General features: G+C 46.4%; 15 protein-coding genes and 2 long non-coding RNA genes across 42 annotated transcripts; 7 read left to right on the top strand and 10 right to left on the bottom strand.

Moving 5' to 3' along the window:
* The first annotated feature begins 3,467 nt into the window (after window positions 1-3,467).
* TOMM5 (translocase of outer mitochondrial membrane 5) lies at window positions 3,468-4,321 on the top strand. Its single transcript, XM_085213583.1, has 2 exons — window positions 3,468-3,650; window positions 3,833-4,321. The coding sequence occupies exons 1-2, from the start codon at window positions 3,530-3,532 to the stop codon at window positions 3,865-3,867; spliced, it is 156 nt and encodes a 51-aa protein (XP_085069709.1). The 5' UTR covers window positions 3,468-3,529; the 3' UTR covers window positions 3,868-4,321.
* A 13,399-nt stretch (window positions 4,322-17,720) lies between these two features.
* On the top strand, window positions 17,721-51,395 carry FRMPD1 (FERM and PDZ domain containing 1). Of its 5 annotated transcripts, XM_085212529.1 has the most exons (18): window positions 20,798-23,943; window positions 24,961-25,073; window positions 28,533-28,637; window positions 28,917-29,074; window positions 30,558-30,660; window positions 30,794-30,839; window positions 32,151-32,258; window positions 35,996-36,091; window positions 38,746-38,871; window positions 39,925-40,044; window positions 40,310-40,446; window positions 42,150-42,276; window positions 42,657-42,752; window positions 43,187-43,369; window positions 43,770-43,917; window positions 44,575-45,384; window positions 46,630-47,624; window positions 47,712-51,395. In XM_085212529.1, the coding sequence occupies exons 3-18, from the start codon at window positions 28,537-28,539 to the stop codon at window positions 48,915-48,917; spliced, it is 4,560 nt and encodes a 1,519-aa protein (XP_085068655.1). In that variant the 5' UTR covers window positions 20,798-23,943; window positions 24,961-25,073; window positions 28,533-28,536; the 3' UTR covers window positions 48,918-51,395. The 5 variants fall into 5 exon arrangements, with proteins under 5 accessions (XP_085068652.1, XP_085068653.1, XP_085068654.1 ...); XM_085212526.1 differs by lacking the exon at window positions 20,798-23,943 and adding an exon at window positions 17,721-17,796 and having other exon boundaries at window positions 46,630-51,395; XM_085212528.1 differs by having other exon boundaries at window positions 20,797-23,943; window positions 46,633-51,395.
* On the bottom strand, window positions 51,356-56,229 carry TRMT10B (tRNA methyltransferase 10B). Its single transcript, XM_010726256.4, has 4 exons — window positions 56,151-56,229; window positions 55,304-55,371; window positions 52,114-52,237; window positions 51,356-51,519 (listed from the first exon to the last, which is right to left on the bottom strand). Exons 1-4 carry the CDS (start codon window positions 56,227-56,229, stop codon window positions 51,356-51,358), a joined length of 435 nt encoding a protein of 144 aa, XP_010724558.1.
* A 306-nt stretch (window positions 56,230-56,535) lies between these two features.
* LOC104915377 (uncharacterized) lies at window positions 56,536-63,308 on the top strand. The gene is made up of 5 exons (XM_085212530.1): window positions 56,536-57,521; window positions 58,496-58,675; window positions 59,705-59,804; window positions 62,217-62,347; window positions 62,969-63,308. Exons 1-5 carry the CDS (start codon window positions 56,631-56,633, stop codon window positions 63,242-63,244), a joined length of 1,578 nt encoding a protein of 525 aa, XP_085068656.1. The 5' UTR covers window positions 56,536-56,630; the 3' UTR covers window positions 63,245-63,308.
* A 16-nt stretch (window positions 63,309-63,324) lies between these two features.
* DCAF10 (DDB1 and CUL4 associated factor 10) lies at window positions 63,325-81,006 on the top strand. The gene is made up of 4 exons (XM_085214116.1): window positions 63,325-63,747; window positions 66,367-66,556; window positions 74,259-74,414; window positions 76,988-81,006. The coding sequence occupies exons 1-4, from the start codon at window positions 63,458-63,460 to the stop codon at window positions 77,354-77,356; spliced, it is 1,005 nt and encodes a 334-aa protein (XP_085070242.1). The 5' UTR covers window positions 63,325-63,457; the 3' UTR covers window positions 77,357-81,006.
* A 1,005-nt stretch (window positions 81,007-82,011) lies between these two features.
* On the bottom strand, window positions 82,012-88,289 carry SLC25A51 (solute carrier family 25 member 51). 4 transcript variants are annotated; one of them, XR_014880276.1, is made up of 3 exons: window positions 88,168-88,279; window positions 83,082-84,607; window positions 82,012-82,733 (listed from the first exon to the last, which is right to left on the bottom strand). XR_014880276.1 is itself a non-coding variant. In XM_085212531.1 (3 exons), exon 3 carries the CDS (start codon window positions 84,566-84,568, stop codon window positions 83,693-83,695), a length of 876 nt encoding a protein of 291 aa, XP_085068657.1. In that variant the 5' UTR covers window positions 84,569-84,607; window positions 85,918-86,009; window positions 88,168-88,289; the 3' UTR covers window positions 82,012-83,692. The 4 variants fall into 4 exon arrangements, 3 of the variants coding, with proteins under 3 accessions (XP_085068657.1, XP_085068660.1, XP_085068658.1); XM_085212531.1 differs by adding an exon at window positions 85,918-86,009 and having other exon boundaries at window positions 82,012-84,607; window positions 88,168-88,289; XM_085212534.1 differs by having other exon boundaries at window positions 82,012-84,607; window positions 88,168-88,285.
* Window positions 88,290-93,275: 4,986 nt separating this feature from the next.
* On the bottom strand, window positions 93,276-106,602 carry POLR1E (RNA polymerase I subunit E). Its single transcript, XM_010726260.4, has 12 exons — window positions 106,422-106,602; window positions 106,235-106,338; window positions 105,539-105,615; window positions 103,345-103,430; window positions 102,525-102,580; window positions 101,986-102,130; window positions 100,184-100,291; window positions 99,607-99,703; window positions 98,737-98,870; window positions 97,202-97,283; window positions 96,203-96,334; window positions 93,276-93,894 (listed from the first exon to the last, which is right to left on the bottom strand). Exons 1-12 carry the CDS (start codon window positions 106,480-106,482, stop codon window positions 93,735-93,737), a joined length of 1,242 nt encoding a protein of 413 aa, XP_010724562.1. The 5' UTR covers window positions 106,483-106,602; the 3' UTR covers window positions 93,276-93,734.
* A 36-nt stretch (window positions 106,603-106,638) lies between these two features.
* Window positions 106,639-120,511, top strand: ZBTB5 (zinc finger and BTB domain containing 5). Of its 13 annotated transcripts, none has more exons than XM_085213620.1 (4): window positions 106,695-106,833; window positions 111,583-111,749; window positions 113,107-113,204; window positions 113,699-120,511. In XM_085213620.1, exon 4 carries the CDS (start codon window positions 113,703-113,705, stop codon window positions 115,719-115,721), a length of 2,019 nt encoding a protein of 672 aa, XP_085069746.1. In that variant the 5' UTR covers window positions 106,695-106,833; window positions 111,583-111,749; window positions 113,107-113,204; window positions 113,699-113,702; the 3' UTR covers window positions 115,722-120,511. The 13 variants fall into 13 exon arrangements, 11 of the variants coding, with proteins under 11 accessions (XP_085069740.1, XP_085069745.1, XP_085069746.1 ...); XM_085213616.1 differs by lacking the exon at window positions 106,695-106,833 and adding an exon at window positions 106,844-107,149; XM_085213615.1 differs by lacking the exon at window positions 106,695-106,833 and adding an exon at window positions 106,844-107,165.
* Window positions 120,512-125,845: 5,334 nt separating this feature from the next.
* Window positions 125,846-131,852, bottom strand: GRHPR (glyoxylate and hydroxypyruvate reductase). 2 transcript variants are annotated; one of them, XM_085213629.1, is made up of 9 exons: window positions 131,682-131,841; window positions 131,454-131,584; window positions 131,304-131,376; window positions 130,885-131,001; window positions 130,267-130,355; window positions 129,574-129,678; window positions 128,547-128,682; window positions 128,103-128,233; window positions 125,846-126,131 (listed from the first exon to the last, which is right to left on the bottom strand). In XM_085213629.1, the coding sequence occupies exons 1-9, from the start codon at window positions 131,756-131,758 to the stop codon at window positions 126,010-126,012; spliced, it is 981 nt and encodes a 326-aa protein (XP_085069755.1). In that variant the 5' UTR covers window positions 131,759-131,841; the 3' UTR covers window positions 125,846-126,009. The 2 variants fall into 2 exon arrangements, with proteins under 2 accessions (XP_085069755.1, XP_085069756.1); XM_085213630.1 differs by lacking the exon at window positions 131,454-131,584 and having other exon boundaries at window positions 131,275-131,376; window positions 131,682-131,852.
* A 15,608-nt stretch (window positions 131,853-147,460) lies between these two features.
* Window positions 147,461-262,456, bottom strand: ZCCHC7 (zinc finger CCHC-type containing 7). 4 transcript variants are annotated; one of them, XM_085213627.1, is made up of 11 exons: window positions 262,386-262,456; window positions 259,397-259,519; window positions 256,438-256,827; window positions 256,126-256,362; window positions 193,445-193,488; window positions 192,199-192,324; window positions 190,379-190,549; window positions 179,543-179,578; window positions 154,081-154,176; window positions 149,296-149,413; window positions 147,461-148,867 (listed from the first exon to the last, which is right to left on the bottom strand). In XM_085213627.1, the coding sequence occupies exons 3-11, from the start codon at window positions 256,808-256,810 to the stop codon at window positions 148,371-148,373; spliced, it is 1,698 nt and encodes a 565-aa protein (XP_085069753.1). In that variant the 5' UTR covers window positions 256,811-256,827; window positions 259,397-259,519; window positions 262,386-262,456; the 3' UTR covers window positions 147,461-148,370. The 4 variants fall into 4 exon arrangements, with proteins under 4 accessions (XP_085069753.1, XP_085069751.1, XP_085069749.1 ...); XM_085213625.1 differs by having other exon boundaries at window positions 256,126-256,827; window positions 259,342-259,519; XM_085213623.1 differs by having other exon boundaries at window positions 256,126-256,827.
* A 164-nt stretch (window positions 262,457-262,620) lies between these two features.
* LOC146542403 (uncharacterized) lies at window positions 262,621-281,260 on the top strand. Its single transcript, XR_014880515.1, has 2 exons — window positions 262,621-263,138; window positions 264,354-281,260. It is a non-coding gene; the product is annotated as an uncharacterized LOC146542403 (long non-coding RNA).
* A 1,273-nt stretch (window positions 281,261-282,533) lies between these two features.
* PAX5 (paired box 5) lies at window positions 282,534-396,507 on the top strand. The gene is made up of 10 exons (XM_085213628.1): window positions 282,534-282,841; window positions 287,760-287,925; window positions 291,860-292,057; window positions 296,488-296,552; window positions 297,658-297,786; window positions 323,749-323,924; window positions 344,707-344,836; window positions 369,409-369,510; window positions 386,666-386,752; window positions 391,636-396,507. The coding sequence occupies exons 1-10, from the start codon at window positions 282,796-282,798 to the stop codon at window positions 391,710-391,712; spliced, it is 1,176 nt and encodes a 391-aa protein (XP_085069754.1). The 5' UTR covers window positions 282,534-282,795; the 3' UTR covers window positions 391,713-396,507.
* Window positions 396,508-465,319: 68,812 nt separating this feature from the next.
* LOC146542402 (uncharacterized) lies at window positions 465,320-472,400 on the bottom strand. Its single transcript, XR_014880422.1, has 2 exons — window positions 468,835-472,400; window positions 465,320-468,745 (listed from the first exon to the last, which is right to left on the bottom strand). It is a non-coding gene; the product is annotated as an uncharacterized LOC146542402 (long non-coding RNA).
* A 12,379-nt stretch (window positions 472,401-484,779) lies between these two features.
* MELK (maternal embryonic leucine zipper kinase) lies at window positions 484,780-502,229 on the bottom strand. Its single transcript, XM_085212681.1, has 13 exons — window positions 501,982-502,229; window positions 500,648-500,747; window positions 497,240-497,317; window positions 496,681-496,773; window positions 496,388-496,427; window positions 495,901-496,010; window positions 495,456-495,554; window positions 492,792-492,878; window positions 491,383-491,464; window positions 488,278-488,371; window positions 487,663-487,831; window positions 485,323-485,405; window positions 484,780-485,204 (listed from the first exon to the last, which is right to left on the bottom strand). The coding sequence occupies exons 1-13, from the start codon at window positions 502,212-502,214 to the stop codon at window positions 485,144-485,146; spliced, it is 1,329 nt and encodes a 442-aa protein (XP_085068807.1). The 5' UTR covers window positions 502,215-502,229; the 3' UTR covers window positions 484,780-485,143.
* Window positions 502,230-502,231: 2 nt separating this feature from the next.
* LOC146542401 (uncharacterized) lies at window positions 502,232-509,386 on the bottom strand. 3 transcript variants are annotated; one of them, XM_085212683.1, is made up of 7 exons: window positions 507,695-509,386; window positions 506,970-507,132; window positions 505,670-505,732; window positions 505,464-505,536; window positions 505,141-505,244; window positions 504,644-504,719; window positions 502,232-503,210 (listed from the first exon to the last, which is right to left on the bottom strand). In XM_085212683.1, the coding sequence occupies exons 3-7, from the start codon at window positions 505,706-505,708 to the stop codon at window positions 503,119-503,121; spliced, it is 384 nt and encodes a 127-aa protein (XP_085068809.1). In that variant the 5' UTR covers window positions 505,709-505,732; window positions 506,970-507,132; window positions 507,695-509,386; the 3' UTR covers window positions 502,232-503,118. The 3 variants fall into 3 exon arrangements, 1 of the variants encoding a protein (XP_085068809.1); XR_014880290.1 differs by lacking the exon at window positions 502,232-503,210 and having other exon boundaries at window positions 504,547-504,719; window positions 504,986-505,244; XR_014880291.1 differs by lacking the exons at window positions 502,232-503,210; window positions 505,141-505,244 and having other exon boundaries at window positions 504,547-504,719.
* A 688-nt stretch (window positions 509,387-510,074) lies between these two features.
* On the bottom strand, window positions 510,075-512,268 carry LOC109364748 (rho GTPase-activating protein 32-like). Its single transcript, XM_085212682.1, has 6 exons — window positions 512,129-512,268; window positions 511,904-512,036; window positions 511,304-511,386; window positions 510,836-510,943; window positions 510,586-510,731; window positions 510,075-510,280 (listed from the first exon to the last, which is right to left on the bottom strand). The coding sequence occupies exons 2-6, from the start codon at window positions 511,961-511,963 to the stop codon at window positions 510,075-510,077; spliced, it is 603 nt and encodes a 200-aa protein (XP_085068808.1). The 5' UTR covers window positions 511,964-512,036; window positions 512,129-512,268.
* LOC109363820 (rho GTPase-activating protein 32-like) lies at window positions 512,125-515,154 on the bottom strand. The gene is made up of 7 exons (XM_085214114.1): window positions 515,069-515,154; window positions 514,513-514,590; window positions 513,901-514,023; window positions 513,660-513,737; window positions 513,265-513,346; window positions 512,425-512,568; window positions 512,125-512,231 (listed from the first exon to the last, which is right to left on the bottom strand). Exons 2-7 carry the CDS (start codon window positions 514,564-514,566, stop codon window positions 512,125-512,127), a joined length of 588 nt encoding a protein of 195 aa, XP_085070240.1. The 5' UTR covers window positions 514,567-514,590; window positions 515,069-515,154.
* Window positions 515,155-553,907: the final 38,753 nt, after the last annotated feature.

The raw sequence follows: 553,907 nt of genomic DNA, 5'->3' as shown, positions 1-553,907 counted from the left end.
ACACGTGGATGCACCCCATCGGGTCCCATGGACTTGTGGACCTTAGTACTGCCTAGGCGCTCACGCACGTCCTCTTTCCTGAATAAAGGGAAGTCTCCCATTCCCCAGACCCTCTCACTAACCTCCAGGGTGTGGGAAACCTGAAGGAGAGCCTTTTCACTGAAGACGGAAGTAAAGAAGGCATTCAGTATCTCTGCCTTCTCAGCACTGATTACACAGGAATCATAGAAGTGGCTTGAAGGCAAAAAGTTTGGACCATCACCAACAGAATAGGTACCATGTGCTAAAGAGGCCCTACCATAGAACGAATTACCAGAAAATGAGAAGAAATTTGCCCTGTTCACTGATGGATTGCGTCATATTGTAGGGAAACATCGCAGCTGGACAGCCCCACATGATAAGCTGCAGAGGCCACTAAAGGAAAAGGAAAATCAAGCCAATTTGGAGGGGTAAAGGCTGTCCAGCTGGCCTCAGATGCTGCTGAACGGGAGAGGTGGGCAATGCTTTATCTTTACACTGGCTCATGGATGGTGGCAAATGCCTTAAGGGGGTGACTACAGCAGTGGGAGCAAAATAACTGGCAATGACGGAGTAGATCTATTTGGGCTACTGAACTGTGGAAAAACATTGCTGCCCGAATAAAGGAGATGGTTGTAAAGATGTGCCATGTAGATGCTCATGTGCCCAAGAGTCGGGCTACTGAAGAACAGCAAAATAACCATCAGGTAGACTGAGCTGCCAGAATTGAGGTGGCTCAAATAGACCTGGACTGGCAGAACAAGAGTGAATTATTTCTAGCTCGCTGGGCCCATGAGACCTCGGGCCATCAAGGAAGAGATGCAACACATACATGGGCTAGAGACCGAGGGGTGGACTTAACTGTGGATGCTATTGCAGGTTATTCATGACTGTGACACGTGTGCCACATTTAAACAAGCCAAGAGGATGAAAGCTCTCTGAGGGGAAGGGCAATGGCAGAAGTACAAACATGAGGAGGTGTGTTAGATTGATTAGATCACCTTGCCATGATCTCGTGATGGATCTCCACCGTGGTGGAGGCAACCACTAGGTGGCTTGAAACACACGCAGCACCCCATGCTACTGCCTGAAACACCATGTTACGTCTTGAGAAGCAAGTCCTGTGGTGACATGGCACTCCAGAAGGAATTGAGTCAGATAATGGGACTCATTTCAAAACCTCTCTTGTGGATATTTGGGCCAAAGATCAGGGCACTGAATGAATTTATCACACCCCCAGTTATGCACTGGCTTTTGGTAAAATTAAACGATACAATGGGTTGTTAAAAACCATGTTGAAAGTGGTGGAACATTTAAGCACTGGGAGAAGCATTTGGCAGAAGCCACCTGGTTGGTCAATACCAGAGGATCGGTCAGTCAAGATGGTCTACCCAATCCAGCTCCCTACACACTGTAAAGGTAGATAAGGTCCCTATAGAACATATAAAGAACATGTTGGGAAAAGCAGTTTGGGTCCTTCCAGCTTCTGGAAAGGACAAAGCTCTTCATGGAACTATTTTAGCTCAGGGATCTGGGTCCACTTGGTGGATGATGGAGAAAAATGGGGATGTTCAATGTGTACCCCAAGGGAATTTAATGCGGGGGGAGTGCAGTAATTCCATTCCATGTATGCATATGCATACAGATATGTGTAGTGTGTAATATCTGTTAATTTCTGCTTGCTTGTGTATAAATATATGCTAAGCATGATGTAGTGATGTGGAATAAGAAGTGGGATGTCGCAGTTTTGTGATTTTTGTCGTTGTTATTCCACATCATAACATCATGTAAAGCAGTAGGAGTTAATGTTCTGGTTCTGTGGACTGTTTTTTATGGGTATTTTGGTTCTCGGAGGGGAGAGGAGGAGAGGAGCAGCATTTTCCAGAGGACTTCGGCCAAAGGGAAGAAAGGTGGAGCTTCTGCAAGGACAGCAGGCTTTTTCGGTGTCTGTTTGCAGCAGTGAAGCACGTGGCCCCCTGCAGTCTGTGGAGACTGCTCGCAGTTTTGGACACTCTCTCTGTCTCTCTCACTTTGTTTGATTTGTTGGCCTCAGTTCCACTTGTAACGTGCGGTATTGCGTTACCTTAACGTTCCTCGTCAGATCCTTGCTGCTGCTCTTAGAGCCATCTATGATCTCCCTATCCTTTCCCCTTTCTTTTCCCCAGCTCCCCCAGTTCCCCCCAGCTTCCCCACCTTCCCTAGGCTCGGGCCCTGCCTCGTTACCAGCTACTAAACAATTAACACCTTTTCTTTCTCGCTGTTTCTCTCTCAGCTAACCACAGAGAAAGTATGTGAATCCCCTGTGGTCTATATAGCACACTCTATTGACAACGCCCACATCCTTGACCCTGAGTCCTAGTCATGTGGCCCCTGCTCCAAAGTGTCATGGTCCTTCTGGTTATGAGTCAGCAGCACCAGGAGGTGCCATCCTGAAGAAAGGAGGCCTGTACGTTGGCCACAATAACCCCATGCAGCGCTACAGGCTTGGGGCTGAGTGGCTGGATGACTGTGAAGAGGAAAGGGAGCTGGGGGTGCTGGTTGATGCTCGGCTGAACATGAGCCAGCAGTGTGCCCAGGTGGCCAAGAGGGCCAACGGCATCCTGGCCTGCATGAGAAATAGTGCGGCCAGCAGGATCAGGGAGGTCCTCATCCCCTCTACTCAGCTCTGGTGAGGTCGCACCTCGAGTATTGTGCTCAGTTTTGGGCCCTGGAGCCCAAAGAAAGACATTGAGGCCCTGGAGCGTGTCCAGACAAGGGCAACAAAGGTGGTGAGGGGTCTGGAGCACAAGTCTTATGAGGAGCGGCTGAGGGAGCTGGCATTGTTCAGTGTGGAGAAGAGGAGGCTCAGGGGAGACCTCACTGCACTCTGCAACTGTCTGAAGGGAGATTGGGGTGAAGAGGGGTTTGGCCCCTTCTCCCAGGCAACAAACAGGGCCCGAGGAAATGGCCGCAAGTTGTACCAGAGGAGGTTTAGGTTAGACACGAGGAAGAACTTTTTCTCTCAGATGGTGGTCAGCACTGCAATGGCTGCCCAGGGAGGTGGTGGAGTCGCCGTCCCTGGCAGTGCTCAAGAGGAGTCTGGGTGAGGAGCTGCGAGATCTGCTTTAGTGCTTGTGGTAGCAGTGGTGATGGGAGGACGGTTGGACTGGATGATCTTGCAGGCTCTTTCCAACCATACAATTCTATGATTCTATGATTCTAAGAATACTGATGGGCTCTGGGAACAGCTTGCATTTGGTGGTGGCACGGCAGCAGAGGCTACACCTTCCCAGCGACACGCCGTCCCGCCCAGCTGCCCCGCCACAGAAGACAGCAGGTCCCTCAGAGAGAACGACGCATGCGCAAAGACAACGCGTCTTCTGGTGCTGCGCCCGCCTGGTTGTCGGCCGTAGCTGCGCCGCTCCTCGTGCGCATGCGCTTGCCGCATCCCGGCGCCACACTGCGCCTTCACCTTCCTCTCGCGCGCATCGCCCCTCTTCCGGTTCCGGCCCCGCTCGGCAGCCGGAGCAGCATGTTCCGCATCGAGGGGCTGGGGCCCAAGATGGACCCAGAGGAGCTGAGGCGAAAGATGCGTCGCGACGTCCTTACGTCTGTCCGCAACTTCCTCATCTACGTGGCGCTACTGCGGATCAGTGAGTGCGCACGGCTGCCGGCGGGTGCCCAGTTGCGGGGAGAGGCGCCGCCCCCGGAGCCAGGCCCGGCCGGGCACCGCGCTGCACGACTGCCGTGCCCGAACCTTTCGGAGCGCCGCGCCGTTCGGAGACTCCCGGGCCGGCTGCCGGCTCGCTCATGCTGTGCTGCTTTCTCTTTTCAGCTCCCTTCGTCCTGAAGAAGCTGGACAGCGTGTGAGCTCTTTGCGAGCTGCACGGAAGACTCGGCTTCTGAAAAGGCGCGGCGAACTGCTTTCCTTTTCTTCTTAGTTAAACGTTGTTCTGGAGGCGGGCATCCGATCTTAAATATTCGTTACCATGGCCGTGCGGGCATATTCGAGCAGAGAGCGATAGCGCAGTGGGAGGTGTGGGGCAGATGTCTGTTCTGTGTGCAGGTACTCGCAGAGCACTGCGGAGCATCAGCAGTGTTACAATGGAACGATTCGGGTACCTTTTTAAAACACATTCGTCTTCCGGTATGAAGTCTGAAGCGCTAGCAGGTTGCTGTGTTGTGCACCTGCCTCTAAACTGCCGCGTGCTGTGGCTATCGATGTCCCCGAACCTGTCTGTAAAACTACTTTGCTACTGAATCCAGTGCAGAGGGAGTTTGATTTTGAATAAATGGGAGAGCAGTTCTGTCACGTAACAAACAATTCTGGTACTGACTTATTTCTGGTAATCACCAGGTAAAGTAGAGGTTCTTTGATAGTATTTCCCTGGCTTTCTAAGGCTTACACTCTCCACCCTCAGTATCAGTGTGTATTGAAGAAAAGCAAAGGAAAATGAGAAAGACGAGGAAGGCAATTATATATTTTTCTAGTTTCTAAATATGTGGTTACTCACATCTGAAACACAGATGTGTAGTCAAGACTCAGAAATAAAAGCAGAAGGGGTTGGCTCAGCATTGTCCAGCAGGCCTGTGCTAGTTTGCCATTCCAGTAGAGGCTCATGGACATTGCATTTAGGCAAGGTATAAAGCATAAGCAAGGCTGTACTACTGTAATCTGTGAACTATTAACAGGATTTTAGACACAGCAGATTTCCATAATGCCTGTTGTATGCGGAATCCAGCTCATCACAATTACAACTTGCCATGTATTAGTTGTTCAGGAGGAGTGTTACTTTGTGCAGGGGTTGCATGCAGTATTCTTACCTCTGTTGTTGCGCTGATGCAAAAAAATTGGCCAGCTTGCTTTGCAGTGAGGGTTGTAGTTTTCCTCTCTGAAAGAGTTTGTCAGCTCTAGGGCTGATGCTTACTGTTATGCACTGACCTTAGATGGACCTGACTTGCCACAGAAGGAGCTGGATTTTCATGCATTTTGAGTTACTTCCCTGTTTGTGTAAGTCTAAAGGGATTTTGTTTTCTTAATCAGACATGCAGAGAAATTTAGGTGTTTCTGAAACTCAGAATTAATTCTTTTAAGCCTTATTCTCCTAGTGTTAGTGGAGTGCCTGCATTTGCCTGTAGTGGAGGCACTGCTTTTTCTTCATGTATTGGGTGGTTGCTTGGGTGAAGTCTGTTACCTTCATGGTCCGGATTGGCAGGGTGCAGTGCTTGTAGGAAGCACAGTAGAAGTATTACAGTGCCAAAGCTTTCTAGCCGGACTCCCTGCTAAATCCTTAAAATCATGTATGTGGTATGCATTTTGTCCATTTGTAAACAGTTTTCAGGGCTAAACACCACTGACTTGTGAGCAATGCTGCATACCTCTTATCTCCCTGGAGAAACGTACTTGTTAAGAGTGGGCTTGAATTGGCTGTTAGGAGCTCTTTAAGACCATCCTAGGGAAGTTTCTTTCAGGAATACAAGAGATGAAGCCATCTGCTTATTAAAATTGGAGAAAATAAATAGGTATCTTCTGCAAATAAATAGGTGATCTTCTGCAATTTCTAATTTGCCAGGCAGTTGCTTTACTCGACTGCCTCCAAGGAGGACTGAGATGCAGTCCTGAGGCTGAACGGACGTCACTGCAACCTGACTGATGACTGCTGTCTGTTGCCTCTTCACTTCTGTGGCATTCCTACCAATTCCTACCGAAGATACACTACTGTGGTGGTGTGTCTCCAGCCTTGGAGAAACAGCTACTCATCTTCCAAGCAGAAGTGTGTGTCGAGCAGATGGTCTGAATGGCAAGACAGGTAGCAACAGTAGAGTGTAAGTCTTTGTGAAGCTCAGAGGCTGGGATATTCTGTAGATACAATTTCTCAGCTGATTTTATAGCTATTGACAGTAGGAAGAAAATTTTTTCCAGTAATTTTAAGTTGTCATTAGCAGAATTTTTCTTTGTATTCTGTCTCGGAGACTTCCATCATCCACCTGTGATGCAAGTCCTAGTGACAGGAAAGGCCCCTCTTAGGGGTCAGAACTTAAGGAGACCTCATCGTTTGATTTGTCTTGATGCAGACTGGTTGTAGGCTTGTCTTGTTAAAGGATTCAAGACCGAAAGCAAAGAAGGGCAAGAAGGCAACTCTTACTGCTGTTTGTGTGCAGTGTCCAGAGGAAGAGGTTTTGTAGAATCAGGCAACTTCCCAAGCAAGGGTTTGTTTAAATGGGCAAGCAGCATTACTGTGAGTTGCTCTTAAAGTTAGGGGCTGCTTTTATGCAAAGAAAAGTAATTCTTGCAGGTGACTCCCTTCTGAGGGGAACAAAGGGCCCAATGTGTGCACACCCTTCTAGTAGGGAAGTGTACTGCTGCTCTCGGGCTTTGGTCAGGGACATTACTGGAAAACTTCTTGGCCTGGTTCACTCCTCTGATCATTATCCCTCCCTGATAGCTCAGGCTGGCAGTGATGAGGTTGCTGAGGGAAGGCTGGGGACTATCAAAAGGGACTTCAGGAGACTGGGGCAGTTAGCTGATGGAGCGAGAGTACAAATGGGGTTTTCCTCTGTCGTTGCAGTGGTGTGGAGGGATTCCAAGAGGACCAGGAAAATGCATATGATAAATACATAGCTAAGAGGCTGGTTCATGTCCAGCTTACCACTCACACCTCCCAGGTCCTTTTCCACAGGGTTGTGCTCTGTCCTTACATTCCCCAGCTTTTACTAGTAGCAGGGTTTGCCATGTCCAAGATGCAGGACTTTGCACTTGGATTTGTTGAGGTTTTCCTGGGCCCACTGCTCAGCCTGTTCAGATCTCTCCGGCTGGCACCCTATCCTTCACGCATGTCATCCACACCACGTAGCTTGACATCTACAAGCTTGAGGGTGTACTCAATTTCACTGTTGATGCCACTGATGAAGATATTAAAGGCCCCAGCACTGACTCCCGGGGGACACTACTCATCACTGATTTCCATCCAGACATGGAGCCATTGACCACCACTCTCAGAGTCCTGTCCTGCAGCTGGCTTTTGTCCACTGAGCAGTCCACCCATTAAGTGCATATCTTTCCAATTTGGAGAGAAGGATGTTTTGGGGACCGCATAAAAGGCCCTACTGAAGTCCAGATAAATTATGTCAATGTCTTTTCCCTCATCTATTGATGCAGTCACACCATGCTAGAAGACAACTAGGTTGGTCAGGCAAGTCTTGCCCTTGGTGACACCATGCTGGTCCTCCCGTATCCCCTCTGCTCTCTTCCATGTGCCTTAGCATAGCTTCCAGGAGTATCTGTTCCATGATCTTTCCCAGCACAGAGATAAAGCTGACAGATCAGTAGTTCCCTGCATCATCCTTCCTACTTTTCTTAAAAAATGGACGTGACACTGCCTTTTTTCCAATCTTCAGGGTCTTCACCTGATCACCATGAATGTTCAAATGTCATCGAGAATAGCTTGGTAACTTGGTAACTACATCAGCCAATTCCTTCAGGACTCAGGGATGCATTTCATCAGGATGCTCAGATTCCCCAAGTGATCACAAACCTGATTTTCTGTGTGAGGAACATTATTCCCTCAGCCCCCACTTTCAAACCCATCCTCTCAAGGGATGTGTGAAAAACAGTTGCCAGTGAATTCAGGCAAAAAAGTTGTTGAGCACCTTTACCTTGTCAGCAGTTACTACTCTGTCTGTATTGCTTACAAAGAGGGGTGCACCTTCTTGGACTTTCCTTTTCCAGCTGATGTGCCTATAGAAGCCTTTCTTACTCTTCTTTACACCCCTTACCAAGTCCAATTCCAATTGGGCCTTGGCGTTCCTGACCCTGTCCTTACTCAGCCTAGCAGCATCCCTGTACTCCTCCCACATTACCTGTCCCTTCTTCCACTGCCTGTGCATTTTCCTCTTGCTCTCCAGCAGGTCCCAGCTCAGCCATGCTCTTTTCCTTTCCTTTCCTGATTTCCTGCACTTGAGGATGGTCCACACTTGCACCCTAAGAAAAGTTTTCTTGGAAGATCTGACAGTTCTGCTCCTCTCTGTTGTCCTCAAGGACAGTTTCCCAGGTGGTTTTGTTGTCTAACTCCCTGAAGAGCTGGAAGTTGGCTTCTCTAAAATTTAGCATCCTGATATCCTGATTTTACTCTTTGTCCTATATCCTTCAGGAATGTGAATTCCAGCATTGCATGGTCACTGCTGCCCAAGCAGTTTCCAGTCCTGATATCATCAACCATTTCACTTGCACTGCTGAGCAGCAGGTCCAGTATTCCATTCCTCCTGGTGGGACCGTCTATATTGACTCTAAAAGTTATCCTCAGTGCATTCCAGGAGTCTCCTGGATTGCATGCAGCCTGCCATGCTACTTTTCCAGCAGATGTCAGGGTAGTTGAAATCCCCCAGTGGTAAAAGAGCCTGTGATTGTGATGCCTCCTGTATCCAGAGGAAGAAGGCCTCATTAGCAGACTCTGCTTGATTGGGTGGCCCGTAGCAGGCACCAACCACAAGGCTTCCTTTGTTGCCTTGGTCTCTAACTCACCTTGTCTTGCTCATGGCCATTCTTAAGGGACATCTCTTCACATTCTATTCCTTCCTTGACCTCCTTCCCTCCTTCCTTGCCTGTGCCTTCTGAAGAGCTTGTAGTCATTGATAGCCATTGATAGCCATTCCAGTCTTGGGAATCATCCCACCAGGGTTCAGTGCTGGCAATTACATCATGCTTTTCTAACAGCATCGTGGCTTCCAGCTTCTCCTGCTTGTTTCCCATTCTCACTCTCTTTCTAATTGGTTAAGAGACGGACATGCAGCTAACCGATGTGACAACCAGTTAAAAACCTTGTGAAGGCATCAGGGCAAAAACTGTACTGTAACACTCTTAGGAAAGGTGCAGAACAAACACATGTTGTGCCCAAGTGCAATGGAGAAGTCAGGAGTTAGCCATCGTGCTTAAGGTGTTCTTGGGTGTCCCCCCCAGCCACGACCCTCCACAACCACCATGTGAAGGGAGAAGCACAGCTGATACAGCATGTGCACGGTGTGTGATACCTGGCACTGCACCTGGCCCAGTCGCAAGGGACCACCGTATGGCATAAAAGACATTGCCGACACCACAGCTAGTGATGCTCACCTCAACACATCCTTGACCACCCCAGAAGAAGGAGGAGGATGGAACGTGGGGACATCGTGGGATCTGCTGTGGTGACTTGCTATTCTTTCCTTTGTCCTCCATCTCCTTCTCTTTTTTTCCCCCTCCTTCTCGTCCATCTTTTAATAAATAAAGGTACGCTCTTGCTCAGTCAAGACCTTGACTCTGTTCCAAGTCTTAATTCAAAGGGATTGGGATCAATGTAATGAACCACAAGCCTCTTCGCCTTGTGACACATTCTGAGACGTTGCCTAAACACAGCACTGCGAGCTGCAAAAAATACAGAGCCGAGCTTTCCGTTTAGATGAAGGAACTTGAGAACTGGTTTCAAGATTGCCAAAAAAAGACCATCATCTGTTTTGATATATTAGCAATTCCATTTTCAGTCAACATAAATACATTACCTGCGCATTTTCAGATAGATTCTATAGAGCTGCCGTTGGATATTCAACTCAAAAAATGGATCACACATCTTTGCCAGACTTTTATGAGAGCTCTCTTACCACAGAGAAACGTCCCTCGCTTCGCAATCACACCTTATTCACATTGTAGCTTTTCAGCACTGTGTATGATGTTTGTGAACAACTAATTTGAAAGAACCAAGTGCAACAGGAGTAAAATTGCATCAAAAATCTCCAAAGGATATCTTGGGAACTCAGCCAGAATTGCAACCACTGCTATTGAACTAGACTGATGTCTTAGCTTCCTAAGAATGAGATCATGCATCCCACTAGTTTACTGTTTTGGTTGCACTCTTTTATTTGTGTTTTAATAAAAAATGTTTTTTTGTTTTTTTTTTAATAAATAAGCGTGTTTGTTTTTTTTTTTTTTTTTTACTTATATAAGTTAACTGTGTTATATATTTTATATGTGGTCCAAGACAATTCCTCTTCCCTCATTGTGACTCAGGTGAGCCAGAAGGTTGAATGCTCATGTCCTGTTACAGCTTGGAGGGGCATGCTTAATTTAGGCCTAGAAGATTAGGGAGAGGAAAGCTTTCTCCTTATCGCCCTGTTGCCTGGGACTTGAGGAAGCTTCTCAGAGGTGACATGTGCCTTAACCAAGGGGCAGGCAGGAAGAGCTGCTGCTATGTGGGTGCTGGGCTGCACTGAGAGCTTCTGTTGGGCTGTGTGTGGGTCTGGGGGCTGAGGACTGGGCATGCTTGATCATAGTTAAACCTACCCTCTTCCAGTTTAAAGCCCTTAACCTTTGTTCTATCATTACACTTCCTGATAAAATGTCTTTTCTCCACTTTCCTGTAGACCCTCTTTAACTAGTAGAAAGCCACAATGAGGTCTCTTCCATCTTGGGAGGTTCTGTGGCTCTAGGATTGTACACAGGTGCAAACAAGCTGCACAAGCCCTAGGACAGAGACATCAAGTGAAAATGGCAGGGCAGAGCTCTTGGTGGGAGAGCAGGGAAGAGGGATTGCCCCAGCAGTGCTGCCCAAGGATCTGATTTAGGATATGCTTGTGACAATCTGGATTTCTTACAGTTCAAGCACTGGTGCTGGGGTAAGACACAGCTAGTGAAGAAAGCAGGCAAGAAATAGTACTTGGAAATAAAGTCTGTTCCAACTACTCTTTCTAGGACCTCAATCACTTTTGTGGGGGAGAAGGAAGGAACTCACCAAGGCATGTTGCTCCTCCGTGACAAATATGTTTTGTGAAGGAGATCTTCTTACTTTATTCTGCAGTGTTTCTCCTGAGTCCCCATCCTGGAGAGGGATCATCAGCCACCTTAAAGTACAGCACTCCTTCCCCTTTGGGAATATCAATTTTCTCCAGTTGCTTGAACATATGCCAACAAAGTAGAGAAATACCAGAAATCTCCTCTGCTGGGATCAGATCAGGATATTTATCACTGGTGCGTACCAAAGGGATTTTTGAGGCCCAGGGGAAGTCTTACAGAAGCACAGGAGGGAGGTGAAGTAGATAATGCTGGAGCCTTGGTGCTACCTACCATGTTGACCCTTTCACCCCATCAGAAGAATCAATACTGATATGTACACTAATGGCTGTATTTGTCTTTGTACAAACAAAGAAAATTTCTCCATCTATCCAGTACACTTCCAGAATCTGTCTCTATGGGCTCCACACAGTCAGTGTAGATACATTTTCTGGCTTTCACCAAACCAGCCTGGAAAAAAAATAATGCACCTGCCAACTGAAACTGAAGGAACAGTTCTCCCTCACACGTGCATACTCCCCCCCGCTTCTCAGGTTTGGTGTATGGCCATGTCCTCTCTCCCACCATGCATATTGAGCCTGGGGTGGATGCGCTGCACTGGATTTACATGGCAAAGTTTTGGTTGGAGGGGTGGAATCTGTGAGGAGAGTCCAGAAGCTGACCCGTGTTAGGAAAGAACCATCTCCAGCTGGCTCCAAAAGGGACCTTGTGCTGGCAAAGCTGAGGCAGAGAGTGAACCTGGTGGTACTGCTGTGAGCTCGCTGTCCTACAAACAGCAAAAAAAAAAAAAAAATACACAGCTGTGTATTGCTTTCCATAGAGGATAAAGGACTGAGAATTGGTTTCAAGATTGCTGAAAACATCTTTTTTGGTTTTGTGTATTTACGTTTCTGTTTTCAGTCAACACAAATACAATACCTGGGAATTTTCAAATGGAGTCTGTAGAGTGGCAATCAGATATTCAACTAAAAAATCTGACTGTGTCTCTTTACTTTTACAAGCCCTATTTTACCAGAGAAAACCATTCCTCATTTCACAACTCACCTCACACGTCATCACTTTCGGCAGTATGTCCATTTGTGAACAGCTGCTTTCAAGGAGGAAGCACAGGAAGAGTGAGTAAAATTTCATCAAAAATCTCTTTGAGAGCTCTCTTAAGCTCACTAAGAATTGCAAACACTGACATCAAACGAGAAACTGATCTGCCAGTTTCACACAAACAAGATCACATATCCCAGCAGTTCCCTGTTTTTGTATCTCTTGTACTTTCCATGGAAACAAATAGGAGGCACTGCTTCCAGGGCAGCCTTTGTGTATGTGACCCAAGGCAGTTCCAGTTCACTCAGTGTGATCCAGACAAAACAAAAGGTTGGACATTCGTGCCTTGTAAGATTTACTGGTTACAAATATTGACTCTATGGTTACAGACTCATGTTGGAGCAGTGCTTGAAGAGCTGATCCACACAGGATCAATTCAGGAGGCATAGCATCCCATGGAGGTACCCCATGTGGAGCAGGGGCAGAGAGTGAGGAGGAAGGTGCACATGGCTGGCACCCTCTGCTCCTCAGCTGAGGAATATATAACAGCAATAAGGCAAACAGCCATAAGCAGGATGTATACACCCTCCCTTTCTTCCTCCACCTCTCTGATGTCAAAGTGTGGGGGCACCCATGGGCATGGTGACAAAAGTCATCAGTGTTATCAAGACCCAAGTGCTGGGACACCAGGAGGGCATGGGGAGAACCAGCTGGCCAGGTGGTTAAGCCCATCTGCATTATCAATCCGTGGAGGCTGGGTTGCCACAAGGAGGTGATACTCATGCTGCAGTAGGGAAGCATAACAGCACAGGGAGGTAGGCTGCAGCAAGTCCTAGGTGAGACTTTGACCAGTGCTGCTGCTGACAACAAAACTCACATTCTCCTAGGGATGCCAGGGATGCCTCTACTGCTATCTTCCTCTGGGGAGAGACTTGAGAGACCGGCGTACTTTAATGTAGACTTTATTGTGTGATGATTGACATGAACGTGGCCCAGTCTGCAGAGGGCTTGTCCAGCTGACTGAAATGCCAGCGTAACCAAAGCTAGGCAGGTCCATATGCTGCAGGCTGTGTCTCCTTTGCTTGAGTAGTCCTTCCCAGATAGGACAGCCCTGGCAGTGTGTCACCTTGGGAGCTTGGTCAGCCAATTCACTGCATAAGCTGTTTCTTTCTTTGTTTCTTAAGATAATCACTACTGAATAACTTCATTTTTTATTTGGTATGTTTTCCAGTCTGAATCTGTAGCCTTTGAAGGGAAGGCTATGGAACAGGACAAGGGCTTTTATGTAGGAATTCTGCAAGTTTCCAGTCAGTTTGTCTACTCAAATGGTACATGAGCAAATCCAGCCATTGTACACAGTGCCTGGGACAGCTGTGCAGCAACGCTGGTGTTCACAGAAGTCAGACCACCCCCAACTATAGTAGCAGATATCCAAAGGGGGCACAGCTTTCAATCCATTCAGTCTCTCACTTCAGTTCTGCAGCAGGTAAAATCATCCCCATCTCACTGACGAGACAAACTCTGGCAGATAGGCATCTGAGTACACATGGTTAGAGCTCTGCTTCTCACTGGACCAGACCTGAAGTCTGTTCCTTTCAACTAATTCCAGCCAGAAGGTCTGGTATGAATTGCAACTCCTCTTGGTTTTGTTGGTCCAGGAGAGTCAGCAGTGCCAAACACATCTGTCCAGCACGATTCTTTTGGTGCCTGTATAGGGTGGAAGATGTCTTAGCATGGATAGCTTAATTGAATGACAAAATCCAAAATGGAAACGGCGTGACTCCTTTTAACACTGCTGTAGCAGAGCTGTCAACTGAGCAGCTGATCTGAAGGGGAAGCAGAATGCTAAAGAGCTTAAATGGAGAAACAGAGACATTGGAAACCTTATGGTAGTGACCTCTGTTAAGGACAAGGGAGGAGACTGCGTACATTCTCGCGCAGGAGTGCCTTCAGCAGAGTGCTGTTGAGGAGAGCTGCATCCTTTGCTGACGTCAGAACTGTGGGAGAGGTATTATTTTTCTGCAGATCAAGTAACAATAAATAAAGCAATGTTCAAATCCACAGGATGCTCTGGGTATTACGTAAACTGAGTGCATGACATGGGACAAAAACACACCTGAACTGATTCTACAGCAACATAAATCTGAATAGTACTGTTAAGGAGAGCAGAACAGTGCCAGCATGGGAGGACTCGTGCCTTCACGTGAACAGTGCATCACTGTGGGCACAGTGAAAAGATACAGTGTGGTTCAGAGAGACATGCATTGTGAAGAGACAGTGGCAAACACTCTAATAGGGTACCTTGGGTTGGGAGTCTCTCACTTCACAGCTGTGTCACACTTTCACCCAGCTCCCTGGTCCCCTCCAGGATGTATCTCCCCTTATCTCTGTGTGCCTCTGCAAGACTGCTGCATGGGTTGTTAGCAAAAATATCCCTGGCTGTCCATGCAGGACACAGCGGATCAGGAAGGCGAGGCTGCTCCATCTTCAAGCAGCCAGGCCCAGGCAGGAGCAAAGCTCAGTTCATCACCAGAACCTGCCAGCCAGGCTCAAATCTGCCTCCAAGAAGACAGGCCAGGTCAGACAGTCTGACAGGCTCCAGTTCTGATGCTCTTAAGAATGCCAGAATATAATGCTATATATGATGCACTTTGGGTGAGTTTGAGCCCTTTGGAGAAATACTTCCTGCTCACGTGCATCATTAACAGAAACATCTCTCCTGTCACTTTCTCTCCTTTTGCAAGATATAAAATATATGGGTTCCCTACTGAGCTCTCTGTCTTTGAAATGTGTTGCTAAAGATGTAAGAAGAAAATGAGAAGCCTCATGGGTAGACTGTAGGCCATGCAATTTGGCTCTCAGGCACTTGAAACGTTCCTGCTTCAAGGGTCCACTTGCACATTCCTTGCTGAGTGATCTGAAATTGTTTCCTTAAAAAATATCTTGGTGAAGGCTGTCTGCACAGTGGGATTTGGAGCTCCTTCTCTGATGGACTGAGCATCATTACAGAAGGGGCTGGGCAGCAACGTGCCTGCTCACACTCAGAGGGCTGAAGGACAAAGCTGTGCTTTCTTTGCTGAGAACTCGAGGCATTTCTGCAGAGCTCATAGAGCCAAAAACTTGCAGCACGCAGGCATGACCCGATAGCCCAGCCATGGCACAGCAAGTAATTCTGAGAGATGGGCTGATGAGGCCACTGAAGTTCTCTTCTTCAGACATGCAAAATTTGAGGTCTTTTCTCCTCCTTGGTATCTGTCACTCTTCTTCACCAGGCTCAGCTCCATGAATTCTGAAGCCCAGCAATTCCAGAGCAATCTTCTGGGTCGCAGAACATGGAAGTGGGTTCACAGGCTCAGCTCATGGCAGAAATGGGCTCCCAGAGCTTTGGTATCTTTGCATTCCTTGGAACAGCTCCACAGGTGAGCAGCAATGGGTTGGAAGCTTCCAAATAGTGTTGAAATGTTTCTCCAGAAAGAAGGCCTTTGTAGGTCTGCTCTGAAACACAATAAAAATATGGGCAAGGGAGAGCACCATTTATAGGCAACGTTTCTCATAGCTTTCTGCATAAACGCTCCCCAGGCTTCTGAAACTGGGGATAACCAGAGAGAAGAGACGTCCGCAGCACGCAGATACAGATCTAATACATCTGGCAGTTTTGCGTGGAGTTCTTATTCCTCTAGTTAATGGATTCTGCTTTTCGTTCTCAAGACAGAAACTATGGCTTAATTTCTTTTTTAATTAAGATTCTGCTCCTTGCGTAGATAGCTCTGCAAACACTACCCAGCAGCATTGGTAAGAATAGGGGTGTGATGTGAACTGTCTAGGAAAGCTGCATGAATTAGCAGTTGATACAAAACTTGTTCTAGGGCACTGTTTAATGCTATTTTAGGTACAGATGGCAGGTCCAAATTTTGTTTTTGGTGAAGTTCAGTGTTTGGTGAAGTTCAGTAATCACGAAACAGTACTGATCATGAATGGTGCCCAAGTAAGCTTTTATATCAGCAGGAGTGAAAAATCATCATAGTTTCTGTGGGTGTTGATCTGGGAAAAGGGCAGTTCCTGGGCTAGGAGCATAGAGAGCATCAGAGGTAAAGGCAGAAGGAACTGCAGTGCAGAAATACTCCAGCTAATTAGGGAGTATGAAAAAGCAAAACCAGAAAGGCACAAAACAGAAAAAATCAATACCTTTCAGTAGGCAACTCTTCTTTTCCTGCCCAACCCAGTGCTAAATAAAGGGCTGCAGACAGAAGCAAAGGAGTTTAAACAGAGAACAGGACATTTTCTACGGCAAAGACTGGTGTCCGAGAAGGAGAGGAACTGCTGACACACTGGGTGCGTGTTCCTGTGTCCCCATTTGTGTAGTGCTGGGTAACCTCCAGGCAGACCTGTACCCACTTTCTCTGTCCACATCAGTGGAAAGAGCTCCGCACACTGTGCTGTGTAATAAAGGCTCCTTTGCATGCTCGCAGAAGAGCACAGAGAGAACCATGGCAGGAGCAGAACCCCAAGGATACCTTGCTCCATTGGCTCCCAGCAGCCACCAGCCCATCAGAGGTCCATCTCCACAAGCTCAGAGGAACACGGGGACACGAAGGCAGGCAAACTCAGATTAGGGACATGGCAGAGAGGCACGCTGTCCCAGCAGAGACATAAAACCTACGCTGAGGAGTCAAAGTCCAAGCATCCTCAGGACTCTGCCATAGACCTGAGACATGGAATGCAGGGGAAGAGCGTTGCAGAATTGTGCAGAGCTTATGGAGAGCTGCTCAGGGCAGGAACCATAAGTCACACACACTGAGGTGGCCTGAAGAGAACAAATGTGGGAAAATGAGAAAAGGGGATTAAACAGGCCAGCAGCACGTAATTAGTTGGCTGGTCAGGATGTTTGCCTGGCTGTGCCCTGTGGTCAGCACAGCTCGACCTGCCTTCCTTCTGAGCTCCACTTCTAGCTGTTTTCCTGGGTTCTCTGGTATGGGAGCGTGTGCATGGGTGTCACAGAGGCTCATGTGTCAGCAGTATGACACCTGCAGCAGCATAGGTGTGCCAGTGTGTATGCAGGCTCTTAGATCCAGCCGGGATCGGGTGGGTGAGGAGCTGGGAGGCAGTGGTCGCTGGAGGTGAGACCTTGCAGGCACCGGCAAATGGCTCAACAGGAGCCAGCGGTGCGCCTGGCAGCCGGGGGGGGGGAAACACTCCTTTACTGCGGGGACGTTTCCCAGTAATGAACTTTCATTTTAAGTGCTCCGGAGAGGAGAATAACGCGAGGCTGGTCGTGCTGTTTGCCCGGACACTCGGTGAGCTGGTTGGTGTCTGTGTGATGGCCACAGGTATGTGCTGCACACCTGTTCTGTGCCTGCCTTTGGGGAGTACGTTCTCAGCCTCACTCACAGTTTGACCTGCAGCCGAGAGAGACAGCAGCTTCATCCTCTCTCCCGGGATGTGCGGGCTGCTGGACTGGGCTTCTCAGTCAGCAGAGACTGAGCTCTGGGACTTGCCTGGAAGCGCCGTGCAGAGCCAGAAGGATTCCCCCCCAAAAAAGGCAACGGCAGCCGGCAGCGTGGGATCACCCGTGGGGGAGAGATTGGGCAGGATAGCCGCAGCCGAGGGGCGCAGCTTTCCGAGCAGGGGACCGTCCGAATTCTTTCAACGGGCGAAGCCGCTTTGGGTCCAAACGCACGGCTCCCTGCGGGGATGTGCCCCAAAGCAGACGGGGAAGGAGAGCGGGCAGCGGACGGAGCGAAGGGCCATCCTCCCCGCGCTCTCCCTCCGGAGCCGCGGCACTGCGGGATGAGCGGGATGTGCGGGATGAGCGGGATGTGCGGGATGTGCAGGCGCGGCCCCGGGAGGAGCTGCCCCTGCCCCGCCCCGGCTCCGCCCTCCCTGCCGGACAGCGGCTGCCCCTGGCCCGCCGCCGTCGCAGTTCCGTGCTCGGCTCTCTGCGGAAGGTAACGGGGCGGCCCCGGTCCGAGGGATGCCTGGGGAGCCGGCAGCCCCGCGGGAGCCGCGGCGGGAGGAGAGGGCAGCGCGGGGCCGATGCGGTGCGCGCGGGGGGTGCGGAGCAGCGCGGCCGTCGGGGCGCTCGGGAGCGATGGCTTCGGCCGGAGGAGGTGTTGCAGGACACATTGCGGCTGCCTTCGCTCTGCCTCGGCTGTTTCTTGAAAGCCGTGCCAGAATAAGCCTTTTCCAATATCCGTCTTTCAAGTTGGATATTGGGAAAAATTTCTTCTCCGAAGGAATGGTCAGGCACTGGAATGGGCTGACCAGGGAAGTAGCGGACCTCCGCCCCTGGAGGTCGTCGAGAGATGTGGCACTGAGGGACGTGGGTAGTGGGTGTTGTGGGGATGGGTTTGGGTCTGGCTGGGTGATCTTAGAAGCTTTTATCCAGTCATAATGATTCTGAGATATTACTGGAATTAATAACAGGCTTCAGCAGCTTCTCCTGTTATGTCTGACAGTGAAGCGCTGGCGACCTTGAATGCTGAGGTCCTTGAATGTACGTCTTCTCACTGCATGTAGCTTGTTTGGTGGTCTCTGACCCAGTCTCACACCACGCACTTTGAGCTAGTTTTTCTCTGCATTGGAGGAAGCTATAGATGCTTCCCCAAAAGAAAAGTCTCCGTTTTAGAACTGAGTTGATGATACCATCTTTTTAACCACAATGGGAAAATATTAGGAGGAAAATTTCACAGGAGGTTGATGGAGACAAATTCAGAGTGGTTTTAACACGCAGGTGTTCAGCAGAGGTCATCTCCATGAACAAGGCAATGGTGTTGCTTTGTGTCTTCACAAAACTCTGCCTAGGGTGGGAGGTGGGATCAAGGTGGCTGTGCATGTTCCTCTGCCTGGGCAACCTGTTCTGAATGAACCAGGTGATCTGTGCCTCGTGTTGTGCCATCTCCCTGCCGTGCTCCCTCTGCAGCTCCATTGTTGAATACTCAATTAAGTAAGGCAGTGAGGATGGTGAGGCACTGGAACAGGTTGCCTAAGGAGGCTGTGGATGCCCCATCCCTGCAGGCATTCAAGGCCAGGCTGGATGTGGCTCTGGGCAGCCCGGGCTGCTGGTTGGCGACCTGCACACAGCAGGGGGTTGGAACCAGATGAGCACTGTGGGCCTTTGCAACCCAGGCCGTTCTGTGATTCTGTGATTCTCCTTCCCATCAGATTTGTGTGTCAGATTTACCTGTTTGTGAGATGCTGATGAGGCTGAATGGGCTAAAGGGGATATATGACCAGAAATGTGAGGAAACCCATTAGGCACAGGAACCTCTTTCTGTAGGAGCACTCCTACTATCAGAATGATCTGCAAAACTGCAGATGGAGTGGCAGTCACTTTGGGAAGCCCTCAGTGAATCGCTTCTCGCATTTTTCCTTTGTTGCTTTGTTGCACCCGCTTTCATATGAGCACTCTCTGTAACACCACAGAGTGAAATGCTAGGAGAGCTGTTATACTACCTGATAAAATCAAAGCTGTAGCTTTGATCTGGAAACCTGTGAAGTGGAACTTCATTCTCCCTGCATCAATTCCACATCATGCTAGCTGGGGAGGCATCTTACCCTCGCTCCATCTCTGCTTTTCCGAATTGGCCAGTGCAGCTCTGGCAAGGCTAATGAATTAGCTCAGGCTTCAAACTGGGTTAGAAGATCAAAAGCAGAGGGGCACTGAAACAGTCTGAAGGAATGCAGCACTATAGAAAGGGAGGGGATGTCCTTGTTGTGCAGACAAGATGATAGAGCTGGCCATATGGAGACAGGTCTTTCCCGGATTGAGCAGGAGGCCAGGAATGTTCTGGAGAGGAAGAAAGCTTAAAGGAAGTTGGTGATCCCTTCTGGGAAATGGCAGGTGAAGTTCGTTTCCACCAAGGCCTTTCAGGCACAGCCTGTGCCAGCTACAACTGCTGTGGGAAAGGGTAGTTGAGCAGCAGAAATGCCAGCATATGAGTGCAGCTAGGCTTGCAGCCAAATGTGGAGCTTGCCATACAGACTCCTTTGCTTCCCCAGTTTGGCTGTGGGTAGCAGATTTACGGCACATGCTTCCAATTGTAATGACGCCTAATGTATCCTGGGTTTCACCTCTGTATTTTAGTAAATTACTCTCTGAGCAAGCTGCTAGCAAATAGAGCAGAGCCTTTCATGCTGGAATGGTTTTGAACTGAGGTTTAGTTTAGATATGAGGAGGAAGTTTTTCACCCAGAGGTGGTGATGCACTGGAACAGGCTGCCCAAGGAAGCTGTGCCCTGCAGGCATTCAAGGCCAGGCTGGATGTGGCTCTGGGCAGCCTGGGCTGCTGGTTGGCGACCTGCACACAGCAGGGTAGTTGAAACTCCATGATCATTATGGTGCTTTTCAACCCACGCCGTTCTAGGATTCTATGATTCTATGATTCTAATGTTTCCAAAGAGCCTGGCATTGTTAAAGCTGAAGGCAAGATCCTAGGCTTCCTGTGCAGTGGCTCCGTATGCAGCATGAAATTCATAACCCAGTATTTTTCAAGAGCACATGCTTTCCCCTTACTCCATTCATGGCACTTGCCAAAAGGCTGCGCAGAAGTTGTTTCCCCATATATATGTATAAGTCCTCAAGAGCAGTGACATCCTAAGTGCAAGATCACCTGCAGATGTGGGAGAACCTGTTGCATTGCCTGTCCTGAGCTTGTCCACGAGGTGAGTCGTCTTCAGAGCCATGTTTGCAGCTTCAAGGTCTGCACCACAACATGGAGACCAGTGCTGGTAGGTAGTGTTCTGCACTGAATTGTTGATTTTTTTCCCCCTCCTGTTGTGCAAATTGCAAGTGGAATAAAAGCACTGCTCGTGGTAGCTTCTTGATTGAGTGCTGTTGAGCATACAGGGGCTGGGGAAGGGGATCTGAGTGTGCTGCGCTGAAAAGAAAGTTACTCTTGGAAAGCTAAGTCAAGAAATTAGAGGGGAACATTCCTAATACACTGGTGGCTCTTGTCCAGAGAAATACAGCTGAAGGGATGAAAATCTTAATGCTTCCACACAAATCTAGTTTTAGAAGTGAAGGCTATTCAGAGGAGATGCACTGCTTTTTCTCCTTTTTCTCCTTGCACATTATCTTTATAATTTTCTTCCTTTCGTGTGTAATGGACCACGAAGCTTTTACCTCTCCCCTAGGGCACTTGCTGATACGATTATTATTCAGTGCCTGAAGTCTATGCATAAGTCCACAATCTCGTCTTCTAAAGCTAATTCAGATGTGAAGCCTGTTAGGTCTGCAGAAAGTTCTTAAACTGTTGCAAATGTCTTCAGAAAGAAAGCTGATACCAAGCAGTTTGGCGGGGATAGGCAGTAGCAAACAGCTTATGTTCAGCATAATAGCATCAAACCAGTGACAGGGACAGCCTCCACAAGTGTCTGGTAGCATCTGGTCAGCCTGCTTTCCTGATGTTTGTGCCTGTTCCTAGATATGCTCCTGCCTCCCTGCTTCTAGCCAAGCATTACTTGGATTATTCTTCAGGATTCCAAATGACAACGATTCTCCAGGCCTGTTAGGGAATGGGTACTCGAGATAACTGCTGTGGATGACATAGCTCACTGGGACCTGCAGCCGATCCTTCAGATGGTCAGCAGCTGCTCTGTCTATTCTTCTGTTGTTCTGCTGCAGCAGGGCCCTGCTAAGGGCCTGGGCTGGAAGGCACACTGTCTCAGCTCTGCTGGTCCTGAGTGGCACCAGCTCTGTGCCCCAGCAGCAAACAGGACGTCTGCAGGCTGAGTGGGTCACATGCATGTCATTTCTCTGCTCCGTGACTGCTGTGTCCCTAGGTCGTGCTGCTCCACAGGGCACGTCTATTGTAAACCAGGATCCCCAGTGAGCAGCACCTGGAGGGAGGTTCTGAGAAGCCCTCTGCCAAGTGGCACATCTTGTGTAACAGAGCCTCCATGGGTGCTGACTGGCACTGTGGGAAACAGGACGATCAGAGCGCTCAGGTATTTGGAATATGCAAGGAAAGGCAGCAGGAGAGCTGTGCCTTCAGTTACCCCTGATATTCCTGGAAGTCTGCACGCAGCGTTTGCACCAGGCTGCCTTCATCAGCAACAAGGCGTGCAGTACAATCTCTTGACTTCCTGTGCTGCCAAGCGTTCAGTTAAAGACTTTGCACTCAAAGCAGGTGGAGATGGTGTCATTTTTCCTTTGTTTGATTATCTTCCTGGCAGCAGCTGTTTTTAGGCTTTCATTAGGATTAAAAGGCAAGCAGGAGTGGTAATTTTTTCCATGATATTAAAAAAAAAAAAAGAAAAGGGCTAAACAGTGAAGATCTTTCCATTTTAGATGCAAAGTAAACCAGGAAATACTACAGCTTGGAAGTGCTCTATGGGGGCAGTAGCTGGGGCACATTGTGTTTCTGACACGGATTGCTGAGATGTTTCGTGGCTTTGTTTCCACATGGTGGCTCAGCTTTCCTCCTTTCAAACTGTACGTTCTGGGAGGAGGACTCTGTGTCAAGGAGTGTGGCTGCTGGCCCATCCTCAGAGCCAGGACATTACAACACAGGTTCTCTTTGTGGTTGCCCACGGCAGCAGATGAACCGTGTACAAGGCACGGTATAGGATGTGATGGTGTGCCTCACGTCTCAGTGCACACCCACACACCTCGAGCTTTTCATTTTCTGCGTCCTCACTGAGTTTCCCTGGCATGGAGGAGCTGAGTGAAAATGCTCAGAAGTGTCACACAGGGGACATCAGCTCAGCTGCAAAGTCCTTGCTGGAAGTCAGGCTGTTCTGCAGCACCAAACCGATTATAGCCAGGGGTGATGAGACAAGCAGCTGACATAAGGGTGCAGAGGATAATCTAAATCCTGTTAGTGACATCTGGCAAGGTCCGTATGATTGTGAAAGCTGTAACAGTGACACGAAGTGAGGATGGCAGCATGGTCCTGGAGCAGTCTCTGGTATCGTCTTCCTGGCAGAGGCTTTCTTAGGTTCTCGTGGGAAGCTTTGATCCTGGTCCTTTGGTCCTGCTTTCTGCCCTGATCACATCTCAGAGAACACCTTTAGAAACTAGTACATGGGAGACTGTAAAACGCTGTTTTGTCCCAGTGTCTCGTTGAGGGTGGCTGACCTTCCAAAGCTTTGCTGCAGAGACACCCAGTCCTGCCAAATGTGCCTTTGGGGGCAGCCCAGGCTCACAACGAACTATTTTTGTCAGGAATTAGCTGAGCTTGCTGCTGCCTACCTGGGAGGCAGAGTAGCCTTACCCTATAGTGGTACTTGTAGGAGAGCAAGAGTTTAAGGAGCAGAGATAGATATCACCGGTTCCACTGATGCCTCTGCCCTGTAGCTGATGCATTTCGTGAGCCAGATCCCCTATCTGGTGAACAGGAAGAGGAGTTTGGCTGTGTGGGTATTTGCCTGTTTTGAACCAGCATCCACCCGGTTCTGCACCTGGTCATGCTGTCCAGTTTGGAGAGTCCTTCCCTTGCTGAGGGGTCCCACAATGTCCTTCAAGGTCCTCCATCTCTCCCCAGAGTTAGGAGTGTTCATTAGCTGCTAACAACCTCAGTGAGTGCCTGAGCAGAATCCTCCTTTTGGCTTCTGAAAACCACTGGAAAAACTGGGACCTTCTGGCCGCTGAGTGTGAGCTAGAGGATTTCTCAGCACTGTTCTGCCAGCCAAGGAGATAGGACACGTTGCAAAAGAGAGCACTGCTGCTCCACTGTCTGCTTCTTAGATCAGCACGCAGCAGACAGCTGGGCACTGGGGAATAGCATGTCTGATGAGTCGGAGCCTCTGCAAGAACCAGCCCCACTTCATCCCAACTGCAGTTTGAGGATCGATCATTAGCTTTGCTGGTACTGAAATCTGCCTGCAAGAGCCTTTCCTATCACAGTAGCTGACGTTTGGACAGTAGCAGCATCACAGATTTGTTGACACCGCTGTCTGCCATCACACCAAAGATGTGATGAAGTGCACTGGCCTGTTGTGTTGGATTGTGTGTTGTTATTTGTTGTTGTTTTTTCACAGCTTGGTCTGTAATGTGTCTTTCAGAGCTGTAGAACACGATATCCTCATAGCGCTGCATGCGAAGCACAGACATCTCTTTCTCCAGGGGAACTGCTGAAGTTCAGCATCACTGGGGTTAGTTTGCAGCCCAGAAGATCTGATCCAGAGGTGCCACTCTGGATTGGGCACTCCAGGAGCATCCGTGTGGGGGTGATTGATCTGTAAATTAGAGTTGGTACTGCTGATGTCAAATTGAAGTGTTGCAGATGGGCCTTCTACGCACCACTGCACACTGGATGTTCTCTCCTGCCCCGCAGAGCCCTGGAAATCACTAGTGACCACAAGAGGTTTTGCAAGCTTTGTTGAGAGGTTCGTGTGCAAGGGAGCCCCTAAAAGCAGAAGAAAATGATTTTGCTCAGCTAGTGTGATCTGATGGTGCACATCTGATGATGCCTGGGGGAGCATGTGGAGGCAGGTTGTCCTTCCCACTGCGTCCCAGCTATTGGAGCTCAGTGCAGTTCCAGCATCCAGAGTCAGACCTGCCCACGATCTCCTGCCTGCCTCCCCACAGGCTGTCTGTTCTAGATGCTCTCTGGTGGCCTGTGCAACAGTGGGGCTACGTAAGGAAAGGCACTGTGCTAAGTATTATGAAGAGAAACAGAGGTTGTTTACCCTAGATAAGCCCTGTTCTGTCTGCTGGTTACTCTAATGGGTCTGGGTTTTGGCCTGGTACTGTCTTAGCAATGCATGCCACTGCAAGGTGCCAGCGTGGGAATAATGCAGTGGAAGAGCAAAGGCTGCCATCCCACACAGTTACACTTCATCAAACCTTGCAGAGCTGCTTACCAGCAGCACCATGGTGCGTCCTGAAGTTTGTTGCGCGGGCAGTGAGAACGTGAACTGCTGGGGCGAACAAAGTCCCAGTCCTGTGTGATCAGAGCAAGGCTGCTTTTTTTTTTGAAGCAGGGGGAGAGTGCATGGCCCTTCTTTGATGCTGAGGTAGCCAAAAGGGAGGCTGTGGGGAAGGAAGCCTATCCTCAGCTGGGTACGTGGTGTGGGAGGGACACTTCTGCTGCTGTGGCACAGATGCATAATTTATGATGCTGGTGAAAACTGGCTGTTCCTGCAACATCTGTTCTCTGTCATAAGTAGACCTGCTCCCTGCTGTGCTGCCCTGTGCCTACGCACTGAGATTAGCCTGGTCTCCAAGTCGGCGTTGTTCCCAAAGAGCCCAAATCGTCCAGGTTTCCTCTGAGACACCAAACGTGAGTTGTCTGCGTGAGCCGGTTACTTGAGCAAATGCACAGCAAGTCTGTTCTTCCTCTAGCAGAGCTTAAGGGTCTGAGGTGTGTAGATCCTAGTCTGCTCAAGCTGCTTAATCGTGTGCTCAGTGGTTTGGCCCCAAAATACTTCCAAAATAGCAGGTGCAACTGGGAGGAAGATGCGGATCAGAGTTGGCTTTTTTGTTGTTTTCTTTTGTTGGTGGTTGTATTTGTTTGTTTGTTTGTTTGTTTTTCATCTTTTAACATTCTTTTTAGGGGATTCAAGCATTTCTGTTTATTCCTGAAGGTTTTTGCCCTCATTGTGTAGGCTCAGAGGCTTTTTCCATAAATTCCATGTTCTGAAGCACAGCACAAGTATAGAGGGGGTAGCCTGTCTTTTCTGCAAAGAAGGAAAATGGGAGTCAGCAATAGAGGATGGACCTGCATGTAGAGGTAACAAAGCATCAGTGTGTAACTGGTCTTGGTGCCTCTGTAGATGAAGCTGCAGACATCTCAGCATTCAAACAGAAGGAGAGCTTCTTGGGGCAAAGGAGTGGCTGCGAGCAGGACTTTCTCCATAGCTCTAAGGGGAATTCTTAAGAACACAAAAGTACGTTGGGATGAAGTGCTCCTTCCAAGAAAGATTCACAGAGCGCGTCAGCCACACTATTAGGTGTGCGTCGTGGTGCCTAGGGAGCTGACAGGCAGAAGAGGTGAAATACTGAGGCTGAAAAAGGGGTGCAAAGCATAGGCGATGACTGCTCAAGCCTCGGTTTGACATGTCATGTATATGTCTATATGTCTTCCTGGCTGCAGAACTGTTATCTTACGATTATTTCCCAGTTATCCATCTGGAAAAGTACTTTTCCTTCTGAGAGCACTATTTGGTTGCAAAGATGCTGATTTTCAGCTCGGAGATGCTGCTCAGAGGCGGATGTAGGAGCAGTGTGAGGGGCGCAGGGTTTTTTATTCTGTTGCCTCACAAAAAGCAGCCAAGAGAAAACTCAAGAAGGAGTTGAGTGGTTGAATCTTATGACCCCTGTTTCTGTTCATTGTCGTGTGGGTGAGTCATGAAAGGGGCCAGAATGGCTTCCAGGAAGGAAAGGAGATGTTGATGAATTAAGAAGAGTGGAGAAAGGTGCTAAGGAGTAGGGGAAGTTCAGATTGTGTTCAGACAAAATGCATCATACTTCATCTGACAGCTTCCGACCATCTCGTTTATTGTTCTGGTATGAACTTAATGATATTTTTGCCGTAATGGATCATCAACCACTGTCCTCTGCGCTGTCCCAGCATAAAAGAAAATGTCCCTGATGTGCTGGGCTTGTTGTCTGAATAGAAGACATAAGAGAAGAAAAAGCTGGGGACACACAAATCTTGCAGTCTGAGCGGAAGACTGCGTAAAAGGTGGATATAATAAGTCTGACTTGGTCAATATTTGAAATACAAAGGGTTGACGATCTTCATGACTCTTTGTAGGTGCAAACACTTTCAGATCATTCTGTGTTTGGTTCTCCTGCAGCCCCCAGTATTCTCCAGAATTTAAACAAATTGAATTCAGAGTGGTGTGCGGCTGCAGGTTTTCTGTAACTTGAAAGGCACGATGTTGAAGTTACAAATGAGCTTTATTACCAGGGGAATGATACAGTGATTAGTTGAGTTTTCCCTCTTTTACTTTAAAGCTGCTCTCCCTCGTCCTGTTAGTACATCGGCTGAAGAAAGGTCCCTCCTTGTCTTTCTTGATGGCCCCCCACTTTATATACTGAGAGATTGCAGTGAGGTCTCTCCAGGATCTTCACTCTGCTAAACAACCCCAGCTCTCTCAGCCTGTCTTTGTAGGAGAGATGCTCCAGCCCTCTGTTCTTCCACTAGAAGTCTCTGAAGACTGGAGGAAAGCCAAGATCACTTTTATCTCCAGGAGAGGCAAGAAGGAATAGCTGGGAAACTACAGAGTGCTCAGCCCCACTTCCATCCCTGGGAAGGCGATGGTACGGCTAATCCTGGAAGCCACTTCCAGGCATCTGAAGGACGAGAGAATCATCAGGAGCCAGCATGATTCGTGCAGAGCATTTGACGGCTTGGAAAGCCGTCAGCTGTGAGATGAAATGGGCAGCCTGATGGGTGAGGGAAGAGCAGCGGGTGTAGTCTGCCCAGACTTGGTGGGCTGCTCCCATGAGATCCTCATAGAGAAGCTGCTGATGGGTGGATTGTAAGTGGCAGAATGGCTGTGCCCAGAGGGCACCAATCAGTTGTGCAAGTTTCAGCTGGAGTGATTTCCAGTAGTCAGTGGTGAACATCTGGTCAGTACTGAGTCCAGACCTGTTCAGTACCATCATTCATAATGCGGGTGATGGGGCAGTGTTCCCTCAGCAGCTTCGCAGATGGCACAAAACTGGGAGGAGTGGCTGGCACGCTGAAGGACTGTGCTGCCATTCAGCACTTTGGCAGGCTGGAGAAATGGGCTTTTGAGCCTTCTGAGGTTCCGCAAGGGGAGGGACAGCCCCAGGCACCAGGATGTGCTGAGACCACTCAACTGGAAAGCAGCTCAGCAGAAAAAGACCTGGGGTCCTGGCGCACACCGAGTTGAACGTGAGCCAGCAAGATGCCCTTGCCCTCAGGCTGGCTACTGGTTTTCTTGGCTATATTAGGCCAAGTATTGCCTGCAGATGGTGGAAAGTGATCTTTCCCCTGTACTCTGCGCCACTGAGGCCACACCTGGAGCACCATGTCTAATTCTGTGCTCCCCTGGGCAGGAGCTATTGGAGACACTCCTGCAAAGGAGCAGGACCATCTCTCCTACGAGGACAGGTTAGGGAGCTGTAGAACAGAAGGCTTGGAGGGGAACCTTATTAGCTTCTATATACACCTGATGGGAGGGTGCAGAGGATGGAGCCAGGCTCTTCTTGGTTGTACCCTATGGCAGCACAAGAGGGAGTGGGAACAGACTGCTCAGAAATTCCCTCTGTATGTCAGGAAACACTTCTGTGCTGTGCAGGTGACTGAGCAGTGCTCTTGTTTTCCAAAGAGGCTGTGGTGGCTTTCTCCTTGGAGATCTTCTAAAGCTAAATGATGTAGTTCTTGGCAGCCTTGCAATTTGGAGATCCCAGGTGTGGTCATAGCAAACCTCAGTTTTTCCTTCTTGAGAGAGCTGAACCACAGCATCCAGAAACAAGAGAATGGACTGCAGAGATTGATAGGTCGTTCTCTCCTGTGAGCAGTTAATGCAGTTTAACCACCACTGTGGACTAAACTAAAGCACCATGTAGGGAGGTTAGATGGGCAGGAAGAACCATTGTAAATGCTAAAGGTGTTAACGTCCTCTGTGAAAGCATGTGGTTTTCCCAAGGTTATGGTTGATCTCTTTGTTACACAGGAGCTGTGAGTTGGTAATTCCAAACGGTGTCTAGAAGACGTACTCAATCTTTTGTCATTCTGTTTTCCTGTGGTTTCTGTCACTTTCAGATAAATGGAAGATTTGGAGGCTAACTTAATGCAGACACGCAAAGCATGTAGGATAGAGCAGATGGTAGCAAAATGGCTTCATCGCTCTCGGGATGGTGCATCCAGGTAAGCATGTCTTTTGTGAGTGGGATATCTGTTGATTAGTTTTGATCAGAGACAGCACAGGCTTGTTTCCAGTGAACATGGAAAGCCACTGCTTGCAGATGTCTCTCATTTTTCCCTAGAAAAAAAGCAAAGTGTTCGCCCGTAGGTACTTGGACAAGTTCTGACCTCTCTGTGCATTTGTGCAGCCCATTGAAAACAAGGGGTCTGTGTGCTCTGAGCCCTTTTGATAGGGTGTTTTCTGATTATATCTTAATTAATCACCAGCTTCTTGTCTCACAGTGGCAGAGTGTCTGTGACAGATGTCACCAACGATGGTGGTGGCCAGACTGCCAGCCGTGTCAAACTCACTGTCACAGTGTACAAAGACTTGGTCCTCCATCACTACGGCTTTGAGATTTGTCCAGACCTTCCTCTTACAATCGCATCTGTCACTGCAGGTAAGCACCACTGTCCTCTCCTTACAGCCACGGGTGTGAGACCCGAGCTGTCCCAGGTGGCCCTTCTGACACCTTCCTACCAGGTACCTCTGGTTAGCATGTGAGCCTTGAGCACCGAGGGGAAAAGGCCTGCGTGCCTTCATCACGGAGCCCTCAGCTTCACCATTATCGTATTGGCTGCACTCAGACTCAGCTGACCTTGAAGGACATGAGATGCTTGAAAGCCAAGTTCTTTCTGCTGTTGAGTCTGAAATGCCAAGAAATAGTTCTATCTAATCTTACAGTGCTTAGAGTTCTTACAGATCTTACGCTGAGGTCACATTGCTGAAAACTCTGTCTGGACTTAAAAAGCTGTAACAAGGAGAAGATCACTGCTAGCTACAGACAGTCCTGTATCCCAAGTTCTGCCTAGGTCAAGCAGATAAACTCTTGCAGTTATAGAAGGCTGGGGCTTGACTCCGTTTTTAAACTGTTTTGGCAGTTTAGTATCAAAAACTGTGACTCTGTTTTTTATTGTTTTTTAAAATGGGTACACTCTGCTGGTGTCAGTGAGACAGACAGAGAAATCATGTATCCAAGCTGGGCAGAGTAGGTGGTGTGGAAAGGGTAGGCTGGGTTCAGCCTCCGGCAGGCTGTATCAATATTGTGACCTCCTTCCATCAGCATCCCATTGCTAAATTAGCTGGGAGTCTTCGGGGGTAAGAAGTGGAGAAGGAGAATTTCTGTTAGGCTTTTCTTTTCTCCCTCATCAGGAAGCACCAGTGTTTTGTTAGGGCTGAGGCACAAGGAAACGCATCCTTGTAAGCTCTATCTCTAAAAGCCCTGTGTATGATTCCAAACATTTGCCTTTGTGTGCCACATGTGCACCCTGATGCCAGAGTGCCTAAAGAGACAGGTGGTGGGTGCTAGTTTGCTATGTGTGCAAACCTGTCTCATAAAGAAATTAAGCACCGTGCCTTGACCCGCAGGCTGGTGTTGACAGGGGCTGCTGGCATACTCCTCTTCCTCAGACCAGAAGTCTACCTGCTGTGTAACCCTTTGGGTCAGGTGTCTGCTGCTCTTTGGGAGTCCTCTCAGCAACCAGTGTAGATGAGGAGGCCTTTGCTGTGCTCTCCTGGTGCAGAAGGGTGTCCCCACGCCAGTAGTGCAGCCCGTCTCAACCAGTGGTGCAGCAGGCAGTCTGGGAATCCCTTTCAGTCATTCTGCAGCATTCCAACATTTGTGAGCATTCCTACTGCTCCCAAGGCACACGCATGCACCACGAGAGCGCTGCTCGGTGGCTCAGTGGCAGCATCTGGGGCCAGAGACTGGGTGGCATGGACACGGGCTGCGTGCATCAGCTGGCAACAGAGCCCCAGACCCCTTCTCTTTTTATTTTACCACTCAGAAGGAGTTGCTGCAGCAATTGGGTGCTAGGTGGGAAGAGGAGAACTTGGTGGAAGGTCCACTGGTGTGTGATTGACAGCAGGCTGGTTGCCCACAGGGAGCACTGCAGATGGGAAGCTGCTGCCAGGCGACCAGCTGATCCGGATAAACTCTACCACGGTGGAGGACATGTCCATTGAACGGGTGTCTGACATCATCAGGTATGATCCTGCCTGTGTTGTGCAGACAAGGGGCGGAATGCGGGAGGGGAGGTGTAGGGATGCGCTTTTTCCAGGGGTTACAGAGGCACATGCAGGTGCTGACTCTGGCTGACTGCATCCCTGTGTGTTACAGGGATGCCGGTGATGAGCTCCTCCTCACTGTCCTGCGCTGCACATCGGTAAGTGCCTTCTCTTCAGCACTATCAGCAGCTCTGCCCCCTGGCCTGGGCAGCCGGGCTGGCACACGGGATGCTGCCCTCTTGCCAGGCTTATCCAGGGCATGGAGAGCCCAGGAAGCTACCTGCATCCCAGGATGCATTAAGGCCAATGCTGACAGTGTGGACCAGCCACCCCCACCCACCCATGTTGCTCCTTGAAACCTCTTGATGTTCTCTCAAACCTCAAATGCGTTCTGTGTGCAGAAAAATCAGCTATCTCTTTTTTTTATTCTCTGGGCTCTACCTGGCTACTCATTATAGCCTGAGGATTTCCCCTTGTTTAGTTCAGCGAGTCTGGGATCGTGGTGAGCAAGGCAATGGCCTGTAACTTCCTCCCCTCATTTTTACTCCTCCAGATCTCTGAGGAGTCTGCTCTGTCTGAGCAAACAATCCTGCCTGTGCAGGCTGGCTTGTCCTCCCCTGCTCTCTTAAGACCTGGGATTCTGGTGTTGGTCCTGCTTTGGGAAGAAAAGCCAAATTTCAGTACAAAGCTTTGGTGCTGGTTGCCTGTTCCTATTGTATAAGCATCATCAGCAGAGATCTACTGCTAATGCAGTGTGTATGCCAGCATACATTTCAGTGTGTGTAAAAGCTGAGCTGCAAAGCAAGGACAAGATGATCAGAGAGCTGAAGCACCTCTGATCCTATGAAGAGCTGGGCTTGTCTAGCTTGGAGAAGAGAAGAGAAGGCTGCAGGGAGACCTCATTGTGGCCTTCCAGTACTTGAAGGGAGCGTATGGACAGGAGGGGGAATTGCTGTGTGAGAGTGATAGGTCAAGGGGGAATGGGAAGGTTTAGGTTGGATATTAGGAGGAAGTTTTTCCCCCAGAGGTGGTGAGGCACTGGAACAGGTTGCTCAAGGACGCTGTGGATGCCCCATCCCTGCAGGCATTCAAGGCCAGGCTGGATGTGGCTCTGGGCAGCCTGGGCTGCTGGTTGGTGACCTGCACACAGAAGGGGCGTTGAAACTCCATGATCATTATGGTGCTTTTCAACCTACGCCATTCTAGGATTCTATGATTCTATGACTTGTTGGACGGCTGTGTCTAGGCTTTGAAGGCAGTCACCGCCCTGATAGCTGAGAGTCCTGCAGCGAGCCTGGAAGGCATGGGAAGATTAGAGACTCCTACCATCACCTGCTCCTGTAGGTGTGAAGTAATGTGATGTGAGCAGCACTGGCATCAGCCCTGGTCATCAGCCTCCTCCTTGAGCCACTGGCTCTTCACATAGCTGCAACAGGCTGAGCTGCCAACAGAGTGCTGTTGTTTTTCAGGGTGGACCTAAGTCATCGTTTCTCACGGAGGAGAAGAGGGCAAGGCTGAAAACAAACCCTGTGAAAGTGCGTTTTGCAGAGGAAGTCTTGGTGAACGGACACGCACAGGTGAGTGGGGCACAGGTGCATTGTGTACTGGGAAGAAACAGGCAGTGCTTGGCTGGGCCAGTGCAGCTGGGAGCCACAGAGTGGCTGCACCCTCATTGTGCAGGGTTAGTCTGCCCTGGTATGCATCCCATCGTCTGGTCACAGCTGGGTTCGTGGGTGATGGGGGGAGGTGCCGGCATCTCCGTAGGGGTTTGCTTACTTTGGCGGACGAAAAGCTGGTGCGAGTACTGCTTCTGCCTTTTTGGCACCATGTGAACTTTCTGCCCAACTTTCTGGCAAATCCTGACCCTACCGATACTTGGTGAATCCTACCATCGATACCTGTTATTTTTCTGCCAAAGAATCTGGATCGTCTCTCCTGGCCTTCAGTAGTTCTCTGATACCGTTCGCTTCAGAGCGTCTGGTGCAGGTGACTTCACTTTGCAGTTACATTTGGCATGATGTGTTCTCAAGCTGGAGTGACAGCTCACTGTTTCCTGGGCCGCTCGGAGAGCTTCTGCACAGCATTCATGGCTGCTTCTGTGATAGACCACCTGTAAGAGGCTGAGACAGTCTGTTCTGATGTGAAAGAAGACCGTGGCTCACTGAGAATATGCTGCAAATTTATCACTGGGTTTCTAGGGCTGGTAACAAACGAGCTGGGTAGCTGCGAGTCTACAAAAGGACGAGCAGTGAGAATACTTGTAGCTGATCCTGAAGTAGGAACAGCTCTTAAATTTGTGTCACTGAGTTCAGTGATGGAGATGAAATGTGCCTCATCCTTACCCCTACGGGTTGGTGCTGTTCAGATGATAAAATTGGATCAGATCTACTTATATATGCTTTTAACTTCGCAGTGGTGATGAACCAGTCACCAGCCCCTTTTCTTTCCTCTAGGCTCTCCCATCTCTGGTCGCAGAGAGCTAACCTGACCCAACTCAGGCAGAGCTGTCTCTGTGGCAAGCATTTCTTTGCTTTCCTCTTCTCCAGTTGCATCAGGGCTGAGGGATATTATGAGGCTATTGAACAAGCACAGTACAAATGTTCTGGTACTTGCATGTCCTGACTACAGGCATGTCAGGACCCTTTCTCCTTTGCTGGCCTGCTCTTGGGAGCAGGAGAAAATTTATTGCCTCTTTCTGGAAAAGCAATATTCACCATAGACAACAGCTGCTCTGTTTGTGTGACTCAGAACCACCCTCCTTTTGAACGAGAGCTGTATTAAGGCAAGCAAAAAAGACATTACAGTCCTGAAAAAAATCTGCAGAGACTCCTGTTTCATTAAGTGATCTTAATGGAGCATTGCTAAATGATCTCTGTGACAATTGGAAGGAGCCCAAGGCTGCCTTTTGCAGCTGAAACCTGAAACCCCGGTTTGGGAACATAAATTGTTGATGAGGCTCAGTGCTACTCAGCCTCTTCTTTCTGCTGTGAACTCAGTACATGTTTCCATATAGCTGAACGATACGTAAGAGCAGGGTCCCCTGGGATCATGAGGTCAGCATCGATGTATTACTAGAAGGGCCTGTTTGTAACCCGGAGTAAATCAACCACATACCAGACAAAACAGGACTGGGATGCAGGCTTAAGTGATAGCAGAAGCTTTCAGAATGAATTCAGAGGGGTCTATCAGAGCCTGCACAAAAGGAGAAAAACCTCACCTGGATATCCTGGCCACTTGGTTGGAAGTGACTGTAAGGTGTTGATACTTCATCTGAATATGAGACTTTCTGCCTAGATGTGAAGTTCTGCTGTATGCTGGCTGTGCGATGTTCATCAGACAACACGTGGAGCTACCAGCAAATGCGTGCGTTGGGTGCAAATGAGCATCACTTCTCTGAAAATGACAAAGAACCCAAAAGCTATCAAAGCCTTGGTGTCTTTGTGCTTTTTATCATGGAGTTAGAGCTTGTGCTCAGCAGCAGTGGCAGCCTTCACTCATTTGTCATGGTAGTACTGTCAGAAGCTTGAACCTCACAGGACGGAAAGGAAGAGCAAGGAACAAATCACAGAAGTGTCTTTATGTTCTTTCTTAAGTGCTTCCGGGGCACACGGACGGTATCAAGAGCAACCAAAGTTGTGAGATTTATAAGGTGTTGCAAAGCAAATGAAACACAGGAGAGATAATCCTAAAAATGCTGTTCTCAGCCTTGAGACTGTCGTGACAGGCAGATAAACTGTTCTAAGATTGGAGAAACGTACTGATTCAAGAAGATAAGAAAGATGTGCTGCTGATTGGCAAGTCCAAGGGTGAAGGAGTAAGCCTTTTCAGTGCCGTAGAATAACTAGGCCAAGGTTGAAAGCAAGAACAAAGGTGCAGATGACCTCTCCTAAGGGAAAAATGTGGAGGTCTGAAGGCTGCAGCTCCAGACAGCCCCAGAAAGATGGTGTCTTTCTCAAAGCACCCAAGGGAGATGCCTTTGCTGTGGGAGCCACTGTCTTGTCTAACACATTTAAGAGATATTTCCAGAATCTCTGGTGACACCTCCTCCTGTTTGGGAAGTCGCAGTGATGCATCTCAGGGGGATGCTCAGTACCGCTGTGTGTTAATTGAATCCTACAGCCTTCTCCTGCCACGGAAGTTGTATTTGTGGTAGGGTTTGAGTAGCTCTGGAGTTGGAGGCATGGCTGCTGCCAGTGGGGAGGGGTCACGTGGGGGCCTCAGCACGGCCTGCTGCTGGTAATGGGAAGATGTATTTTCTGCAAGCCACAGCGGATATATCTGAACCGTGTATAGCTGTTGAACTAGATGGAATTTTATCGTAAAGGTATTTGTTTTGCTCTTTTTCTCTTGCTCTATCCCAGGAGCATAATGAGGGAATAAAGCTTGGTGCTATAAAAGAAGGCTGCAAAAGCAGAGCAAGATTTATTTTAATTTGACAGGCTTGAGGAGTCGGCCCGTGCGAATCTCATCAAGTTCCAAACGGCCAAAGGCAAAGTGCAGCCCCCATGGTCTGGGGCATTCACCAGAACAGACTGGGTGATGAATGCAACTCTATGGAGAAGCGGGTGTGGATGTTGATAGGTGAAAAATTACATATGCAGTGGCAATGTTTGCTGCAGCCCAGAAGGACTGTAGTGTCCTGGACTATAGAAAGTGAAGCATGGTCAGCAAGTTGAGGAAGGTGATTCTCCTTTACGTGGCTCTCGTGAGACCCTGTCTGGAGAATTCAGTGAAGCTCTGAGGCTCCCGGGAAAAGAAGAATATAGACTTCCTAGTGCAGGTCCACAAGAGGGCCACAAAAGTGATCAGAGGGCTGGATCAGCCCTGCTATGAAGAAAGGTTTGAGAGAGTTATGGTTGTTCAGCATGGAGAAGAAAAGTTTCTGAGGAGACCTGATAGAACCCTTTCCCTACTTAGTGGGGTTCTAAAAGAAAGATGGAGAGAGACTTTTTACCAGAGCTCCAATGGTTTTTAACTAAAAGAAGGTGGATTTAGGTTAGCATAAAGAAGAAATTTTCTACTGTGAAGGTGGTGAGACACTGAACAGGTTGCCCAGAGAAGTTGTGGATCAGCATCCACAACTGGAAGCGTTCAAGGCCAGTTCGAAAGGAGCTCTGGGCAAGCAGATCTAGAGGAAGACATCACTGCTTACTGCAGGGAGGCTGGAGCTAGATGAACTTTAAACGTCTCTTTCAACTCCTACCATTCTGTGCTTATGTGATTTATATCAGGATGTGCTGCGTCAGGCAGAGCAGCCTGGTGCCAAGAGGCTGATGCCCATGGATTAATTAGTGCTGTTTCTTCTGTTCCACAGGGGAATTCTCTTCTTTGCATGCCAAATGTTCTCAAGGTATACTTGGAAAATGGGCAGACAAAAGCTTTCAGGTTTGAGACCAGCACTACTGTGAAGGTAATGATGCTTGATGTCTTTGTTCTCCCACCTCTATTCAATTCAGTTGCAACGATGCATGTAGTGTAACTTACAACCTCTTGGTTGCATTGGCCAGCTGGTGCCAATTGGATTCCTGGCTGCTGATGATCAAGGTGGATTTTCTTTGCCATTCCTAAAGCGGAAGCATTACTTTGATTCTCAGTTTTCTTCTTCGTAACTGATTTTCAAATAACTTGTAGGAGCTCGGCTGTGAGACCACTACAACTTTGTGAAGTGTGATTAAAGTTGGGTGTCTTAGCTTCAACTGGGACAGAATTGTTTTCTTCAGAGTATCTGGTACGATACTATGTTTTGGTTTTAGGAGAAAAGCTATGTTGATGACACAGCAGTATGTATAGTTGCTGCTAAGCCGTGTTGTACGGAATCAAGGCCGTTCTCAGCAAAGGGCTGGCGGAGGGTGGCCCAAGAGGCTGGGAGGGAAGAGAATCAAGACAGCTGACTTAAGCTGGCAAAAGGGTTGTTCTGTAACGTGATATAATGTGGAAGGAGTTTTGAAGGGGGTAGGAGTTTTCATCTTGTGCTCTTCCACTGCTCGGGGGGCTGGCTGGGCATTGGTTGGGGGTGGTGAGCAATTGCTTATGCATCACTTACTATATACATTCATATTCTACTTCTTTTTTTTTTCTTTTTTTTTAATTCTGTCCCCTATCCTGCTGGAAATGGGGGGAGTGAGTGAACAACTGTGTGGTGATTAGCAATCTAATCAGTTAAACCACAACACTGGGCAGGAGGACAGCTTGCTTGGAAGACTGACCAATCAGCATCTGTCCACGCAAACTTTGCTTTCCTAGGAAACGACTTGGCCAAATACATGGGAGAAGGTTGTTTAATATAGCACTGATGATGTGCATACCTGAAAGAGAGAGCAAGTCTCCTGACTTGCACATGGAGAGCTGAGACCAGGTTTAAGTATCGTGTGAACTCAGAAAAGTGCTATTGGGTGTTGTTATTTAAAGTTCCTGTCCATATTCCAGCCTCATTTCTGCACTGGTGGAAACATCTTCCCTGCACAAACATGAAAAGCGACGACTTCCTTCAGATTAAAAAGTAGTTGTGCTCGGAAGCCTCGCAGACAAGTTGATAATAATTCTCTTAAAAATACGAGATGCTGGTTGCTAGATCCATTAATACAACACTTTCCATAACTCCCATGCTTAGAGTAAGGCCTACAAACTATGTTTTTCTGGGCTGTTTTTACTGGGGTTCATGGGCTTTGCTTGTGCATGTTGATGGTAGCCCATAATTTGTTTAAATGGAACATAATGTTGTGCAGTCGTACAGCTGCTGAGGAAAAGATATTTAATAAACAGACATTCTGGAATCAGACTGAAAGAATACACAAGGGCAAAGGAAGGAATTTGTATTTGTAGTGCAATGAAGAGTTTATTGAAAAAGAGAAGGTTTCTTTTCTGCTTCATCCAGACGTCACAGAACTGTTGTGATTTCCCATGCAATAAAGCCCCAATTCTGAAATTCCTTTTATCAGCCCCCCCAAAAAGAAATAATAAAATAAAGCAAGCTAAGGAAGGTGCTAAGGAAGGAAGGATGAGTTGAGAGGAGGGATGTGAATTGCCCATCTCTGAGGAACTTTCTTGTAAAAGATAGATTAATTCCTCATGTTTGGCTTACCTCTAACCTGGAACAAACTTTTCTCTACAAGAACTGAGTGGAAAACCCTCATTGCCACCTTCTCAGAAACATTCAAATTTGTGAAATGCTTTCTGAGATAGACGCTTCCCAGAGTTCCAATGCTACTTGAGATAAGAGACGAGTTAGATGTTTATGCTTACCCCAAGAGGAGTGTGCAAGTTATGGGAGTTCTTTTCCAATCTGTGCACAGTAAAGCCATCTGTAATGTTTTCTATTTGCCAAAGATACACACAGTCATTTCCACAATGCTTGGTGTAGCAAAAGAATTCTCTGCCGAACCGAAACAACACATCAAATTTGCTATGAGTTTTACGAACGATGGTGGTCTCTGTTTCTTGGGCTGTGCTGGGGAAAATGTTTTTTCACCAAGTCTTTGCACTTTCTTTGAAAAGTGTTGGGGAGTTTTAGAAAGCTGGAATATCTCACAGCAGATACGTGGATTGAAGGTGACAAAGTGCTCCAGACTGTGGGGCAAAAGCTTTGGACATGAGGCAGCCTAGGCCATAGAACTCTAGGAAATGCATGTGATGCTTGTCGCACCTTGCAACTTTGCATCTTGCAGCACTTTTGTCACAGCAAGCTGCAGTTTCTCTCCCTTGTCCTTCTGCCCTACAAAAAAAAAGTCGATCATCCTCCGGTTCTCTGCACTTTTATGCTTCCCCTGCAGTTCCTTTGGCTCCCTTTGTTGCTCACTGGCTGGCAGCAGTGGATGTGGGTATCTCTGAATGCTGTCCTGCCTGGCTGACAGAATCCCTTATTACTTGGCTGCCCTGCTGGGATAACACGGCTGGTAACCACCCGGCTTGCAGAAAGGCTTGGCTTTGGCTGCTTCCCTTTCAGTGCTGTCCCACGCGGCTTCCCGAGGCTGGCCAGAACTGTCTGCACTCAGACAGCATTCATGCCATCTACAGCAACTGTGTTTAACTTCTGTTTGACCTTTGTTGTGTGCTTTCCCTCCCCAGGACATTGTTCTCACCTTGAAGGAGAAGCTCTCCATCCGGAGCATCGCGCACTTTGCCCTTACCCTGGAGGAGCAGTACAACGCAGCAAAGATCCATCTGCTGCATGAGGAGGAGCTCATTGAGCAGGTGTGGAGAGCCCTGCACGGCCCCGCAGCCGTGTGGGCAGCCAGCACCAGTGAGCTGTGGCTGGGGAGGTGCAGAGGGGCCGTGCTCTGCACGGGTCACGAGGAGTGGGCTTGGATATCGTCAGAGGTGCTTGCCTCCTCTGTCTGTGTGAATGCAAGCCCCCCGAGGAGCAGCACTTTCAGCAGCACCTCCGTCCCTGTAGAGAACCCTCAGGGCAGTACTTGTGGGCTGATACAGCTCAGAGCGTGTAGAGCAACTGTGAGACAAGTGTGGTTTTTACCACCTGTCAGAGGGGCCCACCGACACTCAGGACAGAGACTGTCTTAAAATAACTGCTAGTTGTAAGATTTAACTCAGCCGTACACCAGGTTTGATTAAATTCCTAATAAACATTCGTGTTCTACAAACAGAAGGGTAGCTCTGTTATTAGTTCTGGGCTAACCTAATTTAGGAGAACGTGGCTGCTTGGAAGCCAAGACCACAGCCGTGATGCTGTGCTGGCTGATGATCCGCTGTGATGCAGAGGCTAGAAAGCTAGCATCATCCCCTTGAGCATGTGTGTCAGACTGTGTAGGTTCTGTTGAGGAGCCTGTACTGGATTTGCTCAGAATAAAATACGGTAATGTACAGTCCAGGGGCCTTAACGCTCTATTAACATAATGATTAGGATCCAAGTGCCTGCTCTGTGCTGCTGTATCTTAAGACTGAACTTAGAAGCAGAGAAATTTGCCTCTTCCTTCGTGGTTACATGTCCTTGAAGCCTCTGTCATGGGTGTGCTACAAGCATATGAGATTAATAGATGCGAATTAAGTTGTGCTGTCAGATGACTTTGAGGCTACCACGAGGGGCAGAGAAAAACAGAAGAAGAATCAAAGATAGAAATACAGACACTATCAACATCTCCTGGTATTTGCTATGGACAGCAGCTAATCCGCAGCCTTCCATCTGCCAGTGGCTTTGAGTATTTCTTTGAGCTCATGCTGGATGCTGAGCGCTGTATTTATGGAAGGACTCCAGCAGTTCTTGTGGCTGACGATATTTGTCCATTGCAGGTTGTCCAGAAAAGAGAATCCCATGACTGCCGATGCCTCTTCAGAATTTGCTTTGTCCCAAAGGACCCCTTAGACCTGCTGCAGGAAGACCCGGTTGCCTTTGAATATCTCTACCTGCAGGTGAAATGGAGGCGTTCCATAACTCAGGAGTAATAATTATTTTTCTATCCGGTGTACTTCCAGCCTATTTAGTTACATGAGTACGAAACGTAGAGCATAAGCATTTGGGTTGAACTTGTATCAAATTCCTAAATCAACTTGGGTTTTTAACAGAATGAGATTGAAATGAGTTGGGTGATTCCCTCTGCTTGGCCCACTGCAGTCATACCAAAGGTCTTATTCTGGCTTCTTAATCTTTATGCTAACTCAGCTCTGTTTGTTTCAGAGCTGCAGTGATGTGCTGCAGGAGAGGTTTGCTGTGGAAATGAAATGCAGTATGGCATTACGTCTGGCTGCTCTGCAGATACAGGAACGGATCTATGCTTGTGCCCAGCCACAGAAAATCTCTCTGAAATACATTGAGTAAGTTCCAGATTTTCTCTGTTATTTTGTGACCAAGCCTGGCAGATGTAGGCAGTTAATAGCAGCCCTGTTTTTGCCCAGTGCTTGGTTCTGGGCAGGAGTCCATCTCTGACCCAAAGAGACCTTGGTCTGTTGGTTTTGCTAGTTGTTTTAAGGCAAGGTAACTGCATGAGCCTCCCTGTCTTTAACCTGCTGAGCTGCTTGGGTAATATGGACAGTGCGACATGTTAGGCATGGCCCTAACAGAGGAGGTTTCTAGTCTGCAGCTGCAACGGGGACAGAAAATTGCAAATCTCATGTATAGTTTTGCTTACCAAGGCTGCTTCTGCCAATACAAAGATCTGCATGCAGTCGTTTAGAGAGGGAATAATCACCGAGTTTGCACAGCTGTACCCTACATCCATTCACCTACCAGGAACTCGTCAGAAATGCCCAATTCCAGTCTTCATGCGAAGTAATGGGATCTGAAAAACAACACAGAGAAAATGTTTCACAAGCCTCAGGTGTGTTGAGCTGCCTTTTGGAGTTGTTAGGTTGCTATGAAAGCCCTACTTTAAGAATTTTCATGGCTTTTCATTCAGAAATGGGCATTTGTGCTGTAACTGCTCCACAGAGCCTCCACCAGCCGATGCAACACCACTAATTCCATGTGTACAGCCAGGGACACCCAGCCACATGTAGTCAGAGCAGTGCAGACAAGCAAGTCTGGATAAGTGCAGCATTCTTAGCTCCTAGTATTTAACACCTCAGCTGAATAAACTCTTCAGCAAAACGTATGTGCCATATTTTTGGGTCCAAGGGTCCAACCACAGATGTTGAAATGTAATAATCTTGTAACCAAAATGAAGTGAGTGCAAAACCAGAATTTTCATCCTCTCCATGTCAAAGACAGGCAGGACTTCTATGCAGACTGAGATTGTCTGTATAACAGTGGAAAACAGGGCATTCTACATGAGGGCATGCTCCTCCAGTCCCATCTCCTCATGTGCTCGCAGCTGCACAAAGGAGTGAATTCAAGTGAGGCAGTCATGTTGCGTGATCCTTTCTGACACATCTCAGCATCCTAATGCTGCAAGCACCCTGAGCCTTTGTCCTTCCTTGCTGCTGCCCTCCAGCATGCCCCTTGTAGCTGTGGGACAGCACAACTGGGTCTTCCTCAGCTCCCCTTCCCCGTGCCGGTGGGACCTCACCAAGAGTGCTGCATTCAGATGTGGAGTCCTCAGTACAGGAGAGATGTGGAGCTGTTGGAGCACGTCCAGAGGAGCGCCACAAAAATGTTCCCAGGGATGGAAAGCCTCTCCTACAAGGACAGGCTGAGAGCTGGGGCTGTGCAGCATGGAGAAGAGGAGGCTCTGGGAGACCTGAGAGCAGCCTGTCCGTATCTGAAGGGAAGCTGTAAGAAAGAAGGGGACAGACTTTTTACCAGGGCCAGCTGTGGTAGAAAAAAGGGGAATGGTTTCACACTAAAAGAGGGCAGATTTAGACTGGGTATAAGGATGATGAAGGTTTTTACGCTAAGGGTGGTGAGGCCGATGCACAGGCTGCCCAGGGAGGTGGTGGATGTCCCATCCCTGCAGACATTCAGGCTCTGGGCAACACGACCCAGCTGTAGGTGACGTTGCTCACTGCAGAGGAGTTTGACTAAATGACCTTTAAAGGTGCCTTCCTGCTCCAAGAGTTCTGTGATTCCATCTTTCTGGCAGGAGGGATTGGGGAATTGAAAACTTCATCTCACCGACTTTGCTTCGAAACATGAGAGGAAAGGATATAAAGAAAGCCATCAGCTACCACATGAAGCGGAACCAGGTCCTACTGGACCCTCGGCAGAAGGTAGTGTGCGTCGCCTGGTTCCAGGTGCCTCCTGGGATGACAACTGCGTTTCTCAGCACCAAAGAGGGCATGTCTTTCCTCTTTGGGTCTCCTAGTGTGTGACCACTGCTTTTTTTCTTTTTCTTCCGTAAGCTCCTTTGCAGCACACACACTCTGATTTCCCTGCGTCGTGTATTCTGATGTGGGTTGCTTGTACAGTTGCCAGGTGGTAATAGTGGTAATGTAGTATTGTCCTGTTCGGATCTGTAGCACACGCAAAGCAAGCTAGATGCATTGGTCAGATACTGAATCCTGTATGAAAAGAGCATTGTCTAGCTTACAGTCTACCTTTATTCTTCTGTCATGTTTCTAAATAATATTTCTTCTCTTGCAAAATGAAGCATATGCTTGCACCCGTCCAAGTGCGCCTGAACTACTTGCAAATACTGGGAGACCTGAAGATGTACAATGGGAAGATCTTCAATGCCACCCTGATGGTACGATGCTGTTAATCCTTGTGGCTGAGGTTTGACATACTGTCTGTGCATCACTCATGCAGTGTGCTTGGGCAGTAAATTGAAGGACAGGGCACCAGAAACAGTTTTAACCCTTTTCCTTCACATCTGAACTGTTACGAGGCTCTGTCTTAATCACAGCAAACCTTGTCCAAAGCAGAAAATCCCAACTATTTTTCTGAATTGATTGTTGATATAAGACTAGCACAGATGTTCTGGCTGGGGGGTTCTTGGTTTCTTGCCAGTCCCAGTACTGATCCATAACGAGTGGTGAACCACCAGCTGTTTGGGTGTGTAGCAAAAGATGGACCTTGCTGATCGATTGCGCTAATGCTATTTTTACACACCTTGCCCAGTGCAGGAAAATGGGTTCCTGCTTTGGTTCCATCTTAATGTTTGACCTTTCTCCCTTGCAGCTACAGGACAGGGAATCGTACGTTGCCTTGCTGGTGGGTGCCAACCACGGGGTGAGCCAGATAGTCAACAGTAAACTCAGCATCATAACCAGTCTGGCAGAGTTCACAAACATCAGCAGGCTGGAGCTTACAGAAGAGTCAGAGAAAGTGAGCACGGTGAAAATCTACCTGCAGGACCTGAAGGTGGGTGTTGCTTTCATATCAGCCAGCACATGGCAGAGGAAAAGGGCAGACTGTCTTTTTTCTTTTTTTTTTAATAATCTGACATTTAGCTGATGGTATCATTAGTACAAGAGGCTTAGAACAGACTCAGAAGAGAACGTTCTTAGGAAGAATACAAAATGACTGAAGAAAAGCAATTATTTTTGCTGTGCTTTATCAGTGACTTACCAAACAAACAAGATGCAACTAAAAACGATTTATTTCTGTGTTCTTCGTATGGAAACAGAGTGCTGTGCAGCTGTGGCAGTACGAGGGAGAAAAAGTGTCTTTTTAGTGTGTGGCAAATGGTGGTGAAAGCCACGTTTGTTCTAAGATTGTGTCTGCTTTCTGTCTCTCCCTCCCTTCCTTCCCCCCAAAAAAGCTGCTGACTCTGCTGCTGGAATCAAACAGTGCGAAAGATCTTGTCTGCCTCATCGTTGGCTATTACAGACTGCTTGTGGATGCCAATGTCTCCATATTTACCTGGGGAGAGAAAAGAGAGCAACTACACCGTGTCTCAGCCGAAGAAGGTTAATTTGCCAAAGAATGGGGAGCAAGTGGGTGGATCATCCAGTGGAAGCAGTGTCATTCCTTCCTGGGAACGGTGTCATGGTAGCCTGGGAATGCTCGGTGACATCTGCAGAGAGCTGAGTGTCAGCCTCTGTGCCAGCACTGCCAGCTCCCCATTAAACCCAGCTGTGTTAGGCTGCGGCAGAGCGGCAGTAACCGACAGCTCTTCCCCAGAAGGAGAGGCCAAGTGCCTGTCAGCGAAATGGCAGATGTGTTTCTGGGCACTTGTGCTCTTTCACCAAACTCCTGAGCAACCTCCACTGCGCTCTGGCCAGGAGATGGGCAATCTGTTCGCAGTGCTGTCCTGTCCCTTGTCAGGATAGCTCTGGTCCCGTAGGGGTTGCAGACAGTCATCAGACAGCAAGTTAGCTGGCTGCTTTTCTGCAGCTCCCTTGGTACTGCCCTGCAGTAAAACCAGACAGCGCAGGCGGGCAGGCAGAGCCAGGCCTCCGCTCACAGGTTATGGCCCTGCAGGTCAGATTGCATCTTTACGTGGTTTGGCTGATGAGCAAGCGTGGGCTCTGAATCACTGCTGTGTGGCCAAGTTTGTAACCCTTTTCTGACCGCTCCTCTGTGCCACCACACAGCACAGGCTGACAGATGTGTTTAAATCACAGGGTACGAATCTCGAACCTGCAGTGATTCTGAAGACTCCTGGGAGATGGATTCCTCCTCAGAGCGCTGCGTGGGCAAACCTGCAGCATGCAGCAGCACCCATCCTGCCAGCGAGGAGAAGCTTGGAGAGCCTCAGAGCCTGGAAAAGGGCAGCACAGAGCCCCAGGCTGGAGAGAATCACCAACGCAATGGGGGTGACAATGCCACAGACAGCATATCTGAGGCTTCTGATTCAGCCAACACTGAGAGCCGGGGCTTTAAGACGAGTGGCTCAAGTGACTCAATGGATGCACTGGAAGAAGATGAGTTGGAAACTTGCTCTTCCTCCAGGCCAGGGTTTCTCCACTTCTGCACACCCACCGTGCATGAGATGAACAGCTTGGACAAGAACCTCTTCCCCATTTGTGCTGCAGGAGGCTCTGGCAGAGCAGAAGCCAAAGACTTCTGTGTCTTGCAGGAACCAGAAGCAGAGAAGCAAGGGTGTAAGCGCAGCCCCTCTGAGCAGAAAGGAGTGGACACTGATGTGTCAGTGTTGGGGACCAAGCTGTCTGAGAGAAACTCCACGGACTATTACAGCCTGTGCTGCAGCATTTCCCCTGCAGGCAGCGTGGAGAGGAGCAGCATCAGTCACAGCCATGACAGAAGTCCTTCGAAAGACGAGTCTGCCCAGAAAGAGGTACCCTGTGGAGCAGAGCAGATGGCAGAAGCAAGTGATCTCATTCTGGAGCCACCCCTGGGCTTTGGTGACACCAGCTCTGAGGAGGAGTTCTATGATGCTGCCGACAAACTCAGCCCCCCCTACTCCTCGGCAGGTAAACTCTCACCCACCCGCTGTCCTCTCCCTCTGTCCTCCTGGGCTGGGGTGATGCCTGCCTGCCACGTCAGCCTGTTGGTAAAGATCGTCTTCCAGCTGTTCATCCTATTCGTGGGTTTTCCCAAGGTTTTTGCGGGACCTTTGAACATCTGTTCTCCAGAAGCTGCTCTTTCTCAAGTATACTTCGCAAAGCTGTCAGTGAGCGTGCATACAGGGGTCAGAGCAGCAGCACTGCAGGCAGATTTGTCATCACCTCCAAGCACTGGATCCAAGAAAAATGATTTTCAAATGAGTTTTGCGTCCTGGAAAGTCTCCAGGTTTCTGCAGGAGTTCCAGACTAGGAAGCTATGTCACTGCCTGATCTGGAAGCCGACATGCCGCATGACTAAGTTCTGTGCAGCCTTCTACATAGGCTGTCTTTGGTTTTGAAGAGGGTAATGCATCCCAGAGTCAGAGTGCAGGAGAGATATGTGCCCTTGAACAGGCAGGTGCCTTGATGACAGGTCCTTCTGCTGCCAGGCTCTGCCTTCACTCCCTCCTTCCAGCTGTGGGACATCTTATTGCTCCATGCACCCCAGAGATCAAAAATAATGTAGGGGTATAAGGCACGTAATATGGGTTGCTCCCTAATAGTTGTTTTTTCTCATAAAAGTTAGTAATCCCACTTCTGAATTAACCACCTCTATCAGTGTTAAATGAATTTCAGAATTTGTTTTGTGTAGTTGTAACCATGTTGGCCTTCGAATTCATGGATGGTGACAATATGGCGTTCAGGCACAAAACTGCATCCTCTGGATATTTTTATGATCTACATATCCAGGCTGGGAATTTCTGATAACATTTCTATTCAATCTGCCCCTGTACACAGTAGTTTTTCTACCGTGTTGCTTGTGTCACCAAACTTAACTAGAGAATTGCAGCTGTATCTGCAGTCAGATCAAGTCACTCCGGCAAAATCAAAGGGAAAGATTATCCAGCTCCCTTTGTAGCTAATCCTGGACTTCAGTATTTGCAGCCATGAGTCAAAACTCTGTGGTTTTTGGTTTTTTTTTGACACAACTCATTCCAAGTTGGTACATGACCATAAAAGACACTTTCCTTTGGCACTTGGGAGGCAGGCTCTGCTGCCAAATGCTCCTGTCTGCAACTGTAGGACTTAAGAGCTTTTTGGCGCCTGGGAGAGATGTACATGTACTCTGCTGCCTGGGGCCATTTCCTGACTTACATGTTCTTTCCTTGCCAGCAGGCTGCCAGACAGCATCCCAGGAGAGTACAGAAGATAACTGCATCCTAAAGAAACCAAGATGTTACAGCTTGGGAGAAAACTCGGTATCAAGGCAGGCATCAGGAGAGAAGTATGGAGAGGAGAATCAGCTGATATATTCCAAGAGCCTGAGGAAGAGGAGATCTTTTCTGAAAACCAATTACACCTCACAGGTCACTTTCCCATTGGCTGTTCCAGCCTCTCTGCAGAGCTGCTGCTCCTGGCCACCCACCCCACCGCTCCCTGCTCAGCCCTCAGATCCACCTTCTTTGGAGAAGGATGCAGAAGTGGGAACATCTGCCCCCCAGGCCCAGGGAGACACTGCTGGCAAAAACTCGTCCTCCAGTGTGATGGAAATGGAGCCTGACACCATGGAAACAAAGTCAGTGACTGATTTGGTGGTTTCTTCCATTTCAGCTGTTTGCTTGCAAGGTGACCAGAGGGAGGAGAGTGCAGATGTTGCTGCAGACGTGGATAAACTCTGTTCTGCACATGCTGCAAACCCCACTTCCTTGTTCCGAGAGGAAGCCGTGCACCTTCCCCAGGAACAAAGCAGTGCTATCCAGGAGAGCCCCACAGTGAAGTGGCCAAGTGACGAGAGCTGTGCGACCACCAAAGACCAGCTGGCTCAGGCAGCACTGGAAGGGGAGCGTGATGTGATGGAGCCCAAGCACGACGCTGGCAATGTCCCCCTGTTCCAGGGCCAAGAGATGGCCTGCCCTGCTGATGAATGCACTCTGCCACCTTCGTCTTGTAGTGCTTTTCCCCACGGGGTGGCCAAGGAGCAGGATCTGCTTCCCACAGCTTGGAGGCAAGTGGCATGTGAGGAGCCTGTCCTGGTTCCATGTGGTGAAGAAGGAAAAGCTAATCTCAATGGCTGTGCTGAGAGCAGGAGTGACAGTGCCTTGTCACAGGCAAAAAGCAGACAAGCAATAAGCAAGGAGGCCTTAGAGAAAGTGCACAATAAAAATCATGTGAGTTTTCCAGATGCAAGGCAGCTGTTAGCAAATGGCAGCAACAGTTCGGGGGTTATAGCTCACCTCTCCTGGCTCTCATTTCAGGTGAGGTCAGACGTAATATCGCCCAACCCATCTCAGAAGAGAGGGCACGACCCTCTAGAGGACTCTCAGAGGACCACTGTGTGCGTGGAGGATGACACTGTCAGAAAGGAGATGCAGACATCATCAGCTACATTACCTCTTGAGAAAGAATCGGAAAGCAAGCATGGGATGGTTGAAGGGGAGCCCAGAAAAGGCACAGAAGATGTGGCTCATGAGCATTCTTGGCCTGTTCAGGCTCCTTTTCTTAGAGAACAGTCTGCCACAGTGGGGAAAGACACTCTCCAAACCAGAGAGCTTTCCATCTCCTCAGACCCAATTCCCTTGGGCTCACTGGGGAAAACAGAAGGAGACTATGGGGATTCAAATCACTCCTTCCTCTGCTTTAATCACCAAAAAGATGAGCAGGCTGCTGCCAGGCCCATCCTGACCAGGTCTACGGGATTTTCTGTGATGAAGAAGACCTCGGCACAACTTGGGACGGACAAGTGCAGCTGTCAGCTGTCCTATGTCAGCTGTTTCCATAGGCCCAATGAAGACAGAAAGCAGGAAACCACCATTCCCATGTGCAGCATGTTTCTGCAGCCTGTTACTACTCCACCATCCACCAGCTCTGGTCTTCCTGGGACCCCTGTGGATACTTACCCCATTGCCATTGCTTGGGACAGAGCGCTGGGCCCTGAAGTCCAAGCCCTCAGCCAACTGAAGGACCAAGCATGGATGAGCCCTGCAGATTTCCCGGGCTTCCTAGCCTACACTACAGAGCTCCAGGAAGTTGTGGGGAACCTCTCTGGGAACAAAGCAACCCACCTGCAAGACCGATGTGCAGAGCAAGGTGCCGAGAGCAAAGATGCCCTTGGCTCGGCCTCTCAAGTCCTGCTGTCCAGCTGCAAGGAGCTTCTGAAAACAGAGCGTCCGCTCGAAGAGCTGCAGGAGGTGTTGAGGGTGACGTTTGACCACCTTGTTCAGCTGGCAGTGGCCTGCTTCCAGGTGACGCATTGCCAGCTATGCAGGCAGAGGCAGCAGGAGCTCAGGGCTGCGCTCGTGGATGTGGTGGGCAGCTACCACCAGCTAGTGCAGGCTGTTCACCAGCAGCTTTGCAGTCAAGGCTGCCCAGACCTGGGTGCTGCGCTCCTGACACGCCAGCACACAGCCCTTACTGCTGCCATGTTTTGCCTCCTGCAGCAGTTCAGGGTCCCCCCGTTGTGACGGGGCGGTTGGCGAGTGCGGAGGAGCCTCCCCACGCTTCATTCGTGTATCACTAGGCTCCCCCCACACGGGACGTTTAACCCCCACAGCCCAGCAAATGGTCATGAAAGGACACCTCCACCACCAACAGCTGCCTAGTTCAGGGGTGGCCGTGGGACAGAGCATGTGTCCCCCCAGCCTAGCTTCATCTAGTGATGTGTACACAAGCTCTGCATAATGTGCAAACTCACAGAGCGCTTCATAGCTTATCTATGTAGCCTGGGATTTGTCCTTCAGCTCCCCAGCACCTTGCAGATAGCCAGTCGGATAAGTGTTGTCCTAGCCTCCTCTGTCACCTGTGGAGCACACATCCCAGGCAGAGAGGTGACCAAGCGAGCTCTGAAGGAGAGTGAGATCAGAGTCCAGTCTGGCCCACCAAAGAGAGCTGTGCTATTCTGTCTATCCTCTGTGGTTGACCTGTGATGGAAACCACTTTGGGAAAAAGAATTAATCTGCTTCCCCTTGCAAATATAGAGAAGGTTGTCCCAGGCTGGGGATGCAGCACCATATCCTGTCCTCCTGCTGTAGTTTCTGTGTGTCAGCCTTATCTATTAACAGTTGCTAATGCTGAAGAAAGTCCCTAATCAGCACCCTCTCCCAGTGCTAGCCTTGCCACAAAATAGCTACCTAGCCATCCCTGTCTTCCAAAAAAGGGGATAAGTCTTGAAGACAGAAGTGCCAACTTTGCAGCTGTTGACATAACCCATTATGCCAGCCTCCCTTGAAGGAATGCCACTTTTCCTGACCTTCTCATCAGTAGCTGCACAAAGTGCTAGGTATCCCTAGCTAGATATGAGCTATTAGCCCTTAAAGCTATCCTAACTGAGCACCTCTAGTGAATGTGTGCTTCCCAGTGCTGGAGACACATCCTCAGTAATCTGGTGGTAAAGAGGGTTGCAGTAGGTCCCTGACTGCTGGTGTCTGACCCAGGGACTTGTTTGGGAAGGGTGATGCTTGCAGCAGGTCAGTCCCTGCAGCTGTGTGCTTGGGATGGAGGGATCTGCCCAAGCAGCAGGCAGCTTCCCAGCCTCCTTGTTCCAGGCTCTGGTAAAGAATGCTCCCCACATGCAGCAGTGAAAGATGGAGGCAGCTGAGGAGGGGTGGGGGGCTGTGGTGGTGTGCTGGATGGATGCTCCAGCAGCACTAAGGGACCCCAAACCAGGGAGATCGTAGAATCACGAACAGCTTGAGTTGGAGGGGATCTTAAAGCCACTCAGTTGTAATCCCCTGCTGTGGGCTGAGGCTGTGCAGCATCCTGTCCAGCCTGACCCCACCACCTGGGATGGGGCATCACAGCTGCTCTGCCTAACCATGGGCAGCCTGCTGTCCTGGCTGCAAAGGCCAAAGTGCTTTCAGCCACATGGCAAGGTAGGTGAGTAGTTCACCCAAGTAGGATTTCCTGACACTTCATCACTGGCTGGTGGTTTCAGCTAGTATATGGTGTTGCCCTGCAAATTCAGGGGCTGAATCAGGAAGTTACAATCTTACACTGAAGCAAAAATGCTGCCCTTGCTGTCTCGGCAGAGCTGCAGTGACATCTAACTACCTACTAATAGCTGAAGCAACAGGCACCTGCAAACACAACTGCAGCCTCTATGGGGATGAACCACCTTCTGAAAGTATGTCTCATGAATACCAAATTCCTCGTGGTGTCGAAGGCCCTTGGTGTGAAGGGGAGATGAAGATGGAAGCAAAAGTGACTGGAATTTACCTGCAAAGCCCTCTAAGTCCTTCTTGGACAGTCACTGATAGTGGGTTTGGCTTTTCTGTGTACTTGCAGAGTTTTTTAACTGACAGTGGCTGAAGTAACATTATCTTATATGCATCAGAAGTGTTCTCTGCTCAGGCCATAGTGTGTCAGTATGTGACAATGGACAAGACATTAGCTGCTGTAAGGAGGCAATAGAAATTTAAATACTTTATTTTAGATAGATTGTGACCAGCATGCACAGGATTCACTACAGGCTTCAGCAGCACAGCAAGACACCAAGTCTTCAATACAAGTAGGAAGAAAATATGATGTGGTGTACCTGGGCATTGTTTCTCTATTAATTTTGGATCGTTCCCATCCTATGCTCAGTTACAGTCAGTTAGAACAGTACTGCCCTTTTCCATGGGAAGGACTGTTATTAACTGCTGTGCTCTACAATTCTTCTTATTTAATCCTGTTTAAAAAAAAAAAAATCCTACCAACTCTGTTGATCTCAGGGCTCAGCTGGCTTCTGTTTTCTGTTCAGAGTGCAGAGTCATTTCCAGCGCTGTGCTGCTGAGGCAGAATCCGTCACTTTTGCCAAGGTCCATACGTAAGTAAATTTAGGCAGAGCTGTTTTCTCTGCACACATTCACACTGGTGCCTCTGCTTGAAATATGCAGTTTGCTACTCTTGCTTGCACAGCTCCTTAACTTTCAGGAAATAAAGAGTTTTCTTGCGTGTTGTCATGCTGAGGTATTTTCACTGATTTCTCTCCATCTGGAAGCACGTAGCCTTTTCCAGAAGAAACTCCAGCTTTCAAAGCATCTGGCCAACTTTGGGTTTTGTAGTAAGTCGATAAGACATCAAAGACTGTTGGGAACAAAAAGATGTACCGTGCTCTCATACTGTAACAAAGACAAGCTGTAATACATCCTCCCTGGCTGGGAAGCATCAGGCGCTGCCAGAGGAAGGTAGCGTGGAGCTTTTGCTACCTTTAATTTTAAATCTCATGAACAAATACGTGAAGTAGCTTATCTGAGAGAAGATAGTGTGTTTTAATGATGACTCTGGGAAGCTGACTAGGGAAAGCAGAGGCTTTATCAACCAAGCAAGCTGCCTTCAGTTGCCCTGCTGGGTGCTGTGCCTTGCTTTGATTCAGATTGACACAGGCCTGTCTTCCCTTGCCTGGAACCTTAAGCGACTTCTAGTAACAGACACTCCTTGCACTGTTAGTTATTCTGTGCAATGCTGGAGTGGTGTAGCCCTGCTCCTCTCAGAAAAGGCCAGTACAGAAAAACAAGACTTTTAACACGGCAGTAGCAGGCACAAGGCCTCATAAAACAAATGCCTGCTATCACAGTTTCCCCCACTACTCATTATCATGCTTCCATTACTGATGACTCTTCAGGATGTCATAGCCTCAGAGCCACCTGGGCAGCAGGCAGACACAGCTCAGCCCCTCACCTTGATTAATTGCCAGCGTCTCTGAGTAGTAGTTCTTGGTGTTCATGGATTTTACCATATACTCACGAATTGGGAGGCGGGCTGTTTGCAAGGACTGCTCTTGTGCCCTTTGCAGGGTCAGGTTCTGCAAAGGAAGCAAGAGCAAGTTACACAACATGCACATCACAGAATCATAGAATCACCAAGGCTGGAAAAGACCTCCAAAATCATCCAGTCCAACAGTCCACCTATCACCAGTATTTCCCACTAACCCATGTCCCTCACTCACTCTAAACACTTCTTGAATACTTCCAGGGACGGTGACTCCAGCACCATCCTGGGCAGCTCATTCCAGTGCCGAGTGCTCTCCTGGAGAATTATTTCCTAATGTCTAAACTGAACCTCCCCTGGTGCAACTTCAAGCCATCACCTCTCATCACTAGTTACACGGGAATAGAGGCCAACTGCCATCTCACCACAACCTCCCTCCAGGAAGCTGTAGAGTGTGAAAAGATCTCCCCTGAGCCTACTCTTCTCCTGACTGAACAATCCAGCCCCCTCAGCTGCTCCCTATAAGACCCCTACAGCTCCATTGCCATTCTCTGGACACGCTCCAGGGCCTCAATGTCTTTCCTGCAGTGAGGGGCCCAACACTGAGCACAGGGCTAAGTACAGGGCGATGATCACCTCCTGCTCCTGCTGGCTGCACTACTTCTAGTACAAGCCAGGATGCCATTGGCCTTCTTGACCACCTGGGCACGCTGCTGGGTCATGTTCAGCTGAATGCCATCTAAAGTTGCCAGATCATTCCCTTCCGTGCAGCTTGCCAGCCACTTTGCCCCAAGTCCATAGCACTGCCTGGGCTTGTTGTGGCCAAAGCACAGGTCCTGGGGTTTGGTCTTGTTAAACTTCATCCCACTGGCCTCAGCCCAGTGATCCATCCTGTCCAAATCCCTCTGGAGGGCCTTCCTACCCCCAGGCAGATCAACACTTCCTTGCTGCTGGGTGTTACCTGCAAACGTACCGAGGATGAACTCAATGCCCTCATCCTAGCCATCGCTAAAGGTACTGGACAGGCCCCAGTACCAACCCCCTGGGGAACACCACTGATGACAGGACACTGGATGGCACTCCATTCACCACCACTCTCTGGCCCAGCCCTACAGCCAGGTCCTTACCTAGCCAAGAGTGTACCTGTCCAAGCCACGGGCTGCCAGCTTCTGCAGGAGAATGCTCTGGGAGACAGTGACAAAGGCTTTGCTGTAGTCTATGCAGACCACGTCAACAACCTTCCCCGCACCCACCAGGCGGGCCACTTGATTGTAGAAGCACATCAGGTTGGTCAAGCAGGACCTGCCTTTCATGAGCCCATGCTGGCTGGGCCCGATCCCCCGGTTGTCCCTCACACTGTGTGATCTTCCTCAAGACAATCTGCTCCATAGCCTTCCCTGGCACCGAGGTCAGGCTAACAGGTCTGTAGTTCCCTGTATCCACCTTATGGCCCTTTCCATAGATGGGAGTCACATTGGCAAGCCTGCAATCCTCTGGGACCTCTCCAGCTGACCAGGAACACTGGCAGACGATGGAAAGTAGCTCAGCAATCACCTCCACCGGCTCCCTCAGCACCCCTGGGTGGATCCCATCTAGCCCCATGGCCTTGTGGCAGCCCAGGTGGAGCAGTAGGTCTCTCACTGTTTCCTCCTGGATTGTGGGGGTTTATTCTGCTCACCATCCAGGACTTCCAGGTCAGGGGGTAGAGTACCCCAAGGGCAATCGGCAGATGCAAAGGCACTGAGAACCTCAGCCTCTTCCTTATCCTCAGTGGTCACATTCCCCTCCGCATCCAGCAGAGGATGGAGATTCTCCTTAGTCCTCCTCTTACTGTTAACATACTTGCAAAGAAGATTTTCGTTCTCTTTTACCCCAATGGGCAAGTTGAGTTCAAACTGGGCTTCTGCCTTTCTGATTTTCTCCCTGCACATCCTAACAATTTCTCTGTACTCTCTCCAAGGTGCCCGTCCCTTCTTCCACAGAAGGAAGATTCTTTTTCTCCTGAAGCCTCAGGAAAAACTCCTTGTTCATCCACACTGGTCTTCCCTGCCAGCTCATCTCTCGGCACAGCATGACAGTGTGCTCCTTTAAAGACTTTGTCCTTGAGGAGCATTCAGCCTTCCTGGACCCCTCTATCCTCCAGGACTGAATCCAAGGAACTCTCCCTATAACACCCTGAACATTCAAAGTCTGCCCTCCAGAAGTCCAAGGTAGCAGTTCTGCTGTCCCCTCTCTTGGCTCCACCATCAATAACTCTACCATTTCATGGTCACCCTAACCTTAAACCTCCCTCTGTCCAAGACAGCTCCTGACCTCCACATCTCCCCACCAATCCTTCTCTGTTTCTGAATAGCAGGTCTAGTGGGGCACCTCCTCTGGTAGGCATTCTCACCAGCTGCAGAAGGAAGTTATCATCTCCCACACACTCTGGAAACTCCCAGACAGCTTCTTCCACGTTGTGTTGTATTCCTAGCATGTATCAGGGAAGGTGAAGTCCCCCACGAGAAAAAGGGCTCGCGACTGCGCAACTTCTGTCAGCTGTTTGCAGAACGCCTCAAGTGTCTTCATCCTGGTTAGGTGGTCTATAACAGACCCCCACCAGGATGTCTGCCTTGTTGGCCCTTCCCTTGATCCTTACCCACTGGGACTCAACCCTACCATCTCCAGCCCTGAGCTCAACAACATCAAAGAGCTCTGCAACATACAGAGCCACACCACTGCCCCCCATCCTTCCTTGCCTGTCCCTTCTGAAGAGCTTGCAGCCATTCACTGCAGCATTCCAGCTGTGGGAGTGATCTGACCCTGCTTCTGTAATGGCAACTAAGTCATAGTTTGCCTGCCACAGAATGGCCTCCAGCTCCTCCTGTCTGTTGCCCATGATGATGTGCTGGTGTAGATGCAAATCCATAGCATGCACATCACTTGTGGAACATGCAGCTGTGAGCCTGGAAACTGTACAAGGGTTGATTTCACCCAGACCTTTCTGGTCTCAGCCCGGTGCTGGAGCCAAGCAGAACCTTGGGGTTCTGTGGGAAAATGGATAGTGACACAACAGCAATGCTTCAAAGCAGCAACAGTGTGTGCTGCCACTGGGATGTCTCTGCTCTCAGTCAAGAGTGAAGCAGACCAGACCTCCAGGTTTCAACAGCTTCCAACCCACCTTATGTATACTTTCATCCACCAGGCCTCCGAGGACGTACACTTTTTTGGGATCAATATCTTCAAGGACTAGAAGAAGGTAAGCACATGCTCATCACTATGCAACAGTAAAATCATGCACTGCACCACTCTTCAGGAAAGGCCCATCTTACAGAAGGAAGCCCAAGCCACAGTCACCCTTCGCCCTGCCTGCAGGAAGCTGAGGCTTCTAACGCAGGAGCATCTGCCTGAATCTGCTGGCAGTGTGACAAGGGGAGAGCAGATATGGGCTAGAAGCAGAGTGCAGATGCAGCTCTAGAGGCAATGCACTGCTGCTTTCATCGTTGTTCTGGTGAGTGCAATCCTAACCTGCCCCACAGACACCTCTCCACTGCCAAGGTCACCTGTGGAAACCACCCCCCACCTCTGCCAGATCCTTATCAGAGCTTACCCTTAAACAGAGGATCTGGCCAGGTAAAAATGGAGAAAAAGGAGAAAGTCAATTACAGCAGCAAACAAACCGATAAAAGGAATGGCACAGACATCACATAATTCCAAAGAAAGATGCCCTTCGCACCACATACACAACTACCATCACATCTCCAATTCTCTGCCGGCAAGATAACAATCTGCAGGCATCTAAAGAGTTTTTGCATTGTGTTTGCTGCAGATGGATGCAGTCCTCACACAAAACCTCATTCCTTCCCAGAACAGACTGATGCAGGAGTACGCTGAGCACCAGGTCTAAGAGAAGCCTCCCAGGTATTGAGAGAAAGGGAATGATTGGAGCTGAACCATGTGATGCATGAGAAACTCTTAAAAATAAAGTCTAGAGGATCAATCTTTGTCTAGGCAAGTAAAACAATTACCGTTCTCAGAGTCAGGAGTGAGATAAACAATTGCATCCAAAGGGAACAGATCCAGGTAGCTTTCTTGAGTCGTATCCATCTGAAAAACACAACACAGTGAGAAAAGCCCGCGAGCCACAGTCCATCTGCCACCCTCCCCTGCCCAAACAGAAGCACTCCAGAACCAACAGCACTGCTTTGGGTGTTCAGTGCCTACAGATGAAGGCAGAATAGTGGAACTGCGATGCCTTTTTTTTTTTTTTTTTTTAATTGAGAATAAATAGCTTAAGAACCATTACATTCTCCCCTTGTGAAAATCTCTAGACGTGCTTTTAGGTAGTTACTGCTTATCTTTCTCCTTTTAAATGACACTGCAGTCAATACCCGAGGGACTCAGGAACCTCGCAGTCATTAAGGCTGGAGAAGAGCCGTCGCCGAGCCCCTCCTCAGCCTACCCGCCGTGCCAACGCCCTTACCAGGTATCCGGAGAAGCCGTCGTTCATGCGGAGGCACTCGCGGTGGATGGGCGATCCCGGCACCAACTCGGTCAGGCAGAGCCAGAAGGGCCGCTCGGCCCGCCGGTTAGCGCCGTACAGCCGGCGGATCTGCGCGGCCAGCCGGCTCGTCTCCTTCCGACAGAGCGGAGCGCCGCGTCACGGCGGCCCCGGAGCGCAGCGCCCGAGCGCAGCGCCGCGCCGCGGGGCTTCCGTGCGCAGGGAGCGGCGGGCCGGCACTTACCTTGGGCGTCATGCGGTCGGCCACGCCGAGATCCACGCACAGCCGCGGGCCCGCCGCGCGGGCATCCAGGAGCCGTTCCTCCTCCAGGGCCCTGCCGCGCTGCCGGGCGGCTCCTGCGGGGCACAGCGCGGAGGGCAACCCTGCCCTGCCCTGCCCTGCTCAGCCCTGCCCTGCCCGGCCCCGCACGCCGCGCCGCCCCACCTCGGCCCTCGGGTCGCCGCGCTCTGTTCCGCTCCCGCTCCCGCTCCTGCGGCCGCCGCCGCCGCCGCGCCGCCAACACGCGCTCCCAGCGCCTCCGCTTCCGCAGGACGTTCCTCTGCGGAGCGGCACGGTCAGGCTCGGGGACGTTGCCGGCACCGCGGCCGCTCCGGCCCGGCCCGGCCCGGCCCGCCCCGCACGCACCGAGCACGGCGCCTCGCCGGATCCCGTCGGCCCGAGCCGCAGCAGCGCGAGCGCCCCGCGCGCCGCCTCCATCTCCGCTCCCATCTCCGCCGGCGCGGGTCCGGCTGTCGCGCTACCGTCCTCCATCGCCGGCGCGGGGCGGGGCGGGGCGGGGCCGGCTCGGCTCGGCCCCCCGGCTCGGCCCCCAGCTGCGCTCCGCGGCGGCGACGGAGGACGGCCATGAGCGGCTCCCGCCTGCTGCGCGGCCTGCCCGTGAGTAGGGGAACCGACGGACCGGCCGACCGACAGACCGAAAGACCCCGCCGCGGGGCCGTTTCCTCCCTCTGTCCTGCGGCCGTGCCGTGTGTGTGTGTGTATGTGTGCAGCTCTGGGCCGCCTCCCGCGGGCTGTGCTGCAAAGCCCCGGCTCTGCTCGGTGCGCAGGACAAGCCCTCCGGCCCCGCGCCGTCGCCCCGCCGTGCTTTGGTTCGGCTGTGTTGCCTTCCTGCTTAGTGCTTTCACTCTGGGTCGGTTCTGCCCTGCTGCGGTCCCGTTGCGCGCACGGACGCTGACCTCGCTGCGCTCCTTGTTATCCCCGTTACTCATTGACGCTGTGGCAGGACACGGACGTTTCTGGAACGGCCCTGGGCTGGCACCCAACTGCACCCGCAGCTGCGCGGCCAGCAGGGCTCGTAGCCATCAACCACCGCCGCGTGTCTGCACGGACTGCAGGAGGCAGCTCGTGTGAGCACCGAGCCTTTCTTCCCAATGGCTTCGGTGTGACAGTGGTATTCGCTTTACTTCGGTGGCCCGAATCTGGAGCCGCTTCCTCTCCTGCAGGAGGACGACTAGCTTTCTTGGAGTGAGGTGGATCAGAAAAGAAAAAAAAAATAATCCTGAATCCTGTAGTGCTGTCGGCTACTGCAGAAGGACAATTTGTTAGGGTTCAGGTTCAGCGGTGGTGCAGAGTGAAGGCCCGCAATCAGCCAGGACTGCATGGCGCAGCACCCCAGCCCGCCCTCTGACATGGGCATGCAGGGGGCAGACCCAATGTCTGCCCCGTAGCGTAGTGCTAGGCCAGAAGCAAGGCTGGGTTTTCTTTCTCGTGTGGCAGCTGCCCTGCCAGCAGAGCACAGAGGGATGCAGGTGCCCGTAAGTCCTGCCACAGCAGCTGGGAAACGGTCCTCCCCGACCCCCAGGATGATAGATGTCCTTCCACATAACAGACTTTGCTCCCTCCTCTCCCAGCAGCGTCTGCCTCTCCTGGCCTCCGGGGGACTCCTGAGAAGGCCCCACGTGGCTGCCCAGCGCCATGCATACAGCACTACGGATGACAGCTCTGTCAGACCTATTGGGCGATACCCAGTGCCAAATAAGAAGGACATGCCGTATGATATCGTGGAGCTCATGGAGGAAGTGGAAGTGAAGGTAAAAAACTCTCATGCGAAACTTTGTCAGTGACAAACATCCACTGACATACTTTGTCGGAGACCAGTGCTGGGTCACTTAGATACTGTGTCTTAGCTTTGTTGCAGTTGCAGCAATCTCAGGGAAGTTTGCATGAGCAAAAGACAAATACAGTGTAGTGAGGAAGAGTCGGCACAGATTTCAGACGCAGTGAAGGTTCAGAACAGAGTTGTGGATAGGATCAAATCAGCACAGAAGATTTGTGATTCCAAACAGTGCTGCCAAGAGGTTCCTAGACAAACCATTCAGCCATGGATTAAAGGGAAGGAGCCTCCTCATAGTTAATGAGGAATGCATTGGCACTTGTCTGTGCGAGGAGATTGCTGGAGGAGTCTGTCGCACTTGAGCTAGGCTGTCTTTTCAGAACACCTTCCAAACGGCAGCCCATAGGCTGGCAGGGCCTGCGTACAAATGGAGTAATCACAACAAAAGTGGAATTTGCAGAACTGCAGTGGAATCTTGCAGTGCCTGACAATCAGGCACTGAGGGGTGACTGAAATCCTGTACTGGGTGCAACAGCACTGTGCCAGCACACACCTTCAGGGTGTGCTTGTACCTCAGACAGCCGTCTGGCTTGGGTTGACTGTCTCACGTCCCATAAACATGAAAGGAAGAGGAGAGCTCCAGGAACTCTCTGTTGGTCAAAGGGTCGTAGCAGCTGTTGCGCAGAGTTGGTGCAGCAACAGTCTTTCTGTTCAGAAGGGGTTTTGTCATGATGCCTGAGGGCAGTATGACTGGTCATTGCTGGCATGGCTGAAGTGATCGAGGCTGCAAGAAACAGCAGCAATACTTAAATTTAAGGACAATATCATCGCATGATTTTTAGTCATATGTACAAATAGGCTCAAAGCCCAAGGCGACTGGGTCTGTGGGGATTCTCTAGGACTGCTATGCAAACTACTTGTTCTCTAAGCCTAATGTGTGAACGTAGCCTGCTGTGCTCTGTGTTAAGTTGCAACTCTTGACTGGCTTCTCCTTTTCCTTGAACAGACTGGATTTCTGCCCAACGTGTTCAAAGCCATGTCTCACCGACCTGCTGAATTCAGAGCATTTTTTGCTTATTACAATGCCATCATGAACAAAGAGACAGGTAAACCATATACAATCACCCCACTTGCCCTTTCCTCTATGGATGTATAAAATGCTAGAACCAACTTCTCTGACATCCTCAGGTTTATTTCCTCACCATCCCTTATCCCAGCTCACAGCTCATGGTTAAGAAGCAGCCCATGAGAATAACTGAGCTACCTCATTACACTATGCCCTGTGTCACAACAAAGGAAGGACAGGCTGCTTCCTGAGGGAAAGTGGGTCAGGAGCTGAGGGCAGGCGTAGGTATCAGGAATAATGCTGCAGTTTCACACTGCTTGAGCAAAGTGAGTATGGTAGGTCTGCCAGTGGTGAGCATAGTCTGCCAACAGTCCAGCTTTCCTAAGCAAGACCATAGTGTCTAGTCCAAGTTCCACATCAGCATGGTTACACAGCCAGGCACTGCAGCCAGGTAGCTTGGGCTAAGGCTCTAACACTGAGACAGCTCCCTGGGGGAGGGAGGTGTTCCAAAGCTATTGCTCAGGCTTCCTCCAGCTCTTTCTTCATGATAAACCTTACCTGTGAGCTCGTCATGAGCCAGATGCAAAAATCATTAGAGGGTGTGCTTGCTAGGCCCTGACAGGCTCCGCTGTGGATATGATTCCAAATGCAGGTAGTTCTCTGTATCCTGCAGACACACAAAGAAGACTGTACTGCTTCCATATACATAGGCATCTGTACAGCAGGTCTTTAGCAACTGACGGAACTGGGGCTGTTCAGTCTGGGGAAAAGGAGGCTGAGGGGAGACCTTATTGCTCTCTTCCAGTATCTAAAAGGTGCTTACAGCAGAGCAGAGTTGGTCTCTTCTCACTGGTGACAGGACGAGGGGAAATGGCCTCAAGTTGCACCAGGGTAAGTTTAGGTTGGATATCAGGAAACATTTCTTTACCCTTTTAAGAAAGGGTTGTTAAGCACTGCAATGGGCTGCACAGGGAGGTGGTTGAGTCACCATCCCTGAGTGTGTTTAAAATCCGTTTGGATGTGGTGCTCAGGACATGATTTAGCAGAGGGTTGTTAGGGTAGGATGGTTGGGTTGTGGTTGGACATGATGATCTTGAAGGTCTTTTCCAACCTGAGCAATTCTGTGATTCAGGTGGCCTCCAGGCGTCCCTTGAATGTGGAAGTGAGGGAGGTTGCAGCAGTGCATCTGGGGAAGGCTTCATGCAGGGAATGTTGCACAGTGTTCAAGCCTTTGAGAAAACAGTTGAGGACTGCTTGTTCCTCCCTCCTGTGCTGTGGGCACTGAGCAGCTGGTTCTCATCGCTTTTGTTGTAAGGGTCTTACATCAGTACGATCTAGGTTTTGTAAAACAAGCTGCTGAGCAGACTGCTCCTTAACCTTAAGTAGATGAGAACTTGCAGGGAGAATCCTTGTGGACAGCAAAGTGCAACTTTATGTTTCTCTCACTGTGATATGCACAGTTTGTGCATGAAGGTTTCTGCTCTGCTTGCACTGCTGGAGTGAAGCCCAAGCTATACAAGGGTCTTTTTTCTGCTCTCATTCCTGTGCTGCTTTTTTGATTGACTCTGGAGAGTCACATGGAACTACCTGGCATCACACCCTTTTCAGCACTTATCCTGAAGTATCACGGAGTTGCCACTTTCTATAACTGAACTGCCTCGGAGCAGGAAGTTCTCTTTCCCTAAAAGGTTTTAGTAGTATTTTTCACTATCCTATAAGATACTTGTCCTGTGCAAATATTTGCCCTTCAGTGTGAACTGTGATTTCAAAAAATACTGTTTCTAATGATCTGATAAGAAGGCAGAGTATAAGAACTGACATCCAGGTAAGGTAAATTCCTCAGGTGTTGTGGACAGTCTTGTTGTGAAGCTATTTGTGAAAATAACAAAGTACAGCCAGCTTCTCCAGAGATTCTTTGGAGAATCACTGAAAAAGTTGTGATTCATCTGTGTGGTGGTCACTAGAAGTTCTCAGAGACACAGCCCTAGGATGCCTCATTGCTCCTGTATGCTTCCTTCTCTCTGCCTTCAAAAACTGCAATGTTTTCTTGCTTGAAGCGTGATTTTAGAACACTGCAGTCTTCTGTAAATGCAGGTAAACAGACTGCCTGCCACCAGCCACGTGTACACGAGGCATGTACAGAGAATTACGGAGCTTCAGCCTGACAAGCAAGTAATTTTGCTCCTCTGAGTTCTCATGTTGCGTAGAGTTACTATTATCCCAATGTGTCCCTTATCCTAACGAGGTGCCTCCCAAACAGTGATCCAAGTTAACTGATTGTCTAGATGGCCAGAGGATCTGTGGTTGCAGTCTCCTTGCATGCTTTAAGGAACTCTGGCCATAGTGCCTGCTGCCTGTCCCCAGAGACCTGTCTTCCGTGTTGCCCCAGCAGTACTTGCTGCCTGGATGTTTTTGCTAACAGAGCGTGCTAAATCCTTTTCTGTCCCTGTAGGGCGACTCAGCAAAGCGGACAAGGAGCTCATTATTGTGGCCACAAGTGCTGTGAACAGATGTCCCTACTGCGTGGTTGCACACGGGGCACTTCATCGGATATATTCCAAGCAGCCGACACTGGCTGACCAGGTCAGTGTAGCACGGTCCTTTTGGGGAGTAGGGATGATGTTCTCAAACGTATGTGTCTCCTCGCTTCAAGCTGTGACCATTAAGTCTGTGTGGCTCCCAGCGAGAGTAGAGAGAATCACAGCGTCACAGAATTATTAGGGTCGGAAATGGCCACTAAGATCATGGAGTCCAGCTGCCAGCCCATCCCCACCATCCCTCAGTGCCACAGTTCCTGAGCACCTCTGGGGATGATGCTTACTCCAGCACGTCCATGGGCTGCCCTTCTGACTGCTCCTTCGGAGAAGAAGGGCATGAGACTTTTAGACATGAGGAAGAACTTTTTCTCTCAGAGAGTGGTCAGGCACTGGAATGGCTGCCCGGGGAGGTGGTGGAATCGCCATCCCTGGCAGTGCTCAAGAGATGTCTGGAGCTCCTCAGAGCTGCGAGATCTGGTTTAGTAGCTTTTAGCAGTGGTAATGAGAAGACGGCTCGATCTTATAGGTTGTTTCCAACCTTGTGATTCTATGATTCTATAAGAAATTCTCCCTGATGCCCACAGAGGGACTGATGCTGGCATGCCAGGACACTGCCGCCATCCCAGCACGGCGCTCTCCCACTTCACTGTGCTCTGCCTCCTCTCAGGTCGTTGTCAACTGGAAGCTGGCGGACCTGAGCGGCCGGGACCTGGCGATGTTGGAGTTCGCTCTTGCAGTCTGTCGTGCAGATAACATCACGGAGGAGCACTTCCAGAAGCTGGAAGCGCACGGATTTGACCGTGAAGATGCATGGGACATCGCCACCATCGCCGCCTTTTTTGCCATGTCCAATCGCATCGCCCATTTTGTCGATTTGCGCCCCAACAAGGAGTTCTACAACATGGGCCGGACGCCCTACGAGGCGGGCAAGGACTGCGCCTGAGGTTGCATTGTGGCAGCAGTTCCCGCGCGTTGTTCTGAACGTGTATAAAACCGATGAATCCCGACGGCGGCCGCGAGCCTCGTTTCACTTCTCTCGGCCCACGTGCGGTGCGCGCTGCGGCCGGCAGGGGGCACAGCGGCCCGGAAGGGGGCGCGGCGCAGGCGCGGAGGGCGGAGGGAGGCGCGGCCCGGCGGTGCCCGGCCCGGGCGCGAGATGAGTGCGGAGGCCGCCCAAGCGGGGTCCCGCGCCGGCACGGCGGCCCCGGAGCCCGGCAACGGCATGCGGCCGCCCGCCGCCGCCCCCCCGCGGACGGCGCCGGATGGTGGCGGTCTGTTCGGCTGGCTGCGCGGGCGCTGCCTGGGCCGCAGCGCCGCCGTGGACCCGGCGCGGGACAGCTTCCGCGCCATGACCGGGCTGTACGGCTCCATCCAGCCCGCCGACTCCGTGTACCTCAGCACCCGCACGCACGGCGCCGTCTTCAACCTCGAGTACTCTCCGGACGGGTACGGGCCGCGCCCCACTCCCCGATCGCCGCCGGGCCCGGCGTTCCGCGTCTCGCCTTGCGGCGCGGCCTTTGGCTGGGGCAGCTCCTCTGCCGGCTTTCGGGGCGGCTCTGGAACGGAGCTGTCCTGGTCCAGGTTTCGGGGGGCTGCAGCTCCTCCCCTACAGAGACAGGCTGAGGGAGCTGGGCTTGTTCAGCCTGGGGGAAAGAAGCTGCGGGGTGACCTCAGTGCAGCCTGCAGGACCTAAAGGGAGCCTACAGACAGGAGGGGAGTCAGCTCTTGGAAAGGGGAGATAACAGCAGGACAAGGGGAATGGTTTGAAGTTGAGGGAGGGCAGATTTCAGTTGGCTGTCAGGGGGAAGTTGTTTGCTGTGAGAGTGGTGAGGTGCTGGAACAGCTGCCCAGAGAGGCTGTGGATGCCCCGTCCATCCTTGGAGGTGTTCAAGGCCGGGTTGGATGGGGCCCTGGGCAGCCTGGGCTGCTCTGAAATGTGGAGGTTGGTGGTCCTGCATGCGGCAAGGAGGTTGTAGTTTCATCATCCTTGAGGTCCCTTCCAACCCTGGCCGTTATGTGATTCTGTAAGGTTTCTCTGGCGCTGCGGGGGATGGGAGAGGCGCGGCAGCCCAAAAGCTCTGTTCAGGAAAGTCTGTGTAACTGCAGCCTGCCGTGCGGAGCGGTTTCACAGTGGTCTTCCTTGGCAGAAAGGCTTTCTGTCTCACATTGAGCTCAGTGGTGTCCTCGGTCGCACCTGAAATCTGTTACCTCTACTGTAGCTTAACGTCATTTTTCATGCAAGTTTCTGATGTGAGAAGTAGTTCTGCCTTCTTGCTATTCTCTGTGCGCCCGCTGTTTGTGAGGCTGCACTGTGGACTGAGCCACAGATCTTGTCTGAAAATAAGCCCAGCAGTGGCACGGGGATGTCTCCCTTGACTCGGCCTTTTGTTGGCTGGCTGGCACGTTCTCAGCAGGCCACAGGTGATGTTAGGCACAAGATAGCAGGCTGGTGTTGAACCTTGGTTACCTTAAGGTCAGGTGGAACAACTCAGACCTTGTATGGTTTTGTGGTGGTTCGATTTAACTCAGCAGTTGTAGAGCAGTTGCAGACCTTCTCTGACCTTTGGTCACTTGGGATTTCTTTGTAGCCTTCCTCAGCAGAGCTGACTGCAGTGAGCAGAGCTGCCTTCCTGTTCCCTGCTTGTGCTTTTACTGACACTACAAAGCAGTGCTCTGAGCTGAGGACCAGGATTGTACCTGTGAGCTGTTTGTGTGGCACCAGTGAGATCTGCCCCATGAGTCATAACAGTCTGAGTTGTTGCACTGTTGGGGGACCATCTTAGCTTTCCTGGAGGTTGCCTTCACTATTTTAGCAGGGCAGGCTTAACCATCACTGTAGTGATGGTGTATCAGACTTTTTCAGTGCATATAGAGCAAATAAATATTGGTGCTGTAGGACAGACTAGACAGCCTGCCCGAACTGTGAATGGCTGATGTTTTTGATAGCACCAATACAGGCTGGGGGATGAGCTGCTGGAGAGGAGCTCTGCAGAGAGGGACCTGGGCATCCTGGTGGACGACAGGTTGGCCATGAGCCAGCAGTGTGCCCTCGTGGCCAAAAAGGCCAATGGCATTCTGGGGTGCATTAAGAAGAGCGTGTCCAGCAGGTCGAGGGAGGTGATCCTCCCCCTCTACTCTGCCCTGGTAAGGCCTCATCTGGAGTACTGTGTCCAGTTCTGGGCTCCCCAGTACAAAAAAGACAGGGATCTCTTGGAAAGAGTCCAGCGGAGGGCCACAAAGATGGCGAAGGGCCTGGAGCATCTCCCCTATGAAGAAAGGCTGAGTGAACTGGGTCTGTTCAGCCTTGAGAAAAGACGACTGAGAGGGGACCTGATCCAGGTTTATAAATACCTGAGGTGTGGCGGCCATAGTGGTGAGGCCAGTCTCTTTTCAGTGGTACGTGGAGACAGGACGAGGGGAAACGGCCATCAGCTGCAGCACAGGAAGTTTCGCACGAATGTGCGTAAGAACTTCTTCACGGTGAGGTGACGGAGCACTGGAACAGGCTGCCCAGGGAGGTTGTGGAGTCTCCTTCTCTGGAGATATTCAAGTCTCGCCTGGACGCCTACCTGTGCGACCTGGTGTAGGGAACCTGCTTTGGCAGGGTTTGTTTTGATGCAGAATACTGAGAACCAAAACAAAAAAAAACCCATAAAACCATGACAGTTGGTCTCGATGATCTCTAGAGGTACCTTCCAACCCCTACAGTTCTGTGATTCTATGATGTTTCTGGTGCCTGTCTGGGACCTCGGAACTCACTATGAACTTCTTGATGATCTGATGCTACATCTAGACTGGTGCCAGTGCCTTCCTCTTGTTTTTGACCAGTAACAGCACTGCTGTATTTAGAAAACACTTTTTGTCAGAGAGCTCCCTTTTTTTTGTGCATTAGTATCGTGTCTGATTGTGATCCCTCACAATACTCCTGTGATGTGAAGAGAAGCCAAGCTGAGTAATGTTGAAGTTATGTTTCCATGAATCTGGAATCTGGAAGCTTGCTGAGCGTGTGCAGATGTTGTATTCATTCATCAGATGCAAATGTTAATGTTTTGTTCTCCCCTGCAGGTCTGTGCTTACTGTTGCTTGTGAACAGACTGAAGTGCTGCTTTTTGACCCAATATCTTCAAAGCACATCAAAACTCTCTCTGAAGCTCATGAAGATTGTGTAAATAATATCAGGTTGGTGAAAAGGTGGAAAAGATACCGTTTTTCTCTTACTGTAGATGCTTTTCTGGTAGAATCACAGAAGCTTCTGTAATTTACAGAATAAATAATAATAAATAATAATAAGAGCATAGTAAGTTTGCACTGCTTTGGGTAGAGTGGTTTTTTGTAGCTGTTAGGCTGCAGTTTTGTGTCGTTTTCCTTCTGCATTGGAGGCTGCATAAGGCTGGGAAGGGAAGGAGGAGAAATCTGAAAGCAGCGATGGCGGTATGTAATGCTGCCAGGTGTTATTGTTGGTGGAAAAGCTGCAGTTCGTGGTGGGAGAAGGGTGTTGCAGTACTGCTGTCTGACTTAATTGGCGTATGGAGAGCACTAAACACTGAAAACATAGCAAGTAGTGTATGACTTCTGTTTGGAGTGCAGATTCCAAACTGTAGCGAGAGAAGGTGCTTGTATGAAAAAATTGGTATTTTGAATTGTAAGAGTAATTGCCTTAGTTGTGTGGAAATTTCCAAAGTTTGGATGCTTTAAGTACAATTACAACATAGAAGAGCCAGAAAAGTGAAATGGCTTCTGCAGTCTGAGTGAATCTCAGCATTTACGTCATAAATCACATGGATGTTTCTCAGGATGAAGTAGGAAGCAGCAAACACAGGAGTCTGAATTATCTGTCCGTCTGTCATGTGATGTTTTTCCTTTTTAATTCTGTTATTTTTACTTCCTCTTTATCTGAGGATAGTCTTTCACACATGAATTTGTTCTCGAGACAGTTTTATAACCTCGTGAATGACATTGCTGCCTCATTCACTCTACTTCTCAAAGTGAACAAAAAACATTCTGAGCATTTCCCTCCTGCAAAGAGCCGAATGAAATGTGAGGAATTAATGCCTTCACATGTTGTTTAGGCACAGAGATGTTTTTCATAAAGCAGCCATCTTTTTTAATAGAGACTGAAATTTTGCATCAGTTGCATGTCTGTCAGAAAAGCTGAAGTTACCTGGCACAAACAGAAGAGATGGTGAGAACGCGCTTTTCTCTTACGAAAATGCAGCTTTTTTTTCTGTCTTTGTAGAATATTGGCATCCTGTGTTTTCCTGGATGTCTGCATTTGTTGTCATAAACTTAGCTACAAGGAAGCTCACTTTGTTCTGTAAAACTTGGTTAGTGCAGCACTACATATATTCATTTTAACTTTCCTTATAACTGTTGAATTGTCCAGGCTGGAAGAATCATCAAGTCCAGCTGTCAGCCTGACTGCTGAGCCCCTTCTCTAACCTGTCTCTTAGTGCCAGGTCCTCACATCTGAAACGTCGCCAGGGTTAGGGTCTCCACTACTTTCTGGACAGCCCTTTCCAACCCTATAAATGATATTAAGGGGCACCCTGTGCCAGATGCCTTCGTACACGTCAGAACAGGGAAGTATGTACTGATGCTCTTCCATCACCCTTTCCTGTGCTGAGGATGTGCATATAATCACATGAAGTAGATCTGTTTTGTACGTGGATTTGGTCAATTTTTGAGCTGATTTAAGTATAGTTGTTGCCCTTTTCATGTCAGAATTCCAGAAGTGTTCTTCTGGTTATATTTGAGAAGGTTTTGAAGACTTGGTAGACTGAGGCCCTCTGTTTTCTGCTTGTTTTTGTTTTTTAAACACCAGAGACAGTGTACCATTAATCTCCATATACTTTCTCTCTGGCAGTTGGTTTTGTATGCCTGAATCATATGCACCTTCTGTTAAGACTTCATCAATTGAAACGATTTGTATACTTTTTCATTCCAAACTATTTGTAACTCCCTATGTCTTTTCCATTTCTTCTGAAACCTATTTGTGGTGTATAAAACAAGGCTGCATGCAGCTTTCAAGACCAAAGGAAATGGTGGATTTGAACAGTGAAGAGACGTAGTTCATTTCACTCTTTTCTTAAAAGCTGCTGTTTTTTGTTTGTTTTTTTGCTTTTTCCTTGTTACTTGGCATTGAACAGGCATGCTGCTGTTGTGGTTTAACACTGGTAGTAGCCCCGCATCACACAGCTGCTCTCACTCCACCTCAACAGTAGAACAAGGGGAGAAATAAGATGAATAGTTTGTGGGCTGAGATAAGGGGGGGTGAGCTTGCTCACCAATTACTGTCATGGACAAAATAGGTTCAGCACAAGGAGGATATGTTTATTGGCAGTTAATAACAAACTAGAGCAATGAGAACTAAAGGCAAACTAAAACCACCTTCTCTCTGTATCCATTGTCTTCTGTCTACTCCTCAAGCAGGGCAAGGGAATGAGGAATGTGGCTGTGGTCAGCTTCGTCTGTGCTGCTTCTCTGTTGTCACTCTGCCCCTAATCCTTTGCTGTCCTTCCCAAACTGATCCTGCAGGGGCTTCCCAGGAGCTGCAGCCCTCCGAATGCTTCTCCAGTACAGACTGATTCCACAGCTCCATCTCTCAGAGGTGGACTGCTCTGGCACAGTTCTGCTGCAGGCAGCAGCTCCCCCAGATCTCTGCTGGACCACAGGCTCTGCTCTGTGAGCTGCAGCTCCAGCTCAGGATCTGTTCCTGTGCGATCCTCTGTGGGCTGCAGGGAACTTCTGGAACACTTTTGTGTGATAGTTTTTATGTCAGGTGTTAAGGCAGCCTTATATGCTATCTTGATTTGGGGTGATAGCATATGTTCAACTTTATCTGGAGTCAGGATGGTCAGGATAAAGAAATACCACCTGATTGTATTAAGACCTTAATCTGGTAAATGCATTAATCCTGCTAGTGTGACCCAAGTTCATTTCCACTTTCTCATCTTCTTATATGACATTGTGACGAGCCTGTTATCTGTTAGGTGAGCAAGATCTCCAGACCCACGAAATGCAGAATGTTTGGTGTGCTTGGAGCACTGTATGTGGGATACACATTCATTCCTGCATCAGAGTAGAGCAGAACTACTCTTTGATGCATCAGTACTTTGCAAATATCTTGTGTAATACTAAGCACTATGCTTCTGATTCCTGCAGCATCTTAGCAGAATGTTACATTTGTATTGCAATTCAGAATTTATTCTCTAATGCACATCTGCAGTGAAGGAGTCAGGAAATTTGGGTAGCTTGTGTCACGTCTGCAGTTATTTCCAAAGGTGATCTGAAGTTCTCATTCTAAACAGTATTTTTGACATATATACCTGCTTTTTTAATTTGAGAAACACAATTGCATATCTTTAGATTCAAATACACAATTGTATATTGTACTGTGGGTAAAGGAAAATAGGAGCAAAAGCCTCTTCTTTGTTTATCTACCACCTGCAGCAGTCTCCATAAAGTTATGGGATGCAGGAGGCTTACACGGCTCATTCCCCAGGCTCTGCAGTTGGCAGTGAGCAGTGTTCCAAGGCTTTGTGAAGCCAGATGAGCTCTAAAGCAACAGATGTACAAAGAAGGACTGAAATTGTGTTAAGATTCTTGGGAAATAAGCAAATAATGGCTGTGTTTAGGTTTTAATCTCGTAATATCCAACATAGCAGTACTGTATGTAGTGTAAACCACACGATAAGGAAAAGAAGAACGTAGGACAGTTAATCAAGTCAATTAGTTCTCTCAGAAAAGAACTGTTAAACACCCCATGTAAAACATTAGGACCAGTGTTCCAGCATATTCAGGGCAGGAGCGTGGTTTGTCTCAGCAGTCTGCACAAAGTTGTAGTCGTATCACAGATAAGTTGGAAAGGGTGTCTGGAGATCATCTGATCCAGACAAGAAATGAATTGAAAAACAGAGTATTAGGTTCATTTTTGATTCATTCACCAGCACACTGGGGTGATGACCCCGGCTCCCTGTGCAGCTCAGAGAGGCCACTTTTGAAAATGATAACCAGCTTCTGTCACAAGCCCTGTGGTGAGTGCTGTGCTCTGCCTGCTGTTGTGAAATCAGGATCTTACAAGAATTTCAGTCTGCGCTGGGACACCTAGCTGCAGGGAGAGTGATCGCCTGCGTAAGGGATAGTGCGATCCAGGGGTTGTAACGCTGCAGTGGCCGTGCAAATTGCGCGCCTGATGCGATGTGCGTACTTTCGTGCGACCCTGGCCGGACGTTCAACTCCTGGGTGTGTCTACACCTGAGACAGAGCGCTTCAGATAGTAGCACATGGTGTCGCCTTTGCGGCTGGGCTTTCGCTTGGGCTGGAGACGTCTTCCGGTTTGTTAGTTCCCCTCAGGTGAGTGCTCTGGGGCTGCGGTACTAGTCATGGGCATAGCAAGGATCAGTCTGTCGCATGGATTTTGAAGTGAGGCGATTATTAAATTTTAAGGAGGTTGCCAGTTGCGGCTTGTGCTATCTGTAACTTACAATGTGTTGAAGTAGGCTTTGAAAGGTTGTCATATCCTTAGTCAATGGCGTAATTGTTCGTAGTCTCTGGTGATGGAGGCCAACTGCAGGAAGCGTACTGCGCTGCGTGAGGTTACACAATGTCTGAAAAGGCTTTGTTAATGAGTATGTACCTAGTGCACTGATTGTACACTGAGTAGTTCTGATGCTTTCTGATGTAAATATCTGCCTGTATTCTGTCGCTCCGTTTAGCTGATGTGCTAGCAAACTTTGAAAATAAACAGTGACGATGTTCCTGACTGCCTGTTGTGGTGGACGTTTAGCACCAGGATGTTAGGCAAAGTGAGGTGGTGTTAACTGTTCTTAGGGGCTAGCTTGATGTCTTGGGGTCGTCTATAGACTCATTCCTGAGTGCAGATTTTTAGAAGAGGGAACTCTCCTGTTCCATGGCTTTCTGCATAACTGTCTAGTGGACATTGACTTGATTAGTTCACGTAATCTGCTGGTCTAACTTGGTTGATTGAGTTGGCAATCTAGTTTCTGGAGGCTAGTATTTTACAGGGCAGAGCTTAACCTTCAACTGTAGTGATGGGTATCAGCTTGTTGTGCTATGTAGCAAATTGTTAATGTGTTAACAGACTCCCATTTGTAGTGATGTTTTATAGCCAAAGTGGGATATGCTTAGAATGATGTCTCGATCTGGACTAGTCATTGATTAGACATTGCCAAGTGGCATTGCATAAAGCGACTTGTACATCTGGATGAAAGAAGGGTCCTAGGTGAGGAGGAACTCTTCCTAACTACTGGTAAGCAATGGAATCAAAAAAGTGTGTCCGATAAAAATCAGGAATGTTTTCCTCTGACAAGATTCCTAGTAATTGGCCAAAGTGGAGGCTGGAAATTTCCCTATTAAAGAAAGGGTGTGAACTGGTTTTCACCTTGGAAAGAGATCTAGCGTGATCTATCGAGTAATATCAAGGTGTGAGCCAAGTTAGCCAAGCACGTTAAGAGTACTGAGAGAAGGGATTATGATCCAACTACACATGGATACTTTTTTTCCATTACTGTAAGAACTAAGGTTGGTCCGGACATGAAAATTGCCAATGGAGGTTGATGATTTTCAAGAGAATTCAAAGTTTTGACCTACTTCAAATGTGATAACCACTTATGGTTTTTTTTTGTGCAGAAATTGGAATCAATCAAAAAAAACTGTAAACTACAGTTGGTCTGATGACTTTGGTAGTCTTCCTCAGTTTGTATCATGATGTTTTGACTGCAAGACCTGGAAACGGATAATATTTAATTGCTAATCTAAATGTCAGTGCTCCTTATTTTTGACTAGAACGCTGTATTTAGAAATTCACTTTTTGCAGAGAGTCTTTTTTTGTGCATGGAGCTGTCTGTTAGATTTAAAATCTTACTCGTGATGTGGAAGAATATGAATTGAGTTGTTATGATTGGATCTGGAACCCTGCTTAGGGTTCAGGTTGATTATTATCAGATAATTAATTTTTCAATAATTCGTGCTATGTGTTTGAAATGAAGGTGCTTTTGACTGAAATTTAAAAGCTATACTCTCTCTGAAGTTGAAAGTCTTTGAGTAAAGAGATAGTAACAGGTAAAAGTGAAAGATGACTTTTATATCACTTGAATGCTTTCTGAAACACAAAGTTGTTAATTCAAAAAAAAATAAATAAATAAAGCAAGTAAGTGAAACTGTTTTAGAGTAAGGTTTTTGTACTGTTAGCTCAGTTTTGTGTCATTTCGTTCTGCATTGGAGCTATAAGGGAAGAGTAGAGGAAATTGTAAAGGATGGCGGATGTAATGCTGCGAGTGTTTTGTTGGTAAAAGCTGAGTTGGTTGGGATGGTTTAGTGTTTCTGATTAATTGGGTATAGAGAGCACTAAATGGAAACATGAAGTTTTATGACTTTGTTTGTCGATTCACAAATGAGGGAAGGTGCATTTAATGAAAAATTGTTTGAATTTAAGTAAATGCTTAGTTCTGGGGAAATTTCCAAGTTTGGAATGATAGAATTAAACAGAAGGCAAAAAGGAAGCTTTACAGTCTATAATCTAGATTTGACGTCATAAATGCATGGAATTTAGGATGAAGTAGTGCAAAAAGAAACATTTGTCCGATAAAGGATGTTTTCGTTTTAAATTATTTAGAGTACTTTCTATCATAGGATAGTCTTTCAAAATATTTTCGAAAGTTTTTAACCGCTGAATGGTACTTAATTGTACTCATTCACTATTTCAAATGAACAAAAAATTGCATTTCCTCAAAAGACGAATGAAATGAGGATTAAGCCATTTGTTTAGGCAGAGATGTTTTCATAAAGCAACCTTTTTGTATGAGAGGAAATTTTGCATCAGTTGATGTCTTCAGAAACTGAAGTTACCTGTCAAACAGAAGAGATGGTGGACGCGCATTTCTTACGAAATCAGTGTTTTTTCTGTCTTTGTAGGATTTTCCGCTGATGGGACATCCTGAGTTTTTCCGGATTGATTTGTTGCATAAACTAGTACAAGGAAGCTACTTTGTTCTGTAAAATTGGTTAGTGCAGCACTTACATTTATTTTAAACTTTCTTATAACTTTAATTGTCCAGGCTGTGAAGAACATCAAGTCCAGCTGTCAGCCTGCTGCTGAGCCCTTTTCTAAACCTGTCCTTGTGCCAGTCTCAATCTGAACGTCCAGGGTTAGGTCTCCACTACTTTCTGGAACAGCCCTTTCCAACCCTAATAATGATTTAGGGGCACCCTTCAGATCGTTTACACGTAGAACATGGAAGTATGTAACTTCAGTTACTTATGGTTGTGAGTTGTTCGAACATGTATGAAAGAAGAGAGCTTATCTGGACCCCAAGGCAGGAGTTACCTGTGAAAATCTCTTTATGGCAGGCATGGGGAAGGAGGCAAGATATGCACAGCTGAGCAGGCTTAGCAGAATTTGAAGAGGCCATTTTACAAGTTTGAAAACTGGTAGCTCTTAGAAAAGAGGGCGTTCAGGATTTTCTTTAAATGATGTATTTGTGTGGAAGTTAGCCCTAACTTCACAGCATGGGATGATTTAACACAGATCCTGGAAGGTAAATTTCAAAAAGGGAGCTAGTAGGACTCAGAGCTGAGCACACTGGTATTAACTTCAGTTATGAGTATAATCTCTCCTTCATCTGCATTTCATAAAGCTGCAGTCTTTGCCAGCAGTCAGACAAGGCTGACGTGCCCTTCACCTCATTTCAACAATAGACTGAAGCAAGAGGTGAAACAATGTTTAGGCACTGGAATGGGCTGCCCAGGGAGGTGGTGGAGTCACAGACCCTGGAGGTGTTGAAGGAACGTTTGGATGTTGCGTTGAGGGACATGGATTAGTGGAAAATGTTTGTTGATGGGTGGATGGTTGGACTGGGTGATCTTGTGGGTCTTTTCCAACCTTGGTGATTCTATGATTCTATGAACGTACAGAGTTCCTTTAGACTCACAGTTGACTTCCCTTCCTAGGTGGATCACCTAGAAATAGTTTGGAGGTCTTAACACCAGAAGTTCCTGGTGAGAGAGACCGAGGCAACTGCATTACATCCCTACAGCTACATCCGAAAGGGTGGGCTACCCTTCTTCGGTGCTCAAGTAATACAGATGACCAGGAGGTAAAACAAAAGGTTTTGAGCAGATACTTGTGAGTAAGCTGTATCAGCTGTACAACTGTATGGAAAAACCTGACTTTGGCATAAACTTGCGTTTGAATAAAGAAGTTCAATTGTAGGCAGAGATTAATAGTTTTCAAACCAGGATTATGAAATATTTTTCTGCTTTGAAGAGTTCTTGTACAAGACTCTGTGTCCTTTATTCCTTTTGCCAAGCTTTAATGGAATACTTTTTATAGTGTACAGCTTGGTTAAATGCTTTCAAACAATTCATGGCCTCTCAAGTGTATGACTTAAAAATATGTACCTGCCAAAATGTAGGAGAAAAGAACTTGGAAAAAAACAGAAGATTACACAGTTGTACAGTGGTGGGCATAGTCTAAGTAGAGCAGAGAAGCTCCTTTGAATTATTTAAATGCATAACCATCAATGTCACCCGGTTAAAGATCTGCTGTGCTGACAAATGCTTTCTAGTGCCTATGAAAAACTTCTAGAGCATATTTTGCATTTGCTTAAAACTCCCACACTGTAGGTTTGAACCCTATTAACAACAGTGATATTTAATGTAATTTTTTAAGAAGTGATCTCAACTTTCCTCTTAAAAACTGTGGTGTGGGCATGTTGTGCAGCAGAGCAGGAGATCCACCAAAATTGTGCAGATGGTGTCAGTTACAGGTGACTGCATGCAGAGGGGCACTGAGGGACCCTTTGCCTCCTGGACAGTCCAAGAAGTTTTTTTTTTTTTTTTTCTACCAAGTGCCTGCATTCGAGATAAGAGGAGGCATGGATAAGCTGGAGGACTGCTACCTGTCCTTGCTTTTTTGGGTAGAGTCACATGAGGCTGCATCATGGAGACTGCAAAATGTTTTTAACATTTATCATAGACTTTATGTCCCTGGAGTAGCTGGCTGATGAGCTCTGGGTACCACAAAAGTAATGCCCCCTATTTACCTTCATGGGAACCACAGCAGCTACTCAAAGCACAATTTCATAGAGCAAATTTTCAGCTGCAAAACACTATTTTTCATCAGAGTCACCATGATTAGCTGTGTGTTTTTTGCCAGCAATGAGCAAGAGCCTGCATGCCTCCGTTGTACACATCTGCATGGGCAGAGGTGACCCACTGTTGCCTCTGCTGAAATGCACCACCCCGTGCCTCGCTGTGCTCACATCCACTTTCTGCTCTCCATAAACTTTCAGCAAGCATTGGCGAATGCCACTGGCTGCCATTTTTGTCTGCAAGGAGGAATTAAATTGCACACCTCATTGTGGTCTCCCAGTACTTGAGATTCCACTGGGCAGTCATCTCGTCATCATCTATTTCTCCGAAGTTTATTTCAGTATTATTATTCAATAGTTCTGCAGATCTCCTGTTTAGCCTGCCAAGATGCAGATTTTATATATGTACTTTTTCAAAATTACAAATAATTCTTTAAATACCTATTAAACACGTGCGTAAGAAGTTCAGTCAATCTGATAGATGACGTGAATTTTTTATTTATTTATCTTATTTTGGAAAGAAGCCTCACTTTGTACTAGCAGCCTACAGGGGTGTAGAGGACTGAGTTGGAAGCATAGGAGACTTGTTTGAAATTTCAGTACTGATTCAGTAAACTCACCATCAAACCACTGTGCGTTGTAGAATTTTCTGACAATGCAATTGATTGACCCAGTTAAAACATGCTGGAGTCCCAGAGTCTGCCTTACTCTTCTTTGTTAATATTAATTTGCATTGTTCCCTTTGTCTTTACTTCAAGAGAGGACAGTGAACAAAACAAAGAACAGATCTTCTGTCTTGCTGTGGAGAATTCAGATTCAGACGCGGTGTGAATTTAGTTGGTAAATGGAGTGGATTTTGCATTTGGTTTGAGATTAAATAATCAGATTAAGCATTAAAATCCCCGCTTGCCTCACAGGTAACAAGGATATAGGTCTGATAATAGCGTTTCTTATAAAGCTATTTCTGTCTTGTTTCAAGACTTTCCTCCTTTTGCAGTCAGGGGCATAACATGTCAAAAGGCCATTCTAAATTGCACAGGGCTGAATTCTGCTTTTTTATAGATTTCATTGGAATGTTCTACTACATTAGAGCAAACTCTTGTCAGGAGGAGCAGGCTTTGTTCTTTCCAGGTGAAAAAGATTGTATTTTGACACTAAAACAGAAGAAGTTTTGATGCTGAACATCTGCTTTACGTAAATTGTTCAAAGGGAAGAACTGGCACAGGTTGCCCAGTGATGCTGTGGATGCCCCATCCCTGGAGGCATTCAGAGCTGGGCTGGATGGGGCAGTGAACAACCTGGTTTAGAGGGAGGTGTCCCTGCCTGCAGCAGGGGGTTGGAACTGGGTGATCTTTAAGGTCCCTTCCAACCCAAACCACTCTATGACTCTGTGACAAGAAGATGCCAAACAGCCTGCCCGGTTCTCAGCGTCTCGTAGTAAGTGCTTGTGGAGGAGTAGATAAGCAGGAGTGTTGGTCACTGCTCTGTCAGGTGCTTAAATGCAGCTGAGGTGAACGTGCGTTTGCAGTGCTTTACTGTCTTTCCGTGTTCCTTTCTCTCTCTCTCTCTCCCTTCAGTGGACTTGTGTCTACGAGTTCCAGGAAGGTGCCCCCGTGCGCCCAGTCTCGCCTCGCTGCTCCCTGCGATTGACTCACTGCATTGAAGAAGCCAACGTTGGCCGGGGTTACATCAAAGAGCTTTGCTTCAGTCCTGACGGCCGGATGATTTCATCCCCACACGGCTTTGGGATCCGCTTGCTGGGGTTTGACGCACACTGCAGCGAACTCGTTGACTGCTTGCCCAAAGAAGCTGGTCCCTTGAAAGAAATCCGTTCCCTGTATTCTCACAATGATGTGGTACTGACAACAAAGTTCTCTCCAACCCACTGTCAGATTGCCTCGGGGTGCCTTAGCGGACGCGTTTCTTTGTATCAGCCAAAGTTCTAGGCGCATTGTACATCAGCAGGACCTTCAAATGTTTGTGTTCTAACTACTTCAGCTTAGTTGAAGTGTGTTCTTTTGGAAATCCCGTAAATCCAGATGAGATCATAGTTTATGTGGTCTCGGTTACGTAATAATGATGTGAGTTCCTGGTGCAGCACTGTATGTGTTCTCATACTGCATCTGCAAGTCAGGCTCCATGCGTTGTGTTTTCAGCCTTATAGGCAAACCTCAGCTGCTTCTGACCCTGTGCCATCAAGTCATCGTTCTGTTTGGTTTTGTACTGTAGTACTTGCTGGTAATTTTCTTCAGCATGACTTGAAGTGGGCTGTCTGCAAGAAACATAGATGGGATGCAGGTAGGAGCTCAGCCACAACTCACCCAGGCTTCCCTGGTGCAGCACCTCTCTGTTCCAGAGGACCTCTCCCTTGCTGAAGCTGCCATACAGTGATCGTTAAATATTGAGCAGGTTTTGTGTGTGCTAGATTAGTTGGCACAAAAACACAGAAATTGTTTTGCATTAATTTGTTGGGTTTTTTTTTTTTTTGTGTGGTTGGCTAGAAAGTCAGTCAGCTTTCTGTAATGTTTTGCTGTACTAAAAAAAATCTTTGTAGACTGCTTTTCCTTAATTACGTATCTGGAGTTATTGGTAGAAGGAAGAGGCTCCCAGGTAACAGCAATTAGGTGACAGCCCCAGGATGCACCAGGGGAGGTTCGAGTTGGGTGTAAGGAAAAACAACTTCTCCAGAAGAGTGGTTGAGTGTTGGAACAGGCAATGGCCCAGGGAGGTCACCTGGGGGATGGTTGGGGTCACCATCCCTGGGGGTGTGCAGGAGCTGTGGCACTAAGGAACACGGTCAGTGTGCATGGCAGGGGTGGGCTGGGCTTGGGATCTTAGTGGTCTTTTCCAAACATAAGGATTGTATGGTTGTATGGATTAAGACACGGCTGCATTTTTTCCTCAGAAGTGAATCAGAAATGCCTAGAGTAGGGCAACAGGAGCTGAATAGGTAAAACTCTTCTGTTGCATCCGCTGCACATGAACCTTAGGGAATGTTTCTTACAGTGTGTATGATTAACTGGCAACTTTTAGTCCTCAGCCAGTAGGATTTCTTTTGTGGGAAGCTTTCCACATCAGTTACATAAACCTTCATCCTGTGTTGGAGAATGAGCAGTGCAGAATTTTTGCTTAAGGCCATTAGGTCTTCTGACTGCTCTGCACCTCATGTTATAGCAGGAGTTCACCTTGGGAGTGTTTGTAGTACAACTAGATAAGTATTCACAAGTCTAGTCAGTTTGGATGTGGATTAGAACCATTCCTGTCTAAAGTAAGATCTGTGTGGATTTAACTGGGGTAATCATAAAATATGAAATGTGATTTAAGGGTGAACATTGGCACACTAAGTATGAATGCCAAGTTTTAACCCTTAGGTTCATCACAGGCAAAGGGTGGGGATGGGACGTCCCCATGGGCTGGCACGGGCTGCTCAAACACACTCCGGAGGCCCCATCTCTGGAGGTCCTCGGGGCAGCCTGCTCCTGTGGGAAGCGTCCCTGCCCACAGCGTGGTGCTGGGGCTGGGTGATCCTTAAGGCTGTGTGCTACAACTTTAAATTTTAGGTGAATTTTTGTTTAAAAAAAAAAAGAGCCAGAAAAAAACTCTTCAGTAATGGGTGTTTGATAATCTGAGGATGGTTAGTTACCTCCTGCATTGGGTTTTCAGTAGCTCTAAAGGCTGGGCTGCTGAAGGACTGCCTTCAAATAACTTAATGTACGCTACTGACAACTCCCATCAAATTCTCATCTCAGCTGGAGGAGGAGAGTACCCTTAACCTGATGTGCAGCAGCCCGTAGTCTTCTCAGACAGCAAAGCATTAGAACATTTTCAGACCTCCTGGGCTACTCCCTTGTTGCTGAGACTGCTGCCTTGAGCTCAGAAGAGCACGGATGAAGTGGCAGATGAGGACATGCCTTGTTTTCCAGAGCAGAGCATCAGCCTTGGTTTCAAACAGCTGTCACTTTAGAATGCTTTTGGAGCTGTGTGTGAGGAGCACAGTTCTCCAGAAGGATGCTGTTTGTGTGTGCAGCTGAACTCTGGCATAACTAACTTCCCATTTATTTGTGGTAAGTTTTAGCGAGAACTGGGAGATTGCAGTTATTTGACTATCTTTTTCAGTGGTACTTGGAAGTTTTCAGTCAAATCTAACATATTTCACCTGTGAGTTTCAGAAAGCACTTGTAGAAACACCATTAAATGATTTATGACTGGGATTCTTTGCTGTTTCATCTCGGTGGAAGGAATGGTATTCAGTCTGAATCATTACACTGTGAAGAAATCTGTTGCTGAGCTTTTCGATTCTCTCTAATTAGCCAAAAAAAGTTACCATGTTGAAAAAGACAAATCCCTAGCCTTGCACCCTTAAAATTCTGAGGGTCCCAGCTACATAAACCTGCCTGTCTCAAATATAGGAAATTGTTTTATTTGATGTATTAAAGTCTGCACTAAGAGCAAAGTACAGCAGTGGCTTCAAACGTGTTTACCTTTGACCTCCCAAGCGTTACAAGGCTTGATAGATTTTGCAGTTTTTCTGATCAGGATGGAGCTCCTTGATTGTAAAGCATGCAGATACGTCTTTTAAATGCATGGTTTCGTATTTATTGATTTCCACAGTGAAGTAATTCCCTCATTCACAGTACAGCTGCTCAGCAGAAGCAGATAGGCTGCGTCATCGAGGTCTCTGTGTGGCACTGTCAGCTCACAGCAGTGCGTATGGAACCAAACCAGTGTCTGAAGGTAGCTCTCCTTTTGTAATAGTCCAGTGACTGTCTGTTGTAGGAGTAAATGCATTTCCCACCTGTTCCATGGGAGGTTAGTCTTTGCATCGTTGTAGCTCTGTTACGCATTTGTAGGAAAGGAAAAAGAAACCTTTAACGGGACTACGAAACGACACCCATGTCTGTGTACTTTTCCTGTGTGTGTATTTCAGTATATCTGCATCCACTGGGCGTCGTCGGTCCAACAGGGGTAGTTCAGGGAAAAACATAACCTCCATCAGAATTACTGGGGATAAAGCACAGTGATACTGACACACATCTGTTTGCACTCTTTGAGACTTGGTAAGGACAATTTGCCTACCACCAGAATTGGAATGTAAACATCAAGTTTTTTGTGTTTTTTTTTTGTTGTTGTTGTTGTTGCTATTGTTGTTAATTTGGGCAACACTGATGTGCAGCAGGTCCCAACACCACGAAACATGGACCTACTGCTCCATAACTTGCCCTCTTGAAAGCTTTTAAGAATTCTAGTTTACAAGATTCTAAGAAGTAGGAGTAAAAGAAGGTTGAGAACCCTAATATTTTTGTTCTGCAAAAGAAAGAAACTTCTAATTTCCTGATCTTGGTCAATGGTGCATTTTCTTATGCACTAGGTATCTTCGTTTAAGCGTAAAGTTTTTAATACTAGAACAAATTGTGCATGTAAATATTTTGAAATACCTGAGATTTCATAGTATGAAGTGTAGCTTTTTCATACAATATAAAAGTATCAGAACTGCTCTGAATATATTGTACTTACAGCCGTACAGTAACTTACTATTTGTGGAACGTTTTCCCTGCTTGCATAATAAATTAAACATTTAATAACTCAGCAAATTAAACTCTAATGTATTTGTCTTACACTGACCTGTGTTCTGTAACACTCACTGCTTCTTGCCTATTCACTGGAACTGAGGGGGAAGGAGCCACACTTCTGCATCTGTGTGTTCCCTCTGGTGTTGGTTTAGCTTGAGCACAGGTGTAGGATGGAACGTCTCCTTCCAAGAGCCTAGAAAGCCATGCCTGGGTGCAGCTGCAACAATTATAGTTGGTAATTACACAGAATGGCTTGAGTTGGATGGGACCTCACAGCCCAAGCAGTTTCATAGATTCAGAGCAGTATGGGTTGGAAAGGACCTGAAGAGATCATCTAGTTCCAGCCGCCCTAATTAACTGCACGTGGAATCGCTGACAGCTGGTGATGGTTGGAGATGAGCTCTCCTGGCCTCCAGAAGCAGCCTTTAAGTCACATACCATTTCTATTCCTGAATCTCAGCGTGGCATAGTTAGTCCTGGTTGTAATCATTTAAGTAACAGTGGAAAACAGCCTTGAACCCAGCCTGAAGTAGCTGAAGCAACACAGCTGGCTCTGTGCTGTCTGCCAGGATGGCAACACAGCCTGCTCGGTGCACTATGTTTCCCACATCACCTTCAGTGTGTGTAGCCTGTGCTGTGACAAAGCTCTCCCTCTTTACTCCATACCAGTCTGTTCTTTAACAAGTAAAAGATCTGTAATTTGTTAAACAATTACTGTCACTGTGCTGTAAAACTAACTGTAGTTACAAAGGAAAACAATGGAAAGGAACAATGCTCTATCATGACATACATACACTCTTCTCCATCTAACTTCTGCACAAGCAGGCAGCAACAGATAAGGATTGCAACTGTTACTTTCCCAACTGTAATGAACACCATCCATTGGTGACAGCTTAGGTCCAACTGTAAACTCTTCCAATTATGTCTTCCACAGGAAAAAAAGAATCCACTTTTTTTACTCCATCAAGGAGTAAAAAATTAAGTAAAGTCACAACCATTACACCGGTAAAAATCAGATTCTGACAGTAACAAACATTCAATAAACATTTTATTTCAATGCAAATAACCACAACATTCAGATATAGCAATGCTCATTTGTGCTGGGCCCTTTTGGGCTGTGAAGCTAGGGACCTCATTAGGATCATAATCATGACACACTGATTAGAGCAAGTATTTTGTGACAGTTCAGCAAACAAAAGATAACCAGCACTACAAAGCTTACGAAAAGAGTAACTTGGTAAAAGTTTATCCCCATCTTTCAGAATAGGTGGTGAGGTTGTTTTGTTTTAATTTTTTTTTTTTTTCCGCCTGTTTTTAAATATAACATAATGACATAAAGTTCCCAGGACAGCCAAGTGTTTTTCATTAAGATCCTCTCCTGGTCTGGCTATGCCTATCCCCCTCCTGCTCCTTTCTCCAAGGCCTCCAGCCTCGCATCTCCCACCACCCACATCTGTAGGACACAGAACACCCATTTCTGTACATCTTTCTCTGCACTTGCCCACAGAAGTCCATCAGTGCTTCTCCAAGTGCTGCATCATTCCAAAGGTCATCTCTGTCTGCCTCCTGGTACTACAATCGCAGACTTCACCCCAGTGGGTATTACCCAGGAATTTAATCCTGGTAGTGCTACAGTACAATTCTGTCTCACAGAACTGTTAAACGTACACATCAAGGAGACAGAGCTCCAGCTTTCCTGTAAAAAGTCTTGTTGTGATCAGTTATGTCACAGCTCTGATGAAACACAAGCGATCTGCAAAAGACAAGATACCTCTGTAGAAAAGAGCTGCCTGAGAACTACTTTCACAACAGGAAAATACAGGAAAATGAACTATCTTATAATAAGCATTACAAAAAGAGACATCTTCTTTCTGGCCTCACGGCTGTAGAATAATAGAAAAAGAAGTAGTAAAAAAAAGAAAAAAAAGCAGAACAAGCTCCGCATTTACAAGTAGAAGGATTATAACACGGAAGGGCACTTTAAAGCTTTCTCATATTTGCTGCCTCTCTCCTTCCCCTTTTCCCTTTCCACATTAAACCGTGTGCGTACATACGTGCACAGAGATCTGAGTCAGGTGACACCGAAGGCAACATTCAGTACCTGCTTTTATGCTGCCGAATGAAACGTTCTGCCTGAAGCCGAGCATCCAAGAGGCCAGCAGGAGACTTGGCATAGGCTTTGTTTAAGCACAGAACTCAGGAACTCTGTCATCCTCCTCTGGAGTTGATGTCCATTTGGCCACGAGCAACGGTGAGCACTCAGGAGCCTACCTCTATCTGAGAACGTAACCTTACGTCAGCATTCTGAAGTTCATCAAACAAGGGAATGAATTTCCATCAGCCTCCCCCTGACTTTCATGTTCTACAAGGTACACAGTGGAGTGCACTCGGTCACGGAGTGTTAGGAACTTCTGGGAGTGATACTGAATTAGCCACTGGACTGACAGATGAGTCTGTGGTTTTTTGGTTTTGTTTTTATCTATTTGTCTAGTAGTTTCATTATGGGTAAGTCCACCTGCCAGCAAATAAATAATTTAAGAAGCTACTCGTAATTGCACCAAGGTTTGGATGTATCACCATTCACCCCATGTGCAGTGAAGGCCGAGACTAAATGCCCTTCACACCATGCAGGCACTGCTCCCAGGGATCAAGCATCATCAAATATGGCAAAAAAAACAAATGAATAGAAGGGACGAAGAAAATAAGAGTTTTTCATAACAGCTTTAGCAAGAACTCATAAGTTGCATTGATTATGCCCCAGGACAGGACTGAACGATGGTAATTCAGATGGGCTCCTCTGAAAAGATTGATCAATTTTCTGTCACGCTCCAGCCAGATCTTCACAAAAACTGTCGAGAAGGACTGAAATTCACCACCGATCTGAGCTTGCATGCGAGCTTTTACAACATTCATCGGGAAGAACAAGAATCCCAGCATGGCACCCAGCAGCCCTCCACAAATGAAGTCATTGACCAAATGAGTGCTGTAAGAAGTTGCTTCAGGCAGACATTGTTTGATAGGTCCTCTGAGGCCAAAGAAGAGTACGTTACTGGGCCCATTGCGGAGCAGAATAGGCACCAATCCCCGATAGTACTCTTTCATCCCGTAGACTTTCAGTACCTTGAAAGCCTGGTATGTGTTTGTGAACTTATCGTGGTGTTTGTAGTCCTGAAGCAAAGTCTGCACTCGCTCAAAAGGAGTAAGCACAGCTTCTGTGGTCCCTGCAAGCACTGCTGCCATGCTGCGTGTCAGGAGCTCAGGAGCAGTCGTGTGGCTGTGGAGCAAGGAGGAGAAATCCTCATACAAGCCGAACATGAGAGCCAGCGTGGTCGTCTTCTGCATTAAGGGTGGGAGGATGCCACGGTAGAGATTTCGAATTCCATCTTTCTGCAGCTGATGTATTGCATCCTTTGTTTTCAGACCATACAGCTGCTGTCGAAAGAGGACCTTCTGGATGGGAAAAGTAACTGCTATGTTTGTGAAGGCCGCACAGTAACCACACAGGTAATGTTTGCTAGAGGTAGCCGTAACGTCACTGCTTGGATCTTCCTCTGAACTTCCTGGGGAAAAGCCTTCTGAACCCATCATACTGTTTTTCTTACTGCTGTATACCTCAGTCCTCTTTTCCTACATCAAAAAACAGAGAAGAATGAACGTGAGCAGAGCTGCAGATGGCCCAGCTTCTTTCTCTCACACTGGCACCCAGCACTGCACATCTGAGAATAGCCCTTAAAATCCGAAGAACAGTCAGTGCCAGATCTTTCAGATGTTACACCCTTTTCTGCAGGGGTCTCATAAGCACAGGTTTTCCTCCTGGTGTTTTCTATTTGATACAGAAACAAAGAGGGAAACAAAATGACATATGAATCTCTTCTGTGCTACATTACAGCTGACAGTGGGAAGCTCACCCATTCGACTTCCCACACGGCACACCAAGGAATTCAGATAGCAAATGCTCTGCTTTCAGCCTGTTAACAGCAAAAACACAGCACTGAGCGTGGAGGCAGAAGAGAGTCAAAGGGAAAAACAAACAAACCCACCAACACACACAGTATTTCTATATAGTTTGATCCGCAATCATAGGATTAATTTAAGGGACAGGCAACTTCTAACACAGCTTGGAACATTTCTAGCAGGCCCAAGTAGTTAACCTGCAGGTTTATCTGCAGAGGAAGATGCACCTGTAACCCCTGCTTGATTTTCATCACCTGCAGAGAAGGCCTCAAGCTACGGCAGCTCTGAGGGACCCTAGAACAGCAAACGCCTCTCTACACTGAGCGGAGAAGCTTCAGAGTGACCCTTAGCAGGCAATATGTGAACATCATTTAAACGGGGATTGCTGATTCAGCAGTTACAAAGTGCTGGCAGCCCCTGGCAGCAAAGAGCATACAATTTCAGAGGCCTTAAAACCATACCAGGAGCCAGTCCTCCAACTAGGCAAGAGCTGCCACTTCTCTCACTACAGAAGCCTGTACAAACATGAAACTATTTATCTTCAGCACTGTGGAGGCAAACTGGACTGCTCAAAGTTGCATGATGCTTTACTTTGATCACGTGCATTTTCATCTGAAAGTGAGCTGCATACTTCTCTATGGATTTACTTTTCTCCTGCACACACTATGTAATGCTTTACAGTCTGACACGTGTCCTTTACAAAAATCCTAGAACGGCCTGAGTTACAAAGGATCTCAAAGATAATCTGGTTCCAACCCCCTGCTGCGTGCAGGGTCACCAACCAGCAGCCCAGGCTGCCCAGAGCCACATCCAGCCTGGCCTTGAATGCCTCCAGGGATGGGGCATCCACAGCGTCCTTGGGCAGCCTGTTCCAGTGCCTCACCACCCTCTGGATGAAAAATGCAGCGTCTGTGTTGATAAGAAAGCTCACGACAGAGAAAGAATTCAGTTTAGGTGGCTCATGCACCATGCCATATACACACCAGCTCAGAGCACCTTCTGGATGACAGCAGTTCTATCTGCACACACCGAAGCGGCCACACCTGCAGGTACTCTGGTCTCAGTCATTCCTCCACTGGAAGGGGAACAGTGGGACATGAGAGCTTAGCTCACAGTTTGGAAGGGTCACCAGAACACCACCGTTACACTGAGCATACAGAAGCCTGTGCCCAGGACATCAATTTTCCCCCACAAATAAGCTAGTAAGAGAGATGTTTGGTTGGCTTTTACGGCCCCTCTGGTGGAGCTGTTGGATGCAGAACAATGCACGGTGCAGTGACACCCCCAAAGATGAGCTGTATGGTTCAGAGCTGGGGAGCAGTAGGTGTCAGGCGCTGTGAGTCTGCCCAGCAGTGCTGGGGGCAGAACGCTGTCTGCAGACAGCCTGCAAGCACACACCACCTACTGATGATACAGCGCAGAACCCACTTTGTTACAAGCCAATATCAGAGTATCAGCTCTTAAAAAGAAAGCAAGAGGTTTGGGTCTATTGTACTGCCTCTACACAGACCCCCAGAGCTGCTGCACCATTCTGTTTCCATGCAGAATATTCCCTCCCCCGTCTGAGTGTGGCGACACATGCAGTCTTTTCTGACTGTGTGCCCCCACTCAACCCCCACACCGCTGACACGCACACGTGGCCCTTCTGCAGGACAGCAGCCCACCTACCCTGCAGCTCACTGGCTCAAAAAGGCACGGGGGAAAGAAAAGAAAGCAACAATTTTTTATCTGATACTGCCTTTTCACAGAATCACAGTCATTTATGTTGAAAAAGAACAGAAATAATATTTTAATTTTTAAATGGAGAAGACCTGTAAGATCACAGAGACTAGAAGAGGCCTCAGAATATCAAGTCCAGCTCCCCTGCTGAAGCAGGTTTCCTACAGCAGGCCACCCAGGAAAGCATCCAGGCAGGTTTGAATATCTCCAGAGAAGGAGACTTCACCACCTCTCTGAACAGCCTGCTCCACTGCTTCATCACTCTCACAGTAAAGAAGTTCCTCCTGCATTCCACTTTCTGCCCATTGCCCTTTGTTCTATCACACCACTGAAAAAAAAAAATAAATCTACATCTTAGGCCTTTTCTACTGCTATGCACCTCATCCATTTGTCTCCCACCTCCCTTCAGATATCTACAAATGTTTACCAGAACCCCTCAGGCTGAACAGCCCTGGGTTACTCAGCCTTTCCTCACACACGATATTCTCCAGGTCCTTTATCCTCTCTGTAGCACTGTCAGACCCTTCTAGGAGATCCCTGTCTTTTTTGAACTGGTGAACCCAGAACTGGACACACTATTTTAAATGTGGCCTCACCATTACAGACAAGAGAGTTAGGATCACCTACCTCGATCTGCTGGCCATGCTCTTTTAATGCACCCCAGACAGCCCGCAACCTGTCCTGGTGCACATGGTAATCCTCACCCAGGTGTAGGACCCCACACTTGTTCTTGTTGAAGAGTTGTTGAAAGTTCCTCTTTTCCACTCTCCAACCTGCCCAGATCTCACAGGAAGGCAGCACAGCATGTCCCCTTGGTGTGCCAGCCACTCCTCCCAGCTTCGTATTACAGGAAACTTGTTAGGGTGCACTCTATCCCTTCCTCCTGCTACCTGATCAAGACACTGAACGAGACCAGCCCACCCCTGCCGTGCCCACCAAGCTGTGCTCATCAGTGCTGCACCTCCACGGCTCTGGGACAGCTGCACAGACGCTGACCCCACCACTCCCTGCACATTCTGTCCCAGTGTCTGACCGTCTTTCGGAGAAGTTTTTCCCAATTCCCCACTTGAGCTTCCCCTGATGAAACTTGATGCCACAGAATCACAGAACGGTTGGGTTGGAAGGGACCCCAAGGACCATGAAGCTCCAACTCCCCATCAGCCTCCACATTTTATAGCAGCCCAGGCTGCCCAGGGCCCCATACAACCCGGCCTTGAACGCCTCCGGGACGTTCGGGACACCCACAGTCTCTCTGTGCAGCACCCCTCTCTCGTCCCGTCGCCGTTACCCGCAGCAGAGGCAGAGCCCCAGCTCACCACAGCCTCCTTTCGGAAAGCCGCGGAGAGCAGCGAGGTTCCCCCGATCCTCCCGTCGTCCCACGGCAGCCATCGCAGCTCCCCCTCCCGCCCCCTCGGAACTCCCGGCCGGCCTCCCGCCGTTCTCCGGTCTCGCTCCGCCGCCCCGTCCCGCCCGCAGCCGCAGCCCCGCGCCCAGCGGCTCCCCGCGCTCCTCACCGCATGTCCCGTCAGGCGGCGGCCGGTGCGGATTCCTCGCCCCGCGGGAAGGCCTCGGCGAAGGCGCGGCGGCGCAGCGGACGGCGGGCGGCTCCCGCGCTGCCGGACGGACGAGGACCTGCGGGCAGAGCGGACGCGGAGTTACGGGGAGCGGAAGCCGCGCGGCGCCTCCCGGGCCCGCCCTCAAGGTCAGGCGGCGGCGCGCCGAGCCCGGCCCCCGAACCGCGCCGCCCCGCCCCGGCGCCGCGCCGCGCCGCCCCCCGAGCCGTGCCGGGCCGAGCGGAGCCGGGCGCGGCACCCGCGGCCCCGGGACGCACCCGCAGCTCCGGCCATGGCGGGGCGGGACCGGCCCGAGCCGCGCGTCGCGGTGTGACGTCCGACGCTGCGTGATGACGTCACCGGCGGCGCCGGGGGAGGAGCCCCCGGGGAAGGCGGGGCGGCCCCGCCCCTCCCGCAGCCAATCGGGACGCTCGTGGGAGCTGAGCGCGTCTCGGCGCGCCGCGGGGCCGGCAGCTGCGGGACGATCGCGGGTCTCCTGGGCGGCGCTTGGTGGCATCCTGCTCCCAGACCCTCGGGTCCGTTCGTGATGCTAGCTTGCAAATACGCTCTCCTTAGGGAGAGGAAGGCTGCAAGCTCTTCCTGTCACAGAATCACAGAATCGCAGAATGGCCAGGGTTGGAAGAGACCTCAAGGATCACGGATCTCCAACCCCCTGCCGCGTGCAGGGCCGCCAACATCCACATTTCACAGAATCACAGAATTGTAGGGGTTGGAAGGGACCTCTAGAGATCATCGAGACCAACCCCCTGCCAAAGCAGGTTCCCTACACCAGGTCGCACAGGTAGGCGTCCAGGCGAGACTTGAATATCTCCAGAGAAGGAGACTCCACAACCTCCCTGGGCAGCCTGTTCCAGTGCTCCGTCACCTCACCGTGAAGAAGTTCTTACGCACATTCGTGCGAAACTTCCTGTGCTGCAGCTGATGGCCGTTTCCCCTCGTCCTGTCTCCACGTACCACTGAAAAGAGACTGGCCTCACCGCTATGGCCGCCACACCTCAGATATTTATAAACCTGGATCAGGTCCCCTCTCAGTCGTCTTTTCTCAAGGCTGAACAGACCCAGTTCACTCAGCCTTTCTCCATAGGGGAGATGCTCCAGGCCCTTCACCATCTGTGGCTGAGCTGCTGTGAACCTACCTGTCTGGCACTTCAGGTTGTGGGGGAGGCAGAGAGGTTTCAGAGATATGATGGTGGCAGCAAGGACAGCTGTGCTATCAGCTTCTCCTGATCCTTCCAGCTGTAACCTATCCTTCTACTGGTGTTTCTCCTCACCCTTGCTGGTGGTTATGCTGAGGAATGGCATCCATCATTGCAAAGCTTCAGGGACCTTTCTGTGCCTTTCAGCAGGGTGCCTGATAACAGACAACAGCACTCATTCAAACTGTGAGGAGGGAGTGTGCATTTGTAAGGGAGCCAATCCCTTGTTCTGGTGCCATGGTGGAACATGGGTTCTTTACATCGCAGGTTTCTTTACATTGCTCTGTAATGTGTGAACTTTTGCAAGCAAGGTAATAAATCAGCACCATGCTGTAAATTGTTTGCCCCGCACCAGGCATTGTGTTCTTTGCCCCAGTACTAGGGCAGGGTCTGGTCTCTTGTTCAGCAGGCTGCAGTTCCTGCTGGCTGCCACCCAGCTCCTTTGCAGGTGGTGACTATGAGGAGGAGCAGCCTTCAGCCCCACTGCAGGCTCGTGGTGCTCCCAGCACTGTCCCATCCAGAAAGGCTTTGGTCCAGGCGTTGTTTGGTCCATCGTTGTTTGGCCCAGGCAGCACTTTGAGCTACAGCAGGAGCTGTGGGAGGGAGAGGCTGCAGGCACGATAGGAAGGGAGAGTTAGCACTGTGTACCAGAAACCCACAGGAAGTAAAATTTCAGTGTGCCTCAGCCCTTTGAGAGTGATTTCTCGGCTGCTGGATTAATGACCAGCTTACCCTCTTCTCCAGCAGCTGGGAGCAGTTGTGTTTCTCTGTGGTCTCCTCTTTCTCGCTTGTTTGAGTGACCTTCCTTTGCTTTTATTCTCTCCACACGTGCACCGCAGTGCAGTAAGATACACAGTGGCCTTCGCTCATGCGTTGTGTTCCTTGGCAGAGGAAAAGGCGTCATCCGTAGCCATCAGATCTAAGGGAATAAAGAAGCTGGCATTAATATTCTGCATAATACAACACCTGCATCTTAGCTCGTACTGTCTTGCCTTCATCTGCTGGGAATGATTCCTCCCACTGTGTACATTTTTGTTTGGTGTCAGTTGTAGATGTTAAAAGCTTCTTGTCTGTTTTTTCTGCCCCTTCTGCTCTTGCCATTCTGTGGGTGGTAAGAAATAGGAATGGCACAACTCAGTGCTGTATCGTAGCAGCAGCCAAGAGGCTGCTTCTGCTGCTGTGGATGGAGCAGAGGGAAGGATGAGCAGCTCAGCGGCGTGAGACACCATCTGCCTGCCTGGCCTGATGAGATGGCAGCACCAGGGTGGCACTGCTCCTGCAAAGGTGGGATCTGTGTAGCAGAGATTCCTGTCTCACATTTCTAGGAGTCTGACTTGTCTTAGCCACCAGCTAGGGATCTGATGATGGGGTAAGGTCTCCTGGGCTTCATTCTTTCTTATCTATAGTGACTGGTGTCCTTTGCCCAGGTACCCTGGGGACAGCACATGGTGATTCTGCTGCAGCTTGGGGCCTGATGCATGCTCCCTGGCTGCCTTCCCCAGCGTGGCACTGCCCGTGCTCCTTCCACCTCGTTCAGCATTAGCACCATTGCTGCCTGCCTGATTGTTTTGCAGCTTCACTATCCAATGTGGAGCTGTGGCTGCTAATCCCTGCAGCTCCAGCGTGTTTCTGTGGGGGCACAGACCTCTGCCCCATGATGCTGCCCACTGAAGTACAGGCACCACAGGGTTGCTGCAGGTGATCCACCACCTGCTGAGTCTGCTCAGTACACAGCTTCTTGCTGCGGGACGCTGTGAAATCCTAGCATATAGGACAGCCTGAAGTAGGAGGTAATTTCATTCTAAGGAGATGCAGAGTCCATCAGGTGTAGCTGTAAGCAGGAGGCTGGCTAAGAGGCAGAGCAGTGAGGCCATGCTGCAGCAGGCAGCACCATGTACCCCATCTCCTTACATTGCCCTGTGTGTGCAGATGCAGCCGTTCACTGCAGTAGATAGGATCCTGTGTGGGCATACAGCTTGTCCAACCATGTGGCCACGTGTTCATGAGCCCATTCTGCTTTTCCAGTGGTTCTTATTACGTGTTTCTCCATGCCTCTTCCATGCTTTTACAAAAGTATTTCATTGCCATCATCAGGCTCACTTGCAAATGCTTCTTCCACGTCCACACAGAGATCAACAGGTTAAGCTCAAAGCCATTTGCAGTTCTGTGTAATCACTGCCTCCCTCTGTCGTGGGTATAAGGCAAAATGGAAAACCACTTTTAATAGTGGAAAAAAAAAAAAACTCTCAGTAACAGAATTATCTTGTTAACTAGACAGCATGGGATGGAGAAACTGCATTTCACGTGGCTGCAAGATCCCTTCCAACCCAACCTTGTGGTGATTCTATGATTCTATGAAATTTATGTTGCCTTCAGGAAAGGACAATTAGGAAATGCAAACTGGGAGACTGTTATACCTGGCATCACTCAAGAAACACAACAAAATAAATTCGGCAATCAAATAAACAGAATTTGGGAGAAATGAGCTGGCATAACAAAGCCATTTTCATTTCTTTATCTGTCATTTGCCCTCTTCCATTCTCATTCGCTGCAATTCCAGCAGCCAGTCCCTGGAAAACACGTAGGAAACAAAAAGAAAGTCGCCAGCAGAAATGATGCCTACCTGCGCACAGCTTGTACAGATGCCAGAGCAGAAACAGAGTTGTTTCACCATTCCTGCACATAATGCATATGTCAACTGAAAATGAAGTCCCAAATATACGAAAAAACCAATGATTTATTTGGAAATCTTGAAACCTGTTCTCAAACCTATCAAAACTGTTCACAAGGCTGTGGCTAGCCAACATATCAAAATGCATTAAATTATTTTACCATAACTGGAGCTTGCCATAATTTAAGTCCCATTTCAAATGCTGCTCTTGTCTGAAACACAGCACAGATGAAGTGATTTCACCTTGAGGATGCATGTTTAACTCACTTAAAAGAGCAGTCAAATCCACCAAAAATGCCAGATCTGTGAGCCATGTTTAACTTTCAAGTTCTGGCACAAGTTTTCCTTCTGATTCCCTAAAGGACTCGATTTCACTTGGCAAATCATAGACTTTTTAGTATTTAACCCTGACTTAGCCACCTTCCTTCAGAGAAGCTAACGATGACCATGCAGTCAGCATCCACACTTCTAAGGAGCTCCTAGAGCTGGCGATGATCAGACTTCAGTTTGTAGCTTTGATGATGATTTGCACAACATCAACCATTTTCTTGATGCCTGATGCAGTGATATTTTGTAAAACTTGAGTTACCACTGGTAGCTACATCATCTTCTGTGAATTTTGTACATCCCTTTTGTACCAACCACTGCTGGCTCACCATCTGTAGCTGTACCACATGTGCTGACAAGAGTTAAAGAAAATCACTCTCATGTATATATATTTTTTACTGCTTCTTACAAATCAAAGAGATATAGCTGTGCCTTTCAGTGGCACCAAAGAAGCCATTTCCTCGGTGACATTGTATTTGTTATCAACGTCTCTAATGAAAATGGCCAGTAGAACTATAAATGTAGCATCAGTACTTTCACCTACTGCCAAAGCTTAATATTTAAAATTAGCAGCTTTACTCTCCGATTTTTTTTTTGATAGATTTTTCTTGTTTCCTCAGTTCAACCAGCAACAGACTGGTGAGATCAAATTATTTTAGAAAAATCTTTTTCTGTTTTTCAATCAGGACACATATCTATCATGCTTTCCACACATTGCTTAACAAACTCAATGTTAGGAAATGGTTTTGATTTTTTTATGATCAGGCTTCCTGTCAGGTAACTAGCTTTTAAAGTTCATTTTAATTAAAAAATAAAAATTAAAAAAAAAAAAAAAAAAAAAAAAGTAGAGGTGATTTTTTTCAGTTCCACTATTTTATTTTTACAGAGCATCCCCTGATATGCATTTCCATGTGGCAGCGTGTTTCTGCATATAATGTCTTTTGAAGTCATAATCTCTGAAAACTGACACGATTCCTTTGCAAATTAAGCAGTGCCATATTATTTGTCTGTGCTGCACTGCACCCTCCCCGTGTCCCGTGGCCAGGCTGCTGGGAAGGTCAGATTTTGTGTGGAAGGACATGGTTTAGTGAATATTATTGGAGACAGGTGGATGGTTGGACTGGATGATCTTGAAGGTCTTTTCCAACCTTGGTGATTCTGTGATGCTGTGAACACCTGATCCCATCAACTGAGAGACTTCAACGAGGCTGTGCCATGATGCTGGAAAGCCAAATCCAAGACAAAAGCATTCCCATGATGCTGCGTGTGCAGAACAGCTGTTGAGAATGAAAGTGTTATTTCAACCCTGCTTTTTAGTTAATCTTTCTGCGTTTCCTCCGGCTTCCTGATGCTTTCTGCACAGGCAAGGGGAGAGAGAGGGTGCCAAGCTTGTGATTTTCATCATTCTCAAGTCCTGGCATCCCCTTCGCCTTGGAGACCTTCAACCGCATGGCCCTTGCAATGTCCATCATCCTGGAAAACAGCAGAAAAACACTGTTAGTGGGGCAGAGAGGTCCTCTGAGGAAGACACTGCAAAAAGAGCAGTAGCTTTTGCACCTCAAGAGAAAAGCTAAGAGGCAGAAGCAAGCAGGATGTCTGCTCTGCATCTCAACACAACCATGAGAACATAAGCTGGAAGTATTTGAAGACTACAAGGCAGAGCCTTGCTGGAGAGGCTAAAACACCACCAAACTGGACACAAGCACCTCAGAGAGGTATTATAAACTCACGGTGCCTTACTGCTGTCTTGGGGAAAAAAAAAAAGCAAAAAAAAAAAAGCAAGCAGCCTGTACTAGTTTCCCAATAGAATCTTATACTATGAGTGGCAGGATGGAGAGAACCTAGAACAAAGAAAGCATCTCCTCTTAAATGCTGAAATACAGCAGTCCTAGATGTGAACAGAAGTCTTGGTTGAGATCTACTAAGTAGGCTTGGTCAAGATGTCACAGGCCAGAACACACCTGGAGACTTGTCAAACACAGAACAAAGCACGTCTGAGCAAATGCAGCAAGGAAATGAAAGTCCTCCCTCATCTGGGGCCATGAGAACACGTCTCAGAATCCTCTCAGCTGACTTCACATCTTTGAAAGACAATCAGATTCAGATGGCAAGAGATATCTGGTAATATTCAAACAAACCTCCCACTCTAGGTTATGACCATTCCAAGGCTAAATCAAGTGGCTCGTGGCCAGATGCCTCATCTTCATTTTTCCAACAGGTTGCTGCTTCCCTCACTTTTTTCTTACTACCATGCTACAGTCTATGCTCCCAGCTCCAGTACAGCACTTAAAAGCAAAAACTTTGGTGTTAATTGCAGAAAAAGAGAATGTCTTTTATTGAAAAGCTTACTTCCAAAGCAAGAAAATTTAAAAAAGTATAGGAAACCAATATCAGATTATACTGTTAAAGCTGCTATTAGACAACAAAGAACAGAACTGGTAGCAAAACCCAGAAATCTTTGCAACAGGTTTGACTATATACCTTACAAACCCAAGAGGCAGCTAACAGCTCTGATAACTTCCAGTTATCCCAGAGTCTTGATATTAAATCCGTTTAGGAGAAGCCCCAGCTTCTAGAATGTTTTTCACAGTGGTACTGAAGGGGTTTTGTCCTTTCAGTTCCTTCCCAGCTGCACCACCTCTAAACAACCCCAATGGGAAAGATAAACACAGTGGAGCTAGGCAGCAAATGTCTTTAGAGTCACCACAACTTGCAGAACAGGAAAGGCTGGGACAGCTATCACACACAGCTGAGCAGCTACTAACAGGGCCATCTGACCCACTCCCAAACAATAACAACAAGCTGCCAGATGAGCTAATGATGTCGGTTGGGAGATTTCCCAACAAGCTCAGCAGACTGGCTGATTAGTTCTGATCAATTCCTGATTGATTCTGCAGGAGCCAGAGAGATATTACAGTGCAAACTGCAATGGAAGAGTTCTCAGTGCCAGAGAGCTGTCGGGCTCTGCCTGACACCTGCAGGTTGAAGCGTGTCTTGCAGCTAGCAGTACAGAAACATCACTTGGCAGGAGAACAGTTATTTCTCCACAGAAAATTTAAGCCTAGGGAGAAATTTCTCCAAAACTGAACATGACAAGCATTGATTGCCTGGATGCTTATACTGCATGTTGTTCTCTACCCATTCACCTTCACTAAGTTGGCACTGGGAGGAGCAGCCAGAGAGCTATGCTGACATCCAGACAGACTCTGACAAACTGAAGAGGTGAGCAGAATCTTATGAAATTAAATTGCAAAGTCCTGCACCAGGGGAGGAACAGCAACTACATGCTTGTGATCTGCCTGTGAGACAGAAAAATCTGTTCCTAGCTTTCCAGCTACAGTCGGATACAAATCTGCATCCAAACTGGTAACTAGCTGACAAGGTCTCTGCAGAAAGAAGGGATACGTTGTTCAGTGAGGAACAACGTGATTTGGCAGGCAAGAAAGAGCACTGGGTAGCACCTAGATAGGTTTTCTGCCATTTTGTGCTGCCTGCCTTAAGTTTTCCCACTTTCAAATAGATGAAAAGCCTTACAGTGCACCTGAGCAGCTTTGTGAAAAGCACCCTTTCAAAGCTTTGAGTTGTATAACCACCCCATTACATGTTGCAGGGCTTGAATTTAAAACTTCGAGACACTCAGAGTCCAAATGCAACTTAGAAATCTCACAGCAGGTGTCACTATACTATATGGGGACAGAAGAGGCTCCAGAGCTCCCTTCCCCATGGACTGCTTGCATGAGGACCATAGGCATCGTAATAGGCATGAGCAAATATGACTCACCTGCTTTCATGGAGCTTCAAGTCATTCTGCAGGACAGTGAGGTCTATTTGGAAGTTTTTAATGTGCAGAGCCAATGCAATGACATACGCTGCAATTTTAGTCTTCAGTGATGCAGAGATTAAATTCTGAACACTAAACAGCACGAGTGAGAACAGATGAAATGCAAAGAGTTAGCAAACCCAAAACACAACCATTTATGAGGAGCAGACAGAACTGGAGCCTCAGTTAGCTATGACAAGCATTTCTTAGACATGAAAAAAGAGCTTTAAGCAACACATCTCTGATCACAGGGGCCTTCAAGGTCTTCCTCACCAACTGCCTATGTTTCTGTTCAATAGTGCAGGCCTCTGGAAATGTTTACGGGTTTACAGACTTGATTAAATCAGTATCTACTGACACTTCTGCCTCTTTGGCACACTAGCAAGAGGACAGCAAGGTGAAGCTGATCTCAGGGTACTCACTGCAACCATTAATGGCACCTTGAATACAAAACACACAGAGCAGGTCTGAAAGCATTTATTTTGACTGCTCACCTCTGGCCTGAGTCTTTATTGACAGATGCTCCCTCTGGCCCATTTGGACTCAAACTTTCTTGTTAACCTCTGATTCACAGCAAATAGCAGCTGCATGATGGCTGACGCACGGCAGTTAGGCTTGTTTTGTGCCGAGGGTATTGGACTCTTGAGGAAATGCACTGTAGCAACAGTTACAATTCTTCTCACTCTTGCTGATAAAGTCAGCCTGGTGAGGCTGACTAAATTCACAGGCACAGGCTTGTTTATGCACACATGATTCTGCCTCTTACATTTTAGACTTGCATTATTCATAGATGAACATCAGTCAAACAGAATATTCTACCTGGCCTGGTCTGCTACTCAGGAGAACCTTCTGCTGTTTCCGTTTCGGTGCAGCGTTATTTGATAATGACTCTGTGGCCCTTCAAGCTGTATTCTACATCATCTGAACATCAATAACATCAAATCAATCGCAGTTCCTTACCTGCCATTGTTGTAGGTCAGTGAAGTGAAGTTCTTCATGAGTTTCCTGCTAATGATGTGAGGGCATTCAGGACCCATGGGATCTAAGATAGAAAGGGGTTTCGCAGTGAGCACCAAGACTAGTTATTTTCACATCCATTTCAAGCCTCCTAGACTAACTCCTGTTGGATGACTCCTGCATCTTCACCAGTGCAGAAAGATATTTACAGACAGGCTTACCTTCCTCACCCATCTTCCCTGTCACTGAAAATGATAACGTTGGAATTTTTATAAGAAACAGGAACACAAGGTCTGTGAAATGCAGCAAGTCCTGAAAATCTCAATCAAAACATTTGTGTGGTGCTTTTGAGAAAAGCAGATCCTGCCATTTTATAAGCAACATTTTGAAGACTGTCATCCACACACTGAGATATTAAGCAAAGTCTGACATGAACCCCCATTCTTGAGAGCACAAAAACACCTAAAGATTGCATTGTGTATGTAGGCCTCTTGCAGCTAAAAAATGGAGGCTAGATGAGGGAGAGCGCTGATAGTTTCCTGCCTCCTGGCTTAGGAATGAAGTTTGACAATATAAAACGTGTTTTTAGGTACAGAAACCATAAACTATCAATGAGCGAAAAAAATCTCAAATTCAGATCTAATATTTTATCTCCTACAAATAGGATCTCACAGCAGGACCCTGATGTATGACAGTTAGGAAGGGACTGAAAAGAACGGCACATGTTTCTCCCAGTAGATGCAGACCTAAAACTCCACAATGACATGGAAATAATGACCCTCATCACAGAATCATAGAAACCACAAGGTTGGAAAGGACCTGCAAGATCATCCAGTCCAACCATCCTCCCATCACCACTGCTACCACAAGCACTAAAGCAGATCTCGCAGCTCCTCATCCAGATGCCTCCTGAACACTGCCAGGGATGGTGACTCCACCACCTCCCTGGGCAGCCATTGCAGTGCCTGACCACTGAGAGAAAACGTTCTTCCTCATGTCTAACCTAAACCTCCTCTGGTACAACTTGCGGCCATTTCCTCGGGCCCTGTTTGTTGCCTGGGAGAAGGGGCCAAACCCCTCTTCACCCCAACCTCCCTTCAGGCAGTTGCAGAGTGCAGTGAGGTCTCCCCCGAGCCTCCTCTTCTCCACACTGAACAATGCCAGCTCCCTCAGCCGCTCCTCATAAGACTTGTGCTCCAGACCCCTCACCAGCTTTGTTGCCCTTCTCTGGACACGCTCCAGGGCCTCAATGTCTTTCTTTGGGCTCCAGGGCCCAAAACTGAGCACAGTACTCGAGGTGTGGCCTCACCGGTGCTGAGTACAAGGGGATGAGGACCTCCCTGCTCCTGCTGACCACACCATTTCTCATGCAGGCCAGGATGCCGTTGGCCCTCATGAAACAAGCTGAACTGCAATTGCTGCAAGTAGCCATTTATCAAACGGGTTACTCTGGGTAGCTTTAGTATTTGCTATGATAGTAACTACAAACCAAGTCCCAGCAGTTGGCTGAAAAGGGGAAGAGCCGAAAATTTTCTTACGCTTCTTCTTGATTATTTTCAGAAAGCTGAACTTAATAAGGATATCCAGAAACCACAGGCATCGAGCTTTGTGATCCCTGCTCTTCTCATCAGCAGGCAGGAACTTCAGCTCCTCTAAGACAAAGGAGCAATGGCTGAAGAGGAAAGAAAAGGAGCATGAGGCCCAAAGAATCAGGGACTGCTACTTATTAGAACTGTACACAACACACCCTTAAATTCAATGCACAGCTCCTTCAGGTTAGAATAGTTCCCTAGACACTAATACAGGAAAGCTCACAATGCTGCTGTGTGCACGTTTTCTTTGTCCATCAGTCAGCACATTTCTGCATGTGGCACCATGCAGGTCCCTGCACAGCAGAAACCACAAGTTTCTGCTTAGGCACAGATGGGAAGCAGTGGAAGTGAGCTGTGGCTTGTGCTTTACCTGCTTACTTCAGCACCAGAACTTAACACAAGCCAATGTCCATTTGAAAAGCCACACCAAATTCCAGTTACGACAGTATGTGGTGGGAACAGTGCTAACCACAGGCATGTCATTCTTAGCATAGATCTGTGGTCCCATATCTAGGCATCTGTCTTCATCCTGCACTTTGGATTTACTCCCTATCTTTCCCTAGAATCAGTTCCCAAAAGGACAACTGCACTGTTGTGCACAGCACCTTTTCTCCCATAACATTACACCTCCACACTTCCCAAAGGTAAGCACAGAGATGTGGCTGAACCTAATGTCTTCCCTTTAGACTGGAGACTGTAACTATCCATACTGTGGAGCTGGTAAAGCTGGTAACAGCTGCCATCCTGCCTGTAAAAAGAACCACATTTTCACAATGCCAGCCTTAGCTATTAAAAAGCTGCTTGCAGAATTATTACCTTTTCTCTTCTGTTTTCTTGGCGACTTCTTCTGGAGTGATGTTAATGAAGGCTGCTGCTGGACTCTGCAATGCTTCATATTCTGCTGGGGATAGAACTGGATGGACTTTAAGGAAAAGAACACAAGGACCTTCTCTCTTTACTGGTTCTGAATAGCTCATAGTGAGATACAGTCTGTCAGCTCTTGCTATAGGAGGTGTGGGGCAGGGAAGCGGGGAAGAAAATTATAAATTAGCAGGATGTAACAACAGAACTTGTAACCCAAATCAAATGTCTCTGAAGTATAGTGGCTCAAACACAAAGAATTTTCTCATACTTTTGGCCTCACTGCTTTTCTTAGCTGAATGGCTCCCAACAGGCAGGCACAGTATCCCCCTCTTTATAGGAAGAAGGAGAATACAGAACTGGCAACCCCAAAGCCTCAACATACTAAGTTCCTGCTCTCAGCTTTTGGCTTGTGAGGGAAAAAGGCTCAGCTCTGCTGTCACATGCCTAGCAGCACTTTCTCCCACATGCCAGACTACCAACAAGGAGGTTTACAGGAAACGGAAACCACACTGCCACTGAAAAAAGATACTGTCCTCAAACTTGTAAACATTTTCTGGTTTGTCAGCATCTTCATGACATGGTGGTAGGAAAATGGACATGTTTTGGTCATCATCTTGGGCCACATCCTGGATCAAAGCTTTGGAGTGAAGTAGAAAAGAAGACAGCATTTGGACCATGCAGACAAAGCCACAAAGAATACAATCGCAGTCCATGACTTCTTGTAAACACAAATAGGGACTTTGGGTCAATGCTAGTTTAGTTTAGGGAAGATCTTATTACTTTCTACAAATACCTAAGAGGAGGTTGCAGTGAAGTTGGACCCTTTTTGCACGTATCCAGCAATAAAATGAGAGGTAACGGCCTCAGGTTGCAGCAGGGAGGGTTAGGTTGGATATCAGGAAAAATTTCTTCTCCCAAAGTGGTCAAGCATTGGAACAGGCTGCCTGGAGAGGTGGTAGAGTCACCATCCCTGAGGGTTTTCAATAAAAGGGTAATTGTGGCACCAAGGGACGTGGTTTAGCAGGCATGGTGGTGATGGGTTGATGGTTGGGCCAGATGATCTTAAGAGATCTTTTCCAAAGTTAACTGATTTTGTGATTTTGAGTTGGAAGGGACCCACAAGGACCATTGACTCCAACTCTTGGCTCTGTACAGGACCACAGAAATCTCATACTGTATTTCTCAGAGAGTGTTCCAAATGCTTCTTGAATCACTTCTGTATGCTTTCTGCTACTTAAGACTCAGAAATGCCCTAGGCTAGAAAAAATTCAAGGCAAGAAGTGCTCCAATACGAACTGATTGGTACAACAGCACCTCTTGTTTCTACAGTGTGTAAAAGAACATTGTTTTGACACCGTGTCCCAATGGATATCCATTTGGCCCAGAGTAACTCATAGAGCACAGCAAACACGGAGTATGGAACACAAGGGATAAGAGTTCTAAAACTGATGAGAGATGATAGTCAGCAGATGTCTCTCTCATTCATAGCTAATGCAGGTTAGAATCCCACAAGCACTGAAAGAAGGGAGCTCTAGAGGTCTGAAGTCCAACTATCTGCTTGGACTTGGACTGCCTCCAGCTATGTCAGAGGAGCCCTGGCTTTGTACAGACTTTGGAGGTTACCTAAAGAACAGTGACCATACACCTCCCTGTAACCTGTCCCAGAGCTGCACTAGCCCTCCAGGCAAGAAGTCTCTCTCCCACAATCTGGAGATCATTGCAACTTCTGCTGCTAACACTTTCTGTAAAGCCTTACACTGCTGGGAAAGGTTAGGCTCTGACTGCCCTTTCAGGTAGCTGTGGACTGTTGCTAGCTTCCCTGTGGCCTCCTCTTTACTAGGCTAACCAAACTCAAAGAATTGTGATACTGCTTAAGTCATAAGATACTATTTAGGCTATTTTCCATACAATGTGAAGCCAGTGTACAGCTCACCTTTTAAACCTTTTATTAAAGAACAAACAGTTCATTAGTGACCCTTTTCAAGCCAGGTGAATTTACCACATTTATGTTGGTAGAGCAATGCCCATGAACCTCTAGAACAAAACAAAAATGGGCAGAGATGGACACTGATAACACAGGAGCTTTCCCTTACCCATGCAATGTCCGCACTAAGCCTAGCCAGATTAAAAAAAAAAAAAAACCAACAACAGCTCCTTTTCCAATAAAAATTGGCAAGTTCCTCAACACGTGCCCATCTCAGCAGTTAAACCAACCACCTACCTTCTTACTCAAGGAAAACACCTTTCTTCTTCCTGCCACATTTGGCAAGGAATGGACAGGACGGAGGTAATTTTGATTGCCTTTATCAACATCTTAGACAACATTCTTACCTGTTACCCCCTTTGCATCTATAACATCTGCTGCTGCTTTAGTCACAGCTGTATTGAGAATATCATTGCCCACTGCATTCATTCGCCGAGAGTTCAGAGCTCGCTTCTGCTTGCTGGTACCAAATGCTTCAATGCACAAATCCACCTGTGCATAACAGAGAAGCAAATGACAACACACTGCTGAATTCAGCACACTTTGCATGAAGGAAGAATACCCAGATAGCCACTGCTTGTCCTACATCTACATTTTTAAAGTAATCTCAAACACATCACTGGGTACAACCCAAGCATAGTACAAAAAACGCAAGAGGGCACATTTACCTGGGTCTGTAGACAAGCCTGAAGTAGAAAAATACCCCTAAGCTAGACACTAATAACATGCTGTCTCACAAACTTTCAACACACAGAAAGAGTGCTGACCCTGCAAATTTGTCCTGCACAAAATCAAACATCTCAGTCTCAGACAAGTGTCTACTGCTGTGCGCTGGATAACTGTACATATATATATAGCAGATTATGATATCGGGTTTCAACTTTACCTTTTCTCTGTAGGATTTATTCTGATAATCCCTTGTGTCATCAGGAATTACATTATCTACAAAAGAATAAAAATTAGTATGCTTGGCTTGCAGCAGGCAGGAAAATGCATGTATTTGGTACCCCTTTAGTTCTAAAACATTACAGAAGGTCTAGATACTTCAGGATCTTCTCTACCGGATTTTGTTAATAAAAGAATACGTTGAATATAAAAGATTATGTACCTGAAAAAAAGAGGGAAAAGCAGGACAATTTTTGCTACAAAATCTAAAAGCATAATGCAGATTGTAGCAAAACTAAACTTCTGTTGCCCACAAAAGAAAACAGTTTCTTAAAGATCATATTCTTAGGGTTATTTCAACTAGATTCAGTAATAAAAAGCAGTTCTGCTGTGGAAAAGCTGCTCTTTTTTTTTTATTTTTATTTTCATTGAATGATTCAGTCTGATGACTTCATTATTTCCAAGCTTCCCTCAGCAGGAGAAGGCTGCAATTATTCTAAGCAGTGATAACTTTATTTCTAAATCTGGTATTTCCACCCTCCCACCCTGAGCTCTCTGCTTAACCCCTTCCCTGAATTTCAGCTATGATCTTGCTTCCTGCTCCCTTCTCCCTTTCTTCATGCCATGCTGTTCCCCAGGTGCAGAGAGAGTGATGTACCTTCCTCCCCTCATTCTAAGACAGTACAGCAGAAATGAGGAAATAAGAGTAGGAGGAAACAGAGGGCAATGCTGTCAGTAGCCAAATAGTTAGTTGCTGAACGCATACATATTTCCAGGATGCTGTGACCTTGTCGCCAGGGTTAAATACAGAATTGTCCTACCTGACAGTAAGGGTTGCATGTTGAATATTTCAGCATTAAAGACTTGCATTTGCCCAGAATCCTTGTTTAAAACACCAAGAAAATACCTGGGGAGAACAGGTGCAAATGATTACCAGTGACAGACTCAGAGCTGAGAAAAATGAATTTGCCGTCTCCAAAACAGGTTAATTTCAATCAAGTCAAATATTTTTCATTTCACACTTCAGAGGAGCGAACCCAAATAGTTTGCACTGCTCCTCACCACAGAATCATAGAACAGATTCATAGAATCCCCAGAAAATGGAAGGGACCTTTAAAGGTCATTTAGTCCAACTCCCCTGCAGTGCACAGGGACACCACAGCTCCATCGTGCTGCCCAGGGCCTGATCCAGCTTCGTTCTGAAGGTCTCCAGGAACGGGGCATCAACCACATCACTGGGCAACCTCTTCCAGTGTCTCACCACCCTCACTGTAGAAGATTTTTTCTTTATATCCAAGCTAAATCTGCCCTCTTTAAGCTTGAAGCCATTTCCCCTGTCACCACAGACCCTGCTGAAGAGTCTGTCCCCTTCTTTCCTGTAGCTCTGCTTTAGATATTGAAAGGCTGCTATCAGGTCACATAAGAACTGTCTCTTCTCCAGGCTGTACAGACTCAGCTCTCAGCCTGTCCTCATAGGAGAGCTGTTCTATCCCTTGGATTATTTTTGTGTCCCTCTTCTGGATGTGTACCAACAGCTCCATGTCTCTCCTGCACTGAGGACTACACATTTGGACACAACGCTCCAGGTGAGCTCTCACCAGCACAGAATAGAGAGGCAGGATCACCTCCCTCACCCTGCTGGCCCCATTTCTTTTGATGCAGCTCAGGAAGCAGTTGGCTGAAAGGGCACACTGCTGGTTCATGTCCAGCTTCCCACCCACCAGTACTCCCAGCTCTTTTTCAAAAGGGCTGCATTCAATCCTTTCTTACCCCAGCTTGTATTGGTAGTGAGGGTTGCCTCAACCCAGGTGCTAAATTTTGCATTTCGATTTGCTGAACCTCACGAGGTTCACCTGGGTCCACTGCTCAAGCCTGTCTAGGTCCCTCTGAATGGCATCCCATCCCACTGGTGTGCTGACTGCAATCCACAGCTTGGTGCCATCAGCAAATTTGCTGAGAGTGCACAAAACTCCACTGTCAATGTCACTGATTAAGACATTACAGACTATTGGCCCCACCGCTGACTCCTGTGGGAGTCACTGATCTCCATTCAGACATGGAGCCATTTACCACCATTCTCTGGACTTGAATTCTGCAGCCTGTTCTTCGCCCATTGAACAGCTCACCATATATTTTCAATTTGGAGTGAAATAACTAATAATCCATACCATGACCCTTTCAAAAGAACAAACACAAGGACATTAAATGCCTGGAAGTATCTCCCCTTCAGAGTTTCTGCAATTGTTTACTCTTCATTGTGTCACCCCATTTTAAGAAGCCCCTGTAGTCAGAGTAGAGATATACCATGAGCAAACAGTGCAGGACAAATGGAGCACATTCACAAGGTATACCATTTGCTAACAGCAGCCTGACACATGTTACATGCATTTCACAGCTCTGCAGGTTAGATATAACAAAGTAAGATGATTTTATGTTGGTTTTCCACCTACTCAAGAGGTTCTTCTACCAGAAGATGAGGAAGATCACTCATACAAAATAATTCTTAGGAATTCATGGGATTTGCCTCAATGCCATAGAGATCACCTTCTTAAACCTGGACGTGTGAAAACTGATGATTTCACCAAGGCTTCCCATTACAGCATGAGGCACAGACAAATTATTAATTCATACAGCACCACTGTACTGTGGCCCGAAGTTAAATGGTGACTAATAACCCATCAGGTTCCTGAATAAAAGATGCTGATCTTGGCAACAAAGAAGGAATGAAGCTGTTGTCCCCAGGTTTCAGCTATGTGCAGACACCTTCTCACCTTTTCCTCCAGCAGAGCTATACTCCACTTATGTATAAGATCACAATTCCAAAGGAAGTAACAAACACAAATAGTGCAGCTGCCAGGAGCTTATGTCTACTGCCCAAATCCTCTGCATTCACACCATGGTCTCAACAAGAACTCATCAGCCAGCTTTACAGAAGGCTACAAAAAATATTCTACTTGTGCAGTTTCTCTGCCTTCACCTCCCTGTTTCTGCCACAGAGTTGCCAGCTACCCATACCTGCATAGGGAGTTACATTTCATAGCTCCACTGCTGAAGTTATTCCCCACATATGAAAGCCTTTCAGTTTCTGAAACCTGAAAAAACAAAGGAAAATTACTTGAATGCATTATTTGAAAGTGCATATTTCCCTGCACACACTTTATTCTCTCTGGTGATACAAAGCTTGACACTGCCACAATCACCATACCTTAAAGCAGCAGAAACAGTGTGTGAAAGAGTCAATAGAGAAGAACATTATCTACTGGTCAGCTTCACATACTACCTGCAGTGCTTTAGGTTGCTCAACATAGTTACATAAAGCTTCTCTAAGTCTACAAAACAAGCCTTATAGATGTCAAAATGAGCCAAAGGGCAAAGAACTGTGGAAAGCCATCATTACAAGGCAGGGGAACTCAGTTTACAGCACAGTTTTCCACGCTGCATTCAAAACTTTAGCATCATTTGGTGGCTATGATTAGCCAGCTGAAAACAAAGCTAGCACAAACGGCTCAGACATTTTTAAGTATTTGTGTCTCTACTTGGGCGTAGGATATTCCCTATCGTGAGGATTTTGGCTGAGAAATCATTTATTCATCCGCTGAACCACGCATGCGGACAGCCACAGGAATTAACAAGGCGCTGCCGTGTGCCGTGAGACCCCGTGAGAAGGCACGTGGTGCTGCCGGCGGGGCCGCCCAGACAGCCAGGCCTCACCAGGATCCTTCGCCTCTTCTTCCGGGGGTTGGCCACATCGCTGCTCCGATAGAGGGAGAAACGCACGGCGTCGGGCCGCTGCAGCTGCCCATTAGAGAACGTCACTGCGGGCAGAAAAACGGGCCGTGAGCCTTGCCCCGCCGCCTGTCCCGCCTCCCAGCCCGGCCCGGCCCCGCGTCTTCCTCACCCAGCAGCGCCGGCTGCTCCTCCTCGAGGTCCCCGCGGTAGCACCACGTGGCGGCGGCCATAGCACGGTGCTCACAGTAGCGCTCCCGGCTCGCTTACCGCACAGCTTGAGTGCCGGCGCTGCTCATTGGTTGCTGCCGCAGCGCGATAGCGTCACTTCCGGCCGACGCGGTGAGATGGCGTCACTTCCGGTCGAAGCGGCGCAAGAGCGCCACTTCCGGACGCCGAGGGGCGATGGCGCCATTTCCGGCCGACGCGGCGCAAGGGTGGGAGTGGGGGTGGAGTCACGGGAGCGGGCTACGGGCCGCAGGGCCGAGGAGCAGGGCCGCGCCCGGCCCTTCCCGCCGCCCGGCGCGCCGCTCTCCCCTTCCCTCAAGCCGTGCGGAGGCAGCGGCTGGGGGCGGGGATCGCGGGTGAGCGGGGTGCCGGCGGGAGGCGGGGTGGGGGGCAGCTGGCGGCGCGCGGGGCGGTGGCGCGGCGGGGCGGGGCGCGGCGGGGCCCACGCGCGTGCGCCGGGCGCGGCTCCGCCCCCGGACGGAGAGTCGGAGCGCGGCGGGTTTGGTGCGCGCAGGGCCCGCGCTGACGGTGAGCTGGAAGCAGGGCCGGGGCTGCCGTCCGCGGGAACTCCCGTCGCTGGGGCCTTCTGTGGGCTGCCGGTGTCCGGCCCGGCCCCGCCGCAAGCATCGCGTTACCGGCGCTGGAGGTGGAGCCTGGAGCTGGGCTGTTCGGGTCTGTAACGGCGGCGGTGAGCAGGAGCGGTCCTCTGGGGGAGGGACGCAGCGCCGGGATGTTTTAACATGTGGGGGGAACGTAAGAGTCTCCTGGCGTGCAGCCTCGGCGTGTACGTTCCCCGCCCGGAGTTCGTGTTATGGCCTGGACCGCGGGGAAACGTATCTTGAGGTGGCATGGGAGAGAGCAGGCCTTCCTGTCTCACGTTTGTGTAGTTACTGCGTTGTTTGTCGTAGCCGTGCTGTGGAGGACGGCACTTGGGTGGGAGGTGCTGACTGCACGGATAGCACACGGCTGCTCCCTCCCTCCCTACCTGGCGTTTCTGGCTGACGGCGTAGGGCGTCTGTTACAGCCACCTCACAGCTGGTGGGTTGTCTCATGCTGACAGACCCGTGCGGTGGATAAGCTGGGAGCCATTCTGCTGCTGCAGCACTGTGCTGTAAGCCTGTCTGTTACAGGAAAAAGATCAGTTGGCACTGATGTCTGTGTTAAGCACAGCACGCAGATCTGTCTTGGAGCTGACTGGATGTGCTTAATTTCTTCCTCTGCCCTTTCAGATTTGTTCAGAAGGAGTTTAATTCAGCATCCACACATGAAAATCATGGCGATTGTTATTTAATAAAATATTTCCATTTTACATTGTCACGTGTACTACGTAGGTTGCTCTGAAAGTAATGCCTCCTGTTTATTTCCGTGGAAGCTACAACAGATAGATCACTTTGGTTTGGTGGAGCAAATGCTCCGTTACCAAACACCATTTTTCAACGCGGTCATCACCATTAGCAAGTCATTCTCACCAGTGCTGAGCAGGGACCCACATGCCACCCTCATGTAAATCTGCACCAGTGGAGGTGACAGACGTCACTACTGCTGAAACGCACCGCCCATCACCTCACTGTGCTCACATCCACTTTTTGATCTCCATCAAAGTTAGCAAGTGTTGATGAATGTCATTGGGTGCTGTTTTTTGGGTGCTGTATGGAGGAATTCAGTGGTACATTTCTGCTTCATATGCGCTTCCATTTCACTGCCCCTCTGCTGCCATCTGTCACATGGCTGTAACAAAATGTTGATGTGAAGGTTCAATCTCTGCTGCCATCCCACCAACATCCACCTATGGCGTTCTGGGCCAACACAATAAAATAGAAGGCATTACTTTTGGAACAGTGGTCATACACGGAGCCTTGTAAGTCATTCGTGTAGACTGACTTCCTTCTGTAAGTGGAATGACATGGTTAGAGTTTTTTAAATGAGTTTTGGAAAACCATAAGCAGATAATTCAGCCTTCCTCACATAAAATCCAGCAGTCACGGGTTGAATCAGTTATGTGGATGTAGTTGCATAGTTACTTTTAAAACGATGAGAGAATATGGCATTATAAAGTAATTCCTTCTCTGGAAGGTGGGTGCAATCAGCAACAGCTTTTGCAGTGTAGTTTTCTGATTCTTAGGCAAGTGGTAATTCGTCCTCCCTGATTGTATGGAGACAAATGCTGTGAGATGAACGATGTATAACACCTGGCAAAACAAAAACTTCAAATGAGCTGCTCTGAGTTAAATTGTCAGTCATCAAGGTTTTTAATTGCTGATGTTTTTCTATGTCATTTTCACACACAAAGAATGCTTTTCACAGCAGGCATTTGGCATATTGGTGCTGATGTGAAGGCAGTGTAGCACTGATGTCTACTTTAGTTGTATGGAACAAGGCTGGAATTCATTTAAGCTACTGCTAACTAAAGATCCACTTTTTTCCACAGTTTGAAAATGCCATTAGGTCAGAGAGTGAGTCATGCTTCAAAGTGATCAAAATTGCTCAAAATGTTGAAGAAATTCAGGGTTTCCATTTCTTTCTGTCTCTAATTTACTACTATCTAGTCAGCCTGATTTTCTTATTTTTATTCAAAAAGCAAAACTGCCCGTGGAGGGCTAAGTGCTGTTACCAGTTATTCCTGTGTAGATTATGATTTGTGTTTCAGACTTCGCAAAAGAGATGCTTTAATTGTAACACAGTGGTTAAACACAGTACAATTCTACGGTAATGTTTTGTAAAATGTAATTTAAGCTAATTGGTCAACAGTTATTAAATACTGTCTTGGCACACTTTCAAGTATTGGCTTTCTTCTAGGAATTCCTGCAGGTTTGGCACTTTAGAATAGCAAAAGCTCCTAAATACATAATTTTTTGGTGAATGGGCTCAGAGATGCAAATATCCTTTGTTTATATGATGGAAAACAAACAATCAAACCAAAAAACCCCAGGCTCTTGCTCTAGTTTTTAGTTGTTTATTTCAAGTACATATATCAAAGCGGTGCCCCTGGATCACGGTAATCACAGATATGAATACAGTCTAGGCAATTAACTGATTGAGAGCAGCCTTGCAGATAAGTTGGGCGTTCTGGTGGGCGGAAAGTTGGGCATGAGCCAGCAGTGTGTGCTTGCAGCCCAGACAGCCAGCTGTATCCTGGGCTGTGGCAGCAGGGCAGGGAGGGCACTGTGCCCCTCTGCTCTGCCCTCCTGAGGCCCTATCTGGAGCGCTGTGTCCAAGCCTGAGGCCCCCAGCACGGCAAGGATGCGGAGCTGTTGGAGCAGGCCCAGAGGAGGGCCACGAAGATGATCAGAAGATTGAGCACTTCTCCTGCAGTGAAAGGCTGAGGGAGCTGGGCTTGTTCAGCCTGGAGAAGAGAAGGCTCAGGGGAGACTTTGCTGTTATCTTCCTGTACCTAGAAGGCCCTACAGGGAAGCTGACTTTGACTCTTCTGCAGAGAGTGTAATGCTAGGGCAAGGAGTAATGGCTTTAAGCTGAACGAGTGAAGACCTAAGTTATGTATTAGGAGAACTTTCTTTACTCATAGGGTGGTGAGGCCCTGGCTCAGGCTGCCCAGAGAAGCTGTGGGTGCCCTGTCACTGGAAGTGCCCAAAGCCAGGCTGGATGAGGCCCTGGACAGCCTTGTCTGGTGGGACACAAGCAGCCATGGCAGGGAGGTTGGAAACACCTCCACTACCTCGAGCACACTCTGCCAGGTGAGTCCTGGCTGCCTGAGCCAGGCAGGGCTGGTGAGACACAGGCGATGCTGTGGGGATGGGCACTGAGAATATCTGCTAGAGGCACACAGCACAACCCAAGAAAGTCTCACTAGGTCTGCATGCCTCACAGACACACTCAGCCAGAGGCCAAGTACAAGCTCAGTTGGGCCAGACTCTGCCACGACTCAGTGTATGCAGTGGAGGGCCGTCCGTTGCCTGGTGACATCACACACTGTTAAATCAAAAACTTGCTCGGTGCTGTCACCCAGGGGAGCTAGAGAGGGACACTGTCAGGAGGGAATTGGTAGGACAAGGAATACTGGTTTAAGGAGAGTAGATTTAGACTGGGTATCTGAAAGAAATTATTTCCTAAGAGGGTGATGGACCACTGACTGGTACAGGCTGCCCAAGGGAGTATTAGTGCCTATAGCAAAGGGTTTGAACTGGATGATCTCAAAGGTCCCTTCTAACCCAAACCATTCTTTGATTCTATGATATGATTCTAGAAGTGTGATTCAGCATTAACATTCATCCAACATTCCCTGGGTCCCTAGAAAGTGAACTGGAAGCTGTCTGTGAGCTTCATGAAGGCTGCAGAAACTGACTGCTGAATCCATTTCTCGTAGTTGGAAGCATCCATGTCCTAAATCTGAATAGACTTTGGTACATTGATGGGATACCTGACTCTGTCATAGAATCTTGGATTTGTAGAATCATGGAATGGCTTGAGTTGGTATCTGCACAGGGACGTGTAGGTGCTTGGCGTTGTTCTGGAGTGGAATGAATAGGATGTGCTGCCTGTGAGTGCTTCAGGGGAGTCTTTATGGCCAGGTTTTTCTGGAATTTGAGATCTTACTGAGACCTCAGGAGACTGTGTATGCCAGAAATAGACCAACCAGAAATATTTTGGTATTGACTTAGATACTTTGCATATATTTCCTAATCTGAAGTAGTCCACATCTCACACCGTACTATATACGTATTGTATTTAATATATATATGAGTCAAATTTAGCTTTCTGCTTTTCAAATGAATCTTGTGCAAGGCCTCAAATGCTCTGTGGGGTCTGTGTTTGTGGATTTTGGTTTGAGGACTTTAGCTCTTACGGTGTAATAAAAAAATATGAAGCCAGACTAGCACTAGTTGAAGCACAGCTGGTGGTTATCTTGTTCCAAGTATACAGAGGGCTCAGTCATTTCTTGGTGGCTTTACGCAGGAACATTTTCTGATTCTGATATGCCATCTTTTCCATCATCTGCGGCTCAAATGTGTTACTTTTCTTTTTCCAACCAGTCTGCACTGCACATCAGTTTGAGTGCATTATTGCACAATCTGGAGAAGGATGCTGTTTCCTCAGGCTGGTTTGTTACAGGCAACGCGTGAGCTCTCAGTGTTTCATATCTATTGCAGTGCCTGAAGCTCTGTAAGATGACCTGAAATAACGCAGACTGCGGAGTGCTTGGCTGCCTGTGCTGCTTTGCTCCTGATGACCCTGGAAAACGAAGCAGTTGTTGCTGGTTCCTGCACTTCTGTGTGTTTGCGGTGAAGATGCAACAAGAACAACGTCTTCTTCAGTTGTAGGTGCAGCACACTGTCCTGCCTTGGCTGCCTTTGCAGGAGGTGGTGGTTATGGTTCAGTGCTGACACATTTTGTAAGGCTGTTGTAGCTGAAAAGCAGTGTTGATTCCAGCCTTTAGGAGAAGGAGCTTCCATGTCTTGTCCTGGTAGGCTCCTGATGTTCTTTAGAGTCTCTTGTCTACAGACCACAGCACTGGACACTGTGCAGGTCGTCCTTGAATGTTAAATGCTTCCCTGAAGCTTGTGCTCCTGACGGGAGGGGAAGTGAGTTGAAAGGAAGTTGACCAAGATGCAGGTCCCTCAAGCATAAGCAGATACAGCAGTGATGGTAGTCTACAGGGAAAGGGAGAAATAATTTCTTTGGTGCTGGGGAATTGCAGGGCCTCCCTGCCTGCTTCTCCTCCTCTTCCTAAACTCTCCCTAATCTTGTTTTTAACTCCTGAAGCCATGGGCAGAGTGTTCTCTCTGGTGCAACACTTGGCCCATCTCAGAAGCAAGCAAAGAAGACAAATAAGGAGATGTTTGGTAGCCCGTTTTTTACTTTCCAGAGAAGCCAGCCTCCAGGCTACAGAGGAGGAATTCGTAGCATGGTGGTGGATGGAACAAAGCAGGCCATTACTTTATCCTGACATGCGAAGGCAGACAGCTGTTTAGCAGCATTGGTTGCTAGAGCAGCAGTGTCCTCTACAGAATTTGATATTCTGCCTACCGGGGCTTGTAGCTCTTTTTGCATTCCCTCTATGATCCTTTTGTCTTGTTGCCTGATGTTGCTGAGTTTCAGGGTCTGCTGCCTGGTTCCTCTGTCATTCAGAAAGAATGCAGAAAGGATTTTCTCACTTTCCCATGTGTTACACTTCTCTTCGAGAAAATGTGCAGAAATAAAAGCTGTGCAATTCTAAAATCTTTCTGTCCTGATACTGTTTGTGTTTGAAGATGCCTTGCTTTACTTCCAAACATATTTTTGTAGTGAGAGATAAATAAAATCCTTGTTAGCTGTATTATTGCATCTTAAAAAAAAAATAGTTTTGTTTCAAACTCTCCTATTTTATTACATATCTTAATCTACAGGGATAAGGGAGATTGACAGAGTACTTATTTAATCTCATTACACTGCTTACTTCAGGCATTCAGACGTCGTAGCCTTTGTGTTGCTGAATTAAGGGATTTTTGATGCCTCAGTAAGGCTGGAACCTCAGCATTGTTGGAAGGCATAAAATGCAATTTCCTACAGCTTTTAAAATACCGAGGAACCAATTAAGGTCTGAGGCAAATGCTTCTCAACCATCTCTGATTTCTGCTGGCAGGAGTTCCTGCTTTTCTGTCTTTACATAAAATTCCTTTTTTTTCTTTTGTCAGGGAGAAGGGTTCCTAATCTAGTGCAGTACATGGCGAAATCTTCCTCAGGCTCATTCCTGTGAAGTGTGTGTTGTGTGCCTTAGAGAAGAGGTAGGCAGGTGAGTACAGCTGCATCTTTGGCTTGGGAACATCAACTTGATGCTTTTCTCCAGCCTGACAGCTGGGAAGCGGGGGGTGCTTTGTCAGATTTTGCGTGACCTGATGATTGCGGGCTTTTTTTTTTTGTGTTGTTGTTTTGTTTTTTTTAATTGAACCAGGATTAAATATTTTCCTGAAGAATTTCTTACAGTTTGGACGAAAGTTAACAGGAGGATGAATGGCGTTGTGCAGTTTGCGGTGGAGCTGCCCACGACAAGTCTGGCACTGGGGTAGCTGTTGTGCTGTTAGCTCCATGACAGTCTGTTTTTCTCTCCCATGTGTTCCTTTGGGAGATTGCTAGTTCTGATACAGCAGCAGTGTGGCAGTTGATGAATTGTTTACTGTTCACCCTACTTTTAGCCATCATCTTTCATTTTTAAACCCAGTCCCACTGTGATTTAAATAGAACCTCAGCCATTTTTAATATTATACTCTCTTCTCTTCTGTTTTATAGGATCATGGATTTTCCGGGGCACTTTGAGCAAATCTTTCAGCAGCTCAACTACCAGAGACTTCATGGCCAACTTTGTGACTGCGTCATTGTGGTGGGAAACAGGCATTTCAAAGCCCATCGCTCTGTTTTAGCAGCATGTAGTACACATTTCCGAGCTCTCTTCACTGTAGCAGAAGGAGATCAAATCATGAATATGATTCAGCTGGATAGCGAAGTGGTGACAGCAGAAGCTTTTGCTGCCCTCATAGACATGATGTACACTTCCACACTTATGCTTGGAGAGAGCAACGTTATGGATATCTTGCTGGCTGCATCTCACTTGCATTTGAACTCTGTTGTTAAAGCATGCAAACACTACCTTACTACCAGGACGCTGCCGATGTCTCCACCCAACGACAGGGTTCAAGAGCAAAACGCACGCATTCAAAGGTCTTTCATGCTTCAGCAGCTTGGGCTGAGCATTGTGAGCTCCGCCTTGAGTTCCACTCAGAGCTCAGAGGAGCAACCAAGCGCTATGAGTTCCACGATGAGAAGCAACATAGAGCAGCGCTCTGCTTTTCCTATTCGCCGTCTCCACAAGCGTAAACAGTCTTCTGAAGATCGGGCCAGGCAGCGAATGAGGCCTGCCATAGATGAGGCTGTTTCTGACGTGACTGCAGAGAGTGGGCAGTCAGTTGTTCATTCACAGGAGGATTTCTTTTCATCAGATTCACTGAAGATGGAGGACAACTCTAAGGCTGATGCTGTCACTGATAACCAGGAGGATAATAATATTATGTTTGATCAGTCTTTCAGTGCTCAGGAAGATACTCAAGTGCCCAGCCAGTCTGACAACAGCGGAGGAAGTATTTCACAGATGTCATCACAGGCGACACAAGTGGAAACCAGCTTTGACCAGGAGGCCGCATCTGAGAAAAACAGCTTCCCGTGTGACAATCCAGAGGTCAGCATTGATGGAAAAGAGCACATGAGGGTGGTGGTTAAATCTGAGCCCTCGAGTTCCCCGGAGCCTCAGGATGAGGTGAGTGATGTCACTTCCCAAGCAGAAGGCAGCGAGTCTGTTGAAGTGGAAGGAGGAGTTGTGAGTGCAGAGAAGATAGAGCTGAGTCCTGAGAGCAGCGATCGTAGCTTTTCTGATCCGCAGTCTACTACAGATAGGGTAGGAGATATCCATATTATGGACGTGTCAAATAACCTGGAACACAAGTCTACTTTCAGTATCTCAAATTTTCTGAATAAAGGCAGAGGTGGCAGCTATGGTGCTGGTCAAACTACTGAGGACAACATTCCAAATACAACAAGTGACTGTAGAATGGACAGTGATGCTTCTTTCCTGATGAGTCCAGAGTCAGGGCCTGCTGGTGGTCATTCATCTGCCACAGTCTCTCATGTTGAGAATCCCTTCAGTGAGCCTGCGGAATCCCATTTTGTTAGACCAATGCAGGATGTGATGGGTCTTCCCTGTGTGCAGACTTCTGGGTACCGGGCTGCAGAACAGTTTGGTATGGACTTTCCAAGGTCAGGCTTGGGCTTGCATTCTCTGTCAAGGGCAATGATAGGCTCTATAAGAGGGGGAGCGAGTAGCTTTCCTGGCTACCGCCGCATAGCCCCCAAAATGCCTGTTGTAACCTCCGTCAGGAGCTCCCAGCTGCAGGATAACTCGCCTAGTTCCCAGCTGATCATCAATGGGACCACTTCTTTTGAAAATGGGCATCCTTCGCAACCTGGTCCTCCACAGCTAACACGGGCATCTGCAGATGTTCTTTCAAAATGCAAGAAAGCCTTATCTGAGCACAATGTCTTGGTTGTAGAAGGTGCACGCAAATATGCATGTAAGATCTGCTGCAAGACTTTTTTGACCTTAACGGACTGTAAGAAACACATCCGTGTGCACACAGGAGAAAAGCCTTATGCCTGTCTGAAGTGTGGCAAACGGTTCAGCCAGTCCAGCCACCTTTATAAACATTCCAAAACAACCTGCCTGAGGTGGCAGAGTAGCAACCTACCTAGCACTTTGCTTTAACTGCTTGCACCTCCCAGCCTGAATGAGAGTGCCAGTACAAACTCTTAACTCTCTGAAGCACTGCAGGAGCATTAACACTATTTTGCTCAAGCTAAGAAGCTGCTTTCGTAGGTCTGTGAACAGTTGTGTGTGGTTGTGCTGCACACTAAGGTCTTGATTCTATAAATTGGGGATAATACCATACCTACCTCACAGGGGTGTTGTGAGGATTAGACAACTGTTAGCAAATAACTTTGAGGTCCTCAGAAGTCTGTAGATATGTAAAACATTATTGTTATGTACATGCAGGCTTGGGGCTCAATGGGGATACGGTCCCTACATCAAATTTCCTTTGCAAAACAAAGGGGTGGAGGGAGTGAGAGTGTAATTGTCTCACAGAATCATAGAATGGCATGAGTTGGAAGGGACCTTAAAGATCATCGAGTTCCAACCTCCTTGCCATGGGCAGGGTTGCCACCCACTTGATCAGGTTGCCTAGAGCCCCATCCAACTTCCACAAACGGGGCATCCAGAACTTCTGCGGGCAGCCTGTTCCAGTGCCTCACTACCCTTGATAGTGAAAATTTTCTTCCTAATATTTAATCTAAACCTACTCTCTTTTAGTGTAAAGCCATTACTCCATGTCCTATCATTACACTCGCTGAAGAAAAGTCCCTCCCAAGGTTTCCTGCAGGGCTCTCTAGGTATTGGTAGGCTGCAGTGATATCTCTCTGGAGCCTTTTCTTCTCTAGGCTGAACAAGCCCAGCTCTCAGCCTGTCTTTGTCAGAGAGGTTCTCCAGCCCTCTGGTATCTTTGTGGCCTTCTCTGGTCCCACTTCACCTGCTCTTTGTCTTGTGCTGGGGGCCCCAGGCCTGAATACAGTACTCTGGCTGGGGCCTCACAAAGGCAGAGCAGAGGGGGACAGTCCCCTCCCTGCCCTGCTGCCACCCTCCTGTTGCTGCAGCCCAGGATACAGCTGTCCATCTGGGCTGCAAGCACACCCTGCTGGCTCATGCCCAGCTTTCTGCCCACCAGGAGCCCAAATCCTTCTCCACAGGGCTGCTCTCAAGGAGTTCTTCTCTCAGTCTGTATGCGTCCTTGAGATTGCCCCTATCATTGTGCAGCATCTTGCACTTGACCTTGTTGAACCTCATTAGGTTCACGTGGGCCCGTTCTCAAGCTTGTTCAGGTCCTTTTAGATGGCATCCCTTCTACTGTGCCAACTGCACTGCTCAGCTTGGTGTCATCAGCACATGTGCTGAGGGTGCCCTCAGTCCCAGTATCCAGGTCTTTGAAAAAGATGTTAAAGAGCACCGATCCAAAGACGGATCCCTGGGGAACGACACTCATGACCGGCCTCTAGCTGGACATAGAGCAATGGACTGCAACCATCTGGCTGTGACCATTCAGCCAATTCCTTATCTACTATGTAGTCCACCCTTCAGTATCTAATTTAGAGATAAGGATGTGGTTAAGGACCACGTCAAAGGCATTCCAGAAGTCCAGGCATTGATCTTTCTCTGTTCACTTATTCTGTCACTCCATCATCCAGATTGGTCAGGCACAGTCTGCCCTTGTTGAAGCCATGCTGGCTGTTTCAGATCACCTCCTTTTCTGGCCTGTGCCTTAACGTAGCTTTCAGGAGGATCTGTTGCGTGATCTTCCCAGGCACAGCTGTAAGGCTCACCAGCTTCTAATTCCCCCCAGTCTTCCTTTTGATCCTTAAAAAAATGGGTGACCGATCACCCGGGATTTCACCTGACAGCTTTGACTTTTCAAATATGATGGAGAGTGTCTCGGCAACCACATCATACAGCTCCTTCAAGACCCTGTCATCCATGTACTTGTCATCCAGCCACAAGGACATGTATGTGTTCAGTGTCATCACGTGGTCTTGAACTTGCCCTTCTCTTACAGCAGGACGAATTTTGTTCCCCCTCAGCTGCTGCCCAGCAGCTCAGGGATGTGAAGGTGCACAGATATGAGAGACACAGGAAGCCTGGCTGCCAGTGAACAGGCCAAGAACTCACTGATTACCTCAGCCTTTTCCATCTCAGTTGTAACCAGTTCCCTCTTCTCATTATTCAGAGGAGATACCCTCTCCTTGGCCTGTCTCTTCTGACCTGTGTACCCCTCTTGTTAATTTTCACATCCCTTGCCAAGTGCAGTTCCAGCACTGCTTTGGCTTTTCTGATCCTGTCTCTGCACATCCTGACAGCATCCCTGTATTCTTCCCAGGTGACACGTCCCTGCTTCCACTGCCTTTGCATTCCCTTCTTTTCCCTCAGTTTGACAGTGGATCCTTGCATAACCACGGCAGTTTCCTGCCTCCTCTGCTTGATTTCTTATACTTGGGGATGGAGAGATCTCGCGCTCTCAGAAACATATTCTTAGAGAGCTGACAGCTCTGTTTTGTTCCTTTTCCCTCCCCCCCAGGACAGCTTCCCAGAGGATCTAATCCCATAATTTCTTAATTAGCTGGAATTTTGCTCTCCTGAAGTTCAGAGACCTGCTCTTCTCCAGGTCCGTGTTCTCGAGACCATAAACTCAACCAGGGCATGGTCAGTACAGCGCAGGCTGCCTCCAGTCTGAACCTCTTGAAGGAGCTCCTCTGCATTAGGGAGCACAAGCTCCAATAATGCTTTACTTCTGCTTGGTTTGCCTAATGCCTGGGCTGGGAAGTTGTCCTCCACACGTTCATGAAGTAACATATTTCGAGAATGAGAAACTGAAGTGCAAATTTCCTATTATTTTTTTTTCCTAAAATGTTTTGTAAAAGTGAAAGCATTTAAATAAATAACCTGCAGAAATCAAGTTGCTGCATTAGGTGTGAACAATAATGCAGGGAGCTGTTTGCTCCAGCTAATGCAGACTGCGTGTCTTGAAAAGAAAACCAACTTTGGATGCATCTGTCTGACATAGAATGCTTTAAAGTATGCTAATTATGAAAATAGTTTAGGGTTCTGAATGTATGTTTGCTTGTTTTGTAGTAAAAAACACTGTGTAATGAAGGTGCTTAAATTAAATCCAAGAAAAAAGTAAATTTTGGGCTACCGGATATACATATACTTGGAATACTGCAAGATCTGGATGTTTCACCAATATTTTTTCTGTAGAAACTTGTATTAAGTGATAAGTGAAGTATGTTTCTTGTTTGTGCTATCCTTAGCAGTATTTTAACCAATTTGTATTTCCTATCTTAAAATTCCATATACACAAAAGTCTGAAAAGAGCTTGTCTTTGTCTGCTTTGTTGTTTTCAACGAGAGGGAGTTAGTGGTACTGGTTTTTTTAGTATGTAAAATAGTCTCTTGCTGCTTCCAGACATGCCCATAGTCAGTCCCATCCACGCTACTGCCCACGCACACTGTTCTTTTTTGGCACTCTTTAGCTTCGGGCTTTAATTCCCCCTCCTGTACACTCACTTCCCCTCTCAGCAGCAGATTGTCCCTCAGAGCAGAGCAGAGGGGACGGAGCCTCGTTTCCCGTGTTTACTTACATCTCTGTGTAAAGTGTAGCTATCAGATACGGTCTTTCCTTTAAAGTAGTGTCATAAATGTTCTTTTCAACAAAAATAAAAAAAAAAACGTAGCATACATTTAATTTAAAAAAAAATAGCACTGTACACTTTGTAAAGCAGAAATTCAGTGACCTTTATTCTTCAACAGAACTACGTAAGTCGTGATAAAACTTTCTCCCCTTTGATGCCATTGTAACTAATAGCGTTTGCAGCCTCTTTTCTTTGTTAAAGGTGCACATGAACTACCAGCTTTCACATCCTGGGTTTCTGCGAGACGTTTTGGAGCACTTCTGCTGATAAATGTTGTTCTATTATGAAGGAGCTGGATCAGGGCTTCAGCACATCATTCTCCTCAGGAGACACAGATGTTTAACATTTCCTGACATTGAAGTCACAGAGCAACTGATTCCTATTAATATAAATGTATTTGCAAGCTTTCTCTTTTTTTTTTCTTTTTAAATTCTGTGGGTAGTGAATGTATCCTCTGTTATGGTACTCAGCAGTTTTAAGGAGTTTGTGCTCCGTAGTGAATAATGTCAAACATTTTGGATTTCCATTAGAGTAAACAAAATAAAATCCTCATCCAGAGTCCCGACAGTCATTTAAGAGGATGACTTACAAACATCATCGAGGCTTCCAAACCAGACGTTGTCAGACCAAAGGAAACACAGGAAGCATTCTGTATTTGGTTTATAGGTGCAACAGCAGTAAGCGAAAGGGGGAAATGTGTGGGGACACCTCTCCATGTTGAGAAGATTGCCAAATGTCTGCCCATGTGCCATTGGCACCTTGAGCAGCCAAGGTAAGGAGGGGCGTGGAAACACCAGGAATGATTGGCTTAACTCCCTTACTTAGTGGCTGTATTCCTAGCTCGTGATTTCTAAGGATGTGCAGAAATGTGCCACGTTTTCAAAAAGCAGTAGGATGTGCCACGTGTAGTTTGATAATCATTTTGGTATAAAGGGACCGAAAGCACTGAGGTATGCTAAGCAATCTCACTGGAACATCAATAAAACGTAGAATTTTGTACCTTAATGTTTTCTTGTTGCGCCTTATCAGTAGCGTTCTGGCTGATTATTTATCCTCCTTGCATTTCTATCAGTTTGTTGGGGATTTTTCTATTATTTTTTTCACTGTTTCCTACAGTGCTTCTGAAATCCTACAGCAGGTAGGAGTAAAGAAGCTGTGTGAGTAAGGAGGTTAATTAGGAGCTAATGTTGAGCAGGTAAACATATTAAACTGTACATCTTGTCTATTTTTTAATAATAAACTTTCATGCTGTGAAGTATCAGACCTTGTGTTGGAGGACTCCTTTCTTAAACAAAAGATTATATTTGGAGCATCCTTGAAAGCAGCAACGTCAAATTTTGTTTCTTCATCCCCGCCCAGTGCTTCTGGAGGAGCACGCTGCAGGAGTGCAGCTGGCTTGCTGCTCTCCCTGCCTTCCAGTATGCAGCAGTATCTCAGAACAACAGCTCCACTTTGCTATCCCAAACTGCAAAATGAGGAGCTTCTCACCTCCCTGCCTGATAAAATGGCCAAATATGACCCTGACTTTTGTTCAAAGCTATCCAAACGCTGCAGTGAGGTTCTGCCTGAAGATGTCAGCATCTTAGCACTGTGAAACCTCCAAACATCATTTCTGTGCTGCTGTGCTCTGCTTGCTTTACTTGTTATCCTGTTGCATTTGCCAGTGGATTGACAAAACAACATTCGTGTGTTAGCAGATTGGGTTCTTACTGCAAAACGTAGCAGTGCAGAATCAGAATGCAGGCAGACAGGCATTCTTGTCAGATGGGGCACAGTGCATAGCTCTGCTCGCAGCGGGCCTGCATTTGCCGTTTGAGAGGACACGTATTTAACCAACGAGGAGTGGGGCAGTACTTGAGCCAGCAGGGGTCCTGCAGGATCGAGGTCTCCCGTCCGTTCGGTGTGAGCTGCTCCCCCTGGCTCACATGGCTGCACTGCTCAAAGCTGCTGCGTGCTGGGCTGTCTTCTGGCTACCTCTGTGCTCTGGAGGTGCTCTCTGCAACTTGTTTTAGATGCCCTACTACCAGCCAGTGGGCTTCCAGGGCTCCTTGCTCCTGTCACAGCATCTAGATGGGGGGATGTGTTGCCTGGATCTCCTTCCTCAAATGGAAAGTTGGCAAAGGGATCACTTGAAAGGTTTGGGATTCTGCAAGTATCCCCTCTTTTCCATTAAAAATGTTTCACATTATGTTCAGCTGGATCATATCCCTGACAGAGTCCCCTCTTGGCAAAGGACCAAGAATAAGTGGCTGGGTAACAGCGAGATTATTTTTGGTAGCAGCATTTGAATGCCCATCCATGACCTTCCCGACTTACAGCAGGAGGCAGCTGAGGTATTTGAGCCTGCAAGACTGAAGGCTGGCGTGGTAGCTTGCTTTACGAAATCTATCGATGCTGAGGAGGCTGAACTGTTGTGTGATACAGTAGCACAATTCACGTTTTGGGTAGGCGTCAGTGTAGTTAAACAGATCTAAATAAAACATAAAAGCAGTCTATTTTGAATTTTCTCATTTATTTCTTCATAATGCATCCAAAAGAAAAGAAAAAAAGAAAAAAAAAAAAAGTCCAGGCTCACCATGATAGCAGGCCTGTCTCTGCTGGCAGCCTCTGCAGTTCTGGCGTGAAGCTGAGTGCCTTACCTCCATCAGTTCCACAGGGTGCCTTGAGATCACTTCATCTGACCACCAGTCTGTTGCTTAGACTTCAGCCCATGGGCATGTTGAGATTGGATAGAATGCAGCTGAGGGGAAAGAGCGTTCTGGGCAGCAAGCTGTCCGGGCTGAGCTGTAGGTTTGATGGGCAAAGGGAATGTACTGCTGAGGAGGGCCAGAGAACACCATCACCTCATGAAGCATTGGTCCCAGAGGAAGTTGGGCGGGCTCTTCCAAGGTAGCACAGCAGAGCTGTAGGAGGATTTGCTGGAAGGTGCTGATACTTTCCAGTGAAATGCAGGCAAAACCTGACTTTCTTTTTTTTCAAGTTCAGCTCTGGCCAGTTGTGCTCATACTCATCCAAGGGATTCAGACAGGGGTGGAGGACAGGGCTAGCATTTTCTAACTGGCAGCTTGGAAGCGTTTTTTAGAAAGCAAAATACTTTTATTAAAAGGACAGAGTGACAATTTGCATGGCTGCCAGAGCAAAATGATCCACGGCTGCAGAAAGTGCTGCTCTTGAGGAGACACCTGAAAAGTGCTTCTCCTGCTCAGGCAGCCTCCTCTGCAGCTCTGTGATACTCCTTGGCACACGTGGGGAATTGGTGCTGGGGTTTGGATAGCAGCTCTCTTGCACTGAACTGTTCCTCATCTCCTGAGGGGTCATGCTAAGCTTTGGATAACTCTGTCAGCATCCTGAAGCATGGCAGTAACTGCACAGGTACCAGAAGCATTCATGCAGGCCAACAAACTCACAGACCCTTTTTCATCTGACACATCAAAGGTTTTCAGCATTCAAGCAAATCCTGATGATTTCTAGGAAGTTTCCACCCACCGAAGTGCCCAGAAATGTTTTCTTTCTGTTTTCCAATAGCTACAATCAATTCCCTGTCAGGCAGAGGTTTGGGCGAAGGCCTCCATACCTCTGGGGTTGACAATATATGCACTGTAACAAGGTCAACATGATAATTAGTCAAGCACTGATCTTTTGTACATAATTTCTTGATCAAATACGGGGCCTGACCCACTTAATGCACGACCTTTTGCACCTCCCAGTGGAACTCACAACCACCAAAGGCCCCTTGCAAGAGCACTATTTTAACACAGCACACAGAGTATTTAATCTGTACAGCAATTCTAGGAATTGGGGGACACTTGGTGGGAATTGTATGAAAATTCACACGTGCTGGATGTATATAATGTGTGCTTTAGCTCCTGGGCACGCTCATTAGGTGGAGCAATCACCCATGCACCTGGAGCTATAACAAGGAACGCCTGCATCTTCACGCTACATTGGTGTCTCATTCGCTTTGCTTGGTAATGTGACAAATGCATTGAATACTCCCTGGGCATGAAGCACGGGTCTTTCTGCAACTAGCCAGCATTGATAACTAATTAACAAACATCTTCCAGTAACTTCTATTACTATCAGAGTATGGCTCATTGAGCTTCAGGAGAAAATGAAGCACAGAATTCAGCATGGAGAACACCTTCCACTGGACAGAACGGCAGCGCAGTGCTTAGGAGAGCTCAGCAGAACTCCCAAGCACAGGCGTCTCAATTTGATTTTGGATTGCTTTGTTTTTAGCTCAGCACCCTGCAGCGTTCCCTCCCATCTCATTCTCCAGGGATTTGGGATTACTGTGCAGAGTGGGGGCTGTAGAAAACAGTTCCTGGTTGGCTTGGAGCTACAGACTCAAGCGCTTTCATCCACACTCACCAAAAACGTCCCAGTACTGAGCAGTAACAGAGAGTGAATTAAGCAATTGAGGCACAGTGCGGTTCATTCCCATCCCAGGCTGCCTCTGGGATGGCTGGGCAATGGGAGCAGGACAGTCTCTGGGCAATCTGTGGGTGCACGGTTGAGGCCCGGAGCTGGCTGGAGGGTGGCATGAGGACGGGGATCAGCTGCTGTGTTGGCAAGGGGTGAACACCCCGCTGTGCTGCTGCCTGCAGTGTAAGCTCTGAGCAGAGAGCCAAGAGCTGACAGCCATAGCTCGAGCTGCCCCATCTGCCTGGTGAGGCTGGTGGTGATAGACAGCACCTGGAGGCGGGCAATGGGCACTGAGATCCCGCTGTCATCATCGTCACTGTGCTGTGTGTGCACAGCAATTTCAGAGCATCAAAGTACTGTGTAACACCAAACACTCTCAGCAAAGTGTTAAACATCGAAACCTCCCTGTATGGGCTACCTAGAAGATCCTGGTCAGTGTACTGCTGGACTTTGATGGAAGGGAAGAAAGCAGATGAGTGGCACAGATGAATGGGTACAAGAAAAGCATTCAAGCAGAGCTGCTCTCATCCTCATACATGTGTCACAGATGGGGAAGATGAAGATGTGCTCACAGAGACGGCCAGCTGTGAGCACTCACTGGGGGCTGGGGCAGGACCAACCTCTGGTGGCCCCCAGCACTTTGCACTCAGTAACCAGGTGGCTGCGTGCAAGGAATGCACTTTTTGATCTTAGAGATCTACTCCTACAGCAACAATTCTGTGATGCTGTAATTCTGGCTGAGTATCCAGCTGCAGAACCCACAGTGTCTTCTGGGGCCCAGTCTCACGCTGTCTTGCTCTGCTTCCGCTCATGGCTTTTTCCCTTCCCAATGCTCTCCCCAGTCCTCCTGGGGCGGTAGGTGTGCAGCTGGGTGGCACTCAGCTGACCGCTGGGGTTAAACTGCAGCACTCTTCTCCTACTTGGCCACAAACTCAGTTTGTCATATGGGCATTTTAAGTGAGGTTTTGTCTAATCCCATTTCCCTGAAACCAGGGGATCCTTGAATGCTGAGTCTTGCATAGCTCAGCTCTATCAGCATCTGGCTGCCCTGAAGCCAAGCTGCAAGGCAAGCGCGCTCACTGACATACAGAGCTCATGGAAAGGATGCAGAACAACTCTGCCATCCTTTTTGGAGTGCCAGTAGCACCTGTGAGCCATTTATGCCCTTCCTTCAAGGTTCTCTAGAGCAGCTTAGCACCTGTTGGCCACACTGGCAAACATGCTGTGTGCCACGCAGCCCTGTGCACTGCAGCTGTGTGGCAGCTGGCAAAGGAGGAATGCCCCTGTGGACACCCACCACACAAACCTTCAGAGAAGGATTTCCAATGGACTATTTTTAAATGCATGTTGAAAGCCTCCTTCCAGGCATTCCACACAATGTCTCAGACACCATTTGTTCCTCTGAAGGAAACAGTGTCATTTTGGTACACTTCCCCAAGCATAAATTCACAGCTTGAGCAGGGTGCTGCTGAGAGCAGGAGAGCAGCACCCCAGTCCTCATGTATGGGTGAGATAGACTACAGCAGAGTGAAGCTCCAGATCCCTGAAATGTGCTCCTCAGTGCTCCTCCTGAGACTTGGCACCTGCCCACTTCTTCTTTTGCACTAACACATGCCATCACAGACGTGAGCAAAAACTGAGACAGGAATTACAGAGGGCAGGAGAACTTCCCGCTCCTGGAGGAGGCTCTGGAGAAACACTGCTCCCTACAACCACCTGCAAGGAGATTGTGGCAAGGTGGGGGTCGGCCTCTGCTCCCAGTAACAGTGATGGGATGAGGTGATGGCCTCAAGCTGTGCCAGGGAAGGATCAGGTGGGATGTTCTTAGGAAAAACTTCTCAGACAAAGTGATGGAGGACTGACAATGGCTGCCCAGGGAGCTGGTGGATGTGTTCAAGAAACACATGTAGATGTGCAGATGTGGCACTGAGGGATGTGGTCAGTGGCACAGTGAGAGTGGGCTGGGCTTGACTTGGGGATCTTAGGGTCTTTTCCAACATCAAGAATTCCACAGTGCTGTGATTCTGGATGAAAGCTGAGAGCTCCGGTACAGAGCTGAGGGGCCATCTCACGCTCACTAAAAGCACCAGCATTCACCTTCCCCACTTACAAGCACTCGTGACGCCAATGCCTGGAGGCCTGTCCTTCCCAAGTGAAAGGCACACACCACTGTCACTGCTTCTCTTTAATAGCTACCGTGCAGTTCTCTTGCTGTGGATGCTGTTGACTCTTCAGTTGCAGAGCAGGGGCACAGGACCCACCTGCCTGCTCCCCCAGGCTGGCACGTGACGCTGCATCCCTCATGGTGACTTGGTGGCGATGCAGGCCCAGCCCTCACAGCAGCAGCTCCTGGGGCATGGGCTCGCCTCGCAGGCCGGCCAGCAGGTTGTCAGCAGCCAGTACTGCCATGGTGCTCCGTGTAGCATAGGTGGCACTCCCGATGTGTGGCAGGATCACTGTGGGCAAAGGAAGGGTCACGGCGTGGCCCCACGCTCACTGCCCTCACGCTGCTTCCCACTGCCCCAGGGGTCTTCCCCAGGGGTGTGCAAGCAGAGGGCCCTCCATCAGCTGCCTTGACGGAGCTGGCAATGAGCACGCTGCTGCCACGTACATCTGACAAACAAAACTAACTCATCTATGGGTGAAGGCCAGCAGGCAGCAGCGCTCCTCCTTTCTGTATTCAGATGTGGTACCCAGCGTCCTGCACACAGTTTGTGGCAGATGACAGAGAAACATGCAGAAATTCTGACACTGCGGCCTCACTACTGCACACCTCCACCTTCCTACAGGTACAAACCAATGCATACTGGGGCAAAAGCCTGAGAACTGTTCAGAATATCGGGACCTGCAGGCTCCTGAGTGTGCAGGAAAGGTACGTGTGATGGCAAACAGCCCCTACAGACTGCAGAGCTATGGCACAGTCAGCGCAGAGATTTTTATCCACCTGTGTGACAAAGCTCAGAGACAGAAAAAAGCTGTGTGACAGAAACACAGGATGGGTGAGAGCAGCAGGGACCTCTGGGCATCTGTCCCAACCCCTGCTGCAGCACAGACTCCCAGGGCGGGCTGTCCAGGCCCACATCCAGGCAGCTTTTGGTGATCACTGAGGATGGAGATCTCCACAACCCCTCTGGGCAACCTCTGCCACTGCTCTGTCACCAGCAAAACACAACCCACTCCTTTTAGGTAATGGTAAGAAACATGCCAAAGCTGCTTTAATGGCGCAATTAGAACAGCAGCAATGACTGGGTTCTTGCCCAAGTTAGAGAAAAGCCTGCACTGCAGTCTCCGTCCATTTTATAACAGACAGCACCTTAGGGGAGTGTAGAAACACAAATATCTGACACACTGCTGAGTGTGGGAGCTAGGAATTGGCCTCAGCCCCCAGATAACAGAGACAAGATGAAGGGTGGTGGCTTCAAGTTGTGCCAAGGAAGGTTCAGGTTGGATATTAGGACAAACTTCTCAGAAATTAATAGAACATGTTGCTGAAGGAGGTGGTAGAGTCACCTTCCCTGCAAAGGTTCAAAATGGAGATGTGGGACTGAGTGATGTGGTTTGGTGGGGATGGGTTGATGGCTGGACACGGTAATCTTAGTGGTCTTTTCCAACCTTAATGATTGTGTGATTCTACTATTTCAGAAAGGGACATCCGGACATGGGCACGTCCACATTTTCATCCTGACCTCCCAATGATTTGTTTACTGAAGAGATCTTTTCTCATCCAAAAATGTCCTTCCTTGACAGAGGCACCTTGCTGCCTTCAGAACCCTCACATAGAATACTGGTCCTTCAGATGAAGGCACACACACAGGGTTTCAGGTTTAGGTTGCAGCATGACCAAACCAAGCATGTGGGTGAACAACAGGATGTTGTCCATTGGCTGAGAGCAGAGCAGGTTGCCTGGTTGAAGCATGGACAACTAGGTAGAAACAAGCACCCTACCATGCTAACAGCAACAAAGCAACAAACCAGAGTTACTCTGTGCATAGAAACCATTCTTTCCCCTCCATTCCATTTCTGCCTGTTTTCTGCCTCTAGGTCTGTGTTGCCTGTAACTGAGAGCAGCAGCTGCTCATATTAAATTCCTTTATGAATTTCAGCCCAGCCTATGGAATGCAGATCCATTTGAAAAAGGTTAAAAGACACGCCAATCTCAATTGCTTTCTGGACTACTGAAATATCTCCGTCGCATATTTTAGATTGCATTGATAAGGTCTTTAATAGCTCTCCACGCTGCACAACTGTTACCTAGAAGCTGCTTCAATACATGATTTTCCTTTTTGCCACAAACACTGAAGTTCTTGTTCACCATCTTCAAGCCTCCAAGGAAATCAGCCAGCAGATCCTCTGCCTTGACAGCAGAGGTGGCTCTCCAAGGAGGAGGAGGCAGGGCAGGGACTGGGGTGGCCAAACACATCACTTACCACAGTTCCTGAGTTTGAGCAGAGGGTGATCAGTGGGCAGTGGCTCCGGCGTTGTGACGTCCAGGCCTGCAGCTGCAATTTGCCCACTGACCAATGCATCGTACAAATCTTCCTGGTTCACCACAGCCCCTCTGGAAAAAAAGAGGGAGATGGGCTCGCACAGCTCCCACATGGTCAAGCAAGTCCCTGCGGCCATATGCACATCCATCCCACTGGGGCTGGACACAGGGCCCTGGGCAGGCACAATGCCTGTACCCCCCGGTCAACTCGTCCTGACTGTCTGGATCCCAGGAGCCCTCACAAAGGAGGGGGTGGGCTGCAGGCTGGGCAAATGGCCCTTCTGGCTGCAGGACACTGACTGCACAGGCTGCCTGGACTCACAAAGTGCACCTCACCAGCCACCGCAGCCACAAGCAGGCTGCCACAAGACGGGGCTGCTGTCACCTGCTGGTGTTGATGAACACAGAGCTCTTCTTCATCCTGCTGAAGAAATTCTTGTTGCACATTCCCTGGGTGTCGGGAGTCAAAGCACATGTCACGACGACGAAGTCCGACTCCTGGGCCAGCTTTGTGAGTGGGACTGGGAGGAGAAACACAGATCACAGCTCCGCTCACAGGCATCACCAGGATGCCTCTGCAGCCCTTCTAAATACATAAGGAACATCAGAGAGACTGCTGCCCTGCAAAGGCTGTGCCAACCTTTTTCTACAAATGAAGAGACACAAGGTCAGGCAGGCATGAAATGAACTGCACAGAGATGCTGCTACGGATACAATTAGAGTGCTTTGTTTTTACATCAAAATTTATCCAAAGTGAAATCTAACAACGCTTCAGATGTCTCTCCCAAAGGAGGGCTAAGACTGCTTTTCACGTTCACACAACAAAGTACTGCCATGACAGTTTATACCAACATTAAATCTCTTTCCACAGTACTGGCACTGACTCATGCAACTTCCACTCTTGGGCCAGAGGACAACACCTTCCTCTGAGCAGTGGAAAACACAAGGAGCAGAACGAGGTCTAGCAATGACCATGCAACAAGAGTACAAACTGGAAATGTGCAAGCTTTGGACTGAAAAATTAGCACTTGTTGCAGGATTTGGGACTCCAGCAGGCCTGCAGAGAGGTCCTGTGTGCCAGCTGAGATACTCTCAGGATCTGCTGGTCCATCACATCCACTTTATAGCAACAAGTTAAAGACTGCGTTTGTTTCCAGCAACCAATATCTGCCATCAGCAACCAACAACTGATCAGTCCCAGCCCACCCTCCCTGATGGGGCACACTGCACAGGGTCAACCATCAGACTCTTCTGGTACCTTCACAGTGGTTCAACCCAGATATACTGAACACTCTGCTGAGCACTGACACCCCTTGTGACTCATGTGCTCCAGGTGGCACCTCCAAGCTATATCAGACACACTGCTTCCTGCCCTGCGGTTGAGGACTGTTTGTTTCATTCATTTTTCTTACCAAACTCAGCTTGAAACTCTGCAGCATTCTCTGGTTTCGGCTGACTTCCAGTGTACAAAAAGTTCTTGACCCCAAATGGCTTCAGACGGCGGGCAACTGCCTGCCCTAGAAACGAGAAAGGAGATGCTGTGTGCACCTTTCAGCATGCAGACGGTTTAGCTGCAAGCCAAGCAGCTCGTGGAACACAAATCTTGCCCAAGGGCCTCTGCAGTGTGCCTAATCAGAACTGCTCCTGTGAGGCTGCTTTGTGTGGTATGTGTTGTGTGTGGGGGGATGCCTTCTGCAGCTCCTCAAGGGAGCGAATCTCGGCCTTGGGATATCAAACCCGAAGCCACTTTAGGCAGCAAGCCAAAACGTGAGGAAAGAAAGAGCAATCTGCTGACAAAGCCAACAGCTGAATGGGTGCCAAGCAGACGGTCCTGTACTTTGTCAAGCTTTCTGTTTGCTTAACTGAAAACCAAGAGGCCAATGTCCAGTTTGCTGTAGCATTTGGGTATGGTGGATGCATGTGAATGAGTAAAAAGTTTTAAGGGTCATGCCTGATGGATCAAGAGCTGCTCAGAGTGGCTCCACCAAGCCTTGCTGTTCTAATAGATTCCAAATAAGTAAGCAAAGGGGACAAACCTTGGCTGAAACTCTGAAAGCAGCCTGATATCAGCAGGGGCACACGCCTGGTGCAGGACACACACTTACCTATTCTTCCCAGACCTATGATGCCCACTGTACTTCCCGACAGTCCATAGCCACACATCCACAAGGGCTTCCAGGTTGTCCAGCCACCGCTAGTGGAGGGAGTGAGAAGGAAACTGACGTTAATAAAGCAGCAGGGGAAGATCTGCCTCAAAACCCAGGACTTGGGCAAGAAAATCACGAACCACAACAGTGTAGAAGGCGAACTCATCTGCCACTGGTGGGTGATGTGCACCCTGCTTCAAGCCTGTGGTCTGCAAGAGTCTGTTCTAACTGCATATATGCAGCAGCAGCCTCAGGGCTGACTGAACTGATGCTGCTGAACGCAGCCCTGGGACAGCTGCTGGGCAGTCAACTCTGGCCACGTCCCCAAGAGCCCAGAGAGGACCAAGTGGATCATCTGTGCATGCACAGAGGTGCTCAGAGGAGGCTTCTGCCTCTTTAGCAGCCCTTGAACACAGGACTGCTGTGGGCTCTGTTACCCTGCACGACTTTCAGTACCAGCATGGTGGAACTCCAGCTTCAGCCCCACGTCATTTGTTGGGCTTCAGGTGCATTCTCCCACAGCGCCCGACCCTCTGCAGCCCCAGAGGGTTCCAGCACACAGCCTCACATACTCACGTCTTCACCTCTGCGACAGCCTCGGGCAGCCGCCGGCACGTGGCGAGGAGCAGAGCCACGGAGAGCTCAGCGGTGGCATCGGTCAGGACGTCAGGGGTGTAACCCACGCGGATCCCCCTGCAAGGAAAGCACCGGGCTCAGTTCCCCGACGTCAACGCTGCCGACCCTAGCACGCAACCTCTGCGCTTCTGGGGAGACCCCCCCCCCACAGGAGCGTATGCAGCCACGGCGGGACATCCTTCCCGAGCCCTTCCAGCTGGGGCCTCGCTCCAGCACAAGGGCACAACCCCCTCTGGGCTCCAAGCTCTGGGCTGCAGGGGACCGACCGCAGCCCCCCGCCCTCCCTTCCCGGCCGGACAGGGAAGGGCGCAGTGACGAAGCCGCGCGCACCCGACGCGGCCGCACGGCACCGAGGTTACCGCTTCTTGATCTCGTCCAGGGCGAGGTGATCGAACCCCACGGACATGGTGCTGATGACTTTCAGGCTCGGCCCTGCAAAACACCGCCGCTGCAAAACAGCTCCGCACCGACTCCCGCCGCCCAGCCCCGGCCCGGGGCCGCGCACCCACCGGCGGCGTCCAGCACCTCGGCGTCGATGCGGTCGGACAGGAGGCACAGCAGCCCCTGCTTGCCCGCAACCCCCGCCAGCAGCTCGCGCCGCGGGACGGGCTCCTCCGAGTCCCACTGCTGCACGCGGCACCTGCGGGACGCGGCCGTCAGCGGGGCCGGACTCCGTCCAGCATCCAGCATCCGGCATCCGGCATTCCCCCCCCGGCCCGGCCCGGCCCGGCGCTCACCCCGCCGCCTCCGAGAGCACCCGCATTCCCTCGGCCGGGATCCGCCGCGTCACGAACACCGCCATGGCCCGGCGCATGGCCGCCCCGCAGCGCCACCGCACGGCCCGCGGGGAGCCCGGCAGCACGGGGCGGGCAGAGGGGCTCGACCAGCGGGCGGGTGGATGGGCTCCTCCCTTCGGCGATGCGGGACGTGGGAACCCTGGCTGTTTGGTTGAGAAGGCCGTGGCTGGAACTTCCCGTGGAAAACAAATCCCGGGGTGGCAGAAATATCAGAGGCTCTGTTTCTGTGGCGTGCTCGTTGTGCAAATGCATGTGAGATCTCTGCTCCCGATTGATTGCACGGCCCGCGGGGAGGAGCAGGGATAACTCTTAGGAGCCGCCCGACCCGCGGCAGAGCCATCACACCATCGCATCACAAAAGGTCGCTGCAAAGCCGGGCTGCCCGCGATGAGCACACGGAGAGGCTGTGCGGGGAGCTGCCCGGCTGCAGGAGTTGTGGCAGGTCTGTGGTGTGGATGGCTTGGTGAGCAGGGCAAGCAGATGGAAGAATAGAGTAGGCATGCAGGCACACACTCACACATGTCTATCTGTCCATGTCCTTGGGCTTCGTTAGGCTCTCCTCAAATCCCTTGCTGCCTCCACAAGCCCGAGTGTCCTCTCTGGAAGCTCTGGGGCTGCCACCAGCTGCTGCCCACTACAGCACTGAGCTCTGTCTTTGACCCTGCAGTGATGGTGACGATGTCCTTCATGCAGGAGGGACTCCTGGAACTGCTGTACGATGTGCAGTACCACCCAGCACCATCCCCGAACAGCACTGCCTGGTGCAGCGGGATGCTGTGTCACCAGCATTAGATGGTGACAACCCGTTCTGCCCGTGGTGGGCCCTGGGTGCATCCCTGTGCCACTTTGATTCTCTCATCCAGCCCTCCCCACACCCAGGCTGCCTGCTGGGCTGCATCTCCCTCACTCCCAGTTCCCGAGGCTGCATGCAAGCACAGTTCTGTGATACAGGAGGCACAGTGGGGCTGTGGGGTGCACCCAGCCAGTACCTGTGTCTCCTAGCAGAGCACACCCAGCTCGCAGCAGGACTGGAATTATTGGCTGAGCAGAACAGACGGCTCTACCTGCAGCTCCAGCGTTCATCTCCTACTCCTCCTGCCCAGATGCCTGAAGGACTCAGGACACATCAGTCTGACACATGGCCTGCACAGCAGGGCTGACTCGCTGCCTGCTGCCTGCATGGAGGAGGATTGCTGCCACTGGCAGGGCTCCTGCCCTCCATCACCACGTTGGAGATACGGGCTGTCACTGCCTGATGGAGGCTTAGCGAGAGAGCTGGAGAGAGCCGGAGTGTGCAGCTGTCTGATCTCAATGGCTGTTTTGTAGTAAGCCCAGAGAGCAGGGACTCGCAGTGCTTTTCTCTGGCACAAATCATCTGTGCTGTGTGAGCTATCAGCTTATCTAACAAGTCTGTATTCTGCCGGTGGGATTTTCCTTTATCGCGATGCACGCCTGCTCCTGCCGTCAGCATGCTGTCAGATTAGGCCAGCAGAGGCCATTGTACTTTTTCATAATTGCTTGAAATTTCATTGTGCCGTGTGGAGCTGAGTTATCATTAGCACTGACATCTCCCTCTCTTATCAGGTGAGAATTCATGTCAGCAGTGTGGGCTGTCCAGCATATCCCTGCACTGCTGCTGCAGCAGGGTGCCTGATCCTTTCCCTTTCCCCTCCGGCCACCCTGTCCTGCTGCTGGAAGTGGTGCACGGCTGCTTTGGGGTGCTGTGGGCAGCTACTGAAAATAACAAAATTTTGGCCAGGTCATTTTTAACAGAAAACCGCATTTATGTGAAAACACGTAGATTTTTAGATTAAAAAAATATTTATAAATATACAGAGAATGAAAAGTTGCACATATATACACAAAACTATAAAGGCAGTAAATGGAAGAATTCTGGAATTGGCTTTTTGCCTGTTTTAACTGCAAACACATACAGGTCCTGCTGAAATGCTGCTGGGTCTGTCTGTCCTGCCCGGGATGCGCAGTGCAGGATGCATAGGATGCAGTTCTGTGCACATCCCTCAGGAGAGCTCTGCAGGGTGCTGCAGCCCAGTGTTGCTCCCACTGCTGTGTCCCACCAGCACTGCCCACCAGGCCATCCTGCACAGCCCAGCACTTTGGCTCTCTGTGTGACCCACCTGCTGCCTGCTGGAGGATGCACCACGCGGCCATACGCAGTGCAGGAGCCCTTTCCTCTCCTTGGTTTTACCCAGATGCCATTCAGCCTAATGTGTCATTATTCCTGTCCCATGAGACAACCCGGACAGAGGTTCCCAGTCTCTTCTTCCTGTTTTTACAGCAGTATTGCACACAGATGTATGTGCATGTACACACCTGCTGGAGCCGGCGTCCTGCCTGCACCTGGGCACCTGATGGGTGCATTCCACTCTCGCTGCCCGTTCGGTGTCGGTCAGACCTGCTGACAGTTGCACCTCAGGAAGGCTCTGAAGCAAAACCTTTCTGAGAGGTAAAATGAGAGAGAGGGGTGGATGCCAGCTCCTTTCCTGAGCTGTGCTGGCGGACAGAGCAGTGAGGACTGTTCAGCACAGCCCACTGGTTGCAGGACACGTGGTCTTGCTCCATTCTGCCTCACTGTAGGGCCAGAGCTGTTGCTTACAGGGCTGCACCATCCACCTTCTCTGGTAGCAAAGGGGCATGAGCTCAGGATGCCAGCAGCTTGCTCTGTGAGCAGTAAGCAGGAGAAGGGTCACGAGAACCGCTCCGCTTGACATGGCGGCTGTGAGCACTAGGGCTGTGAGAAGAAAATCAAAGGCTGTGGGTTAATTTGCTATGCAGCTGCCTCTGGCACTGCTGGCCCTTTGTCCTTTGGTTGCCAGGTAGGTTGAGGGCTTTGCAGAGCTCCCCGGGGTGCTGCAGGCCTTGTAGGGACAGCGGGGTGAGGCACGGGGGGAGGGTCAGCAGAGGTGAGCTGGGAGAAAGAGCTCTTTGTGCTGTTGCTCCTTCCTGACCCCGTCATCATCTCTGGTGGTGGACCCTCGCTGGGTCACTCAACCAAACACCTCCTGGCTGCCCAGGACCAGGATGCCCTTATTGCAGCACAGGGGAGCAGGACCTGTGTGTGGGAGCACCCCACCTCCTCTCCAAGCCAAGGCTGGGCTACACCTGCCCTGCAACCCCATCCAGTCCCTGTCTGAGCATTCCCTGCTGCTGCCCTGATCCCTGGCACTCAGCAGAGGGAATCCTCTCCTCCATCAGTAAGAATCCATCCATGTGCCAGGGCCAGTTACCTGCGGCAGGGCTGGGGAGAGGGACACGATGCAGCGCAGGAAACAGTCTGCTGCTGACAATGGAGCAAAGAGAGAGCAGCAGGCAGATGGCACGAACATTAGTGCATGGAAATGACGAACACTCTGAGAATTTCCCAGCGCACTCCTGGCTGGCTTGGGCCCGCTTTTATAATTAATTTATGGAAAGCACCTAAGTTGGGAATAAACACCATCTCACAAATCCCTCCTAATCTCCGCCTGTATTTTGGAGCGATACCCTGAAGGTATAGTTTCTTACAATGATTAAACTGTTTTCCTTTTCAGAATTAAAAAGGGCTTTTTTTTCATGCAATTGAACAGAGCATTAGTTGTCAGGACCAAACGCAGACCTGTTTTAGATGCAATCCATTGTTGCGAATGCCCGGATGGGGCATTTATCCCCCAGGCTGCCTGATGCCAAATCTGTCACTGTTTCCATTTTGGATTCATGTATTTTAAAGCAAAATGTGATTTGATGCGTTGCCAGTCACCTGATGGCTCAGAAGCACTCGGGCATTAGCATAAATCTGGGAACTTCCTTTAGAAAAGAGATGTGATTTTCAATGAGCTGTTGCTTCTCATTGGTGATGGAAGCAAAACCCCCTCCCTGGGGCAGGATGTGCAGAACATGCCTGGGAAGGTGTCCGCGATGAGGATGTGGGATGCGCGCATGCTGCTGGGTCTCTGGGCTCCTGCAGGCACTGCAGCACGCTGCTCCGCGCAGCCCTGCGTGCCAGAGGAAGCCTGCAAAGACCCGGGCTCAGCTCTGCGTTTGGCTGCTGCCTGCATAGAGGCTCCCACCGCTCCTCAGGGGCTTTCTGATGGCTGCAGCCATGGGCAGACCAGGGCATCTGCACGGAGCTGGGAGCTGGGGCTGCACTGGTAGCGAGATCCAGGCGGCATCTGTGGACACGGGGTGGGCTCTGCAGGGAAGGAGAGGCCTTTTTGTTACGTACCTTATCGAGTCCTGACACGGAAATCAAGGTAGGAATTACCCAGGGCACAACCTGTCCCTCTGATTTGGCCTTTGTGGCTCAGTCATGCATAGGGGAAGCCTTTCCCTTGTTCCCTCCAGCAGCATCTCCTTGTAATGGCTAATGGAAAAACACTGCAGCGGCGAAAGATCCTCTTACTCTCATAAACACAATGACAAGGCTAATCTGCAGCAGGAGCGGGTGCCCAGCCACACGTCTCGGCTGAGTGCCTCCCTTGGATGTGCTTTGAGTCGGGCAGGTGTCAGAGCAGGAGGCTGCAAAGCCCAGCCCTGGGGTGCTCACTCTGTGCTGCTGCCTGTGTGCGCTTGGTTACAGCCTTGCAGGAGCCCAGTGGCTCTCTTCTATGCGTAGGAGTGCTGGGTTTTAAGGTGCCTTTTCTGTTGCTTTGGGAAAAAGAGAGCGCGAGGAAGATCAGGTGTGGCCTTTGCATCTGGAACACCACAGCCGTAATTAAAATGCTCTGGAAAGTGTTTCACTCCTACAAAGTAAGAAATCGTTTTGAATATTTTGCCCCATTAATTGCACCTTAGTTAAATGTGTGTTTCTATAGCATGGATTTTCGCTCACATGCAGTTCACTAACCTGCATATTTAAATATGCATTGTACCCTTTAATGCATAGTAATTATTCGGTAGAAAGAAAAGATGTTTTCTGGGCTCGAAAGGCAACAGGAGGAGGTGATGGCAGAGTGCTGCACCGGGACAAGTGTCGGGTGCCTTCCCATCAGGGTGACCGTGTTGTGTTCAGCAAAAGCTTAAATCTGATCAGGCATGGGAAGCAGTACCACCAGCATTTGGGATAGAGCAGGCCATTCCTGCCAAGGCTCCAATGCTCCAGCAGGCTTTGCCTTTCCCAGTCTCCAGCCACCAAAGGTAGCCACGAGCCTTCTTCTCCCACAGTGTGGAGGGGACAGCCAGCGTGTCTTGTCATTACAGATGCTGGTAAACAGGCATTCTTCAACCATCTTATAAACCTCCTTTCTGCACTGAAAGGCCACAGTGAGGTCTCCCCAGAGACTTCCCTCTTCCAGGCCAAACAAGTCCAGCTTCCTCAGCCTTTCTCTGCAGGACAAATATTGAATGGTACTGGTCCCAGCACAGACCCTCGAGTGACAGCATTTGTTACTGGTTTCCATTTGGACGCCGAACCTTGGATTTGTTGGATGCAGCCATCTAGTGAGTTCCTTATCCATCTTGTAGTCTATCAATTAAAATAATCTCTCTCCCACTTAAATACATGAATATTGTAGGAGACCACATAAAAAGTCTTGCAGAAGCAACCAGCTCTTTACTTTTCCATTGATGCAGTCAGTCCATTGTAGAAGGCCAGTAGATGAATCAGGCATGATTTGCCCTTTGTGAAGCCATGCTGGCCCTCTCTAACCATCTCTCTGTCTTCCGTATGCCTTAGCATGACTTCCAGAAGGATCTGTTGCGTGACCTTACCAGGCACTGGTTTAATCTGACTGGTCAGTAGTTGCCAGGACCGTCCCGAGGAGCCTTTTACAAATATCTGTGATATTCCCTTTTCTCCCTTCACTGGAGACTTCACCTGGCAGCTGTGAGTTCTCAGATACGATGGAGAGAGGTTCAGCAACTACATCTGCCAGTACTTGCAGGACCCTACGTTGTGAGTTCAGGTTCCTGAAGCACTTTTTGAATCTCATCTTCTCTTGCAATGCAATTCTTGTGTTGGTTCCCATCCCTCATAGGATGGGATGGGCACCCATCCCTGGTGCCTTTTGTTTTGAACGGCTTTGGGGCAGGAGGTCCTGCACCCTTTGCCTGCTGCGAGCTAGGGCACTTTCCTGGACCCAGAGGGAAAGGGGCATCAGCCCCACACGCGGGGATTCCTGCGGATGTCCCAGCAGCAGGGTCCAGAGGCGGGAGTGCAGCGGCTCCACTCAGATGTGGTGATGCTTTCAGCAGTTGGTCTGGCTGCGGGCTTGTCAGAAACAATGCACTTACTGTACTGTACCAGATTGTACATCTCTGGGTTAATTGTAAAACTATAATACAAAGGACGTTAGGGGTTTGCTGGAGTTAAATTTTAATAGCAAGCCAGCACCCCTTTAATGACATTTTATACATTTAAATTGGGCATGATCCCTTTGGGAACAGTAATTTTATTCATAGAGATTATGTCTAATTTGAATATAAAAACACCACTAAAAAGATATTGGATTTGCTATTTTTCACTTGCAGGAGCTTTGGATTCCAATCTTCCCAACTGACTGGAATGCAGTGGATTAAAAAAAAAAAAAAAGTTAAGGAGAAATAAAAGCCAACAACTCTCATCAAGCACCATCCGTTGCTCCTTGGCACTCTCTACACAGACAGAGGCGTTTGCCTGTTTCCTTCAGCAGCAGAGGAGGTGTATGACAGCAGGCCTTTCACCTACCCATCTTTTGGCTGAGCTGCTGCCTCCTGGCACCTGTGACATCCATCGGGCAGTGCCAACAAATGGCCATAGGCTCAACACTTTGAAGCAGATTCCTGACACTTCAGTCAAACTGTCAAGGTAGTTTGGGGAGGGTTAGGATTGGGTTGGTTCAGAGTTTTGGGTAAGGGTTAGGATTAGATTTGGAAGTGGGGTTGGGTTAGTATTGGGTTTGTGTAAGGGCTATTGTTAGAGTTAGGGCTCACCCCCCCTAGGAAAAGGCAGGGAGCCCTGCTGACCCTTGTTTTGTGAGAGCAGACTGTCTCACTTGTCTTTTCTTACTACTACAGACTGACAGATTTTAAATCCATTTATGCTGCGGTCGCTGCCCACCGTGAGTAAAGCAGACCTGCTCACAACCAGCCCCAAGGGGAGGGCACGCAGGTGCACCTGGGTGGCTTCTGCAGGCTGCTTCCATAGAGCTCTGTCATTCTTGCAGAGGGTGCTGCTCCTAGAGCGCTGTCTGTCTGGCATGCAGTCCTTGCCATCAGGCTGCTGCACGGGGATGCTGAGCCAGGTCTGTGCAGCCTCTGTTCTGGGTGACCCTTGCTGTGCAAAGCACATGCTTGCCCTGCTCAGTGCTGCAGGAGCCGCTGGAGGAGGAGGGCAGTGGGCTCGCCAGGGAGGAGTGCCAACGAAACACAGCCCCACTCCCACCAAGTGACAAGAATGGGCCAGCAGGGTTTCACACCCCTTGGGTCCCTGCAAAGGCCCCGAGCGCAGCGGGTTACTGGAGCACAGCACTGTGATGCTGCTCAGTTAGCACAGCGGGTTCTGTTCCACCCTCCCCGAGCAGGGGACGTTCCCTTCAGCACAGCGGAGGTGATAACAGTGCTGACACTGACGTGAGCCTCCGCAAGGCTGCAGCCTCATCTCCGAGACAGGATAAACTGTTTGGCCTTTGGACAAGATTATTTCTGTTCGGAACAGGATTGTTATCACTTAATTGAAAATAATTATCCAATGCAAATTGGCTTCAAGTTGGCAGGCTGAGTTGAAGAGATTGCACGCTTCCAAGCTGTCCTGAGCGGAGCCGTGCCAGGCTGCGTGGGGCAAGGTGAGAAATGGGACTGCCAATGGACCTCTGTCTGCACTGCACAGGGATTTGCCTGTCCGGCCTGCCCTGTGCACCCACCAGGGACATGTGCAGCCCTGTGGTGGGCTCCAGGCCCCCTCACTGCATGCTGCGAGTTCCATCTGCACGGCAGTGCCAGCACTGCACCAGCAGGGCTCCGGTGCAAGCAGCGTCCCTGGGAGACTGATCCCAAGGGTAATGGGGGGTGTTAATGAGCCAGCGTGCTGTCCTCGAGTCTGCACCTGAATTGCTGCATACAGAAGGCTGCTTGTGGGTGTCACAGCTGCACCCATGTCCTGAGAAGGGGACAGTTGGTGCCACAGGCAGCCTAGTCCTAAGTTAGGGATGCAGAAACCCTCATGGAACCAGACAGAAACAGAATCATAGAGCCTTTTCAGCTGGAAAGGACTTCTAAAGGTCATCTACTCCAGCTCCTCTGCAATCAACAGGGACATCCACAGCTCCATCAGGTGCTCGAAGCCCCGTCCAGCCTGATCTCCAGTGCCTCCAGGGATGGAGCTTCTACCACATCTCTGGGCTCTGAGGTTCCAGTGCCTCACCGTCCTTATTGTACAAAATCCTTCTTCCTTATAGCCAATCTAAATCTCCCCTCCTTAATTTAAAACCATGTCTCCTAGTTCTTTCATAGCAGACCCTGCTGAAGAGTCTGTCCCCTTCTTTCCTTAGTTCCCCTTTAGAAACTGACAGGCTGCACTCAGGTCTCCTGGAGTCTTTTCTCCATCTGTACAGCCCCAGCTCTCAGCCTGTCCTGTAGGAGAGGCGTTCCATCCCCTGGAATCATTTTGTCTCTCCTGTGCTGAGGACTCCACATGTGGGTGCAGTGCTGCTGGTGGCTTTGCACATCCTGCTCTTCCCTCCCGTGTGTAAGCAGTTGGCCATTCACAGTTCTGCAGGTCGGTGTGCTTACCTGGGAGTTTCCAGGTGCGAGCAGGGCACCCTGCACTGCTCTGCTCTGCACCCTGCATGCCAGGCATGGTGTGCCCACTCGGCATGTTGGGAGCCCTGTGTCCGCTCTGCCATCTTCGGCCTCTCCCTTTTCTTTTTTATTTCTGCCTGAATGGGTTCGGATGAGATGAAACCTCCCCGAATGTACACAGTGCCTCTGCAGAGGCACAGATCCACTGCAGAATGCTGAGCTTCTGCAGCACCCTTACGTGCTTTGACCTGACTGCTCGGTGCAAGATTAATTAAAAAAATATTTAAACGCAGTTTCATCAGGAGTGCAAAATACTTCTGTGGAAATCTCCGTCAGGAGCCAGCAGAAATGAGAGTGTGCTTTACCTGGCGAAGCACAATTAGACAATTAGACAGTCAAATATTGTCCCGGTTAAAGACTATTAATTTTCCTTACATTTGTCATGAATTAATTTTTTTTTTCTGGCTGTATAAACAGTGTTTCATTTATAAATACAACCGCTTCCTTTACACTGAAAAATTAAATTTGCTTTGATAATGAACTGAGGCGCTAATAATCATTTTGCAATGCAAAAAAGTGCAATTACTGCCCGCCGTGCCTCACATCAGCACCGACACAAAGCCAGCCTGTGCTCCGGGCAGCACCTGCTCCATGGGACCTCAGCAGTGCTGGGCCTCTTCTGACCCTCGCCAAACCCTGGGTAACACATCTGAACTGCAACGCCCGCACGGAGGGGCACAGGCTTTGCACAGCACGTGCAGGCAAAGCTGTGGGACAAAACGAAGCGGCACAGAGCACAGAAAACCCAGCAGTGTCCGCTGCAAAGCTCTGAGCTGGGAGGAGGAGGAGACAGAGCTGTTTTTGGTCATGGCCCAGGATGGAGTTATCTCCTATAAAGTGGGACCATTAGAGCTAAGCCCTTTGGAACAGAATAGCAACGAATTGTTACGGGACCTTGTGCTTGGGAAGTCTCAGTGCTGAAGGCCAGCTCTCATGAAGAAAGATGGAGAACAGCTGCAACGAGAGAAGAGCCGTCTGTCCGAGGCAGGGCCAGGAGGGCACAGCAACGCTGCCAGCACAGCCCCGCTCTGTCGTCAGCTCAGTGGCATCAGCAGTGAATTCTCAAACGTTGGATGCTGCTCCTGCCTGGTGCTTCCTCTGGATGCAGTGTGACATTGGAGCACGTCCCCTTCGTGCCTGTGGCTCGGAGCGCTGCTTTGGAGCAGGCATGGCGGCTCCAGGCAGGCATGCAGCACTCCGGCATTGGCAGCCACATTAGGGCAGCTTCCACCACCTGAAATACATCAGTGCTCCCACAGCTCCACGCAGTGCTGCTCAGGCATGCCTGATCAGATGAAATCCCGGGTGATTCTACCACACGTATGTATAAAAGCATGAGCTATTGTGTATGCATACGTGTCTAATACATATGCGTATGTGATAGGTGCAACCATATATTTTAGGCAGACGTTGGTGAAAGGAAGGATTCAAAGAGGAGCCCGCCTACCTGCTCCACTCTGTTTAAAAAAAAAAATAAAAAATCTTTAATTCTTTCCCAATGTACACAGGCATCCCACAAGAGACGTGCACCTCAAATTGAAGCACTCCTTCTTTCCTCAGCCTTGCTGCAACAGATCATAGTCCAAACACTCCCTTCTCCCCTCTTTCTCCAGGGACGCCTGCCCCCATTACCAAACAAGACTGCAACCTTTTGATCCATCCATCTTGTCTCTTCCACCCAGCCTGGGCTGAGCTACAGCCACTTATTTATTCACGAAATGTAGGTTTCCTCATGCTGCTTCACCAGTGCACATCAGCTGTGACCTCGAGTCTCTGCCCTCTCCAGGGATAAGCATGTTTTTTAGTCCCAGGCGTCTCTGGAGTAAAAAGTGACAGTTCTTTAAAGGAGGGAGTAAATAGCAGGTGGGAGGAATGACAGGCTGAAACACATTTTAGTTTAATAGGATAAAATGGAGCTTGATGAAAGTAGCCCAGTCTGCAAGTCATCAGGTCCAGAACAGAATTTTAATGCTGTGCTTTCCTTTAAACAGCTGCTAATGCAGCGATGTGTTTTGCTGGTAGAAAATGCATCAGTCCTTCTTGTTGCTTTCAGTATCCTGCCCTCTCAATCTAAAGCAAATTCAGCTTTACTATTGTTGCATTAACTTCTGTACAATTAATTAGTTGCTTGACAGAAAGTGTACTGATAGTTACAGGAGGCTACTGATAGGAGCCTGCCAGGATTAAATGTCACCAGTTTTGGTTCAAGTAGCACAAGGAAGAGATCCACGAGTGGAACCCAGCATTGTGGTCAGGGAGGGCTGAGCACCTGGACCAGACACTTGGCATGGTAAAGCAGAAACAACTTCCTTGTCCGTGCAGTTTACTGATAGGCAGGCCACAGATTTGCTCCTGGCTGGGTGTATGGAGTGTCCAACACTGTGGGATTCCATCTCCTGGGAAATATGGTTCCTGCTACAGCCCTGCTGGTTGACATTAGGGTATTAGGAAGATGAGATGGGTATTGGGAAGAATTTCTTCTCCAAAAGAGCGTTCAGGACTGGCAGAGCTGCCCAGGGAAGTGGTGAAGTCTCTGTCCCTGGAAATGTTCAAGAACCGTGGGGATGTGGCACTGAGAGACATGGGTAGTGGGCATGGTGGGATGGGTTGGGGTTTTCTTTGAAGTCTTTTCCAACCTGAGAGATTCCATGATTCCATGAGACAGGTCCTTTTTGTCTTGCTGCATGGTACTTCTCCCACATTTATGAAGGCTGCAGAACTCAGTCTGAGGTTTACAATGGTTATGTTAACCTAGGGCAACAAATTTGAGAGGAACAAATGCAAGCCTAGGTTGGAGAGCAGTTACTGCAGGTAGAACAGGACAGTCCAACGCACACAGTGGGGTGTAACTGTCTTGGTTCTTTACTCCTCTTAATTCCAGCAGTGCCTGGACCTGGTCACCTGGTTTGACACCGCTCCACCCAGCAGTGGAACAGGACAGTGATGCTTATATAGTAGAGAGGGCAGAACCAATCAACTCAGAGACACTACTGCAGAATGGGCCCTCAGCACCTACCCATCTGCTTCCTCTGCGACCTCTTTTCATCTGCAGCTCATGTTTGTTCAGCTCATCCTCAAACCCTGCCAGCAAGACTCCATCCCCGCTCAGACAATCCGCCGTGGTTCTCTGCTATCCTTACCATTTCAAGGTTTGTGTTCTTAGTGTCTTGTCTCCACCTGCTGTATGTTAACCCTGTGCTTTGTTGCCCTACTCACTCCATTAAAAAAAAAAAAAAAAGTCCTCCAATGAACGTTATTTTCACACATGCTTTCCGGTAGGAGGAAGAAAAATGAGTGTCTCACCCATTTCCATCTTTTCTTGCTGGCCGCATTAACTGGAACCTCTCTGATTCTGCACACTGCACAGCAGGTTTGCTCAATCTGGAAGTGCCTGACAAAAGTCAGACATGAGCTTGTATCTTACTGTGCCACAACTCAAAAGGACTTGCAGCTAACACCCTGCTTTGTATACACTGCTGCAGTGTCTTTTTCCATTTATCACAGCTTTGCTGCCTCTCGGTCAGCCTGGGAGGTTTGCTGCAGCTTTGCTTCCCAGCTGATCACTTCCTGGCCTTTATCTGCAGTGTTGTGCTCACTGGCACAGAGGCCACAATCCACAGTCAGGCTTCTGAGGATCTACCCAGCCACTTGCAGAAGTTACTGACTTTCCTTAAATTCTCCACCACTGGCTTCCCAAGACAATTCAAGCACGTACTCGAATCTGAAAAAAAAATCCATAGAAGAGTCCAATGTCAAATAGGACTGGTTAAGGCCAGTGAACTTCAGAGGAACTACTCAGTTTGGACTCCTGGCCGATTTAATTCCTGTCAGAGTAGCCAGGTACCTCAGATGGAAGACTTAGGAAAACTCACCTGTTCCACATCACGCTGGCATTGCACAAGGGCCACTTGAAGACATCAGTACCTCCGAAACAAAACGGCTACACTACTGCCCGTGACTTGTACATCAGTATCTGCAGTATTTATTTAAAATAATTATTTTGTATATTTATAATATGCGTGTATTATAAAGAACTGGTCTGACTACTAAAGACAGAAGAAAAGAAGGCACCGAGAACCTCAGGCTTTTCCTCATCCTCAGTGATAAAGTTCCCTACCATGTCCAATAGACATCATTTTTTATTATCGTTAACAATGTTGGCCAGATTAAACTTTCACTGGGCTTTTGCTTTTCTTATTTTCCCTCTGCATACTCCAGTGACATCTTTGTATTCTTCCTCAGCTGCCTGATCCTTCTTCCAAAGATCATAGATTCTCTTTCTCCTGGGATCTCAGCAAGAGCTGCCCGTTCAGCCAGGCTGCTCCTCTTCCCTGTTGGCTCATCTTACAGCACAGGAGGGCCTGCACCCTCAGGATTTTCTTCTTGAGCAACGTGCAGCCTTCCTGTACCCCTTTGCCTTTCAGGACTGACTCCCAAGGGATTTTCCAAATCAATGTTCAAAACAGTTCAAAGTCTGTCCCCCCTGGAAGTCCACGGTTTTGCTGACCTCCCTCCTGACTTCACCAAGAATAGAAAACCTAATTTCATGGTTGCTATGCCCAAGACAATTCTGACTACCTCATCTCCCACCATTCCTTCTCTTAGAGGTCTACAGGGCACATCACCTGGTAGGCTCTCTTACCAGCAGTGTCAGGGTTATCTCCAACACACTCCAGGAAGCTCTTTGGACTGCTGCTTCTGGGCTGTATTGCATTTCCAGCATGTATCAGGGAAGCTGAAGTCCTCCCATGAGAACAAGGACTAGTGATTTTGTGACTTCTGCCAGTTCCTTGTAGAATGCAACATCCATCTCTTCATCCTGGTTGTCTCTAACAGAGCCCCACCAGGATGTTGGCCCTGCCTCTGCCCTTTACCCACAGGGACTTGATCTTATCATTCCCAGCCCCAAGCTCAAAATACTGAAACACTCCCTTCCTTGCCTTGCCTTGTCTTCATTATCATGGAATCATAGAATCACAGCATGGTTGGGTTGGATTGGACCTCAGCCCCCCACCAGCTCGTGGTATCGTGGTCCAGCTGTGGCTTGGGGCACTTCAGGACACTTCTATATTTCCCTATGTTGGGCATTTTCAGCACATGTCATTTTTGCATTACTGCTGTTGCCTCTCACACTTGCTAGCCTGCTAAATAACCCATCATCACATTAAGACATTGCATAACACCTAGATAAGCAGCAAGTACATTGGCCTTTTTATCTCCTTGTGGGATGCTTTGCAAATGAGGAACAGAATATTTAAGTGAGGGTACTCAGGGGTAGAGACCCAGAGAAGATCTTCATGGGGAACCTCTCAAGAGCATCACCACCCAGGTGGCACCAGAAGAATGTTCCTCTGGTTTTCTTGTCTAGGAGTGACTGTGAAGTTTTCCTTTACAGCATACAACACAGCAGCTGTAAAATGCCTCCTGTACAGATCAAGGACTCCTCTCCCTCTCTCTCTGATGTTAACTTGCAGTTCTGTCCTTGGTCTCTTGGACACTGCAGAAAACACAGCAGTTTCAGTTTTGGAGGAGTGAAGCAGTGGTCGCCCGACTCGTGATGTTCTTTGGTAAAATGAGCATGGTGAATGTGAAAACTCTCCAGAGCAAAGACACACTATTGTGCAACGCAGACAATGACAAGGCCAAAATTCCACGAGTCACTTCTATCTTAAACGAGAACCAAATCAAACTACAACAAAAACATTACTGACCATTTGCCTCAAAAACAGCAAAGAAAAAAATTCTGGGAGACGCCATAAAATCTGCCTAACTACAGCTTAGGGGAATTCTCCCTTACCTGTTATTGTAGTTTTGTGCTTTCTAGTACTCTCTGTGGGCAGAACCACCAGCACGCAGTCTTCTGAGGTTCGTCGCCTGGTCACACTTTCTTAGTGCATATGGTTTGCAGCCCTACAGGCTGCTGATGTGCAGGAGGTACAGCGCACGCACACAGTGGCCTCTGCTGATTTCTGAGCTGCCCATCACCTGTAGATGGAGAATCTGGAACTGCAGGAACACCCTGAATCACAACACTTCTGTCCAAGGAAGTGCTACAGGACAGAAGCACTGAGGACACATTCTCTCAGCGAGCTCCAGGTGGCCACTGAGTGAATGGTGCAAGTGCTGGATGAGTTGGAGTTGACCTTAATACTGAATCCAAAACTCTCCTTCTGTATCTAGCAGTCTGCATGCTGTGCCAGCTGAAGGCTGCTGGAGACTTTTGTTCAAATAGGAAAATGTGTTGGTAAGTAAAAAGGGATGTAAGGCACAACAGATGGGAGAAGGTGAGTTCAGTGTTGGGGTCTTTTCAGGATATATCTATTTTTAATAAGGGGTGAAAGTGATTTATTTTTTTTCAGCCAAAAGGAAGTTTTTAATCAAGTAATTGATGACATTGAGAAGAAAGAAATTTCAGCCACCAGCACAAAGGCACTTACTCAAAACTGGGCACTGGGCTCTGAATAAGATGCCGTTGACAAGTCCTGACAGTTCTCAAGCATTTCATAGGTTTAGGTCTGCCGAAAACACCTCTGAACAGAGACAATATGGGCACTGAAATACCTGTGTCGTCATTTGGGTCCCTGAAAAAAACAAAAAGTGGGGAACTTACAGAGAGTGGAACAGTATTGGTAGAAAAACAGCCCCCATTTTTCTGTGCTGCAATACCTTTCTGATTTATCCTCCTTGTATACCCTGCATTTGCACAACTTACAGATTCTTTCAAATTTCTTTGTAAGCAGAAAGAGAGGACAGCTAACTTTATGAACACGTGCTGGTAGTTGCTTCCTCCTGCTTAGCAAAAGCAGTGGTATGCTGCAGTACAGGTTCTGAATCAATAAAAACAGGAAATCTCCTGACAGCGCTGTAGTTTCAGCTCAAAATAAGGGAAGCAAATAGTGTGTTCTTAAGTAGTTCTGCTTGCCAATGAAAGACAACGTAGAGCAAAGTAATGGTTCTGGATATCCCCCATGTAAATTTTTATTTGGATTATTCATTTGGTCAAGCATTTGTTTTTACAAAACTTTAAACAACATAGACGTCCAATTCTACAGTACAAAAATAACTGTCTTACAAATAAATTTAATTATTAAATTTTAGCACATCATGTCTGGAATCAAACACACTTTTCATGCTCTACCATTTCTGCAGACACAACTCCCACACCAAGGGGAACAGTGACATATCTAATATGAGATGTAAACTCTGCTATATTTTCTCAGCTGCTTTCTCCTGCTGTTCTAACCAGTCAGCAAAGAGGTGGAATGTGGTCAGTTAGAGCTTGCCCACGCTTGGCACCCAGAGCTGTGGCACTGATGGTGGTGGACCTACACTGCAGAGCGAGGCTGGAGACTGTCACTTCCCACAGCTTAAAGCAACACCCTCACAGCACCTTCTAGAAGGGACAGGACTGCACCCTGGAGAGTGGCTGATGGGAACATGCACATCTCCACACATGGACCCCAGCTCCTGCTAATGTAAAAGCTTCCCTTCCCTTCAGTGTCAGCATGAGCACCGTGCCAAGATCCTGCTATCAGAGTTACATCTCACAAGCAAAGAAACAAATCCTACCCAAAGCAGCATGGGCCTTCCCCAGCCCAGCCCCTCACATGACAAGCAAATACAGCAAACTTACACGAGGACTGCTGAAAAAGTACAGTTATTCCAGACTCAAATATTAAATGCTCCCTGCCAAGTGAACAGTGCAGAACAGACAAAGCATCTCTTTTGGAAACAGAGAAGGATGCTTCTCGTGTGACTGGGGCCTGAGTGTGTCCACCCACACTCAGGGACATACTCAAATTCAATGTGTAAGGAGTGACAAAAACAAAGAACAGGCAGAGTCAGGACCAGCAACTGTCAGTGCTTCCCATATACCTCCTCACCAGCAGGAGGATTTCTTCTTAGACTTTTTCCTCCTCTGAAGAATTTCTGCTTAGACCTTTTCCTCCTCTGTTTTATAAGGAATAAATTATCATTGATATCAGGACTAGCATCTCTCTGTTTTTTCCTTTTCTTCTTCCTTTTAGCAGCTTCCAGAAGTTGCTGGCCATACTCCTTGCTGCCATGCGCCTGGTGAACAGACTTGTGATGTTTTTTGCTGCCTCTGGATGTCTGCTTATGATACCCTCTAGGGAAGTCGTCCTCCATCTCGTGGCCCCTTTCAACATCACTTCTGTGTCTTTTTGCTCTCTGTTTGTCCGCCTGGGATGATGACTTCCTCTTCTTGCGATGCTCATCTTTGTTACGTTTACTGCGCTCCTCCCAAGGCTTTTTCTTGCAGCTGTGCCCTCCATGTTTTTCTTCCTGCCATGGTGTCTCTGGCTGCACTGGCAGAAGGCCAGCTTCTTGCAGTTCTGTAAAACAGACCAGCTCACTTCAGTACCTGCAATGAAAACCTGAAGCCCCATGCTGGAGCCACTGCAGTTTTCCCTCTACGTGGTGTCTGAGTTTGGTAGATTTTTTTGTGGTGTTTTTTTATTGCCCATAGACAAGAACCTTACTGACTTACAGTTTAAGCCTCCTCTTGCTAGTTTATTACCATTTCAGTGTCAGCAGAATTAAAACATCTGACAACACTCACCTAGGGCTTTGAAATGATATATTTCCGTGGTACACAGAAGATTAAGGTCACAAACCTCTTACTACTCCTGGAGTACCTTTTCAAATTCCTACAGCTTTTCCCAAGACATGGAAACAATTCAGCAGTATTTCAGAAAGCAGCAAGCCCGGGAGAAAACACTTCACAGAACTGAAAATAAAAAGGGATCTCCCAAAATGTCACCTGCAATCTTTCTTTTCAACCTGTTTGCTCTTCTCTTGAGGTCACGTTCGTTGTCGTAGTAGTGGATGAATGGAGAAGCAGGGAACACGCTTCCACGCATGCGCTTTTCTGCGCACTCCTGCAAAACACATTTCAAACCAGATGAGGCTGAGTTATGATTTCATGGGAAACAAAATGAGCTGGATTCTGCAGGTGCTGGTCTGTACCTACAGAGGATGCTGCAAGCAATTCTTTAAAAACGGATAATTTTACTGATAATTCTACTGATTTTCAACAGTTCTTTCAACACACAAAGAAAAACATGCATTCCACAAACCAACCTGCAGCTGTCTTCCAGCAAGTGGAAGGACTCACGTGCCTTTCCACACTTATTACCAATCTGCAGCAGTCGTCAAGGCATAGAACTAGAAGCAGGTAGATACCAGGGGAGTGCATGCCAACCATGCTGCTAGATCCAGGGCACAGGGCATCCTGCCTGAGCTGGGCCAGCTCCCACTGCAACTGGCTCTCCATCACAACCACAAGCCCCATCTCCTCAGGTCAACCCCTCCAGCTGTGGGAGGGCTTTTTAAACCTGGATCCCTTGGAGGGAAATGCATGTGCAGAAATGTGGCACATTCAAAAGGTGTGGTGGGGGTTAAAGGAAGGAGAAGGCAGCGATGGGGAGCCCAGGGCAGCCCCCTCTGCACACTGCCAGAGCTGTGTGTCACTTTCTTACAGATGCAGAACAAAAGCAGATCCCACAGAAGGTTCTGCCATGCAAAGACATTGGGTGTGCTGGGAAGAGAGCCCTGAACCATCCACTGCTCCCTGGGTCACGTACATGTGAGCCCACGTCACAAACACCTGATTGAGGAATGTGGCTTTTTTCCCTGCTGCACTCACAATGTTTTGGCAATGTCTGTGGGCCTGGCTATGCTTCCTATGGATTTGCTCTCCACTTCTTGGATGCTGCCCAGATTTAATAAGCTCTGGGCCTGCCATTCCCAATAAACTATGAGGAGCTTTTGCTCACTGTATCTCCACGCTATCTAAGCAGCTTTCCTTCCTGCTTTTGTGACTTCGGCCATACGAGGCCTCTAAGACTCCCCTTCCCTATGTGTCCTTCTGCACCCTCCTCTCTCCCTTTTAGAGGAGCAATACATTAAAAATGCATTTCATACGTATTTCATGTCCTCACCTCATCTTTAAATGGCCTTTGCTGGGCTGAAGTCGAAAGAAGGATTATTCTCTGTGGTGTCCTCCAAGGGAGCACTGCTGGGTCAGACCAGATTTCACTCTGCACACCTCAGCCACTCAGTGGCCACAGGCACCCAGCACACCCCACAGAGACACCTCCTCCCTCACCACTCCTAGATCCCCACTCACCTCCTCAGGTTTAAGGGAGAGGAAAGCACTGAAATGCACAGCTGAAATACTTCTGCTTCGTGTGAACGGCACCTAACTAAGAGCAGGCTTCGTGCTGGGCACAAAGCTGTCTGCCTACCTTGAACAGAAGAAAATGTAAGCATTGCCACGGAGGTTACTGAAAGCAACACGGTTTGGCTTTATGCAGAAGCACCTCAAAACACATTTCTCCTTCTGTGATAACTGTGAAATGCAGTGGCTGGGATGCTACACAACACCTTTGTCTTGCCCTGCAGAAATACAGCCCTTCATCACTTCTCCTTTTGCTCACTTGTTGACATTGAAGCATCAGTGAACTGAATAAATGTGCCACCAAAATTAGCACTCCTCTTTTCTGCTGAAACATAACTTCACTGAAAAATCAATTCCATGTCCAACAAGCACTGTGCTGTGCCCTTCCTCCCAGGTACGCTGCCACTGCTGCCACACACTTCGCACTGTTTGATGCTCTTGGGACAGTGTTTGCCATGGAGGGGACATACAGAGGATGGAAAGCAGAACCTGCTACCAGCCTGCAGGAGGAATTTTCTGTGTGAGTGGCATATTGTGATGTGAATGCAAAGCACATCTGCAGCTACTGGTCAGCTCCTTATCCCTGCTGCCTTAAAAACTTGCTGCAGCCTGAATAATGTAAGGGGCTGTGTGTCCCTGTGTTACTTCCTCCTTAACTGTCCTAGACAGATGTCCCACAGAAAGAGCACATCTTTGCCAGGGACCCTGAAACACAGTGGTTTGGAGGTGTGGATGGTTCAAAATAGACTGTGATGGGAAGTCTACTAAAGAAAATAAGATCTTTTCCCTTATTAGCACTGCAGCTCATCTATGTAGAGTTTAAAAATACAACTGCAATAATAAATAAGACAGCAAATATAGTAAACTGCCAGGTGTTAGAACCTTTGACAGCTAACGCCATAATTCCTTCAGTTTCTGCACACCCCCCACATGTGTTCCATAGTCACCTTCTCACACAAACTGGCACAGGATTTACTGACTTCTTTGCTCTTGCCTGAGTTGCTTCTAACGAAGAAATAGAACTTCAAATGTTCCTAAGCTAGATTAAATGGCAAGACGAAAAGAAGCAGACTGCTGTGGGAAGCACTGTGTTGTGTCCACACAAAACTAACAGCAGCCTTCTCTTCTCGGTAGTCTGCTATTCCTCTGCGTTAAATGCTCAAGAAAGGCAATGCAGGAGGGCTCCTGCAGTGCAGAAATGGGAAAAAATGTTAAGAGATGCTTATCATCACCAGTAATGTTTACTGATAACAAATTTCAAAAAAAACCCAACAAACTAACTAAAAAAAATATTAAAAAGCAAAAAAACAAAAACAAACAAACAAAAAAACCCTCCAAAAAACCCCAAACTTTTTCCCTTTAATTATAGCCAGGATTTTCAAGCTCTGACAGGGCTACTCACTGCATCAGTACAGACACTGATTTTGACCTCAGTTTTCTTAGTCAGTGAGAGCTACAAATCTCACACGTATTGCCTGTTTTCCAGCTGGATCTCCATAAATATGCATAGCAGACCACCAGCCCCATTTCTACAGCCATTTGCAAAGAGAAGGTTTAGTGATTTGAAGGCAGATACCCAGTGATCATGATATAATGCAGTGCACATCTGGGATGCTTTTCTGTGTGCATATTGAAAGATCTGGTGAGAGTTTCTGCCCTTCTGCATTATTACTGACTGCTCAATTTTCATTCAGTCACTGCTGAGGCTATTTCTGCTCCTTGCATGCTAGGGAAAATACTGACTTATCTTTAGCACTGATAACTGTAAAATGTTGCTCTTGTCTCACTTTATTCCCTTACTTGCGTTATACAATTTCTACCTATTCCATCCAAGTAACAACTATCATCTCCTCCCAGAAATGAACTAATTATTTTTAAAGCTCATTTATAACCATGTATTGCTGCTTTCCTTGAATGCCATTTTTGTGGCAGTTTTGTAAACTGTTCTTCGTCCACTGCCAACAATCACTGTCACTTTTTGTTCAAGCATGTCAATCCAGGTCTGACTGCATATCTTCATTTCAGTGTATACATTACTATCAGTGGCTTTATTCTGTTCTTGTTTGGTTTCAGAGCTGCCTTTATGGAAACTTTTATTTACTGAATATTTTACTGAAGTCTCATATACCAGACAGAACAAGATGGTCCTCATGACTAAATTGCCAAGGTCTTGCACTGTTATCACACGTGGAGCCATGTCTTGAGCAGACATTCTGCACGCAAGGTCAAGGATTGGACTCACATACCACAGCCAAGGTCATGCCTGCAGTGCTCGCATTTCCCACAGGTTACATCAGGCTGCTGCTGCCTCCTACCTAGCTTGGACTGGAAGAGCCACTTATTTCCTGGCTCTTCCAAGGCATCTGTGAAGGCAGCAGCGTGTCCATATTACACACAATGGCCTCAACATACTGCTCAAACAGAATGCCTTCATTTGTCTACAAAGACTGCTTGGCATTAAAATTTTTCTTTCCTCCTCTTTCAGATCAGCCAGGAGAACATGCTAGCAAACTTGCGCTACCTGTCCCACTCATTATCCACGGAGATTAAAAATTTAGATGAAAATAGTGGCACGCTTTTCAGGAGTGAACACACAGAACACGCAGGAAGGAATTTGCTGACAATTTACTCTCTCTAAGCAGTGGGAAACAATAAACTTAACCAACACACACGTAACACTCATTTCCTAGAATATTTGTGGCTACTGGACTTATAAAAATACCCCTCTACCTTTTGAGCTAGATATCTGCAAGGCCGGAGCTGCACTTGTCATGGTGGGAGGCTAGAAAAGGTGATAAACGTCTGGAACTAATACCAGAAGATGCAGCACAACTCCAATTTTTACTGCTCATGATCACCACCTCTGTACCTTACAGCATGCCAATAAGCTTAATTCAGCTGCTACAAACAGCCTCAGAAGAGGTAGAAATGGAGAATTCCTAAAACAGAAATTCCAGTTGCTGGGCTGACTGCTGTAAACAACTTTTTGTGATGCTGAATGTGGCAGCAAGGTACTACTGTTTCATTCCATAAACCATGTGAGGAAAAAAATATAGCTCTGCTTAGTATCCGTCCGTTACATATTCTTCCTCCCAGCAGACCCACTTAAAAACCAATCCAATAAACCTGACATAGTAACTCTTTTTTTTTTCCACATCTTTAAAATTAGATGGGCGCAATCACTGCACAATGGCCTACACTGATTTCAACAGTGCTGCAGACTCACAGACGCTTCATTAGAGCAACCCTGCGTGCAGCATTAGCTTGACTACTCCAGCTCTTTTCTCCAGCCATGATCTGTGGATAGGGATGAGCTTCTATTCCAGAGATACACCCAGCACTGAGGCAGAGGCTGCTGAGACTTACATATCCAAAATGTCCTTTCTGGGAGCAGTTGTAGCAGTACGCGGCAGCAGAGCGCTCAGAGTGGGATCTGGCTGCCTTGATTGGTCCAGGGTTTGTCTGAAAGAGAGAAGTTGGTGACAGTTGGGTCAGACAGTATTTTAATTTTAATTAAAAATAAATTAAGTGACTACATAATTTTATTATGCTTAAAGCAATCTATCCCTACTTGCCGTTGGAATATTGGGTTCAAAGAGAACCACGGTTCCTGACAGTACTGCAATTACGTAGAGCAATTTAACCCTAAGCATCACAAATGAGATGGGAAGAGACCGGAGACTGAATGCTCAGTATCCATTCCACCTGGCAATGTTGTTTTGGCCCTGAATACAAGCACATGGGCTGCTGATTTATCTGCCTCCCCTCTGCCTTCCTCCCAGCCTTCGCCGCCTGTCATGTCCTGCTGGGAGGGACAGGGCCACCAGTTATTACCCCCACCAGCTGCATGGCCACAGCGCTGCAGAGCGCATTCCTCCTAGCAGAGCTCAGAGTAACGTGGCAGAGATGTGACTGAGACACGGCGCTTTCACTGGCTGCGCTCCCAAACCTACACCTGCTCCAAAAACCGTACAAGAAGCACAGTCACTAAGGAAGAACCTGCCACACTTCTCAAGACAACCGAGAGCTTTTTGTCTTTAAACCCTTACGACTCCACTCATCCACTCTGAAAGCCGCTGCGTCCTCAGGCGCAGCCTCCAAGAGAGACAGCAGTGCTTCAAAAGCAGGCAGAAGCAACAGAAATCTTCTCATGCCAAGTTTTGGTGGGTAGGGTCACCTGATTGTGAGTCCCTTCAGCCTTGACTTTAAGGATGTGTTGCAGATTCACACTCCCCAGATCATAAAAAAAATTACCAGTGAAGTGATTTCTCATATATTTCTCATCCATGTCTTACAGTGAGAGGTCTCCAGCGAACAGTGGTACGTTAGTGAGTCACTAAGCTGGTTTGGTTTTTCAGGTTGCTCCTTTTAACATAGCAAAGAAAGAAGTCAAACCTCTGCATAATCCCTGAGGAAAGATCTATGGGTTCAGTGTTCTGGAAGAATCACCCATATTCTAAATAGTTTTCAATATGGACAGTCGTACCACAGACAATCTCCACTTTGGCCAGGGCTCCTAAAAAGCAGAGACAAATCTTGAAGTTGAGACCCTCCTCCGCCTTCCTACTGCATGGCATTTGACTTCTAGAAAATCTGTTTTCAAAGCTGCTGTCAGCTGATGCCCGCACAGGGAGGCTGCTAAAGCCCCCAAGCACTCCTTCGGCCAGTACCCATCTGCCAGAGATCTCCACAACCAGAATGCCAGCACCATACACACAGTGGTGAAAAATAAAGCCCAGACCACAGTGTCACTGTTCTGCCAGCTAGTCCATAGTATGTGTCACAACTCCACTTGAAAATGACTTGATTGTATTGCTTGGTCTTTGCAGAGTTACAAAAAACACGCATTATCCTAGAGAAGCAATTCTAAAATGCTGCCTGGTAAAATGCCTCCATCTGCTGAATAGGGCTCCTCCAACGTAGTTACCATTTTGGCTGCTCTTGGTGCTCTTGTACTGAAACTTCATTAATATTTCTTTTGGGTTCCAAACGCTATTACTTTCCAGGGAAAAAAAGAAGGAGGACGTCCCACTATTTTGGATTGCACTTTTGAAAATAAATTCCAGACCTGTGGATGCCAGCAGGCATGGAGCATGCTCCCGAGAGCACTGCAGTGATTTATATGGCCACGTTAGTAAGCAAACTGCGTGCACGCACTCCTCCAGCAGGTGCCTCATTCTAATCCAAAAGTTAAATACACAGCAGCAGATAAGAACTCACCTGACTCATAAATTACACTTGGCATTCGTACGCACTGGGGTACACTTCTATGCACTTGAAGCTCCCAGTCACCTACTGAGCCTCAAAAGGCACCAGCTGTACCAAATGCTGTCTGTGCTGTGAGCTGCCCCCATGTCACCAACAGGGTACACACAGAGCTGCTTTCCCCCATTTCAGAACAACCGCATGCAAGAAATGCCCCGATGTTTTCCTTTTCTGCTGTACAAGAGTGCTGAAGCCCCATTTATTAGGGACATACACTCCAGTGACCCAACCTCTCGCCTCTGGCCTAAGCCAGCCCCTTCCTCCTCCCCACTCCCTTTTGTTCAGCTAATGAGAAAGGTCACATTTAAGGAAAGAAATCAAAGCTGAATGCTCACTGCTCAGATTACAACTCTACATAACTTTACTTCCTTCCGTAGCCAAACAAAAAGGAAACCTGTGTTATAAACCCTCTGTTTTCTTACTACTTAAGGCTTAAAAAAGCATCTGAAGACTCCAGCCATATGGGCACAAAATAAACTATTCATGAACGTAGCTTCTCTATGTTATTTTTTTTTTTGTTACAAACATTTAAATAATCTATATTTGTAGGGTGATATCTTGGAGATTACTTCACTATCAATATATAGAAGTAATAACCTGGTAGATAGCATTACCTATGAAAGGTCCATCCCATCTGCTATTCTTGCTGAAAGCTTTTCATGCACCAGTAAACTCAGTAAATATCAGAAGATAAAGCATAAGCCTACCACGCCATGGATTTACTCCTAATGTCTCCTCAAAGTGCAGCCTGATGCAACGATTACAAATGATTTTTCTTCTAATGTCATTTTACATAACCCTTTTTTCTGCATGAGTAGTTAGTGTGGAATGAATGAATGAATGCCATTAAAACAGTTAATCATTATCTGGGACACTGGCCTTCCTCCCTTCTCAACTAGGAATCTCCATGACAAAGGCCAAGAGATCAAAATGCCAGGGCTGCCTCACTGGCCTATTTCTGACAGTAATTTTTTATGCAAATAGACCTGCTGGGCAGCTACCTCTGTGACCTTGAGCTCCCCTTATCTGCTGCGACTCAGATCCAACGAGGGCTCGCCGTTATGAAGCTCATTACTACTTATGATCTGCAATCTGGCTAGTTCGGGAAAACCTTCCCACCTCCGTGGTGTAAATTCCTCCCTGCTCCCCCGCTTTACGGAACGTGCGGGCCTCACTGGTGCCAAGGGGCAGGAGCAGCACTTCTGTGCAACTCCAAGAGCCCCTGCCTGACAAGCACACCTCGAAGCCACACACGAGAGTAGCTCTGGAAGTAAAGGATGATGCTTAACTGGCATCCTTCACAATTCAGGCTCATACAAGGACACACATCTGACCTCACGAATTCATCAGATGCAGCCACGGCCCGACCAGTGCACCAGGAACTGGTGAGGATGCACTTGACTCAGGCTGATCAGCCTCTGTGCCACACGTGGAGAAGCAACAAAGCCCCTGACATCCAGGCACATCTCAGAAGAGCTCCCAGTGCCACCCAGAGGTGACACCACCAGATGACACCAAGGCTGTGCCTTTCATCGCTTGGTCTGCTTCTATCAGCTGCTGTCCCGCCTCCGCGCAAGGCCCACCCTTGTTTTGTGGTTCCCATCACAGTCACTGGGGCAGCTCCACTGAGAGACAGCAATTCTGCAGGCTCCTCAGGACTTCTTGCTGCAGGGCTGCTTTGCAGCACCCCAAACCTCACAGTGCCTCTCACGCACACCGCTGGCTGTGCTCACACCTACTCTGTCTGTTTGCTTTTACTCCTCTTTCTTGCTGCGCTCCGAAGACAAATGACAGCCTGCAGAATGAAAGAGGCCTGGGGTGTGTGGGCAGTGTGCATCAAGCCCAGTGCCTCAGCCAGGAGCCTCAAGTGCTGAGAAGGTGCTCCACAAAACAAGCGTATGAGTGCAGTATTCCCACTCTGAGAGGTGAACAAGACGTAAGACTTGGACTAAAACTCACCAGCACTCAGACTTTACCAATGTCTTGAGCCACTGGAAGACAATTATCAACTGAATATCACACGCTGCAGCTTGCACGCTAGGTCTGGACAGGGAAATGATCCAAACAACTCCAACACCGAAAAACATACATTTATTTTCCCTTTACAAATTATCATAATCTATCTGTACACCGACTGAAACAGTGGCAGGTTGGGATCATCTCTGTATATTACAGACTGCCAATATAAGATACCGTATTATGTCGTAATTATACAAAAGGTTTTTGTTGTTGTTATTTTCTTTAACCATGTCATGCACCCAATAGACCCGCATTCCATTGGGTAATTCCTTAATTAGGCAGATTTTTAAAACAAGTATTATGTACACAACAGACTGGAACGTCTCCTTTGGAATCTTCCTAGTCTATCAGGTGATTGCATCATTAAGCCACATGCTCTACGTAGTAAAAATCCCTATGAAAATTCATGACAGAAACGTACTGGGCTCGATGCATACTAATACACCAGAAACATACACGTTTCGTGTTTTGACTTCTAAACCCCACAAGTCCAAACAATTATAAACACATCATTTCTTTACCAAATTTAATTTCCCCATCTTGTCAGCTACCTGAAAAAACTTGCTTTTCCAAGAGGAGTGGTGGAGCTTACCAAATGTATCCTAACACCCAACAACACAGCACAGTGAAATATCCAACCAAACAGCAGTATCACTAAACTTCTTTTTTTTTTTTTTAATTCCCTTACATTAAATAATCTATATCAAATGGGCAGGATTTTAGTTCTGGCTGCACAGTCAGAAAATCCAAAGCCCTTTCCAGAGGAAGGAAGGTAACACACTCAGTCCGCAGCGCAGGCACTGTAAAGTGGTCATTTCTTTCAGAAATACGATGTTTATTTAATGCATTTTAAATAGATGCAAATAGCATCTACTATCGACTGTGTCAGAACGTTACAGCGAAAGACAAAAAATGCATCACGCACTTGAAGGAAATTAATGTAATCTTTTGATGCTCTTACGAGCAGAGAAAAATACACTAAAATATTAATTCAAGAAGTCTTTTATGAAAAACGGATAAAGAAATCTCAAGTTTGTACAGAACATGAATATATGCAAGATAGGTCGGATAACAACAACACAATCCTCGAATGCCTCAGAATCTTGGTGGTTTAAAAGGCATCCCAATTTTCTCCAAAGGTGGTGGCATCTATCCATTCGTCCATGGCTAATTTTACACGGGATGCAAAACGTTATTTAAATGGGATGGCGCATTAAACTCCAACTATTTCTGACGTAGCTCTCAAACTACAGACCTCTCTTTCTTCCATTCTAATTCTAAACTAAGTTAGCAAACACTTCCTCCTCAATCCCCAGGGACGATCTCAGCAGCGACACAAACGTGCAAATTTATGACAGCCACACAAACGCTGCTCCGAAGCAACGTGCGACATTAAGTGAAACTGTTTCCTGGAAAGATATTATAGGTATCTATATTTTATTTGCCATCTTAAACATATCTCGGGTCTTTATGACCTTATTTTTAAAATGTATTTCCTTTCTACATTTCCTGGTGCAAATGGACTGCATAAATAAGCAATGTGCTATGAGGCTTCAGACTAGCCGATAAACCCTTTCAATTTTCATGCCAGCTTCTTCTTTTGTAATTCAAATCTGGCTGAAAACTGGCAGCTCTGAAAACTGAAACAAGCACTGCCACAAATACCTTGTAATGCTATCGACCTTGTCTGCCCATGCAGTGAGAAAGGGGGATGCATATGTGTCTGCAGTCATCCAGATAACACAACTCATTTTTTTGGGGGGATAACAGAAGCCAGCCCCGGACCGCGCACCAAAAGCAGTCATTACCAGGCAGGCAGAGAATAAGTCTCTTCAAAATACACGCCGCATTTAAAAAACATATACAGGGCTCAGCCACTGCTTTCATTACCAATTTTAATTTAGCTCCTTCAGTTTGCCAGCCAGATAAACTCTTTAGTGCTGTTTTTTAATCTATTTGCCGCATTTTTATGTTTAAGATTATAGTAATATGGGACGGGAGAAGGAATCACTTTTGGAGGAAATAAAGAAATAGATCCGCTTATCGGAGCCCATCAGAAAGTTCATTAATCAGCCGGGCTTTGTGCCCCCTAAATTGAAAGGTTAAATAATCCTCTCAGGAATATTTCTCGGCACCGCCGCCAATTGTCCGGAGAGAAGCTGCCATTCAGGGCGCCGGAGATCGGTGACAGGGTATTTTACCACCGCTTGGACCCCAGACAATGATGGACAAATGGCCTGGCATGCAAAGAAACCTTTTAGTACACAGCTGGAAGAAGGACCACAAGCTTTGAAGTGGGTGGGTAAGGCATGGAGAGCCCTGCGTCTGCAGCCAGATGTGGGCACAGCACAGCACGGCACAGGACTGCACTGCAATGGACTGCACTGCACGGCACAGCATGGCACTGCACTGCGCTAGACTGCACTGCACGGCACAGCACAGCACAGCAATGCACAGCACTGTACTGGACTGCACAGCACTGCACAGCGATGCACAGCACTGTACTGCATTGGAATTGCACAGCAATGCACAGCACTGCACGGCATGGCACAGCACAGCACTGCATTCGAATTGCTCAGCACTGCACAGCACAGCACTGCAATGGACTGCACTGCACAGCACTGCTCTGCACTGCACAGCACTGCACAGCACTGCATTGGAATTGCACAGCACTGCATGCGCCACATTGCACTGGAATTACACAGCACTGCACAGCACAGCACTGCACTCCACTGGAACTGCACAGCAACCGCACTGTACTGGACTGCACAGCACTGCAATGGACAGCAATGCACAGCACAGTACAGCACTGCACAAAACTGTACTGGACTGCACAGCACTGCACAGCACAGCACAGCACTGCAATGGACTACACTGCACAGCACAGCACTGCACTGCAATGCACAGCACTGGACTGGACTGCACAGCAGTGCACAGCACAGCACGGCACAGCAATGCACAGCCCTGCATGGCACAGCACTGCAATGGACTGCACAGCAAAGCACAGCACACCACAGCAATGCACAGCACTGAACTGGACTGCACAGCACTGCACAGCACAGCACTGCACTGCAATGGACTGTACTGCACAGCACGGCACAGCAACACACAGCACAGCATGGCACAGCACTGCAATGGACTGCACTGCACAGCAGGGCACGGCACAGCACAGCACAGCACAGCATGGCGCTGCACTGCAATGGACTGCACTACATGGCACTGCACTGCACTGGATTGCACTGCACGGTACAGCACAGTAGCACTGAACAGCAATGCACAGCACTACACTGGACTGCAATGCATAGCACAGCAGTGCACAGCATATCACAGCACTTAAGAGCACTGCACAGCACAGCACAGCACTGCACAGCACGGCACTGCACAGCACTGGACTACACTGCACTGCACAGCACAGCATTGCACTGCATTGGACTGCATGACACTGCACAGCACCGAAGAGCACAGCGCAGCAATGCACAGCACTACACGGCACTGAAGAGCACTGCACTGCATGGCACAGCACAGCACGGCACTGAAGAGCACTTCACTGCAAGGCACGGCACAGCATTGCACTGCACAACACTGCACAGCACTGCACAGCACAACACTGCACTACGTGGCACTGAAGAGCACTACACTGCATGGCACTGCACTGCATGGCACAGCAAAAAACAGCACTGCATGGCACTGCACAGCACAGCAGGGCACTGCATTGGAATTGCACAACAATGCACAGCACAGTACTGCGCGGCACGGCACTTCACAGCACTGCACAGCAGAGCATCGGAATTGCACAGCAATGGAAAGCACAGCACTGCACCGCACTGCACTGCATTGGAGTTGCACAGCACTGCACTACACAGCACTACACAGCACTGCACTACACGGCATTGCACAGCACTGCACAGCACTGCACAGCAGAGTACAGCAATGCACTGCACAGCACTGCATTGGAATTGCACAGCAGCGCACAGCAGAGCACAGCACTGCACAGCATTGGAATTGCACAGCAGTGCACAGGACTGCACTGCGTGGCACTGCACTGCACGGCATTCCAGATCACTGCATTGCACAGCAGAGCACTGCACGGCATTGGAATTGCTCAGCAATGCACTGCACTGCACTGCACAAGGATTGAACAGCAATGCACGGCATGACACGGCACAGCACAGCACTAGAATTGCACAGCACTGCACAGCACAGCACAGCACTGAACTGCACGGCATTGGAATTGCACAGCATTGCACAGCACTGCACTGCACTGCATTGGAACTGCACAGCACTCCACAGCACAGCACAGCACAGCACGGCACAGCACTGCACTGCACTCCATTGGAATTGCACAAAAATGCACTGCATTGGAATTGCACAGCAGTGCATAGCACAGCAACGCACTGGAATTGCACAACAATGCACAGCACAGCAGTGCACGGCACAGCAGTGCACAGCACTGCACAGCACAGAACAGCATAGCACAACAATGCATTGCAATTGCACAGCAGTGCACGGAATTACACTGCATTGGAATTGCACAGCAATGCACAGGACTGCACTGTACGGAACTACACTGCACGGCATTGCACATCAGTGCACAGCAATGCACAGCACAGCACAGCACTGCAATGCATTGGAATTGCACAGAAATGCATAGCACTGCACTTCACGGCACCGCACTGCATGCCCCTGCACAGCACTGTACTGCATGGCAGTGCACAGCACTGCACAGCAAGGCACTGCACAGCATGGCACAGCACTGCACTGCACCCAATTGGAATTGCACAGCAGTGCACAGCACAGCACGGCACTGAACTGCACAGCATTGCACAGCACAGCACTACACTGCATTGGAATTGCACAGTAGTGCACGGAATTACACTGCATTGGAATTGCACAGCAATGCACAGGACTGCACTGTACGGAACTACACTGCACGGCATTGCACAGCAGTGCACAGCAATGCACAGCACCGCACTGCAATGCAATGCATTGGAATTTCACAGAAATGCATAGCACTGCATTGGAATTGCACAGTAGTGCACAGGACTGCACTGCACGGCACTACCCTCCATTGGAATTGCACAGCAATGCACTGCATGGCACTGCACTGGAATTGAACAGCACTGCACTGCACAGCACAACACAGCACAGCATGGCAAAGCATGGCACAGCACAGCATAGCACTGCAATGGAATTGCACAGCAATGCACAGGACTGCACTGTACGGAACTACACCGCACGGCATTGCACAGCACTGCACTGCATAGCAATGCACAGCACAGCAACGCACTGCATTGCATTGGAATTGCACAGCAATGCACAGCACAGCACTGCACAGCAGTGCACCGCACGGCACTACCCTCCAATGGAATTGCACAGCAATGCACTGCATGGCACTGCACTGGAATTGCACAGCACTGTACTGCACTGCATTGCACAGCACTGCACAGCATAGCACAGCACAGCACTGCACTGCATTGGAATTGCACAGCAATGCACAGCACAGCACCACACGGCACTACACTGCATTGGAATTGCACAACAATGCACTGCATTGGAATTGCACAGCAGTGCACAGGACTGCACTGCACGGCACGACACTGCATTGGAATTGCACAACAATGCACTGCATTGGCATTGCACAGCAGTGCACAGTACAGCACAGCAATGCACTGCATGGCATTGCACAGTACTGCACTGCACTGCACAGCACAGCACTGCATTGGAATTCACAGCACTGCACCGCGCTGCATTGCACTGGAATTACACAGCAATGTTCAGCACAGCACTGCACTGCACAGCACTGCACTACATTGGAATTGCACAGCAATGCACAGCACTGCACTGCACCGCACCGCACCGCACTGCACTGCATTGAAATTGCATGGCACTGCACAGCACAGCACTACATTGGAATTGCACAGCAGTGCACAGGACTGCACTGCACGGGAATGCACTGCATTAGAATTGCACAGCACTGCATTGGAATTGCACAGAAGTGCACAGCAATGCACTGCATTGCATAGGAATTGCACAGCAATGCACAGCACTGCACAGCATTGGAATTGCACAGCACAGCACAGCACAGCACTGCATTGGAATTGCACAGCAGTGCACTGCACTGCACAGCACTATACTCCATTGAATTGCAAAGCAATGCACAGGACTGCACTGCGTGGCACTGCACTGCATGGCATTCCACAGCACTGCACAGCACTGCACTGCACTGCACTGCACGGCATTGGAATTGCTCAGCAATGCACAGGATTGCACTGCACAAGGATTGAACAGCAATGCACGGCACGGCACAGCACTAGAATTGCACAGCAATGCACCGCACAACACAGCACGGCACAGCACGGCACTGAACTGCACAGCATTGCACAGCACTGCACTGCACTGCACTGCATTGGAATGCACTACACTGCATTGGAATTACACAGCAATGCACAGCACTGCACTGCATGGCACTGAACTACACAGCATTGCACAGCACTGCACAGCACAGCAATGCACTGCTCTGCATTGGAATTGCACAGCAGTGCACAGGACTGCACTGTACGACACTGCACTGCATTAGAATTGCACAGCACTGCACAGGACTGCACTGCATGGCACTGCACTGCACAGCACTCCGCAGCACTGCACAGCATGGCATTGCATTGGAATTGCACAGCACTGCAGAGGACTGCACTGCACAAGGATTGAACAGCAATGCACTGCAAGGCAGGGCACGGCTCTGCACAGCACAGCACAGCATAGGAATTGCACAGCAATGCACAGCACTGCACTGCACGGCACTGCACTGGAATTGCACAGCAATGCACAGCACAGCACTGCATTGCATTGGAATTGCACAGCATTGAACAGGACTGCACTGCACAAGGATTGAACAGCAATGCACAGCACTGCACTGCACAAGGATTGAACAGCAATGCACTGCACGGCACGGCACTGCACGGCACTGAACTGCACAGCATTGCACAGCACTGCACTGCACTGCACAGCATAGAAATGCACTGCACTGCATTGGAATTACACAGCAATGCACAGCACTGCACTGCATGGCACTGAACTACACAGCATTGCACAGCACTGCACAGCACAGCAATGCACTGCTCTGCATTGGAATTGCACAGCAGTGCACAGGACTGCACTGTACGACACTGCATTGCATTAGAATTGCACAGCACTGCACAGGACTGCACTGCATGGCACTGCACTGCACAGCACTCCACAGCACAGCACAGCACGGCACTGCATTGGAATTGCACAGCACTGCAGAGGACTGCACTACATAGTAATTGAACAGCAGTGCACAGCATAGCAATGCACTGGAATTGCAGAGCAATGCACAGCACAGCAGTGCACAGCACAGCAGTGCACGGCACAGCACAGCACAGAACAACATAGCCCAGCAATGCATTGAAATTGCACAGCACTGCACGGAACTACACTGCATTGGAATTGCACAGCAATGCACAGGACTGCACTGCACGGAACTACACTGCATTGGAATTGCACAGCAATGCACAGGACTGCACTGTACGGAACTACACTGCAAGGCATTGCACAGCACAGCACAGCACTGCACTGCACTGCACAGCACAGCAAAGCAATGCACTGCACTGCACTGCACTGGAATTGCACAGCAATGCACAGCACAGCAACGCACTGCATTGCACAGAAATGCAAAGCACTGCACTTCATGGCACTGCACTGCATGGCACTGCACAGCACTGTACTGCACAGCAATGCACAGCACTACATTGGAATTGCACAGCAATGCACAGCACTGCACAGCACGGCAGTGCACAGCATGGCACTGTTACTGCACTGCATTGGAATTGCACAGCAATGCACAGCATTGCACAGCACAGCACTGCACAGCATGGCACTGTTACTGCACTGCATTGGAATTGCACAGCAATACACAGCATTGCACAGCATGGCACTGCACAGCATGGCACAGCACTGCACTGGAATTGCACTGCATTGGAATTGCACAGCAGAGCACAAGACTGCACTGCACGGCACTACACTCCATTGGAATTGCACAGCAGTGCACAGCACAGCACAGCACTGCACAACACAGCACAGTACTGCACTGGAATTGCACAGTACTGCACTGCACTGGAACTGCACAGCACTGCATTGCACAGCACTGCACTGCACAGCATAGCACTGCACTGGAATTGCACAGCAGTGCACAGGACTGCACTGCACGGCAATACACTCCATTGGAATTGCACAGCACGGTACAGCACTGCACAGCACTGCACTCCACAGCATGGCACAGCAAAGCACTGCACGGCACTACACTGCATTGGAATTGCACAACAATGCACTGCATTGGAATTGCACAGCAGTGCACAGGACTGCACTGCACGGCACAACACTGCATTGGAATTGCACAACAATGCACTGCATTGGTATTGCACAGCAGTGCACAGCACAGCACCGCATTGGAATTCCACAGCACTGTACCGCGCTGCATTGCACTGGAATTACATAGCAATGCACAGCACTGCACGGCAAAGCACTGCACAGCACAGCACAGCATTGGAATTGCACAGCATGGCACAGCACAGCACTGCACGACACTGCACAGCACTGCACGGAACTGAAAAGCACAGCACTGAACAGCACTGCACTGCAAGGCACATGGCACAACACAGCACTGCAATGCACCGCAGAGCACAGCACAGAACTGCATGGCACTGAACGGCACAGCACAGCATAGTACTGCAATACATGGCATTGCACAGCACACGGCACACGGCACACAGCACAGCACAGCACAACACACAGCACAGCACACAGCACACAGCGTGGTGCTCTCCTTGCACATTCACACGCTCATGTCTGCACTAAGCTGAGCGCTAGCATTTGCAAAGGCTGTGAAGTGGGCAGATTAGGAGAACTAAGGCACGGCCTCCGCTATTAGTCAGTGTGCGAAGGAGGAGCCTAACGACGCCCTCGGTTTTAACTTTTGTCATTCCCAATGATTTACAGCTTCCTGTTCACAACCTCTGTGCGTGCAGGTACCGCTTCTGGGTGCCTGCAGGAGGAGGAGGAGGAGGAGGAGGAGGCGGCGGAGGGAGCGCTGCGTTCTGAGTAACTTCAGAAGTGGCTGTCCTGAAACATTTACTTGGCAGGGCTTCCCAAGCACAGCTCTCTGGGAGCAGAAGGACGCAGCAGACGGTGCTGCTGGAGGGCGCGATGCTGCACAGCGCTGTTGGGTGGGTGGAGGTTCTGTTACCTAACAGTCATTTCAGCGTTTTTCCTTAAAATTCCTTAAAATTGCAGCTTCAACGTCCAGTGCCTTTTACCGACTGCATTTTAGAAGCATTTTCCTCATGCTACAATCCGCTAACTCTGCACCTTAATGTTCACCACTCTCCTTGCAGAGTTTTCATGTATTCCCTATCAACGCTGCATCTTTTCAGGCACATGGATTTTCTTCCCCAGCTTTCTAACAAGTGACATCAACCAGAACATGTCCTTGAAGAAATGTCTGATACCTTATACTGTAACTGCTGACAAACACTTTCCCACGTCCTTCTCACACCATTGATTTTTACAAACTATTCTGCCCCATAGGCTTCTCACTTTGGTATGACCGGGCACATTCTGAATAGTTGGCAGCTTCCAAAAACAGATCACAAAACTTCAGACCTCACCTCTCACACATCACCATCAACACTCATCACAGTAGGGTGATCAGTGCTCTTTACTCCACGCCAGCTTTGGAGTATCTCAGTGCTGTCACTTTCCCATTCTTTCCCTCCTCATCAAAAAAGCAGAATTATCTTAACCAGGTGCTCATCTGCCACCAAAAAAAATCAGACCAGATATCACGTGTAATTACTTTCAAAGCATAAAATATTTCAGGATTATCTAACAGTCCCAAGAAACCCTTCAGTGCATGTATATGTCCAAACACAGGCATCTAACACTCATTTTTTTAAATGCTGAATAAAGCAACAAATGCACCTTAGGAGCAGAATTAAGCCATGTGGCCAAGAAGCAAACTGAAACATCCGATGTGCAGGAGGTGTCCTCTGCAGAGCTGGATGATGAGGAGTCACTAACAGGCAAAGAAACACAAGTTCTGGGGGGAAAGAAAAAAAAAAAAAAAGACAAGCATTTTTTGGACTGGATGCTGTCTCACAGAACCCCCACTCTTTTTTTTTTTTAGGGGGACTGGAAGGGGAGCAAATATATTACACAATCTACTCTGTAAATACTACCTCTTCTTGTAAATCCTTCCTTTGTCATATCTATGGAGAATCAAAACTTGAGCCATGTGCCTGCACACAGCACTGCTGTGCCATACACGGTAGCACTGCTCTCCTACTGCATATATCACAGAATCACAGAACGGTAGGGGTTGGAAGGGACCTCTAGAGATCATCGAGACCAACCCCCCTGCCAAAGCAGGTTCCCTACACCAGGTCGCACAGGTAGGCGTCCAGGCGAGACTTGAATATCTCCAGAGAAGGAGACTCCACAACCTCCCTGGGCAGCCTGTTCCAGTGCTCCGTCACCTCACCGTGAAGAAGTTCTTATGCACATTCGGGTGTTGGTCTCGATGATCTCTAGAGGCCCCTTCCAACCCCTACAATTCTGTGATTCTGTGATTCTGTGCAAAACTTCCTATGCTGCAGCTGATGGCCGTTTCCCCTCGTCCTGTCTCCACGTACCACTGAAAAGAGACTGGCCTCACCGCTATGGCCGCCACACCTCAGGTATTTATAAACCTGGATCAGGTCCCCTCTCAGTCTTCTTTTCTCAAGGCTAAACAGACCCAGTTCACTCAGCCTTTCTCCATAGGGGAGATGCTCCAGGCCCTTCGCCATCTTTGTGGCCCTCCGCTGGACTCTTTCCAAGAGATCCCTGTCTTTTTTGTACTGGGGAGCCCAGAACTGGACACAGCACTCCAGATGAGGCCTTACCAGGGCAGAGTAGAGGGGGAGGATCACCTCCCTCGACCTGCTGGACACGTTCTTCTTATGCACCCCAGAATGCCATTGGCCTTTTTGGCCACGAGGGCACACTGCTGGCTCATGGCCAACCTGTCGTCCACCAGGACGCCCAGGTCCCTCTCTGCAGAGCTCCTCTCCAGCAGCTCATCCCCCAGCCTGTATTGGTGCATGCAATTATTCCTCCCTAGGTGTAAGACCCTACACTTGCTTTTGTTGAACCTCATCCGGCTTCTTACTGCCCAGCTCTCCAGCCTGTCCAGGTCTCGCTGAATGGCAGCACAGCCTTCAGGCATGTCAGCCAATCCTCCCAACTTCGTATCATCAGCAAACTTGCTGAGGGTGGCCACTGTCCCCTCATCAAGGTCATTGATGAAGATGTTGAACAAGACCGGACCCAGCACAGAGCCCTGGGGGACACCACTGGTTACAGGTCTCCAGCCAGACTCTGCACCACCAACGACGACCCTCTGCGCTCTGCCAGTCAGCCAGTTCTCAACCCACCTCACTGTCCACTCGTCTATCCCACACTTCCTCAGCTTTGTTATAAGGATGTCGTGGGAGACAGTATCAAATGCCTTTCTAAAATCAAGGTAGATTACATCTACTGCTCTTCCCCCATCCACCCAGCATGTGACAGCATCATAGAAGACCACCAAGTTGGTCGAGCACGACCTCCCCTTGGTGAACCCATGCTGACTACTCCTGATAACCTCCTTTTCTCCCAGTTGTCTGGAGATGGTATCCAGCACAAGCTGTTCCATCACCTTTCCAGGGACGGAGGTGAGGCTGACAGGCCTATAATTACCTGGGTCTTCCTTCTTGCCCTTTTTGAAGACCGGAGTGACACTGGCTATCCTCCAGTCTTCAGGGACCTCCCCTGTTATCCAAGACCTCTCAAAAATGATGGAGAGCAGTTCGGCAATGACCTCCGCCAGCTCCCTCAGCACACGTGGATGCACCCCATCAGGTCCCATGGACTTGTGGACCTTAGTACTGCCTAGGCGCTCACACACGTCCTCTTTCCTGACTAAAGGGAAGTCTCCCATTCCCCAGACCCTCTCACTAACCTCCAGGGTGTGGGATTCCTGCGGAAGAGCCTTTTCACTGAAGACGGAAGTAAAGAAGGCATTCAGTATCTCTGCCTTCTCAGCATCCCCCGTTACCAGAACCCCCCCCTCACTTAGTAAGGGGCCCACATTCTCTCTAGTTTTCCTTTTGCTGTTAACATACTTGAAGAAGCCTTTTTTATTATCCTTTATCACTTTAGCCAGATTCAATTCCAGATGGGCTTTAGCCTTCCTCGTTGCATCCCTGCAGGCCCTGACTACATTCCTATATTCTTCCCAAGTGGTCAGACCCTTTTTCCACATTTCATGGACCTTCTTCTTTCCTTTGAGCTTGCGCATGAGCTCCTTGCTCATCCACAAAGGTCTCCTGCCACCTTTTCCCGATTTCTTGCTCACAGGGACGCACCGATCCTGAGCTTGGAAGAAGAGCTGTTTAAATGCTGACCAGCTCTCAGAGGCCCCCTTACCTTCTAACACCCGAGCCCACGGGATAGCTCCAAGTAGGTCCCGGAAGAGATCGAAGTTGGCTCTCCTAAAGTCCAGGGTAGCAATCCTACTTATTGCTTTGCTTCTTCCACTCAGGCTCTTGAACTCCACCATCTCATGATCACTACAACCCAAGCTGCCCCCAACCTTTACTTCCTTAACAAGTCCATCCTTGTTGGTGAGAATAAGGTCCAGTAACACCCCCCCCCCGTGTCGGTTCCTCCACCACCTGCATCAGAAAGTTGTCTTCAACGCACTGCAAGAACCGTCTGGACCGTGCGTGCCTGGCTATGTTGGTCGTCCAGCAAATATCTGGATAATTGAAGTCCCCCATAAGCACCAGTGCCTGGGAACGTGACGCTACATCCAGTTGCTTATGGAAGGCCTCATCAGCCCCCTCATCCTGATCAGGGGGCCTGTATATGGCAGCCCTTCAGCAGACAGAGCAGCAAAGGTGCCTTGTTGAGCTGGAACTACATCAGACCGTAAGGCAAAATAAATCACGAATCTGCAAGTAACAGTTCATCCAAGTGCTGGAGCTAAAAAGAACAGCCAATGATGGCAGTGCAGTGGTTTGTTTCCACAGAGGGCTGAGACCAGCATACAGGTTACGAATGGTGCCCATTTGAGAGTTATGCTCATGGCCTTTGGATTCTGTTTGCTAAAGCTATGCATATCGTATTATCCAGGCAGACCACTGCTATGAGAATACATCAAGGAGTAAAACAGTACCCGGCTATGGTCACATCCATACCGGGCACATGGATTTACACAACACGTCATTTACACAGGCCTTTTGTTCTCCTGAATTCCTTCTATGACTGAGTTTCCAAAATACGAAAACAAAACCAGGGTAGTTCTGTCAGTAAGACAGTTTTTTTAATCATACAACAGGGCTTAACATGACGTTTTAATATTATTGATGTGATAGACTCTCTCAGAATTAAATTGCTTTTAGAGAATCCTAATCCGTAGATTATTAACATGATCAAGCATAACTTGAGAAAGTTACAGTCTGATGCGAGCTCTTAGCTGTCCCTAATATACAGATAATTGACAAGATGAGCTAGCAGTTCTGGCAGTGTACATGGGCAATTGCATACGCTTCTGCCACAGCAGAGCTAAACAGACAGTTGTTGCTAGACACCTGTGAGATCTTAAAACAGGAAGTGTTTGTATGGAACAGCTTCAGTGCTACTAACGCACGTAATTTACAAACAGCTACTGAGTGGAGATGTGTCAAGCAAAGTATTGGTCATCATTGTGATGTACGTGCAAACGCTGGGTATTTATGCTCCAGTGGGATGTTATTTTTCTTCTATTTTGCAATGCAAAAAGGTAGCAGAAATGCCTTTTATATTAACTACATAAAAGCATTGTTTCAATATATTTTAAAATATGTGACAGATCGCAGATAGTTGTTTGTTTCCTATGGAATTTTGAAGCGGACTGTGAGCTCTAACAAAACAGAAAAAACACCTTCACCCTTCGCAGGAATAAAGGGACTTTCATACAAATATTTACACACAAAATCCACTGCCAAAAAGGGGCATGGAAACATTGATTTATTTTTTTTTCCTCGAATAGAAGCGTATTTCTGAAACACACTGCAAATCTGATTCCATCATGAGAGCAGTTATTTTCATTATTCAGACAGCTGATCCTTCTAATACCTGAAATAACAGAAATTACTTAAAGGACTGCGTAAGTTCACCTTCTCAAACTGAAGAAAGTGAGATGAAAATGCTCACCAAATCCATTAGCTCTGAAGAAAAGATCAAGTCGATTCTTCCACTTAACAAAAGCGTGGTCTCGTATACGACAGGGAAGTATTTCAGCCGTGGTTCTTACCAAGTTTCCTGTTTAAGTAATTATGCAGGAATTCTGGTGTATCACATAAGTAACGCATGCTGGGCAAAGAAAGTGAGGGTGGTTTACAGATGAAGAATGGAGTAATTTCTGCCAACAAGTCAGCAGGGCTGGGCAGCGGCTCTCCCACCTCTACTCCAAACGTGGGCTCCTTTTACCACCAGAGCTGCTAGCACAGCGTTTGCAGAAGCTGTGTGCTGCATAAAGAACTTCCCAGGCAATCACAAATGTGTAAATGTATAGAGCTCTTAATTTAATTTTTTAATTTAATTCAAATTTTTCATTTCCAAACCTTCATCTTCTTTTCCTTTTCCCACTTAAAGGCAGGGTGAAGACAAACCAGTTTTGCTAAAAGCACAGTCCCTTATATTACTACAAAATGCATACCGAGATTAGGGACTCTCTGAAGGATGCCACTTACCAAACAGTTTGGCGAGGCTATTTGGAACCCCAAAATCAGAGAAATGGAAATGTCTGGGTTCAGTCAGGCAGGCTTTCCACTTCCCCAAATCCTAAACTGTTCCCGGGAATGCATTAAAATGCAGTTTCTGGTCAAGACGTAGTCAGCCCTTAACCCTCAATTTAGAAGCATCCTTTATTTTATTTCCTGGGGAGGCAGATGGGGAAGAGCACGAGAGAGATAAAACGTTAGAGAAAGCATGCCTGCTTAAATGATTAAGGTAAGTGACAGCTGATTACTGTGCTGCAGAGGATTATACAGCCCATCCAAAACAGCCTCTCAGGTCTGTGTAGGAGTATGGAATTCCTGAGAGTCATTTCAGCTTTCAGGACTGCTGTAGCAGAGCCAGATGCTGAGCTGGGTGACTCCCATGCCCCCTGTGGTATAAAAGCGATCAGATAAGGACCTGAACTCTGCAAAAGCAAAGTACTAAAACTCTTCACCTCTTGCCCATGAAAGAAAATGGAAGTGCAAAGGTGTGTTTGTGTTTTGCAGGTAACCAGTCTGAACTTCCTAATTCATGTGAACCAATACCCACATCTCCATTACTCAGCACTCCTGAGTAATCTCCGGAGTGCTGAGATGCCTAAGTTAAAAACCCAACATTATCCTGAAAAGAGAATTTCCAAGCAGTACTCTTTGTGGACACTGCAAGCACGTAGAAAGGTGATTTTCCTTTATTATTTCAAATACTGTTTTAAAATAAAAATGGGAGAGAACTCCGAGTAATGGATTTCCTGGCTGTAAGCTACTGAACAGCATTTGTGCTGGTTATTTCAGAATGTGAAATTCTTTTTTCATGTGTGCCATAAAAGCTGTCAGAAAGAATACTGGCTTTTGTAAAATTGGTTAGGGTTTTGTTTTGTTTTTGTTTTTTTTTTTCCAAATTAAAATAATTTTCCTGACAACCTCAAGAATACCTGAAACTTGAAGGAGAAACAACAATGTTGGACAAGGTGTAAGTAACAAGGGACAAACAAAAGCAATATAAACTGAAATCCAAGATACTTTTCAGACAGCATGTCCGCCCGTCCCCAGCACACTCAGTCAGCAGAAAACTGTGAAGCATCTTTATTACGGAATGCCACTTGCCAAAGCTACAGTGCTAAGCTTTGAACAAAGCACACCTATGACTTAAAAACAAAATAATGTGCCAGCTGCTGTGAATGATCTTCCCTACTTTTCTCCTGGCAAAAAAGGACACCACAAATTCTCTGAAAATACAAAACCTTTCAGCACCCAAAACACCACAAAGTCACCTCTCCCTGTTGTGCCAAGTGAGGAGACGCCTCTGCCTTCCAGGTATTCCTGTTCTCCTCCCAGCAATTTGGGGCTGACTGCACTGCACATTATCCCACCGAATGGCTACCGACTGTTGACACACAAGAACCTACACTGTGCTTCCAAAATTAAAAAAAAATGCCACCACAACAGTATCCACGGAGTAAACAAAGTTCTGTTTTTACAACAATCTGCAAGAATAACTTTTAAACGTCCCACACTAAGCTTGTCAAATTCTGAAATCCAGTGTATTTAACACAGACATGACAACCTAGCGGTCTGGCAGGCTCGTGTCATGCCAAGAGCAGAGCAGCTGGCACTGCAGCCATGCTCAGTGCCACACAGCAGCCTCATCCCTGTGCACGGCCCACTCAGGCTGAATCTCCTCCTGAAAATGCTCCTAAACCTGTTTTTCACCGGTGCAAAGCCCACAGAGCTCTCCTGCAAAGCAAATCTCTCAGGCTTAAATATCTCGGCCTGGAACGACATCTAAAATTTGCTGGAAGCCGCATGTAAAGGATACAGATTGACCGTGAGCAACACCGCTTACATTTTTATCTCAGAGGAAACGCAGCAGGCCACGGGGGGTTTTAATAATGGCACACAAAGAAACCCAAGCACAAAATTTAAACACAAAAGGTGCATTGTCCTTTCGTGACTTTTACACACAGAGGCCAAAACAGCCAATTCCAGCTTCACCTTCTTCAATTTAAGCGGATTAAACATAAGATTAACAAACTGTCAAAAAGGAAGTTAAATGATAGCTTCTGCGAGCCGAAAAATTCTGGTGTTTGTAAAACTCTGTTGGTGGCCATCTTGGTCTAGCAGCTTCCATCTGAGTGAGAGCAGCACAGGCAGGGGACAGGAAGGAGTCCTTCTGCTGAGTGGCACAGGGCAGAAAGGCGGGTGGAAATGGGCAGCCTTGTCAGGAAGAAAGCCCCATCCAAGCAAGGCATGTTTTTTAACATGGGTGTGTATACTGCGAAACACGTCGAAAACAAAGATCGGGCACTGCCCATTTCAGGCAGGAATTTCACTACTTCACATGCATTTGTTGAAAGCGATGCTAACACTTGCAGCATTACCTCCTGTTTGGTGATGGTGTCCCTGCTTTGCTCTGGAGCTGGCCTTGCTGTGCTCCCTCCTGCGTACCTTCAGCCCCTCTGAAGAAATGAAGCAGTGCAATGCGTGCAGCGGAGCCGTGCATTTCGCTTCATCTCCCCGGTGCTGCTATCAGCTGCCACCACACAGGAAGAGTTAGAGCTGCGCCTCAGCCAGGTGCACACCGTGCAGCCTCACACCCCCAGCAAAAGGCACTACAAACGTTCTCCCCTACATTTTCCAGCCACGTCAGCCATGAGGTGCCTGCCACGGATGCCAGCAGCCGGCCTGGCTGGTGCGAGCCCAAGGCCTCCGACGCCGGTGGACAGACACCGGGTGGAAACAAACTTCCCTTCGTGAAGTGAGACTCCAGCCGTGTTATCTCCAGATCCACTCCTTCCCACGCACCATCCGTGGTTAATACTTAATGTGGGACATGGCCGTCCCTCGACGGACGCGGCCTGCAGCAGGCCTGTCCATCCCGCATGCTCAGGGCTATGTAATGTAGAAGCTGTCATGAGAAACACACCTAGGCAAACAAATACCATCTTATATGCAGAGAGACACTTGTGTACCTTTTTTTCCTAAAGAACATGCTGCAAAATTGAACAGGGCAAATGATAATCGTAGGCACCTTGGCCTCAAGTATTTCCGCTACTTCTCTCCCTGAAAATACATGGTTACAAATTGGACTCCATTTGAGTACAGATCACTGAATGAATGCAACTGCCTTCACGGGTGAAACACAAAAGAGTGAGGGAATGAAAAAGAGCCAAACCTTCTGAGGGTGAAAAAGCACCCCAAAGCTCTGAGGATGTGGGAAAATGGGATGTGATGTGTGTTCTTGGAGCTAGGGCCATATTTCTCTGGGTTTGTGGAACAGTTACCATTTAGAAAGTCAAACCTAAGTTAAGTTTCGTAATAATCTACAACAGTTTGCTAAGAACTTCTAATGCCCTGCCTGTGAAAAAATTACACTTGCTATCATTTACCCTGCAGTAAGTCATGATCAAAACTGTTTCTTCTGGACCTGAAAATGAAGATCTTGCTGTTGTAATATGAATTGATAATAACCTCTTTGATAGACGTAGGCTGGTATCAAAACTGACCTATTTGATGAATAGAAATTTAAAATGTGTTTTGACAAATGCAATTTCCTTTTTCAGATGTAGGAGAAAGAGAGCAGACGTGGTGAGAGCGATTTGTAAAACTTCTCCGTCACCACCATAAGGAAGTTGTTAGATACTATTTTAAACTACAGCAGCAACTGGCTTGTTTTGCTGACTTTGTTTTTTACACAATAATTTCACTTCACAGAGCTGAAAGAAAAAGTTTAAAGAAAAGAACTTCATCCAGTCACAAAGTTTTGATTATCACAGAGCCTTTGGGTTTAAGCTTCAGTGAATGCAATATGATAATCTTTTCTTCTATCAGAAGGCAAATTAAAATATTCCACTTACGATCCTTTTTGCTATCTTAGCTGCTTGTAAGATTTCTTGCATTGCTAGTCTGCTTTGTTTAAAACAAGACATTTCTGCCCACATAACGTATTGTTTGTAATGTGCCAGAATTTGCCACGTGTAAACCAAAACCCACCACCATCCACACCAGCAGGATGGATTTACTGGATTTGCTATTTAGTCATTGTTCTAGTCAACCCACATTTGTGTGCAAGGGCTACAGTAAGTCAATAGATGGCAGTCCATCGCTTAGGAAAGAGCCAGATAATGAATAAAATCACCAAGAGCTCCACAAAAGAGAAAGGTGTAACACTGCGTGTTTTCAACAAGCATTCACAGTAATTAATTAAGAATACCTTACATAATGTAGAACATTTGGACAATTTTTGTAATGGCTCTTTTTTTAAGTAGCATTATGAAAGTAGTCTGTTATTGAAAACTGGAATACCTTGCTTTATTTGTGCATATATTTACCTGCACGTTTGACACCCCATTTACCAAAGTGTTACAATCTACCGGTTGTATCAATGACTGAAGCAAAGGAAAAGCTCGCTGTGACCTGTCTGCTTTTTAATAACCAGGCAGCCTACACAGCACAGTGGCAATGACAACACCACTTTTTAAAACTTGTGTTATTTCTCTTTTAACAGCTACCCTGTTTGCATCAAAGCATTTATTCTAAAGTAGGGAAATTAAAACAATGCCTACACTGAAATATTTATAAACTGATGAGAGTAAATATGAGAGTAGATATGAGAGTATCCACTTTTTAAAATTCTATTAAAATATACATTACATACATTATTATGTTACAGAAGTTTTAAGTCTTCCAAGAGCACTGTTTACATTTGTCCTGCTTTGGATGTAAAGAATATTTCAGTGCAAAAAAGCCGTGACTCATGCATTTAAACAATTCATGCAACGCCACTTCTTAAGGTACAACCTAATTTAAAAATATCATTCTGCTACACAGAGTTCAAAATTCCAGCCTTAATCTGACTGCCAATGCAACTTCAAGCGAGCGATAAAGAGTCTTTCCCATGCAAAAATTGTGAAGCGCACATTTTTTCCCAGATACCATAAATCTGGATTATATGCACATCATTAACAGTCCGCTGGAAAAGAAAAAAAATATTTATCAACAGCCATTGTCTGACTCCACTACTATTTATCTTTGTGTCTCCGTGTTTGACTGTATTTCAAAGCGTCTCTAAATAGTGCACAGACAGTGATAATAGTATTTAATAACACACTTGTATTCATAACTGCTCTGCCCTCCTACAAGAGCGTTTTGACAAATGTGGCTTTTACACAAGGTGAAGAACTCTGAACTCTTCCTACAAAATTCGCAGCTAAAATTTTCTACTTCAGCTGCTGCAAATGCGCCCACAGCAACAGCTTGGTCAGGTTTTAGTTGCTCCATGTCTTACAAAAATATTTTTGAGGTACTCAACGTCACTGGCTTTTTGAGGTACTGTCAATGTAGGAATAAAATAAAACTAAATCCTATACCTCACTAAAAAGAGAACTCACCACACCGCTGTACCTAACACACATATGTGATTTAAGACTTCAGGTACCTCACATGTTTCAGAAATCATTTTTACATGCATCCTTAGGAATAATTATGAAATAAAATGTTTACCTTCTGCCTTTAAACAATTTAAAAAATGCAAGCAGACTATTCAGCAAACGTTCCTTTTGCTCAACTCTTAACACACAGTATATCAGCTCCATCCACAATATGATTAAGTGCTCAGAGAGTGGAGAATTTCCAGTGTTTTAAAATCATTACATAGGAAAGACAAGCAAGAGGTTTTCAGCACAGCTCTTCTGTAATTGTTCAATTTACCAACTTTAGCAAAGCCAGAAAAAAATAGCATTTCGTTATTCTGAAGTGGTGGAGGCAGCAAATTATAAACCACATGCCCCATTTATTGCTCCTAAGAAAATATGCACATCAAATACCCCATAAGGAAAGGTGCAGGACAAACTTTTCTACTTGATCTTGAATGGGGAGTAGTGACTAATATGTATTACTGCTAAATAGATACGAGTTAGATCTGGATAGCAGTGGCAGCAAAGATTCAGATGAACAGGAGAAATTCTAATCTTTAAAGTCATTTTTTTTTTATATGACAATTTTGGAAATTAATGTATTAAAGATTTCTGATGCCAAACCATTAAATATTGTCTTAGCCAGATAATTTTTGTTCCCGGTTTAACTAACTAGCCAAATTAGTATGCATTTTGTTTTATTTTTATCTCTACTTTACATACAAGGAAAAACCTTAAGTAACGTATTGCTGTAGTTCAGAAAGTTTTATTTTCTTGCTTAAATTATTAAAGATCACCTAATGCATGCCAAAGAAGAAGCTACAGCTATATTCTTGGCAACAGCAAATGATTTACAAAAGTTCATAAAGTGTATGTCTCAAATACACTCTGGTTGAATTTTATTTAATTCCTTTAAGAAGAGATCTCTGTCATATTGTGAGTAATTGCTAGAAACTGGGATATCTGAGATGGGGGCATTGCTTTTGCTATGCACCTCAGCTTAGAATTCAACTCTCTTCAAATGTTTAAATGTAGTCATTGAGAGGACAGAATGCTGCAAGACACTCATTTAATGACTGCAGTACTAGAACAAAATCGTCAGCTCCAAAGATATTTAAAAAACACTGACAGTGTTTCATTGCATTTTTCAGTTCAAAAACTCTTCAGATGTTTATTATCTTCTTGCAGAAGATGCTTGTCTATATTTTCTGGTCAGCAGTTCACAGAAGAGTAAATAGGTTGGGTGTAGAAGAAAATAAAAAAGGTGTTTCTACTTACTGTTAGGTGATACTGCCTCCATATTTCTGGGCAAGCCTGGAAAATAAAAATATTGATCAGCTAGGAGCATGAAACAAGGTGCTTTACAGCCTGTTGGTTTTGGCATAACACAGTATCCACCGGTGTCGGTCACAGGAAAATAAGAAGCTTAACTGAAAGGGTCTGCATTTCAGCTTCAAAAACCTGGCTAGACAGTTTAATTGAATTTTACACTGGTTTAACACACTCCCTGCCATTGTCAGAAAGCCACTAACAGTTTTCGCTCTCCCGTTCTTCTCTGAAGGCTGGAAGTTTGGGAGAGCAGCACGCTTTTAACTATAAGAAGCATAAATATCGTAAAGCAAACAGAAATGAATTAAAATTCTAAATTTACTGCCCTATTAAATTTATAGAGTGCTGTGGAAATAAAATCACAAGCTACCTTCTTTTCATGGAGAAATGGAAATATTTTAGTATTTTCGTACAAATCCTTATTCTAATCAAAATATAATTGTTACACATAATAATCTTCAGCAGCCTAATGTCAGATGGGTTGTAAACAAGAAGCATGGCAGATTGCTTTCATGTTTCAATTTTTGCAATGGCTTGCTTGCTCCTTCTCCTCCTTTTTTCACAACTTGCCAGCCTTGCAAACAAACTTGTAGGGGCAGCCCATTGTAGAAATTTTTACAGAGCAGATTTGCAACCACAGCAATTACACAATAGACCTCAGGAATACGTGAAGGAAAGGAAAGAGGAAAACGTGCACCCAGCAAAACAAGGACGTGTTAACGATCAGCGAAGCTGGGGGGTAATTTCTGCAAGGCTCTGAACGCTGTTACAAAATTGTGCTTATTTCTGTCTTCCTATCCTCGCCACGAGCACATGCAGAACAGTGGCACTTTGTTCTGAAGCAGTTCAGTTCTTCAGGGGCGCGTACACAGCTACTTCAATGGAGGTCTTCTGCTTTTGTTTAAGACGCTCACGCTTCTATTAAAACAACTTCTTAATCACTTGAACAATTACCAATCTGGCTTGCCACTCTCAATTTTCAGAATTTTAAGGAGAAACCTCAGTTACTCCGTGGCTTCAACATAAATGCTGCAGCTCTGTTTTCAAACACTGAAGTCTCTCGGCTGCTTGCAAATCGGTACTAACAACATTTACTCAGATTCTGATTAATTTTTTCTCACGTCTCAACTCCTGCCTTCTTTTATTCTGATGGAGAATGCTAATAAAAAAAAAATAAAAATCCAACACACCACGATCAATATTAACCACCGAATCTCTCAAAAAATAACCCAAGTTTTTCGCAGTCACCCCATGGTACATTCAGTAAGTTTTTCCCACATGTGATGGAAATTATATTATTTATTATTCATTCTGTGAGTAACACAATTTTCTGGAGAAAAACCTACAATCTGTTCTTTGTAATGGTTCGATATTTCGCATCTTACTCGAACAGCGCGTGCAAATATTTGAGCCTCACGTTAATATTTCTACAAAGGAAATGTGTGAAGTACCTCACTTTTCTAAGAGAGGAAAGCAGTGCCACGAGTGACAGGTCGAACAAACTCGAGCTGCTTCCAAATGCAAACAAAAGGGCTTTCCTCCCTGCACGGGGCTTTGAGATGCAATATATAAACATTCCCTACTTCATAAAAAAAGGAACGTATCAAAGATATTGCCTTCCTCCTCAAAACTACCGAAGGCCCCAGCCAGGCACAAGGCTGCTACTCGATTTAGCACAGGGGTAGCAGGCAGTTATTTATACATTAGTTCTGGGTAGTTTTCGATTACCACAGTGTCCCCAGACTAATATGGTTGAAAAATCGCAATCAAGGAGGTGTCACACGCTGGCAAAATGCCACTCTGTGATATGACCTTTACTTATGCAGCAGCTATTTAATAATAGAAAATATTAGTTACTTTTTTGAATATATATATATATGTATGTGTTTGGTTTTTTTGTTTTTTCTCTTGGACACAAAGATGTGGTTTATACTGAAAATCTGAAACTCAGAGTGGGAAACAACAATTGGCACAGCTCTTAACAAATCCCAGCCATTGAGCCGTGATACCAAGAGGTGAGTTTTATTATTGCTGAGCATGTTGGGGGCTGCGGGAAAACTTAAGGAAGGTAAGGGGAAATTGGCCAGGCCTATTTCTTCATGCAGATGGTGATTCAGTATAATACTTTTCATCATCAGAACGATCACTTAGGAAACATAAGAAGCAGAATACAATAGACCAAACCAGATGCTAGACAACAGCCTCTTAAAAGCAATGCTTTTAACCGGGAGTCTTATTACCTCGAAGTTATTGTCTGCATCTTTCCTCACAGAATGACAAAAAATATGTCATTAGGAATTACTGCTGAATACTGAAATGGAACAACACGGTTTGCTATGGGAGAGATCACTAACACAACAGCCAAAGCTGTGATTTATTTAGAAGTACCTAACCACAAATGGCCCTCATATAATGAGGAGCCCTCTCAGTACACAAGTACGCTGGCAGCAAGATGTGCTACACCGAAATAAGATTGCATTTATTTCCTGCCCCAGCCATCTGAGCACGCCAGCGCTGCGATGCAGGAGCACAAGAGGTGACCACTGCTAAAAGCAGTGCAGCGCTTTGCGGCTGCAGAAAGCACTCCCAGCACAGGCTGCAGCACGTCCAGCTCCGTCCGGGCGCTTCGCCCGCGCAACTTCAGCACGACAGGTCCCTCAGAAATAACGCCGTTTCTGCCGCACGCACGCTCGGTTTGCTCGGAGCGGTTATTTTTCGTACCGAAGACGAAGCAGCCCGGCGTGCCACACCAGACGGATCAGGACGAGATACTCCGCGCGTTTTGACCCATATTGGATTTTATCAGGTGCTAATTATTGTTTTACCAGAACAACGGCTTAATGCATCTGTTGTTTAATTCCCACTTCCCTATTCTCAAATGTGAACATCAAAGAAAATAAAACACTCAATCTGAAACAGCCCCTGACAGCAGCCCAGGACTCGAGTGCTCAATAGACGAGGCCCTTGCCACCAGTTCTCATATTTCCACAACAGTGAGCAAACACAAAACCGGCGCTCAGCGGCCTTTCCTCCTTTCCGCTCCCTCGGCCCGCCGCCGGCCGGCCGCAGGACGCGGCTCTGCTGGGAGCGCCGCGCGGGAAGGATTAGCCTCACTAACACGGCGGCGTCTGCAAATGCTGAGAGAAACCCCAGCACTGTATTTGGCGTATGAATAACCAAAATGCACGCGCTGACAGGAGACCGGGACGGGCCTATGGCTCCCCGGGAGAAAATGTAGCTGTGATGAGTGACAGGGCTTTCAGGAAATATGTTCACAATCACAGACAGTGAAGGCCATGACCTAGATCGTTTAAGAGCTTGTCTTGTCAAATTATCAAAAGCTTCTTCCTCTCTGAATAAAGAGTGACATAAGTGAGTGTCAGAAAGCTGCAGGCTGACAAGCCAAGCATACAATAACAGCATGCACGTCACATACTTGCCGAACACCGCCACGGCTAGCGGCAAATCTTAATGAGAGCGCGCCTGGCCCAGGAGACTTGGGTCCCTGCTGGCACAGCTACTCATCTCACAAAAATCCTTCAGCTCCGAGTCAGTTATGGTCTGACACGACGACTACAATTACTAAACACAACTTTTTAACAGAATCCTCTGGTGCTTTGTCAAAGCGGCGGCTGCGAGGAGCTGCCCCGCTGCAAGCGACCACAATAAGACAAAAGATTTGCCAAAACACACACTTTTCATCGCCTCCGCATGGGAGACGCCGCGGAAAACACACAAAGCGTCGCTGCAGAAATGCTCCTGCGCAAACAGATGTCGGGGCCCCTTCCCCACGAGCTGCGCCGTGCCAACACCGCTCCCACCGCCGCCGGGATTGAGGTGTTTGACTGCGGGGATTACCGACTCACGGCACTGTTTGCTTACTCTTACAATTAGACTGAAATTGACTTGGGGCAGGCGTGGAAATAAGGGAGCGCTGCTGGCGGAGTGAGATCGCGAGGAAAAAAAAAGCCAGAAGAGCTGCTTTCTCCCAGGATGCCCCGTGGATGGGTGAAGGCGGAGGCTACGCAGCACCGGCAGCGCCAGCCACGCCAACACACAACCGCCCTGCCAGCACCCAACACCTCCAGCCTGCAGAGTCATGTCCAGCACTGCCAGAGATGGCACAGCTCTGCTGGCAAGCACCAGCGCGCTCTTCAGTAGCAACAAGGGCACAAGGGAAGCTGAGAGAAAGACTCTGACCATGTCTAAACAGCCAGAAAAGGCCATTTCAGGCAGGATAAATGGGTAGGCTGCCAGCAGCCTGGCTTTTGGGAAAGGTGCGTCTGTAGTGTGCATAAAGAAATGCAGCCAGATCATAGAATGGCTTGGGTGGAAGGGGCGTTAAAGCTTATCTGGTTCCAACCCTCTGTCATAGGCCTTCTGGCACCAGATCGGGCTGCCCAGGGCCCCATCCATCCTGGCCTTGAGTGCCTCAGTGATGGAGCACCGCAGTTTCTCTGGGCAGTGGTGCCAGGGCCTCACCACCCTCTGAGCAAAGAATTTCCCCCTAACATCTAACCTAAATTCCCCCTCCTTTACTTTAAAGCCATTCCTCCATGTCCTGAAGGTGTTATTAGACGGTGTAAAAAGCTGCTCCCCTTCCTGCTTATAAACTCACTTCAAGGACTGGAAGGCCACAATCAGGCCTCCCCAGATATAGCACAACTGAAGAAGGCAGGAGGTCTGGGCACTTCTGATGGCCAGTTCCAAGGGTGAGGAGTTCAGGCAGCTCATTGTTTATCTGCGCACTTGTTCTTCTTAAGAGTAAGTGGAAACACTGTTCTGCCTATGCTTTTTGCCTCCTTTCTGCTTTGTCATCCTCTTTAGGAAGTCCTTTTCTCACCCACAGAGCAGACGGATGAGCACAAGCCTCATGACATCCATCAGAAATACCACCAAAACTTGCAGAACAGACTGGATTTCCAGTATATGCGTGTACAAGCCTAACTACATAGAAACATGTATACACATACACAGCATATGAATATACACATGTGGCTGTACACAAAGCTATGCAAGACAGGTAGCAGTACTTAACAAGGGAGATATGCATCCTCCTAGGGGAGCAGCATAATGCCAAACAGAGCAGCACGTGGAACTTTTAAACTGCTCAGCTACACATTTTTCACGTAGCTACATGCCCTCCCTGATGAAAGCACATCAGGTTCAGCTGCTTCCAGTACAACTCTGCATCGGTGTCCATACAGTCTCAGAGTTGCTTCAGGGAAAGTAAGTGCCCTAGTGGCTAATAAATGTATTAGCCTGAAATTGTTCTAAATAACTTTGAACATTTTCAAGTCTGACTAAGTGGACTACCTTAAGTTGCCTCAAGTTCACTGCTTGAGAAAAGCACGATGGTGAAGAGTCACTCTGAAACAGTGTGCATGACAGCTTGTTCTGCATCCTTCGTGTCATAGTACAAGTGAGTGGCCTTTCTGGGAAAGACAAATTTTAACTTTTTTGGGTTGTCTGCAGGAATGATGAGCTCACTCAGCCACACGCATAGAGCAGAACTTGTGTTCTGACCTCTGCTTCTGTGGGCAGCAGAAACATCAAAACTGGAAGGCTGATACAAAACAGCTGCAGTAACTGGGCTTTGTAAAACACTTTCAGCTTTTTGATAAAGCTCCATGGAGAGTTCTCACAACTCCTTAAAGAATGTAATTAGCAGAGGCTGTATACATATACATCTCTTATCACGATCAGTTTGCAGCATGAAAAGAGCAGAGGCTACCAGCCCACGGTCTGAACTGTTAGCTGATGCCTCATGATGCTTGAAGTTGAGGCGAGCGTGCCTCCTTTCCCTTGTATCTACACCCAGATGTTTTCATCGCAGTGACTTTCCAAGCTAGATAAAGTTTCTGTGTGTTCAGTCAATAACCTTCCAAGGGTTTCTCTCTCACCAACTGGCTCAGCCTCCTGTCCTGCCTCAGCAGACTTTGTGCATCTATTGCATCTCTTGGTAAGGATCCTCACCTCAATGGTCTCGCACCTCATTCTGCCTCTTCTGCACCCAACTCCCCCTGCTTTCATTAGATGCTCTCTAATGACTCTTCTGAGATCAGCAATGAACAACTGATCCCTTATCACTGCCTCCAGTCACAGAGGCTTTCGTAGATCTTTACAGATCCTTCTCTCTGTTGTCTGTCTCTCAGGACGAAGAGGTAGCTGAGCTGAAGGATGCAGAAGAAAAGGGCCGTAACATCTACTTCTCCACTGCTTTCCAGATGATTCCTAATATTTCACCTGCTGTTTTCCACAGCTTCTGAGCAATGAAGTGATTTTTTTTTTTTTTTTAAATCATATCTTGTATCTCTAAAATTAAATCCTGAATGGTAATGGTAAGTTCAGAGCTCATTTCTTCCTATGTAAATCTGCAGTTACTTTTTTCCCAGGCATTTTACATTACGTTTAGTGCTACTAAAATTCATCCAACATTTTATTGTGCCCTCCCTGCTTTTACTACAGTTCTTGTGCAGCTCTTCACACTTAGCTCATATCATTGACACAATAAATTCAGTCGTCTTCGCAAATACTGTCACTCTTTTGTTGACGCTTTTTCCACATCACACTTGCATCTCCTACTTTTATCCTCTTGATCCATGCCTGTTTTGTTTCCTTAAAAGCTTTTGGTCAGAAACTTTGTCAAATGGATTCTTGAACTTGCAGACTACGTTAACTGAATCATGTTTACACAAACGCTTCTTGACTTTGTCCTGTGAAGAATCCAGAGATTTCTAAGAAGCAGGATTTTCTTTACAAAAGCCATCATGAATTGCACACATAAATCATATTTATATGCCCATCCCAACACTTGATTTGTCATTACAGCTTCTGTTAATTTGCCCGGTGCACACATTAGGCTTGTCCAACTCTTTCTGGGACCTGTTCTAAAAAACTGCCACTGTATTTCACTTCTTGACCATCTGTTGGTCATACAGGCTTCTTGTCTTGACTTAAAGAAACACCCATGGGGCTGAGCCCAGCGCTGACCTGAGGCATCCCGCGCTGAGGGCACAGGATTGGTGCTGGTGCCACTCAGTGCAGGGTAACAAGTCCCCAGGTGCCACATCTCCACAGACTCCTGCAGACCCATCTCCATTGAATAGCTTTATGTTTAAGCATAAACGTGTGTTTAATTTGCCTCAAGGGGGTCCAATAAAAATTCCCCAACGTTGCATTTCTAACTGCTTAGCAGAAAGTGCTTGTAGAAATATACCCTTTGTGTTCTTTAAAGGAATAGTACTGTAAACATTGGCTATAAGCAGAGGTACAGCTAGAAGAGCATGAGCAAACTTAAATTTATAACATCCAAATACAAAAAGAAATAGCACTGGGCATACGGTTTGGCATCTATCAAACACACTTAACATTGCCTGCATACCCCAAAAACTGCTGTATGTGGTAAGCCTGTGACAAACACTCCATTTTCTTTCTTTAGCTTCTTACATCTGCTGCATTAACAAGTGACCTTCAGGAGGAGGATGGATACACGAACAATGCAATTCACAGTCCATCTCATCTTTGTCTAGTAATGACACTCAGATAGCTCTTCACAGAAAGCTTCCATGTTTGACTGGCAAGCTAAAGGGTCAAACGTGGGTCCTTCTCGTATTTTTGTGTACAAATTGTACAAATTGCTTTTTCTTTTTTTTTTTTTTGTAGGAACAGTATAGAGCAGAAAAGGCCAATTAACATGTATCAGGACTGAATTTGTGGGACAACCAAAACCATAATACTGCATGAGGTAAAAAAGACAGAGACATGCTTAAATTTCATCTAAGTATTTTCATCTATGTTTTATTTCATAGTAGTTCATATCAGACAAAAAGGCCTTCAGACTACATCCGTCTTATCAGTCTGTGCAGCATAACCACCACTGCTACTGAGAACACACAGTCAAGTTAAAGAATAAACACCACGTTTTTTACCTGTATTTTTGAGCTTAGAGGAGAAATCTTCACATTACAGTCACAGCTAAAGCTCCTACTAAACTGAACTGTCACCTACTAAAAGTACCATAGAATCAGAATGATTTGGTGGAAGGGACCCTTAAGATCACCCAGTTCCAGCCCCCTGCTGTAGGCAGGGACACCTCCCTGCAGACCAGGTTGTTCACAGCCCCATCCAGCCAGGCCTTGAGTGCTTCCAGGGAGGGGGCATCCACAGCATCACTGGGCAACCTGTGCCAGTGCATTGCCACCCCCACAGTAAAGAGTTTTAAGAAACCTTCATGTGGTTTGTATTTTTTAAATATATTTCAGCACTATTTATGTACATATATGAGAAGTACACACATTTAAAAGCTGTGAAGAACTAGTATCACTTAATTTCATGAAGTGACGATATCACTGTAACACAATTCTGCCTTAATTCTCCACATCTTTCATGTTACACATGGAAGTGAGCCGTGAAAGCCTTCCTTGTTTTACCAGTCCCTTTTACTCTTTTACCAATCTTCCCATTGCTACAGGACCGAATGCTTTCTTGCCAGTATCACAGAATACTTTTCAGTAACAGTTTCTTTCACGTTTGGAACATTCTTGCCAAAACAGCTTACCCAGCACTGAAAATTCACATTGTTTATCCAGAAAGGAGAAATTTAAAACACTGTCATGCCCAGCTTTGAAATACTCCGTGCTTACTAAAAGAAAGGTTGCTGGTTTGTGAATACCCTATGTTGCTGTAAAAAATTCTGCTTTACATATATATGTTTAACATACATTTCTCTGTCTTTATGCACATGCAGAATCTGAAATATTGAGACAAGCTTTTACTTGGCTCCATGACAGCCAAACAGCAATGTTCAGTGATGACGTTCAAAATCTCTAGATTTCTTTCAGGACAAGCAGTAGTGAATGCATGATGTCATGTTTCTTACAACCAGGATTCCTGACTTCTGTAGAGCTGATCACCACTTACTGTATGGTACCAAACAACTTTCATGGGCAGTTAGCAGCAGCTTCGGGCAGACAGTCAATAATAAACGTTTCCTTCTTTCAAAATGTATTCAGAAGAATGTTTCTAAGAAAAGAGATTTCACACTGAAAAACGTTCTTCTGTAACCACAGATTAAAATAGTAAAAGCTTTGAGGAGAAGGTCTCTCCCAAATGAAAGCAGATGTCCATGACTTCACACCTCACATCTACTGCATAGAGAATACACTTTTTTTGAATGGCCTTTAATACACCTCAGTACACTTTGGATATTTCAACTTTTTTTAACACTTCCTGTTTTTGTGCTGAAGTTATTCATTTATCCAAGACAAGTCTGAGTGCTCAGTAAAAAATAACAATAGTAAAATGCATGTGTTTCATGGGCTTCCACCTCTTTACAAAATAAATGAGACCCTCTTTCTCCCCTTTTGCTGCTCAACTTGAAACAAACAGTCAGATACCTGGTGGGAAAGAAAGCTGAAGACTCAATCTTGTAATAAGCGTCTCACAGACACACGAAAGGAGCATTTCCATATTCCCAGTCAACAAAACCATTATCACTGTGAGTACAGATGCAAGCTTTTCTTTTTTTTTTTTTAATATAAAATATGAAGATTGTCATTTGGACTACGTACTTTTTTCCCTTATTTTGACATAGAAGTAGTGCAGTACAATGTGAACAAGGAAGTACCACAAGTGGTTACAGGACCAGGGTGTCCACTCAGTCTGCAGAAGCTTTCCTGGCCTAGAAGGAACTGCTGGGTTTTGAATGATAGTAGTGAAGCAGGAGAACATCAACGTGGTTCTTGTGGGCTTAAAACAAGTATGAGTAGATCCCAGACATCAGATGTTTCAGCTGCTCCACTACTTCATGAATTCTCATACTTCATGAACACATATGATGGGCCTGCTCACAGGGATATGGAATTGGAGAAATAATTGATTTCATCATTATCTTTCATCTTGCATGTTCAAAAATAAGGCAGAACTCGACCAACAAACAGGAACAAACTAAGCCGAGGCCCATAATTGTGGTTGCAGACATGCTTCTCTGCAAGCTACCGTCAGATGAAATTGTTAATCATCTCTACTTACCTAAGGGAAAAACATACCGCTTCCATTCCATTTGTAAAGCACATTTGCAATGTAAAATGCAACAATCACAATTGCCAAACCCACTTAGACACTACTTTCAGCTTCTAATATTTTTCTTTGGTGCATGCGTAATCACGGTAAGGAGTCATTTGAAACTCCTAGAGCAAAAGGGCCACTCTGTACCTCTTTCTAATGTGCTTACAGCACGCCACGTCTTCTGATTTCAACCTCCCTGCACTTTTTCTTCCACAAAAATGAGAAATATTCTATTCTTTACCATCTGCTGTTATTTGTAATTATGTTATTATAGTGGTTCTCCTTGCACACGCAAACACAGTAAAAGTTAATTTATCACATGTAATTTCCAGCATCTTTCTCCAGATTTTTTTAACCAGCACACTGAAACTGTTGCAACTGCATTTGCTAGGTTTTAAAGTCCTTTTTACTAAGAGCAATGAGTACTACAAAACTGTACCAATCGACATTTTTCATCACCCCAACTAAACTGGACAAAATCAAACTACATTAAACTAAATATCAAGTGCTTACAGCTCTCTGGTCTGTTTTCTTTGGACCACTTTTCATGTAAGTAACTACAACATTTCCACATGTTCATACAGATATGCACTCGATCAAACGAGAGCTAATCTGAAATGACAGTGGTTCTTGTAAACTTCAATTTTTGACAGATAAAAAAACAATTGTGAATGTTGTTTTTGTTTGTTTTGTTTTTCTGTCATGGACAGTACTCACATCAGCATAATGCCCCTTCATATCACAGCGGCCGCAGTGCTTATTCCAGTAGGATTTCTCAGGACATTCCCTGAAATAGTGGCCAGGCAAACAGCAGTTCAAACAAAACCGTGCTGGACAAGTGTTCTGTAGATGACCTCTTTCTGCACACAGGCAACAAGGGGGAGTCTTCTAAGGAGAAATACGAAAAGAAGTATGTTAAGAGAGTACATTTCAAAAGATTACAGAAAGCAAAACAAAACATCACAAGAGGAAATAAAGAAGAAAACATGCTAAATGAATGCCTGCCACCTACTAGGAACTGCAGACATCCTATGTTTCATTTAGAAACTGCAGTAAAGGTAGACTAGAAAGAGAGTAAAAGTTCAACTTCTGACTGCATAAATCCTCTGTATTCTCTTGATTTTGACTTTGCACCACAAGCACTTGTCAAATTCTCCTGTAAGTAGTGGTCAGTACTCTCTATGAGCACTTGTTTTTTAGGAAATCTCTCAAAAGCTGAAAAGCAGAAGTATATCATGGGAACATCACACCAACATACTGGCATAGTTTGTAAACGTGCTCTGTCATATCAACCCCTACACTGGGTATGGATGGAGATATTCTTCTTCATGTCTGCCCATATGGAGATGCCTTTTAGCCTGCTGAAAAACAGTGCAGATAGCACACCCATGTTCACCTACTGCTGAACAACACTTGCATGGCCTCACAGACCTCTCAGCTTCCACTCTGACCTGCAGCCAACAGACTGGGTGCACACGGGGAAGAGGTTGTCAGGAGACACAGCCAGGAAAGCTGGACCAAGGAGACACCCCATACCACAGGACATCATGCTCCACAATAAAATGGGGGTAAGGGAGGTTTTCCAAAGTGGAAGCTGCTTTTGTATCACTTGTTTTTGTTTTTTTACCTACCGCTATTGAACTGTCTTCATCTCAAGCCAACATCTTTTTGTGCTTTTGCCTTTTTAGTGCTCTCTACCAGTATGGTTGACTGAGTGGCTGGGTGGGACTGAGCTGCTGGCCAGCTTAGCCCCGTGCTTTGTAATTCAAGCAGAAACACGGATGCCCTCACAAACTGGCAAACATAAAAAAGGTACTTGGGACTAACGCTGTATCTGTTTAAAACCATTTTTCCCAGTGATTGAGTGCATCTTCACTCCACGAGCTTACATTTCAACTGCACGAGATGTAGGCACAGGACACACGCTTTAAAGCAATTTGCTTGATACTAACGTGCAAGGTTGCAGTGCAGGTAGTAGCCTCAAGGACTGAGGGGTGGATTTTTTCAGGCTTTGTTGCAGGGACTGATAAATCCAGGCCCTCATGCAGCTGCCACCATTTCTTCACAACACAGTGACCAATTTTTAAATCTCCATCTCCTCTAACTCATGGAGAATCGGAAATTTCCAAGTATTTGGCATCTATCCAAGCTTCTTAAAGCAACTTCATGTTCCTCATATCTCTATAAGGTTACCTGCATTGCGGTGCATCATACAGGAATCTGCTCTCATCCATTTACGACAGGTGATTTTTGGAGTCCATAATGCTATCCTTCTTGAACATAAATTTTAAAAATATTTGATATCTTAAAACTAGTCTTACACCACAAAAAAGATACACCTACACTGTTACTCTCTTTTTAACCTGCTTATACTTACAGATTTCTTTATAAAAGCAACGACCTCCTCAGAACAGACGGTTAATTTCATACAGTAAACCGATCTTGTGCAAGCTTCCTTTCAACCCCAAGCCCCCGAAACAAAATTCTTAACAGCAAGTAGGAAAATAAAACAGCTGAATCTGCAACATTGCGTTTACCTTTGGAACAGGACAGTTTTTGGACAAATGCCCTGGTCTACCACAGTTTCTGCAGGTAACGTTTTTGTCGGCTGTGTAGTACCGAACGTTTGTGCGCCTCACACTCGCGTAGTTACAGATCTGTGCCTGCAGAGAAAAAAAGAGAAAAGCACATTTATCATTTAAACTGCTCATGGTTTGCTAGAAATGCGTAAAAGTCATTGCTGGCAGCATTCAGCTAGCAATCTAACATAAGCAGAATTTACACATCTGGAGTTGAACTGGACAATTCTGTTCTAGACAGAGTGGCACTGTCTGGCTCAAAGTTTCAGTTCAGGACATGATTTTTTCACTGTTTAAAACTACAGTCATGAAATTTTGCTTTCTCTCGGTCAGCTGAAACACTTCTACTCACTGTGCAATTTCTTGTCGAACTGGAATTTTTATCAGAATGCAAATTTAATTAATAGTAATGGCAAATTCAAGTCACAAGTTCTCTGGAACACACTGAGGGAAACTTGGACAAAGTACAATACCATGCAAGTTTAGAAAACCTGCAATTGTAAAGGAATTTTTTTTTAAAGAAAAAGGTATTTAACAACCCTGAATTAGCACTGTGGACAAGCAAATCACAGAAGTACAAAAACATGAGTTCTCTTATGAGAAAAGCGTTGTTAATGTCACCTTCAGGCAACCTGCCTGGGTAGGAGTGTTGGTCAGGTGGCTTCCTGCGGTCTTTTCTGACCTCTATCGTTCTGTGCATGCATGACATAAACTGTAACAGAACTTGGAAAGAGAAATCAGAAGGAGGTGGACATCCTAGCTGAAGCTTACTCTCCCTTGGTGTCAGGGAACGCTCGACAAATGCTTCAAGTTACAGCCTAATAGCATTAATGGCTGAGCTGAGCCCTTCCTCAGGAACTGCAGGATGACCAACCACCCACAAGAGACTTTTGGTGCCACAGTGGGAATAAGGATTGAGCTGTCATAAAACAATTACTTCGAAGAGACTGGGAAGGAAGAACTGAGTTTCTCATTGCTGAGGAGCTCCTGTCCTTTCTTCTCTCCCACCACTAATTCTCTGCCTTCCCTAACAAGGGAACGTCCTCTGATGAACAACTGCTCGGGTTAACCTGCCAATGGAAGGACATTCTTAAGGCTTCCATGCAAAAATCACAGATGGATTTTCCAGTCCTGCTTATCTTGGTCAGCTTGTTAGTAAGATAACAAAGATACAAACATGGAACAATTTGGTTGTCTGTGTTACCTCTAGGTCTTTATTACTGATGGACCAGTCCACATCAGCGTCTCCTGGAAAACAGAAATACAGTGAATTATACTTAACTTACGGATATTTTTTTGCAGTATATTCAGATTATGATTACTGATGTTACTGAAATTGGAAATAGATTCTGAATGTACCAAACAGAGAAACTTCTATTTCCAGGAAAGGAATGCTATCAACCTGCTTGTCAGCAAATCTGATCCACCTTAAAATCAGGATATGCTCCACTACCAGTTGGACCGTATCTGATGCTACCCTCTTTCATCCTTTCATCTCCAGGGTATAGATTTAAGCAAGTTTCAATTTGTTCAGATGTAAGGAATCCAGAGCTGACTGCAGAGCTCTGGAGGGCAGCTGAAGTACTTGGGTTGCCCGAGCGGGAGCATACAGAACACCAAGTTAACACACAGCCCAGATCTACCTTTCTTCCTTGTGAATTCAAAAATCCTACGTCTTCAGCACGGCTTTTGAAGGCCACACGCCAAAATGACTTTATGCATAACCACGGCAACTAAGGCTAATCTAAGTAACTCTGTTTCAGAACAGGGTCTGGTAAGGTGCAATAAATAAGAACAGCGCACTGAACGAACAGCTATCACACCATGACCTTCTGACACACAGGTCTGGGACTGGAGGAAGGAAAAACGAAAAATCAAAAGGAAATAAAGGGCAAGGGAAAAAAAAACAACAAAACCCTGAAAGAACAGGGATGCAGTAAGAGCTGTTTCAAAATTCTGCACGTCAATGTGTTTACTTCTCTCTCTGTGCAAAGACGGCTGAACACCGCAGTATCTTTCTTAGCATCACAGAGGATTCATGTCAGCAGAATAGCCTGCTTTGCCTGTACTTTCACAGTAGGTGTTACAACCTGTGTGTGAGTAAATCCCACGTGCCTGCAGGCTTTCTAACGCCAAGTGTTCTGTCCTCTGCCGACAACTGAAATCTGAAACATCTGTACGTGTTATTAAAACATCAGGACTTACATCAAGAATTACAATTATTAGGAAAAAAAAAAAACACTACAGATTTATCTAATTCTGATTATATTCTTCATTTCCAGTAAAAGATGGGTGACTAGCAACTAAAGTCATACCATATGCAGTATCACCCGTAACTGTTTAACACAGTGGAAAGCGCAGCCACGACAGCAGAGCAGCAAGGTGGTCCCAGGCTGCAGCGAGCGAGGATTCACTCACACGCAACAGCTATGGGCACAGAAATTAAGAAAAGAAGCTGCTTGCCTTCAGAAGGCCTCAGAAGGTCCGCGGGGATCCCCAGTGAGGTTCCTCACCTCCACTGCCCGCCCTTCAGTGAGGGCTGGGAAGGGGTGGATCCTGGCTCCAGCCCTTCTGGCCACTCAGGTACAGTACATTGCACTGCATGCACCTGAGTCCCCTGGGCTGGCCCTGCCTTCCTACTAAGTGCTCCATCACTGCTTCAAGCTTTACTACACCTGCAAATTAAAAAAAGTCAATAAATTCAGCTGAAGCACAAAGCCCAGTACCCAGACACAAGGTATGTCCCTAGAACATGCTTTAGAATTACACCTGTTTGCTGCTCTGCTTCATCCAAAGTCAGGGCTAGCTGTATCTGACCTACTCTCAGCAATGCCCTAGAATATGTACTTTTTCCACCAATGCCAGCAATCCCAACAAGCATCACACAGACATTAACAGTGACTTCACTGGCCTATCTGCAAAGCAATTGGAGTGGTACATTATATTTAAGTACGTTTAAGTCATAGCATGGATAGCAACTGGCAAAGCAAAAACTGCAATGCAAGATCCAAACGATTCACTCAAGCATCATTCAGGATAGAAAAGATCAGCATAACAAAAGGTGGTATCACCCATCTAGGCCTGGAGACTGCTTCTTCCAGGCTGCCTGGGTTCCAGCAGGGGATGTGAGGGATAGAGCTGTGTAGGATCTCTCTAAAGGAAGCTGTTCATGGTATACCCAAAGGAAAATTTGGCCTTTTGGTGCCTAGTCATTAAAAGTAAAGAAGCACACTTACTGATATATTTCAGCGCGTTATTTATTACTTGGAAGCCTATTAAGAAAATTCATTCATAAAGAAAAAGATATTTGTAATTCAAATGAGTCCTGTGAATGCCACATTTCACAGAAAGGCATATGCAGGATGGTTGACAGGCTACAGATCAAAATTACCAGCAAATTAACTCCCGTTAATCATCAGACACGTCCTTTCTAAGAACAAACAACCAAGTTTCATTTCTGTGCTGTCAAAACCCCCATCTTCCCTGGGAAAACTGTGACAAAATGATTAAAGAACTGCTCGTGTTAGAAACTCAAATGGCTCAAATTAGAAAATGCTCAGAAAAGCATTAACGTGTAACGCAGCACCACAACTCCATGGGCTCCGCCTCCTGCCAGCCATCCTCCTGCCCTGCTCCTGCCTCCCAGGACGATGCCCACCAGCACACGCGGAGCGCTTTGCCCACGCTCTTCCCCCCACGCTGAACTCCTCCGTACTTGGATATAAGACCAAGGACACCGTCCAACCCACCACCCCTGGGCACTGCCAAGGGAAGATGCTCTGGGACCCCCACGACTCCAACCAGAAGCCTCAGATCCCCTCCCGGGACCGAGAATGTAATTTTGACCTGAGCTCAGACGTGGAACAAATATATACGGTGATTGCTGAGTTGTGCTCCTTGGTAAACATCAGCGCAACAAAACCTGCTACCTGGCAACGTCACTGTTCTCAGAGAGGAACACACACACGGGATGGCCGTCTGCCTCGGGAGCCGAGGGGAGAAGTGCTTTCCTCCTCTTTTGCAGCACCTCAGTGCAGCAGCAGTCTAAAAGCCATCCAGATAATCCCTGCCACGATCCCCACAGCTCTGCGAGGAGGCTGTGCTGTCATCCTGCAGAAACAAAGCTGACATGATGTAAAGGGTCCTGCGAGTGGATTAAGAGAACCCCTCCGGAACATCTTCAAAAATTTGTTATACTCTCCTTTCTCATCTTCATTTGTTAATAGCTATCTTTTAAAAAACAATTATATCTACATCTATGCCTCCTCTATGAAGTTATTTTCTTCACAGTTGGAAGAAATGGCCTTGTTAAGTTGCAGAACACAGAACAAATTGACAGAAAAAATGGCATGCAGGATGCATGCATGCAGTTTGGGTTAAAATGGAAGCCCTGAGCAAAGGTCTTCCTTTATGCAGCCCTATCTTTAGCTGTCCTGCAGTCCTCTGCAAGAGCACGCACAGTACGCGACGACTTCGTTCTTATTTACAAATACCACTCCACTGGAATGAAAATGTGAATCTCACAGTGGGGCTCAACAACAAGCCAGATTTACAATTACTGTTCAACGTGCTTTCAAGCTTTCTTTCATTTCCAAGAAGGGGACAGGCAGGGAGGAAGGACAGCGATGAGCAGTCAGAACCTGGAGTTGCCCAGAGGAACAATCCATTTCCGCAGAACAAAAAATGACCTGGAATAAACAGTAAACTGCTCAGAATGTACTCTTACATCCTGTACTGCTGCTGATCCTAGCAACCAAACACATAACCCCCAGTGTGCAAACAGGACGACCTTGTTAGATTTTTACCTCTTCCAAAGTTACACTTTTACTTAGTGGAGCCTGAAGATTGCCAGGCTCTCTTCTCCTGCAAAGGTTTGTTTGGTTCCTGCATATGAAACCACTGTGAAACCGTACAGCCTGGCTGCTCAGCTTTGCAATGAAACACTCCCATTTTGTGAAATGGAAAAACAGGCCCGGTCGACCCTTACAGCAGGAATATACATGCAGCCATTTTATTTACTGTATTTTATCAGCAGCCCACAGAAACGGGCGCTTCAAGTTGCGAGACTGAAGGGAAAATACACTTCAGAGCTCAGCAACAAAAATTGGTCCGTGACTGATAATTAACACAAGAACAGTACAGAACGCAGAGCCCTAATTAACAGCCCACTGTAAGACCTCTGAGTAAGGACTGCTCCGGCCCTCCCTGTGAGCAACGTTTACAATTTCACAGCTGCTGGCTGCCTCTGCGGTAACAAACAATGTTTCAGGACGAGCAAAAGGTGATTTACTTGACCATCAGACACCTGCTGTTGTAAGGGGCTGCGGGTCAGTACCTCCTGAACGCTGAGAACTTTAAGGGAGCCACGAACCCCCACCCCGACACCGGTCGGTACCGTCCACAGCAGTTCAGCTGGAGACATTTCCTCACCACCGAGAGAGAGACCGCTGCCTCTGCCTGCAATGCCTTCCTGCATGTGTGTGTCTCTGCAGACACACGAGCAGCAGCACACACTGTGTGTCGGTGAGAAAACACCTCCGGTGCTTTACTTTCAGCAGCCTTTCACTGACCCAGCATGGCGTTTCCGAAAAGCGTGAAACGATTAAAATGCAAACACACATTAAAACACAAACTTACAGTCTGCTTTTTCTAACATGTGCGTTCACACAACTGCCCCTCCTTTCTGTCTCATGCCATCAGTACTGCTTCTGTTAGACCTGACCACTGCTGGAAATGTTAATTCACAAAACTCTGTGATTTTCAAAGCTCAGTGCAACGTTTGCGGAACAAAGTAGGTTTTTCTCTCTTTTTGGTGGGTACAAGTATGGGGACCACAGGAACAGTTAAATTCATGGCATGGTTGGTCTACCACACAGTCGGGGGAATTCTTTAAATAGAGCCTGTCACTCTCTTTGCCCATCAATGGGATTTCCTTCTCAAACTGCTGATTCGTTCAGGTACACAACAGAGGAAATTTCAGTTAACCTTTGTTTCACCCCAGGGAGAAATCTGTCTGTAAAAGTATAAAATGAATAGATAAAAAAAAAAAAAAAAGAAAAGAAAAAGAAAAAGGAAAAAAAAAAAAAGAAGAAAAGCTGCAGGGTTATTCTTCCTAGTGTTCACAGCAGTCAACGCTAAACAGAGAAAAGGAGGCAAACATGAACATTTCATTCCCACCAGAGAACAAGGTATAATATACATCAGTTAGAAATTCCAATGTCTATACTGTGATTCCTAATTTAGAAGAGGAAAAACTGAACACAAATCAGTTGTTCCCACAGGACACATCAAGAATTCGTTTTCTGGCTATCTCCTATATGCTTGAAAAGGACTAGCAACTTACTTTGGAGACAAAGTCTTTTTAGTTGTTTGATTAAGCTGTCTTAAATACCTTTTACATTCCATCAATCCTTGGTCACGAGAAAAATAATGAATGCTAACTCAGGATTACATACGAAAAAAACGCAAGAACACTTAAAATTAGAAGTACAGCCAAAAAATAAAGGGAATTTTGGGCAAGATTACTGACAGAAATGGCGCTGTGCTGGATTTAACTATACATGAAAAGGCCCGTTTGAGATACAGCTGTAATTTCCAAGTTGGAACAATCACTTCCGTTCTCGGTGCCGTTCATCTGACAACAGCCCTGCAGTATCAAACTGAACGCCACTGTAAACCTCCTCCCAGTTACCCCTCATGCAACCATTTTCAGGCAGAACTTGGGCATTATGGCCAGGGGGCACAGCAGACTGGAAAGCTTTGCCTCCGTGGAGGCGACTCCTGATGTGATCAATAGGATGCCAGAACTGGTTCTACAGCACATCACTAGGACAGGTTTAGCTTCTGGATTGTTATCGTGCAGCCAGCTAAATGGCCATACAGACCTTTACCAGGGAAGCAGCTGCAAGCAAAGCTGGAGGCTGTATGAGCATGCTAAATCTTAATCATTTAATCAGCGCTTGAAGAGTGGTATTTATTGCAGCTATCTACATTAAGAGTCCCAAAGCCTAGCCAATGCCTACCCATTCTTTCGATGAATTTAGAGACCCCTCCATATAGGCAGCTAAGATGGTACTTAGTGTATAAGACGGTTTAGTTCACTTCTCCAGTACTGTTTTAATGGGAAATCTATGGCTGAGATTTGTCACTGTTTCGGCATCATATCACACCTTTATGCATCAATATAAAACAAAGGAGATGCAAATGCAAAAGGTGGAACAAATTCCATGAGGTGCTGTGGAATGAGGTCTCTGTTTTGGCAAAACCACTGTGCCTGAAACAAATACCATAAGAGATGTGGTCACAACATGATGCTCCTCGCCAAAATGGAGGGCATCCAGAATTAAAGCTCCCTGGAAATGACTCCTTCCTACTTCAGCTGAAGCACAAACCTAAGGAGAACTGTAAACACCAACTGCCTTCCAGCAACACAGCACAGCTCTTTTCATGCTGCTGCTCAGAAGAAACACGGAGCTAAACTCCCGAGTTTGAAGAATAATCATGTGGAGGATTATCTGGGATATGTATAGCTTAATCTGGGCTCTTGTCTCTATTTTTGCTCTGAAATCTAAAACATATTTAACAGAGTTTAAAAGACAAACATATTTCAGCACGGGGTCACTATTAGTCTTTCAGTATGGGCTAGAATTTAGGTTCGACTTTCATTACCATTAGTATTTAATTAATACTGTGCATTAGGTAAAGACAAGTGAAACCATTCTGGTTCTAACAGTTCCTGCCTGCACTGAAGGTCAGATGAGTCTCCCACATACAGAGATGGATGATGGAACACAAAAAAAAGACCAAAGTGTGTCCAGGATGACGTAGAGCTGGTGTGGCCAGGCTGGAATGGCTCCAAAGGGGACACTGCTTTCACATTCTTTTCTCAGGAACATTAAAATGAACTCTCCAGCCTTTGTGCTCTGATTCTGATTTGGCCCTTCTGCTGTTTGTAAGAGAAGCTGTTAACAAAACAGAACTTAGACCGTGCCCACAGTTTCTAGGGGTGTTTTCACAGATACAACGGAGGAAAAGCCTCAGCACTTCCTAAGATGCAAGTGGAGATGTGAACCCCTGGGTACTGAACTGTAACATCCCCAAAAAACATCCCAAAAAAAACTTGACGAGTCTTTAAAGGCATTTTAGATCTCAACAGTGATCATCAGCAGCCTCACAGTGGAAGCAGAACAGAACATGGAGATGTTTGGATGACCTTCGTTCCCAAGTGAAACAAATACTGAAGAATTCAATCAAAACCATGCTGAACACTATATTTATTCTGAGAGCTTAAGTGCAGTTCGAGCTAAAGCTAATATGGAGTCCTGGAACAGATGGCATCTACTCAGATTTATCCCTAGTCCTGTTTTGATCTTCTAAGGACTGTAACAAAGAAGGAATAAAAAACATGTGCAGAAGATCCTGAAGAACATTCACACTGAAACCAACACTTCTGCATTTCAGTAGAAGAAATTAATTTCAGTTAATCGACAAAATCGTTGGTAGGTGGATGGTTGGACTGGATGATCCTGGAAATCTTTTCCAACGTTGGTGATTTTGTGGTTCTGTGATTCTTCTGAGAGTCAGCATCACGGAGGTTTGTAGTTGGTTCTGGAGAAGATGTGCACCACTCTCAAACAGCTGGGAGGATCACTAAATGCTTCAGACTTACCAGTGCCAAACAGCATCAGCATGCTGAGGATGCAGAGTCGGCATTCATCTCCCTACGAATTATGTTATGCTTTGAAATGCAACGAAGAACCCGTTATTTCGGTATGCTTTGCTTTGTATGAAGTAAAAGTATCCTTCGCTTGGAACAGAAAATAACTGCGATCAACTTCATTCTTCTGCTTGCAATGGAAAGCGTGGAGCTCCCCAGAGGTCTTTCATACTGGAAATACAGTATACTAGGAAATACAACTATAGGGCAACGGAAAATGAGCTGACCTTGCTAAATAATTCTTACTGGCTAGTGGGATGGTTTTATCCTTGCTTGAGGACCAAAGCAGAAAACATGCCACTCTTTCCTTCTCTTCCCTTCCCCCCCGCAAAAAAAGGAGAGGGAAAGTGGGAAAAAGGAAATGTAACCTCTGCTCACAAATAGCAAACAGCAGTTCTCAACGAGATGATATCATTTCTGCTTACCTAAACATCTCCCACAAGAAATAAAACTGAGATAAGATTTCATCTCCTTTTCCCTTGAACACTGGAATGGTGGTCTCCAAAGTGGGGGGCACACACCCTGCCCAGGGGATGCACCAGGCACTGCATGCAGGAACAGGAACATACACAGAACCAATACATTTTATACCTCTAATAAATTAAAAGGAGATGCATCTTTTTCTCAACCCTCTCGCCCTTTCTTACCTCCTTTTTTGTTTATGATTTATAGTGTAAGTAATATATCCACACAGAAGTATATATATACATATTATACAAACAACAAACAAATATACATAAAGTGGGGCTGTGGGCTGGATTTTTACTGATAGAGGGTGCATGACCAAAACAGTCTGCACATCTCTCACTACAGCCCGGCTCTCCCTGCTAGGTCTTTGCCCAACAGTAAAACAGAATGAAGTCAATTTTCCCTCATGAAGCCTGCAATGGATCAAGAAAAGCAGCTCCTGACATAATATAATTTCCAGATCCTCCCACGCTATGTTTAAAAGGCCAGGTATATCTTCCCTTTGTTCCAAAAAAAAAAAAAGCTTATGTCCTTTGCCTGCAGAGGAGAACATGGAGTAACTGCAGCTGGCACTTACACAGTTGTGTCAAGTGTGCCTTGTGCAATATCTAAAAGGTACTTATTTATGCTTTCAGATTGCTTTTACGGTCTTGTTTTTTTTTTTTTTCCTTTCTTTCTTTTTTTCCCTCCTCGCAGATACCACAGCAACAGGAAAAACCTCCGCATTTCTACCAAACCCACTATGGACTTTAATTCCATTAGTGAGAAAAACAACTTTCTTCCAGATCTATGATACGCGAGGCCCTCTAACAAGGAGAGCCTTTCAAGCAATTAAGGTCCTTGATAACCTCTTCCCAAAGTTCCATCATGAAGAAGGCAAGGAAAGACAGCCCCAACACTCCCAAACACTGCTGCAGAACGGTTCCTTTCTGGCCATCTGTCCTTTTTGCACCCAATGTCACCAGGGCTTCAGGGCATTGCTGGAACTGACCAGTGTGGCTCCCAGTGCCAGGCGTTAATCCCTGCAATTCATTTTTTCCCCATGCACTCAGCTGTACAGGACAGTTGCCATGAATTTTCCAGTCATGAAAACTGGAACTGTTGTGCTATGCTAGCCTGGGATTATCAGAGTCTGAAAGGTGGAGGCAGATCTTATTTTTAATTATTTTTTTAATACCAAGGACTGGTTAAAGCATTTTCCTGAGAGCTACTCCAAAATGCTGACACCAAAAACGATATGACCTGATTCTGAACTCCTGCATCTCTGGTAACACTACAGACATGCAACAGAAGCCAGAGGAAAAGTAAGCCCTGTTTCTAACGAACTGCAGTTAGACAACAGCAATGCAGATGCTCCGAATGCACTGCTAACCAAGTTTCAATAGCCAACAGCCATTAAACTAGAACCACAGTGCTTGCTGTTGTACCATGTGCTCTGATTAATACTTAGAAAGAAGTGATATACAAACATGATCTGTGCTGGATGTATTTACTGCCCTTATCACTGTGCTGCAAACAATTGCCATTAAAATTTGAGAGTCCTGTTTTCTAAAAGAAAAAAAGAAAAAATTAATTTCTTCCAACTTTTGGATAAATAGTCAACGGTGAGTAAACATCAGATCAAGAAAGAAATGCCTGACTCACACCAGCCCTGGTGGATACTGCTCAAGGACTTCCATGACCCATGGCTGCGTCCAGGAGTTCACAGCTGCGCTGCAACGAACAGAACTCACAAATCTCTTTGGTTGTAACTTTATTTTTTTTGCATTTTAATTCTGAGAGTTCAGTAACCCTTTGATGAAAACGAATCGAACAACGTAACTACTGAACAGTTGAGTAAATTTATTTTTAGATTAGCTTTTTAGGAGACAGTAAATAGCAATTCTTCCTGACGTTGTTAGAGCTGGGAGGGCTGCACCAGGCTGCTCTCACCTGAGCTCAGAGTGCTTCCAACTCTCAACTTGCTGCAGCTCTGTTTGAAAAAATCTGTGCAGTTCATGCTTACAGACTCCTTAAAAAACTCTTTGTATCTTCTTTGATTAAAGCAAATTTCTTATGTTTCAATGTTCATTTTTTAAGAGTAACATTCTTTAAGATAAGCGTCTGTTTAAATCAGCTCGATTTAATTTCATGCCTGGGACTGAAATACCTGTATTAATCCCTGCATGCTGATTTTTTTTCTGATTTTTCTTTTAAGTTTGGATTTAAGTCAATCTTTTCTGATAAAGACTAATCAGTTTAGTCCACATACATCAAGTGAAAGTCCCTCACAGTGCTCACCACAGTAGAGTTACGATTCTACTGTGCAACATTACTGCATATGCTTTCCCTATTGCAAGTCAGGGCAATAATTTCTGAAATCTTTGATTCAAGTTTTCCCCTTTTCCCTGCATAAAAAAAAAAGGATATCCGAATCAACGACGAAAGGCTGGTTGTGAAACAGATCCTGCTTCAACCTAGCAACACACAAAAAACTAGCCCTATCACTGGAGAAAGTTATCAATGCCTCATTTAAAATGTGCAACCAACCAAATTTCCTGAGCAGCGTAGTAACTCGTTGCTCCTTTAAAAACAAATAATACAGACTCTCTCTCAAACTCCCACTGTCTTTCATTAGGTTCTAAGTGCAGAGGAAAGAGACAAGAAAAGCAACAAAACATCTGAGACCGAACCCCTCAGCAGTACAGACTTCAAACTGGGAAACGGAGCCACCACAGATCTCATGAAGATGAATTCAATTTCTAGTACGGTCTTGAAGAGCCAGAAACACAAGACAAAGCTTGCAAGAGATACTCATGATTGGAGATGGCAGCATTTAACAGGTAACTTCGAAACAGACCAGGTAGACGTCAGAAGGCAGAAGAGAAGGCAATTCATGTCTGCCCTCTTGTCTTCAACGAGTCATCAGGCGTGCTGAGCCGACAGTGCAGGCCAGCTCTGCATGAAGGCAGTACTAACGTTTGTAGATTTCCAAAGAGAAGAGCTGCAGTCCTGTCTTATTTGTCATGTCTTCATAATGAAATGATAGCCACATCTGAGAGGCTTTATTTGCTGTGGTTTTATGAGGCTGACAAATACTCGCAGTATAAAAGTGGTTTCTTTTTTTTTTTTTTTTTTAACAACACTGATGGTTTTGGTAGTGAATCAAGGTCAAGACATCTTCACCTGAACCTCAAAAGCTATAGGTGTAGAAGGGATCTGGGCTGGAGTAAAAGCCCGCCCCAGGGACTGTTGTCAGCAGAGTCAGTATTGGTCAGGAATAGCACTTCATTACATTAGTAGCAGAGCTGCACTGGCAAAAGTACATAACCAAGTCCAAATGGGCTGATCTACACAGCAACGTGTGACCTCGCACTGAAATGGTTTTACACACACGCCCAGTTCTGGTGGCCAGGAATTACCCGAAGGTTTGGCTCTGACGCTGAGTACACAATTTATAAAAATACACCAATTACAAACCAGGCTCGCAATACTCTCCCCACACACTCGTCTTCCAAAATGAAGGCTCGATTAAAGACAGCAAAATACTAACACGTATGGCAGTTAAGATGTGCTACGAATAACCCCAAGTCATTGCATATGAAATCCTTGACACATGAGCAATAAAGAAATTCCTGGGTGCTAGCAATCGTCCCCCCTTTCAGTGCACACTGGTGATTCAGAAGAATTGGTATGACTGAATTCAGAAATATGTTTTGCATAAAAAAATTCTACTGTGCGAGGTTGAAAATCATATACAAATTGCCAAGAAAATGTCAGGATAGTAAATATGAAATTCCTTGCTTGTGCATTTGCCTCAGTTTAGTCTGTGTTCATATTAGCTCAATAGCTCAGTGATGAAGGGGGTAAAAATGTAACTTTTAAAATGTTTTTTTTTTCAAAGAGAAGTGCAGAGGGAAGTACAAGGCAGTGACAAGCTGGAATTTGTGATCCACTAAAACTCCTGAAATGATTTTAGAAAATGAAAACACAGTACAAAACTAGAAATGCAGGCGCTGAAGAGAAATGCATGTAAGCAAACCGGTTATTTAAGCAAAACTTTATACCATTCACCAGCATTATTTTAATGAGTGAAATGAGGGGGGCCATCTACTTACTGTTAATCTCAGAAGGGAATGCACAACTCTCACTTGTGCATCATTTCCCTCTCTTGGAAATATAAAGAATGATAAATTAACTGCTTGCTTGAAAAGAACATATCTAAGGAGTTGTAGAAACACTCGTTTCCTTTTTTGCTATTGTGTCTGATGACATGCTCTCTGAATTACATACCTGCCTCCAGCCTTCATTATTTTTGTTTCATTATAATGAAGATTACACTTTGACTTCCAAGGTTTGTCACCGTTAAAAAATCCGACATAAGCCTTTCCTTTCATTGCAATCTGAGTACCGTAATAAAAATTCTCTCACATTCTTTCTTTTTACACATATTTCCTCCCCCTCCACCACTGCTTCGCAGTGGAGGAAAAAAACCAAACCAAAACAAAAAAAAAACCCAAACCCTCCCAGAAAAAAAATACACACGCACACAAAATAAAACAAGGTATTTTTCTATTGACATGGAATAGAACAACTGGAGGGCACTTAAAACCCAGAGGAGATTTCAGTGCTGTTAGGGATTTCAAGGGGAACACAGTTAGTTCGGGATGCGTTGGTGATCCGCAGCAGGAGAGGAGCAAAAGCAAGAACAAAAAGAGAATATGAACTGCTTGATCGTATACAGCATTTCCGCTGTTAAAAACCTACCAGGGTGCTACAACATCCATAATGGCCAATTTTTTAGTCGAGCCTCCATTTGCTTTATGAAGCACACATGGAATTCCACTGGCCGACTCGCTGTGCAAATACACCCAGTGTGACCGACGACGCGTAAGCGGAAGTCTTACGATCCTTCCACGGTAAATTGCAGAGGACTGCGTGATAATAATGGCTGTGAGAAAACATAAATAATAAAACAAAGGCAGGCTGTGGTCTCCCACTTCCGCCCCTTTCATTTCTCGGGCAGAACAAATAAGCTGCAGGGCCGGCTCAGCACCAGGCCGAAGATGCCCCGGATGGGAAGGCACCGGTGGGTGGCCCAGCTGGATCCCGACGGGCTCTGGATGACCAAGCGGAGACCGGGCTTGGGACGGCCTCCGCCCCTGCGGATACACCGAGCTGAGGACTGGGCCTGGAAGCTGGGATCCGGGCGTTCCAGGAGCCGACTTGTGCAGCCCGGGCGTTCCTCTGGCACGTGCGTCCAGACCCGTGCTCCTCACCTCGCCCGTGTGCCGGGCTCCTCGCGGGGCGCCGCGCTCTCGCTGAAGGTTTGCACGCATATTGACACTTTCAAATGGGGTTTCACCAAGACTTATGGTACAGTTATCATTTTGAACATCTACGGCTTCGACAAAAAAAAAAAAAAAACAAAAACAGCGGGGTTCCAGTTTGACAAAAAAAGCATTCAACTGTTTTGTCAGGAGCAGGTTTTACCTGCTGCAATGTACTATTTGTTTTGACAAAAGAAGGTACTAAAGTAATCCCCCGAGTTATTTTGGGCACAGTTTCCAAAGCTTTTGCAGATGACTGCAGGCTTTATCCGTGTCAAATAATAGAACCTCCCTTTCTCTTTTTTTTTTTTTTTCCTCTCGTCTTCTTGAATTCGGCTGTTCTTACAGTCCGACAAATTTTAAAAAATTAAGTTTCTGTAAACACAGTGTTATCTTAATAAGTTCAAATATTATTAGACTATTCCCCAGGGGAAGAAAAGCAATATGTTCTAAATCGAGTAGTTGTACGTTTTGCAGAAGGTGGCTATTTTGAAATTAAGAAATGCAAATGACTCTACAGTTTAGGCGCCCCAAAGTAAAAAATAATGATATTAATGTTTTAAATGGAAGCAGAAGATATTAGCGCTTACGCGCGAGTGTCGGGATGCTAAGGAACCCAAAGCAATCCTCAGTCTAAGGTTTTCAATGGCACAGACTAGTGATCACAGGATGCTGGTGATACTCTCCAGTTACCCTTGGCAACCCTTCTCAACTGTAACGATGCTGCCCTACAATAGCTTTCACTGGGCAGCTTTCTCTTCACTTAGCTGAATGCTTTGGGACCATCTGCGTCGGAAAGCATAAAAGGCCAGCCTGCCTGTGGGCCCGTCACTCTGAACACCACCTCTCTGACCCCGATTAAATACAACTTTCAATCCCTTTTGTCCTCCCTGTTGACTTCTCCTATTAAGGGAGCCCTTCGACAAAGAAAGCGGAAGAGTGGACTAAGTGCCCCCAAGAAAGGTGATGTCTGATACTGCTCAACACAAGGATTAGCAAGCCAATACATAACAAAAGCAAGTCTGGGGGAGGGGTAAAGTGGAAAAGAAAAAGTAGTTTTAGCCAGGTCTTTGACTAATTCAGTAGGTACACAGTTCAACAAATAGCTATACAACAGGCCTGCTCTGAAAGAAACAACCACTGAGGAACAATAATTCGAGGAGATACCTTTCGGCATCGTGACACAAGGCCGTGACATTGACAAGAATGGTAGATATATCATTTGCTCCTTAAGGTTTACTGAACTGAATTTTGTGGATGGGGAAGGGGGGTGGGGCAGGGGGCACAAGAATAACACTTAACACGTTTTTTAAAGAAAAACTGCTTTCTGCAGGAGGTTTTCCTAAGGTATCTTTACTTCAGTCACTGAAGCTAACTTTAAAGGCAACGGCACTGAACTACAAATGTCAAAAACGATGTTTGCTAGAGGAAACCTTCACTGCTTACCAGGAAGAGGTGACTGTTTCCACAGCTATAGTAAGAAGCTATCTGCCTTCCGAATGTATATCGCATCTTTGTGAAAAAGAATAAACAGTTGTAATCGGATACCTTGCTGTAGTTTTGGCTCCAGAAGACTTGCAGTAGCAAGAGGGTGTCCTAAAGAAACATGGACTGCAGGCACAGCTCCTGCTGTCAGCACCTGGGTGTCCCCCCAGCGACCGCCAAGAACATTCACCCAAGCTGCCTGGCAGTGATGACCACCTGATTCTCCAGAAAGAAAAGCCAGAGAACGCCACAGAGCTTAAGGCATCACCACTGAAGAGCCTGAAGCCAAATAGAAGGGACTTCTCCAGTGAAGCAGCATAAGGGATGATTGCAGATTTTATTTCCACGTAGACCAATACAGAGAAAGTAGCAGTGATTACAAGAGAGAAAAACGACAACTTCCTTCATAGCAGATTGGAGATGCATAACCTAGCTGTGTTTGTACGAAGCAGCACCGTGTAAGCCCTGCTCTTCTCAGATCCCTTGGTGGCACAAATCATTACAAAGAGAAAATCTTTGTAATGGGATTAAAAAAAAAAAAAAAAAGATTTGGACAGATCATCAAAGCTGCATTCACTTGCCAGCCATCGAGAAAGTCACATTTGCTATTTTCATCAACACAAACTACTGAGAAATTTAGTTTCCCCATATATAAGGTGCTTTAAATATTCTTATTGAAGTTTGCTCCACGCAGGCATCAGCACTGCTGGCTCTATCTGATCCTTCTCGCGTAATCTGCTTCTCCCAATTCCAGCACTGCTGTCATACCTTATTTAACAAGTGACTACTCTCCAGGTTGCACTATGCCCAAAACATTCTTGTGTCTTTAACACAGTCTACCCTTATCACATTTTGGTACACATGCTACCTTTAAAGCAAAAGACAGAATTACAAGGAGAGACTTGCAGGTTGAGCTGGTCCAGGCACACAACACAGTGTGGCTGCCACCAAAGGATGTTTCCTCCAGCTCTGGTAAAGATCAGCATTCAAGCTTACTGCAACTGAAATCGCACCGGGAAGAAGCTACGCAGCAAAGAATTTACATCAGCTCACTTCTCCTGGGGTGGCAACAGTAGAAGTGGTGTCACATCAGCCGTAACAGCTGCCGAAATCAACAGTCAAAAATGGTGCGTTTCCACCACAGTCACACATGGGTGGCAGGCAGAGCTGAGCTGAACGACAGTGTGGAGCTTTCCATGCAGTCCCTCCCAAAGCATTGCTACAGAAAGCTCTGCTGCAGCGTGGAGCTGGCCTGAGATGACAGAACAAAGCACACCCTAAGAGCTATAGGCAGAAAGCGAAAATGATTCACTCAGAATATGCTGAGTGTACGACTATAATATGGAATCTCCCTTGTAAATGAACCAGTTCATAACCCGCGCGGTGGGGCCAGGATTTTACCAACCATCACTGCACACCAGCAGGATCAGCACTGCACCATTCCCCAGTAAAGCTTCTTGACTCCAAAACAGGTACCCGGCCACACCAACCCTCCTAACTTAAGTTATGCTGTACCAAATTCTGGCCTCTGAGTATGCGGTGCAACGCGGAGCACAGCTGCCATGTCTTAAATCCTAACTAGGTGAGGCACAAAGGAACAAAAAACTGCTATTAGCCAGCAGGCAAAGTTACCACCCCAGGCACTGTTTCCTCACACCACTTTATCCAGTTTTTTTCTATGGGCTCTAGCAATAGCTCGGGCAGAGTTTTTGCAGAAATTGGGTTTTCACCGACAGCTTTATTAACATTAACCACATTCCTTTAAAATTTTCTTTTGAAATTTAATGCTTTATTTGGCGTAGTCAATTTAGACTACAGATATATTTCCTTCTTCCTCTTTTTGTCTTTTTTGAAAGGTTAAAAAAAAACATCAGTAAAGTCCCCAAATGGGCACCACTGAAAATCGGTATTTCTCTATGCACTCAAGAAAGTAATAGATGGGAAGCTGTTTCTAATAGTTTTACTTTCTGTGTTATCTGGAGAAAAACAGATTCATACATACAAAGTGGACTGTTTCAGAAGATAGTGCTGTAAAAAATGAAAGACTGTTCCAAAGTAAAAAGTGATTATTTCAGACGAAATGAGAAGCTCCAATGTCAACCCTACTTCCTGAGTCAGCAAAAAATCAAAGCCTTGCATAGAATAGGAAATTGGAGATTTTCCGTAAATTTACATTTCTTTTTGCTGAGCACATTTTTGCTCAGACGTGAAAGAACTTCTTAGAGACATTACTAGTTTCAGACATTGCTTTCTGCTACAGGGCTGTAAAATGTGGCTGGCTGGGGCTAGAATTCCATCAGTACAATTGGAAGAATTTATACATTAATGCCAGACATGAGCCACAACGGTCGTGGAAGTCAGCTATTTTTAAGACCTGTGCCTATGGATAACATCATGTAAATGGTCTTATTTATTCACTTATTTTTAAGATCTCCTTGGCTGCATTAGCAAGCGTCCGGCAAAACCTCAAAGCCACACAACTCGAAAATACAGATGGTAGCCTCTGGAGCTGCAGGCAGAATGCAGACGTACGCATCTGTCATCCTGTGCACTGCTGCAATAACATCGAGGAAAACTTTGTCAAAAAAACACTGCACTATTTATCAGAACGAGCAATATTTATCATTCACCTTTCATATAACGTCATAATTAGATAATTAAATACATATAGTTTTGATATTACTGTCTGTCTACAAGAAGTTCCTTCTCTAGACTACCCTCATTACTGTAAATCTCAGAAACCTTAAATTGAAGAAAGTGAGAACAGGTAAGTACAAGAGAGTAAAAGCAAATCCTGTGCAGGACCGGCCTGCTTTGCCTCGTCTGTTACGTGCAGAATCCTCCCCACAAATCTTACTGAAGAGACGAAGCGCATGCTCCCTCAGGCCAGCACAACATCACGGTCACCTCCCAAACACAAGCTTACAGAACATTTATTTCAGTGAAAATAGGAAACTGAGGGCAGCATAAGAAGCCACAATTCTCCACAAAGTGCGATGATAAAGCGACATGAACGTGGACAATTCCCCAAGACAAACCAGACTCCGTATGTAGGGTGTTTTCAAAATACTTGAGAAAAATGAGACATCTAAGCCCTCAGGCCCTAACAGTTTGAAAATCAAAACTTTTCCCACAGCGGCTGCTTTTCCTGGTGGCCACTCCTTATGTATCTCCTGAACTTCTGAAAGAAACACAGAAGCACACGTGAAGTCACCATCTGAAGCACACCTAAAAACTCTGAGTTGACGCAGAAAAATCTGTTTTTGTGAAAATGTCTGTATTTCAGAGAGAAACCACAACACTGCTCTCCAGCCTACGCCCGGTGCTGCGCACCGCTGCTACCTCCGGCAGTGCTTACGCCCCAACGACCGCCCCAGCACAGCTCACAGCTGGGAGCACGGCCTGCCCTCACACTGCTGCCTCCTCAGAAAGCCCTGCAGAAGAACCGGCGTGAGCTTTGCCATCAGATGGAACCACTGAGGCCTGGCTGACTTCCAGACACCCAAAGGCGGCTTGGCCACCGCGCCCCTGGTGTAAGTAAACGCCAAAAGGAATCCTGCAGGAAAGGAAATGTGCTCACTTTACACCTTCCGGAATAGATCCCTAATTTTCAGGAAATAACGTTATGCAACCTGCTGATTTATCCACGGTAACAAATATCCACAGTGGCATTCTAAACTAAAGGCACTGAACTTGGTTTAGTCAAGACACCTTTTAATAAACACCTTTTTAGAGACAGTTTGAGAAGAAAGCTCAGAAAAAGCTCAGTTCGGATAAGACCGGTTAGTGTTTGCTTCTTTGCTCCGGCACGACATATCACTTGTGTGTGATAATCTCTCCTCGTGGTTTGGCCTTTCTTGCTGATGATTTTGGCCAGTGACGAGAGTGCCCAGCACCTGCAATGCAGATAGACATCTCAAAAAAGGAAAGCTCCAGGCAGAGAGCGAAGTTGGGCAGAAACAGCCGGTCAGAACTATGGAAAATAGTGCCAAACACAGCGGTGCTAGAATTGCTTTCTCTTCCTGTCACCTTCTGTCCAAAAAATGGGTTTTATGAACAAGCGACCTAGCTGAGTCTTGAACTGCTAACGTTCTGTGCTTAAACCCAAATGCAAACCACTCTGTTCCATCATACCAAATGCCAGAACCATATTAAGCACCACAAACATACATCAGCTGCCACCAAGATAATTTTTTCTTAGTTTCACCAAGCAGTAACATGTATTACTGGGCCAAGAGAGAGGCAGCAGGCAGAACACATCTGTCAGTCCTAAGGGGACAGGTTTGGAAAGAGGAAGGAAGAAGGTGTTGAGGGCAGGGAGGAGGCGGGGAGCGCTGGGTGCCGGCGTTACAGCCCTGCTGGGTCTGCCTCTGCCAAGGGCATGAGCCCTGGGGACTGCAACGGCTGAGGCCAGCGGGCACTGCACCGACAGTGCAGAAATCAGCAGGGCTTTTGTCTGAACAGCTGACAGAGAGGTGAAGTGAAACTAACCTAAAAGATGCCAGACTCGAGGCCAGCAGAAAGGGCAGCCCAGCCACGGCTCACCCATAAAGGGCGAATGGAGGCCTGGGCTGTGCAGTGGAGCCCACCTCCGGGCACTGGCAGCGTGGATAGCAGGACTGAGGCAGTCGGTGTGCTGGGAGGGATGGGAGGCATCGGAGCTGCCGTGACCGACTCACTGAAATGCAAGATGTACTTAAAGCACACAGCTGTTCTGCCTGCCAAAGATGTACAAGGACGGGACACGAGGAAAGCACTACAGATTCAGGTGACTTTGGGCTGCAGCCAAGGAGGGCAAACATCAGAGGGACACATTCAGCCCCACTGCCTTCAGCATCCCATGGGGCAGTGTCAGCAGCACCCAGACTGCAGAGAGGTGCCAGCAAAAACTCACCGGCTCAGCAACAAACAACAACAAATCCTCCTGTGGGAATGGAAACAGTAGTTAGAAACAAAGTTCTGACAGCCCACAATATTTCAACACAGTGAACTGGGTCTCCCTTTCCCCCTGGGTTCCATACGCTGCAAAAAGCCTGAGGAACCTCTCATCTGAGCTGGGCTGGCTGAGGACACCCGCATCACCTTCCTACTCAGTGGAAACCCTGACAGTCAGCAGCAAAGCTCATCTGACAGAACAGCACAAAAACTGCGTAGGAGTGGTGTAAGAAGGAATGCTGCTCAGAACGCAGCACTTTTGTGGTGTACCAACGTGGTTATCAGTACATGAGCAAGAGCACAGATTCTCAGGATTAGGTGGCAACTTTACATGAAAGCTATTTTCATGGATTATTATTATTTTTTTAATTGCATTTTCACACCTCAAAAATTGAGTTATTTGCAGAAGAACAGTGCCTGACAGGAATCTGTCTTCACTGCACACTTATGTAACTTGAGTGCAAAAGAAGACATGCAACCAGTGCCCTAGCTATGAACAACAACAAACACAACAGAGCAACCCAAAGAGGGACGAGCACAAGGAGTACTCACAGCAGTACTCATCATGTTCTTCTACCTACACTTTCTGAACATAAGACAGTACTGCCAGAACTCTCTCTGCAAGCAGTAATAGAATATCAGCTAGAAGAGCCAATTCCAGGAAACAGTTGGTACTGTTTGCTGCCATGTCCCCAAGGCAAATTTACCTCCAAGTTGTTTATTCCTATTTACTCTTCTAACAGGGACATATGCTGCGAGGAAAAGACAGAAGCGTAAGATAATTCAGACATTTGAAACCTCTATCTCAACAATTTCTGAAACATATCTATTCCTTTCAGGTTTAAGAAATAAAAGGAGATACAGAATGAGGTTAAGTGCATCTTTTGTCAGTAACCTATCTTCTCCCCACGGTCTCGTAAACAAGCTGCTTTCTTTAGAAATACAGCAGACCTTCAATTTAAATTTATGGAAAGGCTGAACCAGAGGAGCCCGCACTCAAATAATTTTAATAACCTATTAAGTTGCGACTTCAGATTCATTTTATAACCGTGTACCTCAGGGAACAGCACTATCAGGATAAAGATAGATATTTTTTTCTTTTAAAGATAAATAGCATCATTAATCTGCAACATTTCTTTTCTATTATCTTTCAAAATGAGGAGTTATTTCGTTCTGATCTTGAGGTAATTAGCCTTCATTCACTAGCCAGAAAATGTCTGTGTTCTGAAAATTAAAAATGTGTCATTAAGTGGAATTTATCATAATGTCATTTATCTTTATATAGTTCATCAGTGACAGCAATGGGCCTGGGAATCCATCAGCTTTTACCAAGGAAGCATTAAAACAAATTGAAAAACAGAATAATCCCAGGCACTCTTTAACACAGTCAAAGCCATTTGGGTAATTAAATAGTGGTATTTAAAGTTTTAATTTAGATTTTCCCCTCTGTTCATCAGCAGTCAAATGAGATGTTCATATTCATAACTGTTTGTAATAAAGGGTTTCATAAAGCAAACGGAATATCAATGCTGTTAAAATTAAAGAGAACACAGAGAAATCTATCAAGTGTAAACAGGGAAGTTCATTCCTTCTGCAAACTATTTTCTAAGGTTACATCGGGAATAAACCCTTGCTATACCTGGCTCACTTTCCATAATAAAATCGCATAATTTCTTTCGTGTCTGCACTCCTAGTAGTTAAAACTAACTTCATTTGCCTCTCTCGGTTTTGAATGTCTTGTTACACAAAAATGCCACCTTCAGGACGCGTACAGCGTGCCTTCCAATTCCACTGCGTTTCGACCGTTTGCACATTCATCTCACACATCTTTTATCTCGTATGCTCACCTCCTGAGATGGCACCCTTCCGTTTTGCTCTTACTGCCATCACGGCGCAGCAGCGTGCGCCCAGGAAACCAGCAGGCGTTACAAACAATGCCAGCAGTCATTATTTATGAACTCGGATCACTGACAAACAAACTGTACGACTGAAGTCGACTTCAGGAGAATTTTCCAGCTGTACTGGAAAAATATTATGGCAAGTACTATGAAAGTCTGTCAGCATTCCTGCTCAACCTGGAGTGGCTCACACGAACATCCCATCTAGCACTACAAGGTCGAGTCAGCACATCTGGACACGCCAACTACAGCACTACATCACTCAGCAGGAAGGTGACAGCTCTGATAGAAAGGCCAGCAATACTGCTTGTAGGGAGTTAAAACACAGGTCAACATCAGCTTCAGGACAGTCCTTTAAATTTGTTAATCGTGGTTTAATCACTTAATTACAACTTACATGGCAGTAGAACCAATCTGTAAGACCTTACCAGTACGGCTGGGTAAGAGCAGTAACCGTGCTCTTCTGTAAGGCTCTGAAATGATGTACTGTCTTTTTTTGCCACAACTAAACCAGAGGGATAGAAAAAATAGCTCCTCGTTTAACAGTTTCAACTGAAGTAAGTTGGAGTAATGCAATTTTCAGCACACACACTTGCTCGCCATCGTCCTACTGTCTGTGACACAGCTGGTTAAAACAGAAAAAAACACGTCTGCTCTGTTCTGGGTGCAGCTGGACCTAAACTAGATCAAACCTGTCAACAGCAGTTTGGTTAACAATTTCTGTCCTCATTTCCAATGGTAAAGAGAGTTGAAATTTCAGCTTCTCTTGTGAATGAAGTCTAGCAATTTGTGCTTGCTTTTTTTTTAAAAAAAGCAGGCAACTTCAAACTTAGCATTTCATTTGCAATGTTATAGAGACTTAGCTGCATGTTTTGGCAGAACCACCTGAGATGTTCTACTTTTCACCTGAGTGAACATCTCAGATGTGCCTGGAGCACTGGACAGAAGTCATTATGTCAGGCAAGGAGGGACTCTCACTCAGCACCAGGAAGAAACATTAGAAACCTGTCCACCTCTGGAATTTTTCAAGACAAATTTATATTATATATATATATATATATGTGATATATTTCTACTAGGAAAACTGAAGAATTGGAACATTTTTACCATGACCTCCTGTGTATCAGCAAAGAAAGTGAAATGTTACAGCGATGTCCCGACTGTGACTAGCAGCGGATAGAAAACAGCTGCAAGCATGTTCTCCAGGCAGATCTATATACCAGAGTTGTGAGCAACACATTACAATCAGCATGGTGTTTGGAGAATGCACTGTGTCCCCCAAACTGCTGGCTACCCATTAGAGTAACATAAATAACAAGACTTTCGGTAATGTGAACTCTATTCTTGTAACATTTAGCTTAACTTCCTGTGTCTTTGTGTTATTCAAGGAAGTGAAACTCATGCATAGCATGTTTATATTATTCCCCGTTATAGTAGACTTGCAGACAATGTCAGGTCTGGAGAGATAAGAGCTGCCTCTAGGACATGAATTCTCATGAGGATTAGACAGCCACCATCTGGGGCCTTCCGTTTATCTGCTGCAGCTGCATTCTAAATATTGGTGTTGGGTAAAAACGGTGCCGGTCCTGAAGTGCTTAACAAGTCGCTGCAACTTGGTTTCAATTACAATTTGCTGCCTTCTGAAAAAAAAAAAATGGAAGAATAAATAACAGCATGACCTCCCTTCTCAAAAGCAAAGCGTCAATGAATGTTGATGGCAGCTTTCTGGCTAAGAGGAACCCCCCTAAGTCACACGGAGTTATGGTGAACGGCCTTGGTACAAAGGCTTAATAAAAAAACAGGACATGTAGAAAGGAATCAAAGTTTCTGACACGCTCTCCTACTGGCACTCATAAGAAGCAATACTTCCAAATTTCTAAAGCAAGTAAAACGACCTGTATGAGGAGCTATAGGGTTAGGTAGTCTGAACATCTACAGTTTTCTGTGCAGGTGAAGACTCTAAAGCATTTGTCAGAGGCATTAAACTTCAAACACATTAGAATCCCATCATGAATTTTTTTTCTAGGCATTATGAGGAAATGAGGGAATTGCTAAATCACTTGCACTTGTTCCAAATTGAAGCCTGCAGACAAATAAATGAAACAAACACAGAATGCCCTCTGCTGTGTTGGCCTAGCAGCAGAAACAATTCTTGCCCAGAGATTTTTGGCAGTTTCTTCTCTAGACACTTTTTTCCTCCTCGCTTTGCTTATTTCCTGCTGCAGCTGCATCTTTTTTTTTAGTGATTCTCAAACAACCAACAGGGAGCTACCTAAAAGCAATCAACAAAGGTTCTTAAAATTATTAAATTATTTTTATAAGGAAATATTAATGATGACAAAACAAATAGCAGGAAAAAGGGGAAAAAAATGGTGTGATTTCCTGGCGTGTCTTTCCAAACAGATGCCTCAAAATGAAGAAGTCTCAGTGATTTCTTACACTTTTAAAGCGGGGTTTTGCAAAATTACTCTTTGGTTTTGTGATAAGGTGCTCCTCACTGCACTGCAAATGTGATTGCTACAGAATTTATTACCTTATTTGGTGCTCCTCTCTCAAGTTCACTCCGCTTTTATGCAGAAGTCCCTATCTTGTTTTCCAGCACCACCTCTGAAAACAAGACGTAGGCCAAAGATGTTTGGGGGGCAGTCAGAGAACGCAAAGAACCTCCTCATATCTCTTTTTCACAGCAGGCGTACAGCGCTCAGCCTAGGTGTTACAATCATTGGAGCTCTGAGGCTAATCCAACCTATGAGTAAAGAGCAAGTACCAGCTGGAGAAAACCTCAAGCTTTTGTGATTCTGAGACAACTTCAGAAGTTCCTCTCTTTGAAGCTGAAGCCATCTTCCCGAAGCTCGCTAAAATGGTCTACAGGTTTTTGTACCGAGTACAAGGAAATTGAAAGGTGAAGTCACCAAAAGAAATCAGCCAAAGAACAGGACATGCCAAAACAGTGAAAAAGAATTAAATGCATGGCCCAGCATTTGCAATAAAGCCTACAAGCAGCCTATGTGTTTCCGAAGTAGATGGCAGGCATTTCCAAACGAGACGTTCTATGGGATGGCACTGAACAGTCAGCAGGCCTTCCCTGAAGCACAGGTGCTGCTTTAGTGCTGGATCTCAGCGCTACCCAGCCAGACCTGATGGTTAGGTATTAAAAAACACACACTGGAAACTAGATTTCTAAATGCATGCCAAACCTTTAAACCAACCCAAATAATAAGAAGCCTGATTTCAAGCATTTCTTTTTTAAAACAAGCTCCAAAATTTAGGCACTATAGATATACATCAGGAGTCCCATGCCTGCTCTTTTCTCACCCAAAGTGCAAGTTCCACTAGTTGTCCTGAAAGTACAGCTGGACTGACTGACAAGCTTGTATTTTCACCATGAGTCACCACAGCTGCTTTGTTACTGAGCCCAGGATTCATTAGATTGCTGAGACTAACTGGCAGGCCTTACAGTTACTGCTGTGCAAATCCCATTTAAATCAATTCATGGTGAAGCGTGCAAAAGAAACATTAACAAATTTCTTATGAAAGACAAACAGAAAAGATCTGATGTAGCCAGTAGGCAACAATGGTCTCAATAGGGCGACCAAACGCCACTCCTCAGTTCACAGCTTTTGCTTGAAAAAGTCTTTGCATTCACTGGGACATGGCTTCACGCAGCTCCAGAGCCAAGAACCACACTGGCACTTGCACAAACTCCTTTTACTCAACCTCCTCAGATGCAAGCTTCAAAAAAACTTCTGGACGTAACGTAAATTTCTTGTTCCCTGGATTTAGAAGCAGTGGGGTCTTGTAGAAAAACCTGCAAACATCAGACTTAAATACAGTCACTGGGAACAGAAAATATCCCAGTAGAGAGAAACAGATAAAATACAGTCATCGAGCTCATACGACAACCATTTTTGGAAGACTTCAACACAAATGATTTGGTACAGGAGAATCCAAGACCCATTAAAAGAAACACCACCTTCCGTTCAAGGCAAACCCCTGAAAACATGGGTCAGCCATAGCACAGGCCTTGGTCAGGAGGCAGTATGGGAACACAGGGCTGGAAGCACGCAGCTGTTAACTCAGCTGGCTTTGCTCCTGCCACCGAGCTGCCCCAGCACCGCGCCAGCTACCTCAGAGCAGACCATCTGGCTGGTGCCAGTGCCTCCCACTGCCGGGCCAGTTTTCAGCTGCAGCAGCTCTGTGACCCAACTAACTATCTGATCCCACAATAACTGTGCTGGCACAAGGGAGGGGTCAGGAAGAGCACCTGAGATGCAAGAGGAGGGACTTCACTGACCATGTGTCTTCAGTATACCGCAAACATACATTGAATCCAACTGCCCACTGGAATAAAGGCCATGGCCTCAGAAATAACAGTTTCCAGGTATGCCCAACTCTTTTTGATACACAGTGGAGCCAAAACACAGAAAAACAGAAAAGGCAGCAAACCATACCACTTGTTTACAGATGCCCTATCTCACCTCCAAAGAGTTGGCGCTACCCACTTCCTCTGACATATCGTTCTATGGTTCTGTGATGATCTCTGAGGTCCCTTCCAATCTTGCATGCTGCCTACTCGGCACAAATACAGCTGCACAGCTTGGAACAAAAACTCCTTTGGTCAACACCCACTTCCAGCTGTGGCCAAGAGTTAGTACGCAGTCGGAAGCATTAAGGCAGGACAAGCAGGCACTGAAATGTCTCCTCTCTGCTCTGACTGCCCTCAGCTCCCTCTGACTGAGACTGGGATGCTTTCAGCAGCCCTCAGATTGGTTGCTGTTTTGCCTATGAGCTATTCCAATTATTTTAGAGCTCATGAAACGGTAAGCACAAATGCATTTTGTGGCATGAAGTTACAAAGCTTAACAACATAGCTTGAAGAAGCACTTTCTTTTAAAGACCAGTTTAAGTCTATGCCACCTATGTACCAAACAGACAAGAAATGGCTTTTAAAATAATAATTCATCCACATAGACATGATTTTAGAGTGGCTCTTCATCTCACTATCTCTGCTGAAGGCCTCATTTAACAACAGCAGCTACAAGTAGATGAGATGACCAAAAAGTATCACATACAAGTTTGAATGCATTCATGAACTACAGTTTCCCACGACGGTAACACTTAAAAGCATTTCTGCATTCACAGTTGAAATGCCTAAAATTCAGACTGCGTCTCCAAGAATATTAATATGTACAATAATCTTCAATGACGATGAAACGAAAATAATTGTCTTTCTACAGAAAGTCATGCTGGATGTTTCATCTTTTATTACCTGTCCCACTCTTGCCAGTTGGTGTTGAAAAACAGTTGGTGTTCTCGCACTGAGCTCAGTGGAGTTTCACCCTTCCAGCAATGCAAATCGCATTACTGCACTCCGTGTTACTGCACAATCGCAATAAAGACAATATGTTTGAAAGATTCTGAAAACTGAGGATCTGGTGTGGGAAGGACAGCTAACACACCGGGCTGCAGTGCCCGCTCTGGTGACACCAGCTGGCTGTAGCTCATTTTAAAAGCACTTCAACTTTCTCTTCTGAAGGACTGAGATGTTGCAGGAAAACCGCTGAGCCCATCAGCTTTATGTCAGCTGATAAATACATGCACCAGAATGTTTTCAGCAGTTTTCTTCCACTTGTGTCCTGCTTTAGAAGTCGGGATGGAAAGCAGGCAGAACCGGAAAGACGTCCATGGGATTCCAGCCTCCTACTTCCTACAGCTCCAAACGCTCCCAGTGTTACAACTTCTAACCCATTTCCAGTCAGTGTAAAACTTTTCTAAAAATCGTTGCATAAAAAAGTGGAAATGAAAGATCACGGCTATGGAAGGCAAACTGTGGGTATCGATCTTACGTCAAGGAAACGCAGTTAATTACAAGTTCCTCCTTTCATTTCTCGGCCTGCCCACATGACGCCATCAGACGTCGCTTTGGCTGCGCACAAGCGTTGTCCTGCAAGGCAGCGCGTGGAACAAAGAGCACACGCTGCCGTCCTGCCAGCAGCGGGATCCTGCCATCCCACAGCCCCGCAACCCTGCTGCCAGGAGGACGAGGATCCTCGTGCAGAGCCCTGGCCGGGCTGTGATGCGCTACAGCACGGCTGCACGGCTTCACACCGGTCGATGCGAATTCCACAAGTGCTTCCTCATATTCCTTCAGCACAATTAGCAGATTCATAACGACTTTTTTCTTTTTTTTGGGGGGGGGACGACACCGAAGGCACGACAGAGAGCGGAGCCTCCCGTCACGGCGCCCGCGCTGCTGAGGGGCGCCCCGCAGGCCGCGCCTTCCCGCCCGCTCCGACCTCCGCCGCCCCGCTCCGCTCCGCTCCCCGCCCCGCCCGCCCTCGGCTCCGCGCCGACGCTCCAGAGGCGAATGAAGACGCGTTGAAATTTCTCTGGAAACTGTTTTAACAGCCAGTAAACAAATGGTGTCCTGCTGCGCTGCTAACACAGGCGGCAACGCCATACAGTGAGATCCTGAAAATATTCAGGGAGATGACAAAAAAGGAGAAAAAAGAAAATCAAGCATGACTGCTTTAACCTGAGTGAAAAGGAAAGTACAATAGATACAGCGAGATATATATGTACTTTATTTCGCCAGCGTGGGGCTGTGAGTAGACAATTATATGCTTAAAGGTTACAAGCCCTAAGCTGGCTTAGCAGTCTCTGTGGTTTCAGTGAAAGCAGCATCTCCAGAAAACAAGCCGAGGACGTGTGGAAGGAGCCAGGAAAAGAAAGGCCATCGGTATCATCGCTAACAGTAAATTTCCAAATTTCAGTTCTAATTCTTCAAAGTTGCCAGCGACATCAAAGCACTGAGAGGCGCTTCCATGACTAAATGGATTAATTCTTGAGTACAACACAATCGCCGTTCTGCACACAGTCTTGTTGGACATCTAAATAAACAGCCAAAGCTCATTTTATGCAAAGAAAAGAGCCATTCTGAGGAACTACCCAAATGCTAAACAGTTAAATGAGTTAAAAAAAAAAATACAGGAGAGCTATGTGGAGAAATGAAAGAAAGAAAACCTTTAGATAGGTTTATGGGGTGACACCAATTGACAAACGGATATCTTTGTTGGCGCTGCACTGCTATGCCTGTTTTATTTCTGGATGTCTTTCTCCCAGTAAATTTTTCCTGGCGTGGGGAGCTTATCCTCAGCCCATCTGACCTTTCTTAAGGATGAAAAGACCCGCTTGAGAAACATACGGCTCAGAGAAGGAGGAGAAAAAGTTATTGTGCAAATCAATGCAAAAGTAGCACTTCTTATAGAAGCAGGGAGCTGTCATACTCCATAGCTCCAGGGGTCCGGCTGCCCCAGTAAGCTCCTGACAATGGTCTGTGCTGGAGGAATGAAAGGCGGTCATTTTCTAAATGCACTGCGAACGGGAAGCAGACGTGAGGCTTGGCCTCCATTTCAAACCAGCCAGTGGAAGGCTACTGTAAAAGGGAAAGGGAAGCAGCAAAGGCACCAGCACTGCGAGGTTCAGCGTGCAGGTGTTCCTCTGTGGCTATTTTAAGTATCAGCACTGCATACCAGCTCTTTTTGTGCAGAAAGGCTCTTGACTTTTACTTTCAGTAGGTGGAGGTATATATTTTCAGATGGTTAAATAGTGTTGTTTTACAGATACCTAAATGTAATTGCTCACAAGCTGTAAATTAGTTCCTTCAGAAGAAAAGTTACCACCAATTTATTTTCCTTAATTTCTACCATTTCATAAGAGAACCTGCTGAGCTGAGCAGACAAGTCTTGCTTTCTCATGAAAGGAACCGACATGCCCTTGCCATAGGCAGAGAGATTAGGATCAGCAGTACCTAGTTCCTGATAAATTAACATTTATTAGGTGTGGGTTAAAATTAGCCTTGTTTTAGAGTTAAGAAGATACGCCTTGTCACCTACACAACCATTCCTAGCCCTGATCCTTCTCCCAAAACTATTCCTGCATTTCAGAAGACCACTACTGCTTTTCAACCTCAAGTAGGGTAAGAAATAGCCCTGTTTTAAGATTGGTGAAAAATTACAGTTTTTCAGGGTTTGTGCCCGCTTAGTTGTGAGAACACAGCAGTGACAGAACGTAAGTCGTGCTTCTACATTACCACTCTATTTCTAGCAGATTAAGAACCTCACGCACAAATAAGATTTCTTCCAGTACCCAGGTATCCTCCATCAATGGCACGCTACTGAAAGCCAACGCAATAAGCTGACCTCAGCGTATTTTCTTAAATCCACCCTCTCAAACACATTTATCAAAATTTCAAAGAACACAACAATCACCAGAAGAGTTAAGACGACTTTCTTTTTTTTTTTTTTTTTCCCCCAGCAAGACAGTCCAACTTCAGCACAGCAACCACAAATGAAGCTTCTCAGCATCTTTTGATGACTACTGGTAACTGCAATTCCACACAAAGTGGGGCAGGAAATAATTAAGGGCAGAGAATGGCTGGAAACAGCATCTAGATGTGCTGGCAATCTCGGAGCAGCTGCTTAGGGCTGGAAAACAGGAAAGTGTGCATTGCATCCAGCTGAAATCAAGGGAGTCGGGTTACATCAAAATCTGATATACTGCCTACTGCTTAAAAAAAGGAAAAGAAAAAAGAAAGTGACAAAGCCTAAAAATAATGGCTGAAGGCATTTTCTGCTGAGGAAAGCTAGCTTTACTTGGACCAGCATTTTAATACGCATTTAAAAGTGTGCTGTAAAACAGTGCTCTCTCCCTTCATTTGCCCTTCTTAGTTCCTGTTTTCAGTTTTCTCGCATTGTCTAAACTGCAAATGAGAAATTACCTGTGCCCAAGCCACGTTGTTTAGAGCTTCATATGCTGCAAAAGAGTAAAAAAATTAAATTACTCCAGTTCAAGAGGAATATGACCTTTCCTATGTAATGGAAGTACTTTGTAAGTTCCTTTGTAAAATATATCCTCAAGCACAGAAGCGAGCTGACATGAACACAGAAATAACTAACCCTCAATATCTAATACCAATTTCCCTTAAACCAGGACTATCTTATCCTTGAAAGTAAGATGCTGAATTCATTAGGCTTATATTCTATACTGCTTACAGAGATTTCTTTCAATCCATTAATACCAGTGGAACCAAACAAAAGTTCTTCAGATAAGCAGGTGTTGCTGGTTTTTTTTATGTCAGAGCACTTTTATTTCGAAGGCAAATGGCAGTTTCTGCCAGCTGTACTTGATGTGTTTGTAAAACCACAGAGATTATAAATGTATAATGTTATAAATCCTATTACAGTATATAATCTCTAAATTACATTCAAGTGGATAAAACAATAAACAGCTTGTTAATGAACTTTACATTTTTATAACACCACTTACACTGCATAGAAGAATTCTGTTATTTTGTAGTTTATGGAAACCCATTTCTCATAGCTATTACACACTATGTGTTGTTTGTCCTGGGAATCCGTTGCCTTGCAAGTGCCAGCCTTTGAAATGTGTGTTTTTCTCACCCGCTTCTCTTTTAACTTTTATGGATTTTCACACAGCACTTTGCACGTTAGCAAGAAATAAAAGGATTTGGGTACCCAGATGCATATGAGCAAAGGCGTGCGTTTATCCTCCCTCCTGCCTAGAATTTGGGCAGAGTTATGAACACAGGACAACAATAATTTACAGGGGCAAGGAAACGCTGATAGAGCACGTCCACAAACACCTCCCAGTGCTACATCTCTGTTAGCTGTCCAGCTCGCTGCACAACACTGAGGCACAGGAGGTCCAAGTTGGTTCAACAATTTCAGTGTACAGCTTCCCTGATTGAAAACTTATTTTCTTCTCATGTCAAGACATCAGGAAAACAGAAAAGGTGAAAGCTTTATAAGGTACTATTGTGTAAAAAAAGAGAAAAGTATCTTTGTTTCAGTGGTTCTAAATGGAAGAACCTGGAAAAGCTTTTCTGCAGTGGCTGAATGAGTTTTCCCGATCCCCCATAAATAACATGGAAACGAATGTAAATCTCTGAAGTCACAAAGCCATGCCAGTGCCTCCTGGGCAAGGTTTTGTAGGTGTCAAGTTGCAAAGCTGCAACTTTCTGAACAGCACCAGAAGTAACACAATTTCATTTGAAGAATCTTATTTAGCAAGTAACATTAAGTTTTAGAATAGTTTCAAGCCAATCGAGGAAGTAAACCTTAAGGAATTGAAGTCAGCAATTGTGAATAAAATATACAGGAGACGGCACGCTGTTTTACAGGTTAAGGGTTGTAAAATCCTAGTTTCAATGTGACCTTTTTTATTTGTTTTTAATAGTAAAATTGTAAAAAAAAAAAAAAAAAGTAAGATTTACTTTCAAACAAATGTTAAAGTTTCAAACTCTTCTGTGACATTCAGAATTTCCTAAGATCAGGGGTATGTGAGCAAAACTGCCAGGGAAATGGGTCCCCTTGTATGTCAGACACAAACTGCAAAATAATGAAAGAATACAAACAACTGTAATCTATAGCCATGAATTACTTGGTATTACAGCGTAGCCCTTCTGACCTTAGATGCTCAGATATGTACGTCTAAGTAGAGAGATTCAAATTACACAAATATTTACTACACTAACTGTATACTCATTATACTGCTGATGTAGACTTGGAACAAACAAACAGTATCACAAGAATATTTCAACAAAAACGTTTCGTCGGTGACATTTTAACAAGCTGTACCATAACCGGGTGATTCAGCCAATAACTTGGCTATGGTGTTCACCTCACCTTCCACACTGCAGTTCGATTTAAAGGACTAACTGTAGTAATAGCTAGGAGACATGAAAATCTGATGTCTTTGAGTCTGCATCAAGGAGCTCTGAATGAGGGAGTTACCAAAATTCATCTCAACTTCCTCAACTTCACGGAATTTTAGCTTTCAAATTCTTTTTCCAAAAGGGGTGGGGTTCAGCATTTCTTAACGAAAAGCATGCTTTTGCTGCAGCCAGACATCAGTCATTTTCTGTCCCTGAGCAGCTGCCTCTTCTCTCCATCTTCCCCATGCAGACATCGTTGCAGGCACACGGTGCGTACCCCTTGCAGTGACACACTGAGCTAGGCATGAGAGCACAGGAAATGAGCGCTGCAAATCTCAGCCTTGTTTTCCAGCAAGCAGAAAAAAAATATTCCCAAGCTAGAAAACATGGTGCCTCGACTGCAGGAACTGGAAGATAATCTCCACAATAAGCTGCATTCTCTTATCCTGTCTGTGTGCAGCACAAACCAGACTCGAGCAAAGAATGCAATACTGCTGCAGAAGTTGAGACCAGGTGGCTTGCAAAGCTTTTTGATGTACATGCTCTGTGTCTCGACACTTTCACCTCCTGCTTCTGCCCAGTACAGCACCTTGCAGGCTCACTGTGAAAGGTCAGTTGACTGCCCTAACCCTCTGCCATCTAGGCTTTTAGGGCACCACTTCTGGTTGTTGTCTGTGCTCAGGCTTGGTGCAGTCCTGCAAAACTATCATCATAGGAGCCTGGAGCTGATTCTCTCGTTGACATCAAGAGGGGAGTTAATTCAATAAAAAATGCCTAGGAAAGCACATGTAGGTGAGAGAAAGGGATAACAGTGGGACTACACTCCCTCAGATTTCGTATGAAATATGAAAATTTGGTGTGGTGCACAGACATGCAGACTCCTTTCTTACTTGGCTATGGGCATTCGTCAGAATTAAAATACTACTGTCTCATGATCCAACTGCCAGCTCAATAGCTGCGGAAGTTAATGGTGTGACAGACATAAGGGAATAAACATTTGTCTCCAGTTGTTTATTTGGTGCCACTTCTGCTTTTTAATCTCCAGGTTCTTAATCTCTTATATGGCCCTGTGACTGGTTAAAGTCCACATCCTACACACCTCTTTTTATCCTATCTTAAACTATATTCTGGGATAAGGCCATAAAAATATCCTGCTGGTCAGGTTTGCCATTTTTCTCTTCTGTAATTAATTCACAGGCAGCTTTACAGGGCACGCAGTTAGATTCCAGTTCCGCTGAAAAAATTAAAAGGACATCTATAGAGCATTATTTCTTTTTGCAATGAATAGACTGCAATTAAAGGAGAAGGCAAAATGACATTCTTCTAACCATCATTAGAGAGGAATGGCATTTCTAGAATCCACAGATAACTTACACTGATCTCGCAGAGGTTAACTGCAGAACTGCTGTGCTTTCCACCACCAGCATGTGAACAGTGCTAAAAAAACAGTCTGAAAAGTATCTCATAGATATTACCTGCTGTAAGATTACCAAAACATTGCCTGCTCAATGAATCCAGGTGTTGACAGGCAGATTTTTGAAGTTTCTTAATGCTGATCCATACATCCACTGAGCGGAGCGAACACTGACATTTTGGCAGGGAAGGAGTTAGTCCTCCTTGGGTGCTGAATCAGGTTGCAACACCAAAAGAATGATCCTCTCCTGTCCAGCTACGGTCAGATGTATGTTTGCATGTCAGTGACACGAGCAATATACGCCATGATGTCAAAGTACTCATGAGACTGTGCTGCATGGAAGCCACCCCAGGTGTGATCTAAGCACAACCGTGACAACAAGTGGATCGCATCACAACAAAAAGATTTAGAACTCTTTTTGACACAGAAACGGTTTGGAACAGCATACAGGCCCAGAAGAAAAACAGCAGCTCTCATCTCCTGCCCCTTCTGCTGCTGGGACCCACTCAACCGACAGATATACACATTTTCACACAAGCATAAAAATAAGTTTAAGGTCCTTCAAACTCCTCTAGGCTTCTCCGTGGGACTGATGGCAGCAGCTGATAGATGTCCACGTGGTGGTAAGCCCAACCAACACCAATCACAGCAAGCCAGGAGAAGGACTTCAAGTGCAATGCTCACGTGTGGTAAACCTGCTCTGCAATCCAGCTCACTTAGCAGCCTGAGCTGAGCAGCTCTGCATGTAGTTGAGCGAGCAAAACACTATCAGCTGACAAGTGTCCTACAGGTACTTTTAAGTGGAAGAACGTGGACAAGAGGACATCCCTCAAAAGAGATTCACTGGGGCTTTTTTCCCAGCGCTGACTGAAAAAGGAAGTAAATAAATTTAAAAAAAAAAAGAGAATTGAACCACAAATACTAAATTAAAGTACTGCTTATGGATCCTCTGAGGCTGCTTTAAGTTTTGTCACATAAAAATACGTTAAAGGAACTTGGTCAAACAGCAATTTTTGTAACTATTTTTCCTTTGGGGTCGAGTGTACCAAGTACACTCAACGTAGATGTCCTTGTTTAACTTTTGACTTTATGACTTATGCAAAGCATCACCTATTATTACAGTGAAAGTCTCCTTAAATAAACTTTTCTAACACATTATACAAATGGAGGTTGTGGATTAGTGAACAGCGAAAGGTGAGGTCATCTAGGCCTATTGAAACAGCATTTTGAAACCTCACAGACCAACAATAGCAGAACTTCAGCAAATCCTCTGAAGTACATCCCCTTGTTTTCCACATAGCCTGGATTAGTCTTGAGCTTCTAGATCTAACTATACAATAACCCTTTCACTCATATATAATAAGGAGAAATAGACTATACTAAAATATAAAAACATAATTGATTTATTTACATGCCCTGCAAATAAACCTCTTCTGTATTCACGGTACAGAATGCAAAACAATGCAAAAGAAATGGCAGTAGAACAAACAACAACAACAAAAAAAACCCACAACCAAAAAATCCACCAACAGTAGTAGTGTTTCCAAGGTCTTCAAATGCAGTCTGCCATTTTCACAGTACAGTAAAACAGACAGCATTCATGCCTCGAGCTGACAGACGCAGGGGTGTGCAGCAGTGCCAAGGCTGAACTTTAACAAACCTTCAGGAGAACATGGGAGTAAGCAAATCTACACACTAAATCGGATCCAAAAGAAATTCTTAAGAATCTGCAGAAGAAAAAAATGTAAAGCAAGAGTTGCTTTCCTAATTTATAATTACCTTTGGCCAAAAATAAGCTATGGCTGGGGGACAGGTCCTGCAGCAGGGAATGACGTACTCTGTCTCAATAAGGCCAATCCACAAAAACAAAAATCAAGAAAACAATAAAAATTAAACGTATGCCTCAATTTAAGTTTTCCAAGATAGTCTGAGAACAGGTAAAAATGAAAATAAATTCTTGAGTAAGCTATAATTGAGGTTTAGCACACACCATGAAGAGGAAAGACCAGGGGCTGCAGTTTGCACAAGGAAATATCAGCACAGGGTATTTCAGCGCCACGTGCAGGATTTATGTCAGCATTTTAGCAGCACGATGCTGTGGATGTCTTATAGACACAGCAGAGGACCAGGCCCGCAGTATGTGCAAAACTTTGGCTTGAGGTTAAGAAAATCAGCTCTCCAGTTTGTCTTCCTCAGCTGCCTCGATCAGAAATTAATTCAAATGTGTCTGGATTTCTCACAGAAATTATCTTTCACCACCGTAGGGCAGGAGCAAGAATAAACGACGGTGGATCTTTTTGTAACGCGTAATTCCTGCACTTTGAAAGAAAGCCTGAACAAACTGCCCTTTTGCTAGCAGAACTGAGACAACTGCAGACGCAGAAAGCACACACACATCCTTCACAAAGAAGGGCAGCTGCTTCCAGATCTACAGCTCAGGAAGGTGAGAGGACGTAAGTAGTTTACTCAGTCTCACAGAGAAGTTCGTCACACAAAATGGTCGCAGATTCAGCTCTCGTGGTGCCGTCTTGCAGCCCAGACGTGCTACCACAGCAGCATCCACATGCAGCTCCCCTTTTGCTGAGACAAAATCTGCAGGACTCATGCTATGAAGAGAAATGGGCTGCTCTCCTACCAGTCGGCCATGCACCCAGTCCCAGTGATTCCTCACGCTTACTGCAACCATCATTCTCCTCCCTCCTCCTGAACCCAAGCCCTATCTTCTCATCTAGGAGCAAGCGAGCATACAGCATCTAAAAATAACATTTAAAAATGTGACGTCGACGGAAAAATAACTTGCAGCAGCAAAAGGCAGGAGTGTGCGTGCCTCAAGAGCACGAGCCTGGCTGTGACGTACAGTGCTGTGCAGCACTGCGTATGGCTCTGTGCAGGCGGAGGGGACTGGATGCAGGGCAGGCATGGAGGAGCGGGGCAGACCCGCAGCACGGACCAGCTGCCAGGGACCCACAGCACGGACCAGCTGCCCTGCAGAGCAGCCGGGCCGGAGGTGTTAGCACCAGGCCTCTGCGCAGCCGGCCATGCCTGCAGCTCGGCAGGCCCCGAGCCCCGCAGCCGCTGTGACACCGATGCTGCCACGGGTTCACCTTCACAAGCCGAGCGCTGGCTGAGATCACAGCCTCCTGGGTTTGCAGGCAGTTCCCTACTGCTGCTTTGAAGCTTAAACAATTTGTCATTTCACAAAGAACAGCTGCAGGACTGTCCTGCTTGTTAGAAATCCACCTCCCACTACATCCCGCTGAGTTCGTGCCAACCTTAAGCCTCCATTCAGGACAATTACAATGAATGCTGGAAGTGAAAAATCTGGAAAATCTGCTTTATTCTTCGAGGCCCTTATCGCTCGGAAGTATATTTCTCTCGCATGTGCCAAGAAGGAAAGCCTTTTCTATGTTGCTGGCAAAACTGTCAATCATCTTGATGAACAGCAAATAAATGAATGCCCAATGATGGGATTCTATATTATCCTTAAAAAAGAAATCCATCAAATAAACATCAACAGGTAAATGTTTATACCCGACAGCCATCAATTTCAGCTACCCATGCAAAGAGACAGGTGAGCTGGACTGGTAAACCTCGAAATTAGAGAGGTATTAATCATCTGCTCCCAGCCAATATAAACAGATGTTTTTTTTAAACAGGCAAAATCATCTCTTGCCCTGAAATTTATTTGCAATGGATAATGTTCTGTTACATTTTTAATCAAGCAGATGAAGTTACATTTAAATTGAAAATCTGCAGTCAACTAATCAGGCAAGCAAAATTCCAAGATGATTGAATGGCAGAATAGAGCAGATGATGATGTGAAATTCACCTGTCAACCACACCGCTTATTGTTTAGCAACCACATCTGCCAGGTAGAAGCAAAGCCCTAAGACAAAACAAGGAGAGGTGCGTTGAGCATATTTGTAACCCCGTCATGTTTAGGAACACAGAAAAAAAGACTCCACCTCTTTCTTTTAAAAAAGTTGAAGAAAATGTACACGGGTTATTCCTACTTGCTTCGTGCTACTGCACACAGTCTGTTGGATAGCTGAGATCAGGGCATGATACAAAAACCTCTCCTGCTCATTCCATGCTAAAATAAAAAGCAGGACCAAACAAATCTAAAATATTGTAGGGGAAAGAAAAACGGTGTGATCTTTTGTTAACTCACTTCCTGGCTCTCCTACAGAAATACGTCACACACTCTGCCAGACCATTTAACCGGTGCTGGCTCCCTCGCTTTTAAAAACTGGTATTAACATACTGACTTTTACGTTCATTTATGGCACGTGTATTCATGCAAATGCTGCTGTGACAGAAGGAGTACACATCTGAATAGATGAGATAGTGTTCGACTACCTGCTGCCTAAAGAAACACCCTAAAATATTTTAATAAAATTCCAGAAATGAGTCTCTTTCATCTTAATTTTAAAATGAGATCCATATAGTCTTATGCATGACATTTATAAATTATGCATAGCTACAATTTTTTTATGTCAAGGTGAATAGGAACTGACAGCACACATCTGGAAAACTGTCAATTATTCTTGTTTTAAAGCATTCACACCTTTTAGTCTTTTAGCTACAGATGCGGAAGTTCTGACATTGAAGAGCAAGTGCAGACACACAACACCGTAGGCTCAGAGCCATCCGGTAAAGCTTCGGGTGGCAATTCAGCTGGTGCAGGGGCTCTCCGACCCAGCACACCAAACGGTGCTCTTCTGAGGATCAGCACTGCTCCCAGAAAGCAAAACAAAGCCTGCAGTAATCATGCTAACGCGTCCTTGTGAGTACCTGGCATTACTGCACGGCGCTGGGACACACGTACTGCATAAACCGTACAGCACACAGTCCTGTGGTCAATCTCCATGCCCTCAGCGACAGCCAGGACTTCCTTAGATTGCAGCTAAAATTTGCCATTGGACACGAGGCTGTACCGCTGTAAAGATAGGCAGCGAGTGACAGAAACTCAGGTTTAGAAGCACGGTATTTCTAAAGCTGCTCTTCATTTCTGTTACTATTCACAGAAAGACAAGACTCATTTTTCCCTAACTGTGTGGTTTTCGCACATTATTCCATTTGTTAAATAGTTGCTTCTCTAACAACAAGAAGTTCAATGGTTAGTTCAGCATGGTGTCTTCTAGCGAGCTTTACACGCACCAGGGAGTCTTGAATCTAGATTAGGAAAATAAAACTTGTTCTCAAAAAATCAATACAACAATTTTACGTAGGCACGTTTTAACCACTGCAATATTAAGAGTTCAGAATGACAAATTTAAGTTCTGTGGTTGAACTCTGGATCTCCAGGACCAAGAAACCTGTCATAGCATCTGCTGCACTTACGCCATCTACACAGTTAAGTCAGCACCGCACTTCAGACAGGGTCCCGCGCCTGGCTCTGGTCAGCCACACTACTGCTGCCTGCCGAAAGACACATCCCAGCCAAGTGCTCCATCCATGTCCTTCACTGAGCTTCAGGTACAACTGATCAGAAAGCCACTGAAAAGTGGGAAGCTGCAGAAAGTCCTGCCTTCATCAGAGCTACCAGCTGCATTTAGAACGTAAATGCACCATGCCTCCATACGCTGAGCAGGAATTTATACACGCTTCTCCCCCTGCTGCTACTACTTTCCAGTAGACGCAGCTTTGCTCAAAAGCCACAGGACCTCTGTCTTACTTTCCGAGCTGCCTCCACGTGAGCTGGCTTCTTTCTGTGAAAGCAGAACGCCTGTGGTGGGTGCTGGCACTCTGCTGCACTATCATCTGAATCAGAAGCTTTCATCTTCACGTCTTGTGCAGGAGCGCTGAGCCAGGCAATCGAATACAGTCAAGGAGGTATTAGATTACTTTCAGCTGTTGCTGATAAAAAATACTATTATTTCTCAAATGAGGACACTAATTACTCAGTACCAGTTGAAAAAGTCCTGTCCAAATGATAAAAAGAACTTTGTTTGTTTGTCTTGAAGAGAAGACAAACCTTCTCGAGATTCTATCAACTTGAGATAGAAATGGTTTGGGAAAAGAGAAACACTACCAATGCTGTTTCTGATTTCACCAACTACTCTGCATTAAACACACCAAGCAGGTGGAACAAACCAAATATCATCTAGAGCATGCTACTCTCTGGATTTTACGACTGTGATTCATCAAATGTGAAAAGGAAAGCACGCTGCCTTAAAGCTGATCGAGCAGCTTCCCTGGATCTTGTACTGTGCTGCCTGGGGCAGATTCTGATAGAACATCTAAACAAAAGCTGAGTGTCTCTGATATCTGGGTGTTGGTTGGAGGGGCGGAAGGGGTACTCACAAGCAAAGATTAAATAAATAAATAAGAAGTTTAATATAAACGCAGGAGCGTAAAGTAAAACTGTTAGAATTTAAAGCCAGATGCCATCAATCAGGACCCGGTGAAATTAAAGCCTACCTGCGTGGCTCTGGAATTGCCTGACGTGGAACACAAGGAGGTATAACTTCCAGTCACACGGCTGCACTGCTGCAGGCCTTGCACCATGCGTGACAAACGGAGCAAATACCCTCTTTTTACAAACCTGCTGCTCCATGACCACGCCACTCCTGCACTCGTACTGTCACATGAATGAAATTTCTCCTGGTCCTGACAGGCGCTCCTCTCAGAATCCAAAGTTACACTGTGGAAGTTCCAGACCGTGTGCCCACACAACCAGGCCGAAATGCCCTAGCCATAACAGAGTGAACGTTTAAGCTTGTGCTTAGCTTTAAGCCAAAATAATCCTAAATCCAGATGACATAGGCATACATTTGAATTTAAGCGTGTTTGAGCGTTTTGCTGAACCAAAGCCTTCCAACATATTTCTGTCTCAATCAGTGCACACTGTTCAAATTATTAATTAAATGCCTGGGCAATTTTAACACTGGATTTTATTGTTTTACGTACTTCAATTTTTTTTTTTTTCCTTATTCCTTGTTTTTCCAGCTTTTATTAAAAAAAAAAAAATTAAAAAAATCACCATGTTTCAGCTGTATAGTAATGACAGAAATATATACACTGTGATGAGCCTCATACAAAAAAAATCCACACCATATTCCTAATTGCATTTTGAAACAACCAGTTTTTTAACTAAATTTCATGCCAAGTTTTTATGTAAGAAATAAACTTAGATTTCAAAAAAATAGCAATAAAAATCAGTATTCAAGTTTTAAACCTACACAGTAGAGATCAAATTTTTGGACAAATTCTTGCAAGTTAACGTAAAGTCTGCAGCTGTCTGAATTTGGAACTTCATCCAACGAACACTGAAGTTTCATACGCCTCATTCAGAAAACCAAAATTCCTCCATGGTTTACAACCACAGTGACAACCTGTCACTGCAGCCCAGGCTGGAGCAACAAAAAACACCGGGTACTGAGAGCGCTGTGGAGTGCAGCTGCTCTGGGCACAGACTCATTTCCACTCCCTCTGGCTCCAAATTTCAGCACTTTGATTACTGTGCAGTAGCAGAACCTCAGTCACTAAAAGCCTCACGCAACCACATCAGCTACTGAGGTAGCTTTTAGGACTGAGATTTAGAAAATGACCATGTTTGAGACGAGGCATAATCTGCAATACTTGTAACAGACATTCAAATTGCCATATTAGTGAGTAGCTAGCAACCAAACAGTGTAAAAGATGAGCATGAAGCCTTAGATATCAGAGTTAAAAAAAAACCACGCAGATGATGCAAGTCCATATACTCCAGTAAAGTAGAAAAATTCCTTTCTAATCTTTCATGTCTACTAATATTGTAATACTGCACAAATCAAGCTTTGCATACATTGTAATTCCTCTGGTATTTACTGTGTCTTAACACTGGTTTCTTCCCAGAATCAGAAAATGAACTTTGAAAACAAACAAACAGGAGAGCATTATAACGACATTCTTATGACAAAATAAAATGTATCTTTGATCAGCACCAACATGAACTAAAAACAACCTCTACCAAGCTCTAAGATTCACCGGTTTAAAATGACAACCTCTCACAGTTATTCCTCCTCAAATCAGATGTTTTCCTGGAAGAGACTGGCGTGCAGCAGTTGCTCTGATTGGCGCACATTTCGATTCAGTAAACACAAAGCTTGGGCTTCCACTGAAACTGCAGAAATTGACCTTGAGATGTAAAAACATAGGAACTGGGACCAATGGCCCTCGCTAATGGGAAGATTTCAGTTACCTGCGTCACGTTCTAGAAGACATCTTGCTCAGACTTACAAAACCGATTTGATGTGTCCCAGGAAAACTTACCCACGGCTTTCACACTTACTCCTCATTTTCAGGAATGTAGTGTTTTCTTTGGAAACTGATTTGGACAGAAACGAGTAACAACAAAAGCCTGTTTTCCTGCACTTCTGTAAGTCTGAGCTTTGGAGAAGTAGAAAAGAGTAAGTCAGGTAAGGCACCGTACTTGTAGAAATGAGGCAAGGCTGTCACTCTGGCACTGACCTCTCCATCTTGTGCATGGGGAACGCTGAGATCTAGCTGCGGGTGTTTCAGCAGTACAGCTGCACTCATTCCTCTATGCCAACAACCAGTGTAAATCCAGCAGACCATGCAAAATTAATTTGTGCTACAAAACAAATGAAGTGTGAAGATAGGAAAGCTACTATAAGACATTAAGCTTCTAGAACCCGCGTTTGACCATTACAATATAGCATCAGACTATCTGCTAAGACTTTGGAGGAAAGTTTGTATGGCAGCTGACTACTCTGACTACACAGTTATGGCCAAACCTGAAAGAACAGTCTTCACGTAGACAGCTCGGCAAAACCTGTGCTGTCTGCACAGAGCTCTACTGAGAACCTCCCAGTCCTTCCCTCACAGCACCATTATTTTTACAGGACATTTTTCTCTGCAGAGAGCAGCACAGCATTTTTCCTTTTTAGTCCCAAGGTTCTTTATGGGGCTTAAGGAGAACTTTGCAGTGTAGAATAAAATAATGAGAACGTCATTCAACTGTCTGATTGATTTAATAGCTCGTGCCCTCTCCCTGAAAAAAACTATCAGTGTGTTTGTCACTTACCCATATTGTCCCACTTCAAGTAGGATTTCAGAAATAACAGTGAAAGTAAGGGGGGAAAAAAACAGGCACTGAAGCTTTTCTCTTGCAAAAGACTTTCACCTTGCGGTATTGAAGAAGCAAACAACAGCGTTGATGCAATAATTGCAATGAAAATCTGAGCTCAAGTCTTCTCCTCAGCCTACTACCTTGCTGGCTTCAAGACAAACATGTTTTCAACATTTTTAGTAATATACTTCAGACTAGAAAGTCAAAAGTGAGTAAATAGCATTGCTTGAGGAACATCCAATTCACCAGTTATGGTATTAAAGTGAATTGCAAAACGTACTCAAGATTTAAACTAATAAAGACGGTGCATTTTATTAGTGATATTCTGTCAGTTTTCCACCACCTCTTTAAGCATCAGCAGGTGATCATTTGTTTATAACCTTTAGCAACCTTTAGCTTCGGTGTCTCATCTGAGATAGAAAAGGCAGGCAGCATTCATAGAACAGAGATCCCAGCCTTGAGAATGCTCAGAGACATCTGTTTTTATCGGCAGCCAGCAGCATTAAAGGAACAAACAGCAAATAAGTGTCACCTAGAACTGCATCATGAATTGAGTCCATCGCTGTGGGCAATGTATGAAGTTGGAATAAGTTATAAATGAGCCAGATGAAATAAGTCTGGGCCTCTGTAGTTTCTGTGGTTAGTTTATCATGGAAGAGTTACGCACTGCTAAAATCTCTCAAAGTTTTAGTGGAAATAGGTATATATGTAATTAGCTCCATGAGGCCTTTGCTTGCAGTAAGACAGCCTTGTTAATAAATAGGCAAATTAACTTTTTAAAGCATCAGATGAGCACCAGAGCAACAGCCTGAGGAATACTGAAAACCACTTCAAACAGAAAACCTTTTTCCCCCCTGATTTAGCAAGCACCCAGAGGTCAGCTCTGCCAGAGGGAAGGACATGACTGAGGGCTTCCCTGGCTCTGCCTGAGCTGAGGGAGACTTCATACAGGACAAGCCAACAGCAAACGAGGGAAACTCAGTCAGTCGAGCTTTGGGTTTCTCTCCCCCAGATGAAGTCATTGCTCTGAGATCCTTCCTCATGGCTGATGGTTTTGGCCATCAGCACAAGGCCAAAACGCGGGTCTTACTCTTTCCTTCTTGTCTGGCTCTTTCTCTCTGTGGACAGGACTGCTAGCATGGCAGCACCCTGGGCATCACCCTAAGTGCTCCAGGCACCCAGGCTTCCAAGCTACGCCTAGATTATCTGATGTCCACCACTTAACAGCACAATCCTACCTCTGGCCACAAATATACTGTCCAACTCCTAAGCATCTTGTACCTTGTCTGCTGACAAATCTACATTTCTGGTCTTGACAAACGCTGTTATCTTCCAAACATCACTAGGTATCGGTTCCTGAGAAACCTTTTGTGTTCCACTCTCTAGATGTGTAAAAGCTCATTCTCAGCAGAATTTTTCCTAACGGGTGATTTGGCAAAAAGGGAGACAGATATGTATGGAATGAATGAAGCACACACAAAACATGGCAGCTGTTAAAGACCACCCATGGCACAGTGCAGGAGATCATCAGGCCTGGATTCCACCAAGAACCCTCTCAGTACCAAAGGAAGAAACAACATTCAAGCAGGGTTTTTTGACAAATTACTACAAAATGCACGTATCGTAGTTACAGACTAATTAGAAGTTTCTCAGCTTTATCTAATATTCATTCACTGCTCTTTTTACCACAATACGTGTACATACTCACTGAATTTGTTGTTGAATTTATGAACCTGGCAGTATTCTTCACCAAAACAATACACAACGGATGCAAAAGCAAGAAAGGCTGACACATTAAGTCTCCAACATTTGAAATAAAATGATTGCTAACACAGAAGAAAGCCAGAGGAAAAGGCTGTGGACTGTGGCTCCTCAAAACCTAAAAACTGGTGGCATCTATTTTATTAATATTTATGGCACGTGGATGGAGTGAATATGCTTACTTCACCATAATAGCTGCACAAGCCAGGCTGTTCCATAAAGGGGACAAAATTTACCACGTATGCACTCCAAACTCCTATTTAAAACGTAAGATATACAGACAGAATGCACTGTCTCAATTTACAGTCTGTGCTGTAAAAAAAATTGTGTAAAAGAACATTCTAACCACTTCTGGGCTTAGTGTAAAACTTGCCTTCTGGGTAGCGCACACCTTTTTCTTGCAAGTCTTGAATGCAACCAACAGCTTCTGCACAAGTATCCATGCTGCGTCAGTGATGCCCATCAGAAATACACCAAGAACCTTTGTACTACGGGGTTGTAATTACTGAGGTAATTTAATCTCCACCTGTCCTTACAATCCTCGAGCCTTAAAATTACACCAGTCCTGCCCAAATTTCCTTGACTGCAGGCTCATTTCCATTCAGTAACAAGAAGTCCAGCCCAAAGCATGCTCTTCCTGAAGCAAAGCAGATTTTTAAGACATCAGAGATTACTGGATTTCTGCTTTTCCAAACATAAATAAATGCAAGAAAACTGCTACACTACTATGCTACAGACCCACCGTGTTCAAAATCCTAACTATGACCAGCTTCTTCATTTGTTTGACCAAACGGTAGATGGCTATTGGCAGGAAATTTATTTGGGTATGAATTACACACGTCACCATATTTACCACAAACGTGTCCTTAGGCATGGCATAACACCAACACAGATATGCAATACAAGATAAAAAGTGACAGAAAGTATTCAGACATCTCCCGTTGAACAGAAGGGGAACACTGAACCCAGCCCTGGCACAGAGGTAATGCCCACTTATCCCTGAATACCCTACAGTAGACCAGAAATTATCTGTATTCCAGTACTCAAAACTGCTCAGGACTGGCAGGATTTGTTTTGGGCAGGCACAGCATTACGTGAACACCCCAGTGCCCATTCAGCAGCACAGGCATTTCGGGCCACTACAAGGTGAGAATGGTGAGTGCACAGGCTGACCACAGTGGTGACCTGTCGCTTCCTGGGGGCTTTATAACATCAGCAGCGCCCACCTCAAGCACATTCCTCATGCAAGCGAGGTCTGTGCTGGTCCTCCCAAAAGCAGAGAGGCACAGACAGTAAACTTCTGGCTAGAGCAGTAAATCCTGCTGGAATGAGGCAGCAGCTCTTCATCTGGTTTCCACAACACGTCACCTTCAGGCTTTTCTATTGACTTGGCTACCTCATCTTTCATGTAATCCAAACAGTCGTCCTCTACACATAGCTGCAGTGGGCAAGAAAAAGTGAAAATCGTTCAGATTTTCTGGGCTGGTCCCTGCCCTGCTTGTCATTCTACTCATCCACACACATCCCAACCAAACCTTCCCTTTCCTTGCAGCTGCAATGATCCTCTCCTTTCTGTTAGAGGTAACTTGTTTTGCAGCCAGCCTTCAGAATGCCCAACATGGTGACAAGGGGAAGTGTTGCCTTGCCTTGTGGTGCTGGTGCACCTACCTCAATTCTCATAACAGTATCCTCACTCACTTTAATTGCCTGTTGCATGGGGCCGAGGAAGGGACAGAGCAGCAAAGCAAACCCTGCTCAGCTGCCGCCAAGCAAAGCAGACCTCAGCCTGAGCTCTGACCCATGGCCCAGCCTCTCTCCTTTCTGGAGTAAATGCTGTATTTTTCACAAATCTGCAGGAAAGAAAAGGGCTTCCATTCTCCCCGCTTCCTGAAAGGGGAAATAGGTACACTGCAAACCGTGGGCTTAACACAGCAGCCATGCTAGGTACCCGTGTGCCCCAAACCACCACACAGTATTGCTACAGCAGCCAGTGAAACCCACAGCCACCATACACCCAACCCGACATGGCCCTCGTACAGGGGCTACCATCTTTACCCTGCAGCTCTGTTCACCTCCCAGCCCATCCTCTGGAAGGGCAGAGACAAAAAGCACTGCAGGTCGGATGACCAGAGATCAGAATTATTTAAACACCAGTGATCTTCTTAGATCCTGCATGATAGCTGATGGCACCAGCCAACACTCGAAGGGCTAGACAAAAACGTGCTTTCTTTCCTTCCATTCCACAAATATCACAAATTGTAACTGAATGCAGCACTTATGTCAGCATTGTGATATTCAACACAATCTCATAAACACACCGGAATTCAAAGATTACCTTTCTTTGGCCAAATAAAACAACCTGTAGTCATAAAATATCATTTAACTGTTGCTTTCCATTTTTATTTTTCCCCCTTTCAACTTGGGTGTGATAACTGCTACACACTCCAAGGTCACCAAGTCCACTCTAGTAGCTGTAGACTAGTTTTCAAAATGTATGAATTGTTTAAAAATGCTACTCCAACTAAACAGCAACTTCATCACATCTTTCAAACCATCACACACGCAACCAAAAATGCTGTAATTACAGAGCAAAAGCAATTCCAAAGATGATTTTTCATCACTTGAAACCGCGTAAAGGCACTGCGGTGTGGTTAAGGAAACGGAAATGAAAGGCTTTTGGTTAAGATAAGTAAAGGCCATTTTCTCTATTCAGTATTCTACCTTTGTGGTTGAACTTGGAAGATTTTTAATCGGAAGCAGTAATAATAACAATAACAACAAAAGACCACAATAAGACAAACTGGCGGTAGCACCTTGCTTCTCTTAAGATCAAAAATAAGTATTTGACATTTGGGACAGGGCAACCTGACTGTCCCAGGCTGTGCTGCTGGCCAGCAGTCTCTCTACCTGTTTGACTCCGATCTTTGCTGAGCTCTAGCACACGACAAAAGCAGCGTGTGTTTTTACAAACAGGCAGTTCAACCTAAGACGTGTGCCTGGAGAAATATCATTAAAATAGGACAGTTGTACACAGTATTTGTTGGAAAATGGCATTCGACAAAAATTTACCAAGTGAGTTGAGGCAACTGAAGAGCTTGCTGTGCTGCTGGGAGGGCGCAGGTCCGGCACTGGGGTGCCCTGAGATGCAGTCTGGACAATATTTGGTGCAGTGTGCCTTTCCTTGCAGGGCCACAGAACGGCTCAGGAAATTGGTGAAAAGCAAATAAACTCTGCAGGTCTTCACTCAACACATCTACATTTACTATACAGGCAAGCACAGAAATTAGAAATTGGGAAAAATTAGTGGTTCGCCCCCTGCGCTGTGCGACAGAATTGATCAGGCACTCTCCGAAGCAGCCTTAGCTTTTTGTCACACAGATGAGCAATGGTTTAGGCTCTAAGAATCCAGCCGGCAAAGGAGTTAAAATGCCACCATTCTGAGATGCACAAAGTGATAGTAATCTCATTTTAAAGAAAGTCAACGAGATGACTGAGCATTTACAAGAGAATGTGACCTGTGGCAAGAATTTAATCCAACAGGACAGTGTGTTTACAAATTCCCCTGTGTCCCAGGGACGAAAGAGCACTTGTTCGGGACAGCCTCTGAATGCCAGCCTGCTCCTTTGATCCACAGCAGCTCCTCCGCATCACATTAAACAAGCCCTGCCTTACAGCACTGGTACAGCAGTAAGAGCAGGCCTTGAACACTCGGATCTGATCTGTGCAGCTGCTGATAAATGCAAGAAGCTGAAACCTTCAAGAAAATAGCAGCAGTTAGCACAGCCCAACAACTTGTATTATTTCCTCCTCCTCTCTCATTTATCTTCATACACGAAGGACGAAGCACTGCTGCACCAAAAGGAACACAAGAGCTATCCTGCCTCCCTACAAAAACACACCAAACGTTTTTACAAATCTGCAACTTGCTACTGCTGTATGAGAACTTAAATTTCTCTGACAAAAGATAGATATATTAGAAATTCAGTCATTATTCAACTTCCAGAATAACCCATGTATGATTCACATAGAGCACTTGTTTATTTTCCAAAAAAAGTTTTCTTATAAAAACAGCCATCACCATCACTGTAAGCATTTTTAATAATCAGCAGTCAAACCAGGATTTTATCTGTCTCCTTCCTGCTTTTTATGTATAGTTTTTAAAAGATCATCACATGTTCTAAGGAATCTGTCTCTCCAGCACTTAAACCAAAGAAGAAATAGCAGAGGTTACTTTAAAAGATATGTTTTAGTGGCTCACATTCTGATAAATCACACCATGCCTTCTGTAAAAGATTTATGAGATAGCTACTGTGGTGTTAAAACCACCTTTGAAGGAGTGTGTTTCAATATACACGTGCTAGCAGCTATTCCAGCCACAAATCATCCCCTAAGCGCACTCTATTCCTGTGTACATTCTCTAACATTTCCCTCTTAAACTTATCCTTTTTTCGCATCAGAAAATGAGAACTAAATAAAATTGGAATTTATATTTGCCCATTTTTGCTGGTTTAAGAAGATTACTTCAATGCTAGAAGCTTAATATTTTGCAAATTCCTTTCATCAAATTTTCTGGTGCATTACAAGCCATTGATACTTTGGTCCAGGACAAAATGCAGTGAACCTACTGGAGTTAACGTCTTACCAGCAGTCTCTGGTCAACAGCTTAACACAACTGCAGGGTTTTTCTGGAAGGTTGTTCTGTTGTTGGTTTGGTTTTTTGTTTGTTTTTTCCTAATTGTCTACTTTGAGTTTAAATTTAATACAAAACTAAAGCATATCTCTTCACGTGTATTGCACCTGAAATGTTTACTATTTAACATCTGCACATTTGGAAATGCCATATAGGCACAAATGCCTGGGCTTTGGTGTAAACTGATTGATTTGTTTAACAAAATTTGTCCATAAAGAGCTGAAATCCACAGAGGTCATATTTGCTTCTGCAAAGGTGCAATTAAAGTTCATACTGAAGTTCTAGGCTTATCCTACAGTTCATATAAGTATTACAGATATTGCTCGGCTTGCAGCTCTCCATGTAACTGTGCTAAACGAAATTACATTTCCAGAAAGCTCAGGCATAAAACATGAATAAGCAAGTATCCTACATTTCAGGTAGGCTGCAAAAACAGTGATTCCCTTCTTTTCTCTGATGTCTTTTCCAGACCAACCCATTCTCAGTTTTACTTCTGAAGTAAAACCACTCGTAAATCACTGATGGTTTTGTACTATCCACCTCCAAAGGTTCAGCACAATTCTTCTCCCCTCTGTGATGTGTGGTGTCCAGCACACCACGCATTCTGCATGGATCACAGAGAGAAGCTGCATTAGTGATTTTAATCACTGCATAAAACACCACTGAAATACGCAGTTACTCCTTTCACTATGTATCAAGAATACTAGAGAATATAGAACTGAGTGCATTTTTAAGATACAAATTGCATTTCACTGCTTTGACCAAACAGCTGAAAAAAGACTTTTTTTTTTTTTTTTTTTTTTTAACAAAAAGTAGAGTTGATGTGTGTGGACTACACAGCTGAACATAAGGATGGTTAACACTGTGACCTGATCGCTGGTTGGATCGACCACATCATTACTCAACTATTTTCAACCGTAAGCAACATCTCTGCCCTGATCACCTGTCTGAACCGCCAGCTCCGAGCCACACTGCCACGTTTTAAGCATGTGAGCAAGCTATGGGAGTCTGGAATTGATTCCTTCATGTCACCTTGGTTTTCCTTCCTTTTTCCTTCTCGCGTTTTCTTTGATGAGAAATGTTTAAACAGACTCTTATTCTTCATTCACTGCATGTAGAACTGCACCCTATGTAGGATTCCATTTTGATAACAAATCTCAAATTTAGTAATAGACTTGCATTTTGGAGAACAAACTGAAAAGATTTTATTGACAGTCCAAATTTCCCATTTGGAATGGATTAACATTTTTTCTTCTCTTTCACATCCTTGCCTTAACTGCCCTTCACAATTATTTTCATGATTTCCTCATTAACAGCAGTTATGCCATTTCAGAAGAAGTCTCCTAATGTGACATAAGGGAAGAGCTACCCGCTTCCTCTGAGACACAACGGTGACTTCACTCCTGTTATTCCCAGTCCGACTCACCCTGGAGACTCTTGGTGGGCCTACTTTGGTCAGTCACACGGGTGCAGGTAACACCAGTAGTCCTGTCCCACTTTTCCTTTTGATTTCAGGTGGTGCAGCTGCAATTAACACTAACATAATCACCTTAGAGAAGATCAGTGACAAAATACGGTTGGCAAACCTCAGAAGCATAAAGGCACGCTGCCCTACTACAGAACATTTCCTGCTGTTCTGAGTTACTGGTAACGTATTTTAATACTTGCACAGTGCTGATACTGTTGTGTGTAATACAGATTTGTATGGGTGTACCTACGGTTTCCACAGCAGAGACACTCAGAGCCCTGCTGTTTGACTCCAGGCAGCTGTGCTGTATGCAGCAGGTACTGCTGGCACCACAACCCACCAGCGCTGCGTTTCCTTTGTGTTTTTAAGTTCCTCCTTGCTGAAAAACAGACAGTTGCCAAACTAAAGAGAAATAAAAGTTTTAATGAACTTTCCTTAGTAATCAATCAATCTATTTTAAGTTTTTTTTTTTTTAAATAACGCTATAAAAAAAGTAAAAACTTTAAAAAACTGTCTTTTGCGTTCCTGAGAAGCCTGCTTCCTCCCTCAAAGCACTACAGACTGAAAGCCTCACAAATTAACGAAGGTTTAGTTGATTTCTGACATCCAGAAAGAAAACAAAAAGGAGGTGGGAGGATGATCTCTTCAACAACATATGGAGAATACTCAGCAAGCCAGCTCAGAAGGCTTTATACCATAAATACATCAGAAGTATTTAACTTGCTTGCTTAGAAATAGCCATCAGCTAACGTACTTAGCAACTGCTGGTTAACATCTCACGACTATTATCTCATTAATGAAAAGTCCCTCTAATTCCAGGGGCACTGCTGGGCTGGTATGTCTGTGCACACCCAGACTTGGGTCCCAGTGACTGTGCTTCTGCTCTGTGCCGACCTTTTCACTCTGGTGCAGTGTTGGATGGCTAACAGCTATCTGCCCTGCTTTGCTCACCTGCACTGATTTCCCTTCGCTGTGCTAAAACAACGTGAGCCAAAAAGAAGTTACCTCTCCCTTTTTTCCAAGCCGATATCACTGTGTTTCACTACATCATCACAGACTCTTTCGTCTGCTCTTTCCAAGTAGAGTCCACTGAGTAAGCATTCTCAAACGTACTTTCTCATACAAGGGAGAGCATTTTTCAGCTTTTGTCCCTTAGAGACATGTGTGTGCCGTAACAGAATTCTATCACTGGTGTACAACACAGAAGAAAATAAGAAAATAAATTACCTATTTGCTTATATGAAGGCTCAGATATAGAACAGTGTGTACACCCCTCCGCTAAGACCTCAGGGAAAGTGAGATTGAACAAAACTAGTCTAACTGGCCTTTTCCGACCATTCTGTTTTCTGAGGTTGGTGACTTTGTGGCCATCGCTAAGCAGAGGTTGTTTTTAAGGTAAATTGTCAGTAGTTGGGTTCAGTGTTCTCTATGAGCAGTGTTGTTTCTGCCGTGAAAGCAAAGGCCGTGCAAACAAAGCTGACAGCGGTCACACGCCCAGGACAGAGCTCAGCAATGTGAGTCTGCCACGTACGTAATCAAACGTCGAGAAAACATCGCAAGGAGAGAAAGAAGTCATAATGAACCTCTCTGATGAGAAACTAATTGGTACAAAGTACACAGCAGCTTACATTTAATCCCGCTAATCACCGCAGCGAAGACAAGCCAACAGCTCGCTTCTCAGCCACCGTGGGCGAGCGGGCTGAGCCGCAGCGCGACGCAGCCACACAGCCTGGCCCAGCTGCAGGACACCCGTCCCGGCCGGGCTCCTCCTCAGTGCGGCCCTGCCAGGGGTGGGCTCCTGCATCCTGGACAGCCCTCGTGTGTGGCACAGCACCCCGGTGTGCTGCTCTGCAAGCGGCACCGTGGCCACGGCTGCTGTGCTTCAGGCAGAAAGGGCAGGCAGGGCCGACAGGGAGGAAGGGCAGGGCAGGCAGGATGGATAGGCAGGGCCAGCAGGCACAGCATGCAGGGCGAGGGCAGGGTAGGGCAAGCAGGCAGGAGGGCAGGCAGGCAGAGCAGCCGGAGGCTCCTGGTAGGGCTGGTGCTGCGCTGTGGCATGGGGCTGTGCACAGCAGCACAGAGGTTTCCTCTGCTGGGAACTATTTTATTTTCCGCAATCCCTCCTCTGCTGGGCTTATTCACCTTGCTTTATTTTTTTTGAAGAAAAACTATAATGAAATCACTCCATTTGCAGATAAACTGCAAGTAAAACAGCACCTGTTCCAACTGCAGAAGTCTGCTGCTCCAAAAAAAAAAAAAAAAAACCCACAACAAAAACAACAAAAACCCACAGCCCCGGAAAACAACTGGAAAACACAAACAGGACCCCATTTTTACAATTTGCTTTTTACCAGAAGGGCATTGTATAGTGTCTAGAAAGTTGCAAACTTTTTTTTTTTTTAATACCCAGAGGTTGAAAATTTTCCAAAATACATTTTTCTCACTCCAAAAAAATATGACTCTCACTACCAGCACCAACAGACTTCAAAAAACAAAAAACAAACAAAAAAACCCACAGAGAACAAACTTTCTTCAGTAGCAACTCACCAAAAGAAAGGCACAGAGCAGCTCCTGTGGGGAGCTGAACAGCACACATTACTGATGTCAGCTGAGCTGCTCCGCTGCTGCGATGGCTGACACTCGCACTCTACTCACTTCTCGAACAGATATTCCTCTTTGCTATTTTAAATTTCATGCTAAAACAAAACTATTAGCATCAAAAGCCAAGGAGAAATTCACCCTGCAAGGCTGCATACCTCTGTATTTACCCGCTCTGTTTTATTGCTAGAAATATCAGCAGTGCAGTTAGAACAGTTAGGAAATGATGTATGCCCCGAAAGCAGGAGGCTGGGAACAGTTCTGTTTGAAACTGGACTACCACTCTTGGAAACCTATCACATGGGTTTCATTGATCCCCATAAAGGCTAGAAATACCGCTTCACGTCTCACAGACACACTTTGAAATGTCAGTGAAAGCCGTATTCATACTTAGCGACTGCTTTCACTTTGGTTTTCTTTAGAAAGCCACGCATCAGGTATTCCACGCGGACAGAATGCAAATAGAAAAGCTGAAGCTCGACCTACAAATCTAAAATTAAGCATCCCAATAAATACATTTATATATGTTTACACATGTGCACGTGTTTTTATATAGTCATACCCACACTTAAACGCAGCCCCACATTAGAGCTGCACAGAGCTGAGCACAGAGCCGGTTTCATGCCAGACTGAGCCCAGTGTTGTGAGGGGAGGGGGAATCCCCAGACCTCGCAGCTAAAGTTTTAAATGCAAAGATACACAGCTATCAGCTACTGGCTTACCTTCAGGGCAGCAAGTGCAATGCCAGAGAACTAGTGTCAACACAGAGGCTGAGGGGCACCTGGCACATCACAGCCTCTGCTTTACGAGGGCAGAGAAAAGTCAAGAGTTTCACCACGCGGTTTCAGAAAGACACCAAAAAAGGCATCTGGCAGGGTCTGTGTCTGCCCCAGCACTGCCCCCCTCCCCCCGCACCTCTCCTCCTCTTGTGGTGCTTTGGGCTTTTTTAAGAAAAAGGATTCCGTGGAGAAATATTTACAAAGTATTCAGGCTGCCCGATGAGGGCTTTGCTCTTTTCTCATGCTTTGGGTCTCCCGGCAGAGGAGCATGCCACAGCAGCCCGTGCAACAAGCTCAGCAACAAAGTGCAGCAAAACCTATCCGCTATGACTGAAGGGCAGCTCCATCACAAAAAAATGATGCATCCAGCAAGGTTCTTTCAGTGTCTGCAAGTATTTCCCACTGCCTACACTCTTCAAGAACAGAAATGATCAAAGGGAACAAAAACAGCAAACAAGTATCAGATTTGGCATTGTACGAGACAGCAAAATAATTCACAGATTTAACACCAAAATGGTGACAAAATGTATTTCAACAAAGGTTTGAAATGCACATTGCGTATTGTTTTATAAAACGTGAGGGTGATGGCTTTTACCATTCACACAACCGTTATCATACACACAAGGAGTCCAGCTGAATAGATGGTGCTCGTTTTCTTACTTTCTCACTTCTGTGAGTGTCATCATTTCCCTGTGCACACTGGAGGTGGGTAGCACTGCTGCACAAATGCAAAAAGGGAGACGAACATAACCACCATCATACAAAGCGAGGAAAGAGGAAAGGGTCAGCCTCGAGGACATGAAAAACTGGTGCAAACAATCTTCATACAACAAAGAATCAGCTTATAGTTAAACAACAGCTAAAACCTTCACACTAACAGGAAGCATCAGCTGGAAAACCTAAGGACAGAAGCTGAGCAGCACACCGTTTCCTGGCCCATCCGCCTGCAGGTGCTATGCCTGCAGCAGCCTCCTGCCTCTGGGATGGACGTGCTGCTGCTCCTTCACTAGCACAGCAGGAAAGCAGGCAGCAGTTGGTGCTGAGAGCTCTGGGAAGCATGGGGTGTACTGAGCCAACAGCATCGGCTTGCAGGACGGGCTCTGGCCAAACTCTCACCTACGCAGAGCTTGGCCAGAGATCTGAGGAGTTACTTCCATTTACACCTGCAGATTGGAAACTGTTTGAGCAGTGCAAGGGGGAAGGAAGTCAAATGAGAAACTGAAAGAGAGCTCAGGACTGCCTTCATCTTGAAATATGCTGGGCTGCTGGCTCACTGCTGGTGAATAACATTGTATGTGCCTCCACGCATACTGACTCCCTGCCCAAGGACATGTAGTTATTGCTTAGAAAAGCTATTGCAGGGGAGTTGTTCAGTATGAAAAACAGCAAGAAAATGCATGCAATGTTTGTAACTAAGCGTACTGAAAGAACCAGTTACATACACCAGCAGAGCATACAGGTGAGCGTTAGTCACTCAGAATGTTACCTGCTGTTACACCAACGCACAGCACAGGTAATATAACAGTCGGGGAATTTATTCCACACACACACAAAAAAAGAACTGCTGAATACCAACTGTCACAGATGTAGTGGTGACTGTGATGGTATCACAACACAAGTCTTCTCTGCATTTGAGTAAGAAACTTCCAAAAGGATCTGCAGCACTGCATGTGCGCCCATCTCACCAGCTCAGCCCAGCACACTAGCAGATTAAACCTGCACAGCAATTCCTGCGCACACCACAAAGATGCAGAGAGTGAGCTCTGCAGCAGAGGCCTTGCCTGCTCCAAAACATGCCAACTGCAGGCCAGGAGTTCACAAAATGAAATCTTTGCCACTCCTGTAAATCCCTGTGCATGTCACGTCCGTTTTGCTCAGTGCTCTGAAGCACAGACCACCTTCACGAGGTGCTTCTGTAAGCAGGAATACACATAATGAACCACTAGCATTCAACCATCATATTCCTCCGATCATCTTCAGATTTTCATTCTGTTTTAAACTACACAGAATTTTTTTTTTTCACCCACACTTGTCCCACTTGGCTCACACACTTCCATGGGCCAACTCACACTTCATTTTTTTCCTTTGTAAACTTGGGTCCCAGTACATTCTCCATTGCCTCTGAAATACTTTTATTTTTTAATTACTTAAAAATCTCAAACTTCTCCTCTAAGAGAACTGAATTAATTCCCCATCTGCCTTTAAGACTCAACTGCAATGTGACGGGTTTTCCAGAGACCCAAACAAATAGGGACAAGGAAGAAAGATCAAACTGATGACAGAAGTAGGGGGAGAAAACACCCTTACAACAATCAACAGAACAGAGGGGGAAAAAAAATAAAAGAAAAAGAAAAAGAAAAAAGAAAAAAGAAAGAAAAAAAGGAAGGAGAAAAAGGGAAAAAGCCACTCAGAATATATGACCATGTAAGCATGGGCACTCTTGCAGAAAACCTCGTCAGCAATCCTAAGCCATGGGAAATTTAAATTAGAGCCAGAGTCTACAATAGGCAGAGAAATCCACACAGATAAAAGGGGCTGCCAAGGCTGCAGGTAGAGTTAGTCAGATATTCTCAGATTTCCAAAAGAACTTTATTAGTTTTATTATTATTATTTTTTTTAATAATCAAGAGATTCGAGTGTATCCACATTACACTGCAAAGAAGATTAAGCTTTTTTCCTTTAATCAAAATATCCATATGCATGCGCTGTATCTCCCAAACGTAGGTGGATTCCCACTGCTTATCACAGCTCTGGGGTGCATTCTGTTACAGTAACTCAAGCACAAAGCTCTCTGGCACACGTAAGCAAAGCTTCAGTCCTGGCGCACAGAGGCAGGAACTCCCCTGACCCACAGAGGGCCGCAGTGCTCGCTGAGGCCCGGCTCTGAGGAACTCACCAAGGATCCAGCGCAGGGCCGTAAGCCTGCCCTTCCGCCATGCCGGGCCCCACGGCCTTGGCAGAGCAGCAGGAGGCCCTGCAGGACCACCAGCACCGCTGACGGCCGGGCGCACGGGCAGGGCAGAGCACAGGGCCTGGCAGCCGGCTGATCAAAAACTGGACTCCCAAAGGACTGCTGTCAGAGCAAAACTGACATCCACCCACACTCATTTTGCTTTTTATGGGCCCTCCCAACTGCCCCGCGGCCTCTGCTTCAGCCTCCATGCGAAGACGACGCTGGGCTGAAGCTGGCGCTCAGGTCCAGTCCAGGACCAGAGTTGTGCTGGGAACAAGCAAACACTTCTTTTTTCCTGGTCATTTTAGAAATTAGCACGCATTTGCTTTTTTACTGTTTAAAAAAACACGGAGGGAATAACAGCACAAAGGAAAAAAAAAAAAAAAAGCACAGATGTGATCAGATTTTTGAATATAGGACTGTGCAGAGGTAAAAGGAAATGAATAGCCATGTGGCTCAAAGAAGCCACTCAAAACACTGATGGCAAACAAAGGATGCTTCCCCCTGAGCACAGCTGGTGGAGATAAAAGCACACACCAAATTTATACAAGGCTTCCATTTCCATTCTGACTCCACTAGCTGCAGAAAACCCCATCCTGCACCAACTTTTAGGGAAAGGCAAAAATAAAATTATTTTGATTTCCTTTTAAAAAAAAATAGGCTTTTTTTTTTGTTTGTTTTCATTCACTGAATGTTCAGTTTCCTTTTTTTTTTTTAAAAAAAAAAAGGAATGTTAAATGAGATACTTGTTTACTACAGACAAAAATGGGTGCTTAGAAGCATGTCTAGGCTCATAAAGATGGAAAGGGATGCTAAAATGAGAAGGGGGAAAACCTGCTCTGGAAAAACTAGCTTACACTTTATTTCATGGACATTATTTCCTGTAGCATAGGGCACTTTAACACGGCAAAATTTGATGTAAAATACCTCAAGTAAAATACATTATTCCTTGAACGCTGCTTTCCTTTCCTATTACTGACCGTTAAGCTTCAGAACATTTGCATTTAACCAAGTGCCAGAACGCAGTCCATCAAGAAACCTCTTCAGGTATTCAGGCAGACCACCCGACAAACGCATCTGAGCAGCATCTTGTAACAACCTACGTACTTCAGCCGACTTTTGTACCTTCTGTTCTCAACTTTATAGAAACACTGGATTCAAAACCAATCGGACAAACTGCACTGCACAAACTTGACAGGCATAGAGAATGACAGAATTAGCCCCTTGACTCCAAAAGGTGCTGCAATGGGGGAGGCAAAGGATGAGGAACAGGAATGCAGCTTGTTTTCTGTTCCTCTTATCAGCTGGACACTAATGCTGCAGCTTCAACAGCTGTCTGTCCAAAAGCCACCAGTGATAGATGGGAAAGGAAATATGTTAAAAGGAAGCTTTTAATGAAGGAATGGATGAAAGTCTTCCAGCTGTGGGAGATTAACATTCTTAACACATATACTCTAACTGCGAAGTGGGAAAGGTGTAGGAGGGGAGAGTTCTCCTTCACAGACCTAAGAACTTCCCAGCAGTATAAATAAATTCTATACATTTAATAAACAGCAGAAATTGTACACTTTCCCATGAATTCTAATCATTTAAAAATTCAGGGAAATCATACTCAAGATCTGGATCTTCCGGATGACCCGCACTTAAAATGTCCAAGGAGGTGGTTCAGGTGCTTTTTGCAAAGCAAATGGCAGCAGCAGAGTACACTGCTGTAAATGCCATGCAAGGAAGCTGTACAATGAGCAGCAAAGTGCAAGTAATGCCATCAGCTATTGGTTGCTGCCTTCAGATTTGGCCTGGTGTGGTTGTCTGGGTGCCTCGTTCACTCCCAAGCTGGGTGTTACCTCACCACAGGGAAGTGAGGTGCAAGTATGGTGGGTAAAAATCCCTGCAGCCACACTGAGGACTTTCCCCTGCTCCCCAGTATTTCTCTGCACACAGAAGAAGAAAGCTAGCACTCATCTTTACATCTCAAGTAATTAAAAGTTGGCCACATCTGCTCAGAAAACTACTAATGTATGAACAGAAAGTTGCACTTCACAGAAATAGGGGGGCAAATGCAGTGGTAGGCAAGCAATAACAATAAGTGAAAGGCATATAAAGCCTCTCAAAAAGGAAAAGAACGGAAAGGGGAGAAAAAGCTTTCATTTCTGTTCAAGAGCACTGCTTATGGACCAATAGCTTTCAAACTATTAAATGAAGACAGACAGGGCGAATGTCCAGGTACAATTCAGAAACCAGAGCTCATTTTGTCAGAGAAAGGCTGTCTCTCCCTGTTACAGCAGAAAGCGAATGAAGCTAGAAGGTCACACAGGGAGCAGATCTATCTCTCTGAGCACTGCAGGAATTGAGAAATTATGTTATTTTTGATTAAGAATATTGAAAATGACAAGGCTGCTAGACTAGAGCAAGGCAAGCATGTAAGGAGTAGAGCAGAGCCTCAGCACCTCTGTTTCAGGCACTCAGACAAGACAGCAGACTCCTCCAGTGATGGATACAAGAGGCTGCTCCTACAATCAAGGAACTGCTCACGTTTCATTCCCCGTTTCCACTAGAGGCAAACAGAGCACTGCACATGCTACCACACTGCTGCTGGAGGTCTGTCCACCAACTCACTCACACACTCTCCTGGGGAGCTGCTGTGGTCCACATCTTCTCTATACTGGCACAGCAGGCTCAAATTTGTACATTGTGCAGTCAGCTGAAGATATGATCTTCTTGAGAAACTCAGAACAGAGGACTGTGCAAAGATGATCTTTGAGAGGATAATTTGCAAACACATTTTTTAATTCCCTTCTTTCTTTAGATTTAAGTTTCAACAAAGGAGTCCTTTAGAACTTGGGAGATAAGGCAGTCTAAAGCTCAACGTACAAATTACTGTTATTTTACGTTAAGAAGAGTTATGGCTCCTATTTCCTAAAGCTATTTCAATACAGCTTTGGCTTACACACATATACAAAACACACAGTTGCTGTAAACCTCTGTCCCTGCATCATCATCGCTACATGCACTGGAGAGAAGAATGGCTGAGCAAAACTTCTCTGCACTGGAGCTACCTGAATAACACTCGCTAGAACTTCAAACACTGCTGAAAAACGTGGGATGAAGCTGGGGTTCAGCTCACCACTGTATTTTACACATCAGGGCTTGTGTCAGGGCTCAGGATCAGAGCCACACTGTTCTGGGTTTCCTTAGGGTAGATTCACGATTAACTTGGTCAAAATTAGAAAGAAACGTGCAAGTATTAAGATGTTCTGCAAAGTACTACAGATGCAGAATGCAAAGAGCTTAAATGGAATCAAAGGTGTGTATAAACCAAAGCCCATCAGTTCTGTATGTCTCAGCTCTCCAAGCACAAGGGTTCTCTAACGCATCACTGGGGAGAAGCAAGGCACAAGGGGGAATTCTCAAGAAGCTCGGAAGTAGGAATGAGAAAAAAAAATCAGAACAGTTATATTTGTGAGCTGCTTGTGAGACTCTGGCTTCAAATTCAAGCAGCTCAGAAAAAATGTGCACATCTCCTACATTAAATGAAACATTTCTAGTTTTGAAGATTGTGATAAGTTTATACAGCAAAGGAAAATTCTACCACTATCTTCTTAGAATGTGGTTTGCTTATTGACAGTATCTAAGAACGTGATCATCAAACATAGTATTACATTTGTTAATAAACATACCACACAATCCTTCTGCTGATGTTAACCTTGCATAAGAATCTTTAGGAACCTCCCTCGGCACACTGTTGTTAGAACAATACAAAGAATGAAGCCATAAATTTTCATTTTCATATCTCTCCTAGTAAGCATAGTCATTCTGATAAATTAATTCCATTCTGTTACCCAAAATGTATGTAACGATGGCATTTGCTTACTGCTGTTTAAACACTTTTCTGTCTTTTGGGGGAGGGAGAGAAACTTTACTGCTAGCATCAGCAGTTATAGAACAGAAATGAAGGAAATATATGGAGTAAACTGAATAAAAGAAATGCAACTCTAGGCCATTTGCCTGCCCGTTAGTTATGAGGAAAAAAAAATACAAAAAATACCAGAAAGCATAATGGTATGTATAAAACAGCACTGCTGCCACAGAAGTCAACATTTGGCCCTAAACATTTGCTTCCCAACAGGTAATTAAAAAAAATCAATCCCACAAACTAATTCACTCTAGTCTTGAACAAAAAAGCAGAACACAAAAATATAAGAAGATGAATGGAATTTAGCAACTTCAAGATAACTATTAACAACTGCAGTTTAGAATAATTGAAACAATTTATGGGGAGAAAAAGTGACATACATTCAGAATATAACGTGGCTGCCTGGGGCTCTGGCATGGTAACTGCATGCTCTGCCATTTTTCTGGCATAGCACTGGGAATATGGAAGGCATTTCTCCCACTTCTGAAGTTTGGGCAACCACACTGAAGTCACTGAACAATCACCTGAGACTGAACAACACAGTCGTTAGCAGACCAGGATAACTATGCAAAGACATACATGAGAGAAATGGAGAAGAAAAATGGTAGTGAACATTTACAGACAAGGAAGAGATGCTTTAGAAGAAAAGAATTTCTCTGTTTTCTCAACAAGTTTAGTGCCAGTGTATGAACAGTAACATCATTTATAAAGCCATCTTGAGGAAAAATGTCACCAGTATCAGCCTGCACACTAGCACCATAGAACATTTCATTTCCCTGCATCCCAAAACTTTCTCATTTATATGCATTTCTAAAAAAAAATTCTGATACATATATGTATAAGGAAAAAAAAAATCCAGCAATCCAGCAGTGCTCTAACAGCTAGAGATACGATGATTGCAAACATGTATTTAAAATCTAAAAATGTATTTAAAATTTAAAAATGTCTCATTAACCACATTTATTCATTTTCTACACAGTATCACAGAATCACAGAATGACAGAATGGCCAGGGCTGGAAGGACACAAGGATGATGAATCTCCAATCCCCCTGTGCCATGCAAGGCCACCAACCTCCCCATTAAAGACTAGACCAGGCTGCCCAGGGCCCCATCCAACCCGGCCTTGAACACCTCCAGGGATGGACGGGGATCCACAGCCTCTCTGGGCAGCTGTTCCAGCACCTCACCACTCTCACAGCAAACAACTTCCCCCTGACAGCCAACTGAAATCTGCCCTCCCTCAACTTCCAACCATTTCCCCTTGTCCTGTTGTTATCTCTCCTTTCAAAGAATTGATTCCCCTCCTGTTTGTACAGTACCCTGGAAGAACATTTTACAAAATACTAAAATGCTTGGTATTAATCTTAGTGACTCTGAATTATTCAATGCAGAAAACATACAAGAAGTTGCAGTACATTTTAGATGAACAGTCCCGATTGCACCAGACCCTGGAAGGAGAGTTTACATAATCTGGTTCTTGGGAAGGGGACTCAGCACCGGTCTCCCCTCTGTTCCTTCCCATATCCTGTTACAGTTCATCCACTTCTACAGTTGAAATATCTTTGATCTGGCGTACACTAAAGCCCTGAAAAGGATTTACGACACCTTTTTAAAATACCAGTATTGCTGCAGACAAATCAATTCACATACAGAAGAATAAAAAAAAGTGAGAAATAAAGTACTAACCTTCCCCAGTGGGAGTTCCACAGCCTTCAAGGTTCAACATTATGTCTTTGTCTTTGTCATCTGCACTGCATCCCAAAAGCATCCAGCTCTCAACATTCTCGCTTTCAGATATCATGCTCTCCTCCTCATCATTTGGGCTATCATCTATTACCATCACCTCTTGGACGGCGAGAGGTCCAGAACTAACGGGGGTAAATTTCCCACGAGGACCTTGCCTTGAAACTTCTCTGTCTGATCCTGCAGTATAAGGAGCATTACATTCAGTGGCTTTGGCACAATCTGCTATGGCAGATCCATGGGTATGTATTTTACCTTCAGCTAACGGGCTTGTTGACTTTCGTGCTTTGCTTTTGTAAACACTATCTTCCTCTGGTGTATCGGACAAGATAATGATCTCAGGGTCATCCGAAATCTCACCATCAGAATCGTGCACTTCAACAATATTCTTGTCTTCAAGTGGTGCCGCACTTACACCTGGACTCTGGTCTGTGAATTCTGCAACATCTTCTGCTTCTGCAGACACCTCCAGTGAGCCGATTTCAGCAAGATTTTGGGAATAGTGCACCTGGCTGTAGAGATGAAATTCCACCTCGCTGTCAATACTTGGCTCAGAGGATGAATCCTCACGGTAAAGTTCATCTTCATATCCATCATTCTCCTCAGTGTCTTCAGATTCATAAAACATTCTGGAAACCAAATTGTCTAAAAGAAACACAAAAGACTGCATCAGTATGCTCATGATCATATGCCTAAAAATATCTTTCCAATGACACCTTTGGTCTTTCTGCAATTGCTAAGATTAGTAGTTGTGCTCTGCAGATAGCAGACAACATAGAGCAGAGTTTACAACAACAAAAAATAATATTGTAAAAAGGGACAGCAAAACATGAGCAAGGGTGCATTTTGCTTCATGTTACCTATTACTTTAACCTAAACTACTTTGACTTCTCATAGCTGTGGAAGATCTCATATTCCAAAGCTTCCTTCCAACCTGGATTCAAAACCAAGGTTTCTGTGTGGATCAGGAGACAAGTGAGTTTCAGATCCAGGTTTTGATTGTTCCTCCAGTCAGTATCAGTGCTGCATACTTTGCAAATCATGTTACTAAGAAATACTAAGAAATGTACATATATTCTCTCAAGGAACTGGCAAGTAGCAGCAATATTTTACAGAAGTAAGTTGGAGCATATCTACACCTGGGCTGCAAAGTCACTTGAGCTGTCAGTTCACTATTTAATCCCAGGACAAAAATTACTCACAGCATGGTACAGAAACACCCCAAAACAGTCTGGATGACCTCGGTCAGAAGGCAGTAAAAAAGACGTATAATAAAGCTAAGCATACAAAACCATGGCCTTCATACAAAACAACATGTCAGATGGTTCTGCCAGAACACAAACTGAGTTACGGTGCCTCAAAAAAGCACTTCAGCTGGATAAATGGGCAGAGAGGTTCCTGAATGCAGATAAATACAATGGCCTGTGCACCTGGGAAGAGAGAGAGCTTGGGAACCAACTGCCTGGAAAAGCTAGTTTGCAAAAAAGGACCACAGAGTGGTATAAGTTTGCCACAAACCAAAATACTTTTACAAAAAAACAATATGCTGGGCTCTTGAAGAATGTCGACAAAAGGTCCAGGGAAGTGACAATGCTCTCAGACACGCAGTTTGATTTTTGGGTTGTTTTCTGAGGAGCCAGGCACTTGATGATCCTTGCGGGTCCCTTCCATCTCCGAATATTCTGTCACTCGTTCACTTTACACCTGCAGTGCTGTGTACAGCTCTGGGCTCTCCCACAGCAGGAAAACATGGATGTATTAGAGTGAGTGCAGTGACTCAGACAATTAAGGGACTGGAGCATCTGTCACATGAGAAGCTGTGACAGCTGGGACAGTTCAGCATGGAAGGCTCAGGGTGTCTTGCTGAGGTACATAAGAACCTGATGGAGGACTAAAGAAAACAGACCCAGGTTCTTCCGAGTAGTGTCCAACAACATGACAAGAAACAGCAGGCACAAAATAAAATACAGATTTCTCTTTTTTACTGTACTGCCTGGAAAGGCTGTGGAGGCTCTACTGTTAATTAAAGTCAAAATTTAATGGGACTCTGAACAAACTGCACCCAGTTGCATTGTTTTGACTCAAGGCAGCTGGAGTAGATCACTTTCCTTCCAGTGAAAAGTAGATGCTTTCCTTCCAGCATCATCTATTCTGTGATCCTGACCAAGTCAAACCTATTTCTGGAGTTCACTACATACCCACTAGCCAGACATAAAATTCAAAGGTATTCTGCAATTACTTTGTCTACTTCATGGGCTGCATAAGTTAAGTTACATGCACATATCATGCATGGAGGAGAGGAAAGAAGATACTTTCTCTAAAAAGTCTATCTATTTCTGTGTTACAGTTAGTCATACGGAAGCCAGCATGTTTTCTGGGAATGAAAAACTGCCAGACATCAGTGACATGGTGCCCTATATAGACACACAAGTATAAATACTTAGATTTGGGAGTTCTAGGCATAAATAATTTGTATGATTATGGTATTCAGAGAACCCAAAAGCTCTCTCTATAGCAGCTTTCTGTGAGCATCCCATCAGAGCTCCACCCTGATCATGATAAATTTGTCCTCACCTGCATTCCTGCTACATCAAACTCAAAGTCAGAGGAAAACTCCCCCCTTTCCCTCCCCCCCCCCCAAAAAAATGGCAGAAACATGTAAGATGTGACTCCAAAGCAGGAAAATGTAATGCCTATCATAGAATGGCTTGGGCTGTGAGAGACCTTAAAGATCATCTACCTTCAGCTCCCCTTCAGCCGTGGGCATCCACTAGTCCAGGCTGCCCAGGGCCTCATGCACCCAGGCCTTTAACACCTCCCAGGATAGACAGCATACATTTTTCAATCTCATGCATAGCTGATGAAGTCACTTTTTACAATCACTCGCTTTGATCATGTCCAAAGAGCATCAGAACCCTACTCTCTCATTTTTAAGTGGCATCACCCTTCCACATAGGTCTTAACCTGCTCCAGTCCACAGTATGAGAATAAAAGCAGAGCTGGAACTAATAAGGCAAATTTATAATATAAATTATTGCTCCTGTCAGCCACCGTACAAAGTCACACACCATGTAAGAACCCACATCATATCTGAAAACATGCATGAAAACAAGACTGTTGGATCTAAAGTGTCAAAGAATATCCACGTAGCTTACTTACAGACACATCATGGTGAAGGCAAGGATAGAAGGAGGCAGCACTGCACTACACTTACTGTGATCTAAACTTCCCAGTCTATTCAGTATCAGGAGAGTTGATGGCTCGTCCTCCTTTCAGGTCCTTGATGGTATGGAACTATGAAAGGCTCTTTGTCTTGCCCAGCATATATGTCAGGACACTGAGAAATGAGAAACATCACACATCAGCATCACAAAATAACGTGAAGATTCCAATTTCTGCCATTCACTGCTGCAGAATTCTGGCAGCAGCTGCCTACCACTCACTCAGCATGAGAAGTATGTGTCAAGCATAACCAAAGCAAACAAGAACACTGTCTCCAAGAACGAGAAAAAAAGCTCAACAGAAAGATTTGCTGTTTTTCGGATTGACAAAGTACAGCAATTTCTTACTAACATTTAGACAGCAAACAACAGTAAAAATCTTTTTGCTACAGCTCGAACATAACACAGACTTAGGCAAACACTTGCATAGGATAGGTAATGGGCAATGCAAACAGAGCAAGACAAAGACGAAAATAAGCCACAAAACAAGTTAAATCGCCGGGCCACGTGAGAACTCCACTCCTTCATCAACTGGAATCCTACTGCTACCTGAACACACTGCACGTGTTTTCCTCAAAAGCATCTGACTGCCTCTTTGGTAGGCCTTAAGAAGGAACTTCAAGTAAAGGGTTAATAATGTAAAAACGAAAAACAAACCAAAATCCAAACCACAGCAATCTGAGTTTCTCTTAACCATCCTTGAACAAAACACAAGGTGGCTATATCTAGAAACTGCTGAGGGGTAGGGATGGCATTATCTCAGATTTACAGGGACTGCTCGCCAGCACTTTTTGTTTAGTTCAGTCAAATAAAACATCCTTACTTGGTAAAATAGCAAATGTTGGCAGCTGCAGTCAGAAATGAGATGTTTAAGTTGACTTGCAGGCAAAAAGAGAGAAGGAGCACCAGCTAGTCAATCAGAGCAGTGATAAAGTTGCATGTGGGAAGCTACCTTCTCAGTCAAAACTTCAGATCAGTTTGGAATGCTCAGATTTCATGTGAACACAGAAGATGCTTCAATTAAGAGCCAGTAACATCCCCAGGCCAGTCTTTCCCATGTTACTTCTGCTTCATCTGCTTTGTTTCTTCCCACCACCTCTTCCTTCTGTCTCCTTAACTACTTCTGCTCTCTTACATCAACTCCTGCACACTTTACAGAGCTCACGAGACAACAGCCTCCTTCTTTCCTCCTCTTGCCATTTCAAATTCACCCGGTGCTTAACTTCACATACTGAGTCTTTTTTGAAAACAAACAAAAAAATAAATATAAAGGAAAAAAAAAAGAGATTATTTGATCCTCTAGTGTTGCAAAAATTACTTTTCAGATAAGTGCAGTATTGCCATCACAAACTATCAGTGAATTCCAGCATTTCAGTATTTCTCTTGCTTTCTGCTTGGCCTGTGCAGTAATATAAAATATATTTTATGACGAAGGCTGTACTCAAAATACAACAAATATATTCTTTGGTGTCTTAAGGAGTAAAGAAAAAACAAATGCTTATAATCAGTATCTCTCATACAGCCTGGGACAACTACAAAAAATGGAAAAGAAAGATATTAGAAGAAAATACCAAAAACTTGCTAAAATCACAGGTCACTACCAGAACAGAGGTTAAGATATCAGCATGGCAGCATCAGCAGTCTGTACAGATTTGTGCAAAACATTTTTCTTTTCCAGTTTTCTATTTAGTCATATTTGTAACACCCAAACTGACCGGTACTTCAGACTGTTAAAGCACAGCACCTGTGCAGCCGGCACAAAATTAATAAAGAATTTAAATGCAGAAGCGCGGTAAAGTGAAATCCTTCTACCTGCCAGAAGTGCTTCTGGGCCCTCCCTCAGAAGTAGCACACCTCCTTGTCATTGACAGAAGTAATCAAAACCATCAGCTTTTATGAAGCACAACACCAAAATGAAGATCACATCTGTGTTCTTCTCGCGTGCCCTATGAAGGCAGGCAAATGCCAAATAAACAGCACAACAATACACGGTCATTATCAGAGCTCAGTGTCGGGAGTCAGCTCCTTTCTTCACCTGCACCGTGTTTCTGCACCATAGGTAACACAGCTCTCATCTGGGCACCAGGGATAACCCAGCTGTGCTCAAAGCAAGAAGCAACAGCTCTGTCTGGACGCCTGGGGTGAGAGATGCTGCCTGAGACAGCAGAGCAGCTCCTGCATGGGCACACTGAAAGCAGAGCAGAAGTGCCCTGGTGGTAAAACACTTCAGAACAGCTGCCTGAACTCCTCTTTTCAGGCACAGCTTTTCAGGAAGTGAGCCCTGAGAAGGGCCTGCAGCACTTACTGCCTCGGTTACAAATAGGACGCGAGAGACAGCATTCATCACAAAGCTCCCTCACCTTTACACTTACTGACAGCTATTTCCAGCTAAGTTTGGCCACTAGTTTCTCGTGACAATGACCCGCACTGCTCTATGCTGATACAAAACTCTTTTTTTTAATGTTGATTTGTGTTTGAGAAAACATTTATTTCCTATCACTTTCTTATACGTTCTGCAAACGAACCCAAAGGAAAAACCAGAGCACTGGAAAAGGCTTTTCCTAGCGGAGACCTACACCTTCCGGAGACCATCGAAAAGCAAAAAAAAGAAAAAAAAAAAAACACGGAGTATATCGGAACGCAGAGCTTAGGCCGGCCCTTGGGAAGGCTTTTCCCTCCGCTCAGAGCAACATCCTCAGCCGGTGACGGGCCTCGAGCAGGGGCAGGGCAAGGCAGGGCAGGAGGCTCGGCTCAGTCCCGGCACAGCGCGAAGGCAGCGCCGCGTGAGCCGGCCCGTCCCGCGCCGGGGGAAACGCGAGGTCCAGGCCGGGAGCGCCGCGGCGGAAGGGAGGCACCCGGCCAAGGAGCCGGGCCCGGCGGCACGGGAACCACCGGAGACCGGCGGCGGGGAGCCGGGAGGGAGCGCGGCCGGGCCGGGGCAGGCGGCGGGAGGGGGCAGGGCGGCGCCGCTCTCATACTCACTGCTGGCCGCACCGGGACACGCCGAGCCGGAAGTGGCACCGTCCGGCCCGCCCCTTGCACCACGTGTTTCCGGCCACGCCCCCTCCTTCCCACTCCTCCAGCCCGCCGGGCGCGGGTTGGGCGATCGGGCTGGGATGGCGGCGGGCCGGGCTTCGCCGCTTCGTCCTGAGAGCGGGGCGGCGGCCGAGGGAGCGGCACGGGCTGCGGCGGGGGAGGGCCGGGGGACTGAGGGAAGGGCCGTGCCCGGACTGCGCAGCTCCGCGGGCAGCGCGCTGCTGGAGCTCGGGGAGCGCCGGGACGGCGCTTGTACACGGCTGTGCGTTGGGGCGCCGCTGTGCGAGCCGGGCTGGGGATCGGCCGGCCTTCCGACTGCGGTGTCACGAGCCGAGAAGTCGCCCGAGCGAGACGGGAGCCCGGGGAGCGGCGAGGAGCGGACCGGGCACTGCTGAGCATCGCCGAGGAGCCGCCGAGACTCGAACGGCCGTGAGGAGGGCGCCTGTGGGCGCGGTGCGAAGCTGCAGCCTCCCGCCCGGGCCGCCCGCCGAGCCCTGCCGTCGAGGCGCAGCCAGATGTGTGCACGAGGCACCGTCCTGAGCGGTGGCGGGCTCGGAGGACACGGAGGACTTGGCCTCTGCTGCGCAGGACGTTTTGGAGGAGCAGAGAGCTGTCACAGCTCAAATGGTGAAAACGGACAACCCTTGCCGAGGATGGGGCTTGCTGGGTGGAAGCTGCTTGATGGCGCACGGCTTGCAGGTGCTGGCATCCGAAGGGTGTTAAAACCACCTACACCATCCTCTCTCTGTAATTCTAGCTCCAGAAATAAGCGTTTTAAGTGATATTTTGCAGAGTCTGAGTGTGTCTCTCACTGGGTCTATAAGGAACTGGCACCTCCCAGTGCAGAACAGGTGCCTGTTCCCTGATTAGCTATAGAGGAGTCTTTCCTCTTCTTACTCTAATCTTCTTGTAGGGATGTATTTGAATTTTAGAATTAACTTCTTCTACCCTGGAGAGATAAAGCAAGCATTGGACATTTTCGAGATGAATATGCAGTTGTATGAGGGATTGCCTGAAACCAAAATGTTTAATTGAACCTGGCTTTTCTCATCAATCAGTAATTCTGAATATGATAATTTCACCAAAAGTAAAGATTCTGAGCTGAATTTCTTTACCAGATGGTTTTATCTTTTGCTCTGATGGATAGAGGTTAAAGATTTTTCTATGCATCTTATTTAAGATGAAAATGCAAGGGAGCTTAAACTTCAACAGAAGAGGTAAAAATTCCCTCTGCATGAGAATGTATTTCAGTAAGCAAATCATATTATTTAGGGAAATTGTCAGTGATGTCCTGGTACTTTCTGGAACATGCTAGAAAGCTGGACATACTGATTATTGTGTTTTGATTTCTTGTTCAAATACTTGCAAAGGGAAGAGCAAGCCGTTTTCACTTAATGACTAATTCCTCACTCCACTGTGCACTGTGAGGTAACTTTGTTTCACCTTTTCCTCTTCTAAGCAGATCTGTTTAGGAGAAGGAAAATTTCATTTTCAAATATTCCGTCATTGTTGCTTACAGCTTTTGGTTGAACTGCTGTAAGGCTGGTCTTCCACTGCAGAGGTGTGCTGTGCAAAGCAGACCTCAGCAGCTGGCAGCTTTAGCTGTGATTTAAAAATGGGATAACTGCAGAACCCATCAAAGGTATGGCACAGGCTGAAGCAGAAGCCTTGCAGACCAACAGATAGTCAACAGTTTAGCAGGGGAAGAGACAAAACAAGCACCTCTGTGTCCCGTGAAAGTAACCCCCTCTGCCCTGCAAGCACCATGCAGCATATACTGGGGTGGAAGACAAGAGTGGGGGTTGGTCTGGAAACTCACACATCTACTGAAAGTAGAAGGCACAGAGGTGTTGGAGAGGATAAAACTCCTGGCTCCATGCTTACCCCCTGAGAGAGCTTCCTCTCTTTCCACAGGACCAGCAAGCCTTGTGGCCAGCAGTCCGGACTGCCAGCATCAACCCTGCTGCCTGCAATTGCAGCTGGGGCAGGATGCGACTGCCAAGGACAAGCTGCTGTGAGTGTGATGTGGTGCAGCATTATTTGTGGATGGGGGGAGGAGGAGGTACGTAGTACGTGCTGCTAGGGAGGACCAGTCTTGCTTTAGAGTTTAAACAGGCCCAATTTATCATTCTTGGTAATGTCACCACACAATTTCTAATGCTCCCATATGTATCTGTGTAGGTACATTTAATGGAAAATGTTCTCTTCTGTCATACCCACAAAGGCTGTCTGACTCTGGACGCTACCAGCTGGCTGTTTTCCCAGATAACTGCCTTGGCAGCTCAGTGTAACACGCTGCTGATGCTGACCACAAGGGATCATTCTCTTAGGGCCTGCTAGCAGCCCCTGAGGCACCAGGCATGGTGCTGAGCATGCTTTCCCAGTGGACACCCAAGGGACAGCCCAGAGATTTCACTTCCCATTTTGTAAGCCTTTACACAGGGACTTTCCTAATACTGCATTTTCAACATTACTGGCATGTAATTGCAGCCTGTATGTTGAGCCTGGGAACATTAGCATGTATGTGTTGGCTGGAAAAGTGTCTCTTGAAGGGCAAAGTGATCCAGTTCTCTCATCCTCCAGGCTTTGGGCCAGTAATGAAGAAAAGGAAGATTTTCTTTCCTAGCTGCATGCAGGCAGATCCTAGAAATAGAACTATGGCACCTTGATATATGCAGCAGGTAATTTCCAGCAATCTAATCATGATACCTTTCAGAAGAATCCTGTTTTTTTCTACCTCTACTTATTACAAAAACCCTCTCAAATGTATCCAAAATTAACTGTTGTAAAACAATTGTAGAACGCTGCAAAACATTGCTGTTGATATGACAAGAGGATGAAATTGAGTTGTAATACAATAGGCAATTGCCTGGGCCCTAAGGACACTGATGCACGTTTCTGTCCTGAGGCTGTCTGACCCTGCTGCCCTTTACCAAGCTTTGTCTTGATGTCCTGGCCCAGCCCTATTTAAACATGTTTGTGATGACCTTGTGATGGACACATGGCAGTCAGTCATGGCGTGGCTCGTATTGCTCAGGTTTGCATCGGTGTAGATGGGTAAGGGAAAGCAGTACAAAATTTTCCTTCGAGTGCGTGCTGATAGCATTCATAGTTAGCCTCCCTCTGTGAGAGTTCGTGTCTTTCCCAGCACTTGCAACACAGCTTTTTCTAGTTCAGCAAATTCTGTGTGCAGTTGAGGTCATCAGGAGACAGAATGACTTTTACTGAGCCTGTCTTGAAAACAGTCACTGCTGCAAAGGGCACTGAAGCACAGTAGTTTGCACAGCGCTAGATTTCTGACTTTGCCTTCATATGGCATAGAAAAAGTAAGATCACTTGTTTGTCTTCATGTCTTTTACTTCTCCTTGAAGAAACAGCCCTCTCAGAGCTTGTAGGTCATACTATCCAAACTGCCTCCATCCTGGGAAGGGAAGGGCCATAGGTCCATTGTACAGATGTGTACAGGCTCATGTTGCTGCTGTTTTGGGTTGCCTGCACTAAATGCAATGGGATCTACGTGTGATGCTCAGGCAGTGGCAATTTCACACATGCTCCCTTTCACACTTAAGCAAACTGAATCCTGCCTCATGAATGATTAACTGTCTTGCATCTGGACTCAGTGCAAACCTTTCACATCCTCTGAGCACCTCCCAGGTGGTATGCACTGACTTGTGCAATAGCTGAAAGGCCCTGAACGTGGAGATACAGGCTCCAACAGGCACAGCCAACTAGAAGAAAAGGGCTGGCAGCCCCTTTTTGTCTGGTTGCTGATGCTGTGAGCCCTCTGAGCTCACGTTCTGCTGGGTTTTGCTTCCTGTGGGGAGCACACCCCCTTTACCTCCACTCCCGAACCCACAGCATTCCAAGATTCTAAAGGCAGATGGGAAGATTCAGGAATTCTGCAGAGGAGAATTTGCAACATCTCCAACTACTTGGAGACACCTCAGGTCCCTGAATCTTCCAGGCTGCAGAAGTCCAGTTGTTATTGCACGACAAACTTTAAGCATTTTAAGAGTAAAAGGGAAAAAACAGGGAAAAAAGTGGAGATTTCCCGTGTGTACACTGGCATTATACAGTCCAGATGCCAGTAGGTGGCACCCAAGAATGTGCAGCTCTGTTGGTAGGCTTTGTGCAAGCCTCGCTGCTTCTTGGCCACAGCACCTTGGTGCTGTCAGCCTCTGCTTTCCCTGCCGCCACGAGGAAACCTGCAGGACTTTTCCTCTTTTTAGTGTAGGAGTTCAAGTGCTGTAGGAAACAGTGTGGAGAAATCCAGAATTATACTCAGCAGTGGTACTTGTTGTTAAGGTGCCCACACGTGGGTGCTGCTTTCTGTTGCCTGTAAGTTCACATCAGTCCTGGGTGGTGAGATGGCCCCGAGCTGCTGCTTCCTGTGGGGCTCTGCTCAGAATGTACAGCTAGATAGAGCTGTCTGAGGACATTGCTGGGGAATAACACGACTCTTAGCCACGTTACTGGTCTTTTTTGCAATGTTTCTTCCAGTCCAGAAAAAATGTGAGAAAGCAACTAAAGAGTGCAGGCCTGCAAGGAAGTCAAACTAAGCGTGCATAGCGATGTTTTTAAGATCTTAGTTTTGCAGTCTCGCTGAATGTTATTTACACCTGGACTCGTGTAAGGAGATGGGTTGTGTTTGTGACTGGTTTCCTGTGCTGCGTGATGCTGTCAATGACTCGTGCAAGCAGTGCCCAACAGCCATAGTGCCTTCATCCAGCAGCTGCGAGCAAGGATTACTTTTGTGTGGTGGTTAGGCTGAGAGTTCCATTTATGTTGGTCCTGGTCTGGCAAAATGCACACAGCTTAGGGGATGAGGCAGTTCTGTCCCTCAAGGTGTGAAGGCAGAGCTGCTCCAGCAGCACCTGGCTGAGCAGAAGGCCTCTCGCAAGGCTTAGGAATGCAGAGAAGCTGGGCTTGTCCGGGGAACACCAGGCGGGGGACCAGGAGAGCAAGAAGGAGAGAAAGCAGATGAGCCCTAACGAACAAACGAGGTGGCAGCTGCGTCCTGTTGTCACCTCCAGTTTGTTGTGCTCACCGGCTGAAACGCCCTACCCAGGAACATCCCTTTCACAAGGCTTTGCGCTGAAATGGGAGGAAAGCCGTCGTGGGAACGCCGGCAGACCTCGAGGCGCTGGGCAGCCTCCCCTGCTGGGTCCCCCCGGGGAAACCTCCCGGACCCGGCGCTGCGCGGCTCTGCGGCCCGTCCTCACCTTCACGTGCGCGCCGCAGGACCGGGAGCACTCAGAAGTTAATTAAATTCCCACCCACCACCTGGCCCGCTCCTCCTCCTCCTCCCGGTGCTCTGCTTTGCGGCTTCAGCAGAACAGCGGGAGAGGGGAGGGAGTGTAATTACGGAGCTCCACGGAGCCAGCTCCGCGGCGCCTCGCGGCTCGTTAGTTACAGCTTCGGCTGCACCGCTTCGCGGAGGGTCGGCGGGGAGCGGGGGGTGGGCGCGGCGAGGGCGGGCGGCGGCCTGCGGGGCGGCCCCGGGGAGAAGGCAGGGCGAGGGGATGGAGAGGCAGGGAGAAGGGAAGAAGGGAACGGAGCGAGGGAAAGGGAGGAGGAAGGGCCGGCGGGAGCAGAGCGTGGTGTGGTTTGTCTGCGGGGCGGCGAGGATGCAAGGCGGGCGCTGAGGGATGCTGAGCGCTGCCGCTGCCTCGGAGCCGCGCGCGGTCCGCTCTCCTTCTCCGGCGGTGCAGAGCGGTGCTCGGGCTCCAAAACCCCGTGCGCGTCCCTCAGAGCGGTTGTGAGGAGGGTGGGTTCTGGAGGATAGCACTGCTTTCCCAGCATATTAAGTCTTCTCTGAGAAAACATTTCCTTTCCCAAGCCACCCTAATTTTCTCGAAAAATAATTGCAGTGGTGTTCCAAGTCTCTCCCAATTCAAGCAAATAAGAATCCTCGGCATTTTCAGGTTAATAAAGTCCCTTCCCCTGTAAAGAGCCAACGCCCTTGGTGCAAGGACAGGCGGACCAAGCCAGCAAGGAGGTGATGCCCGTTGGCTCCGCTTCTCCCTGAGCAGCCATCCACTGGAAAACAGCATTTCTGCTGCCCCCTGCTGCAGGGGTCCTGTGCCCGGGGGAAGGGTTACCCTTCTGACGCTGCAGGTCTGCCAAAGCAAGTAATTCATAAGAATGTGAGGGGGTGGAGAGGGTGCACATTTCCAGCATAAAACTGTTTTGAGTCCACTTGCAGCTTCTGAAATGGGTAGGTGCGTATTTCCTCTTCTTACAGACGGGAAGGGACCGCTCAGAGCAGGTAGGACTCTGTTCTTGAGGTCTTGGGGCTGCTCTCTGCCAATAGTTAACTCTGACTTCGTGATTTCCATTTTGTTTTGGCAACTCCCAGTCACTGTTTCTCTCTCTCTCTCTTTTTTTTTTTTTTTCCCCTGGAAAATTTCCCTTAAGGAACCACTGGTGATGACCCATGAGACAGTGTGTGAATGCTTTGCATTGTGCAATGCTCTGACATTTGGCATTCCTATGGCGTTATCCCCCATCAATGCAGAATAAGTTGTCAGAGCATGAAATTGGTATTTTTACATATTCTTAACGTACAGATGTCATCTGAAAGCCACGCACAGGCATTATGATTAAACTCTCTGTTTCATTCTCTGCCTGTGAACAGATCTGTTTGGAAGATTTCTTTCCTTTCGGGGGGTTAGAGAGAAAAGATATAGCCTTAAAAAGTGGCAATTCTACCTAATATCACTATCAAAAGGTGAAAGCTAAGTTTAAGACATTGTGCACCGAGTGCAATATAGACTCATAAATGCAGAGCAATAGTATTCAATTTTTAGCACCTGTGTTCCTGGCATGGTAGCAAGAAGTGAACAAGTACCAGATGGAATATAATCAGTGACTCAGTTTCTTGTGCCAAATATATCAACATGTTCCAAATCAAATCTGCTCAGGGCGTACAAGTTTGTTATTCTACATTAATTACTGTCTAAGAATGGCAGACCCTTATAGGAGGATTAGTATGGCTGAACATAACATGGAGAAAGAAGAGGAAGGGCATGAGAAGGTACCCACGTGGGACCCCAGATCTCTTGGTTTGGTTTGTTTCGTACAGAAAGATGAGGACCTTTCCAAAGTTTCCTGTTTGGAGGCAGATCAGATGTCCTACATGTGCTGTCTGCCCCTGTCTCAGGGAGCTGTGCTGTGCAAAGCTTGGTGCACACTGAAACCAGAAGCTGAGCAGTCTCCTCTGCTGGGATTTTACAGATCAGGCCGTGTAAAGCTGTGAGCATCCTGCTCTGACCTCATAGCTTACCCTGCTTGGGCAGAAGGTTGGACTGGAGACCTCCTGAGGTCTCCTCCAGCCTTTACTGCCCTATGGTCATGTTCTCTCATAGACAGAAGTTAAAAGAAGGGGGTGTTCAGCTTTGGCACAACAGATCTTACTGCTCAAATTTTTCCCAGCTTTTGTACAAAGAGTGCTTGACACTGCACAGAGCTTCATCCCGGTGCTGCTGTTTGCCTGCTTGGTTAGAGGTATGTCTGGAGTCCATGAACTTCAGCAGGGTTACAGGAAACACCTTAGCCAGCATCATAGTGTTCAATGAGTGAGAGGCTAGAGAACTACCCCAAGTTACAGCTTCTCTCTACACCAGAAAACAAAGCCAGGTTGGATTACCCCTCAAAATGAGTAATGCAAAGCCATCATCATCCGTGCTCCCCCTCCCTGTCTTGTTCACCATCCTCCCAGAAGCTAGTGCTCTACCATCAGTTCCAGCCAAACGTGGTAGAGTGGTGAGAAACTTGAAAGGAATTGAAGTCACAGGCATTGTAGGAAAACCAACGCGTTTGTAGAGATGGGAGAGTCAGATTTCTGTCTTCACAAATCACAGGGCTCCCCGATGGGCTCAACAACAGACTGTATGGCTACCAGGCTTCGGTGTAGTCTGGGAACGGCCATACTACGAGTTGGCTCTTGCTCAGTGATGGTTGGAGGGGATGAAAGTGCTGTCAAAGGAGGCTAGGAACACAGAAGCTGTGAAAGGATAGATAAGGAGATGTGGGAGAAGAGAGGAAAACTCTTTGTCAATAAAGTCGGAAAAGGACATAAGAAAGAAACTGGGTATATGGTAGGGAAAGAAGCAGATAAGGATATAGCAGAAACAAAAACAAAAGTTGTAGAATTCACTGAGTTCCATTAGTTATTAGAGAAATTGCTAGCTGATTACATTCTTATTCAGAATTGAAGAGGATGGAAAGACGTGATGGCACTTTAGTTGTAAGCACAGAACGTACTCCTAAAGACAATTCAGGAGCAAATTTAGAGAGCTGTGGACTCAGTAAAATGCTGGAAGACTTCTGAGGCTGCTTTATGATTATGATGTGGCTGTCTATTATGTTCTGAAATTCCAATCTTTCAACCAGATGGCTGACAACAGGGTACATAGCTTCTGCTTGGCCACATGGTCCACGTGAAAGACCTATTGCAAGGGCACTGGGACTGTCTGTCTGCAGCCCAATCCAAACCCCATCACAACCAGAGCGAGGTCTGCCTAGGTCTTCTGAGCAGATGAACGAGCACCCTCCATCAAGTGCGCATCCACAGCTCACAGGTGTATAGGGCCAACACATCCATTTCTTTGGGAAGTTATGGACAGTTTCCCTCTTCCTGGAGGAGTACCCGTGATTCTTCAGGTAGGGGTTGAGCAGGGACTTGTAAGGAAAGTCTCGTGGAAGACTGCAGAAGAGTTGCCCTGGGGACACCACTTTGCTTCTCTCCCCTTCCCTTCTGCTCAGACTCCTGCCTGAGTGTTGGTCTGGCTGCAAAATGCAGCAAGCAGGAGTTCAGCCAAGCCTCTATGGCTGAGTCCATGGGGTGCACCAGGACATATCCAGGCAGCCAAGGCTTTACACAGGTGCTGTGCCTCCAGTGTCACCGACCATCAAAAGGGATGGGAGCAGATGAAAATCATCTGCTTGCAGAACCTCAGTTCTGTTGCTGAAGTCAATATAATGCAAAATATGAGAGTGAGTCTCTTTGGGGAAATGAATCAAAGCCAAATAGCTTTGGCAGCTGCTTAAGCAGTGCTCTGTGACTGCAACAAGATCGCTGTCTTGCACGTTTGGCCCAGGAAGCAATGGGCAAGACAGGCTTTCTCTACAAGCATCAGTGACCGTGATTGGCTTTATAACCACAGGTTTCCCTCCAGTGCAATCCATGGGGCTGAAGATCTTCTTCACCAGGCCCAGGAACAGACATAAACGTGAGCACAAATTGTTTTGCCTGGGACGAAAGGACGCGCTGGACCTTTGGTGTGGCTTGTCATTGCTAAGGTCTCAGAGACTTGTGGCCAATGGCATGGCACACTCAGATACACATGTGTTGTCATCAGAAGCAGGCCAGCAGAGGAGAAAATAACCCATGAAGTTAGTGTAAGAAGGCATGGCAGAACTAATGGGCAACTTCCATTGACTGAAGGAAACGTTTGTTTTTCCAACCAGGAGTAAGAAGTTAATCCTGATAGGGAGAAATCTGTTGTAGTGCTCTGCAGGATTTCTCTTACTTCATTAAACTCTGACATCTGGGAGGGCAAATCCACATTGTTACATTGTCACTTCTGCCTGAAAATGTGTGTGCCAGTGCTTAATGTAAGCTTATTTTTCCTTCTTATTTTGTGAGTGTAATTGTGTACGAAATTGAGCGGAGGGCTTTTATTTACTTGTTAGCAGCCGATGGGTGTCAGGTCCTATCTTCAAACTAAGGTATCACTGCAGATTCAGAATCAGTCTGAGCCCAGGGAAGATGTGCTCCAAGCTATATGTCCCCAGCACGCTGTACTGCAGTGGTGTGACCCATCAGCATGGCAGCAGCACAGCCCCTGCCTTCCTTTCTCTTGGCAGCACCCTCTGAAAAAGTGCTGCCTGTCCCCAGCTCTGCTCTCACTCAGTTGACCAAGCACTGTGTACCCCATGTACCAGCGATCTGTCATCGTGTTTGCCTCTTTCCCACTCTGCAAACTGCATCAGTAGGGATGTTACATTCTCTTTCAGCAACAGGGAGAATTGCCATAAGTTCACTTGCTGGAGCATGCCTCCAGGAGAAGCCATCCTCTTGTGCACGCACTGGGTTGACACACTTTGCATCTAGTAGAGCATCTTTCCCTCTTCCCGTGTGTAACCATTGATGTCAGGCACCTTCCCAGCAGGTGCTGTAGCTGTTTCTGGAGCAAGGCAAACCATCATCTGTTGCCATGCTCACACTGTGCTCAGTGCAGTGCTGGATGCTGGGGCGATGGGTCTGGCTGCTGCTAATGTGTGTCTTGCCGGAGTGTGTGGACCTGCTGTGTGGCTCTGGCATTGTACCACACTCTTCAGCTGCAAAAGCCGTGATGCAGAGCAAGGGGCAGATGTGAGAGCAGATGGGTAGAGAGGGAGATGGCAGCCCCATGTAAGGCTACTGGCGAGAGAACCTGTGCGTAGCCCATGGGTTACAGGAGAGGTAGAGGTCCCACACTGACACCTAAACAAACTCAGTGCTCACCTGCTGGATGTTCCACTCCCGAGCAGAGGCTGTTGCAGGAGCACAGGGCGGGCAGCACGCCGAGGAGTCCCAGTGGGGACCTCAGGCTCCGCTACAGCGGAGAGGAGCTGGGAAGAACTGCGAGCACTTGAGAGCACCGATCCTGCAGGCAGTCAGGGACAACCCGGTGTCATCCCGGCCGCCGAGGCCTCATTATCTCACCCCCCACTGCTAACAGCTGAACGCGGGCTCCCGCCACCGGGGCTCCGTATCGGATAGGCAGAGCGGCGCGGGTCCCTCAATACTCCTCCCTGATTCCCGAGGGCAGGTTGTGAGGAGGATCGGGCTGGGCGCAGGATGTGCGCAGAGCCACGGGTGCGCTCCCGGTGCAGCCGGGCACGGGGTGGCCCTGCAGGGAGCCGTCGACCCCGTGCTGCCCGGGCTGAGCTCGGATCGGAGCACCCCGCAGCTCCGCTCCCCCAGCGCGGCGTCCTCTCGGTGCCCGGCTCTGTCTTCCCCCGGACACTCCGCGGTGCGACCAGCTCTCGGTGCCGGGCTGCGGCAGCCCCGTGCCCTCCACGCACCTCGCAGGGCACGGCCGGTACATCCGGGCGGGTGAAACAACCCCGCTCCGAGCTGCGCCACGTGCAGATGTGACAGCCGAAACATCTGCGAACGGCTCTGCAGAAACTTCAGTCATGGGGCGTCCCGCGGCCCCGCGCCTCTTCTTTGCTTTCCCCCACCGATAGGAGCGGTGGGGCGGGCGCCGTGCCGCGCTGCTGCGCCTCATCCCTGCGCCCAACGCCATGCCAAAGAGCAGCGTCTGCACGGAGCCGCCGTGCTCGGCCGAATCGCTCCTAATCGCGGGGTCGGGACAGCCGTCCGCACGCTGCGAGGCCCCGAGAGCGGGGTGACACGTGGAGCTGTGTGGAACGAGGGCAGGGCAGGGAAGAGGAGCGCCGATGGGAGATGCCCGGAGGGACGTCTGCTCCCTCTAGCAGAAGGGCAGCTCTCTGGAGATGAAGCCTATCGCTGCTGAGTGCCCTTCGGGATGTCCCCGCGTGCCGGGGCCGGCTGCCTGGACGCGAGGCACCCCACGTTGTGTGTAAGGAATGCGGCAGTTGTGGGGTTACTGCCAACTGTCGGGAAGATGTGCAAACTGAGCTGACCCACGCAGCACTGCTTCCTCTGGGGGGCAAAAGCCAAAAGCCAAGGAAGAGGGGAACACCTTCCGAGGATGGCCTGTGCAGAGCAGTTGAAGCTGCTGAGCTTATGAAAATGACATGCGTAGGGCTGAGAGAGGAAGGAAGCAGAAGAAAGATATCTGTTGCCAAATATAGATGGAAATCCCGCTCTGAGTGCCCGTGGCCCACCTCTGCTGCTCATACATCAGTGAGCAGTGCACGGCACACACGACTTGCTGCAGGGAAAAACAACAGTGCAACGTTCTCATGGAAAAACTGCTTTAAGCACTGCTCCTAAGAAAGGCAATTTTGGAAAAGAAACTGTGCTGGGAGTGCAGTAATGATTGCTATTTTTTGAGGAACAATGGTTTTTATCAAAGTTTCTCAGAAGGAAAAAAAAAATAAATGAGAAGAAAAAACAAACAAACAAACAAAAGAAAACCTTTCCTTGAGTGATGCACATAGTTTGAGAAATCTCTGCCAAAACTTTTAGAATCTGGTGAGGTGGTGAGCAGTGAAGACCTCACAGTGAGAAGTGACGGCCGTGTTCAGCCGGGCGGTGGAGCTAAAACTGCCGATAATTAGGTAGGGAAGCATGCGTGGCCCTGGAAGCAACACAAACGAGCTGTCGACAGCTGCCTTGTGACTGCTGGGTGGCAGACGGAACCTATGGGCTTACCTCCTCTGGAGCTGCTCCACTCTTCTTCAGCCACTTCATCTGCAGCCTCAGCGGCCGCCTGCAGCAGGGGCAGAGCTGCCCCTGGGTGTGGAACGGGGCCACACAGCAGTGCTGGAGGAGATGTCCACAGCCAGACTGGTATGAACGCAGCCTGGCATCCTGCTGTTGTCCATCTGCTGTGAACCGTTCGCCATGCAGGAGGGAACTCAGCACTTCAACACACGAGGAGAGGAGAAGCTTCTTGAGATGAAAACCATGGAATCCTACAACCATACCATGGCTTGTGTTGGAGGGGTCCTCAGAGATCATAGCAACATGGAGCGGTTGGGTTGCACAGAACCTCACAGCCCTCACAGCTCCACCCCATACCATGGGCTGGCTGCTCCCACCACATCGGGCTGCCCAGGGCCCACCCAGCCTTGCCTAGAATGCCTCCAGCAATGGGGTGCCCAGGGTTTCTCTGGGCAGCAGTGCCGGTGCCTCACCGCCCTCTGAGTAAGGAATTCCTTTATAACATCTAACCTAAATCACAGAGGAGAGAGGGGAGCTCATGTAGGCCATTCAGGATCTGAAGGGTAAGGAACTGAATCTTTCTCCTGCTGTTCAGTGGAAGAACAGTAAGAGGCCCCTGGCAGAGCTGCTCCTGCCAGGGCGCGATGGGGGACAGCCCTTGTCTCCTCCTGAGGATGTGGCAATGTGCTCTGCTGGGCGTTGCTGAAGGAGGTGCCTTCAGTGCCCGTGAGAGCTGTGCTGGTGTCTTCCAGCCCTCATGACAGCAGGCAGAGCTGAGCAGGCTGCAAGGCAAGAGATCTGTTGTGCCTGTAGTGGTGTTCCCTGTGAGCAGGAAGACGTGCTCTGCATGTTAGTAGTGAAATGCTGGAGTGAGAAATGCGTGTTAGTAGTGAAATGCTGGAGGTGCAGGAGCGCTCTGATCATGGCAGTGCTGCTGAGAATGGCGTGGGCTGGAGTGGGATGCAGATGGGAGGGCTGCTGGGTACACCCCAGAGCTTTGGGTTTGGACAGCTGCTGTGGTTTGTTTCAGCACTGCCTCATCCGAGAACCAAAGAATCAAACACCTTTCCAATCTTTGTCTCACTTATCTATAATTCACCAATTTTGCACTGTTGTTGCAATGATTTCCCTTAAAGAAGCACAGATGCTCGGGCACTGTTGACCTGAAGGGGCTCCTCTGATGCATAGGTGCTATGCATGTGGAGTCCCAAGGTAAAGTGTTTGGGGGTTGCCTTGATGCCAATCTCTGCACAGCATCAGCTCTCACTGTGAGGTGGATTCACAGTGGCATCACTCGCTGCAGTGCCGCAGAGTTTCCCGGATGTTTTCCGAGGTATTTAGGTTTATTTCAATGTTTACAACGCATTTGTTGTTCATTAAACATATTTACCCAGGCTAACCCAACACGAAAGAAATTATCTTGTTTACACTGGAATCTTGACAAAAAACACAGGCAGAAAAGGTAGACAAACACACACAATCCGACTGCGGCGTGGAACATTGATTCGCTGCCACTTCCAATTTTTCTCATTAGAACTTATTTTATTCGAACGTAACTCAGTACTCCGTGTAAATGTGAAGTTGTTAATCTTATTACTGTAAGGAAAACAAATTAATTATTATGCATGGTATTGGAAATGAGTTGTTAGGCTGCCATGGGGAAGATTAGGAAAATACACTCATTACTTCGAATGATATCTGATGTACACGCACAGCTCTGTTCTTAAATCACTCGCTGTGCGCTGATCGCCAACGCAGCAAGCAGAAGAGCCCTTCTTCTGCCCGACTGCCGAACGTCAGCCCGTGCCCTGGAGGCTGGGCTGGGGGCTGCACTCAGCCTTCCGCGCGTCGCAGTGCCGGCGCTGGGCAGTGGCAGACGAGGCTGTTACGGAGGCACAGGAGGTGCTGCTGTGTCCGAGCGCAGCCGGCAGCCCGGGAGCTCCTCGTGGATCCTAAGGACGGGGCTGTGAGCGGGGGGAGGAGAGGGGAGGCATGGCAAAGCGTGACACCGCTCGGGTCTCAGCCCTCCCCCCGCCCCTTGGGAGCCGCTGTGCCCCCTCTCAGTTCGGGGCAAAGCTTCTCTCGCCTGGGCACACGCGCCTGCCTGGCCTGCACGGGGCGATTGAAAGTGCGTGCAGTGCAGTTCAGGTGTATAAGCAACCAACTCCTACTCCAGCATTTTTCACTCAAGCATAAAATAGAGGGCAACAAAGCCATGAAAGCAGCGGGTCGCACCCATGCGCTTTGCCGTCTCCCGCCGCCGTGCTGCAGATGCGGCCATCCCGGCCGGGCAGGCAGAGCTCTGCTGAGCAGCACCGGGACTCCATGCCCGGGCCGCACGGAGGGGAATGGAGGCACCCGGGGAACGGTGTCGTTGCCGATCTCCGCTTTTGGGGGCGTGTAACACTGTGCCCACCAGGAAGCAAGGAGTAAAAAGAGCCCTCTGTGCCCGGCGGCAGAGCCGCTGGAAGCCCCGAGGTCAGCCGCTATCAGGGCGCATCCTGCCAGGCGCGGCACGGACACAGGGACAGACAGCGGGACAGGGACAGGCGCAGGGACAGACACAAGGACAGACTCAGGGACGGACACGTGTGCGCAGCGGACGCGGAGCGGTGTTGGGGGCGGTGCTGCGCGGAGCGCTCCGGCCCTGCGTGCGGTGCTCCGTGCGGGCATGGCCGCCCCTGGCACTGCGTCGGACGGGCCCTTTCCCGGAGCCGGGAGCTCCGCGTTCCCCGCCCTCAGTGCCGTCGGAACGCGCCCGGCCGCGCTCGGAAGCCCTCCGGTTCCCCTTCCTAAGAAGCGCGGCTGGCTGTAAGTGGCTCTTCACGGCGATTAGGGCTCTCTGTCGAGCAAATGGGTCGAGAGCTATCGCACGGCTCTTCTTTAATTTCCTTCTTATTGATTTCAGAATTTAACTAAGAAAAAAAGAAAAAAGGTTTCAATTACAGTGCCACCTTTTTGTGTTTCACACCTAATGATCCTCACGCAGTGGTGTAATTGGGGGTGAGCGGCGTCGGGAGTTAATGACAGATCCTGCGCTGCCCTCAGAGCCTCCTTTAGCCACAATTCACCGCGCGGCGATAACGAGAAGAGCATCACCTGCTCCGAGAGCCCCGCGCCCGAATTAGAGCAATGCAAATAAAGAAAGAGACAGTGCGCCAAAAATACCCCCAGAAGGGGAAAAAACAATCTCTTGTGGTAACTGCTCTCAGCGGGACGCAGGGCCGAAGCTGCCCCACACCAACGGCCGCGGGCGGCTGTGTGCATCCCGCACGGAGCTCTGCGGGGGCACGGCGGACCCCCGGCACGGCGCAGCGAATGGCTCCGGCCCTCCAGGGTGACCACCTGCGGGTGGTGTCACTGTGCAGGGCAAGACCCGGCTTCGAGCACATGTCCCATGTCGAGCACACGGCTATGGGAACATGCAGCGGTTCTGGGGCCTGGGGAGGCATCTGGGGGTCTATCTTTGAGCAGGAATAGGAAACTGGGGAGCATCGGCCTCTCTGGCCGAAGCGCCTTTGCTCCACCACGGTGACGGCAAACACCCAGGCTGTTTTTGGTGGCACTGAACAGGTGTGGCCGCCTGATGCCTCGGGCACATCCCGCTAGGGCAGATAGCTCTCCTGGCCCCGGCCCAGCAGCAGCACCCATCAGAGCAGCCTGATGTTCCAGGCACTGAACCAGCCAGAGCCCTTCGAACACAGAGCTGATGGCTGTTGTACCCAGGGCTGCTGGGCATGAAGGAACTTCTGGTTACAGCAGAATAGCTTTGAAATGTACAAATGTATTCATCCATGCTGGCTTCTGCCCCTCTTAAAAACTCACAGTGAGGGAGGTGGGGTGAAAGCACATCCCTAGGAGATCTGATGTTGGCTGCTGGAACTGTGAGAACCATGGCACTCCTGTGGGACAGCAGAGGTGTTGGGGAGAACCTGCCGGAGGCACATGCTGTGTTTCACCTCTGAATGTCCTATGGGAAATGTTCCGAGCTCTTTGTCTGGTTGGGTGTGAAATATATTGAGATGAAGAATCTTTTGGCAGCTGAGGTTCACCCCTGCATCTGTGTATGTACATGGCAGCATGCTGATGGAGACCTGCGATTACTGACCCATCGCCCAGGCAGCAAGGGATGCTTGTTGGGATCCTGCACTGGGAGCTGCCTGGTGCCTATCCTGTCCGGGTGTCTGATGTGTTATGTGTTATGTGGTTGAGGCTGCAGCCCAGCAGCCTTTTGTCAGTCTGCAGAGGAGAACAGGTTTATTATTGTGAAGCATCAAACAGGGAGGACCCGGCTCCTCTGGGCAGCACCTAGGTGCATCTCCCTTGGGCCCCACAGACCCCTGGGTTTCCTGACCTCCCTTCCGTTTCCAAGCACATTCACATTGACAGGGGGCTGACATCAGCCATATTACCCTTATTGCTGGCAGCTAATGGAAGCAGACTGCTTAGTGGCACACCTTCCTGCCCTTCAATCCGTACCTTCTGGTGATCTGGAAAGTGGAGGCATCAATCTGACATTTTTGTGATGCTCTGATAAGAGCTAACACAGACCCTGCAGCACCGATGGACTGGGGCAGAGGTTTCTGCTCTGGCACAGGCATCCCTCTGGGAATGCTGACCCTGGTTGCTGCATGCTGCGGGCTGAAGGCAGTGCAAGATGCGGTGCAGCCAGCAGAGGTACTGTGGAGGTGCAGCACACGCCGTCATCATGCCACGAGCATTCTGCTCCCCACTGCCAGGCAGCAGAGCTGCTGCAGCAAGGCGGGTAGACCCGGGCACTGCTCGGAGTGAGCATAACAGCTCTGGGTGAGGGCAGAACAGAAGCAGTAATGCACACTGACCAAAAAGGAGAAGTCGCAGCATTTCCTGCCCTTCTCTCACACTCTTAAGAACAAAACCTGCCGTGTTGCCAGCTGCAGCCTCGCTGCAGGACCTAACAGTGCTGCCCTAACGTCGCATCTCCCATCATCAGCTCCCGATGGTGGCACCGCCGTCCGATGGGGCCGATGCGCTCCTGCCTGGGGCTCTTCTGCACGGGACAACGCTGCAGCCGGGGTTGCCCCTCCCCGCCCCATCTCCACCCGGGGCTGTCCGCATTCTGTGACCTGAGGGTCGCGGCCGTCGCGGCCCGGAATGCTCCGCCGCCCGGGACAGTCCGGCTCGCACCACCCGCTCTGCCTCCGGCCGTGGGCAAACCCGTCCCGGGGGTCCGTTCGATCTCGACGGCCTGTCGTTCGCCCGCAGTGGTGTTGTAAAGTGAAATAAACAGAGAGAATCGGGAGCCTGTGGCACTCTCGGGAGAGATGGATATTTGTGCAGCAGCAAAACGCGCTCCGCTTGCTGCTCAGGGGCAGAACAGCACCGGAGTCCCCCGGTCGGCCGGGATGGGCGCTGCTGTGTGGCCCGGAGGTGACACAACGCAAACGACACGGGGTGTGCTGCCGAGGTTCGGGGCTCTGCGCGGCCCTCTGCCCCCGCCCGCCCCGCACCGCGCTCCTGGGAATAGGCTGCCCGGGACTGGTGCGGGCAGTGCCGAGGGGAACCGCTCTGCCGGCGCTCCTCTTCCGGGCGGCCCCGAGCCGACGGCTGCGAGCTGCGAGAGCGCCGCGGGGCAGGGGAATTGCCCTTTCACTTCCGAGATCTGTGAACCAGAGAGAAAAAAATCCATGACCTCACCACCTGAGGGAAAGCAGCAGCGGCCCTCAGAAGGCCCCAGAAAATCAGATTTATGCCGCTTCGTAGCTTTTCTCCCCGCTCCGTGCGTGTCGGCCGCTCGCCGCCCACAGATCACGGCACGGCCCTGGAGGTGCTGCGGGACAGGGATGCCCTCTTCCTGCAGCCGTGGCTCCGCGGTGCCCCCGTCCCGGTGGCTGTCAGATAGAAATCCGGGGTCGTACCACGGAGCTGCTCGTTGGAACGGCACTGTGGCATTGTCTGGAGTCCCTTCCAGCTCCCTGAGCCGCAGCCCCGTGCACAGCCCTTTCAGGCCCTGCTGACCGCAGACGTTTGCCGCCAGCAGAAGCGGAGCACTTCTTTTCCCGAAGATACCTCCAGCCCCGGCCCTACTGCTGCACGGCCGCCGCGGCGCGCGGGGCTGCGGGGGCACCGCGCTACCTGTCGCTGAGCCTGAGCCCCTCTCCTGCGGACAGAACCGAGCGGGGGCTCCCATCGCCTCCCCCTCCCCCCGCACAACACACCACCCGGAGCCGACCCCCGTACCACCATCGCGTCTCTCAGCCGGCGGGGCGCAGGGCGAGAGCCGGGGCCGCAGAGTCCTGCGTGCTATTTTCAAACACGCGCTCGCACCGCACAGCCCGGGGGCAGCGCAGGCCCAGGGAGCCGACAAAGTCCGGGAGTCCAAGGGCGTGTGCGAGGCAGCGGGTGGGGAAGCTGTAGGGGTCCATCCCGGCACAGCTTGTTGTTCTTTTTTGCTTCCTTTTAAAATTATTATTAATTATCTTCTCTCTCTTTCTATTTCTTCTTTTCCTTCCACTTCCCGGGCAGAGCCGCGCTGCTCATATTCAGTGCGGATGCAGCGGGCTCCATCCCTGTGGTTATTGGTGTGTGAGAGAATCGGGGGGAGAAGCACTGCTGAGAGGGGCAGCCGAGGCCGGGGGACAGCGCGCAGGAGCGGGCTCCGGTCTTTGCATGGACTTCATTCGTTCCATGTCCCCGCGGGAAGGGGCCGGGCCCGGCCGGGCAGCGCAGGGCAGGATCACGGTGCGGTGGCTCCATGCGGGGCTGCCCCGATCTGCCGTTGCTTTCCGTTTCTCTTTATTTCTGGGAAAGGAAAAAAACTGCTTTTTTTTTTTGAGGGGCTCTTATTTCGTTTTTTTTTTTTTTTGTTTGTTTCTTTCTTTTCTTTTTTTTCTTTTTTTTTTTTTTTTGCCCGGACAACCACGCTGACAAATAAACGCCTCAGCCTCTGCAGCCCCCGGCCCGGCTCCGGGCATCAGGCTCCCTTCGCCTCCTTCTCCCGGCCGTGACACGCAGCGCGGGGAGGGGTAACGGGGCCGCGCGGGGGTCCCCCCGCTGCCGCGGGGCAAAGCCACGTTCCGCCCCCGCGGCAGGGACCGGAGAAGGGGAAGTGGGCTGCAGGCGGGGGCGGCCGGGCGCGGCCGGGCTTCGGGTGTCGGCGGGCCCCAGGCGGGTCCGGTCCGCGCGGCGGCGGGGTTGGGGCTCGGCAGGCTCGGGTGCGCCTGGGGACATCCTGTGATGCTGCAGCGCACAGGACATGATCTCACATGGCGAGGGGCTCCGCGGCTTCTTAATCATTTCACGGTTCCTTCAGAGGCTTTTTTCCACCTAAAACGTTTAGTTTCAGCTCAGTGAGCGGCTGCAAAAGCTCTGCGGGGAGCGGAAGGGTTGAATTATTCTGACCTGAGAGAGCCACGAAAAAAAAAAAGAGAGAGAGAGAAAAGAGAGAGAGAGAGAGAAAAGGGAAAAGGGAAAAGAGAAGAAAAGTGAAAAACAGAGAAGAATAAAAGAGAGAACGTGAAGAAAAGATAAAAAGAAAAGAAAGGAAAATAAAATAAAAGAAAAGAAAAGAAAAAGAAAACAAAACAAGGAAGAAAAGAAGAGAAAGGAAAAGAAAAGAAAAAAAGAAAGGAAGAGGAAATAAAGGAAAAAAAGAGAAGAGAAGAAAAAGAGAAGAGAAGAGAAGAGAAGAGAAGAGAAGAGAGAGAAGAGAAGAGAAGAGAAGAGAAGAGAAGGAAGAGAAGAGAAGAGAAGAGAAGAGAAGAGAAGAGAAGAGAAGGAAAGGAAAGGAAAGGAAAGGAAAGGAAAGGAAAGGAAAGGAAAGGAAAGGAAAGGAAAGGAAAGGAAAGGAAAGGAAAGGAAAGGAAAGGAAAGGAAAGGAAAGGAAAGGAAAGGAAAGGAAAGGAAAGGAAAGGAAAGGAAAGGAAAGGAAAGGAAAACGGAAAGAGAGGAAGGCAGCAACACACTACGTGCAAACTTTTTCTGTCTCCTTCCACCAACTCCTCCAGGATCGCAATGGATTTAGAGAAGATCTACGCGGCCCCGCGGCCCGGGCGCACAGGTACGGAGCGGAGCGGCGGAGGGAGCGGGGGACGCGGCGGGCGAGGAGCCCAGAGAGGCCCCGGCCGTCTCGGAGCCGCCGCCAGCGCGGTGAGCGGTGCTGTGGGGGGCGCGGCGGGGCGGGGGAGCGGGGCCGTGCGGGAGCCTCGCGGACTGCGATGAGCAATGCGATTCCGCACCGATCGATGGGGCCTTTATTGGTTAAATCGCCCGAATAATCGCTCCGTCGATACCGCACTGCACTGCCGCGCCCGGAGCGCCGTCGGGGGGGAGGGATGAGGAGGGGGTGGCGGGGGGCGGCGAGGACCGCTGCACCGGGCCGCGAGGCTGCGGGAGGGGCGCGGTGCGGGGTGCTTCCCCGGCCCCCGGCCCGCGCTGCCCGCCGCCGGAGCCAGCCCGGCGCACGTTCGCTCCCGACGAACGATGCCACGCCGCAGCGGGCGGCGGTCCCGCGGGGGGTCCCGGCCCCGGTCCCGACGGGGTGGGGTGACCGCTCTCCCGGAGCCGGCGGCGGGCAGAGCCCAGGGTCCGCGGGCAGGGAGCGGGGCTACGGTCGGGGCTGGGCGCGCCCTCGGGGTCCGGAGGGCGGAGGTCCGGGGCGACCGCGGAGCGGGGCGGGGCGGGGCGGGGCGGGGCCCGGGACGCGCCGCTGCCGTCGGGGAAGGCCCCGCCCCCCCGGCCCCGCCCCGCTCCGCCCGGCTCGGCTCCGCCCACGCCCCTACGTCCCCATTGGCCCGCGGTCAGCCAATGGGCGCCGGAGCGGTGCGGCGGCCAATGCCGGCGCCTCAGAGCGAAGCGCGGCGATTGGCCGCGGACGGTGAGTGACGTGCGGAGCCCCGCCCCGCCTCGCGTTTCGCCGCTGTCCGGCGGCGCGGTGCTGAAGAGCCTCCCGCCGCGCCTCCTCCGCGGGTGCGGGCTGGCGTGTAGCGCGGCCGGGGGGCAGCTCTGGGCCGGAGAGCCGGGCGGGGCCGCGGGGAGGAGTCCGCGGCAGCGCTCGGACGCCCGGCCCCCCTCGCCTTCTTCCCCTCCCGCCCCCGGCCCGCCCCTTCCCCGCCAGCCCCCCACCCGACACAACCCTGCGGCGCCGGGGGCGGGCATCGCGGGGCGCGACGCTCGGCTCCGCGGCATCACCGCGACGGCACGGCGGGCGGAGGCGGGCGGTTCGCTCCCCACGCTGCCGGTGCGGCCCCGACGGTGGCCGCCGACGGCCCCGCCCCGCCCCGCGCCGCGCGCCCCCCGCCCCGCCCACGCAGCCGCCACAAGTTCCCGCAACTCGCGCGGCCCCGGACGCGGGGTGCTCCGCGCTCCGCCCGCAGCTCCCAACGCCGTCGGGGCGCGCCGGGACGGCCGCCCCCAGCCGCCGCCGCCGGGGCCGCGCGGTCCGCGGGTGTGGGGGCGGCGGTCGCGCCCCGCGCCCCGCCCGAAGGCGGTGGAAGGAGCGGGCGGTGCCGCCGTTGGATGCTCGCTCGCCGCGCCGCTAGCTCCTCTCTCCCGCACCATCTGCCCGCGATCTCCGCTCGCGCTGAGCGCCGCCGCCGCCGCGAGGTGCGCTCCGCGAGGCCGCTGGACCGCCCCGATGGAAATACACTGTAAGCACGACCCGTTTGCAGCAATGCATAGTAAGTAGGCTGCCTGCCCCCTCCTATGGCGCGCCGGGCACCGGGCGCTGCGGGCGCGCTCCGAGCTCCACAGTCCGCGGGGCGCAAACGGAACCGCGCGATGCGGCCGAGTGGGAATGGCGCGGGGCCCCGATGCCGCTCCGCGCCCCGTGCGGGGATGGTGCGGGAGCGTTGCTTGGCGGAACCCCGCGCGGACTGGAACGCTGACAGCGGTCGGCGGCGGCGGGCGCTTTGTTCCCGGGTTCGTTTTGATTCTGGTTTATTTTTCCTGGGATTTCTGCTAGGGCAGAGAAAGCCTCTCACGCACATATACTCACGCACGCTCCAAACTGCGTTTTTTTTTTTTTTTTTTTAAATTATTTATAATCCTCTTCGATCTGTGACTCGCGGCTATACGTACACAGGATATATGTACATATACTCCGAAAGGAAACATCAGGGAGAAGCGCTCCCGGCGCTGCCCCCGGACGGAAAAGTTTCCCGAGCGATATTGCCAAACATTCTGATGCGCATTCATTAAACCAAAATAAACGCAGCAGCGCGGAGGGCCGTATGCGCGTCAGCCCTGAGGAAAGAGCCGCTGCTCTGTGCTTCGTGCCGGAGAGAGCGGCGGAGCAACGGCGGAGCGCGGGGCCGGCGTAGCTGTGCCTTTCTCCAGGTACAGGGAGAGAGATCCTCAGTGCAGCGCGGTGCGGTGCCACCGCAGTGCGCGGTGCCTTCAGTGCTGCTTTACGGCGGGGGACGTTGGGGCAGAACGAATCTCACTTCCCGGTGCGCCACGGCCCTTTCAGCGCCAGAAATTTGTTTTCGACATAAAGCGCCGAGAGCGAGGGCTGCGGGTCTGCGCCTCTTCCCTTTCCGCCTCCCGCTCCGTTCGTCCCCGACCATCCCCTCTCCGTCCGCGGTCCGGGAGGCGCCGAAGCAGCGGGGCGCGGGCGGGACGGCCTCCGTCTTCCCCAGAACGGCGCTTCTTAGAGCTTTTTTTGTGCCTCGGGCGAATCAAACGACACTTTAAAAGGGAGAACTCCAGAGGCGCCACCAACGCGCTGTCCGGTGCCGCGGGGCTGCGGAGCTCACGGAGTGTCCCGGCGAAGGGCTCCGGGTGCGGGAGAAACGCTACCCCGCACTCAGCCACAGCTGCAGGAACGAGCTTCTGCTGCGGGAATTCGGTTGGAAAAGGAAAGGGAAAAATCTCTTCCCTCGCTCTGACCCCGTAGCCGCTCACGGGAAGATCGCAGCTCTCTTCATCCTTCAGCTTTCGCCTTGCTCCGAGCGGAGGGGCTGAGGGAAGCGGAGCGGGGGGACGGGGAGGGGGCCGGTGAACGCGTGGCCCGAGAGTTCTGTGCGGGCTCCGCCGTGCGGCCCCGATCCGAGCAGCGGCACCCGGGACGCTGGCGGGGCGTCCGCTGCCGGAGGGGGGGGCCGGGGCCGGCCGGGAGCGCAGCGGCACTGCCGGCCCTATGCAGGAGCCACCCGCAGCCTTTGTTCGTGACGGCTGCGGGGTGTGCGGCTGCACGGCCAGCCGGCCTCGAGGTTGCGCCTGGAGTGAGACCGAGCCCGTGTCCAAAGAAACCCATCCTCCTCTTCCTTTTCTTCTTTCCTTTCTTTCTTTTCGTTCTTTCTTTCTCTCCGTTTTGTTTCCTTTTTTTTTTCTTCCCTCTCATTTCTTTCTTCGTTTCTTTCTTTTAGTTCTTTCTGTGCCTTTTCTATTTCCTTCCTTCCTTCCTTCCTTCCTTCCTTCCTTCCTTCCTTCCTTCCTTCCTTCCTTCCTTCCTTCCTTCCTTCCTTCCTTCCTTCCTTCCTTCCTTCCTTCCTTCCTTCCTTCCTTCCTTCCTTCCTTCCTTCCTTCCTTCCTTCCCTCCTTCCCTCCTTCCCTCCTTCATTTCTCACTTTCTCACTTTCTCTTTCTTTCCTTCTTTCTTTTCTGTTTCTTTCTCCCTCCTACTTCCATACCTCTCCCATCCTCTCTCACCCGCAGATTTTCACTACTGGCACTGAGCACATTGCCTTTGATTTCCTATATCGAAAGCCGCCGATAGGTGCCGAGCTCGGCGTCCCACTCATTTACACCTTGAGATATTGACCCCACGTTTTGCCCTCGCTGAAGCGCTGCGTTTCTCTTCCAGCGCAGTAGGGCAGCAGTTCCCGGCCCTCCTGTAGTTGCTGCAGTTCCCGGGCCGCCTCGGTGCCCCAGTCCGCTCCGGACATGGCTGGGATGGCACATCCAGGGCTCGGCCCGGCCGCGGGGATGGGACGCTTCCACTGCCGGTACAGGCGGAGCTGCCCTCGCCCTGCAGGTTGCAGCAATCACGCATCTCACGTGAATTAATTATGTACATTGACGGTTTTACAAGATGTTAGCAAAGTTTGACGTCAGTATATCAATGGAGAAATGACTTCTACAAAAATTAAAATAAAAATAGCTTTTTATTCTTTACTTTTTTTTTTTTTTTTTTTTTTTTAACTCCAAGGAGGCATTTGACTTGTCAGTTTATTCGGGACCGTTCGGGTTCCCTGTGCAAACAGGGAGATTTTCTATTATTTTTGTTCCAGCATTGTCACCCGCGCTGCCCGCATTGTTTGTTTTCAATTTCTCCACTCCGCAGCCTGAGTAATTCGGATGGTTAGCACCACGAGGACTAATTGCATTTTCTCACTTGGCGGATGGAGTGCTGCCTTCACATTCACGGGTTTTACGCAGCTCCACCACTTCGTCTGAGCGGGCCCCGTGTCCCGCCGGGCACCTCGCTAAGGGAGAGCAGTGCCAACCTGCTGCAAAACGAGCGGCGCGCCGGGCTCGGCTCGGCGCTCACGTTTCATTTGTGGGATGCTAACACTAGCTAAGAGCGCGATAAATTGTTACGGCTGAAGCCACTCTGTTTTTCACTCTCGATTAACTTCAGCAATTTGGGGGGGGGGGGAAAAACAAACAAAAAACCCCATTAAAAAAAAAAAAAAAAACGACGCGTTTAATTTCGGGGACCCCCCCGAACAAACAGCGATCGCAGGGCTGTAGGAGCCCCGGGCCGCGCGGCGTTCGGAGGAGCGATGTCCCCACGGCCGGGCCGGGGCTCTCGCTGCGCTCCCGCTGCCGTTTCCCCAGCGGAGGGCTGCGGACCCCCCGCGTTGCGCGGCGTAAAGGGGGTGCGGGGCTGCGGGGAGCGCGGCCGCTTCCGCGCCGGAGGGAACGCCGCGTGGCCCGGGCGGCTCTGCCGGCGCAGAGGGCGGCCGCGGGGAAACGTGTCCCGCCTCTGACCGAGCCGCTCTTCTCCTGCCCCTTCCCCTCCCCGTGTGTTGCAGGACACGGAGGTGTGAACCAGCTGGGGGGCGTTTTTGTGAATGGCCGCCCCCTGCCCGACGTCGTCCGGCAGCGGATCGTGGAGCTGGCGCACCAGGGGGTGAGGCCGTGCGACATCTCCAGGCAGCTCCGCGTCAGCCACGGCTGCGTCAGCAAAATACTCGGCAGGTACGGAGCGGGAGGGCATCCCGGGCCCAAGTGGGGACGGGACTCGCGATGGCCGCTCCGGGTTTTGCGAGCCCCACGTGGAAAAGAGGAGCGCTTCGTACGCTTTGCCCCTCGCACAGCCTCTAACGGGCAACGCTAACGCAAAGCACGCTGTGCCAATGTGCCAGTTCTGCCGTGCACAGCACGCATCCCATACCTGTCTGCTCTGAGCACGTGGAAACCCAGGGGTCGTCTCCAGCAAGAGGGAGCGGAGGTGGAACAGAAGTCACCACGCTGTGTGCTGGAGAAGACTTCCTCTGGGCGGTTCCACCGCTCTGCATGGCCAGGACGTGACACCTGCCTGCTCACACACAGCTCTCTCAGAAATCCACCCCACTGCTCAGTTTGTGCCCTCTCCCCTCCTGTGCTGGAACATGAGAGCACGGAGTACCAGGAACTCTATGAACGGCCTTAGATTGGGTCATTTTGGAAGTACCTTTCCATTCAGATTGAGGTTGCTCAGATCAGTGTGGTGACAGCACATTACTCCCCAAGTTTGTGATATTTCCTTGTTTAGTTTAAAAGATGAAACCAATTCTGTTTAAGAATGCTGCAAGCAGCATACAAACATGGACATCATGTGCATAAACGTACACATCACGTGTAAAATTTGGAGCTACCCATGTATTTTATATTAAGGATTTTTTTTTCTCATGATGTATTTTTCTTGATAATTTCAAACAGTTGCTTTCTGAGATATTTACTAAACTTTAACAGTCAGCTTCGTTGCTTAACATTTTACTGTTCATATTTGTGCCCTTCTGCTGTTTCCCAGTTTTTGACCAATTTCCCTCACTGACCATTAAATAGATGCAGAGGCTGTCGAAGTACTTTTTGGTAGCATGGGATCTGGCTCGGATTAGCAGCGTTTGTGATCTCTCAGTGACTTAAGTGCTCGGAAGCAAACGTGCTTGGTGTAGTCATGGGCCCCTGGTTTCATAGATGGCAGCATTCTCGTCCCCATAGCGTGCTGTTATCTGCAGTCAGCTTATAGCTGCCTGCTATCTGCATGCCCTGCATGGAGTGCTCCTGGAGGGCCGCAAGCTGCCGCCCCGTGCTTCTACTCTCAGTCCTGTGCCTCAGTTGCACAGAGGCACTCTGGTGCTGGCTGTGTGCATCCCTCTGGGCTGATGCTGGACTGGCTGTAGAAAAACCACCAGCTTTACCCTTAGAGATGGAAACTTCCATTGGGCTTCCCATGAGCCCACCATGGGCTCTGCCTCTCTGGAGCATCGTGACAGTGCTCTGGAGGCCTCTGCTCCAGGTGTGGTGAGGAGGTTTGCTTGGTGCTGTGAATGTCCAGACAGCTCCATCAGGACTGGTGTACCAAAGAATGAGTGATGTGTTGATGGGGACAGAGTCTGGTGCTTTCACTGCTGCAGGTTGGAACAAATTTATCACTGGGCACATCTGCAGCATAGAGCCGATAGTGAAGCTCCAAAGCTTTGCCATTAAAGTTGTCAAAACTAAATTGGAATTTCATACCTCATTATTTTCATAACTAATAATTACAGTGGGCAAAATGTCAGTGTAATTGGAGCTGTGTGTGTTTGTGTATGTGAGTGAAAACTGAGGATCCCTGTGAAGCACGCTGCCCCTTGGCACGTTGTGATGGGACTCCTCAGCCTGCAGCCCCTGGGCCTTCTGTGAATGGGATGCAGCTGTTGTAGCTAGCCTGGCCCCAGAGTGGAACTGGGATGGGGTGCTCCATGCAGCCTCCTTTGCCTTCTGCTGCTCCTCGCTGGATTGTCTGCGTGGGCAGAAGGCAACCACAGAAGTGTCACTGCGCACCAGGCAGCCATGGTGACCACATGCTGAGTGTGAGAGCTGGTTCTGGGTGTGAGAGCAACTTGCTCTGAGCACGTGTGTGTTGCTGTGAAGCTCAAGGCAGCTGGGGCAGGTTGGCAGGTAGTGGTTTGGGTGCTTGCCACTGAGTTGTCCCTGTCTGGATCACTCCATTTTCCTGTCCTACATCATGACCACCTGGGCTGTCCCCAGCAGCAGGGCTGAGCCGTGGGACATCGTGCACGGAGCAGTATGGCAGTGTGGCAGGAAAACACCTAGGCATGTTTGTCACATCTGTGGTGATGGCTGGTACTGAGGAAATGACAGCGTTCTGTTCCACCACCGTGCACTGCACAGCTTTTCTCCATGTCCTTTCTTAGCAGAGAGAACAGGGGATGAAGCCAGGGATGCAAGGCTTAGGGAGGTTTGTTGTCCAGGTGTACCATCGTATGGTCCTCTGGAAACTAAATGGGAGAGCAGCTTAACTGTACCCCTGTTGCACTAAAGCATGTTGCTAGGCTGGGTTTAGGAATGCCTCAAGGGTTGATCTGTCTTTGACACTTAGAGCTGCCCATTACTAATATTGCCTGAATGGCTGCTGAGACTGAGTCTGCATCTGCACCCAGAATGTCTGCAAACATGCACAAACGTTGCAGTGCCAGCACTGTGCAGGAGCTGCACACAGAGCTCTCCCTGAAAGGCAGAGCCAGCAGCCTGGCAGAAATCTGACGAGCACTGTTATATGTTACAGTTAGACAGACTTTGGCCGTGCAGCCTGTTTGTGTTCTGCCATGCTGGAAATACTTCAGAATTTATTATTATTATCATCATTATTTTGGATATAATGGTTATGTCAAGTAACTGTAGAGAAAATATGCTGATGAAAAAAACAAAAACAAAAACAAACAAAAAAACCCGCTGTTCTTATCTGAGAGTCTTTTCTGAGCTGCTTATGAGAAATAAGGGCACAGAGCGATCAGTGGGTGAGTTGAGGCTGTAAGGGAGCACAGCTCAGTGGTCGCTGGCTGGAAGGGGCAGCTTGGACAATGGCTGCAGAGACTGCAGATTTGTGTTTCATCAACAGAACTCACAGGACAGCAAAAAGTGCACAACCCCGAGAACACTGCGTGTTTTGTGCTCCCTGGGTGCTCAGCGTGATTTCACTCATCGTCTCCCTCCTGCTCCTCAGAGGATGAGACATGACATTTTTAACAGCATTTTCAAGGCTTTCCTTATTAAAAGAGAGAGATGTGTGGGGCTGAGGGTCTCAACTGCCATGCTTTGTTGCAGTCCTGCTAAAAGCAGTCGTGCCTTTGTGGTTTGTATGCAAAATACATCCATCTGGCATATTTTGGTCAGTGTCAGGACTCCATCCTACCTGCTTTGCTTGTATGACATCAGCAGAACTGTATGCACATGTAGAAATCGTATCTGTGAGGAAGGATTGCAGAGCTGGTCAGAAAAACAAACCCCCAAACTAGCTGAGCCTGCTGGGAACACCAAGAGCTCCCCTTTCCTTAACATTTCTCATCTGAGCTATTGAAAAAATCGTATTAAAAATATATCTGCTATGAAAAACATTAACTATTAAAGCAATAGCAGGCGTATTAAAGCCATAAAATGTGAAAAAGACATGCCAGCATATTAATTGCTAACGTGCAAATAAACGATGATCTCATGCCCTCGCTTGACAATGAAATGCTAACAAGTTGTAGATGTTGGTGGCAGAGTATTTCCTTAGATACGAGAATTTACTGCAAAAAGTGGCCTTCGGTGAGATTTGTTTCTGTTATTGCCAGAACCTCTGATTAATTACACACATTTCCAGTTAATTTTGGATACCAGCACGCCCTTTAATCTTGCATTGTTTCTTTTGTCTTTCTGTTATGAGAAAATATCTGTTCCATCCTACGGCCCAGTTCCAATTACTATAAGTTAATCTATTAGGTGATGAAGCACTACATAGGCAGAAAATGTGTATGTGAAAGTGAAGATGTATCTTAGGATTTGCTGGGCTTTGGTTACCTTGAAATTATGTTCTCCACAAATCTCGAAGCGTGCCTTCTGTCTGCCTGTGATAACTGAAGATTTGCTTTGGATGTTGTCCCAGGTATTATGAGACCGGGAGCATTAAGCCTGGAGTGATTGGAGGATCAAAACCAAAGGTCGCCACACCCAAAGTTGTCGAAAAAATTGCAGAGTACAAACGCCAAAATCCCACCATGTTTGCCTGGGAGATCAGGGATAGACTCCTCGCGGAGCGAGTGTGTGATAACGACACCGTGCCCAGCGTCAGTTCAATTAACAGGTGAGGATTTGTACAGTCTCGGGAAGGGGCTTTCCTAGGAAATGTGGTCAGTGAATCCTCATTTGCTAGTAGAAGCCAGGGTGTGTTGTGCTGTCTATTCAAAATGCAGTCTGCGTGCGTTTAAATGCCGCGTTGAGGGTTGTGGAGCAGCTGTGGGGCCACTCTGGTGGTGAAAGCATCACAACCATCGGCGTTCCCCAGGAGCAGGCAGGTTGTGCTGTTGGCCTTTGCTTCCTTTCTGCCCTTTCCATTCTCCCGTCCGTGACTTGCAGTTCTTGTTGGTAAAGATCTGTGTTTGGTGGATCCCACTCAATGGGAAATGCCTCCGCTCAGAGAACCCAGCTGCGTTGGGTGCAGGTGGTGACCTGGAGGAAGACTGGCCCCGTGTTGCTGGAGAAGTGGACCCAAAGCATGGCTCTCAAGGTCTTCCTGTCACCTACCGAGCATTGCTGAACCTGGCTCAGAATCATGCTGGCTGCTCTCTGGTACTGTCAGTATGAATATAACCAGGGAAACGTGGTTTAGTGGTGTCCGTGTGCTGAATGGAATTGCTTGAGTCGCCTTGAATTCCTCTGTGTCAGTGCAGGAAAATCTCACTTGAAGCCTTGTTCCCATGTTTGTGAGATCTTTCCTGGCACGGCTAGGCAGCACCGGCTTCACTTGCAGTTCTGAAGCTATGCTAATCTGCTTCCACCCCAGTCAAGGATCGTCTAAGGCTGTCACTGAAAAAGCACGGAGAAATGCCCTGTTTTGTCTCCAGTCTTCCTGGTCTGATGATAAGGGATTAACACTTGGAAGGAGAGCACTTCACCACCCTCCTGCACACCAGCAAACAGAGCCCTTTTATTTTCTCTTGGGAGTATGCTTCCTACCAGATTTTGGCTTCACTGCTCTTCTGAGATATTTCTCACTTGCGTGATTTCGTGCAAATTCTTTGAGTCCAGATAGTTGTAAAGTCCCACCTGTGTCCATGGACATGAAACAGACTGATGCAGTGTTCTTTCATCGACTATCCTGACCTGATTTGCACTCATGGAGTTCCTGCTTGAGCAGCAGGAGTGGCTTCCCCAGCAGCAGTGCAGAGTACCGTCTCTGTCCTACTGACCTGAGTTATCCATCCATATGGTTAAGGGCAAAAATGGGTCAGTTTGCTCAGCCTTTGCTACTGACTGGAAGTTCCTGTCTAACCTAGGCTCCAAAACATCATTCAGTAATGTTATGGACACGGAATCACAGAATCACAGAATTGTAAGGGCTGGATGGGACCTCCAGAGATCACTGAGTCCAACCCCCTGCAAAACGGGCTCCCTACAGCAGGCTGCACAGGCGGGCGTCCAGGCAGGTCTGGAATATCTCCAGACGAGGAGAAGCCACAGCCTCCCTGGGCAGCCTGTGCCACAGCTCTGTCGTCCTCGCTGGGAAGAAGTTCCTTCTCACGCAGGAGCGGAACTTCCCGTGCTCCAGCTGACGGCCATTTCCTCTTCTCCTGTCCCCACAGACCGCTGACAAAAGGTTGGCCATGTCCTTTGGACTCCCACACTTCAGATATCTATAAACATTAATCAGATCCCCTCTCAGTCTTCTCTCCTTGAGGCTGAACAGACCCAGGTCACCCAGCCTTTCCCCACAGGGGAGATGCTCCAGGCCCTTTATCATCCTCATGGCCTTCTGTTGGACTCTCTCCAGGAGATCCCTGTCTGTTTTGTACCAGGGAGTCCAAAACTGGACAAAATATTCCAGGTGAGGCCTGACCAGGGCAGAGCAGAGAGAGTCACCATGCTGGCCACACTCCTTTTAATGCACCCCAGGATCCCATTGGCCTTCTTGGCCATCAGGGCACACTGCTGGCTCACGGCCAACCTGTCATACACCAGGACCCCTAGGGACATGGCATTTTCAGTTCAAAAAACAATTTGAGGCATGGTATGGACACCACGAAAAGGGAAGGAAAATCCCATTCTGGCTGTTTGCAGATGACAACGGGTAAACTTGGGCTCAGTGATCCTTGTGGGTCCCTTCCAACACAGCATATCCTGCAGTTCTATAGTTCTATGAATCTTTGCTTTCATAAAAGTCAGCTCAAGTCCTGTTGTGTCAGAAGCATGGCTGCTTCTGTGAGTAGTATTTTGTCTATGCAGTGATTCTTCAAGCTCTGTTCAAAAGCCCACCAAAGAAAGCAGTAGTAGCTTGGGAATGCATGGGACTACCTACGTTCCAGTTGTATTTTGATCCATTTTCCATTGTCTGCCTCCTGCTGCATCCTCAAATGTTTCTACATTGGCAGTGTTCACACACTCATTGGCATTGCATCAGAAATCATGTTTAATGATCTATTGCCAAGTTATTTGGGTGGAAATCTCATTCTTTCTCATCTGCTTGCAACTCTGGTGAAGAAACTTCCCTTTTCTTAAAGATGTGAAGCCCCATGTGAAATGCACGTGGTCTCTGAGGGTCGGTCTGTTTAGAATTGCTTTTGCCAGCCCAGGAGAATATCTTGAAAACCCAAACTGAGCTGTTGTGACAAGATCATGGAAATCATGTCTAAACACTTGGCTTTAACGGCAACTCCTCTCATTTTTGTGGCACATTTGGCGGGGTCTGTCCTTACACACATTAAGGCTTCGTAGATAGGGCTGTCACACACTGAGGACATGAACTCCTACTCTGAAAGCACAATGCCTTATTCAGCCCCGTGGTGGAAAGCCAATGTTGCCTTCTGGCTGACGAAGTGAATCCTCACCAGGAACCACTCAGGATATTTGCCATCTTGGTGGAGGCGAGCCCTCCTGAACAGCCTATGCAGTACAGGGCAGGGCAGACCTGCAGTGGTGCTCCACCAGTTCTGCTTCTGCTGTGTGGAGGAAGGTGATGCCCAGGGCTATGCTGGTGTCTTCAGGAGAGCTGTTGTTGCTGCTGGAAGACTGAGGGGACAGAGTGGTGCACTGCAAAGCTGTCGTGATGGATCACAGGTAGCACGTCCCTGCTATGGAGGGTACATTTCAGCAGATGAATTTGAGTTGCTGCCATCTTATATGAGTGAATAATAACTACTGTTATTAATTAGTAGCATTAATTAATATTAATAGTAGGCCAATCCTCTGCAGCAGGAGCAACTCCATGCGACTAAGGCTTAATTAATCATTATGATTAGCTTTGCTCAAATAAGCTGCCCAGCTGCTTTGACATGCTCCAGTCCCTGGTCTCTCCAGAGATGAAGAGATTTTTGTGTCAGAAGGCCTCAGACACCCTTCTTTTGCTGGAGCACAAAGGAAGCCCAGGGCAGGGTGCCCTAGTCTTGCTCATACAAGGACCCTGGACATCTTTGGTGTGCGTGTCCCCCCTCCAATTTAGTTGCAGAACTGCCTGTAGCTCCCACATGCAAGTGGCTGCTTTGTCCCACGAAGGGGAGGAAGAAGCAAGAGACCCATCATAAGGAGTCTGGAGATGCTCAACTGCAGAGTGCTTTGCTCTGGTCCTGGCTGCCCGGTGCTAACCTGCTTTTGAACGTCGCCCTGGCAGACCTCTCATAGCTCCTCTCCCATCTCCCCTCTTCCAAATTCAAGGCAGGCAGAAATGGTAAAGGAGTTTGCTGGGTAAACACAGAGAAATGCTTACCACAGCATTACTGCTGCGTAAACAGTGCATAAAACAGAGACGTGTCTGAGGAGTGTGCCTCGCTCAAGCACATTTTGATTCCACCGCAGTCTGTGGCAGAGCTGTGTAATCCCTGGAGCGGCTTCAGACCACGTCTTTTCTTTTCTAACAGCGTGTGGGCAGGTGAGCATTTGATAGAGCACTTCTTAGCAACTCCCCTTTGTCCTGCAGCACAACACATGCCTTTTGTTGTTTCTGCTTCTTTGAATGGTTCCTGATTTACATCATTATAGCTCAGAGCAGAGGCTGTCCCCAGCAATGGCAATGTGGTTATCCAGCTTTTGAGATTAGCGTTTAATCCAGCACATTTTTGTTTTTAGTATTAATTTGGTTAAGCATAATCTTTTCAGTGGTACCCAGGTTCTTTAGATGTGTGGGCACAGTACCCAGGGTGGTTTAGGAACAGATTTACAAAGGTGTTCAAGCAGCCCAGGCTGCAGCCCGGTGGGGTGTCCAGCTCCCCGGAGATGGGATATTAGGCCTCTGGGTGCCCAAGCGGCTAAAAATGTTTCTTTCTTAGGCATTAAGGACTGTGTCCTCCCAAGGACTGAAGCACCAAACTCTGCAGGATCTCAGGGAGCTTGTAGGAGTCAGTTATCCAAATGTTCCTAATGGCACGGGCCAGAAGCACAAATATAGCCCTGGGTCTGCATGCAGTACACAGGAATAATTTTTTTTGTATTGGCGTAGATATCCCAAAGTGACAAAACAGTGTATGATGTCCCTTGTAATTGATGGTTAATACTAAGAAGTTACTTCTTTTCAACTACAAACAGGATCATACGGACAAAGGTGCAGCAGCCGCCCAATCAGCAAGTCCCAGCCTCCAGTCACAGCATAGGTGAGAAAAACTTTTCTATATTAAAAAAAGAAAAAAAAAAAAGAAAAAGAAAAAGCATAATGGATTACAAATATTCTAAAGAACTTTTAATCATTCTTATGGACAGATAATTCTGCATAAAACACTTCAGCACACGTGCTAATGCACCTTCTTTATCATTCTCCAAGGACTGAACATAGTAAAGGAATTTTATAAATACTGCTAAAAGGTTTTGAATTTTAGTGATTATTATGATAAATAGCTTTCACTGTGAGACAGAAAATTGAAATCTAAACCAACCCCCCCCACTAATGGGGGTATATAGAATGTCAGATAATTAAAGTAATAAATCAAGAAAGGGATACTTATTCATAACGTTTTCTGCATCATTAGTCAGTAAGTAGTTCTGAATGTGTTTTTTTTTCGTCTATCACCCATCCCTTCCATAATTCTTTGTGCACTTTGCGCTCTTGAGCCAAGGGGTAGCAAAACTTCCCAAAACTTCAATTCAGGGGGAGAGCAGCAGTGCTCAGCCAGGAGCCAGTGCCGGAGGGGCCATATCCAGAGGAGTGTTCTGGCTTTCTGCAGGCATGTGCTGTGCGTGCCTCAGCTCCTCCGTGTCTCCATGCTGCAGAACGGGCATTCCCTTGCTGGCCTCTGTTAGCCAAGGCAGGCTCTGTGCTCACACAGACATCCTCGAAAGCACGGGCCTTTCTCCCTTGGAAATGCCAAAGTGATCTCTGAGGAGGTTAAGCAGCATCATTCCACTTTGTTAGCCTAGAGGCTGCTTCTCATGGTGAAAAAGTCAGAGCAAAATGGATTTACTTCGTATTTTACTTTGAAGAGCCTCAGAGCCTCTCAGCCAGCTGTGATCTGTGTCACCCACGGATCTTGCTGCTGTGTGCTGGGCTGCAGGCCCAGTGCAGCATCGGTGTGCCCACAGTGCTGGGAAGGACCTTTTACACACTATCCTCTCTCTGTGCCCCCAGATCCCTCTGTCTAGGGGGCTGAGTGGCTGCTGCTGCTCAAAGCCTGCCCCGGCCCCTCGTTCTGCTGACATGTGGTTTTCCTTGCAGGCTGGTGCTGGTGCCATCCTGTGCTCTGACCACTTGTCCTTGCCTTGCAGCCTCCACAGGCTCCGTTACCCAGGTGTCCTCTGTCAGCACTGACTCTGCTGGCTCGTCCTACTCCATCAGTGGGATCCTGGGCATCGCCTCTCCCGGCACCGAGAGCAACAAACGCAAGCGCGATGAAGGTAATGGCAGCTGTTTTCTCCTGGGGCACTGAGGTGGTGAGGTGGGCCCCCTCAGGTGTGCTGGGGCGTGTGGGGCTGGCAGGGCCGAGGCAGGGCTGCCGGTGATGGACTACGCCTGGTTGGGTGGCAGCAGCCCAGCCTGGGTCTGTGTGCAGCCTCCTGCTGGAGAGCAGCACTGCTGTAGAAAGAGGGGCTGTGGATGTGTCGCAGCTTTTGATCGCCTCCTCCCAGCTGACGTGGCATCTCCCTGCCATCAGTGACAGGGAGGGCAATTCTCCTCGTATGGTTTCTGTGGACACCTGAAATTTAAAAAAAAAAAAAAAAAAAAAGCCAGGGAAGTGTCCCTAAACACAAAGAGACAGAAAATTATCAGTAGAGTCACATGTGTGAAAGCATGGGAGATGTTGGTTGCTGGCTGGGGTCAGTGCTGCTCGCAGGGAGGCCATGCATGCTGTTCTGCTGTGCCACCATCCTGCTCTACTGAAGATCGAGCTCCTGCTTCTTGCCTTTGGGCGCGTGTGTAACCTGCTCCAACTCTTTCGGAGAGCCTCCTGCTGGCCATGTGCGTGCAGAGGTCCCATCTGTGCCTCCGAGGAGAGGCAGAGACCTCTACAGAGCACAGAAGTGGCCCCAGGGGGTTGTAAAGGAGGAGAAAGGAGGCTATTTGCCAAGGATTGCCAAGCAGAGGAGAAAGCAGTGGCGTTCACTGAGCCTGGGAGTCACTGGTTGGCCTTGTAGGAACACAGTGGATGTGAGACCAACCTCCCAACACCCAGGCATGCTGGTGAAAGCCCTGGCACTGCTTTGCATCCAGCCCAGCTCGTGAGCCATGTGAGGTGGGGACCACATGTGGGTCTTGTGCCTGCCTCTCTACTTCCCAGTCCCTGGGCTTCCAGGTGGGTGGAGGGAGAGGTGTGTGGGGTGGGAAGGAGCAGCAGCGGCACGAACCTAACTTGGGGAGAAAATGGGAGGACGATAAGTGAGGAGCCTGAGCTGTGGGAGCAGGAAGGAGGCTGTTTGCAGAGGAAATGCACTGCTGGATTGGAGTCACGCTTGGTTTACTGAAACTGGGAGAGCTTTGTGGGGTTGATTTCAGCCACACGTGTGTTTCTACAGCTGTGAAAGTTCAGGTACTTGATGAATAGATCTGTCTTAATTAGATCTGCCATTGCACATACGATTTTTCCCCCAAATCAAGGCCATAAGTGCATACATAAATATCTACATTAAAGCAGATAGGGTAGAAATTTTGTGTTGCATCAGCCATGGAAGGAGAGAAGCATTTGTGTTCTGAGACTGTCACAGCACTGTCCTGAAGCATCAGTTCTTAGATAGGTATTATTACAGAGACTCTCTTATTCAATCAAGAAGGAAGAAATTCACTCTATAATAAAGAAAAAATTAAAGTGCTTCCATGGAAAAACCAGAGGCATCTTTGAAAAAAATTCCCCAGCCTTTGTCAATTCGTTCTTAGAGATCACATGATTTATAAAACAACTCCAGTTGTTTTCGCAGCAGGAGTCATGATCTTTGAGGCTGCGAATTGGACAGCACTGCTGTCTTCAGCAGACCATTTAAACTACTTTTTTAAAGGCTCACAGCTGCAGAAGTGGAGAGGATTGCGAGGAACAGCTCTTGTGCCTAACCAGCTACTTCAGCCTCTTTGCTTGAAGAGATTCCTGGGGAGACTCTGTAGTCCTTCCTCATCCTGCTGAGCAAGAGTTATCTCTGCACAGCCAGGCATGAGATGTTCACAGAGGAGTCCCAAGGCTCCATGATGCAGGTGGCAGAGAGGTGGATCAAATGCTGGTGAAGAGAAGAATGCAGACTGTATCATGAAGCAGATGCACAAGGGGGCAGAGTTAACTTTACCTTTTCCTGACTTCTGAGAGCCGGAGGGAGACTACTTCCACAGCAGTCCTTTTACATCATCTCTTTTTGATGTAGCTGTAGGTGCGTGCCTGCTGCTGTAAGTTGGTATTCATGTTTCACGTGTGAACAGAGCTATAGACTGTGCAGCACTTCTCTGGGCTGGGACGTGAAGTGAGGTGGGACTCACCCCTTGGCTCTTCCAATGGCATTGAATACTTTTTGTGATTTGGCATCAAGTTTTGTTCCTCTCACTCTTGATGTTTTTTTTCCAGCAAATGCCACCAGTCTTTAACACAGCAGGGAGCTTGCTGGATAGCAACAGGGCCAAACCAAATCAGACAGCCTATTGGTTATATAACGGAAGATGTCATTTTTTTTTCTCTGCTGTAATACATACTTGGAGCAGATGTGCCTTCATAGGGGATCAGTTGCTTTCACTTGTGGTTAGAGGACATGTTACTGGAGACCGACACAAAAAGCAGGCTGCTCTGTAACTAGGTACAGTGTTACTGTCAACCTCCTTAGCTTCAAGCAGCAGATGCTGCTGGGAAGCAGTCTTGCTGTTCTGCTTTCAGATTCCCTTCTTTTAGCTGTTTCACATGCTTCACATGCATGTGGCCCCATAAATTTGGAAGAAGAGCAGGTGGAGCAGAAAGGTGCAGCTTGATCTGATTGAGCTACCCAGTAACCAGTGGGGTTTTTATAGGAAACCAAGGATGGACGTGCTGGCAGGCAGTGAGGCCCTGTCTCGGAATGAGCAGTGTGTTCTATCAAGTGTTTGCAGCTGCTGGTAGAAAAGGAACTGATGTTACTGCAGGTTTCCATCCTGCTTACTGCAGAGCTCTGCAGATACAGGAGAGCCAACAAAAGCAGTTGATTTCAATAGAGTGACTTTCCCTGCAGGTTCTTGCAGTGCCACTGAGAGGGATCATGAAACAGCTGCACGTGTCAGACCAGACAGGGGATGTGGCTCTCATCTGAGATGTTCCTGTGAGCTGATGCTTTCACTGCAGTGTCAGTCCTCCAAAGCCATGACGAAGTTCAAGTCCCTTGTTTCCCTGAGGGCTGTGTGTTGTGCAAGAGGCATGCTGTGCATAGTGCTTCTTTATAAGCTGGATCAGTTCCCCTGGGGCAAGGGGAGCATACGGGCTGGTGGTCCTGCATGCAGCAAGATCAAGTTCCATAATGCAGTACAACCCTTTACTTTCCAGTCCATGAGGACTTGAGCTGCTCTGTGTGAACATGATCTGTCAGCTGCTGTTTGTACATCAGGTCTACCAGCAAGGACAGTTGCCATCAGGAGTGGCCCAGGGACCAGTAGAGGGAGGCTCCTTTCCTGTGCCTTGTAGGGAGACGTGACTCTCAGTGAATTTGTAAAGAGATGCTGGAAGAATTGGGTGAATTTCTGTTCTCATGGCTCTTCCTTGCTTTATACAGTGCATAGATAACTTCTTTGCGTGGCAATGAGCAAACATTGTGTCTTTTGATAGCTGATTGCGTGCCCGGACATTAGTTTTCTATCAAGAAGGCAGTTCTGCATCTTTTGCATGCTTTTAGCAGGCTAGCCCTGTCCAAGCTGAACAGACTGGCTGATGTGGAAACATACTTGTGCTCTTGCATCTGACAAAAAAACATGGAATTTGCTGATACCAACAGGTAGTAGGGGCACTCTGTGAACATCGTCAGCAGCCGAGTCGGGCTGAATTCTGTCTGCATGCAGTAATTAGTAAATTCAGGACATTTGCTTTGTCAGTCCACACTGTTAAACCAGAGAGCAGTGGTGTACAGGCACAACCACTGGCTGGCCCCATCCTGCTACAGTTAGTATTGCCTCAGCGTGATTTTGTACTGTGCAAGTTGCCATCCTCCTGGTTAGTGTCTGCTATTGCAGAGATTGGCACAGTTTGGACCTTGCTTCTGCTGCTCAGCATGTGTGCAGCTAATATATTACAGAGGATAGGGGAGTTTTGTTACAGGCTCGCAGGCTGTTCTGAACAGTCAGCCTGTTTCTCCTTGGGCAGATGCAGCTGGTGAAAGGAAAGAGCTACGTATAGCACTGAATGGCTTACAGCAAAGTGTTGGCAAAACTGGCTCCACACAGGGAAATGCGCCAGAAACAAAGCAGGAGAATCTAGCAAGAAACTGTCAGTAAACTCCTGCACAGGATGTGTGTGTCTGTTACTCACCCACATCCTCTTGCAGAAGACATTTGGCAGATTTGAGTACCTGCACAGAACAGCTCAGCTGACTATTTTTCAAATTCACTGGTGTGGAGTCTTCTCAATGATGTAGGCTTATGGGGAATTGAAACTACCATGGCAGGAGACTTTTGTTCGTGCGGGTTGTTTTGTTTCCATTCTCTGCAGCCACAGCCTTGTGTTGCTCTCAGCATCTGATACAATGGTGTAGATGCTTATGCTTCTTTTGCAGAGCTCAGTTATTTGAAATATGCCTTTTCTTTAACTACTGTAGTTCTTTAACTACAGTCTAACCATAGACTTTGTATGCTTAAAGGTAGTTGGGTCACAGCCTTCTGTTGAGGAAGGTAAGCCAACAAGAGGAGTAAAGATGCTAATGAGAATGAAAAGAAACCTCACGTGTGTGTGTGTGTCTGTACAACCCAATGCCTGACAAAGCCATTCCATGCTAGGATCATCGCATTTTCACACAGGGATGCCCCAGGTTAAGCACTTTTCTAGGCATCCAAGCAGTACCAATCTGTGCAGCCTGCTGAAGCTGCAGGACACATTTCCTGTGGTGCCCATGAGCCAGTCTCACATTGGGGGTTTGTAAATTCTAGGAGTAATTGCATCACCAGAACAAGCCATGGCCTCCCACTGTGAATGAATAAAAACTGTAAGCATTATGGACAGGCACAGGTGAGAATGCTACTTTACAGAGCACTGTGACATCAGCTTCCAGGAAAGCTTAACGCAGAGGAAGGCCAACAAAAAGTAGGAGCTGACAGCAGAGGGAGAAGTGGCAGAGTGCTGTACTGGGAAGCAGATCTGATGTAGCATGGTAGCCTGCTTCTTTCTCCTGAATTGCCTGTCACCTTTTGGGGAATGGGTAGGAAAGCCATTGGGGGGACCTGGCTACAGGAAAGACGAGAGGTGAAGAGATGCCTGGGAAGTGCAGGGGCTCTCTGTCAGGATACAGCTTTCCAAGTCTTCATAACCACGACGATCAGTTTCCAGGCAACTGATGATTTTAATTCCCCTTTCTTTGAGGCCTGAGTTGTGGGATTCCTCTGGCCACGCGTGGGACCCTCTTCCTGGCAGTCAGTGTTGAGTACTGCTGGTCATGGGACACCTCTGCTTAAATACTGTGGCACAAAACCATGAAACATCTTCCTTTCCTGGACAGGCTATTGGGATCTTGTCTTACTCCAGACTACACCCTTGGAGCTTCCTGTATAGATTTTGGCACTTGGGCCTGGCAGCCCATGAGTGATGCAGCTCAGTGCAGAAATTAACTGCTGGCTGGGTCCCATTTTGACAGAAATCCCCTTTCTCCTATCACCCCAATAAGGAACTGAACGTGACAGAATGTGGTTGGGATCGATGTCATCCTCTTAGCTCTTCGTTGGTACATGGCAAATTTACAAATAACTGAAGCTTTTGAAGATCTAAATTTGTAGAGGAAAGAGACAGATCCAGAATGACTATGAGGGGAAAAAATGAAGGTTATGGAGAAGAAAAATATGCCAATATAACTGCCAATATAAACTTGACCACCATAATGCTGTGCAGCCTAGCAGAAAGTCAGTCTGAGTAAGTCATGTGGAGGGACTGACGTGTGTGGAGAATGAGACTCAAAAGGTGTTAGCTGCATTTCTTTGTAGCTGTGATGTCTACCTAGAACATGGACATATGCATATACAGACATGGCTATGGGGTTCGTAACATCCAGAAAGAAGTGTTGTGAAGTACATACACAAATTAAAAATCAAACTGTGGATTCAAGTCAAGTCAAGTGAAGTAGGTGTATTTATTCAAGTCTGCAAAGAGGTTAAAGAGAAAGAAACTCCTACCCAGGGAGATGCTGGAGTTTACTTAAACATTTTCTAGGACCACTTCAGCTATGTTTACTCACTTGAGCTGTCTTTATTTTTGGAGATAATTCCAGTGACTATAATGAGATGAAGCCTTTGAAGAGAGTCAGGTTTTGCTGGGTCAGCAAGTACTGATTTAAATTTTTGCTGCTGATTCAGATTGTCCTTTTGCATTTAGGGATCGCAAGCATAGTGAGCTGTTTGCACTGTCAGGTTGTTGTCTTCCCAGTAGAAGTGATTTTCCCTTACCATGCATACACTGAAACAGTCCTATTAAGTAGTGTTTGCTCTAATTTTACTAGCTATGTTGCAGCGCTGGTTTCATCTGTGTTAGATCCAATCCAGTCTATAGCTTTGAGGAATTTATGTGATTTGATTCTGTCTTTTTTTCCTCTCTCTTTTTTTTTCTTTTTTTCTTTTTAATTAAAGCATGGGAATTATGCTGAAAAAGTTTCTTCAGTGGTTACGCAGTTATGCCATCCCTCTGGCCTAACTCCTGTGCCACTAGAGGAGCAGTGTGTGTGCGGAAGAGCGAATCACAGAAAGCCTTAGGTTGGAGGGGAGCCTTAAAGATCATCTAGTTCCAGCTCCCATTCTTTCAGCAGGGTTGCCACCCACCAGATCAGGCTGCCCGGGGCCCTCCGTATATATGGCCTATCCACAACCTCTCTGGGCAACGTGTTCCAGCACCTCACCACCCTCTGAATAAAAAGTTTCTTTCTAACTTCTAACCTAAACTCTCCTTTTAAAGCTTAAAGCCATTCTCCCTTGCCCTGCTGCTGTCAGACTGTGTAAAAAAGTCCAGTCCCCTCCTGCTTGTAAGTTCACTTCAAGTACTGAAAGGGTTCTTCTCAGAGCCTTGTCTTCTCTGGGCTTCAACTTTTCTTCATGGCTGAGGTTCTACAGACCTCTGATCATCTTTGTGGCCCTCCTGGATCCTCTCCAACAGCTTCGCATCTTTTTTGTGCTGCAGGCCCCAGGTTTGGACACAGTAGTTCAGATGGGGCCTTACAAGTGCAAGAACACCTCCCACCTGACCAGGTTGCTCCAACCTAGTCATTGACCATCCAACCTGTCCTTGAACACTTATAGGAATCGGGCATCTGTAGCTTTTCTGCCAATCTGTGCCAGTGCTTCTGTGACCACTGTCACAATGAGGAATTTCTTCCTAAATCTAAATCTACCTTCTTTTAGTTTAAAGCCATTAATCCTTGTTCTACCACTACACGCAAAAAGCCATTTGAAACACTAAACCCTTATTTTCTGAAGTTGGTGCATCGGTATGATTGTTGCTGAGACAGGGTGATATTTCTGGAGTGGAAGGAACCAACTCCACGTGGTTCTGGTGAAGAGATCTATGGGGCATCTACCAATAGGACCAATTCCACTGGCTCCAAAGGGCAGCAGGAGGAACATGCTTTTACAGCTTCCTGTAGTCTTCTAAGCTTCCCACCCGGTTCCCACATGGCTTAGCAGGGTTTCAGTAGATGTTCTGGTTCTGCCCTGTGATGCTCATCCATCGATGGTTTAGCACAGCTGCAGCTCTGTGCAGGAAAGCTCTTTGCAAGAGCAGCTTCCCTTTCCAAATGTGCAACTTACCAGCTGTCTTGTGTGTACGGCAGGCATTTCTGTCACTTTCAGCCTCATGCAGCCCCAGTTTTCGAGACAGCTCTCCTCCAGGTCTGCAGTAAAGACCTGCAGGTTTGCCACTAGCTTCACCAGAGTTGGGATTTTACCCAAGCAATGTTAGTGAAAAGCCTGAACTTTAGGACTCCTTACAGACCTGCTGTAGTTTCAGCTGCTCTCATCTGAAGCTATCATGTGTTAGATGTTTTTAAAAAGTTATCTCTTCATATAGGCTTAACTAAAATCCAGTTTAGGAGGAGATATCTTATCAGATTGCCCTGATACTGTCAGTGCTGCTGCTGGCTGGAACTCTTTTGCTGGAATGCACTTTCTGAGGAAAAGACTCTTGTGGAAAAGCAGGATTTGTCAGTTTTGATGGCAGTTTGCTCAAAGTGTTAACATAAAATGAAATCGATTATGAATGAGATGAGTCCTTCTGACTAACAGGAACTTGCCACCATTCAGAAAAGAGGAAATATAGAATAGAATCACAGAATCATAGAGCCCTTAGAGTTGGAAGGGCCCTCTGAAGGCCATCTAGTCCAACTTCAAGCTTACTGGGATTTTCAAGTCAGGATTGTTTTTTTTAGCTGAACTTTCAAACTGATGAAATCTTGAATTATCTTGAATTATAGTAGATACTTTTTTTTTTTTTTTTTTTTTTTTTCCTGCTGATACTTTTGGAAGTTAGTATTTTAAGCTGTAGTTGCTGTTGTTGCCAAGCAGGATGTTCCTGGTAAGCAGACAACACTGAATCAGTGAGAGGCAGAAAATGGAGGTGTCTTGACACAGCACCACAGCAGACAGCAGAATATCTGCTGCACAAAGACCCAAATCTATCTCCCTTTCTCATTTTCTGAGCAGATTCTTCAGATGGAAAGAGTTCAGAAAATCCAGAGATACAGTGTCCTTACCCACCCCAATACTAAACGAAATTGTCTGATAGATAAAGCATTCCACTGATATTTTCCTAAGCTTTAAGAGAAGATGTGTTTCGAATTGTGTTGTCATTTCATATTCAGCTGGATTCTTTTCCTGTCTGTATCTCTGTGCATTTGCCCCAGGTGGTCTGAGGTTTGCTCTTTGTGAACTCCAGCTCTCCTGTTGTGACAAGAGTGAGCCTTCTCTGATGCACCCCACTGAAACCTGAGAAACTTGGCAAAACTTTTTGCTTGGAATCAGTTTCAGAGCCATGGTCTTTGTTTTCTGTTTCTTCATTAACCTCAGTGAAGGAGAATGGCATGCAAATGGAGACGCTTGCACAGCTGCTTTTTTGTTTATGTATGTTCCTAACTGTATAGCAGCGGTCGTCTAAATAAAGATGACTATGACTTTGGAGATGGAAAGAATAGTCAAAATACTTGTACTTCTGAAACAAATCAATGTCTTTCTTCTGTCAGATGCCTAGGAAATTTAAGCGTGTAGTTTTCCCATGTTTAATGTTTGCTGAGAATCTCCTGAAAGATATTTGTACTTGGAGTGTCTTTATTGTAATTACCTTATGGCACTAGCAGGAAACAGATTTTTCTTTCTTGCTGCAATACCATGTTACAGGTTGAGGTTGGAAACCAAAGATCTTAAATTTAGGTGCTTCCCTCCGACCCTGAGTTGAAGGGAAATCCAGTCAAAATACCGCTTCAACTACGCACTGATCAGGCTGACTTGTAACATGACAAAAAAGACGTCTACAGCAGAAGTCAGGATGTAGGAAATCTATCAGGGATGAACATCAGGGAAAAATGATGGCTTTCTGGTCACTACATACAGATGAGATTGCTTCCTGGTAGCTGCACATTGGGGTGCCGAAGTAGTGAAACATCAAAAGGTGCTGTCTGCTGCTCTCTGAATGCATCTGATCAGTCGGGGTAAGGACTTGCTTCTGTTGCCTGTTGTGGTGTACCAAGGGAGAGACAGGTCTGACCCGCGGTGCAAGGTGTTTGCACACACAGTTGCCCACGTTGAAGGAATTGTGATTGCTGAGCATTCTAGGCGCAGACACAAGCTTGTTTTACATCAGCTAAAACCACTTCATCCCCGTCCCAATTCTAATTCTAACAAATTATGGTAAAACTGTCAATATTCTCCTGCTGCTTTTGCTTTCCTTGGCGTATAATTATCTGTAACAGCTACGTGAGGTCTGCTTGCATGCTAGCTTTCAGATTCTTCTTCGTTTGGAAGGTCTTAGAACACAGTGTTGTTGTAGTGCATGATGGGTTTCAGCTGCTGGACAGCCCTGAACAAGGTTCCTTTGAATGAGACAGGTTTTGTGTCGTTTTAAAAAAATCATATCCTGATTTGATAATGATTTCTTGACTGTGTGATATAAGGGCTTAAAGTGCCACTGAGAAATAGATAGCTGGTGCAATGTCTTGCATGCTAGCTGTGAACCATTCAGTGATACCCTGCGGCTTAAAGTCTGATGGATGGGTGCATTTCTCTTCAGTCTTCTCTTACACACCTCAATGGGAAGTGGAAGGAAGCTCCCAAGCCAACCTGCAAGTGCTGTCCCCTGCTCACAGACAATGATTGCTAGCTTCTGTGGTTGGAAAGAGCTCAGGAACCAGGACTCATTTGTGTTTTCTCCCATGTGTGTAATACATTTGCATAGAATCATAGGTTTGTGCAAAAGGGAACCCTTTAAGGTCATCTAGCCCAATTCTTCTGCAATGAACAGGGACATCCACACCAATCAGGTGCTCAGAGCCCTGTCCTGCCCGTCCTTGAATGCCTCCAAGGATGGGGCTTCCACCACATCTCTGGTAATCTGTTCCAGAGCCTCACCACCCTGCTGTAAAAAACTTCTTCCTTGTATTCAATCTAAATCTTCCCTCTTTTAGTTTGAAACCACTTCCCCTTGTCCTGTCACAGCAGACCTTGTTTAGTCTGTCTCCTTCTTCCTTATAGCCCCCCTTTTAGATACCAACAGGCTGCTCTCAGGTCTCCTGCAGCCTTCTCTTCTCCATGCTGCACAGCCCCAGCTCTCAGCCTGCCCTTGTACGAGAAGTGTTCCTTCCTTGGGATCGTTTTTGTGTTCCTCCTAAGGGTTTGATCCAAGCGGTTCACATCTCTCCTGTACTGAGGACTCCATATCTGGATGCAGTGCTCCAGGTGAGCCTCACCAGCACAAAGCAGAGGGGTAGGATCACCTCCCCCGACCTGCTGACCATGATTCTTTTGATGCAGCCCAGGATATTGTTGGCTTTCTGGGCTGCAAGGCTGTATTGCTGGATCGTGTTCAACTTGCCATCTATCAGTACCCCAGGTCCTTTTCAGCAGGGCTGTGCTCCATCCTGACATCCCCCAGCTTGTAATTTCATATCTGTTGTCTCATAAGATTTCAAGTTTTAACTTTTTTTTTTTTTTTCCTCTCCCCCACAAGTCTGTTAGTAAGAAAGAATTTTTAGTTCTCTAATTTCTGTGTTTCCTGGTTTCTTTGATATCCTGGTAGCTCTATTTCTCCAGACTGAGAAAGCAGGTCTTCTCCTGCAAAGCCCCAGTCAGAAAGGAAGAACAACAGTCCCTAGCCATCATGGCCTTAGCTGGCAATGGGAAGAGTGGCCAAGACCTGAGAATAGATGCAACTGAGTCAAAAGACACTTTTTTGTGTAATGACTAAAGTGCACAGCTTTGAGTTTTGAAATTGAGTAATTCTTCATTTTATTCATTCTCCCTCTCTTGCACTCACGATCCTTATCACAGATGTGTTTTGGTGCCTCACAGATCACCACAGTACTCCTTAACTGGTCCATTAAAGAGGGAAGTTACAGCATGGTGATGTGAAAAATCCATGATGCCCCTGAAAGCTGGTGGCAGGCAAGTGAAATCAGTGTAAACCTCTGGGATCTCTTGCTCTTGCTCTTCCTCTGGCTTGCCCAATTCAAATTACAGAGCTACGTCATCAATGAGGCAAGTTTTTAGTAGGTTTGCATATAGGATGCCACGGGTGAAAATGCAGCATTTGTCTCCAGAGTATGAAGTTAGTGTTCCTTCATCACTCTATGGGCAGAAGCTGTTGGAAAGGGAGGTATCCATGGCTCAGGATGGAGCCCCCAGCAGATAGCTAACCCACAAAACTTCCTGGCATTCTCACATCCTCCATCCTTCCTCCTACTATAGCCCAGGCTTTCACTCAGCAAAGCAGAGAGTATACCTTGTGATAAACTGATTTGTGTTTCAGTGGCAAAGAGTTTCTGTGACACACTCACAGAAGTCTAGAGTGAGCACAGATGACAAACTGCCCCGTGCAAGTTCTGTTGCAAGACAAGTTCCTCAAAGAGTGATGGAAATGCTGAAATCAATGGCCGAACTGATTTCACACTGTTGAAACTTCAAGCACTATGTTCACAAGAAAAATACATATTTTCCAATACTTTGAGCTTCGGTGTAGCCTTTCTGAGTTTGTAAGCTGGTCACATCTAACCAGTTACCACAGATTGATCCTGGAGCCTTCTGTTTAGAAACCTACAGGATACATCCCAGGCAATCATGCTATCTCCATCATGCACTGAATGAACTGGTCAATAATCACCACTGCAGAAACATACAGAGATATTTTGTAGTACTCTTGATAGTTTTATGAGCATCTCTGCATAAGGAATAGCTGTATGACTGGACAGATGGAATATAGATGTTCATTATGCATGCATATACATATAATGTATATATGTATGCAGGCAGATCTATACATGCATGTGCACACTGGCGTATTCCACACTACTCGTTTTCTTACTGAATGCATCATTGATATAGATGAGCCTACATTTTTAAACCACTCTTAACTAAATTCATGCAGCTTCTGTCCGAAGTTCTGTTGTGTAGATAATTGCAAACCCCATGATAATCACCCTGGCCCTTGGCAAACCCAGGATATACTCCCTTCTTTTCTTTTTTCAAGCACTAAGGAATTTTTGGATGCACTGCAAGCAATTTACAGTGGATAGTACTTGGCCGATCAGAAAGTTTTTACTGAATTACAGTGTGCTCAGTTACAATTTCCTCACTTCACTAGTGGGGAAACTGAGGCACTAGGTGTTGGAAAAATCTTGTGCAAGGCTTCAAGGAGTGTTGTGGAGAGCTGAGGCTTGGCATCAGGCTCATGGAGACCCTGCCCAGGGCCCTGCTTGCAAACACTGTGTTGTATCAATATCATTTACTCAGCATACGCCAGTCCTTGCCCCAGAGATGATGTAGTCCAACACAGCCATGACTGGATTTTACTTCTCCTCATAGGCAGTGCATTTGTGAACATTCTCTTCCATGGTCACAGGAAGGACAGTGCCAGCTAAAACATCTAACAAGAGAAATGCTGTCCTGACGGGCAGGTTTTTTTTTTTTTTTTTTTTTCCTTCTGTTTATTTTCAGGCTGATATGATCAGTTCTCTTTTTGCTGGGTAATGTGGCTGGCTGGATGAATGCATGTGCACGGGGATGCGTTTGTTCTCACTTTGTAAATGCATCTCTATGTGCAGTATTCTTCCCATGTGCTCATGGGTTGCATACATACATACAGAACAGGAAAATAGCTGAGGTATGCATATAAAAGGCTCTCTCTGTGCAGAAAGATGGATTGCTTTGATGGGCTTCTACCTTCTCCTGCTTTTTCTTGGGTGAGCCCAGGGAAGAGAAGCTGGCATGGACAGAACAAGTGGGATTTAATGCCTGCACTGTGGCCTGCAGATCAAATATGCTCTGCGTCTGAGGAACTTCTTATCTCTGGCTAGTGTTAGCCTGTTCATTCTGATGTGGCTGATTGCACTTCTGTGCTGCTCTACCATTCTAGTCATCTTCCAGATCCACAGCTTTTGCCACCTCTGGCTGTGAGGACCATTCCTGTTCATCACTGACACCCATCTGCTAGCTCTCCAGCCCCATTAGCATGACTTTGTCTTCCATCCACCTCTTTTTCTCACTGCACACAGAGGCAGATCCATGGTAGGAAATCATGACGTGGTTTTAGTTTGCTTATGAAGTGAAATGTTGTGGACTTTTATGCCAGCGTTCATCATAGATTCTGGAAGGTTACAGCAAAGGGAAGATATCTTATATACTACTTTGCTATACAAGTCAAAGTAGATGTTATCTTGGTGTAGACCTTCTCTTCAGTCCAGAGCTGACTGAACATGGCTGTCACAGGAAGACCTGGCCAAGAAATGGCTATGAGTGCACACAAACATTGGGGAGAGCCCACTGGTAGCTTCTGCTTGGGCAGGTCGTGCCATCCATCACCGTTTGTCAAAGCCCGCTCATGTAGCTCTTTGTCACGGGAACAGCATATAGGATCCAGTAGTTCTGGCCATGCTATCAGCTTTAGAAATGCAGGTGCTGGAGAACAGCAGCCTGAGTTAACGGTAGTCTGTCTTGAAGGCATTTCCATGAGTGGAAATCTCTTTCAGCGGTTGATGAACATGGTAGGAAAGCAGGCTGGAGCAGCAGGAGGTAGCAGAGTGGGTGCATCATGTATGAAGTGAAATCTGGGAATCTGATGGTTACCAGCACCTATTAAAAACAAATCATAAATGGCAATACCAGATACAATTGCACTGAGATGGCAGAGGTCCTTAGGAGTCCTGATGGGCTGCCGATAGCCGGTTGAAACAAATTGCCCGGTGCTGTGATACCTCAGCTCCCAATAACAGAGGGCAAATGGCCTTCTAGGGGGAGTTATAGATTTTCCTTTGAGATATGGAAAGGGAAATAAATTAAATTATGTTCGAACATAGGGTTCTCTCTCACTCTCTCTCACAAAAAGAAGGAGAGAGAGAAAGAAAAAAGGAAATGAAGGAGAAGAGACAGTGGCAGAAAATAAGCTTCAGCAGGCATTTGCAATTTAATTGATATTTGGCAGCAGGAAGCCAATCAGTATAAGTAAATTGACGTTATAAGATAAAAATGATCGCTTAATGGGCTGCCTTCCCCTATGGATGCGGCAGACCAAATAAATACCGCCGTGCCGGCTGAAGCAGCGTGGCGGCTGTTACTGGGCACAGCCTGCTGCCGCTGAACTGGCAGGGTTCTGTGTGGGCTGCAGTTTATTTTTATGGCATCTGTCTCTGCTCCCCGAGAGAAGGCAATGAGGGGTTGCACATTGATTGCTGCTCCAGCCAACGGCAGTGCGGAGAGAGGGCCGTAATTAATGACTTTATTTGCTGGAGCACCGCTGAGGACGATTGAGTTTGTTATGGTAGGAGCCGATGCCAGCTTTCCCGGAGGCACGGAGAGGTGTGTGAGTGCGGAAGGTGAGGAGAGCTCCGTCAGTGGGATGTTGGCAGCCATCGTCAGGCTTTGGCAGGGCGGGTGGGATGTGCTCCGTGGACAGGGGCTGCCACAAGGCTTGGCGGCCAGGGGGCATGCTTGCATGTTCATCTTCGTGGTGTGAGGCAGAGGAGGCTGTAGGCCGTTGCCCCACCACAGAAATGGGCAGAGCTGCCACGGTTTCTTTAGGGGAAACAAACCCTGACCATCCTGCAGTGCTGCATGGAAAGGCTCTGCCTTTCCCTGTCAAGTGGCAATAGCAGTTGCACAGCCTGTCCCTCCTTTTATTGCAGCTCCCTGTGGTCAGTGTGTTATGTACCTTCCATGCAGTGGTAGCAAAGCTTGTTTCTAAAGTGAAAAATTTCCTTCCTTCCTTCCTTCCTTCCTTCCTTCCTTCCTACCTTTCCCCCTCTCTCCTTCCCTCCCTCCCTATGAATTTATCTTCAAAAAACACCACCAACTCTCCCCTATTTGTTTTCCTGCTCTGCTTTAGCTAAGAATTACAATGAGGAATAAACACACCATACATAGAAAATAATGACTCTCCTTGAGTTTGATGAAATTTTACAGGTAAAGCTGTAGTATTTTTAAAAAATATATGCTCTTTTGCCCTTGTCTTGAGGGCTGGCTCAGCTGGTCTGTTAGACTTCATAGGATTGCATCAGAAAAATGTTTACACTCAGAAAGTGTAATGTGCTGTGCTGCAAGCACAGGCAGCAGTGCGGTGCCCTGCAGGAGATGGACAGGCTGGAGACAGCTTGAGCAGAGATGGTCAGGAGATGGAGCATATGGTAGGCTAGGAGGGGTTGATGCCTGGCCTCGTGCAGATGCAGCAATGGCAGGTGTGTTTACTTTTGAGTAGTTGCACATATAGATCTGTAAAAGCTGTTCAAACACTGAAATCATGTTGAACTGGAAAACTAAAATAATTTTTAATTAAGAGCATCATAATGGCTATTTCAGCTCATTCAGGGTTTCCCCTGCTCAGGCTTCTGTGTAAGATGGTTCTTCAGAAATGATCCCCACTTGTGAACAAGGCTCAGATTCAGTCAGTCTGTGATTTCCAATGAATGGAAAGCCTCAAAAAAAAAAAAAAAAAAAAAAAAAAAAAAAAAAAAAAAAAAATCCCCATCCATGCAGATGTATGGTGCAGTCAGAATCACACTCGCTGCTGTTGGCATCTGTGGCATGGAGCAAAAATGAGAGAGACCTGTGTCTGTCATGCTGGACCTTTGCTCTCAAACCGACATTACATATTCATAGAAATTATTCACTTGCCGTCAGCTGGCTGTCGTGAAGAAAGAGGTAGCATTCAGACTCAGCAGTCCTTGGAAATAATTTGCCAAGTTCTGGTCATATTATTGCTGTCATTTTTTTCCTGGAGGAGTTAATGCATTATGTGGAAGGCAAATGAGGGAGCCCAGGAGAACTCTTGGCTCACACCTCTGACAGTGGTGTGGTGGAGCTGCTTCCTGTCCCCTGGCACTGCTGCAGGAGCAGCTCACCTATGGGAGTCTGCTGGCAGCATTCTGGTGGTGCAGCCCCAGAAGGGACCCCCAGCTTCCCCCCATCATCAAGGCAGGAAATAATGGGGATGCATACAGTCAGGTTCTTCCACAGCTCCCTAATAAGGGTGTTCTTGTGATAAGCTCACCGTCAGGGGAATTGTACAGTAGACTGCTGAGTTTACTGCGTGATAAATAATTAATGTTTAGATGACACTAATTAATTACAGTAATTAGCAAAGAGCTACGCTATTTTCCCTTAAACGTAGGATCTTAGTTCATCATTTTTGTTTCAGTGCCTCAGAACGTTTAAGGCAGAATTGTAAAACAAAAACATCCACAGCAAAACGTTATTTATCTTCTGTCACTGACTGCGTTTTTTGTCATCTTCCCTTCTGCAGCGTTTAAAAGAGCCAAATAGCACAGAGCAGTAAATATACCTGAAAAGCTAAAATAGTGTCAATGGGAGCAAAAGCAATGTTCTGCTGCTTCAGAAGCTGAGCTAAGGGGGAAACCTCTCTGCTTTGGCATTGCTGGTTGGAGATGGAAGGTAGGCAGGCAGTGGTGCTGACAGTGCACCCAAGCCCAGAGCGTTCTTGCACACCTCCTTAAGCACAGAGCAGTGTGGTGCAAGGCTGCAAGGCTCGTGCAGCAGAGCGCACGCAGGCACACAGGGAAGTGGAAGGCAGATGTGTAGCAGTGGTTCCTGGATGTGAGAAGTTGTCAGCAATTTTTGAGGTCTACCAACCTGCACTACAGAGCTACAGAGGGTTTTTAAAAATTAATGATGCCACTCAACTAATGGATGTGGATAAAATGCAGAAAAGCATGTTTAAATTCGCTCTCGGTGTAACCTGTATTTAAAAATTATTCCTGTGTTTTGTGTTCTGCATGTAAGCCATGCTGCTGAATACACTGGAGAGATTTCTTTGTTCAGCATTGAGCACTCACATTTGCAGACACGAGGCTGCAGTGCTTGGTGTTGTGAAACGAGTCTTTATTTAAACTTTGCATGTCAAAAATCCACAGTTAGCAGTGGCTTTTTTGTACATGCTGCTTGTGGAGAAGGTGATGGAGAGTACAGATCCACACCTTTCACTGGGCTGTGCTCAGCACGTCTGCAGCTCACAGCCATGCTGCTCATGCAGCATCCTGCCTCCTCTGGAGTTGTTCCCTTTCTCTCCTTTGTGCATGCCAAAATCCATCTTGTTACAGGTTGGTGGCAATGTCTCAGTGTCATGCTAGGAGTTTCTATTTTAGGAGGAGTTAAATCTGCTTGGAAGTCCTCTGCATTTCTTAGGAACTTTGCCGAGATCTTTGGCAGGAGAGTAAAGGCAGGTTTTTCTCCTTATCCAGGGTTTAACCCACCTGTGGGGACACAGCAGTGCTCCCAGTGCCAGTGAGTCTGGCGCACAGTGAGAGGAGTGTGGGTCAGCCCTGCACTCCAGGTAACTTTTGCAGAGATTGCTTTGCAAAGTATCCAGGGTATCAAGTGGAAATTATGCCTTACTGTTTTCAACTTGCATGGAAAGATTAGTTTTGACTATTGTAAGTTGAATAATAGCCTGTGTTTTTCTCATCAAGTGTCATTTCCTGCAAGGGAAGAAATTTGGCTGTCCCTGTCAGTGACACTGAGGGATGACTGTCGCCAGGCTGCAGGTGCTTCAGGTCATGCAGAGGCTGCACATTTGCAATGTTCAAACCTCCTGCAGGAACCTTTTCTGCTCCTGTGCTTTGGTCTGGCAGGACCAAATCAGAGTGCTCTGCAGATAACTGAATCCTCCATGATGGGGAAGGAGGGCTCTCCTCTCCTGTTCTGCTGCTGGTGCAGCACAGTGGTGCCTGCAAATGCGGAGAGCAGAGACTGCCTGCCCTGTGCAGCACCTCTCTCTGGGCACTGTCAGCACAACAGTTTCTTAGGGCTGTACACTCTCCTTCTGTCTCCTGTAACAGCAGACTGGGTCGACATTTCCAAAGCTCAACAAACCACAGTTTCATCTTCAGTATCGCTAAGTGCATATAGAAACAATATTTTTTGGGGGGGAAAAAATGATGAAAATATGTTATAGTGTGGTATGGAAGTAGGTATGAACTATGTTAAAGCAGGTTTGATGACCTGATTACAGTGATTTAAAAATGCACTGCAGGCTGAGACTACATGAAATAATGTCCACTTCTACACAGATTGCTGCTGAGCACATCTTACAGGAATGGATTACGATCAGAACTGGTTTCTCATAACTGTTAATGGATGAACAAGACACAAGTTATTTTATACACACATGTGCTGAACTTCTATCTCTCCTGGCAAGACATAGAAGCCACAGAGGCAGCAGCCTTCTCCCATGTTTTGCAGCTGGTGATAGGACCTTGCTGCTCTGTGTGTGTCTGTGCACCATGGAGGGATGCAAAGCCTGCTTCCTGCAGGGCAGCTCCAGGACCTCCTGGCTCAGCTTCCTTAGTGAACAACATGACAAACATTCCCTGGTTCTGAATTCTGCACTGGAGAAGGTATTGTGGACGTCATTTTTGCTGCTTTTAAAAATAAAAGCACATTGTAAGAGCAGTCACAATGTGCATAGCAGCTCCATCAGCCCTGCTGCTTCTCCCATGGACTGGGCAGGTGGCCGTGGAAACTGCTGTGGCTCCTGGTCTTCCTGTATGGGGCTGCCAAGAGCCGTGGGCAGTGTGGCAGGCAGCCCTTGTGCATAGGTGAGGGATGTTGTGCTGTGCAGTGGGCCATTGGAGCAAAGTTGGGCTGGCATTGTAGCTCCCATGCATGGGCAGTCCTGCTCCACTCAGTGGCACTGTGCACAATTGCTTCAAACAGATGGGCTGCCAGGCTCACAAGGTGTGTCAGTTATAAAATTCTTACATGGCTACTGTAGGATTAGAATCATAGTAGAAGGAAATGTGCAGTAGCCCCATGAGAAAGCTGTGCTGTTAAACAGTCCCTCTTTCTGCTGGTGTCTGTTCACTCGATATGGTTCTGCATTCCTGGACCCATGCTCTGGGTGTGTGGCAGCAAAGTGGGGTGCACCTATGGGTACGTACACCAGGCTGCGTCCTGTGTATCAGGCAGAGCTTGCAGCCATCTCAGCCAGCAGAGAGCTGCTCTCCCAGGGCAGAGAGGCTAGATCATGCCTCAGAGACGGCTGCTGGATGACGAAAGTGGGAACTGTTTTGCTACTGAGCAGCCCTGTGCTGGCACTGACTGCCCTAGGCAGCAGCACGCCCTTGTGCCAAAGCCAAATGCAGGATGAGGGTTGGTTGTGGGGCAGTTTGAGGGTGCACCTAGGCCAACCATGTGTCTGAAGGAAAGAACAGATGGGAAACGGTGACATAACCATGGCAATCCTGCTGCAGCCAGCAGGCGCTGGGAGCTGTGATCTTCCAGTTCCCCCCACCCTGGTTGTGCTGGGCTAGAGGCAGCACCAGCCAGCAGTCTGTCTCCGTGGGAGAAGGGTGTAGGCACCACTCCGTTTGGTGCTGTGCCTGCAGGATGGAGCTTGGGGAGGCCATGCAGTCAGTCTTCAGCCCAAATGCAGGATAATGCACGAATGGGAGCTGACAAATGGCAGGGAATTCTGATTCCTCGGCCTCGTTGTGTTTTTACTGCCACTCTGACTGTAAAATCAGTGTAATGGGTGTGAAAATACAATGCTAAGATGGGAGTGTTCAGCAAAAATTCCTCTTTTTTTTTCTTTTCCTTTTTTTTTTTTTTTTCCCCAAGCCTGGACATAAGGCAATGTGCTGCAGTAGGCAGGTGCTGGTCTCTGTGTCTCCAAGAAAAGCAGAGCTGGTCCTGGTATATCTGACGGGTCAAGCTTTGAAATGAAGAAGCAATAAGCCACTGAAATGGTACTATCACCGAAACATGATTGATCAATTGAATTCTATCAGAGACAGTGGGCAGTGAGATTAACTCAGGCCTGATGGGTTCAATGAGTTAAAGCATGATGTTCATTTCAGCTTCATTTCACCAGTCTTTGCTTGTGAAATTGGTCAATCAATAGAGGTTGAAGATCATATATATATATATTGGTGGCCATCTTATAGGGAATATAATCTAGCGTAGTCAGCTCCTGACTCCGGCTGCCTTCAGTGGGTAATGGAGACAGAGCAGAGACTCTATCAGTGCTATCGAAATGGCCTGATATCTTCTCCAAATGAAAAGTATTTTTGGATCTCTGGTGATTTATCTTTTTTTCCCCTCTTTCTCACTTTGATCTACAGCAAAACCCATACCCGCCTTTGTGAAATATAGTGATTTCTCTTGAAAACCTGTGTGTGATGATCAGCTATATACACTTCGAAATATAAAGTTTCTTTTTAGCAATACTGTCATTTGAAAAAATAAATAACAGAGCTTAGAGAACTCAGATGGTGTAAATACAAAGGTCTCTCGCAGCATATATGATTCAGAAAGTAATACCTTCCTAGGAAGACCAACAGACCGCTCGCTGCCAAACGCACACGGGCCTGAGAAGGTGCCATAAAAATTCTGTTTGCATTTTAAACAAAGCCTCCCTGAGTGGTAATTAAACAAAGTCTTCATCTTCTCTGGGCTAATTTACAGACATGCTACAAGGAAACAAATCACCTTTTTACCTCCCGGTAATATTTCATTTGCTTCATCGTGTTTTAAATGTGGTGAATAACATCCTTCCTAATTAGCCTGCATTTCCCTATAAGGTGGAGTAATTAGGTATGATACCAGGTAATGAAATTGGACAGTACAAATTAGAGACAGAAACCACGTCCTTTATGAATATGGGCCATTCATTGCACCAGCTATTTACTTCCTTAATTAACCCTGCAAACCCAAGTTGTTTAAAAAATAAAACAACCTGAAAGCCTGAAACCAGAAGATTCTCTTTTCTTCACACCAGGCAAGTGTACCAGTAGCACGTGCCATTCATGGTACATTGTGAAGATTAATAGCAGTGGAAATATGCCAGTTGAAGTTGTGCATGGCACCAATTTCTCAGTCACCTGGCTTAGATTCTTCTGTCGGGCTAATCTCTCCAGTGCTGTTTTGCAGGATTGATTCATAATGCAGAAATTAAATTGTGCTGTTTTCCCTCCATGAAATAATACCAGATAGAATGGATCTTTTCCTTCCTTCCTTCCTTCCTTCCTTCCTTCCTTCCTTCCTTCCTTCCTTCCTTCCTTCCTTCCTTCCTTCCTTCCTAAATAGATATTTTCAAACTTTGCCTTTTTTTTCAGTGCTAAGCTGTAGGGCCTCAAAACCTGCTGTAGTGTTTTGTGAAGATAGGGCTGACAGCCATTTGTTCTCCTTATTTTGACCCGTGGTACTAGAAATGTATAAGCAAAACACTGTTTTAAAATGAATGATTTACATGGTGAGTACTGGGAAAAAAAATCTGTTGTAGACATGTTTGGCAATTGTGGATGTCTCCCGCAGTTTCAGAAAATGTGTTGAGGAAAGGTAATTAACCATAAAATTATGCTACAAAACGCAGTCACAGCTTATCAGGTTCTATATACTGATCTTGTCATTTGCTAGGACCACAGGAATAAAACTGTAGTAACAAAGACCTGGTGCTTCCAGGTGAAATCCATACAACTTTTGTTGGCACCTCTTCCCAGGGCTGGATCAGTTCCATGCATAACTCCTCCCAGACCATCAGGACTTCTGTTAGGCATGGGAAAGGGCTTTTGGTGTTGTGCTGGTAGGGAAGTGCATAGCATAGCATCCAGGGTTGCTCAGAAAGCTGTGACCCTATGGTACAATTCCGACCTATAAATATAGTCTGGTAAAGGACAAAACGTTTGTTTGGGGTGAGAGTCTTCTTTCCTAAGGAGAATATACTTGTGCTCTTCGTTATTCATTTTTCACCTAGAGGGTGGTGAGGCACTGGAACAGGTTGCCCAAGGAGGTTGTGGATGCCCCATCCCTGCAGGCATTCAAGGCCAGGCTGGATGTGGCTCTGGGCAGCCTGGGCTGCTGGTTGGTGACCCTGCACACAGCAGGGGGTTGGGGCTGGATGAGCATCGTGGTCCTTAGCAACCCAGGCCATTCAGTGATTCTGTGATTCTATGATTACGCATTTTGGAAAGATGCCATAGGACAGGGCACTGATTGTTTTGCAGAGTAGATGGGTACACACGTAGTGCTGCTGTCAACAGAACAAAACTCTCCTAGGTGCATCCACTGACTGTATGAAAAATGTTTTACCTCTCCCTGGAGCCCATTTTATAACTGAAACTGTTACAAATGAGCCTGTGGTATTTTAATTATCAAAGATGTTCTAGTGTATCCAAACAATACATAATGCTGATGGTAATTATCTCACATTTACGTAATGACTAAAAGCCAAACGTATCCTAAAGACCTTTGTGAACTTTTTAGATGTCGTGTGCAGCATACAGAAAAAGTCCTTTCCTTGTAAACCGAGATCCAGCAGTCGCCTGCAGTTAGTCAGAGTTTGGGAAACACAGTGAGAAAGAACAATCCCTCTGCTGAAGGGATGTGGTAAGAGAGCAATAGAGAAATTTCCAGGCTGGATGTGGCTCTGGACAGCCTGGTCTGGTGGTTGGTGATCCTGCACATAGCAGGGGGGTTGAAACTATGTGATCACTGTGGTTCTTTTCAACCCAGGCCATTCTATGATTCTATGATTCTATGATTCTATGATTCTATGATTCTATGATTCTATGATTCTATGATTCTATGAAAGTGAGCAGCTTTCTTGGGCAGCTGCCAAACCCTCATGACATAAATGTTGGATCTTCTGAGCAGCAGCCAGCTGTTCCATGAGTTTCAGCTCTGCCTCCTTTCTGCCCAGCTTTCTCCCTAACAGCAGAGTATGTATGCATTGCTCCTTTATTTCAGCAAAGGTTGGACTTTATTGGGAAGCATGGCTGGAAAGCTGAGCTGGCCCCAGACCCTTGGGTTGGCATCAGAGACCTTAACAAACACTGGTGCTTGGGCAGGGAGGAGGCAGCTCTCTGTGGTTTTCTCTTCAGGCTGCACTTCCAGCAGGATATCACATCCTGATCTTGAATTTCAAAACCTTCCAAAGCCCTACTACTCCCTTATTTATTTTCATACCTTACCACGTTGCCAGCGTTGTGCCAGAGAGGCGCATTGTTCAGGAGCCTGTGTCTGTTTGTCTGATATGTTCTTTATGTGTGGATTTCCCACACAGAGCAGCTTCCTTGGAAATGTCCTTCTCTTCCTCAACTTTCATGGCTGGCTTCTAGGGTGGCCTCCTGCTTGTGCTGTCTGGGAGGAAGGGCAGATAGGGATGGATGTGACCAGATCAGAGATGTTGGCACTTGATAGTGTGTCTTCCCAAACTTTTCACAAGATACTTGTGAATCAGAAGCATTAGGGGCAGGGATGACAGCACATCAGTGTGCCGAGACTGACCTGCTAGTGCCTGCCCTGTCCTATCATTGCTGTGTCCGTCAGTCCGTCTTTTCCGGATGTATTCGTTGGAAAAAGAGCAGAGCTGTGCTCTGTGCAAACACTCCGTGGAACAAGGGCTGCTTGTGAAACATGAGTCTGCTGCACCGTATGCAAATACAATCTGGTCTCATCTACACCTCGTCTTTAGATGCACAGGCAATGCATAAACTGTGTTAGAGTCACAGGGAAGGTTTTCCAGGTAGTACTAACCTCTTGGACCATTCTCTTCTCTTTTATTGCCCACTTTGGGCCAAAACTGTAAAAACCTTCAACTTTGATGCCAAATTATGAATACCATTATTGTGGCAGGGGTGTTGGCACTTGGTGATCCTTGGGATCCCTTCCAGCCCAAGCCATTCTATGATTTCACTTGAAATTTAAAGCCCGTGTTTTCATGCTCAGGAGAGGAAGTCCCCCCTGCCTTTTGCTACCAAGCAGCTAGCAGCTAGAATTTTAATTTTGTAAGTGATGCTTGACTAAACCCAGCACTACATCAATTAGATATTATTTGATTTAGAATAGCAAAGAAAAAAATAAGATTTAAAGATACACTGCTTATATCTGCTCCTATTTTTCATACCTCTGTACATATCTTTATACATTCTGTTCAGAAGACAGGCTCATATTTTTTTCTGCATGTTTTAAACTGATCCTAGCACTTTACAGATGACATTGCCTATTCTTGATTTAAGTTGCCTGACTTCACTTAAATAGGTAAATATAACACTGTTGTTACCTGAACCATCAAAAGAAAATCTAAGAGAACGTTTCCAGCATTACTTGCTAATTTCAAATGCCTGTTTAGTATAAGAAAATTTTATAGAGGTGGATCTGGATTTCAAGAAGTGCTTCCATGTATTGTTCCTTCAGTTTTGGAGACCTGTCTTAAAAGAGTCAGATTTTCTGGACGTGGTGCACAACGTCTGTTTGCTGCAGCACTCAGCTGTGCTAAAAGATGACCTCAAATCAGTTGTTCTTTTTGGAAAATCTTCTCTGCTGCACATCAGTCGTCGCTGATGGCCAGCTCGTGTATGAAGACAGAAGAAGCAACGTGGCCTTTTTGCACAGATGCCATTTGATACCTGCTATCAGAAACTGTGATGCAGAGCCCACCAAAGAAGATCTAAGCATTGGTGTTTGCATGCAAACAAATCTTAAGGTTTTTTTTTTTTTTTTTTTTTAATGCTTCCTTCCTCTGTGTAGTGTGGTGTTGCCATCTGGAGACAAAATCTGATGTTTACTGCTGTTGTTGGAGTTCCACCTCCTGGAGTCCTTAGGAATACTGCATATCTCTGCTTTCAGAACATAAAAGATGTATTTCTAGCACTGACAGATGAAGGAAAGATAGGAAACCACTGTGAATCTGCAATAAAGCAAACTGAATCAAGCTCCCATATTGCAAGAAGTTTCTTTTTAACTACTTATCTAAACATTTTTCAAACTTGTCTCATGGCTTTTTAAGCCATGAGCAGCCACTTACTACTTCTGTTAACAACCTCTGCTGGAAGGAGGGGGAGGCAGAGAGAGAAAATTTGACTTAGAGCCCAGGCTTTCATCATGCCAATGAGTTTAAGAAACATAAAGTGAAATTACAACTAAGTAGTATTGTGAGCTGGGAGAGCGCTTCCTCAGAGTGTTGCAGTGGTAACTCCAAGTCCCAGGGACATCCCGTCTTAGTATGCTGCTATTAGTGTTTGTTTGGAAAACGGACTGTCCAGTTCCTGCAAGCTGAACGTGGTTCTGGAGTATGAGTCCTTGCTTCCTGATGTGAGCACATGACAGCTCAAACCTTTGCGTAGAATGGAGCTCAGCAGACTGGCAGGTGTCAGGGGCACAGCTATGGACAGTGAACAGGCAAAGCAGACCTGTGGATCCAACATCAGGTTTTGTACTTATCTTCCCATGTCTTACTGCAGCTTGACCATTACAGGTTCTCGAATATTGCATGACAGCGCTGAGAACAAATGCGTGACTCCTACCCTTTGTCATGCCTTTGAATTATGTGTGAAGTCACTGATGGTAGATTGCTTTGAGAGTTAGCTACAATGGAGGAATGATCAATGCATCTTCTAGCAATATGCGTCTTGCTCCTGTACTCCTATCCATGATTCTTCATTGTGTAAGCAGTGAAGTACCCACACTTATAAATGGATAAAATAGACACTCATCATTTTAATGCCTATTTATTCTTCCGTCTTCTCTGTCCTCTTTGAAAGGTATTCAGGAACCTCCTGTACCCAATGGCCATTCTCTCCCGGGTAGAGATTTTCTTCGCAAACAGATGCGTGGAGACCTGTTCACCCAGCAGCAGTTAGAAGTGTTGGATCGAGTCTTCGAGAGGCAGCATTATTCCGACATTTTCACAACAACAGAGCCCATCAAGCCAGAGCAGGTACTGTTCCAAACATTAAACTTTTTTTTTTTTTCCAGATATGCTTTCTGCTGGCAGAGGCCTCCTTAGTGGAAAACAACAAAAAATTATTTCTCAAATGTGCAGTAGAAAAACATGGAGAAACAGGTGTCATATCAAGCTCTTCAGCCAAGAGCATGTTGACCATGGAAGACTATTAAAAAATGACATAAAACACTAGCTGTGTAAAGGTTAGCATGTATTCAGATGTGAAATTACACCTGATCTGGGCCAGTCACATCAAGTGAGGGCATGAGGAGCATCACATCTTCTGATACTCCTGTTGGATGTAAAGTAGGCTGCAGAAAATAAGGAATAGACTTGTAAAACTCTATGCCTAATTTTGGCCCGTGGTTAGGTTGATTGCGCACACAAATTAGTCTTTTATATCTGGAAATGGCTTATTAGTCATGTAATTGGCCATTTGCGGAGAGAAACACCCAATTAATATGTGAAGGTAAATTTGTTGCACCTACAGACTAGCAGCGTATTTTAAAAGGTTCTGCACGATTTTTTGGAGGGAAAGTTCTATTTTAGCGGACGCTATGCAGAAGTAAAAGCAAAATAAAGAAATAAATAAATAAATAAATAATTAGCTGTGTTTCTTAACATGCCTTTTGTTTGTAGGCCTCAGACTTAAATTTAGCTGCAATCGTAGAAACGAAAGTACGGCTGTCAGGTCCAACGCAGGCCTAGCTTGCTGCATTTTCTATATTTAGCAATGTAATTAGTCACTGCTAATCTCCAGTGTTACTAATATTAAATTTTAGCAAGGTGTTTGAACTCCTTGAACTGCAAACAAACAGCGGTTTCCCTTAGAGGAGTCTCAACGTTTGAAAGACATTGGAGAGCATCAGGAACATGGCCAACTGTTACCACTGTGACTTCAGTACTGAGGAACATGTGTCGGTGTAACGAAAGGAAAAACTCCATATGTGGAGTGGTAGAGCAGCAGTTCCACGTGCCCTTAAGCCTACGCGCGCTGTCAGTCGTTGTCATTCATTTTTATACCAGTTTCTACTGGCTCTGTGGTTTCCCTGGTTTATCTCTGTGAACTCTGTAAATCTAAATTCAGTCTGGAAAAAGATGAGGAAGTTGCTGAAATCAGTTTTTCTTCAAAAAATCTCGTTAGGAAAGCCAAGCCAGCAGCATGTTTTGGAAGGTGAAATGGCCTTCACATACCACTAGATGGAGGTTATCCCATCCTTAACACCAGGGATAACGGGGGAGGGGGGACGGGGGGGACGACAGGCACCGATCCGCTTCCTACTACAGTAAGCGTTTTCAGTATTGGTCACTTCAAAGACGTTGTTGCTAGATCTGCCTCTATTTAACTTCCATATCCCAGAAAAGGACCCTTCCTCCGTTTTCTGCATCCCAAATTTTCTGAGTTATGTAGAACTGTAGCTCATGGGATGCAGTCCAGACACGAACACAAAGAGACGGTTTAATAGAAAGAACAGAAGAATTAAAAGAGCGTGTTTCTGAAGTCTGCTGGCTTCAGAATATTCAGGGATATTCAGCTATTGCTGAAGCGAGGATCTCCCTGCATCTGTGTAAGCAGTTGTAACTAGAATGGCTGTGCAACCAGAGCATCAAATCTGGGGATATGCTTCTACTGATCAGGTAAAAAGGGCACTTTCTGCACAGACCGAGAAGACAAACAGATGCTGAGAAACACGTTTCTGAGAGAAAGATGTTGTAGTATACAAAAGGTCCTTAGCAGAATAGTTTTGCTTAGGCATTTTTATTTACAAATGGAGTTTGCTAGTCGTTTGCTTTAACATTCCCATTTGCTTTTGGAAGGTTTGGCTATGATTAGGGGCTCGTGGTTGTTTGAAATGGGATTTGCTTTTTGGTGGCATGCAAAGTATATTTTCAACAGAAACATGGATAATTAATACAATGTCTGATTCTCAAGGATGTGATATGAACTCCACTGCTTTAGTAAGCAGTCATGTTTAACCTCTTTGGTAGTAAAACGAAGCTGTCATGAAACTTAACCAAAGTGGAGAGGCTGTCTGGACCAATTAGTGAGACCAAAAAAATCAATTAGAAAGAAAATATAGAATCCTAGAATCACAGAATATTTTGGGTTGGAAGGGATCTTAAAGATCATCTAATTCCAATGCACAGACCGTAGGCAGGGATACCTTTCACTAGATGAAGATGGAAGCATTACCACGTGAGTTGGAAAACCAGAGTTGTCTCTCCCATTAATGACTGTAGAGAACTATGATCTGCATTCAGAATCTGCCAGTCCAGAATGTGGCTGAACTCAGAAGTCAGTGCGTTAGGAACTAGGTCAGCAGTGGATGCATGGAGTCCTTAGCTGGTTCTGAAGAGGAAAATAAGGAAAAGATTCTTCTCATAAAGACATGGGGAGGGTCTAACAGGAGTGCTGATCCACTGCCCATCTACGGTGTTAGAAACATACAGAAGGAGCAAATGGAATACTGCTGATTTTATTTAGGCACAAAAACTTCTTGATGTCCCTGTGATAGTCACCCGAAGAGGGCTCCGGGTGCTTTATGGGAAGATTTAGACAAGAAAGTATATTTTCCTCTCTGTTTTGCTGTTGTTTCTCTAATTTTTCTTCTTTGTGAGCTGGGCACGGTCCCTGTGTCAGGGCGAGTAGTGCTGTGGGGAGAATAAAGTCCATTCCACATAGCTGAACATCTGCAGTCTGAACACGCTCTGCCTCCAGCTGAAGGCTGGCACCTGTTGCCTGAATTCTTTGTGATTTATTTTCTGGGTGTTTTGGGCTTGTTTAATGGAAGCTGTGGATTGTCATTTACATAAGCAGTGCTTCGATGCCCTAAGTCAGAGTGCCTGCTCACCACTGCCAAAGCCTTTGCTTTGACTGCATCCGTTCTGTTTCCTTTACTCTTCTGTTTTTAATGTTGCTGTTCTTCAGCTCACTTCTGTGAAATGGAGACCTGAAGGTTAGCTCTTACTTCCAATCATGTTGTGCACTTGGCAATCTGAGTTTTCATATCTACTGTAAAAGATGACTAAGACAAAGAAGGCCACAGGGAATGAATACTTACCTCTGACTACAGGCTACTGCAGTGCTGAGAGGAAAGGCAATGACAAGAGAATGCAATGCTAGACGGTACTTCATTCAGAAACAAAGTCTGTTGTAGGCATAGGGTGAGGCAGAGATCCCGCCGTATGTTCATACAATTCCAGATTTGTCGGGATATATGCATCAGGGGATGGAAGTGGGGCATTATGTGCCTCATCGTGCAACCTAGTGTCCTGGTGATAAGCTGTACATGCACCCGAGTGCAATCTGCAGGACTGATATGTCACGCTTGGACGTGCAGTGCATGATAAACATTTAATGGCAGGTGAATGCTGTGCTGGTGATGTCAAGAAGTTGTGAGATGGGAAGGCGGAGGTCCCTTGCAAACCGAGTCCATTGGTATCTACGTGTTACTGGTGTGTAATGTGAGGATAGGCACACTCTGGCCTTACTCTATCCCAGAAGAATCCTGCTATGAACAGTAATTGATGTTTAAGTGAATGCCTTTCCATCACTTTTGTCCCCTTTTGTGCTCATTCTCATCTTCTGCAAACAGCCCACAATTGATTTGCACTGGCTGCAAATGTTGGCGGAACACTCATGTATTTCTGGGAAATGATTCTGAGCTGCAGGTAGGTGTGTGTTTGCAGTGCCATCACTGCGATGGCATTCTGCTCACGAGTGTCAACCAGCAGCACCATGCAGCCGACACATCAGCCAGTCAATATTTCTATTGACTTCAACAGACTTTAGATTGGGGCCATAATGAGGCATAACATGATGTGACCAGGTTCAACACTGTGTAGGTCACTGAGTTAGGAGAGAACAACTTGCTGATAATAGCAGATAATTCCCTGCTCTTTGCTGATGCTTTCACATTACTTTTAGCTAGAACTAAATTGATCATCTCTTTTTGAATTCGTTTCTGAATGATACAGAGATGCTGCAGGTGGGAGCTAACCTGAAAAACATGAAGCAATATATTCACTTGTGAGATGCAGTACTGTTAAGCCTGGAGATAAATACAGGCAGTTGAATTCTGCGGATCCAACACCCCTGAAAGAATTACTAGTGAATCAGAAAGAGTAAAAAAGTTGTGCACAGTTAGTTACGTTTGACTGACCTCAGGAAGTGCTGTAATGAAGGAGCTGAGGTGACCAAAGGAGGAACATGCAGGGAGATGCACAGCGCTTCCTACAGCATGGGATTTTAATCTCCAGGAATAGCAGGGAGTGTCCAAGAAAAAGGGAGAAAGTAGGACTTATTTTTCAGGACTTACATTTCATTTTTGATTTGACTCATTTACTCAGAAAGTTATTAGAGAAGCAGAAGGAAGGAATGAGATGCAGGACCTTGCTCCTGGTCTCTGACATAAAATTAATATGGTATTCTCCCTAAGGGAAACTGTGTCTGGGTGGACGGTGCTGCTGTGGATTTTCTGAAATTACTCTGAAAGTTGTAACGAGAAAAGTAGAGCCACTGTTTATTTACTTCTTCCCAAAACTACATGTTTTTGAGTAATAGTGAAAAATATGGAGCATACCTCTGACGAAAAGAAAATGTGGAGCAAAAAATGGCTTGGAAGGCAGGTCTGCAGTTTTTACTGTTCCTCTTCCATCAGCTGAAACAACTTCTGATTCAGGGTATGGCTTCATTGGTGGGAAGAAAAAAAAAACCACCAAAAACAAAACCAACTCTAAAATCCAGCCTAAGAAAGCATGTCGGGAGAGGAAAAACCTTCCCATATTTACTCTCAGTAGACTATTAAGCAACACGAGGCTATTAATTTGGCTTTTGAGTCTTCACTGAAGCCCATAAAAGTGCACAGTTGTCAAATGGAGTTCGTTTTAATTTCCTTTCAATCACAGTAAATTATTCAGGTGATAAATCAGCTGGAGTAGCCTCCTGGCTGTAATAGAAACCCTAATTCCTGGCTAATTATCCAGCCCATTGCTGCCAGCAGATCAATACTATTACCAAATGGAAAGGGCGAGGGGTTCGCTGCAGGCAGAGCGGTGGAGGGACAGCAGCTGGGAGCACTGGTGTACTGTGACCCCCGATGCAGTTCAGAGGTTGTGGAAGGTTAAACTGTGCAGAGATTTCCTTCTTAGCCACACTTTTGTGAGGGACCTCATATCCTCCTGGTCCGTAATTTATGCTAAAACCTGTGATCCTGTGTTTCAGACCTGACTGCAGCTCTGCAGCCTATGGCGTGCCCTTCTGCCTTTGTTGGGGCTCTGATTCTTTGCTTCTCCTGGGCAAGATTGAGACAAGGTGCCCCTGCATGCAGGAGCAGGCATGGAAGATGGTGCTGCTGGGGAATGGAGTGCATTTCGGCTCTGTCTTCTGTGCTGTGGTCATAGAATCATAGAATGGCTTGGGTTGAAAGGGACCCCAAGGGTAATCAAGTTCCAACCCTCCACCACATGCAGGGCCACCAATCTCCACATTTCATAGCAGCCCAGGCTGCCCAGGGCCCCATCCAACCTGGCCTTGAACACCTCCAGGGATGGACGGGACATCCACAGCCTCTCTGGGCAGCTGTTCCAGCACCTCACCACTCTCATAGGAAAGAACTTCCCCCCAACACCCAATGTAAACATTCCCTCCTTGAGCTTAAAACCATTCCCCCTTGTCCTATCACTGTCTACCCTTGTAAAAAGTTGTTCCCCCTCCTATTTACCATCTCCTTTTAAATACTGCAAGGCTGCACTGAGGTCACCCAACAGCTTCTCTTTTCCATGCTGAACAAGCCCAGCTCCCTCAGCCTGTCTTTGTAGGGGAGGTGCTGCAGCCCCCTGCTCATCTTTGTGGCTCCTCTGGACCACATCTTTCCTATCTTAGGAACTCCAGCCCTGTACGCAGTGCTGCAGATGGGGCCTCACAAGAGCAGAGTAGAGGGGGACAATTACCTCCCTGTCCCTGCTGGCCACCCCTCTGCTGATGGAGCCCATGATCCCATTTGGTTTCCTAGCTGCAAGAGCACACTGCTGGCTCATGTTCAGTTCTTCATCCACGAGGACCTGCAGTTCTTGCCACTTTATATGTCACTGTTCTGACCCTGTACCACAGTATCCTTGGATCCCTGAGTTTGGTTGCTGCTGATCTTCAGGATAAGCCAAGGAAGGGCTCTTAGGGTGTGCAGGAACAGGCAGTTTGGATCCCATGCCTGTGTGCTATGGAGAAGTGCTAACTTCTGGTACCTCACATCTGTTCTGGCTGCTGTTTAAAACAGGCAGAGATGGGAAAGGATGTCTTTTAAGGGAGTCAGATGGCCCTTGGAAGAACATCTCAGGCTGGTAATTTTATTTATTTATTTATTTTTTGCTTGCCTACGTATTACCTTGGAATAATGGCCAAATTTAAAGAGAATGAAAACCAGACTGTTGAGGACTAGTGCTCAGCTATAGCACAGAACATCTCTCTGGGAAGGAGAAGTAGCTCTTTGGAGATGACAGCTGTTCTTATCCCCCTTCTCACTGTAGAACCAAGAGGGTGCCCTTGCACAAAGCCCTTTGAGACCTGAGATGCAGCTATTAATTGTGGCTTGCAGTGTGTGGGGAGCCTATCAGCTTCCAGCAAGGTATGAAGGCAATGCTTCAGAAATGCTGGGTAGAACACCATCCTCCAGGATCCTCAGAGGTCCTGCAAGGAAGCTTGGAGCTGTGAATTGCCCTCGGCTACTGGAAGCTGAGCCTTCAGCATGTGAGGCTATCCAGCTTCCTCCTTCTACCCTCTCTTTTTTCTCTTTGCTCAATGTGGGTGCATTCAGGTATGTTTTTTTTTTCCCTTGGACATCCTCCCTTGGTTAAGCTGGTCCAGGTAGGCTTCTGGCATGGTCAGGTGGAGCTGAATTCACTGTGTGCAGCCGCTGACTTCGCAGTCAAGCTCCCAGCATTCACACAGAAGTGCAGATTAGGCAGGGGAATATGATGTTCAGTGTCTCTGATTGCAGCACCAGCTGCAGACAGGTGCTTGGACCACTTCAGAAACTGAGATGTGCTTGAAGGAGAATGTGGCACGCTTTTGTCCCGGGGTCTCTTGTGCATAAGGGACTGGGCAGCACTCTCTTAAACAGTACTGGAAGATTTCAGGCTTAGCACCACTGCTGCTAGGTAGCATCAGCAGGGAATGTTTTGCTGTTTCCAACCAGCACTTTAGCACTCTGCACAGCTGAAGTAAAGCACTCCTGTGCTCACAGCAGTTATGTCCCTGTCTTAATAACAAGGATGGTCAGGCTTCAGCTATGCTGAACTGTTTCCTAAAATAGGCTCCGGTTGCACAATGGGACTGTAGTGCAGCTGTGAGCAGAAGTGAATAGGCAGGTCACCTCAAAGCTTGGCAAGAGGACATTTTGTTCAGATGCAGCATCTGGCTCAGACAACATTTGGTCTCTTTTAGAAAACACCTCACTTATTTTGTAAGTTTTGTACAGAAGTGGGAAATTTTAGAGAGCTCTTCCATCTTGTTATCTTGCTAAATTTCTTTGCAATTTTACATCTGGATTTACTGGGTTTAGTAATTTCTCCTCTTTGATCATCAAGGTTTCTTTTCTTTTTTTTTTTTTTTCTTTTTCTTTTTCTTTCCAGTTTTGGGTGAGAAATGAAGTCTATTATTTCAGAATATTTTAAATTAAAAAAAAAAAAATCATACCTTTAGCACAGTTTTCCTTTGAAGGTTTCATGCAATCGGGAGACAGCTAATAGATACTGCTGTTACAAAAAAGGGTACAGACAACAGCCAGGCTAACAGCAGACTCTGACTATGAGCTGAAGGAGAGCTGTGCTGTACTGGCCATTCATAAGATTTTTAATATCACGTGTAAGCATAATATCTACTTGTGTGGTATTTTTCTCTTTGGAAAAAAATAGATGAAGGAAAGAGGAATCTATGGGTAGATTCTCTCTACCCCTGCCTGTGTATTTATTTAATATAATGCCTGCTTGCCTTGAAACTGGATGGAAGGAGTTTATGTTGGAATCTGAAGAATGGGAACAAAACTTCTTTTCTTGGTCTCCAGCAAATGCGTGGATCCTACAGGCTCTGAATAGACTCAGATACAATTTCCACCCATTGGTTTGAAATCACTGCTGTTTCAAGTTCAGGAGTGACCTGGCCTGACTAAATGGCTGGCCCTGCCTTGAGACACTTTTGAATCTCTCAGCTTCCCACACCATCACACACTTCTCAGGGTTCCTTCCAACCTGAATTACCCGAAGACCCTGATGTCCAGCCTTTTGCTGTTAGTTCCAGACTTTATGATGTGACTTGTGCATCATTGCAGTGGGAAACGTGAAAATCAAAACATAGAATGAGTTGAAGAGCTGGTGGGGGTGAAAGGCCATTCTCTGTCTTGCAGTATGGCATGAGCCTAAGCAGCTCTTTCAAGCAGCTGGTGGATTTTGAGAAGACTACCATGGTTTCTGGTTCTCATTCGATGAGCAAGAGGTTGAATGAAACAACCCACAAAAGATGCTGCAGGATGAAATTAAGGAACTGTGGAGCCAGTCCACTTCTAGAAATAAAGCTAGTTTCAAAACTCTTCTCTGTAGTGGCTCCTTAATCACAGGAGCACAGAATCACAGAATTACCAAGGTTGGAAAAGACTTTCAAGATCATCCAGTCTAACCATCCACCTATCACCAACAGTACTCACTAAACCATGTTAAGAATTTCATGGCAGTAGAATTTGCTGAACTGAAGAAAATAATTAATCTGAACTGAGGAAAACTCTTACCTGAAGAGAGTAGTATGACATGTCGGGGAATGGTTTCAGTCCCGCTCCTCTCCTTGAAAATAAAATTGACTGCCGTGAACCACAGAGAAGCAGGAGTTCAAATAAACCACGTACAGAGAAAAATCCAAATGACAGGTATTATTTCACACAGGCTAGAAGCCAAGGCGGGATTTTTTTTTGTAGCTGTGAAGTGGGAATGACATGACTTGCCTCTTTAAAGGTAGCGTGGGGAAAGATTTATCTTGCAGACATTCATGGATTTCTTTGGGATCTCAGAGATGGAAGCAGCTCTTGGATGTCAGGGTTAAGGAACGCTGAATTGGGTGGTATTTCCATATCATGTTGGAAGTGGGATGATGCCTTTCTGAAATGGATGGTGCTGAAGGGAGCCATGCTGAGAAACTGAACGGTGCTTTTAATTGAGAGTATTTGAACAATTGTAAGGGCTTGTCTAAGTAGGTAAAATACAAGATTAAATAAAGGCAAAACTAAGGTAGGCAAAAAACTGTCATCAAATTAAGTAGCTGAGGAGTGATTTTCAAGTTGGTAACTTGTGAGGCTTTACGCTGATGGAAAGTTTCTCTTGAAGCCAAAGATCTCACATCTATGTTTTCATTCAGGCAAAGAGTTGCTCTCTGGCTCTTGTCATTGTAAAGAAGACTTTGAGAACATGACCCCCACATACGCTTCTGACACGAAAACACGGGGCAGCAGTGAGCATGGTAGAGATCACAGAATCGTAGAATGGCCTGACTTGAAAAGAGCCACAATGATCATCTAGCTTCAACCTCCCTGCTATGTGCAGGGCCACCAAACACCAGACCAGGCTGCCCAGTTTGACCCAGTTTGGGTCATATAAATAGTGGGGCTTCCTTCTGGTTTTCTGAAACTGTTTTCTTGTTGGGATGTTTTAATGCTCATGATGTATCTGGGTGTCTTCTGCTTTGGTGATGTTCTAGCAGCCAAGTGGTGATTACCCAGCTGAACCAGTCTTCGTAATAGAAAAGAAAAATAACGACAGAAACTAGAATATTTCATGAAAACCTGACATCTCTTTTTTCCATGCTGGCAGTCCTTTGCTGGAGTCATTCACAAGAGTGAGGACATGCCAGGCCTTCAGCATTGCTAGGCTGTGGGTGTCATTCTACTTGCTGAGCTGCAGAATCTATTTATTTTCATCCAACAGCCTATAAGTGCTTCAGACCAGCAGAGGTACATTTGGAAAGCAAATATAAAAAAAAGAAGAAAATCTTTTAGAAAACAAGGAGAATATGTGAATGTCCAGCTTTCAGAGTGTGATGAGTCAGGATTTTGTGGGTTAAAATGATTTTGCTCTACTTGAACTTTGCAACAAGCCACAAAATAGTGCAAAGTTTGTGACTTTCCCAGGGGGTTGGAGATTCATGATCCTTGAGGTTCCTTCCAACCCTGGCCATTCTGTGATTCTGTGATTCTGGGTGGAAATTAAGTGTACCTGGAGCTACAATGTTTTTGGCTGTTGCTTTTTAATCAGTTTACAGCACACAGATGAAACACAGAAAAATTCTGAGCTGCTGTCAGAATCCCAAGAGATGGATGTCATACAAACAGAAATCTGGGGCAGAGAAGTCACACAGCAAAAACATATGAATTTCATACTAGGCCCTGTGGTATTTTCTGCATTATTAGATTGTCTGCTCTTAATATGGTCTGCTATGACCTTGCTTTTTATAAAAGATTGTTCAGACAGAAGGAGGTGGCAGGAAGGGGGTCAGCTGTATCTTGTGGCCTCTTTTGGGTATTTAGTGATTGCCTTCAAAACACTGAGTCTCTTCATCTGTATAATAAGACAGCTTTACAAAAGGAGTACTGGATGTCTATCTCAGACAACATTTATGGAATACCTTGAGGTAGGTCCTCTGAAAGTGTAAAAAAAAAATTACAGATGTTGTTCTTACAATGTGCACAAGACATCTCAGATGTCTGGAACAGTCAATTCGCTGGATTAAAAATACCTGGTAACATGGATGTAAACCTCATGCACGTTCACAGTGCGCCATCCATCATATTTCTGCTTCACACTGCACAGCAGGGATATCCTGAGGTGAATACATACAGCAGGTTGCATCTTCTTCTGTATTGAGATGCCCCAGTGGAAGCAAGAGAGCCACTGTAACACTGTACATTCTCCCTCCAATGGCTGAAATGGTCACTATTGTTGATGAAAGTGCCTCGTTCCTTCCAGTATCATGAAAAGCAATGTGTTTCAGTAATATCTTGCGACAACAAGCGTCATAAAATGATTGTGAGCTTGGTTTTAAACTGCTGAACACCTCTCCTATAAGACAGGCTGAGAGAGCTGGGGGTGTGCAGCCTGGAGAAGAGAAGGCTGCGAGGTGACACCAATATCTAAAGGAGACCTACAGGAAAGAAGGGGACAGACTCCTCAGCAGGGTCTGTGGTGACAGAACAAGGGGAAATGGCTGCAAGCTTAAAGAGGGCAGATTTAGCTTGGATATAAAGAAAAAATCTTCTACTGTGAGGGTGGTGAGGCACCGGAAGAGGTTGTCCAGCGATGTGGTTGATGCCCCGTTCCTGGAGACTTTCAAGGCAAGGCTGGATCAGGCTCTGAGCAGCACGATGGAGCTGTGGTGTCCCTGTGCACTGCAGGGGAGTTGGACTAGATGGCCTTCAGAGGGCCCTTTCAACTCTAAGGATTCTATGATTCTGTGATTCTCTTCCATCAGCATTGAATGTATATGTGCTATTTTAACTGGATGCTCCTTTTCAGCTTCTGTTCCACTCTATGTGTAGAATGATAGAAGCGGACAACAAAGAGTGATGTGGTCATTTCCTTGTGCAGCGGTAGAGATGATTCATGAGATGTAGGGAAGGGAGAAGTTATAAGAAGGACTTTGCATGAATTCATGGCAAAATCTGGAAAGGAGAAAATGAGGAAATCCCTCTGAGAGAGGAGAAAGACAGTAGAGATGCTGCTTTGGGAGAGAGGATGCCCACATTGTCGGGTGTGGGGCATGTCAGAAGAATGAGCCTACGATGCTGTTGCAAAGAAATGGCCAGTGAGAAGCTCCTGAAAATATGTTAGGAAATCTTTGTACTCTTCAGAAAGTAAAACTTTATTTTAGTTTGTTTCAGTTGTTGCAGAGCAGTGCTTACACAGAGCCCAGGACATTTCAGCTTCCCATACTGCCCTGCTGGCGAAGCCTGGGGGGCAGAAGGAGCTGGGAAGGAGTAGAGCTGGGACAAGTGGCTCCACCTGGCCAAAGGGACAGTCTATACCACATGGCATCATGCAGGACTACAAAAGTGGCAGTGGTGGTGGCTGGTGTGTGTGTGCTTCTGGGGACCTGGTTGGGCATCAGTCAGTGGGTCAGCATCGTACATCTCTCGTTTGGTATATTCTGTTATTAATTTTCCTTCCTTTTCTGTCCTGTTATACTGCCCTTATTTCAACCCATGAGTTTTATCTTGTTTGATTCTCACCATGGCTGTGTGGTGCTGAGCTGCCTGCTGGGTTTAACAGGTGGCTCTAGTAATTAGATGGTGGGAAAGAACCTGTGCAGGTATTGTGAAAAGACCTTTGGTCAGGTTGGTGCCAGGCCAGTGCTAACAAAGGCAAGTGTGAAAAGGAGTAAGTAGTTGTTCCTGTATAAACTGAGCAGTGTTTGTACTGAGAGAGGAAAGAGCTTTAGAGAAATGGGCAACTGAGGGTATGTGTACAGAGATGCAAATCACATCCAAAGCAGAGATCAGCTGTCACCACTGCTGTCCTCTCACTGTTCCTTCAAACACTTGTCATTTGCCTGGTGAGTCTAAAAACTGGAAAGCCACTGTAGATCACTGAAACGTATGTCTGTGTGTTTTTAGACAGCCTTTCTCGTCATTTTTGCTGGGAGACTCCTGCTTACAAACCAGTAGGAAGGGCTCTGCTGGCCTTCCTGCCTCAGCCAGATGGATGGTGCTTTTATTGACCTGTGAAGGGCTTGGTTAAAAAACATCTCATGCTCTCAGGCCTTTGCATTCTGCTCCAAACACCTTCTAAAGGAAGTTCAAGGATGTTGAGTGTGAGACACAGGCGCACAGAGTTTGCTCTGCGAGGCGGTGGTGTTGCTGTGGGCATCACGGTGGGAGGCAGGGATGCCTCTCTGCAGGTTACAGAGGGGCCAGGTCTGACTGCACAGCTCTCCTACCCCATTATGGGCTGTAGGAAGCTCTGAAGGAGGGATACCATTCCCTCCTGAGGAAGACAAGTGCTGGACTGTGGGCACCCCGTGTCTCTGGGCCGTGCAGCAAGTGCCGAGGCCTGGCACCGGCCCTGGCGGCCATCCTAGTGGCTCAGCCAACCATGCCCCAGGCTGCCTCCCCTGGGCAGTCCCTGCTTCACCCCTCGGCAGCCCAGCCAGGAGGATGGCCACGCACTGGAGCTGGCGTCCAGAGAGGTGGCTGGTTCCCGTGCTCATCACTGCTTGAGGCACGTGGTGATTTTTGGCTAGCCCTGCAGAACCAGGTGATCTCTGTTGGTCCCTTCCAGCTGAACTATTCCAAAATAGCATATTCTGAAATAGCACTCATTTTTGTCAGAAGTAACTGCTTCTCGCTGTCGCTAATTTTGCTCTAGGCAGTCTCAGAGGCTGGGGACAGCACACAACACACGTCCGAAATAAAGTCGGTCAGCCCTGCATACTCACATCCAGGCACAATGCAAGCTAGTCAGACCTGGGTTTCATTTAATTTGCCAACTCTGCTTAAAAAAAAATAACAAAAATAGCAACCGACACAACAGAAGGAGGAAGGATTCCAGCCACAAGTGCCGGCTGCTTTCTGTGCTGCTGTTTCTCAGGGTTTTGTTGCTCACTGTGGGCAGCCCCCGAGGAGGGCGCGCGTGTGATTTACTGGTCTGCGAATGGCACGTCTTTAACACTGCAGTGCCCATTTCCTGCTGAAATAATTTCTGCAAAGAGAGGCTCCTATTACGGCAAAAGGAGCATGGGCGTCATGATTTATTATTATTTATAGTCCTGGGGCCTTGTTTATGCACGATGGGTTAGGTGCTCAGGATAGGAATGCCATTATGCAAATGACATTGAATGTCCTTACCGAGCCTAAATAATTTTTGTATTGGACGATTAAACCTCATCTGTTATTGATATGGGCTGCAGTTGGGCTATTAAAGAGTCCCAACAGTACTTACTCCCAGTAATGGGAAAATTGAGAGGAAGAGGCTAAACAATTGCCTCAACTGCGCCGTGATTGTCTGCTAGGAGCGGAACATAACGAAGCCCCCGAATGGAAATCGTGTTTACTACTTAGGGATAAATAAAAAGAGAGAACGCGCAATAAATTATGCCTTGTGATTTGAATCAGCGTGGCGGAGAATTTCCCTACTTCCAATTTATTCGAATTTTTTCGAGGGGGTGAACGCGAAGCTGTTCCCTGCGCTGTGCTCGGGGGAGGGCCGGCAGGGGCAGCTCTGCAGGAACGCGGGAGCCGCGCGTCCTTGCGCCTTCCCTCTGACACAGCTGTGCGTTCACGTTTTGATCAGTGTTGATAGCTTATGAATTCCAAAATTGACAAAATTTACAGAAAAAATGAGGATAATCCATCTTCCTTAGCGGACTGTCAGGAGCTGGCTATACTTCATAATCTTCAATTACAGATGCTATTTTCAGACATTTACATGCAGATATTAGAAGAAAATGAAAATGAGAAACAAAGAGCAAATGGAAATGTGGCTATTTATATGTATAAAGGAAAAAAAAAAAACCCCAAACAGGTAAATTCTAGGCGTTTAGATTGGATTTGGGAATCCCTTTGGAAAATCTGAGGATGGCTGCATCTGTTCACGGATTTGACCGTGGAAAAGTAACACGAAGTGCAGAGTTCCCCATATGCAGATAATCTGAAGATTTAGGTCAAAAGGCAGTCAATTATTCCGACGTATGAGGAGAGACGTGTCCGTGGCGGGGCGAGCTCATTTCCCCTATTTTTAGAAGAACCTCTGGGGATTTCACAATCCTAATTGGATTTGGGTTAAAAGAAGCACGGCTGTTAATTTTTTAAAAAACATGTATGTTTTGTGAAAGAGAGTTTTAGAAATATTCTATTTGCACAAAGGAAACAAGGCTGCATCGCCGAAATAAAATTTTCATGCCGTTTAAGGGAGTAGAAGCCAAACACTGCCAAAACCAAAGAGAAATTGGAGCTCAACTGCAATTAGCCATGTAGATGGGTGTTACTGCAAAGCAGAATCAGCTCCTGTGCTGGTGGGTAGGGCAGGAGATGTCTGCATTACAGCACGGAGGGGTGGCAGTGATGAGGCTGTGACGTATGGCTGCTCAGATACCCTTCTAGTTCAGGTCTAGGAGGAGGACATCAGATTTAATTTTCCATTCCCATAGCATCTGAGGGGGGATAGCTCTTGTGGGCATGCAGCTACGTATGGCACCAAGTTCCGGGAAGCCCGGGGAGATTAATTACAGTTGCTTTGGATTGAGCTCCCTGAGCCATATCTAATGTTACAAATCTTTTCTCTTTGTGAGGCTGGCGTTGGGGTTTCTCTGCAGAGCCTTCCAGGTATTGGCCAGTTCTGCCTTTCTGTATTAATTTTGGATGTGTTGGGAAGGGATGACTTGCATGTGTTAAGTGTGAGCCTGCTGCTGCCCGCGGGGCTTAGCAGAGCTTTGGTGGCCACAGGCCGGGGCCAAGCAGCCCAGCAGGCAGCACTACACCTTAACTCCAGATCTCAGATGGGGAAAAGCACTGTGTCAGCTGTGAAGGCTCTCATGACGTTTCCATCTCACTGCCAGCCGGTTTGCTCGGGGAGAGGAGGGCTGTGCACGCGGGCAGTGCAGAAGGAAAGCCAAATCCTGCAGCCCTGAGCTGGAGCTGCACCAGGTCCAAGCTGCTGGTGGTCAGGCTGGGGTTCTGTTTGCTGCTGCATGCCAAGCAACCCCACTAGTCTGTTTGCAGGTTGTCACACGAGTAGCAGTAAGGCACAAGGCATGCTGCTTTTATGCCTGCTTGTGTTTTTGCAGGTGTGATTTGGGAAACTGAGAAGAAGAAAGCACTGCTGCTGTGGTAACCCAGCCCCTGGCACAGCAGAGCAGTTCCCTCTGTGGGTTTCCCACGTGCGCCCTGCAGTGGGCTGTGCCCCACCACTATATGCCCATCTTTGCTAATTTAGAATAAGCTTCTGGGTATACCTCAAAGAGAAAACTGCCGTTTGTTTAGAGTATGCTAACCTGGTAAATTACACTCAGGCATCTTGCTATAAGAAGTGCAGAGTGAAGTCAGTGATGGAGTATCTCACCACTTAACCGTAGTGCCACAGGAGGTGCAAGAGTGTGCCTTCTGACACTGCTCGTGTTATTTGAGAACAGTACCAAGTGCTCCTGCATCTCTTTACCCACTGTGCACACATCACCTCCACCACCCCACAGGTATCTCCTATGCCACAGTATATCTCCTGCAGGTAAAGCGAGATGTGAGGGCTGTGGTGAGGGCTCCCGTGAGATGCTGTGGTTTGAGAGACTCTGTCACTTTGTGTCTGAGGGAATCTCTCTTCGTATGCAGCTGAGAAACCAAGGGCAGTGGAGGTGGTATGGGTGCAGGGGGAGTTTCCTGCGTTTTCTGCTAAAAGCTAATAAAAGTTGGTAATTTCTTCCTCCTCCTCACGTGTTCACACCCCCACGGGCTGCTGACAAGATGTGGTATGTGCAGTGTGGAGGATTCTCTTTCCACTGCGGGCACTTGCACTGTGTGAGGCACAGTTCCTGTGCAGGGACACCTAGCTCACGCTCCAGCTGTTTTTCCAGGCCATGGTGACTTTTGGAAAGTAGCCACTGGCACAGCTATTCCTAAATATGTTGGACTATGTCAGTTTCCCCTTCCATAAAACAAACGGGACAGTACTTGGAGAGAGAGTTCAAATGACACCTCCCAGGAATCTGGGTGTCACAGAGTCTTCCCAGCACCACTTGAGCAGAGGCACCAGCACATGGCACATCCTGGTGCTGGTGCAGAGGTGACTGTGGAGGAAATATTTGGAAATAAAGCCTTTGAAGCAAAGATGGATGTGAAAATTCTAGCACCCATCTGCACTCTGCATGGACAACTGGCAGGGAAGGGAGGTGCAGTGTGGGCACTCCTACATGTGGCAGTGCACTCCTGTGCATGCTGAGCTGCCCTCTCTCCTCTGCCCCAGCCCCTCTGCTGGCTCCCAAGCTGAGAGCACTGGGCAGAACGTGCACACGAGTCTTGCCTGTCCCTTTGGTTTGTCCTCGGTCTCTTCTTTTATGTTTCCTCGTTTCACATGTCTGTGTTTTCTCTCCTCCATGCTATGGCAGTGGTGCTCCATGCTGATGAGACAGTACGTGGTACAACCGCAGGCAGTCATTTTTCAGGTAATTTCCAGGATACTGAACACCTGACTCTTGCTTTTTCACCAACCAAGCAGGCCAGGGTTCCTGCTTCACAGGGACAGGTCCTATAGTCATGCAAATGCTGACTCGCAAGTAGAGGTGGAGGAGCCAGTTCTGAGACCCCTGTGCTGCAGCACTGATCCCTCCTGGCTGCTTGCTGCCCTGCGTGTGTACTCACATGCACCACGAGAGGGGATCTCTCTGCAAGGTGCTGAGCACAGGGCTCAGCATCTCAGCCTGTCAGCGGTCATCTTCTGCAGCAGGATGCTTCCTTCTCTTCCCAAAGCCACCTGCACTGCTGCTGCATCAGCCTAGTGCTGGTCCCAGCCATGTCCCAGCTGCTTCGTGGCAGGTGCTGTGATGACAGGGGCAGTTCTGGGGCTGGCTTCTGCCCTGCACCACATGGCGGCAAGGAGGTGATGTTGGGTCCAGAGCAGCTGGGACTCAGCCCATGTCTGCTGCTGGTGAGCGCCTTGTGTGCAGTTACTGTGGTGGCCCTTCTGTGGTTTGTTGCCCTCCTGTGACTTGTCAGACTGGCTATGGAGTGGGCAGCAGCTACTGCCTCTCAGGAGGGATGAGATGTGGTTTTGCCATGAGAACAGGGAAAATCCCTGAAAATTCCATTGTTTGCACTCCCACAGCAGCAGGTGCAGGCTGGAGTCCATCTCTGGAGCTCATCAGGCTCCTTCTCCCTGTGCAAAGTGACATGAAAGAGCAGAGGTGTGCCGTTGTCCCTTCTCCCAGCAGAGTGTGCTATACCCTTCTAGCTATGTGCTTCTGCTGCTGTAACAAGTGAAATCCCTCTGAGCTTGATAAAAGCAAGTTCACTGATGTGGTGTTGTCAGATCATAGCAGTTAAAATTCGAGACCTACTCCTGTTACAGTTTCCTCCTAGATTAGTTACTAGCAACTCAAAACCGAAGGAAGCTGTGATGCTTTGACATTTGCAGCATACCTGAGGCTCTCATGGCAGGGATTTTGCAGGCACAGGCTTGTGATGCCTCAGCTGGGCGTGTGCGGGAAGCAGCAGGCCCTGCAGCACCTTTTGGCTGTGAGGGGGTTAAACACGAGGTGTCTCTGCAAGACTGCAGCTGTGCTTTCATTCACCTGGTCTCTTTTCAGATCCAGATCCCCCTGCTTATGCAGGGGGATGTTAGGACTGCAGACACAGAACTGTGTGGAGCAGCGTGAAGGCTGGCAGCTCCACACAGAGCAGGGCTGAAGGGCAGATCAGAGACCATGCAGCCTGCTGCGGCCCTGCAGGAAGCAGGAGGGCTGCCACAGAGAAGGCCGGATGGGGCTTCTGTGATGATTGCTCTGGGTAGGATGCAGGACCAGAAGAAACGGCTTTGTCTGGTTGTGCCTGCAGGAGAACGGCTGGAAGCATCCCTGCAGAGGAGTGCTCCATCAGAAACTGTGCTCCAAAGGGTCAAAGGGATCAGAAGCACTGCTGAAGCAGAGATGTGGGCAGTGCATATCTCTGAGGAACCAGTGTCAGAGGAAAAAGACTGGGTTCATGAAGGCAAGGGAAATGTGAGGGTGAGGAGAGATTTGGATGACGAATAAGCTGTAAGGGCTGAGGAACAGAACAAAATCTAACGCAACTGAGGAATGCAGAAGATGATGATAAGTCTTTGATGATTAGTTCCTGATGAGAAGTCTTTCAAAGAACCATAGAACTGTTCGAGTTGGAAGAGAACCTTAAAGGTCATCTAGTCCAACTGCACTGCAATGAACAGGGACACTGTGCTCAGAGCCTCATCCAGCCTGACCATGAATGTCTCCAGGCATGGGGCTTCGTCCACCACTCTGAGCAACCCTTTCCTGTGCTTCTCCATCCTGATTGTAAAAAACTTCTTCCTTATATCCAATCTAAATCTTTCCTCTTTTAGTTTGAAACCTTTTCCCCTTGACCTGTCACAGCAGATCCTGTTAGTGAGTCTGCCCTTTCTTTCTTAAAGGCCCCTTTTAGATACTGAAAGGCCACTCTCAAGTCTCTCGGAGCCTCCTCTTCTCCATGCTGCACAGCCCCAGCTCTCAGCCTGTCCTTGTAATGAAGGTGTCCCATCCCTGGGATCATTTCTGTGTCCTTGCTCTGGACATGCTCCCACAGCTCCATTTTTCTTTGATGTAAAGCTCCTTGCAGCACTGATCCATGCACAGGGTGGAGAGGGTGGAAAGTCAGCAGCTGTTCCTTCTGGCAAAAGGTATTTGACATGCTCATCTGGAAGAGCATGATGATGGCAGACCTCTCAAGGTGATGTGGGCACTGGTGCCTCACACAGATTGCAACCTCGAATGAAATGTGTTTCTATCAGTATGAACCTACGAATAATAAACTATAAAACTAAATTCACTTCACCTTGAGTAACAGCTGAGTAACAGAGACACAAACAGGTACACACCTGACCCAGAGCACTCAGCTTGTGGCAATTCTCAGATTGTGTGGTGGACATCTCTGGCACTTCAAAGAAACCTGCGAAGACAGAGTTACTCAAGAAATGTTTTGTGAACTTAAATAAAAAATATTAAAGTTAATATTTCTGTGCGATAGCTCAAAAAATCTATTACTCATTACTTCATCTGCAGTGGTACAGTGCGAATGCACCTTGGAGTTTTTATTAATTTTGTCTCTTCCTGTTGCCTGTTCTTCACTTGAAGTCCTAATCCTCTGACTGTGTTGTGGATTTATCTCACAAATAAAACTAGTGAAAATAGCAATAGGGAAGGGAGGACATTGAAAAGAAATGTCCTTGTTTTGTGTGATTGATCCTGCAATAAGAAACCATGAGAAACACTAAGGAGGATGAGCTTCCTGCCATGTACTTGGGAGTCTTTCTGGGTGTATGGATTGGCCTCACTCCTGTAGATTAGAAGATCAGGATTAGAGGACAGGAGGAGTCTGTTTTCTGAGGACGTGTGCTCAGTTAGTGAAACTTTGGCTGTTGTGCTTAAGGAATTCCCATGAAATGAGAGCATCCTTATGATGGTCAGGTTATTCATTCTTACATAGCATGGCTTTTGAAACGCTTGATTTCAAATCCATTCATTAATCAAACACTTCTATTTAAGTGCACTCTACTTCTTATGAAATAACGAGAAAATGAAGCGTGCCTAAGAAAAGTTGGGAAACAGGACATTCTGGTTCCCACCTACTTGCCAGTGTGTTAATTCACCGCTGAATTAAGGAGAGTTCAACTTAATAGATGTGAATGGTTTTCTCTGACAAGCAAAAAACTCACACTTGTACCTTACAAGGCAGATGCACTTTGCTCTACGAAACTTAGTTTTTATGGAAAGCTTTGTGTCACAGTGATGAGTTTAGCTTTCATTTTACCAGGAAAGCCCTTTTGGTGTTTTCCAAGAACATTGGTGATAAGTACAGACCCATTTATTATTCTGACTGCTTAACACTACAGTTTACACCGCCCATGTATTTACTGCCTTCACAACTGGGCAATCTGACCGAACAAGAGCTTTTAAGGGGTTCCTGCATTGCAACTAGCATTTGCCATGCAGGCAAAAACTGTTGAATAGTGCATTTACTGTGGCTAAAATGTCTTTTGATTCTTCTTCCAGGCAACTGAATACTCAGCCATGGCATCATTAGCTGGAGGACTGGATGACATGAAGGCCAACATAACCAGCCCTACTTCTGCAGATTTAGGAGCAAGTGTTCCTGGACCACAGTCGTATCCTATCGTAACAGGTAAGCAATTCTCCATACACCAATAAGTGCTGTGAAGGAGTACGTGTCACATTGGGGTAGAGTGATGCTCTTCTTGAAGGAGTGATGTCAGATGTGAAATCATCCCTTCCAGTCTCCTTGTAACCGTGTGATTTTATAGCAGCTCTGGTGAAAGTTAGATGCACAGCTTGTATACATCATTAGTGTTCTCTCTGAGCCAACTGAGGAAGATCAACCTTTTGACCATAAAGTTATATGCCCCTTCACTCCAAACCTGCATTCTAGATACTACCACATAACAGAAAAGCAGAATGCTTGCCTCTGCTTTTGGGACTGGTTGTTTGTTTTCCTGTTGGCATTTTTGACTGCATGATTTTTTTATGACACTTTGAGCTAGCTTGAGTTTTGAATGCTTTTGACTTCTACAAAGATTTTGGACCACTTTGGGCCAAACAAAGGTTTTGGACCACTTAACAGAACTGCACCTGTGCACTAAGACTGAGTAATTAAGGGGAAAGCGATGGTTTCTTCTGGGATTGTCTGCATTTCTTCAGCAGGTGAAGAGTAGGAGTTAAAGAACAGCTGGGATTTATAATGGTCACGTGGTTATGTGGGACTAACCACATCGTGTGGAAGGAGATAGTCCAAATGAAAGAAAACTGTCTAGAAAAGGGATTATAGGAACCTGAAAAAAAAAAAAAAAGGATCTGTACTTCCTGTTTATGTTCCCCTGTGTGTTATTTTTTTGGTTTAAGTACCTCTCATGCTTGTCCTATTACTCCTGCTGCCCCATCTGTGTGAAACTATGCAGAAAAACATATAGTGAGACTGAACCGGCTCAGAAAAACCCAGAATTCTTCCAGCCCCTTGTCCCCAACCGAAGAAACTCCCCAAGAAGTTACTTTTAGGCCAGGTAAGCCTTCTGGCATAGGCTACATCCTCATATAATGCTAGCATAGTATGTCTAAGTACGGGGAAGTTGATGGCGTGTCAAAGACAGTGTCAGCAAGGGCAGTTGTTTCAGGCTATGTGTGGGTCTGAGAGACAGGATGTCTGAGGAGCAGAGAGGCAAGCAAACTGTGCATTCAGAGCAGCACAGAGGGTTATGAGTTTTAGTCAACGTGCACACACTCACACACACACACGGGCATTCGTTTAAGTCATCCTGTAACCAGGAAGCAGAACCTCCCTAAGCAAATGCACTCTTACTGAGCACTGAGAGATGGGGAACTGCCAAAAGGAGAGACTGGCACAGGATGTGGTAGGCAGTGCCAGCAAGGAATCTACAGCTTCAAAGAGCACTTTGCCTTTCACCCCCACCACAGCCACTCTCCTGCTTTGATTCTCCCCAGGGTCTGCACAGTTTGTCCCATTGCACGCTGTACCTGCACAGCCAACACGTGATGCAGAGCCCAGGTGGAACAGCTGCTTGCAAAACAAGTCTTTGCACAAACAAGCTCAGCTCTCTCTTCAAAACAAGATACTTGTGGCTACAGCCACAATATCAGTTCCCTTGAAACTGTCAGCATACTTTCTTCCATCCCTGGATCATTCTTCAGTCAGGGGCCTGTAGGTCCATGACACAGGGGTGATTGGGTCAGTGCTACCAAAAGCAATTGAGTCTGAAATGCTAAGCCTTTGACTCACCAAATTCAAGGCTAATTGAATTCTGCTCTCAGAGTATGTTTAAAAATAATTTTCCATTCACCGAGCCAAGGCCACAGAAGCCATACTGGAAAGCAATGTTAGACTATAAGTAATTTAGTGTAATGGAGTGGGAGAAAAGGGGAATTTCGTTATTTAGATCCAAATTAGCAATATATTTTCAACTGTTCAATTGCTGCATCTGTTGGCAAAGCATTTGTGGTGGGTGCAGATGGTGAGGGCCTCGAAAGAGCAGATCACATCTCCTGCAAGTGTGTTGGTCTCAGGTCTCTGGAAGCAGGCAAGATGCATCCAGGAGATCTGGAATAACTTTCTACCGAAAGTACAGGGCCACCAGCAGGATTTCCCTTGTTTTATAAACTCAGCCAGCATGGCAGGGACCTGGTAGATGGTGAGGATAATCACTCTTTCATGGTATTTCAAAAGATGGGAATACTCCAGGTAATGCTTATTGTTTGCTTCTGCTTTTCTTCATTTGGAAAAACCTCTAGCTAGTGACTAATAATCTGACTTGCCAGCAAAGTTGTGATGAAAGCTTTATGCATAACAATCATTTTAGGAAACCTTAAACATAGAATAGGCATGAATGGTTACTTTTCACCAGCAGCAGGGATACGCTGAAGTCTTATTCTCAAACCTCCTTTGCTACATAGGGTTTCTAAAATCATCTTCTTTGTATTTGACTCCTCGTGATTTGATTGGTCAGGAATGGGGAAGATTGAGTGGTAACTCTCAAGGACTTGAGTAATTGCAGGTATCTTGACTCCATGTGTAAGGTAACAGCCATGGATAAAGTGCTTCTTACTGTCTTGCATCAGAACTCTAAGTTCTCATTCCAAATGCTGGAAGGACTCTACAATTCATCCTGAGTAGGCTGGGGCAGATTTGCTGTGAAAAAGAGGAACAGATCATTAAGAAGTAGGTGAAAAGAGGGAAAAAATGTATACTGCCACTTTAGTGCAATGCAATTGTCTTGGATGCTTCTTTCTATTTACTCTTTTTAGTAAAAGAATATGGCATATACCCAAATGGCAAAATGATATGTCTCGATTTAAAGCATAAAAAGAACCTGACAAGCTCACAGATATCCTGAAGAATTTTTTTTTTCTGTGTTTTTCAAGAGGCTGCCCTGGGCAGAAGCATGACATGATTTATCTGGTTTGTCGCTATGGGAATCTACCTCAGGTGCTGTTGATGCTGGTGCCTTCCAGAAGCAGGACTGTCCTACCACCAGCTCTTTCAAAGCTTTTTCATGAGAAATCTTGTGTTTCAGACTGCATTCAAGTGTAGTCTCTTCAGTTCTGCATAAGAAAGATCCATCCACAGTTAAAAGAACTGTCATTGCCTCCTTATCTTACTTACTTGGCCTGACTAACAAATTTCTTATGTTGCTATCTCCTTAGTGTTTGGTGAGCAGACTGACTGCATTATTCACAGCATAACTGACTTTAAAAATGATGCTGCGAACCTTTCTTCACACTGCTGTGGGTCTTGCTTCTGTAGTAGATGCCACTGAAAACTAGAGGGAGATGAACAATGCTATACAATAAACAATAGTTGTTTTTAGTGCAAAGCCCAGCAAACATTTGCTTAAACATCATCTAGTCTGCCTTCCAGGAATATTTTTGTTGGCTTCACTCTGACCAAAACTACGGTGTAGCTTTTTTAATCTGGGACTGATTATCTGTGGAGGTAGGAGAGAAATAGGATGGGCAACAACTGAGAAAGCATTAGCTTTGTGTCAGCTCTTCTTTAGTGATCAGGAATTAACTCAGGGGAGAAGTTCTGCCAGAAACAGGTCCTGGGCCTTGGGCCCTTGTCTTGCAGGCAAGTGCCTGAGACTCATGGTTTTCTGATGTGTTTTTTTCTGCAAATTGCTTTTTGTTGGAAGAGGAATGGCTAACACAAATTCTTTGTTTTTTTTCTTGAGATTCAAAGTTGAGTTGCTTTTCTTCACCCTTTTTGAGGGCTTCCACACTTCCTGGCTGATGTGTACAAACTGAGAGCAGGAGACTGAAAGCCTTGTAGAGCACCTTGTTTCAGCCCTGCAAGGCAACACTTTTTTTAGCTGTAAAAGTGAAGGGCACCCAGAGGAAGATCGTGGAGAGTGGCAGAGCAGTGACTTCCACCAGCTTCCTCAGGCACACCTGCGGGTGCATCCTATCAGGGCCCATGGATTTATGGATGTCTAGATTGCTTAAATGGTCCCCAGCCCACTCCTCATCAACCGAGGCAAACTTCTCCTCGATCCTGGCTTCCTCTGGGGCCTCAAGGATGTGGGACTTCTCAGGGCAGCCTCCAGTAATACAGACAGAGACAAAGAAGGCATTCAGTAACTTCACCTTCTCTGTATCTTCTGTCACCAGGGCACCCACCTCATTCATCAGTGGCCCTACAATGTCTCTATTGTTAGCTTTATCTGCAGTGTATTTGAAGAAGCCCTTTCTGTTGTCCTTGACCCCTCTTGTAAGGTTTAATTCTAAGGAGGCCTTATCTTTCCTAGTTGCCTCCCTACATCCTCTCACAATGCTCTTATATTCCTCCCAAGTGGCCAACCCTTCCTTCTGTGATCTGCAGACTCTCCTCTTCCACTTGAGCTTCCACTTGAGTCCAGCAGTTCCCTGTTTAACCATGCAGGTCTCCTGGCTCCCCTTCTTGACTTCCTACCTGTTGGGATGCTCTGATCTTGAGCTTGGAAGAAGCAGTTCTTGAAAGCTAACCAACTATACTGGGCCCCTTTACGTGCAAGTACCCTGTCCCATGGGGTTTCCCCTAGCAATTGCTTGAAGAGACCAAAGTTGGCCCTTCTGAAGTCCAGGGTTGTGATTCTGCTTGGTATTCTGTTCCTGCCACATGACATCTTGAACTGCATCACCTTGCTGCAACCAAGGCTGCCCTCAACCTTCATCACTTGAACCAGAGCCTCCTTATTAGTGAGAATAAGATCCAGCAGAGCTCCTTTCCTAGTTGGCTCATCCACCACTTGCATCAGGAAGTTATCATCAGTGCACTGGAGGAACCTCCTGGACTACGGATGGCTGGCTGAGCCTAATACCAGGGTAGTTAAAATCCCCCAAATAACCAGGGCCTGTAATTGCGAGGCTGCTATCAGCTGCCTGCAGAAAGCCTCGTCAACTTCCTTGTCCTTATCTTGTGGTCTGTAACAGATACCCACAACAGCATCACCCATGCCAGCCTGCCCTTAATTCTTACCCACAAACTCTCAACCCACTCCTATCTGCCCCTGGACAGCACTCAATACATTCTAGTTGCTCTCTCACGTAAAAAGCAACTCCACCACCTCATCTTGCTGGACTGCATTTCCTGAGAAGAACACAGCCATCCATTAATGCAAATAAATCTGATAGCTGAGGTTCTAAGTGAACTATAATCATAGTCTTTCATGTTTTTCTTGTTACCAGACCATGGTTTGGATGGCAAAGCAATACTGAGAGTCGAGATGCAAAAGATCCTCTGTATGTAATGTAAGATTCCTATTTCTTAACAAGCTGGTAGAGCAAAATGCTGGGGATGCTTCTTGAAAATGAAAGGATTGCTTAAGTGTTGCCATTCATGCCAGCACTTCCTGTTGGAATATGTGTAAGGAAAAACGTAGTGACTGCTTCATCCACCAGCTCTGTTGTGTTATGGACCACCAGCCAGACCTCTGATTAAAAAACAACTCAATTTCTTTCCATTATTTTTATGCCACATTAAATATTAAGTTAAAAGGAAAAAAAAAAATCCCTTCCCTTACTGCTTGCCCCTATGGTTCATAAGTGCTCTCTCCATTTGCAAGCCAACGACATGTGCCCAGCTCATTACTGCTGTAGTCAGCAGTTTCCAAGCTGCCTGTGATTGTTACTAATTACCTGCAGATGCATTTTCCCTGCTCTCGTTGCTGATTTCAGCATGGTCAGTATCACTCAGAGAGGACAAAGTCGTTCTAAGCTGACACCTTTTCTCGACTTTCCAATACAGTGTAAAGGGCAGATTGACAAATCTGCAGCCAGTCCTGACTGCAGCTGGCTGCAGCGTCAGTTTGCATTAGCAGCCTGGGAGTAACTGCCAGCCAGCCTTGCCAGAGAGCCAGAGAAGTGCATTTAATTGCAGTGGAATCTGACATGAACTCTGTATGACTGTTAAAAGAAGAGATGTGAGTGGGCTCCGTTTTTGTTGCTCCGTCCAATGTTCAAGTGAGGAATATTGATCTCCTCCCATGCCAGGACAGCTCTCACAGCTTTCCTCCCTTGGCTTGTTGCTCTTCCATATCACTACCGAGGTACTGCCAGGTGCCTGGCTTTCAGTCTGTGTATTTGTGCTGTTAGAGCTGTACCAGTGTGTGGGCTGCAAAGCATTTCACAAATCACACGCCTGTGCAGGGGAAGGTGGAGACCGCAGAACACACTTAAGTGATCAAAAAGGTGAGAAGAAACAACAAAAATAGGAGCAGAGTCTGCTTGCTGTCAGGAGAGTTGGGGAAGGAATCCCGAATGGCAATCATGTTAGGTTATCTGCCCTGGTGTGCACTACGAGGCTCAGGCAACCAGAGATAATTGATTCCAGGCTTCAGCCTGAATTGAACGTTGAGCAAAATGGGACAAATGTATCCATCTGAACAGGCTGCCATTTGTGGAAACATCAGCTTGGTTTGGTCTTTACTGTGGATGCCCCCAGTAACTTAGATGTGGTATATTATGCCTGGTAGTTATTTCTTCATAGGTGGCACAGGTCTGTGGTAATGCAGACAACAGGGATGCATTTAACCTCCTGTATTTCTACACATTTTGTCAAATTTTGGTTGTTGGCCAAAAGAAGTGCTAGTGTGGGATGAGTGCGTGTCGAAAGATAATTTCTTGCTACCGTTCTGCACTAAAGCACTGTTCCTTGGCTGGTCTTGTGCAACATATTTGTCTTTAGAAGTGCTTGGTCATATGGAAGTCTGTTGCCTGACTCTGGCTTGCTGTGTTCATCCCATCACACCATGACTGCATTTTATGAGCCACAGTTTTTCCAGGTTGTCATTCTTTAAGCTAGGAGCAAGATGGCAACAAAGCAGTTGGACAAAAAAAGGTTGCCAGAAAGAAATCATCACCTGAGCTGTTCAGCGTTTGCAGCCAAAGAGTATTCTGATACTGCAAAAAACAATGAAAAAAAAAACCCAGAATGGCTCCTCTGGAATCGTACGCTGATCTGATGCCAGGATTGAACACTGATGGTTTTTAGCATTGACCTCAATGGAGTCTGATAAGGAAAACAGCTGCACGCGTGGGATGCAGGGTTCACTTGAACAATCCTATAAATCAGCCTTAGTGTGGGCAGCCTGCAGACACCTTTCTGTCTTCACAAAGTAAGATTTGGATTAGACCTTTATTTGTCGCATAACTCACGTTAGGGGGTTTATAATAGACTTACTCATGGTAATCCTAATCCAGAGGTGCTCTGAGCTTTGGGTTCCAACTGATTCCTGACTAGGGAAGGTCAACTGCTTTTTGAAGTACTGCTGTGTAAGGGGACAGGATCGGGGCACACCTAAGAGAGCAGTACCAGGAGCAGCCAGTAAATTAATATCTGCTTGTACTGGACTATGCTGGGAAGGGCAGTAGATGGCCGAAGAAGCTTTTGTTCTATTTATTTCACTGTCTGTACGTGTGTTTACGGGGTCATTCTTTATGTGCCATGAGAGAAAAGATGAATGTTTTGCTTTTTTGTGGTGTTGTTTACCTCATACTTGGCTCTCTGTGTAGTCAGCAAGGATACCAGTTTCTCAAAAGAGTTCCCTGGGATTCTGAACCGGAGGCAATTGCTCAGATGAATGCCTTAAAGTCTATGTCCATGTGGGGATGACTGGGAGACTGTCAGGAGAACAGGGGACACAGAGGTTTTCTAACGGGCTTGTAGTCTGGCCTACTATCGCCATCTAAATTAGATATCTTAGAAGTACAACTGTCAAATCAAGAGTTTCATCTTAGTGAGAAGCTGCAAAGCTGTGGTGATATAGGTACAGTTTTTAATCACTGTAGAGAGATAAGCTGTTAAATGCAGTAGCTTGAACTCTTCCAGCATCTGAGCGCATCCCAAATAATACTCAGCCTTACTTTGCCTGTCTTCTAAATACTCATCCCACACCAAAACCAAATCACTGCCTCTTTTCCAAACTAGGCTCTGTTTTCCACTTGGCAAGAACAACGAGAAGTTTAACTAATAAATAGTGCTCCTTCTTCCACATGGATGTTCTCACTGGAACTGGTGCTCCATGGAGCTGAGAAGGGGCTTTTTCTCTTTTGGCCCAAGCCCTTGTTTGATTTATCTAAGAATTCTTTTGTGCCTAGAGCTAGAGATCAAGGTAAATGCTTTGTTCCTGTGACTACTGTGAACAGAAAGCACTTGGCTTAAACTAGAGCTACGTGAGCTGGGAGTATCTGCCCTGTGGAAAAGGAGAATGTCACGAAAAAAGTTCTGCAGGGAGTTGTTACCCAGCTGATATTTGCTGAAACACCGATAACCAACAGCTTTAAAGCAGTGCTTTCATTAGCTGAATGAAAGAATTCCAATTGTTTTGACTTCAAATAAAAAGATATTTGCAATCTTTAAATGAAAAGCAGTTTCGAAGTGAATGTTTCAAACTCGCTGTCCCAGCTCTCTAATAATAATATATCATTTTCACAATTTCTTCTTCCTTTTAGCGCTTAAGCAAAAACAAACAAGACAGATTCAGACAACTTAAAGAAAAGGGTTGGTCTTGTGGATACTGTTTTTTCTTCCAGAAAACTGCTTTGTAGGCCAACTGTAGTAACAGTTAAATGTCTTCTTCTGAGGCCATTATGCATTGTTGATATAACCAGTCTCTACATGGAAGCGTTGATCGGTGCTTAACCATTATCACCAAATTGTACTTTAATTTCTGTTCTGAAGTGCAAATTAGTGTTGGTACTTGGCTGGTTTCTAGTGCAGCATAATGCTAGATTTACAACTCGGTCCCTACACTTAATAGATAAAAGTGCGGATGCATTTTCCAATAATCTATCCGTCACTCCTGATTGGGCTTGTCATGTTGAAAACTTGAGAAAAAGGCCCCATAAACTGCTGTGGAGAGGCAGGCAATATGAAAAACAAAAGTGCCATTTTTAATGTCAGGACAGAGTCTAACTGAAAAGCTGTTAATTTTTTTCCCCCCATTTTTATCAGTTCTTATCTCGCTGTTCAAAAGGAACAAGCACATTTCAGAAAGCAAAGAAGGCCACCTGCACCTCGTACAGACCTAGGCTACTAATGGGCTCTTCTGACAATGTATAGCCTGACTCCGTTGGGGTTTTTGCTGTGGATTTCAGTGTTGAATTTAACTGTAGTAGACATGTTTTGGCACAAAGCACGTATAATAACAAGTTGCATTTACATGGCACTTTTTACTTATGGATTTTGCATCTCTAATTAATTAAATCTGTTTCTCCCTTCCCCCCAGTACCACTGTGGTATGGATAGTAAATACACTTTAAATGGAAAAGCCATGGTGGAAAATTAAGACAACAAGGCACCAATACCCTCGTGCTGACTCCCAATTGCAACGAGGCTGGGGCTTGTTCTGTAAACACATTGAATATTTTAAGCTCTCTTTTGGTTCAGTCTCAAATGCTCTGGAAAAGAAAAATAACAACAAAACAAAGAATGACAACACTGTGCATGAAAACAAGTCTGTAAAATCAGGTAGAAACCTGTCTTTATGGCTTTACTGGCTGTATGCCCCATCTGTGCACTCACCCATAGTTTTGCCACTGTCTGCAGCCAGCTTCTGAGGGGCAATGAGAGTTCTGGGTATTCAGAACTACCGGGGTGTCTTAGAATCACAGAATGGTTTGGGTTGGAAGGGACCCTTAAGATCACCCAGTTCCAACCCCCGCTGTCGGCAGGGACACCTCCCTATAGACCAGGTTGTTCACAGCCCCATCCAGCCTGGCCTTGAATGCCTCCAGCTAGGGGGCATCCACAGCATCACTGGGCAACCTGTGCCAGCATCTCACCACCATCACAGGAAAGAATTTCTTCCTAATACTTAGTCTAAATCTACCCTCTTCCAGTTTAAAGCCATTTCCCCTTCTCCTGTTGCTACACGCCCTCATAAAAAGTCCCTCCCCAGCTTTCCTGCAGATCCCTTCAGGTACTGGAAGACCACTATAAGGTCTCTTCTGGCTGAAAAGCCCCAGCTCTCTCAGCCTGTCCTTATGGGGAGATGCTCCAGCCCTCTGATCATCTTTATGACCCTCCTCTGGACCTGCTCCAACAGCTCCACATTCTTCTAGTGTTGAAGCCCCAGAACTGGATGCATTACCGCAGGTGGGGTCTCACGAGAGCAGAGCAGAGGGGAGAGAATCACTTCCCTTGACCTGCTGTTCACACTTCTCTTGATGCAACCCAGGACACAGTTGGCCTTCTGGGCTGCAGGCGCAAACTGCTGGCTCGTGCTGAGTCTTTCATCAACCAACAACACTAAACCCTTCTCCTCAGGGCTGCTCTGTAGCCATTCTCCACCCGACCTGCATCTGTGCTTGGGATTGCCCCAGTTTAGATACAGGACCTTGCACCTGGCCTTGTTGAACTTCATGACGTCCAATTCTCAGGCCTGCTCTGGTCCCTCTCGTTGGCTGTGTTAGGCTTTAGTACATCAGTGGCCAATTTGACGCACGTATTTTTATTGCTGCCAGAGAAATGTTGTCTATCTCCAAATTAAAAAAACAACAAAAAAACCAACCCAATGTAGTGTAAATACTTTTTAATTCACTTTTTTTTTTTTTTTTTTGACTTGTAAGCACAGAATCACAGAATCACAGAATGGCCAGGGGTTGGATGGAAGGGACCTCAAGGATCACGAATCTCCAACCCCCTGCCGCATGCAGGACCACCAACCTCCCCATTTCACAGCAGCCCAGGCTGCCCAGGGCCCCATCCAACCTGGCTTTGAACACCTCCAGGGATGGACGGGGCATCCACAGCCTCTCTGGGCAGCTGTTCCAGCACCTCACCACTCTCACAGCAAACAACTTCCCCTTACATCCAACTGAAATCTGCCCTCCCTCAACTTCAAGCCATTTCCCCTTGTCCTGCTGTTATCTCCCCTTTCCAAGAGCTGACTCCCCTCCTGTCTGTAGGCTCCCTTTAGGTCCTGCAGGCTGCAATGAGGTCACCCCACAGCCTTCTTTTCTCCAGGCTGAACAAGCCCAGCTCTTCCAGCCTGACCATCTTTGTGTCTCTCCTCTGGACCTTCTCCAATACCTCTCTGTCTTTCTTGTACTGGGGGCTCCAGACCTGGACACAGTACTGCAGTGGGGCCTCACATGGACAGAGTAGAGGGGACAAGAGCAGAGTAGAGGGGGGAAAGCATTGTAAAACATCTGATTGTACCTATACAATCCACCTAAATGGTATTTCCAAGTGGGCAGAGTGATGTGTTGGCATCTACCTGTAGACACGTTATATGAATAGAGTGAATGATGCATCCCAGGCAACACTTGTGGGACAAGGTGATTATTTGATGACAGCAATTGACAAGACCTCCAATCTTGCTGTGCCATCAATAATAGGCAGACATGTATGAAATACTTCTCACCTTTGCATTGCAATGATTGGGCATTCTTCTTATTTTCACACAATGGATCCAGATATTTTAATGACACTGCAGCACATCTTGGAAGAAGGGGAACATCTGTTGCAAAGCAGGAAGAATAACTCATTTTCCCTGTAGTGTTCTTGAAATAGCTTGTCTGTAGTTAATTCACTGTGAAGATGCTGCGATTTCTCTCATGCGACCTCTGAAACAAGATTTTGCAGGCATATTTGAGGCATTTCTTTCTTTCATGGACTTTTTTTTTTTTATGTTCATGCAAAAAATAATAACACAAAAAATGTAAGAGGTTTTGATGTCATTTTTCATAGAAGCATTGAACTATAATAAAAAGAAGAAGAATGTGCAAAATGCAGAAGTACAAAAAGAAAATGTCACTGGTGTTTCTTCACAATACAGCTACTCTGTTTTTGATATGCTGATGACAAATGCACATCTGCCAACAGAAGCATCACTTGTGGAAATCCTGTGAGAATTGGAGGGAACAGGCACCTACTGCCATGAGCTTGGCAACTAAGTTGGGATTTTCACATAACTGTGATCGAAAAGTGAATTCAGTAAGGACATAAAAGATGTACTGGGGCCTCTCTGGAGTTTGTTTCATCTTTGCAATCATCTAAATACTGTGAACACAGTCATGTAATGGTACTGTCCTCCTTTTGGCTTCTGAAAATGACTTACGCACCATAAATGTTCCTCTGCAGATGGGACGTGTGTGGATTACACTGTCTTCAGCAGAAAGTCTTCTTTCTGTGGATTCCAACCTGTTCACCTTCCACCAGGTGAATATGCCTGGGGGCCACCAGGGGCTTGAGGCTGCAGGATGGGACAGGGTTCGGAGCACGGTGGGAATCCGTGCTGCTGCAGCTGCAATAATCAGAGGCCATGGGATCCTTAGGGTTGTGAGTGAGACTCCTTCTGTCGGTAAATCTAATTTTCTGGTGCAAAGCAGAGGATCTATATGTGCTAATTTTGCTCTGCTCTGCTCACTGGTGTCTGCGCTGCTGGGGTCACAGCAAGAGCTGCTTTGCACATCTCTTCTTCCTGCCTGCATGCATCCCCAAAGCTTTATCTGCCCCAGGGCAATCAGGCTTGTTCTGTGGTGAAATGACATTGCAGCGAGCCCAGCATGGCAGAGGCTGCCTTCCACAGTGTGTGTGGGGAGATGCAAGCAAACACTTCAGCCTTTTGCAGTGGAGATGTAGGAGACTGCAGGAGTTACATCAGGTCTTGAAGGGGTGTGCAGGAGTGGTACCTCACAGTCAGTCATGCTTTTCCCCACTGCATAGGAGCTCATTACTGTGTCAACAGATGTGTGGATGCACTGTCATAGGCTGCTTGGTGCAACCTGGTGATTTTAATAGGAGAAGCTTTTAAGGTCTTAAGTTGTAAGTGGATTCTTCTGTAAAATGGGAAAAGTATCTCTGTTACACTCTTTGCACTGTGGAAGACTGCTTTGGTTCTGAAACAGCAGTGATGTGGACCTGTCAGTGCCTTCAGACATGATGTAGTCATGCAGAACTTCAGTTTGCTCCAACATTGGTGGCTGAGCAGTGAGATTGGTGGCCATGCCCCTGAATGGGGACTATTGCACTGTGCCCTCTCTGCCCTTCCCTGCCTGCACTGAGCTCCTCAGATCTGTGTCATTTCAAAATTAAGCCTTTAGCCTATCTGCAGCAGCACGCCCAGCTGCAGCAATATTCCATCACAGTGGTATGCAGTGGAGCTTTCCGTGGCAGCTGAAATGCAGAAGATGACTTGCTTATCCCCTTGCAGTAATGCAAAGTGAATTATGTGGTGTTATGTCACTTAAGGGTATGTATGCTTATGTCCGTGCTTTCTTCTGGTAGGTGCCTGTTAGAGGCAGTCACAGAATCATTAAGTCTGGAAAAGACTTCTGAGCTCATCAAGTCCAACCACCAGTCCACCCTCACCATGCCCACTCAACCATCTCCTCAGTGTCAGATATCTACCTTCTTGAATACCTCCAGGGAGGGTGACTCCACCACCTGCCTGGGCAGCCCTTTCCTATATCTAACCAGTCATTAACAGCCTTCTCTGCCCTGAGCTGGTTGTGCCCTCTCCCAGGTGCTCCCAGTGGTTGCAGACCTCTGGCAGGGCTGTGCAGCACCCCTCTTCCCTGCTTGCAACTGTTCCTCTGCAGGTGGGGATGCCACTGCAGGAATAGCTATCATGTCTGTGCATAAGCCTCCTGGGTGCATCCACATGTGGCACGTTAACTCTTACGAAGATGTTACAGGCAGGAGGACCCATTCGGTGACAGTGTGCAGGAAGGCAGAACTGGAGGCTGGGGAGGTATTTGGTCACTTCTCCAGGATACAGCCTCTCCTTGTTCCCTCTTTCTTTGGGGACAGTCAGTCCCTTGATGCCTGTCTGTGCCGTGACAGATCTGTTCCTGCTGGCTGCACGCTGTGGTGAAGCTGCAGGGAGCAATCACCATCTGCTTGCCCAGCCATGGGACTGGGATGCTCAGTGAGGGGAATGCTGGGGATTTGTCTCTGCACATGGGACAGCCAGGTCCCAGCTCTGAGCACCCTCTCAAGCTTACTAGCTCCCTCCTTGCCCTGTGTGAACCCTGGGGGCTGTGAAGAGGCCCCGTGGCTTTGTTCAGCATCACACGTGCCCTGTGGAGAACATGGCAGCTCTGCTCCCCATCATCCAAATAGCTTTCCTGAAGGGTCTCCTTTCTTTGACCTTTGTAATTATTCCTGTTCAATCTTTCTTCATGTTTTCTTCTAATTATTTTTCCCTTTCTTCTCTGCCTTTTTTTTTCCCCTAAAAGTCCACCAACTTCCCTTCAGAGTATTAAAGATGTGAGTGAAATTGATGGCAGAAATGTCTCAAGTCTTTATGATGATGAATGACTTTCACTGCCGAAGCTTTTATTGTCTGTGATTTGGGAAGAAGGGGAACTGATTTATCATGGCTGACTGTCATGCCATTTAATACAGTTATAAATCCCAGCCCACTGACTGGCACCACGAACCAGGGACCTCATCTGCCCACCGCCTTCCTGTCTCCAACCTCCTTTCATTTCCCAGCTTCTTCCCCCCATAGCTGCTTGCTCACCTTCCTCAACTGTGTGAGGGGAAATTCAAACCAGGGGAGCTCACGCAGTGATGGTGGTAGCTGAGGGTTGTGGCAAACACTGAGAGTGTCACCCAGATTTGGGAGGGCTCAGAGCCCTCCTGCCTTGGAGATGCTGGTCTCATCCCCAAATGCACATGGCAGGACAGGACTTCGTCATCGTGACCTGAAATCAAAGTTCCATCAGCTGCTTTAAATGTGCAAATAGCCCTGAGAAAGACATGCTGCTGCAGTTTTCAAACTGCATTTCAGTGACACTGGTGTCATCCTCCTAGCTGAGACAGCACACCTGTAGTTTTTGTGCAAAATAAGCCAGGCAGGAGTAAAACGGTGCTGCCTCTTATGACTGATCCTATGCAAAGCTTTGTCATTCCCAGTTGTTGGTGAAGGATAATGGGAAGTGTCAGTGTGTGGTGAGGAACACAAAGTGTATTAGCTGCTGGTTCCTTGTCTGTGTTTCCTGCTTGGTTCAGGACACGAACCTCTGCCCCAGTGGCATGAGCAGATGGCACTTCAACCGATAGAATCAAGACTGGAAAACACCTCTGACATTATCAAGTCCAACCACCAACCCACCCCCCATGCCCACTGAACCACTGTGACCCTCAGTGCCACACCTCCACTTGATCACCTCCAGGGACAGGGACTCCATCACTTCTATTGGCAGCCTGTTCCAGTGCCTCACAACCCTCATGCTGAAGATTTACTTCTCAACATCTAAATCTGTGCCATTTTATGCCACTTGTGTCAGTCTGTAAAAAGGCAGCCAACAGCTTTGGCTGTGGTTGAAATTGCCACAGCACCAGGAAGCCACGCTCAGTGTCGCACCTTGTGTTGGGAAAGGCACAAATGCACAATGATGCAGGAAGCCAACAGAGCCAAGTTGTTGTTTTAACAGTTGTGTTTAGGGCTCTGCATATGCTGGAGATCAAGCAAGTGCAGCACTGTAAAGATCAGGAAAGGAAAACTGGATGAAATTTGGCCAACTGCTTCACAGTGCACGTGAAAAAAATGCAATTGAATCTTAAAGTGATTTGGTCTAGCAATTTCAGGGCTTTTTTTTTTTTTTTTTTTTTTTAACAAAAGGAAATAAAATGCTTCAATTTTGAAAATTAAAAACATTTTGACAGAAACATTGAGATATTTGGTTTTCTGTATCTTTCTAAAGCTTCACTTTCATTATCACACATAATCCAGATAAAATTTCAGGTTTTTCCCTTATTCCAGGATAAAAACATCCTTACTGAAGTATTAGGAATTTCATACTTGGCTGCCAGTTTGGAATGTGGTTACTCTTAATTATTTAAAATTTAGAGTAAATATGTTTTCTGTGAGGTGCAGGAAGCTGCTGCTGACTCTGGAGAAATGTTCAGATGTTGTACTAAGGGACATGTTACAGTGGGTGATAGGTGGGAGGTTGGACTAGATGATCTTGGACGTCTTCTCTAACCCTGGTGATTCTATGATTAGCAATGACTGGAAATGTCTTGATCTCAGATTAATTTCAGATGCAGATCTTGAAGTGATTCTTACGAGATGGAGAATATTTAGCGTGGGTTATCACAACTCTGCAACCCCGGGGAAGATGTCGTATTTGTTTTCCTCTGTGCTTAATGAGCAAGCAGGGTAGCTGACTGCCTCTATACTCTCTCTGTTCTTGTTTCTGACCGGTTGCAGTGTGGATTCTTCTCTGCCTGTGTCAGTGTTTGCTGGAAGGACTGTTGTTGTTTCTCAGTACCACGGCATTCTGCCAGGAGGTACCTCTGGCTGCAGAGTGCCTGGTGCCTGGCTGAAAATGCCCCAGCCTTCAGTGGCTGTACTCAGTCTTTGTACTGGTGTCCGTGAAGAGTGCTGAGAGCCCAGCTTGCAGCTGGCAAGACCTGTGCCAAGGCAGGTTTGCAAAGTTCCTGGGCCTCTCCTGGGGGCTTGCTTTCCATCTCCTCTATTCTGCTCTTATTGCTCCCCAAAGCCCTCTGCATTCATGGAATCACAGAATGGTTGGATTGGAAGGGAATTTAACCCTCCCATCCCCCAGTTCCATCCCCTGCTGTGGGCTGGTGGCCTGCCACCGGATCAAACTGCCCAGAGCCCTATCATAGAATCACAGACTGGCTTGGTTGAAAGGGACCCCAAGGGTCATCAAGTTCCAACCCGCTGCAGCAGGCAGGGCCACCAACTCCCAGATATGGTACTAGTCCAGGCTGCCCAGGGCCCCATCCAACCTGGCCTTGAACACCTCCAGGGATGGACGGGGCATCCACAGCCTCTCTGGGCAGCTGTTCCAGCACCTCACCACTCTCATAGGAAAGAACTTCCCCCTGACATCCAACCTAAACCTTCCCTCCTTGAACTTAAAACCATTCCCCCTTGTCCTATCACTGTCTACCATTGTAAAAAGTTGATTCCCCTTCTGTTTATCATCTCCTTTTAATTACTGGCAGGCCTCAATGAGGTCACCCCGCAGCTTCTCTTCTCCATGCTGAACAAGCCCAGCTCCCTCAGCCTGTCTTTGTAGGGAGGTGCTGCAGCCCCCTGCTCATCTTTGTGGCTCCTCTGGACCCTCTCCAACAGCTCCCTGTCTTTCTTGTACTGAGGGCTCCAGCCCTGGACGCAGTGCTGCAGATGGGGCCTCACAAGAGCAGAGCAGAGGGGGACGATCACCTCCCTGTCCCTGCTGGCCACCCCTCTGCTGATGGAGCCCAGAATTCCATTTGCTTTCCAAGCTACAAGAGCAGCCTCTTTTTCTTTCTTTCTTTTTTTTTTTTTTGAAAGGGAATCTAGAAGATACCTTCTGAGTATGCATAAAACATCAAAGACTAGAATAGAAACAAACCCAAAAATATCCTAATTGAACTTCTTGTAATAGGTTGACTGCTGTCGTGGTTTTTGCAGTGTTGTGAACTGCCAGCTCTGAATCTGTCAGCAGGAGCTGGGAGCCCGTGCAGCACATGTCTCCTAGCTGTGACACTCGTGGTTGCCTTGCAGTGCTCCAGCAGCACAGGGATGGCTGTGGAGGTGGGCCTCGCAGAACATGGCTATGCTATTCTTATTTAGAAGCATTGCTGTGTTGCAGAAAGGAAACAACAATAAAGGGAATATGTTGCTTCGGCATGCATTAAGATCACTGATCAAACCACATGAGATCCCATTTCAGACATAATGTGCATTGGAGGGCAAAATTAGATTGAGAAGTAAATGGAGCCTAAAATTTCCATAGCTTTATTCGTCAGAAGGCTGTTTCATTGCGTGGCTTAATTCTCCTAGTTCTTTCATTCATTGCATGTAGCACGCTGGCTGGAGTGCATTTTAGAAATAATGGGATGAAAGAAAAACCACGGCTAATTTGGCAGTGTCTGTGAGGTGTGCGAGGGCCGTTCTGACTGAGGGTGGAAGAGGAGTTGGAGTGCAGAGGAATTCACGCTGACACTTGGGAGGAGGAGTTGTTGCTGTTGTTTTGGTTTCTTTTACATTTTCTGAAGTTCTGAACTAGGAGGAATTGTTTTTCTTGTAAATTACTCTGCAAAATGAACGATACTTTTAAGAAATGGTATTTCAGAGGCCTTAGACTCTGCAGCAGTGGTAAGCCTCTGTATTTTTTTTTTTTCCTTTGTGAGTTTTTTTTTCTTTTCTCCTGCCGTTTTACATGTCGTTTTGACAGGAGGAGGCTAACTGCTCTCTTAGATAAGCAGACACATGGCTTTTTTTTGCCTTTGAATGCAACACTCGATGTCATTCCAAACTAACACAGAAGGCCAGGCAGAACACTTCACTACAGCGAATCCCTTTTGAAGCAGGGAGAACTGCAGGTCCGTATAATTGGCAGCAGTGCCATGGATGGGGGGAAGCATGTTTGTTTGTCTGTCCCACCTACAGATTTATGCACGTGCACATGCCTGCGGGTTGCACTTCCCTTGTCAGTTTTCCTTCTGAAGCAGTGAGAGCCACAGAATCAGAAACACGGCTTGTCTCACATGGCTTCATTAATTCCTACCTGTTGTTTGCAACAGAAAATGCAGAGAAGGAGCTATGCCTGTTGCAGGCAGTGTTCATGGAAGTGTTTGTCCCCTCTTTGCCACCAATTCTCAGCTCCAGGACTTGTTCCTCCATCTCCATCAGTTCCGGCGTTAGATACACTGACTGCCTGGTACAATGGCTTTTGCTTTGCAGTATGCTGAGGAGCTCCTGGATGAAGGGCCAGCAAATTCTGCCCAGGTGCTGGCATCCTCAGGGTGAGCCAGGGCACCAGTGCCCACCAGCAGCCCACCAGGTCCTGCCCTGCCCCTGGTGGGGGGCTGGAGGCCAGGGTGAGCCGCCTCCCACCAAACCTCCTCCAAAGCTGTGGAGACGCATCTCCTCTACACTGGTGGAGAGACCAAGCCCTGGATTGGTGTCCCGTGTGTCTTCTGAGAGCTGAGTGGGAGTTCATGTGGATGCAGGTGGTGAGATCTGTGTTCCTCACTCAGAAGTGAGAGAACTGTGTGGAATGGATTTTCCTATCCTGCAAAAATATTCGCTTTTTTTTTTTTTTCTTTTTCTTTTTTTTCCCCCTGGTCTGTTTCCAAATAAAACCCTCAAATTTGAAGAAAGTTTAATAACTGAAAGTAGTAAGCAAAATACAAGTAGCCAGAGCAGTACGCACTCCTTGTTTTGATCTGAACCACTTTTTCTATCTACTCCCAGCTGCTTACATTTTTCACAGTGAAGTCACTTGCATCTTGAACATGTCCCATCCCTTCCCTTTCCTTCCCTTTCCGTGATGGCAGTGGTCAGGTGCACGTGTTGGCGCCCTTAGGCTGCAGATCCTGCTGTGAGGAAGCAATAAGCTTGTCCACAACCATCGTGCCCATTTGTTCTGCACTGATCAGAGCATGTTTTCCCCACGCATCAGGGTTTGTGACAGTGCTGAGCAGCAGAGATACCTGCTATGAAGGGTAACTCTGAACTCCAATAGACAGACATCTGTGGCTTCCTTGCAGGTGAGAAATAAAATAAACCCACAACCCCTGTTTCAGAGCAGTGTGCTTAATTTGATTTTTATGGCTTTGATAGCAGATTACAGTAATGCTATCACAAAGCCTCGCAGCCACAGTCACAGTGGACAGTGTGATTTCAACACCTCCTCCACTAATCTTTTGCCCACTGCTCCCTTTCCCTGGCTGCTAATTTCACACAGGCACTTAAACATGATGGATAATTGTGTTCTGCTTATCAATGTTTAATTTAAGGGCTGTTCCATCTGACCTGGATGCCCTCTGCAAGAGCTATGCCTCATTATTGATTTCATGGTCACACCTGTGACATTACCTGCTTTGTAGGAAGTAGACTTTGACATTCCTGTGAGGTTTTGGCAGCCAGAGATAATTGTCAGAAGAATAATCGAGTCAGCAAAATCATTACAGGTGATCTGTGTGTTACCACTGTTTTATCTGCCTCTAATTAGGTGCAGGAGTGGTAACTCATAGCAGTAAGCATGCTGCAGTGGTTTGATGTCTGCAAATAAAGCTCGATGAACACAGGAGGGAAGTTATTCATTAACAGCTGTGTTCCAGCTTGCCCAGGTCTTGTGCCGGGGCCACATCCTTTCCTGGAGTAACCAGGAATCTGGATACGATCGCGTGCAGACTGTGGGCACTGCTGGGGTGCAAAATCTGAAGCACATTTAGGATGGAGCAAAGGATGGTGCATGCTCTTGGTATTTCTGGATGGAGCAGGCCTGCTCTGCATTCAGCATGGTAGAGGCGACTGCAAGGCAGAGGATGGAGACGTGGGATGGGGAGGAAGGTCCAAGGCTGCTGCCCCAGCTTTAGTCTCCTCCAGACTTTGGAAGTCAGCTGTGTAGGTGACAGGTACACTGAGTTCTTAATAATCACTGAGGAGAGCTGGGTTTTATAATTTCATTGCACCTGTGGGAAAGGACAAGAGTGGATTAATTCCTTCCTCCTTCGTTATGGCTGTAACCAGGCTGGGAAATGGTAACAACGGAGGTGCAGTACAGAACAGTATGTCGTATGCAATCACGCTGGATTCTTTTTTCAAGAGGAGCTCATCTCCAGTTGAGGTGCTGCTCTGCTCCTGATCCCACTATTGCCAGTGTGACTTGCATCCCTGTGGGTTGGGGCCAGCGGTCCTTGAAGGTCTGTTCCAACAGAAACACTTCTGGTTCTCTGAGTCTCTCAAAGTCTTCTTCCTGCTGACAGGGCTCTGGGGTCAGTCAAAAGTTTTTCTTACAATAATGACTGGAACAACAAGGGTGGCAGTATCAAAATCTGCACTTGGCAAAGGAAGAACTTGGAGATTTTTCAAAGAAAAGTCAGTTTTGGTAATGAGTTTGGCTTCTGTGCTCCCTGCTCTGTGTCCTGCCTGCTTCTGGCTTCCAGTGGAGAAGCACCGCCGTGCTGGGCAGGATGTGAGGTGTGCACTGCCTTGGGTGCCCATTTCAGAGACCTTCCTGTGTGAGCAGGTCTGTGGCACAAGCAAGTGTGTGTGTGAGGGATTCACCAAAATGGGAAAGCTGGCTTTTATTGTACTGGTTATCTATTCTCTGCTTGAACCTGTATCTGGAGAAGTGGAACCGCACTGTGAACCCAGTGCGCTTTGTGTTCCCAAGCTGATGGCAACCTCAGTCTGCTGCAAACATGAGAAAGTGGATGGGAGATGATGCATGGACAACCCGTGGGTCTTCTCAGGGAGAACCACTACAAGTCTTCTATTGCATTGGCAAAAGGGCTCCTGAGCTAACCCCCAACACCTGAACCCTCTGCATTTTCTAATATGTCCTTTGCAGTAATTAATTACCTCTCCAGTGCATTCATTTCTTTCATACTGTTACTGGCAATCAGTTAGATAAAGGGAGAAAAAAACCATGTTGGTGCCCTGTGGTATTGAAAGTGAAGGGTTTTCACACTGTCAGGGTAATGAATTCTGCAAGGGTTTGAAGTACCTGAGCTTGGGGAAGTCCTCGTGTCATGTGTCTAGGAGTGACAACCCCCAGTGGTTAATTACTGCCATGAATGAGACTTGAGCTGATAGCAAAATGAGATAATTTCATTAGTAGTTAAGTGTGAAGTTAATTGGACTCGCATTTACACGCAGCAGTGTACAAAGACACAGTTGGAAATGCTCTTCACCTCTTTTCTTTAACAGAAGGTAAGTAAAATGAAGAATGTTTCTGAACACCTCCCTCATTCTTCCTCCCACTGTGTTTGGGGACGAGGGAGGCAGTTTCTGCTGCACGCTGCCAGGCCGTTATCTTGTGCAGGGGTGCAGGCCTGCCCATGTCCGAGTGCTGCTGGCCATGCCTGCTTGGGGAGAGTGTTGCTGACCTCTCCCGCCGCTGGTTGCAAAATAATTTCTTTTATGGAAGAAAATTACTTATTTGCACTTTTTCTGGGAAATGATAATTTGCTCTCAGTGCCAGCACGCTGTCAGCTCGCAGTGAATGGAAGGACGGACATTCATGGCGTATCTGCTGTGTGCAGGGCCAAGCACTTTGACACACATCTGCAGCCCCTGGTCCCACTGCGACAGTTGATATTGTTGTTATTTAGCATCATTATATTTTACTTTCTGGAGGAATGCAGAATGAATTCCAGCAGGAATAAGCCTCAAAATGATGTGCAGCGTTTCATCCCTGTAGCAAGCTCAAGATGGACACGTTTACTGACTGGATTAGACCAGCGTGCTCCTTGTTGCAAGATACTTTGTGGGGAGACGTCTTCTAAATGTCACATTACTTGGCATGCTGCAGCACTTTAATCCATCAGACTTGTGACAGCCTGCTAAGGAAGTGGTGAATTTTTTTCACTGTTGAGGAGATGGAAAAGCCAGGATCACCTCCAGGTGTGGTCCTCTTCTAGTCTGCATCTTTGCATTTTCAGAGGGTGGTTCTTTGTATGGTACTCTGACAAGGCTGTGGAGTGCAGATAATCCTGTATTCATGCTTTTCTGTTCAAACATTACTTGTGGGTTGACTACTGTTTTTATCCTATGCCAGTCAACATTCTTTGAACTGGTTCCTGGTTGACTTGTAGTTCTGGTAGGTGATGACACTTTGCTGTCTGGTTTGTGGAAATAGGATACTGGAGGAAGGTGGTGTGCAGTTTGACACCAGTGCCATCCACACTCATGTAAAAGCATCCCATCCTCTCAGCCGTGTCCTCCCCTCAACTTCCAGAATATGTTCACTCAGGATGAAGGTTCAAAGTCTTTCCAAACCTTGTTTTGCACATCACCTGTGGTGACCAGAGTGCTGCTAAAAGTGAAGGCATAGTGCTTCTCTTCTCTTCTCTTCTCTTCTCTTCTTCTCTTCTCTTCTCTTCTCTTCTCTTCTCTTCTCTTCTCTTCTCTTCTCTTCTCTTCTCTTCTCTTCTCTTCTCTTCTCTTCTCTTCTCTTCTCTTCTCTTCTCTTCTCTTCTCTTCTCTTCTCTTCTCTTCTCTTCTCTTCTCCTCGCCCCTCCCCTCCCCTCCCCTCCTTCCCTTTTTTCTTCTCCCTCCTTTCCCCTCCTTCCCTTTTTCCTTCCCTTTTTCCTTCCCTTTTTCCTTCCCTTTTTCCTTCCCTTTTTCCTTCCCTTTTTCCTCTCCCCTCCCCTCCCCTCCCATCCCGTCCCCTCTCCTCCCTCGTGCCTGTGACAAAGGCAAAAATCATACACGGATGAGAAAGAGCTTGCTTGGGACCTGGGAATCATGGATTCGCAGAGTTTTAGAATGGTTTGGGTTGGAAGGGACCTTAAAGAACGAGTTCCAACCCCCATACTGTGGGCTGTCGAACAGCGTGGTTGAATTTTGCCTTTGTGGAAGGGCTGGGTGAGTGAGTGAACGAATCCCTGGCATGTGATGGGTTGGAATCCACATTGCAGACAGACTTCAGGGTACTCCCCAGTGGCATGAAGGAGCCCAGTGAGGAGGCAGACCCCAGAGTGCAGCACGCTGCTCTGAATATTCATCCTCAGAGAAAATGTGGATGGAGTTAGTTTTATGGCCTTCAGGACTCTCTCCCTTGCTGAGAGGATCAGAAGCAGTTAGTTATCTGCAGAATGTAACCAAGTGTTCGTCAGCTAATCAGTGACCTGGTTTAGGCCAAGCATACAGAGTCCATTATGCTGCTCTTTTCCTTCAATCTCACTTTCAATTTGAGGGGAAAAAAAAAAAAAAAAGAAAAGCTGGTGATGTCTCCAGCCAACAGTGTAGCAGTGGTTGCTGGTGGGTCTTGAACGTCTCCAGAGAAGGAGACTCCACAACCTCTATGGGCAGCCTCTGAAACTGGAGCAAGTGCAGCCTGAATGACCTCATTCATGCTTTAGGCTCAGTAGCATCCAGGTGACATTTGAGTCAGGGGCCAGGGGACAAACTCCTGCTGCAGGTGGCACACAGAACAGGGTCTCTTTTTCCTCCCCTGCCTGGAGATGATCTGCACTGTGGGAGATGCTGTCTCAGCAGGGTGCGGCCATTGCTTCCTCCATGCCCTTGGTGACATATCCAAGGGCTGTGTGCAGCTTTGCCCGGAGCTGGGTTTGAAGCGAGGGCACCTCAGCACTGTGGATGAGGGTATGGTGAGATGGGGGACAGCCCACAGCCTGCTTTCTGCAGCGTTATCTGTGTGGGAGACCTGTGCAAGCCCTAATGAAAGGTTTCCCTGGCATCAGTGAGGAGCGCTGCCATCAGGCTGTGAATATGACTGCTCTTCTGCTGGAACGACAGCTGCGTTTTGGAAATTACTTCATGTCTCAGTGTGTGTGTGTGTGTGTGTTTGTGTTTCCCTAAACGACTTTAACGGAAGATGGAAATAATGCCCTTATCACATTTAGATCTCTGCTATCCGTCAGCTCATACGGTGTAATTTGCTGGAGAGTTTCCTGGGGAAGTGCTGTTAAAATCAGCATTATTTTACAAACTTTGACTTTACAAAGCTGAATTTTGGAGAAACTTGGGAATAAAAGGAGAGCAGCTGGAGTTCAAAGCAGGGCTTTTTCTCCCCGCAGGGATCTGCTCTTCCCCTTTCAAACCCTCACTTTGCCACAGCATGATGGCAGCTCATAGAGTAAGCAGAACTGTTTCTCCTCTCTCCAACCAAACTAGCAGCTCCTTGCTGACACTTGCGGAGCCGTTGTGACAAACAGGTGGCTGTCTTTGCAGCAGTCAGGAAGGTGCAGAAGCATGTCTGCCAGAGGTGATGCTCACGTGATGATTTGTTGGTTTGATTCCTCAGGTCGCGAGCTGGCAAGCACAACCCTCCCAGGATACCCTCCGCATGTCCCCCCTGCTGGACAGGGCAGCTATTCTGCCCCTGCGCTGACAGGAATGGTGCCTGGTGAGTCTGCAAAATGAAGGGGGGTGGAAAGGATGCACTGCAGAGGACAGTGTGGTGTCAGTGGGAGCTGAGAGTGGGTTCTGAGTCTGGCAGAGCTTGGCTTGTGTCTCTGTCACACAGTGCAGCGCTCACTTGGTACTGGCTGAGCATGTGCAAGCAGCTCTGTGCAGGATGGTGATATTTGGGTGCTGGCAGCAAGCAGCTGGTGAATGCCTGGTGCTTGGGAGTCTGCATGGGCTTGCTCCTGTCTGAACACAGGGAACCCAGTGCTGCTGGAAATCACTGTCCTCATTTCAGCCTGAAGGAAACAATATCCCCAGGCTCTGCTGTCTTTCATCTGGACATGACAGACATTGCTGTCTACAAGGAAAGTAGTATTCCAAGCCCTAAACTTACATGTTAAAATTCACGAATCTGGGCCCTAATCATAGAATCACAGAACGGCCTGGGTTGCAAAGGCCCACAGTGCTCATCTGGTTCCAACCCCCTGCTGTGTGCAGGTCACCAACCAGCAGCCCAGGCTGCCCAGAGCCACATCCAGCCTGGCCTTGAATGCCTCCAGGGATGGGGCATCCACAGCCTCCTTGGGCAAACCTGTTCCAGTGCCTCACCACCCTCTGAGTGAAAAACTTCCTCCTAATATCCAACCTAAACCTCCCCTCTCTCAATATCGTATGGTTTGAAAATGAATGGTTACTCGGAGATTCTCTTCCTTCCCCTACTTGTTGCTTTCTAAGCCTTTAAGGTCCTCTGACATAGTCACTTTGGAGTCAGCAAGGTCAGACAGTTATTGAAGAAAACCTCCCAGAGTGGAATTTCATATATAGTCACATGGCTGCAGGAGGTGGTGATTTGGAAAACAACACTCTCAGTAAGCAAGCAGCAGTCAATGGCAGTTCTTTACAGTCCTGGCTATTTTGGGATTAGTATTTTTTGTCCCAAACTGATTATAATCTGTAAAACGTGTTCCAGCAGATCACTGAAAAATTAAGAAAAAGAAACAGCCATTTTATTTGTGCTGGTTATGGAAGCTAGATCAGAGGTTAAGTTGAAATAATTTTTACCCATCAAAGATAATTTTTGGGAAGTTCTTCATTTCTTGTAAAGATAAAATATGAAGATCCGAATGCAGGTCTGAAAGGTTTGACTCCTTACTGCATGCTATTTCTCAAGGACACACAAAGTTACTGGTAAGCTTTTCCATCCTCATTGAGGCTGTTCGTACTTCAGAGGCTTTGCCAGCTGCTTAGATCAGCTGAAGGTCTGCACTTCCATTAACTTTTTAACACGACTGTTACACTTTGAGCATTTGGAGCACCAGGATCAGTTAATCACATGTGTATCAGGCAGGCCATGGAGATGTATGGGCAAATGAGGGTGCTGTGCATGAACCTGCTGTTAGATACACAGCTTAGAGATGTAGCACAGCGAGTGGGAAGCAGGGGCCAGCGATGTCAGATGTCCCATCCTGCCAGTCCCCGCAGCTCTTGCTCAGGCTCTCCTATGCTGGCTCTTCACCAGAGCCCTGAGCCCCTGCTTTTCTTGAGGTTCTTTCTGCCACTGAGGGTAAACGTGGGGACAAGGAGGGCATGGGGGAGATCGGCCTTATCTGGCATCTGCAGCAGTCAACTTACCCGTGGGAAGTTTCAGACAGCTTATGTGCACCTGAAAGTGGTGATTTGGAGGCTTTTAGGAACCTTGTGGGAATCTGCTGCCTTCTTTTGGACCGCCTTATACCCAAAATGCAGCTCTGAGTCTCTGTCACCTCCCAGTGGCTTTACTCTTCCTTTTCTTTTTGGTGGATCCTGGGGAATGGATGTGTCCGCGGTTGCCAGGTGTTTGGGCACACCTGCTGGAGCAGGACACAGAACTGTGAGAGCGATGGCCATGGCAGAGCTCAGCACAAGGAAATCCAGAGGGGGTTCAGTGATGTACAGTCATCTGAGCCAGTTTTCCGGGGTAATAGATTTTATTTTTAACTACACATAGGCCTCTGTGACCCGTTACATTGAATAACTGCACTGTTCCTCTCACTGGTTCCTTTAATAACAACCTTCTGCTCCAGCTAGTGTGAAGGTCAGCTGCAATTTCTTCAGGTTTGCTTTCTCATTTAAGTGAGAATTTGCTAACTAGCATCCCAAACGTCTTCCCAATTCTTCTTTGCCTCTTGTGATTTGCAAGGCCAGTCTCAGAGCCTGGCTGGGGATAACATCACGGGCCGAGGGCTGACCCAAAGGCAGCTGTCAGATCAGGGCTGGGGCCATAGAACATCCGTGGTTGTTCTGAAATAGACACGTTGCTATGACCAAGCCTGTGTGCATCTGTTTTACCTTTTCACAGGGATTCACTTTGTGACCTGCTGCTTCCTTGTCATAGTTTTGGGAGCACCTGCTAGAAATATGCTTCCTCGATCAGCTTTCTAATTGTAAGCCACGAATTTCTGCTCATAATTAAGAATTTGTGAGAGCGAAGTAGTTAGAGGTGTGGGAGCCACAGATCCATGGTGAGATGTAAAGGGTTCTGTTCTGCCTCGGGCAGACATTGCTTGTGCTGCAGTGAGTTCACTGGCCCCTCACTGCACTGCTGGTGCTTGCCTCATGTCTGTGGTGTCCGTCTCACACGGTGTGTGTGAAATGTGAGGGAAGTGTCTGAGCCCCTTGGTGTTTTCACCAAGCACGCATGGATTCAGCTCCTTCTTCTCTTCTTACTGTTCTTCCCACCTCCCTGCTCTCCATCTGAACAAGAAAGGCTCCCCACCATCAGCCTGTCCTGACTCTCCATCAGCAGGACCCTCCCACAGGAGCATCTCTCCTCTTCACCTGCTGCATGGCCACTCCAGGCCCTGCTGCGTGCTGTGGCGTGGAGCTGCTGGTGGACAGCTGGATGGGAAGACAACTGATGGGATGCTTGAGCTTGGAGAGCGGCGGATGGTGCCAAGCTCTGCCTGCGTGCTGGATACAAGCACAGCACTGTGACATGCATCCAGGGGTCCATCCTATGTAATACCTTTATCGATGCATAGGAGGCACAAGGGAAGGCAGCACACGTTGATTGAAACAGATGAAGATAGGATACATGGGAAGGCTTCAAACTTCCACCTGTCTGGAGGTCTTCAGATGCCTGGAGAAGCTGTTCTGTCTCTGTCTTTGTGGGTTTTCCAGCCCTGAACACCCTGGTCTGGCTCTTTGCTTACCGAGTTGTGTGCAGGGCCAGGGGACCTGCTGCAGTCTTGTGCAGCAGAATTACCCTGGTCACTATGTGACACTGTGTTTTGGTTACAGCTCTGCTGAAAACACACCACAGAATCAGGAACTGCTGAGCTTCTTTCTGACGTAATGATCAGAGCTGTACCAGGAGGTGGCTGTCTGAGAACCAGTGGTGCTATCAGTCAGTCCACACAGACACACAGGAGTGAGAGCTTTGCTCTGGATCAGAGCTGCTGTTAAACAACAGAGGTGTGAATCACCTTCAGGATCTGATGGAGCCTTCTGGCAGCTGCCTTGTCACAGGACAGAGACTGATGGCTCCATGAGGACCTGCAGAAATTGCCCTCCACCCTTCTCCCACCCTTGACCGTTGTGCCCTCCTGCAGCCTGCTGCTCTGTGCTCAGCAGCTCAAGCTTGCCCATGTTAATAGCTCTTCTGGCCCTGGTTTCAGAGGTGCTCAGATAACAGCCCCGTTACCCTCCGTGTCTTCTCCACTCTTTCCTTTCTCCTTGTCTTTGGGAGAAGCCCTCTCCCGTGCCCTGCCTTTCCCAGGGCTGTCATTCACACCGTCCTCCAGGGGCCTTAAGCACGGGCTGACAGGAAAGGGTACAGCATCCAGAATAGCGATGCTGAAAATACAGTCATTAATGGGACTCCTGAAACCCAGATGTCCTTTCTGAGCACCGGTAATTTGTTTTTAATGAAAAACCATGCAGTGACCCTGAACAAATGAATTTCCTTTATATGAAGTCCATGTGCAATTACCCAACTAAAGGGACCTGAAAACACTGACATTCAAAACTGGTCTTTGAAAAGTATAAAAATAGCAATAGTGCCACTTACAATTTTTCATCAAAAAAAAAAAAAAAAAAAAAAAAAAGAAGGCGCATCCTGATGAGCAAAGCAGAAATGAGAGAAAATGGGAGAAAAAAAACAATGCATGGTTTTTAGAAGAATTTTTCCTTGCCATTAGTGGGTATTAATGCAGACAGGACAGACTGTGTATCTTTTCTCTGCTTGGTCTATTTCTCCCATCCAGTCCTGGATGGGAAAATACCCTCAACCTGCTTGGTACACAGTGATCTTTTACAAGGAACAGGAGCACAAGTGCTGTGTTGAGGCTGGGATCAAAAGGCAGGAATGAGTGAGCAGCTCCTGCACTGAGCCTTCAGGGATAGGCTTCCCTACAGACTGAAACCTTTTGGTCATTGCTAACATTGTGTATCTGTGTTATTTGTCCTGACTCTGCCCATGCCAAACTCTTGCGATGGTGTGAAGCAGTAAATGTGACAGGAAGGGAGCTGGGAGGTAACACACTGACAAACAGGGTCTGACAAAGAAGTCACTGTGTGTGGTTTGGTAGAGGCCATCAGTGTCAGAGCCAGAGCAGTGTCCTGATGGACTGCACAAGGCTGAACTGGCTGCTTACTGGAACAGTGGAGCTGCTGCCACCAGTAAAACAGAAAGGAAAATCAAGCTGTTTTTTTCTGAAAAGATCTCCCAAGAAAACAAGGAATGAACCTTGGCACTCCTCTAGTGAGGTGGAAAGCAGCAAGTTGTCTCCTTACAGCTTGGTGATGATTTCTGAATCTGTTTGCCATCTGCTCCGCTTGCTTCATACACTGAGATCTCAACAAAGATTTTTGTCCCTGTTCTGATTATGATCACTGACTCTGTGCCAGTATCCTGGCTTTGCACAGCTCTGGTGTAGGCTGGATCACACTGTGCTCATTGTCATCATCCCCCTATGCCCTGCTGCGCCCTCTGTGGCACTCATCTGGTTGGGGCTCCTGGGGTCAGGGTGCTCAGCGATGCTCCGGTGTTGCTCTGGTGGACTTCAGACAAACGTGTGCATTACGGGATGCTCGTTTTGTAAACTCATCTGTGGGGATGCTCTCAAGGCAGAGAGCCTGACCAGGGAAAGGAGGTGCTATGGGAAATCATGGCAGTGCTCTTGTCGGCAGGTAGAAGGCGTGATGCTGGGGCAAGTGCTTGATGTAGCAACCTTGTAGGCAATCCAAAGCTGCCAGCAGGGGAGTCTGAGTACACTCACGTAGTGCAAATGCAGCCATGATGCAGAATGCCCCTGAAACACTTTTATGACCCTGGAAGAACACAACAACTTGTCACAGCATCTGCCTTTAAAGCCAGAGGACTGCTGCTAAGAAATAGGAAGTACTGATGTTTGGGATGTTGGAGGGTGTGTTTTCTATTTAAGTGAGCTTACTGCCTTCTCCCAGGTTTAGGTCTGCTTCACACAGATGTCCTCCCACTGTTCTGTGGTCAGAGAACAAATTCCACATAAGTTTCATCACATATGATGAAGCAAGTGATGCAGCATCACAGAGATCTCAGTGCAGAAACAGACTGAAAATCAACTGACAAATGATTAGTACGTATTATTATTAATAACGAAGTAGTTAAGAAAATGATATAAGCTTATCTACTGCTCACACACATTTTGAGTAAGGCGCTGCCAGGACCAGAGGAGCGTAGAGGAACATTCTGTTGTTCATCTTTCAGATGTACATCTTCTGCACTTGGACAGAGCACACATCAAATTTCATTTCACTCAACTGATGTAGAAACCATGCTGACAAGGGCAAGAAGGTGAAGGGTTAAGAAGGAAAAGCCAACAGCCTCTGGATCTTCTCTTCCCAAACAGGTTTCCTTCCTACAGCCCAGATCCTGAGCAAGGCCCACGAGCCTCCGTGCCCTTGGCTTTTAGGGCACTGCTGATAACAGCAGCTGGGGATGCTGTCCCAGGGATCAGCACGGCGAATCCAGCTCGGTCTGCTTCCCTTTGCTCCAGCTGTAATTCCTGCCTCCTCCCTTTGAAGTGAAACAGTATGCATAACTAAACATAAGTAAGCAAAGCAAAGTGTGTATAAACAAAAGGTTCCGTATTTAGGAGTGAGGAGGAGGAGAAAAAAACATATTGTATTGCTCCACTCTTTGGAAATTTCTATGAATTTGTAATAACAAAATTACCATAATTTGCTCGTTAACGCCGCTAGATCAGTCAAGCATTGTTCCAAACACGCAGAGCCTGCTTCTGGCTCCGGGTCTGCCAGCGAGCTAAGCACGGTGAAAATTAGCATGCAAATAGCTCTAATTCGGCGGCGAGCTGTCAGACCCGCGTTCGGTGCCTCGTTCCGTCTGAAATCCCTGACAGCAGCGGCTCAGACAGACCCCCACCCCCCCTTCAGGAAGACCCAACACGGAGCACCGAGGGGCTCCTCCTGAGTGACAGCCCGGCCGGCTCCGCTCTGCCGGCCGCGGGGCTGCGGGCGGTCCGTGCCCCATCCGTACCCCGCCTGGGGGCGGCCGGGGGAAGGGGCGAAGGGGCTGCAGTTCCAGGGCTTCGAGCAGGAGGAGGAGCCGCGGTCAGCGCCCATGCTGTGCCCAGGGCAGGAGAAAGGCGTTTTCAGTGCCTGCGGGCGGGGATGGCTGTGCTTCCAGCCCCGAGAGCCGCTGTAGTGCTGCACGAGGAGCTGCGGCTGCCCGGGATAAGCCTTGCAGTAAAGCTGCAGCTTTTATCTCTTGCCTCAGTGCAGCTGAGCTCGTGCACCCGCAAGGAGATGTTGCCAGCAGCCTAAAAATACAGGCTGCTTCCTGATGGTGTTTCATTCAGTGCTATGGGTTTGACTCTCTGCCCATCTTCTGGCAGCGGCGCTGGCTGTGGAAGCAATGACAAGTTTAGAAAGCCCTGCTGTTTGTTTGTTTTTAATGTCACTAGGAGTTTTCCTATCTTGTTTCCTATCCTACACTTGAGCACTTCCTGTGCTGTGCTCCTCCAGGCCCCTCCTGTTGGCTTTTTTGTGTGTGTCAGTGCTGATTATCTGTTGACGGAAACAAATCACAACTACAAAAAAGCTGAATGTAATTTGGAGGCCATGAGGCTTGGGATTTTGGAAAGCTGTGTTTTGGATTAGCAAAGCAAGGCACTGAAAATCCAGGGAAGGTTCTTTTGTCCCAAATGCAGTCATTGCTTCCTAGGCATGCAGGAAGGGCCGCCAGCTGAGCACACACGGCGTCCTGTGCTTACAGGGCTGAGCTCTGCTTGTGGTGGAGTTCCTCAGACCTGAGCATCAGAGATGCGAGAGTATGAAAAACACTGTGTCGTTCCTGAGCTTTCACCTTTTTGAGGCCATAAATACACTGCAGTTACCAACAGCAAATTGTCTGCTCCACAAACAACAGGCTGTGTCTGCCAAACTGTGCTGGGAGCGATAGGAGCAATAACATGGGTGGTGATAGTGGAGGAGCAGACCAAGTCAGTAGTATCAAACAGGAGGTTTTCTGACACGCTATGGTTGAGCGTGAGAGAGTGCTCAGATCTCAGAAGGAAGCAGAGAAGAAAACATTTAATGGCCCATTGCACCCACGAGCGGAAGGAGCATGGCATGGCTGCTGCATACCTGCACCATGCTGGCTGCACTCCGCTGTGCACCAAGCCAGCTGTGTGCTGCTGAAAGCAGCAGTCAAACAGCACCATGCAGGGAACAAGAGTCTAAACTCTGGTCACATCCAAGCTCTGCAATTGGTCTGTGCTCTGCAGAATGCAGTTTCTTTTCAACTTGGAGCGCCAGACCCTGTCTGGCATGTCCACGTCTTAGCATCCCATGGAGGTGGTATGCTTTGCGTGCTTTTTCCCAAGCCCAGGTTTCTGTTTATGCTAAAAGATGTACCTGACTGGGGCCAACTTGAGAATTCAGACACTCATGCAGCTTCACAGTCTTAGAAAACACTTGCCAAGTCAATCTGCAGTGAATGAGCTGTTTTTTGTTTCCAGTCTGTCTGTGTTGTCAATGGAATGCAACTGGAGGCTGGAGACAAGGATCCGTCCCTGAGCTCCCAGTTATCTTCTCTTTACAGCTGCAGCAATTCTTCTGCAGAATGTTCTATGATTCTATGATTCTATGAATGTTAATTCTGACCTCAGCATTTTTACCACTTGCTGGATTTGTTTTCGTGGACTGTAAGCTCAGTTTTTCATGATGTTTGCTGGTAAGGAGTTTAGTGGCAGTTAGGACTGTCTGAACATAGAACATTTGTCTGGCAGCAAACTCACGTAGTCACAAATTGATATTTAGACCAAACACTGAAATACTTTGAGAATTAAGTGTTCTCTTTCCAGAAGTTTCTGGACACCCTGAAACCTCAGGAAAACAAGTCAAATGCCAAGACATTACAGTAGATAACAATGCAATATGACTGATGTGATATCAGTGTGAAAAGAAACTAAGGAATGAAGTAATGGAAAGAAAAACAAATCAGGTGAAAAATTTTAAGCAAGATCTTAGTCAAAATGAAAGAGGGAGCTGTAAAGACACCCCATATCCACGTCAGCTCTTTTGTCTGAGGATGTCTTTTAAAATAGAGACAGTCGAAGTGTATGAAGTAGTATTTGTGTTGGAAATATGCACCTGTTCCAGGCAGGTGTAAGTATATGCACAGAGGGATGTAGGTGAGGAAAGCTAGATGAAGCATCTCATGCATGTCCTGCTCACAAGGACACGTTCAGCTCTTGCTGTGCCAGGAGAAGAGAAAGAACCAAAATAGGGAAGTAAGGCATCCCCAGAAAGAAAACATTCACCAATTTCTAGAACAAGATGTGGCACTGGATGCTGATTGCATGTTGTCTGCCAGCTGTGGCTGCAGTAAATTGTGGATCAGTCTCTACACTGACTGGAAAAAAAGTTGTGAAATTTAAATGCATTCCCCCTCATTGTTACTAAAACTGATCCCATTTGGCTCTGCTTCACAGTAAATCCACTCAGTCCTTGGAGTTTCAGGCATTAGCAGCAAAGGTTACTTTGCACCACAGCAGCTTTCCTGTAGAAAAGTAACTCCCTGGAATATGTAGATGTTTTTCTGCAGAATAAAGATGTGTATGTGGACTCATGGCAAGATCAGCAATGTACAGGTAGGCGAAGGGCTGCTTGCTGTGTCAACAACTGGTCTCTGTGCCAGGGTAAAGATGCTGCCATGTCTTCTCTTCCTCACATGAGCCTTCTTTGTAGCAGAGATTCTACAGAGGGCTCTTTAGTGTTCAATCCTTTGCACTTACTGAAGTAGAGAAACATAATGCCAGCACTCAAGAAGAAGCATCTTCCCATAGAATTTTACCCTGGGCAGTCAGAATGTGCCACAGGTTGCTGTCGGGGCACAGGCCATGATGTCCTTGAGCATCAGCTTGCCTGAGAACACTGCTTGGGAGGTAATGAGGTTCCCATCAGCACTCACTTCCTAATGTGTTCTGATGCTTAGCACAGTTTGCTATTCAACCTGTTCCTGGTCAGACCAAGCAGGCTGCAGGTTTCACCCTGACATGGCTTTGGTTACCAAATATTGGCTCCTAACTCCTCAGCTGGGAGTGTTCATCCCTGCGGAGGTTTAGAATAAGATGGAAGGGTTTTCCTTGCTTTGAAGGGGCTGCTGCCTTGGCAGAAAGGGAAGGACACAGCTGTGACCTGGTGTTGTCTGAGGTGCTGGCCTGGCCCCAGCTGAACATTGGTTTGCTCTGCATACTCTGAAACTGAGCTCAGGAGAACAGCAGTGGGATGTCTCACGTGGGAGCTACAAGATGTGGTTTAGTAGCTTGTGATAGTAAATAGTAATGGGAGGACGGCTGGACTAGGTGATCTTTAGGTCCTTTCCAACCTTGTGATTCTATGATTCTATGTCTCAGAGCGTATTGGTGTGGAAGACTGCTCTGTGAGCAGTGCACCTTCCTACCCTTGTTCACATCTGTATTTTCACATTAATAAAGACTGCTTCCATGTCAACAGCAAAGTACCTCTATCAAGCTACCAAAATTCTTAATTTCCAGGTGTTAGAACTCCAATTTCCACGTTATGGATATGTTGTTATGGCTTGTAATCTTATAACCACTTATGCAATTAGTTAAATTACTTGTGTAATTCCTGGAAGTAACAACATATTATGCTATTACAAGGGCTGAATTTATAAAAGAAAGGCAAAGACCGGAATGAAGAGTGGAGTGGAATATATTCACCTGATCCCAACGTAACATTTCAATTACATAGTTTGGAAAATTTATTAGAATCATAGAATCGTTAGCTTGGAAAAATCCTCCAGGATCATCATGTCCAACCATCAACAGCACTGCCAACTCTTCAACTAAGTCACGTCCTTAAGCACCTTATCTACATGTCTTTTAAATACCTTCCCTGGGCAGCCTATTCCAATGCTTCCTAACCCTTCTTCAGAGAAGAAGTTTTTCCAAATATCAAGCCTCAGATTCCCCTGGCACAACTTGAGGCCATTTCCTCTTGTCCTCTTGCTTGTTGCCTGGGAGAAGAGACTGCCCCCACCTTGCTACAAGCTCCTTTCAGGGATTTGGAGAGAATGATAAGGTCTCCCCTGAGCCTCTTTTTCTCTGGGCTGTATAACCCCAAATCTCTCAGCCACTCCTCATAAAACTTGTGCTCCAGACTCTCCACCAGCTTCATTGCCCTTCTTTGGCCATACTCTGTCACCTAAGCATCTTACAGACAGGCTGCAGTCTGCCCTCTGTCAGTCCAAGGCAGCAGTTTTGCTAGCTTCTCTCTTTACTATTCCAAGAATCACAAACTCTATTAATAGTTGATTGCTATGCCTAGGATGACCTCCAACTTTTACATCACCTGCAAGTCCTTTGCTGTTTGCAAGCAAAAGATCCAGTGGGGTATCTTCCCTTGTTGGCTCACAAGGTATACAAGACAGGCAGCACTCAGAAGAACTTGATTTTCAGCTCTGAATCCTAAGCAGAGGTGTGAAGAGCCCACACATCATTAGCATGGCTTGCTTTGCTTTATTCTTGTGCTCACCCACAGTGCCAAAATGTTGAGTTTCTGGTGTCTGGTTAGGAAGAGCAGACAGCTCTGTAGATGTCAACCACGGGAGGGGAAGGGCAACTTTCTTGTCATCAGTAATTGCAACTCTGTGTTCTGTGCAAATGAGTTGGGCTGTTGTCCACTTTGTACTGGGAGATAATTCTCTCCTAATGCAGTTCCAGTATGGTTGCTCTGTGGCACCACCTACCTTTGTTGTATTAAAGTTAAATACCTTTGTGTACAAAAGTTTAAAGTGCATATCTAATACCTATGTGCTTGCAGTAATTACAGGTGTAAATCTTTTTGTCATCCTGCAAAGACTGGGTGAGGTATTTCATAAATATGTCAGAGGCAGCATTAAAATTTTATGGCAGGCAGCACGGGTCGAGAATCGTACAATGACTTCACAGCAAGGTACGTCCACCTTAACCCACAACTCATTACTCACTGGTGGGGTTGCTGTGCCTCGTAGCTTCCTGGAAATGAGTAGTCTTACAAAAATCTGCATGTTTGATTTTTTAAATATGACAGCCTGCATCTTCAACTGGGTGCTACTTAATGTGAAGATTTAAGAAAGAGAAAATACAGTGCAGTCTGTATGAAAATAAAATTACATATAGCTCTCATTAGAAGTTAATTGGCAGTCTTGGTGGGACTAGGAAGTTCAAGTGATATTATCTGAATATGACTGTGTGCCTTCTGGCTGCAACTACAACACACTGCTTTCTGACAGAGGTGCAAAAACACAGCCAGAGCACGCCAGGATGCTGAAAATGTGTGAAGGTTTGGGCAACGGTCGCCCAAATGTTAATCAGTAAATGCATGACAGATGTAGGCAGAATACTTTTGCTGAGTGGAAGGATTCATATGTGACGGTAAGCAGTCTGTTGATCCATTGGATGCTTACAGTGGATTTACACGTGGTGTATTAAGCCCCTGTGGGTGGTTTTCATTAACGTAAGATGTGACCAAGAAAAGCCAAAATGCATAAAGAGTGTGCATAAATCTGTGTACAACTGCTGATCTCTCTTCTAGTGTGCATCTGTCTGTATGCACGTTGTATTTCTGTGCACGACTTCTGCTGCTGCTCAGCAGCTCCAGGGGCTCTGTCTTGCCTAGAACTGGCTGCACTTTTAGTCATGGCTTTGTTATGCTGTTTTCAAACAAATCAAACAGTGATGCTGTTATGTGTAAAGAGAGATTTCCTTGAAAACCGTTTGCAAATGCTGTTCTTTTCCTGAGATCTGTTACTTTCTGTTTCATCCTCACCATATAAAAAAGGAAGAAATAATTGCACAGGAAGCATTTCTCTTTTTCTGTTTATTAATGTTTTATTTACCTTTTTCCTGTGTGTAAGGGATGAATTGCTTGACTCAGTGACAGACAATGCGGGGTCCAGATGCTGCCAGCAGCTTCTAGTTCGGATGTTGAGGTCTCAGGTGTTCTGAAAAATACCTTCCTTTTTTCCAAAACAGTTCATTGACAGTATTTTCCAAAATGGAACTTTTTGGTTCCTTTTGGAAAAGTTTCATTTTCATTAAGGCTCCCTCCTCTTCCAACTGCCCTCTCCCTGTCTCTCTGCCCGTGTTTGGGATGCAGGGGTGCAGGATGCCCAAATCCTTTTATCAGAAGGCTGGTCAAAGCTATTAGAGAAGCCTTCTGCCCATTCCTTCTAGATACTGGGATTGCTGCCTCCTTAGTGTTCCTGAAACTGCAGCAAGAGGAGAAATGTGGTGCACCAGGCAGATGTTGTGAGGTACCTCAAAGAGGTGGCGCGAATTTCTTGTCTCATCAGGCAAGCCAAAGAGCTGCCTTCGCAGTCATCACCGACCCTTCCTTACCCATGTGCTGCCACACTGCTGCCCTCACTTTCCTTGCAAAAGTGGGACAGTGGAATTCAGCTGGTAGATGGGGAAATGCTGCCCTCAGGTCTGCAGCCCACCAAGGAGGAGATGGAGCTCACATTGTGACTGCCATGCTCTGCTGTGTTCTCACTCTGTGCCTGTGCAAGATGGCACAACAGGGGATGAGCAGCTGTTTCATGCTGCAGTCAGCAGAGACATCGTGGTGGGGCTGGCTCTATTGGGTCTACCTGTGCCGAGACGAGGAATGGGCTGGCTTGCTGTCATACATGAACAAGGCTTCCAATATGCACCACAAGCCAAAATAGACACATGGTGCTTACACAGAAGCTGTTCTTTTCCCTCAGAGGTCTCTTTCTCTGCAGCACAGTTATTGCTGTTGCATGTTGGGCCATTAACTCTTACAGGAATGTTTTCTAACAATCCAGTCTCAGGAAAACTTTCCAAGCCTGCTCTTCAGTGACTGCTTTATTGATTCTGTTTGCTTGTCCTGGGACTTTGGACTGGTTGTTAGTTCCACTAACAATAAACTGGATAGGAAATGGCATACTTTCGGCGTACATAGTGCATTTTCCCTCTTGGTTTCTTTTTTGTTTTGTTTTGGTAGGGTTGTGCTTTCGTACCTTTCTCCTTCTTTTGTGCCTTTTTAGTGTCACTATCCACTTTGGATGAGAGCAAGTAGACCAATGGCCAGTCACTGGCAGAGCAGGAGGCAGAGCTGTCAGTGCCCTCGGTTCTGTGGAACACTCATGGACAAAGACAGGAGTGCAGGAGAGCTATCAGCTCCTTGCTGGTCAGCCTCTGGCAGTTGTGCTACCCCAGTGGATAGGACAGCACAAGCCAGATCTCCTTTGTGCTGCGTGGTGACAGTGGAGTCAGCAGCCCAGAAATCTGTGGAACCTTTGTCCTGGGAGAATCATAGCCATTGAGGTTGGAAAGGACAAAACGTAGCTGGATATGGCTTGTTTCAAAGCTCTGCTTTGAGCATGAATTTGGAGCAAGTAACCTCTAAAGGTCCCTTCCATGTATGTTCCTCTATGGTTACACAGCATCCCTTCAAAAAACAACAAAAAAGGATGTTGAACATGAAACTTATTTCCTGTTTTACCTACCAAGACTGGTAGGTCTCTACTGGTTAAGACTGACTGCAGATCTTCCCTTAGACTTGGATGATGTTTAAGGAAGAATGTGGTACCCACTGCAGTGATGTCCTCACACACATCTTGCTTCCTTTGGACAGCCAATGTTTGCACTCCTGCTGTTCTGCCCCGTCCTTTTCCCTTTCAGAGAGGAATGGTTTGCAGCACCCCGGTGCTCCACGGAGCTCCTGAGAGCAGAATGGCACTGCTAGCTGGTTTTGGGATGAGTGATGGATCCTGTGAAGTGGACTGAACCCAGCACCCTGTGTGCAGAGGGGCATGCAGTCTTCTCAACCCATTTGCAGGGACAGTTCTCTCAAGTCATGGCATCTTTTTCTCCACATACTGCTTCCTGTGATTTTTGAATTCAGAGTTCTCATTTCCTCTGCACATTACTTTGGAAACGCAGTGGGACTTTACCTGAAAGCAAACAGGCTGGTAAAAATGAGCTGGCAGTCCCTAGAGGAGACATAGTGGGCAAGTGAGCTTACCTACACCACCACCACCAAGCTGCATGGCTCAGCCCCATGGCTGCACTACCACTGCTGGGCTGCACAGCTCAGTCCCACAGCTTGCCCAGAGGCGCTGTGCTGCTATTCTGGGATGGAGCACCTCTCCCAGGGACCGTTGCTGCAGTATTGCTCTGAATTGTTCACTCCTCCCAAACCTTCCACCCAAACCTCCATCTCTAAGTGTAGCAGCAGTGAGCATCCTGGTGGCATGCTGTCAGATCTGCACTGAGAGGAGGTATGCACTGTTCAGCACGAAGGGCCCCCAGTCCCATCTCCACAGTGCAGGCAGGCATGTGTGGGTGTGGGTGTGTGATCCCCTGGATGAATGATTCCATGATTCTTTGTGGTTTTGTCTTTTTTTTTTTTTAATACATAGAGCTTGGGCTGGTTGGCAGTGCAGTTGGAAAGCAATGCTGATGGGTCTGGAACACCTGGTGGAACCTATGAGGCATTCATGCAGCATTCATTCATCCAGTTTAGCTCACCTACAGCCACGGCAATTGCCTGCCTGTACACTGTGATGATGATAGCAGGGCCTGAGCATTTCTCTCCCATCTCTCCTTTCCCTCAACCACTCACTTGTTTCTCTCCCTCATTTGCTATTCCCTCTCTGCCCCCTAACCCCCCTCTACCCTCAGTCTCTTTTTGCAGGGCTGATGGATATGCAGAGTATGTTAAGAAGCACACGGTACTGTCACCAAGCTGATGGTGCTCAGTGACTCCTCCAGCTCCTGGCTGGTGTGTGCTGCAGGAGCCTGACACCCTGACCACTGAGGCATAAAAAACAGAGAATTGGAAGCCTCAGCCTGACAGGCACCAGCACATCCCCAGAGAGGGTCCTTATGTGTGTGCGAGAAGGGAAGGGGGTAGCAGAGGTTCTGAGGGGCGGAGAGCGAGGCAGGAGAGAATGGAACAATGAGATGTCAGCCTGCTTCCATCTGCAGCACGGCTGCGTGTTCGGAGGCGTTGCTGCCTCCGAAGCAGCACGCGTGGTGTAGGGTGGGAGGGAGTGCTGTGACCCATTGGAACGCCTGGGGCACACGGCGCCGTGCTGGCAGGGATGTGCAGTTCTGTCTCTGGTGGGTGCAGGTCATGCAGGGTGCAGGTCCGGATGTGAGTGTCACGGGGAGCCTTGGCTGTTTGCAGAGGAGCAAATAGGGGGAGTGGGCAGGGGAGCGGGCACGCTCTTCTCCACCTCTGCTTCTTGTGCAGGGCTGCGCAGCAGGGAGCAGGCACTGTCCTCTCCACCTCGCTCCTCTGCCTGTACACCGCACGGCCTCCAGCAAGCACAGATGCTGCTTCGTGCCAGCAGCAGCCAAATGGTGCTCTCCCAGCAGCGCACGGCTCAGGAGGTTTGTGATACCTGAACGATCACCGCAGCATTACCGCCTCTCTCCTGGGGTCAGCAAATGAGCCTCTTGGCAGACCTGTCCTGAGTGAGAGGCTGCTCTCTGGGCTGGGATGAGGCGATGGCTCCAGGTCAGCTGGGTGGCTGTGCCAGGGGGTGGCAGGTGGTGCTGTGGGGTGCTGGCCCAGCAGAGCTGCAGCTGGAGACGTGTGTTGTAGGTCTGCCCCTTGGCTGAGGCAGGAGAGTTCCCCAGTATGAGATGTGAGCCATTCTGTCTCCGAGGACTTGAACACATGAAGGCTGCAGCCAGCATCTTCTCTCTTCAGCCTGCCAGCCTTCTCTGCCACCTTGCTGTAGGAAAATTGTTCTTTCTTCATCGGCACTGTTTAGTGTGTATATGTTTGTGAACCTGAGATGTGAGAAGGAGAAAGAGATGTGGAAGAAAGATAGGAGAACAGAGAAGCTGTCATTCATGGGAGATGTTCTAATGAAACGACAGTGACGTTTCCGTTTGCATAGCAGTGGAACCAGGTACCCTACCCAAGGTCAGAGCTGTGCTGTGCATGGAGCTGCCCTGAAGAGATTGCAGCTCAGGTATGAAACAGGAGATGATATCTGAAGAGAAAAAAAAGATGGAGAAAGCAGCTTGTGAGGAGACAAATAGCAACAACTCTTTGAGTCTTCACTCTGCCTTTGTCTGGAGGGTTTCAGAAACTCCTGAAACTGATGCAGGCATCCCTCTTCCTTTGTTAAAGTGATCGATGGAAGTATGGGTGCAGGGCCATGTTCTGCTGGAGAGCCTAGAACGGTGTTCACTACCTAGAAGATCGGCTGTTTTATCTTCTGCTAACAGGGAGACTGGCTGAGCAGGTCTGTCCCAGCATTTCTTGCCCTCAGTGTTGCAGGGATGTGGAGGCGATGGCCAGGCCTTTTAGGTCGGTCTCGGATTCCTCCTCTTAACTCTCGCAAGCCATCTTGTTCCTGCAGCACAAGCTGCACAAGGAAATCCCACTAACTCAGCAGGTGTGAGCTGGATTGCAGAAGGACACACAGAAGATGACTGTACTCATTTAATAATTGGTGGTCCAGACGGCCCTTCCACAGACAGGGTGGTCGGCAGTGCGTTTGCGAAAGCTTTCACTGGAATACTACAGATGCTGAACTTGTGTGTTTTTCCCACACAAGTGACTGTAGTCTCAGATCAAATGACCTTTATTTTGTCTTTCTCTGTTTCCCTTTAATTTAGGGAGTGAGTTTTCTGGGAGCCCGTACAGCCACCCACAGTACTCAACTTACAACGACTCCTGGAGGTTTCCCAATCCTGGACTTCTGGGTAAGTTGCTGCCCCCACTTTGGGGCCGTGCTCCTAGCTGTACTCATTTATACTCCAGTGGCAATTATCAATCACCAGGATAAGCAGGATGCGTGTCCTGGAGCTGCCTTGTGTCCCAGTGCTCTTCGCTGATGAGTGGCTGCAGATCTCCATTGGGTACAGCAAATCCCCTAGTTCTCTTCACCAGCAGGAAGCCCGCTGCTAAACGCCCTTGTCTTCCCATTCCTGCCTCATAAAATCACTTGGCAGGCACAAGGCATTGCTGGAAGACAGACTGCCCATTTCTTGAAGTGGAGGAATCCTGTTCCTACACGACTGGTGTCATTTTATTGGGAGTGCCTTCTTCAGGGAGATGCTGTGTCGTGTCGTTGAATGTTAGCCCCACTACCCTGAGTGGTGTTGTCTCCTTGCTGGTTCCAGCCATTTGCATTTCTCCCAGACCTCACATTACATTTGCTCTTCAGCTGTGGGTTTGCAGTGCCTGTTGTGCTCGTGCAGTCTCTTAGATGTCTGCATGGGCTCTCACAAACAGTAGGGAGCAGGAGCCCCACGGCTCACGCAGGATCATGGCCCTCATGTGAGGCATGAACACAATCCATTTTACACCACTGTCAAAAGATGGCCCACTTTGACCTTGTACACATGTAGAATGCAGTAATTAGAATTTTTCCCTGCATAATTTGCATGGATGAGGTAAGTAAAATACCAATTAATTGTCATCTTTCAACAGAGGAATAGCGTGCCTTGGAGATTTCCAGATTTATGGATGACAGGGCTGTTGTATGTGACCTCCAGCAGAGAAATAATTTTGAATTTTTGTCTTTTTTTTTCCCTCCCCATCCACTTTCTTTGTTTTAAGTAATTGAGTCCCCATGTAATTGAGCCACCCAGGCTGTATTCATCATGGTTCTTGTCCTTAAACAAATCCTTCGGGAGCAATAGACAGCCTCTGCCTCTCATGCCATGGTGCTGGTAAGCTACTGCTATTTTCTGTGCCACATTTAAGGGTTTGTTAGTGCTTCCATCATAAATCAGAGAACAGATCTTCAGCTAATATCGATGGGCATAGCTGTACAAAGCCAGAGGAGCCCTGGTGCTTAAACCTGCAGTTGCCATGGCCGCAGCCAGGACTGCCTGCAAGAGTTTGGTTGGGCTTTGTGGAAGAAGATGCTTTAACCAGTCTGAAGAGTGCACACAGTGATTTCTTAATGGCTGTTTTTGTACCTCCTTTGGAATCAAATGAGATATTTTAAACTCCTGCTGCTGAAGGGAAGACAAAGCAAGCTCTGAAGCGCCCGAAGACAGGCCTCAGAAGACAGGCTTTGCATGTTTCTTTCATTTCCCCTGCAAGTCTGTGAAGAAACCGGTGGGATATTTGGGATATTCAGAATAAATGCAAACCCAACCCGAGGTCCATCCTCCTGCATAACAAGAGTGGCTTTTGGCAAGGCTGGGTTGCAAACTCGTGCCTGCAGACTTCCACTGGTGCAGGAAAGGACTTGCTTTGGTGTCCTTGTTTCATTTTTGGATGATAATTTCTGGGGGCAACTTCTTTCTCTTTGACTCTGTGGGCAGAACACAGTTTGAGTACAGCTGGGACAAATGCATTCTGCCCACAGCAGAGGGAGTGGACTGTAAGGCTCAGCACCTGTGAGAGCTGGTGCCACACAGAATGGAGCGTCCCTTCCATCAGTTTAGATCGGTGCCCCAGCAACATTCCCTCCTCACCTCTTGCCTGCCTCCATCTGCTGGCTTTGGGGGCTTGGAGAGAGTCCCGGTACTGTGCCAGCAGTACTCAGTGAGAGACAAGGCATTGCTGGGGTCGTGCTGCTATGCTAGCTGTGAGCACAGAGCACAGCTTCGCAGGGGCAGCCTAGGGAAGGTGAGCTCCATCCTAGCCATGTGCATTGCATTGGAACAACCAGCAGGTCTCCTGAGCCTTGCAGGGAGCCCAGCCATACACAGCCCTGCCTGTATCCTTGTAGTATTGGGCACTCCACACATGGCCAGGTCTCAGTTGCTCACTGGTAACTCTGGACAAGGAGGAGCCTTGTTGCAGAGCCGTGTTGCAGACCTTGCTGCAGAGCCTCAGGTGCCTGCTCTACCCCTCCGTGCACAGCCAGGAGACTCATGAGATGTGCCTGGGCACCTGCACTGGAGAGGAGGTTAATGTAAGATTTATCCACGCTGCTTCCATACTTCTCAGTATACGTGAGTACATTTAGTAATTCTCTCTGGAGAGCAAGCTCTGGCAGTGTCAACATCAAAGCAGAAACCTTGACAAAATTAATCTGTAGTAGTACACAGACTGACACAGTTTGTTTTACTAGGTCCCCTCCCTTCACCAAGACGAAATTGTAATACTCCAAGCGCTCAGCAGCGCCTATGTTTAATTAACTCCCTGTTCTGACCAGGAAGAATCGCTCCGCGGCAATCACACCAAGCTCAGATCTGTGAAAGAGAAATTTAGAAGAGAGATGCAATGATTTACAAGTGCAAGAAAGAGAATTTGGGCTGAAAAATGATTTTGGGGGAAGGAATAAGAATAGGAACAAAGAGAGCTGAGGACGGTGTGGCAATTTCAGTGCTTAGTCCCTGGTCTTTCTCCTGTGAGTTTGGAGTAGCACCAGTGAGAGGTAAGCCAGTTTTTCCACCCTAAGGCCATGCTTGGGAAAGGGTGGAGCAGAGCTGTGTGATTCCGCAAGGAAAGCGGCTGCATGCTGTCAGTGCTGCGCCTGCACTGTGCCTGCTGCTCCTTTTGCATCTGCAGCCCACTCACATCTGCTCCAGCCAGCCTGAGAGCTGATACCGATTGGGTGACTGTGCAGAAAGGCAGTCTGGAGTGCTGTGATCCACAACTCTCGCAGATGGGCAGAAACCAACTTCCAGTCCTCCAGGGTGGTAAAGAGAAGCAAGGGCAGAAGGAGAAATCACTTTACTGAGGCAGCTCCCTGGCCTCGTGCTCTTCTGTCTACCACCAGCATCACCTGCAGCCCTGTCCAGGGTATAGCCTGCACTTCCTGCATGTCGCGACACAGCTCACTCTCTGCAGCAGCAGTGCAACCAGCCCTGGGATTCTGCAGCTGAGAGGGTTGGTATCGCAGCACTGGCTACTTCCTTGCGTCCATCTCAGAGCTGCAGCCAGGTGTCCACATGGATAATTCAGGAAACATTGTGAGGAGGTGGAGAAGAGGGCACCTCGTGTTCTCCGCGCTGTTCTGCTGATGACCTGAAGCTCCTATAATGTAGTGATGTGCACAGGAGCGTGTGCACAGACATGCTGGGAAGCAAGCGTGTGCCTGGGGCTCCGTCCATCACTGTCTGCAGGGCCTGGCAGGCACGCCAGCTCAGACCTTGCTCAACAAGCACACACTAAGAGTGGATAACAGAAAGGCAGTCTAATGAAGAAAAACGATTCAATTTCATGCTGGCTTGTTGCAATAACTTCTTTGCCATTTTCTCTCATTGCTTTCAACTCGGTGCTGCCTGTGGCAGCTTTTGCTTCGTGGTTGTGGTCTGTGCTTCACGTCTCACTGCTCGGGGCTGCCTGTGGTCGTGGGGCCAGGATGGTGTCCTGCAGGGAGGTCTGTGGGCTGCTGAATGGAGCTGGAGGCAAGTCTTCGGTGAGCAGGTGGAGAACAAGGAGGGGCCAGAAACGGCTGTGCCAAGGAATATATGGAAGGTAATACGAAATGGAAGGAGAAAATGGCCAAAGGATGGACAAGTCTATTTTGGATGGGAGCATGCTGACAGGGAGAAGGAGCGATTGCTTTGTGATGCACTGTTCTCACTTTCTGCATAAAATACAACCTTTTTGTTTCATCTGCAAACCAGAGAAATAAAACTCAGCAGAAGTGCAAGGCAAGATGCCCCATGCCGTGCCAGGCCTCCTGGTGCCTACTGGATGCATGCAGAAGTCCCACCAGGTGCTTTACCTGGAGGTGCTACCTTGCTCTGCAGCAGCAGAGATGATCCACACTTCATGGTGGGTGCACTGGCTCACAAATAAAGAAACAGTAGACTGATGGTGTGGCGTGAGTCCTTCCATGGGACTCTTCCCCACTGTGGCCCATTTCTCATTTTGTGCATATGGAACTCAGTTGGTGGCACGAAGGCTGGACTGACAAAACTTTGAAATATTTTGTGATTCTTTTCTTGCACCATATCAGCTTGTTTCCTCTCCTGTGTACACGGAAATCATTTTATAGCTTGTACTGTCCAAATACCCATATGTGTAGACACAAATGAAATCTAACACACTTCCCTACTGCAGCACACAACCCAGGTTCCAGGGAACCCTTCAGTGATCACTCAGTGGTTTGATGCTTAGTGCCGCAGGGCAGAAAATTCATCATCAGTGTTTATTTCTCAGGCCTTGTGTTAATAGGTGAGTGCGTCAGCACTTCTCAACCTGCAGAGCTCTACGCCAGGCCTGCACAGCTCATCTCTGGTCCTCAGAGCTCTGAAATCATTGCCAGAGCTAGAAAAGCCAAGGGACTTCTTCCCTGAAAGAAGCAGAAAAGGGGTAATTATTTCTGAGTTCAGTAAAATACATTGAGTACTTTTGGGTGCAAGGTTCTCATTCTTCAAAAAGAAGGGAAAAAAAGAATGAGAGAAGTCAGAGTCTTGTAATCTTCTGGAGACAGAATACTCCAACCTTACGTTCTAAAATGTGATAAAGATTTTGAGAAGTAAATGGCACAAACCAGGTGCTCTCCAACCCGCAGCAATGCACGGCAGCTGCAGCAGTGCGGGATGTGATTTTGTCCCGATCACTCAACCTTCATTCCCGTGGCACAGGACCCAAAGGAAGGAGCTCTGGGCACTGTCAGATGGCATCCTGCCCCCATCTGTTCTCTTCACAGCCGTCTCTTCTTTTCCAGGCTCTCCTTACTACTACAGTGCTGCAGCCCGTGGAGCAGCCCCACCAGCAGCTGCTGCCGCCTATGACCGCCACTGACCTCGGACCCAAAGCTCGAGCACTTACCACAAAATACTGCCTGGGACAACTGCATTGAGTCACCTTGCTACAACCAAGTGCAAGTCAAGGAGGAAGAAAGTAAATAGTAGGAACAAGCTCATTGAAATTTTACTCTTAAGACTCTGAAAACTTAACGTTGTTGTTTTCTTAATTCTGGTGATGTTGTCTGGGTCTCAAGTGAAACAAAGAAATAGGAGGACGTGGTTCTCCTGGCACATCATGTGGTCATAGAAATGCAGTAGTTTCATGTTGTTTGCAGCTGTCTGGCTACTGCTTTAATTGCTGTGGGTACCACGGCTGTAACTGGGGATAAGGAAGAGATGTGGGCCTCCTTGTGCGGGACAGCTTCCTCTTACTGCACACTGAGACAGGCTGTGAGACTCAAACACAAGCTTTTTTAATTATTATTATTGTTTTTTTTTTTTGTTTTTGTTTTTTGTTTTTTTTTGTGGCAAAGAAAGATCAGTCTGCTCAATTTTACACAAGCAGCACTGTAAATACTTGCTTGTTTGTACTGCTATGAGACTGACTTAGCGTATGCAGCAACATTGTACAAGTCTAGGCTCAAAATGCATCTGAAAATGTGTTTTGAAACTGGTGCACTGATTCAAAGAATTCAATAAGCTTTAAGCAACTTTGAACCAGGTTAACACTCATTGTGGCTATCTTTCAGGCTGATGTTACTGCTGTACAGCATCCTATCCAGCAGCTGTGTGTGATCGTGCTATATGCTGGTACCAAACTCATGGGCATCAGAAAGACATGGGCAATTTTAACACAGTTTATTGCCTAGTTTTCATTTCTGGTGTTCATTTGTCATAATGAATACTGAAACAAACTCTCTGGTTTCAAGTTAAACAGCATTCAGGAAAGAATAATAGTAGACGCCTTACCTACATCTCAACGGGTCGTCTGCTAGAACCCAATTATGGGCACCCTGAAACAAAGGGGGAACATACGGCCATAATGATTTCTGTGAAGTGGACATATTGACCAGAGTATACTGGACACGAGGGCAGACACACTTGCTTTCTGAGACACGCTGGTCAGAGGGATCTGTCCATTTTAATGAAGGTATCTCAAGTCATTCTAATAACACCGAGGAGAGCAATTTTGAATTCAAGACTGGAGTCACAGAGAACTTTGCCCCGTTAATCCTGCATGTCTTGCCCTCCTACTCAAGAAAGGAGCACTAAGGTGAGATTTCACTCAGTGCTCACTGCTTCCCGGGGCTATTGAAGAGAGCAGCTTACCAATGATCTGGTAAGCAATACACCAACCACTGCTTTTTCCAGGAAACAGGGAAAACTATCCCCTGCTGCAGCTACCTTTTGCCATGTGTTATGGTGTGCATGTGCCTAGCCACTCCTGGAAGCAAGGGGAGAGCTGACCTTGCTGAGACCAGACTTATCTGCAGCCTCTGACTGCACACAGCACCGGCACTGCAGAGACCCGTCTGTGTTTGCCTGTGCGCTTCCCAAAGCTGGTGGTGTCCCACGAACGAACAATCAAGTATTAAGTATTTGCTTCCAGCTTTGCAAGTATTTCTTTGAAATTGCAGCGTCTGAGCTAACGTTCCTCCCTGTTCTCCTTGCTGCCAGCACCTCGTGTGCCTGCCGCCAGTGAGCACTGACAGCCTCCATGTGTTCCCCAGTCTCAGTGGCACGGTTTGTGCCTTCCTCATGCTACAAAAACACAGCTGTTAGGTTCAGGTTTCACGCCAGATGTTCTCTGGTTCTCAAAAGCCACGATGATACCTAGGTCCCACTGGCTTAAATGATTTCCCTAATCCAGGATTTAATTCTGTGAGTACATGACAAACTTAACTGCAAGAAAAACTGCCCTTTTCATTTTCCAGCATTTGATACCTGAAACACAAACATGCAAACACGTTTTCAATTTTTCAATTTGTGCTTTTCAGCACAAAAACATCATTTAGCTGGGGAATTTTCTGAAGCTTTGCTTTGGCGTTGTCTTTTCTCAGTCGACATGACATACTGCATGGCTGTTTGCACCCCAGTGGCTGCCTGGGGTTTCTTCACACGTGCTCAGCTGAGGTGTGCACATCACATGCAAGGGCAAATCCCGAATACAGCTGCCTTTTCTGTAAGCTTGGATAGTTAGAAGGCCATCTGACACTGAGTGAAGAGGTGAGAAACAGACATCTGAAGTGCAACATGAGGGTGGGGGTCATGCCCCCAAAGCGAGGGTGGGGGTGAGCTACGCGAGCTGCAGAGATGCTACTTGACCATTGATGAAGCTGGTCTCAAAGCTTTTGCTTGTGCCTTTCCAATGCAGGGAAGAGCAGCTCCTGTTGATTATGTGCTTGCACCAGTTCTGAGTACTACCCAGCAAGCATTTTTTTAAAAGCTTTGTTTTTCATTCCCTGGTGGTAAACGACTTACACGGCTTTAGTTCGGTTAACGCCGAGAAGGCTGAACATAAGACATGAAACTTCAACAGATGTTATTATGCTCAGGACAGAGACTCTTGTAGTTAGTCTACAGACTTATGAAAAACATGGTTTGTATGTAGGTCGCTCCAAAAGTAATGCCTCCTATTAATTCTCATGGAAATTACAGCAGCTGTAAAGAGCAGAATAGCGCCGTTTGATAGAGCAAATTCTCAGCTACAAAACACTACCTTTCAACTCAGTCACCACTATTAGCCATTTTGAATGGGTGAGTTATTTGGAGACTCTTCCTTTTGTGGTGTGACATCTGTGCATAGCTATTCAGAACATGGCTTGTCTTTCAAGTCAGTGCCACTACTGCTGAAACACAACACCCACTGCTTCACTGTGCTCACATCCACTCTTTGGTTTCTGTGTATGTTCAGCAAGCGTCTATGAATGTCAATTGCTGCAATTTTTTTTCGCATGGAGGAATTCTGTGGCACAGCTTTGCTTCATGAGCACTTCCATGTCAGACGTCATTTTGTCAGAGGGCCCCTCTGCTGCCATCTGTCTCATGGCAACAAAATGGAAAAGAATTTTGGTAGGAAGGTTCAACCTCTACTGCTATAACTCCAACATCCACCTCTGACATCATGGACCAACGTAATAACATAGGAGGCTTTACTTTTGGAGCAACTCTCATACATTTCATCCCAAGGATGCATGCCTGTGGATTAAATGACCTAAGCTGCTTACATTCAGCCCTGATTTGCCTTCATCAAGAATCCTCAAGGGTTGGTCCATGGCCAGAGATGTCTTGCAGTGCGTGGTGACGGCCTCCATCTACTGAGAAACAGCTGGGTGAGAGGCAGAGAAGGTGCAGGTACACAGGCCTTGCACAAGTCCTCTCTCTGCCTGTGCACTCCAGCTCACAACCACAGGTGCTCACCCTCGCACATGTACAGCAGGGACCTGTGTCTGCTCCACCTCCCTCAAGCACTGCTGAGGATCCCTGAAGATGTGGCTCATTTATATATGCTAGGGTTGTTTCTCTGCAAGAAACACAAGCAGGATTTAGCCTGCTAAGCATGCATGCCACCCATACTTCTAGAAAACACACTTGTCAGTGTTTTGTATTTTTGACAGTAACACAGTCAACCATGTACATGCCCTCTCCAACAGCCAGCTACTCTGCAACAGTCCTGGCTGAGAGGATGTGAGCAAGGCCTTCAACGTCCATGCTGTGTTCACATGTGCTGGCTGCAGGGGAGGATGTAGGACGAAGTGGAGACTGTAAGCGAGTGACCACTTGGTGTTGCAAAGGGATGGGAATGTGATGAATGCCATTATTAATCTCCTGAGATTGGTTCATTTTTTCCTAAATTAGCCTCATGGGTCATTTTCATGCACCCAGAAACACTGGTGTTGGGGCATGGTAGGCGCTGCTGTTGTCTGGTTTGGGCAGGATGCCCTGTAGCATGGCATATCGTTACCAACCCCTTGCAGAACTCAGCCCCACAAAAGTGCCTTCAGGCAGTTCCACCGCTGAGCTCTTTTGTGCAGCTAGATTGATGGTGTTTCAGTAGTATGCACTCACTCCAGCAATAGCTTGCCAGCACAGACAGGCCTAAAAATAAAGGCTGAGAGGTGAGAGAGAAAATACTGACATAAGATTGAATCAACAGAGGCTATGAGCTGGTCTTACATGAATTGTCTTGTTGAGGAAAAACCCTTGGTTCTGTGCTGTAAACGTAGCCATAAAGAAGTCATGCTGTGGGCATTGAGTTTAGCCTTTATGCCCAAAGATTTGACTACAGAGGCATTGTTGTAAGATGGCACCCATCACCTGCAGATTTAAACACAGCCAAGACAGGATCCCCAGACTAAAGTCTTTGTTAGCTATCAGGTCAGGAAAATGCTCCAGGATATGGGGCCATAAGGTCAGAAAGCAGATGTTTCATTCAGAAACGTGGAGATGGCAAAGTAGAACTTTCAGTAGTGGCGGAACTGCAGGCTCTGGGGAGAGCCTTGGTGCTGTAGATTGGTGTGAAGGAAACAGCAAAAAAGGACAGAGTACCAGGAGAAAAAAAAAAAAAAAAAAAAAAGAGAAAAAAGAACAAAAGAGAAGAGGCAAGCTGAAAGGAAAGTGAAGTTCATCAGAGAACTGCTGGACTTCTGTAATCTTTCTACGTAACGTGTGTTGCAATGGCTGTGCACTGAGGAGGGCGCAGAGGAGTTCACTTGCTGCACTGCAGAGTACTGACAGCTGCTTTCTGTTGATATGCATTCTCCTATACGCTGCCTTGACTGATGGGATTGTATTCTATTTTAAAATTTTCTTTAGTTTTTTCTCTTCTACAAGTCCTTTATCATGAAAGAGAATTGAAGCCATGCTATGATGCTGTTTGTTTCGAAGCACGACTATCCACCAGTTCCAAGTGTTACGGCACACAGCCCAGATAACTTGTGGGGCTGGCAGCTGGGGCAATGTAGAGGCTTCAGCAAAGTGTCCTCCATGGTTCTGCCTTCTTTCCTGCATGTATATGCATGTACGTTTTCCTAAAACTGGGACATTGTGACCTTGGTTCACGATGGGAGCACAGCATTAAACTTGACCCATCCTGTGACTCCATCCCTGAAATGTTGGGAAAACCTGCTTCTTCTTATGGCTTCACCGAGAAAATGACAAGAGAGCTCCAGATGGCTGCAGCTCCCAGGCTGTGCCCTACAGTCTTGTGCAGAGCAAAAGCAGTGCCAGGTTGGGCTGCTTGCAGTGACACAGGTGCTGGCTCTCATTCTGATCGCCAGCAGTCACTCTGCACTGAAGGTAGAGAGCTCAACGGCAGTGAATGACTCAAGACTCCAGCAAGAGAACTGCTGTGCCCCTCAGGCAGAAATCCACTCGATTAAAAACAAGCAGCATTTCTTTTCTGGTGGAGTTAACTGCAGAATCACAGAATCACTAAGGTTGGAAAAGAGCCGTAAGATCATCCAGTCCAACCATAAACAAGACTTGCAAATACTGAGCAAAAAGCATCTTTGAGAGGTGCTTGGTGCAAGCCAAGTGTTGTATCAGCACGGTAGCGAGTGTGAGTGCTCGTGTGCAGAGACTGACGTGCACACGTGTGTGCACTTATAGGCTCACGTGCACCTCTGGGTCCATCCCCACTCCCCAGAGCCTGCTGACAGCCTTCCCATGCAACTGGTGACCGCACTATTGGACTCCTGCATCCGGGTTTACTGCTCTCACCTTGTAAATCCAGATGTAAAAATGGTCAGTGGGTGTTTAGATCTTTCTATTGCTTCATTCAGCCTTGTAGTGCAAAGAAACTTTGTCCTGGTTTTTCACTTTCTAGTGGCCTTTGTACATTCTGAAATTACAGAAAATCATTTCATTGCAAATGGAATTTACTTCCAAGAAAAAAAAAAAAAAAAAACGGAACAGGCTTTTTTTTTTTTTTTTTTCTTTTTTCTTTTTTTCCATAGAGATAAACTACTTTCTATTAGGAACTTCTAGCAACAAAGAAATACGTACATATCTATCGTATCCACCAAAGTCTGCAATGCCTGCATTGAAGCATACTTCTTGTAAGAGGAAAAGAAAGAGAGGGAGAGGGAAAAAAAAAAAAAAGCCTCCTTTCCTTAAAAAATGCATACAAATGGAAAAAAAAAAAAAACACACAGAAGAAAACTCATAAAAATAACTGCTGAATTGCCTTTGAAAGTAGGGGATAACATCTGTTGCAAAACAGATGAAAAATTGCTTCTTAAATTGTGTATGTTTTGTATTCTTTTTTTCTAGTAGGAAAAGAACAGACTTGAAATTTTGGTGTTTTTCCTTAGTGCTGTGTGTTGCTTTTGTGTGTTATAATATTTGAATGTAATTACAGCAGTGCCAATTTGCCAAAGATGTTGAACATTATTTTGGGGATTTTGTTTTGCGTTTTGTTTTGGGGAGAAAAAATGGGAGGTGGGCTGGGCAGTGGGCGTGCTAAGGTGTGGGTCACAAGGGATGGGTCTTCTGAAGTTCTTTTACATCTTTTTTTCCCGATTCTTTTTCTTGTCAGAACTGAGATTTGTGATTTTATTCTAAGTTAAATGGTTGACTGCAACACGTTTTATTTTTAGATTAGTTGAAGAAACATGCAATAAGATTGGCGTAGTTCAATATCTGTGTGTCTTTTCATGAGAGTGACTGTTACTTGTGGACATTTGATTTTATGTAACCTTTATGTGAGATAATTATTTGTAAATATCTACCATAATTTTATTGGTTCCTAAAATAAAAGTAATTTTTTTAAGTTCCAAAAGCCTGTTTTCACCTTATCTACGGGGTCGTTTGGGAGAAGTACCAAGTTGTTGGATTTGAAATGGGATTTTTTTCTGTGGTGCTGCTTTCTCCAGCTCCTCATCCCCAGGTCTTCGTATAGAGCCAGGGTTGCTCCATCTGAGGTGCAAAATCTGGTGTTTGCTATACAATTCAGTATTAAATAGTTAGACTTAAGGAACAAAACTCATAAAACCTTTCCACGGTCCAGCAGGTAATTGTAGACAAAGAGAAAATGACAATCTAATCATAGATGTGAAACAGAGAAAGACAGAACTTGATCAACCTGCAGCTTGCAACCTGTGTTTACTCAGTCCTCAGCAAGCTTTGGTTTTGGGAGACATTCTCCATCCCAGCAGCACAAAGCAACAAGTCCATCCAGACACACTCAGTTCAATTTGTATTTAGATTTAGGCTGGATATTAGGAATAAGATTTTTATGATAAGGGTGGTGAGGCACTGTAACAGATTGCCCAAAATTGGAGGGGATATCATCCCTGGAGGCATTCAAGGTGAGGCTGCTCTGGGCTCTGGGTGCCTGACGAAGGTGCACGTATCCCTTTTCATTGCAGGGGAGTTGAACAAGGTGACATTCCAACTCAAACCATTCTAAGATTCTATTAAATTGTGCTTCAGCTCCAGTGCAAATCCCGTCTGCCAGCTTACACTCTTGTTTTCACAGCTCAGAAGGACTGTGACTGCCCTCTCTATCCCCCCTGCCCTGGGACAGACTTTCTAGTAGTTACTGGCAATGCACCGGAGTGTGTAGGACTGCTCTCGTGAACTAACATTTCTAATCAGAGCAGTGTTTCACGCACTTGAGAATACAATGTCATGGAACTGACTTAACAAGCGTTCAAAAATCACTTTTCTGGAATTTTCTGGTTCATCCACCAGTGCTTATTCAGCCATCTCACATCCCATTTGACTCTTGAGTCCACCTTCACACCTCACACCTCTCTCTTACTGTCACTCACCAGCTGTTCTCCACGCATGACTTCCCTTGCAGCTCAATGGAAAGCATGGCATTTGCAAAAGGCCCTTTACAGCAAAAGTTCTAATGCAAACAATTGTCTCACCTCCCAGTGTCAATGCCTGTGTCACTGCTACAGGACAGCATTTACCATACTCCATCACCCCTCAACTCACCCCCAGCAAAGGCAACTCAGGGCTACAAAAGAGGGCAGAAATCTCCTGTTTTCTCCTGTGAGCCCTGGGAGACTCTTCTCATGAGAGACATCTGCTGTTGGTTACATCTCCCAAGAAAAAAGTCACCAGCCCTTCTAGCCTTGCTACATCAAAACTCACCTTCCAGCCAGCAAGACTGCAGAATTGGTCACACTCACTGTGTGTCTCAGCAGTTTATGTTCAAGAGGGACAGCACAGCTCCCAGAAATACAGGAGGAGCAGAGGGGTGGATGAATGCAGACTCCTTCCTTATCAGTGCCAGTGCTTGGGTAGCTTTCAGGGGAGAATCATGGTGGAACAGCTAAGGGATTTTTCAGAAGACTCATGCAGTGACAGCAGGAAACGTGATTATCCATTCCCTACGAAGAGAAGCTGTTTGCTGGGATTGCTGGTCCTCGGTCTGTGTTTTAGACTTTTACTCTTCTGCTCTCTCAGTCTTGCTGGGTTGAGAGGGGATCAAAAAGTCCTGCAGTTTGCAGGCAATGCCCATTCCTCAGTGAAGCTCTGATAGAATTACAGGACTGTAGGGGTTGGAAGGAGCCTCTGGAGATCATCTAGTTCAACCTCCAGCTAAAGCAGGTTCCCTGCTGAAGGCAGCACTGGAAAGAATCCAGGTGGGTTTTGAATATCTCCAGAGAAGGATACTCTGTCACCTCTCTGAGCAGCCTAGCCTGTTCCAGGGCTCTGGCATCCTCAAAGTAAAGAATTTCTTTCTCATGCTTGTACAGAACTTCCTGTGTTCCAGTTTGTGCCCACTGCCCTTTGTCCTGATGCTGGTCACCGTTGAAAAGAGTCTGGCCCCCTCCACTTGACACATGTCCTGGAGATACTTGTAAGCATTGAAGCCCCTCTCAGCCTTCCTTCTCCAAGCTGAACAGCCCTGGGGCTCTCAGCCTTTCCTCATATGGGAGATGTTCCAGGCCTTTAATCATCTTTGTAGCTCTCAGCTGGACTCTGTCGCATTTGGATGTGAAATATCACTTCTACTTCTGGCAGGAGAACAGTGGAATTAGACCTGACAAAATGATGGTGAGAGGCACAGAAGCATCCTGTCTCTCCAGGTGTGAGGCCCCATACTGCTTTGTTCGATGAGAATGCCCTTCAAGGATGCAAATGCAGTTTTATCTCAAGCCTGTGTACAAATGGCTATTGTTAAGATGCCCTGGAATTGTCACTTAAACTTTTCATGAATAGGAAATGAAGACCCTTGTTTAAGCAACAGAATGTCTCTGTATTGTAATAGATTTTGCAGACAAGGGCAATGGGCAGTCCTGCCAGGAAAGTCAGGAACAGAGTTGGCGGGTACACAAAGGCTTGTACAGAGAGATCAAAGTGACAGCCCCTCTGCCAGAATCCCTGCAGCGGACCATGATGGCTAGAGCTGGAACATCTGGAAATAATGTCAGAAATAGCTGGCGAGAACCTGTAGCTTCTGCTTCTGCATGTTGTGACCTAACGTCATTCTCAGTCACTTAGCAAAACAACCCCAAGGACTTGAAGTGGCCTAGGGAATAAAGTAAATTCTTTGTCTGCATACGCACTATCTTTGAGCCATTACATAGCTTCCTTCTGGATGGCATTTCCAAAAAGGTGGGGATACTGACTCTATCTGAATGGTGAATCAAAAAGTGTGCTTTGGTCACTATCCAGCTAGTTAACCTCTCTCTGCCTGCAGGCGTGGTGATTCTTATTTATTCAACCTTCCAAAGGCTGTGCTGAACAGGAGGCTGTGAGCATGACGGAATCTGGATCCCATGCCATCATTTCAGACTGAGAGCTAGGCAGTGAAAACACAGCCAAAGCTGCAGAGCGAAGCTTGTCAGTGTGCTCAGGGGAAACTGACTCAACTTGGGCAAAATGGGCAAAATCTGGCAGATTACAGTGATATCAAACTCAAATAAGACCTGGAGGCATGAATTAGCAATGGAATTAGCAATGTTTGTAGCAGAAGCATTAAATGCATATGGTAGTTTCATCAGAGAACTTCTTCCAAAATGTACACATCTGTGCATCGTGCTGCATAATCTCATCTGTGTGTGCAACCAGACTGCCAGAGCAAGGGACAAGATTCCAGCAAAAGGACTTAGAGGGAAACAGTGCTCCCCACCACAGACATAGAACCACTGTGTATGGGGGGTCACACATGATTTTTAAAATCTCCTTCTGTGGCAGCACCATCTCACTGTCATGTACTGTAAGGAGGAAATACTGATGCACAGAGTGAGAGACCACTCTATGCTTTCCCTCCACTCCAGTGCAGTTTTGAATCCCATACTATGAATCCCTCCATTGGGCAAAATGGAACTGAGGGAAGATATGGATCATTTCTCTTGGGACATTTGCAGGGAATCTGCAGGGTCAAAGCATGGTAAGGAAGCAAGGCACTGGAAAGTGAGATGGCAGGAAATACTCCTGTGTGAGTCAACGGGTCCTTCATGTCGGGAAGACATAAGAAATCTGAGAGTGGCCAAAAAAATGCTTTGCCAACACACAGCAGTGGCTCTGAGAATCAATCACCACAGAGGTGGTCCTGGAGCAGGAGGAAGAAGGGGAACCAGTGCTCTGGTACAGATCAGTTGGATTCTGGTATTGCTACTTGAGATTACATGCATAAGCCTGCTTTCTGAGCACAGCCTCAAACTCTGGCTTGCTGTGATGGGTTAACGCTGACCAGGTTGACCTGACCAACATCTAAGCCCTCACCCAGACACTCACTCATCTTCCTTCATTAGGAGCTCCATCTGAGAGATTCAGAATGCAGACATCCTGTTTCCAGCTGGGATGAAGTTAATTTTCTTCCTAGCACCTGGTGTGGTGCTGCATTTTGTATTTCAAGTGAGAGCAATGCTGATAGCACACTGATGTTTTAGCTGCTACTGAGCTGAGCTTACACAGAGCCAAGGACATTTCAGCTTCCCATAGTGCCCTGCCAGCGAGGGTCTGGGGGGCAGAAGGAGCTGGGAGGGAACAGATCTGGAACAACTGACCTAAACTGGCCAAAGGGGTATTACATATCTATGGTGTCATGCAGGGCTATAAAAGTGGGAGAGTTGGCCAGGGGTGGGGGGCTGCTCAGGGAATGGCTGGACATTGGTTGGAAAATGGTGAGTGATTGCACTGTGCATCGTATATAATTGTCTTGTATATAATTACCATTGTTGTTAATTATTTTACTTTTCTCTTCTGTCCTGTTAAAACTCATGAGTTTTACCTTTTACCTTTCTTCTGATTTTCTCCCCAGTCCCACTCTGAGGGAGTGAGTCAATGGCTGTGTGTGGTGCTTAGCTGCTGCTGGGTTGAACTACACCAGCAGAAAGCAAGGAAACCTTTTAGATCGAGATAATGACAGTTTAATAAGAGAAACAAAGCTATGTGCACAGGGAAAGCAACATGGAGAATTAATTATCTTTCCCATTGGCAGGCAGATTTCAGCTGTTTTCTGGATAGGAGGGCCTCAGCAAGCTTGAAGGTTGTTTGGGAAGACCAGAGCCACCAGCATGTATGTTCTCTTCTTTCTCCTCTCTCTAAGCTGAGCACATCTATGGTATGGGCTATCCCTCTGGTAACTGGAAGCCATCTGTCCTGGCTGTTTCCCTTCCCAGCCTCTTGCTCACCTCCAGCCTACTGACAGGAAGTCAGCATGGGAAACAGGGGAAACACGGTAGCTATTGAGGCCAAGCATTGTTCATCTAAACATTGGTGTGCAATCAGTGCAATCTGGCTCAGCAAATTGAAACATATTCCCATTGGGCTGCTCTGAAGAAAATGAACTCCATCCCATCCAACTCAGTGCAGTGGTGACACTCTTAGGACAGTCTAAGAGGGATGAATCCAGCCATCGCTATGGTGTGGCTTCACTATTAAACCTCATTCACCTCCCAGCACTGGGAAAGTCACACCTGATATGAGATTGCTAAATTCTGGCACCTAACTCTATTAAACTCACTGTAAACAGTTCCTGATAACACTTTAAAATAATGGTCCATTACTGCAGTAATGCTTAATTAGAGTGGAAGTGACAAATGGAGTCATCATGATTAATGTTATTATAATGAGTACATCTGCAATTTGCTGTAACACACAGAAATGTCTGGCTTCCCAAGAAACTCTCAGATACAGAGGGTGTCTTTTGTATTCATAGGGACATAATAATTCCTCTGAAGGAATCTCATCATAATTTAGCTTGAATTAATGTACATTTATCACACTGCGTTACCCAGTGTAGCAATTTGTCTAAATCCTATATATGTAATGTAGACTATATACTCTTGTTTGAGAACACTCAATAATGGAGAAATCCCTTGAAGAAGTACATTTACTGTAGATCATTAATGCTCAGTGTGTTATGTGGCCTCTAAATTAAACCAAGTTAAATAAACTCTTCTTTAATATACCAATGTAACTTCTTTCATTAACAAACACATTAAAGCTTTTTTTTCATTTACATACAGCTGGTGTCAGCATATGATACCAAAATGCTCTATGAGTGGAACAAAACGTGATTCAGGGTGTCTATAAGAGAAGGAAGAAGAATGCATACATTTAGCACACTAACCTCAAGTCTTTAGAAAACTAAATGCTGTCCTGCATTAACATCTCATGAAAATGGAGGAATAATCTGCCTTTTTCCCCACCATATGATTTCTACTTCTTTTTGTGTGCTATCAAGATTAAGGCAAATGATGGCTGCTCTTGACTGGAGGAAGAATCACTTTTAATGATCTTCTCCTAGAACTGGTCTTGAAAGTATAGTAAGTTTGCAGACAACACCGAAGTGGGAGGAGCTGTTGACTCCCTCAAGGGTAGAGGTGCCTTCAGAAAGACTTTGACAAATTAAACGGCTGACCAATTCACTGCATGAATTTTAGCAAGAGCAAGTACAGCACAGAAATGGGACATCCCAAATATGCTTGAAAGACTCATAGAATCGTTGGATGAGTTGCAAGGGATGTCTAAAGGTCATCTAGTTCAACACCCCTGCAGTGAACAGAGAATCCACAGATCAGTCAGGTGCTCAGAGCCTCGTCCAACCTGACCTTGAATGTCCAGTTCCTTACAACCCTTATTGCAAAAAACAAAACGAAACAAAACCTTCCTTATATCCAATCTAAATATTCCCTTTTTTAGATTAAAACTACCTCTGGTTGACCTGTCACTGCGTACTTTCCTAAACAGTCTGTCCCATTCCTTCTTTTAGCCTCCCTTTAGATACTGAAAGGCTGCTCTTAAGTCTCCCTGAAGCCATCTCTTCTCCGGGCTGAACAGCCCCAGCACTCTGAGTCTGTCCTCACTGGGGAGGTCTCCAGTCCCTTGGATTGTTTTTGTGACCCTCCTCTGAGGTCTCACCAGTGCAGAGGAGAGGGGCAGGATCACCTCCCCAGATATGCCGATCACACTTTTCTGATGCCACCCGAGATACTGTTGGCTTTCTGGGCTGTAAGGACGTGCTACTGCTTCATGTCTAGCATGCCATCCACCAGGACCCTTAGGTCCTTTTGGGCAGGGCTGTGATCAATCCTTCTATCTTCTAGCTTGTATTGATGGTAGGGGTTGTCACAACCCAGTTGCAAGTTCTTGCACTTGGATTTGTTGAGTCTTATAAGGTTCTCCTGGGGCCACTGCTCAGCCTGTCTAGGTCTTTCCGAATTGCAACCTGTCCCTCAGGCACGTCAGCCACAACACACAGCTTGACATTCCCAAACCTGCTGAGGGCTCACTTGATCCCACCATCACTGATGAAGATATTACACAGCATCAGTCTAGTGTTGAACTGGGAGGGATTCAGCCTCACTTATCTCCATCCAGACACTGAGCCATTGACCACCACTCCAGGTACAATCCTGCAACCAGTTCCTTGTCCATTCAACAGTCCACCTGTCAAATCTATGTCTTTCTAGTATGGATAGAAGAGTGTTTTTGGGAACTGAGGTCTAGGTACATGATGTCACCCTGTTTGTGAATAAAATCTTTCTGATAACCAACCTAAACCTCCCCTGGCACAACTTGCATCCTACCACTTGTCACCTCAGAAAATAAACACCCTCCTCAATGCAATGTCATTTTAGGTAGTCATAGAGCAGAGAGGTTTTCTGACAACCAAACAGCATCAGTTCCTTCACCACTCCTCACAGCCTATTTTCTAGTCTCTTCACCAGCTTCTTTGCTCTTCTCTGCACATTCTCGAGCACCTCAATAGCCTTCTGGTCGTGAGGGGTGAGAAACTACCCAAGGTGTGATGCCACCAGTGCTGTGACACCTGTTGGCCACACTACTTCTGATACAAGCCAGGATGCCCATCAGCATACTTCTGGCTGATATTCAGTCAGCTGTCAACCAGCACCCCAAGACCTCTTCTGCCAAGGTACTTTCCTGATCCCTCTGCAGAGCCTTCCTATCCTCAAGCAGATCAACATTTTAGTCTGACTTGGTGTTGTCTGCAAACGTACTGCAGGTGAACACAATTATCGATATTGATAAAAATATTAAGTAAACTGGCCCCAGTACTGAGCCCTGGGTAATATCACTTGTGCCTGGACACCAACTCGATTCAGCTCCATTCACAACGACCGTTTGGGCCCAAACATACAGTCAGTTTGTTTTACCTAGCAAATAGCACATCCATCCAAGCTACGAGAAGCCAGTTTTTCCAGGGGAAAACCATGCAGCCTTTCCGTCCTCCACTAAGCAGGTCATTGTGCCTTAGAAGGAGACCAAGTTAGTCAGGAAAGGTCTGCGTTTCATGAACATTCGCTGTCTGGATCGGATCACACGGCTGTGCTGCCCAGTATGTGATGGCACACAGAATAATCTGCTCTGTGATCTTTCCTGCTACTGAGGTCAGACTGAGAGGCTTATAATTCCTCAGATCTACTTCCTGCCCTTCTTGTAGACTGGCATTGCATTTACCAACTTCCAGTCACCTGGGACTTACTCAATTAACCAAGACTTATGGTAAACTATTGAAAGTGGTTTAGCAAGCACTTCTGCCAGTTGCTTCAGTACCCCTGAGTGGTTTCCATCTGGTAACATGGATTTCTGTGAGTTTGCTAACCACTGACCCTTTGATTATTAATTCCTCATTCTACTCCCTGTCTCTGTCTTGCACCTCAGCAGGTTAGGTACCTGAGAGGAATCAGTCTCACTAAGAAAAACTGGCAGAAAGAAGGCATTAAGTACCTCTGCCTTTTTTTCTCATCTCATCACTGTGTCTACCTCTACATACAATAAAGGTGGGTGGATGTCCTTCTATGATAAGATCACCCACTGAGTGGATGAAGGGAAGACAACGAATGTAGTTTTTTTTCTGGATTTTAGGAGGGTCTTTGTTACTTTCCCTCACAGTATACTTCTGGGCAAGCAGTCAGATGTACATGTACACATTTTAAGGAAAAAGGAACACGTGGAAAACATTGAGGAGATGCAGGTATGTTTCAGAATGGCTGAAATCCTATATGTCAAAATCAGAAGATACTGGCAGCGTCTGGATGGACCCTGGGTTATCTGGCATCATGTCAAGCAATTCATCCTTTATGTACAGAAAAAAGTAAATAAAATATTAATAAATGGAAAAGAGGAAATGCTTCCTGTGCAATTATTTTTTTCACTTTTTATTTGGTGAGGATGAAATAGAAAGTAACAGATCTCAGGAAAAGAACAGCATTTGCAAATGGTTTTCAAGAAAATCTTTCTTTACACTTAACAGAATTACTGCTTGACCTGTTTGAAAACAGCACGACAGAGCTATGACTAAATGTGTCATGGCCAGTTCTAGCCAAGAGAGAGCTGGGTAGCGAAACAATCTGACCCTGTGCACACAACCACTCATAGGATCCCAGGTAGTGCTATTAGTGCCACACAATTAATTAAACAGCATCTGTACAGCACCTTGAAGGAGCAGCTAGGAAATGCTACACTAACTGCTAATTACCACAGCCAGCAGTGTAAGGTGCATTCTGCTTCTATTGTGTAACGTTCGTAATATCCTGAATAAACCTGAATAAACCCCAAAAAGGGTCCATAACTGCTAATAGCTACAAAACAGCTTTGTAAAGCTGTTCGGCCTGGCAAAATGCTTCACTCTGCTCTGCCCTTGTGAGGCTCTACCTGGGGAGCTGCTTCCAGGCCTGGGGCCTCAGCATCGTTACAGCCTTCCAGTACTTAAAGGGAGCTTGTAAATAGGAGGGAGACTGACTTTTTATCCAAATAGTAGTGATAGGACCAGATGGAATAGTTTTAAACTAAAAGATGGGAGATTTAGATTTGATGTCAGGAGGAAATTCTTTGCTCAGAGGGTGGTGAGGCAGTGGGACAGGCTGCCCAGAGACATTGTGGAGGTGTTCAAGGCCAGTTGGATGGGGCTCTAGGCTACCCCGGGTTATTGGGAATGCTGCCTTGGTAGGGAGATTAGAACTGGGTGATCTTTAAGGTCCCTTCCAACCCAAGCAGTTCTCTGATTCTATGATACTAAACCATTGCTTCTTTGGAAAGATGAGAGGCCTTGCAGAGGTATCCAGACAAACTGGCACAGTCAGCCATCAGCAATGCCACAAGTGAAGCTCAAGAAAGAAAGCTGCTGGGTTCTGCAGGACACTGGATTCTGGGACGCTGAACACATGCACAGAATAGAAGATGAGTGGCTGGAGAGTATCTCTGCAGAACATGAGTCAGCATGAACTAGCAGCGTGCCCTGGCAGCCGGGAGGGCAAACCACATTTTGGGGTGTGTTAAACATAATTCAGCCAGCTGTTCAAAGGAGAAGATCCTCCTGCTCTACTTAGCATTGGTGTAGCCTCAATTTCAATCCTAGGTGCAGTTCTGGGCCCCACAGTCTAAAATGGATGTTAAGGTCCTGGAAGTATCCAGAGGAGGACAACGGGACTGGAAGGTGTGTGCTGTGAGGAGGAGCTTTGGGCACTTGGGTTTTCTGGTCCAGGAGAGAGAAAGGCAGGAGGTGACCTCATTGCTCCCTTCAGCATCCTGAAGAAGGAAAATAACAGTTCCTTCATAATACGCAGGAGCAGCAGAAGGTTGAGCAAAGAGAGATTCATATTGGACATGAGGACAAATTTGTTTAATGAGAGGGTAGATTGGCATTGGAACAGTCTTTCTAGAGGGGCAGTCGATGCCCTGTGCCTGTCGGTGTTCAAGACGCATGTGGATAACACCCTAAATGGTATGTTTTATTTTCTGGTCAGCCCCAAATCAATTTGACAGTTGTACTTGGTGCTCTGTGTATGTCCTTTTGTCCTTTCCAGCTATAACGACTGTATTGCGCTGTATTATACTGTATTGTATTCTGTTCTGTTCCCTTCTGCCCTATTCTATTCTGTTCATTCCATTTTGCCAGGAGAGGAGGAACTCCATTCTGCTCAACAGGAAAAGGAGTCACTGGTGCTCTCTTTTCTCAAATGGATGCTTTTTGCACTTGTTTTATTATGTGTGGCCAGTTGAGCACTTGCATATATGTGTCTTCTTTATACATATACAGAGAAGACACTGAGACTGTTTTTTTCAGATCTGTTAATAGCAAAGCTAATATTCCTTCAGAAGTAGAGAGATAAAAGTATCTCTGCTTATTTCAGGCATGCTTGCTGGCCTTGTCTGCCTTTTTCACACCTTTTATGGAGAAAGATGCAAGGTTGGGGAGCATCCTCCTGCTGCAGTGTCAAGTGCTTCAACACAGACATTCTTTCTTAGTGCAGTATTTAAAATATTTAATCTAAAAATATTTGTCTGGCTCCCTTAGATGTACCCCCAGGCTTTTGTCCTTTACGCAGTGATTTTTCAGAGATTTTTTGAGTGGTGTTGCTTTTGAGAAATACCTCGACTATTCAGCAGCGACAACAACAACAAACACGTGGATTTTCTTTTCCTTTCTCCCTGTGTGCTTTCATACTGGTTAACAATGCAGCATATTTACCACATTTGTTCTTATACCCTTGCAGAGAGGCTAGGCAGTCATTAGCCTCTATTACCAAAGAAGAAAGGAGAATTCCAGGAATTGTCCAGATATGGAAGAAAAACACATTGCAGAGTGAGGACTTTAGACCATGTTACAGTTATGCTGTAATTACCACAGCCCTGCGTGCCATGCAGAGCTGGAAGCTCTGGTGTACAGAACAAGAAACTCAGTTGGTGATCAGTCCATCACCAAGGTCATAACCCAGAGTGTTTGGTATCACACTGCACTGAATGCTGCATGGACTCAACATCCAAAGGGCTGTTTCTTGCTGAAAAGCAGCAGCTGACATTGCTGAGGGCTCTTTTTCTGCTGTAAGGTTGGGAAACCATCCCTAGCCACCAGTCAGGAATCAGTTGCTGGATAACTCTCCTCTAGATTCCCAAAGCAGCCAGGCACAGTGAGTTCCCAAACACGTTCTCACATGGCAAAGCCCAGAATATTGTTCAAGTAAAGGAGAAGAGGCATGTAAGGAGTGGTAAAAAAAAGCAAGTGACCTGGAAAAATATCCACATATGCCTCATTGTTGGCAGATGATGAGATACAATCCATGCAATGTGATTAGGCTCTTAAAAGTGATAACGAAGTTGAATGTATTAATTTATTTTAATTTCTTAGCTAACTCTATTCCTCTGTTTAACTAAGTGAGTGGTGACTATATTTTCTAGCATGACTCACCCATAGAGAAAAATTACAGCAAATCAGTATTTGCATTTGAAACACTGTTTTAGAGAACTCTGCTGTCCCACACGTGTGTGCCTTCAGGAGAGAGGGCACTGAGGCAGACCAAACACAAGGCACATGCAAAATCAAATTCCTTATAAAGCTAGGAGAAAGGATCACCAATTCATGCCGTTAACCTCAGGTCTGACCACGTAGCCCTGAATTACTGCTGGACAGAGGGCAGGAGCTGCTCACTGAAACCTCAGTCACCATACATCACAAATGGCTTATTTTCAGAGTATCTGATCCATTAAACAGGGAGGTGAAGTATGCAATTAGTATCATAGAAATGAGCTTCAGTCCACCATACATCTTAATTAGCTATGTAATTTTAGTTATGTTCCATTTGTGAACTCCAGTCTTGTAACTACTGTTCCAATGTTGAATTTTTTTTAACTTTTTTTCTTCTTTTCTTTTTAGCCTTGAAGCATAAAGGAAAGAGAAGTATTTGGAAAATGAAAAGGAAAGTTGCCTGATTTAAATGAGGCTTCAGCATGTACGCTCTTCTGCACATCTCACAGTAGATGTGGATTGCATGTTGGCTTTCAGGCCTTAAATTCAAAAGTCAGCCAACCGAAGATCACTGCTAGTCTATTCTCTAGTGATGGAGTCTATTCTTATTTCCCAATTCTGGTAAAATCTACTGATATTTCATCTCAGGAATAAGGAGGACAGCAGACACTAGCTTTTATTTGTCATATTCTAGTCTGGTTTACAGGAATCAAGATCATTGTTTGAAAGAAAATAAGTTTCCCAATGCAGGAAGATGTATAATCATTCTTCTTTACCCGAATATTGCTGTTAGCAAGGAAACGGCTCCTTTATAGTTGCTTTTATTTTCTCTAACATCTTCTACTTATTCAGCTGAAAAACTGGTAAATGAGCCATATCCATGGGTGATCATGGCTCTTTGGACTGGTTTTGACAGTAGCAACATGCTAGATATCAGCAGGCCTCAGACACCCTTAAATGTGATACCCAGCTCTGCCCAATGGGTTTGACATGACAGTGCATGGTGCTATAAAGTGTGTTTTGCAAAGGGTGACCAGAGGTAAATCCTGGGCCAAATTCCCTATATCAAAGTAGAAGGTGAAGGATCATCTCCCCAGGGAAGCAGGCTGCCAATGCCATTGACAGATGAAGCAAAATCACTGATTCACGGGAAATGTGACAATAGAGCTGAGCTCACTCCTGACCAGTCAGTTACCTGTTGGCTTGGGGAGGAGTGAAGAAACTGCTTAGGAACCGGGGGATGTAGGTTTGAGAAACCATTTGCATTCAACTCCCTGGAGCTGTTGGCAGATCATAGAGAACAGATGTGTTATAATTCAGTAGATTTTTATTCAACAAAAAGTCACCGAACGCAGTCAGCATGTTATCCTGTAGTTTACTTCCCCAGCCTTGCAAAGCATATATCACAGTGCTGCTTTTATCCACAGAGACATTCCATTAAAGCAGAAAACACTTTCATTTAAAAGAACTGCCTTAAAAAATTACTGAGCATGTAAGACCTTCTAATGCTACTCATAGATACTAACTAGCTAATTAGTAATTAACTAATAGCTTATGATTAATTACAGTAAGAGCAACAATTATTAGTTCCTCTGTGATACAGGAGGGCCGGACTGGACATAGCAACTGACTACAAAACCAGCACCAAGTTATGATGCTCTATCTCCTCAAACTTCTCAGTTTTGCATTTGATCTCCAGATGTCTGTCTCCTGGATTGCAAGAACGTCATGGAAAAACTTGGTGGGCAAATTACTGGGAATGGGGTTCCAAGTGCTTTACACTCGTCCGTGAAGGTGCTGGGGAGCAAGGTGACTGCTAGAAAAATAATGACCAGCCTGAAATATTGCTGAACTCCAGCAATATTGTCTTATTTTTCAAGACTGTGGTCACTCTAACCAAGGCATTCATCAGAGACAAGGAACTTGCCCAGTAGTCACGAATCAGTAGTCAATAGTCAAGAGAGCCACTGTCTGTAAAACATGCCAGAAAAGAAGAAATCAGCATTAGGCAGTGACAACATCACCTTCGAGAGTCTGTTTCATCCTGCTTCAAAGTCACAGGCATTCCAGTGGTGATGGGATCCACAGGAGTAGGACCATGCAACACTCTCTACAAAGCTGCCATAGGACCAAACTGGAATAGCAGAAAACATGAGAAGGGCTATCTTCTCCTCTCCTCAGCCTCTGACCGACATATTTGGTCATAGGTTGGGGGGAATGCATTTCTTACCATGTAAGACAATGTAGGAGCTCAGCTGTTTCTCATGGATGGTTGGCTATACCATCCCTGTGCAGAACAATGCTGCTTCAGATTGTTTATACTTCTGCATAAGGTTTAATAATGAAGACCAAGGAATAGGAGTAGCAAAGTTGCTAATGTATCATTTAAGTGCAAGGCCATGAGAGAATCAAGTCTGACAGAAGTGGCTGTCTCTGAAATATTACTGGTCTATTCTAGAAACTGGTGTGTGAGTAGGGCTTTTTGGCATGCTCAGATCCATCTGGATCCTCCTGAAGTGAGTCAAATTTGTTTGCAGCATTGGAGTCTACTGTGAAGCACAAAGTTTGTTTTGAACACTGAGAATGCATCCAAAACACCAGCCTAGTCAGTCAGGTGGAGGAAGGGAGCCAGGTACTGAGCAGGCAGGTTTCTTGGTGAAGCACAGATGCAGGGCAGATCACAAACAACTTACAGCCATAAATGAAGGCACCTGATTCCATGTAAAATAAAGGAATGAAGCCCCTTGGGATGGCCCAGCCTGAGAGCGGAGGGACACTGAATGAAGTTCCAGGGAAAGTGATGTAGAGGGCAGCTCTCTACATGGAGGGAAAAGCAGGATCCAAGGCACCTTAAAGCAATACATTTCTTCCTGTTTGTTGGAGAGTGGAGCTCTGAGCCCTGAGAATGAATCATAGAATCACAGAATGGCCAGGGTTGAAAAGGACCACGATGATGATGTAGTTTCAACTCCCCACTATGTGCAGGGTCACCAACCACCAGGCCAGGCTGCCCAGAAAATGGTCTGGAGCTGAACCATCCCAGAAGAGAAGTAGCCCACAGCTGGCCAGGGACATTCTCCAGTTCATCTAGGGAAGCCTAGGGATGACCTGCTATTGCAGAGCTGTGATTTTCAAACTCAGACATGGAGAAGAGCACCTATTAATCACTTCTACTACCTTGCTTCTCTCACATCTCTCCTCTTCTGGTCTTTCAAGTGAATGGGACCAGGCTCTTTAAGTGGTTCCTAGAGACAGGATAAGAATCAATGGACACAAAGTGGAGCACAGAAAGTTCCATATAAACATCAGGAAAAGCTTCTTTACTTTGAGAGTGACAGAACTCTGGATCAGCCTGCCCATAGACATTGAGGGGTCTCCTTCTCTGGAAGTATTGAAACCTGTCTGGATGCGTAACCTACTACAAGGAACCTGCTTTAGCAGAGGAGCTGGACACAATGATCTCCAGAGGTCCCTTCCAACCCCTTTAGTTCTGCCATTCAGTGAACAATTCCCCATCCCACTTATCTCCTGCCAATACACTGAGCTACGGGAAGGTCTGGTTTCCAAACGCATTCCCCTGGCATTATGGAGGTGGAATGTCCTTAAGGTGCTTTACGGAGTCAGTCGAGAGGTGGAAGCCTGAGATTAGTCCCTGAGTTGAGCCCAGGATTTTCCTAGTTGTCGTAGATGTGTTGGCAGGGGAATCAGGAGGTGGCTAGGTGATACAACAGCTGAGCAATTCTCAGTCTTGTTGCTAGCTAAAGAAAATCAGGTGCCTTTGATCTGATCTGCCACTAGGCTTGACACAAACCTGTGAACTGTTTTCATTAGGAGAAGACACCAGCTGCTGAGGCCCTCAGGGGAGTCTCAGAGCTGCAAAGGAGGAAGGGATAAATGAATTGTGTCACTTTGCAGTGGCTTGGAAAAGGATAACAACACATCACAAGCTGCACCTTGGAGATCTTGCTGTTCAAATGAGGGGAAGAGACAAGAGATGAATAGAATGAATCATGGCAATGCCAGCGATCACACCCAAAACCAGATCTGCCAGGATTTTTTCTTTGAAAGAGGGACTACAAGATAATTGCAACTGACCTCTTTCCTTCCAGAGATAAATAACACATTCATATCTCACCCCAGGGAATTCAGGGAAATTCCCTTTTGGAAAATTTTAATGTTTTCTCATGACACATTTCAGTGTCTACTAAAAAAATTGACAATCATCTGAAGAATTTCCTGAATTTTAATGCCTCATCTGGTAAGGAAAGGGGTGCCAAATGACAAGATTTCCTCCTATAGTAGAATTTCTAAATTTCACATAGCTCTACTAAGGAGCAGGAAGAAAATCTCAACCTGCCTGCAGGTAAAATCTGCACATATCACAAGTTAGTAGGGTGTCCCTGGAGGTGTTCATGGCCAGGTTGGATGGGGCCCTGGGCAGCCTGGCCTGGTATTAAATGGAGAAGTTGGTGGCCCTGCATGTAGTGGGGGGGTTGGAGATACATGATCCTTGGGGTCCCTTCCAACTCTGGCCATTCTGTGCGATTCTGTCTAACTTTGTAGAACAATCAGATCTGAAAAGTTGGCTTTTTTTTTTTCTTCTTTCTTTTTTACTCAAACCACACATCTTTCACACAACAAGATGCAAATTCATACAGCTATGAACATGGAATGACCTTAGATTTGTAGGAAGGAGGTGTGCATCTCTGGAAGACAGCGACAAAGAAAAGGGCATGGCAAGGGAGAAGGTATCAAACCAACTGACCAAGACCTACCAGGATCTGTCTGTAGGTAACAGTTCAGGAATCGTTGAATTATAGAATCACTCGGGTTGGAAGAGACCTTCAAATCATCAAGTCCAACCACCATGTAACCATCCTACCCTAACTCTAACAACCCTCTGCTAAATCATGTCCTGAGCACCACATCCAAACGGATTTTAAACACACTCAGGGATGGTGACTCAACCACCTCCCTGTGCAGCTTGTTGCAGTGCTTAACAACCCTTTCTGTAAAGAAGTGTTTCCTGATATCCAACCTAAACTTACCCTGGTGCAACTTGAGGCCATTTCCCCTCGTCCTGTCACCAGTGAGAAGAGACCAACTCTGCTCTGCTGTAAGCACCTTTCAGATACTGGAAGAGAGCAATAAGGTCTCCCTTCAGCCTCGTCTTCACCAGACAAAACAGCCCCAGCTCCTTCAGTCTCTCCTCGTAGGGCATATTCTCCAAGCCCTTCACCAGCCTTCCTGCCCTTCTTTGGACCTGCTCCAGCACCTCAGTGTCCTTTCTGTGCTGAGGAAATAGCCTCTGAAGGTCTGAGGAGTGTGGATGGCAGGATAGATAGGAAAGGTAATCCTCAGTGCAGCACTAGTTGTACCATTAGCAAAGTAAAACATCTCTGATTTAGAGCAGATGGAGATAAACTGGAGATGGGTCAGTCTGATGGAATAGTTTTGCATCTGGAAACTTTATTTGTTAAGAGACTGAGGGAGGAGGACGTGTTTGATTGATCCAAAGGTCGGTTGAAGACTGACTTGACTTATCTGGGCTATATATAGGAACTCTGAGCACAGGCTTGTGGTCTGACAGAGAAGAGCTTCTCTGCTGAGCAGAGAATAAAGGTGTCAAGGTTTGGGCCAGATGAATTCAGAAGAATGTACACATTTAAATTGGAGCACTGATTCATTTTCCTTTGCAATAAAACATATTTTTCATCACTGATAAGTTTGAACACAGAGCATTGCCATTCTGCTAGCAGTACAATGTGTGTGAGCTGACACTGCAGAATCATGGGGAGGTATAAGGGAGCAGATGCACCAGTGTTATTGTGGAACAAGGCACAGAATCACATCATCACAGATTCACAATACTGGGTAAGAGAACCAAGGTCATCCGGTCCACTCACCCACCTACAACTAACATTTCCCCACTAAACCTTAGTACAACATCTAAATGTTTCTTGAACACCTCCAGGGATGGTGACTAAACCACCTCCCTGGGCAGTTCCAGCACCTGACCACTCTTTCAGAGAAGAAATTTTTCCTAACATCCAAACTGAACCTCCTTTGGTGCAACTTGAGGCATCAGCATGGCCGATGCTTTCTCAAAAGCATGGGCTGTGACCCACAATACAGGTAGACCTTCAAGAATCTGAAGTAGAGACAGAAAAAGTCTGAGGACTGAGTGTGCACAGGCTTCTGCATCCCTGGGCAGCTGTATGATTGCTTTAAACGTACACTTTGGGTCAACAAATTGCTACCAAATATTTTCCAAAAAGGGGCAGATACAGGTGACAAACCTCTTACAGTGGAAGTCACGCAAACGTTAAATTAACAAAAACACTTTAGAAAGCATGAAAAGATGGGAAGAAAACAAGCAAACAACAACAAAAGCAACATAAGAAACCAAGCTCTTAGCAAGCAATCCGTGTCACTTTTTTTCCCTCCTGTGTACTCTTGCTCTGTCCCATTTGTCTAGCAGTAATCTACATTTCAAATGATTACATGGGAAGCTGAAGTGGTAGTGACAGGGATAAACGAAGCTTGTTAAACTAATAGCTGCACTAATGCCCAAATATGTGAACTTCCAGAGTCAAGCAGCATCCAAGGCTGCCGGAGCTGTCAGCCTTGCTCCCCCTGGGCTCGTCCGCCAGCCACTGCCACATGATGAATGGCCCTGTCGAGTAAATTCATCCGGGGCCCAATTAAATAGGCAGAAATGAACTAGAGCCATCAACCAGGAGGAGAGAGAGGGAGAGAGAGCAAGAGAGAGAGAAAGAAAGAGAGAATACTGAAAAATAGGTGGGAGGAGGGGAGAAATATTCCGCACAAAGTCAAGGAAGCTCCAAAGCAGTGAAGTCATTCTGTCAGAAAATGGCCATTTAATGCTTTGCCGAGCCCACGACAGATAAGTCATCTGAAGAAGCTTAGCGGAGTCCCAGGGCATTTCATTTATTAATTACCAGCTTCAAGCAGGGGATTGCGACAAGCCTCTCTGCTGCTGCTCTCACTCTTTTTCTCCCTTTTTGTCTCCTGTACACTGTCAGCTCTTCAGTGCCTCTCTGTCAGACAGACAGGGCAGCCACACATGAGTAGGGAAGTTTCGCATACCACGGGAGAGATAACGGGAAAGAAAAGTTAGGAGTTTTTTTTTTTAATTTCTTTTTATTTTTTTCTCAAAAAAGTTCCGCTTGTGTTTCTTCACAATGGGGACCTGCCATCCCATTTGATTGTTCCTCCTGCCGTGTCCCCAAATCCTTCCTTATTTTGTTGAGAAAGGACTGATCTAATCCTGGTCACTACTGTTCAGCCTGTAGGGCTGTGTCTCCTCCTGGTTAGCAGTCCCTATCTCCATGTTGGCTATGGCCACCAGCACTTTCTGTTTATAGGAGTGAACCACACTCCTATATATCCATTTAGCTTTCCCTCCTGGCTCTCCAATGGCTGGAGACAACTCCGAGGAGAAAAGAACTTTGCAGGGCACATGGCCATCCAGCCTGCCAACAACAGCAGACCAAGAGACAAACACAATCGCACACATATAAAGAATGAATCACAGAATGGTTTGGGTAGGAAAGGACCTCTATGATCACCCAGTTCCAACCCCCTGCTGTAGGCAGGGACACCTCCCTCTAGACCAGGTTGCTCACAGCTCCATCTAGCCTGGCCTGGAATGCTTCCAGGGAGGGGGCAGAATCTCCTCCCTTGACCTGCTGGTCACACTTCTCTTAATGCAACCCAGGATATGGTTTCATCAGCCAGCACCCCCAACACCTTTTCCTCAGGGCTGCTCTCGAGCCATTCTCCATCCAGCTTATATCTGCGTTTGGGATTGCCCCAGCTCAGGTTCCTTGCACTTGGCCTCACTGAACTTCATGAGGTTCACCTGGCCCACCTCTCCAGCCTGTCCAGGTCCCTCCAGAAGGCATCTCTTCCCTCTAGCATGTCAGCTGCTCCACTCAGCTTGGTGTTGTCTGCAAACTTGCTAAGGGTGCACTCAATCTCACTGTCCATGTCACCTACAAAGATGTTAAACGTGGGTCGCAGCACTGATCCCTGAGGAACACCACTCATTACCAGTCTCCACTTGATGTAGTCCCTCAACCTGATGTTCTTCAGGTTGCTGACAGCCGTGTCACTGGTGCCCGCATGAAAGAGCAGCAGCAGGTAGCAGTCTGTGGGATGTACAAGGTCTGGCAGCCTCTCAGTCACATCTCTGATTCGGGCCCCTAGCAAGCAGCAGACCTCTCTAGACAGTGGGCCAGGGTGACAAATGGGTGTCTCTGTGCCCTGCAGAAGAGAATCACCCCCCACTACTACCCATCGTTTTTTCTTACTTGCAGCAGTTGCTATATCCCTGGGAGCACGGCTGGCTGCCTTACTCAGTTCAGATGACTTACCTGCTGTTGTTTCTTTTTCCTTCTCAGCCTGGAGAACCGTGAAGTGTTTCTGCAGAGGCACCTCAGGCTTTGGGGCAGGATTTTTTCTCTTGTTATTCCTTCTTGTGGCACTTTGACATTTCCCATCCCTGCTTGTTTCCCTTCCAACTGGATATGCCAGTGGGGGAGTTTGGCGCTGTTTGGCCCCAGACTGTGGATTTAATGCAAACTGGCTGACTCTATCTCTGCCTCCCTGGTAGCACACGGCCTTTTGGCTGTCTCCTGCAGATCAGTCGGCTGCTGCAGGAGGTGCTTCAGGTGAACATTTCTCCTGCTACATTCAGCACTTCATGCCATCCATGTTTTCATTATATCAGCCCATTCACTTACCGTAAGATCATGGAGTCATAGAATTACAGTATCACAGAATCATTAAGATTGGAAAAGAGCTCTCAGATCACCAAATCCAACTGTCAACCTATCACAGCAATGCTCACTAAGCCATGTCCCCAAGTGCCACACTCCGCAATTTGTGAACACCTCCAGGGATGGTGACTCCACCATCTCTCCGTGCAACCTGCTACAGTGTTTGACCACTCCTACAGAAAATATTTTTTTCATAATATCTAACCTGAATCTCCTCTGGAACAACTCGAAGCCATCATCTTTCCTCCTAACTTCTCCCACTTGCGGGGAAGACCAGGTTGTTACTAGTCTGTCCCCAGTGAAGTTCTTTTCCTGCATTGTGCATACCCACCAGAAGGAAGAGCAGGCTCAGGTCAAGGTTGGAGAAGACTGACAGTTCAGAGCACCAGAGCTGAATAAGTGCAGTCTGTCTCTGGATGTCTCCCAGCACAGTTGGAGTGACAGCCAGCAGTGTGCGCAGCTTTCTTTACAGTCTTCTGCTTCATGAGGATCCATAACTGGATTTGGAGCTGTTGTTGGAAGAGGACATATCCTCTTGTTGACTTGTTTGTGCTGTTTCTTTTTCAGTTTCTTTTTCAGGCTTAAGAATGTCATCAACCAGAAAGTAAGTGCCTGGTTGATGGGAGAGAAAAGACATTAAGGAATTGCAGTCAGAGTACCAAAAACAGAATCCAGGTGTTGCTGTCATTCAGTTGAGTGTAAAGGAAGCTGCAAAAAGCTGCAGCTATGAAGGAAAGGAGTAGACTGTGATTGGCACCCGTGGGAGCTCAAAAGATCTAGAAACATTGTGGTGAACGCTCATAAAACTCAACCAAACTGCAGATTTTTTCTCCCCTCTCTTTCCATTAGCTTAGGCCTTGAGGCATGAATATTTCATGAGAAGCATTGCCTGGCACAGCTGTAATAACCTTATCTGGCATGGGTGCATCAGGGGGATCAGCATCCCGGGTGTCCTCCCCTTGTTCTGTCCCCTGCACAGATGTCAGTGGGTGCATCTCAAGGAACAAAGTGGCATTGCTTGAGATGAAACAGCTCCTCCCCCCACACCCAGTCCCAGTTTCTGTGCTAGTTCTTGCTAAGGCACCAGTGAAGTGAAAAACAAGTTGTTAGTCGTCTCAGTTACTTTCACATCACACAGCACTTGGACACATCGCTCCTTTGGCGCTAGTCCCAGGTGTATATTGGTTTCCTAGCTGCCCAGGCTGCACAAGTTGTTGTAGGAAGGTGCCACTGAGGAGCACAGCAACCATTCAATGGTACACAGAGTCCATGCCTCCATGTTGAGTTCGGTCCTGGTTCTGCTTTCTTGAGCAGTAAATACTGGCTCTGCTGGCTCTGCACATCCATCCAGGCACTCCCTGCACAGCATTGGGTTTGTTCATTTGTCTTTGTCCTGTCTTCCTGATCCTACAAACCCAAGCAGATACGTGTCATTCAACTGTAAGATGGGGCACAATTGGTATCCCTGCTGTGCTCACTGCTCCTTGGCTTCTTAGGTGGAAGGGGATCCACTTTGCTTCTTCACAGGACCCTTTTCTGTTCCTCTGTGGATAACACAAGAAGGACAGAGCTTTCCCTTATCTCCAGCATTCCATTCTTTTGTAAAATGTCTAAGTCACTGTGTGCTTTTGTTCTCCTTTCTGACTGCCGCAGCACATTTTATTCCAGGTTTTTCCTTTTCCCAGGCTGCAGATAAAGCCAAGCAAAGCCTTCCAAAGTAGAAGATAGCATCACTGCTAAATGATGAGTTGTTCTGGTTATCATTTATCCAGCTTTTCTCAGTGCTTCACAGACAAATTCAGATGTTAGTTTCTCAAATATTGCTGATTCTGTATTTTACTGCAGATGCTCCAGGACATGGTAGAAGAAACAGACTAGTCTGACAGTTTATTCTTTCCTCTGGCTTTCTCCCTATACTCTGCAAAAGCACATTTCCTCTGAACTTCATAGCTACTTTTGTGGACATTTTCTTAGAGATGTTAAATACTTCTTGAATGAATAGAGAAGCGATATCAACTATTTATATTTTCCACCACTGTATTGACAAGACTTCTCCATTCCTCAGGAATTCTGCACTGTGTGCAGATGCATTCCTTTGTGTTTCCTATTTATGTCAACTATAGTTTACATTTTTTGCTTTGCAGCTTGAACAGGCAGAAGCTTTTTGTACAGAGGCCTCATCTGCTCTGCTGGTGTCTACACTTATAGCAGTTAACATTGACAGGCTACTGTGAAATGGCATTGGCACAACTCAGCCACTTTCATCATTGCAACCCATCAGAAGAAATTCAGGTATGCTTTCCAGCATGGGAAACCACCTTTGACACCCTTCTGCCCATGGCAGAAGACATATTGCACAGCTCAGTAACACACAGACAACAGTATAAAGTTGTACAGTAACAGGAGGGTTTGTTGCTGTACTCCTTTGCTAGGGAACAGCAGGATGATTCAGAACTCTGCAACACCAGGGCTCAGAGGATATCCACAGGAATAACTGAAAGAGAAGTTCTGTTTGCATGCACGCACACACACACACACACACAAAGTGAGATTTCTTCTTCAAAGGACAAAGATTTTTCTTACAAAACACGGATTCCCAAAAACACTCATGGTAGCCAGTCATTAGGAAGTGGTGCTCCAGTTTTGAAAGTTCCTGGTGGATTTTGCAGACACATCCTGTGACTTGTCAGTTCAAGAAACGCGTTCAACAAATCAAACTTCAGAGCATGCATTTATAAAAAATAATATTTTATTTCCTTAATGCTTCGCTTGCTAAAGCCAACAGGGACCTTTGAGTTCAGTGAAAAAGACCACGTTATTAGTTGCAAAGTCAATTCTGATAGAGGTCCTTAACAAAAAGATGCTTTCAGATGGGCATAGAAAATTTGCTATCAGACATATATAATGCTTATATCAACTGAAAAGAATGATTGTTTGATAAAAATGAAACGTGACTTTATTTATTGTGTGGGAGAATTTCTCTGTGAACTAAATGAAGGTGTTCCAACCAAAAATGTAGACCTTAAAGAAATGCAGGACTCAGCTTCCTCCAGCTTCAGTAGGAGCCAAGCAAGTTAACTTGGTTTCAAGAAACATCACATTAATACTTAATAATACCAGCACCTAGAACTCAGGTTTGAAATGTTTGTATCTGCCTGTGGAGCTCTTTAGAGACTCCTGAATTCCTGCTGCTGGTAGTTTGGAGCAGAGTATATGGTGTTGCCTGTAAGTCTGAAGTTGGGATCAGTTCTCCCATTCTCATAGGGTGTCCTATTGTCCCCAGCAGAAGCAATGGTTGCAGGACTGAAAATCTTAAAAAATGAATTTTGGTTCGCTATACTTTTAGTTGAAGGCAGTAAAAAAGTTCTTTTCCTAGCCTTGCAGAACAGAGGCTTTATGGTGCCATCTCTGCAGGTAAGAGGGCGTCTGGTTTCTGTCTTGAGCTCTGAAATCGGGTGACCTGAGGATAGAGGAATCAGTGCTTTTATTGGCTGTAGACAATAAAACAGGTGTGTTTCCCCTGAGTTATCCCTCAAGGCTCACCAGTTGTCCCTGGGCAGAGAAACACATCAGAGATGTATTCTTCAAACTTGTTACAGAAGAGGAACATGTGAACCAGAAAACTGCTTACAGAGGTGATAAGTCAGCTAATGCAGAGTGGGAGAGTAGCTCCAGGGTGCACCACGAATCCTTTTTTCTTTGCCAGACTTAGGAGACACTGGCCAGCTCCTGGCAGAACTCCTAGTACAAAAATAAAGTGATGTTGAATAAAGTTTTGATGACTTTTCAGTCCTTAAGTCTATTCCACCTCTTTCACTGAATTAAACCAGGGGCATAATTTAAAATCACAAAGCGGGGGGAAAAGGTAACTTGCTGATTAAGGAGGAAAAAAAAAAAAGAGGTATATCACGTTTTGTCAGAAATAGATTGCACTGCATCTTAAATAGTTCATATTTTACTCCAATACAGATTGCTGTGTAAATAATACAATGCATGAATAGAATGTTTTCTTCACCATAATAAAACAGTGATGAGAAGCAACAAAGTCAAATAATGTATCTGGAGTCATGCATAACATAAACAGCCATGCAGGTACACCCAACCCCATAGCTTTCAAAGGGCAAATGCTCTCTGGGATTGCCACAGAAGAAGTTTCCTCACCTCAAGGGCCCAACCTCACGCAGATCAGCCTCCATTCTCTCCCACTTGTTGCCAGGGCATCCAGCTCTTTGTCTTCCCAGCACCACACTGCCTTTCCCCAGGCTCCCATTCTGCTTAGCTGCAATAATAGAATGGCTTAGGGTGGAAGAGGCCTTTAGAGATCATCCAGCTAAACCCTCAAGGGTTAAGCATGCTGAAACAGAGTCCATCAGTGGACAAGTGGTATGAGGCTTTAAAATATACTCTAAAACAGCTCATCTGATGTCTGAACCGGAGAAGATACCATCATTTTGAGTGTCCTTTTTGCAGCAGGGAGAAGGGTTGTGTGAAAGAAAGGGAAAGGAGACACACGAGCAGAAAGCTTCTCCTTTTTGCATAGCCTGGTAGTGACAGGACAAAGGGGTATGGTTTTAAATTGAAAGAGGGGAGATTTAGATTAGATGTTGGGTGAAATTCTTTACTCAGAGGATGGTGAGGCCCTGGCACCGCCGCCCAGAGAAACTGGGTGCCACAACCCTGCGGGTGGGGGCTGCAGTCAGTTTATAGCAATTCATCTCTGCTTCTCCTTGCCCCTCACTCTTCCACTGCAGCACGGGATCTTTCCCACAGGATGAAGTCCTTGCTGAGCTGATCCTAAATGAGTTCTTGCCACAGACTGCAGCTTTTCAAGAACTGCTCCGGCGTGGATCTGTAAAATGGAGTACAGGAACAGGCTGCTCCAACGTGGATCTCCCATGGGCAGCAGCTCCTGCCAGACCATCTGCTCCACTACAGGTTTCTCTCCACGGCTGCAGTTCCACCACAGAGTCTTCTCCTGCGTGAGCTGCAGCGTGGATATCTCCCCACAGGCTGCAGGGAACTTCTGCCCCACACCTGGAGCACCTCCTGCCCTCCTGCTCCTCCTCCCCTTCTTTTTCTCTCATTTTCTCACTTTTGTCTCCCAGATGTTGCTTCACAGAAGTTTTATCTCTTTCTCAAATATGCTGCCCCAGAGGTGTAACCAGCACTGCTCATTGTGTCAGCTTTGCCAGCAGCGTGTCCCTTCTGGAGACAGGTAGAGATGGCTTTTACCTAATGTGGGGCTGCTTCTGGGCTCTTCTCAGTCTAGCCCCATAGCCTCCTTCAATATCAAAATCTTGCCCGACGAATTCAATACAGATGTCTTCAAAAAATCATAATCCAGGTTAAGATCAGAGAAATGAATGGGATCATGAAGAAGGAGTGATGTTTAACTACAAAGACAATGAAGGAGAGTTGTAACCTCCTCAGCTCTGCAAAGCTGGCTGCCTAAATCGCTGTTTCACCCACTTGTTTCTGCCTTGTAAGTGTATGACTTTAAAAACCCTGCTGGAGTCTCTGCACATCATTTCTAGAGAAACGAAGGAAAAATTCAGGATAACAACACTTGAAATGAAATCAAAAGAGGAGGAAAGGATCAAGCTGGCTCAACTCAATGGTCTGTTGATCCAGTATCCCATGGTAACAGCCAGAGGTCTTCTTTTGAAAACTCAAGCAGATTTTCTGGTTAGTGAACAGCCTTAGTTCTAGAACTAAATGGCTTTAGCTCAATCAAATTAAAGAAGAAAGTTTACAATTCAAGTAGAAATATTAACAATCATTTACATCATTAACAAGTGTCATTTAAACCTCATTGTAAAGGTTAAAATACTTAATCAGAAGAAATTCTTCACTCTTCTGCAGGAAGAATGCATGATCTCATATTTTAAAAATTATTTAATGCTGAGGCAATAAAAGCTCTTAAAAAAATAAAACAGAGATTGGGCAAAAGTATTTCTTGCTTTCTTGCTTTCTGATGGAGAACTGTTTTTGCAGGCCATCACGTAGCTTCCCAAGATTCTGCTTCAAAATAAAGCCAAAGCCTGATACTTCATGAGGATTTGGGTTGCAGATCTTTCCTGCTTTGCTGCAGAAGCCAATTTGTATACAGGGCCATTAAAAGAGTTGAAACATGGAAGCAGACATCTGTGTATCAATCTCATCTCAGCTGAACTTGGTATAGTCTCTAGCTTACTAGACTTCTAATTTGTTGCTAATGAAGATAATTCAGCCTTAAAATCATAGACTCACAGAATCATAGAATCCTTAGAGTTGGAAGGGCCCTCTGAAGGCCATCTAGTCCAACTCCCCTGCAGTGCACAGGGACACCACAGCTCCATCGTGCTGCTCAGAGCCTGATCCAGCCTCGCCTTGAAAGTCTCCAGGAAGGGGCATCAACCACATCACTGGGCAACCTCTTCCGGTGCCTCACCACCCTCACTTTAAAGACTTTTTGCTTATATCTAACCTAAATCTACACTCTTTAATCTTGAGGCCATTTCCCCTTGTTCTGTCACCACAGACCCTACTGAAGACTCGTCCCCTTCTTCCCTATAGCTCCCCTGTAGATTTTTTGAATTGAAAGGCTGCTATCAGGCCACATTAGAGCTGTCTCTTCTCCAGGATGCACAGCTCCAGCTCTCAGCTTGTCCTCGTAGCAGAAATGTTCCATCCCACAGGCAGGTTTTTTTGTCTGTCCTCTGCTGAGGACTCCATATCTGAATACAGTACTCCAGGTCTCACCAGCACAGAGCAGAGGGGCAGGATCACCTCCCTCACCCCGCTGGCCACATTTCTTTTGCTGCAGTTCAGGATGCAGTTGGCTTTCTGGGCTGAGAGGGCACACTGCTGGCTCATGTCCAGCTTCCCACCCACCATTACCCCCTGCTCTTTTTCGGCAGTGCTGCTCTAAATAGTCCCAATAAGGAATTCACTCCATAAAAGTGAAGAACATCTTTATTTACCCGAGGAAAGGGTGAGAGATGATTTGAGCCAGCAGACAGAAATCTTGCATAAGGAGATAAGTAGTGTGCCTCAGTGCAATGGAGATGGACCTACTTCAGGTTTGCCAAAGAAGAGAACACTGAAACCTTCTGGACACTCAGAGGTCAACACATCTTTGGGGTGACTGCTCCTTTCCATGTAGGTGAACAAGCAGATTGCCAGATGTTTTGCCTCTGACCCTGGGCAGGAGCTGTCTGTGAATGGATGAGTTCAGCCCAGCAAACGCAGCAGCAGACAGGCAAGGAGTCGCTGAGGAATGGTCCGTGTTTGCTTGGCATTTCAATACTTGTCAGGCCAGCAATGAGTTCACACCTCCTGAATTGTATTTTCCTTTGCAAGTTCCCCAGCACAGATCTTTTTCTTGTGCTGTCAAATCGGGCAAATTTAAGCAAATGCCAATAATTCCATTTAATCCCTAAATTTCTTTTGTCATCATCATTGAACTTAGCTTATTAATGATTTCTTAGCATTTCAGCTTGAATGGGCATTCATAGATTTTCCTTCTTTTTAGGTTAAACCTAGAGTTATCATTGGATGTGTTTCTGTCAGCTTTTAACTGTTCCTTTCTCTTGCATGTGGCCAAGGCACTGTATGAATCTGAGGACGCAGATGGGATGCAATGGGAGTAGAGAAAGGACTTTATATCAAGACACATCGTCACATTCATTATGCTGAAGGGCTGCAGCACTTCATCAAGTTCTAATTATGCCTGGCTGACAAATTGCTAGCCCTTTCAAGTGGAGATAGAATATCTTTGACTGAGTCCATTAGGGCTTGTAATTTTTGATAGCTGAGTTTGCCAGTTGTCTATTATACAGATTTTTTTTCTCCAAATAAACTAACTTTTGTATGACCACAATGCTGCGTTCATTTACTATGTGTGAAAGTCCCCTAAAAGGCAGAGAAGTGAATTTCACTTCTGTTCTTGCACAGTTGCTAAATTAGAATTTTAGCACCTGAAATTACTGGCTAACTGGAGGGAGGCTTGAGAGAGAACAAAGTTAATGAATTGACTAAATATGATAGCAGAGAAAAGCAAAGATCTGTTTTTCTTCTGTTTTTCCAAATTTTACTGAAGCAAGAAACCAGGAATTAAACATCAATCCCAGGGTGTTGGCGAATCAAATGAGCTGAAGTAACCACTGAGAGATGGCAGGTTTTGATTCTCCCACTACCAGGCAGGTGGCATTATTATGGGAAGCCAGACCTGTTCTGTACTTCACATCAGCCCTCTATCTGGCTTAATGGCTAAGGTGGCCTGGGACACAGTCGTCCTACCTTGCTCTGCCCAGCCAGGTCTGGAGGGCAGCTTTTTTTCATCAAGAGGATTACAACAACTCTGCTGATTCAAGGAGAAGGAAGTTACGCTGCATGAAAAGAAAACTGTGGGGGAAATCTGGACGTACTGCTGCCTTAATTTGCTCTTGCGTTTCGTATGTCCAGAAGATCTCAGTCACAAGCTGAGCTAGTTTGTACTTACAAACAAGGAAGGACTGGCTGGGGATGTGAAGGCTGAGGGCAGCCTTGGAAGCAGTGACCATGAAGCAGTTGAGTTTGAGATCTTGCATGGAAGAAACAAGGCAATAAGTAGAACTGCAGTCCTGGATGTGAGGAGAACCAACTTTGACCTCTTCAGAGATCTGCTTGGAGGCATCCCATGGGTTAGGGCCCTGGAAAGTGAGGGAAACCAAATGAGCTGAGACACATTCAAACAGAACTTCCCCTGTGCTCAAGATTGGGGCATCCCTATTAGTGGAGAAAGGGATGTCAGGAGACCCATATGAATAAGCAAGGAGCTTGAGGGAAATCTCAGGTGGAAGAAAGTTTACAGAATGTGGAAGAAGGTTCTGCACACTTGGAAGGAATGTAGGAACAATGTCAGAATATGCAAGGATGCAACAAGGCTAGGGCACTCTTGGAATTAGATCTGGTGAGGGAGGTCAAGTGTAACAAGAAAGGCTTCTTTAGGTAAATCAATAGCAAAAGGAAGATGAGGGAAATTGCGATCCCACTGCTGAATGATGCAGGTTGCCCAGCAATGGTGGACACTGGGAAGGTGGAGTTACTGAACGCCTTTTTTGCCTCAGCCTTTAATGATAAGACTGTCCTCCAGGAATCCCAGATCCCAAAGATAAGAGAAAGAGTCTGGAGAAAGTAAGATTTCCCCTTTCAACAAGAGCGAGTTAAAAGAGTTTGTACCTCTGAGTCACTTAAGTGCCTCTTCTGCTGACCTAAATGTTGCCATGTCAGTGACACAGCTTCTCTTGTTCTGACGACTTGTCTGCAGCAGTGAGCTCTTGCTCCTGCACCCTGCACAACATGGCTGATTCTCACGTTGTACCCGAGGTGTGCCTTCCCCAGCACAGTCTGCTCAGTTATTGTGCATAATTAACTCGGGCTTTTCTGGAAATAAGTACAACAGAAGCCAAACCAATACTTCTTTCACTTACCAGAGCCTGTTGCTTTCATGCTTGTTATGTGTAGAGAGAAGTGCTTACCTGAAAATTAGTAAGCTAAATTTAAAACTCCCTGACCAGGGTCACAAGGTTTGTGCACTATCTTTTTCCAAATGTCCAAACATTTCCCTTTCCTCCCGCATCATTGTAACTGCGTTTTGAAAAAGATAATACTTAGCTCGGCCTTTGCATAAAATAATAAATTCAATATTTACAGTTGTACCTCCTCCTGGATGAGTATCGTAAGACAAAGATTTCTGCGTAGGCCATTGGAGTTGCAGTAACAAAGATTCAGGGCAAAGCCCCATGAGGGAAGCTGCAAAGTTCTATGAAACACATATGCTAAGAGTTTATTGCTGGTGAAATTTTACTGGTTTCAAGTAGAATGTGCTGAAAAATTAATTACTCACTTCAGCTGGCCAACAGCTAGAGCAAGCATACCAAAACAAGGCACAGTGACATGACAGGCTCTCATTAAATCTGAGAGTTACAGATGTGTGCTCCTGAATGGAGAACCACCAGTTAGCAGTGCTGTGGAATAACTTTAAAGCCCTGAGGGCAGTGAGCATTCATGTTCATGAGATGTCTGCAGAACAAGGCCTTTGTTAACAATATTTGCTTGGGTAAAACTGGGAAACTTCTGCAGTGGGACATCTTAGATATCTCAAGAGTACAACAGAGACTCGTAGGGCAACCTGGCAAGGCACTTCTAGAGAAAATGTCTGAAAAAGCAGAGAACTGCCCATTCTGTCTCCGCATTTCAGACTGCCGGGAGCTCCTTGTGTCCTGCCAAGGCATCTTCTCACTCTGCTCCAACAGTGTGGTCTTCAATTGCACACGACTGGAGACTTTTCCAACCAGGGTATAAGTCTCATCCCCTAGGCTGGCAGCCTCAGGAGGTTCACAGAATCTGCTCTAGGACTTAAATTCCTCCAGATTTGTCTTTCATCTTGAAGAGAATGCTGAAAATACTCAGTAGCACTGATGGCCTGGCCTGGTATCTGCTGGCCAGCAAATGCATGAAGAGACTCAGTGCCACGTCCTGCTCTGCTTGACCACATATTCTTTGTGTATTCATGCATTCAAGGCCAGGCTGGATGTGGCTCTGGGCAGCCTGGTCTGGTGGATTGAAACTAGATGATCATTGTGGTCCTTTTCAACCCAGGCAAGTCTATGAATCTGCAATTCTTTGAAATAACAGCCACAGCTCAGATGCTGCAACAAAAGGCACAGTGTGATAACATGCAGAGATAGGCAGCCTGATGCCTTTTAGAGGTGATTTGTAATTTGTATGGTACAGTAGAGGAGCTGTGCTCTTTTTCTCCATACTTTCTGTAGGCTTCACAAACTCATGAGTGGAGGCAGAAGAAGTCTGAACAAAGTCAGCAGCCCTGGAAGTGCATTTAAAGGGAAATGCATGCACAGTTTGCTTTTTTCCCCTTTACTGTGCATGTGTGTGTGTGTATTTTCTTGAGGAATACTGGTTCTAATGTGGAGCTCTGCCACTGGTCCACGTACCACGTGCCAAACAGGTACTGCAAGACCAGACAACTTCATCCACCTGAATTTATTTCCCCATTCTTTGGGGAGGAAAAGTACCTACTTCACAAGAAGTGTTCCTTTTTGTGACAAGTCACTAGGTCTGTTCCCCACTGTAACTACTATTATCCCAATCTGACCATGTCATGTCAATATGCCAGTACCACAAGAGCAGAATTAACTTCTTTGAGATGTCAGCTTGGCTTACTTGTTTCTCAAATTTCTATCCACCTACCTCTGTTCTGTAAAGCAAAACATCAGAACACCAATAACTTCTCAATGCACGTGGATACAGATCTGCAAAACTGCCGTGGAGCACTTCTTGTCACCCCTGCTTGTGCTAGGGCAGCACTGTAGCTTTGACACACCTTTGAGTGAAATAAGAACTGACAGTGCTAAGGCATTTTATGTGCTCGACTACAAAAGATTCATGCAATTATCTTTTGTCAGAATTCATTTTGTCAGCCCTTCACAGCGCTAATATCTTTAGAAACTCTAAAGATGGAAAACTGAGAAAAATTTCCAGTAGGAGAAGTCTCACGTCACAACAGCACTTATGGGGGAGGAGAGATTACAGCCAGGGAAGTAAACAGTCCTGAGAACAAGAGCAGGCTTGGAAAATTTGCTGTTAAAACCATTGATTCTGAACACTACTACCACTGTTCATAAATAGCTATCAGGTAATCTACAGCTTTTTAGATACATCAGTGAGTGAAACTTTTCCAAATGGACACCGTTGTCAGTTATAAGATGGAGAAAGAACAATTCTACTAACTAAATGAAGACTTATTTCCCAGCCATGTCTTGGAAGGGCTCCCAGGTTCCACACCACAAAGTGTTCCCCTGGGATGCTGCTAATGGAACAACTTTAGGGCCAACCTCCCTGAGAATCTCTTGGAACTTTGCTATAAGCATTGTCCTCTATAAACTATATTTCACAGATGTTCACTGGCTTTGTTAAAGATGTCACCCATAATTCCAGAGGGAACTGTGTCTTCACACTACCGAATAACAACTTGGTAGGTTAAAATTTTACAAACAGCTTAACTTGGTGTTTTGTGTAATCAGGCATATTTTTTTGGAAAAAAGAATACCTTTGATGTCCATTGATTTTTAGTAAATCGATGCCAATTATCATGCCCTGTTTTATTTAATTTCAAAATTATTTCAACAATTTTCAGCTTATCTCACAGTAGATTCCAAATAGCTCATTTCCTACTACATGACCAAAAATATTGACTTTTCTAGCTGATCTTATATATATTTAAAAAAAAAAAACCCTTACTTTTCAGTTTGGCAATAAAGTTTTCACTTTATGAAAAGTAACAGTCCCTTACTATACAACTCCTCAATATTGTATATTGTTGCATCCCATTAGCAATGCACAGGCAAAGACAGAGACTGTGGCTTGCTAAAATGAATCCCCTTTGCTATCACTGAACACCCTGCTGCTCTGCCTCATCTCCTAAAAGTCAGTAGGGTTTTGACGCTGCCCTTCTGGAAGCGTGATCAGGTTTTGTCAGAATGAACACACTGACATCTGTTGACTGGCTGTAGTTTAGAGAGCACACAGTGTTTCCAGCCAGCAAACAGAGCTCTTGGTTTAATGCTAGAGACTGAGACGTGGGAACTGAAACACAGAAGATTGCATTTCTTAATTGTCATCGGGAACACGCACGTCTTTTTGGTGCTAAGGCTGTGCTCACAAAGTCTATTAGGAGGACATTCACAAACTGCTCATAACTTGGAGAGATCTCTTGCATGTGAATATTTATGGTTACGTCTTACCAGCAGAAAATTTCAGGACTGCTCAATTGGATTAAAGCCTTACTGTGCAGAGCTTTAAAAACACATTCCAATGCTCTCTGTTTCAAAACATTTGCAGAATCTGAGACTTCATTGATTCTCCCAGTCCTCTGGCAAACTGCAAATCTGTGACAGAGGAAAATATTAAATCTACCTCCCATAAAGGCAGAGGCAGTTTCCAAAACCAAGAGCTATAAAATGTCCCATAATTCAGACTGTTCAGAGGCAGAGAAGCTGAAGTGAAGTGCCAAACTGAGAAGCATCTCCGAGACTGCCACGTTTTGGTTCATTTCCTTAAAGATTTCTTTTCTAGTCCTTTTGAGGGAGAAGCACGCTGGGTGGAATATTTGAACATGAGGGAGAGAAACAGGCTTGTGAGAAAGAAGCCCAGGGAAGAGCCAGTATTTTTCTGACCTTTGAGCAACAGATCATAGAGTTATAGAAAAACATCAGACAGCCCTTCAGTCTGTTTGTTCTGAGCTCAGGTTGGGTTCTCACCCCAAGTCTCCAAAACAGATGAGAATGCCTCAGCAGACCTTGGACTGGATACTACTGTCCCCATTCGTATATGATGCATGTGAGAGTTATGCCTAGGGAAGTTGTAGAGTAATGCAAAATATTCACATTGGCCGAAATTTCAAGGCAGGATAAGTACCTCTGCATGGCTGAAACATTCAACTCGTATACCTCAGTCTCAAGTACTGCCCAGGAATAAAGCAACAGATTCTTTACCTTGTATGCAGTTAATAAGGATAGCCATGCCAGAAAGAAACATGATGTAGTCTGGAATTCATGGTAATCACAGATTTTTGCTGGCAGGAAGAAAGAGATGATCTCTTGGAGTGGGAGCTGCAGAATGAGCATTTATTTAAGGTTTCACAGTGCAATACTTAAGAGAAATACAAGCAAACAAAAATAAATGGATGTCTCCCAAAACAAAGAAAAACAACACCCAGAAATATAACGCTGGAGCTTTGAGAAGTTTGATTTAACAGCCTGTCCTCAAGCAACATCCTTTTTGATTTAATAGAATAAATATTTCCAGTCACAGAACCAACTTGGGACAGGGAAAGGGGAAGAGGAAGTGGAAGGGAAAGGGAAAGGGGAAGGGGAGAAAAAAACTGTTAGATCTGACCCTTACATTCAGGGAATTTCCTAAAAAATGTCATTATTTAAAATATTCTATCATTCTATCTGCAGGTTAGTGAAGACTGCAATAACTTGATCTTATTGTAATTAGGTCTGAATAGTTTAGTTTCCATTACAAAGAACTTTGTATGTGTACCATGTTTAAACCAGCAATTTATTGCAAAAGATGGACTGTGAGTTATGTATTTAACTGGTTCCTGTAAGATCTGACAGATTTTTCACTCTCATCAGGTTATTAAGTTCAGCAAAGCATCCCAGTATCATCTTTTTTTTTTTTTTTTTTTTTTTTTGAGCAATTTTTTTAAAGACAAATGTTGATATTTTAATGGAAGGGAAAGATAAACGTTCATCTCTCTTAGTACAATGTCTGTCAGGTAGGTTTGAATTACATTCCAGGGAGCCTATGCTAATCTTTTATTTCTCTCGCTCCATCAGTTGGTAATAACTGGACGTTCTCTTCTGTTCATGAACACAACATGGCTACCCATTTGCTTTGGTCATGTTCACAATATTTTCTTTTCATCACTCAGTTTTGTCACCAGTGGCAGCTCAGCAGAAGCAACGGGCAGAAAGTACAGCCTTCCTGTAACCCCGAGGTTGCCAACACTGCACGCTTCCAGCTCAGACATCACTTTTAATGGCACAAAAATGAGGGATTTTCTTCTGAAGCGTTTGTAGTCATCACTTCTGAGGGCAAACCCGGGGTATTCATGAAAGTCAAAAGTAAAAATTAAGAAGCAAGAAGTAAAATAAAATCTGGCAAGGGAATTCAGGCAGCAGTCTTAGAGGCTCTAAAAACCACTGCTTCCTGCAGAGTACTAGCTTGATTTTACAATTAAAATAGTGATAAAATGCATTTCTTAAAGGGTGTGTGGAAGACAGATATTCCTTTTAACGTTTAGCTTAAATTTGCATATCCTAGAATAACAATTAAAAAAAAAAACAACTCTGAAACATCTACTTTCCCTTAAAGGCAAAAGGAAAAACAATTCCTTCACAGCAGTATGGAATATTTCAAGAATTAAAGTTAAGTTCAAACACCTTGGAAGAAGAAATGAGGAAACTTATCATAGCCTAGGGAATCATGTTCAAAGCTTCACATTTTTTTAATGTCTTTGATATTTGGTCCTACACCCCTCATGATACAGAGCCCCTCCCTTGTTCTAAAGGGGCACTGTGGACTCCTATTGTGTACAATCAGCTCTGATGTTAATTATCCTGCCTTTGATTTATCTTGCACACATCAAACTTTTCCTGCAAGTGCTTTCTGGACCCAATCGTAAAGGGAATTAGCATCTGGTGGGTGGCATGATAAAAACCTGCACTTCAGTTGACTGCATTACAAACTTCTCTGAGTAGGGAAGCAAACATACTAGGCTCATTAGCTGTTTCAGGCTTTAGCTGCCAGAGGACTGAACCAAAGGACAGTTTCTTTTACCATTATTGTGCTACAGGATGGGAGACACCATCTCTGAGGCTACCAGCCTCCTGCAACTTTACGTAGAGTAGATATTCAACCAGACAGGACTGTCTGACTGAAGTGGTCATTGCTTCCACAATTTCATTAATCATAGAATCATAGAATTGCTCAGGTTGGAAAAGACCTTAAAGGTCATCGAATCCAACCACAACCTAACCATCCTACCCTAACAACCCTCTGCTAAATCATGGCCCTGAGCACCGCAACCAAATGGTTTTTAGACACATCCAGGGATGGTGACTCATTAGGTTTTCTTCTTAGTAGTCATGAAAATGCCCCTAGTAAAGGCCAGAATGTGCTTGCAAAGAAACTTCATGAAGAAGCAAAGATATTTTTTCTTAAGGTTTATTATTTCAGTCTAATTGTTTTAACATTTAAATTAAATGAACTCCACAGACTGGAGTGGAACTGCTGTCATGCAAATGACCTGCTCATCACATGCAGATATAACAGCATCTGATTATAAAACAGCAAAAAATTAAAGCAAGAATGAAGATGATGAGTAAAGCCAAATAATTCAAGGAGAGCAATTTAAAGTCATATTGGCAATAATAATATGCACTGCTCCACATCTGATCTTCAGCTTCTTCTAAACTAAACAGTGATTTAAAAAAAAGAAAAAGAGAGTCTGCTACACATTAACTTGTACAGCAGGACTCTGCAATTAGTAAGCTAAAGGTTGATCAATACTGGTTCTCCCTGATAGCTTTGTGTGTTTTCACACCAGGTGAAAAAGCCTGACAATGATGGCCATTTCTGGTGCAGGGCCATTTTCCATGAAGGATTTTTTTCTGAAGTTCCCATCCTACAGCACTGTCATCAGCTGGGCGAGGCTTCAGGGATTGGGTCTTCTGTCCACTGTTCTCAGGAAGATCCCAGGACTGCAGTGTGCTTGATGTTAACAGACACTTCTAAACGATGTCCTGCCCATCCCCTTGGCTCAGTGCAGAGCCAGCTAGGGCAGATTGCTCATTGCCACTTCCAGTTGGGTTTGGAACACCTCCAAAGTTGAGGATCTACAGCCTCTCTGAGCAATTTGTTCCAGTGTTTGACAACCTGTCCTCTTAGTAAAATGTTTTTTCCTGTGTTTAAATGGAATCTCTATTATTTCAACATATGGCTATTGCCTTCACTGCTGAGAAGAGCCTTCTTCTGTCTTTTATACTTTTCTCTGTAAGGTATTTATAGACTTTGATAGCATTCCCCCTGAATCTCCTTTTCCTCAGACCAAACAGTACCAGCTCACAGCCACTCCTTGAGTGACACATACTACTCCAGTCCCTTAATCATCTTTGTGATCCTGCACTGACCTTCTCCCAGTAAAGTGCATGTCTCTGCTGTTAGGGATCTAGAGCAGGACAGCATTCCAGATGTTTCTCATCAGTGCAGAGCAGAGGGAAGGATCACCTCCCTCAACCTGCTGATGATACTCCTTATGCATCCTAGAATATCATCAACCTCCTTTGCCATCAGGGCACATTGTTGGCTTATGCCCAGCTTCTGTCAGTGAGGCCCACAGCTGCTAGTCTGCAGAGCAGTCTGTCCTGATGGATGCTGTTATTCCTCTCTAGATGTAGAACTTTCTATTTCCATTTGTTGAATTTTATGGTATACCTCTATGCACAATTCTCTAGCTTGCTCAGGTCTCCATAAATGGCAACACAGCCACATCACCCACTCCTCCTAATTTTTATGTTATTTGTGACCTTGCTGAAGACGTACTCTATCTGAGAAAGATGTCACTAAGATATTTGCTCCACTTTCAACGCGTGCAGTCCACCAGTAGTCACTGCCCACCAGCACTGATGACAGCCCTCTAGGCCCTCTTGGTCAGCCAACTCTCCCCACCTTACTGTCCATCTGTTCTTCATCAGTTTGTCTGTGAGAGTTTTATGAGAGACAGTTTAGAAAGATGTGCTGAAGCCAAGACAAAGCCCCACCTCTCTTCCCTTGTCCAAAGAACCCCAATGGTAGAAAGATACCAGGTTCATCAGTCTTGACTTTCCTGTTGTAAACCTATGTTCATTGCTCTAGCTCATCTTCTTGTCCTTCATGTATGTAATAACGTAATAATGGCTTCCTGGACTATTTCCTCACCACAACCTTCCAAAGACAATCAAGAGAAGTCTTGCAGCCAGCTCCCTTAGCACTTACAAATGCACTTATGTAGGCCCCATGAACTTATGTGCATAGCCAGGGTGTTTGGCTATGTTTCCTAACTTCATCACTCTCTCTGCTTTGCCCTGGCTTTTCCACTGAATTCAGGGACCTGAGGTCGTTACGGACCATTGCTGAAGGACTTCTGAGGTCTTACCAGGAAAGACGAAAGCAAAAAAGACATTCAGACTTCCCCATGTCCTTTGTGAATAGGTCCTCATTGCCATTAAAATCTGGGCCGATATTTTCCCTAGTTCTCATTTTGCTGTTGCTGCTGTGGTACCAGCAGAAGATCTGCTTGTCTTCCTGATCAGGGAGTCTGCAGCAGATACCCAGCACCACGGTGCCCACATCAGACTGTTCTTTCCTCCTAATTCATAAACTCTTAAGTAGTGTGTCATCCATCCCACCAGATGCCAGATGCTTTTTCGGGCCAAGTGCCAATTCCCCTCCTCCTCTTCATGGCTTATCCTTCCTAAAGAACTTCTGTCCTCTCCATGCATCATGACAGTTGTCTAAGCCATCCTGCCATTGTGTCTGTGATTTTGATGACAACATAACTGTGAAACTGCACACAGACCTTTAATTCCTCCTGTTTGGTCCTCACATTGAATGTTTTTGTGTACGAGGATTTTGGAGACATCTGTACTGATTTCACAGAAAAGGTATAAAAACCTTTCCTGTAAGTCTTTTCATTTTTTCATGTGGATACTCTGGATGGACTCATGTCAGCCCTGTTGTATTGATTATGGAGTCCTTATCACCTACTTTACACTGTAACCTTCACTTGCCTGATCTACTGCTTCCTCATGTGGTTTTGATTACAACCTAGTTGTACCTAGTAGGCAAGCCTGTTGGCAAATATATCTTTGCCAGTTATTTAGGTAGATGCCATCTCTTCAAAGCAGCCTTCAATCCACAGAGAGGGGCTTATGGTCCCTGTTGCCAATGCTAGCTGCATAACCAATGGTTGAACTGCAGGATCTACCTACTCCTCCTCTAGCCCTCTAGCCCCCTTCATGACCCACTGACTATCAGTTTAGAGCTGTGAAGTCAGCACTGACACTTCCCAGACTACCCTCGCACTAACTTTGGCACTTACACAGAAGAGCAGTGGAGGGGAATGGTTTGAGAGATGTACAAGCCTTGGCACTCATTTCACAGCGTCCTTAATTTGAGTCCCTTGCAGGAAGCAAACCTCCTCAGGTGAGAGGACAGGTCTGCAGGAGTTCTCCCACTGCAATCCCTTGCTGCTTCCTCCTGGAATTTGACCATAAGGCACTACAGGCTTTTGTGCTTTGCTGGGTGCTGCTGCTGTGAGAAAGGGCACTGTGTCCACTCCATGACTGGTGCCAGAAATCACAGGTTTCTCACTTTTTCCTGGGAGCTTCCCCTTCCTGCCCCAGCAGACACAGATACTGCCTGCTCCTTCTTCTATGCAGCTGAGCATTTAGGCTCTTGAAATTTCAGGAGCTCAGAGAAAATACATTGATGCCTTGGCTCACATGAAGGGACCCTTGCCCTCTGGATTTTCTGTACCTAAGCTGTTCCCTGCTCTCCAATGAGACGAACAAAGCTGAGGTGGTTGGTTGCTTTTGTTGTCAGGATGCACTGCATCTCCACAGACCAGTGACAAATGGAGAGGAATAGAGAGATGTTAGAAGAAAGAAGTTGTGTGGGAACAGAAAGGACAAGTGAATTGAGATCAGGGTAACCTAAAGGAGAAATGAGCAGACAACTTAGAGGTAATGAGAGAAGGAACTGAACAGATTTTTAAATTGCTGAGGACAAACTTGTACTGGAGGCTGCAGCAAGCTGTCTGATTGGTGGTGTGACCAGGGTCTGAGCTCACAAGCTTACCTTCCTGTTCTTCCTCTTCCCACGCAGCCTTTTCATGAGAGCAGGTTGGTAGCAGTGCCAGTGCTCCCATTATCAAGTCAGGAGAGGCAGAAACTTCTCAGGATTTGTGTCCCTCTGATGTTCAGTGCATCACACCTAACAGTACTCACATCAAATGCACCAGCAATTCTCACACCATGCCTGGAGCAGGTGGGTGAGCTGGAAAAAGAGATCCCAAGAGCCTGAGAAGCATTAACACACAGAAATCCTTTCAGGAGACTGTAACAGCCTGCTTGGTAGCATTAACTCAGATTGCTGCCTGCACACTGCTGCTGTGCTAAGCTGATCTTACAGAGGACTACCGTTGCAATGCAAAGAATTTCTAAAGATTCTTATGACTTTTTTTTTTTTTTTTCTATTTAGAATCTTGGGTGATGTTCTCTGCTGTGATGCTGAGGAATTGGCAGAACGCATGAAGCAGACACTTTCAGTAGTCTTCAACCAATACTGGAGAATGTAGGAAGTGCCTGAATCCTGGAGAACAGTAAATGTCACTCCTGTCTTTAAGAAGGGCAAAAAAAGGACCCAGAGAAGTACAGGCTGCTCAGCCTCACCTCCGTCACTGAGAAGGTGATGGAGCAGCTACTCACAGAAACCTTTTCCAGGTGCATAAACAGCAAGAGAATTATCAAGACCAGTAAGCTGACCAAGCGGAAGTTGTGACTGATCAACTTGATCATCTTCAGTGATGAGAAGGCAGAAAGTGTGAGGGGAGAGCAATAGACGTAGTCTACCTAGACTTCAGTACTTACTTCAGTAAGGCTTTTCATCCTATTTCTCATAAGATGCTTGTAGAAAAGCTGATGAAGTATGAGGTGGCTGGGCAGGCAGTGAGGTAGACTAAAATCTGGATTATTGGTCACAAACTGAGGGTGGTGATCAGTGACACAAAGTCTAGCAGTGAGCCACAGGGGTCAGTACTAGGTGGATGAATCAGACTCTTTTCAGTGCCAGACGAGAGGCAGTGGGCACAAACCAGAGCACAGGAGATTCCATTTGACCATAAGGAGGCACTTCCATGCTGTTCAAGTGACAGTGCCTGGCGCAGGCTGCCCAGAGAAGCTGTGGAGTCTCTTTAGAGACCTTCAAATACTGTTTGGGTCCTGGGCGACCTGCTCTAGGTGGTCCTGCTTCAGCAGGGCTTTGCATGAGAGGACTTGCAGAAAGCCCTTACAGAATCACAAACTGGCTGTGGTTGGAAAGGAGCTTTAAATCAACAAAGGCAGTGGTTTCAGTATGAAAATATATTACAGAGGTAGTACATTATTGTAAAACAAAACAAAGTGACAAACAACTTTTCAGCAAGAGGAAGCTGAACTGAATCAAGTGCATTAAGTACATCATCTTCCGAATGAGCTTAAAACAATTTGTTTCTACTTCCTCTGTTTCATTTTCTTGGTTCAGATTTTCTTGTTCTGTTAAGCCATTTCTAATGCTGTGGTGCAACTTTCTGATGCCATTGAACATTGCCAAGGTTCAAAATGGACTTTTTTCCTGTTAAATTTGTAGCTTGTGTTTCACTCTTAACAATAAAGAATAAAAATAATTTCTAAAAAAGGATGTGTATGAGGGGAGGTGGGTACTGCAACTCACTGAAATAGAAACCCTTGCCCCCAGCTTGCTCTGCAGTGTGTTTTCAAAGTCCTTAAAAGTTCCACTGACGTCACAACTCTGAAGTACCTATAGGAAGTTTGTAAGCATGGGCAGATCTGACCAGAGTTAGCATAAGTAATGTTAAACCTCATTTATACATCTAGATGGAAAATGATGTTTTGGCTTTATGTTTACATTGAACAGCTAAGATATGGTGAGATTTCACTGGGCTTACTGTTAGCATCTGCACAAGGGAAGAGCAGAGTGGATGACTTAAAAATTCATGGCATAGCTTTACAGTTTGAATCACTGTAGGCCTGCCCTGCTGTAAAGTCCAGATTGTAATGTATGACAGATGGAAGAAATAATAGAGTGGTACAATATGCATTTAAAGAGAGGATTCTACATTGAGACTTAAAAATTTGCACAAGTAACCAGAGAATTCAGGTTGTGCTGCAAACCATTTGTTAATAGTTAATAACACGCCAATAAAACCAGCAGAAGGAGACCCTGCAGACTCAGCAATCAGTTTAAAGGCTAGGTTATTGCCTATGGAATGCAGGCAGCCCAAATCAGGGAATATGTTTTATCCTCCTACTCAAAAACCTGGGACAGTGGCTCCACTGCTGAGGGTTGAACAGTGCACAGTTCCTCCTGCCGATGCCAGACACTGACAGGGGGCTGCAGCAGGCAGAGGAGGAACAAAACCATGGCAGAAGAAGTCCAACAGCCCAGCAGAGGAAGAACACAAATAGAGTTTGAAGTCAAAGCTTTCAAACCCACAGCTGGAAGTCTTGCTGCTACACGAGGTAATAAATAGGTGTAAACATGCACTGCCTCTGACACAGCCATGTCCACCAGCTATGTCTGAAACAAGCCCCTCTGCTCCACTCCTGAGTTCCGTCACATTAACTCACCCCATGTAACCATGACAACACACGTTAAAAACACGCTGTCAGGCTTGAGAAGGCTTTGGCTCAGGTGTGCCCAGTGCCTCCAGAGCTGCAGCACAGCTGAGCTCTGCAACAGCATTGCCTGTGCCTTAAGTTGTGCCTTAATTTTGCCCATAATGAGCAGGGGCAGAGCTGCAAGACCTCTCCCTGGGTCTGCCTGGTAGTCTCCAGCATTTTGCTCGTGCTTTTAGTATGTGAACTTGAGATATCTTGAAAATAATCCCCGGAACGAAGGAAAAAAGAAAACCACCAAAACCTTGTATCTTTATCTGGATAGGTGGGCTTCAAGTGGGCACCGAACTGCATCGTCAGGGCTGCAGCAGGGGAGCTCTGGCCACGTGCGGCTCTGAGAATTCTATCTCACAGCTGGGGTCAAACCCTCACGTTTCTTACCAGCAAAATCTTACTTCTCAACAACAGCCGGGGGCAGGCAGGGCTGCTCTTTGCTCACAAACAGCTACCGTGGGACAGCACCCGACAGGGTCTCTGTCTCAGCCAGCAGACTGCCTCGTGATGTGTCACCTGTGGCCGCTGCTCTCCAGCAAAACACAAGCTAAAGATTTCATGGGACTACAAATGAGGCTCTCTGGGGAGCCGGTGGCAAAGACAGGAAAATTATTTGACAAGAGGCATGACTTAAAATTAAAAAGGCAACGGTGGTGGCAGCGAGAGCATAGGAAGTGGAGGGGGGGAGTGGAGGGAAAGCATGAAATCCATCAAACCCGTATTTGTCTCATTAAAAGTATTTTTAATTTATAATGTCCTGGAATGTAGTTGTCACCCAGCTGTGCAGCCATCAGCATGTTGCCTCTCAATTTATTTTTTTTTTTAAATTCCCCTCTCCCACCTCACTGGGACTGCCATCTATTTCTTCTCATCAGCAGCAGTTAGAGTCAATGGATTCATTTGTGGGCAATGGGAGCTGAGAGACAAAGGTGACAATATAATTAAGGTTTTTAATTCTATGCCTGAACAGTTAAGTCCAGAATTCATGATAATTAGCTGGCTGCAATGAAAGATCTTTAGTTGTTATTTTCCCTTTGCTTCATGTAATTGTTCACTTTGGTCAGCCACATTTGTCCTTTAATCTGAATCCTTGCTCAGTGATGCTCTGTCTTTCCGTCTCCTCCCCTGAACTGCAGGAAACTTATTAGTAGTGCAATAACACACAGACGGTGAATGTGGATACCAGGCAGTGTTCCTGCTTACACACTACTGCTGCATCTCTTGTGCATGTGAAGAGGAGGGGGGTGCTGCCGAAGGAAGGTGGCTGCATTGTCTGAGTATGTGACAAAAGACTGGATGGAGAAATAAGTGAAAAAGAAGATGGGGGAGCTCTTGGTATCATAGAATCACAGAATGGTTTGGGTTGGAAGGGACCCTTAAGATCACCCAGTTCCAGCCCCCTGCTGAAGGCAGGGACACCTCCCTATAGACCAGGTTGCTCACAGCCCCATCCAGCCAGGCCTTGAGTGCTTCCAGGGAGGGGGCATCCACAGCATCACTGGGCAACCTGTGCCAGTGCATTGCCACCCCCACAGTAAATAATTTCTTCCTAATATGTAATCTAAATCTATTCTCTTCCAGTTCAAAGCCATTTTCCCGACTCCTGTTGCTACCTGCCCTTATAAAAAGTCCCACCCCTGGTTTCCTGTACTTCAGCTACTGGAAGGCCACTGTAAGGTCTCCTTGGAGTCTTCTCCAGGTTGAAGAGCCCCAGCTCTCTCAGCCTGGCCTCATAAGGGACATGCTCCAACCCTCTGATCATCTTCATGGCCCTCTACTGGATCTGCTTCAACAGCTCCACGTCTTCCCTGTGTTGGGGGTTCCACACAGTACTCCAGATGGGGTCTCATGAGAGCAGAGTAAAGGGGGCAGGAAAAAAAAAAAGTCCCTGAAATGTGTCCAGAGAAGGGCAACAAAGGTGGTGAGGGGTCTGGAGCACAAGTCTTATGAGGAGCAGCTGAGGGAGCTGGCATTGCTCAGTCTGGAGAAGAGAAGGCTCAGGGGAGACCATATCACTCTCCACAACAGCCTGAAGGGAGGTTGTGGCAAAGTGGGGGTCTTGTGAGAGCAGAGTAGAGGGCAGAATCACCTCCCTGTCACTGCTGCTCACACTTCTCTTGATGCAGCCCATTATAGTATTGGCCTTCTGGGCAGCAAGCGCACACTGCTGGCTCATGTTGAATCTTTCATCAATAAATACCCCCAAATCAACAACAATGCCACTAGAAGTCTGTATTTCATGGCAAGGAGAACACAGTTGCAAAAAGCTCTCCCAAGAATGTAGAACGTAAGAATACCAAAGGATTCTTTAAGACTGGGTAATGCAGAGGCTTCCTCTCACTGATTTCACCACTGAGTCCTAATGCTACCAGTAGAAAACCTGCAAGTCTACCCTTAACCTATGAATAGGAACTATTAGGTCATGGCTTGAACTGGTGATTGAGCACCCGGTGGTGTGGCTGCCCATGGAGCACAGGTAAACTGTTTGCACCTGTACCCCCACGCCACCAGAAGAGCTGGACCCAGGGTGAAGCAACCCTGAACTCATGGAAGAGCCAGCCTCTGAAAGGAGAATATCTCTTAGACACGGGCTGCTTCCTGAGATGGAGTGCTGCATAGCCGAAGATACTCTTTTCTGGCTGGGTGAGTTCAAGCCTTCTTTCTATTGTCTGACTGGCAAATACTTTGCTTGGTATCACCAAGAACCTGTCAGAAGCAATTTTGCATTTTCGTGAGCAGAGCAACCTTACAGAACCAGCTGACATGAACTGTCACCGTGCACCAATTCAACCTTTGTTCAGGATAAATGAGCTTAGAGGCACAGAGCAAGGTCCTACAAAATAAGCAGGAGTATTCTCCTACTTGCCTTGTCTTTTTAGTACATAGCAACACCATTCCTTACCCCTTCTGGACACAGGGCCTATCTCCCCTGCCCTGTTCTCAGGTGTTGACAGGTGCTGTGCAGGCAAAGGCAGGACTTGGGATGCCATACGCCAAGACTTCCCTTGGGGGCACCCCCAAAAGTCAGAATTCCTGGGCATGGTATGGCTTGGTTCACTATGCACTGTAGGCTGTTTCAAAGAATCGATCAATTGTATCTGCCTGCCTAGCTTCAAGAGAGAATAACTAAACAAACCTCTTCTCCTCTCCATCCAACCTCATCTCAACTTCATCTCACCTCTCCCTTCCCTTCCCTTCCCTTCCCTTCCCTTCCCTTCCCTTCCCTTCCCTTCCCTTCCCTTCCCTTCCCTTCCCTTCCCTTCCCTTCCCTTCCCTTCCCTTCCCTTCCCTTCCCTTCCCTTCCCTTCCCTTCCCTTCCCTTCCCTTCCCTTCCCTTCCCTTCCCTTCCCTTCCCTTCCCTTCCCTTCCCTTCCCTTCCCTTCCCTTCCCTTCCCTTCCCTCTCTCCCTACCATTTTTACTTGATTTATATTTCCCATGAGTGATTGCTTGCTTGTACAGGAATAACAAGCACATTTCTGATGTCCTTCTCTTGCTACATCACACCTACGAAAGCAGGAATCCACAGGGATATGGAGGGACCTCCTGAGTCCAGAGTTACAATTGGTGGCCTGAGGGAACATGGAAGACAAATCTTGCACAATCCAGTCTTCTCCATCAGGACCAGCAGAGTTTTGGGTCTATTGGTTTAGTAAATATTAGTCAAAAAGTAGCATGCACTTAAGAGGTTTCAGAGTGACTTTTTTTGTGATTCAAAGACCTAATGAGTTATAAATTCAGAAAAGATGCACACTTCTGCTGAACCTGGATTTAGTAACTCAGAAGCATGTAATCTGGTAAAAAGCAGATGTGAGTTTAGCACAAATGCAGGAATAGGCAGCAGATATTGTAGAGCAATAACATCTATCTGTAAAGTTTCAGCAGGAATAAAGCAACAGCAGCATTGCAGAAAGTGAATCACTCTTTGCACTAAAAAAAAAAAAGGTTACAAGAAGTACTGGGAGAATGTTATGCAACACTAACTTTGACTTATCACATAACTTAACACAGAACACCAATAAAACCCTGCAGAGAGACTATTTTGGCAAGTAATTTGCCCTCTGTGACCTGCCTATAGCCCTTGATTGGACTCTCATTGCTTCAAAACTGAGTGGACTGGAAAGGAGACAGAAAAAAAATATATCTTTAAAAAGGAAAAAAGTTGTTCCTACAAAGGAACACTTCCTCTAAACACACTTCCTACACTGGCAAGTCACATAAAAAGTAAGTAGAAATGTTTATGTTTACCTGCTCCTTTGTTATTTTTGGGCATGGCATTTCCCACTCCACGTCCTCTCCTCATTTTGGTGCCTTTCAGCCAGTAGTGTAGAGCTATTACAGAATCATAGAATCAGAATAATAGAACATCCTGGACTGGAAGAGACCAACAGAATGCCTTGAGCCCAAAGCCTGGCTCCACACAGCACCACTCAAACCCACACCTATGTCAGAGCAGGGTCCCAGAAGGAATAACCACATGCATGCGTGTTAAACCTCATCAGATTCCTCCATTCCTAACTCTGTCCAGGTCTTGCTGAATGGTAGCACAGAGTGGGGAGGAACCTGAGGAGCTCCACTTTCCACGTTGAAGTAACACTTGAAACGTGTATGCTCCAGTCTCAGCGTAGTAAGAATGTAAGCTTAGTCATCAGGCCCGTTTCCTTACTCTCCCAAATAACATTTTTAGGGAAGGGAGCATCTTTTAGGGAAGTGTATATTCTTTATTGTAAGGAATTGATTTTGATTGAAGGGCTCAGTTCAGCTCTTGTTATAGATCCTCAAATTGGTACAGCTGATTCTTCTGATCCCAGATGGCAATGGCTTACCATGATACACTGCTTTTCTTTTTTCTTTTTCTTTTTTTTTCCTGACAGTATCTTTCTTTTTAAGCCTTTATTACAGAAACCTCAGATCCAATGTCCCCTGCAGGGCACTGAACAACACAGACAGATACTCTTAAAGCTAACAACAGCTGTCACAGGTGGTAGTTGGGAAGGGACATGGAAAGCACATTGCACACCACTCATTGTAAGTTTCTTGATGCATAGCTTTAATTTTACAGCTGACTTCGATATACACTTCAGTACCCAGGTATGGTGAGCAAACCAAATGCTGGTTGCACTTCCCATTATTTTTGATTTAACTGACCACCTGATCTTTGCATCAGCCAAGGTATTTCAATCATCCTGGGGGTAATGTTTTTTGAGGCTCAGAATTGTGATCTGAAGGCTTTGACCAATGGAAGGAATTTGTCACTGTCTGAGAGGAATCAGGAAAGACTTCTCCCCTGCACCTTCTAAACTATCTAGACCAGCAACACCATCTAACTCCAAGGCAAACAGCTCCAAATTGCAGCTTGTATCCTTGGTTTGGTAATACAGTTTTCACTCCTTATATGGCAAAACATATCACTCCAAACCTCTAGATCAAGTGTTAGATCATGTTGCCTACGCTGCCATCCAACCTGGCCTTCATCACCTTCATGGATGGAGCATTCACAACCTCTCTGGGCAGCTGTTCCAGCACCTCATAACCCTCTCAGTGAAAAACTTCCCCCTACATCCAATCTAATCCTTCCCTCCTTATGCTTAAAACCATTCCCCGTTGTCCTATCACTGTCTACCCTTATAAGAAGTTGATTCCACTTCTTTTAGTCATCTCCTTTTAAATACTAGAAGGCTGTTGGGTGACAACAAGCCCAGCTCCCTCAGCCTGTCTTTGCAGGGGAGGTGCTGCAGCCCCCTGATCATCTTCATGGCTCTCCTCTGGACCCTCTCCAGCAGCTCTCTGTCTTCCTTGTACTGGGGGCTCCTGTACACAGCACTGCAGATGGGGCTTCACAAGAAGAGAGTAGAGAGGGACAATCACCTCCCTGTCCCTGCTGGCCACCCCTCTGCTGATGGAGCCCAGAATAATACTGACCTTCTGGGCTGCAAGTGCACACATTTTGCAGCAAACAAAAATTTGCCCCTGTCCACTGTTTTCCACAAGTTCCCAGCCTTATATCTTGATCTGTAAGCATTACAAAAGGGTAATTTTGGGAATACTTGTTCTATGCAGTACTGAAGATGGACAACTTCTCTTGTGTAGAATAAAGCATATTTTTTGCTCAGAGGGTGGTGAGGCACTGGAACAGGTTGCCCAAGGAGGCTGTGGATGCCCCATCCCTGGAGGCATTCAAGGCCAGGCTGGATGTGGCTCTGGGCAGCCTGGGCTGCTGGTTGGTGACCTGCACACAGCAGGGGGTTGGGACTGGATGGGCACTGTGGTTCTTTTCTACCCAGACCATTCTGTGACATATATTCTATGATATGCTAAAGATATTGTCTCTATAGAAGAAGGTCTGTCTTTTGTCCACATTTCTTCAGTCTTCTCCAAATGCAAAGGCAAACTTTTAGCTGTATGAGAGGTCACGGGAAAGGTAATTAAAAATGGCATTTTTTCAGGGCAGAGGATGTTTTTATCCAGGGCAGACCTGGTGGAGTAGAGTTGAAAGTTGCAATCTCTGCCTAAGCTCAAGAAGGCAAGTAGGTCATCAGTATCTCTGAAAATGATGCTCTGAAAAGAGAAGACATTTCTAAAACCTAGCAAAGACTTCTGAAGCAATAGTTCTCCATGTAATGAGGAAAGCCATGAAGTTTTATATTAAAATAGTTTGGGCTGTTTCCGTTAATCAGCTTGTAAAGGTCATGCTTTCCCTGCGTGTACGACATTACATTGCTTGTAATGTTTCTATACCAGTCAGTGCAGACAGCATGAGGAGCATGCAAGAGGAGTCAGACATCTCAACTCAGTTCCAGGTTGGTGGTGACATCACTGGCATAAGCAAAACCTGGTGAGAAGATTCCAGGGACTGGTGTTCTATAACAGCTGCAGGCTCTTCAGAAGCAATGAGCAGGCAGGGGAGGTGGGGCTGGGGTGTGGGATGAGTAAATTCTGTATGTGAGGGAAAGGCTGGACTTTATCACAGAATAATAGAATCCCAGAATGGCTGAGCTGGAAGGGTCCTCAAAGCCCCCTCAGCCTCACCCTCTGCCATAGGCTTGTTGCCTAGGCTGCCCAGGGCCTCATCCAGCCTGACCTTGGGCATCTCCAGTCAGCCTTTCTCCTGTTTATAAGCTCACTTTAGGTAATGGCAGGACTCTGTATGGTTTCCCTGAAGCTTTCTCTTCTCTGACTTTGACACTATCAGCTCTGGAGTCGAGGCTTGCAGCAGGGGACCTTTCCCACAGAGGCAAAAGCATGACAAAAGCTGTGAAAACACAGAACTAGATCTAGCCGTGGCCTTGACTCAGCTGAAAGCTGTCCCCAAAGGTAACGTGGTGACCCAGAATGAGCTCCCATACTAACATGCAACTGTCCAGGTCTCCAGAAGCAAGCAAGAAGACCCTAGTAATTACAGGTAATGTCAGTCTCACTTCAGTGCCTTGCAAAATTACAGAGATTATTCTGGGAGTTACTGAAAGCACTTGAAACACAATGCAGTCATTGCTCACGGCCAATCTGAGAGGAAAGCCCAGGTTAACCAACTTATTGTCCTTAACTGACAAGGCCTTTTTTTGTGATCTAGCCGACCAAGGGAAGCTAGTTGATGTAGTTTCTTTTGAATTTCTGGAAATCTTTCAATATTGTTTCGCACAATATCCTTCAGGACAAGATGTCCAGCATACAGCTAGACTAAAACATAGTTTGATGGGTGAACAGTTGGCTGATAGGTGAGACTCAAAGGGTTACACAAAATTGGGGTTACATCAGGCTGAAATGATGCCGTTAGTGGTGTTCACCATGGCTCAGTTTTAGGGCCAGTTCTATCTAATACTTTCCTAAATGACTTGGGTACAGAACTTGAAGGTATACTAACGAAGTCTGTAGATGCTAAATCAGGAGGAGCTGCTGCCTCCCTCACAGCAGAGAGATCTAGGCAAATGGAGACCTTTCTTAAATCCCTTTGCCACGTGGTGACATGGAGCTACATGCTTCTTACTGCAGTGCTCAAGCTACATAGCTTGGGACCCAAGACCACCACCTGTCTGTTATTGAAGGATATGCAAGGAAAGGGATGCACAATGTTTTAAGTGCTACCTTGAGACATTCTGATTTCTCTCGGCCAGGTTGGAGGTGATCTTAGTGATGCTTTCCAAACTTAACCTATCATTGTATAAGGCCCTGGGCAACCTGATCCAGTGTTTGATCGACATCTGCAAACCTGTCTGTAGCAGGGAGGCTGGAACAAGGTGGTCTTTGAGGTCCCTTCCAATCTAAGTCATTCTATGATTCCATGATTTTAGTGACCAAACTGTCACTAAACTGTCTTTGTTGCAGTGCAGGGATTTGTGTGAGGCTCAGAAGAGATGGAATCATAAGCTAGACCAATTACAGATACTTCCTAGAAGTGTTTTTGTTTCCTGATTGTGTATTTATTGTTCAGCTTTCTGACGCATCAAAGTCCAGTTTCAAATCTAAAAAAGGTGTAAAAGGAAATATATCACATGCCTCCATTCACATGCTACAAAACCACAGAGAAGTTCAGACAGGTGGGCTGAAGTGACTATAGCTGAGTGAAGGAGAGCTTGAAGGATGCTAGTTTCTTGACAGACCTCTGTGCAATAGTCTCCGTTTTCCTTTCTAAAATTAATTATGATGAGAGTTCATCAGCACATTAAAGCTGAAAAGTGCTGTGACTGTCGTTCTTAATTTCCATTTGCTCTCCCACATACCAAGACAGGGTACCTCAGTCTCCAGATTCCACGTTTGAAATCTCCTGAAGGGCTTTGAGGTGAAGCTAGAAAGCTGAATCAGCTGTACTTTCTAGGTCTGCACCAGGTTGCAGCAGTTACTGTAATAGGAGACTTCTGCTGCCCTGTGAACAAAAGGTCCTTTCCAAGACAGACCTGGAGGTGGTACTCATTAATTCATTCGTTAAGACAAAGTGATGTATCAGTAGTTGACTGCTGCTGGGCAATTTACATCAATTCCTGCTTTTTCTTTCCTACAGGGACATGTTGACTGGAGTGAGCAAAATACATTTTTGAAGTCTATTCATGTTATTCCATATTACTCCCAGTTCTCCACCACACCGCTTGCACAGAGAGCTATTAGCAAATGAAAGTGCAAAGAAATCTACACTTTGTGGATATACCCAGTGTTCTGATCTTATCAAATCTCTTCTGGAAAAGTCGTTTGTTAAATAACTGGCAACCCCCTGTGAATCTGCTGAGAATCGTTCTCATTCATCACAATTGAAGAGGTCCACCTGCTTCAGTGTTGGTCTCTTAAATATACTGATGCCTGACATGCAATAGTATGCCTTGTCACCACCTTGATTGGTTTTTATTTTCAAATGAATGTTACTTATTCCTGAAGGTTTTAAGCACCCGTGTCTGCACTTGGGTGACAGAAGGCTTTTGGCCACCGTGTCACCAGTTTCCTTTGTCTTTCTCTTACAGCTTTCTCTGCAGGGCAGGAGAAGAATGCAACCTGAACAAAATGCCTCTGTAATCCCCAGTGGAAATGACAGAATTTCCACTGTGTGCTTGGACATTTAAGATTTGTTATGAGCTAAGGAAGCACTTCTAAAACTGGGTCTTACATCTTGCTAAACATCATGTTTTGTGGGTGTTTTGCTGTTCAGAAATTTGGGGAGCTGCATTTTATCTTCCATAGGCTTTTTATGCGATAAAAGCCCCACCACCTTTACCTATGCCTAAAAGTAGACTTCTATTATACAAATGACACCAATAAAGTAGAATCTAAGAATGACAGGGGATGATGACAGGGACGTTGAAGATCTTAATTCATAAAACAGCAGAAACCCACAAAAACAAACACAATACTACATGAAGATAAGTCATAGGAAGTGCTTCCTGGGTGTCTGTTCTTGGACTATTGAATGATGGATACATACACATTCTCATTCTTCTTGGGAAAGATTTTGAAAATGGAAAAAGAAAAAAAAAGGTACAGTTAGAATGGTGCTTGACAAAGTGATGAGCAATTAATGCTCAAGGCAAAAGACACGTCTGTGTCACAGAAAATGTCCACACATCTCCAGGTATCTTTGCCTCTTTACAGCAAAGTAATGCCTCGTTAGTTGATTTAAAAGGCAGGCTCCTTAATTAGAGCAGAGGAAAACCACTCACAACAGGAAAGTCCTAACAACTACATATATTAGGTTTTGATTATAAGTGTGCAGACCAGTGAAGCCCGGACTTCTTGCAACTACTCTGCATTTTGCATTACACTGTGCTGACTCTGTCTGACCAGCAGCCCCATGCAGTTATAATTTACATTATGCTATCTGCCACATGCTTCCTTCATACTACTGCTTTGGCTTGCTTCCCTGTCATTGTGGACAGGGAAGGATGTGTCTGATTTCCAGCTGATTTCCAGCTTCTGTGAGCAGCCCTGCCATGTCCAAGAGTGGGGCTGCCTGCATACATCTGGAAGCATCAGGTTTCTGGTCTTCAGAATTCTGGGGGACAGGTGGGTTATTGGATTTATAAATAATATAAAATTTCAAACTTCAGTGCTTTCATGGCTTCTTACATTTATATTTGTGTGGGTTAAGCTTAGCTGCAGGAAAGCTCGAGACGATTCTGAGTTTTACCAACTGCATAAAAGAAGAAATATTGAAACAACAATTTATGCACTTCTTGCTAACACGGAAACATTCACAGATGGAATTTAACATTTTTCAGTTTATGATGTTCAGCACTCAAGTAAAAATATGAAGAGAAAAAGAGAAACTTCTTTTCAAAAGCAAGGGAAGAGCAGAAATATGAACTCAGAAGGAAGCCCGGTCATTTATAAAATGGAAGTGAAACTCAATCAGTAGCATTAGAAGAGCTATCGAATTGATGCTTTTTAAAATGGAATCTGGCTTGGTAAGCACCAATAGTTTCATAAGGCCAATCAACCAGTCCTACGCTTGCATTGCCTGCCCTTATTGTGGCTCTGACTCAGGATGCTCTTCACACAGAGTACGCCAGAAACATTGCATTCTTATTCTGCAGTGAGGGCATTCCATACTGGTACTCACAAACTGCATCTAACCAGTCTAACTCTAATTAGTTTCCAACAAAAGGCATGTTGCTTACGCAGCTTTGCCTTTCATGAGCCACAGAGAAAGAAGGCCTCTGCTCAAACCCAGGTCTCTGCCCTTGCAAGGAACGAGTCCTCCCCTCAGCTCAACAAGACCGATGGGTTCCAGTGCTGGTAGAGCTCTATCCTACCTCTGTCTGTCATTGGGAGGGGTCCATAGGAGCATAACTTAGAGGCATGTATTGCAGACAGAGTAGCACTGGGTCAGCAAGATAAACGAAGACAAACTTTTGTGTACACAGTCATAGAATCATAGAATTCTGTGTTGCGAAGAAGCACAATGCTCATTCATTTCAACCCCCCTGCTGTGTGCAGGGTCGCCAACCAGCAGACCAGGCTGCTCAGAGCCACATCCAGCCTGGCCTTGAATGCCTGCAGGGATGGGGCATCCACAACCTCTTTGTTTCAGTGTCACCACCCTCTGAGTCCTGCTGGGAGTTAGAAATAGATGCAGAAAGTGCAAAGTGATGGAAAGCCTCTACTTCAGACACAACACAGCCAGTCTTCTGGTCAGCATCACGCAGTGCCTGTGAGTCCTGACATCACTGGCCTCCCAGACAACCTGGAGAAGATACCACCACCACAATGGAGAAAACTGTCCCTTTCTTCAGCAAACAAGGCCCACACAAGCCCAACTTGCATCTTCTTATCAGCTTCCCTCTCAACCCTCTCATTGCCTGTGCCCTTCCAAAGCAATAAGTGTAGTTTACACAAATGTGATCTGAGAGAAGCTTTCCAGATCTGTAAACTTGCTCACCCGAGCCTTCCCTACAAAGGGGTAAGCACAAACAGAAAACAAGTGATGTCTGCAGGGATCTGCAAGGGACCTGGGCAGAAAGAAGTCTGACACACTTCACAGGTCTGTGGTCTCTAAAACTTTGAATTATGTGGAAAGTTACTTGAAGCTTCTAAATTACAGGGCTTCTAGATACAGAATTATAGAATCATAGAATGGCTTGGGTTGGAAGGAACCCCAAGGGTCACCAAATTCCAACCCTCCACCACATGCAGGGCCACCAACCTCCACATTTCATAGCAGCCCAGGCTGCCCAGGGCCCCATCCAACCCGGCCTTGAACACCTTCAAGGATGGACGGGGATCCACAGCCTCTCTGGGCAGCTGTTCCAGCACCTCACCACTCTCATAGGAAAGAACTTCCCCCCAACACCCAGTGTAAACCTCCCCTCCTTGAGCTTAAAACCATTCCCCCTTGTCCTATCACTGTCTACCATTGTAAAAAGTTGATTCCCCTTCTGTTTATCATCTCCTTTTAATTACTGGCAGGCCTCAATGAGGTCACCCCGCAGCTTCTCTTCTCCATGCTGAACAAGCCCAGCTCCCTCAGCCTGTCTTTGTAGGGAGGTGCTGCAGCCCCCTGCTCATCTTTGTGGCTCCTCTGGACCCTCTCCAACAGCTCTCTGTCTTTCTTGTACTGAGGGCTCCAGCCCTGGACGCAGTGCTGCAGATGGGGCCTCACAAGGACACGGGGAAAATATCTCTAGCATTCTTTAAAATGAAGCTTTTACTTCACTTCAGTTGAACTTCCAGTAAATTTAATCTTTCTGTACCCTGGATATTTCCATTTGTAGTGCTGGAAAGTTTTTTGTAGTCTGGCTCACTTGAAAATAGCCATTATCTGATGTATGTTATTACTTTTCTGGATATGCTTTGCTGCACTGCTTCAACATACTAATTGAAGATGTACTTGAATAACCACTCAGTAATAGTACAAGGTTTGTCCCTGTATAGGTACACAAGGACTCAGAACAGAAACAATACCATAGCATTTTACTAGCAAGCTCTCTAGCAGATGGAGACATTCAGTGAGGCTATTTACATTTTCAGGATGCATACACACTTAAGAAGGTGCTTACTTTAAGCCTTTTCTTAAGTCTCCTTGCACTAAATGAGTTGAACTTGATGATTCTTATGAGTCCCTTCCAACTCAGGATATTCTGCAATCCTATGATTTAAAATATAATCACTTGGGTTTTTCTTTCAAAGACCAGAAAATGAAACTGTGGGATGGATATTCCCAAATAACAGAGCAGCCTCCTCTGCCTTAAAATGGGTTTCTGATCTTTCAGAAAATAACTAATTCACCCACTGAAATTGTGATAATTGAACATTAACTCCATAAGATGACACAGAGTGGGACGTGTTTGTATTAATTATAAGGAAAACAATTTTATTTCTTCTGAACCTTGTGATTTCTTTCAAGGCAGTGGTTTATATTCTAGACAATTTTTAACTCCATGTTACCTATTTGACCCAGTCAAACTGATGTGATGTCGTGTTTACCCAGTCATACCTTTCACAGTCCCTCTTTAAGTGCTCAAGAGTTACAAAATACAAGGGAGTAACAGGGTTTTGGGTTTTTGGAAGTGATCTCAGGTCACTCAAACTTTGAGTGGCGTTAGAACATGTGGTTTCCTCAGTTCCAAGTAATGGCCTCTGTTGAGCCTGTGTGCACAGGGGAGATTCAGGTTGGGTATTAGGAAGAATTTCTTCTCAGAAAGAGTGGTCAGGCACTGGAATGGGCTGCCCAGGGAGTGGTGGGGTCGCATCCTGGAGGTGCTCAGGAGGCGTGGCATTGAGGGATGTGGTTCAGTGGGCATGGTGGGAGTGGGTGGGAGTTTGGACTGGATGATCTCAGGAGTCTTTTCCAACCTTAAATATTCTATGGCTCATATTTACAGGAATTTACCGTTCTTGAGTGTTGGGTCACACCATCAAATCATAAAAGAGTAAAACCAGCGTGCCTCAAACACGTTCGGCGTATCACAGGAAAAGAAGAAATCAGGAGGACTTAAATTTGCTTGTTTATACAGCCACATTTCAGCTCCAGCTTTACAGTTTTTCGGAGCTCGTGCGGTTTTCTTCCCTTTCCGACGATCCGGGCGGCGACGAACGGAGCAGAGCTCTTCTCCTGCCCGCCACTGCCACCTGCTGGGGAACCGCGGGAACCGCGGGTTGGGGGCTCCTGCAGGCAGTCATCGGTGTACCCAAGTTCTGCCTACCACGGACACTGCAAACCACCTGTCTGCAGGAGGTCAGCATTTCTGAAAATTCCGTCATTTGTGTGATCTGCTCAGTCAAAATACATCGCTCTTGAAGGAACAGCTGAGCAATAAAGACTTCTCAGGCTCCATCCGTGTTGTGCAGGAGATGCTTAGGCATGAGTAACTGACTTTCTTGTATTTGCACTGCTCCCAGTCCGGTGTGAGTGCTCGATATGCCGGATTTTTTCACCCAGAGGGTGGTGAGGCATTGGAACAGGTTGCCCAAGGAGGCTGTGGATGCCTCATCCATGGAGGCATTCGAGGCCAGGCTGGATGCAGCTCTGGGCAGCCTGGGCTGCTGGTTGGTGACCCTGCACACAGCAGAGGGGTTGAAACTACATGATCATTGTGGTCCTTTGCAACCCAGGCCATTCTATGATTCTGTGAGCCCACTAGCAGCAGGAAGTGAGGCAGTCTGGCACCAAGCATGTGCCAAGAAGAGAAGGTGGGTGGTAAGCAGAAGTGGAGAACTGGAAGTTTTGTTCTTGGGCTTGGAAGTTTGCTGGCTGCAGCCTTCCTGCCCTGATATTCAAAGAAGCCCAAAGAACGTGTTATAAATACCAAGCACTGAAGGCACAACGTAGCACAACGGTAGAAATCACCTCCAGAGTTTAACTTCAGTGTGTTCTGCTTTCATGAATTGGTAGGGTAGAGAGAAAAGGGAGGAATGGCTTTACTAACAATAAAATACATTTACCCTGATGGCAGAAAAGCCACAATGAGGCTTATTCCCTTAACTCTTGATCACGATGGGTCAGGTTTAACCCACCTACTCAGTGACAAATGATGCAAGCTGCATCCCCACATAGTTTTCTTGTTTTCCAGAGTGAAGCAGGTATAAAAAACACAGGTAGTAAATGGCATAAACCTACCTCAGCTACAGAAAACCACCATTAACTGTTACTGCTTCAATTTGCTCTTTATTTCACTAGCTCCCACAAGGCTTCCAGCAGAATCCATTCTGGCAGCATCTCACCTCCAGCTGATCCCAGCAATGCTCCCACTACTGTCCTCACTATTTCTTCCAGTTCTGAAAAAGCACACGTGCTCAGCTTTGTGTGGCCAACCACATTTATTTGTGAAATTTCCAGAGGTTTCTTTAGGTATATGGAAGAAACACAGCTCTTCTGATTACAGAGTTTTGTTGTGGCTGCTTTCATATTTGGTTTCTGCTGTGGTTTCCACCTTGAATGTTATTGTAATTGATTAATTTTGTTAAACATCTCTGTATCTTGTGCCATTTAACTTTCTTTCTCTCTCTTTTTCCATCTCTCATTTTTTCTGTCTCTCAATTTTTTTTAGTATAGCTGTCATTGCATATGTATTAAAATGGGTCCATGGAGACCAAGGAAGAAAACATCTGAGATTGCAGCCATGGCAGCTACAAGCATTTTAATATTTCATGTTTTGGCATGCTTTTTTAATGGCCACATAGTAATAAGAAGCTACAATATATGTATATACATATATATATATAAACATAAGCATGTTTTTACCCTCTTATCAGTTTAATTAAGTTTATTCATAGGGCTTCTTATTTGAAATTGAACTTGTTTGCCACGTCCTTGGGAAAACCCTCTGATACATCAGTAGTTCAACATCTGAACTTTGCAGATAGATGATTACTTCTGCTCCAGGAAGTCTGAGCCAAGCAGTGCCTCTGCTAAATCAGAGGGTTGTGTGTTCCCTCACAAGGACTTGGCAACTCAGCCATTTGCATCTGGTCTTCCTACCTCCAAACTGTCATTAGAAGTTCTGTAGTTGTCAGGGAAACTAAGCGTGGATCTGTGTTTCCAGTCTCTGCTGCATCATGCATGGTGGAAATGAGACGCCTTTTTCTGTTTTGGCAGGTAGAAGGATCTCACATATTTCTCTCTTCCCATTCAGTCAGCAAAACAGCAAGGCTATCACACAGCTCCAGGGCTGTGAGAATTCTCTTTGTTTTCTTCAAACAAAAGTCTTTGAACCTCAACAGCTCTGTAAAGCAGCACTGCCTCTTTCTGCCCATCACCAACAATAAGATCCTGAGGTAGTTGCTACTTAAATCAAAACGACTCTCTACTAAACTTAGGAATTCTTAGTGTCTGGGCAGCTCTTTTTGGTAGTGCTGTGTAAAGAGTCCCAGCAAAGCATACGGTGCTGTAGGATCAGTTTATTTGAGGAAAGCTTCCACAGATGCCCGTCGGAGACCATCTAGCCCATTGGTTAACTTAGCAGCTCTGAGTACAGTAATTTTATGTAGCACCTATTCAACGGCATTGCTCAGCCACTGCCTAGATGAAAATGGACAAGAGAAAATACCAGAATACCTCTGAGAGGTTTAATTGTGCTTATACGAGGTCTTTCCTGAAAGCTCCGGTCCGTGCACAACAAACAGTGCTGTTAGGGGAGGAAGGCGCTCACTGTGCCCTTTAACTTTCCCCCCTTCTCCAGAAGAATGTCACTCCCAGAGCCGCTGGCCGCAACAAAGGAGCTTTCTCTGCGGGGAAGCGTTCCTGGTGGTGGCAGGCTTGCAGAAGCAGTGGCACATCAATCCCTGGACGTGCCGCTGCACTGGGAAGCTGGAGGCAGTTCTCCCTCCGACAGGTAACTGATTGGATTAAGAGGCCTGTCTGACAGCATGTCTGCTCAGCCACGCGGGCTAATCAAGCTCCCCATCCTGCCTGCTAATAAATCCAGCACTGGGGACCATTCCGCTTGATGATCTCTCCTTGGGGAGTTTTTAAGGCTCCTCTCTGTGAAAACTACATGGAGTCTATTAAAATTGAAGCTCTGCTGTTGTCATGTAGTCCCAGAGAGTTGTGGGAGGTGCCTGTCATGCAGGTGGAGGTAGCTGTTACATATTCAAGTGAAAAAATAGCCCCTACGGTGAGAAGGCAGACATTCCCATCAGCAAAGGGGAATAAAAAGACCTTTGTTCATCTCTTGGTCTGTCTCTTGTCACCTCTCCTAGGATGAGACCTGAGAAACGTGGTTCAATAGCACACGCACCGTACGATGACTGCAGTGCTGAAAGCACACGTTTGCTGAAGTGATTAAGCAAAATGCTATTTTTTCCCTTGGCTTTAATTCATCAGTCAGCTCTGCTGCTTCCACTCTTCAGAAAGACGTGTTCCAAGCTAGCTCTCAGGGCTCTCAGAACCAGACAGCAGGCTTTCTAGCCCGTTGGATATGCAGGCTGAAGTACAGCTTAGTAATTCCATGATGAGAGCGTTTGCCTTGCCTTGCTTGGAGGACTGACTTCTCCAGCACATCTACTTGCAGTCAGCTCCTAAAGGACACTGCCTAAATAAGTCGTAAAATAGCAGTCGTAAGACTTTTAATATATATATACATAAGATGCATAAGTAAATTGCTAGTTTAAATATTTTCTTCAATGGGAGGCAGTGTGAGAAAGGCTGAGTATGGCAACACACACATGAAAAAGAAAAAGCTTCCAGTTTGTAAAGCTGCAGTGGCTTTTGACTCAACTATCACATGAAAGGAACATACAAACCAATATCCTTTTGTTAAGATAAAAAGTTACTGAATGCAGAATCACAGGCTGTGATGACGCAAAGCATTACTGAGATTTTAGCTTTTGTTTTCTTTGAACAACTTCTGAATGCATATCTGGCTCGGGAGGAACTTCAGGCATACCTGTATTGACAATATACAAGGAACATTCAAGCTGTTTAAATGTCTTGCACATTCATAATAGACTGTGAATTGCTTGGCAGAATTAAATATGCGTCTAATTAACCATAAGAGATTATACAACTTCCAAGTAATTTAAAACTATGGACAAGCCATCTTGATGGCTTGGAGATTTCCTTCTCTGAGCAGAGATCTCTCAATACCTTCCCCTCAACAACTGACGTTGCTTCAAATGCAAAATGCTGTGTGTACACCTTCTTTTGTGGCTGGATGCCGTTCCTCTGTCTTTGTACTGGCATTCACAGCTCAAACTCTTGAAGTTCATTACAAAGATAGCTGTCTGCTAGCAACCTCTTCTAAGGACAATAATTAATCTCACAAATTAGCACGAAAACCATAGTAACATTAAGGCACTAGTGCTGTAATAATAACGTTAAGGGACGGGATTTAAGCAAGTGACCCTGGAGTTGAAGGGTTTCTTTCCTGTTACTGCTCCCTGGAGCCACTGAGTCCCACATTAGCAGTTTTTGGGAATGATTAAATGTAGAGTCAACATCAAGCACGTCCTCTGAACAAAGTCCAGGTCCACTTCCTCCATATCAGACATGTTAACCTCTGCCACCAACTAGTGAGAGACTGGAAACATTTTTCTCCCTCTCCTTTCACTGCAGCACAAAGCAACTTGCTGTGGCGCCCAACATTGCCTGGAGGGCATGGGATCTTCATCAAATTATTTTCAGGATATTCTGTCTCCTTTAGTTTAGTTTAAATGAGCATTTTTGTTGCTTTGTGTCACACACGAAGGAGTACTTCTTGCAAGTATCTCAGAGCATAGCACCATCACGTTGCGTGGACTGAAGAGAGAGGCCAGGACTGGCTTGAGAGGTAGCCCCATGCCAACCTTATGAAATTCAACAAACTACATGCAAAGTCATGTACCTGGGTTGGGGCAATCCTAAGCATAAATACAAGCTGGCCAAAGAATGGCTTGAGAGCAGCCCTGAGGAGAAGAATTTGGGGGTGCCCTTTGAAGAGGAACCAAAAATGAGCTGACAACGTGCTCTTGCAGCCTAGAAGGACAACTGGATCTGGGTTGCATCGAGAGAAGCATGGTCAGCAGGTCAAGGGAAGTGATTCTGCTCCTCTACTCTGCTCTTGTGAGACTCCACCTGGAGTACTGCATCCAGTTCTGGGGCCCCCAGCATTGAGAAGGATGCTGAGCTGATGGAGTGGGTTCAGAGGAAGGCCATGAAGGTGATCATAGCACTGGAGCACCTCCCTTATGAAGACAAGCTGAGAGAGTTGGGGCTCTTCAGCCTGCATTTAAAAAAAAAAAAAAAAGACTTAAAAAAGACTTTGTAAGATCTTATAGTGGCCTTCCACTAACTGAAGGGGGCCTAAGGGAAGGCAGGGAAGAGACTTTTTACAAGGGCATGTGGGGATAGGATGAGGGGTAATGGCTGTAGACTGGAAGAGGGTAAATTTAGGCTAGATATAAGGAAAAGATGCTTGCCTGGCACAGGTTGCCCAGGGAGGCTGTGAATGCCCTCTCCCTGGAGGCATTCAAGGCCAGGCTGAATGGGGCTGTGAACAACCTGGTCTAGTGGGAGGTGTCCTTGCCTATAGCAGGGGGCTGGAACAAGAGAATCTCTAAAGTCCCTTCCAACCCAAACCGTTCTACGATAACGTTACAGACTGCTGTCAGCCTTATTCCACTTGGACTGGAATCTGGCAGAGGAGTTATAAAGGCTTTTAAAAGTACGTCAACAGTAAAAGGAAGACTAGGGAAAATGTGGGTCCCCTCCAACAGGAGGGGGGCATTCTGCTAGCGGTGGGTGCCGATAAGGCAGAGATACCAAACATCTTCTTTGCTTCTGTCTTTACTGCAAAGACTCCCCCTTAGTAATCTGGGACCCTGGAGTTAAGTGAGAGAGTCTGGGGAATGAAAGGCTTCCCTTTGGTGAGGGAGGAGATGGTCTGAGAGCGTCTAGGCAGCATCAGTGTACATAAATCCATGGGCACTGCTGAGATGCATCCACGTGTGCTGAGGGAGATGGCAGAGGTGATTGCTGAACTGCTCTCTGTTATCTTTGGGAGGTCTTGGAGAATGCGAGAGGTGCCTGGAGACTGAATGGTAGCCAATGTCACTCTGGTCTTCAAAAAGGACAAGAAGGAGGATCTGGAAAACTACAGGACAGTCAGCCTCATCTCCATCCCTGGAAAGGCAATGAATGGAACAGCTTGTTCTGGATGTCATTTCCAGGCAATTGGAAGAGGAGTAGTCAGCATGAGTTCAGCAGGAGGAGGTCATGATCCACCAATCTGGTAGCCTTCTTTGACGTCATCAGTGTCTGGGTGGATGGGGGGAAAGCAGTGGATATAGTCTACCTTGATTTTGGCAAGGCGTTTGATGCTGTCTCCTACAACATCCTGATGAAGAAGGTGAGGAAGTGTGGGAGAGATCAGTGGGTGGTGAGGTGGGCTCAGAACTGGCTGACTGGCCAAGCTCAGAGGGTTGTGATCACCTGTACAGAGTCCAGTTGGAGGCCTGTATCTCGTGGAGTTCCTCAGGTGTTGGTGCTGGGTCTGGTCTTGTTTGACATCATCAGTGAGCTTGTTGAAGGGGTAGCCACCCTCAGCAAGTTTGCTGATGGGAAGGCTGGGAGGAATGGCTGGCACACCAGAAGGCTGTGCTGCCATCAGTGAGACCTGGACAGGCTGCCGAGCTGTCAGAGAGGAAGCAGATGAGGTTTAACAAAAGAAGTACAGAGTCTTGCAACTAGGGAGGAATAACTGCTTGTACCAGTAAAGACTGGGGGACGACCTGCTGGAGAGGAGCTCTGCAGAGAGGGACCTGGGGTTCCTAGTGGACAACAGGTTAATGTTCCAGTTGCATGGACTGCCCATTTTCCAGGTACCTGGTTCTCAGAAGAGAAGTACATACCCCAGAGGACTTTGTGTTCAGGGTGAAAATAAAACTCCTTACAAGTCATGAGACTTTCCTCTTTCTCACTTATGGCAGCACGTGTGCTCACCAGCCACTTCACCTTCAATTTTAGAGTAAGGCTTTTGGTTTCAGACACTTTCTCTCTGATTTTTTTTTTTTTTTTGAAACTTATTCACCTCAATTCCAATTATATATTGTATTATATTGTGTTACCTTCCATTCTGATGTCATATTTAGTAAATTAACTTTTCTCCTCAGATTGTTGCCGCTGTTCTGTTTTTAGGCTCATCTCCCATTTCCCTACCCTTCCCCCTTTTTCCCTTTTCTCTGTTCCCCATTCCCAGGGCTTGGGTCCATGGGTCCTCTGCCTCATTAGTTACAGCACCAGGCTGAACCGGCCTGTAAAATGTTGACAACCCCCTTTAACTTCAGCAGGAAAAAAAAAAAAAAAAAAAAAAAAAAAGATTTCTTAAAGTCAGAGAGTTGTAGAGTGATGCAGTTGGTTTTGACCTTCATAGAATAGACGGTAGGCTGGCCATTCTGCCAGACTCTGGACACTGTACCGAGTTCATAAAGGATGTATAAGGGATTAAAATTATTATTATGTTTTTTGGAACATACTGGTTTCTTATTAAGTTCATCATGTTCTGTTTTGGAGTTGTATATGTGCAAAATCAATTAAGAGCACTGATGGAGAACCTATCTGGTACCTATATGAAATGTTGTTTGATTTGAATATTGACAATTACATCCCAGATGGAGTAGCTAATTTTACAAATAACACAATATTTAGACTGTTTCTAGGTTCTCTTCTCAGTTCCTTATGCATTTTTGGAATGCTGAATTAATGATCAATTCCCCTGAATGTATTCCTCCTCATTTACATTATCTGGAGGAAGCTTTCCCCAAAACCAGAGGATGTTGAGTGGCAGGGAGTATGGAGAGGTTTATGAAAACCTCCTTAGAACCTGCCCTTAGAAGTGTGGGGACCCCCAGTGTCATGGGATTTCACTCTTGAGCACCGGTGGAATCCTGAGAAAATAATCAAGTATTTCAGGGATGTTGTGGCTGGCTTAGGTAGATTGGAGGAGGTACAACTTATGTGGGGCTTGGCTCGTGGTTACCAAGCTCTATACAATACTGTTTTGGAGAGAGAGAGTTTCTGAGCTGAGATTCAAGCCAGAGGGGGAAGTCTCCAAGTTGAACCTGATCAATCACAGGGAGCACCAGTATCGATGTCAGCTGCCCCAGGGGAAGGCCAGAAATGGAAACGGGTGTCTTCACATCTGGAATGGAAAGAAGAAGAGAGAAGGAAGGAGAGGAAGATCCAGGTGAGGGACCCTACGCAAAACCACAATCATTGAGAAAGGCAACTGAGAAAAGCAAGGAGAGTGAGGAGGAGGAAGTCATCGTTACCACTACTCGTAAACCTCTGAAAATGGCTGAAATCCAAGGCTTAAGAAAGGAGTTTACACAGCACCTGAACAAAACTTGGTTGCTTCAGTGTTGAGACACTGGGGCTAATAGTGTGTTTCTAGATGGTGACAAACTTTGCCAACTAGAAGCATTGCTAAAGACTCAGATATTGACAGAGGAATTAGTAGATGTCTGGATGGAGCCACCACCCTCTGGAACAAGTGTTATTGGCTGGAAAGGAAATCGGTCCCTTCGAAGATGATCTGGAGCCTGAGATGAAAAAATGGACTGCTACTGAAAAAGTTATCCAGTATTTGATGGAAATAGCCATGGTGGAAATGTTGTATGACCCCATGTCTGTTCCTAACAACCCATGCCAAGACCGTGATCCTGAGAGAGTGAGGAATATGTCAAATAGATGGCGGAAACTCACAAGAACAGCATTAGAAATGGGTGGTGGAACATCCAAGCACTGGGAGAAGCATTTGGCAGAAGCCACCCGGTAGGTCAGTACTCAAGGATCTACCAATTGAGATGGTCCTACCCAGTGCAGCTCCCTACATACTGTAGAGGGAGATAAGGTCCTTGCAGTACATGTAAAGAGCGTGTTGGGAAAAGCAGTTTGGGTCTTTGCAGCTTGGGCAAAGGGCAAACCTCTCTGTTTTTCTCAGGAACCTGGGTTCATCTAGTGGGTGATGCAGAAAAATGGGAATGTTCAGTGTGTACCACAAGGCAATTTGATGTTAGTGGAGTGCAATCAGTAATTCCATGTGTGTATATATAGGTCCATGTGTGTGTTTAATGCATGTTAACCTTTGTTTGTATATATATTAAGCATGATGTAGTGATGTGGAATAAGGGATGGAATGTGGTGGTTTTATGATTTTTCGTTATCAGTATTCCAAACCATCACATCATGCAGTGCACTGCATGTCTCAGGAGAGAAGAAACGTACTGCAGCTCACAGAAAACTTTGCTGTTTTGTTTCTGTTTTTGAGGTGGTGGGAAAAAGTGATTGAAAGTCACGTATCATGTCATCCAGATCTTGGGAGTTGGTATTGTCATCCAGGGTAATTTCATATATCATCTCCACCACAGCTTGTTCCTTCAAGTACTGGGTACCTTTCTTCATGGTGGCCCACTTGGCTGGGTTAAATACCAGGTGTTCCTTGAAGGGATATCTTTCCCTCATGGTTGACAATAATCACTGCCATACGGTAAAAGACTGCGTCCCTTTTCCAATCACTCTGTCAGTGTCACTTTCACTGAAAAGAGATCCCAGCTGGTTGGCTTCACTGCCCACTAAGTCAAGGCTGTTGGCCCCACCATCCATCACTATGCTCAGAGTATCTGCATGACCTGTTGCATAAAATAGAGCTACTATTGGTACATCACAGGATTTGGAAGATCTGTTGCACTGTCGTCAGATCCAGAAGTATTCTCTTCCCTTGAGAATGCTGAATAGTGTTGAACAGTGCTTAGTAGGCATAGGCCAGGCCCTGGCATGCTCCAGTGATTAATGCTTCTTTAGGATTGCCAGGGCGACTGCAGACCTTTCCAGTTTTTCAGGATTCTGCAGATTTTTAAAGGTGAAGTTCAAACCACTGGAGGGTTATTCACCTTTCTACAGCATCCCACACTCCCTGCCAGTCGGAACGATCCCACCTCAGTGTAGATCTCTGGGTGATATTCTTAAACAGTTGCTTAATCTTGAACACATTCACGACATGTTATAATAGGAGCATGCTACTTTGAACATCCCACAGATATTCAAAATTCTCAAGAGCTATTCTAACTAGCTCTTGAGCCCTAGGGAAAGAAAGAAAAGTGAAAAGGATGCTGAGGGATTGCTGGAAAGTGCCCTTCCTTACTCCTCCATAGCTGGGAGACAAAGCAATATGTGTAGTTACTAATAGGGTCAATAGTATGGTTTCTAAAGTCCTAAGATGACCGCAAGGCCAAATAAACACAAAACATTAGTTTCTCTGCTGCCAATTTAAGCACTTTATAAGCCAAGGCCATAACAAAATAAAAACCTTAATCCAACCCCCAGAGATGACAAACAGTGCTGCAAGGAAAATAGGCAGCAAGCAAGGTGCTACACAATATAGTTCATGAGAAGACTCTCAAAGAACTCCATAAATATGGAAAAAATTAACATAGTGACCATGAATTGACAAACTACTGCAACACCCCATGTTAGCATGCTCTGGTCAGATCTGCTATTATCTTAATGCTTTGTGTCCCACGTGGAGCACCAAAAATGCCTGTTGTGATTTACCCTGGCAGGTAGCTTATCACCATACAGTAGTTCACTTACTCTCCCATCTTTCCAATGGAACGGGGGTGAGAATCAGGGAAAACAAGAAGCAGAACTCATGGGTTGAGGTAAAACTATTTACTAAGATTGAGAAATCGTGTTTATGATTATATGTACATACATATATACATATACATATAAAGTATGTAAGTGATACATAAGCAATTGCTCACCACTCACCAACTGATGCCCAGCCAGCCCCCAAGCAGTAGAAGAGAGCCAGATGAACTCCCACCTCCTTCAAAACTCCTTCCACTTGATGTCATACGGTATGGAATATCCCTTTGGACAGTTTATGTCGGCTGTCCTAATTCTGTTCCCTCTCAGCTCCTTTTTGAGAGCTTTGCTGAGAATGGCCTTGGCTGGATATAGCACTGGTTTAGCAGTAGGTATATACATCGGTTTGTTATCAAGATTGTTTTCTCTGCTAGAACCAAAACATGGCATCTGTGAGATAGCATCTGCCCTGAGGTAGCTTCTCTGCTATATGATGTTGCCTCAGACATTCTGAAGAAAACAATTTCATCCCAGCTGAACCTAAGACATTCATACCTCCAGGAGAAGCGCATTAAATATTTTTCCTTAATGAACAGATACTTGAAATAACTCTAACTTGAAATAACTTTACGCTTACTTTGATCTCCTTGCCTAGAAAGAATCTAATAAACAGAAAGAAGAAACTGCATCTTACTTGCAGTCCTAAATGGGATACTTCTAGGTAGGGATAACAGATCTGTCTTTCATCAGGCCGCTGCTTATAGTTCTTTGTTCATTTTTTATTGCACTGTTCTGGATATGCTTTATGCCAGTGCTGCTGGGCCCAAGCTATTTGTAAGTAGTTATATAGCATCATCTTGCACACGAGATGCTCACTTCTGACTTGCCACAGATGAATAAAAACTTGCATTAACAGTTAAAAGTAAGATCCTGAAGCTGTGCTTTGTGCAGGTGTGATTGATAGCTTCCATTACAACCCATTAGATATTTTACTCTTGTTAAATGAAGAGCAGGCAACTTTGTCAAGTATTTTTAGTTCCCCCTGGTCTTAGTGGCTCAATCTATTTTCAGGGATGTCCTGTAAATGACCACATATGGCTTTGTGTCTGTAGGAGTGATGACCGAACAGCTGGCTTTCATTGCCCACCAATTTACCAGAGCCCCCTTTATTGTGACTCTTGACAGCACAAGGGAGCTTTGTAGAACTAACAAAATACATCTATTGTCTAATTGTCTATTTATCACCTTCCAGGGATTTGCGGGCCTCTCATCTGAAAGCAAAGGGGGGATGGCCTTGAACAATGATCCTTGTCAAGGCTGTTGCTCACTTTAAATTAGAATCTCATTGCTAAATAACTAATTTAGTCCTGCTATCAAACAGAAAAAGTGGGTATTCAGTACAAAGTGCCAGATGGGGAATTGATTATGTCTTCTCTCAGGGTGCGTGATGGAAGTGCCAGAGTTGACCACTCCTGAGGGTGGAGGTAGGTAGCTCCTCAGAGGCAGGCAGCTTTTTGTCACAAGGAATTAGCACAGCACCTACCAACCAGGAATTTCCAAGCACCGTAGCAGAGGAAAGAAAAGTGGCCTAAGGCAAAGTGAATTTTTTCCAATCCTGATCACTGTTAGAGCAAGGAGAGAAACACACGCGCTTATTACTTTCCATAAATAAGCACTGGAGATTACTTTCTTAGCTCTCTAAGCTGAGGGTCAACCTGCTTTCATATTCTCAGTACTAAAATAATTGAGACTGCAGTCCTGCATTAGGGTTTTCAAGCTGTTTCAAGCACAACAGAGAATTTCCTCTCTGACACTGTTCTTTTTCTCTTCTGTGCTTTAGCCTAGATTGACAGAATCACAGGATGAATCATAGAACGACCTGGGGTGAAAAGGACCACAATGATCATGTCGTTTCAACCCCCTGCTATGTGCAGGTCATCAACCACCAGACCAGGCTGCCCTGAGCCACATCCCCGGATGCCTGCAGGGATGGGGCATCCACAACCTCCTTGGGCAAACCTGTTTCAGTGCATTTACCCACTGCAAACAGAAAATAAAGTTTTTTTTTTTGGTAACGGAGAGCAGAAACATTTCCCCCCCGTTCTGTCTCTGCAACATCTGGAGATGTTCTTTCATCAGGAAAGTGACGCTGCAAAAAGCATGGTAGCATAAGCAGGAACATGTTTCCTTTCGGACGTTTGGCTGTCTTTCTCTTCGCATCCAGGTTAGTTCTGATCCCAAACTCAGTGAACAGACAGAGATGGGATATTTCCGATTCAGGTCTCAAGTTCATTTGGTACTACTTAGGTTTCTCTTCCATGCTTATATTCATTACTCCAAGGACAGAAATGACACAAAATCGAAACACCTTTTCTTCCCGCTCCTACAAATTTGGACAAATGGAATCCGTGGAGGCTCAAGGGGCCCTTCTGTACATCTTCTGTTCTCCCATTGCTTGTTGCTTGGCCCACTTCACATCCTCAGGCCCCTCAGCAGCAGCCACAGGAACAGAGCACAGTTATCAATAGCAAGTGGCAGAGTTCCCTCTCAGCAATACTGGGCAAACCAAGCACAAAGGGGCTTTTCTGTTATTCTCTGAAACTTCATTCAAAGAACGCAGCCTGCCCTCCTCTGTGGCATCTGCCATTAGTGTCTGACTTCAGTCACCACATGCTCTTCTACTCGAATGCCACAGCTGCCTTTTTTTTTTTTTTTTTTTTTCCAAAAGTCACATCCATTTTCAGCAAAACCAGAAACCCAGCACAAGGAAGGTATTTCCCACTATGGCTTCTGCATAGCTGCACTGAAAGAGAAGATCTCCCCCTCCCTCTCAAAACACAGCTTTGGAAAAAACACATCGCCAACCTGCTTGCTCCTTTTGCAGAAAAAGGCTTCGTTCCGTTCAGAAGTCAGGCTATTAGCAATAAGGTTAGCAGAATACGTTGTAAGATAGATCTGCATTCCAGCCCAGTGGAGTCACGTCAGGGAAGATGGCAGAACACAGATCTCTGGCTCTGCTGTCCAGCCTGCAGACACTGTGTGCAGAGCCAGCTGTGTGCTGCTAGCAGCTGCCTAGTCCTGTATTGGGCCTGCAGAGAGCCACAAAATGGAAAAAAAAAGTTACACACGTGGCCTACACACAGTGTTGCTGTCAAAGATATATGCTGTCATCACTCACCAGGGCACGCCACGTGACGCATGGCTTGGGCACTCTACTGTGACAGCACATGACAAGCACACTGGTTCCCAATCAGACACCCACTGGTGGTTGTGCTCAGTCCACAGCAGCACAGCGGTGCCTGAGGCATTTGTGCTTCCTAACAAGGGGAGGGAGGGTTACAGACATTACTGCGCAAATCCTCCCAATATTTCAAAAAGTGTCCCTGTAATAATAAGGATACCACGTGCTACTCTGGAGGTCTTCGTACAGGAGAAAAAAAAAAAATACCGCAGAAGTTTTAACCTACACCTGTCGCCTGGTTATTTTCAAGAAGTTGGTCTGTGCTGAGATTTAAAACATTTTGTTTTCAGTCTTTCAAGATTGTCTGTTTCCATCTGAAGCCTTTACATGCATAGGTTGTTCCAAAGGTAATGCCTCCTATTTATTTCTATGAAAACTGCAACAAGGAGTGTCAAACTTTGTTTGACAGAACAAATCCTTAGGTCCAGAACACCCTTTTTCAACATAGTCACCACCATTAGCATTTTCACCAGCAAAGAACAAGAGCCTGCATGCCTTGCTCACACAGATCTGCACCAGTGGAGACGGACATTGTCACCACTGCTGAAACACACTGCCCACTGCCTCACTGAACTCGCATTTGTTCTCCATCAGCGTTCAGCAAGCAGCAGTGAATCTCAGTGTGCACAATTTTTTCTGCCTGGAGGAATTCCGAGGCACACCTTTGCTTCATGTGCACTTTCATGACAGATGCCATTTTGTCAGAGTGCCCCTCTGCAGCCCCCTGCCACAAGGCAATAAAATGTAACGAATACTAGTGGGAAGGTTCAACTTCTACTGCCATATCACCAGCGTCCACCTCTGATATTGTGGACCAACATCATCACATAAGAGACACAGCTTTCAGAGCAGCCTTATAGTCAGCAATTAGAACCAACGACAAGACTTATATCTGATACCCACCAGAAACAGGCACAGTGACTTGTGCTGGCAGCACACCTGTGCTTGAGGGGCTGCCTTCCTGAATTCAAATCAGCTTGGGTGGGATGATCTGATAAAACTGGCTATGCTGAATGAGAATGACTCGGGTAGAACCATTGGCAGAACCCTTGGGTGGCTGTTCATAGGATAAGGGCTCTTTTCTGTATTCTCATCACTGTGCACAAGCAGATTATTATTATTATTTTTTTTGTGGAGCATTCAGAAAGTTTTTTTTTTTCCCCCCATCTATAGTCCTTTTTTTTGTTCCACTTCCACTGAAATGCTATGAAATTTATTATGCTCGTATTGAAGCTTTTTATATACATGTTGAGGACAGCTTCTTTCCCTCCAGTGCCCACCCCTCCTGGCCCTTTCAGATACTAGCTCCCAAACGTGAAACTGAAAACATGCCAGATAAGACTTCATGCTTCAGCCTTTTTCATCCCCAGCAAGGCTTGTTTATCCAATAATTCAGACACTATAATTGCAGGAGAAGCTTCTGTATTCAGGAGCAAAAGGTAGGTAGGAAAATGAGAAAGATACAGCTGGTTGACCAACAAGCACTCTGCAGTGCAGCTCTCCATCAATTTGGATTCAGTGTTCCAGTTCTTCTAACCATTCTGAGTAGCTTAAATAATCTGTATACATCACACTACTCATTTTCTATTTTTAACATTATTTTTTGCCACGCATTTTTAGTTGTTAAATCACGATGTTTACCATACATGCTTAGCATACACTCCAATTCCATACACAAACAGCCTTGTATTCACTCTACATGCTGTATTTGGGAATTTTCTCTTCTTACATAAAGAATGAAGAATGTCTTGTGTTGTCTGGCTTTTCTGTTTGTTTGTTACTTTCTGACTACTTACCAGGCATCCTCTCAGGTTTCCTGAGAAATGTGGGAAATGTGATACTGGCATCATTGATGTGTGCATCTGGGTAAAGAGGGAGAACATAAGAAAGACAGAAACAAATAGAATGCCAGATCAGCCCCATTTGCCCTTGTACCCACTCTTGAGCCAGCAGTAAGAAATGAGCTGGGTGGGAGGGAGCTCAGCAGCTTATTCATGTGGTTGCTCTGGTGCTGCAGCCTGCTCCTTGGCCCCTGTTGTCTCCCTGCCAATTAAGAGAAGATATTGAGGACTCGGGCATTAGATCTGCCCCAACATGAAATGTTCTTGTTATTCCCAGCTTTGCCTCTCACATCCAAAGTGTTCTTTCAAATCTCATAAAATGTTTCTACTCTTAAAATTAGAATCATAGATCATTAAGGTTGGAAGAGACCTCAAAGATCACAAAGTCCAGCCCCAACCCATCCCCACCATGCCCATTACATCGCTTCACTCAGTGCCACGTCCCCATGGTTCCTGAACACCTCCAGGGTCAGTGACTTCACCACCTTCCTCCCTGGGCAGCCTGCTTCAATGCCTGATTACAAAGAATGTTTCCCTAATATCCAACCTGAACCTCCCCTGGCACCAACTTGAGGCCATTACCTCTCCTCATATTGCTGGTTACCTGGGAGAAGAGACCAACACCAACATTGCTACAACCTCCTTTCTTGGAGTTGTGGAGAGCAATGAGGTCTCCTCCAAGCCTCTCATTGCCTATTAATACTCTCCTTGAGATACTGAGAGAGCACTATTACAGCCTGCCAAGATAATGTCTTTTCCAGGCTGATCAAGCTAAATGCCTCCCCCACTTCTCATAGAGGTTCTCCTGATCACTGTGTAACATGGCTTTCAGAAATTAGATGACTTACAATAAAAAAATACTCAACGCTCATAAAAACTGCCTCTGTCAAACAATAAAATGTTTGACATTGTGTCATGTTGTACAGATAACAAGGCTCTGTTTGTGGTTCTCTGCCCTGGCTCTTAAAGCAACAGCTAAAGTCAGTAGTTACGTGCACCGCATCCTTCTCACAGCAAGGGAAAATTGCAGGTGGGCATGAAAACTGTAAGGACCTTCTGACACGCTCTCCAGCCTTCTGCACAGCTTCAGAACCGTGAAGGGTGGAGGCCATCTGGTACAACCCCTGTCCCAGCAGGGCCATTCACAGTTCATAACTATTGCCTCCTATCCTGGCACTGGGCACAACCAAGAAGAGCCCGGCTCCATTTTCTTTGCACTCTCCCTTCAGACATTTACACCAGTGAGATTCTTCCATGAGCTTCCCCTTCTCCAAACAGTCCCCATTTCTCTCAGCCTTTCTTCATGAAAGATATGCTTCAGGCACTTCATTTTCTTTCCAGTTCTGGGAACCCACTACTGAACGCCGCGCTTCAGATGCGTATCATCAGTGCTGAGCAGAGAAGCAGGGTCAATCCCCTTGACCTGCTGGAGGCACCAACGTGTCCTTGTCACTCTTTGTTGCCTTACGTTCAGCTTCATGTTCACGAGGACCTGCTGTTCTTATTCTGCAAGGCTGCTTTCCCGCTGAACACTCTCCAGCATATATGCATGTGCAGGGTTGTTCCTCTCCAGATGCAGGATTTGCCCTTATCCTTACTGAAACTAATGAAGTTTCAGCCTGGCTATTTCTCCAGCCTGCTGGCATCTAGGCAGATGAGTGAAAAAATGACTGTCCAGGTTTAATGCATTTAAGAACTTTTGTAATAGTTGGCTACGCAGATACAGACTTACCCGAGACACACTACTTTAAAACTGAGACAAGAAGTACTCATTTCTATACTCAGAGAAACAAAAACATAGTCTGATAGTATGAAATAACACATAGACATATGATGTGTGGTAAGAAAAAGAGGTCAGAGTTACCTCCAATCAGCTTATGGATAACCCAAGAAAGGTATCACTCACAGTCCAAAGGTAAGGAAGGAATAGCTTACCTTGCTCCAAAGATAAAGGCTTGCTAGAAAAATCCCAGAAAGAAGCAATTTTTAAATAGAGATCTTTTCTCTTGGCTGTCAGCCCTTAAATGAGGTTGGGGAGGTGTGGGCCTTGGGTCCACCCCTTCTGCTTGCACAGGTAAATTGCTTGCACCTGTGCTCCCAGGCCATGCCTCTTCAACAAGTGCTCAATCACTGTTTCAGGCCATGACTTAACAATTCCTATATAATATATTTATATATATATGTATATATATATATAATATCCTATATATATTTATGTATATATATGCATATGCATATAGAGGATTTAGGAGAAGAGTGAGTTAAAGAGCCTAGAAGTTACACTACTTTTTGGATTCTGGCACGTATACAGCTCCTAGAAGCAAGATATCATTGCAAATCGTTTGTAAAGAAAAAGACTTCAACTTCTGCATTTCCAACCCAGAGGGCTTTTAAGTCATGCTCCAGCAACTTCTAGTCAACGTCCCCAGGGAAACGTATTCAGAGTAGCTGCCTGGCATCATGGAAAGGATGAGGGGAGTGTGAGAATTGGCTTGCACAAGTAGTTAGTACATGCAGAGATTTTCCCACAGTACTGGGTGGTGGAGTTTCCCTTATGAGCCTAGATCTTCAGAGGTGGGTGAGTGCTTTTTTCTTTGTAACACCTTTCTATGGCAATAGTTCCCTTGTTGTTACATCTCCTGTAATAGCATTCTATTGCATTGGTCTTTCTGATTGTTATACATCCCATGGTAGGGGTTTGAGGGGAGGGTGGCTTTAAGGTCCCTTCCAACAAAACCATGCTGTGATTCTTTGACTGCTGGGTGGTGTTAAAATAAACACCATAACAGCAGACAACCTTTTAGAACAGGCTGTCACATCTAGGAACCAGAGTCAGTAGAGAGATAAGCAGGCAGGACCTCTGGGAAAGTAGGATATATGCATGGTTGATGCTTGTTCCCTGCACACCCTGGTGATCCTCAACCAATAAAAAAGAATACCAGCCTTGAACTCTCCCCGCTCGAGTTCCTAAGGAAGGAGGACACAGTGGAAGAAGGATATTTTTACAGAGCCAAGCTGTGGCTGATTCTGAACACACAGGGACCCACAGGTGGACCCAGGTGTGCCCCACAGATGGAGGTTATATCTAGCTTCCCGCAAGGGAAAATGAGGGAGAAGTTTACAAGGATGTTTTGCATAGAGAATATAGGAACTTCTCTGGCTGTGTACCAAAAGGGAAGATGGAGGTAGTGTGTATGGGGCAAGGCAAATGTCCCAAACACCAGGGGATGTGCAGAGGTGACAGGAGTGGGCTATGAGGAGGCTGCCAGGAGGAAATTTCCTGCTCTGTAAGTGACTACTACAGTTATGGGGATGTGTGTGAGGTGGAGAGTCCCCTGCTAGGTGCTCAGTAAAGAGTACACAGCTATACACAGCTACTGTAAAGCAGAAGGCTAAGAGCTCGCTTGATCTTGGTTTTTATTTTTTTTTCCTGTAGAAATACAAACAACGATAATGGGATCTCACAATTCTTCTGACTTTTTTGGGTTTTAAACGGGGGGGTGTCAGCAAAAGAATAAAGGGCATATGAAGAAAAGCCACCAACAGATCCACAAGGCGTACCACAGCAAGTTGGAATGATGCATCACAGGTAGTGCCATCCAAGCAGCAAACCAGCATTGCCTGTGTCATACAAGCACCGATCACCACTGACCACCACGGTTGAGCGGGAAGTCTCTGGTCACGGCTCAGCACGATAGAGTTTCCATGGCACATCACAGTCAGTACGTTTTCACTGGCCAGGAAATGACAGAGATGATAATCCTGTGCTGTCAAAAGTGCAAAACATCATTAGAAGTGTAAAGCCATCTTAACTTGGGATGTGACTAAATTCTGGGAGGTTTCTTTCTGCACTGGAATCAATGCTAAAGTTGGAAAGGCTGCATCCAGTGTGATGTTCAGATAACTTCCTGCAGAAAATGCAGCATATATCCATCGAATCCTTAGGAAGGCACCTGCCAAGTCCAACTGCAATGCACAAGGACACCACAGCTAGATCAGGTTGCCTGGGGCCTCATCCAGCCTCACCCTGGAAGTCTCACCATCCTCACTGAAAAAAGTCTTTTTTCTTTATATTTAATATTTTTCTTTATATCTAACCTAAATCTCTTTGAGCTTAGAACCATTTCCCCTTGTCTTATAACCACAGACTCTCTCTCTGTCTATTGCTCAGCAAAGTTGGGGGAAAAGGTTTGGTGTGCTGTTGCTAATTGGAGTTCTACTAATTATTTACAAGGCATACTCTTAAAGATCCATGCTGTGGTTAAAATAAAAGTGTTAATACACAAAAATTACCTATCAAGATGTACTTGCTCAGGATTTTTTATTTTGTTTTTATTTGATAGGACACACGGAGATGATTTTAGTGCTAAGTGTGCCTCTACTAGGGACAGGACTCGAGAGCATAGCCTTCCAGTGTTGAATGAAACTGCCCAGAAAAATGATTGCTTCTCAAGATCAGCTTGTGCTCATCTGTATGTGCTCGTCTATATTATGGTTTGTTGATTAACTTTTTTTACCTTCTTTCTTTCTTTCTGTTCTGTGCATAGCAAGGAGGATCTTCTTTTGAAACTCTCATTTAAATAAAACCTGGCCTGCCAGCAGCAACCAAGAGATCATCGTGACCTGTCTAAGAACACCTGAGCCCTACTTAGCCAATTTAATTAATTTACCTTGAACAGTCTCTGATATCAAATTCAATCAATTCTCTTTGACACACCAAAAATTCGCTGGCTGCTCTTGTTATCTTTAGTGTGGAGTTTGTAGAAGCTCTTGAGTTTTTCTGTTAGAGCAGAAATAAGCTTTTTCTCTAAGACCACCACTAAGTAGAATGATACACAGGAAAACAGTTAGAAAAACTTCTCCATACAGGGAAAAAATAAAAGCAGGCATACAGATCCGTTCAGCCTATTTGTCTGTAACCAGAATGGGATGCGAAAGGGGGAGATGATCTTGTTAAGATTCTATTTGAATATTTGCCCTCAAAGAAATAAATTACAGCTCTTGAACTTTGCACACCTGTGTACAACTGAGGAAAACAAGAAGCAGATAGGGATGCCCTACCAATCCTCAAGTTTATAAACTGGTTGCAGAAGACCAGAGAGGGGAGGAGAGAGAGAGGAAAAAAAAAAAAAAAGGAAAAAAAGAACAAGTTTTCTATGGAGCTAAAAATCTGTTCAAAATCACAGCGTATTAGAAACACAGCACAGGGAAAGATGACTTGAAAGCTGCTAAGACCAGTGTATCATCTCATGCAGCCTGTTACATGTCAGCCCACTATTTATTGCGTTATCTTTTCCAAGTGAGTGACTTGCTTTGCCTTTGCGTTCCAGATTGCTCACAGAAGTCTCTGGAGCCAGTGTTACCAAGATGAGATTCTGGAAGGTGTTCTCTTTTTGGGGGAAGTGTCTTTAAGCATTATGATGGTTATTTCAGCTTCTCTCTGAGCGAGATGTGTCTGAAAGTCAAGTTAAACTTTTCCAGTTGGTGGCAGTCGGTCTCTTCTCCCAGATAACTAGCGAGAGAACAAGAGGTGAAGGCTTCAATTTCGTGTGGCAGGCAAACTATGATTTAGTTGCCTTTATTGAAACTTGGTGGGATTGTCCCCACAATTGGAGTGCTGCAATGGATGGCTATAAGCTCTTCAGAAGGGGCAGGCAAGGAAGCAGGGGCTGTGGTGTGACTCTCTTGGAGATTGCCAAGTCACTTTCCACTGTCTGTCAGCATCCCTGGTCAACTGGAGATGGTCCCGAGGATTGGAGGCTTGCAGATGCAACTCCCATCTACAAGAAGGGTTGTAGAGAGGATTTGAGGAACTGCAGGCCCATCAGCCTGACTTGGTTCCAAGAAAGGTTATGGAGCAGATTATCTCGAGGAAGATCACACAGCATGTGCAGGGCAACTGGGGAATCAGGCTCTGCCACCATGGGTTCATGAAAGGCAAATCCTGCTCGACCAACCTGATCTCCTATGATGGCCTGACCCACCTGGTGGATGAGGAAAAGGCTGTGGGCAGTCTACCTAGACTTCAGCAATGCCTTTGACAGGCAATGTCTCCAACAGTATTCCCATAGAAAAGCTAGCTGTGGCTTGGTCAGGTACATTCTTAGCTAACTGAAGAACTGGCTAGATGGCTGGGCCCAAAGCGTGGTGGTGAATGGAGTTAGATCCAGCTGGAGACTGGTCATTAGTGGTGTTCCCCAGGGGCTGGTACTGGGGCCTGTCCAGTGTCTTTATTGATTACCCGGATGAAGGCATGGAGTGCACCTTCACTAAATTTGCAGATGACACCAAGTTGGGAGGAAGCGTGGGTCTGCCTGGGGGAAGGAAGGCCCTCCAGAGGGATCTGGACAGGCTGGCTAGCTGGGCTGAGGCCAGTGGGATGAAGTTCAGCAGGACCAAATGCCGGGTCCTGCACTTCGGCCACAACAACCCCGGCAACGCTACAGGCTTGGGCAGAGTAGCTGGAAGACTGTGCAGAGGAAATGGACCTGGGGGTGTTGGTCAACACTTGGCTGAAAGTGAGCCAGCAGTGTCCCCAGGTGGCCGAGAATGGCATCCTGGCTTGTATCAGAAGCAGTGCAGCCAGTAGAGCAGGGAAGTGATCGTCCCTCTGTACTCAGCCCTGGTGAGACTGCACTTGAATATTGTGTTCGGTTTTGGGCCCCTCGCTGCAGGAAAGACATCAAGTCATAAAATCATAGGATGGTTTGGACTGGAAGGGACTTTATGACCACCCAGTTCCAACCCCCTCTAGCCCAGGTTTCTCACAGCCCCATCCAGCCTGGCCTTGAGTGCTTCCAGGGAGCGGGCATCCACAACCTCTATGGGCAACCTGTGCCAGTGCATTGCCACCCTGACAGGAAAGAATTTCTTCCTAATATCTACTCTCTGTCAGTTTAAAGCTGTTTCCCCTCATCCTGTCACTACCTGCCCTTATAAAAAGTCCCACCCCAGCTTTCCTGTAGGCCCCTTCAGGTACTGGCAGGCCGCTATAAGGTCTCCTTGGAGCCTTCTCTTCTCCAGGCTGAAGAGCCCCAGCTCTCGCAGCCTGGCCTCCTGGGGAACATAAAATCTGTGGTTTCATGAAAAAAGTCTCCCTTGACCTTGAAAACAAAGAAGAACCACATTTTGCTTCAACTCCACATGACTTACAGTGGTTTCCAGTTAAATTTTATTGACCAGTAGAACAAAAACTCAGGTCAGTTACATAGATCTACTCCTAGCACTGTGGAAAACAAGCACGGTCAGTATCAGAGCACAGAGAAAACCCCTGCCAACAAATGCACACTGGCAGCAGAGGGGTTCTGCGGTCTGTACACCTGCTCGGCACTGCTCACCGCAGGGCTCAGTGCCCCTCTGCCCCACCAGAGCCCCAGCAACTCGTGCTTTTAGTGCTCCCATCTCCTCAGGCTCAGCAGACAGGCGTGAGCTCAAGATTAATAATCACACACACGAGCCACAACAGCCTCACACCAGCACTCAGCAGCTCTCAGGTGCAGACTGCATATGGCAGGCATGCCTCTGTTGATGGGTTTGCCCTGATCTTAAAGCAGTAATGGCCAAGAATTCCATGTCTGGGGTCACTTAAATAACCTGCTTGTGCTCGAGTTGCACGTTTTGTTCTCCAGCCTTCCTATTTACATGCCCAGAAACCTGCTGTGATTTACGTGCTCAGATTCTGAGCATACTGAAGACCATGCATGTAGTGTTGTCCACAGGTACTGCTGCTGCGGAAGGTTCCACCCAGCTGTTCCTAGCACCTCACTCTCAGGGCTTTGCTCTCATCCACCGGCAGCATGCCTTTTCCCCAGTCCCAGGCTGCAGCGACACAGCTCTTGCTCTGTGCATCCTTCCTGCTGGGCCTCCTGAGGACACTGCTGCCCACATTTTCAACGGAAGAACACAGGCCAAGCAGCAAGTGAGAGGAAAGGGTTTTTCATAGTGCTCCCAGAGCAGAAAAGGATTTGTGTGGACAGTACTGTGGGACACCCCTTTCTCCTCCAACCTACCATGACATGCCTGCCAGCCCCTGGAAGACAGGGAAGCCCCCCTCTGTGGAGTTACAGCAGGACGCTCTCTGTGGCAGAATCTCCCATAGCAGGTTCTCTTCAGAGGCAAGAAGGACCTGCTGACAAGCTGAGATATCTTCAGCACTGTTGCATATTGGCTCAGAACGTAGATGATACGGTGATTATAGGATTTTGGGTGTTGTTGGCTAAAGCATTTCTTTACCATTTCATAGTTACTTTCTAAATGGAGTTGGAAGGACTGAAGAAAAGCCACTAGATGAAGCATGATTGTTCATTCTCTGCTAGGGAAACCCAATGAAAGCTGCCCATTACTCGAAGTGAGACTGCTTTTCTTTGCTGTCCTTCCACAAAGGAAGTTCCTTGAATTACAGTCACCTCAAAATATATACAGATCTTATTTTCCCAACACTTGAACAGGCTAATTGTTTCCACCATTTATGGTTAGCTTTTTTTCATGATTAAAGCTTAATCATGAAGTTGTTAACCGTAAGAAAATATTTAATAAGAACAGAATACAAAAAAAAACAACAAAAAAAGCCAACCAACCAAACTAGTAAGTATTTCAGAAGGAGCACTTGGAAATAAATAAAGAAATACTTACGCATGCATGCAATGGAAAGTTGCAATTAAGAGCTTGGTAGATCTAAGAGTGATTTGTCTGGTCATCTCAATTTAAATTGAAATTGTACCTATTTTCTAGTCTAGTAAAAATATATGGTGTCACATTAGGATTTTTAAAGGAGCTTTTTCTAGGGAGTGCAGAAAAGCTACTGAGCAGTGCATAAATAACCGGATACTAGAAGCTGAATAAATTCTCTGCCAAAAGCATAAGGTGATGTAAACAAACACATCTGTGGAATATCGTATTTTCTCTAACAAAGAACACTCCTCCCTTAAACCACGGCAACTGCTCACTGGTTATCTGATGGATATCTACATGATTTTACTCGAGGTGGCTGGCAAAAATAAGCACGTCTGCCTGATAATTGTTTTAATGTGACAAACTGTGTAAGTGATATTGCATGTTGTACAAAAGCTGTACTCACATTATCTAACTGTACAGTTTTCATCTTCTAGAAAATGTGTGTTCTGTTCAACATGCCTGCTCATGGAAAATTGGATTAGTCCAAGTTTTTAGCTATACAAAACATGCTTTCAGAATATAGTAAATAAATTTATTTGAATCTATTTAAACACACACATCCAAAGAAAAAAACAACAACATATCCATGCACTATTTTGAATCAAGACTTAATGTGGGTCCGTATGGCTTTTGGGATTCAAAAGGTACTCCAGATATTGGAATGAAATGCTGCTATCCTGGAAGTCTAAAAGTCAGACTTAGTAAAGAACAAGGTAATAGGTTATGACTGCTTCTATCACCTCCACTGTGCTTATATTCACACAAAGAACCTGGAGATTGCTGAGTACACTGCCCTTCTCCAGCAGAGATCACCTTGAGCAGGTTGGTCAGGGTCGTGACCGACTGGGCGTTGGATATCTGCAGAGATGAAGACTCCACAACCTCTCTCAGCAACCTGAGCAGCTGTTGCCTTGTGTCCCACCAATGGCACCACTAAGCAGCCCTTGTTTTCTTCTCAGCCTCCCTCCAGGTAGTCATATACACTGATGAGATGCCCCATCAGCCTTCTCTTCTGCAGGCTGCACAGTTCCAGCTCTCCCCGAGTCTTTCCTCATAGAAGGAAATGCTTGAGAGTTGAGATGCCTCCCCATCTTTGTGTCATTTGGTCGCATTCTCCATGGAAGCTCCCCGCTCCTCTTGTGCTGGGGAGCCCAGAACTGGACGTGGTTCTGCAGGACAGCTTCACCAGTAGTGAGGGGAAGGTTCTCCAGCACTGACCTGCTCCTCCTAACATAACCCAGGTGTTGCCGGCCTCCTTTGCTTCTTACAAGGGCAGATTCCTGTTGTCTTATGAAAGCTCTGGTCAAGATGTTTGAAAGTGCTCTTGGCTTTCACAGAACACTAAGAAACAGACTCCCTGCATGAAAATGCAGCAGTGCCAAAGCTGTAGGATGCTGCAGGTGCACGACCTGGCACCAACGCTGCAAACAGTGGGAAAACCCAGAAGAAATTGAATGAGATCCCTGAAGAACACGGGGCAAAACACTTCCAAAAGAGAAGGATCTTTCTCCTGGTCCTGTGCTCAGAACAAGGAGAATCCATAAAAACTATGACATCTGTAGAAGACTGAGTAGCTGAGTATCAAGAGTAAGTTTTAAGAGCTCACTGTGGGCTCTTAAGGAATGAGCACTGTGCATCTCACATAATCACAACTGGACAAAGGTGTGACACACCGTGTGGCACTGGTGACAAAATGAATCTGTGAACGTATGCAAGCTATTCTGAGGTAACAGAAAATATTTCCCAAGCATTACATGGGCACTGGGGACAAGAAAGTAGCAAGCAAAGCTTCTTTGAAGCCAGTGTATTACTGAAGCTCTCAAGCAGAGAGCTTTTACCCAGAGGCTAAATCTTTAGGAACTGGTTATGATGGCAAATAAGCTGGACCCTCTCAAGAAAACGCAGCAGCATTTAGATATTTGAGAAGCTTTCTACATGGCACTCCTACTTACATTTCCCACTCTTCAGTATTTGCATAAATTATACGTGTCAGAATAGTAATTTTCTTAGTTAATACATTATTTACATAAAACAAAGCGGAAACAAATTGATCTAATAGCCTCAACCCTAAAAAATTTTGATAAACAGGTCTGTGCGCCCCTTAATGAAAAGAACCGCCTCACCCTTGGCCCCACATAATATTTATAAAACCTATATCCCCTCTCATTTCTTTTTGTCAGCCCAGTTCTTAGTTTTTTCTAAAAAATCTCCACCCTTCACCTTTTGGGCCCCCCCCCCTGGCCTTTTCCCAAAATCCCCCCCTTTTTTTTTACGGGGAGAAACTGGAACAACCCAAAATGAGCCCTTTAACAATAAAAAGGGGGGGGTACCTTCGATGCTAAACGCCTTTTTAATGAAAATGCCAATTGTTTTGGCCAAAAAGGACACGGGAGGCCAAGTTTAAAACCCAAAACCCCCCGGGCCCCCGCAGACTTTAGGCCCCATATTATTGGGGTGAAAATTTTTCCCCCCAGGTTTAAGACCCTACCCTGCTTTGGGTTTAACCCCACCGTTCTTTGCCCCCCCCTGCCAGGGTTTCCCGAAAGGGAGCACAGCCCCTTCAGGCTGTACCAATCCCCAACTTCTTCATCACAAAAATGTGATGGGACTTCCCCCATCAATCCCTTGAAAAAATTTAACAAAAAACCCCCCACAGGGTGGGACACACGGGAATCTCCACCCCCCCTCGCCCCCCACCAACGACAACCCTTTTGCCAGCAGATTCCAACCCATCACTTACAAAAGTTTAATTTACTTTTGTTTAAATTTTTAGAAAAATCAAGTTTTAAAACAAAAATTCATTACCCCTTTTCCCACCCCACATGTGCAGCATAAAAGGCACCCAATTTTCGAGCAGCCTCCCTTTTAACCCAAACGACCTCCGATAACCTCCTTTTAGTTGTCTGGAGAGGAACCAGCAACAAGCTGTTCCACACCCCCAGGGAGGGGAGGCGAAGCCTTAATTTTCCCGATTTCCCTTTTGCCCTTTTTTAAACCAACCAGGCTATCTCCGCTTAGGGGTCCCCCTTTTCCAAGATTAAAAAAATTAAGCGGTTCCAATGACCCCCGCAGTTAAACTTTTTTTTTAATCATCCATATTTCCCTTTTATTAAACCTAAAAATCCCCCGGGGCCCCCCCCAACCCCCCCCTTGGGTTTGGGCCGGGGGTTTTACCAAAAAAAAAAAACCAATTTTGTTTAAAAAACCCCCCCCCTTGTGGGGCCCCAATTTTCCCCCCTTTTTTTTTTTTTTGGGCCCAATTTTTTAAAGTTTAAGGGTTTACCCCTGCCCCCGCCCCCCCCCTTTTTTTTTTTGTTTTTTTTAGGCCCCCCATTCCAAGGCCCCTGGGTTTTTTTCCGTTGGGCCCCCGGGGGCCCCATTTAAATTTCCCCCCCCAAGGAACCCAAAAGGCCCGGGGTCCAAAGGCCCCCTTTTTAAAACCCAAAAAAAGGCCTCCACAAAATTCCCCTTTAAATTTTTTCCCATTTCTTTTCAAGTTGCCTGGGAAAAAAAAAATTGGGGCCCAGGCTGGGGCCCCCCACAATGCCCCCCCGCTTTTCCCCCCCTTTATTGTTGGGGTTCCCAAAAATTGTGTCCATCCAAAAAAATTTCCCTTTTTTGGGAAAAAAAATGTTTTTCCCTTTCCCCTTTTCCCTTTTATTGTCAAAATTTTCCCCAAAAATTTTAAAAAGCTTTTTTTACCAGGGAAAACAAAAAACAATTTAGTTAAACTTTTTTTAACCTTCCCCCTTTTGGAATACATTAAAAAGAAAAAAATAAAAAAAACCCAAAATTCCCCCTTTTTCCCCCCACCCTGAAAGAAAACAGCAAATTTAAAAGTAAAAAAAAACCCTTTTAAAGGGGGAAAAAAAAAGGTGAAAATTTTTTGGAGAAAAAAAAAAATTTTTTCCCCCCTTTTTTCCCCCCCCCCCCCCTTTTTTTTTTTTAAAACCCCCCCTTTTTTTTGGTTTAAACATTCCTGGGAAAAGAAAATTTATAAAAAACCCCATAAAACCCGCTTCAATTTCCCCGGGGGAAGGGCTTTTTTTTAAGGGAATTTTTTAATTTTTTTTTTTTTAAAAGGGGCCCCTTTAAAAAATTTTTTTTTTCAGCCCCTTTTCCCGGGGAAAAGGAAAAAGAAAAAAAATCTCATTTCCCCCGGAAAAAAAGGGGGGAAAATTTTATGTGGGCTTTTTAAAAATTATAAAAAAAAGGGGACAAGAAAAACCCCAGTTCCTTTCATGAAGGAGAACCTGCAGCACGATGCTGGGAGCCCCAACCCCTTTCTAGCTGTTAGGGGGTGTTTGTGTGCAGAAAAGCTCCAAAAGAACTACCCTCAAACACTTCTGCGTAGTTGGATATCGTTGGGGTTTCTCCTCACAATCCTGATGCAGGCAAAGGGATCACTGCATAACAGAAAAACAAGCTGGAGATGTACTGTTTTATGAGGGAAATCCTAACACCTCTATCAACTGCTATGTTTCCTTCCTAGTTCGACAGATCTCAGAAGTTACTGGTATTAACCTAGGGTCAATGCTTTCCTTTTACCCAGCAAAGCTGATAGCATTTTAACAGTCTGTGGGAGAGTCCTCTCTAAGTGTACCTGGCCCTGAAGGGAAGTAAGTTGGTGAGTAAGTGATGGAAACCCCTCCTGGTCAGACTCACTGATCAGCAGGGCCATCCGAGAGCATAGAAATGTTTTTTCCAGCGGGGTTATCTGGCCGAGGACTCCCAAGGGGTCTGCGCTTCTCTGGTTTTTGTGCTCAGCTTTTTTTCAGAGGGGGAAATGGGGTTTGGGTCCCCATCTTGGGGAGAGACCTGAGGCAGCCCGGGAGGGGGGGTGGAGGGGAGGAGCAGCTGCAGGAGGCTGCCACTCTCTTGGCTCTCTGTGCACACATCACACCACCCCTTTTCAGCTGCTTTCAAAACCCCCCAGAAATGTTTCCTTCATTCACGGCAACTTAAAGGTGCTAAATTACCTTTCAAAAAAACAACAGGGAAAACAGGAGCATCAGAAAGAACACTCACTTTCTAAGCATCACAGAGGCTTAGGAATCAGCTGTAGCAATGTTTTACAGAGGAGCACAGTTTAAGTCCTGGCCCTCTCCACTTCCCCTTTCTTGAGGATGGCTCTAGTTGGTATGGCACTGAGCACATCTTTCAACTCTGTGATCCACAGCTGTGACTTACTTAATGATCTCAATCAATCCTACTTAAACAGAAGAGACAAGAAGAGAAATATGCAAATGCACTTCTGGACCACATCTACTTGATAACTGGAATCGTACCATAAGTGAGCCTCAGCATATCAACACCAGTAACTTCCTTTTCATAGCAGCTATGAAAAATGGGGCAGTGGAGCTAGGGGGTAGTTTAAGGAATTTTATTTCACTCGAGTTACAACTGCAGAACGTGTAGCAAAAGTTGACAGTTCTCGTAAGAAAAGGAAACGTGCAGTGGGCATTTACACAAAGGGGGTGGTTAGAACTATCAGAGCTGACAAGATTTCTCAAATACAGCTGGGAAGGAGATCACAGATTACATTTCCAAACTGAGTTTTCTAAAGTGATGATTAAAGCCTCAGTACAACATTGTGGCTTTCTGAGCAGCAGTCACACGTGGCAGCTAAAGGATAAAATGTCTTCCGCCAGCCTCCTGTGGACCCAAGCATCCCCTCTGAGCCTCTGTCTCCTGATACCAACTGCTTCATTCTTACCGAGCCGACACACTTCTCACTCAAACTTCAGAGATTCTTTGCCAAAGCCTGGCTTCCTTTGCCATTGCAGGGTGTAGCTGTACAAAACAAAGGAGAAGCAGAAGAATCATTTAAGAGAAAGCAAATTAAAATATTTGCTTTAAGGGCCATGGAACTGACTATTTACAAGGTGAAACCATTCTGTTTTCCACTTACCCCTTCTTTGAAAGGACGGAGATTATTTCATTCAACAGTCGGTCTGGATTCAGTAGTTGAGTCCTGGTAACATTACAGTGTGCCTAAAAGCAGACAGCTCATTAAAAAAAAAATAAAATAGAATCATAGAATATATCTTTTTCCCAAAACTGAAGATATTACGGAAACTTTTCATGCTGAAAACTGCAGAACATCTAACCATACAGACAAATGCTTCAGCTCCCCAGTACGATCATCGTTAAAGACACTGGAATAATAGCAGGAACACTAACCAACAACTTCTGGACAATTAATAGCAAAGCACGTGCAAGTTCTAAACCAGCATAAAATCCAAAGCAGCAGTGATGGGCCAGGGAAGCACAGAGACAGGATGACAGAAGACAGCCATGAACCCATATTTCGAGCATCCTCTGACACTACCCCTCCCACATGGCTGGGGAATTGCCTGTGCTGTGCTGCTCTGCTGAGACTGAGTGCTTCAGATGTCAAGGAACACACAAGGTTCCGTGAGGCTTTTCTAGCCCCCAACTATCAGAGTGCAAAAAAACCCCAACAAAACAACAAGCTACTTTCCAACCTTAAGTTTATGGTTGCAGTTTTGTTTGTTTATATCATGTCTAATACTGCACACAACAGATAGTACACCAATGGTCATGTCACAAATACACAAATACTGTAACTGTCATACAGACAGATCAGAGAAGACAGGAAGGTAAAACAGCTTGAGAAATGAACACAGGTTGTGGATGTAAAAGGCAGAGAGAGAAAAAAAGAAAAAGACAGTTCTCCACTTTCCTCTTCAACCTAGAACACACAGGACTCCTTTCTGTAACATCTGCAGCAAACATTACAGAAAGTTTCACCTTCCACTCTTGTAATCTGGTGCCCACAGAAGTGCATCAGTGATCTTGCATAATGCCACGGGCGAGGGAAACTGATGCAGAATGACAGAAGCTTCTAGAGGCCACAAATCTCACTGATGTTTGTCTCCGACTACTCAACATCCTGAATTATTGGTGCAGTCTGGACGCTTGTCAAATTAGCTGGGGAGGTTTGTAGTCCCAAATGTCTTGAACTTGTGACAATGCCATCTTCCATTTAACAAAGTGCCAATTGGATAAGCTTCCAGGTAAGAATACAGAAGCTAAACTGCATTTAACCTAACTGCAAAATACAAAGTAATCCTCTTGTTTACAGACAGCCTTGCATGCCTCAACCGTGAGACAGCTGAGTTCAGGATCTTGCATCCAAGAAACGCAGCAATCATTAGCACAGCAGTCCTGGACTTCAGGAGATCCAACTTTGACCATTTCAAGGGCCTAATAGCCCATGAGTTACAGCACTGGAACGCAAGGGGGTCCCATAGAGCTGGTAGACATCAAGCACCACTTCCTCCAAGCTCACAATTCGCGAATCCTTATGGGGAAGAAATCAAGCGCAGGTGGCAGGAAACCTACAAGGATGAGCAAGGAGCTCATGGGAAATCTCAAAGGGAAAAAGGAAAGCCTGTGAAATGTGAAAAAGGGTCTGTCCACTTGGTAGAAATCTAGAAATGTTGTCAGGGCATGCGGGATTACAACAGGGAAGGCTAGGACACTCTTGGAATTCAATCTGGTGAGGGAGGCCAAGGACAACAAGAAAGGCATCTTTCAGGAAATCAGTAGCAAAAGGAAGATGAGGGAAAATGAGGTCCCACTGCTGAATGCAGAGGGTGTCCTGGCAATAAAGGACATTGAGAAGGTGGAGTTACTGAACGCTGCTTTTGCTTCACTCTTTACTGATAAGACTGCCCTGCAGAAACCCAGACTCTGAAGGTAAGAGAATGAGTCTGGAGAAAGGAAGACGTCCTGATGGTCAAGAAGGAGCTGATTAGAGACAGGCCAGGCAAACTCAATGCACACAGATCCACGGCCCTTGATGGGATGCACCCACAAGCAGTGAGGGAGCTGGAAGAAGTGACTGCTGAACAACTCTCTTGCATTTTTAAAAGCTCACACAGAACAGGATAAGTGCCCGAGGACTGGAGCAAGGAATGTTATCAAAACTCCCTCAAACCAGAGGGAAAGCTAGCAGTATCTCTACAGAAATAACAGCATTACATATTTTCAGCTACGACTCCTTTAAACCCACCCTGCATCCTCCTCCAGTTGGGTGAGATGGCATACAAAAAGCATGGTCAGCAACAGGGCCCTTATATTAATAGAAGAACAGAAGGAGCAAGTGCAATTTTCTGGAGTGCAGGCAGCTCAGATCACAGAATTTTTCACAAGGCCATTCCTAATAGTACTGAATGTTTCCAAGAGCTATCACTCCCATCAAATATTGCTCTAGCAAACATACCTTAAGTTTTCTTGGCCCATGTCTGCTGAATTGCTTCTTTTTGCCTGGTGGAAGCACTGTAATCACTTTATCTAGGCCTCTTTCAAGACCTCCAAGTAGTTTGGCCTTTCTCTTCTTTTGGCTGCTATCCACATGAGCTAGGTTGAGATCTAAATCCACAGCATGACACCTGTTACAAAACCAAATTAATTAGTTGCTTTTCCTCAGCAATCAGACAGTAGTTGTTTCAGATGCACTGCTAGAATATTCTCAGATCAGAATGAAGAAAACAAAAGGAAGTGTCGTGTATTATGAGAGTTTCTGCTTACAAGTTAGTTGAGCTTTAAGCTCAGAGATGCATTTTAAAACCGCAGCACTCAGAGAAAATGGAACAAGATGGGATTTAGGCTATGGAACACAGGAATGCATTCTGAAGATGAGTCACTTCTAGTTTTATTTTTTTTTTTTATTCTGCTTTCAGTGTTTCCCAGTGAATACAGAAAGAGGATTTAGGAAAATTTTATCCAGGAGAAAGGAAATATAGCTTGCTGTTGTGAAGAACGCTTCCTAGGCTGTTCACTGATTAAGGCAGCACTGCTCTAAACCAAAAACATATACAGATAACTGTGCTTTTACCTCCTCTCAGGAAGAATCTCAGTTGCTGTCAGTCCGTATGTATTTGTTGGTGTTTTGGGCTTCTCCACTGGGGTGACTGTTGTGAACTGGCTCTCTGAAAGAAAGTATCCAAACCAAAGCAGGTGTGGTTTTGCAGTAGAGGATTCATTTGTCTTCAGTCAGGATTTCTCACCATCAGCAAGTAGTTCTTTTAAAGCCAGCCTCCTATCTATCTCTAGTCTGCATCTTCAGAGTGATAAAATAGTTTGAACTACAACAACAAGACTACAACAGACAACTGAGACTGATTCCCCCAGAGCTCTGCAATTCAAGCCTTTGAGGGGCCGGCGCAGTTCAGTGCTACAGGTTTGGAAGGGATGAGGACCAGAACTGCTTTCTTCTTCTGCCACTGGTCTCAGGACAGACACTGAGGGATTTACTATGTCAAAAAGTTGCATTCCACATTCTCCTTTATGTGAAAGCTGTGAATTACAGTTAATAGTGCATGTTAAGTAACAGCCTAAAAAGTTCTATTATCCACATGTTGGAAAAGAGCTCTGTGGAGCAGCTTGGAATTTGTGGAGACAGCTCAATACAAAGCTCGAAGATTCAGCTTTACAGAGCAGCAGTTGGCCCCAGACAGTGATGTTCTCAACACTTCCAAGAGATACTTCCACCACTTATTATTACATCTCTAGGCACTGCTTTAACCTATCCTGAAGGTAAGAACTTCCAGGAGAACAACACAAATATTTTAATTGTTTAACTCTCAGGAATATCTAACAAAAATGAGCTGAAATCATACTCCTGCACTTCTCCTCTCAGAAATACCTACCTTCACTTTTTAAACTTACCATCAGACCAACGTCACAAGTTACCACATGCAGTCTTAAGACAAAAATGAAACCTGTGTGAACAACCAGAATGTGGGTGGCACTCACAGTGCACCACGTACACTGCTTATTCCAGTGATGCCACTTTGTTGGACCAGCCCAGCTTGCTAAAACATTTTAAAGAGTGGTCGGAACTGTCTGGAATAGAACAGCTCAGTTGGAAGGGACCTTCACAGATAGCGCAGTTGCCTCACCTCTTCAGGTCTAACTGAACCTTAAAGCATCTCAGATCTGAAAGCATAAGCCTTAAAGCAGAGAAGCATGACCAGCAGTTCGAGGGAGGTGATGCTGCCCCCCTACTCTGCTCTCATTGACACACCATCTGGAGCACTGCGTCCAGTTCTGGAGCCCTCAACACAAGGACATGGAGTTGTTCAGGCAGGTCCAGAGGAGGGCCACAAAGATGATCAGAGGGCTGAAACACCTCCCCTGTACGGAAAGGCTGAGAGAGCTGGAGCTCATCAGCTCCAGTGGAGAAGAGAAGGCTCCAAGGAGACCTTGGAGTGGCCTTCCAGTACCTGAAGGGCCCTACAGGAAAGCTGGGGAGGGACTTTTTATCAGGGCAGGTAGCGACAGGACAAGGGGAAATGGCTTTAAACTGGAAAAGGGTAGATTTAGACTACACATCAGGAAGAAATTTTTTACTGTGGGGATGGGGAGACACTGGAACAGGTTGTCCAGCAAGGTTGTGAATGCCTCCTCCCTCCAAGCATTCAAAGCCAGGCTGGATAGGACTTTTGAGCAACCTGATCTAGAGGGAGGTATCCCTGCCTATAGCTTGGGTTTGAAACTAGCTCATCTTAAAGGTCTCTTCCACTCCATACCATTCTATGATTCTATTCTATGATTCTATATTCATAAGGCTCTTCTTGTTCTCTAAGTTGTTGTGCTACTTGAATAGAATAATCTTGCACAGAACTTGCTTAGAAGATGCAGTTAAATTTGCTGAAGCCTAAGGACACAGACTGCTGGACTTTCACCCAGCTGCAAGTAAGGAAGGCCACACAGCTTACTCTAACTGCAAGATAAGGAAGTAAGACAGACTAAATTGAGACTCTGCAAGCATTGGCAGATCTTACAGGCCTGAAGATTGGAGAAAACAGCCCACCAAGAGACAACAAAAGGAACCAATCCAGAGCAGGAAGATCTCCAACCTCCATACTACTATTGGTCTACATGGCCGAGTGAGAGGTTGGCAACATGCACCAAAAGGGCATTTCTCTGTGCAAGGTCCTTCCTCAAGAGCAATCACCTCCATTTGTCTGTGTAAATTCAGCATGGCTTTCATTTTTTCTGGTGGGGAATCAACCACCACCCTAAGAAGCCTGTATCAGCAGCTGGCCACACTAACAGTAAAGAAATGTTTTCCACTGTCTGGTCTGAACCTCCCCTGATGCAGCTCTGTGCCATTCCTGAGCGTCCTGTCATTGGCTCCCAGGTAAACACAGCACCTTCCTCTGCACTTCCCTCTTCAGGGACTTGCAGAGAGCAAAGAGGCCATCTCCTGGCCTTTGCTTCTCTGGACTAGGCAATGCAAGTGCCCTCAGCCTCTCCCCACAGCACACACCTTCCAGTCCTCTTAGCAGCTTTGTGCCCCTCCTCCTGGCTGCCAGGGCTCATGTTAAACTTGCTATCACCAGCACCTCTAGACCCTGTCCTAGTACTGCTCTCCAGACACTTGTCTCCTAATCTGCATCTCTGTCCTCATTCCATTGCTGGCACAGTGCCTGGCAGTTTCCTCTGCTGAACTCCATGCCACTGCTGATTGCCTAACGCTCTGATCTATCCAGATTCTTCCCTAAGGCCTCTCATCCCTCCAGGGAGCCTCCAGCACTTCCCACTTACATATCAGCAGCTATGGAAAAGAAACCTGCAGAGGATGCACGCCTCTCCTGCATCCAAGTCAATGGGAGCCCCATTCACTAGGACTCCTTGAGCTCTGCCACTGAGCCACTCCCTAGAGCCTGCACCTGTCCATCTCACCTTTGGATGACTTGTCTGGAAGGATGCCACGAGGGACAGGATCAAAGGCCTCCCTGAAATCTAGAAAGATTACATCCTCTGCCTTCATACACTAAGTGGGTGGCCTTCTCGTAGAGCCACAGTTGATGACCAAGGCTGGCTGCACACATCTCTCTTACAGATGGTTAGGCCACCAGGCTGTTGACCCAGGCAGAGCTTTAGCACACACAAGCATTTTTACCAGGATGTTGTGCTGAACTCTAACACTTACCCCCAGGCTTGCTGACTGTGTTGCACTGGCCTGTCCTGTTTGGGATGGAATCCTTAAGTGGATGCGCTTGCCACGAACCTTCCTGGATTGAAGCAAGAGATAGGTTGCTGACATCTGCTCATAATTCCACTGGAAAACAAGAGTATGTAGGTCTCTTCAGAAAAGTTGTCAGTACAAAGAAAGCTTGGCGTTCTAAACATTTCTGCATGTCTGGAATAGTTTCCCCTTGATGTGCAACCTTCTGATGTCTGATCACATCAGGGTAGTTTCAGACCTTAGCTGTTCACACAACAAGTTTAAGACAAAGCAGCAGACTACTCTTGTTTTTGCTTCAGAGCAGTACAGTTGCTGAAAGGGAAAACTAAAGCTGCTGCTGCTAGAATCTCTCTCCTGAAGTGAATGGCAAAGCTCCTATTAATGCATTTTGCACAGCATTTCAGCTGGGCTCCCATTTTTGGGGTTATGGTTCAGCCCAGCTCCAAGGAGCATCAACATTCAGCTTGATTCTCAGCAGCTTTTGGACTACTAGGAGAACCATGGGTACAGTGCTTGACAGACTCACAGTGGAGTACAATTAGCTTGAATTACTTGTAAGGCATTAGAAGTCCTCTGATAAAGGACTGTGAAAATATCACAGACTAATATGGAAGAACTTCTTCCCCTTCTAGGTAGCTTGTTCTCATTATTTTCTGTACCTGAAGCAAAGTAGAAATGACTTCACAAGTGATCTCTCCTAGGTAAAACTTACATTTTATATCTACTCCTACTAAAGTTATACGGAAATCTTCACAATCCTTCCAAATTCTACCACTTTCTATCTAATAGAAAGACAATTCAATTTCAAGAGTACACATCCTGTTTTAAATCTCTTCTGCAGCTTGGAATGTCATTATTAACATTTAGACAATATCTCTAGAAGCACTCAGTTTAGCTTTTCTCATTGATTTTCAAAAGTTACTGGAATGCATTCATTTCTTTAAGAGTTTGTGACTTGTAATTCCCAAAACTTGTTGGGTTGTCTGAGTGATGCGCTGATATTTTCCACTTGTTAAGGAAACATTTCAAAGCAGTGAGTTAAGCCAGCACGTGACATCTGTTGTTCATCCATAAGTTTCTGTTTTGAGTCTATCTGGACTTCCAGAGGTTCACAAGGATTTTAACATGCTAGAAAATAGCAGAAAGGCTTAGAAAACAAAACTAAAGGAGAAAAATGGAATAAATGTGAACTTCAGAAATGTAGTTATTAGCTACAGATAGACTGTGGAGTTCAGCAGGGGTACCTTAGCTCTGAAAGGTATGAAATATTTCATGTTGGAGAATAAGCAAGCATTAGAGTCTGTTAATACAGTCAGGTTATTTCCTGCAGCAGTGAGCTTAAATGCAATGAATTACTGACATCCATTTCTTACCTCTGACATCAATGCCGACATACTCTCTCTGCTCTGGTTGTGAAACACAGACAGTTCTGTTACACAGTCTTCATCAAGGTGTCCCAGCTGCAAGAACAAGACCTAGAGTGAAGAAACAGCTTTCAAGTCATCTCACAGAGCCAAATCTCACCACCACAGTCTTCTGATATGCAGCAATCAAGGCAATAGTTAGCCACCATTTCAGATTCTCTATTTTAAGTAGCCAGTATCAGGGCTAAACACTGCAAGGAGTAAACAGAAAGAGTCTCCAAACTTCAGCAACTGGTCCCTCTGTGGCAACAGGTTCTGAATTCAACTACAAAAGCCTGTCAGCAGATGAGATTTTCACTGGAGCAGAAGTCACACTTCTCTCCCTTCTTAATTATTCAGTTGCATGGCATGCACAGCACCCTGTGCTGTATCATCAGCACAGCTGTTCTTCAGAGAAACAGTGGCACCCAGTGGCCAGCAGCAGCCATTGGCTCAAATGCACAGCAGCTTCTCAGTACCTACAGCAAGAATCTCTCTCTCACACACTCCAATCCCCACCCCCACCCCAACCCCGCTACCCCAACCTCTCACACGGGCCAAACAAGTGAGAGACAAGGAGGACAAGCACAGTTCCAGAGAATCACAGAATGGCTTGAGTTGGAAGGGACCTTAAAGACCATCCAGCTCCGAGTTGCAAAGTTGCAACTCACCAGATCAAACTGTCCAGGGCCTCATTCAACCCAGCCTTGAATAAGAAACCAGGGATGAGACATCCCTACCTCCTGTTTTATCCACCGCACCTCTCAGGTGGGGCTGCCTGCACACTTTCTGAAGGTGCACTCTGGTTCCACTCTCTCTGTCACTGATAAAGATGTGCAAGGTGCCAAGATGGACCCCTGAGAGACACCACTTGTCAGCAGCCTCTGAAGAAATGTAGTATCACTCCCGTTCTACGAGGATAACAGTGGGCCAGAAAAGATAACATTCAAGCTGTTACTTACATCACCGAGAAGAGCTGGAGACAATTCTTCTTTTCCTAACAACTTCCAGGTGCCTAGAAGCACAAACAGAGACCAGCAGTGTTTCATCACTTCACCAAAAGGAAGGTCAAACACCCCAGCTGGGAAGAGCAGTTACAGAACTATGGTTACAGTAAATGTTCCACGAGCACTTTGTATTTGGGACTGCGTAGATACAGCCCAAAGGCATACTTAGTACGTTCAGCTTCCTCTAGGAAACATCTTCTCTTTACAAATCACTTGCAGTTATACTGCACAATTAAGAACACCCAAATGCAAGCTGCTTGAAGACTGTTTAATTATTAAGAGTGTAGTTATTTCTACAACCAGTAACTAGTACCATGTTATTATTGGAGAATTTTCAGCACAAGACAATGCTGGAAGGGAAATTGCTCACAAGAGTTACAAAATGCTTCAGATCACACCAGAAATACTTTGTTCTAACAACAGTTATGTTCTAACAGCATCGTCCATTTCCTTAACAATTTCCAAGATGAACTGATGTGGAGCATTACAGGGAAAAGAGCACTGAGCACAGATGCTAGGATCCTGATTCAAGCAGTAGACTTCAACCAGTGCTGAGTTTTACATTCCAGGATATTTTAGGATCTACAACGTGTGAAAGTCAATTACACAACAATGCCTCAGTGGCTGCATTTCAAGCGCTTTTCAGATCACAGCCACATCAAATTAAAACAAATTCAGTGCAGAAATAGCAAGCCAGAATCTTAATGCCTGTGAGACTATCCCTTTTTTACTGCATTCTGACTAAGTTCTGAAACTTGCTCCTCCCAGTTCACTTAACCAAGTTCCCACCAGCTCAAGCAGTGCAGCTCTCAGCTCCTGTGTGCATCAGACAGATAGAACTAAATGGTGCAGAAACAATCTTTGACACCTCCAAGAGCTCCCTTCTGCTTACAAACTCTCAGTCCAAAACTATTCCCAATTTTAAGGAAATGAACACCTGAAGCAGTTGGAGCATTTTCCATCTGCCACATTCTGCATCTAGGAGTAAGGATTAGCACAAAGGGTTTCCTGCAGTCCTGCAGAAATGGACAAAGGCCTGCTTACAAATGGACAAAGTCTCAATGCACAACACAGTTCATACCAGACTAAAAAGCCACGTCACTTGATTAACACGCTCAGGTTGTTATGCACTCTGAAAGGAAACAGAACCAACTGCTGAATTCAAATCAGCAGGGCTCCTACATTTCCTCCTGATTCTGGAAGAGCAAATTCTGAGAGGAGGTGCACAACTTTGCTCTTCCTAGACATGAGAAGAGCTGGCACTTAATAACATTCCTTTCTGGGAAATCAAACCATGTATTTCTATTTTTACTGCAGGTAGCATAGGGAGCAGCCAGTTGAGGAACCAGACACAAAAATTAGCCCACGGGCAAGTAAATTCTTCTCCTTCAACTCTGTATGCTCTCACATTATAGAATCAGGCTACAGTGCCACATAGGTCAACCAAGCGTAGAACCAAATCCACAAAATCCTGGTGGAAACAGCAGCAAACAAAGGGACAATCCTCAGCAGACAGGCCTTTCCACCCACAGCACAGCTCAGCACGTTCTGCCATCAGAAAAGCAAGGCCTCCTGTCACGCTCAGCTAGTTCCCTTCTCAGTGCATTCTAGCACCACTGATACCTACTGTTATCCTCCTGCAGAGTGCCATCACACTGGCAGCATCAAAAGGAAGAAGCCCACACAACAGAGCATACCGCAGTACACCCATGCTCCAAACGTCTGCCTAAAAAATAAAAGGACAAGTTTACAAACCTGAAGCACCTCCAATGGCTTACTGACAGATTGCATTGTCTGCCCTTGCCAAAGGCTACATATAGCCCATGAAAAGCTGGCTCTTTCCCTCCGCAAAAAAACCTTATGGTCCCAAAGAAAGCACATAACCCTCATTCAAACGTTCCTCCACTCAACTTAAAGCACTACTAAAACCCATATCTTCATCTCAGCTCATCACCCTGCTGCAGTACCTTATGTCTACAAGGATTTCACTGGCAAAAATGAAATCAAACCCATCACAAGGGATTTGGCACAGTTACGTGCTCCTGGCTACAACGAGAGCTGGCAGCAGTCACCTGTGAGGCTCTGCTGCTGTTCTCTTTATGTACAGGCACAACCAGGTTCATACACCTCCCAGTGCAATTCTCACTCTGACTGGAAAGAAAAAGGAGGCTTGAAAAGCAGTCTGTGCAAAACAAACAAACAAAGCAAGAATTAGAAGCCAACAGCAGCGGTGCAGTGGTACCTGAAAGAATTGCTCCATCTTGAACAGCAGAGCAATCCAAGAAGTACGAGGGCATTCCAAACTAGACCACTTGGGACAGATTAACAACTGCAAGCAGTGGGTTCCAAAGTTCCAGACATGAAATCAAAGCTGGAAAAACTCTGCACCTTTTCGTCTCTCAATCTTTAGTACATTGTGCATCACAAGGGAAGCAAGTCTTCACACACAGCTGGGAAGCTAAAGACAAGGCTGACAACCCGTGTCAGATCCTGAGACTGCACAAAAGTTTGACAGATGATGGATAATTCACAGAGCACATTGCTCTTTCCAAAACTTACTAAGAGAAGGAGATCTCTGAAGTTGCTGTTTTACAGAGCCCTAAAGTGGAGAACGATTGGTGGAGACAGAGAAGGATTAGCCAGAGACAAACCAGCCAGCTGTGTGAGCTGTGGCCAATTGCATTTTCAGTCTGTGGCCACTGACAGCTTCTGAGAGCTACTGAGCAAGGCAACCCAGCAGAATTCAGGAGGGAAACCAAGTGAGGTACCTGAGCTCCACTGCCTTTCAACGCCCTGTGGGGAGGGAAAGAGGGGAGAGGTGTCAAACAAACAACAAACACTGGCCTTCATACCTCTGAGCCAATATACGCTTTGCCCTGGATTAGCTCTGGTGCTGCATTTGCTGGGCTTCCACAGCATGTGTTCAGGTGGGAATCAAGGCCTCCCTGGAATAACACAGGAAATAGAAACATCTCCTTTAACAGAGTTTGTGTTTTCTACTAGTGACACTGCAGAAGCCTCAGAGGCTTCTTCTCCTGGGCATATTCTCATTCATTGTGGATTTTGCTTTCATTCAGTAGGTGACCTCACTAAGCAAACATTGTCTAAGACAATGTACGAGTATTGTATCAGTGTACAGATCCCAAGCTGCTCACTTATCTTATGTAGCCTTGGCATGATGCATTATTTTCCTTAGCTGATCATCTACTAAGATGAACTGTCAGTGCAAGCACTGTCTACTCTCTGTTCTGTTCACTCTCACACAGCTAAGGCCCTTCCAAGCAAGATGCAATTGCATCTCGACCACAGAAACAGCTTGAATTTAGGGTGTTTGGGCAAGTCCCTGTTGCACACTGTGGTCAAACATGCATTACTTGGGGGCACGTTATATTTGATTTAAGATACTCTTACCTTTGGCTTTGCACAGAGCCCAAAGTCTATCAGCTTCAAATTATGAGAAACAGGTTTCTCATCAATCAACGGATTTTCCTGGTGAATGAAAAAGCAGTCAGGAATGATTTTCACCTGAATGCCCAAGGAAACATATCTTCTCTTCTGTTAGTTCTTGTTGTGGTCACTGGTTAGCAGTCTACTAAAAGCCCTCTCTCTCTCGTAGAGATTTTCACTGACTGCTAACAAGCACCCATCTTCCCATACCCCAGGTGGGAAATACTAGTTTGTATCTGTTAGAAAGGGCCTGGGGACTAGGAGGACAAGTGGTGAGAGACCACAAGCTGAATGCAAGCCAGCTGTGTGTTCTGACAGACAAAAAAGCACCACAGTATAATTGGCTGCATTAAAAAGCAGCACAACCAGACCAGGACAAGTCACCCCTGCTTCACACTCATTGGACCACATTTACAAGACTCTATTTAGTTTCTGGCCAGGAAAGATAACAACCTGAAGCACCTTTTGTGCATGGCCTCCAGTCTGTGCAGTGAAGAGAAACTGGGGAGAAAGATGGTTGTTCAGAGTGCACAGGAACCTCATGGCAGCTTCTAAACGCTCACAAGGGAGGCATGAAGACAGACTGAGAATCAGGACAGCAGGTCGTGGTGGGATAGGGACAGAAAACAGTCACTCATTGAAACAGCAGACTGGAGAGAAGGAAAAAAAGCTTTTCAAGCACTGAACAGATTGCCCAGAGAGAGCACGCAGCCTCCTCCTTGGGAGAGGTTGAGGATGAAAAGGGAAAAAGCTCTGAGAAACTTGGTCTCAGGATGCTCGGAGCAGCAGGTTCAGGCACAAATCTCTACAAGTCACCTCCATTCCAAGTGACTGTCTGAGCCCATGAATCCATCAGCTTCTCAGCTGGAAGCCAGTTCCTTCCAAAAAGAATAGACAACGCTTTCTTTTTCAGAGGGGAAAGGTTCTGCAGATACAGGCATTTCGTAAGATGCCCAGGAAAATGCTTGTGCTGTAATCATTTGCTTTACTCAGCGATATCAGCAACTTCAGAAATGCAAAGTTCTAACCTATTTGTGTAGAAATACTCAAACCTTCCAGTACCTAACCTGTGCTTAAAGCCTTCAGTGACAGAAAACCCACTGGATGGAGCCAGAGGCATGCATCTCACCCCATACCCTCTGTACAGCCACCATTTGTTTAAAGGATCACTCCTCCTTGAGGCACAAAACTACAGCAGTTTACACAACAGACTGACACACAAGGGCTCTCTCTAGATACAAACTGCAACAGAGGGCATAAGGACAGTGTGAAACCAACACTCATATCAGATCTGTGTCTCTGCTCTGCTCCCAGTAGGAGCATGATGTTTTACTCCCCTTTCAGAGGAAGATTCTTCTTCAAGGATGACAAAATCCAGCTCAGCTGCAGAACTTAGTATAGAATAGTAATAATTATCTGACATTGTCTGTAGAGAAAGAATTCTAAGCACGAGATAACGAAGGGTGTCTGAGTTTCAGCTGGGCTGGAATTGTTTTCTTCAGTGTCTGATATGGTACTACAGGTTTTTTGTTCTAGATTGCACACTGATGCTTGGAGTTACTGCTAGGCAGTGCTGTACAGAGCCAAAGTCATTCTCAGCTGAGAGCCCAAGGAAGTGAGAGGGAACAGAATTAGAACAGCTGACTGAAACTGGCCAAAGGGATATTCCCTACCATATGACATATTGGGGAAGGAGTTGTGAAGGGGGTGGAAGACTTACTGGCTTGAGGTCTCTGTGGCCATAACCTGACTGTGAACATCAGCCATCGCTGAAACAATCTGCTGAAAAAAAGACTCGAGCTTCCTCTTGGGAAAGGTGGTCCTTAGAAACAATGGAATCAAACAGCTCCCCTCCAGGACAACACTGTCACGAGAAAGCTCAAGTTATCTGACAATGTATTTAGAATGTATCAGAGAAGGATAAGGAACAATGAGAGCACAGAAAGCACAGCACAGCATGGACAGGATGCTCTTCCATTCCCTGTGCTCAATCAGAGCAGCACACACGAGTGCTCCAGTTCTGCCATGGGCCATCACTGTGGCAGACCACACAAGCAAAGACATCTGACCCTTGCCTCCAATTGTGCACCTGAAGCATTGCACTCAATGTCGTGGGTGGCACAAATCACTCAGGAGATGACAACAAAATGGGGTGTCTGGTGTCCTGCAGACTTTGAAGATGCTGCTTTAAAAACCTGAAGTCTAAGTTAGGAATTAAAACCAGTTCACTTACTGTGAATGCTGATTAGTGGCTTTTACAAAAAGACAGAATATGTAACCTTTTCTACTTAATTTTCAAACCAATGAATCTTGAACCCATTCACCATTGAGATATTTAAGAATCATTTCACTTCAGCTTCATTTTTGCATTCTTGTCTACTGCTAAAGATAAAAACAGTAACCTTAAGCCTGGCAGAAACACTATTTCTGACCTCTGAGACCATGAGTATTTTCTCTGATGTCTCTATTACGTGAGATGATTGACAAACATCTTGATGACTTCAGTTCTTCATGGCATCCATTTCTGTTTTAACACGAGGCGACTCATCCTTCAGAGACCAGAAAAGCAAGCTATGAAATTGCTAACTAATCTGACAGACCAGGTACCACATCTGACTATTGTGGAACAAAGAAGTCAAAGCATATCTGTGACAGTACACAGTTCCACATCAACTCAGCAGAGGCTGACATTACTCCCACAGGAATTCTACAACACAGATCAGCAAAAGCTGAAATGTAAAACATGTAGTATTTGCATTAGCATTTTGTTAAATTGCTGTAATCATGTTGAACTTCCTCCATTTTACAGCCAGAGAGTATTGCCCTCTGAACAACAAGGAACAAGATCTGTGGTGCTCTGTTGAACTTTTTCCAATCCTACAGCATCCTTCAAAAGGCAATGGGACCAGGAGGCTGCATTTCTATACACCACCTCCCTGTGTCCTTGAGAACTCCACAACTCCAGCAGAAGATGTTATCATATTTAAAGATCTGTTGCCTTACCCCTAAAGCAAATTTGTCCATGATCTTTATTGCAACTTTGTCACCAGTAAGAAGATGCCGTCCGAGTTCTACCTTTGCAAAACCACCTAAAATTCAAAACAAAAATGCTTCCAGTTGAGTGTGAATTCTTCTCTAATATAATGTTACAGGGAAAGGAGAGTACCTAGCATACATTGTGTGTAATGTTTTAATTAGAGGAGGAGGTGATCAGCATAATCAATTCCCAACTGGTTTCAAAATTCAATTTCAAGTTTATGCACATGAAACCTGACTTAGGGATCTTAGAAGAGCAACTCATCTAGTCTCAGATAAAGAGAGTGCTGAGTCAGACTGTTAGGCATGCTGTTTTTGTACAAAGATCACGCTTACCCGTTCCAATTGTTTCATGTAATTCATAGTACTTGAGAATTTCCTGGTAGTCACTGACAGACATCCTGGATTCTGCAAGACCTTCAGCTCCTCCAAGCACCTGCAGTGAGGAAGAGCAGCAGTGTTCACATCCCACTTAGGACACACTCTTAGAAGCAGAAGGGGCAGCTCCAGCACTGCCCATCTCCTCACCAAGGCGCGTCCCCTCTCACCTAGCAGTAACAAATCGCACTGCATGGCGCTGACTTCCCTTATGCTAACAGTACAGAACACTCCTCAGAGCTTTGTGCCACACAGCAGCACCAGGGTTGGACTACAGCTTTAGAATCACAGAGTGGCAAGGTTGGAAACGACCTCCAAGATCGTCTAGTCCTCCCACTACTATCGCTACCACAAGCACTAAACCATATCTTGTAGCTCCTCATCCAGATGCTTCCTGAACACTGCCAGGGATGGTAACTCCACCACCGCCCTGGGCAGCCATTCCAGTGCCTGACCACTGTCTGAGAGAAAAAGTCCTTCCTTATGTCTAACCTAAGCCTCCTCTGGTACAGCTTGTGGCCATTTCCTCGGGCCCTGTTTGTTGCCTGGGAGAAGAGGCCAAGCCCCTCCTCATCACAACCTTCCTTCAGGCAGTTGTAGAGTGCAATGAGGTCCCCCCTGAACCTCCTCTTCTCCAGAATGAACAATTCCAGCTCCCTCAGCTGATGCTCATAAGACTTGTGCTCCAGACTCCTTACCAGTATAGTTGCCTTTCTCTGGACACACTGCAGGACCTCAATGTCTTTCTTTGAGCTCCAGGGCCCAAAACTGAACACACTACTCAAGGTGCAGCCTCACCAGAGCTGAGTACAGGGGATGATGACCTCCCTGCTCCTGCTGGCCACACTATTTCTAATGCAGGCCAGGATGCCGTTGGCCCTAACGGCCACCTGGGCACACTGCTGGCCCGTGTTCAGCCGAGCATCAACCAACACCCCCACGTCCCTTTCCTCTTCACAGTCATCCAGCCACTCAGCCCCAAGCCTGTAGCGCTGCATGGGCTTCTTGTGGCCAAAGAGCAGGACCCGGCACTTGGCCTTGTTGAGCCTCCTTGGGAAGCAGCGGGAGCCTTTCCCCGTAGGCCTAAGCGGCCCAGCAGCGCTCTGCCCGTTAGCAGGGCCGTCTCAGCTCCGCTCCCACCCCGCGCGCCGCTCCGGCACAGCGCAGCCCGGCCCGTCTGCAGGCCGCCCGACGAAGGGCCGCTCCGCCCGACGAGCCCCGCCGCCTCAGCGCAGACACACGCAGCGCGACTCCCAGCCCCCTTCCCACGCCTACCGGCCTCCGCCGCATACCGCAACGGCTGCCGGGACCGCAGCGCCGGGCCGAAATCGAGCGGGGCAGCCGGCAGCTGCACGGAGCGCGGCCCGGCCGGCACCTCGCGTTTCAACTTCGCGGCGGAACGCTCGCTTCCGGTCAGGGGACAGGATGGACCAATCACCGCCGCGCCGAAACCGGAACTGCTCTTGTCGCCCACTGCGTGACGGGAGGAAGGTAGAAACGGGACCCGGTGACACACCGCCGCCATGTTGGGTGCGTCTCCGGCTCCGCTCCAGCGCCGAAGGGAGGCGCAATGCGGTGGTGAAACTGAATTTATGCAGCCCAACGAGGCCTGGATTGGCGCCTAACGCATCTTAACGATGAGTCTGTCAGAGCCGTTTTATCACTCCCCCCCAAACGCACTTCGAGTGCTTTAGGAGCAGCAGTGGCATTTTGAATAAACTCAGCATATTTAGCAAAGCTGCAACAGCTGCGTGACAGAACTTTGGGAAAAAATAATCTCTAAGGAATGTTGAATAGTGTTATTTAATGATCATCCGGTACTTAAATTAAGTAAACCAAGGCATCACCTCCCAGCCAAGCAGCTCCCAGCCAAGCAGGTGCAACCAGCACGAGCTGCTCCTACACTCCAGGCCCCATTGAGCCTTACCAAGGGCTGCCCAAGGGCTCCCCTGTTGACCTCTGGCTTCCAGTGCCCCCTAATGTGCCACAGAGGTTTCTCAGGGCCCCACAGTTTGCTCTGCAGACATCCAGACGTGCCCCAGAGCAATTGTGTGTGCTGCAGGGAGACCAAGAGACATCTCACAGCACCCTAGTGCCTTCTCACAGCTCCTCAGTGTGCTCGAGGCCTCTTCAGCTCTTTCCAAATATTTCCAAATATGCCCTACTGCACTCCAAGGACATCCCCGTATCTTCTGGCACGCTCTAACATACTCTCACACCCACCCCACTGTGGTGTCTGAGGCACAGACTCAGATACTGACTATCCAAACCACTTATTGCAGGTTCTAACATCCCTTAGAGAGATTCCCAAATTAGTCTTGTAACTTTCCCACCTTCCTTTCCGTGTCAACAAAACTTTCCATACAGACACCCTTCACCATGCATGCAGGTGCTTATCCAGGCAGTTCCTCCTCCAGTCAGGGTCATTATCATGCAGCCATCACGCAGCTTACGTGACTTTGGTTTTCTCTCTTGGTTCTCAGCTTTGCTTTCTCTTGCCATTTATCTTGCTCCACAGCTTCTGCTTGGAATATTCTTTCTTGTATTCCCAAAATCCTCTCCTCCCCCTCCCCCCCTTTTTTTTTTTTTTTTTTTTATTAGCAAACTCTTACCATACTAATAATAACATCATGGCACTAATCACATTTGTAACATCATCATGCCAGCATCCCAACTGCCTGCTTTAGAGCTTTCTCCTTCATTTTGTGTAACACTTTGTAACAGTATTTGCTCATTATGAAACTAAGAACACTCATTATAGAACTAAAAAACACCTCCAAGCCAAAAGTTATCCACTTCCGAGGTGCTACAACCCTTCAGTGAGCACATGCACTCTGGAGTTTTTAGCCTAGGCTTTTGAAAACAAAGCAGGACAATTTTACACAACTCAGAACAAAGGTATGCAATGATGAGAGGCACTCAAGCTCTGCCTGTAGGGTAAAACGTAGTATAAAAACAGCTGAAGAGAGGGGGGAAGATGAGGGAAGCAACCATCGGAGGGAAGTCAGAAGAGCTGATCCTTCTGGGATCAGTCAGCAGGCAGAGCCCCTCTTCCCCCAGCAGAGACACCAGCCAGGAGAGAGGTGCACACGCTCAGTTACGCTGAGTGCTGCCCTGGGGACATCTCAGAAATCTCTATGGAGCTGTTCTCTAACTTAGCCTGCCTGTGGCCAGGCTGTGCTACTCGTAATTCCTTGCACATGTGTCATGGTTTTATGGTTTTTTTTGGTTCTCAGTATTCCGCATCAAAACATCATGTAGTGTACTGGGAGTTCAAGTGTTAATGCTCCAATTCCAGGCACCTATCCCTATACATTACGGAAGTCATGGGATCTGGCCCTTCCGGGTGGGGCGGTCTCTTACTGCCTGGCAGTGGGTGCTGGAGGTGCTTTCCTGGCCGTTCCAAGCTTTTCAGGTGTGACTCGGTCTCGGGAACTCTCTCTCTCCTATCTTATTTGATTTCTTAGTCTCAATTTCAATCAGATTGTATTATATTGTGTTATCTTGCATTCCGGTATCATAGTTAGTAAAATAAGTTTTCCTCCATAGATTGTTGCCGCTGTTTTTTTTCTTCCTCCCTTCCTTCCTTCCTTCCCATTTTGTGGGGTGGGGGGGAGGGCAGGGGCCTACTGCCCCCCTGTCACGGGCATAAATTGATCTAGTTAACTCCATGACAACATGCTTTGCAGACAGGGCACTTGTGGGCAACGCAGAGGATTGGTGTGCCCACTGCTTTGATAAACTGCAGCATTTACAGACTGAGCTGTGGGAGTTCTGACCCAGCACTGCGAGGCGAATAACGAGGAGGTGGTGCAGCAGCTCATGAGTGCTGCTGGACAAATCAGGCCGTGCACTCCTTGTGAGTCCATAATTGTGATTGTTTATTGACTGCAATGAGACATGGAGCACTGAGTTGGGCTGGCTTGTGCTGCCCTGTAAGTGCCAAGGACTCACCTCTGCACGTGCAGCAGCAGCTCTCAGAGAAGCCTTCTTCATTTCCGCTCTCCTCTCTTTCTGTCTTTTCTTCTTGCTGTAAAGCAAGAAACATGGGTACCACAGAAGCAGATAGCAGCAAAAAGACAAAGGAAATTTGGCTAGGAGGCCTCTCAGGGAATATTTCCAGTGGGACATACAGAAGACCAGTATGTAGTTAATGGGAAAAGATGGGGCTACACATTCTGGCATGTCCTTGCCTTTGGACTTTGTAGCCTTCAACTCTTTTTGCCTCTACACAGAAGGAAAACGCAAAGCAAACCGTAAGCAAACTCAATGTGATTGATAAGGGAAGCAGCTCACCAGGGCAGCTACCACAGCATCTTCTTTTCTCTTAACTTTGAGGTCCGTAACTGCTTACGTGGTGCTGGGGCAGGCCCAGGGTGTGCTGCTGGAGTTAGCACACCATCTCTGCTCTGTTGCAGAATCCTCTGAGCCTTCTCCCCATTGCACTCTACCTTCACTTGTTTCTTGGCAGGCCACAGCTCTGCTTTTTGTTTCTCTTCTTCCAAGTCCTTGCACTTTCTTCCAGCCAGCGTCTTGGAGAAAGAGTGGATGTCAACTGCGGGGAAAGGTGTTTCCCTGAGCTGGGACCTGCTGTTCCAGGATGCACTCCAGCCTGGAGAGGAGCTCCCTCAGAACAGACTTCTTTCACTGCTTTCATACAGATCTTGCCATTTTTAAGACCTCAAGCAACATGCAGCAACAGTCCCAGGGAAGGACAGAAAGCCTAACTAGAAAGACAGCGCACCAAACCCAGATGCCTGCTGTGTGTCTGTACCTCTCTTAGGTGCTGTGCCACACTCTGTGCTCCTCCCCTGCACTTCACAGGAAGGCTGCTTTTGCATCAGCTTCTGACAGAAAGGAAACAAGAAATACTTGAAGAGCATCTCCTTGCAGGAAGATTTTAGCACAGTCAACCCAAACTTCTGGTCTTCAAGCGTAGTTTCTTCAGTTTGCCAACCACAGCTCACAAGAGCTTCTTACCTGGGGAGGCTTTCCATTTTCCCCCATGCCCAGCACCATCCCCAGGCCGCTCAGGCTCCGTCCCTACAACAACAGATTGTGTGTTGATTTCACAGACACCAGGAGCAGCGTTGTCCTGTCAGCCCATGTCCACCCCCCAAAAAACAAAAGACACTGTTCTACAACCAGAACAGAAACTGATGTTTAAACTGCAGCGCACTCACAAAAAACATTACAGTCCTGTTCCCACCCACATGGTAGGTGAACCCCAATCTGCCTGACAGCTCTAAATTCTGCTGAGCAAAGGTGCATCAGCAAACAAAATGCTATCTCCGGCAAAAGCTGAGACACACTTTTTGCCTCTCAAAGGAATTCACTCAGCTCTAAGCCACCACCATTTATTCCCACAGACACATATCAATCACCCTGCTGCCATCAGCTGCCCATGTTGCCCTCTCTCATGCTTCCACAATGGCTTCTGAGACAGCACTGCTGTCAGCAGCTCTTTCTTCTCATTCTCTCCTGTTTGCTCAGTTATTTCTCCAGCTGCATAGTGACACTTGCTTTGTCATTACCCACCGCAACCACCACCAACCAAAACAAAACCAAAAAACCTCTGTTTGTCATTACTGCCAAACAAACGATGGCCACCACACAGAAATGAGAGATCACAGAATCCTAGAATGGTCGCGGTTGCAAAGGACCACAATGCTCATCCAGTTCCAACCCCTGCTATGTGCAGAGTTGCCAACCACCAAACAAACCAGGCTGCCCAGAGCCACATCCAGCCTGGCCTTGAATGCCTCCAGGGATGGGGCATCCACAACCTCCTTGGGCAACCTGTTCCAGTGCCTCACCACCCTCTGGGTGAAAAACTTCCTCCTAATGGAAGAAGATGATGGCTTGAGATGATTGCTTAGCCTACTGTTCTCAGAATTCCCCTTGAGAATTGCTGTTGGCTGAGTAAGAGCAGAGACTGCATGCTAAAGCAGCTCAATGCCCTCAGCTAACCGTGGAAACCTGTCTTTCGAGCGGCTCCCATTCATCATCAGCTGCCATTCTGAACCCCACTTTGCAAAACAGCAAAACTTCTACTGCAAATGGCCACAGTCACCAAAGCTCTGCCCACTATCCAGGTAGGAGCCTTCTCCCTCCTGTTTTCCATCATAGCCCGTATTTCTGCTCCTAAAAACAGAACTCCTCTTTGACAGCCAAAACACAAACCAATACGTCGCTTCTCACCGCTCCCTCCTGCACCCCAAAAGGAATGGTGACCTGACATCCCCTACAGCACTGCATCCACTCAGAAGGAACATCCAACCTTTATTCTTTCTTCATGACAGAGAACTGCAGAAACTCCCTTCTGCGTGGCAGTAAGGACGGTCCATCCCCATCGCGTCCCTCTGTGCGCTGAAAGCTCTGTTGGGTCTCTGGCAGCCTGCTGGCTGCTGCTCACAAACACGGGGAACTGCACCACACTGCTTCTAAAGAGAGGAAGGAAGAAACGGTGCTGGGAACGGGCAGCCAAGGTTTGCAGAGAGGTTCCAGGTTGTGCCAGAGATAGGATTATCAGAGTGCTGAGACATTACTTATCACTAAAGGAAACATTTGGGAGCATATTCACAACATCTGCAAAAATTATAACTACTAGGCTCAGTTGGTTTTCCTATGGCTGCACCGTGCTGGGATAATTCTGATGGAAACAATGTCTTCAGATACCACAGTTAAATCCATCCAAAATTAGCGTGCAGAGTCTTGGTTCTTGATCACCACTTCTTCCCCACCTTTCACTACTCCAAGCAGCTAGAACAAACTTCTCAGAAGAAATCCAGAGCAGCAGAGACCTGGCAGACCATAACCAAGCACAGCTTGCAGGAGGGCAGTGCCCACTCTTTGCCTCCACCCTGCCCCAGCAGGTTAAGGAGTCTGAGCTGCGCTGTCCTTTTGCAGTTGAGGAGAAAAGATTTTTGGCACCTAATGCCAACATTTCTCCCTAAGATACACCGAAGGCATTGAATGCTCTTCCCAGCACCAAACCCAGCTCACCTGTATGCTCTGCTCAGCCTGAGCTGTGCCCAGCTCACGCACACACCACAGCAGTGCTTCTGATGGGCTCTCACAGGGTGATCTGTTCCAAGGAGGCCCAAAGCTCTGTGTCCACATGCGGCACGCTCACCACAGCACCAGCTCTGCTCACCAGCTGTGGGACAAACGCTCCCACCCCAGCAATGATTGCAACCTTGGTGAGTGCCTGCAGCACTTCTGTGCTTTCATCATAAGCAAAGGGAGGGGTCACCTCCTCGATCCAAACTTTAAGAAACCAGCAGAATGGTCACCCAATGGGGTGATCTGAAGTAAAATGACAGAGAAATGAAGATGACTCTTCTGCATCCAGCTCAGATCACCCTCTTGCTCAGGCACCACGCAGTCAGACCAAGGAGATGTTGCCTCTGGGCTGCCTTCAGCTTGGAGGCTGGAAGGGTTTGGGCTTCCAAACACTCAGCAAGCATTTGGATGAGACAGCTTCCTGCTGGGAAGCCCTCCGACATCATTGCTGCCTCCTCCAGTACCATACCTGCAGATGCTTCAGAGCTCATTCGCATGGACTTCCTTCCTCCCATCAGCAGCTGCTCCTGCACTGACCTTCATTCATTCTGGGATACCATCTGCTTCCAGCACGAGCTGACCTGCGAGACAGAGAAAGGAAACGTGGGATTAGCACAAATGCAGAAGCCCAAGGCTGTGTCACCACCACGTATTGCAGCCTTGGGAAGTCAGCTGCAACTACAACCTTGGTCAGAATTAGAACAGGCACCGTAAATTAAGTGTGACCTCTGAAGTTACTGCCATGATCAGAAATAGATGCTGAAATCGCTCACATAACTGTAGGTGGTTACCTCCAAATTCTTTTGCTTTGAGGAAAAGATGGCAACAAGAAGGAAATGCAGAAACAGTGGAAACAGAGACATGCAGCCTGGTCAATTTGGTGGCCTTCTACAATGGAGTGACAGCATCAGTGGGAAAAGGAAGAGCAACTGACATCATCTGTCGGTGCATGTCCATGCAGTCTTGCAGACCCAGAGCTTCCCAAGTTGTTTCCGATTCTGTAGCATTTGTGTGCTGCAGGGTGAGCAAAAGGTTCTGCTGTTTGATTCTTCTGCAAGAGCCAATGAGCTGCAGATCAAGCAGTACTGCCTGACGTTGGTCAGGGTGAGCTCGTCCTGCAGCAGCGTGATGATGACAGGTGTTAGGGAGCAGCCAAGGCATCAAAATGCATCAAAAAGCCCTGAAAGGCATCACAAAGCCACAGCCAGGAAGCTTGGGATTATCATCAGCAGCATCCAGGATGCTAGAGATTATTTGCTCCCAGACCAAATGGTAGCTGCAGACGTCCCAAAGCCAGACAAAACGGGAACAAACCTGGAGCTCTGCTTCATGCACCCCACAGCCTCAGCGTTGCAAGCTGAGGTGCCTTGTTGCTTGTTGCATTCAGCCCAGTCTGTGTGAATGAAGACTCCACAGGCAGTCAAGGCGTTGAGTGAGCACAAGTGTGCTTTTATTATTATATAAAAGACAGGAGGGCGTGAGAGATCTGGGTAAAGATGGGAATCATCCTCCCTTGGATGGAAAGGTCAGGCAGAGAGCGGCTCAGAGCTCTCAGTGCTGCTGTCCGGTGCCTGGGACTGGAGGCCTGATTGCAAGTCCCCCTCCAAGAGGCTCTGCGTCTCCTCGCTGATGCCAACCTGCTCCTGCATGGAGGTGCTGCTGTCGGAGCACTCAGCCTGTGTTTGGGATGGGCTGCATTGCAGAGACACTGGGTCACAGTCCAGGCTGGTGACTGTGGTGTCTGGCAGGCTCAGGTCAGCATCCTCAGCACAGCTGGGAGAAATCAGGGCTTGAACTTGGACGAGCTCCTTGTGTCCATCACTGTTGTTACTTGGAAGGCTCTCAATTGAACTGCAGCCATTTGTGCTTCCTAGGAGCTCTCCACTGATGGAAGCACACAGCCCATCATCGCTGGAGAGAGAAAACACGGAGTGCTGTGAGTTGTGTGTGTCAAGCAAGATGCAGAGCATGTGAGCAAAGGCTCCACAGCTGTGCAGGCCAGCATCTAAGGGATGGCTTTGATTGAGCTGGCAGGAACTGTGCAGCCATAAAAGAACTACAAAAGCATCTCTGACTCTGAGATTGACACCTCATCGGCCCATCTCACTGCCATGGTTAGTATCTAGTGCCAGCAAGTCTGACCAACAGCTCTGCTTTGAGGAGAACCGGAATTGGTTTCAGGCACCTGGCTCTGAAATCTGGAAAACCCCACCATTAGCGTAACTTAGTTTCTGCAAGTTTGGGCACTAGAAATAATGGAAATAAACCCACAGAAACCCACCCAAACAATGACGACAGGTACTGGAAAAGGAAGTCCTCTTTACCTTTCGGATGGAAAGTCGATGACGCTGTGGAATTTGCCCTGTACAGCTGCAGGGCCTTCTTCCACTTCCATGTCCCCGCTCTCTGGCATGATGGCAGAGCTGCTGTGGCCTCGCCTCTGTGCCTGTGCCTCCTCCAAGCTGAGCAGCTTTGTGGCAGCAGAAGACACCCACACAGACTTGGGTGCTGAGAGAGAACCATGCGCTGTAAGATAAAACCACAGGTAAGAGCGAGGATCAGAAAGCAGCAGCACGGCCATCGCAGTTCTGGGGGAGGTGCGGAATTTTTCTCAGACTTGCTTATCTGAGCCACTGGAAGAAGAGGAGCTCAAAATAACCATGGGCTCAGAGGTGTGTTTATGGCAAAGGACACAGTCGTAATGAAGAGCAGCTCACTGCTGAAGTCTGCTGTCCCCTCGATAGTAAAAGCGTAGTTCAAAGGTCTTGGAGAAGGCCTGCATTTGGTCAAGGTGTCAGATCAAGAGAAAGCTCATGCAGGAAGACACTCACCTGCTCCATCTGCCATGTCTGAGCTGCATTTGGAGCAGAAGAGGACGTCAGTGTGGGTGATGATAAATTCCACCACAGCCGACTGCGTCTGCAGTTCCATGCAGGCAGCTCTTCCGCTGGCGCAGGCAGACTCGTTCTGCTGTGATCTGTAGAAGGAGAAGAGCACGTTTGATGGAGAGAAAGGGAGGACTGCTTTTCTTAAGTGGAGAACAGATGGAAGCGTTGTGTTGAAACGGAACCAGAAGTTTACCTTAAGAGGTTTGGAGCCCACACGATGGCTAAGTTCTTAGCGTGCATGTTGGTGATGGAGGAGCTCCCAGCTAGACGAGCCAAGTGTCTCATCAGGTACTCGAGTGTCCTGGAAAACAACACAGGCAAGTGTTCAGCACCAAGGAGCACGCCGTGCTGCCATTCACAAAGCAAACCTCCATTCATGCTGGTTCTTGGTACTGCTACTGTCACTGAGCACCAAGTAGATCCAACTTGACTCAGTGCCACGCTGCAGCACCAAGCCCCAGCACAGCACAGCCGCAGCCATCAGCTGCACCAAGCGTGCCGCCGTGCCCAGGAACTGACCCAATAAATTCACCCCGTGGAGCCTTCAACCGCTTCAGCACACACAGGCATCGTGTTGCAGCGGGAGACAAAGCCTGGAATGGCACCAGTGCCCTCTGAAGTGCAGCAGGGCTGAGCTCAGCAGGCTGAGGGCAGCACTGACCTGTAGTGAGGAGCGGGCAGCTGCTGGATGACGGCCCGCATTCTGGCCAGCCGCTCCTCATCTGTGGCGGCACAAACAGCAGCCTGGAAGAGTGCAGAAAGGGAGAGAGACAAAATCAGGCTAGAAACCTGCCGCAGGGTGGGGAACTATGGGGACAGTGTGCTGTTGGGCAGCACCGAGGCACATTTTCTGCCTCCCAAGAGGCCACTGGGGAACAGAGCGGCACGCAGCTGGTGCCACCGAGGACAAGGAGTCCAAGCACTGGGCCGCTTTACAGCCTGGGTGGGCAGCTCAGCTCCTCGCACTGGGCATTCATCTCCAAGTACACTTGGCTATTCATCCCATTCCCGTTCTACAAGTAGGTGGGGAATGGCAAAAAACAAAAACCACCTGGGAATTCTCGCAAGCACTGTGAATGTGGAAATAACCACCTCCTGGCACCACCAAAAGTGGCATCAGTACGATGCAGGACGTGGCAAAGACATGCGAGTCAAGCTGATGGGGCTAACAGAAAAAGGGCCTCAGAGCTGGGGCACTGCTGCAGCCATCTCCCCAGAGGCCCAGGGAAGAGGAAAAGGGAAGACGTTGCCTTGTGCTTACCGAGAACTTGTCGTACAGCTGGTGGGTGAGCAGAGGGTTCGGGAGCTCCCTGAAGTACATCTTGCAGAGGGAGCTCACGCTGTGAATGTCGCGGACGGTCAGCTCGGGAATGTGCTCAGACTCAAATTCACAGCTGGACAGGAGGACACAAAATGGTTGAGAAAGAGGAAAGCAAGTAAAAGCCACCCACCTGCAGTCCAGCTGTGTCAGTCGCAGCACTCTTACCGGAGGCGCTGGACGTTGGACGCGACGCCGGACAGGCGGTATATCCCCTGCACCACGCCATGCTGCTCAAGGAACTCAGCGCAGCTCTGGAGGACCTGGGGGACTAAAGAACACGTGCCAGCGCTTAGTGGAGCTCCTGAGTCAAGTCCTGCTTCAGCCTGTGCTCCCGTCACGTCCCATCCACTAAGCCCAGCCAGGCTTGGCTGAAGCACATACAAATGTACTTGTCTCTTAGGAGCATTCGCCTCACTTTAGCCTTCAGCCATCTACTCCCACAGCAATGGGCTGTTCCTTACCATCGCGACCAGAGCAGAGAAGATGCTCTCCCAGGTCACAGCCAAACAGCCCTTCCTTCTCCACCTCCCGCTCCTTCGGCTTCTTTGGGCGGGCCTTCACCAAGGAACGAAGGAAGGTGATGAGCTTGCCGCGTTTCTTTGGCGCTGCACAACAAAATGCAGAAACCAGGTCATTCCAGGTTTGGCTCAGTTGGACGAGGCCGAGCACAACACATTTGACACGTCAAAACGGGAAGAACATTACCAACAACTACCTACAAAAATGGATTTTCCCCATCCCTGGTGGAGACCAAGGCCAGGTTGGATGGGGCCGTAGGCAGCCTGGTCTAGTCCCGCATTCAATGTGCATGCTGGCAGCCCACCCTGAGGAAGGGGAGTGGGATCTTGATGATGCTTAAATTCCCTTCCATTCCAAGCCATTCTAGGAGGATTCTAGGGTTTCCCCAAATCCAGTCATAAACACAGGAGGATTGGGCCACATGTCTGCACGTTCCGATGGAGCTTAATGCACTCCTCTTGCTTAGCTTGCTCTACTTGGGGATTAAGGATCGTCTTGAAAAGCCACGTTCTGATCAAGTGGATCACTAGCAAAGCCAAACCTCTATCTGTCCACCACGGACACTGGCTGTTCTCAGCCTCGTCCTGACTTCCAGGAGAACTGCCTTTGCCCTCCCTCATTCTCCCTGCCTACAAAACAGCAGCCATACGCCCCGTGGTATGCACGAAGGATCATCAACACAGAGGATAACGTGGGATGGAGAAGGGAGGTATTACACACGGAACACATCCCAAAAAAGATTCCCCTTTGCTTCCCTGCACCATCAAATGTAACATCCGTACCTGGCTTTGGCACTGAGTTGAGGAGAGCCTCAGGAACATTGTTAGTAATGACTTCCACACAGTCGCCAGGGAAAAATCCAACCTGTAAGAAGAACAGAAAGAGAGGCCAACTATTGCATGCAGCATTTCCCAGGTCTGAACTGTTAAACTAAAAGCAGCACAACATTTTCCTTGGAACGTGCTTGCCTGACGCTCCATAAGACTATCCAGCAGACAATGGCCTGCATAAAGGTAATAATAATTTTTCTACATCTGCAGCCAGAGGCAAGGTCCTCTGAGGCTGGCACGGGGAAACCTTTGACGTGCAGAAGCCATCCTGTGCAGGCAGAGCAGCTCTAAGCTGAGATTCCTGCCTTTACTGAAGTGGCATGCTCAGGTCTGAAGCTGGTGCCTACCTGGAAGCCGTGCTTGCCTCTCCACCAGGGGCTCAGCTCCTTTGCTGGCATAGCAGTAACACACACGATGTCTCCCACCTGCAAGAGATTGCAACGTCAATCCCAGCTTCAGCACGGCTGGGAGGAAGCACAGCTCAAATGACCTCAACAAACATTCTGAAGGTGTCTGAGAATATTGCTGATACCTTCACACCTGATGCTCTTTTGTACATGGCAACAAGGAACGCCTTGAACTGCTTACCTCAAAGGAGAGTTCATCCGGTGCCTGGGCAACGTATCTCTTAATAACATGAGCTGCAGCAATAGCTGGAGTATTAAGAGATGACTCCTCAAGAACCAGCAGGGGCTTCCCCTTGGTCTCAGTCTGCAACAGAGAGCACAGGCCACAGTGAGGAGCTGAGGACAAACGAGGAGGATGTCAGGCTGAGGAGCACATCAGCAGAGAAAGCTGCAGGAAATGCACTCGGTCCTGATCATGGGCACATAGGAAGGAACGGCAAGTCTAAGAACACTTGTTTCTCTTCCTGGTGTGCAGCAGGCGCTCGCCAGGCAATGCCAAGATGCATCTCTCCCTGCCCACACTGATCAGCAAGGGCACTGACCCAGACAGGTGGCAGGATGGGGACAATGCTCCTGCATGTTTGTTACGCCAGATCTGATTCTGTTGCTACTATGACTTTCATGGCCATCTCGATGCCCGTAGCAAGGAAAGAAAGCTTTGAGGGCAGCTTTTCAGTGACACCAGTAGAGTCACAAGGATTCTCTCTCTCTTGAAGAGCAGGAGAGCTCATCTGCAGCTCACTCTGCTGGCTCAAGTCAGGGAACAAAGAGCAATAAGGGCTTCGTACTCTACCTCCATCTGTGCCAGGTCAGGCTCACGGCTGATCTCGCTGCACGCAACGCCCATCCCAGCAGGCACAACAAGCTGGAACTGAAAAGAAGCACACTTGTATTTTCTCTCTTCACACTCCACACTAGTGAGAGTCTTCTTCAGAACTACCCTCAGTCACCCACTGGCATAGGCACATGTTCTAGAAACAACCCCTTTCTTCAGTCACGTGCAGCCCTGCACGTGGATTTCCTCTGCTTGCAGCTCTGCTGTGCTCCCCACTGCTGTCGGGCAGCACACTCACACAGCCGAAGCACGCATGCTTGTGGCCCTGGGTCACGCTGTGCAGCTCTGCACAAGGCTGCACTGGGGCTAGGACTCCTTGCCTAAGGGATTGCTTTCCTTAAGCCCAGCTGGTCACAGCAGCACAGACAGCATCCTTCTGAGGGCTGAGCTGGAGGGGAAGTGCAAAAAACCCACACGGGACCAGTGTCCCATCAAAGCTGGATGAGGCTGTGTTACTAAACACGGGGCGACACGGGCTGCTAAAGCATGTGGGGGGACCAAACATGGCATGTACCTGGCAAGAGATCAGAACGAGGCAGACAAATGCCTTGAATCCGCAGCCGTTCCTTGTCACTTTGCTCTGATCTTCCACGAGCAAAAGCTGCACCAGGCCAGCAGGCACAGGGGGGAGAGGAGAGAGAAAGAGCCGCTCAGTGAGCTTGCACAGTTTAGCAAAGGCGACAAGGGAAAATTCATGGGACAAATGCCACCTTTAGGGATTGTTTTGGAATGCCTGGACTGGGTGAAAATTATGCGTGGTGGTCAAGAGTAAGCAATACGATACTGTGAGCTCCGCCAGCCAGCACTTCTCAAGCCCTCACTGCCCACCCGTCTCTCCCACACTGTCTCAGCTTACCTACAAGATGCTGCACAAGAGGATGTGAAAACCAAGGTGCTCAGGCGGTGCACAAGTGCAACAAGCGAGCTACTCAGGCAGAGCTCAAGCGCTCCAATGAAGGGACGCAGCACGCACTGCTCCTGCCCTCATTCCAGCCGCTTATGACATCATAGGGGCCACCAGGCTGCTCCACCATGACGGACAGGGTGGGGAGGCAAGAGCACCGGTCACAGGTCCAGAAGATTCCAACCCCCCACCCCAACCTTCTAGAATCACTGGGTGGTTGCAATTCTACCTCAGCCAAATCCTGGAGATGCTGGCACGGGGTTGTCGTGACCAAAGCGCAGGACCTGGTGCTTGAAATGTAATTAAAAGCAAGAAATAAAAGCAATCTATTCCAGTTTTCTTCACCTGAAACCTTCTGGATTCCTCCTGATTCCTCTTTAGCCTTAAGAGTTAAAAGGCTCCTAAATAACTTCAAAGAAAGCAGAAATTATACGAAGGATGAGTACGTTTCTCAGCATTACCTTTAGAAAATAGTTTCATCTTGCCAATGCAGCTCCTTCTGGCTTTGCAAGGGCAGTGAAATCCATTGTATTTTTCATTGTTCTTTTAACCAAACAAGAATTCCAAATCAAGTACCTCACCTTTCCAGCAGTCCAGAGCATCAAAAAACAGAATCTGTTGTGACAGGACAGCGTTGATTGTCAGCTATTTGCAAGGGGATTATCCAAATTATGGATTCAGTGGGCTGTACTTTCTCTTTGCTCCCAAGCATTCTGTGTTGTCAGAGTCCTTAACAGGGGACACATTTCTGTGTAATGCAGCAGTGCCATGTGCGTTGGATGATTTCCTTACTCCTGAAGGCCAACTCAACACAAGTGAGATTATCCTCTGAACTGCTGATACAGGGTCATGGCCTGTCAATGGCCAGTAGAGTTTTGTCTAAGCTAACATTGGTGCTTATTTTTTGGAAGTTTTAGCGTTAAGAGAAAAGAAGGAATGCAGAGAAAGAATATAAATCCAAATAGCCAAAAGAATCTACTCTTCTGGGCTGTTTTGTTTCTCTTTCTCGTGCATAGGTAACAGTTTACTGTCTTCCAGACTCTTTCTAGCTCTGATGCAAGGGGCCAACAGAGCTTCTGGGGGTCTTTTGTCTTTTTCAGTTTTGTTTGTTGCATTGCTGCTTACTCTTATCCTTCTTAGCTCTTCATTACTTTGAAAAAGTAATGGAAGGCAGTGGGGACACACAAACACCTCCCAGAGCTCCTGCTGTGATTTCCAGTGACCCTTATGAGTAGAGATCATCTCCATGCAAGGTCGTGGCTGCAAACAGGCTGACATTAGCCTTTGGGATGATGCAAGTGAAAATTTGCTTTGTTTCCAATGCATAACCTGCATGCTACAAAATCATAAGGGAGGCTTAAGGGATAGATTTTAAACCATAGGGTAGATGTAAAGAAAAAAATACGTAGAAAACATTCCATTTAACAAATATGTGTGGGTTTTTGTATTTTTTATATATCACTTTGTTAAGCAGAGACTTTGAAAGATTGGGGAATCCTTATTAACATGAAGTACTTCTAATAACTTTGACTGGTTCAGTAAGAGGAGGCCATTTCTGGATGCATTAATTATAAATCCAAAGCCAAGTGTCTTTGCTGCATACCAAGGCAGGTAGAAATTCCATGCTGCCTGAAGAAGAATTAAAACTGATTCTGGCCTCCTGTTCTGGGCAGACGAGCTTGAAGTGCTTGAAGAGATGCTTCAAATGGCCTCAAATGCTTCAAATGCTTGTGAGCCAAGACTTTGAGTGTATTTGATGGATATGATGAAGGTTTTAATACTGAGATGCTTTATGATTTTGAATTTTTCTTATGGTCAGAGATCAGAAACTCAGGTAGTCTCTTGCCTGTGAAACAGTCCCCTTTTCCTGCTGAAGCTTATCAGGGATTTCTTAGGTGACGACTGAGAGAAATAAAGTTCCTCAAAGGCTAAGCAGAGATCAGCCTTGTTGCTCATCTTCTGTTTGACTGTCCCACCTGGTTGTGGATGACACTGTACGCCATGAGACAGGAATTAGAAAAAAAGTTATCGTTAAGTTTGTCAAAAAACATTGCTTCATTCCAGTCTGGACTTATGGGCAGTGACAGGTGACAGGACGAGGGAAAATGGCCTCGAGTTGTGCCAGGGGAGGGTTAGGCTGGATATCAGGAGACACTTCTCTACAGAAAGGGCTGTTAAGCACTGCAACGGGCTGCACAGGGAGGTGGTTGAGTCACCATCCCTGGGTGTGCTTAAAAGCCCTTTGGATGTGGTGCTCAGGACATGATTCAGCAGAGGGCTGTTAGAGTTACGGTAGGATGCTTGGGTCGTGCTTGGATTCAATGATCTTTAAGGTCTTTTCCAAGCTGAGTGATTCTAAGATTCTATGATTCTATTCTGTGATCCATAGTAGACCTGTAAAAACAATGAAGTCATCTTCACTTCCTTTGCTTTTCTTCCAAAGAAGCCCTGAAATGCTCTGTTCTGCTTCAGATGTCATGCTGTGTCACACCAACATAACTCCATTCTAAAATCTGCTCTGTAGGATTCCTGAAATTAAAAGGCACCACTATGAACACCGCCTGGACAGATGAACTGTGCTTATCTCTGATACAGCTGCCTTTTAGACAGCAGTTGCACATGGCTGGAGCTGTGCATAAACTTGCAGTACAGCCTCCTCATTGCTGCAGAGCCTCAGGGCCCTTCTTCCCCTGATGGATTTCTGACCAAGATTCAGCTGTGAGCTCCTCATCCTGTGGCAGCTGAGAACAGGATTCTCTGTCTCTCCTTTAGAATGTCTGTTAGAAAGCAGCTCGTTGTCAGCTAGAATCTGCAGTTATTTCAGCCCTCCATGGGCTAATCTGGAGAAAGGCTGTGCCAAGGTATTACAGAAATCTTCTGATGTGTCTGAAGTATTTTTGGCTTGCGGAGAAGGGATAATTCTGCAAAGCTAGTAGTTCGCTGGATTAATCTGAAATGGAAGAAAGATCAATAAATGACCAAAAAAAAAAAAAAAAGCAGATATTCTGATAGCTACATTATGAACTACACGATTCCTTTCACCTATATATATACATATATTTTTTCTAAATAAGCAAGTGTAGGGCTGCCATTTTCCTTATCCATCCTTTCTAGCTCCAGGTTAAATAAGAAATGCTATTCCTGTCAACTGGAAGATGTATTCTGGAAACAATGGTTTTCAAGCTATTTGTGTTTCTTTACGACGTTTAGTTATGCAACAAACAAACAAACAAACAAACAAAACAACCAACAACGTCTACATTCTGAAAATGAAAACAAAAACATCTTGACTTTCTCTTGACTGACTTAGGAGTCTAACACATTAAATGCAAATTTTTAAGGAACACACAACAAACTGTCACAGAAAAGGAGGGAGTTGCTCTTTTACCTATCAAACCTTCCACATCTTTGAGTGTCTGCAACAACTGCAATGTATGAAGGCACCCTCAATGAGTGGGGGGCAATGATGGCAGCATTCTTACAGGAATCCTTGATGAAATAGCTCCAGTCCTGACCAAAACCTCCCAGCAGTATGTACTGATCTGAAATTCTTTGGCAACTCTTTGCAAAAGGCACTTCATGCTTAGTATTTTTATTTCATTGCTTGCTTGCTGGTGTCACCTGTGGTAAGCTAGCTGGATAAACCTAGACTGGCAGTTCCTCAGATGTGCTGCTGGCTAATTTCTCACTGATCCTTAGAAACAGACAGTTAATTCTGCTGGGAATTTAGCCATCTTCTGCATCTCCTTCTTCTCCTGATCTCTGCCCTACCTCCGCTTGACACAGATACGCATTCCAAGTCCAATACTTTGACTCAGCAGGAAAAGGAGAGCACAAAGAAGGGCAAAATGATTAAAACAGAGACACAAGTTACCCAGCTGTTACGTTGAAAAGGTCGACTTTCCACCTTAGTGGCTCATCTGCTGCTGTTGTCACAACTGCTTTGTCCGCTTGAACTGCGGGGTTGGGTGGGACCTTGTGAACAGCACTCTGTTGGCAGACTTGGGAGTGTTTTCCCACAGGTAGTTATCCCTGGTCAGCAGAAGAAGAACAGAATTCATGCATGTGTGCACATACTATAAACGTTAATTATATAATGATATAAATCACATCAATTATATATAATTATCTATTTAAAATACGTGGAATAGACATGAATATATACAAAAATCAAAAAGCCATACATATTTCTGTGCATATTTAGATATAGGAATGCGTTCTATTAGAGGCATTGATAAGCAGGCATTTAATGCACCTCGCTTTGGCTGTTACAGCAGCTCTGCATCAGAATCCTGACTGTAAGTGGCATCTGTGAATGTCTTGAGAAGGATAGCTCAAATCTTATATCATGCACGAGCATGGAGAAGCTGATTTCCGCTTGATTCATCCTTGATTGTTCAGTGCATAGTAGTCAGATGGAAGACAAAATGGAGTCCAAACATCCTCATTTGAGAACACAGCTGTTCTGGCTACTAGAAAACGGAGAGAAAATGGAGAAACAGACACTCCCAGAACTCTTTTGTGAGCACTTGTCTCATGAAGGATGTATCATAACAAGCCCAAAACTAATGGAAGAAGACATAGGCTTTCTAGCTGTGTCTTCATCCTTGGCATAACTAATTCTGTCTTTAAACATGTTTTTGAAGCACTGACACATTTTACCAACAGATAAGTAGATAAGTGACCAAAAAGTTGAGTGTAAATGAAAAAAAGTCATGTCAAAAAAAAAAAAAAAAAAAAAAAAGAATAGAAACGTTTCAAAAGGTTAAAGATGTGGATTGAAAAAGTCTCAGCCAAAAACATTTCGGAGGAATATTTAAATTTATTTATGTATTTCTTTTACTTCCCAAGGAAGCACGATCTCACTTCTCTAGCAAAATTGATGTGTCCTTATCTTCCTGGAGAAAGGGCCTCTTACCATGGCACAAAGCTGCTAGAGTTTCCCAGGATGCATGAACAACATTTTCTCCACTTTTCCTGTCTTTCCACTTTAGCACTTTGGAGTTAATGCTTTGGGGTTTGGGCAGAACTCCTGTCTTACCCCAATGTACCCAGATTTTAGCTCTGTGGAGGATGAAAAAAAGAGGCTTAACTTGCCATTGTCAGTCCCCCAAATTCCTTCTCTCCAATCTGAAATGTCTGGGACATTATTGAGAAAAACACTGCAATGTTTTGTTCAGTAGTTGGCAAAGACAAAGCTCCTTGCATTCCTTGCATGGTGCTTTTTCCATGAATTTTTCATTGCTGTGCACATGTGCATGCAGATACTTAGACAGACAGACAGACAGACAGACACATACACACGTCAGTCGCTCCAAAAGTAATGCCTTCTATTGATTTCGAGGGAAACTGCAGCTCTGCTGCCACCTGCTGGCCTGCCAACAAAATGCAATGGAATGTTTGTAGGAAGGTTCAGCCTCTGCTGCCGTATCACCAGCAGTCACCTCTGATAGCATGGGCCTGCATCATAAAAGAGGAGGCGTTACTTTTGGAGCAGCCCTCCTAGATTAGATACACGTGTAGCTGAGTAGCAGCAGCTCTCAAAGGCAATATTCTGATGGTCATTTTGTTGTGCAAACACACAAAGACAGCCAACTTTCATTAACACTTGACTGAAGCAGTGTGTGTTCAGTTCAGCAAAGAGTGCATTTAAGAGATGCTTTCGTCATATACTTTGTGACACAGTCTGCAGATCCCTCTGTAGAGAGACAAAATGTCATGAGATAAGATGTTGGCTGTAATATTTGGTGGCAGGCTTTAATTTTAACAGTCCTTCAAACCAGAAGCTGTGTAGCTCAGCTCAAGATTTAGCCACGTAAATTGAGACCATCAAATGTAGTTGCTGTAGATGCCTTACGTTTGGAGGTCCTCAGTTGTGGAGTCAAACGTTAGTAGCACTGAGGGAATCTGGACCATCTTTAAGCTCTGGGTGGTTCCTCACTGAGTGGCTGATGCTCATTCAAAAGGCAGCAGTATCTCTTGGCAACTCAGATGGCCAAAGAGATATTTATCTCCTCGCTCTACTTATCTTGGCAACAACTCTGGAAATATTTAGAAGTTTACAAATAGCAAATGATAGCTAATTTATAATGCTTGTGCTTGAAACAGGTGATCTGATATTAAATGTTTGACAGCTTTCAAGCCTAATTTATTTTTCACTTAACTTTTCTCTCAAAGTCATAAAATAATCAGTGGTACCTGAAATGGTTATTTTTAAATCTCCAATTTATTCAAAAACAATTGTTTGAGAATCTTACTCAATTGATTACACTCAGTTTCTTTTAGGTATCTGTGCTGAGCAATCTGAAAGCTGCATTTCAATTGTCTCCTGTCCAAGTACTTCGTCACTGGCAACCTTCACTGATTCAAGTTGGTCTTAGAGCCATCAACATCCATGATGAACTTTTTCCCCAGAGAGTTGACTTTTGCTTCTGGATATATGTAGCTCAGAAAAGTCATCTATAGAGGAATAGAAATTCAAGGCAACTGAACTGCAGCCTCCATGGAATTATTCTGATTTGAAGAGTTCAAATCTCTTTTTATGATTTTTTTTTATTTTTATTTTTTGGTAAAAATGTGAACATTTTTCTTGAAAAAATAGGTCAACGTTTCTAAATCTGCACTTCTAAATTATTTTGGCAACAGCATGAAATGTGTATCAACAGTAATAGAAGCCACTCTCACCAGTGGCAGACAGGCTACACAGCTAAGGGTGGAATCAGGCTACGGGTTCACACATCTCTCACAACCACACTGTGCTACTAGTTAGATTTAGGGGGTTTACAGACTTCCAGAAGCACAAAGCAGCTGTCAGCCACGCTTACTTAGACAGGTTTGCAGATGTTTGGCCTCACTAGAACATCATGAAGACACAGACCAAATTCAAAGATAGCCCCAGCAGTAGCATTTCTCACACTGGAGAAGAGTAAGGAGGCTGTGGATGCCCCATCCCTGCAGGCACTCAAGGCCAGGCTGGATGTGGCTCTGGGCAGCCTGCTCTGCTGGTTGGTGGCCCTGCACGTAGCAGGGCGTTGAAACTAGATGATCATCGTCCCTTTCAACCCAGGCTATTCTCTGGTTCTGTGATTCTACGACACATTTGATTTACGTACAAAGGTCACATGCCTTGCTGTACGTTGCAGAAAAGCATCATGAAGAAAAAGCACAGGTCCGACTGGCGGCCCAGGAGCAGCACTTAGTTAGGAAGGTAACCCTGTGAGATGCACCTGGATGTTCTGGCACATTTCTGATTGCTTCTTAAGCACACACCAAGAGCCTACAAGGACAACTCTACAACTCTCTGGAGAGGCTCTTACACCGACGTGCACTGCATGCAAAATTGAGGAGAGGGAGTGGTACGAGGCTATTTTTTCCCTAAGGCCAAGTCCAAAACTGACACACAAATTGTTTAAAGGCACTTCTGTCTACAGATTCTGAAGACTCAGGGCCTACGTCAATGAGAAGGACATGCATAACAAAATCCACGCAGGAGTCATGGCTATAATGTCTGCCTGTTCCTCTGGAAGCTGGGTAATTTCCTCAGCACAGAAATACTAAGCTTTCAACCTCCGTCCACTGCAACTTTATCATCTGTTGATTCATAAACACTACAGCTTACTTCCATAAACTCGGCCTGGAATTGCTTTAGTGCAATCGTGTCTGGTCTCCTAACTCACAAATTATCTTCATCTTTTGAAGATGGCAGCAGCTGCATGTCCTCGACACAGAACAGCAAAATATAAAAACAATCCTCTCTATTCTTGCACACAGTATCTGTTAACTTGCTGCATGGGGTCAGATACAAACTCTGCAGCAGAAAGAAAGAAAGAAATGTGTGTTCGGTCTGTTTGGTAAATAAACCCAGAGCTCAGAGCACGGCTGTGTCACAGGGGCAGGTTTATGAGTCAACACATCATAATGTTTCGGGGAACAGAGATGCCAAGCTCAATGATTATCTGCTGAGAAAATTACTTATGGAGAGAGCTTTAAATCTGCTTTAAGTGAACGCTTAAACAAGGAAGTTTTAATTTCGTTTTCCATAAATGCCTATGACAGAAAAATAAAAAATAAAAAATAAGTGTACCTACAGAAAGGGAAAACGAAAAAGATTAGAGGTTTTTTTTCCCCTGGAATTACAAATTAAGAACCAGAAGATCTCTCAGTACATACTTTTATTAGTTTATTTCCTTCAGTAACTACTCCTGACCTACTTGAAGACACACAGTAGGAAAATAGTAAAAAGATAAAGGAATTTACATACACCTACACAATCTATTCAGAGTCTGTAACAGAAAAATCAACACACCGCTGGTTTGTGTTCAGCTGTCAACTGACACCTCCAGATCCTTTTCCTCTGCACAGCTTTCCAGGCACTCTGAAGACACACAAGCAGAAAGACAAAGCTCAAAGCATAAACACAGAATAAAACTCACCAAGTCAGTTTTGTCCAGCAGGTTCTTAGCCAACAGGCTAAGAATTTCAGACCGTAAAAGATGACAAAGCTGTTTTCTTATAAAAAGACATGACAAAGCTACAGATTGGCATTAAAAGGTTAGACACATCATTTCACAGACCTTTCTGTAGGACTCTTTGGAATAACATCACCCATTTGCAGCTTTTCAAAAATGGGAACTCTGACTCCTCACAAGTTTGCTATTTCATTTCTCCATGGTCACTGTTTGGTCTGTTTTTTCCTCAACCGAGAATCTGACAGAGGGGCAGAAGAGATAAACTTTGTAACAGCTACCTTAAAAGGAACCTCATTTTTTTTTCTTCTTTACTCAGGCTTTCTTTTCTCCCAAAGCTCTGGCCAAAGATAAAGCCTACAATAATGAATATCCAGGGTGATTCTTCTCAGCACTCCCTAAGGCTTTCCTAGCATCCCCTAGATGCTCATTTCCGACGGTCTTTATTAACTGCCTTCAAAGAAACTCCACAAACCTCCCTTCTCAGCAGGATCTAAGGTCTTTTATACAGCTTCTACAGTGCTCTGATGAAATCGATTCAGGATTGTCTTCAACAGTTTGTGCAAGCACTTTGGGTTCACAAATCTCTTCTTTCAACCAGTGTTGCAACTCAAGCAGTAACTTTGGTTTTATTCAGGATGAACTCATAACTAGATCCCTCCTGGTTCTTTTTGCCTCTCACTTCCAGGCAGAACAAAGTCACTCAGAGGCACTCTTTGTTCTAATGTAAGGGCCAGGTTCTTCCAGATCACCTGGAAGAGTCACACTGAATCTGGAGGAGTCTACCTTGGCTCAGAAGAATCTCCACTGTTTCTTTCATCGCCTTGTAAGTTTTCCTCTGGGCTCTTGATTGCTTAAATGTGAATATCAACTGATTGACATCACTGTGTCCGAGATGAGTGCCCAGTTAATCAGTGATATCCTCAGCTTCCACACAACACCGCCAAACTTTTCCAGCCAGTTGCAGTTGTGGGACATCATTGCAGCACTCATTCCCATGAAGGAGAGCATCATTTTGTACCTACAGATCTGCTTACCCAAGTGTAGAAACCAGGCATGACATTTCTTTCAGGACACATTTGCTCATGTGAATATTAGATGGGTTGCAGAGCAAAGTGCCTAGCTACAGCAACAGGGCTGCCATTTGACTTTACATGATGGCCATGTACAGAGTGCAGCAAAGCTCTTGGAATAAAAGATTTTGAAGAATCCGTCATCCTGTTTTGAGACGCATTGATAGCAAAGAATTTTACTTGAGAATGCTCATGTTTGATATTGTTTTTATGGTTCTCAGAGGAAGCTGCATTTTGCCAGGTGTAAGGAACTGACAGAGACAACCAAGACCAAAGTATTTCAGGCTGAATTCCCCTCGTTCCTCCCACCTCCTTTGAATAAATGAACGCTCTGACAGAGTGGAGAGATTAATTCAGAATATGTGTGCACAGTACACCTGGCAGACCCGACAAAGCTTGGCTCAAAGAACAAAGATGAAACAAAGGCATAAATAGAGCAGTAGAAGGATTTACAAAAGGACAAAATATGGGCAGCCATTTAAAGGTGACAGTAATTACTTAAGTAAATGTCAAAACTCTTCAAAGAAGCAAGGGGGGTAATATTCATGAATACTTAAGGCTGAAACGTGAGCATGTTGATTTGCCATTTGGAAAGTTATGTTTCCTTCTTATCTCCTCTCTGATAGCTACAATAACGGGCATTAAGATTTGTTCCTGAAAAAAGGCAAAGAAATCACTCAATGTTGGAGGAGCTATTGATTTCTAGATGTATTGAAATCAGTGGTCCTTAAATTCACGTGGAGCCCCATTCCTGAGCCTACACATGATGATGAAAAGGAGGAAACAGCAGAAAGAATTTCAGATCACTGTAAACGTGTGGAGACACTTTTCCTGCAATAGCCAGTATTTCCTGAGCACAGTGAGACAACAGAAGTTCTCCGGATCTTTCAGCTCCAACCCAGCTTTCACCATCACAGGCAGAGGAACCGACAGGTTATCATACAAAAAGTGGCAGTGCCCAACCAAGCATGGGAGAAAATTTGGCTCTGCTCTGCCACGTACTTTCAACCACTGTGAAATGCCTACTGGGCACCTACTACCCAGCTACCACTGTTTGACCCCAAACATGGGCACGCATTAACACACACTAAGCAGCTGCAACAAAAACTGTACAAAGACTGACCAGTATCACCAAACATCTGCATTAACTATCAAGATTGGCAGAAGAATCTCATTAAGTGATGGCAACAAAAATGGTAAATGAAATTCAGTGTATTGAATTCTATATTCAAGAGATGAAGGTAGGGAAGGAGAGGAAGGAGGGAAGGAGGAAGGAAGGAAGGAAGGAAGGGAAGGAGAGAGAGGAGGGAAGGGGGAGAAGGAGGAAGAGGAAGGAGGAAGGAGGGAGGAGGAAGGAGGAAGGAGGAAGGAGGAGGAGGGGAAGGAAGGAGGAGAGAAGGAAGGAAGGAAGGAGGAAGGAAGGAGGAAGGAAGAGGAAGAGGAAGGAAGGAGGAAGGAAGGAAGGAAGGAAGGAAGGAAGGAAGGAAGGAAGGAAGGAAGGAAGGAAGGAAGGAAGGAAGGAAGGAAGGAGGGAGACATTAGCATGTCTCTTTGTATATACATGATTTCCTTGGTGCACTGTCCTGGTCCTTCTCGGGTCCATCACCTAAAGGGATGTCTTTTGAGAAGAGTGATCAAAAATATGCAAGAGTTTCTACATGAAGAAAGATCTTCTAAGTTAGATTTCTTAAGCATAGTAATGGCTGAGTGGAATATGCACAGTCATGGCATGGAGAGAGTACATGGTTAATCTTCACACAAATGGTCGTTCAGATGAGGAGACTTTCATCAACATCTGAGAAGTCTAAAATTTTAAAGAGACTCAAGGGGATAGGAATGAACAAGATGAATCAGTACTGGAAGAGATCCTCTGAGGTAAACAAAACATAAATAACATTAGGTACAGAGATTTCCTGAGCAGGGAAGGATCTAAAGTCAGAAGAATAAGGTGCAAAGGGTAGCATGAACCAATTTTCTCTGATCTGAATAAATTCAGTCACTTTTTGCTCAGCATTTTACACAAAATGTACCAGCTACCAAAGTTGGTCCTGGTCAATGCTGAACACAGGACATAGCTTCTTCTTGCAGTTACCTAGAAGATCTCTTCTTTGCTCTCACATCTGACTAATCCGGGTTTGACACCAAGGAAAATCATTTAAGAAGAGAGTGAGTTTTAAATAAATATGAGTGGGGGAATTTAGCATAATGACAATTCATTATCATTCCATCTTACAACCAACAGCACAGGAGACTCTGAATAACATTTCACTCTGAAAAACAGTGAGACAGGTTTGTTCTGAATTATTACCAAAACTGAAGGAAATATGGTTAAATAGCGTCAGTAAATGTGACACTGGCTCAGGATGTTATTAACTCTGATCACAACCAATAAAAAATCGACACGTTTATGTAAAGTTGAAGTAGGAATTCTGCTATGGAGGGGAAAGGAATAGTTTAAGGCATCACAGATAATGGACTTTAAAATATTTGTTTATAGAAGTTATTTGCTCTGCTGTCATGAGCTACATCCCAGTGACACTCAAAGGAACTCAGCACGAAAAGGGCTGCTGTGATCATCAACAGCAAGGACAGTTCTGCAAGTATCAACACCACTGAGTACAGAAGGTATCACAGAACATCTGCTCACTAATTCCTTACTGACAAAACACCTCTACCAGCTTGTATTAATCTATAAGCCTTCATACTCCTTAGCTTCTAAAAGTTGTTATGATGAGGAGATGTTATATCACAGTAACAGACTAGTTAAAAGCATAAGAATAGGAACAAGTGCAGAAGAAAGAAGCCAGCAATTTTGAGAAGAAAATATTTTGATTTTCCATTTTAAAAAGTCCAAGTTCACAACTGAGACGGTAAATGCTTTTGGGAATGAGAAGCAAGTCCAACTCCCATCCATCACAGAAGGACCAGAAGTCCAACTGCCAGCTCTGTGCATGGCATCATCTGCTGCTTCCACCTCCAGGATAATTCAGAACGCTTTGTGGCATTCTGGCCAGATCAAGCAGAAGGTGGGTTATTCCAACCATGTTGGATAAATGGTGGCTTTGATTTGGAATACCTGTAGTCCCAGGTTCTTCCAACTGCTGCTCTTTTAATTTCCAGAAAAGATGAATCCAGGAAGTTCAGAGCCAGATGACCTACTTTCGTAGATATGGAAATGCTACTGAATCTCCTTGAGACAAGAGCACTACTTATGCTTTTAACCTGATGTGAAGTCTGTTCCCTTTACTTGATGGTATGAGACTGTCTCTCAGGGCCAGCTGTGCCTCTGGCTATTTCACATTCTACTGTTCAATCTGCAAAGTTCCAAGTAGAATCTTCAATTACCGTGGAAAAAATATCAGAAAATTTGTGCTAGTTCCCTCACCTCCCAATCCAGCACAGAAAGCTCCAAGTCAGTATGACATCATTATCTGGAATCACAGAAAATCACTGAATTCCTGCCTTGTGTGCCTGGGCTCTTCTAAAATTAGAAGATAAACCTCATTCCTAAAAGTAGCAGAGGACTGTTTAGTCAGGGACATTAAATGAAGTGTGCACATGCTAAGAACAACCCCCAGAGAAACTGAAGCTCCCAGGAGACATATTTCCATGGAGGTATGAGAAGCATTACAGGCTTGCTTAGTCTCAGAAGTCCTTCTAGGTTCCTGCTTCTCTACCAGAAAAGACAAGTTTTGCTCCACAACTCCAGGAAATGTGCTTCACATTTAGAGCCAAACTGAGCTGAATCAGTGTCCACCTTCCAATCAAAGGTCTCTCATGGCTCTTAGTAACCGCTGTTGTTGTAAGTCTAAGAGTGCATTTCTATTTTATACTTAGAACCCATTCGTTTTGATCCAGAAAACTAATTGCTGCTCTCTTGTCTTCTTAGCCATGCATTGCAGCCAAAGGCATGTTCTTCATATATCTATATGGATGTGGGTATTTTTCTCCATGTCAATTATACTCATTAAAAGTTCAGATGTGTCACTAATATTCTGCATGTATGGTAACAGATCCTTTCTTCACAGCATCAGAAATTCAAAATTACCCCTACATGCCATTGTCAAGATTCAAACAAATGTAGTCATTTAACAGCCTATTTCATGGGCTCATCAAAATTAGAGCCTCAATGTCTAACTATGCCATAATACTTCACTTTACATTCTTCATGCAGAGCAAGATTAGGATTCTCCATGATGAAAAGTGGCGATTCTTCCTATCAACATTTAGAGTAACAGCACTGCCATCAGGTTTGAAAGGCATTTAATTCTTTGGATGTGTGAGATTACCATTCCTTTCACTCAGCTGTCCATGCTGTACAGTCACCTCTGAAGAACACCCAGCTTCATCTGATCAGAACTTGTGATGTTTCCTCCAAGACAACCAGGGCAATTGTTCCCAGCAGCAACTGGTCCAAGGAAACTCTAGCATCAGCTACCATTGCTCTTACTGCTAACAAGAATTCTAGTGCTGCTCCTTTTTACACTTCAGCTATCTCTTTCAAATGGCTAATTTTTGATAACTTCCTTGTTCCATAGAATGCATTACAGCCTCTTAAAGTATCCATTTTATATCAATATGCATGTACGTATTTATTTTGCTCTCTCTCAAAAACTGAAATTTGGTACTCTATACAGATTCAAAACATCTATGTTTAAAATCATGTTCACTCATCAGAGTTTAATGAGCTTTTCTACACTCCAACCTATGTACTGATTTCATCAGCTCCTAGATCTTTTCTCAATTCCACATTTTCTCCCTTATTTTTCATTGTAGCAATTAAAAGTGTATAAATCAGGCTCTCCCTGAAACGGGAATGTACTAAATCTTCTTTTTTTCTTTATCACATCAGAAGAAAGTCTCTACTACACTGCAATTGCCATAACAAGATGTCTTGTGATGGAATAATGACATTATGAGTGGTACAAGCATATTGAAATAAGGTGCACGTTAATAAAGTAATGACCTCAACACAGGCAATCAAGAGTTGAGGAAGAGGGAAGGTGCAAAGTGAACGAGACCAGAAAGGTAACCAGCTTGGGGAGATGAACAACACGGTGAAATGAGTGTCTGGTTGCCAGAAGAGCATCACTGCTGCACTGCAGGAAGGCATGGGGCCAGAGAGCCTGTGGGATGGACAGAAAGATCAAGACTCAAGTGTCCATTGTCAGGAAAAAGCATGTTTTGATGCCATTTGTTGGTGATGGCTCAGTGAATCATACCTCAAGCATTTTTATTTACGTGACTGCTGACCACTCTCAGAAGCTCAAAATGGAAAAACTAAACAGCACTGAAGTGAGACACAGGAATGGGAGAGAAAAATCCCAGATTTGGTAGAGTAATGTGAAGCACTCATCACCTCTCATAGCTGTTCACAATCAGGACATGATTGTAACTTTGTCCACTGAAACTTATTTAAAAAAAAAAATAATCTATCAACTACCCATGTTTAAACAGAGAAAGAATAAAATAAAATCTTGAAGAGAAATTGTGGTAAAAGCTGAATTTCCTGGATTTATAAATCTGCTGACATTTTTCTACCTCTTGTACATATAATTGATGCAATACAGTCTCAGAGCATCCAGAAAATTTTAATGCAGGTTTCTGCCGAGAAAAATGCAACAGTGGCAAGAACTTGGGAGAAGTGTTTTATCTCCTTCTGTATGCCTGAAATACCAGCCTGAAATACCAGCCCTGGGAATCCTGTAGGCAATACGTGGATGAAAGAAAGGGGAGCTGAGATATGCTGCTTCTACTCAGGATGTACATTTTGTAAGATTATTTCTTCCTATGTTATAAAATACAGTTCTCCCTAGGCCGCTCTGCCAGATTAACTAACTTATCAGCTCTGAATCAGAGAGGAACAACCAATTTCCTAGCCTTATATTTTCCTTAGACTGCTCCCCACACTTTGCTGCATCTGCATAGATCTGCTGGGAAAGGGCCTTAATTATCAGGAAAGGGGATTTTTGAGGAGATGATTCCTGCTAGAGGTCTCAGAGTGTAATTTCATGACTCTTAATGGTAATCACAGTCACTACACCGTTTCATTCTTCCATCCTACAGAATATATCAAACACTGTGAGCACAAGAACAAAACACAAAACAAGTGTAAGGAGTTCTAATTAGTGAGCTGATGTCTCAATCACTCACCAGGCTGATAATTATCAGCCTCATCATTTCCCTGGTTCTGTTGCACTTCTCAAAAGGAGAAAAAAAACAAAGGGGATGTGGGGGGCACAGTGTCCTTAAAACATTTCAGGGACAGACTCTGCCATACTTGCTCCTACTGAATAACATCATGCCCAAGTACATTTTTATCCAAGTCAACTGAGAAAAGAAATTTGGGTTTCCTTACAACTTACAGGGACTTCACTAGGATATGTCTCCCAAAGGATACCACAGTGGGAATGGGAGCAGAACAAATCCAACCTAAACCTAAATCATCTTTGATGCTCCCATTCTGTGCCACAGCTGTGACCCCACTGGACACCTAGACATGTGACATGCAGATACAGAAGTCCACACGTGTGGACACCAGGTTTTGATTGCGACCTACTGTAATGCTTGACAGACACAAGAGTATTGGTGTATCTCTGTGAGATGGTGCTAGGACTTAGTACCATTCACAAGACCATTTCAACTACTGCATGTCTAGTTTTACTTTAAGCGAAACAATGACTTCCTTCACACCACTTCAATCCCATTTAAGGCAACAGATTTTTTCTCTGTCTCTGAGCAGTTTTAAGTCAGGAGAAAACTGGACTCTCAAAGTACAGTGATTCTTCCTCTTAGCTAGTTCTCTAATCCGATCTTATTCACTAGTTCAGAAGAATCACAGAATTGTAGGGGTTCTGGCCGGGCTTCTACATGCACAGACAAATCTCAGAGCCTGACATTTTGCTCTGCAGGAACACACGACTGTCAGTCAATATGTACTCACCGAAAGGCCTGAAGTAACACTCGAGTCTGCCTACAAACAGCCTCCCCCCTGCCACCTCCAAATCTCACACGAAACTTCCACATTTGCTCTGCATATCTCCTCCCTTATGCCTCTTTGCCTGTTGCACTATGCCATGTGTAAACTCTGAAGCACATATGATATTCCATCTCCAGCACTCCTATTCTTTGCATGAATACCTGCTTCGCATGGCCCTGGAGGAGACTTCTCAAGGACACAGCTGATCCAAAATCATAGGGGCAATACGATTCTTAGCAACAATGGCACGTTTCTGAGAAAGCAGTAAGTGGCAAAGTGGTATTCTATCACTAATGCTTTGTATATTTTTTATTTTATTCTTTTTAAGAGGAACTGAGGAAAGCAACCCTTCGTCCAGCTTCAAATCTCCTAGTTTAATTCTTCAAGGATAAGTAAGAGGGATTCTCTACATCTGTTGTTAGTTGTTTCTCCGGGGAAGCAAGAAGGCTCATTGGCTTCATCATTGCTGTATTTTTCCTATTGACACTCTCAGTAGAAGCATCTGGGAAGAAGACTACAAGAATGAATGGAAGCAGAGGGAGTATGAAAGACAAGAAAAATGGTTTTAAAATAATCCATGAGGACAGTTTCCCAATGGGAAGAAAATCACTGGAGGGAAACTACTGTACCAAACTTAGGTGATTGGGATGCTTGGATAGCTACTGTCTTATTTGTAGTATGAGTTTCCAGAAAATTAATGGGTTATTATGATTAAGAGCAATCTACATCATTATTCTGTTAATTGGCACACCTTACTGCTATCAGCAGGGTTCCACACTGGATATTTGATGATTCATCAGTGGTGTGCTCAACAAAGGGCCTTCAGATGGTAAGAGGTTTTGCCTTGCACTGTTTGCAGGGCCCAGAGATGAGTGAACTTACTTTCTTCTTTTCTCAGGCCCCTTGTGTCTCGTGGTACAGCCATCATCTTCTCTAAAAGAAAAAACAGAGAAAAAGGAATACATAGGAATTCTTACAGATACTGTACAGTTGGCTGGATTAGTGACAGCTGTTAGAAGAGAGCTTAAGCCACTAGTTCTGTGCCATGTTGTCATTTTCTCAACTCCTTGAACACTGACAAAATAACAAAGATGAGAAAGGAAAATATTAATCACTAGGATTCAAAGAGAATCTTCACAACTGGTTTATACGACAGAGAGGAGAAAGCCTTGTAGGGAATAGGGCAGGAGAAGCCCATGGCATCATACGTACATATTATGTATGGATTACATAAATCCACTGACAATAAGACAAAACGTGGCTTAAACTGAAGTACAGAAGAATCCAAGCAGACATGAGGAAAAATAAAGCAGAGCTAATTAAACAATGAGATGTACTGCTGGTTCAACAGACAGGATCTACATCATCTGAGAGTTTCAATAACAGGTTAGACAGTGGTAAATGATATACATCTATGGTTGATCCTGTCTTGCTAGGCACAGATGGAGAGGTCAGTAGTTTAAGGCATCTCCTGGCATTTCATACTTCATAATATGTATCTTCAGCTTTAAGTACTGAAAGTATCTGAGCTCTTTTTAACAGAATGGATTCCTCTTGAACATTTGTGAGCTGATAAAAAATACTTTATGAACTCTTTCCCCAAGAAAAGTTATTTAATTGATGTTGCATTATTGCATACTGTTATTTTGCTTTATTTTAACCAACATTTTGGCTTTAAACTGTCAGGTTCCTTCTAAGTGAGGATTCATTTCCCACTAAGTAGTAAAGCTTTTAGAAAACTTTCTGTGTAAAATTCTGACAGTAAAAAAAGCAACCTGATGTAGGAACCTGTGTGAACATTTATATCTGAGATGTCACTGATAAGAAGGATTTAGAGACCTTGGAGGTTGTATTTTTTGCCCCAAAGATTTCAGTGAGGCCAGTGGGAATATTAGTTACTACCATAACATCCAGATGATTAAATGCCACTATGTTTTAAGGACAAGGAATAGTTCTGCTGCTTTATCTATTCTGTTCCTTTTTTTTTTTCCTTACCTTGTAAAGCAGTAGGATAACAATTTCACTTGTATGATGGTGATCACTGTCCAGCAGGAGCAAGCCTTGCATCTCTGTTCCCCTTTTTTCACAGCAAGGACCTCCATTATCTCCAATGCGTGGACCTGCAAGAAGGTACTGTTGGCTGTAGCTTAAATGCAGCTCATCTATGATAGATGAGAAAGAGTAAAGCTAAAAAGAAGCCTAAAGGTTGTGGTTATATTAACTTTTATGAGAACAGAGTATGGATGAAGGGTTGTGTGAAGGTCAGCAATTTCTGCAAAAGGAAAAGACAAGAAACATGAAAGAAAGTACCCCAGTATTGAGACATCAGTCATACAAAGTGATCAAAGGGAATGAGAGGAGCATGAGATATATTTGTGACTCATTGCAATATAACCAATAGAATGTATTACAATTTCAAAAACTCATTAATTTGAATCAAATGTAGAAATTGGCAAACATACAGGAAGAAAAGCACAAAAGGTCTCAAAAAAAAATCACACATGTAAAGCAGTTTATGTAAAACTTAACTAAAAAGATGTAGAAGAAAAGACTACAGTAAAATATCTGTTTGCCTTTTAAAGAAAGTACAACAGTCACATTAAAATCTTCTAAAGTGAAAAAGATGACATTGCTAAAGACTGAACCCTTCAAAGATGTATTCATGTAAACAATCCCACTTTCATACATGGAAACACTTATGTGAGTAAAACTCTTTCTCAGCCAATGTTTTAGGAGAACTCTGTGTCTTCTAACTTCCCATTTTTTCTTCCATCTATTCACTTACCTCCATCAGCATTAGCAGCAGTACTCATATTGGTTGATGTGCTGTAGTATCATTTACTCACTATTTTCATGTACTTCTATGGGTAGCAGAGGAGTTACTGAACTCAGGTAGTCCCTACAGTGAATGCCTAGATCTTCCAGGAAGGTCTGGCTGTGGATGCCCCATCCACCCCTGGAGGTGTTCAAGGCCAGGTTGGATGGGGCCCCGGGCAGCCTGGTCTAAATGTGGAGGTTGGTGGTCCTGCCTGTGGCAGGGGGGTTGGAGCTTCATGATCCTTGAGGCCCCTTCCAACCCGGGCCATTCTATGATTCCGTGATTCTGTGATTCCGGGCCATGGTAGCATAAGCTGTTTTTCAGGGACAACTGGAAGGCCAGATTCCCTAAAGGCCAGCTGTCTCCTCAGTGCCATCATTCTTCCCACAAAAACTGCATACCCAAACTGACTGCTAGCAGACATCATATACTCGCCATTTTTTTCACCACTGAAATAGAGGTTCAGTGTGGTGCCTGTTGAGCAGACAGCCAGGTGAGCTTTCTGACTGCTTCTTACCACTCACACCACGAAGCAGAGTCACACAAAGAAAATACTGCTGCCAACGTCCAACACAAAGCACACCTGCAATTTGGGGCATCATCACATCCACTCTTATAGACAACACTGCCCAACTCCTTTTCACCTTTCCCCAGCAGATTCTTTTAGCACTTTTGCCCCAGTTTTTCCCTTGTTGAGGATTCTTACCCCACTAGCCTTGACAGAGAGTGGGAAAAAAGTGATGAAGCAAGCATACCTACAGTGTTTGGTGGAAATTTATGGTGCTTCCTCTCACTTCTGCCATTAGTCTGTAGGGGGAAAATCAATGATGCTTTGTCACTTGGCAGAAGCATCTCACACGTGATATATGGAAATTTTTGGCTCAGTGTATGTGATCTGAACACTAAATTCTTCATTCCTTTCCCCTTTTCTCCACTGCATTACATTTAGTTTTTCCTTAACTGAGCAACACTGTGCAGTTGCAGTCATTACAACTTCTCTCAGTCTGTATTTACCTTTGGAGCTCAAGATTAATTATTCTGCCATACATCCCCCATTTCAGAACTGCAAGCAGCTTCCACGCCTTCTCTATGTTTTTTCAGTTAGTCCAGAAAAAGGCATTAACTCACCCTACAAATCTTGCCGTGGGGCTGTTCTGCCGTTCACACAAAGAAAGTGGTCTTTCTTCTCTGCAGAGTACAATGAATTTTTCATCTTCTCACCTAACAGTTCTACCTTTTAAAGAATAAAAGTAAATATAAAATTAGCTAGGATTCAGTAACAGCAGGTCAGCTATAAATACTTGTAAATGGGAAACATGCAATGAACGTCTTTGGAATTATGACATTACAGCATTCTGATTTTAGGAAAGTTACAATTAAGCTCCATTTCAATACAACCAACTCCATAATACAAACTCAACAAAAACGTATGGTGGAGCAGAAGTCCACTCAGTGCACTTAGTGCCTTTTACACAGTTATTCAGATACAGCATTGTCATGGTTCTGGCCTGGTTTGACCTGGATCCCTGACTAAAAGGGGGACCCACGGACCCACGCCCTGTGATGGGTCTAAAAGCAAAACAGCGGCAATGAGCTAAGGGAGAAAAAGTTAATTTACCAAATATTATAGCACAATGTGAGAGAATGCAATATAATACAATACAACTGGAATTGTAGCTAATAAATCAAATAAACAAGAGAGAGATTGTCCAAAACTGAAGTCCTTACTCTAATGTGAGACAGCTAGGGAGCATATATTGCAGACCCAAGCAGAAAAAGGAGTCTTATGACTCCCAGTTTTCTCTTTCCCTCTAAACAGGAAATGGAATTGGAACAGTGAAGTATTCTGGGAGATGTAGTTCATTCTTTCTCTTCTGTGAAACGTACCTGGAACTATCAACAATCCAAGGAACTGGAGCCTTAACTCTTTAACTCCCTGTGCATTATGCGATGTTACGATGTGGAATGTGCCAATAACAGAAATTTTGAAACCACAACAAGTATGCCAGGGGACAACATCAGGGCCCATATTGTCTGTCTTCGTTAAGGACCTGAATGTTAGGACAAAGTGCACTTTCATGACGTTTGTAGATGGTACGACGTTGCTGCTGATGCACTAGTTGAGTGAGCTGCCATTCCAAGGGAGCTGGACTGGCTGCAGTATTAGGCTGAAAAGAATCACGTGCTGTTCAACAAGAAGAAATGCAAAGTCCTGCGTCTGTCAAGGAATGACTCCCAAGTACATAATGAGAACAACAGGATGGGAAGAAGCACTACAGAAAGGAATCTGTGGGTTCCGAAGGACAAAAAGCTGATCACCAGCCAGCACTGTGCCTTCGCAGCAAAGGTCAGCGGCCTCCAGAGCTGTAGGCAAGGCATTGACAGCAGGCTAGCAGAGGAATTCCTTCTCCTGTACTCAGTTCTGGGGTGATTCATCTGGAGCTCTGGGCTTACTGGTATGAGACAGGGAGCTGCTGCAGTAGGTGCAGTGAAGGGACACAGAAATAACGTAGGCAGTGGATAATCCGACATGAAGAGAAGCTGAAAGAACTGAGACTGTTCAGCCTGGAAAAGAAGAGGTTAGGGTGATCTTGTTGATGATGTAAATTCTTGATAGGAAGGAATGAAGAATAGGAAGCCAGACTCTGCCCAGAGACAGGATAAGAAGTGATGAACACAAAGTGAACACCTGTGAAAGTCTATATGAACAGGAAAAACCAAACCAAACCAAACCACAGTTTTTCTCCAGGAACAGTCAAACACCGGAACAGATTGCCCAGAGAGGTGATGGAATTTTTGGAGATGCTCAAGCGCAATTGGACACATCTGTCCTACCTGAGCAAGCAGTGGACTAGAAAATCTCCAAGGGTGCCATTCCAGAATCAGTGATTCTGTGATTCCAACTGAAATTCTCTGAAATTACTCTTTTTGTACCTTTGGATGTTTCCAGATCAAATCATTAGGAAACACACAGTTATCTTTCCCTAATAGGATATAAGAATCTAACACCTACAGAGCTGTATTTTTCAAGGCATGTTGTTGGCAATTACGCGTCTTTATTTTTATGCGAAGCTATATTCATTCAGTCTGGAGTTTAAGTAGTTTAGACTTCAGAACTTAATCATACGAGTGGTTCCACCCTCACTCTAAAGGTAATGCTGCTTTTCCTGAATATTATCTGATTTGGCCCTGAGAGCTCACAAGCTACACCTGCTCACTAACTGAAGATACAGCAACAAAATTTATTTCCGGATTTGTTCACTTGCATCAGCCCAAGACATTTCCAAACCAAGGTGGGCTGAGAGCGTATGGTCTATCTCCTCTGGTTCCTGACTATTGACTCCCACCATGTCAGAATGTACAGCACGTCAAAAAGTCTGTGCAATGCTCAGAAGTGAGATGTGGAGAAGCTAGGTTGGCACGATGATATATTCTGCACAGCCCTTACTAGGCTGATGCTCAGATAAATCCCTGCTGTCTAGCCTAAACTCCTTTACCTTTTACCTCCAGTGACCTCATCTAATGATCCTCTAGCAAGATGAGGCATATTCACTATGCCCTATCCCACATTCTTCAGGTGCCCTCTGTGCTCCGTCTGAAGTCAGCTCAGGCTCTGCAGGTGGCACTGTGTCCTACCTGTTGGTAAGTTCACATCTTCTCCTTTTGCTACCATGATGCTGCTACCCAAAGCTTGCACAGTTCTTAAAAGAAAAACAAAGGAACAAAAATGTTCCCCAGAAAATAAGACCACTTCTGTTAGCCTGGACTCATGTAAGGGCCGGTCACTGAAGGAAGTTGTCATAGTTTGGTCAGGTTTGGTAATAGGGAACGAAGGGATCTATGGACTGGGAAGAGAAAAGCGTGGGGGAAGACAGGCCTAGGCAAGAAAACCAGCAGCAGTGAACTAGGGGAAAAACTTAATTTACAAAATACAATAGCAGAATGTGAGATAATAGAATATGATGAGATTTGAAGCTAATGACTCAAATAGAATAGGAGAGAGTTTGCAGAACTGCTTCCTTACTCTAGTGCTACAGGTGAGACAGCCAGGAGCACAGAGAGCAAAGAGGCAGCATTGAGACTCCGTCAGTTTTATCTTTTTGTTTGAATGGAAATGGAACAGTGAAGTCTTCTGGGAGTTGCAGTTCACTCTTTTCTTCTGAGAACAGGAAACCAAAAATATTGACCAGCCACAGGACTGCAGGACTAATCCTTTAACTCCCAATACACTGCGTGATGTTTTGATGTGGAATACTGACAAAAATCCTAACACCACGACAAGAGAGTATCTCTTGGACCTAGGCTGCTTCCTGTGATGGAGTGGTGTGTAGCCATAGAGCCCCTCCACCAGTTGGGTGAGTACAATTTTTCTTTCTATGATTACTGGTCTACCTGTGAATACTTTGCCTGGTATCTCCGAGAATCTGTCAGAAGCAATTTTGCTTCTTTTTGAGCGGGGCACCTCCATTCATTTTGTGCTGTGTGTTCAAACTTGGCCTACAGTGCTGGTCCGCAGCCATATGCAAAGCCCTACGCAATCATTAGGGAAAAACTTGTGCCAAGACATCTGAAGGCACTTCTCCAGAAAATAAAGTGGGCAAAATACTGTACACGTCATCTCTGCCTTTGATCTCTTACTCTGATTCCCTGAGAAGGAAAGTAAAGTGCAGAGGCAGAAAGGGAACCACAGGGCACTCTGACAGTCCGCCAGTAGGGATGCATGAGGGACCGTGGCTACGCAACGTGCCCACAGAGCTACTTGTCTTGAGCTCTGAAAACTACCTGTAAGCCTTTGACCTCAATGACTCTGAACAGTCTCACTCTTAGCTACTGATACACTAAAACACATTTCAGATAGTTACATTTAGTACAGTTGGAGCAAAGGTTTACTCCAGCTTGAATAGATGGGAAACAGAAATTGCTTATAAGTCCTCCTGGGGTAGACATAATGACTGCAATAAAGTAAATCAGTGATCTATATTTGCTGCTGTCTTCCATCCCTACATTTCATTCCATCTCCTACATTTCACTGTAGGAAGATAATCAACCAAGACTACAGACAAGCCTTTAAGAAATAAGCTTGGGAGTTACTGTGCTGTGATCAAGTTACAAAACAAGAAGCTCTTATACTTGGATTCAAAGTGCATGAAATTGCTATTCAGCGTGAAGAATGATCATTTAATATACCAACCTACTTGACTTTCACCTGTCTTCAACACTTTCACCACAAGGCTCACAGAAATGCCAATAGAAATTGACAGATCTCTCAGCTCACAGAATCACAGAATTGTAGGGGTTGGAAGGGACCTCTAGAGATCATCGAGACCAACCCCCCTGCCAAAGCAGGTTCCCTACACCAGGTCGCACAGGTAGGCGTCCAGGCGAGACTTGAATATCTCCAGAGAAGGAGACTCCACAACCTCCCTGGGCAGCCTGTTCCAGTGCTCCGTCACCTCACCGTGAAGAAGTTCTTACGCACATTCGTGCGAAACTTCCTATGCTGCAGCTGATGGCCGTTTCCCCTCGTCCTGTCTCCACGTACCACTGAAAAGAGACTGGCCTCACCGCTATGGCCGCCACACCTCAGATATTTATAAACCTGGATCAGGTCCCCTCTCAGTCGTCTTTTCTCAAGGCTGAACAGACCCAGTTCACTCAGCCTTTCTTCATAGGGGAGATGCTCCAGGCCCTTCACCATCTTTGTGGCCCTCCGCTGGACTCTTTCCAAGAGATCCCTGTCTTTTTTGTACTGGGGAGCCCAGAACTGGACACAGTACTCCAGATGAGGCCTTACCAGGGCAGAGCAGAGGGGGAGGATCACCTCCCTCAACCTGCTGGACACGCTCTTCTTAATGCACCCCAGAATGCCATTGGCCTTTTTGGCCACGAGGGCACACTGCTGGCTCATGGCCAACCTGTCGTCCACCAGGACGCCCAGGTCCCTCTCTGCAGAGCTCCTCTCCAGCAGCTCATCCCCCAGCCTGTATTGGTGCATGCAATTATTCCTCCCTAGGTGTAAGACCCTACACTTGCTTTTGTTGAACCTCATCCGGTTTCTTACTGCCCAGCTCTCCAGCCTGTCCAGGTCTCGCTGAATGGCAGCACAGCCTTCAGGCGTGTCAGCCAATCCTCCCAACTTCGTATCATCAGCAAACTTGCTGAGGGTGGCCACTATCCCCTCATCAAGGTCATTGATGAAGATGTTGAACAAGACCGGACCCAGCACAGACCCCTGGGGGACACCACTGGTTACAGGTCTCCAGCCAGACTCTGCACCACCAACGACGACCCTCTGCGCTCTGCCAGTCAGCCAGTTCTCAACCCACCTCACTGTCCACTCGTCTATCCCACACTTCCTCAGCTTTGTTATAAGGATGTCGTGGGAGACAGTATCAAATGCCTTTCTAAAATCAAGGTAGATTACATCTACTGCTCTTCCCCCATCCACCCAGCATGTGACAGCATCATAGAAGGCCACCAAGTTGGTCGAGCACGACCTCCCCTTGGTGAACCCATGCTGACTACTCCTGATAACCTCCTTTTCTCCCAGTTGTCTGGAGATGGTATCCAGCACAAGCTGTTCCATCACCTTTCCAGGGACAGAGGTGAGGCTGACAGGCCAATCCACCTCTGACAGAAGAGTAGCTTCCAGCTGATGAATTGATACACCTGGTTGCCTCACTGGTACTAGTACAGATCTGTAGTTATTATCGTTGGCATTCTAGTAACATTAGTCTAGAGTCTAATTATGCAGATATTAAATTTGGAGAACAGGATCCCATGGGGCTCTGACTTCACATCCATGATATATACATTTTAAACATTTCTGACTCTTGTTAACCTAGTAAGAGATCAAAGCTCATAGTCCAGAGTAACGTTTCAAGCCAAAATGGATTACCAAGGTAAAATCAAGAATCTGTAAACAAGGGTAGGAATATCAGATGAAAAGCCAGAAATGTAGTTAAAAGGCAGGCAGGGCCCAGGGATTTGAGATCCAGGGCACAGACTTCACCTACAGATCTAGTAAGCTGACACTGCACATGCTACTGCAACTAAAGAGCGTGGGAAGCCTCCTCAGCTCTCTGATTACTACTAAATCTTGGTAGAGGAGATCCTAATAAAAAAGAAATTAGCTCCAAGCCAATTACAAATGAAAATCCTTTCATTCAGCTGCGTTTGCCACGCTGTACACCGATATTCTCTTCCAAACAATAGTAAGTTTAACAAGTATGATTTTAAGCCTTATTTTCTTTTCTACTAAAAGCTTCTAATAGGAGAAGGGAAATTCTGATCCTTCTGTTGACATTAAATTTGTCTGCAAGGCCCATAATATGACTTAACTGTATATTAGGGCACAGATTTCCATTGCTCTGGCCCCATACCATCAATTTTGAGTAGTGTGGTAAATGCAGCACATTTGAGATCCCTTCAGAGGAGTTGGGGTAGCTTTCTTCTTGGCTCTGTGGTGGTCAGAAACAGACTTAAACAGCTCTGTCTACAGTTAGACATGTCTCAAGCTCTCAGGATGATTTCCTTCAAATTGCTCTCCCAAAAAAGCACTTCTAGACTATAAGCCTCAGTAACAGAAGAGGTCTGTCTTTTCAATAGAATTTCTGTTTCCCAGCTAAATGCCAGAGCAGTACTTTTCAGAGCAGGAAATCTGCCATAATGATTGTCTCCAAGCCACAAATACGATCACTTAGAATAATGCACTCTGATCTTTAACTTGACACAAAGCTATTTACTTGTTGAAGTAGATAGGTAGGAAAGCAGCATTTCAAAAGACCCAGAGCCATTCATTCACAACCTTTAAGTGTGCACGTGTGTCATCTGAGTGTGTGAGCCACAGAAGAGTCTCAAATGGAACCTGCCTTCCAGGAAGAGATGTCAGTTTGACTCAATAAGTCACGCTGAGACTCAGAAAAACAGAGCATACACAGCTCAGCACTGAACTCCTTTCCTGACATTAAAGGTTACAAGTGAACATAACTTTCCTACGCTAGGCTAGAGTTGCCATGGATCTCTGCTCTGTGCATCGTTCTCACCTGTTGATTCAGCACTGCGATGTTTTACGTTTCCTTCACAAAAACTCCACGTGCAGGGCTTCTGTAATGCCTCAGTTCAGCACGCGCTAACTTGCTGCAGGAAAGCAACTGTTAAGTAAAGAGCTTAGGACATACAGCAAAGCAACGAGGAACAGAAGTGCTCTTGAATAAGGCATGTTTGTAGCTAATGAACTTTGCAAAGCCTCCACAGAAGGCAGATGGGGCTACCTGTTAGAAAATGCTCTGAAGATACAGTCACAGTCCTGACTGGAAGATCATTACACACGAGCAGTTAGAGATCCACCCAGCAGTTCACAGAATCACAGAATTGTAGGGGTTGGAAGGGACCTCTAGAGATCATCGAGACCAACCCCCTGCCAAAGCAGGTTCCCTACACCAGGTCGCACAGGTAGGCATCCAGGCGAGACTTGAATATCTGCAGAGAAGGAGACTCCACAACCTCCCTGGGCAGCCTGTTCCAGTGCTCCGTGACAGGACAGTTCACGTGCACAGGACGTTCCTGCACTGCATATCCCACCTGGCCTTCAGTCTTGTTCTGCACAAATCCTTGGCCGTAGATGAACTCAGCTGCCTCACTGTACCAGAGGAGCCTGCCGGCAGCTCCCAGTCAGTAACAGTGATTATGCCACTCGGGTGATCTTGCCTTTGTCAGGAAGTACAGCAAAAAGCTGGCACGTTGGGAAACTATCAAAATGGGAGTACCCCTTCAAATAAAGGGGTCTGCACAGTGTTGGATCAGATGCTTCTTTGGTGCTGCATAACTTGGGGTTCTTAGCACCTAAAGGGACATGAGTTATTTCTTTTTCTGTCCTTACAGCATTAGATCTAATCAACAGCAGCTCAAACGATATCTTACAGACTCTGAGTGCCTTTCATACTGGGATGCTAATGGACCAGTACTCCCCCAACACCAAACAAATACACCAAGAGTACAGGACAGAGCAGTTATTCCTCAAAATACTGAGGATACCTACATCCCAGGCCTATAAGAACTACTCTGTTAACTACAGGCTATCTATGAGAGCAGTACTGCATGTAAGGATTTGTATGCCTCCTTAAAATAAGATTTCTGTTCTCTAGAATCAGCCATCTAAAAATTAGACATAGCATCTTAAGTCAGTACTTGGATTCCCTATGTATTCAGCAAAGAGAAAGGAGTGATTAAGGATAGCAATCCATCCCTTTTTAAGACAGCTATCTGGGATGGGAACGATTCAGTTTCTGCTGTAGATGCACTTAGGATGTCCATAGCAGCCAAATCTGATCTTCAGCCAGCTTAACTTTACACCTAACTGCTACGGGTTTGATGTCAAGGGAGGTGATTTGTACTTCCAGTTGGTACTGACAAGGAAGTCAGAAAAGGTTGGAATCCAAGTATTTGAAGCATGCTAAGGACAAGACAAGTATAGCCATCTATACTGCTATATAAAAAGAGGGGAATTTTGAGAAATGCATACATCCATCTGGTTCTGACCATCCATTTATTTTGCTGTGCCCTCAGTTGGCTCCACACAGTTTTGGGATTTTCTTCATCTTGTAATGAATGACGCATCTGTTGACACCAGACCACAGAAATGTACTGCTCTGTCTTTGGCCATTGAAATCGCCTCTTTAAATGTCCACTTGTGCTCTCCTTATGCTTGCATGTAGTTGTTGTGGTCTCAAGAACTAATTATGAATAGGAAGCAGGCAATTGATCTATCTTCCGAGAACAGTCTTAATTTCAGCAGTACAAACAGGACACGAGGATGTTTTGCAAGGAGCCAGCTGAATGGCAAATAGCTGCTTACAAAGCCACTGCAGACAGGATTGAAGCAAAAGTAGACAAGAATAAGAGACTAACACTTCTGAGAATACAGGGGGAATGTATTTGCATGGACTGTATTTGCTGCACCTACTATGTTACGTTAGCTTGAGTCTTAAGTCAATATTCCAGCTGACACTTCTTTTCAGATGAGCACCAAGTGTACGCTCCTGTTATGAGTGTGGAGTGGTGCTGCACACCTGAGGAAGAGCAGGCATGAGGTGCCAGAGAGGGAAGGAAGCACTTGCCTCAACTTTTGGAAGCCTTATGGACATACAGTCCTTGATCCTGAATCGAGACAAAAGTATCTGCAACTATCTCTATATTCACATAGATACACATACTGAAACGAATACTTCACAGGACTGGGAGCCAAAAAAAACCATTTTTGACTAGCAACTATTTCTATAATGTTATAGGGATGTTTTAAATCCTTTCTTGCTATAAGAGAGTGACTGAGTTGCTGGCCCACCATTTTCTGTTACCTGAGCATCTCCAAATATACTGCTATACAAACAAAAGCATAAACAGAGATTATGTCAACCTCATATTTAAATAAACTTGAATATAAGAACTCAAGGAAAATAATTTACAATTCCACATTCCTCTAAGCGTAAGTATTTATAGACTCCTTTTCTAGCTTACTTTTAGAACAGAAATTCTTAGTGATAGATTAATGATGCGCCATTCTTACTTCTTGACTTCAGTTTTTCCTTCTTGCTTTTTCATCATCAGTTCTGCAGACAGCTGAACCTTTTGCAGCCTTTAAAACAACTTTGGTTGCTATGGCCACAAGCTCTTCAAAATACCTCTACCAGATTAAAAACTAGAAAGAAAAAAAATAAAAAAAAAAAAACACACGAGGTCTGATAATATTACTCGATTCTACCTGATTCTTGGCTGATATCACACACACACAAAAAAAATCATTCTAGATTTAGAACAATGGGAGCTAAAGTGTGGTATAAGCCAATCAGAAAAACACTGAAAGAACATTTCCTCTTTGCTTTGCAGCTTTGTGTTGTTATATTACTCTCTGAAAAACTGATTGGAACACAAAAACATTGATGCTCAAAATTGCTATTTGTAGCAAATTCTTTTTTTTTTTTTTTTTTAAATATCTTTAATATTATTCACCTCTTCAGATAGTACACAGTTCTTTAATGTTAGTGAGGACAATGTGAGCAACATCATCTAAAGATCAAGTGGTGTCCCCAGGGGTCCATATTGGGATTAGTGCTCTTTAACATCCTTATCAATGCCACAGACAGTGGGATCAAGCGTACCCTCAGCAGGTTTTCGGATGACACCAAGTTGAGTGGTGCAGTTGATACAGTAGAAGAGAAGGATGCCATCCAGAGGGACTGGACACGCCCAGAAAGCAGGCCCTTCAGAATCTAACGAGCTACAACAAGAAGACCAAGCTGTGGTGCCCCATCCCTGGAGGCGCTCAAGGCCAGGTCGGATGGGGCCCTGGGCAGCTGAGCTGCTGGGGTTGGGGCTGCAAGGTCCTTTCCTACGTAAGCCACTATACGATGTTATGATCTTCCAAAGGTACGTCAAAGTTGACATATTTTTGCATCTTTCTAATCATTATAAATTAAACTACTTTACAACGTTAGATTAAAGATGATACTTACTTCAAAGATGATGCAAAAAGTGCAGATACGAGACCAGCCAAGGGCTTTTATCCCTCACCAGCTCTCGATCAAGGCCAATGCCAGGAAATCCACAGAAAGCAATGACTTCATAAGATGACAGCCAAAGGCTAGACCCTCAGATGTTAAGTATCTGCATAATTCCTTCAAAACACAAAGCAGTCTAGCTGAAGTTTTGGCCCTGAAAGCATTGCCCCAGCAATCTTTATATGAAGATCTCAGCAGTGAATTATGGCACCAAGTTAATTAAAGGTGATAGAATTTAGTGTATCATCATGTACAAATAAAAAATCTCAGCTGTTCTATTCTTCCAGATAAACATTTTTCACATGCTTTGAACCAGTAAGACAAGGACGTCCAGTGGTTCTAAGGACAATAATAGCATACGTTATTGAGGGATATTTAAAAAGGTGTATATGTTGTTAAATCTTGTTTAGAACATGTAATTAAACTTAAGTGCTATTTTCTTTTCCACGCGGAACTTACTATTCAGATGAAAAACTAACTACCAAATGGGATTATTACGTTTCTAATATTTCTAATGAATAAACAACTGTCTTCCAAACCACCAATACAGAAGATTGTTTTGATATGTTATTACACTGAGTTACAACATCCCATGAGTTAAAAATACCCCATATGTAAGGGAATCTATCCCTTTGCACACAGAAAATAGGCAGCTATAAAAATTCAAACAACAAAATGTTCCCTCATGGTACAGAAGGCTGGAGAAACTAGCAGACCATCTAGCAAAAAAAAAAAAAAAAAGTGTACTTTACTAAACATGAACTTGTGGAGGTTTTTTTTCTTAGCATAAAACCAGCCAGCATTCCTTCACTCATCAACTATTTTGAACATATACTGGAAATCAAGGGTTGGCAATGAACATAAACATGTCATTTTTCTACAAGGGAGACATTACAAAGAAGTTGTTCTTACATGGTAAATAATAGAAACTCACAGAAGAGTGGGATGAAATAATGCAGTTCTTCCAGTACCTTGCTGCATGGCTGAATATGGACAGAAATCTGCCAGTCTTATTTCTAACTTCTGAAGAAAACACAATGGCTCAGCTGTGAAAAGTTTCCTGGACTATCAAGTAAATGGAAGGAAAAAAACAACAACAATGAAGACTGATAATGTTCTGTGTTACCTCACATAGTAGTTATGTGAGCTGCCAGGTGGCCAAGAGAAAATGAGGCTGCCTTTAGTCACAGCTAAATAGAGTGGACTGCTGAACGCTTGGGAGAGAGCGCCAAGAGAGAAAAACAGCTTTTAATCTGCTTCCCTGTCTTAGAACCTGCAACTGACTTTGCTTGCTGACAAGATGACCCAAAGACAGCGCGTGCAGACAGAGACATAAAATATTTACGCAAAACCCACACCAGTTAAAGGAATTGCCTTGCTCCTACCCCACGGCACCGGGGTCCCCGCAGCTCTTGCGGCGTTCGCCTCCCGCCGGGCTGCAGCCATCGGCACCCAGCAGGCACACCGACACCGCCGGACGGCCGTAACGACGAGCGGCTCATCAGCCCCGCCCCGCTGCCGGCACTGCCGGCTCTGCCCTCGCCCCGCTGCCGGCTCGTTAACGGGAGCCCGCGCACTTCTCGCTCACCCGACGGCGATAACGGCCGTCCTCGCCGCGCAGTCCCGCGTACGAGCAGCTTACGGTCTCTCGTCGTCACATCGGGCTGGGTGATTCTCACAGCCCGACTCCTCCGCTCCGTCCCCGAGGCTTTTTCTAGGCGAGGGGTGGACGCGGAGCCGGCGCCCCGGCAACGTCCCCGCCGCGTCGGCCGCTCTCGCGAGAACTGCCCGGCCGAGAGCTGCCCGCCCGCTCCGTCGCCTCGGGGATCCGTGAGTGAGGAAGCGAGCGAAAGCGCGCTGTGCCTCGCGGTCGGTCGCTGCGCTGCTGGCCGGAGCGGCTCCGAAGCGGCGAGCCTCGGCGATCGAGGCGTTTGCACTTGTCTGTGATTTCTGAGGCATGGACAGCTGCCTGCTGCGTCTAAAAGAGCGTATCATGAACCACCCATGACCACCCATGAGGCAGGAAGGAAAGGTGGGCAGGAAAACAGCCCAAACAGCCAAAGCAGGGTGCTGCTGGCAGATGACTGGGTGCAATCAAAGGGAAGCTGCTGAGAAAAACATTGAACGATACGCAGGGTCAGGGTAAGAAACTCTCTCCCAGCTGGGGATGAGCTATAAAAATATACTGTGCAACAAGAGGCGGAGTTACAGGGCCCAGAGTGACGAGAAAATTAAGTTAAAGCAAAGGAAAGCAGAGCGTTTGAGCAGTGATTGGAAAGGCTTTCTTCTTACAGTTACAGACTGCTGGAAAGCACATCATTCATTGTCAGTGCAGCGGTTCTCACAGCTTCCCCCACAGTAAGAGGGCAAAAAAGGCTGTCACATCAGTGCTACGATCAGTAGTGAGCACGGGCACTTGTTTGTATGTCCTTCATACAGCTGTACTCTGCCTCAACGAAGTAAGCAGCCAGCAGAAATTATTAAAGAAAATTCTGTTTTCTGTTTCAAATGCCCACGGAAAGGTTCTAACCGCTTCTTACTTCTTTTTAATGTACTTTTAGGGATGAATGCAGCTCTTTACAAAAGCTGTTAGGTTTTTGACTGAAGTAAGTATAAAGCTCATAATTTGGCCACCAGCATATTATTTATGAAAACCTTCACTGTTTTTCTTCCTTCAAAGCGGCAATGTTAGAGGAAGTGAAAAATAGCAATTGTGATCCATACTTAGATCTATATGACAGTAGAAGGGCCAGAGCAAAACTGGATATTGAATCACCATATCTGCAAAATATTGTACTACCTCTGTTTCTGGTACAAAATGCATCCGGTGTGCTGGTGGTTTTTTTGGTTTTGTTTTTCTCCAGAAACACTGAGAATGGTGTTCTTACCATTTGACTGTCAGGGGAAATGATTCTCATCTCTTTTGAGCTTTTTGACTGTCCGTCAGATCCTAGTGCTCTCGGGCAACACCCATAGCAACTAGCCCTGGGACTGCTTTCCATGTGTCGTAACAGTATCCTCATTTGTGTAAGAGAGGTCTTACAATCATGGGATGTATTTATGGATAACTGCCTGGAACTGAGCTATAGCTGAACTTTTTGTTGGGCATGCAGTCATCAGAGAGTTTGTGCACCCTGGCAGAAATTTATGTACAACTTTGCTCCACTGACATCCATAATGTGGTTGGAAATGGGTGCTCATAAATTTCCGGAGGAAGATGTCTAGCTTCCGAAATGTACAGACATGATGATATGCAAGTCCATTTTCTGTGTGCATAAATTCTGTTGTGAATGCTGATGTCCCGAAGGCAGACACAAAGGCACTCTTTATGATTACGGTAGTCTTGGCTTCTTTCAGAGAACTCTGGATGGAGTTTTTGATGATCATACGATGTTGGGCACATCACATTTCTAGAAAGAGGAATATATGAGTGGCCACCTTGGTGGTGTCAGATCAGATGTAACAATATGTAGGAATTTGCATAACTGATCACAGCAATTATCTACAGCAGGTTTTTTAGTACCAAACTGCTATGCCACAACTGGACGGAGAAATAGTGGAGCCAGCTTTCATACGGAGATGAGCCGAGGCTTCCTGACTATGATGGGATGACTGGGTACCTGGCATTAATCCTGCTAGATGTACCTCCCCCTTTTCTTGAAGCTCTGTGGAGCGCTGAGTGATGAGATGTGTCAGACTCCCCTGTGAGGGCAGTGGCTGCACTGAAGTAGACCCAATTTGGAAGGTCTGGCTTCAGACCTGCCATGTGACACTCCAGATGTGAGCTTTGCCATTTGCTGCTGGCTTCAATATCAACATAAAATAATGTTATAGCTATTATAGGATTTACTGGCACAGTTTTAGTCACAGTTGAGAGACTTCTTTCTGCCTCAGTGAACAATGCAGTTCCCCATCAACTTAGTATATATACTTCCTTAAACATGTTACCTCTCTAGGAGCTGTGCAGAGTAGACACTATTCCCAATTTTATGCATCAAGAAATTCAGTTACATACACTTATAATCTTCCTTACTTCCTCATTTATAGTAGGACTGTTATCCTCTTAATCTTTAGGTATGATCTAGTTTTACTACCACTTCTGCATGCTGATTTAATCTGCATTACTGTACCATACCCCTGGGCAGGATCTCACTAAGACACCAGATTATACCATTTCCTTCTCTTGCAGAAAAAGCTACAGTTCCAATTCCACTGAAACAGATGGGCATTTGGAGGCCAAGGGTTTACTCCAAATGTCTCTACCTTTGCCACCAGATCTTCACAGCCAAAATTCATCTGCTAAGGACCAGCAAAGTGCATCAGATGATTGTAACACTGCCTTACTGTCTTGCTTTAGTAACAAGTATTCATAGTGCACTGGTGGCTCAGAAAACCTTGGATCATTGCCAATAAAGCCACACAGACTAGTAGTTCTCAAAATACACAAACAAGATATTTCCTAATTTGAATATTGTTTTCTACTTAAATCCATCTCAATTCAGAATATTTTTCAGTCACATGAATATTGCCATGGCATTTAAGATGTCCGAAGCCACCTTGGACACTTACCTTACAGGCTGGCAGACCTGTACCTTCTGCAGCTGAAAACAAAGAATGATATCCTTCGTTTGGATATCAATCTCCCACGTCAGTGCACAGCTATGCTTACGTAACTTCATCATATACCCATTGAAAAATTCCTTTCTTTCAAGACATGCAGGAGTTTGATTCAGCTCTGGCTTGAAAATCGTTCAGTTTAAGAGTTGTCATGTAGGCACAACTCAGCTGCCTAAGCATACATAGATGTTATCTGTGGCACCTGGGACATCCACCTGCGCTCCTACTGCATTTAACAAAAGGGTTGGAGGGCCAACAAGCCAGACATCCTGATGGGGGTCTGACACAGATGACCAAATCAGGATGAAGAGACAGACAAGGCATTCTATGAGCAACTGGCAGAGGAAGCAGTGTAGGAGGTTCGTGGAGTGCATGGAAGATCACTTCCCGGCACAGCTGATAAGTGAGTCTACCAGGGGAGGTGCCCCGCTTGAGCTGCTATTTGTGACTAGAGGAGGACTGGTGGGAGATGTGTTTGGAGTCGTCTTGGGCAGAGTGACCACAAAATGGCACAGTTCTTAATCCCGGGGGAAGTCAGGAGGGGAGTCAGCAAAACTGCTATTTTGGCTTTTTAGAGGGTGGACTTTGAGTTATTGAGGACACTGGTGAGAAGGGTCCCTTGGGAGTCGGTCTTGAAGGACAGAGGGGTCCAAGAAGGCTGGACACTCCTCAAGAAGGAAGCCTTAGAGGCCCAGGAGTAGGCTGTGTGCACGTGCCGTGAGGCAAGCCGGCAGTGAAGAAGAAGGGCATGGCTGAACAGTGAATTTTTTCTGAGACTCCAGGAGATAAAGAGTTTCCCTCCTGTGCAAAAAGGAATGGGAAACTGGGGGAAATTACCAGAAATGTGCTAGCATATGCAGGGAGAAAATCTGAAAGGCTGCAGTAACAGATAGGGCCAGCTAGGATCCATCTGAGGGCACTGAGAGAGCTGGCGGAGGTGGTTGCCAAGCAGCTTTCCACAGTCCAGCAGTGGTCCTGGTCAGTCACAGGGGTCCCAGATGACTGGAGACTTGCTAACGTGACACGATTCTCTGTAAAGGGTTGTAAGGGGGACCTGGGGAGCTACAGGCCTGTAAACGTGACCTTGGTGCTGGGGAAAGTTGTGGTACAGATCATCTTGAGTGCAATCACATGGCAGGTGTGGGACAACTGGGGGATCAGGCCCAGACAGCGTGGTTTCACATGGTCCTGCCTGAGCAACCTCATCTCCTTCTATGATGGGTGGAAGTGGGTGAAGAGTTGGACTGGATCATGGAGGTCTTTTTCATCCTAGCAATTCTGTGATTCTGTGTTAATTCAGCATAAATAATGATGTTTTGTGTTCTCTGCCATTTTCATGTGAGTGTGACTAATGTGTTAAAGATTGCTAGATCCAGAACAGAATCACACTGTATCTACGTAAAAGAGAGTTGTATATCTAAGTTTTCAATCTAATGATGCAGACTAGATAGTCAGTGGATCTTGAAGAAGAATTTAACCCACTCTGAAGTAAACAGTTTCAGATTTGCTCTCCATTGATTTTAGCAGCTGACTATGATAGAGTGTAGACAACTAGATCACTTATGGACTTCCTTTGTAATTTTAGCTTTGGAAAATAAATCTTGAATGAAAATAAAGATGGTGATCCGAGTAACAGCTCAACATCTGTCAAATAATGATAGAAGATGCGTCTCTATACTGGGAGTAGTTAGTTAGTAGTAGAGCCCCATATTTTAACAGATCAAATCATTTTACCTGAGGCCATCTTTACTGATTTAACCTCTTACTCACGTTGGGGTTTAAAATATAGTCTAAGTGACATTCCTCTTTCACCCAAGATAGGTATTAGCATCCCAGAGTGGTTACTACAATAATAGTCAACGAGAAGGATACCATCTTTTATGTCAAAAGTAGATAGTGCTCACAAAGTCCTGTCTGAGGAAGCTCAGGGAATCATTTGGCTTAAGAAAGGGAAGAAAATAACTGCAAAGTACAGGAGATAAATCTCTGCAAATGCTGAGTATGCTGCAATATCTGAATTGACTAGGAGAAGTTAAGTAACAGAAAGGTACTGTAAGTCTTACCCCGCTTCAGCTAAACTGATCGTCTGTACACATTAAGATGGCATTTAATATATGGTGCTCCAGGAAAAGTAAAAAGTCTACTAGGTGTATGCTCTGCCAACACCAGAGTGAAGCCAATATTACAGTGGCCTTTTAGCAGAGTTAACAAAAAAATCCATCGCTTTTTATTTTTATTAAATTCCTATCAGTGCAGAAAATGAGTGAAGTATGTTTCCATTTACTCCATAGAATCATATCTGCAAGGAGGTAGCAAATAATTGTGTACAGAACCCTTCTGACAGAGTGGCTCAGATATCTTTATTGTTAGAGGGTATGCTTTATACACTGCCTTCCTGTGTCCCTTTGACAAAGAGGAAAGACATCTGAAGACTCAATAATTGATTGCTGCTTCACAGAATGAATAAAAAGCACTGCACTCAGAGGGCAGTTATAACTGTGAATGAACTGTGTCAGTGGCTTTGCTCTCCTGGAAAACTTACCAAAATTTCTATTATTAAACAAAGTGCATACAGCCTCAAAGGGGGAGCAGAGAGGGGAGGACAGATGTCATGATAATGAATATAAAACATATTTATTCAAAATTCTACTTTCTTGAGTCATTAAACATAATCTAAATCAACAAGATGTATATTTCACATTTTAACAAGGATTTCTGCTTCTGCTATTTCTTTTGTGTACACTAATTTTCTTCATTTTTTCTGGTCCTTTTCACATTTTCCTCACAGAAGTTCTCAGAGGCGATGAAAGGACAAAGAACTGCTGTGAAAGAGACCTAGAAGTGCAATTGCCGGGGAGGGCTGTGGGAAACTCTTCCATCTACAGTCTGACCAATTCAGTGATTCTCAACTTGGAATTCTGGAATTCTGGAAGTTGTGTAGC

Source organism: Meleagris gallopavo, chromosome Z (assembly GCF_905368555.1).
Source record: "Meleagris gallopavo chromosome Z, MGAL_WU_HG_1.1, whole genome shotgun sequence".
NCBI classification, from domain to species: Eukaryota; Metazoa; Chordata; class Aves; order Galliformes; family Phasianidae; genus Meleagris; species Meleagris gallopavo.
This window is presented reverse-complemented; position numbering and strand designations above follow the sequence as displayed.

Bases quoted from the DNA above. Each gene is read 5' to 3' on its own strand.
- ZBTB5 (XM_085213614.1), top strand. From the start codon at position 106,655: ATGGCGCCATTTCCGGCCGACGCGGCGCAAGGGTGGGAGTGGGGGTGG. The intron at 106,834-113,698 runs GTGAGCGGGGTG...TCTGTTTTATAG, and splicing joins GCTGGGGGCGGGGATCGCGG to GATCATGGATTTTCCGGGGC.
- MELK (XM_085212681.1), bottom strand. From the start codon at position 502,214: ATGGCGGCGGTGTGTCACCGGGTCCCGTTTCTACCTTCCTCCCGTCAC. The intron at 500,748-501,981 runs GTATGCGGCGGA...TCCTCACTGCAG, and splicing joins CGGTCCCGGCAGCCGTTGCG to GTGCTTGGAGGAGCTGAAGG. The intron at 487,832-488,277 runs GTAAAAGCACAG...GTTTTGTAACAG, and splicing joins GAGATTCTTCCTGAGAGGAG to GTGTCATGCTGTGGATTTAG.
- FRMPD1 (XM_085212526.1), top strand. From the start codon at position 28,537: ATGGAAGATTTGGAGGCTAACTTAATGCAGACACGCAAAGCATGTAGG. The intron at 29,075-30,557 runs GTAAGCACCACT...GGTTGCCCACAG, and splicing joins AATCGCATCTGTCACTGCAG to GGAGCACTGCAGATGGGAAG. The intron at 42,753-43,186 runs GTACGATGCTGT...TCTCCCTTGCAG, and splicing joins TCTTCAATGCCACCCTGATG to CTACAGGACAGGGAATCGTA.
- ZCCHC7 (XM_085213625.1), bottom strand. From the start codon at position 256,810: ATGTTTTATGAATCTGAAGACACTGAGGAGAATGATGGATATGAAGAT. The intron at 149,414-154,080 runs GTAAGTCTCAGC...TGTGTTTTGCAG, and splicing joins AGAAAGGACATTTTGGATAT to GAGTGCGCAGAAAAGCGCAT. The intron at 148,868-149,295 runs GTGACATTTTGG...TCTGTTTTACAG, and splicing joins GTTGAAAAGAAAGATTGCAG to AACTGCAAGAAGCTGGCCTT.
- LOC109364748 (XM_085212682.1), bottom strand. From the start codon at position 511,963: ATGTACTTCAGGGAGCTCCCGAACCCTCTGCTCACCCACCAGCTGTAC. The intron at 510,944-511,303 runs GTCAGTGCTGCC...GTTGTTTTCCAG, and splicing joins CTGCCCGCTCCTCACTACAG to GACACTCGAGTACCTGATGA. The intron at 510,732-510,835 runs GTAAACTTCTGG...CTCCTTCTACAG, and splicing joins TGGGCTCCAAACCTCTTAAG to ATCACAGCAGAACGAGTCTG.
- TRMT10B (XM_010726256.4), bottom strand. From the start codon at position 56,229: ATGGATACGACTCAAGAAAGCTACCTGGATCTGTTCCCTTTGGATGCA. The intron at 55,372-56,150 runs GTAATTGTTTTA...ACCTTCTTCTAG, and splicing joins CACTCCTGACTCTGAGAACG to TCCTTGAAGATATTGATCCC. The intron at 51,520-52,113 runs GTGAGGGGCTGA...TGTTCCCAACAG, and splicing joins GACGCTGGCAATTAATCAAG to TCTTTGATGTCTTATCGACT.
- LOC109363820 (XM_085214114.1), bottom strand. From the start codon at position 514,566: ATGGGCGTTGCGTGCAGCGAGATCAGCCGTGAGCCTGACCTGGCACAG. The intron at 513,347-513,659 runs GTAGGCACCAGC...TTCTTCTTACAG, and splicing joins GAGGCAAGCACGGCTTCCAG to GTTGGATTTTTCCCTGGCGA. The intron at 512,569-513,264 runs GTACGGATGTTA...TTTGTTGTGCAG, and splicing joins CAACTCAGTGCCAAAGCCAG to CGCCAAAGAAACGCGGCAAG.
- SLC25A51 (XM_085212531.1), bottom strand. From the start codon at position 84,568: ATGATGGGTTCAGAAGGCTTTTCCCCAGGAAGTTCAGAGGAAGATCCA.
- LOC146542401 (XM_085212683.1), bottom strand. From the start codon at position 505,708: ATGGTGCTGGGCATGGGGGAAAATGGAAAGCCTCCCCAG. The intron at 505,537-505,669 runs GTAAGAAGCTCT...CCTTTCTGTCAG, and splicing joins AAAATGGAAAGCCTCCCCAG to AAGCTGATGCAAAAGCAGCC. The intron at 503,211-504,643 runs GTGAGTCCTTGG...TATTCCAAGCAG, and splicing joins CTGCTGCTGCACGTGCAGAG to AAGCTGTGGAGCAAGATAAA.
- LOC104915377 (XM_085212530.1), top strand. From the start codon at position 56,631: ATGCGGAGGCACTCGCGGTGGATGGGCGATCCCGGCACCAACTCGGTC. The intron at 57,522-58,495 runs GTGAGTAGGGGA...CTCCTCTCCCAG, and splicing joins GCCTGCTGCGCGGCCTGCCC to CAGCGTCTGCCTCTCCTGGC. The intron at 58,676-59,704 runs GTAAAAAACTCT...TTCCTTGAACAG, and splicing joins TGGAGGAAGTGGAAGTGAAG to ACTGGATTTCTGCCCAACGT.
- POLR1E (XM_010726260.4), bottom strand. From the start codon at position 106,482: ATGGCCGCCGCCACGTGGTGCTACCGCGGGGACCTCGAGGAGGAGCAG. The intron at 99,704-100,183 runs GTATCTTTTTTC...AAGTCCATCCAG, and splicing joins TGTTTACAAGTTTGAGGACA to TTCTATCCCCAGCAGAATAT. The intron at 93,895-96,202 runs GTGAGTCATATT...GCTGTTTTCCAG, and splicing joins TTGAAGCTCCATGAAAGCAG to GATGATGGACATTGCAAGGG.
- DCAF10 (XM_085214116.1), top strand. From the start codon at position 63,458: ATGAGTGCGGAGGCCGCCCAAGCGGGGTCCCGCGCCGGCACGGCGGCC. The intron at 66,557-74,258 runs TAATTTACAGAA...CACAGTTGACTT, and splicing joins TAGAATCACAGAAGCTTCTG to CCCTTCCTAGGTGGATCACC. The intron at 74,415-76,987 runs GTAAAACAAAAG...CTCTCCCTTCAG, and splicing joins GTAATACAGATGACCAGGAG to TGGACTTGTGTCTACGAGTT.
- GRHPR (XM_085213629.1), bottom strand. From the start codon at position 131,758: ATGCGCCGGGCCATGGCGGTGTTCGTGACGCGGCGGATCCCGGCCGAG. The intron at 131,002-131,303 runs GTAACCTCGGTG...CTTTCCTTGCAG, and splicing joins CTGGACGAGATCAAGAAGCG to GGGGATCCGCGTGGGTTACA. The intron at 130,356-130,884 runs GTGAGTATGTGA...TCCCTCCACTAG, and splicing joins GCTGTCGCAGAGGTGAAGAC to CGGTGGCTGGACAACCTGGA.
- PAX5 (XM_085213628.1), top strand. From the start codon at position 282,796: ATGGATTTAGAGAAGATCTACGCGGCCCCGCGGCCCGGGCGCACAG. The intron at 292,058-296,487 runs GTGAGGATTTGT...AACTACAAACAG, and splicing joins AGCGTCAGTTCAATTAACAG to GATCATACGGACAAAGGTGC. The intron at 369,511-386,665 runs GTGAGTCTGCAA...CCTTTAATTTAG, and splicing joins GCTGACAGGAATGGTGCCTG to GGAGTGAGTTTTCTGGGAGC.
- TOMM5 (XM_085213583.1), top strand. From the start codon at position 3,530: ATGTTCCGCATCGAGGGGCTGGGGCCCAAGATGGACCCAGAGGAGCTG. The intron at 3,651-3,832 runs GTGAGTGCGCAC...TTCTCTTTTCAG, and splicing joins CGTGGCGCTACTGCGGATCA to CTCCCTTCGTCCTGAAGAAG.